Below are 466,525 nucleotides of genomic sequence, written 5' to 3' on the forward strand. Positions count from 1 at the left end.
GGCATTGCTGTGCCTGTGGTACCTGCCCACGATAAGGGTTCTCTGAGAGGAAACGTGGAGGAAGGGAGAACAGGAGAGAGCAGGCAGCCTGGCCTCGACCCATCCCACGCAGGGGCTGCCTTCCACGGCCCCAGCCCCCATACGGAACCCCCCCACACCTCCCCGGGTTCTTCATCCACAGGCACAGCGATCACCTGCCCTTAGCACGGCAGAGCTGGGGAAGGGGCATTCAAGCCCAGGCGCAGCGGGATGGTGTTAGACACTGTGGGGTGGAGAGGGAAGAGCTATGAACCCCAAACCGTGGGGCACCCACACTTGGAGGCTGTTTTTCCAGGGTTTGCATCCAGCAAAAGGACAGGAGAGGGACCCTGGGTGCAAAACGTGGCAGCGGGTGGTTCCCTGGGGTGGCGATGGGGACCAGGGCTCTGGAAGAAGATGCCCAGAGCATCCTCTGACCCTGTCACCCCTGAACGGCTCCAGCCACGTGGCTGAGCCAGGAAAAGCCACCTCACCCCAGGGACATGGCCCAGTGCAGCCCCTGTCCGACCGCCGCAGCCCTGGGCCGTGCCAGGGCGCAGAAAGAAGAGGGAGAATTTGGCCACCATGGTTCTGCTTCGCCCGCCCCAGCCCAGCGCGACGCGCGGCTGCCCGGGACCGTACCTTTGGGCCCGCGGCATCGGTGGGGCAGAGCTCCCGGGGCGGCAGCTCCGCCGTCTCCAGGCAGGTCTGCGGTCACCAGCCGGCCCCGGGTCCGCTTACAACCTGTTTCCAGTTACAGCCGGAGCAGGGCTCCGTGGCACAGCTCTGTGCCATCGCACCGTGCCGTGCCAGCCCCACCACAGCCATGGCCTCACGGGAGCTCCGTGCCCCCCAGCCCCATGGAGTCAGCCCGGCTGACCAGGCACCTCCCAGCTGCGACATCTCTCCTCGCATCCCCTTCCCCGTCATCAGTTCGGTGTCATTGTGCATCCACTTGCCAACAGGCAGCCCTGCCCCAGCTCTCGCTGCTCCAGCCACGAGCCCCAGGGCTACCGGGAACACAGAAATAGGCTGGAGCCTTCTAGGAATGATTGGTGGGGCAGCAGCACGGCCCTCCAAGTCTCTCCTTGCTCCCCTGAGCACCCATCGCACCCCTAAACCGCCTTAATTTTCACCCCCTCCAGTTCATCCCTCTGAACTGAGGCCCGGGACCCAGCACCTCCCAGGCAATGTGCCCCATATCCCTCCCCGCCAGCTGCTGCCTGACACCACGAGCTGCCCGCAAGGGAGGCGTTATGGGGAGGAGAGAGGCTGGGGCAGACGCTGGAAGCAGAGATCAGCTGGGCACCACACGGCCTGAGCTTAGAGCTGGCAGGTAGCCAGGAACACTGGCTGGTGGCCTTGGAGCCAGGTCACAGACCTGCGCCAGCGCCTTGGCCCCGGAGCCCAGCCCAAGGGCCCCCCAGAGTTTGGCTGCAGGGCCAGGAAGCTTTCCTGGGGTAAAACAGCCCTGAGGTAAAAGGAATTTGGGGAAGGGGTGGTAGGAGACATGGGGCAGCGGCGCGTGGGGAGGGAGTGAGTGTTTAGGGGAGGAAGTTCTGCTCTGGAGGGCAGTGGGAACACTGGGACCACGGGAAGGTGGGATGAGGGGGGATAAAGGCAGCGAGCAGACAGGGACAATCGGAGACGAGAGGACACCGTACGCCCTGACCCGGAGGAGCCGAGCCCCACACCACAGCCTTTGCGTAAGAACCAACATCACACCCCAAGTTCCCTCCCTGGTCCTTCCCACTCTGGCCTCCACAAGCCCAAGGGACGTGCCTCCCGGCTGGGGGACTCACAGCCACTCACCTGGGGTAGCCTAGCTCACCCGCATGGCACCGGGCCGGCTCGGCGCTGCCTGCAGCCCCCAGCTCTTGGCCTCTCTCCCTGCCGGGGCCTGTCACTCCCCCGGCAGCCACAGGACCATATTTGCTGCACGGCAGCTGCAGGCTGCTGCTCTCCAATGCATATTTGATGACTGCTATTATTCTCATCTCCACTCATGAGCGGAGGGACGGGAGCTAATCTTCCCTCCGCAGAGCTTGGGGAGCGTCAGGGAGGGAGCGGCTGGAGGGGCAGCCAGCTCCGGTCCCCCTCCCCTCATCCCGTGGTCCCCATCCCTTCTCCCCCAGTGACGCGGCTGGACAGTCCCCACAGCCCCTTTTCCCCCTGGGACCGCAGATCTCAGTGTCACAAACCCCAGACGTGACCAGCCAGTGAGTGGCCCTGACCCATTCCTGCCTCCAAAGTGATGCAAATTTAAGAGGAATCACATGGGGGTGGACATACACACAAACGCCCTCACGCCCCTCGCCAAAGTAGAGCAACCAGCTCCCGAGGCCGGGCACAGAAAAGGGATCTGGACACCCACCACCCCAACAACACCGACCGCCCTCTCCTTGGGGCGAGCAGGGCGTTCCCACCCGCCTTCCCACAGCATCTGAGATCCGCAGGCCAAAAAGCCTCAGAAAAGCTTCATCCCCCTCCTCCTCCTCCAGCACTGGACTCCTCCAGCACACCAAACTGGGGACCACTTTCCAGCAGCTCCCCCAAACCCAGGGGCAGGGAGAGCATCCTGCTGCACCACCCGAGCCAGGAGAACCTCCGCTCCCTTCTCCTCCACGCAGACACGTCCCTGCCGTAATGCGGTGGGTATTTATTATGCTGATTCCTCAGAAAGCGAGGGCTTAACTGCAAATTACAATCAATAGCCCCAATCCCCGAGGGGCAGGTTCATCATTTAGCAGGCGCAACCAGAGGAATTCAAAACTATTTGCCAGCCATAAATCCTCCTCTCCGCAGCCTCCCGAGCCAGCCCCACACAATGCGCGATGGCTGGTTGGGGTGACCCTTGTCAGCATTTGAAACAATTAAGCTGTCACTGCGGATCGTGACTCTTATATACAGCCCTGAGCAGCACTTTAAGATGTCAGCGTGATGGGGTGAGGGAAGCTGGCTGAGGCGAGCCCGCCGCAGTAACTGTCTCTCATTGAATTAAATGAATGTATTTGGAGTCAGAGTCTCTTTTTATTACCTTGCAAACGATTCCTGACTAAATTAAATTATAAAAGGAGTGTTCAGCCAATCAAACCTGCTTGATTGCCTGGAACAGGCATTTTAAACAGAGCACGCCTCAGGCCGTCGCTGTTTCCAGGACTAGATGGAGGGTGGCTGATGGACTGGATCGAAGCCGATCCACCCCGCCTCACACCTGGAGCGCGGCTCAGCAGCGATGCATGGCCACACTCGGCGAGCAAAGCGGGGCCCAGGGACAGGGCAGGATCCGTGCAGCCCTCCTGGAGCGGGGCACAGAGCTAATGAAACTGGAGTCGGCTGAGAGAGCAGAGGAATAGCAGGGGGCTGCGGCGCAGAGGAGCGAACCGCCAGCCCGGCTGCGGAGGGCGGCTTTCTCCGAGCAGCATCCGGCCTTTCCTCGTGCAGCGTGCTGCTCTGCAGGGGGGGCAAACCCACAGCTCCTGCCTGCAACCGCCCCCCATCCTCCTGGACAGAAGAAAGCTTTTCTCCAAACACGCTCAGCAAGGAGGCTCTGAGCACATCTCCCTTCCCGAGCTCCCCCACGGAGCCAACGAGGGGTCTTGGCTGATTCCATAAACCTCAGGAAGCTCCGGCACAATCCTAATGCTGCAGCAGATTTCCCCCCTGCCCTTAGGACCTTGCTTTCTCAGGATTCGGAAAGATCTTCAGGCAAACCTGCTCCTGCACTGAACTGCAATGTTTGCAGCTTTTAACGTTAGTGCAGAACAATTAGGGAAGCCGTCTGGAAGAATGAACACTGCAATTAAACGCACGCATTTTCAAATACAGCTATAAACCTGCCTGCGAAAAAGCTACTCTCACTAAAAAAAGAAGTCAGCTTCTTCTGGCTTAACTATTTTTACTTCATCCCCATTCCAAATTTAATCATGTCTCCGTTCATTCTGAACAGGATAAAATGCCCAATTTCCTAAATGAAGAGTAAGGCTAATTAGACAGAGGGCTTTTTAATGATGGCATGCTAGACTAGTCAATTTGAAACCCAAACACACTGAGAGGTAGGCACTAACCAACCAAGGACGTGTTTTAGCAGGTAATACTGTGCATTTCAGCAAGCACCAACCATTTCCCCAGCTCCACACACTACCTGGCCGAAGGACGAAGCCCAGTCAGCAGCTCTGGCTGCCCGGCCGCGTGCCCGGGCTTGGCAGGCTCCTGGGTTTGGAGTGAAAAAGTCAAAAAACTCAGGGACACAATGAAACCAAAGGAACTCTTTGTGCGGGCAGCTCTGCCTGTGCAACCTTCACAGGAAATTTAAAGGGCAAATTAATGTGCTGGAACGGCATCCCACCCAATTCACACAGAGAAGCGCCTGCTTTCTGCAGCCAGCTCAGGCATAATGCGGCTAATTTGGAGCTCATTCTCCGTTAGCCGCCACCGCGGTCGGGATTTGCTCTGCACTCCAGCTGTGAACAAAGCCAGGGACAGGGAAGGGAACTTACAGAGTTCAAAGTCACCTTCTTAGCCTGGGTATTGTGTATAATATCTATTTATCTCCCATCACACCTCATCAAGTCCCCTCCAGCCTCAAAGCCCTCTTGCAGACGCTTCACAATCTATTCCCCCGCTACAACCTCCTGCAACAGCATCCAGGATTCCTCATATGGCCGAAGGGAAAAGACAGAGTTAGAAAACACACCAAACCGTCTACCCACTGCAGGCAGACACCCGCAGTTCACATGAAATAGCAACTTTTATTTTCTCAAATAAAATAATCCTTCCATTTCTGCTCGATCAGTTTGTGAGGGGTGGGGAGGAGCACTGAAGAGAGGGAAGGAGCCCTGCTCAGACAAGTTTGCTATCAGACCTGTCCTCACAGTTAAGAATCCACATCAGACCGAACCCTTTTTCAATGAAAGAAAATAAAAGCTATTGGCAACTCTTGATCCCAGAAGGAAAGAGCTGTTCTCTATCAGGCACTCTGAATTGTTTAGCATCAATACTCAATGAAAAAGCATAATTAGAAAAATCCCAGATTTCTGATGATAAAATTTCCAGACAAGCAACAATGTTTAACAGGGCTGGGGTAAAACCCACGGCATGGGATGGTACCTTGAGCTCAAAGAGCTGTTACTGGAATTTAGGAGCATGACTGAGAAAGAAGGGGATCCCCAGCAATACTCATGGGGACTAACGGGCAGGACAAGAGCAAAGGAAGAAACTCCCAGGACAGCTCCTCGGACGAGTGATATGCCAGAAGTGAGTCCTCACTGCAGACTCTGGCTCTTTGATCGTACCCTGCTGCAGTTTGGTCAGGTTCATCGTTCGTTAACAAGGTTTCATTTCTCATCTCTCTCAGTACCAGTTGGACCAGGATGTCCTACAAACCGGACTGCAGAGCTAAGGAGAGGCACAGAGTGCCACATTCTAGTGTTAATTGAGGTGGGACCGTTACAAATTCACGGGGGGTTGTCTCAGATGAAGAGACTCAAGTCTCCAACAGTGAAAGCTGCAGAGACAACGTGTCCAATAAGCAGGGGAGGAAGAACTTTGTTTCTGTTTCACATCAGTGCTTAAATTAAGTGAACGGATAAGCAGCAAAGCATCAGCAATGTTTTCTCAGCCCTGGCTTCCCTGTCCCAAAGCACAGGGCCAGATTTGTTCACACAAACCCATAAACTCCCCACTGGTAGATTGACACATGGATCCATGCGCAAACCCTACTAGGGGCAGGACACTGCTGGCTGTGGGAACTGTGTCCTAGGAAAACTGGCTCCTTTTTTATTTTTAAGTAACATTACTTCACCTGAAATGCTGCAAGATGAAAACCCACCTTCCTCATCCCCACCTGCAAGTACAGTAGCCTCATTTTCTGCCTTTCTCCAAGACAAGGAGCTTCACAGAAGCTTTCTTGCTTTCTTGGCTCCGGAACACGTCTCCCTTTTTCTTTTTCCTTTTTTTTTTTTTTTCCTTTTTTTTTTTTTGTTTTGTTTTGCTTTTATGTGGTCAGTTCCGATTCTAGTGATCCAAGACAAGGCCAGGCACCAAAGAGGGTTACTTCTTTACGATCTGAATGACATCTTCATGCTCCATCATATGGGTTAAGCCCACTCTTTGAGGGCTGTATTTTGTGCTCGTCCCCTTTAAAGCAAAAGGGGGAGAAGGGTTAGAAGACCAGAGACACCCAAGGACAGGGATTTCATCTGCTGTTAAACACTTACCCACACCAAGGCATATTTGAACTGGCTGGCTAAGGATCTGTGAATTCGATGGCACTGCAAGACAGATAGACAGCGGGGGAGGCAGTTCAATGACACCACTTTGCAAACAACTTGCTCAATATCCAGGAACTAGAAACAACTCAGGTCTGTCAGAAATTACAACAGTGACTTTAGGAGCCAGTTAACAGCACTTGAAAGAATAGAGAACAGACACATGGGAATCACCAGTCCACATAAAGCCCCATTCCACCTCTTGCATGTGCTTTTTCACTGGACTGCATTAAGTAATTTTTTTTAACCTTTCATAGCAGCTAGGAAAGCAACCTGAGGCAGGCAGCATCAGTAAAGATAAAAAAAGGAGAAGCCCAACTAAACACTGACATGTCCCAAGCTTTACAAAGCACAAATCACAGCAGGCTCCAAGAGGAACCTGCCTTCTGCAGACAAGGAAACATAAAAGATGCAGAGAACTTACCACATGCTCCACAGAGGCCCCTTTCCGTAGAATAATGGCATCTGTAAAGTCTGGTCTCTCTGTGGAGAAGCAGGAGGGAAAAAAAAAGCATTTGATTTCCATCAAGTGTGTTCCAATATGCTGACACCATCTCACACTGCCTTGTGCTTACTACTCCCAGGTTCCTCCTCCCGTTACCTGTTCTGTCTGGGAGCTGGCAAGTGTATCCGGGTACTTGAAAGCATCAAATCAGTTCTGTAGGCACGCCAGTACCCACAGGTACAGTTACCCATGCCACACAGTCAAGAGCTTCCTCACAACCCACCTGCTCCAACTCCATTCCAAATACTTGACTTACGAGAAACAGAACCACCCGAGTCAAAACACACCTGCACAAGTAAAACCAAACTACTCTGCAGTTTTCTGTAAAATCCCCAAGATTTCAGAGCTTAACAAGCTCATAGAAAGTTCCTTAATCTCCTCACATCCACCCAAGTTCAGAGTCATAGCTGATCACAACCAAGCAGGAACAAGTTATAGACGTGCCTTCATCACTGGGAGAAGCTGCAAGGGAATTACAAAGCAAAAGGTGGATCAAAGACACTCCTGAGCCTCAGGAGCCTGGCATGGGAATCACCAAACCTCCCACAGCAGGAACAGGAGATGTCTTCTGGGTAGATATGGGCTGAACAGTTCATCAGAGTGTGCATAACAAGGAAGAAAGCTGTGAACTTGCACACTATTTCCTTATATCATCATGGAAAGTCTTATGAAAATTCAGCTCTTCTAGCGCAGAGAGAGTAAAAGGGCCATGGTGGGGTACACGCATGGCTGGATCAGATGGAACAGAAAGTATTTCCCAAGGGCTGAAAGCTGGTGAGGGAGAGCATAATTACAGCATTTTGAAGACACAAGAGATCGCTGACAGCCAGGCATCCGAGCCCCGCTGGCAGCCTCTCTGCCTTTGATGAGCAACAGCCCTTTGTGCCTGTCAAAGCTCCTGTTCAGCTAATGGTCACTTACGTCCTCGTTTCTTGGTGTAGATGCAGGTAAGTGCCAGGTATTCCCAGAGCTTCTCCAGCAAGTAATCCAGGTTCAGTTTCATGCCACAGCTGCAAAACACCAGAAACATCCGTGTTTACTGCTGTTGTGATTTAGAGATCCAGAAGAACAAGGTGAAACATCTTATTAAAGTGCCAGGGAACTGGGGGAGAAGTCTTTAATGAGGCCAGTAAAAGAAAAACACAAGGTGAAATAAATAGAGCTTTCAGAAGGGCAAGCAGCTTTGAAGAAACAAAGCCCCCGCCAGATTTATCAGCACTTCTAAGGAAACAAGCTGGACTGGCTTACTCTGCCCGGCAGACTGTGGAGAAGCCAAGCAGCCTGCCTCTCCCGGGGAAGGAGGCCTGGAAAAAGCTGCCCAGCAGCTCTGCTTCTTACCCCAACAGCTACAGGCAGCCCTGGGAGAAGCCCCTTCTTGGAAGAAGCTGGAGAAAGAGGTGTGAAACGAACCACCACACCATCCGGGCCGGTGCGTCAGGCAGTTCCTACCTGATTACAACACTGTGGGGTCTCCGAGCAAGACGATCCACTTCCTCCATAGATATCTGGTCAATCTTGTTATAAACCTAAGTCAGAGGAAGAACAACACACCCTTTAGGAAGTCAATTCAGCAATGCTGCAAGGAAGCAAGACATGCAGATATAACGAGAGAGTTCCAGCATCTGAAACAGAAACTGTTGGGCAGAGGACAAGCCAAGGCTCATAGTAAAATAAACTGTTAAAATTCAGAAGCTGAAATGTAAGTTTGAGCCTTTTCAAGTTCATTACAGAGCCAGGCGCTCTCAGATGGAGCCGTTAAGTGACCTCTGGCACAAGGGACAGCCCAGCAGTGAGAAGCCAAGCGCAGAGCTCGCAGGAATTGCAAACCCCAGGTGCCCAGCACAGGCAGCGCGAGCTGCTCCACGGCAGGCAGCCACAAGAGGGCACAGGGAACTCACGCAGAGTACAGCCGCACGGAAAGCTTGTAAAAAGCTCCCTGTTGAGCTCTGCTTTCCACCTCTTAAACCCCAAACCGTGACTGCTGTAGGAACCAGGGAGACCCAGTTTCCTTCAGCACAGAATGGAGATGCTCAGCGCGGCAGAAGGCAGGCTGCTGCCGAGATACTCACGTAGAGGCACGGCATGTAGACCCTGTTGCCTACAATCACGTCAATGAACTCATCAGGGGAACAATCCTCTCTGAAGAGGACCTCAGCATTGAAGATTTCTGAGGTGAACGTTGTCAAGGCCCAAATCCCAACACATTTACACACCGCTGGGAGCCAGCGGGCTGAGCCTGATTGCGAAAGCCCGTTGTCAACCCAGCAAGCAGCAAAGACAGAGCAAGGCTGTCCCACAGCAGGTACCACTTGACTCACGAGCTGCTGACGGCTTAAGGGTCTCCCATTTTAGGAAAGGATACTATATTCATGAAGGATGAGCTGCACCAACTTCTCGGAGCACTGAGTCAACGTGACAGTTGAGTTGAAGGAGATACCTCCACCCTTCTTCGGCTGCAGGGAGGTAATAAAGCAACTTAAGAACAGTCTGCAAAATCCACAACTCCCCCTTCAGTCTGTCCAGCACAAGAGGCAGCACACAGCAACCTCAGCTTTGAGGAGGCAGCCCAGGAAACCTCACCTTGAAGTAGATATTTGGTTTGCTTTTGTTCAGCCGGATTCCTACAGATTCCAGTTCTTTCTCCAGCAAGGCCCTGCAGGGACACTGCACATTAGTGCCTGTGAGACCAAGAGTAGTCAGGCAACCCCCATACTTTTCCTTTTTGACCACCACATTGATACAACTTTGCTGTAAGCTTTCACTACGACCTAAAAAACACAGCTAATGCAGGACAGTCTGTGGTGGAAATCTAGGCTGACATCTCTGTCTCTGGACAGCCATCCTGTGGGAATGATCTTTCAGCCTAGAGGCCCAAGCCAGTTAGCTAGCGTGCTTCTGATGGAGTACAACCTCCATGTCATACTCAAGTACCAGTTCCCCAACATGCACGGGACACAACACTTCAGGGAGTTGGCATCTTTTCTGGGCGTGTGGGAACCCCTGAACCTGGCCCACCAGCCCACACTCACCTCTGGACTTCACCCTTTGTGGCATCCAGCATCATAATTACAACGTCTGCTGTCCTGGCCACCGCTATCACCTGCCGACCTCTGCCCTTCCCTGAGAAGAGAGGAGATGGCCGTACATCAGCAAGAGAAACCAGTTACGAATTCTGCGACAGACAGGGCCTCCTGCCCTGCACAGCTGCTTGGAAGCAAGGAAAAAGATCCTGCAGTGCTGTACTGGCTGCAGTCAGCTGCTGGGGGGCCCGGAGTGAGCATATCTGGTCCATCCATGCTGTCTAATGGCTAGCACAAGCCCTAACAAATACTCTTTTCTGCTGCTGCTCCACCACAGGCTATGTGAGCTAGTGTAAATCTAACATGAAGCTAGTGTAAAGCTATCCAAGTATGGCTGCACGGGTGGAAATGACATCTCTGTCAGCGGGACAGACACCCCCAGACACGTGCAATGGTAGCAGCTCCAGGCAGCAGAGCCAGCTTACCCAGAACAGGGATGTGGGCCCTGTGATACATGTATTTTCTGGTCAAAAAAAAAAAAAAAAAAGAGACCTTATTAACCAGGCCATGCTCCTCCAAGAAGAGATCATTAGGAGATTTTTCCAGTTTCCTAAGGCATGTTCTGACATGAATTTCCTACATTTTATAAGGCATTTTCTGACACAACTAGCCAATCAGGATAATGATGAAGCAGAGGGACAAAGCCAACACCTCTTCCCAGAATCAGGAGTCATGGGAGGACTGGCAGGAACTCAGGGAATTAGTCAAAAGAGGTTACTGTTTAGCTGTAATTTCCCCCTCCGCCTCTCTAGCATCTTTCTTTAGATTTCCTCCGTACCAGAAAACAGATGAGCAAGATAACACTCACGCAAGAAGGTGAGAAGTGACTGGCTTGCTTTGGCTCCCACCTCCAGAAAAGCATCTTTCTGCTACATATAGAACCTTACGTGGGCTCAGGGATAAGAATCGTGCCTCACATAAGATCAGGGACTCTAAAATCTGGAAAGCCAATGCGGGAACTATTGGCCCAGGAAACCTGCTAATGTTTGAGACACCCAGGTACACTATTGAGAGCAAATCCCTACTTTACACGAACACCGAGATCAGCCAACCTTGTGCCGCTCCTTCAATGATTCCAGGCAGATCCAGCAGCTGAATATTGGCTCCTTTGTACTGAAAAGGAAACAGAAGGACAGAAAGTTGAAAGCCTTGCGCAGGGCACCTGAGCTGCCTCAAAAGCCAAGCATGTGCTGGAGTCCAAAGCCTGCAGAGAGCAGAACTGAATGAACCTGACAGAGCAGGACAAGTTTGCACAAAGCTGATTTTTGTCGAGGTAACCTCCCGAGTGTTTCCTATGAAGCTGTGGTACGTTAGGTCCTGACCTCCTAAAGCATCACGTGATTGCAGTTTGACAAAGCACCAGGAAATCAGCACAACAGTCACATTATCCTGAGCTGGTGAAATGTAAAGGAAAAAATCCTTGCTTTCTTGGTCTAACGAGAAAACACAGTAACAAGCAAGCATCACCACCTCTTACTGAGGTGGCTCAGAACTATTCAGACATGTTGCAGGTCTTACAGTACCAGGAAATAACAGGCAACTTTCATCCATCAGATCTGCAGGGGCATCAGCTTTCAAGCTATTGTTGCAGTGAAGTCCTCAGGAACGGTTTCAGTGACTGACTGCAGCTCACAGCTGCGTTTGGATGCGTTACAATATTTGTGTTCGTTTTAACACCAATACGGTTACTTTCATTATTTAACTCCACTTGCAATTCTGACCCAGATTTTCTCATTACTCTTGGACACTTTTCAGTTTGATGCCCTTTATCATTTGCTTTACTGATGGATGCTTAGGCCACCACTAATAAAACTCCTCAAGGACAGGAGTAGTTGTATTTTCTTTCCAAATTGATCACAGTACAGATTGCCTCTTTTAAAGCTTCATTAAAAACAAATCTGTCAAGGTTTCCAGCCATCTGGTCAATGGCGCCAATAGCGGCTATAAAAAATTCAGTTGAGAATTGTCGTACTGCTCTGGTCAGTCAAACGGCAGCATATGAAACCCCCATCAGGCAGTCAATCCTGAAGAGTTATGTAGCCTAGGGAAGTGCTAAATCAGCACTGCAGGTTGCAGAAGACCTGATACCGCAAGCACTCAAGACCTCCCAGAGTTGAAAGCAGAAGTCAGCAGAGACCTTTGGATATCGCTGCTTCTCAGTGGTAGCGCGAGTGTAACTGGTGTAAACAAACACATTTACACGTCTGGGTTTCTTACCACCACTCTGTGCTGAAGGGAGGAGAATCCTACTTACTTCTATGACTCCTGGGATACACGTCAGGGTTGTGAACTCGTAAGACGCAGCTTCACTGGCAGTTGAGGTCATTAAACTCAAAAACGTGGACTGAAACGCAAGAGATCAGCATCACTAGATACGCAAATAAAAGCACCGGTAAGCGTTCAGCAAAACAAGCAACATCAAATTGTTCCTCAGCTTTTAGAAGTCGTGTTTGGCTGTTCCAGGCACAAGGACTGAAGCGGTGATGGGACAAGCCAGCGTTTCTGCTGAACGAAGGTAAATCCCACACTCTCACTTATTTTCTCAGCAGTGCTGTGGCTGGGCGAGACGACGTTTCGGGCTGTTACCACAGGGCACCGCGCACAGGATGAAGGAGCATTCCCCTAGCTCTAACTTTCTGTTAAATCACGGCAAGAAGGTGAAAGACGGAGAGAAGATGGATGTCTGCTTTACAGCCACTGCTAACCACAAACCTGGAAACACACCTGTGGTTAACGCAGACACTCACTGACCTTACCCACAGAAGGAAAACCGATCAGCGCCACCCGGGCATCTCCAGATTTCATCACATCGAAGCCTTCTCCTTTGGCAGCCGAGGATTTGGAGGGTTCTAGCAACTGAGCTCTGTATTTTGCAAGCTTTGCCTTCAGCAGGCCGAGGTGATACTCAGTGGCTGGAATAGCACAAACACAACAATTGGTTGGCAGAAAGTTGCCAATAATTCACTTCTAGCAATAAGAACCTTCCTAAAAAGAAACACTACGGATCTCAGTCAGCGTCTTAAGCACTGCCACGCACACGAGCTGCCCCCCAGGCATTCTGTAACCTTTTGAAATATTGGCCACTGAGAGCAAACCTTCTGGTATCCTGCACAGAAAGTCAGACTCGAGGGAAATAGGCAGCCAAAAAATCCCCGAGTAAAAGGAACAAGCCAGAGGGAGAGCAGGTGCAGGAACGAACGGGTGAAGGGAGCCAGTTAAGGAGGGAGAGATCACAGCGGGAACGGCCGCTCCTGGGCAAAGGCCCCTCCTTACACCCAGTCACAGTCAACGCTGCAAAGATGCAAGATTTTTTTTTTTTTCCCCCGTTGCTCTTGACAAGTGTTAAAAGACACATTTAACTTGGAGCTCATGTGTGTTAAAGTACTTTATTGACTTATTCTTAGCAAAACACTTGATACAGAAAAAAAGAAGGTAGTTGCTTCCCTTTGTAACAGGGAAAGGCAAGAAACCCAGGAGATTATGGGTTTTACTATTTTTCCTTCCCATTATTTACCACGGCCTAAAGCCTCCTGGAGCAGCAAGGTGCTGAGGACCCGCTCTGTCAGAGCCCGAGGGGAGCTCTGCTCCCCGGTGCCCTCTTTAAGTTAAGGCATTCAACCAGCAGCTCGGGGACCCCTCAGCAGAGGGCCCAGGGCCCCCCCGCGCCAGCAGCACTTGGGGTCCTCGGCACAGCTCCGAGGAGAGCCGGGGGTGCTCCCAGGGCTCCGGATCACCCCGGACGGGATGCGGGGAAAGAAGGCAGCTTGCCAGGAGGGGCAGCCCCCCACACCTCCCCAGCCTCTCGGCTCACCCTGCTCTCTCAACCCCCCCGATCCAGACTCTTGTACCCCCCCCTTCACAAACCACCCCACAAACCCCCTCCCCCATGGTGCAGACAGTCACCTCTTCCCCCAGCCCCCCCATAACCCACCAGCCCCTCACACACCCCCCACACCCCCCCTCCAAGGGCTCTGCCCCTCTAATATCCCCCAGATACCTCAGCCCCCGCTTGCCCCCCATCATCTCTTCCCCCAAACCCCCTCCCAGCCCCCCCATAACCCACCAGCCCCTCACACACACCCCGCATCCCTTCTCTAAGGGTTCTGCCCCTCCGGTATCCCCAGATACCTCAGACCCCGCCCGCCCCCCGTCATCTCTTCCCCCAAACCCCCTCCCAGCCCCGCCATAACCCACCAGCCCCCCAGCCCCTCACTCACACCCCCCCTCAAGGGCTCTGTCCCTCCGCTATCCCCCAGCTACCTCAGCCCCCGCCCGCCCCCCACCTTTGTTCTTCTGCGTGCGGGCGATCTCCTTCTCGATCTCGGAGATCTTCTCCAGGATGCCCATGGCGGGGCCGGGCCCTTCCCGCTCCCCAGGCCCCTCTCACGCCGGAAGAGCCGCCGGCTCGTCCCGTCCGTCCCCCTCAGGCGTCCGGGCGCACCCCGGCGGCGGGCGGTGCTGTGCACCCGCCGCTGCGCTCCGGCCGCCTTCCCGCGCCCCGCGTTCCGCGTTCCGCCCGACCTCCCGCCTCGGGACACGGGTCGGGGGTGCCCACGGGCTCAGCGGGGAGCTGGCGGGCAGGGCGAGCTGCCCGGGAAATTGGGCTAGCGGGAGCCGCTTCTAGGGAAAGCGCTAAGGAAGCAGGGGGGTTTCAGAGGGACTCCCCCCCCCCCCCCCACCCCGCCGCCTCCCCACACCAGGCCTTGCCCCCTCCTGCTCCTCTAATTAAGGCCAGATCCTGCATTTGAGGCGATCAGCAGCTTGTTGGATTCCTGGAGAAGCCCTCGAGGGAGGCGATGAAGCACAGCTCTCCCCTGGAACCGAGAAACGCTTTGGTCGACAAACACACACGGACACAGACCCCTGAAATACAATTTCATCTTTAATTCGGACATCCATCGCGCCGCAAAACGCCGCCTCAGCCCCTGCTCCATCCGCCCACAAGTACATCCCCTCTGCAGCCAGTGCAGTTAAAAAGAGACATCGCAACCTTTTCCAAGACCAAATATCCCATTTCTTACCTCCGCCCCCACCCCCCGGTCAATTCTCTCTCACCACACCGCGACATACGTAACATCTCTCCTTAGCTCATCAAACAAGTCAAAGAAAAAGAAAACCAAAACGAAGGCTTTATAGGATGGAAGCTCTGAACACTGACAGCCCCTGCAAACCTCTCGGCTCCACAACCTGCTCTGCACCCACCACACACGTCCCACGGGGTGGCACCACCCTGGCAGTTTTGGATTTCAGCCGGAATTGGCTTCGGGACAGCGGGAAGGAGACAGGCAGAGCGCAGGATGCTCCTTCCACCCCCCTTTCCACAACATAGCAAGTCTCAAAGAAAAACTTCTGAGGTTTTGGGGTAGTTACACATATTAAACAACCCCAAGACCCTTCCTGGCCCAGCTTCTGCCAACGACCACAGTGTTCATTCAACTAAACCACATCTGAAACTCAAGTGTCACGCTGGCACTGACAGCCCTGGGGAGCGCAAGGAGACCGGCGCCGCCACCAATATTGCACACAGACAGCTCCCAGGGGGTGTAAAGAGCCCTCGGAGCTGGGTCCCCGCGCCCACACAGCGCCCGGGAGGAGGCTTCACCCCCACCTTTGATCACAGCGGAGCAGCACCGCCAGCTTTCGCCTCTAAAACCAGGCCATCTCCCAGCACCGCCTCTGAGGAAGCCCCTCTCCGCACCGCCAAAGGGGCTGAGTTTCTCCGAGAGGAGCAGAATAAAACAGGAAGCCAACTGCTCTGCTCGGAGCAGCTCTCCCTTCGCACCTCAAATCGCTCTCCCGCTTGCCTTCGCGCTACTCTACAAATCCACCCGCAACGGCCAAGACAACGGCACACACTTCCTTCATCGCAGGGGGGGCTCCCGCCCTGCTGAAGGGCCAGGTCTCCCCGCTTCTCCCATAAGGAGGTGTCTCTCCATTTGTGCTGGGGAAAAGGGATTCATCTGCGGCGAACAGCACGCACGAGGCGGGTGATTTCCGCATCATCTCCTGAGACCAGCCCAGCCGCTTCTCCGACCACGCAAGATCCCAGCTTGGAATAGAGGAAATGGGCTCACTGAGACCTGAATACTTTCTCGTTAAGGCTTAAACTAGCAATTCAGCTGCGGTCATAAACCAGACACGCAGCTGAAAGGAAGAAAGTTAGTTAAAAAGAAGAAAACCCAAACCACCTTGGCATTAGGCACGCGGAGGCTTCGTTTTCCCCCTCCCAGGCAGCAAACCCATCAACACCCACCTGGTTAGCGTGTGACACAAGCCTGCCTTAAGGGGGTTGTTTTTAAAACAGCCAGAAAAAAAACGCAAACTAAACTCTCACAAAAGCCCCGCAGGTGGGACTGTCACATTAAATATACAACCGAGGCAAATTTTTAAAATGTCTTTAAAAAAAACAAACCACACGCGCATACACACACACACTTTGGCACACAAGCCTTAAGTTATATCACTTGAAACATTTCAAAGTCAGAGGAGAGCTATTGGGGGGGGGGTTGTTGGTTTTTTTCTTCTTTTTTTTTTTTTTTTTTTTTTTCCCCTTGTAAAAAGGTATCAAGCAGCGGTGTTGGTGAAGCATGAAGAGCGAGTACGAATGCTGAACAGTCCCAGAGCTGTCCCCGGGACGCTGCTCGACACTTGCACTCCGATTACTTTCCCAAAGCAGCTAGCTGATTACATACATGTATATAAAAACTAACGCAGACATTCCTGGTTTTCAATGTGAAAACAGTTAAATGTAATCGAGTACTTGTGCATTTGCCATAGGGTCCTTTGGAAAAGGAACCATAAAAATATATATTTTTTTTTAATAAAAGTCTTTTTTTTTTTTTTCTTTTTTTCTTTTTTTACCCTTAACTTAAGTAAAGAGCAAATATACACCTATAAGCAGAGTTCAGATCCACTTTACTGAGAGCCTGGAAGTCCGTACATCAAATTAATTCCCAGTGGCGCATCCAGACACCGGAACAGCTCCCAGCTCCAAAGGGCCGGCGCTCCTGAAAGATCTGCAGCTCCGGCTAACCTCGTTAGCCAGCGCGAAGCAAAGACTCATTCAAGCCTTATCCGTCTCAGCCAACACTCCCCCAACAGACTCTTGCAGCTGAGCAGCTCTCTGCCAAGCAGAGCCTCACACACGGGACCCGGCTCTGGGAGCATCAGAGCTGGCAATCTGGGCAACAAACCTGAGTCCTGGCGATTTCAACCCATATCAGGCTGTAACAATGAAAATATAAGCCCTGAGCTTATATTTTCTTATTACTCAGAGGACAGACCACTGATTCCAGCTACTGAGAAACAGCTTCCAGAGGAGAGCCGGGAAGAACTTCAGTGATAGAGAAACTAGCTGTGCAGTAAGAAAGTGCATTTAAAGGTAGCTTAAAACCAGATTAAAGATCAAATCGCCACTCGACAGGAGGGAGAATCAAGCTCCAGCAGCCACGCTCCTTGGGCTGGGTGGGTTAACATTCAGGCTCTCTCTTGCGAGTCCGAGGGGCAGGAGAGAAGCGTGCATTCCCGTGCTCCAACAGGGACACAGTTCTCCTGGCAGGCCATGCTCTCCTGCCCGGTTTGCTTCTGTGCGGTATCAGTTCTGGACAGCTGTCATCGGAATTCATAGATAGGAGCGCTGTGCTCAGGAACGTGAGTTAAATTCAATGACTGATACCTGGGAGAGAGGGAAAAGGCAGATGAGAGGATTACACAGAGCAGCAGAGCTTCCCTAGCACTAACAGCTCCTGCTTGGCAGGCCACAGGGCAGACATCCTGGTGGCTGGCTCTTCTCTTCCCCTTTAGTCTCAGAGTTAAGTCTCAGAGGTGTTCAGGCACCCACCACCCACTTATCCCTGGTGCCAAAACCCCGCGAGGACTCGGCATCGTTCCTCGTTTCCATTCCGGTGCCTTGGAGCTGCCTGCAGCCAGGCTGCATTCGAGGTGGGCTGACTGGGGTTTTTGGACACCTTTTGAAGTTCAACAACTTTCATGTTCAAACAGTGTTTGCTACAGCTGCAAATTACACTCAGGTCTTTCAAAGCTTAGCCTGAGGGGATTTGTCTGAAAGCCTCCCAGGTACCTCCCGCAGAGCTTCCAGCCACCCTATAGATTCACTTGCGTGACAAATATCCAAGGCTGTCAGAGGGAAGAGAGCTCTCCACCGCTACTTGTCAGATGGCTGGCTCTAACAAGAAACAAAACAATTAACTTTGACTGTTCCCTTGTCTTACAGCAACACCCCAAGGACCCTGGACTACAAAGCACTGGCCTAACAAGATTTCTGCCTGAAGGGAGCAACAGCCAAGCTGTTACATGTGAGAAAGCACCGAGCTCTCTCTTGAAGGCCCCTCCGCCATCCTCTGAAGGGCCAAGGCAAATCCTGCAAGAGTTTGGGCTGGAGGGATGCTTTCAGTGAGCCACAGCTGGTGTCTGCCTCCCAGTGTCCCTCACTGACACACCAGACTACTGCTTTGCTGGGCCACGGCAGATCTCCAGACCTTGTATCTCCCCTGCTTCACCTTGCCAAGCCCAATTTTCCCCGCCGTGCAAAAAGACAGCACTTTATACCACACAAACAGGCTGCACGAGCCTGCTCTGGCCAAGCATGGCACACACACCCCCTCCTTTCTGCCCCGAGGTCCAGCCACCAGACCAAACCTCCTTCCCAGCCCAGAGAGGCACCGCCTGGACACTCCCAAGGCTGCAGACAAGAAGAGGAGTCACTGCTTGGTTTGAGGAGCCACCCTTCAGTCCGCAGGAAGGAGGAAACTTCCTTACCATTCTGAACTCCTATGGTAGTAATAGCCCTCTATAGATGCTGCTGACTTCTGGAAGCAGATGTAATAGAAACCAGCAAAGGAAGCACCGCTGATGTCTTTGATAGTGTGATCTGGGACTAGGAACTGCTCCTGCACACAAAACACAGACCGTATTTTAAAAAGCCGGTCAAATACAAACCCCCCACCACCAATCTGCCCTCCCAAACTGAGTATTAGCACCCCTTAACACAAAGGCATTCCTGGCTGAGCACTCCCTGCAGTCGCAGCAGCCCCCACCACAGAGACCAGCCCGTTCTTTCACCACCTGCCCCTGTAGGCATCTCCCAGGGAAGCAGACCACTGAGGACAGATCCCATTTTAAGAGCGCACAAGACCAGTTTCAGTTCAACGCCTGCCCCCTGTAAGCCAGAAGCCAATTGCAAAATCAGGAATTGGAGCTGCCTGATGATGAAGAGGAGGCTCCAGGGAGACCTTAGTGCAGCCCTTCAATACTTATAGGGGCCTTATGAGAAAGATGGAGAGAGGTTTTTTACTAGGGCTTGATAGGACAAAGGGTAATGGTTTTAAACCAAAAGAGGGTAGATTTATATTAGATATAAGCAAGAAATTCTTTACTGTGAGGGTGGTGAGACGCTGGAACAGGCTGCCCAGAGAGGTGGTAGATGCCCCCTCCCTGGAAGGGTTCAAAGTCAGGTTGGACGGGGCTCTGAGCAACCTGGGCTAGTGAAAGATGTCCCTGCCCATGGTGGGGGGTTGGAACTAGACGATCTTCAGAAGTCTCTTCCGACACAAACCGTTCTATGACCTTATGATTTCCTCCCCTGGCAGCTGCACAAGGCTCATGGAAAGAGGGAGGAATCAATCCAGCTGAAGAACAGAGAGGTGCAGACCGGCCAGTCTGCATCAAACACCTAGGCCCCGCACAGGGACTGGAGACACCAATCCTCATCCTCTGGAGCATCACCAAGCAAGATTTTCTTGTTGTGGTTTTAGCCATGACTGCAGCCCTTAAGGACACAATTAGCTGGCTAGACAGGAGTCACACTGGAATTTGCACGTATGGTGGGTTACGAGGTTGGTAGGGTGAGATCTTTCATTACACCATCGTAGCTGAAAAAGCTTTCAGGCACCACAAGCCTCTGTCAGTCGCTTGTAAGCAGCTCATCAGAGAAGGAGACATGCAGAGTTTACCTTCCATCTCATGAAGACATAGTCTCCATTTTTCAGATCCTCATAATCAAAGTCATCAGAGTTAAATGTTTTTGCATACTGGTAAAAAGCCTGGAACTTCCCCTGAAACAAAAAATGAAAATAAAAAGCCAGGATGCTTATTCCAGGAGTAGAGGTTACTAGTGCCAGCTGCTATTTAGGAGGGAAAAACTACTACAGAACAGGACCTCTGCACCAAAGGGGCTGCTCTTCCCTTGGAGCAGCGCTCAACGCACACCCCAGGACTAGCACGGCAGAACCCAGGATTGCCAGACACCCACAGCCATGTCCAGCCCAGCTGGAGAAGCTCCTCCACTTCCAGAGGAAGATATTTTGACAGAAACATAATAAACATCAAAGTCTGGCAAACACCAGCAAAGATCAAGGCAGGGAGGGAGGCAATCAGCTGGCTGCTGTGGCCCTGATCCAGAGCACAGCGGCTGACGCGCCCTACCCCGAGCAGAGGTGGCTGAAACACAGGTACCAACTGCCCTGCCTGTGCCAGAGGGGCACCGCTCCCTCCTCCACTCCATTTTGTGATAAGCCTTCAAAATAAGGAGTGTGTCCTCCTGGGGCGGGGGGGGTCCAAGAGAGAGGGATTGCTCCTGCTCCATTCCAACCAGCAAGTAGAAAAGAAACCATCCCTCCCTTCTCATGGATCACAGCCAACAGCCTGCTGAAGGGACCTCTAGTTGCAAAAATCCCAGCTGGGGAAGGAGGGAAATACCCAAAAAGGAGAAGTTTCCATGCCCTTGTGACAGCTCTTGCATGGGCGCACGCTGTACCTCACCTCTGAACCAGCTGCTCAGCCAGGACTGCATCAGACCCACATCTGCCCCCCAGATTTATTTACCCAGTGTTTACGATCCACATCTTCATCAGCATCCCACTTGCGCGTTAAGAAAGGATGCTTTTTACTGATTATTTCGCCTTCAAAGAAAGTGGTGAGGGTTGGGTACTCCTAGGAGAGAAGAGAGACGAATGAGAAGTCAGATTTGTCACCTAGAGACAGAAACTCAAGCGCAGACAGAGGTGCACGCGCTCAGCAAAAAAAGCAGCATCTCGCAGCAAGAGCTCCGGGCAATCCGAGGCCGGCGTCCTGCCCCACACCTCTTAAACTCTGACTCTAGGCACGCGCAGCCTCCACCCTCTTAAGCCAGCCTCTCCCTGCCTCTCTTATTCACTTCGTGGAACCAGAAGGAGCCGTCTCAGAGCTGCTCTGCGGGGAAGCTCCCAGCTGGATGATCACAAGTGCCCGTTTACAGCCAGCACTGCTCCCCGGCAGTTGCTGCGTGACTCCTACAAAGCCCAAGGGCTGGATTAAACCATGGGGAAAACGTGCTCCTCTTCAGCTTTGTATTGGCACTGAATTAGGAGAACACAGGCAGGGAATAGCAGACTCAGCTGGGGCGAGCAAGCTTCTCCAAGCACTCCCACACAACGATACACACGTGGTGTGCTGCAGCCGAAAGAAGCATCACCCCTGCGAGACAGTTCTCACCAACTGTCCGACATCACGAGCAATCTCAGAGGATGGATGGAGAAGGAAGTACACAAAGATCTGACTGTTCGGGTCCTGGTTTATTTTCTTTCAGCAACGCACCACCACTGGTAGAGTGCTTAAAGCTGATTGCAGGGTCAGATTTGGTTCTGCTCAGACCTTAAGGGATACCAGATAAGCTTACCTCGTTCAGCACTCCCCATCGAGGCTCATCGAACTTGCTCAACATGCCAAGAACAACAGGCTGAAGCTATTAAACTATTTAGTGGTCAAATCTACTGTATGGTCAATCCCTCCACTTCCTATTTCTGGTGGCAGCTTCTCCCATCCCACCAGGAAAAAGAAAACCCTTTACACAGCACCTTTTCTTCTTGTTTTGCAGTTAACACTCACCTCTGTAAGGCCTTTAATCTTCAAGTATCCACAGAGATAGGAGTTTTCCATATCCACATGCTAGAAAAGAGCACAAAGTCCAACCATAAGCATAGGCACGAAGGCACCCAATTGATCCAAAGCAGTTTCTAACCCCTCCAAGGCTAATTTCAGATTCAGCCAGTACAGACTGTCCAGCTTACTGCCCAACTCTCACACTGGCAGCCCTTCCCCACAGCTGGGAAGCACTCGGAAAGATCATTTACGGGTGCCTAGTTTACCTCTGACAGCCTCCACTTCCAAGGCCTGACAACACCCCCCCGGCTGCCAGCTCCATCACACCGAGGCAGCACCCTCTGCCCAGAGGTCTCTGATGGGAAGCAAACCCCCACCTCTCCACTCAGAAGGAACCAGACTCAGTTTTCTCCAAGCAAGAGCACCACTGGCAGGATCACCCACACCCCCAGCCCTCACATTTCCCAGTCAACCCTACCAGCAAACTGGCATTCAGGTGAGAGAAGAGTAAAAAGCATCTATTTACCGGAGATAATTCAGACTAGAGGAAGAAAGCACAGCCCTGAGCTTCACTGCCTGTTTATTTAACAGGCCTGACCCACACCTCTCTAACACGCTACCTGTACTCTCTGCCTAGTACCCGGCCTGGCGGCACGGCACCCACCAAAGCCTGCTTGGAAGCCAGACAATGTCTTGTGCATTTTGAAAGAGGCCTTTCTCCCAGATTTAACGCTTTTACGCCGCCCTTTTGAGTTATGGGGCTGCACTTCACTGCTTCTGCTGCGCAGGAACTAGGCAGGGGGCTGTGTCTGTTCCAAGCACCTTTAAAACCAGGGGATTTTCCAAGCTTTTCCCCAACATCTCCAGATCCGTTTTCAAAGCAAGAAGTGAGTTATTTGGGGAAGTGCAAACATCAACTGTGAGAAGACGGATCTTCCCCACCTGTGATCAAAGAAAAATGACGTTTCCCTGTGCTCAGCACAGGGAGAGCAGGCAGCCACCTCTTCTCAGCTGACACGCGCAAAACAGCAGCATTTTTAGTGCAAAGCCACAGCCAGCCCCTGCGAGAAGGCAGCGTGCAGTGAAGCTGATCAGCCATAGGATGTCCCCACCACAGCAAACTGTACCAGGTAGGCTTGTGCTGTTGACAAGGGGAGGACCGTAGGTGAAAACAGATGGTGCGATTCAAACGCCACCCCATCTGCTGACCCTGGGGCTTTGACACTACTCCACAACGCCGGCACACGCGTCAAGCTTCAGCACTGCACTCGCTACACGCTCAAGCACGGTTCCCCAGATCCTGTGCCACCAAACTGGGAACAAAGCTGTGACTCGTAGGGTGCTCTATAGGAAAGCCTGTATCAGATATCCGGCTTGCCCGTGTACTAATAACTCCACACCTTGCCAGCTCTGCCCAAAGCGATTGTGCCAATGCCTAGGACTAAAAATAAAGCACGCAGGGTGACAATGACTGCAGGGAGGAATGGGAAAGCCACACGAGCCAGCGTTCTGACTCCCCAGCACAGCTGGGCACTACAGCTGTCTGGCTGCATTCCTGCCACAGACAAACCACCCCACTTCACCCCAGGCTCCCTGCTTGGCCTGGGGGAGCCTCCAACACCCCAGGGATGGGGAACCCTGGGTTCCAGGTCCAGCCAAGCCATGCTCTGCCATCCAGGGACTGGGACCTGGATCCCTGCTAATTTCCAGCCAGGCCTGAAATACAGGCAGTCCTGCTGGCAGGGACTTCCCAGGACAACACCCACTCTAAGCTGGGCTTTCACCCTTCTGCCCTGTGGCAGGGAGGCTGGTGGCCACACGAGAGCCTGAAGGGAATGAGGGAGGATGCTGGGTTCTGAACCTTGCCAGGCCCGAGGGTAATAGGGCAAAGAGGTGGAGGGGAAAAGCTTGAGTGCAGTGGGCCCTCCTCAGTGTTTGAGAGGAAGGAAGCAAGGATGTGGCTCTGAGCCTCACCGAGCCAGAGGGAAAGGGGTCTCTCCTGGGGCCTGTGGGGAATAGGACAGTGCCTTTTCCCCTGATCCTGAAGGAAAGGAAAGCACACAGGAGGATAGAGATCTCCCCAGAGCCTGAGCACTGACAGCTATGACAAAGCTTGATGGAACCAGGGGAATCACAGGGAGGCACCACCAGGTCAGAGGCAGGGCAGGGAGAACCACGGGCCTTTCCAGGCCTGAGGGGAAGGGTCCCCCTGAGGCCTCCACCACGCTGGTCCAACCTCACCGAGGCTGAGGGGAATGGGGACACTAGGACTAAGGGAAAGGGGTCTCCCCCACCTCAGGGGATGGGACACACAACAAGGGCTGAGGCCTGAGGGAAGGGGGGGCGGGCAAACACCGACCCGAGCCGTGAGGGCGGCAACCGGAGCCTGAAGGGAACGAGGGCGGGGAGAACGGTGGCAGCCGAGGGACCGGGGGAAGAGGAAAGGCGACTGGGCCTGAGGGAACGGGAAACGAGACGACTGCGGCTTTAGGGGCCGGGAGGGAATAAGGTGGGACGACCGCGGCCTGAGCGGACCAGCGAGGCGGGAACGGCGACCGCGGCCTGAGGAGAGCGGGGCCCCGCCGCGCCGGGCCCGGGGCGGGAGGCGGCCGCCGGCAGGCCCCTCACCTGCATGACGACCTCCACCTCGTAGGCATTGCCCTTGCTGCGCTGCTGCCCGCGGAACTTGGCGCCGCTGTAGAGCAGCGAAGTGGCCACGCCGGGCTGCGCCGTGTTGATGGGGGGCGGCGGCACCAGGCTGCTGGCGGCCGCCCCGGAGGGCGCCGAAGAGGCCGAACCCGCCGCCCCGCCCGCGCGGCACCGCTCGCTCCGCACCGGCATCTCGGGAGGGTCCCCGGGCGCCAGCGTGGCCGGGGCCGAGCGCGGCCGGGGGTGCCGCCCGCTCCGCTCCGCTCCCCGCACGCCGAGGCCGCCGCCGCCGCCGCCGCCGCCTGGCTCAGGGGCCTCCCGGCAGCGCCTCCGCGCGCTCCCATTGGCCCTCGCGGGCGCTGCGGGAGGGGCGGTGCCGGGCGCGGATTGGCCGCGGGGCACGCGCTTCCTCCCGGCAGGCGCGGCCGCGGGCGCTGCTGGGAAATGTATTTTTTGTGTGGCGGCTCCGGCCGTCCCCGTTCCGTTCCCCCCCCGCCGGCTCTGGCGGGACGGGGCGGCCGAAGGGGCAAAACGCGTTCGCGACGTGGATTGGCTGCCGCTGCGGCAACATGGCGGCGCCCGCCGAGCCGCGCTGAGCCGGGAGGCGGCGGCGGTTTGTGGGGGCTGTTTCTTCCTCGTCGTCATGTGGCGCGGCTGCCGCCGCTTGCTGTGGGGTCGCTTCCCACTCGCCCGGCTCCCCCGACCGCCAGCCGGCAGCGGCCCGGTGAGGCCGGGTGGGGGCCGGGCCTACGCCCCGCCGGCAGGTGAGGCAGCGCCGGGCCGCCCGGGGCCTCTCCAGCCCCCTTCGGGGAGAAGGGCCCTTCCTTGGCCCGGTGGGGTTGGGGCACCTCGCGGTGACACCCCTCAAAGTCACCCCGGGCCAGGGGACCCCTGGGCTTGGCGCCCTCGAGGCGGGTGGAAACATGGGAAGCAGCCAACCCCCACCCCCCTCGGCGGGGTCCGGGCTCCCCAAAGCCTTTTAGGGGCTCCGGCAGTGTGGGCCAGGTGTTGGGCCTCCCCCTGCACCTTTCTCCTGGTGTTACTGGGGTTTGGGGTGAGGGTTGCTGGCAGCACAGCCAAGTCCTCAATGCACCAGTTTGTTTTTGGGTTTAGTTGGGGTTTAGGGATTTGGAGGGGATGGGACCCAGCCGAGGTGGTTCAGGCACGTTCTGGGCCATGGATCCCTTCCACAGATTTTGCTGGAAACGTGTGGGTTTGAGGATAGTAAAATTAATCTCATTCTGACTGAGGTGAGGCTGCAGAGTCGCAGTGACTCATCGTGGGGTGTCGGGAGCCCACTGATGTGACTCGGGACTCCTCTGGGGTACACATACATGAAGCTTTTCAGAACCGTGCCTTAACAGCGTGACGTTTTCTGAGGCCTCGAAGCTTTCAGGTCGCTGAGCCTAAGCAAACCCTTTTCTGTTTCCCCAGCGGGAATGTTCTTTTTATTTAGCCTAGAATAACAGACCTGCAGCTTGACCTGCTCACTTCTCCCTCCAGGAGATAGATTTATGGGTTTGAAATTTACGATCTGCTTGCTACTGTCAGAGGAATGGCTTGCAGATTCTTCGTGTCTTGCGTGAGAGAAACGAGCCTTTGGAACACGTGTAACCTGGCTCTCAGGTGTTGGGAGCGTGTGAAACAGTGCTGGTAAGAAGGGAGGCTGCTCTTAAAACAGACACCTGCAGTTCCCTCAGGCTCATCTTGCTGGTGAAGCAGGTGTATTCCCAAGCTGGTCTGGGGCGTGTGTGGGCCGGAGGTGGCCACGGGAGGTGGTTCCCCTCTCCTGGTGACTCAGTGGCATGTCACAGTGTGTGTGCAACATGTCCCCAGCACCATCCAGCCGTTTCCACGTGTGGCTCCAATAAACCTGCCCCCGTGGGCGGTCGCGGTGGAGGAAACAGTGTCTTGCCCCCGCACATTCCGAGCCTGCCGGCAGCTGTGGTTCTTCCAGCGGATGCATCGGCTGGAGGTCAAAGAGAGAAGGAGCGAGATGCACTGAGGGGATCATGCGGGCTGGCACTGGGTTGATTTGTTGTCATTGAGGGTGGAAAGAGAGGCTGCTGTGCCCTGCCCTGCCTCTAACCCAGCTCTGCTGGGTTTCTTGTCACTCTGAGACAGAACAAGCAGGAACCAAGAGTTAGCTAAGGCAGTTCAGGGATTAATTTGTCAAACGTGATTGCAGCGGGAGAATCTTGAAAGATTGAGCCCAGAGTGAAACTCCAGGAGTGCTGGGACAGGTCTGCTTTGGAAACTGCCCTTTCCAGACTCTGTAGAACCTCAGTGTGGGCCAGTTCGAAGGGAGCTCAGACCCCAGCCTGGCAGAAGTGAAGCTGGTCCCATTCACTTGCTGGTTGTGCACAGCAACCCTGTGGTTTTCACCAGTTTCATGGTGCTTCCCCATTTGAGTAAAGCTTGCTGAAATGGTGTAGTGCTTGGAAGCTGTGGATGAAGTCTAGTCTAGAGAAGAGGAGGCTGAGGGGAGACCTCATCGCCCTCTACAACTCTCTGAAAGGAGGGTGCAGAGAGGGGGGGATGAGTCTCTTGAACCAAGGAACAAGCGCCAGGACAAGAGGTAATGGCCTCAAGCTGTGCCAGGGCAGGGTCAGACTGGCTCTTAGGAAGTATTTCTTTGCAGAAGGGGTTGTTGGGCGTTGGAATGGGCTGCCCAGGGCAGGGGGGGAGTCCCCATCCCTGGAGGGGTTGAAGAGTCGGGTTGAGCCAGCGCTGAGGGATCTGGTGGAGTTGGGAACGGTCAGTGTGAGGTTCATGGTTGGACTAGATGGTCTTCAAGGTCTTTTCCAACCTGATGATTCTGTGATTCTGTGAATGGGCTGTTTTTTTGTGGCCAGGCCACCTCAACAGCATTCTCTCTGTTTTGGACTGTGATGAGGAGCAGGGGGAGGGACCGAACCTCCTCTAACTGCCCTCTGAATAGCTCTGTTTTTGTCCCCAGAGAGGAAGAGGTTCTACCAGAATGTGAGCATCTCACAAGGAGAAGGTGAGTGCGGCCGCCGGGACAGGATGGAGGGGCTGGTCCCCAGGAGGGGTGTTATCACCCCACACCGCTTCAGCGAGAGCGTGGTACACCCGCAACCAGGCTGATGGTGATGGTGGGAGACTTGAGTATCCCTGGTCCTGTGCTCTTGTCAGCTCCAGCTCTGAATCTGCTCCCGCTGTGGGGTTGTCTGTTGTTCCTTAGTGCCTGCTCCTCTTTGATTCCCCAGGATTTCTACTCTGATTCCCCAGGAGGCTTTGAAATAAACCTGGACCACCGAAAGCTGAAAACGCCCCATGCCAAGCTCTTCACTGTCCCCAGTGAGGCCTTAGCCATTGCAGTGGCCACAGAGTGGGATTCCCAGAAAGACACCATCAAGTTCTACACTATGCACCTGGTGAGCATGGCTGGTTGAGACTTTTGAGACCTCATCAGGGCAGAATGCAGCAGCAGTTAGGTCAAGGAAGTCAGGATTAAAGACAGGGAATCGAAATGCCAGGGGCTAAAGATGGGTTTGCCAGGCCACTGCCACTTGGTGAGGGCTGGCAGAGTAGATTCCAGAGCAAGGGTTGAGAAGCGCTTTGGGGTGTAAACCTTGTGCCAGGATGCATGAGATGGGAGCATCTTCTGAGAATACTTCTGTGTCCTGCCTCCCCCAGCTCTCCTAAGTACTTGCAGTAGAATTGACATGGCTTGGTCTAAAGCAGGGTTGACCGTGTAGACATAAGAATGGTCTCCAAATGCAGCACATGGAGAGAGGAGGTTGTCCTAATGCCTGTGGAAACAGGGACAAGAGGTTGGGACTTTCACTGGGTGCTGGGGAGAACCTTGCAGTTGTGAGGGCAGTTAGATGCTGTCTAGGGGGGAATCTGTGTCACTGGGGGGACTTGAGAAGGGGCTGGACAGTGTTATTGGGGATAGCGAGGGGCAGGAGGAAACGATGAGCTCTGGAGCAGTCTGTCAGCCCTCTTCCCTGGTGCTTGGTGGGCCTGCTCCTGAGGCTTCTGAAACCAGTGAGAAGCTTCCTGTGACATGAGCCATGTTCTGGCCCTGCTCCCCCCTTTAGCTGCACCCCTCAGTTCTGTATGCCATGAATTCCTCTGCTTCTCCTTGGCTTTGGACAAGGGAAGCTGCTGCTTTCCCAAGGCTCCAATAACAGAGGTTTAAACTGCCATTATCCCACAGACCACACTGTGCAACACGGCGCTGGACAATCCCACGCAGCGAAACAAAACGCAGCTGATCGGCGCGGCTGTGAAGTTCCTGGAGACTGACACTGTCTGGTACGAGATGGGGGCTGCGCTGGCTCAGAGGCGAGGTTGTCATGTCACAGTGGGGTTTTTTCGGAAAGGTAGTTGGGGGAAGTGAGGGAAAATATCTACCATAACCCAGTCATGGCAGGGCTCTGATCTGTCCTGGGTTTGGCGTGAGGGTTTGAATTAGTTTAGGCCGGTCCTGTGTCTGCAAACCTAGTGGAAGTTTGTGCACCCAAAGAGTGTAGGTATGAGAGAGACTGGGGACCTGGTCCTCTGTTGAACTCTGGTTTGGATACCTCTGTGCTGGGCAAGGGTGGGAGCAGCAGGAAATGAAGATCCCCTTGGGGAAAAGCAAACCTCTCTGACAGGCCTGGAGAGGGATTGCCAGCCGGCTGAAAATGAGCCAGCAGTGTGCCCAGGTGGCCAAGAAGGCCAATGGTATCCTGACTTGTATCAGCAATAGCGTGGCCAGCAGGGACAGGGAAATGATCTTACTCCTGGACTCGGCACTGGTGAGGCCGCACCTCAATTCCTGGGTTCAGTTTTGGGCCCCTCACTCCAAAAAGGCCATTGAATGACTCGAGCGTGGCCAGAGAAGGGCAACGGAGCTGGTGCAGGGTCTGGAGCACAGGTCTGATGGGGAGCGGCTGAGGGAACTGGGGGGGTTTAGTCTGGAGAAGAGGAGGCTGAGGGGAGACCTCATCGCCCTCTACAACTCCCTGAAAGGAGGGTGCAGAGAGGGGGGATGAGTCTCTTGAACCAAGGAACAAGCGCCAGGACAAGAGGGAATGGCCTCAAGCTGCACCAGGGCAGGGTCAGACTGGCTCTTAGGAAGGATTTCTTTGCAGAAGGGGTTGTTGGGCGTTGGAATGGGCTGCCCAGGGCAGGGGGGGAGTCCCCATCCCTGGAGGGGTTGAAGAGTCGGGTTGACCCAGCGCTGAGGGATCTGGTGGAGTTGGGAACGGTCAGTGTGAGGTTCATGGTTGGACTGGAGGAGCTTCAAGGGCTTTTCCAACCGAGATGATTCTGTGATTCTGTGAATCTGTCAGACCAGTCCCTGGTACTGCTGTACCAGTACCAGCAGCTCCGATTACTTATACCAGTAGCAAAGTGCCCTTCGTTCCTTAAAGTCCCCGTGGGCTGCAAGACCAAGCCTGTTCCTTGCCCAAGCTCCTGTCTCACAGTCCCAGCCTCTGAGATGTCCGCTGGCAGCTGCCCAGCTCCTGTGGGGAGGGGAACAGGACTCCCCCATCTGCTTTTGTGGCTTTGGTCAGGCTGGCAGCAGGAGTGCCAAACTGAGCCGTTGGGCAAGGTGAGGCAGGAGGGGTGGCCCCAAATAAAGAGTTTCAGTGGGATACATCACCTGCTCTAACTGCTAAATCCATGACTGGCTTGGGGCTACCTGCAATTTTCTGTTGGCCGGTTTGCTGCTCTGTTTTGTAGTAAGATAGAATTGTCCTTCCCAGAACAATAAAAAGCTCTGAATTCAGGGGAGAGTGGGGGGGTTGTTCCCAGTCGCTGGTGCCGCTGCCAGGGTGGACAGTGGGCCCTTGCTCCCCTTTCTGGGGTCTGGTGGGGGGCAGCTTCCTTCCCAGTGTGCCCCAGCAGTCTGGCAGCCTGGGAGGGAACACCCAGCGTGGTTTTTGTTCTGCAACGTCCCAGCTATCGTGTGGAGGAGCCAGCTGCCCTGGCAGAGCTGCAGAAGAATGAATGGGATCCCATTGTCGCCTGGGCTGAGAAAAGGTAAGAGGTCAAAGATGTTTCTGTCTGCTTATGCCCTGCCCTGCTGAGGCCATGAGCTCTGGAGCTTGCGACTGTCGGAGCCACAGGGTCCACGAGCCCTGTGCTTTTCTAAGGGGCTGGGCGATCATTCCAGGTACAACGTGGCGATTGGCTCCTCGACCAGCATCCTGGGGCCAAACATCCCTGCCAGCACCAAGGAGACCTTCGTCAGCCATCTGGCATCCTACAACATGTGGGCCCTGCAAGGTGAGAGAGGCTGGGCTGGGGAACCCTCTGCTCAGGCTGTGCCAGTGGAGGAGGCAGTTCCTCTCCACGGGGGAGAAGAGCATCTGTAATGTTTTTCCTCTCCTGCTGAGATAATCAGAGTGTTGAGGTTTATGTTTTAAATCTCCAAGCCAGTCCCTTAGCTGTATTTGTTAAGGGTAGGGACTCTCCCTTTAGTGCTACCAGTGTTCAGGGTGTGACTGTGCTGGCCTGTGAGCTGTTTGCTCTACCTGAGCCCAAAAAACTTCTTTAATGCCAAATCTTCTAGTGACTTAGTCCCCAGCTTTGTCACCAGGAAAAGAAATGGGGTTTAGTACCTCAAGTGCCCATGGTTCTGTGCACTGTCCTCACTCTTTCACCCTTACAGCCCACTTGGTCTTACCTGATACTGCTGAATGACAGCTAAAGAAATGAAGTAATGTTTGCTTTGCTCAAGTCCTCAAATGCAAGTCTTGAATAACAGCAGACAGTGAAACCCACAAAAAACACTACCTTTGCAGCTAGGGGAAGTTAACAGTGTTGATTCCTGGGACAGGGCTTGCAAAGCCTTTCTATTACCCCTGTAAAGATATTTTTTTGATGAATCATTTCTTTTCCTCACGGTTTGTAATATGGGTAGGCAAAGTGGAAGGGAAAAGCATGTGCCTCCCCTGGGGAGGGGGAGCCTCTGGGCAGCTAGTCGACTTTTGACCTGGAATTGAAGGTCTGGCCTAGACTGGGGGCACAGGACAAGTCTGACTTTAGCTCCTTCCTTAGACCCTGTCCATGTGCAGGCACCTCCATTTCCTATCAGCTTGAGCTGAACCATGAGTGCTCAGCAGCTCAGAGTTTTGAGCCCTTCTTTTCTCCTCCTCCTGGCTGCGCGTCTCTCTGGGATTTGCTCAGGTCCCTCAGCCATCAGGCACTGGCTCCCCTCCCCTGAAGTGGGGGGCCTTGCAAGCTGGTGGTGTGGCAGGAAAGAGCTCTGCTTTTTTATCAGCCGAGCCCAGCAGCTGTGTCCTGCACCGACACGCTTCTCCCGGGGCACAGCACGCCACGCACATTTGCACGGTGGTTTTCTAGGAGCGGTTATAGATGCGGACGGTTCTTTTAGCACCAAACAGTACACAAGTTCCTTTCACCCTGGACTTTTCAGCTGAGCTCCAGAATACTCGGGCCTGGGTGGGTATCTCTTCCCTTTGCACAGGGAAGGTTTGTGGCAGAAAAAAAGGAGGCAGTTTCCAAGGCATCGCTGTTGTCACTGCGGTGCCAGCGGCCAGAGCAGCGCTTTGTGTCTGCTGTTACCTGCAGATCTCACTTAAGTGCCCAGATGCAAGCGGGAGGATCGCTGGCCCTGTGACCTCCCTGAGGAGGTACCACACCCTGAATGTCTCTTCAGAGCATGTGAAGACGCTGTTGTAATGCTGTGGAAAACAACCGTGAATCTTGTTTGTTTTGGGTTATTCCCTTCCAGGTATAGAATATGTAATCACCCAGCTGAAATCTCTGATTCTGTCCATGGGTCTGATTGACAGGCACATTACAGTAGAGAAAGCCGTGCTTCTGTCTCGCCTGGAGGAAGAATACCAGGTAAATTATGTTACAAAACAGCCCTATAATTCAAATAGCAATAATCTCAGCATGACAAATGCATCTCCCACCACAAATAACTGGCAAGGGAAATGCCTGCTATTGCAGGAGAGGTTCCACTCTGCCAGTCTCCCCATTTGAGAGAGCTTGAGTGTGCTGCTGTAGAGCAACACCATGGGTGCAACAGCCCAGAGTGTTCCCAGAGCTGCCAGTTTCTTTTTGCAGAACCCAGATGGCTGCTTTTCTCCCTCTCTAATCTGAAGTGCAAAGTTGTGGCTGGCTTCTCCTGCTGTGGCTTATCCAGCTTGGAGGCCTTGGTAGACACCAAGCTAATAACTTGCTTGCTGGAAACCAGCCTGGCGTGAAGCTCTTCCTGACCCAAAAGTGGCAGAAGCTGATGGGAATCTTTTCATCCTCCCTTTAAGGGGCTTTGCTTCAGACCCCAGTACAGATGAAGCGTGTCCTTCCACTGAACTCATCTGGAGATCTCCCTGCCCCAGTAGTCAGTGATCAGCACAGCTCCTCGGGGGGTTACCTGTGTTTGACAAACATGAAAAGGGAGGCTGAGAGTTCCTGAGCAGCTCCACGTCTAATCCAGTTCTGAACTGACTCACGTTCCTCCTCTCCTCCAGATTCAGCGGTGGGGCAACGTGGAGTGGGCCCACGACTACGATCTGTGCGAGCTGCGTGCTCGCGCGGCAGCTGGGACTCTCTTTGTTCACCTCTGCTCGGAGAGCTCGACTGTCAAACACAAGCTGTTGCAGGACTGAGGCTGCTGGGCTGGGTGTGGGAGGAAAAGGCCTGGCTGTGAATTGCTGGCGTGACCCAGCAGACAGTAACCACCCTCCTGCCGCCGCGTCCGTCCTGGGAACAGCCTTGTGCTGAGGACCTGTGACTTTGTGGGCAACAACTTGCTTGGACTGCCTGCCACAGTGCAGCGCCAGCAGTTTTTGAGCCCACAAAGAGGAAAGGTCAAGGTGAGCTTCCTCTGCATCCCCAAGACAGCAGCTCTGTCCATTACCGGTGTCTGTAACTCATCAGAGGAGCTCCCAGGAAAGAAGCAGCTTCCTGGGCAGGGCGCGGCACAGACGTACCCAACATATGCCACATGTCTTCATAGCTGCCAGCTCCTGACACACACTTGTTATGGAAATCTGAAAACAGACTCCATTGCATCTGTTCTTCATCCCTCAGTGTGCTTGTACGTAACACCGGGGTCTCTCTGTTTGATTAAAGGCACGCCCCTGCTAGATACCGAAAGCCAATGCTGCTGAGTATTTCTTTGTTTTAATCACCAAACCGCGGTGCGGGTCCTGAGCTGCCAGGTTCCAGGCTGGTGCTGGGATGGCTAGAGGCAGAAAAAATCACAGAGCAGAGCTGAGCCAGACTAACTACCAACAGTTCAGCTCCCTCTGAGTGAGCCTCGTTGTGCTAGGTGCTCTGTCCTTGCAGCCAAGGAGTAGCAGCGAGCCGACTGTGCAGTCCTGGAGCAAGAGGAGGGAGAACCTGGGCTCCTGCCATCTTTAGAGGGTACTACGAGCTAAATCTGTGCGTGACAGGCAGCACCAGCCCAGGGGCTTTCAGAGAGACCCAGTCTCTCCCCAGAGCGTGTACGCAGCCACCCTCTCGTTTAACCTTCCCACCTTTCTCCTCGCCGTTTGCCTCCAGCAGCACCGCCCTGGCCAGCATCATTCCTCCGAAGCTGCCCACAAGTGAGCGCAGCAGCTGCTGTCACCGAGCAAGGAGGGGAATTAATGACTCCTCGCTTGGCTGTTGCGAGCGGCGGTGTGTGAGCTCCCGTGGAACCATTGATTTCCCTTCCTGCTAGCCGGGGGACTGCTCTGTTCACGCTGCAGAAAGCTGCTTGTGCGAGAGGCGGCGAGAAGACAAGGCTCCTGGGCACGCAGAGCCCCCGCCGGCCTTGTGCTCGCTGAGCTGGAAACCTGCTGTTATCCTGGGGGTGGGTTGATGGAGAGCACTCCTCTCCCAGGCTGCTGCCATGTGTCTGTGGCTCGCAGGTTCCTGCCACTGTGCTTGCAGGTACCAAAGCTTTCAGGGATGATATGCTACGATGATTTGGTTCAATCAGCTTGCAGCTGATCCATAACCCCTCGTGAGCAGGTCTGAGCTCTGTCTGCACGGGCTTCATGCCAGCATGATGGAAGAGACAGAGCTTCATACGCTTTTCCAGTCAATAAGTATCTTTTATTTGCAGTTTATGGTGGGATGGAAGAAGAATGCTTTTGGCCTGAAACGTCCCAGGCAGTTCGGGGATAGAGAGACAGCCATCCCCACTGCCCAGCCCGTGGCAGACCTATTTTGTCAGCTCCAGGATCTCGGTGTTATCCAGCTCCTCCTGGAGATTGTCGATGTACTGAACGATCTCTTTGACACGGTCGCGGTTTCTGTCGATCTCGTTTTGGAAAATCTGAACAGATTGGAAGTGAGCAGTGAATCCACAGGCTTGCCAGGGTCCCTTGCCTGGCTCCCTGGAGCACAGAGGTCTCCAGAAAAGCTTAGGAGCTTTCCTAGCAGCGTCCCCACCGCTTGGGCCAGACCTGTCTGTGCCCCATCCCCCTGAGCATGAGGGTGTCTTACCTTCTCTGTCACCGAGGCCTGCCAGCGGTAGGTGTTGCTGAGGATGTCACTCTCTCGCTTATCAATCTTCAGCAGGCGGCTGCCATGGGACGCGTTGACTGCGTTGACAATGGTGGTTTTGTCCCCAAGAAGCTAGGAGGTAACGTGACCGGATGAGGGGAGGAGGGGGGGGAGGCGGGCACACAGCAAAAGCAGCCGAGCTCAGAACTAGAAGCACAGTAACTGCAACGCTCGGGGGAAGAAAATCAACCCTCTGTTTCAAACTGACAAAGCCCCAGTCATCGGGATGAATCCAGTGCTCTACCCTTCGTGAGGATGCGTCTGGGCCTCGCAAGGATGTAATGGAGTATCCCTAATACGGGTGGGGAAACTGAGGCAGCACCCTTGGCCTCTTCTGCTGGAGCAGGCAGCAAATCTCTGCTGCTGCTGTGGGCTCTGGTGCAGGCAGGGCTGCCTCACAGCACATGGCAGGGCCCTGCGGGCAGCTGGTGTTGAAGCAAGGCTGCAATATGCTCCAGCACGCCTGGCCCAGCAGGTGCGAGAAGTGGAAAAATCACACTTGGAAGGGTCTCTTGTACTGGTGGCACTGGCTGTAAATCTTCATTTTTTGGAGAGTCCCAGCCTCTCATCGAAGCAGTGACTTCCCCCATGGCTCTAAATAGAGGGTGGCTTCGCTAAACCGTAATGATTCTCCTCCTGCAGCTGAGTGCAGCTGTTGAACAAATGAAGATTGCTTCTCCGTGGAAATGGATGGCAGCGAGGCAAAATGGGTGCACAGCAACGGTGCGTAACTGCAGCCATCTGCACAGGCCATAAAGCAGGGAGCTGCCCCGGGGGGGCTGAGGGGTCTGTTTTGTGTCCGTCAGCTCTCGATTACCTGGAGTAATGGAAGGGCTGGGATAATCTAGACAGAGCAAAACCACAGCAAATGCAAAACTCAAGTCATTTAGCTACTAAATGAAGGAATAATGGAGGCAAAAAGGTCAGCAGCGTTGCTGACTGGAGCACTGCAACGATCTTTGTGCTTTCTGAAAGGCTCCTGGGATCTTTGCTATCACAGCAAGACTGAGGGCTCAGTGGAAGGCTGCATTTGAAATGTCATATCCTGCCTCCAGATCAGCTCAGGAGCTGGGGAGCTCGAGGGAGAGCTTTTGAAACCACGGAGGCAAACAGAGCCCCGGTGCAAGGAAGCCAGAGGGGTGTTTGGACCCTCCTGGGGGAGCAGGGAGAATCTGAACAAAACCAGCTGTGAGCACAGCAAAGACACTGCCTAAGGGCCTGCTTGGTTGGGGATGACTGGAAATCAGCCAGGGAAGCGAGTTGTGCTGGAGGCAGGAGAGAGACTCGCTCAGCACCTCTCCTGGGCTGCTACCACCAGCTCTGGCAGCACCCAGGGAAACCTGCAGTGCAGTTATCCTCTGTCCTGGTCAGCGGAGATGGCCGGTGGCACCGCAGCTCAGCCAAGTGGCTCGGGCCTCTTGGGAGGAGGTTATGCTCTGGTTTAGCCATGGCTTTAGCTCTATCCGGCCTGCTGGAAACCCTGTCCCTTCTGAGAAGAGGCTGTGGCCTCTTCTTGCTGACTCCCTAGCAGAGATGAGTATTTTAGGGCCCTCACCATTCGAACGTCATCTGGCAAATCCTCGTCAAGCTCATTCTTGACTGATTTCTCCAGTGTGGTGATGGAGATCTCTAGGAGCTTTTCATGGTGACGGTTTTCCAGGTCCCGGCACTGGGTCATCGTAAAGAAGATAGTTAAGGAAAAAGCTGACCACACCACTCACTTATAGAGCTGAAATAACCTCCTGTAACTAGAGACTGAGTGTCCTCACAGTGGGCTGCTTCAGGAAAGAGCCTGGCTGCTGCCAGAAACTGCTGTGATGTCAGGATACACCCTTTCTGCTTCATCACACGGTGGGGCTCATGCTCACTGCTGTATATTACACAGAACTGGGAGCAGGCCTAGGTTTGCAAAGGAAACTGAGGGAGGCCTCCCAGGATATAAATTAAGCTCTGAATATGGTGCAATTATTTGCACCAGGCCAACAGATTTCTATAGTTAAAGTAGCGTAACCTGCCACTGAAGCACTTTGCTATCCTCATCTCACTTTGTTCCAGAAGACAACAACAACACAAAAATGAAGGCCATTTAAAGAAACTTCAACAAGAATTGTAGGTATTTCATTGGCTGCTATGGCAAGAATGTACGTAGAAAACAGTCTAACCAGATCTTCCCATGGTTGTGTCATGGCTGTGCAGAGAAGAAAGGAAGATTCCCAAGGCGGAGAAAGCTGCATGAGTTCTACAGACTTTCAGCACAGGAGAACTTAGAGCCTTTTGTGCTCTCCAGAGTGCCCACAGAAAGAAGCTGGTCACCTTAAATGACCATTCCTATAAATCTGGGAAAAGACTTTTTCTGTTGATTTAAAAAAAAAAAAAAATCCTATACTGATGGCTCATTTCTGGGTTTAGAGGTGAGGTATACGTACATCACAGGGAGGTCCAGGCCAACATCCTGTGAAAAGGATATATCCCTTTAACGTTTTCAATGAATGTCGATGCTATGTCAGCAATGTTTCTTTTAAATTCCTTTAATAGTTCCTTAACAGAGGGGAAAAAAGAGGAAATATTACAATGAAAACTTGCATAAACATAAAAGGGAGTCAGGGACTCTAGGAAGAATATACAACTGATTATAATTTGGACTCACTGCTGTTATTAGCACAGTCAGAAACCGCACTGCCTCAAGCATTTAAAGTGTTCTGAAAGTGCTGCAAGATTTTCTCTCCTCCTTCAGGGACAGAAAATCAGAATCAGTTTATTGGATGGAAGTTGACTGAATACCTTTACCCGGCGTCTGGAGCAAGCCAGCTGATCCTTCTTACCCTCACCTAAGTAATGCACGGAGAGAGCTGTATTCCTGTATGCTGCCATCCTGCAGTCTCCTTGTGTGTATGAAGAGCCTCTTCTTGGAAGCATAACCAATGCCTGGGCTTACTGCAGCTTTTAGTTTAGTCCTCAGAAATTAAAATTGCTGCTGCCTATTACCTCTCTCAAAAATGGCTGATGGAGAATCTGTGAAGTGTTGCACTTAAATGCCTTGATACAACAGATCAAACACAGCCACCTGATGAGAGAAATGCATCTGCGCTTCACCCAGGGAGAAATGCCTCTGCTTATTCCATCAGTGACTGCAGATACGTGAGGACCAATTCAGAAAACACTAAAAGGCACCATCCTGATGCAGTGAGGAATCCATTTTGAGCTGCTGCTGTCGTGCACATCCACAAAAATAAACTGCTGCATCTGCTTGCACGCAGGCCACAGCTCCTGCCTGCTCATTTTTAAACAGATTACTTTTTTTTTTTTTTAATGAAGATGCACATTAGCAGCCCTGCCCTAGTTTTTGAGGAAAAGTCTGGGGAGAAAAAAGCCAGCTATTATGCAAGCAAATGCAGTAAGCTGAGCAGGACTGTGTGTAATCTTATTCATAGCAAAGATCAGCTTCAAAGAACTACACCTCTAGAATCCCAAATGCATACCCCATGCTAGGCAGCGACTTCTGTATGCAGACCTGTAAAATGACTGAATGACCTCGGGTCCCTTTCTCTAAAGTCTAGGAAATCAGCTTGGATAGATGCAAAGAACATACTGTGCGCTGCTCTAAGAAGCAGCAATCTGTTGCAATGGATCAATGTCCAGGGCCTGATCTGACCCAGATCAACTCTGAGCAGAGAAAGAATAAGATAGAGACAAACCATTAGCCTGACTGGAAGACCTATGCCCCCCTCTTTGTGCAGTGGGCTACTAAACAGAGGGGTGCAGCAACAGAAAAATGACCCCCACCGTGTTCTGGATGTGAGGTCTCACTGGTGTGTGCTTGACCCTTACCTCCAGCTGGTCACTTATCAGCATTTCCAAGGTCATGAGTGCTTCTGACAGCTGAAGTATGTCCTCCTTGTACTCAGCTTGTTTAGACTCAGCAATATCATAACTACTGGCATGATGAATCTCATCCAGCGTCTAAACACAGAGATACATAAATTACTTATAGTTTGTGTTCAGCACTCCATTGCAATTTAATTAACTTGTTACATATGTGAGAAAAGTTCCTGCTGCTGATTAGCTGAAATGAAATGTGATGATTCAGGAAGTCTCCAGATTTACATACTGGGTAGTCAACAGTGCTGAGGTATGCTACTGCACTAACGATCCAGGGGCAATGCAGTGGAAGCGGTGAAAACGCTTCCTCATCCTCCAGTCAGCAGAAGACTTTGCCCCTTCTATGCTTCCAACTTTGGTTCGCCTTCTGACACTTTTCAAGTAAAAAAATACAAATATTAGATTCTTGACATTGCTGGCCATGAAGAAGAGATTAACAATTACTTCGTGGAAAGAAATGCAGGCCTAAATCCTGATCCCCTTCATGTCAAGGAGAATCTTGATTGACTTCTGTAGGGTCAGGATTTACTATTCTGAATATGGAATACCTATCATTGCCTGCCTTCCTCTTACAGCAAGGATTTATTGCCCTTCAGAATTAAATATTGACGTCAGTTTTGTATCAGACAAGATTTATGATTTCTTGGATCAAAAAAAAATCCTCTTGTGCTGAGCAATGTATTATTTTCAAGTCTGTTCGAAATAAGTTAACAATCAAACATTAATAGGGTGAAAAAAAATATACATGTTTTAACATGTCTAATCCACTTCTGAGAGGAAATGGAATGGGCTAAACTACAGAATTTTGATGAAAACCATTGCCAAGACTTGTGTCTGAACAAACAGACTAGATTACCCCAACTTTGCAGTGTTAAAAGGGGGGAAGGGGAGAACAAGGTATCTTCTTTTCTAATATAAACAAGTTAGGAGGCTCAAAAGGCTCCCCAGCCATTCAAGCCGCACCTCTGGGAGCAGTAACTTCAGAGTTAAAGGCCTTTAATGCTTCTTTGCTCCTTCACCAACTTCAGAGAGCAGAGTTATTTTGCAGGTTACCCAAGCCAAAGGATTACAGGGAGACAAACAACCCCTAGGAATTGCTTACAGATTTCAGACTGCTGGGACCTCTGCACCTTTTGAACTCTCCCAGCAATTTTAAAAGAATGGGCAAATGCTGTTAAAATACAGCATTCAGTTTTGACGCCAACTCTTCCAGTATTTATATGAAAACTGTCACGCTGACCACTGTGCCCCGTTCTTGCAGCTCAAACCGTAGCTGAGCCTGCAGGTCATTGGACAAAGACAAAGGGCCAAAATCTGGCCTCAGCCATGTCTCTTTGGGTTTGATTTTGGGGTTTTGGGTTGGTTGGTTTTGTATTTTTTGTGGCTTTTTTTTAAAAAAAAGGAGGATATATTGGGAATTCAAGCACAAGTTAACTGAATATACATATCAATCTTTTTCTGTTGCCTTCTGGTGAGGCTGCAAACTCCTGTCCGGACTAGAGCTGATGGAGCCAGCTTGCCAGCATGAGTCAGCAAGGTTCAAGGACCTGGGCGCAGAGTGACTCAGCAGGCTGCCAGCGTGTGACAAGGCACCTAAATAAAAGTGACCTGGTTTTCAAAGGGAGCCAGTGCTCGTGACTCTGCCCGGTGTCAGTTGTCAGGGACTCGCTCTGCTCAGCTGACAGTGTTACCAGGCTTTAGCCTCCCCTTATTTTTTCTGTGGAAACAAAATAATGATCCATCTATTATACGTGGTCAGAAAGGGATCCAGCTAGAAGCTACGCCCTTAGCAGCCACAATGGGTGGCTGTAGTTGAGCAGAATGAAAAAAAGATAGTTTCTGCTTTAAAAAGACTAGAAATGCATTACGATAACTTTACGTAATTTTTCTGTTAAAGTTCTTTGAGATGTTGTTGACAAAATGACCTGAAGTAGAAAACTACTTGAAAACAAACTGAATACCCTGCAATCTCCTTCTTTTTCTTCCCCCTTTTTCAATGAAGGAAGAGCTATTGAAGGACTCAAAGAGAAGGGGAGTGTGATAAATCTCTCCATATTTTTCAAATTTACTTAAAAATATTTAAACTAAAAGAAGGTTGAGCATTTCTGTTTTCATAAAGACTGGTAAATTTTCTGGATGGCAAAAGAAAAGTAAAAAACCCCACCATGTTTAGCCACCTTTTTTCTGTAAAGCCTTGAAAGTTCTTTATCTTTGTGGCCAATAAAATAACACTGTGCTATGTTAATTTTGTCCTATGCTGAATTTCCAGTATCGCTAAAGGCTGTCAGTGTTAGCTACTTGTGGTTTGCCCAAAGGGTTGAAACTTCAATCCCCAAATTCTTCTCCTAATAAAGTACTAAAAAAACTTCTAACATTATGTTAGTTAATGACATTATATTAGCTAACACAATAATTTTTCCTGGTATAGATTTATACTGTGAGAAACGGGTAGACAGAGATCAGTGACTGAGCACTGGAAAACTGATAGGACAAGGGCTAACAGTTTTAAACTGACAGAGGGCAGATTTAGATCAGATCTAAGGAAGAAATCCTTCCCTGTGAGGGTGGTGAGACACTGGCACAGGTTGCCCAGAGAAGCTGTGGCTGCCCCCTCCCTGGAAGGGTTCAAGGCCAGGTTGGACGGGGCTTTGGGCAACCTGGGCTGGTGGAAGGTGTCCCTGCCCATGGTAGGGGGGTGGGACTGGATTGTGTTTAAGGTCCTTCCCAACCCAAACCAGTCTGTGATTCTGTGGAAGAGGTTGCCCAGAGAGGTTGTGGCATCTCCATCCTTGGAGATACTCAGTAGCTGTCTGAACACAGTCCTGGACAACCTGCTGTGGGTGGCTCTGCTTGAGCAGGGGGCTGGACCAGATGACTCCCTTAGGTCCCTTCCAACCTCAACCACTCTGTGATTCTGCCATTAGGGATCAAGTACTGATTCCTATTACAGCAGTATAAATCTAGAATAATTTTCCTAATTTTAATGGAGTTACCTTCATTCTCAGTGAAATTAAAAGCTGGCATATGATGTAGAGAAATCATGTATCAAACAAACTAAAGTATGACAACATTACCCTTTTGTTCCGATTTTCAAAGTCTAGGATTATTTTCCTGCCTTCTTGCTGGTTGGCTGTTAACGCTTCATGAAGGCTTTCGTAGAAATCGGAGACTTCAGCTTCTCGTTTTTCATACTCTTTCAGACCATAGTTAAATAGGTTCTCACAAACTGAGACAAACTCCTTCCTGTATGTGACACCAGAGTCAAGGTATTTTGCTTGTTCAGTGGAGCAACATGCTATGTTCCTTCTACCTCTGCAGATGTGAGCATCAAGAGTTACAAGTTACTGTTATGTCAGCTCCGTGGTTCTCGCTGGGAGCAGGCTGCCAAGTGGTCTGTCTGTGGCAGGACTGGGTCACTCAGTCACATTTTATGCACAGGATTTTGCTACCTTGAGGGTATGGAGAAAGCTGTGGCAACTTGAGGGGAAAAAGGCCTTGAGGAAGAAAAGGAAATACATACACTTCTCTGACTCTTTTCTGACACAGAAGCAGAATGAAGCATACAACCCTATCTGTCTTCACAAGTGTGAATACAGTGCCTGCGTAGTTAATAAATACAGCTCTGGAGCCTACAGCCAGAGCACAGAATAAACTACTGACTTGGTAGCATCACAAAAATAACATCAATTTTTCTTCTGTTATTATCTTGGCAATGGAATTGTTTCTAGAGTCTATTGTAGTTAAGCCGTGATGCATTTTTCCCCAACAGTGTAATGCAATTTTAAGGAAGGTCAAGTTACTGGCCTTGACAATGCTCTATTAATCTGAATGAGAAAAGAAAAAAGAAAAAAAAAAGTGTCTGTTTTCTGATCGCCCCATGTAGGAGAAATGATCAGAAAAAAGTGCTGGCCTGAAAACTTCATGTTGCCAGCTCTGTCAGCTTGGGAGATATGCGACTCATATCATTCTGATTAGTCTGTTCCTATCTCCTACCACTTCAATTTCAACATGATTTTAGCAACTGCGCTCTTACAATCTAACTGACAGAGATTTATCTTATAGCTCATTTTAAACTTTAAGTGGATTCCAGACTTAAAGTAAGTACAAAGCTTTGGTTCTCGAAGGGTCAGAAAAGAAGGCTACCAAAACTGTGTTTGATTCCAGCGAAGGAAAGGGAATATGGTAATTACAATAGTGAGAATTTAAAATGCTGGAATCTCACAACCTGTTGGTGATAGAAACAAGTGGTTTTAAAAATGGGTTGTTTCAAACTGGGTTGGCCAGCTTGCCAGTAATATAAACCGTTTGTTTGTAGCCTTCCTATTTCATGAGATATCAAGCCTTAAAGCTGTCAGTGGTCTTACGGTCTTGCAGTGGTTTTTTTGGTACCATTCCAAAATTGAACACAGACTCTCAGATCTTAGATCAATGTAGCTTTCAGCCCTGGACAAAAGCAACGGATGAAGAGTCCCTGTGGATGCACCTCCTTCTTAACTCAAGGCATTCCATTTTAGCTGTAGGTATTCTAAACCCAGGAAGGATATGCCTGCAGCAGGTCACCCACTCCAGGGAGGTGAGCCAGTTTGGCAGCTTCTGTGTCATCTGCATACATACTGTCAAACAGGAATGATCCATTCAGGTACTCAACAAAGGCTGCCTTTGAAGAGAATCAGAGCAATATAAGTAAAATAAAGTGCCAACCTGCTGCCAGTCCTCAGGATGTGTCTCTCCTGTAAGCACTTTACCAGCAAAGGAACAGTGGTGCAGAGACAGCGATACCAACACAATGGATATACCAACCAAGGCATGAAAGCACCCTGCAACTGGAGTGAAAACCATCCTGGTTCACATGCAGCTTTGCTGCTAGAACTCTCTAGCCTAAGGATAGAAAACACTGTTTAATCTTATACAAGACATTATTACATGCAACCACATACTGCAAGGTTATTAAGCCTTTCAGATAAAGAGTCAGTGGACTTTGTGGAGGGGCGGAAGGAAGAGCTGCAGGTGTCCTCCCTGCCACTTAACCGCCTCCTGCTCTTCAGCCAGTCTGATCTTCTAGAGGTCTGGAACACAGAGCCAGGCCATAACTGAAAGCATCATTCTGCCTGGTCTGGTTTTCAGTCTGCTCACAGGACTACAGTGATCTCTGAAAGCTCTGAAGAGTCTAACCATAAAACTAATGAAAAGCATTAACTTAGTGTGATGATGGAGAAAAACAAGTTACTGCACCACGAAAATGCTAACAGTTCCCTCAGACCTGTAATTTTCTTAATCTCATGTCAGGCTGATAAGATCCTCGGGTATGATTTACTATTTAGCTTTGCAGGGTCTATATCTGCAGTTTCATTGTTCAGCCAAGAGAATTATGTTCCCCCACGTCATGTGTATTCTACAGCAGTTCCTGTTTTTATTCAAAAGATGAGATTCAGAGATCACAGAGATTAATCCTAGCCTTAGTTTTAGCACAGTCAATGTTAACCTCTCATTAAATCTTCAAGCAGGTAAAAGAGAAGTCAATATGTGTTGTGCTTCTTTCTCCTGAGACAATACAAACCAGCCAAAGAAAACATACCTTGTGGTACTCCAGCTCTTTCTGCTTTGCCTGGTTTTCCTCCAGCTGAGCCAGAGCCTGAGCCTCCTCATGTTCCAACGGCTTAGTATGATCTTGATACGTTAAAACTGCAACTTCTCGCTGAGAAATGCAAACAAAGAAAATATTTTCATTAGATTATCCAGCATTGCTCAACAAATCTGGGCATAAGAATTTGATCTTTCTAGAACACGTACCTGAGTGACATCTGCATCTCCATCTCTTTGTGGGCCTTTTATTAAACTACTTCTGAAGTTTCTAATCCACTCCTCATCCCATTTTTTGTTGGCACATTACTCTGACTCTGCATTCAATTCATCTGAGCTGATTCAGTCCCAGGAAACTTTTCTTTCCCCATTTCCTCTTCTTTAGGGTTGTTTTTTCTTTTAGCAGGAGGCCCTGTTTTGACTTCCAGAATTTGAGCTCTGATTTGATCAGCTAGCAAGTTTAATACATTTACTAGGGAGGAGAAGGCTCTTCAGAGGAATGGATGTCAAAGTAGTAGCAGGGACAAGAATCTAATTAGCTGGAAACTGAAGCTTCACAAATTTAAGTATGCAATTCCATGACATACTCTCTGTATGAGCAGGGACTGGACTCAATGACCCGGCCAGCCTTTCCAATCCTATGGTAAGAGTAATGTACAAGTACAGCTCCTGCTCCATGCTAAACAAATTTACAATGAATCGTGTTCTTTTGTTACTAAAAACCATCCCAAACCAAAAAACCCTGCTTTGTTCCTTTGAGCTGGGATCTAAAAGCAGTCCCACGGGTTACTGGTGTGGATACACTGTGCTGTTCTCAGAAATCAAGCGCGGGAAGTGCATTCGATGGCACCTCCCTGCCTGGATAGTCTGTCAGTCCACTACTGAAATAAATTGCTCAGCGAGCAGCAGGACCACCAAGCCTCCCTTCCCCTGGATCCATGCCTCAAGACATTTTCTGATCTCGAAGAAGGCTTGCACTCACGCTGCAGCCTCTCTGTGGCAACATTAACCAGGCCCCTCTCCCACACACAGCTGCTGATTTTCACAAAATCTGTGAAGACATCATGCCTCTGACACCTCTACCTCTCTGTCAGATTTGATAGAATTTGGCCTACAGGTTCACAGCTGTTAGGTGGAGGCAGAATAAACACTGCGTGTTTCTGTAAGCCTAATTTCTGCAGGGAACCTGCCCTGAATGCTAGAATATTGCTGGCATACCAACAAAGCAAATGCTCTGTAAGATGCTCTTGCCTGATTTCACAAGCAGGGAATGCAGAAATGCTTACTGTGGTGTCACTCACGAGCTTGAAGTCCAAGTACACCAGGTCTGGAAGATGAGCAACAACAAACAGCATATACTGCTCATTGTCGCAGAAAGGGTTCCCACTGAGATTCAGTGTCCGAAGGTTTTTAAATCTCCTGAGATAGATCACCTGTGCCAAGGGAAAAGAGATGCTGTACTTCCCAGTGCTCAGGAAACACACAGCCTTGAAATTCGTTGCTCTTATTACAATGATGTTGCAATACGTATTCTGCCCTGCTGCCAAACCCAGGCAACATTAAATTATGAGTTTCTAACGCTTTCAGGAAAGGAAATATTTAAATTCACATTGTGAATATATAAATGATGGGTGTAGAGAGAAGGCAGATGGAGTGGACAAATCACAGGTCTTAGATTGGTAAACTGCCCTCAAAAGTACCCAAATAAATCCTAGTCTCTTCTCCCTCCTTTCTCATACACAGCTACTTAATCCTTTTCCAGCTTTCATGGGAACCAACAGGAATTTTGCTATGGCTGATAGCAGCAACAGAACCGGGCCCCCATGAGTCAATAACCTAAAAGAGAAATAGCTGTAGTAAGCACTTAACACTGGGACAGCTTACCAAAACCATAACTACAAAGGCAGTGAAATCCTAATTTTCTCCTCTAAGGAGGAGCTCAGACACAGTGGCAAATGTCAGTTTTAGAATATTTAATCCTTTGACAGGGAACATTTGCAAAAACAAGAAGCACTCACATCTTCCAGTGTGGTCAAGTTATTCTTTCCTATGGAGAAAATCTGCAGCTCATGCAATGTGTCCATATGCTCAATTTTAGATATTCTGTTATTGTAGAGACTGAGGTCCTGCAGCTTGACAAGCGTATCCAGGCCCTCAATTACTTCAATATTGTTGAAGGACAAGTCTGGGGAAGAGTTTAGAAATCAGAAGTATTACAAGCAAAAGTTGAATTATTTCTAGCAGAATGCCCTGATTCAGACCTTGCATTTAGCCTGGTTCTTGATTTAGGAGTTTATATACAATGTTTTCGTCAGGGGTGTTCAGTGTCCCACAGGAAAAGCTCAGCAATAAATCATCGTTCTCTGGGTCAGGAAGTGATGTACACATCTCCTTGCAACTGTCCATGCAACTTTTAAATGAGAGGAACAGTTGAAGGCATTTCACGCAGAGGCCACATATACAACCTGAAAGCGATTTCTACCTTGTAGAACCCAAAATACAAGAAAAGAGGTGGGGAAATGCCCTAAAATGGGGGTATTTCTGTGACAAATTTGACACTCAGTGCCTTGTTTCTTGCAGACTCTTGCCTGCTACACCAATGCCCACTGTCATGGTCATTCCCACGAGACCAACATATGCCAGTCCCATGCGTACAGTCGCCCTGTTGTCAATGGAGGTATGCAGAGGCATGTACTCACTTCAGCTATTTCATTCGTTGATATTTCCTCTTATCCTGCCAGAACATCTATCCTAATACCTACATTCATCATGTCTAAGGGTAGTACTTGCCCTCAGGCCACTACCGAACCATTCAGGAGTCCAAAGATAGTTGATGAAGTTACCAGCTGTCTGCATCACCCCACCCCTGGATGGCTGAGACACCCATGCAGCAGCTGCTGAACCACTGAGGCCTTTGGGCAAACGAAACGACGAGCGTGCTTCAAAACCCTCTGCTTACGTTGTGGTGATCAGCTGTTGATTCACAAGTGCATTAGTCATCTGTGCAGCAGAACAGTGCAGACAACTGGGCGGAAGAACCCATCAGACATTTCACGATGTGCTTCTGCACCGAAGCCCTGTATGCTATTTTCCAAGGCGGCTGAGGATATATTTACACTGTCAGCCAGAAACGTAGCTGCAGTTCCCAGAGAATGCTCTAAGCTACGCATCTGTAGCAGCAAGCTCACTGATCTGCCCAGCATCAAAACCTGCGCCACGCTGTGATGCTGCTATCAGCATCCTGAGTTTTTGTCAAAAGTAGTCATGTGAGACTACAAGAATGGGCATTTCTCGGGACAATGATGATGACTTAAGCATATAGGGGTAAAGATTGTGGGTTCTAGGCTCTGAAATGCCTGCATTAGCTTTGAAAACAGAGTACAGGCTTCTAAATCACAGAGGTGTTTCCATAAATACCCTGAAAGTCACCTCCAAATATGAGTACAAACCCTGGAAACAACCTTAAAATCTCAGCTTCCCGTTCCTGCCACACCAAATGTATTAAACCCAGTTTTTAAACATTTGAAGGATTGTTTTGCAGCTCTGATATTCAGGCATTTTGACATTTGACAGTCAAATGAGGAAACACACAGACAGCTGACAGCCTTCCCTAGGAAAGCTCCTATCAGTCGTGTTTGAGAAGGAATGCGACATCCTGGCTTTATCACAGATTGCTTTGCACCTGTGAAGGCATCCAACCTCATACGCCTGTATCTTACCAAGCCAGACAAGGTGAACCAGACTCTCCAGGGCTTCTATCTTCTCAATGATGTTGTTGTCCAGCTGCAGTTTAGTCAGATTCTCAAACTGCCACAGATTATCAATCTGCAGGACATCTAAAGCCACAGGAAAAAAAAAAATTGCTTTCCATGTGAGACAGCTTTCAGTTTAGCGGACACGCTATCTTGCACAAGGAAAACATGTCCCGTCTTACCTCCAAAATGATTTTCAGCAGAGTACGGTGGCATGTGATGACTGCCCTAGAGAGCTGAGAGGTCCACTGGCTGGACGAGATTTCAGTGAAACAGCCCAGTTAACCTCAGTGTCCTGCACCAGCGCACACTGCTCATCAGCGATGCCAATGAGTCGCTGAGGGGATGCTGACTACGGCCCTGCAGTCAAGAGTGGCTTTATGAATCCACCACTACGAGACCTTGACCTTCATTTTCCTTTCCAGCTCCAAGAGGGAGGTTTGGAACAAGACCCTGCTTTTCTCTGCATTTGCAGGCTAGCGGTGGCCAGCTACTTTTTGTAAATTATTCTCCTGCTCCTGGGATTCTCATCACAGGAGGGAAAGTTGGGGTCTACTCTTTCTGTGAAGGCTGCAGTTTAGAACTAATCAATATCCCTGCATTTAGCTTTCTCCAAAAACAGAATCACAAGGTCAGGTCATTAGGCAGTACAGCAAAACATTAGGACCACAGTGACAGAAAATACAGCACATTCTCACTCCCAATTCTCTTTGCCCCTGCAATGGCTTCCCAGAAGATTTCATTAGCTGCTCTGCTGCTATCATCATTCAGTGAGTGCAGAGGAAAGCAAGGAATTGCACACAGAAAATATTCACATAGTTCTGGTTTTTGTATTTGCAAATAAATACATGCAGGGCCAGGTAACAGGGAGTCTGCTCTGAAGAACTCAGCTAATACATTATTTTACTGGAGCACGCAATGAATAATCAAAAGCAGATTTTTGCCTATGAAATTACCTACCCCTAAAATACTCAAATGTTGAGCCAAACGTTCTTCCTTTTCATTTTTCGAATGCAAGTTTATGACTGGTTTGACAGTAAGAGGCAAGCTGCGATAATGCTATGGATGACCAGAGGAAGCCACCGAATTGGACTGTAATCACCATAATCTACCAAATAGCGCTCTCACGTAATCGCCAGGGATGGCAGAGCCCGCCCAGGGTTTGATTTGTCCACGTACAGAAGGGCCCAATAGGCCTGTGGCCTGTAGGTGTCACCACAATATAAATGTTAAATAAGAATAGCAGTGACAATGATAGCATAAAGTTAAGCAACTTTAAAGTTACCCCTCAGCAAAAGCACCCAGCTCTCTCTAACGGAACTAGTTCATACAGGTATGACTAACAATGTAAGTCCAGACGTTACTTTTCACATAAGAAATCCAAGCTAATTGTGATTGTTTAATTGCCAGTTAGCCACTTCATGCTTAATTCTATTACCCTCTAACAAAAGAAGAAGGAAAAAAGGTATATAATCTGATACTCACTTCTAAAACTGAGCTGTAGCTCCATCACATCCTTAAAGTTAATACCTTCCCTTTTGACAAGCTTTTTTATGTCCTCTGGACACTGCTCTTCAACAGCTTTCTGAACCATTTCATCATCAATAATGTTTGGCTCGATGCTATTATATAACTGACTCATTTTTAGATGGTATTAGCCTTAAAGGACAGAAAAGAAAAATGAAATAAAATCCCTGCCTGGCTACTATTACCAACATTAATTGAACAGGCACGACAATTCTCAGGAACTACGAGCACAGCTGAGCATTAAGAAGATCTAATACCTCAGAGCTGATATCAAAGACAGACTTTGACTTTTATCAGAAAGTCACTGATTCGACTCTAATCACAGCCTTACAGCCCCAGCACTGTAAACTTCACCCCACGTTAGAGTGTTTTCCATGAAGAATGCCAGAATTTGGCCAGGTAAAGAGGGCAGGAAAGGAGGCCCTGTGCAGCACCTCTGAACAGCAACGGTCTATCACATGGCAATCACCTGTTGCTGAAACCCGTCTTCATGAAGAGGGCATATTCAAGGCTCTGTGTGCCTTTTAATCTAGTTTTAAAAAGTACATTTCTCATTATAGGCAAGTTTGATTTATAGACTAAGAGGCATGTATTTATAGCATAGAAGAATTAACAACAGCAGCTCAGTAAATTTTAAACACCAACATCATAATAAAAGTGAAAACAAATTTGAGGAAGGAGGAAAATTTATAATCAACAACAGCAATTTTCTGAAGAAGGCACTTAATGCAGATCCATAGTAAGGGCTGTCTAGTTCAGTCAATATATAGAACTGCACACGGGCACCTTTGCGTTGGGAAAAAGACGATTCTGTCAGTCAAAACTTTCTGTCCTGGCTTTGTCATTTAAATATCCCTAATATTGCCTGGGAGGCAATGAGACTACTTATCTTTCTAGAACTGTGCACAGTTAATGAATCAGTGTGAAGGACTTCAATCGTCAAACTTTTGCTTGCGTAAGATGTCTGCAATTACAGAAGAAGTTCTGCTGATTTTTTGCACAGTAGGACAGGAAGGATAAACATCTGGGTTTAGAGAGTTCTCTCCTCGTCATGGCTTTTAATTACCAAACCACACCTCTCTGTGGCTGTGCTCAGTATGGACCGAGGAGGCCTCGGCAGTGCCGCCACGTCGCCGACACCCCCCGGCCCTGCAGGGCCCAGGACGGGGACCCTGTCTGTGCCTGTCGGGGTGGCTCTGACCCAGGTGAGCTGCCGCCTTCCCCCCGAGACCCACCCAGGCCCGGATCCCGGCCCCTCAAGCCTCTTCCCCCCCACCCCCGACCCCCAAGGCCCCAGGCCCGGCCCCACCTGCGCCTCGGCCCCGGTTGCTAAGGAAGCCCAGGCGCGTTGCTGAGGGAGGCCACGTGACAGGCTCAGCCGCCAATGGTCAGCGAGTGGGTGGGAAGGCTGGCTGCTAATCAGAGCGCGAGAAATCCGTGTCAGCCAATCAACGCCGGTATCGTGCCCTCGGGGCGGGAGAAAGCCCACATGATTGGCGTTTGTCTTGCCCAGTAACATTAGAGAATGGTTTGGCCGTTGCCCAATGGAGAATGGCAATAGCGGTGTCCCTGCTGTCCATCAACCGGAGGGCGTGGAAAGGGCCGGGACTACCGCGGGGGCGGGCCCCTCGCTTGACAGTGATGGGCACACTTCTTAGCCTATGATTCCACGCGGCATCCAGCCATTGTCCAATCGACTGCAAGAAGGCGGGCCGCTCTTGGCAGAACAAGCTGCCGTTGGTGGATGACGCTGCCAGTCAGGACGGGGTGGGGGAGGGGGGGGCCGCCGGGCCGCTGTTTGTTGTCATCCCAAGATGGAGTTTCTGCTGGGGAACCCGTTCAGCACCCCGGTGGGGCAGAGCCTCGGTAAGGCTACCGGGGGGTGCGGGGGGCTCCAGGGGGGCCTGGAGAGCCCGTGGGGCCTCGGGAAGGGGTTGGGGGCTCCAGGCTGTGGAGACAGCAGTGGGCTCTGGGGGCCGGTGAGGGGCTGTGGGGGGGCTGTGAGGGCCCGCGGGGGGCTCTGGAGCTAATGGGGGGAGGTGTGAGGCTTAGTGAAGGTGTTTGGGGGTTGAGGGGATCTCTGAGGGTTAATAGAGGGCTCTGGAGGTGGTGAGGCATCTGTGGGGGCTGGTGGGGGGCTCTGGAGGTATGAGAGGGCCTCTGAGGGTAGCAGGGATTTCAGGGTTGATGGGGCTCTGGAGGTGGTGGTGGGCTGTCGAGTTTGGTGGCCTTAGTGGGGGTCTCTGGGGGTTAGTGTGCATCGTGGGGGGCTCTGTGGGCAGCAGAGGGTTGTGGGGTAGTGGTGGCTTTGGGCAGGCACTTTGCCATGAGTCAAGTGACTCCACTTCAAGACGGTTGATGAATGAAGGAAAGTTGTTGCATCCCCCAGCTCCTTTTCCTGCATGTGAGTGAGCACCTTGTTACAGAGCAACCCTGTTGTTCAGCCACCTTTTCCCCAAAGTGCTGAAACCTCTCTGGGCCTGTGCATGTGCAGGGAGGTTGATGTGGTTTAGAGTTTTCAGCCCGGAGCTTGAATTGTGGTTTTGTTCATGCTTTGGTGACATTAGCAGGTTATTTTGAGTGCGCTTTCACTGTGCGGCTAGCCAAGGCCTTCCTGGGTTGCTGTGTCTACTCCCTCCCTCCCTCCCACAGATGTGTTCACTCTCAACTGTGGCAAGTCTGGTTTTGGTCTGGGTTGCCATGGGAGAAAGCCTGGGCACCACTTCTGCGGAGTTTGATAACTTGCCCGCGGTTGGGTGGGCTGTCATTGCCTCCTGCTTTCTTCTCTTAGGCCCTGAAGAAATATAAGATCTCTCACATTGCGATGGGAAAGAACAACAGACTGGCTCAGGTTCCTGCAGAGCGGGGACTGTGGTGTACGGTCCCAGAAGCTAAGGCGATGTTCAGCTGAAAGCACTTGCTCTAGCATCCCTCTCCAGTGAAACTATGCGCTTAGTTTCCTTGATTTGTTTCATAAGCAGCAGTAATTATAATGCCTTATTTAGGGGTAATATATATAGTATACTGTATAGCTATGTATAGTCTATAGCTACTCTACATCAATTTATGGAATGATGGAAGACTTGTGTCTTCAGAAATTAAAGTGGAAAAAATTTGCAGAGTACCTGGTCGTGGCCTCAAACCCCAGAAGTTCCGTTATAGCCGTCTCCTCACCCACACGTGCAGACACCCCCTTGTAATTGGCCCTTCAATGGCTGAGTCTCGCGCTGTGCTTTGAAGATGGCTGGACTCTTGCTTTGTCAGACTATATGGAGCATATGTATAGCTTGCTGTTTTCCTTTAGCCATCTGGGGTGTTTATTTCTTCTGGTTAGGGAGAGAAGTGCTGAGAGTTTGAGGATAATGACGAGAACACGGAAAGTTAAACATGATTTTAAAGTGAATTTGCTTTGTTGTGTTTGGCCATCTGACCACATCTGCCCAGACAGCTGGCTGCTGTGCTGCTTGGACAAGTCTTCTACAATGCGTGTTGTTAAGGGAAGGCAATAATTTCTCATCTCTTTATTGTCAGCTTCTTTTAGCATCAGTAAGTGGTTTAAAGGGGCTTTCTTAAGACTTAAGAATTGTTGGGGGGCGTTAGCAGTAAAATCTGCTTTTCTAGCCTTCTGCTTTCTAACTCTGGAGCGCAAAGGTTTTCATAGCTCTTTCATCCCCTTGCTCTCCGTGAATGAGCAGTCGCTGCCAACTTAGAGGCTTTGAACACAAAGCTCTAAAGGAGCTGCTTTCGTCAGATAAGGTTCGGTGTGTGTGAGGGGCTTATAATGCAACTTTCCTTAAAGCAAAATTCAGCTTCACTTTAAGAATGTTTTTTTATCCCCAGGGGGAAGAGATAGCTGCAGATTTTATTTTGGAAGGAAATTTTTTCTGCTTCTCATATCACTGCCAGTTATCTCTTTCTGAGACAACAGTAAAACAAAAGCATGCCTTGTTCTCAGACGGTGCTATTTGCCCAGTGTTTCCACAGGTTTTTTTTTCAATGAGCTTGTGGAATATAATTTTCACTTATGTTTCTCTTCATTCTTTAAAAGAAACTGAATAATTTTGTATTTCTGTTTAAACATATTGTGTTGAACACAGTTGTGATGTTTTCAAGCAAGGCCTAACACTCACCATAAGGGAGAAGTGCAGAAAATTATGTAGGTCCATCAGCACACCAAGAATGCACGTTCTCTGCCAGGAAGTAGCAGTGGTTCACATGAAGATTTAATTAGGGCTAGACAATGTCTTCAGATAAATGCCAGGTTTGAAAGAACAAAGATGTCAGGGAAGGTTTGGGGAGAGCTGAGAGAGGTAATACAAGGGATTTTCTCTTTTTTCCTTCTCTTTATCTGGATAATGTCTGAAGCTAGACAGGCCTTTTATGTTAACTCTTTTGCTTAATATGGGAAAGTAATGCTAGGATGAGCTCAGAGGATTTGTAATGGAGATAGATAGAGTCTCCTGTATCTAAAGTGCCAGTTTAAATGGCAGCCAGGTTCCTCAACACTGAAACCTACCTGATTTTTGGACTGGCTTATATGGTAGCCTCTATTTAGTTTCTAGCAGTCACACAACAAAAACTGTGTAAGCCATCACCATAGCTACTAATTACAAACCTCACTTAATTTTTCTTTAATAGTTTAATTGACCTGTGGACACTAAACTGTCCTTACATCTGTAGCGAGGTCCTTTCCTGAGCAGAGTAGGTGGTTTTCAACAGTTGTGTGGAAGGCAGTCAGCTGCTGTGCTGTGCTTAGGAGATTCTTGAAATTAAAAACCGTTTTGTTCATTCCATGTTGCTTTTTACCCGGAGGTTGCAGTGAAGGGAGGTAATTGCACCATTTATCTTACATATGAGATAAAAATCTTACCCAGGATTATGTGGTAGAATCCATTACTTCTCAGAGGCTTTGTGAGCAAGCGATGCTTTTCAGCATCCCACGGGACTTGGAAGAAGTCTTCATGGTCCCTTCAACCCTTCACAATGTCACTTTTGGTGGTCAGTGCTTCCTAGCAGGCCTCCTTGGGAAGATCCCTGAGCAGGGGCTGTGTGTGGAGGCTGACGTGTTGCTGTTGTTTTTAACCAGTGCTGCGTGCTCAGCGGTGAGTCCAGCAACCGGTGAATCCAGCAGCCGTTGGCAATGCTGGATGGGGAGCCCCGGGGACACCAGGGCTTTCACTGACAGCTTGTGCTGCGTGGCTCTGGCCAGCTGAGGGGTGGTCGTGCCACCAGCCCCAGAGAAGGTCTTTGTGAAAGTTGGCAAGAGTCTAGAAGGTTCAGTTGGGTGTTGCGGGTTTTGCAGGCTGCCAAGTGTGTTGGGGGCTGACAAGATCCTTTGTGGCATTGGGTGTTGGCCCATTTCTTAGGACCAAACTGTTTATTTTTCCCAGTTAATACTGTAAATATGACAGACTAGATCCTTAGAGGAGGACTATTTTGAAGAATACTCTTGACCAGCGAGGAGGAGAAGCGCAGGAAGATGTGTCGTAAAATGGCGAAGAGAGAGTCCTTGCTATCTGGAGAGAGGCTGACCTGGGGGAAAAAGCTGCAATTTACAGTAGTGGGAATTTGCCTTGAGATTCAACATCCTGCCATAAATTGTGTTTTTATCTTTCTTTGTTCAAGGGAGCCATCTTTAAAGTGTCACCACTCTATTCAAGGTTATTAGAACAAATACCCTTACCGTAGGTTAGCGAAAACATCTTAGATGATTAAAGCTGATTGAATTACAAGAATGTGGAGTACTGGTGACTTTTTGTGCTCTTTCTGCTTGTTTGATATAGGCCATAAGGCTTACTCATGAGGACACAGTAAAACCAGTTACATTTTGTAGGTTGTTTGGTTTTTTTTTTCTACTGTGGAGACTTTACAAAGGCTTTCAGGAGAGTGTTTATTTGTTTAAATCCAAACCAAGTCTTGCTGCTGCTCCCCCCCAGCTCCCTCAGGTGCGAAGGGCTGAGTGGGGGCAGTGATGTGTGAAATGGGCTCCTCACAGGGTGATGGACAGGAGTGTCGGGGTCCATTTTGGTAAGAGCTCTGGTCAGGGCTGTGTGTGCTGCTGAAGTCAGCCGTTCTTGACACAGCCTGGAGTCTGCTTGACTCGGAGCCAAAGACCTACAGGGAGAGGTCCAGCACCTGAGTTACATACACAGAGACCTGAAAGTTAATTTTTAACAGCATAGTAGAAATTAAGGTGTCCCGCATAACTGGGGGTGGGGGTGCTGATCAGACGATGCTGATTTACATCCCCCGTCCCCACTGAAGGGAGATTTGAATGAGGGGTACTGGTCTGGGCACTTGCCTTGGAGTCTGTTTTCAGAGAAGGAACAGTACGGTGATTTAATATGGAGTATTGTTTAAGGAGGCTACAAAAACAAGGTTTCAGCAAAAGATACAGAGGCATTTTATTGAAGCAACAGTGAGGCAGACAGCTTTTCAATTGATTTTTATCAAAGCACTTGCAGTTTCCATTCAAGGCTGTTAAATTGATAATAAATATGGTGGACAGAGTCTGTTTCCAGAGCTGCTGTTTTGTTCCCCCCTCTTTTTTTTTATTTTAAATGATAAAATGCCTCAGCTTGGGGGGTGTATAACACTTTTTTATTTTCCTTCCCATAAGAAGCACTTAAGACCTTTCTTCAGGTTTCTTATATCTTAAGATTTTTATGAGTCTTAGAATAAAAATGGTTCCTAAATAAATGAGTTGATGCCTACATGTAGAAATAAAGAAATGTATTACAGTGAGTAGACCGTGGTAATCCTGCAGGAGGAATTAACTCGGGCTTTCTTGTCCACATACACAATTTGCCAAAGTTCCTTTCAGAGTAAACTTACTACTTTGCTGGGCTGTAAGTAAAACATTTTTTTAAAGACAAACCTTTTCCCGATGCCAGAAGTCAGTGTTTAAAGTGCACGCCGTAATCTTAGGATCTGGTACCAATAAAACTAAGTGTTCGGAGCATGCTGTTGGGGGCTGAATCATCTCTCTTTTCATTAATTGAATTACAATAAAATAAAAAGTCCTAAGAAAGATGCTTGTGTTTACCCATAACCACAGAAGTATTGTGCTCTGTTCTAAGGGAAGCTTTTCTCAGTACAAGGTAACAGTAACTTTTCTTGCTATCAGATGCCCACAGCATCAAAAAGATGAATTTTGTCTTTTCCCACAGAGGGTATAAAAAGTGCTCTCCTCAGAGTTTAAGTACATTTGTAGGTAGTCCCGCAGCTGGTCATTTAAAATCCAGCCCCCCACTGTTCATATAGAATTGTGCTAGTCATGCAAAAAAAGAGTCTGATAAAATGCTTTTAGTTTTATAAGATTATTTGGATCTGCTTTCACTTTATGACAATGGATTATGTAGTAAGGAAAATATCCATGAAATACGAAAATGGATGTCCTTGCTTTTAAAGGAGCAAATAAATACTGAGTCATGAATCTGGCAACTTGGAGAAACTACATACATGTGTGAAGCTGGATAATTAGTATAATACCATTTAATACTAGGTTTCTAAGACTGGATTTATTTTATAGGCACAAAAGCAGATTGTAGTTCATGAAGGTATTATAGCATGTATTTCTGAGTAATGCAGTTTTATCTCTTCCAGCACAGTACACTTAAATGTATATTCCATATGCTTCTAATATAAACCTATATGTGAGAGGTTGTCTTGTGAGGACAACTCGTTCCCAGTTTGATGTTGCTCTGTTCACATACTCAGAAGATTTTTAAACGGCATATTTAAAGTATGCTTGACTAAAAACACAGTTAGAAAATCCCCACAGACCCTTCCAACTGATTTCATATTTCACCCAAAACAATTTTCACCAAAAAAAAAGTATTGTATGTTTTCCGTGGTTGAATTAAGAACAGACTTAAATTAGTCAGACTTCCCTTTGACTTTGTAAACTACATTGGGTTTTTAATTAAGCATTGTTTGAAGGTGATGAAGGCGTTTGGTAGTATCCTTGGTGATAATGGTCAGTGGAGGAACAGCAGCAGTTTTTGCAGAAATTTTGGTGATATGATCCTTCGTGGGAAATGACCCTGCATAGTACCTGTGGGGCTGGTGCTCCTCGGGGTTGGCCTGGCATTTCTGGTCTTTCGTCATCTGGTCTTTCGTCATCTGGTATTTCATATTATAAATAATAAATGATTTCACAATAATAAAGCATTTCACACTTTGTGTTTTGGTTTCAAAATCTGTGCAATGTATAGGCAATAAAAAGGATAAATATTTGGAGAACACAGGGGAGAAAGAAACATTGTAGGAGCCCTGAGAAGTTAGGGACTGGAAAGGCCAGCTTGCATCACACAGTTTTCTCCCCAAGTCTGGTGTGATGAGCCTGCACAGATCATCCAGAACTAGTTTTCCATTTTCTCATTTGCATCCACCTGGGAAATTATTAGTTTTCTATGTAAAAGAAACTTGTTGCTGAATATAAAAATCTGCTCTAGGATAGACAGCGCTTGTCTTCTGTACTTGCTTAGTCATCCTGCTGACGGTTCTCCCTGATTGCTTTGCTCATTTGTTTCAGTTATCATCAATGGGAAAAGGCTCTCTTAAAATGGATGATTCTTGAGCAAAAAAGACACTGGTCTAAATGCTCTGCTATAGCTTGATCTCTCTTCCCCTAGGAGCAGGTCCTTTGCTACAGGTAAACATGTCTCTACCTAACTCATGGAGCCAGATCTCCCAATCTGTAGGTACTCTTTCCATTGCTGAAGAAGAACAGATGCAAATAAACTCAGCCAGTCTGTTATTGACTTTAAATTTAAATATGATTGTTCTATATATGCCAGAATTATAAAGTAGGCCCTATAATTTCAGAAACTCATTTCAGAATCAAGGATTAGGGAAGGAAAAAAGCCCATGTATGTATATACCCTGTCTGTGTTTGGGTATTTCCTAACACTGCTATGTATAGGCTATTTACCCGTGGTTCTGTATCTCTCAATTGATAGAAACCCTTTGGCAGCTCAGTGTTTGCAACGTAGTCTGAGAGCATCAGGAGACTCAAAAAGGAGAAGATACTCAGAAGAAACCCGTTGAATAATTTGGTTAGTTTGTAAGCCTGTTTATTCTTTGAGAGTAAGCCAGTCTGTTCTCCAGCTGGTCCTCAGAAGCCTTCTGGATTAGATTACTTTGGGAAGAAATTCTTTGTTCAAATTCAGATCAAAGAAAACGTACACAAAGTGAAGGCACAGACTGATGTTATAAACTGTGTTTGAACCCCAAGAACTTTGCAGAGCATCGGTTTCTTATTCTTAAGGTAAGGAAGACTTTGTTACGTCCCAAATGTAATCAGGAATGTTGAGGATATTGTTAACTTGGACATGTTGCATCCTCTGTAATTTCGTGGAATACTTCTACTGCAAGAAGTGTGACCAGTTTTGTATTTGACCTAAATATCAAAAAAATCTCATTTCTTGCATAGCTGAATAAATGCAGAAAAAGCCCCTTTTTAAAATCTGGTATTTCCTGGCTTTTCTTTAACTTTAGTTTTGTCTCAATTATAGCTTTCTGCATTTGTTTTACTTTTGGAAGGAAAGGGCGTCCTTCCTTGCCTGTACACACAAAAAGCTACCTTGAGCAGATTAAATGAATTGCAAGCTTCAGCAGCTTTGCTAGCAAATTTTGGAAGGTCTTTATGCTGTACTAGGCCTACAGGCGAGCACTATTTTATAGCTTCTGATCACACTGTCTTCTCAGACTAACAAATATGTCCATATGTTTTAACAGAGGTGTTTTACTTAAACTGTGATGACCACATACTTACTGAAGTACAGATTTTTTTTTTTCAGACATCTGTAAGGCTTTAATTAGTAATCTTGTCTAAAAAGTCAAGCCTGAAGTAAGTTTTTGACCGAGGTGATCCAGAGATGAGATAGTGTGTTGTAACTCTTCCTGCCAAAACATCTTTCATTTCACTTGGTACAATGAACATCTGTTGGGCTCAATACAAACGTTTTTCCCTCTTTTATATGACACTGTCAAGAATCTGAACTCCTCAGTGTTCACCAAAAAGCACTCCTATCAGTTAACAGAGTATTAAGGAATTTAGCCAGTTAATTGGTTCCTCATTTAAGATTAGGAGAGAAAATACGCAAACTTGACTGGAATATTTCATCTGCAGTGAATCTTGAAATTGGTCTCCATGTTGTGACCAGTTATTACCTGAATGCTGTCTGGTATTTTTCTGAGCAGTTGCTATGGAATATAGGTATGATAATAAGATGATTGATAGTGAAAAGTAGGGGTTAAGCAGGAGCTGGCATGTGTTTGGTTTTGGGGTACCCTTATCTCATATTTAAGCTGTTGTAGTAAATAGCTTGGTTTTTCATTATCTTTGAGCTGCCCTTTCTCTACTGATTTTCAGTTCTTCTAATTAGAAGGGTATTTTAGTGAAAAGAGCGATCTCAGACCTTTGTGAAATTTTCTGCTAGTACAAATAATGGTAAATCTGAAATCACTTATTAGACAAGAAGTTGTTATGGCAACTATAAGATGGTTGGCTAATCAGAGAGTGAGATCAGTTTTTATTTACAAGCATAATGAGCAATTAAGTTTGAGCAGCTGTCAGACTTGGAAAGTGATTAAAGTTCAACAAACAACCCAAATGGGTCAGTGTTCAGTTCTGGTGGTTTTCTGACACTGCAGCTTGATCATGTGTGGGTTTTACCTGCTATAATTAAAACTGCCTTTAAAATCCCCATCTATGCCAATGATTTGGCATAGCAAGTGAGTAATGAAAAATCCCTCTTCCAACCAGGTTCCTTAAAGGGTACTGGCCTTGAGTTGTTGCAGCTGATGAGGTATTTCACGTGTAGCATCCCTTAAAGCAAACCTCAGTTTGCATGCTGGTTTCCAGAATCATCCCCAGGCCGTTGATGATCACCAGGAGAGAGCTGAAATGGTGCAGCCTCGCTCGGGCAAGCTTTACACCTCTAAAGGGCATCCTTTCATAAAAGACATCATTATAGTGCTCTTGGTTGCTTAGGACGCTGCTGCTGGGCTCAGAGGAAGGATGTGCACAGTGTACATGAATGTAAAACCCAAAAGAAGTTGAGAAAGTCTTGATTCACCCAGAAAAGGTAAGGGAATGCCCAGGAGAGGTTAACCCCAGCTGGAGCTGGGGAAACTTAGTCGTTGCGTTGGCCACTGGTGAACGAGGCCAGGCTAGTGCCGTTGCTGGTACTCATTGCTTTCCCGTGCAGGAGCAGTGACACTAACATTTGTATTTGTTATTTGGCATCCTGTGACTTCTCCTGTGTTGTTGATTAACAAACTGTAAGCAGCAAAGACCGGAGAGCTGCTTCTTTGTAGATTCCAGAAGACTGTATATGTTCACGCTGGGAAAGTTACCTTCTGATCCAAACTCTGCAGTTTTCAGAATGTACTAGATCAGCCCTTCTCATTTGCTAGCGTTTGCTTCCTTGCTGCATATGGTAAATTAGCCAAACTGTTCGTATGCTCTGCTCAAAATCTGTGTTCTAGTTAGAGTTCTAACTGTCCAAGGACCAATACAGTTATTTTCCAAAAGTATGCTGCAGTCCCCTGATACATTTACATTGGTTTTAATTTTACCACACTAATAGTATCATGTAATATAGGCGATTGCAGTGGAATGTGAAATGGGTTGGGACAGTTCCTGACCTGAAGAATTTACAAAGTCATACGACTAGATAATACACGTTGGTGAATGGGGACTTACAGGAAAATTAAAATGACAGTCTCAGAAACAGGCGTTTGCATACTCGATCTAAGCTTCTGGTATTTACATTTTCTATTTATCAGCCTTTTTCAGGCTTATATATGACAGTGGCACATAGAAACAGGACTGTAGAAATGGAGCAGAATTTTTAATAGGCTTATTTGAGACCAAGAAATATGCATTTCTTGGCCCATACAAGACAGAATTGGACACGTGTATCTTGTTATTATTGTTGCCTGATTTGCACTCAGGTTTCCGGAGAAGATTGGAAGTGTTTAGCTGCTAAGCTTTTGCAGGCATAGCAAGCTTCGCTTGTTGGAATGGGCAGCTGGCAATAGAGCCCTTCAATGACAGCAACATTGGCAAAAGTGATTCCTGTTACCTAGTGGAACAGGAGCCAGCTCTCCCCAATTCCCGTGGTGAAAACGCTTAGTGTATTCCAGACGCTGATCTTGAAGCCGCGGAGGTATTGGAGAGTTTGAATGGGATGGGAGCTAGCTGCCTCCTGCACCGGCCTGCTGTCATCCTGTAGAGCAGTGTGAGGGAAGGCTGCAAAGTTAAAAAGCAAGCTGAAACATTTCACACTAGAAAACGTGAGCTGTCAGCCCTCAAAAGCTGCAGACTCCTCACTGTCTGGTTCACTTCTATGTGTGGCTCAGTTGTGGTTTTCCAGAGGACACAGCTCTCACCTTCGTAGTTGTAGAAATATAGGAGAGCTGGGCATGGGCACGTGCACGTGAAATAGTCTACTGCAAGATTTGTTTCTTTTCATTTGTAACATATTTTAATTATTGTGTATGAAAATTTACTTAAAAATCTGCTGTAGCATGCTGCAGCTAAGGAGTAAACGTGTTCTTGTAACTGCTTTCTTTGTAGGAATGAAAGATTTTGCCTTTTTTTCCCCTCACTAAATGTAATTAGTATTTTCAGTTTATTTTAAGCATGTGAGAATGTGGGCAATTGACTTCAGGAGTAACCTGTAAAAAAAAAAATATAAATAATACTAATGTAGGAGCCTGATGGATTATCTTTGCCTTATCATTTGTTTGCAGCAAACAACATGTTACAAGTGAGTGGGTAGGAGGGGGAGTTTTAAATATATGGGGATGGATTTTTAGAGTTTGCAGCTGACGTGGATTAAAAATTCTTAGAACATTTCATCCATGAAAGGCAATTAGTTTTGTTTTATGAATATGAAAAGCACGTAGCTTGTAAGTACTGGAGTGAAGTCCCAAGTGAGTTATTAGAACTTGCTTTACTCATGTAGTACAAAATTAGCCATCAAGAGCTGATAGATTTCAAATATAGCTCACTGACACACTGATCATCCATAACTTTTCATAAAGACGTTTTTTTCAGTCTCACCTGTAATTACTGGATGCTTTTGAGTCCTGAACAGGGCAGCTAGTCACAGATCAGGACACCTTCTCACTCTTGATGGTGCTTGCTACATTTTGTGCAGCTGGGATGTCAAATTGTAATCCCGCACTGCCTGCAGTTCTGGGTGGTAAAACTGCATCTGGATGTGTAGAATATTCCTCTTTCTCTCTCTTACCTCCTCGTAGTGTATTGCTGGTCAAATACGTTCTTCTGCTTTGTATTGTGGTATAGGTTTTCTGCATTTTGTGGGGAATGCTTTAAAAAGTGATTTGCAACAGTTTATTTAAGGAACTGTCATGCTGGTGTTCTCTGTGTCTCTTACAAATAGCAAACGCGCTATAATAGAGCCTTTAGGCATATGTGTTAACAAAGAAGTTGAGAGAGAAATCACTACTTTCAGCTGCCCCTTCTCTCAGATTTTTAAGTTAAGGCTGATAAAATGAATGGAGTGTGCACTTTTTTTTTAGCAATTGTTTTTTTGGCATTAGGACAAATTCATGTGTATGTATTATATAGTTCTTTAAAAGGTTTTTTTTTTTGAATATTGAGGTTGTCTGTTATGAGTTGTCTTTCAGGTGAGAAAAGCTGCTCAGCTACTAATGGGTGTTTGGAAAAACACTGCTTTTTCAGCTTCTTTGGCTAGTTTCTTCATCTGGGGCTTTTTTGGGTGGGGGAGTGTCAAAGACTCAGCTATTAAGAAATGTTGTATTTCTTGTGTTGGTGAACAGGTGTTATTCATCCAGTATGTCAGTGTTTTAATACCTGAGATTCTCCATTAAGGAACTGGTAGCCCCAATCAAGGAACAAGGTAGCCCCCCTCAGTCATCCAAATTCGTTGGAGAAATTAAAAAAATATAAAACTCTTTGGCAAGTAGTAGGCTACAGTCCAAGTTCTGCCTATGGTAATGACTGAATGTCGGTGTGATTTGGTATACAGCACCGACTGCCTTACTGGGGTCAAAGGAGGAGATCAGGGCAATCATCCCAACGCAGTGACCTGTTTAAACAACACTGTGCTGATAAATTCTCCCATATGGACAAGTCATAGCAGTCACAGTCTAACTCAGAAAAGGCAAATCCAAGGGAGAACATTTTGTCACCCAGGAGGTTTTAATTTATGCTTTCGTGCCTCTCATCTAGAGAAGAAAGATGGACACTCAGAGTGTGATAATATTAGACTACTGGAAGTGTTGCCTAATAGATCACAGATGTTTGCGAAGTGGTGAGCCATCATCTCCACTGATACAACGGTATGGGGGGACAGTCTGTCATGAGATGTGACATGTCATAAAGGAACATTGATTTGTCGCTCCCCTACCGTAAATCACCCAGTAAACATCTCCACTTGAATCCATTAAAATCCATTAATACAGGACGTATATTTTAAAACTGCTTTGACGTTTCTGATTGAAGGCTTTAGCGTATTGATTTCTGACGTGAGCAGGACCTTGTTTGTCAGTCGTAAAGTAGCACCATACTTTGAATATCGTGGGCTTGCAGCGAGATGGGAATCTGGCCAAGGTCACTGCTGAAAGAGGTGAGGAAACATGCGGTGCAGGCTGAGTTTTAGGGAAAAGTGCCTCCAAATCATGCAAATGGCTTGAGCTGGGAGCTGCTGCCGTATGACCTAGCTCTGAAGGACAGCTATTTATGGTACATGGGTCAACACGTTAGCTTTAATGAGTGTACAGTACATAGGAGGAAGTTTTGATTGTTTTTTTAAAGCTGTATAGAATGAGTAAGTCAGAGGGATTTTACTTTGTTTTAAAGAAGCAGTAGTCTCTTTCTGCCATCTGTTTTGAAAGAGAGCAACTTAGATACACATGTCATTCAGTGGAGCATGCTGTCAGCAGCAACAATTTCTGCTGGTGGGGGAACTTCAGTGAGAAGATTCATAACAAAAGTCTTTATTGTATAGAAACACACCATTCTGCTTGGGATCCAGATTCCAAACACTTTTAAGGATTATGACTAAACCATCGTTTATGCCTGAGATAAATGACATCCGAGTACAGAAACTGCCTGGACTAGGTTATCCTGTCAGGTCATTTCTGTACGATACAGCAGCGTAGGTCCGTCTGGTTTTACAACGTGCAAATGCATCTGGACTCATGAGATGTGATAAACTAAGAGAGTCAGGTTGATATGCCTATTCTGATATTATTATTAGGATTTCTGTTTTGTTTTTCTGTTTGTTCAGGTGAAGCTCTGATCTGTGTATGAAAAAGAATCTTCTTTGCTGTACAGCTGTTAATATTTGTTTAATATGTATTAATCCATTCGCCTTGCCCTGCTTCTGAAACTGCTGCACAGCTATGCTCAGTTAATCAGCTGTAGTTTCCTGCTCCTGAGAGGCTGAATTTGTGGGAGATGTTGGGTGATGTCTTTTCCGTAGCGTATCTAAATCACAGGAATATTGTAGCATAACTGTGAATACCGTGTGGTCTTTAAAAAGGCGCAGTAATTGCATATTACATATTCATGATTGCAGGTAAGTGTGATCTGGAAGGCACGTTTGAAGAAGTTTGGCATTTGGGCGGCAGCTTCAAAAAGAAGAAAACCTGCAAGTTAATTGGAGAAAATGACAGTTCCCAATTTACTGCTGTGCCTTCAAACAGCATTCAAGCTAAATACTCATTATGATTGCACATGTACATGTCCACAGCTTCTCTTGTTATTTTATTCTAATGTAGGCTCTGCAGTCATTACAAACTATGATTATTCATTTATTCAGCACCAGAAACTTTGGCAAAAAATGAGTGGAGGATAGATGACTTCATCCCAAAGAGTTTCGATGTATAAGCACAGCTAAAATCAATTGAAAAATCACAACGGTCAAAGTGGATGACCAGTGCTGCAGCAGTACAACCCAAATCACGTTTTTCTGTAATGCCTTGCAGTTCAGATTGAGCCCGTTTGTTCTAGCTGACTGGCTTTTTCTTTAGAAGTGTGAAGCTCAGCATTTTCAGAGCAGTGTGAAATAAGGAATGTAGAAAAAGGACTTGGAGCAGTGAGGTGGCTAATTGAAAAATGCTATTGGAGCTGTGCTTTCTAACAAAGAAACTGGCAGGTTTTTAAGAGTAAGTCACTTCAGAGTTGAGTTTTGATCTTGAGTTTTGAATGAGTCACATTTATTTTTTAATAGCGTGTTGATAAAAAGGAAAAAAACCTCCTGTTGGTTACCATAATATCTAAGTGTCCGTGACTGCCTTTCTAAAAGCAAATATAGAGAAAGCAAGACGCGACTGTTAGGTCCAGGAGTATCCAAGTGTGTTATTCTGGTGTATCTCTGTTTTCCAAGTGAGATGTCTTGAACTCAGCAGCTATGCGAATGCTGAGGATCTTTAGTCTTATCTTCATTTTGCTTGGACAGCTGAAATATGTTTCAGTGGCCTCTGTATGGTCTTTCCTCAAGGCTTATTGATAGTGCCATGCAGGTCATTGATGATTTGTTGAATCCAAGAGAGACAACTGCAGTCACAAAACGTAATGATGCTCTAAAGCAAAACAATTCTGTAAGCTACAGCTCAGAGGAGAGATGTTATCGTCTCATTCAGTAGCTCATCTTTTGATGATGCTTTGTGAGCATCTTGTGTGTTTTGCATTGCCTTGCAAAACTTTTTTTTTTTTTCCTGAAAGACCTTTGTCCATTCTATAAAAGCATTTTGTATTTGACGTCAGCTGGTAGCCCTTGTTTCTGAGAGAGCTCCACTGAGCTGAAAGGAGGGGGACCAGTAGGATGGAAGTAAAAGCCTGCTAATACTGTGGCTTCTTCTGTTCTCTGCCACATATTATGCAGAGTGAAATATAACACATCTGACTGTTTGATTTTCTAATTTCGGTCTTGGAGCACAGCTGGTAGGCAGGTGGACTGTTAAGAAGCAAGACAAAGATCCAAGATCTGCGATCTTCTGAACTTCCAAGCAAAAAACAAAAGGATGTTTTATGCTGCTTGAACACCAAACGCTGTTGGTGGGAAGGGGAAAAATTGTTTTTGGATCTCTCTAATACGGTGCCTTGGTGTGCATGCTTCTTGCATAAACAGAAGGTGATTTTTTTCATGCATAATTCTTCCCAAACGTATGAATCAAGAGTCTCTGAAACAACATCTGGAGAAGTCCCAAGAGAGAAAACTGTGATTTCTCTCAACACAAAGATCTGTTCATTCACGAGGTTCTGGTGTTCAGACAGAAAACAGCACAGTTCTCCCTTTTTCATTTAATGTGATTTGTAGCTAGTGCAAGGTTTAACTTTCACTTTTGCCTTTTCTTCCAGGACCATTATGCAGCACCGCAGTCACTTATTGTTGCTTATAGATAGACCTTTCGGGGAGATTTTTACCCTGGTTGTGCCTGCTGTCATCATATTCAGCTAGAGTAGCTGTTCTCAGTGCTTCCAGCAGTCAGTTTTTCAGTCCTGGCTGCATAAACATACATATGGGACGTGAGTTAAATAGCATACAGGCTTCAACTTGTGCAGTTGCAATCCTGATGAAAATCTTCAGGCTGTCCCCATTGGCAGGTTCAGTATAATGGTCAGAGATGAGCATTGGGAGGGAGAAGCAGGGAAGAGCGAGGAGTTCTGCTTTATCTCATCAGTATGTGAATAAAATCAAATTCTAAGAGTGTCGTCAACATTGAACTGTAACTTTGAAGCAAATGTAGTCTGGACTGAAAAGGGCTGTGAGAGCAGCTTCTCAAGGATAGCCAGTGTTAGCATTTCTTTGTTAGGTGACTTTTGAGCTGGGTTCAAGAGGGGTGGTAAAAGTTCTTCTGTTTTTTCCCCGCATTTCAAAGAGCATTCCCATCCTGCCCCGCACAGCCTGTGTATTATGTGGTGGTTACACAGGCATTTCTGACTTGATTTCCTTGTGGTGACATCTCTCAGGTCGGAGCAGGTCGCTTGGGAAGAGGCTTGGCTGGAGGGGTGTGTGCACCGAGGCTGTTTACACTGAAAGCTTTATGCTACTGAACAGTGCCCTCTGAGTGCCATAAAATGCACACAATTTCAGTGTGAGCAGGGAAATACTGATAGAAATCCACATTTGGCAGAGTGTGGAAAAGCGGCCACAAGAGTTAGATCTCGGAGGGAAGGTGTGAATGAAAAAATAGCACAATTTTTTCTCCTTTTCTTTGCAGACTAGAGATAAGCTAATGCTTGCATATGCAGTGTCCAAGGTCTGCAGCGTGTCAGGCGTGGAGTGCCAGATTGTCTTTCTTTCTACCAGAACATTTATGCTTTAATTTGGGAAACGTGGTGGGAACCGATAGCATCTTGTTTCTGAGAGACTTTCTGATAATCTCCTGGTGGTATTGTATCTCTGTGTGAGACACTTAACTCCTGGCCCTGGCTGTGGTGACGAAGTCAGCAATAACACAGCGCTCGGAGTTGCTCTCGGGTCAGAAGCTGTGCAAGGCACCCTTGGCACCCAGGCTGGGAGTTGCCAGCCCTTTTGTTATGCAATTAAACTATACCATAAACTCTTCAGTTCAGTGAGGGGAGGGGCGGGAGGGACTCCTACTCATTGCCTTTTTCCTTGTCTGATTTAACATTTCTTATGTCACCCTGGAATCCTCTGGTCATGTTCCAGAGTCCTTGTGTGAACTAGTGCCATTTAGATGCATTTTAATGAGGCTGAAAGAGATTGAGGAACTGGTGACTTTTTTTAAAGGGCATTTGCATGATTTGCGTGCCGTTCCTTTGCAATTCTGTGATAGTTTCCAAAATCTGTTTAATCTTGTTAGTCATATCTATTTGCTGTTTGAGGAGAGGCCTCAGAGTGGTGCATGCTTCCAAAATGTCCAATAAATACTGGACAGGTTATTGAGTATTTTTAATTTACTGTATTTTGGATATATTGGGCAGGGATTCTCTTATGGATGAGTGCAGGCAGAGCTGTTTCACCAGAAATCCAGAACTACAGCCTGCTGTGTTTTGGTTCTGGAAGAGCTCTACAGGCTTTCAATTCATTGCAGCGTAATACTGTTCTTCAAACAAATCACACACAAACCCGTATGCCTTCTCTGCAGTCAGTTAACTCCTTTGTAACAGTTGAGAGAGCACTGCAGCAGCAAATCTGGGTCACACACCCTACAAAGGACAAACGATTACAGATGACAAGTGCTTGTGTGCTCTCTCTTGCTGAAGAAGAGATTAAAATTAGCTTCCAACTCTTATTCGAATTAAAAATTACCCAACGGGGAAAAGAACTAATTCTCAAAAAGACAACTGTTACGTCTTAAACCCACACAGTCTCAATCCCATATTACTCCAAGTAAAGAACAGAAATGCAAAAATAAAAAGGTGGTAACCAAACTTTCTGGGAGAAAGGGGATTTCATTTCCCCTATTACATCTCAGAAGGGAAATATGAATGCAGTTATTGGGGACTCCAGATGAGTGTTCCTGTGCTACTCTCCATACAGTGCTGCAGCAGCATCTCCTCACTCTACAGTCTCCAAAATATCACGGTTTTTAGCTGTGGCTTACTATCATATACACATTTTGTCAAATAAACCTTACCTAAATGGGTTTTACAAGACCAATGAATGAACTGGCTGCTAGCACAACTTTGTGCAGGATCAGCATTTTCCACAATCATTTATAAAAACTGATTTTAGCAGACCAGAGAGTATGAACATTGCTAAGTCGCTGCCTGATGCCAAATGCTGTCAAGAACGCACGAATTTGTTAATATAGTTTTAGATTAAGAAAACAAATCATGGGCCCAGTTTAAGGAATACCCGCTATTTAAGGTGTAATCTCTCATTTTGCAGCACTGTGCTTATAAATCCTTTGCAGCTTTGGGGATCACCTTCTTCAGCAGAGCAGATGTAGTGACTTTTTTTATATCTCTGAATATTAACTTTTTTTTTCTAATGTTAAATAAAATGTTTTCCTAAGCAACAGGGACTATATGGAGGTGAAGGCAGACCAAATTCTATAGCAATAAAGCCTTATGTACAGTATAAGAACAAAATGCAACTAATGAAAGTGATTGTTACATGTAGCTTTGCACAAAGATGAATTCCTGTATCCCAGAAAACATTAAACAGCTCTGCCTGTACTCTTGCTTAAGAGAATCCCTGCCTAACATAGCCTAAATGTAGTAAATTAAAAATACCCAATAACCTGTCCGGTATTTATTGGACATTTTGGAAGATGTGTATCTCTCTCAGACTTCTCCTCAAACAGAAAGAGTTTTCGTTGCCAAGGTGAACTCTACCATGAGGTGGTGATGGCTGAAAAAGACTCAGAGGTGAAGATGGCACGGTGGGGAGTTTTGCAGCCTCCATCTCCTCGCCGGTGGGTGAGACCCTGTGCAGGATCTCCGTGCCTTGCAGCACTGCCTCTCTGAATGAGAAGCGAGGCCTGCAAAGTATGATCTCCTGTTCCATAATCTCCTTTTCCATGGGGTCCTCTCCATACTGCAGATAGATGGCTTCTTTTCTGCACTCTCTGCTTGAATTTTGCATAGCTGTCTGGTTTGTCTCAGACTTACGTAACTGCTGTCCTTGGTGGAGCTGCTTTAGCCACGATTCTGGTGTAAAGTCACTGAAACTTGAATTACCCAGACACATAGTCTTTCTCCAAATAATGTCCCATAATTATGGCCTGTGGGCATCTGTATCCTCAGTCACAGTGATAGAAATGATAATGGGGAAAACGTCATTGGTAAACAAGAAGAGAGATGTGTGAAGTCCTTGGAGCCTGGTGTTCTCAAACAAAATCTGCCTTGTTCTGGGGGACAGGTTGGAGTCTGATGTAAAGACAGAGGATAGTTGGAGATGGTACCTGTGGTTTTGTTTCTGCTTTAAAATGTTTAAAAGATTTTTTTTTTTCCTTTGGTTTATTTTACATTTCTGAAATGCTTTTGTTTACCCTGTTTGCCTTCCAACACTGGATGCCAGGGATCTGTAGAAAAACCTAGACTAATTTAGAGGAGAAGGTCATGTTTGGCTCGAGGGTCCTCTTTTTAGGTCTCTCTGGTGACAGGCTTTACGTTCAACTCGACAGCATTTCTGCATGTGGGTAGTGTAATGCAGATAGCGTTTGAATGCTGCAAGTGAGAAGTGTGAAAAATTCAGGGGATGTTCTAGGCACCACTAGACAGAACTATATTGATTTAGGAGGAAATCCCAAGGAGGAAATAGTTCTTGTCAACTGATTACTTGAAGTTATGGTTATGCTACTCTTGCAGACGACTATAAATTAAACCGCCAACAGTTGGCATCTGCCACTGTCACGGTGCTATAGGTCATCCTTCCCGTAGAATTTAGTCTGATACTGGAGTGACTTACCTGCCATGCAGATAGTGAGGGGAGTCAGGAGGAAGGCAGATTGTGCTTGGGAGATGTGTACATAGCCCTAGCATGGAAAGGAGATGGGGGACGTAGCGTGGGACAGAGGGAAGCAGGTCCCAGCCCCCTGGCAAGCAGATATGGAGGGACCGTGGTACAGGAGTAAGAGAGTCCCGAGGAAAAAGGGGTGCCCATGAATGATATCGTGACCTGAACTGTCATGTGCTAAACATTTTCGTGTGCTGGTGGTTCCTTTCACGCTGGAATCTGGATTTCCTTGAATTCTGTCTCCAAGTTGCTATCTTTCCTCCCTCAATTCATATGGAGGTATTACCTGCTAAAACAGGAACTACTAAATCATGTTGATTTTGGGGCGATTTTCCTACCTCATAACTTGCCAACAGAGCAGCGTCTGAGAAGTTTAAATTGGAATTAGCTGACATTCTCCTACTCTCCCAGGAATTCAAGAGTCTTTGAAGAACAGCCCATCTATGTGGGCTGAAAGTAGTGAGCTTGAGGGATAATTGATTCTGTCTGGAAACCTCTATGCTGATCCCTAAAACCAGGAGGGAAGGTTTGACATTGCTTACGGTCAGTAGGGACTTTTTTTTCCTTTCTATCTTTCTTTTACTGGATAATTTCAGCTCAGAGTAACTGAAGATGGATTGAGGTGTAGTACCTAATCAGGAAGATGTGAAAAGATTTATTTTTCTTTACTTTACAGAAAAGGCCACAGATGGCTCTCTGCAGAGTGAAGACTGGACACTTAACATGGAGATCTGTGACATTATCAACGAGACAGAAGAAGGGTATGTGCTGTTTCAGCAAACTTTGAAAGGTTCATGAACACAATCTTCATCCAGTCGCACTCGGCATGTGAGGAGGTGCAGTGAGTCTGGGGGCAGATGTTTATAGTTTGCATACGAGTTGCTTAGTTTTCCTCCTCCTTAGACATTTGAGAACTACTGCATGATGCAGCACTTTCTGTGGTCGGTCTCTCCTTGGGAGGGCTGGCAGGAAAAACGTATTGTTGCAGAGGGTACCGAGTTCATACTTGTGGGGTTCTTGTTTTCCACAGGTGTATCTCTTTGCAGTGCTGCAATGCTATTAATTTCAGCCGTTTGAATAGAGAACTTCTCTGGTACATCTCCTTCAGCACCAGAAAAGCTGTGGGAGAACTGATCGCTGGTTTTATGCCCTGGGCCTTTTTCTGAGTTGCTGTCAATCTTTTCTGCTTGATCAACATCCTGACTTTTTGGAGGCCTCGGGCACTGCTCTGGTCTTGACTTTTGTGATACCTTGTCTCCTCACGTAATTCTACTTGACCCTGGTTTGGTTGTAGTCAAGTTATCTGAAGTTAACACACATGCTTATGTCCAGCTGGAAATGGTAAAGGATTCCTTTTCCCACAGCATACGGCATGTGAGAAGTGTCTGAGCTGTCTTTTAAAAATGGTGTGTTTTTCCTTCAGTCCAAAGGATGCCATTCGAGCACTGAAGAAGAGGCTGAATGGGAACAAAAATTACAGAGAGGTCATGCTGGCACTGACGGTGAGTGGGGGCAGGCTGGAATGCCTCAAAAGGGCAGAACCCTTTTCTTTTGTCATTTTCCTTTTCCTGGCACTCTCTTGAATGTACACACTATTTGCTTTAACAGCCACTGCTCTGCCCTTTTCTTCTCTCCAATTGCCTCCTCACTTCCTCGGGGAGAATTGCTGGAAGCTTCGCAGAGCATTTTTCTGACTCAATTGATTTCTGCTTTTTTCCGGGGCTCTTACTCATCCCAAGTACTGACTGAGGAAAGTTAAAGTAGCCCAAATGGTATTATCTACCCTTTGGGGCTTCTACTTTCATCTCCCTGTGTCCAGCCATTTCCCCACTCCAGGATGGCAGCTGGCAGCATATCTGCAACTGAGGATGATGAACTTGCTGTATTTTCAGCTTCATAAGTAGCTGATGCACGATTTCCCATGTGAATGGATCTCTGTAGGAGACTCGCATTAATTTATGCTGATCTAATTTGACTCAATAAAGTGTAAATTGTATTCTGTGCATTTAGGCAGCACTGCTAAGGTGTGAGATAATTTGCTAGTGACCTTTCCTACTGATGACTTTAGGGGTTTCCTGGGTAATGCAGCACTCCAGGGCGCACGGTGCTGGGCAGGCTCTGCACCACGGTGGTTTGAGGAATGAGCAGCAGTAACTAGATCGAGTTAGAGTGCTGTGGGTAGGTGATCTGTATGATTCTTTCACACAGCTCTTGTTGCATCTCCCTGACAAAGCGTGACTGTACTTTCTGTCGTTTTGCTGTTTCCTATCCTGGATTGTCATTTTGACAGATTACCAAAGACCAAGCCATGAGATTATCCATTGTGCAGGAAAAAGCGAAATTCATCAGGAATGAGGCCGTGTCATCAGGGCTGATGAAAGTAGCTGAAGTAGGAGAGTAATTACAGACTCCTCAGATACAGAATCGCAGTGGTTATTAGGCATGGCTGTAAGAAGAAGTGACGCATTGGATTTATCTCCATGCTAATCATGTTCTTCAGAGCAAAATCAACAGCTGTTCTTCCATGGCAGTTGAATGGCAAGTGGAAGGTGCCTCTAGCTAGGTTGCAGGGGGAAAATGTGTCAAAGTATAACCTGTCAGAACATTCACAAGGGAGTGTTTTGAATGAGTGAAGATCATTCACCTGAATTCCCAACTCTAAAACATGGCTCACAGCTCAGAGCAACTGGGTCCAGCTGTGTTCCAGGTACATAGGAAATGGTGGAGTGCCACAGCACGATAATATCTCACTGTGACAGGATGTCCTCTGTCTTACCTGCTCTTGATGTGATGCTGTGTACTTAGCTGTTCAGCTGCGCAGGTTGGAAAGTTCTGCTTTGAAGACGAAGAAACTTTATATTTCTTTACCTTGAAAACAGGCAAAGGTACATCACGAAAGTGTCCAATGTGTTAATGGTGAGTGAGGTACGTCTAAATGTGTGTGTAGAAAAGTAAGCTTTCTGATAAAATTGAGGAAGAAAAGCAGAATTAAGAGTAAAAGTGTAATTTCTCCTCTATCTTCTCTCTCTCCCATCAAAAGTTTTAAAATAAAATTAAAAAAAAAATAAAATCAGAAACCAACCACATAGGTGCTGTGTGTGTGATCAAGCTTTGCTCCAACAATGAATGTTTTTTTGTGTGTGTGTAGGTGTTGGAGACCTGTGTGAAGAACTGTGGCCATCGCTTTCATGTCTTAGTGGCAAACCGTGACTTCATAGATGGTGTTCTGGTGAAAATCATCTCGCCCAAGAATAATCCCCCCACTATTGTACAGGATAAAGTACTAGCGCTGATTCAGGTACACAGCTTGTCTCTGCTTCCATATGTTGCTGCCTGAATAAGGACTGTCTGCTTCAGTGCTACGCATCGCTAAACATGCTGTCATCATTAAAAATGTGGCAAGTTTTTTGTATGTAAAAACAAATGATATATCCAGATTGGCAGGGAAGAGCAGACATGCACATGCATAGATATTTTATCCAGGGAGAAATGTCTGGAGTCTAGTTAGAGAGGTACCACTCTACTCTAAAACAAGAGGATTTAATAAAAGATAAATGGGTGGCTTTGCAATTTAACAGTCATATCTAGAAGCTGGAAACCTGCTTCTGTGATGGGCTTGTCGTGTGAGGCCAGGAAATTTTAGAGGATCCAGCTTTCGCTGTCAATTGCAGAACACTTACTTTTCTGTGTCTGTTTCCCTGACCGTAAAATGGAGCTGTTTCCCTCCATTAGAAAGCATTCTGAATTCATTTTAAAGATGGTTATAGAAAAGTAAATGACCATATAGGAGTTAAAATGGTTTTGGTGTCTTTTCTCTGGTTATTGTGCAGTAAAAGTGCACTGTCAGATCCTTGCCTGCAGTGGGGAGGTTCAGACATAGGCCTGTCTGCCACTTCTCCTTCTGTGCAGCATAACAATAAACAGCCATGTTAATTCCACAAACCATTAGCAACACATGAGGAAACATTGGTGCCTGCCTGGAGGAAATCTGACAATTATAGGAAGCTTTATCACTAAGCTCCTACAGGCTACTGCATACACCAGAGACTAAAAGACACAGCGTATTTAAAATGATATAAACCTGCTGCAGTGTTTCGTGTGGGAAGGTATTTACAAATGCGCAGCATAGTTTTCGAAATACGCTTCTTATTTTTGTGGCAAAGCATGCCCTTGAATATCTGCTGGTTTATTTGTTGTTTGGATACACAGATAGGGCATCGTTAGAGCATGACAATGTAAATAAGTGGTTTCCAAACAGGAAATAGGCTGGGTGGGGGAATTAGGTGGGCATTGCATTGTGGTCTGTGGGGTCCCTTTATTTCTGGTCTCTGATCACAAGGCTTTTTTAAAAAATAGCACAAAATTAATGAAATTATTAAAAACAATTCTTGTGCATCTGACTGAGCCCTCGGGTGTCTGCCTGCTTTGGTGGGAAAGCTGATGGATGCGGTGACCAGGAGATGAGGTTAAACACTGTCCCACAAAGAGACGCTGTGCGTGTTTCCGTACTGTTTCCTCTGCTACAGTGTTTTAGAGGATGTTGGTTATGCTGGGTCCTGGATTTAAGTGGATTCCCAGTCATGAGTGCAACTAAGATGGAAGTGTTTGCAACATAACCAAAAAGCCACAGTCGTTGCCTCAGTGTATTAAACAAAACTTTATCTGAGTAGACTTAGTGCAAGAGAGCTAAAAGCCTCACTCTGGGTACTAAATGCCTTTTGGTATAAAAAGCCTGAGAGTTATGAAAGTTGCCTGTGGGTGGGTTCTGTTAGTGTCTTTTTAGCTGGAGGTGGTAGGGGACTTTGTTTTCCAGATTGCCTGACAAGTTTGGAAAAGTGATTGCAGTCACTCATCTCAGGTGCTCCGTGGACACGCACCCCCAAAATATCCCCTACGTCAGGACCGCTTTGCTCAGCTTAGACTTTGCTCTTTAGAGCTCCCCGCAGTTGGAGTTAACTGCGTTCCAGGGGGCTGATCTCTTCTCGGCTCTGCTCCACTAACATTGCATTTATCCCCTTCTGTAGGCTTTTTACAGTTTGATATCAGGGAATTAATAAGAGCAGAAATGAGAGGATTAATAGCACTTGGAAGCATGAAAAAAAGCTGTACAAGCAGCATATGTCTTCAGCCATACAGCTCTTGTGCTCTGGGGCCTTTCCATAGCAAGAATAGATGAAGCTGCCATCCAATTTCTTATCTAGACACTTGACTGTTTTGAGATGTTGGGCATCTTGTGTCTCACTTTCTCAACCTGTTTCCCAGTGTACATGAATTAGCATGTATTACGTATTGCTTATCCTTCCTTCTCCACCTTGCTAAAAGGCCTTGGAAATATTCCTCATTGCTGTGCCTCTGGTCAGAGCTTGCACATCACCTCAGAGTTCATACCACCTTGCTGCCCAGTAGCTGAGCACTGTCATCAAAGATAAAGCATGGGGAAACTTTTAGTGACATGGCAATTTCTTCTGAGGGTACACGTGTTAAAAAGTGTCCAACGCTGAAAAAATTGGCTTGAGATGGTCACTGATTTAGGGGCCAGATTTGCAATGGTATTTAATTAACCTGTTTGGGCACGCTGAGGTGCCAAGTGGGATTTATACAGCAGCATCCTTGAGTATCCACCTTTGATAGTCTGGCCCAAAGTCTTAGGAGGTCTGAATTCAATCTCACCTCTGTCATACACTTGTTTGGACAGTGGGCAAGTCTCCTAAGCTCTCTGTGTAGCTCCTTATCCGTAAAGTAGAGCTAATATTACTTTTGCCTAGTTGAATTGTAAGCTGTCTAGGACAGGGATTGTCTTACAATGTGTGTAGACAGCGCTTAGGACAATAGCGCCCAGTCCTGCTTGTGACCTCTGAGAGACACACGAATGTAGATAATGCTGCCAGCCCAGGCAGAAGAATACAAATTAAAGTGTCTCCTTTCTCCAGGAAGGAGAGTTGCAGAAGAGAGAATATATTAAGAAGGTAGAGTGCAAATGAAGTGAATTCACTGTCATTAGCGCCTACGAGAAAATCTATAGGAAGCCAGTGAAAGAGAGGATGCATTAGTACATCCTCCTGGACAAACAAGCGTCATTAAAGGTTGGGGGCAGCAGCACAGCATACTTTTGCCACTAAGTTTCTTTTGAGTGCTTATTAAATAGAACATCCCTGGCCTAACATTTCTCACAGTTACTTGCAAATAGAGTTGAAGTAGGGAACACCATTAGGTAGAAGCATCATTCCGATGGCTGCTTATGTAAATTGAAAATGCAGAGAAAGTGCAAGGGTACGGTTACTTGTACAGTCAATACCTCCGTCAGAATTAGGGATGGTTTGGTGGAAGGTCAGTTCCAAGGAAACAGAATGGCTCTTTGCACTCAGAGCTGTTTTTTCTGGCTCGGATAGGGCTGTTCGGGCTTGCACTGCATCAGAACAATTGATGTAGTTAATTTACTCTTAACAAAGCTGAGAAGCAAACCCAGAATTTGTTAGCTTGAAACTGATAATGGATAGTTTCCTGGGCATGTAGGGTAGGAAATGCTCTTTCTTAGAATTGAACAGAACAGGAATATAAGTATTATTTCTTATCTTGCTTTGCTATCTTCGATTTCTCACCTCTCAAATATAAAAAGTGGTTAAAAGCAGTTTTTAAAGTAAAAATAGTCAAAGGACTAGTGTAAAAGTGATGACTAAATGAATTAAGTTCAGAGCCCACACACATGTCTCGCAGTAGTTCTGGATCCAGCGCACTGATACTCTACCTCACATATGTGGGGGTTTGTGGAATGCTTCATTTTTAATTGAGTCATAATATTTCAATTTTTCCTTCATCTAAATTTTTAATACTTGGCTAATTTCCAGCAAAAGTGAAAGGGGGTAGAGGCTTTCAAGATATTGTGCTCCAAGCAGCTTCACGAGTACAGGAGGCTGGCAAGCAAAGAGAAACACTTGTTGCTCTCACTGAGGGAAAAGCTCAAATCTGAATTGAAGTCTTTTTAGACACCAGAGAATTCATGCAGGAGAGATATGGAATTTCCCTAGCTGTGGGAAATTTTCCCTTTAAACTTGTTCTTTCCGACACACCGGGGTGTCTGAGTGTCGGACATGCTCTGTGAGAACCCAGGCTTCATTAGTTCTGCTGCCCATGGGACTGCATGTTTCACAATATAAGAACCTCCAAAACTACCTTTTTTATTTAAGTTTGGTCTAAATAAAATACTGAAGAAAACTTGGCAGCTGTATCTTTTCTTTGGCAGCAGATGAGGATCTTTCACAGAGTAAATTGAGATTACCAAAGATTATTGTATGACTATGAATTTTGCTTAGATCAATTTAATCTTTCAGATTTTTTTCTGGTGGGTCATTGGCCATAGAATATGCAAGAAGAGATCAGCATGCAATCACTGCTAAGTAGAGGAGATTGGAAGAGGCTTTCATTTGCATTTACAGATTTTGATGTCAGGGGCTAGACATAGCTACTGTGCGCTGGGTTCCTGTCTGGTTTATATGTGAATAAAATGTGTACGTGACTGTCTTAACAATATTTGCAGGATCTTTTAGACCAGCTCTAATGATTATAGCTTCCCTTTGAAGCTGAAATACATGAAAGCTTTTGTAGTCAGTATCTGAGGTCAGGGTGGAGCTGGAACTTTGTTTGGAAGGTTTATGGATAATCCCTCATGTTTTCCAGGCTTGGGCTGATGCCTTTCGAAGTAGCCCTGATTTAACTGGCGTAGTGCATATTTATGAAGAACTCAAGAGGAAAGGCATAGAGTTTCCCATGGCAGATCTTGATGCTCTGTCTCCAATACACACACCACAGAGGGTAAGCTGCAGCATTGCAATTCCGGGGGTATTTTCTCAAGATGTCTAAATAGTTGGATAACTACTCTTCTTTTCCCTCCTGTTTCTCCAAATTTGGCTCATTTCTCACTCCTGAAAGGACCTTTTTAATAGTGAAAAGGTTTGTGGAAGCGTAATGCAGCTGCATTTGACAGGCTGATAAGCTAATGGTATCTCCTCCCTCGAGTCAAGCAGCAATCTGAAAAGAGAAGAGTTTGGAGGAGGTTTGTACACTTGTACCACAAAACCACTAGGCAAACGCAACTAATTTGTTCAAAGAGAGTCCAGCAAGATATATGATTGAGATTTACTTCTTTAGCTCAAAAGTATGGTTGTTTCTGTTGGTGATAACCCTGAATCAAGGCCTGCCTGTCTTTTAAAGGTGTACAGAGTCTGAATCTTTCACTGATCCCATGGCAACGTGAGATCTTTACACCTTTGAAAAGTTAGGTCTGGAAAGTTGACAGAACTGCTGCTAGGAAGCAACTTAATGATCACAGGTGTTCTGATTATTCGCTCTGAAAACTGAAGTTAATGAATCTTTGAAGTGGTAAATGCAAGTGATCAAGGACTGAAAGATTACAATTCTTGTGTCAAGATTAATTAAATTCAGTATCTATGTATCGCATCATTTTTTATAAGCCTGCAACTTAATTCCTAGTTGAAAATAACTTATAATTATTTATCTTTGGCTCATGTTTTTATTTGGCTTCTCACTTTTCTTGTAAAGGTAAATTGACTTAAATACACGTGGGTTGGGTCAAAAGATACAGGCGTGCATTTTTGTGGCAGCTGTCTGTTTATGGGCTGGCCTGCCAGTCTGTTCTGGTAACCACACTGACCTTTTCCACAAGGTGCAATTATGTTCTATATTTGAATGTATTTGGCCTGAGGCTGCTGACAAAGCAAGTGCTGTCACAATTCAGCTTTTGAACTCGTGTCTTTCTGATGTGGCAGAGTGTTCCTGAAGTTGATCCTGCAGCAAATATGCACAATTCACAGTCTCAGCAAAGGATGAGCACCAGTTCTTATTCTTCATCTTCTCCAACGGCGTATTCTGCTCCTCAGGCCCCAGCTCTGAATGTGACTGGTCCCATCACTGCGAATTCTGAACAGGTATTGGGATGATGATTCTTTTGAGTGAGACTCTTTCAGCAGATCAAATTAGAAACGAATTTACAGAGGAACTTTCATTTTAACTCTTTTGACTTTGATTGCCTCCTAGGTCTGGTTTGACTTACTAATCTTTCCTCCTGTATGCTGTAAAAACTAGGCTTTAGAGTTGTGTGTATGGCCTCCTAATGGCAGCAGTTACGAAACCTCACAATCTGATCTACCAGTCCCCTCAGCAGTTGTACAGTAGGTTAGCAGTTCTCTCTCCTTTAAAGGCACAGAATGTCTTGCAGGTGCAGGAAGCCTTTCTAACAGGGAGTTAAGTCTGCATCCATAAGACCCTTGCAGATGCCCTCATATAGGATCTTTTTTTCTCTCTGCAAAAATAGTAACTTCAGAGCTAAAGATCCAGCTCAAAAGTTGTACATCTTTCCCCACATTTGAGTGAGGTACACATGGTGCACTGCAGCCAAGGTGTGTTTTTAGCTGCTGTTTTCAACTGCTTCCCTTCCATACAAGCATGGCACGTCTGGGTTTGTGAGTGGTTCTACAGTTCTTTCCTTTTTCTGTTGCTTTTCTAAAATTTTCTCCTGGGCAAACTTTTTATCTTTACTTTTTTTTTCCCCTACTAGAATGTCTGGAGCCTCAGATATCAAGTCAGACAGAACCAGGGGTATCACAAAGTCAGTTGTTGAAAATGATCTGCTTAAACCAAAAGATTAGGCAGTATTTTGCTGTCTTTTTACCCCAATGTAGATTGCCCGGCTGCGCAGTGAACTGGATATTGTTCGTGGGAATACAAAAGTGATGTCTGAAATGCTGACAGAAATGGTACCTGGACAAGAGGATTCCTCAGACCTTGAGTTACTCCAGGTAACAGTTCCCTAGCAAATATGATTCTGATCCTTTCTGTACTTGAGTTTCTCTGGGGGGTGTGTTTTTTGTTGTAGTTCACTGCCTTGGTTTGCTTGGTTTACATAATGAATGTGGGCTGTGCTTGGCCCTGATTAGTCACACCACTTGATGTTCTTCACTTGTTAAAGCTTCCAGTGACAAGGATTTCCTAACTTTCCTTGAAACTTGTTCCAGTGCTTTTTTTCTCAATGTAGCTAGAAATTTTTCCCAACACTGAATATAAGGTCTCCTTTAGCACAAAGCAGCTTAGCATTGCCATAGGCTCTGCAAATCCAGAGCATTTCTTCTGCTTTTACATCCTCCATCATCACTTGTACAGTGTCAAAACATTCCCAGGCGCTATGCAGGAAAAAAACACTCCCTGTTTCCAGCTGGACTACATATTGCCAAGGGTCTGTGGATTCTCTGCCACTTGGAAACTTATATGTGAACTAACTGTCTTTCCAGAAGATGTGCTGTAGCTTCTCCTGAAGGTAGTGTCTTAAGGTAGGCGCTTGGGTGAAGTTTCATGCTGTCCGGAGGGTTAGACCAGGTCATCAGAAGGGAGTTATTTGCTGGGAAGTCTCGATCCAGTGTGGCATTTATTATCTCAAGAGGGAAACCAGTTTAAGTTGAGCTCACGTTTCAGGACTCATGCTGGTTTCTCTAGGCCAGTGGTAGTGGGGTGGCCTTTTGGCTGAGGAAAGTAATATAGTACCACATGGAACGCAGATGAGGAATACTGTGATCTAGCATTCCAGCTGCTGCCCTTAACATGGTATTTGCCTTTCCGTAGCTTCAGAAATAAGCTTCTGTTTTGATCTTCCAGCAGGGAGGATGGGCTCCCACAGCAGTACGTTTGGAGGAAGGCAGGGAATTGCTCTCTGTGATACACCAGAGTTTGAAATCCATCCAAAAACTGGTCTCTCCCATGCAGCGGTATTGTGTGTTTGTCTCGGAGCCATCATGGCAGCTGATGAGAGGCCTTGCAATAAAGAGCCTTTCAGTTACTGCCCATTTGGGTCGGACTGCTCAAAACAAAAGAAGCTTCCAGGAAACCACGGCAGACCAAAACAGCGTAGAGCAGTTTGCTTACATTCAGAAACAACTACTAACATCTTGACAGCGTAACCTTACAGCCTAGCTTTAAGGTGAAAAAACTTGATCATAAAATGGAGTGACAGCAACGATTCTTTATTCCAACTGGTTCCATTCTTTGACTGATGCATCCTAAATCTGAATCACAGAGCTGGGGAGAACCTGGTTTTGATCACAAAGGATGGTTAGTCTTTTGAAAGCTGTGAGTCGGTGCTGCATGCAAGGACTCCTTGCTTTGAGGTTTATATAGCCCTCCTCCTTAAATAATTCCTGACATTTTCTCCAACAATCAAATGTAAACAGCTTGCTAGAGAGCCAGCTCCGAGCAGAATAGATAGGTACTGTCAGCCCTCTCAGAAAGGCAGCAAACAAACCTCTGAAATGTCACAATCTGCTTCTAAAGTGATGGGATCAAAACTGACATTGGAGAACACATTCCTCAAGCTGTTAAGGCAGCTGGATTGCACTAGGTGAAATTTATCCAGAGCTTAGGATGTCAGACCAAGCAAGGAAAACAAACACATTTTTGCTTTCATCCCGAAGGTTGTGTACCAACAAGTCATCCTTGTTTAGTGCTGAATTTTTGCTGTGAAGTGGAGCTGGGGAGGGGGAGTAGAAGATGACAGAGGGACATGCTTTAGTTGAAATGTCAGTGCTTATTGAAGTAAAACCATGGGCCTAATCAGTGGCGCCATGCCATATGTCACATTTCTTCGTGTAGTTCCTCCTCAACAGGCTGGTTTTGACCTTTGGTCTTGAGGACTTTCAGGAGTAAAGAATTCTGCTAAGTAATTGGTGATGGAAGAGTTGTCCTGCAAGTATGAGAACTCCTGGTTTAGGCAAATTCAAATCTAGATGATGAGAGATGTCTAAAATAAATGCCCTTAACTCTCCGTTATTTAAAATTGTCTTCTGAAACTCCCCACTGCCTTTTTGCAGTCTCTTGTCTGTTGACTTGCTCAGTTGAAGGGAACGTTTCTGTGTATAGTTCAGTACTGAAGTGTGTGTGGAGTGCTCATCTTTTCCAGCTCCTGCTCCTTATTTTGTGTTCACCCTCATGTTGTCAGTAGTTGGTAAGTTCTGTGTCCCCAGCATTTTTCTTCCTAGAAGTCACTTAGCTACTCGTGGTAGCCCTGATGAACTTTTTTACCACACTTGTTCCACCGTGTGCATCTTCTAGTTTTTGAGGAGAATATTGCCAAAAGAGCAGATTGAATTTTCCTTGAAAGATCTCTTCTGGAAAGCTGTTGTATTAACATGTTTTAATCTTAAAACAAATCACTAAAATACAGATATTTATTTTCTGAAGTGCTCAGAGTTAAAGAAGAATGAGGATGTTGAATTGTAAATAGGCTCTCAAGGTTTTATGCCATCATCTCATGAAGGGCATGTTTGATTAGATGTGCTTTTGGGTGACATTTAATCATGCAAAGATAGACTTGTCTTAGTGTTTCTCAGCTGGGGGATATGTTTGGCTGTGAACAGAGCTCAACTAAATCTACTTATGGCTAGCTGCTTATCAGAATGTGTGTGCACAATGCATTCCTCCTAGGAACTGAACCGAACCTGTAGAGCTATGCAGCAGAGAATTGTGGAGCTTATCTCGAGAGTGTCCAATGAAGAAGTCACAGAGGAACTGCTGCATGTGAATGATGATTTAAATAACGTCTTCCTCCGATACGAAAGGTGGGGCACCTTTTCCATCAACTGCTTACATTCGTTCTGGGTTTACACTTCAGTGTAAAATAGATCAGCTAACAAGAGTTGGCCATCAGGGCCAATGGTCCCACGGAACAAAATGCAGAGAACAAAACCACAGAAAGCATTTACAAAGTCTTTTTATGATCTTTCATGGTAACATTCCTGTTTCAGTTGTTCCTTTAATGCTAATGCTATTTTTGTGTTGTGCCATTGAATTTTTGTGGGACATATCCGTAAAATGCTGGGCAACCTTATGCAAAACTCTGAATTAGAGACTTGAGTCTGCAAGTCCCTCTTGTACGGTGTTGTACAGATGTAGGGACTTGGGACCAAAAATAGCACAGCCCCAGCTAGTTCCACTCGCTAGCTTGGGCTCTGCACAGATGCTTGTGCTGCTTCCTGGCTTAGGGAGGCTCCCGTGAGCTCTCTGTCTTCTGATCTCACAGCTTTCTAGTTCCAGTCCTGGTGCAAGGGGAGCTGCCTGAGGTGGGCGTGACCTTCACGCATGTAAGGGTTTTGTTTTTAAGTAACACTTAAAATCTTGAAAAAAGCCTGTCTTGTACAGAGCTGAGGTTTTGAAGAGTTGGTCTGCGGGAATCATCCCCAGGGGCGGGACTTGGGTCATAGGACTTTCGACATGTTAGACAAAGGCGCTGTCAGCCACATCTGCTGCAGTAGGTGACACGTGATACAGCAGTCTTGGGAAAGTTTAATCTTCCCCTTAATGACAGGCCTGGGGAGTGAGGCACTAAAGAGTACCCTTTGTTCCTTGCTCTTAGCACAGGGCTTTGTTTCTCAAGCCTTTAAAAATAAATTAGACTCTAGATCTGTGGATCTGTGCTGTCACAGTAAAGGCTGGAAAGAAGACTCAGTGGCCTCAATTTTGTCTTTGATTTAGTCGTTCAGAGGAGATCGGGGCAAACTTTGAAACAAATGCTGCCTTTTTATGTGAAATGGTGTTTCATGCACGAGCATGATTCTACAGGTGGCAGAGTGTAACTGTCACTAAGGTTTAGTCTGGTCACCCTTAATATTTTTTCTGTTTTCCACCATCTGTGACTTTGCTGACTGGGACTAATGTGTTTGTAGTCATTGTACACGGAGGGGTGGGCTGAGTGATGTTAGCGAGCTATTTGTGGTAGAATAGCTGCACTGGTCTGAGCGTTTCAATAAATTCCAGTTCGTCCTCTGCTATTCCAAAAGCTCCACATTCATCACGCTGATTTCTAGTATGGGTACCGAGCTCTGTCAGTGACTCAAGCAGAAGCTCTGGCCTTCGCTGTGAAGCTTTGGATGTAAACGAACGTGTGGTTCCTAAGCCTTTTGGTGAGAAATATGAGGTGGGAGGTGTCTCAGGTTTCCAGCTAAGGGAGCTGGATTTCCAGTAATAGTAGACACCCACAGTTTCCTAAAATTGAAATTTGGGCCTGAATTTGGTTTTCCTGCCTTTTAAGTCTGCATTTTCATCTGTTACATTAAGAAAACATTTTAGTTTGCTTGAGATTCCCTGTTGTATTTTGTACATCTGGGAGAAGCCCCACAGGATTATATGAATGTTATGGGTTTTTTACTGAAAAGACAGGTTATGTGTGAAACTACTTATAAATGAGGAAAAATTCTAACCTCAGAGAAATCACAGTGCTTTTCCTGGTAAGGAAGGAGATTGGACTGGCCGCAGACAGGCCTTGGGAGGAGGTAGTTCCCCTGCTTTTTTGAGTTCTTGAAAGCTGAGTTTACGTTTTCAGCCCCAGATGCACAGCTGGTTGGGGAAGCAGTAGAGAAGAGACCAGATCTTGACTAGCCAGGCTTCTTCCCCCAAGAAGTATGAGGATTTTTAGCCAACGTCGTTACTTTTCATTCTTGGAAAGTACCAACCTGTTTGAACATAGGCTCTGCCGATTTTTGAGCTGACCCAGAATGTTTTAAGAAATGAATCTGCTAATCATTGTTTCTCTTGCCATGTGCTGCCTGGGTAGGGCTGTGCTAGCGTGCATATGGCTTCTCATTTACATGTATTGCAGCAAGAGGGAGCTGTTAAGTGGGAGTAGGACTTGCTGCAGTGCTCAGCTTATTTAGCTGGGAGCATCAATCTTGCTGCAGTTCCTCCTGTCCCTTGGCTAACAGAACAGTCTATCATGAAGCACTTAATGGAAAAAAACCCCCAAAACCCAAAGACAAATCCTCAGGCATCTGTGTGCTGTAAGATCAGATTAGTCAACTTAATATTGACTTCTGCAACTATCCTCCCTTTGTCCTGGCTTGGAGTTAAAGCTTTCAGGGTTCCCTCTTGAACCAATGAAAACTAAGTTCAATGGCAAGCATGTCATGGCTTTGTTATAAGCTCGCGTTTTTCATTGTTTATTGGTGGCTTTGATAGTCCATGTTAGTGTTTTGTTGTTTTGTAAACAGATTTGAACGATACAGATCGGGACGTTCAACACAAAATGCCAGCAATGGAGTAAGTACCTAACTCCATTTATTATGTCAGCAGCACCACCACACTAGCCGTGCTAATATCTCTACTATCGGACCTTTTACCTGTCCAGCCTCGTGTCCTGCCTGTAGTAGCTAATCGTGGATACCAGGAAAAGAGCGTAAGAATGTGACAAACCGCAAGTGACAACTTTTAGCTCAGGAAGACAGTACACTAAAACATCTCTGTGTTTATAATTCTTGATGGATTTTCTTTCCTCTATTAACTTTTTTGATTGCTTTTGAGTCCATGTGGACTTTAGGCATTCACAGTGTCCTTAAGCAGTGAGTTCCACAGTTTCACTACACATTTTTACATATTTATGTGGGTATTTATATATAATAAATAGTTTGTTTACATTTGATCAGGTCACAGTGATTTCTATTTGCTCCACTTAACTCTTTTTCACTGTGTTTTACAATACTGCTGTTCACGTTAATTTTCTCCACGCCACTCATAATTTTAGGAACCTCTCTCATCTCCTTTTTCAACAGCCCCTTTCCAAGCTGAAGAGCTACAGTTCTAACTATTTTTTCAATGAAGACTATTTTATAGTTGTTTTATAGTGTTCAGGGTCTGAGTTCATGAGGAATTCCTATATGGCACTATTACACTATCTATTCTGCATTCTTCTAACCATTTCCTCTATTTACTTTGCCTGTTTGATTGCCACTTCTACTGCAGTGTGATGCAAACTTCAGCACAGGCTCTGCATTGTAAATTTACTCACAACTAAAAAGTTTTGTTTCTGAAAACAGTTTATACGTCATGTGGAAGATGGTAGCAAATTCTGTTTGACTTAGATCTGATGTTGATCTGGTCCTAAAAGAGGTGGAGAAAACAGACACATTAGCTAAATCTGAAGAGATGTAGATGGCCTCCAGGAGATTTTCCTGCTGTACTGAGCAGTCAAACTGAGGTTTTTTTGGTGACTGACCCTTTTTATTCTCTACTGGTCACCATAGTATCCAAGAGACTGGCCCATTTGGCAGTATGCAAGAGAGATCTTTTTAGGAAGCACCCATTATTTTTTGGTGCTTAATGTTGTACTGCAAGAAGCAATCTCTGGCATGTGTAACTTGCTGTGTTTCTTGTGTCCCAACAGGTACTGAATGAGGTGACGGAAGATAATTTAATAGATTTGGGTCCTGGCTCTCCAGCTGTCGTGAGCCCAATGGTTGGAAACTCAGCACCACCATCTTCACTTTCATCACAGCTTGCAGGGCTTGGTGAGTACCTGAACTAAATGGTGCTGATGAACATGAGGCTGCAGTGCATGGGCTTCTTCCAGCCTAACCAGTCTGTGGGTCCTGAGCAGCACGCAGGGGCTGCTTGGCAATCCAGGTGTGTGATTGTAGCTGAGGTCCCTGGGACCCATCTGAACACCCAGTACAAGCCCTTATCGCAGTGGGCTGTTGGGATTCACGAGGAGCCATTTTTCACTTGTGGGTCAGGGAGTTTCTGTCCCTTTGGCTCTCCACTGCCCAATTGATGTTGCCATGTAGCCTTCGGAAGGTTTGGGCATGTGGTTTACAGGATTAGGAGGGCTTTCCCACTCCCCTGCACTGTAGCCATCTGTAATTGGGAAGCAGCCTGGCACAAAGGGAGGGATTTATTAACTGAAGGGGAAACTGGAGGAAAGGGTGCAGGTTCTTGTTCATGGTAAAACTTGTACTACTGCTTCTGTTTCTGCTTAGGTATAGCAGCTCTCCATGAAATCAGTCTGATGAATGTTCTTGATTTCCCTTCTACAAATAATACTTGAAATGTCTGGATGAAAAGTTTCATGAAGCTCTTAGGTGTTTTACATTAAATCAAACTGAAGATTGCTTGATAGGATCACTTGATTTGACTGAAGGTTCTCCACCTCTTTCAGCACTGTGCCAATATCATATCACTTGATTTGAAACTGTGGGTTTCACAGTCAATAGCTGAGAGACAGCACTGTGGAGAAGACTAGTATCCATGCCCAAAATTTTGGACCACGTTAGTGAATAGTAAATAACTCAGGATGAGGTTGGCAGCAGGTACACACTAATTCCCAAATGCTGCCTTCTCGGTGAGAAGTACTTATGGTGTGGTGCTTCCAGAAGGAATAAGTCAATCTCTACATTTGTCTTTTAAGAAATTCATGGTTAGCCTCCAGCCTCTTCTGGACAGAGCTGTGCTCAGTGTTGCAGCCGTTAACTAGATGATATCTATAGCTGTCCTGTATTGTTAAAAACTTCCTCTGTAACCTACATAGTCACGGCAGTGGTGCTTGCATACGGTTTGCTATTTCACTGGTTCGCTTTTTTTGCCTCTGGTTGCAGACTTGGGTACAAACAGCGTCAGTGGCACACTCAGCTCTCTACAACACTGTAATCCTCGTGATGACTTCGACATGTTTGCACAGACAAGAGGCAGTTCCTTGGCTGAGCAGCGGAAGAAGTATGTTGGAGTTTGTCTTTAGCACTGTTTGAGTCACGGCATTGCTGTTTTCTAAGGGCATAAATCTGAAACTTCTTGACTTCATTCCAGACTAAAAAAGTAGTTTTGGTGTATGCTTTTGTGTTTTTAATCCAATCCCTACCCTGTTGGTCATTATTATTATGGGTAAGTGGAGAAGTTGCTACTGCTGGGCAGAGCAGACTGGCTGAGTAATGTTATTTGACTGTCTGAGTTAATGAGCTCACTGGAAACTTAGGAATGAACTTGCCTTTACTTCTGCAGATGCTTCCTCTCATAAAGGCTTGTCATCCCATCCACCCAGCCAGGGCTTGAGATACAGGAACATAAGGGTCCTTCACCTGAAGGTCATGGATATACTTTGGTGACTGAATTACTGTCATCAAGGGCTTGGAAACAGAATTACCATCCAGTTAAACCCTCCCTTTGGCCCAGCAGTCAGACTCTCGCAGGCTGTCAAGGCAGTGTAGCTTGCCTGGCTGCCATGCTATCCCTAATTTGTTTATATGCACAGGGCTTGCATCTCTAGAGCTGCAGAACTGGCACTTTCAAGGGCATTTAACAGGTCAAATTATTTTAATGTAAAATAAATCTGTGCACTTATTAAGAAATCCTTTGATCCCTGTCGAGTGAGATTCATTAAAAGACACACTTGGGTATTTTTCTTTCATATATTATTTCTTGCCTCCTTCTGGTTCCAGATTCTAGAGGATGTAGTGGCTACCAGCAGTCAGAACATCATCAATATCTTGTCTCAAACTAAGATATGTTGTTAAAGCTCAGACCTTAGCACACTATCAAAAACCGGAAAACTTGAGCCAGCAAATTTATTAGGATCGTTTTTTTGCAGTTATCAAACAGCTATTGGTACTGCCTCAGCTGTAGTGTCAGTGTTGAGATGCTCTACTGTAGAGGCATACATTACCACTGGAGATTTCAGGCTGAGAGCCCTAATGTATAGTCAGAATGGAGATGCATTGCAGAGAGATCTAATGGAGGTCCCTCTTCTCTTGTGCTAAACGAAGCACAAAACTAGTCTTCCCACACTGCACCTCTATCTCCTTCTGCGAGCTAATGGAACAAGGAGCACATTCCAGTCCGTGATTTTACAAGGGAGGGTTGCTCTGTCTTCCTTGGGTTGTACACTGTGTAACTGGAGCAGCAGCGAGGCAGTAAAGATGTGAGTGTGACTCGCCGTGGTGTGTAGGTGAGAGCCTCTGGGTGCTGTGCTGGGAGCTTGGGTGGGAGACATGGGGCTTCTCCCAGGGGCTGATTTATGGGCAGGTGTTGGCGTCTGCTTCAGCTCATGGTTCACCACTGTGCTCTGAGAGATTATGCTACTGCCTCTGTCACCTGACTGCTACATGTCCCTTTTGCATAGCAATTTAAGAGGCTTTTTAAAAATCCAACCTCTGTAAGTAGTGCATTTCTTTGTATGCTTCGCTGCAGTTGCTTAGTTATGTTTCATCTGTCTTCAGGTCTCCCTCTGCCTCCCCCCATGCACGCATCAAGGTCAGGCTTCCAAATGTCATCTTCAGAGCTTTGCAGAATGTAATCTGTAATCAGGCCTCTTTTTGTAGTCCCCTGCTAGCTCTTGGACACGCTTATGGTGCCTTGTAACCTATTTGCCTACCTTTCATAACACCAGTTTTACTCTTTTTGCTTCAACATGCTTACTGAAACTGGTGGATGGTCTTTAGATAGAGCACACTCCTCTTCTTGGAATACACTTAATACACTTGAAATCTTATTAAGAAAGAGAATGTGCTTTCTGATTTCCAGGGGAGTAAATCAGAGCAGCAAGTGCGTTCTGCCTGGGTGACTGCTGGACTTCCTTCTAGTTCTGTGGTTTGTTCCTTTCTTTCAGCGTGACATATGAGGATCCACAGGCTGTCAAAGGACTAGCGTCTGCCCTGGATGTTCGAAAACACAACACAGGAGGGGTAGGTCGTTGCTCTGCGTTCTGTTATCTGAAGCCGTGCGTGGAATCCAAGCTGTAGGCAGCTGCTTTGACCAAGACTTCTCATTCTGTATTCCAGCAACACGCTAGTACTGGCTATTTTGAAATTGATACCGAGGAGCAAGTGCTTGCTCAGTAATGATCTCTAAGGAGCTGCTACTTAGCACACCAGCCTAAAAGACTTTGAAATCATAGTGGGTAAATTCTCCTGTGCTCTTGCAGCTTGCCTGGGGGGTCCAGCTCTTTGACTGGGCTGAAAACAACAAGTGGGGGACGTCTTGGGAACACTGGTGTGTGTTAGTTTGGTTTTGCTTATGAAAGTTGATGCAGTCTTAATCCACTAGACTTTGCTCTAAGCGCGTTGATATACGAGTGAGTTACAGGGAGAGAAATGATGTAGACTTCTAATGCTTCGCATGCCTTGCCATAGCTGCCCTTGCATGCAGTCTGTTCTGTCTGTCCCAGGGCAGGCTCCTGCTATCTTGTGTGGGCAGGAGAGGCCCACGCGCTGTCACCTCAGCAGCTGATGCTAGAAATGTGTTTGAGAGCGCGAGCTTGGCCAGCTTTGTCTGCATACCGCGATGAAGGCAGAAGTGAAATGAGCTTTCAGATCGTCCCTCAACCTCTTTCTACCACCTGCTTCTTAAAACTGTCCTGCTCTCTTATACTTAGCTGTGTTTTTGGATGACGGAGCAAGTTCAGAGCCTTTTCCTAGTCTACTTTCGGTCTGTGCTGACCACTAGAGAGCACGGCAGAGCCAGTGTAGCATGGGAGAGCCAGTTCAGCATGCACACGCCTCCCTTCATGGAGAATTGCCTCCCCATGCCTTGGCTGATCCCGCCCTGGTTCTTTCATAAGTTGAAATGGGAGTGCTCAGGGCAGCTGGCATGCCTGACAGCTTGTGCTCTGAGCCAGGGGGAATTTGTGTTTGGAGCCAGCTGGGGTCAGATCACAGCTGCCTGCCTGCCTGGGCCATAGTTTGGTGGTAGCAGGGCTTCAGCAATGATTTCTTATGGAGCATACCCCCGCCCCACAAATCTATCTGCTTGTTCCTGTCCCTGTCCTCCTGCAAAAAGGGTAATTTATAACCCAGGTCAGCCCTGTGACCAGTTTTAAGCTCGGCCCCATGAAAACTCATGCCAGCAGTACTGAGGGAAAAGGGGGGAAGCACAGGGAGGCAGGGACAGAAGTGTATTAAGGATGGTGAGAGAGGAATTCCTGAAGCCAGTGTGACAACCCAAGCCCCCAGTATCACTGAGCTGCGTTATTGGCAGGACCTGGGAAAGGATTTGAGATTCTGCTCTTTGTTCCTGGCTAACCAAACGCAAGGGGCTTGCACTACTGGTCAAGGGGGCTGTATTCCCCCAGTGGCCATGGGGTCATGTCCTTATTTATTAACACTTTTGTTCTCAGCCAATTCTGCTTGAGGCACCAATGTGACGTGTCATTCACACCAGCTTAGCTGCTGCTCTGCCCAAAGTGTTGTCAGTTCAAAGGGCTGTGTCTAAACTAATCTGACGGTCAAAGTTTTTTGGGGCAAACGCTTTATGGGTTGTGGAACTTTGGGCTCTGAGATGTTGTAGAGACTTTCAGCCTCTTTTCAAAGGTCCTGATGACTGTATCGTGTAATCAAAATAGCTTGTTTTGAAATACAGTCTTTCGGTAATTGGTAAACACTACTTTTTGTCAAGTGTTGTGAGGCTCGTGGGTGTCTCTTCTTAAAGGAAATAAAAATTAAACTCTTCTAAAGTTACCAGCCCCAGCATGTGTAGCAAAAAACTGGCAGAGCTCAGTAAATGAAAGACACGCGTTAATTTGGGTAGAGAGCTAATTTAAGAACAGCTCTAGGGAGGAGCCAAAAGCTTCGCAACACATTCTTCACACACATCTTGTTCCAGCACAGTTGTCCAGTGGTAAAATTCAGCACATCCGACGTTTCTAATGTAGTCATTCTCAGAATGGTCTGTAGAGAGGTGGCTGATCACGTGGCATTAGCTGTCTTTTAATATGATTTAGCAGCTGGAAACAAGGCGAGCTAAAAATACACTGTTTTCTTAATATTGCTTTTCCATGTTGGGAATTGCTTTTGTTGCCACAGAGTTGTTGCGTGATCACAACTGGGAGGAGAGGTGTCCAAGAAACAATCCTCTAGTGTTACACAGATAGTAGATGAAGTGGGAGTGATTTCCCCTTTTTTTATCCCAGCACAAGTACTGAAATGAGACATTAAAAATTACAGCTGATTCTCCATTATCTGTGGTAATGGGGACAGGAGAGGTATCCCATGTATAGAGGTATCTGGATGGAGGTATTTCAGCGAAGCAGTGGCTCTCTGCTGAGCTAGCCCAGTTCTGACAGGGCCAGTGGGCTGGAACCACTGCGCTCTGCCGGTCCCGAGCAAGCCCCTCCAGAGCTAGAGATGACTCTGCATCCGGGCCCTGGCTCAGGGATGAGATGCTGAAGGACAAGAAGCCATCTTGAGAGTCTTTGTGTTGCTGTGCCATGCAGTCTGCAACCTGCTCAGAGAAACTGGATGCATCAGCGGTCCTTTTAACCTCTGCTGCTCTTCGAGAGGGGCAGTTTGAAAGACTGCCAGAACACTGCAGCAGACTGACATTACTTACCCTCCTGCTCAGCACCATCATTAGAGCTGTCATCCTGTTAGAATTTGGGGCAGAGTCTGTCTGCTGAGATCAAGGAGGTAAGTAGGGCGGGCTGCAACTCACAGCTTCATAAACAAGGGAAACTCCACAGTGCGTAATACTTGTTTCCAGTAAAGTCTGACTGATTTTAGTAGGTTGTATAGCCTACACTTTTTCTTCTTCTAAGAAGATGACAAACATCAGCCTCACTACTAGTCAGTGATTTTTTTTTTTTAAATTTTTTTTTTTAATATCGGCATGGAGGAGGTGCTAAAATTCTGTGAACTGTCTGTAGGAAGTGCAGAGGTTGGGGTGAGGTCTGTCCCACCACGGACAGAGCTGACAGGCAGCAGAGGGGGATGCAGCTGCTGCCAGAAGCTACCATAGGCAACTCTGTGTGTGTATATGTGTGTGTGTGTGTGTATATGAAGTTTTTAACTTGCTGCTGTTATATTACTTTATCATGGGTTGTTGCTGTGGTTTCTCTCTTTATGGACCTTTCTGTTCTCGACACAGAGGAGAGGTAAAGGTGGGAACTCAGACATGGAGCCCATAGACAAGTGGCTAATTACACAAGGAATGGTGAGGACTTCACCAGTGAAGCAATTCCTACTGCCCACCCCAGTCCTTTTACCTAGAATAACCATCCTCCATTCACCTCTCCTCCTGCCCTACTGAACCACTTGAAATCAGACAGTACAAGGAGTTTATTTCCCACCTGCATCACTACCTGGGGCAAAGGGAAAGATTTGCACCAATTTCTGGTTTATACAGCACAAAGGCCTGTAACCAACTGAATCATTTGTAGGATCCCACATCACCTCCAGAAGAGGCCTGGGGATCCAATTGTTTCCTTATACTGTCTTGATTTATTTATGCAGTATCCACTTTTCGAGGGATAAACACAAGTCTCATGGATCTTGTTCATAAAGAGGACATTTTCTACGTGTCTTTAAAGCAGCCTCTTCTGCTAGTGCTTAACTTCATGGTGTGGAATAAACATACAGACGCTGTAGGGTCATACCTAATTGAATTGAGTAATGCAGGGATAGTCCTTTAAAGGAAGGGAATGGGAGAACTGCTACCCAGATTGACATCTGCCACCCCATTGGCGTTAGGATTCAGACTCCAAAAGGTACAATAGTGTTTCTGGCTTTAAGGATTTAATTTCTGTGTCTAGTGATGCCAGTGCTCTGATAAAATCAAGCTTCTGAAGATCACTGGATCTGTGCACATTTTGACCTTGTTTGAAGTTGTCCTTCAGCAACATGCTTGCAGAGAGAAGTTCAAAAGTGCAGAAGTCTACTTTAAGTGCAGAAGTCAGAGGTAGGTAAAAAATAGCCTCAGCTATGCCTTAAAGCCAATCTAAGACCAGTTTTTGTATTTTTGGATGATGTAATCCATTGCTTTAAGTGTTTGAGATTAGTACCAATAATGTGACCTAACTGTACAAAGTCCTTCTGAGACAATCCTGACTGCAGCCGAGTTCAGAACGGGACAGTGCAGAATCCCCTTCGGGCTGGGCTGCGCTTGTAGTGCAGCGTGTGGGGCTGGGCATCAGGAGGCCCATGGAGCAGGAATGCCTCACGCTGCGGAGAGCCTTGAACATCCCAGGCTAAGATGCCCAGTGCTTAAAGAGAGAAACATAAAATCCTGTGATTGTATGATCATCCCAGAGAGTTTAAGCTTGAGAAAATCCAGAGTGTGCAATACCAAAGTGCAGCAACTCTGTGAAACACTTTGCATTTATTCTTCTAGGTTTAGGGCTAATCCAGATTAGTTCTGAGGGTCAGTTTGTGAATTTGTCAGAAGCTTGCACGGCTGGTGCATTCACAGTGATTGGACACGTGTGTATATACAGTTGTATCTGCCTGCCTGTGCAAGCACCCAAAAGCAGTTCTGTGCCTGCTAGCAGACAGGGGTAAGCCCAGCTGTAGGTACCTATCCTTGGGAGCCAGAGTTTCATTTCAGTGCTTGTCAGAGACCCACAGCTCGTAACATGAGAGCAAAAAGCCATAAAGTGAGCAGCACTTGCTTTGCCTCTGATACTGTTGACTGTAGTTCACAGAGGCTCTTGCTTTTCGGTGGCTCGGTCGCAGCCAGAGATGTGCTATGCCACTGTTAGATGTTCATCCATAATGAATAATCCAGTGATTGAGTTAGTTCCTCTTCTTTGCCTTTCCACTGTTTACAAGAGCAGAGAAGCATGAAATCGGCACCCCTGCTGTTCACACCACTTGCACCACTGCTTTATTAAAAAAACAAACACAATATTCGTTCATTGGCTTGTGGTTATTCAGTCTGGAAAAAGGATACTGCAGCATTCATGGAGGCATACGGATTTGGGGAGGGAACGGGGTCTGGCTGTCCAGCCAGTCACTGCTTACAAGCCTGTCACCTTGTTTGTATGCTAAATATGAGAGAGAAATACCTAAAATAAAACGAAACTAATCATTAACTCTGTTTCTCTCTTAACTGGCTGTAGTTCTTAACCGTATTTATTAATATGACTTTGTAGCATTTGCAATACCAGTGGAATAACTAGCAGCCCAGGTATGAACTTGATGTGCACGTTCTTTGGTAACTTTTTGTAGTTTTGAGATGAGGTGGGAAAGAGTGGTGAGCTGCCATTGCCATTATCTGTACAACACTGAGACCAGCGAAAGGGTGTTCTCCACCTGCCAGAGAGGTGCTCGCATCCCTCGTGACCTGACGTCGTTCTTTCCAAACTGAGATACATTTAAGCGTAGCGTTGAGTTCTTCACACTCCCATTTCTGTGCATCCCGTTTCACCAACACACCTTTGCAGAGGGAGGCTCATTCATGGCTCCTGTGTGTACTCTCCCAGTAGATTTGGCAGTGTTTTTTCTGTTTTAGCTTAATCTACAGCTCAGTTCCTCTGGCAAGGTGGTGCCAGGACCATGGAGACACAAACCGCACCGTTATCCATTCCAGCTATGCCTACAAATCTAACATAGACAAAAGGATATCTGCAGGAAATGTTCCTGGTTCAGACATGACTTAGGGGTGCTGGCTGAGCTGTTCCAGTACCAGACTGTTTGCAGTGTAAGGTCTGGGTTTTTGCAAGTTAGGCCACGCAGGTGTCATACAGGGGGTCTGTATCAGCAGCTCTTGGCTTTAGCACTACGTTTTAGTGCAGGTAATTCCAGTTCCCTTCTCATGAGTTTGGGTAGCTAGTGAGGGTTGCATGAATATATTAATTTGTTAGAATAATCTGTCACCCCACTCAGCTGCTGAATGGATATTTGTTACGAAGGGAGAATCAGATGTTGCTTAAGACACTACGTCAGGACAGACATTATTTGGGACAGTGGTAGGGGAAGAATGAAACTGAACCAGAATTCACAGGAAGTGACAGGAACAGCTTTCAGCATTGCATCTTGACCACCAGCAGCACTCCTGGCTAGAGAGGAGATTCCTCCCTGTAGTAAAGATACACACGTAAAGATTAAATGAAACCTTTGCTGAGATGTTGTTAATTAGTAACAAAGTGGGATGCTGCTATGTATGCCTTCAAGAGAGAGATAGGATCTAAGATGGGGAAATGACTTGGGTAACATGAGACTGTTGAAATACGTCATCTTCTTGGAGACTGAAGTGCTTGAATTGAGCACAAACTGAGAAATAAAGGGGTGAAGATCTCCTGTGTTCTGTGTGGTAGGAGCCCTCTCCCTTTTGAAGGCAGGCAGGCGTGTTCCCTTGTTCTGAAGACCACGTGGGTTTCATTACCTGTCCAGCCATGGCATTTTACAGAGCACTCTACAAGGACAATGTGATATACCCCCCGTGAAGGAAGGCTTTCGCTGTCTGGACATGCCTTTCAGATCCAGATTGGCTGGTTGGTGTACGGGCACAACAGGCTGTCTTGGGGAACCTGCTGCACCTGAGCTCTTGCCTTCCCCATCTACGAGCTGTGTAAACACAGTTACAAGTAATCAAGTAGCTAAATCAAGCCTTACATGTAAAGTCAAACGTGTTCTAATATTGCGGCCAGGCAGCTATTTCAAGATCACAACAGCTTTAAATAGATGGTAAGACTCTAGTAGTAAGCTGGAGTGGACTGCTAGTGTGCATCTTAGTGCCCTCGTTCTGCTACTGTAGGAGTGACAGACCTTTCCTTACTATTGCTAACTAACGGGGGGAGTGAATAGCAGCTAACCAAGTATTGGTGTCAGCTTTGTTAAACATCTAGAAAGAAGTGGAATTAACTACTACAAGGCAGTAGTCTAGCAACAATTAGCATGAACCTTGTTAAACATTTTAAGAACATTAATGAGCTCACCTAGAGACCTGAATTGTCATTTCATACCTGCTTCTTTTCCAGTGGGATCATTTTTAATAGAAATAAAATGTGATAATAATAACCTTAAACTGTCTTTTTAAGGGTAGAATATTGGATTTTTATGACTTCTGAGGAAATATATTGGCAATACTCTTTGGCTTTTGATTGCTAGTGAGAACACCAACACAGTCTAAGTTAGATAAGTATGAGCTGGAATTCCAGGTTCCTGTGGGTTTTGTGGGATCAAACGCTCGCGTGTGTTCTCCCAGCCCTCCTTTTCCATTTCCCTTTCAGGACTGTTGGGATGATCCTATTTGTAGGATTTTCCAAAGACTAAATGAAAAAGGAATTTGAACAATGAGCCCAACTTTTAATTAAAGCCAGTTACTTAAAGTACCCAAAAATATTTTGTGACTTAATTTCCATTTACTTTGAGTATAGATCTTTTAAAAAGAAATCGCAATATCGTTATAAAAACAGCTCTTGCAGCCAACACTGACTATCTAGGGAGCTGTCTTGCCAAGACTGAGAGCTTCACTAGACCGTGTATGTTTGCATAATCAAAGTATTAACAAGACGGTATCCCATTCTGGAGCCATTTCCATGTAGTCTGCGGCTGCCACTGCTTTTTGTTCCCAGAAACTGTTGTCTTTTTTAATGTGTAAACTAGCTAATTTATTTTTACATTGCTTCTGTTGTGTTTTAGGGGATTAGTTTTAACAAAACTCCCCTCCACGTTTTTCAGTTTAGGGCTTCTGAAAGGGGGAGACTTGCCAAATACACAACTGACTGGCAAAAAGTGAACTTCTGCGTGTGGCCAGTTTCAAATGAAATATAAATGGTACAATGTTGCAGTTCACATATTTTAAAACTTCCTGTTACTCTTGAGAGTTTCCCCCCCTCTTTATTCTTAAACAAATTAAACCGGATACATTTAACCCATGTTTTATGGGGGAAAATGGGCCTCAGAGTCTGAGGAAAGTAAATTGGAAGTTTGAGCATGGAAGGAGCAATAGACACAGACCCTTGGCTCTTCTGTAAGTGTGCTGGAAGATGGGGGAAGCTTTTTAAAAGGTCAGTGCTGAATAGCAAACGGCTGACATGCTCAAATGTTTATCTTACAGCTCTCTCTGCTTCTTATAGAAGTGTTCTTGCACTTCTGAGGGTTTTGTTTGTTTGTTATATAAAGTAGGTCTGTCTGAAAGTAGAATTCCTTTCTTCCCTTTTTTTTTTTTTTAATCTTACAAAACACAGCAGCACAGACTCCTATACTGCTGAGCTGTTCTTTGAGGACTCCTGCAAACTCAAGAGTCCTGCGATTCTCAGGAATCCATTACTTGCTCAGTCATCTGTCATGTTTTCAGGATAACCAAGATTTGAACTGCTGATCCTCCTAATACAGGGACCACAATACCACTATGCTTTTTAGAACAGCTGCTTTTATTTTATTCACAGAAAAGAAAAAAAACCCCTGCTGTTTCCCTCCTCCTCTCCATACACATTCTCTTATCCTTAACGAAATGCAAGTACCTTTCTGAGCTGCAGACTAGCCACGAGCTCTGAAGGCTACACCTTCCAAAGCATTACTTATTGTCTGCCCTGTTAAGCCATACAGGAGAGAGACAGCAGTGAAACTTCTGCAGTAGGTTTTGGGTTGCTGGAGGCTGAATAAATTCATTGCCTTGTATCTCTGAAGCCAGTATTTTCCAAAGCTGTTAAACTAACAAGCCAGCTCTACAAGATGCAGCTTGTCCTTGGGAACGGAGCACGTTGGAGGATGTCTGCAGAGCCCTCCTCTGGTTAATGGCCATCTGGGCCAGCTCGCAGCAGCTTCAGCACTCACGTGCATGAATCAGCTCTCCGTTGCAAATGAAAAAGGGGCAATTATCCTAAACCTGCCCCATTCCAAAGGAAACTGCGGGAACTTACTTCCTGTTTGAGATCTTCATGTATTAGCTGAAAGCAAACTGACAACTTGCACCTCTGACCCTTCTTGGATCTGTCACACACGCTTTGTCCAGCAACCTGCAGAGTCGGGGCCAAGCCGTCTTCCCGGTGCCGCTCTTGGTGGGAGATGCTTTGGACAGAGCCCTGGATTTCCAGTCCTTTGACACAACTAACCCACCTCAAGCAAGGGCTTAACTGACCTCCTTGGTGCAAAGGGCTACTTGATTAGAAGAAAAAATTCTTGAGGAGCATCAGCCTGTGCTGCTGCCTCTGTAATTCAGCATCTGTCTGTCCTCCTCTGCTAGAAGTCCCTGAGAAAACTACATCTCCCAGTGAATTCATCTGCCAAGCCTCTTGCAGCTCTTCTTCCCATGAGAGGTTTCAGGCAAAGCTGTGGGCAACCCCTGACACCTTTTCTTCCTAGAAGAGCCTCTCCAGCACCGGGAGGTCTCTTGCCCACCATCCCCACAGCTCAGCTGCAGTGCTCTGGCCTGGAACCTGCGTGTCTGACATCATTACTTTCCAAGTGTTTGTCAGGTTGTCTTTACGAGATCTATTGTGGTGTTTTCCTGTTTACTTCTGCAGCCCTCTGTTGTATTTAAGCAGCGCAGTTAAGTCAGGAAATTCTACAGCTAACACGCAGTAATTTCCCTTTGCTGACCCAGTTGCCTGTAGCACTTTGAGAAATAGCTGCACTTCAGCACTTGGCACGCTGCGTCTGCGCTGCCTGTCGCAATCGCAGAGCGTAATGTGAGCGGTTTTATCGCAGGGGGAGAGGCAAACCTTCCATGCCTTTTTGTGAAACCATCCGTGGAGGCCTGACGGGCAAGCTCCGGTGAGCCTCGCTGCAGCACTGCGAGGTGTTGCCCGTGCCGGAGCAGGAGCCGAGAGGAGAGTGTGCTGTGCTCTCCTCCTCTGCCCGCCCCGGGAGCTGCTGCCCCATCCTCCTCCTCCTCCCCTTCACCTTTGAGTCTCCGCACTTTGCACTGGCACACGCTGGGTTCTGCTGCGAGAGGGTCACCTTTGGCAGGGGACAGGGAGCAGAACCATTTTGCTTTAAAGTGGTGTGCCAAGGCTCGGTGCTGTGGTGGGTGGAGGATCTGGAAGGAAACATGACTGTGTACCCTGGGCTCTGACTGCCTCCACCTCTGGAGAAAATCAAATTGTTTTCATAGGAGTGTTGCCTGAAGACTTTGAGCCCCTCTTTTTTGCTAACCCTTCACTTTGGCTAATACCCATTTTAAAAAAGAAGTGGTGTAAATTTAACATTTCAAAACTTAACTGATATCCAGTATTCTACCCTTAAAAGCTTTTCACGATCAAGATTAGAATCATCAGTCCATCTTGATGGTTTTAATATGTGGTCGAGAAGTTACCCATCTTACGCTGGCATCAAGTCACGTCATTCCCCATAATCTTTCTCTTGGTTTTTTTTAGCCTTGTTGTTCATAATTTCCTTTCCAAGTGTTTCTTTATTTGAAATGCCATTTATATTTTGTTGCCTTTTTTTTTCCAGCACATCTTACATCTTTGTTTTTGTTTTGTTTTTAATCTTATTTCTGGCGTTTTCCATCGCTCTGTGGCCATGATTGTGGATGTGTTTTGGTTTTTGCCTGCCTTGCTGTTCTCTCGCTGCACTCCCTAGATCCCTGTTGCACAGTCCTCTGTCATGGATGACATTGAGGAGTGGCTCAGTACCGACTTGGTGAGACTCTTTATATTTTCATTTTTCACATGGGCAATAGCACTTGTACAGATGACTTTCAATGCATTGCTGAGTTGCTGGTACTTCTCGTAACGGGAGGCAGTGAAACTTCCAAACCATATAGCTTATTTCCCTTCAAAGGGAATATCTAAGCAGGAGGAGATAGTCGTGTTCAGCAATTCAATCAAAATGGTTTTTTCCAAGTTGTTTTATTTTCACTTCTCCATGTTAACATCACCGAATAGCATGCGTTCCAGAAATTGTGTCTTTCTGGTCCCCGTATAGGAAAGCATTTAAACATGTGCTGAAGTTTACCTGTGTTCCCCACCAGACTTAAAGCACACGTTTAAGGCTGCATTAGCTGTGGCAGGATCTAAGTACGTGCTTACGTTGAGGAATGCTTTTAAGAGCTGCTGGATCAGGGCTTAGATTCCTTTCAAATCGAGATGTCTTTGTTAAATTGGCAAGCAATCTTGACATGTTTCATAATAGTAATAAGAATTTATAACAGTCTCTCTTCAATGTTTATAACTTTCAGTTTCTCCTAAATGATTATTGTCTGGTAATTATTAAACAAACAAACAAAAGGCAGAAATAAAAGAAGCTTTTTCTTCTTTCTGGAGTTTGTTTTGCTGTACCAATACACATTCGGTTTAAGCAGTGGTACAGCTAGTACGCATTTATTCCTGTCTTTTTTTTTTAATGTAAGCATCTGACTCAAATTAACCCAGTGCATTTTGGGGACGAGTGGTGGGTTGCATTTCAGACTGTTCTTTTAAACATGGTTTTACTGAACTGAACTGTTTCCTTGTGGTCGCCATAGCCCTAAGGATCGCCTCCTTCCATTCTTCCAGCTTCAGATATTGTCCCTAGATAACTCCCTACTCCTTAAATCTCCCCCCAGCCCCTTGCTATTGCCTGCTCGGCTCCGAGCTGCGGGGTTCAGGCTCCGCTCCCCGGCTCTGGCAGCAGTGCTGCAGGCACGCTCTGGCACGTCAGCCCTCCACTCCGGCACCAGAGGAGCTGACTGTACTGAAAGGAAGAAAATGCTGCTGCTCTCCAAAGCTGCCTGAAGTGCTTAAGCAGATTCTGGGTTTCGGTGTTGGAGTTTGGCAGACTGACTGGCTGTCTTTGAAATGTCATTGGTTTTCAGCTGCAGGTAGTTTTTTCAGGCCTCGGTACAGGCAGTCATTTTCAAATTTAATTACAAACTGGCCTCATTTTCTTAAAGAAATACAGTAAATGTAGCATGTCTACTTTGCTTAAACAATCAACTTTTGTCTTTGGCATTTAAATTAATTTAGCAGGAGAGATCTTATGGAGAGATACCGAGGTAGCTGTGTGTATCTGTCATCCCCTAGATAGTCTTGCTCAAAAAGAGCAAAGCAGAGAAGTGCTGTTAAGTGCCTGAACAAGCCTGGGGATCTCACACGCTGCGGCCGTGACTGTCCCATCTTCCCTTCCCCCAGGTACCTGGGTCCCCAGCCTGACCATATGCAGGTGCAGCCTAAAGATGCCCTCTGAGAAAGTTTGGACTGGATTTTTGTTTTTCACTCTGGGTTCTCCACTCCTTTTTTTTTTTTTTGTTAATGGTTCATTTCAGTTTTCTGCTTCCCAGCTGAGGAAGTTACAGATTGAGTTAGCTCATTGTTATTTATTTCCTTACCCTTTTTGGGGTACACTGGAACAAACAGTGCCTCTGCATGTGAAGCAGTGGCCGCTGTGTGTACCTTTGGAAATCTCTGTGCAGTAGAAAGCTCGTAGATGTGAGGTGGCTTTAATGTTCAGGCATTAAAAACCTTTGTGAGGCCAATCAGTATGTTCCACTCTCCCAGCAGAGAAGTCAGGGCATGAACAAATACTTTTCTTTTTCAAAGCAGGTTCAACATGAGGTTTTCAAGTAGTATTCTCATCTATCTTTAACATGCTGATAGATTGACAAGGATGCCACATCCTTGGACTTTTATTTTCCTTATTAAAGCACTGTTGGAAATTCACGTGTTGAAATGCACGCAGCTGGTAGAGATGCACTGACCCCCTGGCATCCCAGCCTTTGTAGCTCATGGACAGATGCTAACTGCCCATCGGTATCCTTCATCCAGCCCACCCTAGTCTTGTCTTTGTACAGCATGGACACCAGGAAAGCTCCTATACTTTTGTATGAAATCTAAAGTGAACTCCCACAGGAGGAATGTTGGCCCCAAACTATTTTGTGGCCTGTGTCCTTTGTCAGCTAAAAGTGCATTTTATTTGAAGACACAATGCAAACCCCAGTCCTGACTTTTTAAGGGACTGTGTGACAGAAAAGATGGCATCTTGTACAGTGTTTGTATGACTCACACAGCTCAGTTTTTGACCAGGTCTACTGTCTGAAGTGGAAACAGCACTGGGCTGCTGTTCAGGTCCAATGGGGAAAGTTTAGCTACCCACCAGCAATCTTCAGAAGCATCCCTAGTGATCATCCTCTTGCTCTGCAGCGCAGTGAAATGTCAGTCACCACTGGCCTCCTGACGTGGGAGCCCTGCGAATTCCCCAGGTCGCCCTGCTCAGACAGTTAGCATGTGGAAACAAGTGGTGGAAACTGTCCAGTTGCATTAAACGTGTGTAGAAGATAGTAGCAAAGGTGAAGCGCTGCCTGTGTGTTCACACGCCTTTTTGTTCCAATTGCAGAAAGGAGACGAACTGGAAGAAGGAGTGACCAGTGAAGGTAAGCAGAGATGCCTGTGGCTATGAGCCGTTCTCAGGTTAGTGCGCAGACTGACTTATCTGCTTTGATCCCTGCTGAGATGCTGACTTCTCCCAGCCTGATGTGCCCCGGCAAATGCTTCTGCACTTGGAAAGGCAGAAGGAGAGCATTTCAGATCAAAAACTTCATACTTATGGTGTGAGGAGCCCTCCCGGCTGCTTTCCTGCCATCTTCCTTGGCTGTGCACTGTGTTTGTGCCAGCAGGAATGCATCCCCAAGCTGCTCAGCCCTTTGGAATGATGTTTTCCTGCTTCTGTCGCAGCCGATGGCGTGGCGTGTGTTTGATTCCCTCTGCTGCCTGAGCTAGGGTGTCTGAAAGGACGGCTGTACCCTTTCCTGAGGAAGTCAGGCTGTACAAGTATGTGTGCCTGCAAACACAGCCCGATGGGACGCCAGGCGCTGGAATTTCAGACCCTGCTAACCTCTGTCCCCTCGGCTAAATGTACAGCTCCAGTTCTTACCTGTCTTCCTTCTTTTTTTTTGCATTGCAGAGTTTGACAAATTTTTAGAAGAGCGAGCCAAAGCGGCGGAGATGGTTCCCAATCTGCCATCCCCTCCCCTGGAAGCCCCCACCCCTCCGACAAATCCTTCCAGCAGGAAAAAGCAAGAGCGCTCGGAGGATGCCCTCTTTGCACTGTGAAGATTGCTCTTAGCCACCCTCCCACCCCCGTGCTCTGCAGGCGAATGTCGCTGTACGGCCACTTTGTCCTCCCACCGTACTTGGTTAACAACGACCCCCTTCCCCCCGATTTCATAGATTGCTTCTCGTTCCTCCCCCCTCCCCAAACAACCCACCCCCACAAGCTGACTCTTTCTATTTAAGTCCAACACTATTCCTGCCAGACCACAATTCTCCAGCACTCGCCTAATCCCCTCCTTCCTATCCCAGCTGCACAAAACCGGCTCTTGATGCTGAAAACCCCTTTAGAATGCATGAGTACGTCACACTGTGTTGAAACAAAAGCCCAGAGGGGAGAGAGCAGCCTTGCCCTTCATTTTATGTAGGGATCATCCTCTTCTGTAGGCAGGTCCTGCCAAGTAGACTGCTCTGTCGATCAGCATGTAATTGACTGAGCTGGAATGTTCAGGAGGAGTGTGTCTTTATTTTTAGATAAAATGTTAATGTATTGGCTTTCGTGTCAGATTCGACAGCAAGGAACAACTGTTCCCCTTTCAACATGTGCTTCACAAGTTAAAATCCTTTACTCTCCCACTCACACATCTCCCAGTACCATATGGTGGTCGCTTTTCCCCACTTTGTGCGGCGCTTCATATTCTAAATCTCACAGGGTATTTTTTTCCTTGTGTTTTATCTGGGCTTGCTCTAATTTGAAAGCAGTCTGTTGGCCATGTCCAGTAGGTCTGGCAGTTGTCGAGAATGAAAAACGCTGAGCTAAATGGATGCTGTAACGTTAGCGCATGAAGCATTTTGCTCTTTGGAAGAGCATTCTCACATGAGGATTTTTTCTAGTGTGTTTGCCTTTTAAAATAGCTAGGTTATTTTTTCCTTACCTTAGATTCCTTCTTCAGTGACTGTAGAGCTCTGCATTTGTCTCGACTGTTGTAAATAACATCCATGCAGATGGATGGGACTTGCTCGTGGACTGGGTGTGAACTGAGGTTCCTGGATTCCCTGCCATGCCTGGTAGGATAGACATGCTGGTTCTTGGTGGTAGGTATGAGAAAAAGAGGCAAACCTCACAGAGGCTTGTACGAAAATGCTGAGGGAGACGGTTACCACGGAGGGATTAGCCATGCCTGCCTGTGCTGGAGGTGAAACTCCTCATTTCCTTCTACGTTTGGACCTGAGAAAGTGTTGGATGATTGTGGCCGTGTTATTTGTAATTTTTGGAGTGTCCTTTGATACCTCTGGCCCTTTATTAACACCCAGCTCCTATGGGGCTACAGTCTCTCTCCTGTCTGTGCAAACAAGCATATCCCCTTGCTTGCCAGAGGCATGGCCGAGAGTGCTGCTCTTCCTGGAGCTGCCAGAAAGGATTCCAGCATGTCTGCCTGCCTCGCTGGGCTGACAGGCAGAGCTAGAGCAGGCAGCTCCAGCCATCGCTGCTTCCCCCAGCGTGTTCCTTGGGAGGAAGCCAGCGGCTCAAGATGGCGGGATCAAAGAGCTGAACGCTGCATGGCAGGGAGAATCTCCTGTCCTGACAGAGAGGCACTTTATCAGATGGACGCCCATGCAGGCAGCAGAGCTCCAGCCCCTCTTCCTCAGGGCGCTCAGGTCTTGGGCAACCAGCCACTTTGTTCTGAGTTGGCATGTCTGAGCTTCCCGGGATGCTGATCTTTGTCGAGCACTCTCAGAAGTTGTTCTAAACCAAGAAGCTGGGCTATAAACACTTGATGTGAAAGTGATAGAAGCTTTTATCTGAGCATAGTTAGTTCGGCTCGTAACATACTCTCTAGGGCACACCACGCTTTGCTAGGTTGTGACACACAAAACCTTTTACCAAATGGCCTGATTGCAGCACCGATGGTCTTTGAGAGCGGTCAGATTAATCTTCAGAGGGAGGCGTTGTTTAGCACAGCATTTCCAGGCTGTCCCAGGTCAGATGTTACTCTGTGCTGTCTCTGCTCATCCTCTCCTCTCTCCTGCCCTGCCTGCTGCTTCTTCCCGGATCCCTGCCTGTGTAGCTGGGCCCAGGCAAGGCTGTCCTGCCACCCCCTCGGCACTGGCTTGGCACTTCATTGCTGCTCTGTAGCTCACTGCTCCCTGTCAGCTCTGCGCTGTGCAGAAAGTTGCTTGGCTTGCAAGTGCATGAAGAAAATCAGCATAAGGATGGAGATAGCTTGGGGATCAAGCTGCCTCTTCTCCCCACTTGCTGGCCCTCTCCCTACCCTTCTGTGTAGATCTGCAGAGGGTTTCTCTCCATTTCATCTTCTCTGTGGCTAATGGAAAGTGCCAGGACAGTCTGCCTTGATTGCATGAATGCACTGCTGCTCTCGCCCACTGCGCTCGCTGTATAACACAAGGTGAGCCCAGTGCTCACATCCTGGCTGCCAGACACCCTGCTGCCAGCTCCTGCCAGACCCTGCCTTGCTGCAACACGTCAGATGTGGCCACCAGCTCCCAGAAACCTGAGGAAACTTCTGTTGTGACGCTGATTTGATTTCAGACGGTGTCTGGTGATTGCCTGAGCAATCTTGCCAGCACAGAATGAATTGTTGGTATTCCTGTCAATGCAGAAAGCTCCGTGGGCGTTTTAAGTGTGTATTTTCTCTTCTAAATCCTTGAAACACATTGACCCTGTAAATGGCCGCATCAGGTGATTCTAAGCATGTTAATCCAGCTTCCCTGCCAAGCCGGAGGAGATAATCGCATTGCTCAAGCATGGGGACCTTGTCAAACGATGCTGAGTGGCAAGGATAGCACTGGCGCTGTCACCGAGCCCCCCTGCAGAGTCCCACTGCTGCGGATTTGCTGGCCTTTCTTCCCCCACCCCTCAGCAAAAAGCGGGGGTGGGAAGCGTGCTGTTAACGCTCCTTCTTTCTGTCATGCTAAACCTGTCCTGGGACTTCCAAGTTGTTGCTTTAGAGAGAACCTGGTCCCTTTCTGGAAGATCTTGCAGAGCTGTCAGTGGCTGTTCTCTCCGACCGTGGAGGAGAAGAGATGAAACAAGAAGGCTGGGGCTGAGGGGAGATAAGGAGCGTGTGTTGGCACAACTCAAGGGACTCTCTTCTGTGCTTGTAACCTCAGGCGCTGCGTGGTCCCCGCTGACGCCCGCGTTACTGGCTGGAAAGCAGAGGCCCTGTTTGCAGGGGGTGGCAGGTGCTGTCGGCACAAGCGGTGGCTTTGCTGGAAGTAGAGCAGCTCTCTGGAGATGCCTTCCTCAGGAGGTGTGTGCTCAGCCTGGGGCAAAGGCTAAATGGCATTTTGGCAGGACCCTTGATGGGTTTCATAAAAGCGCAGCCCTGCGCTGAGTTAGAGTTAGAGCCTGAATCCACCAGACGTGGCTCTCGCAGGCTGAGCACACAGTGGCTGGAAGCACCGAAGGGGACAGAGAGTGCGGAAAAATGGGTGGTTTAGCCCAAATCTTCTTTAACAAATGTAAGAGCTGTGCTAGAGCTTCCCTAATGTCCTGTATCAGGATCTCTCATCTTCCCCATCCTCTTGTGGTCTGCAGCAAACCTGAGTGGTGGAAACTGTTTGAGGGAAAGGGAAGGGGTTTTTCACTTCAGAAGACCACCCTCTTGATTTATTCTTCCTTCGCCTTCACTCTGAGTTCTTCCTCTGTGCAAGTGGGCAGAGGACTTACGTGGCTCCGACGCTTGTGAGAAGAGGGCTGGAGCTGCAGCCTGATCCACTTTCCATAAAAAATAACATCCCAACGCTTTCTAGGCATATTAGGAATCACAGCTTGACACTCAATGACACTAAATTATTATTGGGGTCCTCTGTAAGTTCTAATCATACCCTATTCTAGGTTAAAATATTTATTTTGTCAATATATTTTCTTTCCAGTGTGTTTTTTAACCTCTTCTGTTAACTATTCATGTGCTGAGATGTAAGAAATGAATGGTTTCTATTTAAATATATCCTTTTGGGTTTTTTAATCGTTATGTGTAGATTTCAGCTGCATCTTTGGCAGGTGTAATAGATAACAATGTGCTGTACAGACATTTAGGGTGTTTAGTATGTAGGTAAGGCTCATAGGAGAATTGCTCATAAAAACGTAGCATGGTGTCTCTTAAAGGGAACAGCATAAATGCAGAAACTGGTCCTTACCGGGGCCCTCACGTAGCCTCCAACATACCTTTCCCCTTCCAATTATCACAGCCTCCATCTCTGAGGTGTGCTGAGCAAATCAGCTCTGCCATTTCCAGGGCTGTTTTTACACCTCCAAGCTGAAGAAGGATTTTAGTGGGGGTTTCTGTTCGTTTGACTTCGTTCGGCTTTTTTTAAATTTTTTTTATAGGGGGTGCATTGGCTGTTTCCACTTTTAAATGGAGGACTCGGCAGAGCTGGCTGTGGTGGCAAGATGTTTCCCTCCAGTGGTGGAAGAACAGATCGGGGCAGTGGTTTCAGACCCGGGGCAGGGGTGATGGTCCCCCTCTGTAAGCTGCCTGTTCCTGTCTAATGCTCTTCTGCTTTCACCCATGAGGACAGGACATGTGGACCCGGAGAGCAAACGCAGCAGCGTTTTCAGCAGTCTTTTTTTTCATCCGATGAGTTGTCAGGTCTCTTGCGGCTGCTGGGAGTCCTGGAGTGGGAACTGCTTGTGCTATCTCCATCCCCAGGCCAGCCTCATCCAGCTCAGTCATTGTTTACCTCCTAAATGCTAACCGCAAGCCTTGCGGAGCCTACCCTGGAAAAAAACAGCTCAGGACAGTTATTTTTATGGAAATAATGAAGCAGGCGATCAGTGAGTGGATTTATAGCCTTCTTGGAGGTAACCCTTCAGCTGCTGGGGGCACCCACCCACCCGTGTCGCCCAGCAGAGGAGAGGAGGCAGCGATCCCCTTGTGCCAGGCGCCCAGAGGCGTTGCTGGTGCCCACACAGCACCTTCCCCTCGTCCCTCCCAAACTGCAGCCTCCGGAACGGGCTGTGCCTGCCTGCTCCAGCCCCAGGCTGCCAGCCCCAGCCTCCCCGGGCTGTGCCCCAGGTAGCTGCTCCGTCCCGGGGAGAGGCGAGGTTGTGTTTCACCGAGAGCCTGCTGGCTTTCGAGCGGCGCCGGGCTCCGGTGCTGGTTCTCTTTAGCCCATGGCAAATCAACGCCAAACTTCCCACCCTGCTCCGTGTTTTTATGAGTACGAGCTCCTCATTCTGTACACGTTATTATGAGCTATCGTTAACCCTACAATTGTAACCTATGTAATAGCTTCTCTGTATATTACAGCTGTAGGCTTTCCAGATAAAAGTGGATAATATTTATTTACTGAAGATATTGGATATTTTTTTGTTTGGGAATGGGGTAGGGGGAGAAGGGGGACATAACTGTTTAAAGAGACTGACTATGTAAAGAGAAACAAAATACACAAAAAGCAAAGAAACCCAACACTAAAACGTTGCTGTATTCATGTAGAAAGTGTTTACGTTAAGGATGATACAACTGTATTAATCTGCCATTGTTTAACTTGCTCCAGAAATCATCTCTACTTTGGTTCCTGCATGTGAGATATTCCAATAAATACACTACTAGAGTGACCTGGAGGATGGTACCTGTCTGTCTCTCGCTCTGCTTCGCTGCCTGGCCTGAACACACGGTACGAGCGAGCGCGGGAGACGCGCTCGGTCTGCGGCTGCCCGGATGTCAAAACATGACGCAGGCTTTTGGGAATCCTCGGGTTTCCTCCACATGCCAGAGGCCCAGGTATTCTCACCGGGAGAAGGGTTGTCCATGAGAAGATGCTCTTTTTGTCTTTACGTGGGTCTTGCCGTACCCGGCGGCGTGTTGCCGCTGCTGGTGAATTTGCTCCCCACTGAATCTTTGGCACGTTTTTTGTGGCTGATGTCGGATGGGCACACAGGGGACAACCTTGGTGCTTGGTGGGGCGCCTGCCCGCCTTGCAGGGCTTGCCAGATGGTTCTCAGGGTGACTTCAGATCACCTGCCTTGGTGACCTAGAAAGTGACGGTGAGGAGCTGTTGTGCGCTGCAATGCCGGTGACATTCCCAGCCCATGCAATGGGCAACTTTTCCTGACTCATCAGCCAGGAATTTGTTCCAACATCATTTCTGAGGGTGGTTGTGATGGGCAGAGAGGGAAGAGCAGCCATCTAGGAACCCTGGAGAAGTGACACGGCGTTATTTTGGCCAAAGATGAACCAGTTTGTCAGAATGGTGCCCTCCATCTCACACGCAAAGATCAGAACTAATGGTCTGTGGTTTAAAAGCTGCTTTGGGGAAGGGGTGTGTGTGGAACAGCTTGAAAGATGGGTTTCCCCTCCTTGTAGCTGCAGATTAGCATGCATTAAATCCAGCTCTGCCCCAGCTTGTTTACCGTCGCGCTGATCATGTGCCTGACTCTGTGTCGGATAGATTCGGGTAGGTTCATGGCCCAGCTCTGCTGAGAAAGGTGCGGAGCTACCGCTGCCCTGACAGAGCAGAAATCGCACAAAAAGCCCTGGGTCATAAATTTCCAGCGCTGTGCAGGAGGAAGGCTGCCAGAACAGGGGGCTGCTGCTTGCCAGGGGGGGCTGCATCACACTGCCTTCTGCAGCCCCACGGTTAAATTCACGAGACAAAGATCTCTCTAATCCTAAATTCTGTCTCCAACAGGGCCCAAAGTGGGTGCAAAGATTATAAGAACAGAACAAGCAGACAGGGATGTCTCATGCGTGTCACCCACCCGAGTCCCCAAAGCAAGCATGGCTTCGCTGGGTTTGGGAATCCTGATGCGCTCCTCGTCTCCAAACCTGCCTGTGCTCCCGCAGATACTGTGTGAGCTCCCAGCGTGGGCCAGGGGGGGCTTCCACAGCTCACTGCCCTCCCCGAGCTGCCGAGCCGCAGCACAGAGTGCCCTGCAGAGCCCAGCACGGGCTCTGGGTGCCTGTCGCTGCTTTCCAGCATTGGGCACCCAGTTTGGATCCTGGTGCGAACGGGAAGTGACCACGCGTCCATTCGCCTTTTCCCATTTCAGCTCGGGGTAAATAAACCCCGAGCGGGGGCTGCGCGGCGTGCTGGAGTGCCGCCGGGCCTGGCTGGGTGTTTACCCAAGCCGTGGCTCAGGAAGGGATAGTTGACAAAGCGGGGTTACAGGTAGTGAAGGAGAGAAGAGGCTTTGAATCTGTTTGCGACACGAATTAATGATTAACGCCACGCTCCTCCGCAGCAAAACAACCCCCAGAGCGTGAGGGGTGCTGAGGGCTGCACCTGGGGCACGTCAGCAAAGCCCTGGGCTGCTCCCAGCGCAGGGTTAAGCTGTGCTGACGGCCGGCGGGGCTCTCATCCGGCTGGGCACGGCGTTTTGGGGGAACCCACCCGGCTGAGCGAGGGGGCAGCAGGTTGTGGGGGGGTGCTGCTCCACGCAGGGGTGCCTGGTGCTGCCGCATTTGAGCTCTGCAGCGGAAACACAGCACGTCCCAGAGCCTGGCGCTGCCGCCAGTGCGGCTCAGGGCGATGCTCCACGAGCCACCGTGAGCCTGCCCGGCCGGCTGGGTGGCCAAAACCCAACCATTTTGGGGCCGGTTTGTTTTCTCTCTCATCCTTGCGGTTTCCTCCCAGCCTGCGCTCAGGAAAACGTCTCAGCGACTCCGGAGCAACCACGTGGCCCCCGTTGCCATCCCCGCAGGACCGACATGATGTAATCGCGGGCCCTGAGCCGTGATGCAGAATCACTCCACTCCGGGCCGCCGCGCTTATTGGCTGCGTGGCCCTGGTCCTACGGGCGGGGTTTTCCCTACCCCGCAACCAAGCTCACCCCGGGGAGCCCCACCCCGCATTGCATCCACCGGCCCCCAAATCCACCCCGTCCCACGGAGCTGCCGGGGTGTTTAATTCTTCCCCGTTGCTCAGAGGATGCTGCTCGTTTGCTTCGGTTCCTCGGAGCGGGGGAAAGCAGCGTGTGGGGGTCCTCGGGGTGCACGTCCCCTCCGGCTCGGGAGGGGGGAGGCTTGAGGTTGGGGAAGGAGCCCTGAAAAATCCAGCTTTGCCCGTAGCTTGTGTGAAAATAAAGCTGTGTTTATGCGTGTGATTTTCTCCCCTCCGTGTCTCACGGGGAAGGCTGTGCCCTGGGACTCGTGGGGGTTATTAAAGGCGGGTGACCCTCACGTTTGCACGAGGCTGCCCTAAAGCCGCCGCGCATCCATCTCCCCGGCCCTGGAAACCTGCCCTCTCCTCCTGCAGCACACAGGCTGCTGCAAGGGTTTTCCTGAAAGCAAAAGGAAACCCCGGAGCCTGGCTTCTCCCGGTGACCCAAATAAGTGGGGGAGCACATGGCCCCCCTACACCCCCCATGGCAGTTTGTGGGTCTCCGGCGGTGTTTGCTGTGGGTGAGAGATGACCGAGCGGCTGCCAGTGGCCTGCATGCGGGTGACGCTGCCCCAGCCACCAGCGTGGAGCTGAGCCAGGACTCCCTGGGCTCGTCCCCAGCTCGGCCACAGGTTAATGTCCCCAGCTTGAGGTGGCTTGAGTGGGGGTGAGGGGCCCAGCACCCCCGGCTCTGCCACTGCCACGTGCTCTGCGCAGTCCCCGGTGAGCCCTGCGTGTCCCATGCCATGCAGGGGATCCCCACATTGCCCAGGGGTGCCACATGGAAGCCAGTGAGGCTGGGAAAGAGGTTTTTATGGGACATCCAGGGTTAATTAATTCACAGGGAGCCTCAGATCGAACTCTGTGGTGCAGGAGAAAGCAAACTTTTAGGGGGCCGATGTTGCAGCACATTTGCTTTTCCTAAGTTATTCCCAGCAGTAAGAAACCACGCAGCGCTGCGGGGCACGGCAGCACGGCTTTGCCTTGGCATGAGACCCCCCCATGCCCAGACCCACCACCCGTGGGCAGCCACGGGGCTGGACCCCAGTAGCACCAGTGGTTTTCCTGGTTCCCGCAGCTCACAGCACCCGGGGAGGCTGCGGGGGCTCAGTGGGGGCTCACGGGGCAGCTTCAGTGCTTCAGCATCCCCTAAGCGGGGCCGGGGAAGCTTCTCCCACCCCGGGCCGTGCTGCCGTCGGGCAGCGGTGCTGGGACGTGCTCTGCACCCCGGAGCTGGGAGGGGGAAGGCAGATGTCCTGCCTCTGTGCTGGGAACTGCAGGAGCGCCGAGAGGTGACACGGTGGCCCAAGCTCACCCCGGCACGTGGCTTCCACGAGGTGCTGGAGGCTTCTGCAGCCACAGCCACCACCTTGTCCCCCACGCCGGCCCTCCTGCCTGCTCCCACGGGTGCCCCAGTCCGGGGCTTAGTGGTGTTTAATGCCCGACCCAGGTATTTAGAGCCCAGTCCAGGTATTTGGTGCCTGTGCCAAGGGCTCGGTGACTGTCCCCAGGGCTCGGTGACTGTCCCCAGGGGTCGGTGACTGTCCCCAGGGGTCGGTGACTTCCCCAGGGGACTGCTGCCTTGCTCCCTGCTCCGCTCCTGCTGCACCAGCTCCCTGCCCGGTGCTGCCGGGGTCCCCTCCCGGTGCCGCGGGGCGGTGCGGGGAGGCGGTGGCGGGGCGGGACGCGGTGGCGGGCCCTCCTCCATCCCCTCCCTCCCTCCCTCCCGCCCTCCCCTGCCCGGTAGCAGGTCTGGGCACGGTTCGCGGGAGCAACTTGGCGGCTCGTCCCCTTCCTCCCTCTCCCCGGGCCAGCGCGGCCATGGCGGGCGGGCGGCCCCGCCGTTCCTAGAGCCGCCGCAGCCCGGGAGGAGCCGCCGCCGGGATGAGCGGTCTCGCCTTCGACGACGCGGCCCTGGAGGGGCTGGCACCGTCCCTCGGCCTCTCCGGGGCCAGCGACATCGACACAGCCCTGCTCAGCGACATCGACGGTGCGTCCCGACCCGGGCAGCGGCGAGTCGGGCCGGGCCCGGTGCACGGCCGGGACCGGGCTGGGGGAATAACCGGGGCTCGGTGCACGGCCGGGACCGGGCTGGGGGAATAACCGGGGCTCGGTGCACGGCCGGGACCGGGCTGGGGCAGTAACCGGGGCTCGGTGCATGGCCGGGACCGGGCTGGGGGAATAACCGGGGCTCGGTGCACGGCCGGGACCGGACTGGGGGAATAACCGGGGCTCGGTGCACGGCCGGGACCGGGCTGGGGCAGTAACCGGGGCTCGGTGCATGGCCGGGGTTGGGAAGACCAGGCTCGGTGCACGGTCAGGGAACCGGGGAGCGGGAGACGACGGGGGGAGGAGGTTCGGTGCATAACCAGGACTCGGTGCACGACCGGGGGACCGGGCTCGGTGCTGGGCCCGGCGTGGCGCGAGGGGGACACACACCGAGCTGCTGGGGTGCGGAGCCGGTGCAGGATCCGGCTCCGTTACCGGGAGCCGGTCGGTGGCGGGGAGGAGCAGGGTCCCGGGACGGGACGGGGGTGGGGGCAGAACACCGGGACCCCCGGGCTGGAGGTGCCGGGACAGCCCCGACGAGCTCCCCCCCTTCCCCGACTCCCACGACCGCAGCATCGTGTCGCCTCTAACCCCGCCCCTCCATGACGTCACCGGCGGGGTTACTCCCGGTCGTTCCCTCCAGGCCGCCCGGGTTCCCAACCGGGTAGGAGGCGGGGGGGGGGGGGGGGAGAGGCTTTATACCGGCTTTGGGGCTGCCACCCACCAGCACCCACAGAGCTGGGGGGTGCGTGGGGTGCGGATGCTGCCGAGGGGACCCACTCCCCGAGAACACCCACTCCCCAAGGGGACCCGCTCCCCACCGCAGTGGCACCGAGGTCTTCCTGGTGGATTTAGCCAAAAAATCGGGTTTTCCAGCCCTCGGCCAGCCCCGCCGCGGGGTCCAGGGGCGGGGGTCTGTCCTCTGGGAACTGGGGTGGCGGTGACATCCCAGGGCTGGAGGCGCATCCCAACAGCAATCGCGGTGGATCATGGCAGATCCAGGTGCCACCTGCCTCCCCCTCGGCGAGGTTTTGGCATCAGGGGGTCCCACTGCGGCGTTTTACCACGGTCCTTCGCATCCCGGTCATCTGGGCAACCCCACGGTTCCCCCACGTGCACCCCACGAGCCGTGGGTTTGCCGCCAGTCCCTGGGTGGCCACCGGTTGTCTCTTGTCCGTGGGGTGACGGTGGGATGCGCATGCAGGGACGTGGGTGCCCCGTGCCTGGCTGGGGCCTGTCAGGACCCACGGCCGCGTGGCTCAGCCCCACGGGCTCCCACGGCGGGGTGGGGGCAACCGTGGCACCGCTGGGTGCCTGTGTCACGCTGATGCCACGGGTGGCAGCGAGTGCCACAAAGTAGAAATATCTGGTAGGCACTGTGTGGCTGGGAGAGCTGTGCCCTACCTCGGGGCTGGGCAGCTGGAAGAGGGGGGTCAGGAGGGAGCACCCCCTTCTCTACACCCCCAGACTTGCCCCTGGACCATGGGGGAGCCTTGGGGGGCGAGGGGGCTCCTTGAGCAGGGGGGTGTTGAGGCTGGGAGCCCCCCTGGGAGGAAACCCACCTGTGCAGAGCGGGGTGCCGAGGGCTGGATGTCTTTGGGGGGGGGAAATGGGGTCCTTGGGGGGGGTCTCCTCCGGGCGTTGAGCGTCACGTCGGGCTGGCCGGATGCGGGGGGCAACGCGTGAAGGGGTTAACGGCGACTGACCCCAAGTAACCGCCGAGGGGTTACGGCAGGGTGCCCGGGAGTAACCCGCTGCCGGGCTCACCTTGGCGTGGCCGCGGGGCTGTCTGGGGGCGGCCGGCGGGCGCGCGGGCGGCGATTGGCGGAGTCGCATCACCCCATCGCCGGCTTCGCTCCAGGCCTGGCGCGGGCAGCGGCGGGGAGGGCCGGCGGGGAGGCGGCGAGAACATGGCTTTAAAATATCCCGGGGCCCCGTTGCGGCCCGACACAGGGCTGGGCGGGAGCTGTAGCCCACTCCTGGGGACCCCCCCAGCGCCCGCTGGCATGGAGTGCACCTTCGAAGGTATCGCCATCCTCCTCCTCCTCCTCCTCCTCCTCGCCGCCTGGCTGGGTCACTGCTGTGGCCCCTCTTGGGGTGCTGCACCCCATGGGGGTGTGTCTGGGGGATGTACGCCTCCGTGGGGGCATTCGGGGGGGGGGGGGCGCCTGGGGGTACCCCCGTGGGGGGGGTATCCTGGGGCGCTTTGGTGGGAGCGCGCTGGGGCTTTTCAGTGGGGGTATCACCTGACACCCTGATGTGTAGGTGTCAGTGGGGACATCCCGGGACACCCAGGTCCCACTGGCAGACCCCCGAGGCTGTTTAACCCCGCGCTTGCCCAGCTGCCCTCCTGGGGGGTGCCGTGGGCAGGCACCCCTGGCACGGGGGTCTGGCACATCCCAGGTGTGCCAACCCCTCTGTCCCAGCCTGAGCACCCCCTCCCCTAGATACAGGGGCTGCTTTGGGGGTTTTGGGGGTTTCCAGTGCAGGATAAATGAGCTGCCACAACCCCATCTCTGCCCCTTTCAACCTCAGAAACAGGCTGAGATCCTGCCACCCCCAGACTGGGCTGGAAAACTTCTGACCACTGGTAGCCAGGCCCCGGCACCCCCATCGCGAGCGCTGTGCCTCAGTTTCCCCACTCGTGAGGAGCAGGGCACAGCAGATTCCTGGGCTCTCGGGGATATTTCGCCCTTGGGTTATGGGGGTCCACCCCCAAAGTGCTGAGCTGTGGGGTGGGCAGCATGGGGCCAGCCCAGGGGCCCCTTGGATGTTGCGGGGCTGGGGCAGCCACTGACGGCACGGTGGGGGGGGGCTGTTTTGCAGACATGCTCCAGCTGATCAACACGCCGGACAATGACTTCTCGGGGCTCTTTGACTCGCCGTTCGGTGCCCCCGACAGCGCTGTTCCCCCAGGGCTCCCCCCAGCCCCGGGCACCCTCAGCACCTACCTGGGACCCAACAAGCCTCCCCCCGCCGCCCCCACCGGCAGCGTCTACCCGGGGCCCCCTGGGATGGCAGCCTTCGCCCCACAGCCCCCGGCCCCGCTGCTGCCGGCGCCGGCCCCGGGTGTCAAGGAGGAGCCGGTGGCCGTGCCCAGCAGCCAGCCCCAGCCCGGCATGATGCTGGCCCCCAGCTTCGTCCCCGCGTCCCCCAGCCAGTTCAGCCCCCAGCCCTTGGTGGGCTACCAGAACCAGCACAGCTTCTCCGGTGAGGATTTGGGGATGCGGAGGGTGGGGGGGGGGGGGGGGGGGTCAGGGTTCCCTGGGTGGGGGATTTTGGTGGAGTAGGGGGATGTGTCCCTGCAGGATGGGGGTGCCCAGGGTGGGCCGGTGCTGGGGGGGGTCTGGTAACGCTGTCCTTGCTCCATGCCCAGCCCTGCAGCCCGGGGGTGCGGGGCAGGCCCTGCCCAGCCCCCTGCCCACCCCACAGCCAGGCCAGCCCGCAGCACTGCCCGGCCCCGTGCAGAGTGCGGCACCCCAGCAGCTCCTGGCCCCCGCCGCCCCTGCTCCCCAGCCCGTCTCGCCCCAGATCCAGCCAGTGCCGGTAAGCCCAGGGCCAGGGGGTGGAGGGGGGGGGGGGGTGGTCCCAGTGGCCCCCCCCTCAGCCCTGCTGACCCCTCTGCCCCATCCCCCAGGTTCTGCTGCAGCCCCATTTCATCAAGGCTGACTCCCTGCTGCTGACGGCTGTCAAGACAGATGCTGGCAGTGCCAAAACCTCCAGCATCGCCTCCTTGGCCACCAGCGCCAGCGGCTCGGCCACCTCGCTGCAGGTGCCGGTAGGTCCCAGCACCGGGCAGCTCTGGGGTGGGGGGATGCGCCAGGACCCCCCCACCGACACCACCCCTGATCTCCACAGGCGCTGGTGAGCGGAGGGACCATCCTGGCCACGGTGCCGCTGGTGGTGGACGCCGAGAAGTTGCCCATCAACCGGTTGGCGCCCAGCGGGAAGCCGGCGCTGGTGCAGAGCCGGGGGGAGAAGCGCACGGCGCACAACGCCATCGAGAAACGCTACCGCTCCTCCATCAACGACAAGATTGTGGAGCTCAAGGACCTGGTGGTGGGCACCGAGGCCAAGGTGGGAGCCCGGGGGTTGGTGGGGCTGGGGTGGGCAAGGGTGGGGGGCTTCAGCTGGCATTTTGGCTGAGCCGTCCCTGCCTGCCGGCAGCTCAACAAGTCGGCGATCCTGAGGAAAGCGATCGAGTACATCCGATTCCTGCAGCAGAGCAACCAGAAGCTGAAGCAGGAGAACCTCACCCTGAAGATGGCCGTGCAGAAGAACCGTGAGTGGAAGGGCAGGTCTCAGGGTTGGGGGGCTCAGCCCCAGGGCTGCCGTATGCCCCTCCCGCCAGCACCTCTCAGCCTGCTCTGCTCCCCGTAGAGTCCCTGAAGGACTTGGTGGCCTCCTGCAGTGGGGGGGCCAAGGCGGAGGCCCCCATGGAGGTGGTGAAGGCAGAGGTGATGGAGATGCTGACGCCGCCGCCCTCGGACGTGGGCTCGCCGTCTCACAGCAGCCCGCTCTCGCTCAGTGGGGGCAGCAGCAACAGCAGCGGCAGCGACTCGGAGCCCGACAGCCCCCTCTGCGACCATGGCAAGGTGTGGGGGGGGGGCTGGGGGGGTGTTCCCCCTCGCCCTGAGCTGAGCAGGGGATCCGCCGCATGATGCTGTGGTGCCAAGAGCAAAGCACACCAGATGCTGGCATGGGGAAGGGAGCTGAGAGCCCTGGTCTGGCTCTCTGAGGCTGCTCCTTACCTGATCTGGGGCTGGAGGGAGGGGTGCAGGGGGCACTCTGGGGTGCAGTGGGCTGCTGCACCTGTGCCCCATGCCCTGTACCCCAAAACGTGCTTTGTGCCCCATACCTATTCCCTGCACTCCATGCCCATGCCCTATATCTGATCACTGTGCTCTATATCTCATGTCCTATATCCCATTCCCTATATCCCATACCTCTGCCCCAACACCATGCCCTATATCCCATTCCCTATATCCCATATCTGTGCCCTATATCCCATGCCCTATATCCCATACGTGTACCCCACATCCATGCCCCATGCCCTGGGGCTCACAGCGGCTCTCCCGTGCAGGTGAAGCAGGAGCGCCCGCCGCCCTCGCCCAGCAGCCAGGGCATGCTGGACCGCTCCCGCATGGCCCTCTGCGCCTTCGTCTTCCTCTGCCTCTCCTTCAACCCCCTGGCCTCCCTCCTCCGGGGCTCCGGTGCTCCGGGCCCTGTGGGGAGCCCAGGCACCGCTGGCCCCAGCAGGAGCATCATGGCTGAGTCTGGCATTGTGGGTAAGCTCTGGCATGTGGTGGGGGCTCTTGGGGTGGAGGACATTGGGAGGGGAGCTGTCAGGGTGCTGGTTGTTGGGGTGGCCACAGGGTGGAGGCCATTGGGATGGAGGCTGTTGGGTTGGGTGGGTTGGGTGTGGGGTGAAGGCTGTTTGGGTGGGCCTGGGGCGAAGGCCATTGGGATGGAGGCTGTTGGGTGGGCATGAGCTAGAGGCAGTTGAGGTGAAGACCATTGGGGTGCAGGATGTTGGGGTGGGTGTGCGGTGGGGGCTACCTGGGTGGAGACTGTTGGGATGGAGCCCATCAGGGTGGAGGCTGTTGGGGTGGTCATGGGGTGAAGGCTGTTGGGCTGGAGGCCATCGGGGCAGATATGGGCTAGAGGCTGTTGAAGTGAAGACTGTTGGGGTGCAGGACGTTGGGATGGGTGGGTGGTGGGGGCTACCTGGGTGGAGGCTGTTGGGGTGGGCATGGGGTGAAGGTCGTTGGGGTGGAGGTGGTCATGGCGGATGTGGGGTGAAGGCCATCAAGAGGGGGGGTCCGAGGTGGGAGACAATCGGGGTGGGATGCTGGGGTGGACGCGGGGCAGAGACCGTTGGGTGGAGGCTCTTGGGATGGCCACGGGGTGAAGGCCACCGGGATGGAGACCCTGGGGTGGGTGCAGGGTGGAGGTGGAGGTGTGACGCTGATGCCCTCCCCGCGCAGAGGAGCCGTGGGGGTGGGCGCAGTGGCTCTGGCCCACCCTGGCCTTCTGGGCGCTGAACGCGGCGCTGGTGCTGGGGGCGGTGGTGCGACTCTTCGTCTGCGGGGAGCCCGTCACCCGCCCCCATTCCGAGCCCTCCGTCCTCTTCTGGCGGCACCGCCGACAGGCCGACCTTGACCTTGACCGGGTAAGCCCTGCCTCTTGCCACACCCGGCGTGATGTCACCTGCCCCACCCACCATGGACACACCCCCACTTGCCCCCACCAATCCCAACACCTGCTCTTTGGGTTAGCCCCACCCATGCCATAGCCCCACGCCTTCCACCTGATCTAGCCCCCCCCTAACCCCCCCACCCCCCTGCACTATGCGTAGCCCTGCCCAGTTCTCACTTAGCCCCGCCCACTCCCATTAGCCCTGCCCCATTCGACCACACCCATCTCTCATTGGCCCCGCCCCCTCCCTGTAGCCCTGCCCCCCCGCGCTGACCAGCTCTCTCCCGGGTGGGGGCTCAGGGGGACTTTGCCCAGGGTGCCCAGCACCTCCGGACGGCACTGGGAGCACTGGGACGGCCGCTGCCCGCCTCCCACGGGGACCTGGCCTGCAGCCTGCTCTGGACCCTGCTGCGGCACCTGCTCCAGCGCCTTTGGGTGGGCCGCTGGCTGGCCGCCCGCGCCGGGGGGCTGCGCCCCGACCCCCCGCCCCCAGCCCACGTCCGTCAGAGCGCCCGCGACGCCGCCATGGCTTACCACCGCCTGCACCAGCTCCACCTCGCCGGTACGGCCCCACGCCATGGCGGGGAGAGGGGGGACACACAGGGGAGCTTTGCACCCCGTATCCCCCCCACTGAGGTCCCTGTCCCCGCAGGGAAGCAGGCGGGGGGGCACTTACTGGCCATCAACCTGGCGCTGAGCGCCGTCAACCTGGCCGAGTGCGCCGGCGACGCCGTCTCCGTGGCCGCCCTGGCCGAGATCTACGTGGCGGCCGCCCTGCGGGTCAAGGCCAGCCTGCACCGCTGCTTCCACTTCTTGGCTGTGAGTGGCAGGGCAGCCCCCTCCGTTTGGTGGGGGGGGTGTGTGTGTGGGGGTTGTCCTCAGGGACACCCCCGCCCTGACCCCGCTCTCTCCGCAGCGCCCCTTCCTCTGCAGCGCCCGGCGCGTGGCCCTGTCCCACGGCGGGGCTGTCCCCCCTGCCATGCAGTGGCTTTGTCACCCTTTGGGCCACCGTTTCTTCGTCGACGGGGACTGGGCTGTCAAGGGCGTCCCCAGGGAGACCATCTACAGCTCAGCTGGCAACCCAGGTAACCCCTCACCACCCCCAAACCCGCTCTCTTTTTGGGGTGGAGGCAGTACCTGCTCACCGCCCGTCTGTGCCGCAGTGGACCCGCTGGCGCAGGTGACCCAGCTTTTCCGCGAGCATCTCCTGGAGAAGGCTCTGTGCTGCGTGGCCATGCCCGAGCCCGGCCGTCCCGCTGCCCAGGGAGAGGGGTAAGTGCTGGGGTGGGCACCCCGCTTCCTCCCCCTCGGCACAGGGCCGGCCCCACTCACAGCCCCTCTCCCAGCAGACGCTTCTCCAACGCCCTCGAGTACCTCCAGCTCCTCAACGGCTGCTCCGACGCCAGCGGCACACCCGGCCCCGCGCCCTCCATCAGCTCCGGCTTGGCGGCTGTCACAGGTGAGGCCAGCGTGTCCCCTCCAAACCGGAGACTCTTTGTGTGTAGGGGGGGTCACAGGGCTGGTGGACACCCCGCTCCCGTGTCCCTCCCACCCCGCAGGCACCGACCCCGTGTCCAAGTGGTGGGCGTCCATCATTGGCACAGTTATTCACTGGCTGCAGGGAGACGAGGAGGGGGCCGAGCGCCTCTACCCACTGGTGGAGACCATGCCCCGGGCACTGCAGAGCTCTGAGTGAGTGCTGGAGACATCGAGGACGGGGTGGGGGGGGACAACTCATCACATGCCTGCTCTTCTTTTTGGTTGCCACAGCCCGCGGCTAACACACTCTGAGCACCGCGGCTGTGCTGCCCCATAGCTGCTGAGGGGGGGGCACAGCCGTGCGCAGCGAGGGGCCTACGGTGACCATGTGTGTGCGTCCCCCCCCTTCTCTGCCTTGCAGAAAGCCCCTGCCCCGCGCTGCCCTGCACTCCTTCAGAGCCGTCCGTGCCATGCTGAGCAAGCAGGATGGGAGCCAGGCCAGCCTGAACCACTGCGAGAAGGCCAGCGGTTGCCTGCGGGAGAGCCTGGAGCTCGGTAGCCCCCCCAAAGGCACCATCGACAAGGTGAGCTGGGATCGGGGTGGGGGGCAAGGCGGCCACCCGCCCTGGGGAGGGGAAAAGGGGGGAGCCCCCGGCCCTGGCGGGAGGTGCCCCCGGCCCTCGCGGGGGTGCATTGTAGTTGCATTGCATGTGTCAGACTGGGAGTGCAATGCCCCTGCCATGCAGCCCGGCGGGGGTCCCCGCAGCAACGCCTGCCCGCAGGGACCTCCTTGGGCCTCCCCCTTCCCCCCCCCCGTCCATCTGTCTGTCCGTCCACAACTCACTCAGCTCCCCTCACCCCCACTTTCTAGGCGGTCCAACTCCTCCTCTGCGACCTGCTCCTGGTCACCCGCACCAACCTCTGGCAGCAGCAGATGAGCGCCAGCCAGCAGCGCAGCTGCCTCTACCAGGCCTCCGCCGTTGAGCTCCGCGGTTTCCAGCAGGACCTCAGCAGCCTGCGACGCCTGGCCCAGACCCTGCGCCCTGCCATGCGTCGGGTGAGCCCATCACCCCTCCTCCGGCCACGTCCCCTCGTCCCCTGCCACCGCCCGCGCTCACCGTGTCCTCCTCGCTCCAGGTGTTCCTGCACGAAGCCACGGCCAGGCTCATGGCGCGGGCCAGCCCCACGCGCACCCATCAGCTGCTGGACCGCAGCCTGCGGAGGAGAGGGGTGCAGGGCAGCAAAACAGGTGGGACTCGGGGTGCGGGGACACCCCACTCCCCACCTGCAGCACCCCAAGAGTGCTGGCTGGTGGGGTGCAGGGGCTTCTCGCCCATGTTTTGGTGGTGGCACCCGCTCTGGGGGTGGGTGAATGGCCCTGTCACCATGCCAGAGCACCCAAGGGAGGGTTGGTGGCTTGCAGTGGCGTCCTTGGGGCTGACACCCAGAGCACCCGAGGGAGGGTCGGTGGCTTCCAGTGGCGTCCTTGGGGTTGACACCCAGAGCACCCAAGGGAGGGTTGATGACTTCCAGTGGCACCCTTGTGACTGACACTTGGAGCACCCGAGGGAGGGTTGGTGACTTCCCGTGGCACCCTTGGGGCTGACACCCCCTCTCTCTGCCCCCTACCTTGCAGCCGGGGAGCCAGAGAGCCACCCCACGCCGCGGGAGCACGCCGAGGCCCTGCTGCTGGCCTGCTGCTACCTCCCACCCAGCTTCCTCTCGGGGCCGGGCCAGCGCGTGGGCATGTTGGCCGAGGCCGCCCGCACGCTGGAGAAGCTGGGGGACAAACGGACGCTGCACGACTGCCAGCAGATGATCATCAAGCTGGGCAGCGGCACCACCGTCACATCGGGCTAGCTGGGGTCAGGCAGTGGGGGGGGTCGGGGGGCACGGTGCCAAGCCCCCCTGCTAGCCCCGCTGGCTCCGGGATGTGGGGAAGGCGGGTGGCGGGGAGGTGCGTGCCTCAGTTTCCCCCCAGGATGGGAGCCCCTTCTGCGGGACGGGGGGAGGGAGCAGGTTTTAAGGTGAGGGAGGGTGGGTGAGGAGGGGCAGGGTGATGCCCGGTGCCACCGGCGGTGGGTGTGGGAGCTGCCGGCGTGGGACAGCCACGCGTGGGGTACCCTGCATGGGCTCAAAACCCCCCCCCCAACCCCATGGCTCTGTCCCTGGCCCCAACCCGCTTGGTGACGGGACGTGGGGACCTCTAGTGACACTGTCACAGTATTGCATGGCGCTGGGATGCTTGGCCAGCCTGGCCCCAGTGCCACCCAGTACCCCCCAGTGCCACCCCGTACCCCTCAGTGCCCTGGCACAGGGTGGGGGCCCGTCCTCGCCCTCCTCTCGTGGTGTCCCTGCCCACACCCCCCGTGGGTCCCACAGCTGCAGGGGGGGATTTGGGGCACCTCGGCTTTGTGCCCCCATTATGGGGGGGGGAGGACGTTTGGCTCCATGGTGGCGGTTAAGGACCCTCTCCGCAGCCATGCCCGTGGTAGGCAAGAGGGGACCCCCCCAGCCAACCCCCCCTCCCTCCTCAAGCACTGACCAGTCCCCCCAGTTAGGAGCTGCCACCACCCCCAGGCATGGCTGGGCCTGAGAGCTTCCAGAGAAGGGATGGCAGCGTGGCACGGGGCTGCTGGGGGGGTGGTGGGTGTCCCCGTCCCCTTTCTTCAACCCTTCTTGTACATAGCCCCCCGCCCTGCCCCAGCTCCCCCCCCCCCCCTTGCCTTTTTAAACGGTATTTTCATAGTTGGAGAGTTTTGTACAGATGATTAAAGCTGATTATTTATACCGGTGTGTGCTGGACTTGAGGGGTGGGGACAGACACTTCAATTTGGGGGGCACAGAGAGCTGGGTAGGGCCCCCCCCCCCCCCTCCTTGGCTGGACATGCTCTGCTATGGGTCCTGCCTTGCCCTCACAGGGAAGGGCTGTAGAGGATGGGGGGGGACAAGGGTGGCAAGGATGGGGACACTGGGACCCCAAACACACCCTCCTTACCCCAAGGTATGCTGGGGGTGCTGCCCACCACCCCCACCCCACCCCCCCCCATACCCCAAGCCCCACTGCAGTGTCTCCTCCAGCCCAGCCCTACAGCGAGACCCTCGGTGCTGGTGACACCTGGGGACAAAAGGCCAGCTAGGGGCTGGCACGGCATGGGGGGACCCCCAGCAGCCCCCCAGGAGAAAGAGAGGCCACGAGCAGGGCGCCACGTACTTCCAAAACAATCGTTGTATCTTTATTGACGCTCTGAATGCAATGACCTGTTTTTTACTCTTAAGGAAAATAAACATCTTTTAGAAACAGCTTGTTACACACAATCTTCAGTGTGAAGCAATATACTAATAAGAACACTAGTCTTAACATTTACAGTCTTCATATATATTATATATATGTATATGTATACATATATATACACTATATAATGAGGCAATATATAATACACACGGTTTACCATTTTACAGTCATATGTACAAGATGTCACTAAAAATAGCCAGATTTCAGGCAACACTGCCAGGGACACCGGGATTTTATTTTTTATTCTTTAAATTAATTATTTTTATTATTCTTCCTTTCCTTTTTTTTTTTTTTTCCTATCGCTCTCCCCTCCTTTTTTGTGTTTTTTCACTCCCGTGTCCGAGGCAAGCTGCTGAAATGACAGACATTTTGTGGCCAGCAAACCTTGAGGGTGAGGGCTGGGTGGGACGGAGGGGACGCGACAGCCGGCGGGGACACGGGGAGCTGGCTCTGCAGGGTTGGGGAGCAGGGGGGACGGATGGGGCCAGCACTGTGCCCCCCCCCTTTGCAGGATGCCTTGCAGGTCGGAGGGCGGCTGGCAGCTCTGTTTTTAGGATTGGATTTGGGGTTGATTCACCCTGGGTTGGTTATTTGCTACCTGCGCCAGGGCACGGGTTGGTGCAAGGCCGGGGTGTGCAGAGACTGGGGGGGTCATGCTGGGCACCCCACGGGGACACGAGCAGGGGAGTGATCCCAGCGCTGGGCAGCCCCCCAGCTCCATCGAGGCGGCTGGGAAGGGAAGCAAAAGCCGAGGGAGCTGAGCAAACCCGGCACCCAGGGCAGCGAGGGGCGAGCCAGGGCCACGCAGAGGGAGGAAGAAAATGCCTCCTCCTCCTCCTCCAGCAAGGCCCCTGCTGCCGGCTGGAAGCCATTTCTGGGCTGCTTGCACCCAGGCTAAAACCCTGGGGTCCAGCACCCAGAGCCTTGGGGCTCAGCACCCAGAGCCCTGGGGTTCAGCACCCAGAGTCTTGGGGTTCAGCACCCAGAACCTTGGGGTTCAGCACCCTGAGCCCTGGGGTGCAGCACCCAGAGCCCTGGGGTTCAGCACCCAGAACCCTGGGGTTTTAGCACCCTGAGCCCTGGGGTGCAGCACCCAGAGCCTTGGGGTTTTGCACAAGCACAGGGAGCAAATCCCATCCCCAGCACGAGCAGCCACAGAGGTGCTGACGAGGCTGAGCAGAGGGAGTAGGGTGGGTTTTGGGGTCCCAGAGAGCAGGACTGGGTGTCCCCGTCCCAGCAGCGCCAGCACCCCATGGAGCAGGAGGGAGGTGGGTGCAATGGGCTGGGGTTTGGAGGGTGGGACCGGGGTTGGGGCAGCCCAGTGGGCACCCACCAGCCCAGCCAAGCGCCCTTCACCCCAGTGGGGACCTGGCTGGCACCCCAGGACAGGCAGGATGGGGGAAGACAGGAGATGGAAGAACAAAACGGAAAAAGCAGAGTGGTGTTTCAAAACAGCAGGCCGTTGTTTGTCTTTTTTTTTTTTGTCCTTTTTTTTTTTGTCCTTTTTTTTGTCTTTTTTTTTTTGTTTTTGTTTCCTTTTCTCCGCCGCACATATATACAGACACCGTGAGGTTTGCTGAAGGCAACATCTCAGATCAGATCAGTGTGAGATATGGAGAGCCGGGACCCGCGGGAGGGTCCGGCGGCCCCACAGTAAGACAATATCGCCGGGACCCCCCCCTTGTACACGGTCCCCCACCCCCACCCCCCCAATCCCTCCCCCCTCCCCCCTGTGCAGCGATCGCGGGCCGGGGGATCCCGTTCCGTCTCCCGGCCGCGCCAGGCCGGGTTTTGCCGGAGCCCGGCGGGGGGGAAAACCCGGCGCTGGCTCTAGAGGCCCCGCCCGGAACGGACTTGGTTTTTTTTTTTTGGGGGGGGGGGGGACACGGGGCGGCAGCGCTGCGCCCACCTGCAGCGGGGCGGCTCCCGGTACGGCCCGGCCCGGCCCGGCTCGGCCCCGCTCCCGGGGCGCTGCCTCCTCCGCCGGTCCCTCGCAGGCGGCCCGCGGCGGGGGCTACAGCGGCTGCCTCTGCGGGGAGAAAGGGGGGGGTCAGCCCGGTGGGGTTGTTGTTGGGGGGGGGGGGAGGTTTGGCCCCTGGGTCCGGTCCCCGGGTCAGCAGCCACCCTGCCCACCCGTGAATAATCACGCACCCACCCGAGATGCAGCGTGGGTTCAATTATCACCCACCACCTTGTCAGGGAAGGGGGATAAAACCCCCATAAACCCGGGGGGGGGGCCAAACACGGCGCCCACTCGCCTGCCCCCACAGCGGAGGGCTCCTGGGTGCCCCGGTACCCCCCCAGGGACACGATGCCCCTTGTCACGTGGGGTGGGTGTGCCGTGGAGTGGGGTGTCCCCAGGGGGGCAGCAAACGGTCCCGCGGGGGGGGGGTATGTCCATTGTGGGGGTGCGCGGGGGGGTCTGGGCTTACCTTATGTTTGGGACATTTCAGAGAGAAGCTCTCTTCGGTTAATAAGCAACCTGCGAGGAGAGGAGAAGCCGTGTCAGGTCCCCACGCTGCAGGACAGTTGTCCCCAAGTGTCCTCCCCGGCCCACGGCCTCCCGCCACCGGTCGGACCAGCCGCAGCGTTTGCAGGAAGGGTGCAGCTGAGGCCGCCCAAACTTGTGACACCAGCCAGCACTGCAGGTGCAGAGCAGGGGGGAATCGCCATCCCGGCAAGCAGGTAGCCACGAGCCCCCCGCCCTGACCCGGGTAGCCAGGTCTGAGGGTGCCAGGGGACCCCACGCTCACCTGTGTCGACGGCACACGCGTAGTGGTAGGTGTGGGGACACCCCTTCTGGCAGCAGCCCACGGTGGCTCCCGCTTGCTGGCAGCTCGAGCACTTCTTTAAACACACACCCAGGAATTCGGAGCAGGGAAGGAGAGATGTGGAGAGACAGAGAGACCCCGTCAGAGCCCAGCGCAGGAGCAGAGCACCCCGATGGCTCCGGCGGTGACGGCATTGTGCCAGCGTCCCTGCGCCCCTCCAGCCCCACGCTGCCTCCCCCCGGCTGCCGCGCCAGGCAGCATCCTTCCTCCCGTGCCGGCACACCGCGGGCGACACCGTGCCTCTTGCTCGACTGTCTGCAGCCACACACGAGGTTTTTCCCCACCGTAGTGCTCCCCGGGGATGGCACTGAGCCTGCAGCCACCCTCCACAGGGCAGGAGGTGTGGAGGTGAAGGGACATGACTAAGGCTGTGCCATGGCTCAGTGGCAGTGGTGGTGGAGGACCACGGTGTCCCCCATCTCCTGCCCCGCCCCCAGTGGGTGCTGCAGGGAGGGGAGCACCCAGCCCCGCGGCGTGGGCAGGGAGAGGGCAGCAGCCCCCAGGCAGCCATGCCGCGAGCATGCACGCCCCAAACCTGGTACCGGGGGGCTTGCTGGAGACCCCCTGCCCGGCCTCTGTCGGGTGGCTGTCCCCTCTCTCTCCCCAGCACAAAAACCCCGTGTCCCCTTGGCAGTCTCCCAGTAGCACCCTCCCTATTTTTCCCACTTGATGTGTCCGTGCTCCTCTCGCTCTGGGAGAGGAGCAGGGTAGGACCATTCCCTCCCTCCAGATCCCCTTCCCCTGCTGCCCATCACTGTGGCATCAGGCCACGTTGCGCCCATGTTCATCTCCCATCCTGCCTTCATCAGGCTGCGTTTGTCCTGCTCCAAGCCACCACCCCACGCAACACAGGGCTGGGCCGGGGTATGTGACCCACCGGGCTCAGCACCCTCACGGTCCCCGGGGTGGGGGGGGCCCTGCCGCCCTCCCAAAACATAACAACATAGATACACTTCTGCGCCTAAAAGGGGAATTTTTAGGTGCTATCAGAGACGCGGCAGCAGAGGGGTTCATGGCGCCTGAACTCTCCCGCTCTCCCAGGGCGACTCGTCGGGGCCAACCCTATTAATTTTCATCCCAGCCGGCGGCGCAGCCGCGGGAACGGCTTCGGCTGAAGGAGGCCAGTGGGAGATGCCGCCTTGGGGTGCGGTGCCATGCGGGCGGCCGAGCTCTTACCAGGTCGGCAGCCGCTTTGACGGCTTCCTGCAGCCCGTAGAGCTTCCCCGCCACCAGGAAAACCCCAGCGGTCCATACGGCACAGGCCTCGTGCAGCCAGTGCTCCTGCGTGTCACCCGCCGGCTCCTGCGGCGGGGACTCGGCCTTGTGACATTCGTGCCGCCGGGGCTTTTCGGCCGCTTCCTCGCCCTCTGTCCTCTCGTCACAGCAGTAGCAGCTCTGCAGCCTACGAAACATGCCCCGCGGGCTGGAGCGCAGCGCGCTCTGCTTGGCCGCCTCGGCGGCACCCTCCGGCCGCGCCGCCTTGCCACCGGCACCGCAGCCACCCTCCGTCCCCCGGGGCGCCCGCTCGGCCGCGGCGGCTGGGATGGCGTCCTCGCCCGGCCCCTCCGCCCGCGCCTTCTCCTTCAGCCGTGACTTCTTCTTGGGCAGGCAGTCCTCGGGGTAGTAGGGCCCGCAGAGGTCCCCCAGGTCCTTGTAGTTGGCGGGGTTGCGGCACAGGCAGCAGACCAGGCAGGCAGCGCTCAGCGCCTTCGACACCACCGGCCCCATGTGCATGGTGGAGGAGGCGGGCAGGGCTGCCCGCGGTCGCGGCGCCGGCCCGGTTGGTCCCCGTTGCAGCCGGGCCTCCTCGCCGGGCGAGTTGACGACGGTGCAGGCGGTGGTGAACTCGCCGCGCCGTTCCACGCGGACGTAAGGGGCGAAGGGGGGGGCCCGGCTGTCTGCCCGCAGCCGCTTGCAGGAGATGTACTTCAGCCGGATCTCGGGCTCGGCGGGGTGCAGCAACGGGGCTTGCTGGGCCTGCCGCCGCCGCTTGCCGCGGCTCTTGCACCGCGCCGGCACCGCCTTGGCCTTGCCGTGGGCCAGACGCTTCCGCTGCCGCTTGGAGTAGCCGTTGTAGTTGGAGTGGTTGGCCCGCGGCTTCGGTCCCCGCGCCGGCCCGGCAGTGGGGCGTCCCTCAGCGGGGCCCTCACCGCCCCCCGCCTCCTTCTCCTCGCTCTTTGGTTTCTTGCCCTCCCGTGGCACCTCCTCCCCGCCGCCCAGGCCGGCCGCACGTTCCCGGGGCAACGGCGGCGGCGCGGGGCCCAGGGGCACCTTGGTCATGCCCAGCGTCGCCGCTTTGCCCTTGCGGTTCCTCTTCTTGGGCAGGAGCCCCAAGCTCTTGGTCGCCATGGTGGAGCCGGGCTGGGCCCCCGGGGCCGGCGTACAGGCCTCACCCTGGCAGCCGTCAGTGGAGAGCTTCTTCCCACCACCCAGCTTCCCCTTCGGCGCTCGGCCATTGGGGTTTCGGCAGAGCTGCTCAGCCGCCGGCATGACAGGCGCCTTCTGTGCTGCCACCGGCTTCGGCAGCCGCGCATCGCCCGCCGCCGGGGCCACCCCGCTGTGCTTCACCGCCCGCTCCCTCTCCGCCACCGCCGGGCTCAAGGAGGTGCCGTAGGCAGCCGCCGTGGCCGCCGCCCCCCCTGCTGTGGCTGCTGGTTTGCAGGCGAACTTCTTCAGGTTGGGTGAGGTGATCTTCTGGACAATGGCCTCCAGCTTGAGGCCGCGGCCCTTGCGGGGAGGCAGCACTTTGGTCTTGGTGGCCTCCTGGAAGGCTGCCCGGGAGGTGATCTTGATGCAGACATCGGGGGCTTCTTTCTGTGGGGGGGGCTTTGGGACGGCTTCGCCGGAGCTCTTGGGGGGCAGCTTGCTTTTCACCTTCTTGGCCACGGGCATCTTCTTGAAGAGGCTGGGGGTTGCCTCTGGCTTCTCCTCCTTCACGCCGCTGCTGTTGCTCCGCAGGACCAGGTTCCTCTTCTTGGCGGGGATGGGGGAGATGAAAGTGGACTTCCTCTTCAGCGAGTGCAGGGGCCGCTCCGACATCTTGCCCCCCACGCCCGGCCCCGCTTTGGGCAGCTTCATCCGGGCACCCACCTTCCCCTCCTTGTGGGGGCTGCCCGGGGCCGCCAGCTTGAAGGCAGGCGGGAGGTGGTTGTTGGAGATGAGCTTCTTGGGTGCCTTGCAGTTCTTCAGCCGCACGTCGGCCGCCCTCTTGCCCCGCCGCCTCTTGGTGTAAAAAACCTCCTGCGTCTTCGTCCGGGAGCGCAAAATCATCGACCGCTGGTCCCTCTCCCCCGCCTCCATCGCGTCCCCCTCCGGCAGTGTTGGCCCCGCCATTTCCTCCGTCACCACCAAACCAGGCACCAGGAGGGTGGTGTCGCTGGCGTTTTGGACCACCTTGGAGGCCGGCCGGCTGCTGCGCTTCCTGGCTTTGAAAGCCACCCGCTGCTTCACGCCGCAGGCCGGCTTCTTCCCCAGCTTCTCCTGGTGCGCGGGGGCCTTCAGCCCCTCCAGCGGGGCCGCGGCGCGGGGCTCGGCGAGGGCAGTGAAGGAGCGGGTGCACATGCGAGCCGGCAGACCCTCGGCTGGAAACCGGGGCGTTTGGCTGTGAGCGTTCTTGCTCGGTATCTCCGCTTGCCCATCGGGTCCAAGGCAGGCGCTGGCCATGCCACCAGCTGCCGGCAGGTCATCGAAGGGGCTCAGCATGGCGCTGCCGGGGCCGTCCGCCTCCGGCAGCCGGCAGTGGACCCTCTTGTTACGGAGGCTCTTGCCCCGCGAGACAGGCTCCATCTTCCCCAGCACATTTTCAGGGGCGAGTTGCTGCTTCACTGTGACTGACGGGGCGGATTCAGCATCGACCGCCTGCGGGTGTGACGTCTCCCCTCCGCCGTTCTCCTCCTCGGGCTGGATGTGGGGCAGCGAGGACTTGAACCAGCTCTTCACCTTGGTCTCTGTGCCCACGGCGGGGCCCAGCAGGATGACGGACTGGCCGGAGAGGCGCGTGGAGGGAGCCGAGCAATCCTTCTCCACCGTGCTGACGGTCTCCTCGGCGGACACGGGCACCTCGCTGGAGGACAGCACGGCGGGCATCTCCGGGGGCTTGGGTGGCGAGGCGTCGTACGTCACCGACTTCTGCTCCGAGCTGGCCAGCTCGCAGAGCGAGGAGTACTCCTCCGCCTCCAGGTCCGACTCCTTCAGCTCCGGCGAGGAGATGATGGGGATTTCACTGAAGTCCCCGGCCGAGCAGCAGTGCCGGGTGTCCTGCAGCCACCTCTCACTATCTGCCTTTGCCGCTTCGTCATAGGTCAGCGTTTCCTCCTCCTCCTCCTCCATCGCCTGCTGGCTGAAGTCCCGGGCCGGCTCGCTCTTGGCCGGCTGCTCGCCATCGCACAGATCCAAGCCGCAGGCATTTTTTTTCTCCTTGCAGGAGCCCACCAATTTGCTGGGGAACAAGCCCTTGGGGAGGTCGGTGGCTTGCAGCTCCTTCCACCGCAGGCACGCCTCGCCCAGGCTCTCCTCCGGCCACTCAAATTGCTCCATGGCGTTCTCCGATGCCACCGAATTGGCGGTGGTGTTCGAGTAGCAGCTGTAGCCGGCGGCTCCGGCGCTCGACGTCGCCGCCGGGATGCTGGGCTTGGAGTTGAAGGCCAGTGGGGCAGCGTCCTTCAGTGCGTCCTTGGTCTCAGCGGCTGTGAACTCCACCTGGGGACCCTCGTATACCTCCTCGCCAAAGTCCTTCGCCGCGCTGGCCCCCGAAGCCTTGTCCAGCTTGAGGGGCTCGGTGAGCGTGCTGGAGTCACCCTGGCTGGGCCAGGCACCCTTCACCATGGAGTCCAGGCAGGGCCGGTGGTTCTCCAGCTGGAAGGGGGACTTGGTGGCCTCCTTGCTCAGCATGGGTGAGTTGGCCCAGGCTTTGTCCGCCTTCTCGTTGATGGCGTCCTGCAGGACGATGATCTCGGAAGCCAGCTCCTCCTGGGACAGGGCGCTGAGGAGCAGCCGGGGACAGTCCCGTTCGTTGGTCACGTACTTGGTGAAGGTCTCCAGGGGCAGGCTGGCGTGGATGCTCTGGAAGGAGTCGTCCGATTTGGTGGACATGTCATCCGGGGAGGTCACGGAGCAGGTGGACACCGACTCGGGCTTCGCCTTGGAGTTGCTGTTGACGCGGGCAGGGCTGCGGTTCTGGTTGCAGTACAGGAAACTCCTCTCCAGCTGGTCCTCCGACCCGCTGAGATAGTCGGCGTCCTGTGTCTCGGCATGGACGGACTGGGGGGTGCTCAGCGGGTCGGACAGGGGGGTCCCCACCTGCTCCGCTGAGTAGGTGCTACTCTCAGGGCTGCAGTGCTGCCCCTTGAGCTGCTCAGGGGTCCTCGCCGGGGTCTTGATGCCCTTTTTCTGGGGCACGGCCGCTTTGGAGAGCAGCAGCTGCTGGACGGTGTTGGAGATGTTCTCCACCTGGGAGGTGAGCGCCGTCAGGCTCTGCAGGCTCAGGTCCGACAGCAGGTTTTCAGGCAGCTTCTCCTTCTGCAAATTTTTGCAATTCCCGGATTGAGTGTCGGGGCTCGTCCCGTCAGTGGGAGAAGGGTTCAGCAGTGGCATGAAATGGCTGTGGTCGGCGATGCCGGCCGGGAAGGCGCCGGCGCTCAGCGGCTGTTGGCTGTACTGGAAGTTCTCCAGGTTGGGCATCAGCGGGGAGGGAGTGGAGCTGTAGGACGGGGACCTGCCGACGGAGCGAGCCGGCGAGTGGCTGGCGCTGGGGCTGAAGGTCTGGTAGTACTGCTCCGGCGTCCGGACGGGCGGCGCGTCGCCCTGGCAGTAAGTCTGGCCCGGCTGGTTGTAATGTTGGTACTTGGCCAGGTTTTGGTAGTGGAGGGTCTCCGGGGCGTGATGTCGCCCCTGCAAGGGCTGCGGCGGCTGCGGGGGCTGCGGCGGCTGTGGGGGCTGCGGCGGCTGCGGTTGCGGGGGCTGCGGCGGTGGTTGTGGGGGCTGCTCGTAGCCGATGCGGTTGGGCTGGTAGCCGTGCAGGTTGGGCACGCGGGGGCCAGGGGCCAGGCTGGCGGCGCTGCCCAGGGGCCGCTCCAGCGGCGGCTGGCCCGAGGGTGCCGTGCAGCTCTTGTAGGAGTGTGCTGGCTGGCTGCCCCCCGGCACCGAGGAGTAGGTGGAGGAGGCGGGGAAGGACTGTGAGTGCTGCCCGAAGTGGGGGCTCTGCGAGAAGGGCATGGGCGAGGAGACGTCGTTCGGCAGCTTTTGCCGCTGCAGCTTGGGGTAGGGGAGCGCGGGCGGCTGCTGCTGCTGCTGCTGCTGCTGCTGCTGTTGCTGCTGCTGCTGCTGCTGCTGCTGCTGCTGCTGCTGAAAGTGAGTCCGGAAGGGCAGCGAGGCGGCCGCCGGCTCGTGGTACGGCCGCCCACCCGCCAGCGCCGCCGTCTTCTTCATCAGGCTGTCCTCATACTTGGCCACGCCGCCGGGCAGCGCCTGTGGCTGGCCACCCCACGCCTGCAGGCTCTCGTCCCCCGAATAACGGGCCGGGTAGGGGCTGTTCTCCTGCACGGTGTAATTGGAAAAGGCCGGCCTGCCTTGCAGCTGCTGCCCCGCTAATTGCTTATTTCCCCGGTGGTATTTCTCCACGGCGCTGTTCTCGTAGCCCGAGTACGGCAGTTGCTGCTGACTGTAGTACTCCTTCGCCACCAGCCTCTGCCGCTCGCAGTTCGGCCCTGCCTGACTTTGATGCCTGTAATTCTCCAGGCGTGATGTATCTTGTGAAGTCGGCTGGTAGCTCTGCTGGTTGCCATGGAAACCACACCTTTCTCGAAAGGACTGCATGGCGCGGGCTCGTTATCTGCGAAGAGAGAGAGGCGAGAATTCAAATGAAGCATCGCCACCGCAGCGGGCCGGGGGAGCGCGGCCGCGCGCGGAGAGGGGCAGCGTGGCCTGCGCCGCGGGGACACGGCCTCACCACCACCCTGGAGCACAGCGCATGGTGCTGCATTGCCCTGCATCGCCTTGCATCACCCTGCAGCGCGTCGCTTCGCCTCGCATCGCCCTGCATTGCCTCACGTCGCCCTGCACCGCACTGCCTTGCATTTCATCTCCCCGCGTTGGGTTGCCTTGCGTTGCATCCCCTTGCATCGCATCACCCTGCATCACATCCCCTTGCACCTCATCGCCCTGCATTGCCTTGTACCACCCTGCATCGCATCACCTTGCATTGCATCTCCCTGCATTGGTTGCCTTGTGTTGCATCGCCCTGCATTGCATCGCCCTGCATTGCTCCACATCACATTGCCCTGCATTGCATCGCCTTGCATTTCATCTCCCTGCACTGGGTTGCCTTGCATTGCATCTCTTCACACCGCCCTGCATCACCTTGCATCACCCTGTAGCGCATCATTTGGCATTGCACTGCCCTGCATCCCCTTCACGTCGCCTGGCATCGCACTGCGTTGCATTTCATCTCCCTGCATCGGTTGCCTTGTGTTGCATCACCCTGCATCGCATCACCCTGCATCACAACACCTTGCATTGCATCACCTCGCATCACCCTGCATCGCCTTGCATCACCCTGCACTGTATCACCTTGCATTCCATCTCTCTTCATCGGGTTGCCTTGCATTGCATCACATCACCTTGCATTGCATTGCCTTGCATCACCCCGCAGTGCATCGCTTCACATTGCATCGCCCTGCATCACCTCACATCACCCGCCATCGCCTCACATCACCCGCCATCGCATGGCCTTGCATTTCATCTCCCTGCATCAGTTGCCTTCCGTTGCATTACCCTGCATTGCATCACCTCGCATCACCCTGCACTGCATCGCCTTGCATTTCACCTCCCTGCGTCGGGTTGCCTTGCCCTGCGTTGCATCGCCTTGCATTGCCCTGCATCGTGCTGCCCTGTGTCGCATCACCTTGCCCTGCACCGCCCTCCATCGCAGCAGCTGGCTTTGCATCACCTCATATCACAGAATCACAGAATCACAGAATCATCTCGGTTGGAAAAACCCTTGAAGCTCCTCCAGTCCAACCATGAACCTCACACTGACCGTTCCCAACTCCACCAGATCCCTCAGCGCTGGGTCAACCCGACTCTTCAACCCCTCCAGGGATGGGGACTCCCCCCCTGCCCTGGGCAGCCCATTCCAACGCCCAACAACCCCTTCTGCAAAGAAATCCTTCCTAAGAGCCAGTCTGACCCTGCCCTGGCGCAGCTTGAGGCCATTCCCTCTTGTCCTGGCGCTTGTTCCTTGGTTCAAGAGACTCATCCCCCCTCTCTGCACCCTCCTTTCAGGGAGTTGTAGAGGGCCATGAGGTCTCCCCTCAGCCTCCTCTTCTCCAGACTAAACCCCCCCAGTTCCCTCAGCCGCTCCCCATCAGACCTGTGCTCCAGACCCTGTACCAGCTCTGTTGCCCTTCTCTGGACACGCTCGAGTCATTCAGTGTATCGTTCTGCATCGCACCACGTCACCCCCATGTCATGTCATTTGGGGTTACACCACCTCACCTCTCACTGCCCTGCATCATCCTCTGTCACAGCTCCTGCGCATCGCCCCGCTCCACAGAACAGTGCACAAGACCAGGGGTCGGTGGCTGGGGTCCAGCTTGCCCCCTCTGCCCCCAGCATGCCCAGTCAGCCCTCCCAACCCTGCTGTTGGGAGCCTTCCCCATCTCTGCTGCCCACTCCGGTTTTGCAGCGCAAAAAAACCCCCTCCCTGCCCACCCCACATGGCACAGTGACCCCCAGCACTGTGTTGGGGTTCTCCAGCCCCAGAGCTCTGCGTTTCTGCCCCTCATCTCTGCACATCACTTACCCTCCCTCCCTCACACACCCTCCCTGGGGAACGCCAGGATCCTGCGAACCCCTCTGAACACCCCGCTTATCGCCATTCTTTTTAATTATTGGGCTAATTACTGGAAGCAGCAGCGTGGAGGGCCAGAACCGCAGGCTCTGCTGCAAAAAAAGTCATTTCAACTTGCTGGCTCTGCCCGGCTCTGCCTGCTGCTGCCTCCCGCAGCCCCCCCGGGCCCAGCCGATCCCCCCTGCCCCGGTGCGATACCATCTGGAAGCTGTCTGCTCCCGCCAGCAGACGTCTATTAGCCCAGCGCCTCGCCATCGTCGTCATTAAACCTCCCCATTTCCTCGCCCCGCTTGCGTTAGGTGCAGGGAAGCACCTGGGTCACTGGTTTGATCTGGGAGGCAGCCGAGTGGCTTGTGGGGGCTAATGAAGGGCTCGGTGGTGAGGGAGGGGACACACATCCTGGGTGGGAGGCGCTGGGGTGAACACGAGCCTGTTTCAGGAGCCGTTTGAGGTTTGGGAGCCTGGGTTAGGGCAGCCCCAAGGGTCTGCAGCTCGCCGGGGGGTTTCCCCGGTGCTGCTCCCTTGGCACCGTGCCGCAGCGGTGACCCCGGTGCTGTCCTCTCTGCGAGTGTAACAAGGGGAGGGGACACGGGGGGGCTGGCGGTGTCTGACAGAACCGTGTCCAGCCCTGCTCCCCGGCAAACCTCCCCGTGGTGCCAGCCACGCCAGGCTGCCTGTGTGTCCCCACGTGTCCCCTTCCCGCCACCCTTGTGCCACCGCACCGTTTGGCACGTGGCTCCAGTCGGTCCCTTCGGCGGTGGCTCTACCGTAGCTGCACAAACCGCAGCGCCGGTTTGCTCAGTCCCAGCTCGGCCTCGTTTCCTCGCAGCACCCTGTGGGCACCGGTAACATCTCAGCACCTTTTCGGGGTCTATGCACACACACGGGGCTTTATTTAGTGATATTTCCATAACCGCCGGTGGCTCAGGGACCGCACGGTGCCCCCCCGCACCACTGGAGCCAGGCTCGGTGCCACCCACGCCAGCCCAGCACACCGTCCCCCTCCCATCCCAGTTTTGGATGTTTTCCACGTTGCTCCCCCATATTGCAGCTGCATCTCGCAGGCTGCACGGGCGACTGGCTGCGTTTTTTCCTGGGGAAAAGACGGGTCAATTAAAAATCCGCTAAGGCCGGCGCAAAAGCCCCTACCGCGGCACGGGCGCGGTGCTGCCCTGTCCTGCGCCGGAACAAAGGCAGCAAAATCAAAGCCAGGCCTCTGGGGCAGCCCCGGGCGGCAGCAAGAAAATTAAAGGGAGAAAAGGGCCCCTCACACTCCACGTGGAAGCAGGTTTGAAAAATGAAAATTGGCTCGAGAAGACCCTGGGCTGGTGGTTTGAGGGGAAGCTTTTTTCCCCCTTTCTCTTTTATTATTAATTATTGTTATTAATTAATTATTGTTAATTTGCCAAACAGCTGGGGCCGGTGCAAGGGGCCGGGTGGCTCGCTGTCACGCAGAGGTGGGGAGGCACAGAGGGTGTGTGTGTGTGTGAGGGGTGTGCGTGTGTGCGGGGTTCGCACGCTTGCAGGGTGTGTGTGCCCACAGGGTGCAACATGCATGTGGGGTGTACATGGGGTGTACATACATGTGGGGTGTATGTGCACGTGGGATATACATGCATGCAGTGTGTACATACATGTGGGGTGTACCTGCACACAGGGTGTACATACATGTGGGGTGTACATGCATGTGGGGTGTACATCCATGTGGGGTGTACCTGCACGTGGGGTATACATCCATGTGGGGTGTACCTGCAGGCAGGGTGTACATCCATGTGGGGTGTACCTGCAGGCAGGGTGTGCAGCGCTGTACACACAAGCGGTGCGCACATGCGTGTGGGTTGGAGGAAGCCCTCGGGCAGGACCAGGCCGTGGCCATGCCTGCAGGATAACCCCAGCGGGGGACAGTCAGCCTCAGTCACGTCCCAGCGCCTGGCAAGGCCTGGGGCTCACCCTGCACCCCTGGGTGTCACAACCCGAGGGGCTGGATGAGGCCCCGGCCAGGGCTGCCCTTTGCTTCCCCATCCGAGACGAGCCGAACTGCGGTGCAGAGCGAGGCGCCTTGCCCAGCGCCAGGGCCCATCTCCCTGCAGGCACCGAGGGGCTCTGCCGGGGGTCAGATCCTGCTGCTCAGGGCTGGGAGGGGACACGCTGATCCCCAGCAGCACCCAGACCTGTCGGCAAGGAGCCGGCGGCCAGCTCTGCCCTCGGCTGCGCCGCGGATTTGCTAGAGAAGGGCCGTAACAGATGTTGCCGCCTGATGTAGGCTGTTTCCGAGCAAACGCTTTAATGGCATCAAATCAAGCTGTCGACAGCAGCAAGGTTACGGCCCTTCCCGGGAGGGGGAGGCGGCCGTGGCCGTGTCCCAGGGGCCCTGCACACTCGCTCCCCCCGCCACGTCCCTGCCGGACGTGCTCTCCCAGCCCCGAACAAGTTTCCAGCTCAGCTCCCACTGTCCCCACCACAGGAATCGATACAGGGCCGACGGCGCACGGCTGCAGCCGGACACTTGCCCTCAGTGGCCCGGCAAAAGCCACCGTGGCTATAGCCAGGGCTAATGTGGGTCCCCAAGACGGATCCGCGTTGGAAGAGGCAGGGACTTGGGGCCACCATGGTGCCCAGAGCCAGCGTGACCCTGATCTCGCAAGCCAAGGAGCCACGCTTGCCGCTGGCTACAGCCACCCCGCAGCACCCTGTCCCCTCCCAGGGACGCATGCACAGCCCAGATGGCCCCACAGCTCCCAGCACAGCCCCAGCGTCACCCTTCGGGGACACACAAGGACCCGCTGCACCTCCCAGCATCGGGGCATGACCCAGGGCCATGCCGTGGTGCACGAGGCCACGCCACAAGTGCCCGGGGCTGATGCTGGGAGCCGAGCCGGGGCACCGCACCGTGCGGCACTGCCAGGCCAGCGCAGTCCTGCCGCCGCAGATGCCCGCTCACACGGTGGCTCGCAGCCTGCCTGCTGCTCGGGAGGATTTGTGCTGCGTGGCTGGGTTTGGTGTTATTTTCCTCCCCCTCCATCCCTCCATCCTTCTCTGCCTTCTCTTTCCTCCCCCTTCCCTCGGCTGGCAGGGACATGGCAGGGCTGGATCTGGAGCCCTCTGAAGGCAGCGCAGGACTTTCCCTGGCAGGGGACCCTCGGTAAGCACCCAAGACCCCCAGCACCTCGGCCCCGGGGGGCAACGGGCATCCCCCAGCCCCCCCTGTACCCTGGCCTCGCTTCCCAGCTGCTGCTCATCCCGCGGGGCCTGATCCAGCACCCCCCAGCCCTGCTGCTCCTCCGGCTGCTCCCTCGCCTTCGCTGCTGCGCCATCAACAAGGACTCAACGACTAAAAATAGCAGCGCGCTCTCGCAGGGGGATGCTTCGCCATCGGAGCAGCGCTGCCACAACGGACCCCCCCGCCTTCCCATCCCAAAAACCCCTGCACCAAAGCCCCCTCCCAGTCCTCAAACCCTCACCCAGGGGTTCAGCCCCACAGGGTGGGGTGGCATTGGAGGGAGGAGTAAAGGGATAGGACCCCCCCTGGCCCCCCTCGGTGGCTCTCGGAGGGGGGAATAAGTGCCTATCAAGGAGCGTCAGCCCCGGATTTGTTTAATTGTGAGCTGATGGAGTTTAAAGAAACCCTTTCTGGCCGGCTGCCACACCGCAAACTGCTCCGGAGAATTTGATTATTCAGGGAGGAGAGAAAAGGGGAGGTTGGCTGGGGGGGGAAGATGGGGGTTTGGGGTGTGTGGGACAGCCCGGGAAAGTGCATCCTGCCCCACGAGCTGGGAATGAGGGGAACTGGGGGGACGGACAGACAGACAGACCCCCCCGGCAGTGCAGAGGGACCCGCGGGACTCGCCCCAGGCAGGGTCAAACCCTCCAGGAGGTTGCGGAGCTGCCGTTGTCCGTCTGTCCCTGCACCCCGTGGACACCCCTGCGGGACCTGGCACTGGGGGGGTGACACCTCGCTCGGAGGGGTTGGTACCCCCGTCGGGTGCACCTGCTGTCGATGAACCCTCTAATGCCCCCCACTAATGCCCCCTCCCTCCAATGAACCCCTTTAATGCACCCTTCCCCCAGCGAACTCCTTTAATACACCCTCTCCCCAATGTACCCCATTAACTGTCCCCCCAATAAACCCCTTTAATACACCCTCTGTCCCATGCACCCCCATAATGCTCTCTCTCCCCAATGAACCCCTTTAATGCATCCTCTCTTCAATGCACCCCAATAATGCACCATCTCTGGTGAACCCCTTTAGTGCACTCTCTCCCCAGTGCACCCCTATTTAACACCTCTCTCCAGTGCACCCCCTTAACACACCCTTGCCCCAATGAACCCCTTTAATGCACCCTCTCTGCAATGCACCCCATTAACACACCTTCTCCCCAATTCCCCCCCCCCCCCCGCAAATCAGCACCACCCATCTCCTGCAATGCCAACGAACGCTCTGCCCCAGTGCAGGGACTGGGGGGGCAGTGGGGGGGAACGGTACCCACAGGGCAGACCCCAGCCCCCCGCTTTCCCCCCGTCGCCGCGTTCCCCCCCATTTCAGCGCTCAGCCGACCGGAGCAGCTGTTCCCTGCACACTTCACTTGCCCGCAGATGATGATAAATGGAGCTGGGGCTGCACCGCCCATTGCGCGGGGGTGGGCGGATGCGGGGAGCAAGAAGGAGGAGGAGGGATGGGGTCCCCATCTCCTGCAGCCCCCCCAGATCACGCTGCTCCTCCCATCCAGCTGCTGGGGAATTCCCTGGGCAGGTCCCCCCCACAACCCCAAACCCCCCTCCTGGTGGGGGGGGGACCTGCCCAGGGAATTCCCATCGCAACGGGGTGCACCCCATCAAGAGATCAGTGCCCCATTTGGGGGGCACAGTTCTTCATCCCTGCCCCCCCACCCCGGCTCTGCTCCTCCCCAGCGAGGAATTTTACTCGGGGAAAAAAAAACATCGCCTGCGAACCGCACTCATGACTCAACGTTTCTGCTGGCCCCGGTTTCTCCGTCGCTTGCCAGGGGAAGCCCGTGGCCTCCCCAACCTCATCCCCTCACATGGAAATCCGGCTCATCCGCCAGCTCCATCCTCTCCCCTCTTGGTTTTTCCTCCTTTACTTTGGGAGGGGGGGAGTGGGTTTGGGTCCCTGATGTCAGGGCTGTGAGGTTTGCAGAGAGTTGGGCTGGGGAGGATGAGGGGAGGCTCTGAGAGTCAGAGCAAGTTGCTGTGTTTTTTCTTGCTGCTGGAAAATGCCAGCTGGCAAGAAAGGATTTGAAAAGGAAGGGAAGGGAAAAAAAAAAAAACACACAAAAAAAAGAAAAAGAAAGAGAAAAAAAGGGGGGGAGAAAAAACAGGAAAAAAGAAAAAAAAAAGAGGAAAAGAGAAAAAGAAAAAAAAAGAAAGTGTGGTGGTTTGAAGAAAGAAAAAAGAAAAAAAACAAGGAAAAAAGATAAAAAAGAAAAAAACAAGGAAAAAAGAAGAGAAAAAAGAAAAAAGAGAAAAGGAAAAGAAGATAAAAGAAGAGGGAAGAAGGGAGGAAAAAAAAAAGGCAAAAAAAAGAAAAAAGAAGGCTGGAGGCTCACAGCAAAGCAGATGCTCAGCCTGAGCCTTCCTGGGCAAATTCCCTCTCGCGGGGAAACGCTCTGGAGCAAAATTCATCGCCGGATGTAACATGGAGGGAGGGCGCTGCGTGTTCTGGCTCCCCAGCAAGGGGATTGACATCAACCTTGAGGCGCTGGCGGGGAGAGGAAAACCAGCCCGTCATGAGGCTGGAAATACGGCCGAGGTTAGGGAGGGACCCGGCTCTCCCAGCCTCCGCACCTAAATCCTGCTGCAGACCTGCCTGCGGCTGCCGGCGTGGGCAGACAGCGGCAAGGACGGGCAAAACGAGCCACGCTGGGGGCACCGACCCGCACAACTGTGGCCGTGGGGCGGCCGTGGGGCGGCCGTGGGGCGGCCACTCACCACCACGGTGACCTTCAGCCAACTCTTCGGCCTCAAACAAGCCAGCAGCGCGGTGCCAGCGCGGTGCCAGCATGAAGCAACAGCCTGGCCAGGTCTCGGCACGCTCCCGTTTTTCTTCTTTACTCATTTTCTGCCTGACAGGTCGGGATCCTTCTTCCTTCCTCCCTTCCTTCCTCCCTCTCCTCCTGCTCTCAGCCTGACTCACTTCAATTCCAATAATAACTAACCATTCCAACCATTATTGCGACCGCTAATATTACCCCCGCTCCCTCTCCCATGCCCTGTTTTGCCCCCTGCCTCAGTTTCCCCCTGAAGTAGGACAGAAACCGCATCCCTGCGAGGGAAGGGGCGGGGAGCAGAGCAACGGGAGCGATGCTGGCAACCGCTGCCGGTGATGAACCGCTGCTCTGCGGTCTCCGGATGCGGCCCCTCGGCCGTGCCGCCTGGGCCCGACGCCGGCTGATCGCTTGCAATATTTCGTGCGCCGCTCGTATGCAAATCGCTGGTGAGATTCTCCCAGCAGAGCTGCCTCCCAACCGCTCACTCATTGGCACGGCCGACGGACAAGCTGTTTTGCTGAAACTATATAAACAAGATGCTGGTTTGTTACCAGGAGGGAAGCGGGTGCTGGACCCCCAAGGTGCTGCCGGATGCCCCTCGCTGGGCGAGGAAAGCCGGATGCCCTATGGCATCCTCCTCAGTGATGCTGAGGATGTGGCCGGCTGCAGTCCTGGCCCCGTGGGGTTCATGCTGCTTGCAATAAAAATAAAAGCAAATAAAAGCTCTTGCAAGGATGGGAGAGCGAATGCATCCTCATCCTGGTCCCAGATCTGCTCTGCACGCGGCTGTCTCGTGAGCTCACGGATGCTGCAGGCAGGTGCAGTTGAACGCGCGAAGCTGCGCTCCCTGGGCAACACGATGGGGATGGCTAGTAGTCCCCACCCTGTGCTGGCCCAAGGGGACGTGCCAAGCCCTCCATCCTGGCAAAACCACACCAGGCAGGACCTGGCACCCACCCAGCACTGCAGCTTGGAGCCAGTCTGCGCCCTGTGCAGGAAACCCAGCTGGGATGGGACAGGGACCACTCTCCAGCCATGCCTCAGTTTCCCCATCTCGGGGTGGTCTGGGTTTGTGCACAGTGTTGGTGGTCCCGGTCCCAGTCAGCACCGCTGGGGAAATGCCAAACTGGGAGGATGGGGATGGAGCAGGCTCGTGCCCCAGCCCCGTGCCAGGGTCCCAGACCTCCTCCCCCGGCGGATGCCTCCATCCCCAGCAGCCTGGAGACCCAGAGGGTGACGGGTGACCGTCACCCCCAGGACATTTCCAGCTCTCCTGAACATCCCGCTGGGTCCATCCCCTCTGGTGTTGACGGGTCAGGCTCTGCCCCGGCCACCGCCTGTTTTTCTACAGGGAAAACTTTCAGCAAATTCATGCTGTGGCAACTGAAACCAGGAGGCACTTGGTGGCTGCAGGATGGCTGCTGACGGGCAAAGGACAGACCCTGGCTGTGCCCCGTCCCCCTCCCACACTCCTGCTCCCTCTCAGGAGGTGATGGGGTTTTGCCACTGGTGTCTTCATGTCCCCACCCCGTTGACAGGGACATTTATGCCCATGTTTTAAATGAGTGTTATTAAATATTACTGGTGGTCCCAGTCCCGTTGAGACCCCCTCGCCGGGACTCACAGTTACAGGGGGCATTACCCCGTCCCCCATTTGCCTTCCCGTGGTCTGGTTTCTCATCACCTTCTGCCTTTGCTTTTGGGGCTCCGCTGTGCCAAATCACACCTCCCAGGCCACCATCACCCCACCGCCAGCACGGCAAACCAACCCCCCTCCACGGGTCAGGGGCGCCCCGCAGATGCTGCACTTCGGCGTCTGCCTGCAGACAGGTCTGTCCGCCGGAGATGAATTCGGCTGCGCCGCTGCCAGGCTCTGCCCTCTAAGTCATCTCCCGCCAGCAGCAGACAGCTCGGTAATGAAGCGTAATGCTCCGACACTCCCCTGAGTGACAGTGGCCAGCACTGCCTGCGTCCCGGCGGCTCGGCATGGCCTCCTCTGCCTGCCGGGGGGAGGAAAAAGAGGGGGAAAAATGAGCATCCCCTTGCCACGAGCGGGGCTGGGGGCTGCAGAGCAACACATCTCCCCAAGCCAGCATGGTGGGAGCCAGCACCTCCCAGCTGGGCCTTTGCTAGGGGATGTTGAACAGGAATCCCCTGGGAAAAAGGAAAAATAAGAATAAAAAGGGGGCTGGAAAAAATACATCGAGGTTAAAAAAATAGAATGAAAGGGGGTTGGAAAAACTAAATCGAGGTTCAATGTCGTGTGATAAATTATTTCGGTATTATACATTCCCTGTCTCCAAATCCCAAAGACAAATACTGGGGCAGGTGAACTGGGGAAGCCGATTTCCAAAGGCCTTCTCCCCGTTCCCGGTTACTGACGCTGTCAATCACCATGGGCGCCGTCCCAACCTTTCGCACCCGCAAAATCTGCTCCTTTTGTTCCTGCTGAAAAACCAGGGAGGGGGGAAAGGAGAGGGGAGAGGAATTTGGGGCAGGGAACTTCCAAAAGGGATGATTAAGGAGTTAATCTGCCTGAAATAGATAAGGAGCTTAGAGCTGCTGGTATTTGACTGTCCAAGTTTGGATTCAGCGTGTCTTAAACACTGGCTGGAATGTACTTAGATATGACCAAAGTACATGTCCCCCCGAGGAATTACCAGGTTGCCAATTAGATTTGCTTCCCAGATTCACTCAAACCTTCACAAGCTTCTTCAGAGCAGGAAAATTGCTGCCTGTCCCTGGGGAGGCGGCGGAGCAGCCGCTGCTGCCCGGCCCTGCAGCCGGCACGGCACGGCACGGCAGAGATCCCGGCAGCACGAGGGCAGCCACTGGGATTTGCGGGAAGGCGGCACAGCTGGGATGATGGCAAAGCGGGGATGACCATGTTGGGGCGTGGGGACACCAGGCATGGTCTGGTGGGCACTGCTAGGGGGGTTTGGGGTGCTTGGGGATGCTGGTGTGAGTCTCGCCATGATCGTGGCTTGGCAGCAGGAATGCTGGTGTGCTGGCTGGACTCTCACCGGACCAAGCTCAGCATCCCGCAGGGCTCTCCCCGCCTCTGATCAGGCTCCTGGTGCTGCCACGCTACCAAATCCAACCCAAACGCGGCTCCACCTGAGCCATCCCAGTCTCTGGGCACGGGGCACAACAAAGCAGAGCCACGATGCCGCATGGGGACGGTGAATAAGCACCGGTGGTGAATGTCTGGCTCCCGGTCCCCATGGGCACCCACGAGCTCACCACGAGACCGATGCTCGGAGCAGCAAGAGCCACTGCCTGCGCCGGGGTGGGGGTCAAAACTACAACCAGCACCCGGGCAAAGCGGTGGCAGAAAAGCAAACAGCATCCCCTGCAAAAATCTCTCTCTATCCATTTATTTCAACTATTGCGTTCCCATCCTCGTTATTTATGGTGCTCCACAATGTGATGGCGAAAGAAATGAAGTTTGAGGGGGGTTACATGACCATCATGGAGGTAAGGGGGACCCCCACCACCAGCTCCTGCACCCTAACACGCAGGTGCTGAGCTCCTTTCCTATCCCGGCAGTGCGGCCGGGCTACACACACTAAATCCGAGCTGGATTTCTCTGCTGACATCCCAATCCCATGGAAAGGTGTCGGGAGTGGCAGCGTGTCTCACCGGGCCGGTCTCGGCATCACCGGAGCAGCAGCGGCGTGATGGAAAGTTGCTGGAACATCAGCTTTGGATGCTGAGTCCTGGTAACAGTTGCTATGTGAAACATTCAGAGGTGGAATTTACTGTCACAGTTAATAATAGATGAAGGTTTTAGAATTTTTGATGCTTTACATTTTAAGCTGTTTGATTTATAATGTTTCAGAAAAGGAGGGAAGGGGAGGGGGGAAAGGCAGGAGCTGAACGGCAGCGCGTGGTAAACACGCCAAGCGGGGAGGCAGGCGGGGGGCCCCATCCATCCCCCTGCCCACGTCAGGAATGCAGGCGAGACCCCCTGCCACGGCCATCAGGGCAGGGTGTCCCCACCAAGCACTGGGACTGGGGACCATCCCTGTGGAAAACCATGGCGCGACTGGGACCAAGCCCCTCAACTGCCAGATTGACTTCATTTTCCTCTTTTTTTTTTCCTTTTTTTTTTTTTTCCTTAAATCGCTGCATCTCTTCTCATTCTGCCCGCGCGCCCCCACCGGTGTTTTTATTCCGGCGGGTTGCTGGGTTATTTACTTGCTGGCGCTCCTCTCCCCTCTTGCAGGTGTATTTCAAGTAGGCTCCTTAAATAGCAGCGAGCCGCGCGCCCGCGGCGGTGCGCGCTGGGTCGTGCTGATTAGCAACACGCTGCCAAAAAAAAGAAGGGTCTTATTTCCCCGCCGAGCTGCCGCCGTGTTTGCACAAAGCGGCGCCGATGCCCCGGCACGTGGGGATGCTGCGGCCGGATCCGGGGGGGACTGGTGCTGCCGTGTCCGCTCCCGGCCTGAGTTCCCCTTCCTGGAAAGCAGAAGCCAGCACAGGCACCGACGCTGTGTGAGGGACCTCGGCATCCCTTGGTGTCCTTTGGTGTCTCTTGGTGTCCCTCAATGTCCCCTGGTGTCCCTCAATGACCCTTGATGGGCTCCAAAGCTGCCCAATGCTTGGGATGGCTTCAGCTCAGGATGGCTTCAGCTCTGGCACTTTGTTCCAGCTTCTCCCAAACCCTGGAGCATCCCAATGTGTGTGATCAGGAGGATTTAATCACGGCTCAGTGGGGCTTTGGGTCAGGCATGAGGCGGGGAGCAGAGGGGGACCCCACACTCCCACTACCAGCGCTGGGCATGCAGTGACATCTTGAAAAAACTGGGGGGGGAGGACAGATGAGTGAGGGTTCCCCCTCTGCTCCCCCAAACCAAGAGAGGTGCCGCGGTGCAGAGGGCAGGAGCCACATCACGATGCTGTTGGGAGGGCTGGAAGCAGGGAGGACGTGGAGGCTGGAGCCGGGATGCTGGAGCCTCCAACACCCGGAGACATCCCAGCCCTGAACAGCTCCGTGGCTCCTGCCAAGGCCTTGGGTGGACATGGGGGGCTGCTGGACCCCGGGAGGTGGCTGGGGCCTGTTCCTCGCCACTGGAACCCCCCAGCCCCTCCAGAGCCCCCGCTTCCTGCCAGGATTGGGGAATCCCGGGGGTCCCGGGGCTGAGCTGCCCTGTGATGTCTCAATCAGGGGTTGTGCATCGCCCCATTTACATATGCACAGCCTGGCCGGGGCCGAGTATAATTTCTTTATAAAGCAGCTTTGACACACGGGGTAGCTTGCCTTAATGAGGAGGGTTATTCCACAAAGATCCGTTACTAATGGGCTTGGGGGCAGGCAGTGCCCGCGTGCAGATGCCTGATGCCAAAACCAGCGCCACGACGCACCCCACTCTTCCCCGGCCACGGGGTCCCCACCGGATTTGCACCCACGGCTGAGCCGGTGCTGGCAATCTCTGGCTTGGTGGGCTCCCACCCCGGTCCCGGCAAGATCCCGATGTCCCCATGTCTCTGTCGGCTGCGTCTCTGTGATAAAAACCACTTGCAGGTCCAAAAACGCAACCGCATAGCACATCTTGGCCTGGAAACCTTCAACCCTTCCCAAAAAGCAGCTCCAGGTAGGGTGATTGAGGCGAGCGCAGCTCCGGTGTCCCCCGGTACCCACGAGGTCCCTGCTCACAACACCAAACCCCTGGATGTCCCCAACCGAAGACGTCGCTCCCGCCAGGCACAGGCTGAGCCACCGCCGCGGCTGCCAGCAATCAGCCCGTCATTACCAGAACCGCCTTATTAAAAAAACATAAAAGGGCTTTAAAATCCAGGGCTCCCCCAAGAGCAAGTCCCTCCCCGCAGAGCCCCGATAAATTCAGCGCACCGATTCAGCCCTGCCACTCCCCCCCTCGGTCCCCTCCCCGGGGACCCCCGTTAGCGGCGGGTGCCTCGTTAGCCAGCGCCGTGCCGGCGATTGGCTGAAACTCATTTGCGGCATCAAGCGGCTCTGCCCCAGACACCTTCTCATACGACCGGAGGCGCAGTACGTCCCAGGGCACTGTCACAATATATTAAGACGCGGCGCTAAAAATAAGCAACGGCAAAAAATAAGCAAGGAAATCGCAGTCCCTGCCTGCCCCTGCCGGCCTCGCGCGGGCAGAGCCCCCGCCGCCACACGCGAGCTGGGGAAGCACGGCAGGGAAGAGAGGATTTTGCTGGGTTTTATTAAAAAGATGTGGTTTTTTCCCTTCCCTTCACCCTCATCTCCAGCCTCACCAGGGGACGAGCCCTGCGGTGACACACAGGACTTGGTGACAAATCATGCCGGTGGGGGGGATGTTTCTCCACATGCCGGTGGTTCAGGGCTGGAGCAGACCCCTCGCCCACCCCCGGCAGCCCAGGATGGGGCTCTGCTCCCCGCCGGGGCTGTCCCCGGGGCTGCTGAGCCAGGAGCTGCAGGCGCAGCACCACGTGCCCAGCCACGCTTTGCCGTCGAAGGACGGCTGGGTTTTGGCCAGCCCTGTGTTAGCTGGTGCCCCATGGCCGTCCCCATCCCAGCAGCTCCCCAGTGGGGGGGTACCCATCTGCAAACACCCCATTTTCCCCGCTCACTGCTACCCAGGCACGTGAGTGTCGGCGCAGCACAGCCCATGGGGTGGGAGCTGGGAGCATCCTCCCCTTCCAGCGACTCATTTTGCACCTGGGGAGGGGGCAGATGTAGGTGAGAAGCTGCCTGCACCCATCCCGCTGCCTGCACCCATCCTGCTGCCTGCACCCCGTGGGGTACCATCCTCCATGCCGGGTCCCGTGGGGACACTGGAGGGACCAGAGGGGACACAGCCCCTGCTGCCTCCGGGAGATGAAAGAGCAGCTCCAAGCTCAGCGACGGTTCCGTGCCTCCAGCCAAAGGCGTGCGGCCGCCCTGCTGCCTCAGCTGTGGCCGGAACGAATGCATGCACATACCTCTGCCCCGGCACGGGTGTTTGCTCTTCTCTTCCGCGGCTGTGATTGATTAAAGGATCAGGGACATCTGAGAATGGAGGCAGCAGCGGCAGCAGCAGAAGCAGCTCCCTTTGGACTTGGAGAGCTTCCTTGCCTGCTGCTTGCTGCTGCCGTTGCCTGTCAGGCAGCTTTTAATCAAGGTTTGCTTATATCTGCAAAGGCCTTTCCCAGAGGGATGAAGGGAGGAAAAGAGGGGGGGAGAGTATATTAACATGCCAGCCACCCTCCCTCTCCCTCTCCTTTGTTTATGGAGAGGGTCAGTGCTTGGAAATGGCTGGCGGGGACAGGGAAAGGCGCTTTGGGGGTGCTGGGGGTGCTGGTGGTGCGGTGCAGCTCTCGGCATGTCCAGATATCGTGGCGTAGCCATGGGGAGGGAGGGCATCGGCACCCGGCTGGGGTGTGCTCGGGAATGGCAATGGCACGTGGAGGGAGCAGGACTTGGTGGCCAGGGCTCGGCCAGGGCTCGGTGGCTTCCTCCGGGTGGCCCTGGGCGCATGGTGTGTCCCCACGTGCTGTGGTGGGCACAGCGGGGAGACGGGGACCAACCCGCACACCCCCAAATCGGGGTCTCAGCCTGGACGGACCAACGGCGTCCGCACGCCGAGACCGGCACCGTCCGTACACCAAGACCAGCCATGCGGGGGGAACCCAGGCCCCTCCATCCCTCCCCCAGCCCTGCGGAATGTCGGGGTCCCCCGTCCTACAGCAGAGCCCCAGGGTGGCCTTATCACAACATCCTACCTCCCTCCCGCGGCACGGGCCTGATCAACAATACCAGAAGGACCAGCGCTGGCCCCAAACCTGCCCTGCAGCACCCCAGGAATGGATTTGCTCCCCTGACACGGGGATTTTGGCATGGCACTGGGAGCAGGCCCAGCAGTACCCACCACACCGTCACCCGCTGCAGCCACCACCAGAGCCCCTGCACACCCTTGCAAGTGGTGCGGGGGGACAGGTAACCCCCAGCCCCACGTCCCCCCATCGAGCGATGTGTCTGCCTCTGCTGCCATTCGCGCGCATCACTTACGCTCTCCATGTTATCTTATTGCTCAGCTAATGACCTGCTAAAAGTATTATGTGAAAACCGCACTCTTAGCCAGCCATTAAACTGGTTAGGACCAGCGGGTCATGCTTTATTGCTTTAATAACTGAGTTTATGAAAGGTCGTCTCATAACTGATAACATGCATAATTTTTGTAACTTAATTAATGCTGCTAATATACTGGAGTCTCCATCAGCTGCTGTTGCAACTGATGTGCAGTTTGCATCCAGAGAGGGGCCAGGTAGCGCACCCCAGGCCAGGCTCTGCCCCGCCGTCCCTGCCAGGCAGCACCCGCGATGGGCACAGGGTTTGAATCCGCGCCGAAGCCCCGCCGTGCCGCTTTTCCACATTGGAGCATCCCCGTTTGGAAACGCTCCAGCTGGGAAGGGGATTGCTGTGAGCAGGCAGAGGGCTCCCAACCTGACAAGGCTGTAGAGAAGCATTTTCTTTGCTTCCCCCATGCCCAGCCAGTGCAGCAGCCGAGGGCGGACGTGGGACCTGCAATCAGGGGGAGTTTTACCCAGGGAAGGACCAAAAACCTCTGTGGGATGCGAGTCACTTGCCATCCCATACATCCCCACCTGGAGTTACAATGGAGCAAAGGAGCTTTGCCCTGAGTGGGGATTTGGGGTTGTGCCCCAGGGGGGGCTTTCCCGGGAGCCCTGGCACTGACCCTGCTCCTCCTGGTGATGCTGCGGGCAGCAGGGCTGGCACAGGGCAGGCTCCCGAGTGCTGCACATCAACTGTGGCCCCACAGAGGTAAATGTCACGGAGCCGGCTGCCTTTCTTCCCAGTGCTGTATTTTTTAAGGACAACCTCCTTGACGAGAACACATTTTTCTCATTAAAGGGGGGGGAAAAAAATAAAGCAGCAAATAACTTCTCCCCACCTGCCCTAGCGCACACCTGGGGGGGGACTGAGTGTCTGCGGGGGGAGCTGGCAACCGGAGGCATTTTTCCAGGCAGCAAAACCAGGCCCTTCCCTTGCAAAAAAAAAAAAAAAAAAAAATGTAAATAGGAGCCCAGGTGCATGCGGTGTGCAAGTCCCTGATATGCTGCCACCAGCAAATCTGGTGAGCTGCGAATCCCCGGCACCGCGCATCCAGCGCTGCAAATCCGAGCTGCTCCAGTCGCCTGCTTAGTTTTGCAAATTCTTTCCTGCTGGCTGAGAAAAGCCAATATGTCTGCTGCTCCCGCTCCAGCGCAATAATTGTTCAGCGCTGGTTATCATCCTGCCAGAAAGGCACGAGCTACCGCTGGGGCACTCTGCTTGCTGTAAATGCAGCTAGATGATTTCCTAGCAAATGCAAGTTTTCCAAGGAAGTGGGTGGAATCTGCTTGTCTCTGATTAGACAGCTTGGGTTTTTGTTTTCCTGGTGCTTTAGAGAGAGAGAGGGGGGGAAAAAAAAAAAAGAGGCATAAAATACGTGGCTTTCCATCCCCTCTGCCCTGAAACACAGGCTTGCACGCATCCCAGCGATGGTCCCCCTGGGACGCGCAGCTTTGCCCACACTCTGAGCAATGATCCTGTGGAATGAGGCTATGATCTTTCATCAATCATCGCCGAGCGCTTCTCCCTCCCGCACCCGCTCCCCGGGCTGTGCCCGCTGCGAGCGTACGGCCCCGCCGCTCCGCCTTCCCCCCTCCTCGCCTCCAAAAATCCAAGAGTGCAGGGTTGGCCCCCCACAGTGTCCATGAGGTCAGGACCCTGCTTGGGGCCGGGGGGGCAGCCCCTCTGCCACCCTCCCAGCTCAGCGCTATCGGGGGATGCTTGGGAGGGGATGCGGGATGCCAGGGAGCCTTGTAGGACCGCCGCTCGCGGGCAGGGTGAATCCCGAATCCCAGGGCAGCATCCAGGCTAACCAGGATGCTGCGAGGGAGGTGGGATCAGGACAAGCCCTGAGGCTGCAGAGAGGCAGGTCTGCCTGCCCGCCCTTGCCAGGGGAGGAAAAATGACTTGAAATTAAGATTTCCTGATGTTTGGGGGCTTGGAGACCTTGACACCCCCTGCGTCCATCTGGCTCTTCCCCTCTTGCGGCGGCTCGCTCTCGCGTCCCCGTCTATCCGTGAATACCAATTATGGTTTAGGAGAATGTATATCTGAGATGTGCAAATACAAAAGGCAGGAAATAAAAGTCATCTCTTACTGAAGAGGAGAGGTAACCATGACTACCTGGGACCTCATTTAAAACTGTGCCGGCCGCAGGCTAAAAGGCAACGCTTCCTATTGTTACACACGTTTACGGAAAGCTTTGAAAACCCGTTCCCCCCCCCAAACCAGCTGGGAAGTAAGAATGAAAACGAGAATTGGAGGGGGGGAGGATGTAGAAGATATTTATTGGTGTTTGCGAGCTGGTTTTGCATCCCCCCCTACACGAAAACAGCCAGTGAGCTGAAACTTCAAATGAGCAACTCGGAGGGAGACGGAGTGCCGGCGGCTGCGGCATCGTGGCTCCGGCGCCACGTGGCAGCCGGCCGGGATCCCGCGCGGCAAAGGCAGAGCTGCGGCTCGAGCGCTCGGAGAGATGCACCCCCAGAGGAAAGCGGGGAGCAAGTGAGCCTGCGAAGGGCTCGGGGGGAGCTGGGAGGAGATGGTGGCACTCGGTGTCGACCCCAGCCATGCTGCACCGCTGCTGCTCGCCACACCGCAGCCTGGCACGCTTTGCCTGCCGGCACGACCCGCAATCAGTGGGATCTCGGGGGTGCCCTGGGGCAGCCAGGGTTTCTGTTTGCACGCTGGATCCTGCCCGGTGGGGTGGGGGATGACTGGGAAGTGCTGGCTGTCCAGCTGAACCTCTTCACCAGGCGGGTCCGCAGTGCTGGCGCAGAGCCGGGGGACACGGGCTCGTTGTCCTCGGCCGCCTGCAAAGACACCCGGTTGCTCTGCCATGTGTGTAACCGTGACCTGCCCCATCAAAGACCAGGAAAGCTGTCCTCCAGCCACCAGCCTAGTCAGGACCTTGCACTGCTCTTGAGCTCGCGGTTACAAGGCCAACAACCAGGCAATTAAATTCCCTGTTTTTTGGTTCAAGAGCCATGCTAGCAGCGTGCCCTTCACTAAGGTGAAGCCTGTGACACTGCTCGCCCTTCCCTGTCACCCTGTGAGTGGCCGCTGAGTCCCTGAGGTTTTGGGGATGGCTTTCCCCATGGGGGACAGGGCCAGGATGGCCCCCTGCAGCCACCACAGCCAGCTGCTGCCAGGGAGGGATGTCCCAGCAAGGCCACCGGCGGGAGCTGGTGCTCCTGGAGAGGAGTCAGTGTGGGGCGGAGAGGGGAGCAGCTGCTCCGGCGCATCCGGGCCCTTGGGAAGTGCCAGCAGTTCCCAGCTGGGTGATACGAGGTTCCTGCTCCAGTCTTACCCTGTCTGACACAAGCAGCAGGCGATGAAGATTCGCCTCCCTACGCGCACGGATTTGCTACCTATGGCCAAAGGAGGGATCCCTGCCGGATGGCCCCATGCCGATTCCCCACCAGGATAAAGCCAATTCCCCGTCGGACTAAAACCCTGCGATGGGCAATGTGATGGGTGGGATGGTGGGAGGACTGGCAGCTCTCCTCCCAGCCGTTGGGCTGCTGGGAATGGGGAACCCCTCACTCCCTACTCGCCAACATAAAACCGGGCAGGATGGTGCAGGGGGAAGCACAGCAGCGGGGCCTGAGCCAGATCCTGCTGCCACGTGGGTTGCAGCAAGCGACGCTCCTCCTTCGCACCCTCCCAAATCCCCATCCTATGGGGGGTCACAAAATGTCTTCCCGGCCTGGAAGGGGCTAGGGAAGGGCCCTGCGGGTCTGGCTGTGCCGGAGTCACCCCGGCGTGGCTCGCTGGCACGCACAGCCAGGGGGAACCACCTTGGTGAGCCTCGAAACCAGACGCCGCTTTCGCAGGGAGCTGAATTCGGTGCGTGGCACCAGGAACGCGGCGCTCGTCTTCACCCCCGTCATCCCCGGGCTCCTGCCACAAGCTCCCACCGGCAAAGCTCTCCCCTGCCCGCTGCCAGCACAGCCGTGGCCCCCCGCGCCCCCCTGCCAGCATGCCGGACCCACACCTAGGACCACACAACGGGGCTGCAGGCAGGAGCCCAAGCCAGGAATTATGGTCTGTACAAAAGACAATGACAGTGAATCTTGTTACTGGCTTTTCAGCAAACGTAATTCCTTTTTATTAGAAAATTAAAGGGTATGAAAAGCTTTCCAAGACTGAAGAGCTGAAATGTGCTTTCATAAAATATGCGGCGTCTGATAAAACGGATTTGCTTGTCTGCCTGCCCCAGCCCCCTCCCCCTCCTGGTTATTATTCCTACCGGCAAGGTGATGCCTTTTGCCAAAACACCGATCCCGATGTGGCCAGCTCTCGCCCGCGGAGACCCTTGGGGACCAGCGCTGCTTGCTCCCTGGCACCCCGGCCGCCGGCTGCAAGACACCACGCAGCTTGTGCCTGTTTGAGGGTTGGTTTTGTTTTTTGTTTTTTCTAGCTAAATAAAACTCTGAAGGGCAGTTTTTCCCCTCCAGGGTAACAGGTAAAGGCCGATGATGATTCAAACCATCACCCCAAACCCAGCCGTGAGGATGCAGCAGTTGCAGGCAGGAGGAGAGGTGAAGCCAGGCAATGGCAGACAGAAAGCAAAGGATTCTTCCCAGACATTGCACAAACAGCAACTATTAAAAACCTCCCGGGGACCCTCTCCCGAAGAGAAAGCCATGCCGCCCTCCTGCGCGCCAGCACCGAGCTGCGTGCGAGCGGTGCTGAGGGCCTGCGAATTGCTGGCATCAGGCAGTGGGCAGCTAAGGTAACAAGAGAATCTCCTTTTCTTCCCTTTAATCGTTCCCTCTCTCTGGATCTTTCGTCTTTCCGATGGTCCGAGTCAACATTCCAGGTTTGTGAGGTTCAAGGGGTCTCGCTCTCTCTGGCTCGCACTTGCAGGGCCAGCACAGGCGCAGGGCACTGCGGCACCATGGAGGGATGCTCGCAGGCAGTGCTGCCTCTTTCATCTTTTGTGGGCAGAACGCCCCTCACCAGCCCTCCACAGACAAGGGACGCAACTCCGGGGCCCGGCTCGACCCTCTGGGTTTTGTATTTCCATGGCTGGGGTCAGTTTTGCCTCTGCAAGTCCCTGGGGATGAACAGCAGCGGGATGCATCTGTCCCTGCGTAGCAATCGCCGCAGCCCAGGGACTGTGGACAGGGATGTCACCGTGCCCACTGGGCTGGCAGGTGCAGGGCCGGCACCCTCCGACAGTTTGCCACCTGGTGGAGAGTGGGGAGGTGAAAAACATCCCCTGGGTGCCATCAGGAAGCCAACGCCTTGGCTGGGAGAGGACCCGACAGCCCTGGCCACTGTCCCCAAATGACATTAGCCCTGGCAACATGACACAGGGTCGAGCGAGTGGACGGCTGGCACGCACCCGCTGCAGCGTGTGGGACAAGCTGCCGGACGCGGAGCCAGGGGGCTGGTGGGGACAGGGACAGGCAGCATCCAGCCATCTCCCTGCCACCGCGCGGGTCACCAGCACCGTGGGGAGAAGCAACCCCAGTGGCAACACCGCTTGTGCCACGGGAGTGTGCGGCCCCGCGTGCCCCCTCCCTCCCCTCGCCAGCAAGCGCGTCGCGACCCAGCTACGATGGCTTCTCCTTTCCACCCCATCCACCCCGGCGGCTGCGGCCTCCCCGTGCCGCCGGCGGTGCCGTGTGTGTGACGCCTCGCCGGCTATTACCACAGGAAGAGCTGTAACGCTACAGCAAACCTCCCCGCTCAGCCCTGCTACAAATCAGGGTCAGGCGGCAGCGCTGTTAGACAGAGCCTGCCGCTACGTGCTCCTGCTCCTAATGTCCTCCCCGGCACATTTAATGGGGACGCGGAGGAGAGCGGCGTGGCGAGACAGCGGCTCGGCCCCGCTGCCCATCCGGGGGTTGTTGCCCTCTGATCCAGCTCTCCCGGAGCCGTGCGGCTCAACCCAGGGCTGGCAGTGCTGAGGGTTAACACCAGGGAGGCATGGCTGGGGATGTTTTCTCCCGCTGGGCTGCTCTGGCTTTACCTTTAACATCTGCAAATGTGGTTAAAAGTTTGCCGAGCCTATTTTTAGAGCCTCTCACCACATGCGATTTCTCCATCGTGAGACAGGAAACGCTGAGGAGGTTGTCCGCCATGGAGCTGCTTTCTCCTCCCCCGATGGCCTCCAAGCTCCTCTGATCTGTGCGGTGCTGCCACGCCGCCGGCCCCCCTGCCGGCCCCCACCTCCCGGTGAGGGGACCGCATCCTGCAGCGGCGGCTACGGCCAGCCTGAGAGCCAAGGGTGACGGGGAGGCCGCAGCCGCCGGGGTGGATGGGGTGGAAAGGAGAAGCCATCGTAGCTGGGTCGTGACACGCTTGCTGGCGAGGGGAGGGAGGGGGCACGCGGGGCCGCACACTCCCGTGGCACAAGCAGTGTTGCCACTGGGGTTGCTTCTCCCCACGGTGCTGGTGACCCACGCGGTGGCAGGGAGATGGCTGGATGCTGCCTGTCCCTGTCCCCACCAGCCCCCTGGCTCCGCGTCCGGTGGCTTGTCCCGCATGCTGCAGCGGGTGCGTGCCAGCCGTCCCCTCACTGGCCCCTGTGTCATGTTGCCAGGGCTAATGTCATTTGGGGACAGTGGCCAGGGCTGCCGGGTCCTCTCCCAGCCAAGGCGTTGGCATCTCCACCAGGACAAGGGTGACAAACTGTCGGAGGTCGCCGGCCCTGTGCCTGCCAGCCTGGTGCCCACGGCGACATCCCCATTCACAGTCCCTGGGCTGTGGCGATCTCCACCCACAGGGACAGATGTGTCTCGCTGCCGTTCATCCCCAGGGACTTGCAGAGGCAAAACTGACCCCAGCAATGGAAATACAAAACCTGAAGGGTTAAGCTGGGCCTCGTTGTTGCGTCCCTTGTCCATCAGCTTGCCCTGTGCCTCAGTTTCCCCAAAGCAACAGCATTTTGCTTCATTGCCCGTCCCGGAGCAGTGCTAAGGGCTCGGCGGCTGCTGCATCTCCCCGACCACAGGACGCATCGATGAACTGGCACCGGGCACAGGGGCTGCCAGCAAACAGACCCCAGCAGGGATGCCCACCACCCACCCTCATGCCCCCAGCCCCTCAGACAGGCTGTATCCCCACCATCACACTTAATACAAGATGCTCTGGAGCCAAAGCAGAGCCCGGCTGCTCCGTTGGGCACTGGCCCTTCTGCCGCCTGTCACAGCCCCGTGCCTGGATCCGTGGCGCAGGCTCGACAGCCCGCGAGCGCGGCTGCGGCCGGGCGGCACGGGTACCTGCTGTTTGAATGTCAACACCTCATTTATACATCTTGATTGGCTCTCATCAGCCATGCTGCGTTACACCTGATTGCTCCGAGCCGACGCGGGGTGCCAGACTGCAGCGCGTAATTTCATTTAATTGGCCCTCCATCCAAAGCAAAACAGAAATAGAGGAATAAAGAAACAATAAGGCATCCTCCCCCCTAAAAAAATTAAAATCTCTGCGGTTTGGGGGGTTGGTTTTATTTTGCAACCGTGAGCAGGCCATGTTGTGGGATGTGGGAATCCCTTCCTGGCGGTGCTGGAGCCCATGCGAGCCGTGGGATGCTTTGCCACCCCACAGGCTCGGCGCGCTCACGCTCCCCCTCGTCCCGCGACGAGCCCCACGTTCGTGTCACGCTCGCCTGTGCTCTTTCTCCCGCCCGCTCTCACAAACCACTGAGGCTGAAATTTCAATTAAGAAAGAGAAATAATTACCCGCCGCTCCACATTTCCTCTAAAATGGTAGCCAATGCCAGCAAGCCGAGTCACCGCCTCCTGCTGCGTCCTGGCACTCACCAGCGGGCTGGCATTCGGCTGACATTTCCAGGATAATGCCGGCCCAGCCACTGCTTGCCGGTGGCCGCTATCGCAGCCATGCTGGGAGGCCAACGCCGCGTGGACGCTTGGAAGAGATGCTCGCTTCCTCGGCGAGCGCAGGGCTGCCACAAGCCCCCGCCACCCCGGCTCGACCTTGCGCCAGGTCTGAACCCTCTGCCCATTGCTGCCTGCACCCAGCCATGCCCTGGGCTGGGGTCCCAGCCCCCTGCTCTCCACCTGGCAGAGGTGAGCTCTGATAATGCTTTGGCCACACGCCACAGGGAACCGCTGCGCTGCTGTCCCCAACATTGTCTCCGTGCAGGAGACGGGGAGCAGGGGAGGGCAGGAGCGAGAGGACGGGCAGCACCGGGGTGGGCAGCAGCCTCGGATGCGCCAGCGGCACTGATGACGCACAGAGCAGCACTGGGGAAAGGCGAGTGGATGCTCACAGCCCACCTTTGGGATGTGTCCCCAGCTTGGGGATACCAGCGGTGCGGCTGGTATCAGTCTCCCCCAAAGTGCTGCTCTGGGCAGATGTCCCAGCCAGTGCTTGCCAGGGCACCCCGGGCCTGCCCACAGCCCCTGGGAACAGCTCTGCTTGTATTCACCCTGATGATGTCCCAGAAACCACATTTCTTGCATCGTTTTATTTTAGCACAGCCAGAAATAAAAGGGGAACAAACCCCATCGGGGCTGAAAAGGGTGCAAACCCCAATCAGCAGATGCTGTGGCATGACACAACTGCTCCTGCAGCTTCTCCTTGCCAGCTAGCCTGTCCCAGCTCCAAATCACACCCCGTTGGGGTGGCACGACGCTGTCACAGATCCCCACAGTCTGTCCCTGCCCAACGCAGCTGGAAATGCAAGATGCAAACCCCAGGAGAAGGCAGAGATGGATGCTGACCCAGGCACAAGAAGCTCCACCATCATAAGGATGAGGATGAGGATAGGAGGAGGAAGATGCACAGGGCTGGGCTTGGGTTTCATGCACTTTGCAGGGCTGCAGTTCCCAACCACTCACAACACCCCAGGCTTGAGCCCCTCCTGCTCCAGCCAAAACCCCCACCCAGCACCAACCCAGCAAGAAACACCGACCAGCTCGTGCCCAGCTCAGCTCAGGGAGGTGCCACGTTCGGGTGGTGGGGGCCGAGATGGAGCTCCAGGGGTGAGAAGGTGGCAACAGTGAGACTCGCTGGGGAAACGGGTGCTCCCCGCACCCCCGACAGATACAAATATGCTGCTGCCCAGCGATGCTGCAGTAATCGGCTTGTGCCACCGTGTGCTACAGGAATGGTACCTTGAGTGAATAATAATTATGCTCTTACAGCCCCGGCTGCCCAGGGAGCTCCACGGGTGCTGCAAGGATCCACAAGCCGGTGCGTGCAGTGTGGTGTGTCCCCCAGACCAGACCCTCTGCAATCAATGGGGATGGTGTCTTATTTTCTCTGGATGTTTTCCTGTTCCTCTTCGCAGAGGGCCGGGGGGGGCTGCAGCGAAGGCTGCGAGTCCTGTGACTCCAGCAGCAGGAGATGTGGGAGCCTCAGGCAGTGATCACAAGAACGGGGAAAGCAGCAACCTCAGGTTGCAGATTAGCTTCATTTTATAGCCAGGGAGGCAGAAACCTCCCGTGGTTCAACATCTCGCTGGAGACCACACAGGGAGCCTGGGGAAAGCCAGGGAGAGGTCGCAGGTCTCTGCAGGGTGAGAGCATCCTCTCCCGAGAGGGAGGGAGCTCACAGCCAGCAGGACCCCGCAGCTCCCCCGACCCATCACCGCACCCCAAACTTCACACGGGGCCACATGCTGCACCCCTTCCCCCTATGACCCCAAACACCCACTCCTGCAATACTGGGCGGGGGCTGCAGAAACCAGTTTGGCAAAGAGAGGCTCTTTAACCAAGTTTAAATGCACTTCCCTTGACTCGGTTCCCAGTTCAGCGTAGAGGAGACCCAACTTGGCCGGCAGCCACGGCGCTCAGCTATGCACGTCCCTACCAAGAGACACATTCCTCAGCACTGCAGCTAAGTGCAGCACAGCCTTTGAGGCCTTCACCCCTCCTTCAATGATAATTTATGCCCTCTGACCCAACTCCCCCTTTTAAATCAGGCTGATCAATAGAGAAATCAGACAATCCTTTTAAGAAACTATCTCATCTGATCCTTCCAGCTAATGATCTCTGCTCTTCTTACAGCTGTTTGCAGATATGTAGCCCAGGCTGCTGGGGGAAGCAGGAGGAAGAGAAGCCACCGGGCCAAATTTCTCCTTCCCCAGTCCAAGCAGAAGCAGCGGCGTTGCTGCCGATTTGCACGGGAGTGAAATGGGAGATGCCAACCCCCGTCTTTCGGAAAACCAGAGCGCTGGCTCCCGTCGGCAAGCTGCCGGCTCCTCCAGCAAAGCTGCACACCACTGCTCGCCGCCAACCATCAGGCTGCAGGGGAAGCACTGGCTCCAAAAATCTGCCCCCTTGCCCACCAAATGTGCCCTTCTCCCAGCCTGGGAGCCCTCCAAGGATATTCTCCTTCATCCTCACTCTTCCTGCAGGCTCCAGCCTCCCGGCGTGGCTTTGCATCACCTCCCCTGCAAAGAAAAACCAACAACGCAAAGCAACAGCCCCGAATCCGGTTCCTGGCTGAGCCGCGGTCGCCCACACCCCGTGCCGTGCACCACCGCGGTGCCGCGGCTGCCGGCTCCTCTGCGCACGGAGGGGAAGCGGTGAGCACTGGCGATCTCCATCGCCCGGCCGGCAAAGCCTCGCCCCTCATGGGGTCCCTGGCTTTATCACTGCAGCCAAAGCTCACGGGTACAGCTGCCTTCTGCTGACGGAGGAGCTAAACCAGATCGGTGGAAGAAGGAGCGATGTCTGGTGCGGCACCTCCGCGGGGAAGAGAACGGCATGGCAAATGTCCACGGCGGAGCCTCCAGAAGGGCTTTATTGACGGCGGCCGCATTTCTATTTAACTGGCAAAGGAACAGGGTTAACCGGCAAAGAGAGAAGCATTAGAGAACCCTTTAGGTCTTCAAAGTAAATCAGCTCCTAGAACAAACGCGCTCGGTAGCCAAACGTCCCCTTCTCCTTTGTGTGTGCTGGGCTTTTGACATTTATTACGCTGCCCGAGAACCACCCAGAGGGAAGATGCTTTTCGTGTATCTGAGGGCCATTTCTCACCCTGGAGCACTCAGATGGGGATTTCTTCCCTACCCAGACAGGGTCTGGCCCCCAGCACCCCCTCCCCATGGAGACCTCACCCTGCAAAACCACCCAGGCAGCAGGATGGGGCCGTGCTCCAGGGATGCTCAACACCCTCCCCACATCCGCCAGGATCCAGGGAGCAGGCTCCAAGGCCAGGTCACCTCCAAGGTCCCCACACCACACATTCCCTCCCACCCAGCCCTTGCTCCGAAGCCAGAGAGCAGATGCAAAAGCCAAAGGGGCTGAAGGGCTGCCGCAGCGCAGCACGGTGCAGGTCCTGCCACAGCAGTCACAGTGAATTACAAGGTATTAGAGCCCCGCGCCGCCGTGCCTCTCGTGCAGCAGCAGTCACGGTGAAGGACATGCTATGATAGGACTAGAGTCTCCTCCGGAGAATCCAGTCGCCGGCCTGGTGAAAGGCAGTGGTATGAACAGGCCAGCCCTGTTCTATAGATCATATAGCGACAGGCGTAGTGAAGGACACGTTATTACAGGACGAGGCGGTGCGGGGGGTTTACCCAGCGACAGCCAAGCTGAAGGACGTGATGTTTGGGGGGGGGTTGGGGGGTGGCTGTGCCTCGCTGGATCAGTGAGTGCCCACGCCTTTGCGAGCCAGCAGCCGTGAACGTTTTTAATTATTCTTTCCTACTTTATCGAGCATCTAATTTTCATTTACGCGCCGGCCATCTCCACCTGAGAACGCGGCCGGTGCCGCTCCTTTCCAGCGCTGCTCCTGTATCCCCTCCCAGCATGAGCCGGATGGGACCCAGCGGAGCCAGAGGTCCGTCCCCAGCACAGGGGGACCCATCCGGTGGCCGACCTGCCCTGCAGCTCCCCTGCACACCCCACGCGACGTCAAGGACCATAACGGAGCTGGGCAGAGCCTCCCTGACACTCAGTGTCCCTCCCCGTCGGAGCACAAGCACCGAACACCGATTTTAGTGGCTGCCATAAATGCAGCAGGAGCGGTGTCCCCTGGTGAGGCATCGAGCGGTGACTAAGAGCGGAGATGACAATAAAGCGGAGGAAGCAAGGTCTGACTGCAAAGCAGCAAACCAAACCCCGAATCCAGTTCGGAGGCACTGACTGATGATGCTCCCCTAAACCAGAACAGAGCCCAAACCCTGCACGGGCACAAGCCCAGCCAGCGACGGGGAGCCGGGCTCGCTTGGGCTAGGGCTGAGCTCAGTCCTGGCACAGGCTCGGTTTGGGTGGAAATCCCATAAATAGGAGGGGAGAAAGGATTGCCCGTGTTAGGACGCTGGGATGGAGTTCAAGCCTCTTAGCAAAACACACGGGGAGACTTCTGTACAGCCCCTACGTATAAATCTACCCCCTTAAAATGTTCTCGGTGGTAAATGCAGTAGAGATCATGCACAACTTGACAGATTGAGGCGTATTTATGGCGCTTTGGCACAAGGGATACAACCAGTTGGGATTTTTGCTCAGCTCTACCACTTGGGCATAGTGCAGCCACAACAAACCCATTTGAATACCTCTTGTTTCAACCAAGGCAGAGATCCAGCCTATTCCCCGCGGAGCAAGCGCCAGACCTTGGGCCAAATTAATCTCCAATGGATCTCCATCAACTTCATGGAGTTACAACCACGATTTGGCCCATGCATGACATGTAAATCTGTTCATTCTTCTTCCGAATCGTCCAAATACCGCAGCATTTGTTAGCGCAGGAGAGGGACGCATCCTCTGGGAGAGATCTCTTTGGATACCGCGCCAGCCTTTCCTTTTTTTATTTCCTTTGCTGCCTGGGATAAAAGGTGAGCGAGACAGTCCATAGTGTGTGTCCAAGCTGTTTGGGAAAGAAACAGGAATTTCCTTCTGCCATTCCCAGTCTTTTGATAGGCAGGTGGGATGTGAGCAGGAATAACTCAATCAAGACAGAGCAATTTTTAATTAATTTGTGGATCCCTTCGCCGGCTGATTGCCTTGGAGACAAAAGGGAAGCCTCTCCTTTAACACTTGTGTGTGCCTGGTACTCTGAGGGTCCCCTTTTCACCGGCGCATCTTTGGTCTTGAAAGCTGCACAAAAGGAAGAATTCCTTGATCTTTTGCCTCAGCATTTGCTAAGACGGAGACACATATGAGGGGGAACCAGACTGGGGACTTTTTGGGTTTCTTTTCTATTTTTTGGAGAATATTAGAGCCCAAAATGCACACAGAGTGGGATGGGGAAGGAAAAAAAAGAAGGAAAGCGGAAAAAAAAACCCCTAGAACCTAAGAAAGCAGAGTGTTTTCCGTCGACACCTTCTGCCCAGCCTGCTCCATCCCCAAGGGGAGGGAGTTGAAAGGTTCAAGCTACATCAAGTGGTGAGTAATGCAGCGGGAGGCTCCTGCTCGGGGCTGGGCTCTCGCCCTCCACGATCACTCCCTGCCCCATGCCCGCTGCTGCGTGGGGCAGAGCCGAGCTCTCGCCTCCCCTCCTGCCCCCCCGCCAGCGACAGTGGGGATGCGGGAACTTCCTAGGCAGTGACTGACACTACAATTATCGATTGCTGGCTGCAAAGGCTTGCTCTCGCCTCCCCCCCTCTTCTCACTTGTTTTCTTCTGTGCAGCAGAGTGCCAGCCTTCAGAGACTGCTGCTGTAAAAGGCTCAGATTGACGGGGTGTCAAGATATCCGCTGCCCCTGGCTTTTAACGTTCCCTTGCAGGGGGGGGCGGGAAGAGCCCCTGCACCGGTGAGGGGAGCTCAGTTAGCTCCAAAAGAAAGGGAAGAATGAATAGCCTTCCTCTCTCCTCCGTCAAGGAGATGCTCTTGAACCACAAACAGCTTTTTCAGTCTCAGCTTGGCTGCGTGCGTCTCGGAAATCTCAAGATGCTGGGAAGGAGGAGAGGCGGCGTGCCAGCCAGCCCCCGCCAGCGGCTTCATCATGCCCAAAATCAAGGCACTCAAGAAAAACACCACACTACCCACCAGGTCTCCGTGGGGCGGCACACACACATGACCACGTGCCCATTAGATTTAGCCGTGGCCGTTTCGGAGGCGGGGAGGGCAAGAGGCATCCTGGCTGGACGAAGTCACCCGGCAAAGGCTGCAGAAGGACTGGGACTCCCCAATCCAGGTGCATCCTCTGCTGCTCGGCACCGACGACACGGGGGGACCAGACCAGAGGGTTTTCCTAGCACAGGTCGGCAAAGCAGGAGCTCCAGGTGCCTCCCTCCAGGTGCCCCACCAAAGGCTGCGATGCCACCTCAGGAGGCCACCTTGCCCGATGGCCCTGGGAGCCAGGGCTCCTGGGTCATCCATGAGCCCCATCCTCAGCTCAGCCGGCCACCCCTGGCAAGTGCCATCTCTGCCGCAAAATGGGGATGGCAACCTGCCCATGGAGGTGTTTGCAAAGCCCGGTGGCACCTTGGGACCTCGGTTAAGCGTTATGCGCTGGAGCCAGAGGCCTGAAATTAAAGCGGGCTCCACGACCGTCAGTGTCGACACCTGGTGATGGGAGGAGAGGGATCGATGATGGAGAGTCTGTTGCTCCTGATGCATCGCTGTCAGGGTCAATACACAGTTCTCGGGGAGATCAGATGTCCAGGTTAACTGCTTTGCCTCCGTGCTAAACCCATGGGCTGGTGGAGCCCCGTCCTGCTCACACATCCTCTTCCCCAGCCAGACTCAGCCCTGCAGCCACCACACGCCACGGAGAGCATCCCCAAGGCTCGTGGCTCTTGTTTTTGTCCATGTAGAGCTCAAGTGTAGCTGCAAAAGGTGACCAAGGGTGGGAGAGGGACATGGGGACAATAGAGACCTGTCCCCCAGGAGCTTTCAGCTGTGTCAAACCAGCCTGCTGCCATGCACAGCATCGCCATGGGACCACGTGGGGACACAGGGCTTGGGGACAGCCACCAGCTCCCTGTGGTCACAGAAACACTGGCCATCCAAGGGGGCCTGGGAGGGAGAGTGGGGGGAAACCCCAACTGCCAGTCCCCCTGCCTGTCCCTGTCCTGAATTGCTGGGCAATGAAAAAAGCAGGAGAGGGGGGAACCTCACCTCTCCTGCCCGGCACAGACCCTGCCGGCTCGGTGGCCATGTCCCACTCCGCTCCCTGGGCAGGCAGAGGATCCATGTGGCTTTGGCACGATGCTGGTCCCCTCCAAGTGACACTCTGGCTGCAGAGAGCCACCCTGGACCCCCGTGGGCCAGGAGAAAGGTGACAACAGGACTGCATTGTGCCTTCTGCACCGAGCGGGCTTGTGGCACCCCACAGCACCCCGCAGGGTTCCTCACTATTGCAGCAAGCCCAGGCAGGAGGCACAAGCCCTGCTTTGCACCCTCACCGCCGGCAGGATCCATCCCGCAGCCCGGGGGGTCCTGCGAGGACAAGAGGCACCCGCGGCCAGACTGCAGCGTCTCATCCCGCCAGCTCCCGGGGGGGTTTTAGCCACACATCTCCTCCTCAAACACGGCACAGCCAGCAGCAGCCACCCAACCTCCCCGGGGGAGCCCGGCACAGCCCCCCCAGGGGGGGAGATCAGGGGGTCTTACCTGCCAGCAGCCCACAGAGCCGGCTTAAGGGGGACACAGCATCGCACCCCGACCCTGGTGCAGCCAGACTTGTGCCAGCCCCCCCAAAAAACCCCAGAAAACAGAGCGCGGCATGAATAACAAAAGCAGCGATCAGTAAAGACTCTCCCAAGAGGCTGCAAGTTCTTCAATTAGAGCTCTCATTATAGGAACGAGAAACTCCACGCCGTCTTCTGTACGGATAACACTTTTTTCCCCCTCTCTTTTAAAGAATAAAGGGAGGGAGGGAGAGGAAGGCTGCATCTCTAATGCAACAGACAGGTCTGCTGAGATTCACTTTGGCTCTTATTTTGACTTTCATCTAAAAGAGCTGCCCTGGGAATCCATTAAGTCCAATTTAAATCGGCTCTCCGCCCTCACGGCTTCTCCCCGCCTTCACGCCCCCCCCGGCTCCCTTCTTCCCCCCCTCCTTGGAAGCAAACAAACACAAAAGCAAGGCCAGGCAGGGCAGGCAGCGAAGGGCAGCACCGGCGTGGTTTCGGAGCCATTCCCCGGGGGATTACAGCCCTCCTCGGGGCAGTTGCTCGATCTTTATTTCCGCCCAAATAAACACAATCCGGCCACGTTTGGATACCGCCTCGATATCACCCACCTCAGCAGCACTTTTGGGGGACCGACGGGGTTTCGGGAACCACTTCTGCTCCCCCCACATCTCCCCCCTCCACGCACAGACGTATTTTCCTCTGATTTTATTATTTTTGAGTACAATTAGCTCCATTAACACAGCAGCCGGCAAAGTTGGATGGGATATAATCACATACTTCACTCCGGCTTTTTTTTTTTTTTCCCCCACCAGTTTCCCCACCCCAAGATCATCCCTCTGCCTTTGGGAATCGCCCCCCCACTGCAGCCCCACAGCCGGGTGAGCGACGGACCCCTCTCCTTTCATCTCACCACACTCATTCAAGCTCTGCTTCTGTCGTATAAGCAGTTTTCCAGCTCTTCCCCCCCCCGTAACACACCCGCTCTGCATTGCATCCTATTCATATGTTTTCAATCATCACTGTTTCGTTATTTAAAACAAAAGCACACACCCCCCCCTCCTCAGCAGCAGGCTCCGAGCCCCCTCACCGGGCTCCTCCGTTATTCCCTGGTTTGTTTGTTTATTAATGTCAACGGAGGATTTTGGGGCAAAATTTGCCGTGGGAGAAAGGGAGCGGGAGGTGAAAGTCCCACCGAGGGGCTTTCCAAAGGCGCAGGCAGATGTGCAAACCCCGCGATTCCTTGGGTTATCTGCTAGATCCATTTTTTCCTGCCCCGCCAGCCACCGAATAAAAGAAAGAAAATCCATCAAGTCAGCGTTCTCACGTGCAGACAACGGCAAGGATAGCCAGGCGCCCGACCGCGGCACCGCCGCAACTTTTGTAAGTATAAAACCATTCACATCGATAACTCCTGAATTAAATAAGCCTCCCCTGGAAGATTTCCCTCTGCAGAGGCTTTCGCAGCCCCGTGCCCGCTATTATTTTAACTTTGGAAAAGTAGGAGTCAGGACAAGCAGAATGAATCCATCCCCTACACACACAAATATTCCAAGTCTCAGCTGTATCTTTGTTCAGACACCCATCAATTGGTAAGTCAGGAGGATTTTTGGACCGGTTGCAAATTTCTTTATTACTTCCAGAACAGCAAAACAACCCCCCCTTCCTCCGCCGCTGCTGCAAATAGGACACACACACACACACACACACACACACACACACACGTACGTACACCACCCCCCCCCTCCCCAAACTCCGCGATGCCGGCGCCGTGCATCCATTCAATTGCAGCGGCACACGAGTTGCACAAGAGAAAAATAAATCTGGAAAAAAGCTCCGTCCGCACACCCCTACCCGCCCCCCCCCCCCGCCTTTGCCACTCCAATTCTGCCGCGGCTTCAAGCAAAAAAAAAAAAAAAGACGGGGGAAAAAAGGGAAAAAAAAAAAAAAGCACAAAGATGTAGCTTGCAACAATACCTGCGATGGTCCTCGCTCTCTCCTCTCTCTCCTGCTGGCTCGCTCTCCTCCTCTTCCAGAGCACAGTAGCCAGATTAGATCCTTAGAAAAAAAAATGTGAGAAATAGCACAATTCTCCCTTTTTTTTCTCTTTTTTTTTTTTTTTCCTTCCCTTCTCAGCAGCCCTTCTGAGCTCCTTCACTAACCATTATTCATAGACCACTAGGGGATATAAGGTAATTAGAAACGGCCCTATAGCATCCAGCCTGAAAATGTAATGCCAGCGGTAGGAGTGGTGGAGGGCTCTGGCTGCGGGCGGCTCCGGCAGAAAGTGCTCGCTGGAGCTGAGGTGAGAAGTGGGGTGGAGGAGAGGGCGAGCGGCAGCGGGTGCTGGTGGCTCTCCCTGCAGAGACCAGGGTGGCCAGGGATGCCAAGGGGCAACGGCACCGGTTTGGTTTTGGGGATGGTTGAGGGGGGATTTTGGAGGGGGGTATTTTGGGGTTTTTTGGTTTTGTTTTTTTTTTTTGGAGTGGGCTCGCCGTGCCCGTGTGAGCCGTGCTGGGGCTGCGTGTGTGTGTGTGTGCGCGTGTGTGTGTGTTTGTGCCAGGAATAGCAATCAGCAGAGGCAGCACACAGAGCGCAAAAATGCCATCATGCAGGGTCAACAGAAAGCTGCAGACATTTTTTTTTTTTTTTTTTTTTTTTTGTAGGCTTAATCCTCTGGAGCGGGGGAGAGGGAAAAGGAGGAGGCTGATGCCTTCTTTATAGTTTTGATTTTTTTCCTCTTCCAGCCTCGTAGGATCAGATTAACCCCCCCTTCCCCTCCCTACACACACACACACACACATGCCAGCCCCCAGTGATCCCAGCCCTGCTGCACCGGGAGATGTCAGAGTTGGCGTGGGGTGGGATGGGGTGGGATGAGGGTCTCGCCGCCGCGATGAGCTGGGTGGGATGAGCTAGGTGGGCTCACACAGCAGCGGGGAAGGAAAGCAAGAGGGAGGCAGCGCGGGGGGGGGGGGGAGTGGAGGCAAATGAACAAATCACACCTGCAGCTTTCTCCGCGCCGTAGCCAGCTGCAGCCCAGGCAGAGACCGGCAGGAAAAATACAGGCGCACGGGCTCCCAGCGCCGTGCATCTGCGGGGATTTAGGAGCACAGTGAGCTGATGGTAGCTCATCACTGGGAGCGATTGCTTTTGGGGGGTTTATTTTAAGAGGGGGGAGGAAAGGGAGACAGTAACAAAGAGCAATCCTCCCCCGCACACTGCTTTTTCTAAGGGGTAAATAAAATCCGGCGCAGAGGTGAGGAGGGCGAGCTGATCCCCTCGCAGAGGGAAGCATAGTGATGCTCGCCAGGAAGGGTTTTGGTGGCCCTGGCACACCAGGATGCCCGCGTCCTGCTGCCAGCGACGCCCATGTGGGCTGGCCGGGGTCGCTGCCGTGCAGCTCCGTGCGTGCTGACTCCTGCCCGAAGGGTGCAAATGCCCAGCCCTGCCTCCTCCCACGAGTCTGCTCTGAGCCTCTCTTTAATTGAACTAAAGCTGTTCACCTTGATAACGCAGCACGGCAGCAAGTTTCCGAGCCGTACGCGGGGGGCTGGAGAGCTATTTGATCCACTTCCAAGGTGCTGCCTTTCAATTCAACCCCTTGCTCTTGAAGGATGGATAACCAGGCCCTCTCTCTTCCCTGTTAATTACTCAAGATAGCAGGCATCAAGCTGCAAAACAGACCAAACCTCGTAAGGGGACCCAGCATCTGCCAAAGCAGACCGCTTGCTCTCATCTCCCCTGTCCCCATTCTCCCCATCCTCATCCTCATCCCCATCCCCATTCCCATCCCAGCGCCAGCCTGGCTGTTTATAGCTAATACACCACAGCATGCTCCTGGCCACCTCCAACTTCACACGTGCCTCTCTGCTGGATGGTAAACTGAGCCGGGACCTCACGGCTCTCTGGGGACTCAGATTTATCCCCCATAACCACCGATCCCCTCTGCCCTTCACAGGGAAGAGCTCCTCCACCATTTGGCACCACGGGCTGCGCCTGCTGCCCTGGTAAAGCCAAGGTGGGACATACCCAACGGACATCACCCCCAGTTTCTCCTCTGCAACTGAGGGAAGACTAAAGGATTTGTTAATCTTAGACTACAATCCCATAAATTCAGCAATCTGGTCCATCCGGGTCGTTTCCAGGCTCTGATACGCTTGGAATCCCCACCTCCGGGAGTCCTGTGATTTCAGAAGAACCTCTGCCCTGCTCTCCGTAAACCTTGACCTCACCATGGTGAAAAGAAAGGTGGAAACCACAAATCCCCCGAAAGCCCCATATGCAAATTAAATTGCCATCAAACCTTTGTTTATTAAACATTGTCATTTTTCCAGTAGCTTTATAGTTCTGCGACTGCGATTTATGGTTTCACAAAGGCTGATTTCATGACTTCTTGGCACTTCTGAGGTGCCAGCACCCACATCACCTCCATCTGCATGACACGGCCTTGTCTGTCTCAGCCTGACCACCGGCTGGGTGGGACACCATCGCCTACCACAGCAATTAACTTTACTCATTAAAGCCTCCGAGCTCATAGAGGATGCTGCTGCGCAGTTGCGCGGATGGGAAAGTTTCCATCCTCTTGATGAAATCCAGCTCCAGAGCACCCCCGTGCGTGGCACACAGCCCCCCACCACGGGGGCAGATATGGCCTCTTGTCCCTTGCGTTCACCGGCTGCCTCTGCAGAGCAGATCTCACCCCGAGCTACTGCAAACCCAGCACGACCAGCACTGAAAAGCCTCTTCCCATCCTCCCTGCTGCTAGAACAGGGCTCACCTTGCCGATCAAAGTCGGAGGCTTCCCTGGAAATAACCCCCACCAACTCCTGCCCCAGGGGGGGCTAAAAAATAATGACTCAATGCAATGTCATTTCTGGAGCTGCTAAAACAAAGGCGCTCCGGTTCCCTCAGTGTCTCGCCACTGCGACCTACAAAGATAAGGCATCCTCCTCAGTGCTGAGAAAAATGAGCTTTTCCCCACCAGCTTCCCCTTGCGCCCGGGCTCCGCTGGCTCGGGGTCCCTGAGACCTCCCTGGTGATGCTCTGAGCCAGCTCTTCCTCATTCCTCTTCCTCTTATCCCTCTTGCTGGCTGAGTTCCCCCCAGCCCCGCTCTGGATGATCCCAATGGATCTCTCTCATCCCCTGGCCCAGGTGACACCTCTCACCTGGTGCCACACACCCCACGCTCGCGGCTCCTCCCAGGCAGGGAGCAGGCAGCCCTGCCCCAACTCTCATCAAGCTCTGCGCACCAGCTCCGAGCGGATCCGATGGATTTTCATTTCCTAACTTTGCCCTTCGGGCTATTTCTAACGAGCTTCCTCATGCTTAAAAAAAAAAAAATCCTTCATCTTGCAGCGCGGTGTTAGAGCAGCAACGCTCGGGACAATTGTGCCTGCAAGGAGGCTCAAAATTAATTATATCACAGTCACTTTAGGTAGGGGTCCATCACACTGACCTCCTCAGACCGGCTCCCGCCTGGGACCCAGGGAGCAGCCAGAAACCCCTTCCGAGAGCAAACAGGCTTTTTTTGGCCTCGAAAAATGTATTTGCCTGGTGTGATGTTTGGCCAGTGCAGCATGGCCTTGGGCAAGGAGCCACCGATGTCCTCCCGCAACCCTCTCCGCACCCCATGTCCCCAGCCCCAAGCTCCCCACGTAGCCTCCGCCCACAGCACCGGGTCCATCCACCCTCCTGGACTCATCCCTCCCATCGAGAGAGGAGAAATCGGTCCCAGGTGCCTTCGTTTCCGTTAATCAGATGTTTTAATGAGTTTCTCAGCGCCCGGCACATCACCACTTCATGCCGTCACCCTCTCCGAGGCCAGTCCCGCTCCCGTGGTGTGCCGAGGCCCCCGTTGTCTTGAAGGCTTTCCTTGGTGGGAGAGCAGCGATTATTTCTCTCAAAAGGTCTCTTATAATGGAAACCATCTCTCCATCCCTCCTTGGTCTCCTCCTGCCGTGACCCAGGCTCCGTCGAGAGGAGCTCTGCTCCGAGGCAGTGCCGTGTTTCCATGGAAAGAGTGAATAGCAGAGTCTTCCCAGCGGTTTATTAGAATTCCTTTTACTTCGATGGAGAGTTTTAGAGCAAAGTAAAAAGGCTTTAATGTGGGGCTAATGGAGCCCCTGGGAAGTCCAGGAAGGAAATCTCCCTTGGAGAAGAGGAGGCGTGAGGAGAGGGAGGGCAACTTTCAAGACAAATTCCTGGACAGGTTGAAATTTTTTTGCAGAAGCCATCTCAGGCAGCGAGAAATGGAAATGAATGTTTGTTTTATTTTTAACAGATGTTACAAAAGACCTGCCAGTAATTCAGCGAACGATGCAAAACCTAGATCCCACTCACTTTTCCCGGCATGTCTTCCATCCCCTCCCTCTCCTGCTTGGTAAGAATGCTTATTTGCATTTAGCATATCATATTTAAAAAAAAAAAAAAAATAACGCAATAAAATAACAATCGTAAGCCACTTCATTTCCTCCCTCCCTAAGGCTTTGGTTTCAGTTTAAATCCTTGGTTGTAGCAGCTATTAATTGTTTTTAATAAATTTTTCTGTCTCTTCACATTTCCCAAGCCCATCTTCTACTCACCAGCTTTGGGGGTTCCCCTCTTTCCCGGTCCCCCGTCCCGCTCTCTCCTTGCCGTTCCCTCAAGGGACACGACAGCTCTTGACTCTGCAAAGTGTTTGGAGCAAAATGATCGCTGTTCTCTGCCTGGGGACGCCCCAGTGTGAAATACAGCCTGCAGCCTCCTCTTTGGGGGAAAATACAGGGATTTGGCAGCGGTTAAGAGATGGGGAGGTGGAAAGGGGAGGAGGTATGATGGGGGGGGTGTCCTAAAACCACCCAGCTGGTGGATGGAACAGGAGAGAGTCCGGCCCTCCAAAGAACAAGGCGCACATGCGCGCACAGACGCCGCAGCGCTTGGCTGGCCAGTGGGCAACTTCGAAGTCGATCTAAAACTGACCGCGATGCCAGAGCGGTATTTGTGGTGAGGTACACAACTTGTGAGTGTCACACACGAAAACTAGACCCGGGAGGCCAGTGACAGTCCTGAGGGGCCCTGAGTCCCACCGATGCCAGATCTCCTGAAAATGAGCAATTTTGGCAGCTCCTGGTTTAATCCTTGACTGCAAAGCACAAGCCGCAGTGGCTCCCCCTTTTCATGCCTAACCATGCAAAACCACTTTCTCCTCCCAATACCCAGCTTTCCAAAGAGCAAGATCCCACGGAAACTTGGACAGGGCAAATCCACGTACATGGCCACACGTGCAGGTCACGGCTCCCACACGTATGCTACGCAGGAATGCCTGGGAGAGGCCACAGGTTTTGTTGCACAAGGGATGGTGCTCTTCCGGCTCAGACTCATGAGACGAAGGGCAGGAAAACCAGGGTGGTTTTCTGCCTTGTTTCTCGTTAGCACCCCCTGCATGCACAGCCCTGAGTTGGGGCACGCTCCGCAGGCCATCATCCCCCACACCAGCACGCCTTAAGCTGGATTCACGCTGCATTGATGCCTTGTTTGCAGGATCCCAAGCTGGAAAGGAGGAGATGGGCTCTGGAGAGGAGCTACAGGGCAGTGCTGAGACAAACAGCGTGTCCCTGTGCCCTTTATAAATCCTACACCCTGCCTGATTTCCAGGCAGAAAATGGCATCCGTGTGCATTTCCAGGTGACGGAGGAAAACTGGCTGTTTTCACTGAGCTTTCTCCTCTTCCTGTTACAGTTCTGCACCTGGTTAGCAACTGTCGGAAAGAGGTTAATCACAGTCCTTAAATCAGGAACCTCGTTGTGGTATGCTCGGGATGCACATCTGTGCTCTCTACGGCTCATCCCCAGCGGCATTTGGGAGAAGGCAATATGCCAAAAAAAACCAACCCCAAATAAGACCAATACCCCTCAAAACAAGCATCCCAGGGTGTGGGACCCCACTAATTCCTCGAGCCGGTCCTGCAGCCCATGGGAAACGCTCGCTGTGCCCCCAGACCTGTCACAGCTGCGGGTAAAGGCGTCTCGGTTAACGTGGTGTTGGCACAGCCATTACATCGCAGAAAAGGCTTTTTAGGGGTTAGGTTTTTGCTCACTGGCCAGTCTTGTGATGGAGGGGAGGAGGTGTCGCCTCGAAACGCCTGGGGAGCGGGGAGCGATCAGTGGGGACCACGAGAGCTCTCGGCACCAGACCCGGAGCTCAGCCCCGCATCGGGTCGGCCCTTGGCAAAGCAAAGGCTGGAGCTCCGGCAACCGCCAATCGCCCGGCTTTGCTCCTGGTTTTCAAGCATTGCAAAGCTTGGCCTGGCCTTGCTATTTCTAGGCCTGTCCCAGGGGATCACCCTGCTCTCCCTGTTTTGGGAAAAAGCAGCATTTCGGAGCATCGGAGCCCTTTGGAGAAGGGCCTGCTCGTACTGCAGAGCTGGCAGCACTAACCGCCGGAGACGGAGGCTGTTAGGCGCGTGCACGCACACGCACGTGCACAGCCCGGAAAATGGAGAGGAATTGATCCCGGAGGCAAATCTCTTTTGTTCTAACCCCGTTGCTGTAACTGGATCTCCCCAGGTTCTCGGCTCAGGAGCCGCAGCGGATCACATCACTTTCATGCCTTCTCCCGGTGCCAGCTTGTCACATTCCCCCGTCGCCGACAGCGGGGAGGGGACGAGCGAGGAGGGGAGGCATTGCTCACAGCGCTTGTTTACCTCGCCGCCGCGCACGAGGGGTGTACGGCGGTAATGAGCAAAAACCTAGAGGGAGCAGATTGCAGATCCGTGGCATGAGACCACCCCCAACTCACAGGCTGCCCCTTTTTAACGAGGTCCCCCCATCCTCCTCCCCGCCAGGCTCCCCGCGCCCCGCCAGCCTCCCGCCTTTCCCCGCTGTCTCATTTCGACTGCAGAAATGCTGATTCACAGAGCCCGGCGCGGGAGGCGTTTGGGAGGCAGAGAGAGGAGCGACCCGGCTGCTGCTGCCTGCGCAGGCAGCGCTGCCTCTGCGCAACGCCACCTGAAAGCACCCGACCTCCCCGGGTGTTTTTACACCAGTGATTAGTGGCAACGAAGTCACTGCAGATTAATCCGCTCTGCATTTATTCCAGCATCTCTTACCCAGCGATTCCCTCGCCTCTCAGCCAGGTGAATTCATCCCCCCTGCTCCCCGGGAGAGCTCACGCGCTGATTTTTCTCCCCTTTCTGCGTGGGGGGAAGCAAGGTGAAAGACTTCACACCACGTGCCCAGCACCACGCAGCGAGATGCCAGGATAGTCGGGATGGGGACGGCGGGGATGGAACGGTGCAGGAGGTGCAGGCACGTGGGTCCCCAGGGAAATACTTTTGCTTTCCAAGAGGGAGGGCAAAGCAAGCAGCACCCTGACCTGCCACTGCGCATGTATCAGAGTCCTCGCTCGTGGATGCTTTGGTGCATCACCAGCAATCTGAGCCCTGTCTCCTCCTTCCAGGGCAGCCAGCGCCCGGTGGAGGGGTCTGCGCCCCGGCTGGCGTCCTGGCACCGAAAGCCACGTCAAAGGCGCTGTGCCGTGACAGCAGTTGGCATGAGGCAAACCTGCCCGCCCTGTCTCACCTCCTCTCTCCTGCCAGCGCGGTGCATCTGGTGCGGTCCCTGCCTGCAGCAGGCCTGAAATCAGAGACGACAAAATGAAGCTTTTTCAGGGCAGGCTGTGGGGATGGTGTTCGCAGAAGCCCAGGGCTGGCAAATGGCTGCAAAAGCAGGGGCCGGCTGTCCAAACATCCCGCTTCTTCAAAGTCCAGGTCCCTTCCCTCTGGGGCATCCATAGCACCTTGCAGAAGAGCTCAGGTGAATAGATCTGATCTGTTTTACTCCATCCTGTGTGTTCAGCTGCACTCAGCAGCCCCCTTCACTTCTCCTCCCTTCATCCCAAAGTCACCCCTTGTGCCATGATAGGTACAAACTCTTTGGGACCTCGTGCACTGAACAGCACGATGTGACACAGACCTTCCCTCACCCTCACGCTCCTCCCCACACCACGTCCCTCTGGGCCAGCTCAGCACTGCTCAGACCAGACAGGATCTGGCCCAGAGCAGGTGATGCAGGAGGAAAACCTGGTGAGCCAGGCAGGGAAGCCAACACTGCATCCACCTCTGCAAGCTCACAGGCACACACTGGATGGGTCTGGGGACATCAGAGCATCAGCAGGACACCCCTTGCCACTGTCGTGCTGCTGCATCTGCAGCCCTGAGGCTTAAAAACCAAAACCGCCTTTTACTTTATGACTTTTTTCTTTTTTTGCAGGGCTGTATCTAAGCCGTGCCAGTCCCCTGATCCCCTCTGCATGGGCGACCGCCTGCCCGCAGCCGAGTGGGGAGAGCTGGCTTGCTCATCTCGGCTCAGTGAAAAGCCATGGTGCATGTGAATAGATTTCCACCATGCAAATATAAAGGCCCCAGTGGGTTTGAATAGGAGCCCTTGAGGTATTATCTCAGCAGTGCCTCGAGGCAACCACCTGAATCCTTCCATGACTGCTGCACAAACCCACAATGTCTCCAGCGGCTGGGGATTATGGACAGGCCTTGCAAAGGAGCGCCCAGACCACTGCAGCTCGCACCATCAGCTCTCAGATGCCCCCACATGTGCCCAATCCTCAAAAAACGAGGCACGGTGATGCCAAGACGACCGAGGCCCAGATGCCAAGGCAGGAAACCAAGCTGAAGTTTTCACATTAATCATATCAAGCTCTATTCTTTTTCATCTATTTCAAGGCAAGTCAAAAAGAGGTTCACACTCTCCCCTGGCAAACCACAGAGGATGACGTGAGCCTGTCTCTTGCATTGCAAGTAGAGTGTGTCAAGCAATTAGCAAGTAATCAGGAATTCAGATAGGGTGGGCAGGATATGATCCCTCAAAGCTCTGGCAGGAGCAAAACCCACCCCAGAGTTTCCCATCAGGCATGGAAGGCAGCAGAGGGAGCAGGGGCTGTTGGTGAGCTCTCGGTGAGCAGAGCAGACACCGTGCCAGCAGAGCCTGCTGCCATAAACCATCTCACGTTTAGTGCGTGCTGTAGCTAAGAGGCCCCAGGCGTTCAAGCATAGATTTTCCCTCACTCATTCCCAACCTCAGCAAGGTGGCCAGGGCAATCCAAAGCACTGGTCCTCAGGGGTCCTGCAGACCTGCCGGGTCACCTGAGCACCCCCATGCATGTCCCATCCCTGGGGTGTTTCGGTGTTGCATTAACTCTTGTTGCTGTCACCAGTTTTACTCTCTGAAGCTCTGACCGTGCTGGTTCCCACTCTGCATCCTCCCAGCAGCCCAAATCCTGCTCTCCTGGAAGTTTGTGGCAAAACCGATGCGAGAGCAGGAACAAGCCTTCTGTGCTCACTTGGGGAAGCCGTTTCCACTTTGGTCCCCCAGTGCTGCTAAAACCCCATCACACAAAGCCCTGGCACAGCACACAAGCGGTACAGTAGCACCTCACCGCGCTGGGCTCTGCCGGCACGGCATGCACCGAAAGCACCTTGGAGGGGGGACGTGCCTGCTCGTAGCCTCCCCAGACATCTCGCCAGTCCCCACGATCACCCAACCAGCCCTGCAAGAAGAGAGGGAGGATTAGCCCAGGGTGCGAGCTGCCAACCTGGGCGCACACCTCCCTCCGGGCGCGGGGCCCAGGGCGCAGAAGGAGCCGGCGAGACGGGCGGGTTGCAAAGGGGACGCCTAATCTGCCACCCGCCCTTTCTCCTCTCCATTGCCAAGGTAGCAGCAGACAATGCTATCTGCTGGGTTGTCAGCCGTCCCTCCTCCCGCCGTCTCTTTAGCCAGAAAACTCTCCATCTGTCTCCAGATGGGGTGTTTCTACCACTCCAGTCAAACCGATTCAGAGTGGAACAATGATGCTTTGTTAACAAAACAATTTTTGTGTGTCAAGCCCTCCTTCTTGCGTTTTTTTTTTTTTCCCCCCAGTCCCCAGTGGGTCAGCTTTGTGTGGCGTCCTACATTTTGTTGTTTCTTTCACATTTTAAAGGCTCCGTATTTTAGTACAAAAGGTGCCTGTGGAGCAGCTTTTATCTGTGAGGCAAGATTCGACACATACGCAGATCACAATTGCGACAGGAGGTTCGTGATGTGGTGGTTAAGGGTGGTGTCAGGACCTTCAGAGTGATGAAGCATTATTTCCAGTGATTTTTGCCTCTAGGATAAAAATTAAGAGCTGGTCCTACGCTGCATATAAGGCTTCTGTGAGCTGGAATCCCCCAAGGGCTTGTGGAGGGAGGAGTGAGAGAAAGTTTGCGCTTGCTTTGGTGCAGGGCAGGCAACAGCCGTGTCCACCCGTCCTTCTCGTGTCCTCCTGGGCCAGACAGGGCACTTCTCTCAGCTTGTGAGGGGAAGGGACGGGTACACAGAGCAAACCTACGTGCCTGTGAGTAAACCACAACCCTCTCCCCAGCACAAACCCCACGGTGGTCAGGAAGGTGAAACCTCAGCCCTTCTGTGGCCAGAGCCTCTGAATGAAGATCCTGGGGTGCGCTTGACTTCTCCCCAGCCTCCCAGGGTTGGACTGTCCCCCTTGACCCGCTCCCTCACCCAGCAGCAAGAAGATCTCTCTTTCCTCTTCCAAAGACGTCTCTACTACACAGGCCTCCAAGAAAATCAGCTCTTCCTTTCTTTTTTTTTTAATCTTTTTTTTTTTGCCCTGAAGCAACAAGCACACAAACCACCTTCTGCTCTACACACAACCAGCAACTCACTGCAAATAACCAACCCGCTGGCTCCAAAGCAAACAGCTTTGTGTTCCTAAGTGGGCTGGCAATTTCTATACAAATGGGACTTTTTCTTCCAGCTCCCCCCACGTTTGCAGGGAAGTTCCCTCCTCCTTCCTGTCCTCAGGTAACTGCATCTTCATGGAAACACCAATATTTTTATGAGTCATCCCCCTTCCTCCCCCCTCCTGCTCTGTGGCCAACACCCCTCTGCTTTAGAGATCAAAGCCGAAGGGGACCAGCTGTGTCGGGTCCTTTCCTCTCCAGCCCTTTCCATCTCCATTTGCAGCCGTCGCCAGCATGAGCCCCTGCTGTTCTGACAGCGCTTTGTGCGGCCTGTTCAGCACCGCAGCTCCGTGCCCGCTGTCTGCTCCCCCTCCATCCCACTCCCGCCATCCCCACTCCTCCTCCAGCCACACCGGGAATGCAGGGAACCCTCCGGAGCTCTGGGCTCAGTCCCCTCCATCACACATGGGAGCTGCACCACCAGCCGCCTCGGCTGCTGCCCTGCCTGTCATGTGCTGCTTCGGAGGAAAAAATGTGCTCAGAGAAGAGAGAAATGGGATAATCCGCTTCCACTGAAATCCCATCCTAATTCCCTGTGTTTGGAAACTCCTCCGCAGACCAGAGCACGAGGCTACATCTCACTTTCAAACCAGCAACTCCACAGGGACCTTCGTTCCGGGCTCATTTCAGCACAGATACAACCTCAACTGGGCAAGTCCAGGTACTTCTGAGAAAGCAGCCGAGGGAACAGAAATTTCCCTCCCTGTTCAAAAGGCTGAACACCTCATGCAGCGCCCCCGTGCTGCAGCTGGGATTTGCAGTGCGATGGGATAATTAGTGTCAGGGATGTGCTTCTTGTTGCACCCAGGAAAACCTGCCCATTTTTGGCCTCCCAGTGAGTGCTGTTTGTGCGCGCTCGATGGAGGCTGCTTCCATTTGCAGCAGCTCAGAGGTGTGACGGGTCCATCTTTGGGGATCGCACAGCATCCTTCGTGGTATCTCGTCTTGACCACACCGTGTGCACCCCCCGGGTGCTGCGATTGTACGTTGAGCATTGTTACAATCCCCGCTTCCCAACACCTCGCTGTATCTCTTAGCCAAAATCCAGCTTGGAGTTGTCTCCTCTATAAGGACTTTGAAGAAAGCATCACACAGAATTAAATCTCAGTGCTTTTTATATGTAAAACGCTGAATTTAGCTGCTAATGGCAATTCCCAGCAGAAAAGGATGGTTAGTAGTGGTGGGTATATTTATGAATACTTTTTAAGCAAATGCTGTGAGGCGGGAAATCTATCGGTCCTCGTGGAAAGCTCCTCAGTTTGCTGCTGCAGGCATCTAAATTCAAAGTTTCAACATGGCTTTTGCGTTTTGTGCTCTGCTACACATATCCCTCTCAAATCTCTTCTCTCAGGAACGGTTTCTCGGCCTCTCTCCCGCAGTCACGCGTGTCACCGTGACCTGCCCGGCTCAGGGAGGGAGGCAGCATCCCCATCCTTGACCAGACACTCCACTGATTTGCCGGTAAATAAAAAGTCCAGGGATCTACTTGACTGGTTTCCTTAGCTGCTCTCTCCAAAGTGGTAAAGGGCTGACATATAAAATACCCATGTCCTGGATTTCTGGGAGGTTTTCACTGAGAGCACATTGTTTTTCCCCAGCAAAGCCAGAAAATAATTTACAGTTGGTCAGGGCAGCGAGATTGCTCTGCTTTCTCTTTCCTGGGACAGAAACCCAGTTTGAAACAGATTGCTAGCAGCTAAATGCAAGTTCCTTAGCAGCTTCCAGGGTGAAAATATTCCCTCTCCAGATCTCCTTTTATGTCCACAACACATTATTCCGGTGGAGGGCTCTCTTGCAAAGAAAAGCTGTGATAACTCCCAGCCCTGTCTCCAAAGTGGTTCAGGTATGGGAGCCAGCTCCCCTGCAAGCATCCCTTGGTCCTACTGCCCAGCTGAGATGTCCTTAATTCCTCCATCTGTCCCCTCCAGGCTCTGGCTGGCTCGGCTCTCAGATGGTGAATACATACAGCATGCTGCAAGGCTGCTTCTCCTAAATCTACGCTTCTCCTGCAGCTTCAGAAGAAACGATGTCTGCTAAGTCCCCCAGCCCACTCCTGGGTGCTTCTGGGGCTTTCCACGCTAAGCTGCCTTTGTCCCACACACTGCATGCAGGCAGACAGGAGGTTCACACCAAAATCCACCTCTCCTCTCTGCCTTTAACTGAATCAAAACAAAAAACAGATGGAAAAATCAAATGCTGGCAGTGTGAAGCATGTGGGCTGCACTTGCATCAGCCCTCCTGGAGCTGCAGAGTGTATTCCCTCCTGCTCTGGGGTCCAAAAGGGTTATTGCTGGAGGGGGGGGGGGGGGGGGGTCTGCTACTCCCCACTGCCAACCACCGAGCAGCACGGAGGTGGAAGGAACAGCGGGAAGGAAGGGAAAGCAAGAGGTGAGAGGAATCTTAGTGTTTTAGGATAGTCCAGGAGGAAGAATTTAATTCTCCAAGCAGGATTTGCATGATGCACAGCAAACGAGGCACTGGGGTTGCAGATCAAATAGTGGGGGAACAGCCACACACTGGACCCTGAGAGGCTTTTAACTGAGCTCCATCCATCCCACACACTCCCTCAGGCAGAGCCCCTGCGGAAGAAATAGCTTGTGGCCATAGAATTAAGACTGTGCCCTAATGAATGCACGCCACTCTGCCGGACATAAGCCGCTCAGGTGTCTTTAATACTGGGATTTCTTACGTGCTCAGTGCCTGACTTTGTAACCTTAATCATGTATTTTTTAGTGTTGTTCTTGTATGCATGTGAGCTTATCTTCTTTTACCATGGCCTCTTCTTTTCACCGTCTTTCTAGGGTAAACAATACCCAGACTCTTCCATGTCCCTCCTTGGGAGCACATCAGTGTTCCTAAACTTCCCTGAACGCTCCTCAATTTTGCAATCGCCCCTCCGAACCGGGGTGAGCCCTGCAGTGCAGCAATGGGGCTGTTGCAGACTCGACTCCAGTTCCCGCTGGAGCTTTCCTCACCTGCCCGTGCTCGGAGGTCGCTCCTGCGTGCGGACGAGTGCCCGATAACCCCCGCGCCACACCAACGCTCACCGCGCGGCACGGCGGCAGGAAGAGAAGGAGCGGAGAGAGCCTGCGGTGGGGGCAGGGGCTGACGGCGTGTTTGTGGAGTAACGCTCAAACTGCCGTAACGGATTGCCTTGTTTACACTAGGCCCAGGGAAAATCACTCAGGGGATGGAGATGGAGAAGCGTCCAGAAGCCTCTGAGAGCAGGCGAAGCTCCACATCCTCCTGCCTCTTACTTTTGTTTTTAAAACCACCCTCCCCACATCACTGTCAAGGTGCGGAAGATTTAAAATCACTGTAGTAAGCACGGGAGGGACGGGGAAAGGAAAGGAAAGGAAAGGAAAAGAGTGATCCGATGGGAATGTGGCTTTTCCTCAGGTACATTGGCTCCCCCTTGCCAAGAGGAGCACTCGGTACCCAAGGATGCCCCAAGAAGGGTCACTGGGCCGGGGGCTACCGCAAAGAGTTGCCACAACATTGCTGGGCGAGGGAGAAGAAATAGGAACCACCTTAAGGGAGGGGAGCCACCAGCAGAACAGTTAAAAATGACTAAATACTTTCCCAATATCACTCCTCCACGTAAGCGCTGCTGTAATTGCCCTTGGGATGTTGCACAACGGCAAGAGGGAGGGGCAGGTGCTGGCAGGGCAGGAGGGAGGGAGGTGTCCCCGGCTGCCACACCAAAAAGCGTTCAAACCTCCGTCCCAGGCACTGCTGTCATCGAGGAGAGATGCTTGGCGTTGCTGCGGGGACGTCTCTGCCACCTCGGGGCCCTGCTGCTGGATTTAGCCCCCGAGGGGCCATTCCTCACAGGAGCTGGAGGGCTCCCGGGAGGACTCAGTCCTCGTGCCTCTGAGACACAGCAGGCTGCCCCAGGGAGCAGGAGCAAAAGGCGAGGAGGAACAGAGCCCACGTTGCACTGTGTGGCAAAAAAAAAAAAAAAGAAAGCAAAAGAAAAAGAGATATAAGGGCTTCATTCAAGCACTCTCGCTCTCTGGAAGTCTCACGCAGAGCAGCTGGTCTTTAAGACAGTCACAAGCACGACATGCCAGCACAGAGCAGTTACATTTCTGGGTGCTTTTATTAGTGACACTCAGACAGGGGCATCCACTCGACCCCCACGCGAAGGAAAACGGCTGACTCATTCTTCCAGCGATGCTCGAGAGCAGGACACGGCGCCCTGTAGCAGCAGCGCGGGTTCTCTCCCACTTCGTAAGCCAGATCACCGGATCTGGGCTCGGACGCCACGCACGTACGCACGTACCAGCTAATCTGTGGATGCGCTGGGTCCCTTGGACAGGGCATCCGCAGCCTTTGCTTCGAAAAGCAGTCGGCTGATGCTCGAGTTGAAAGGGAAACCTCTGAGAGATGCAGTCTCGAGGTTTAAAACATCTGTGGGCCACCAGCCATTAAATAGGATGCTATGCTGGTTTGCTGCGATCGGGTCTTACGCCAGGTTCATCACTGTGCTGGCTGGGTACCGTCCAGCAATGCATTAAGTGATGTGACTATTTCTGTTCTCATCACATGTTTGCTCTCATCCTCTCCAGGGTGTGTGGGGGGGGAGGAAAAAAAACACACATTCATTATGGAGTGTCTTATTTTGGTAAGGCTTTTCCTTTCTCTGCATAACGCGTGCTGTTGGGCTGTTGGCAGAGGAGAAGGGGGATTTTATTTTCCTAATATCCATGTAGTCAGGTATTTCTGTTAGAGAAGGCAAAGTCAAAGAAATGCTAATCAAATATCCAGGAGTGCACAGTGCTGACATCTGCACCTCGCTACTATATGGCCTTTCATTAGCATTACCTAAATGTACAACCATACAAAGAGCAGATTTCCTTAGCAACAGGGCTGCCTTCATATTTCCTCCCCACTACCCCCTGCCCTTAGAAGAAAAATGACTTCAGCTCTTTTGCAGAGCAGTGCTCGCAGCCACTCTGCGATGCAGCAGTGCTACACAACGCTGCCAGGCTTCTATATGCTGCATCTGGGACGCTTTCCTCTCTACGCCGGGATCTGCGAGCCATAAAGCAACCTCTTGACTTAGCTCTTCTGTACAGCCACAATAAAACTCCTCTCTTTTCCTAACGGAGCATATGCAAAACAGCCCTGTAACAGCAGAGGGGGGATCCTCTCCTCCAGATGACTTACAGCTCCCCTCGCCGAGGGAGGATGTCCAGCACGTATGACAGCGCCGGCATCACCGGCTGCCAGCTCCTCTGCTCCCAGCCACCCGGTTGCGGGGTGCCGGGTGCTCTCCTCCCCAGACCGCACTTTAAGCCATCTTCGCCTTGGGCAGGGAGCTGCCAACCCCTCCTCTCCCCGGATCTGGGCCAGAAAGATTGAACACTTCATCCTCTGCGCTCTCCCCCGGTGCCACAGCCTGGTGTGCTGGGCTATTTTAAGAGCTCGTCTGGGAGACTGGCACACGCACCGCGCTGCCGGGAACTCCCTGCTTCTGTTTCAAAAAAGCTGGAGGCTGGGAGCCTGCTGGGACTCACCCCTGTGATTCCCAAGGTCTGACCCTCCTCTCGCTGGGACTGGCACAACGCTGCTGAGTCAAACGGAGTTAGAACCAATTAGCACCAGTGAAACGGGAGGAGAATCGTGCCCTCCCTGGCATTTCAACCCCTCCAGCGGAGGCTGTGGCCACTAAGCCTCCCCCCTCCAGCTATGCCCCTGCTTTTCATCTCCCAGCTCTCAAACCCGCTCGCTCTGTGTCGCCATTCCCTGCATTTTCCACACGGATACTCTCTCCCTTTCCCATTATGATAGGGTCTTTGATTGCACGATCGCATAACTATAATGAGACAAATATTTATTTTGCAGATATGGGTTAATCAGACTGAAGGTATAGAAATATTTCATGCGCTAATCAGAGTACCTTCAGCAATCAGTATAGTAAATAACTCAGGTAAATTAACATAGGAGAGTTCCCTTATCAGGTTTTAGTCTAAGATATATGTGCATTAAGGACTAATTTGCCCTCCCCCCTCAGATTTGGGCTGGAGCCCAAGATGAGGTTCAGACCAAGGTTCCCTCCCATCAGTTTTCACGGGAGCTGTGCGGGATTTGCTCCTGACAGGATCAGACGCCGGGATGAATATTCAGCAGCGCGATCGCCTCGCCTTTTGTTTTCTGTGCTCTGCACCTTTAAATTTCCAAGGGCTCCGCTGTTCGCAGCTCAGACAGCCTTTTTGCATTCAGTTCGTTGCAAGCTGACACAGAAGACACGATGGAGCAGGTTGTGTCTCCTGCTCTGAGCCCTTCACGCCACTCTGGCAGCGTTCAGGGGCCATATTAAGAGCCGTGAGTAATTAGTGAATTCCTCCTGCCCCAGTGCGGCGCGGAGCAGCCGTACGGGCACCTTGTGGCAGGCTGGCGGTGGCTGGCCGGCCGTGCGCGGTGCCAAAAGCGGAGGTGCAGCAGTGACTGTGGGGACGTTGGGCTCCCATGAGGGTCCGGAGGGGCTGAGAGCGGGATGAGCCAAGTGAGAGCCCAAGAAGGGCTCTTTGCTTCAACAGGCCTTCCCGGGGTGCTCGCCCAAGCTCCTGCAAATTAGTGGTCCCAGGAGACACCATGTGTGTGAGTGCAAAAGCTGCCCAGATCCCCCGGCCTCGGTGTCCCTTGCTCCAGTGTCCCTTGCTCCAGTGTCCCCAAACCAGAAGTGGCTGCACTCCTGCCCCAAAGCAGCTCCTACAACGGCATTTTCCCGGTTTTGCTCAGAAAAAAACTCCCACAGAGGAAACACAGAGGACCTGGAGATTCTGCCCTTGCCTCTGTCGTGTTTTGGGATCCCTGAGAACAAAAAAGCACCGGAGGAATGGCAGGCATTATAGTAACGATGGTGACAAATTTAATTAGAGCAGGAAGCTCTGGAGTGGATTTCAAATGGCAACACGGCATTTTGTGTGAAAGCATTGCCTCGCTCCCCCCCTTCCCTCCCCGCCTCCACCACGCGGCTCCATCCAAACCCACCCCACCCCGCAGGATGCATCCCTCTAATTTTCCCACATGTCGTCCCCTTCATCCCTCCCCCCCCTGCCCCGGACCAACACATTCCCGCGGTCTGGAAAATGCAACCGTAGAGCAATTCAATAATACAGCGGCCAGATGTGCAACAGTATATCCAACATGTCATTCAAAGGACCCCTTCAGTGGAGCCGAGACATGTTATCCCGCAATCTTAACTAATACATCCTGGGGCCCTGGAGGAGTTGATGGATGTATACAATTCCCTTTCCTACAGCTGTGGTCCCTTTTAGAGGGGGCATCCAGACTCAACAATAGCCCCGCTGTTGCTTTCAAGACAGAACCTCTTCAGATAAACCGGGCTTAATCCTGACCCCGCTTACGCCTGCCCGGGCTCTGCCGAGGTCGGTGGGGTTTCGGAGCCAAGGGCTGGGGGCAGGATCCGGCCTCGCAAGACGATGTCTGTCGTTTCACCTTGTGCTACAGCCTCTGAGAAACCTTGGTAACTGGTTGGAATATAACCACCTTGGGGAAAAGGCAAGCGGAGAGGAGCAGGTAATAAGATTTCTAACTGGTGCTGGTAGAAAGAAGGAAGTAATATAACAGTTTAATTAATCTATGCCTATTAGCGTTATTAAAGAAAACAGGGAGCTATTGGAGATTTACCTCAGAGAATATCATCAAACGGGGACCTTCTGCGGGGAATTTTATGTCTCTGTGCCCAATTTATAACCAGCACGGAGGTGTGGTGTTAGTGACAGCCAGTGCTGAAATGTCACAGTGCTTAGAAGTCATTAGCTGGGGACACAGGGAGAGAGAAGAGAGGATGGAGGAGGGGACAAGGGAGAAATGGGGAAGGAAGGAAAAGGAATTAATTTAATTAAAAATATCTTTAGAGCCTGTCTCTTGATTTGTGTGGTTTTGGGGCTTGGCAGAGCTGCTGAGAACGGTGTGGAAGGAAAATCAAGGTTGCTGGGGCTTTTTGAAGCTGATAAAAAAAAATAAGCACACTTTTCATGTTCAGGAAGATAAATCCCCATTTTCTCAGTCTCAAGACAATCCAGTTATTTACTGACAGTTTTACTGTGAAATAAAAAGGGCTTTAAGCTTCTTTCTACTTGATGTCTCCATAGCCTGAATATTATTAGATCCCAGCCTGGTGCAGCTGGAGTTTTGGTTAATAAATTTAACGTCATTAGACAGAAAAGCCTTCTACTGAATGTTGCAATTCTTTTTTTTTTTTTTGCCGTTGCAGTCAGACTGTATGTAGGTGGTAAGAATCAAAAGAAAGGAAGTACGCTTGGCAAATAGGGGAGTGCTAAAAAAAGGTTTCGCTCGGGCTTGGGTTCGGCGCGAGGGTGTTTCGCCCGCAGACGAGGAAGGGCTGAGCCCCCCCCCGGGCGGACGCACCCCACCGCTGCGGTGGCGCCGGTTTCGCAGCATCTCTCTGCAAAACACTCCTGTTTTCACAGCAATGGAGTGTCCTGGGGTGCTCGGCCCACTCAAGGGGATGGCACTGCAGGCGGCCATGCCTGCTGAGGCGGCAAGATCTCATGTGGTGGCGTTAGGCTGGGACAGGGCCCCTGGGAGAGGCATTGCCACGATGTTCAGGGGCTGCCTTGATGCTGCCACCACGGGGCTGAGCCTAGGGGGGCTTTCCTGAGAAGAAAAGTCTTCTTTTCCACCCAAAGTCTGCCTTGGGGCCACTGCGAAGCCAAGGGTTGGTGCAGGAAAACGTGCCTCAGTGGGACGAGGCGGGGGAACAGCCATGATGGGGTGGGCGAGAAGGCTGATGGCGGCAGGGCCTCCATCTTCCCCCTCAGGGAGCCAGGCAGCTGCGGCCCCTCAGGGTGGGGCTGACTCCCATGGAGGGGGAGCTCCCACCACAAACCAGGCAGGGCCCTGTTCTCCCCTCAGGGTAGCCGCCATCTTGTGTCTGCCCCTGTCACCCCCTCTCCTCAGCTGCTGCCCTCCCGCTGCCACCCCCGCCATGGCCATGTGCCTTCTCCTGACAGGAAACGCGCCGACTGGGGGGAAGACACCGAGGAAGATGCCGAGGAAGACTCTGCAGCGCTCTCATCCCCCCACCACACACCTAGTCTGCTTCTTCCCCAGCTCCTGCCCTGCTGCCTTCCTGCCACAAGCAGGTGGCTGCCATGGCCGGGCCCTCCCTCCCTGCCAACAAGCCTGAAGCATGGCAGGGTTGGGGGGATGCTTAATTCTGGGGAGCTGGCCCCTGCAGATTGGCTAAAATATGTCCCACATGGTGGGTTTCTAACCCCAAAACCCCACCCATGGGTGTTACGGACATCGGCAAAGGGCTCTGATGGTGGGAGCGGGGTTGTGAGCCACCTCCTACATGGCAACCCCATGGCCGTGGGTTTCACCCCATGCAGAAGGAGCCTCTGCATCCAAGATAAGCCCTTTTACAAAATAAATAGTGGTGGCTGGAAGTGGAGAAGCAGAAGAGGGGTCTCAGGAAGACAGAGAGGGGCCAGGGCTGGCCAGGGCCGGGCAGGGACGGTTGAGGGGCCGGGGGCTGCCGGGACAGGAAGGAAGTGGTTGTTGTGGGAGTAACGTCAGGAAGAGCCTCCGCCGGGGCCCAGGCGGGCAGGGAGAGGGGAAGATCAGAGAGTTCACGGGACGGGGAGGACGGGGAGGAAGTGCTCGAGGGAGAGGAGGCCGAGGGGAAGGGTTCGGTGTGGGGACGGTGAGGGGAGCGAGCCCCCGGGCAGCGGTGGGCTGGGAAACATCTGTCCTGGGAGCATAACCAACCCCAAAATGCTGCTGGATTCAGTTTATCCCCCTGCCCAAAGCGATTTCTAAAAAAAAGATTGCTTTTTTTTTTTTTTTTTAAATCCCCCCTCCGGTGAATAAAAGCAAAACAAATAATCGCAAGAAGCGAGGCCAGGTAATTAGCAGCAGATGGCTCGTGATAACAGGTACCTTCATACCTGTGCACCCCTACTTAACAGCCTTCACACTTGGAGGTGCTCCCAGATCCGCTGCTCTCGCCAGCTGAACAATCGCAGCCCTGCTAGAGGCACCGATACGGGAGTGCAGACAGCAGCGCCGTGAGCTGCTTTAGGGAAATCCAGTTTAGAGCCAAGGCAATGCATGCAGAGTCATTAATCTAGGTCTAGTGCCAATAGGGATGGCTTTGCATTAGCGCCGGGCCCCTTTGTAGTTCAGACAATCAGTCGTATTCAAACAGCGCGAGATAACACTGCAGAAAGCTGAGACCATCGCAGCTCATTCCTCCTGTAAGGGGCGGGGGGAGAGGATTTACAGGCAAAATAGCATTGCATTAATGGGACTGCTCAGTATTCTGCACAGACGCTCGCGGATAATGTCTTTGCAAACTAACTGCAATAAATTAATTAAATTAATCTACTATGCCGTGCTTGTCCCCACCCAACATCAAATTCAAGGATGATCAGGGCTTGCCTTATCCTCCATAGCCTACGAAAGAATCTGATCTCACTTGCTCTAGAGTTTCTGAGGCACTGAATTGCAAAGTACCACCTGCCTCACTAAACTAATCACCAGCCTGGTGGTTTAGATCACATCAGTTTTACATGTAATTAAGACTGTCCAGGAGGGCATGCAGCTGCTTACATGGTCGTTCCCTCTTATACAGCAACGTGCCTCCTGCTCAGATAGGTGCAATTAAACAAGCCTGTTCACAGTCATTAAGCATTAATGCACCTCATTAGCATAAGAACTGGAAGAAGCTTTGATGCAGGGAACCCCGCAGGAGAAGGAGATAGAGAGAGATGTACATAGAGACAGGAAGGCGAAGGGCTGGGCCACCACCTCCTCGTGGCCCCGACCAACCGTTCCAGCTCCATTTCTCCAAAGCAATGAGCCATGCCGTGCCCTCCTCCCCAGAAATGGGACTGGGTTATCTTTCTCGCCCCCTCCCCCCCTTTCTAAATTATGCTGGTGGATAAAAAAAAAAAAAACACACCACACCAAACTGTTGGGATATTAACCTAGCGAATCCATTAATAAGCTGAACTCTCTGTTGGCTTTGACACAGCACACTAAAGCTTTAAAGAGACAGGGCCCCAGACACTGGAGATAGGGGCAGAGACAACAGCGCTAACAAAGAGCCACTGTTGCCACGGCCGTGGCCATCTCGGGTAGGTCCAGCTGTCTTTGGTGTTCTGTTTTCCAGACACAAAGAGCAGACTGAACCGTTTTGGTCTGAATGGCTTTCATTTGATGGTAGAGAAAATGAGAGGGAAGAAAGAACCTAAGTAAAGTGTCCAGGAGAGAAAAAAAAAAAAAAAAAAAAAAGCGTGGTGTGCTGCAGGTCTTCAGAGAGAAAGGCTGCAGCTCCCCAGAGCACAAAATGGGGCTGTCTCAGGGCGCAAAGGAAAGGCGACGTTGTGATTTCGGAGCAGGGCATGCCACCGCGAGCGAGGAACTGTGGGTAAGCAAGGATGTACGCTCCCGGGGAGCCGGGACGGACGCTGCCTGTCTCTTCCACGCTCGCCCAATGCTTTGCACAGCGATGCACAGGTCTCTCAGCATTGCCAGACCACAAACAACAAACAGCTTATCTAACTTGGTTTTAATCTCAAGGGAACAACCTGTGTCAGTACATCTCCTGGCACCACCGGGCTCAGAGCCCGTTAGGAGACTCTAGCCTGGATCACTGCGTGTTAGTATGCAGAGCCTCAGCAAGCTTTACTGTCACCATGGCAAGAAATGGGCTTGTACCAGGAACATGAATCAGCTGGAAAAAGTGAATCTCCGAGTGAAACGGCTTCAAAGAACCACCGCGCTCACGTGCTACCACGGGGCTGTTCCAACTCCACACCTCAGCCCATATCCCAAGGCTCCATCCCAGGATGGGACGGGGATGAGCCCACCCTGAACAACCCTTTTGCCGCAGCTCCAGCCTCAAGATGCCCAAGTCATGCCCTTGCATCTTTACCAGAGACCAAACCTGCACTCCGTAAGCTTGAAAAACAGGTCTGAAATGTCCAGTCCAGATTTCTCTGTTATAAAACGCAGCTCTGAAAAGCAGAAATGGAAGCTGAGACCTGTTAAATCCGTAGACCCACCCACTGGAGAGCCACGCAGGCTCGTCCCTACAGTATGCTCTCTGGCCCTCCGTCTAGTCCAGTTCGTAAGTGATAAAAGCGTCCATGACTGCAGCTCTCATCTGGGAAGAAGAACAAATAACCCAAGCAGATATTACCACTGGGAAATGGTTTCTAAGGGTCTCCAGAGATATCCTCTTTCCTACGCTCATTCCATTAGTGCTGTGCATGCTCCATTGTCCCAGTCTCTCCCTCCTTAGTGGTTACATCCTACAAACACAAACAGATTTCAAATCCCCTATAGCTATTTGGCCCACACTGATAATAATTTTCCCTCCTTGAGCACCTTTTATCTAGAGATCTGGAAGCATCTCCCTGGCATTAAGAGTTATTAGCTTCTCCACCATCGTGCAACATAGGGTTAGCACCGTTACATTCTACAGCTGAGGGGAACTCGGGCACGGTGCCGTTACAGATTTGGTCCTGCCAAGTGGTGCATCCTCTTGTGCCCTATCAAATGGCACAGGGATGGCAGCGTTTGGCCCCTCGCTGAATCTGGCCCTAAACAACTCACCAACAGCATCAGAGAGAGGAAGAGATCCCAGGTTTGTGCCTGAGTCACCAAACCCTCTGTTTTCCCTTCTGCGCCTAGAGAAGTCAACGGAAAGCCTTCCATGGATGGCAATGGGAAGTTCATGCTTTTTGAGTCAGTTGAAACAGCCTTTTGGGGTTTTTTTCTTGGGCAAAGAGGCTTTTACTGCACAGTTGATTTGATAAACCAAGGAGCCAGTCTTTTACCCAGCAACAGGCTGGGAGAATGACTGATGGAGACCATGACCCCAGTGAACCACAGCCTTGCTCCCCCAGTCCCTTCCCATTTGCCTTTTGTGATTACAATTAGTAGTGGGGGCCAGCAGGTGGGGGAAAAATAAAATAAAATAAAAGCCCCCCCCCCCGCCCCACTCCCACCCCCTCATTGTCTGCATGAGGCTGGCTGAGCCTCTGCACACTGCAGTCCTCTGCCCATTGTACTGCTGAGAACACGCGAACAGACGCTCTCGGGCGATGGGTTTTATTGAACGCAACTTCAATGGCAAATGGAGGGGGGGGGGGGGGAGAGGAAAAAAAAAAAAAGCCTTGAAAATCCATGCCAAAAAAAAGAGGTGGGGAGGGTGTTTTTTAATGCAATCAATGGCTCCTTCCTATAACTCTGCCTGTTGTGAGGAAATTTCTTTCCAGTAGCAGCCAGCAGCAGTCCCAAGGCTGTGACATTGCTGTAACGCTTGGAGCTCAGCTCTCTATCTCTGGCAGCAGCCCCGTCTTTTTGTCATTATTGGCTGTGATTGCAGGGGGTGCACGCCAGCTCGCCGAGTGCTGAGATATTGCTGTCTTCCCCTCCCTCTGGACAACCTGCCCTCGGAGAGGAGTTTTGGAGGGCGGTGGGGAGGAGATGGGGGTGAAAGAGGGAGCTGAATTCTCTCTGCCTCCCCTGAGTAAGCTCCTATCCAAGCCCACATGGATAGGTAGAGGTCCCCAAGGCCCTTTCGGAAAGCTCATTAGGAAAGTAGTGACAGATGCATTAGCTATTAAAAAAAAGAGGGGGAGAAGCTATCATAGAACTTTAAAAAAAAGCAGCAGCAGCTGCCCGACAGTTTTATTGCTGTCAGATCCTTTTTTTCAGTGGGCACGTTGCAAAGCAGGAGAGGTTTGGGGAAATATCTGACGCATGTACGCTCTTCCCGTGCTCTGGGCTGTCAATAATCCAGCCGGGGTATTTCTTACACCCCCAGGACGGAGCTGCCAGCTCTGCCTATTGCCACTGCAGCCACTCGCCCTCCCTATCCACCCCAGCACCTCCCGAAGAGGAGTTTTTGGAATGGGCACGTCTGGCTGCATGCAAAGCTGCAGGAAGAACCCGCCGGGATGCCACGGGGGGCCAAAAAAATGGGTGTCAGCTGCTGCCATCTCTGACTCCAAGCTGCAGGCTGGGGAGGACAGGTCTTGGCATGAGATGCTCCCTCCTGATCTAAGCAGAGGCCGCTGAGACGGTGATAGAGTCCTGCGTGCCGAGACCTGCTGTCCCTGCAAGCTCCGGCAACGCGCTCGATGGAAGGACGGGTACAGGTCACATTGTGCAACTGCATCGGATGCGCAGTCAGGCTCCCGGCCCCATCCCAGGCCCCCCCATCGCTCCAGCGCAAGGTTGCAACCCGCAGCCCTCGGAGCTTGGGGAACAGGTGTACACACACACGCTAGCGGGGGGCACACCGGCAGGAGGAACCACCTCCCTGCACCGAGGGTGAGCAACACATCTGGCAGCAGCTGGCAGCCCCGCGTAGGGACTGGGGACCAGGCATGGGGCAGGGTGGGAAATGGTGGGTACTGGATGAAGACTGGAGGCTCTGGGTGGTGGTCTGGGGTGGTGAGCTGTGGTGGGCAGGGGGGAGGATGATGGGACGAACGGGAAGGCAGGATCAAGGTGATGGTGTGGGTTTGGTGTACCCCCCCATCCCATGAACCAAGAAGGCCACCACGGCTCTTACACCTGTGTGAAGAGCAGAGCCCAGGTAATAAGAGGAGAACAACAGATGTTGCACCTGCATGACGGCTCCCGAACGGCGCCAGACGAGCTGGAATTCACATCTGAGCCGCAACAGCAAAGCTCTTCCCACAGACAGCGGTGGGAAGCGGGGATCAAAATGCCGCTTCCACCACCCTGCTCCCAGCACCAGGTCCTGCCTCCACACGCTGTGTTTTCCACGGACCATCCTCATCGCTACAGGACACTCATGCCAGGCACGATCGAGCCCCCTCCAGGACCTCAGCATCCCTCAAAAAGGGGCACAGCTATTACAAAAGCAACCAGGGGGGGTATTGGAGGCAGCCGTCAGCCTGCACCCTCCAACCTCCCCTCCCAACCGCAGTCAGGAGGCAGAAACCTCACTGGAGGAAAACAGCAGCAGCAGAAACCGGCCCCCTCGGTCGAGTTTTAAATGGCTCTCGGATCCCTTCAAACAAATCTAAATGCACCGATCCTATTGTGTGCATAAATCTTTGCACCGGGGCCTGCACGCCTCCACACTATTGATAAAGAGAAACGAGTCTTAAATATTTAATGAGCGAATAAACCCGTTAAGAGGATATGATTAACTGCACGCCACAGCTCTGCATTTAAGGTGTCCCTGCTGTACCTTTAGAGGGGTTTTATTTTTAAGGGAAATCGGCAGTAGCAGCTGGTGGAAGCGAGCAGCCGGGGTTTGCGGGTGCCGCACGAACAGGAACGCCAGCACAACGCTCCACTTTGGAGGCATAAATATGCCACGGGAGCCCGTGCTATTAAGGGGGGGACGGGTGGGGCCCCACTGACTCAGCCCGATGGCAGGGGCGGGGGGGGCAGAAAATAGAGCCAAGGAGGTTTTACGAGAGGTGGCAGGAGCCAGGCTGTTGGTTAGAGAAAACATCTGAACTCTGCACCTTTCCGTCTCGCCTCGCGGCGGGAGGGGGCTGCTGGGGGCCGGGGTGGGGGGGGGGATCAGGAGACCTTGGAGCTATTTCCAGCTGAACCAGGGAGCTGGAGTGTGACCTTGGGCAAGTCACTTACGGTCACCCTCTGCCTGGAGTTGAGCTCTGTGCGAGACAACCGGAGTCTTGTCTGCTGCGGGTGCGGATCAAGGCAGTATGGGGAGCCAGGCTGGTTGCTCGCTGCTTCCCTCCCCTCCACCCCGCCGGCAGCAGCTTCAGCCCGCGGCCGGAGCATCGAGCAGGGCCAGGGTACCAACTCCCCGCCGCACGCCGGCCAGCCCACAGGATGTTTCTCCGGCACACAGAGAGCCGTCGATGGAAGATTTTATGAAACCAACTGCTATAAATGTCCCCTTGCTATGTGACTTCTTATGTTTCTAAATTATTTTGATCATTATTTTTACCAGAGTGAGGCGAATAATACAAAACAAACCACCGTGAATCATCACTCCGGTTTTTAGATATGTTAAATTTAGCTGTTTTGGTGCCACCTTTTTGTTTATATTCTCCAAGTGTTTCTTGCCAACAAGTTACCGGCAGGGATTTTTGGCCAGGAAGGGGGGAAAAAAAAAAAAAGACAAGACAGACTGTTAATTTTAAGCGGCAACAGAAGATATTGGAAGAAAGTGAATTTCAAATTCTTAATTGCAACAGTTCCCTCCCCAAACCTCAAGTCTAAAAATTAAGTCTGCCCAATCGGGAAGCCAAAATCCACCATGTGATGTAAGATCCCAATTAAAACAACTCTCATTCTTGAGACCGAGTATTCACAAAAGAGTGAAGACCGTGGATTATTTGCAGAAATTATCTGGAGAACAATTTTGAATAATGAATACAATGGTGGAAATCGCAGTCACTTTGAATACTTAATGCAACTACAAAAAATCACGAACAATTTGTGAATAGAAAAGAGGTGAAATGCATGGAATAGATAATTTATCACAGTCCTGCTACCATCAGCGATTATTACATAGAAACGATGCCCCTGTATGGCTGTAAATGCTGCAGAAATTAGCTATAGCGACTGACGGACAGATGGAAGTCATGCTTGGAAATACACCTAATCGAAGAGGCTGTGCTACCACGGGCAAGCAAGGGCCCACACGCCCGTGACCTAGTATAAATCAGGGCGAAATAACTCGGGAAATGGGATGTACAAAGCAACCCCAGGCAGGAGGAAGGGATGCTCTGGGTGACGCAGCCGAGCGAGGAGCAGCTGTAGAGAAGAGGCGCATAGCCCTGGCACACGCTGGCCAAATCCGAAGAGGAGATAGCGCAGAGTAACATCGAGGATGAGTACGGGACTGCGTGACTGCGACTGGTAGAAGGGGTGGGACATGCCTGCTCTCCTCCTGTGCGTGGCTGGCGAGCAGGGCAGCTGCAGGGAAAGGAGAGGCCCCAGCTAGGTCTGGATAGAACACCGGTGGATGCTGCTTCACCAAATGCTGGCTCCGCAACGGGAAATACCGTCCCGCCGGCCAGAGACTGCGAGCATCCAGACATCTGCAGGGTCTGAAGCTGAGAGCCTGGGCTTCACCACATCCCAACCCATCTCAGCCACCTGTCCTCAAGCCCTGGGCTGAGCCAAACTGGCTTCACCCTGAGAGCTGCTCCCATGGCCAGGGATGCTCACAGCATGCAGGACCAGAGAAGCAGGCGTCTGCTAAAACCTGAATGGCCTTTTTTTGCTTGGGAGCCAAACTCCGAGTCTTTATTAGCTTTATCACAGCATTAGCTTTGCATTGCATCTACCAGCACTGAGCGTGGAGGCCAAGCCCTCACCAGGCTTGCTCTTCTGTCAGCGGGGTCCAGCTGGGAGGGAGGAGCTAAAGGGAGAAGGCAGGGAGAATTTGGGGGGCAGAAGTAAAGAAGGAGACAGGGTGCTGGAGGACCTCAGGGCCCACAGGAGGGCATGGAGGAGCTGGGAGAAGGCACCAGCACAGGGAAGCCAGGCAGGTGGCTGCAGAGGACGCGGCTCAATCGTGACACTGCTGAGATGGAAGGGAACAAGTGCCCCTGAGCAGCACTGATGGTAGGGTCCAGCCGTGACACTTCAATAACGCTGGTTTTTTCCTCTCTGGTGCACAGACTCTCTGCAGATCACCCACCCCAGCAACGATCCCTTCAGCCCAGGCTGGAGCATCGTACACTGGGAACCACAGTCCCTGAAGGGTGCTGCCACCAACTTCAGCACAGAGAAAACCTGCTCTTGCAATCGCTGCCTGCGCGTCCCTGCCCACACCGGGCAAAGTCTGCAAACACCACTCAGGCAGGGAGATGCTGGGCCTCTTCCTGCCCAAATACTGTGTGCAAGGCAGCGCAGCAACGGCCTGGTAGAGATGGAGCTTTTTTACATCCCAGCCTGGTCAGCTGACGTTTATCAGGGTAACAAAAGGTTACAGCCCGATCACAAGACGGGCTGACAATGCATCTTCCCCTTCTGGGGAGGAAAGTCAAGCGCCAAAGTTGTAAAAGGAGTCCAGTCGTCTTTTGTATCTTCTTTTGCCTGCAGTTTGATCTGTGGAGAGATGGTTCCTCTCATCTTCCTTTGAAATGAAAGAAGAAAGGAAAATGCAGAAAATTCTGCATTTTAGGTGCAGGGATTTTTTAAAAAATAAATCAAATTCTTCTAATGTTTCAGGTCAAATATTCCCCAAAGCTTCTGTTGTGGTACTCTAAGAAAGCAGAGGCTGGATCTCTTGAATTCACTTGAATTCAGGATGTTTCTATCAATTTCTACCAGCATTTCAACAAGCCTGGCTGAGTATGTACAGGAAAGCCTGGCTGTTATACGCCTGGACTAAAGCATCAAGAGAACCACTCAGGAACTGAGTGTCATTATTTGTTATTAGCTCACCTGGAATCTGTAATTTCTTACATGTTATTTTGCTATTTGGCTGCAGAGTGAAAAAGCTCCTTAAAAAAAAAAAAAGGAAAAAGTGAACCATCCACCAGTGCAGGATCATCTTTCCAGTGGACTTTAGTAGGTCACCAGCAACGGGATCAAAAGCAATTAAGACTGTCCTGGTGGCCTCAGGGTTTTCTTCTTGTGCCCCTTTATTTACCGTAGATTCCCTCTGTAGCAGCAGTAACCAGCCCCTGCAGAGATCATCCTGCTCCAGCCTCCTGCTTTTCCAGGTTCAGGCATGCACTGGATATTGCATTTGGCTGGGTTTGGAGCGTGGGTGCTTGCTTCGTGTCCCCGCAGAGCAGAGTCCCCTCGGAAGGCCATTCTAGGCAGAAAACTGCTGCGGCTCCTGGTCAGGGAATCGCCTGGGGAAAATCAGTTGCTTTTTCTTTTTAAAAAGCCTCCGAGTGAGGAGTTTGTTCTGGAGAGATGGAGAACTGCTGAGATCCCACGGGCTCTGCTCCTGCCTGTCCAACGGATTCCCCCCAGCGCCAATTTGGCTAGTACAGTGGTTGCCGTAATGATTTTTTAGGGATAACGATTTGTTGGGATAACAATTTGCTGGGATAACGACTTAAGGCGCACAGGGCACTTCTATGCCCCAGCTCTCTCACAGCATTTACGTGTGATCTTGCTGACTTTGCAGACAGGGAAACCGAGGCACAGAGCTGACTCTGGAGATGGCCGAGGCTCCAGCAGTATCTCCAGTTGCAGCACTCAGGTGCTCCAGTGATGCTGCCCACATGCTGCAATATCAGCGTATCGCCCACAATCCAGCTGAATTTCCCCAAGGTCCCCCGACAAGGGATCTCCTGCGTCCCCTCTGTCCCCAACTCAGCCGCTGGCCTTTGTCCCTCTCTCTTGAGCATCAGTTTCTGTCTCTGGCACCCAACGGGTGCCTCTCCCGGCAGCCGGGCTCTCCCGGCAGCCGGGCTCTGCCCCACTGCTGCTCAGGGTACCACCTTTCCCCGCGCTGTCCCCAGGAGGGCATCACGGCAGGGCTTGTGCCTCTCCACAGTGGCTGGTGACAGCGGGGCGGACAATGACATTTGCTGCAGGAGCCTGACATTGAACTCAGCCAGTCAGAACGGCGGGTGTTTTGCTGGCAAGGGTAGTGGCTCCGCTCCGACACCATCAGCGAGGGGACAGGAGAGGGAGGGGAAAGGAAAAAAGCCGAAGCAGCAGCCAGACAGCTGCCTCTTCCTCCTCCTCCTTTTGTGCAGAAATGTGTTTTTGTTTGTCAGTCAAACAGATTGTTTTCTCCTTCTTTGCAGGCCAATTGTTTCTGCTCCTGCAAGATAAGGGATTGAAAAGGGCTATATTTTTATGGCACTGAATCTAGGCCCTCCGAATTGGAGGGGAGACATCAAGTGGGAGGAGATTCCTGTTCAAACCAACACTCCTCTCCCCAGTTCCACTCTCCAATCCTATTTCCACCCCCATTTTCCTTTTTTCTCCTTCCTTCTCCTGCCTGGAGCTGCCTCTCAGCCCTCTCGCTATTTAATCTCTGTCTCTCTGGTGGACTCGGGAGGTTTACGCAGCTTCGTCCTCTTTGCAGCATCTGCTGAAAAGAAGCCGTCTTTCCGCTTGCTGCTCTGTCTGGCTGCTCCTCCTGCCATCCTCCACCCCAAGAAGGCGAGAGTGGAGCTGGTGCCACTGCACGTGTACATCCAGATGAACAAAACCTAGGAGGGGCATTTCCTTTTCTGTGAAGATTTTGCCCAGAAAGCACCTTGGAGAGCCAGACCTCAGCAGGGGGAAGAAGCAGGAAGCAGAGACGAGGGAGGAAAATGGTTAATAAGTGCAAGTTCAGGCCAGGATAAGACAGCAGGTTCTTCTCCTGGCTTCCCGAGCGGGTTCAAGGAGCCTGTGTCCAGCTTTCTTCCCTTCTCTTGTTGGTCTCCCCCAAATCCGCAATCCAGGTGGGACGCTGTGACTGATGATGATGGTGAAGAGCGGCAACCACCGAACGATCACCAGCATTGTGTTCACGTCACCGGAGCAGGTCCCCAAGCCAAGAGACCTGGAGAAGGTCCGTGCTCTGGGGACCATCAGGGCTGGAGGCCACCCCAGCCCCTCAAGCTGTGGGGATATCTGTGTCCCAAGCACGAGTCCCTTTGCTCCTGTGCACTGATCACATCACGCTTTGTTGTTCGGCACTGAGGACCGGAGGGAGGTTTTGCCTCCCCTCCTTGGGGGATGAGAGGCTGGAAGGGGGGCAGCGTGGTTCATATCCAACTCATAAGCCTCTCAGAGCTCAGGCTTGAGGACTGAGATTCACTCAATTAATTTTGCTTTGGCAAAAAGTCCATTTTTATTGCTATTTCATGCCTTCAGTATAGATTTTCCCTGCTCGTCTCAAAGGGATAATAAAACCCGACTCGTTCTTTTTATAAAAGTCTCACACTCCCTCTCTCACCAGGCTCTGTGTTCCCCAGCTAGAGATGTAAATTTAAAGGGGAAATGCTGTCATTTAAAACAAAACAAAACCAAAAAAAGCAACTCGGAAAGCCCATCTTTGAGCATATTCCAGCTCTCAAAAGTAGGCCGTGCAACCAAAGCAAAAACCGAGTGGCCGCCTTCCCGCAGCAGAGAGACCTCCCCGCAGCGATGCCCACCCTCCTGCCGGGGACCGGGGGTGACCTCCAGCCCTAGGAAGCTGCTCTCCATCTTGCACGGCTGGCGGTGGCCCTCGGCTTGCTGGGACGTGTAGTTTTTGATGTCTGGGCGCTGGCGAGCGCAGGTGGCGACCGCTGCTCGGAGCCGGCTCTTTGCGCTCGGCCGTGACGTCGGCTCCCCAGCGCCTGCACCTGCCTCCCTCCTCCTCCTCTGCACCGGGCCTAGGGCGAAAGCCTCGCTGCCCCCAGCAGCTGTACGAGCCCTCCTGGGGAAAATCCCAAATCCACACGGTGCTGAGCAGCGGGCAGGTGGATTTTGAGTGTGTTTTCGGGCAGGTGGTGGGACACAATGCCAGCAGGACGATGCTGCTCCCCTCCACCCCAGCTGGGATGCATCCTGCCCGGTCTTCGGAAGGGCTGTTGCTGCGGAGCATCCCTCCAAGAGGTGAAGAAGGGAAAGGGAAACTGCCTTTCCTCTGCCTCGTGCCCTGCTGCGGGGAATAGGATGCAGCGGAAGCCAAGTTGCATTGCTGGAAGTCTGTCATTAGTGAGTGGCAGCAATCGCCTGGGGACAGGGTGAGGTCCCTAGCGCTGGCAGTTTTTAAAAGCAGGTTAGATCCAGGTATCCGCCTGGCACGGCTGATCCAACCCGATAGGACGGACTCAAGACTGTTTCCTACTGCCCTGACCGTGTGTCTGATCCGGTGACGTGCATAAATCCGCCTTCACCGGGACTCTCCCTGCCTCGGCGGAAACCAGGAGCGTATCCAAAGCAGCGCGAAGCCGTGCGAGGCAAGAGGAGACGTGTGCGTGCCTGCACAGTGCCAGCCGCTGTGCTGCTGCAGCACCGGATCGGACCAGCCAGGAACAGGCTGAGATGGTGACAGCCCAACCCTTCACGTGCAAATATTTCTCCTTCTCCCCATCCTTTTCCTTTTGCCTGCGCCTCGCTGCCAAGCTGCCTGCACAGCCCGGCTGCCGGGAACTCAAAGCCCTGCCTGCATCTGGCAGGGCAGGCAGCGCCCACGGCGAGAGGAAACCCGCAGCTCGCTCTGTTCCTGCAGGTGTGCCTCCAACCGACAAAAGTTTTAGGGCAACTTGTGCTGGGATGGGCAGGAGGAAAGACGAGGGTGAGGAAACCCCCGGTGATATCACGCTCCCTGGCTAACTGATGGCCCGTCCCCTCCGGGCTCAGCTCGCCGTGCCCCCGGCGAGGCTGCAGCGTGGCTCCATCAGTTAAACCAAAGTTGTGCCGTTTCCTCTGACGCCAGAACAAACCGTCCTTGCCTGCCGTGAGCTGTTGAGCCTGAGGGACACTACAGAAAATTCTGCAGCTCCCCCATTTTGGGGGAAATCAGTCGGGGTCCCTAGATTTTCCTGCAGAGCCCTCACAAGACTCGACCCTCCAGGCTGAAAAATCCTTAGCGAGCTGTGACAACCTCTGCAGCTCAGGCAGAGGCGAGAGATGATTAAGACTGGCTGAAATCTCACAGGACTCTGACGTCTGAGAGGCCCCATGCAAGACAGAGAAACACCCAGGGCTGCTCCTTGCAACCCGTGACTCCCCTCACCTCAGCACGGGGCTGAAGGGAGACCAGGGACCGAGAGAGGCCAGGAACCAGGTCACTGCCGCTGGTTTCCAGGCAGCAAAGGTTTGGAAGAGCAGAGGATCATTTAGCAGAGCGACAGTGAAGGTTCAGAGCAGAGCCTTCAAATTACACGCTACAGAGCACTTTTCCTGCCTAAAAGGTCTCTGAAATGACTGTGGCGGCTCTGAAACGAAGCACTCTGTATGCAATTGTTCCCTGGGGCTTGCAGAGGAGACAGAGCCGGGAGAGGAGAGGTGGGTCTGCGGTCCCCGGCACGGGCAGCTCCTCATCAGAATGAGGATGCACACTGCTTTTGGGCTCCGCAGCACATCCCTAAATCTCCCCAGCAGTTTCTACCAGTGGTGGGGTTTTTTTTTATTTGTTTATTTTGTTTTTCTATTTCTCACTTCCTGCCTTGAACTTCACACGGCCGCGGGCTGCAGAGCTGCTGCTCAGGGTGCAGGTGCCCCCATCCTGGGCTCTGAGCCCCACACACAGACCCACGCTGAACCCTCCCCCCTAACCAAAACAGCTCTCGCCATGCCTCAAGGCACACCTCGATCCCGCAGGGAACAGGGAGGGAAGAGCGCTCGGGGGGAACGTGTTCTTTTCTCCATCTCAGTTGGCTTCTTCCCATCCTTCTCCACTCCATCCCCCAGCAGCTCGAGGTCCATTTTCATCAGCCAGTGACAGACACCAGGAGATGCGGTCTCAGCGCTGGGCCACCATGCACAGCCAACCTCTGCCTCGCCCCCCGCGGGTCCCCCCACCTTCTCCCACCGACGCACAGGTGACAGCACCCACATCTGCAGGGCCACCACAGCACTGCTTGCCCACTTGAGGAACATGAGCTGCCACCTCAGGGAAGGCGGCTGCGGGGTAGGAGCGCTCTGCAAAGTCCCAGAACCCAACAGAAAATCATTTCTGGACCCTTGAGGAGGCCCCGGTGACGCACACGAGCTGGCAGAGCCCTCAGAAGGTGCCAGCATCACCAGAGATGCCTCCCCTCTGCTTGCACAGGGCCTTGGGAGCGCTCCCCCCATGCAAACCCCCCCCACTGTTGTTTTTGTTCCTCCAAAACAACACTTTGGGAGGTCACCTGAGGGCAACCAGCCTGGGCACCGCTCGTAGCCACAGGGAGAGCAGGCAGGAACCAGTGGCCACGAGAGCTTTTGCTAGAGCCAAATTTGCTCACATCTAAGGGATGGCATTGCGCTCCGTCAAAGGCGGCAGGGAACGAACGCACCCCCCAGCAGCTCCCCGTTCTGACGTCAATGAAAAACTCCAGCAGGTCTGCGACGTCAGCCGCGACGCCTCGCCACCGGCCGGAGAGCCCTGGGGATGCCGACCCCCGGGCCGGGGGGGGGAAGAGGCCGGTCAGCATCTCCGTTGGGATCCCCCGTGGGGATCACCCTGCTCGGTTCCAGCTGCACAATTCCAGGGGTGGTAGGAATGGGACACACACACACACCCCGCTGCAATTTAGCTGGAATTTAGCAGCTTAAAAGCAGCTGCAGCACAAGGGCTTGGGGGGTCCCCACCCGCTTTCCTCCAGGGGGGGCTTCAAATGCACTAAGTCCCCCCCCTCTCTACATCCTCAGCTACCAGCCAGGAGCCCCGCGGCCACCCGCGGGTTGTGCACACCCGTAGGGCCAGGGGTGGGGGGGAGCCCCTCGCTGTCCCCCCCCCCCGTGACGTCACCGAGCCAGGGCCAGGCTCGCGTTTGAGGGGGGTCGAGGCGGGGCGCGGGGGCGGGGGGGGACCGGAACGGGCTGAGGTTGCAAATGGGAGTGCGGTGCGATGGGAGCGCGGGGGGAATGCAGGGGGAAGGGGAAGGGGAAGGGGAAGGGGAAGGGGAAGGGGAAGGGGAAGGGGAAGGGGAAGGGGAAGGGAAGATGCCGGCAGCGCGGCGGGGCCGCGGTGCCACCGCCGCTCCAGGAATGCCGCGGGCCTGGCGGGAGCTGCGGCTGCTGCCGCCGTTGCGACGCGAAGCAAGCGGGGTGGTAACGGGGGGGCGGCGGGCAGGGCCCCCCCCAACACCCCCCCCTCCGCACCCCGGCGGGGCACACTCGGTCACCCCCTCTCCCCCCCCCGCCACACAACGGTTGTCACACACAAACCCCCTCACCCCCTCCGCGGGCCCGCCTCGGCGGGGCAGAACCGGGGCCCAAGCCCGGACCCCCCCCCCGCCTCCCGCCTCCTACCACCGCCACACCGGAGCCGTAACCGACGCTTCTTACCTGCCGGGCCGTGCCCCGCTGCGTCTCAGCGGCGGCGCTGGGCGGAGGCGGCCCCGGCGGCCATCCCCGGGCGGCCGCGCCGCTCTCCGCCGCGCCGTGCGAAACCGCCTCGGCGGTGTCAGCGGGCGGGAGCCCCGCGCGGCGCCGGGAGGGAGGGAGGGAGGGGAGGAAAGTCGGGGGCATGACCGAGCGCCGTCGGAAGTGCACGCGCGCCCGCCGCCCTGCCCGCGACGGCGGCGACACCTACCGGCCGCGCCGCAGTGCCGCCGGTAAACACCGGGCAGCGCGCCGGTCACACCGGGTAGCGCGGGGGAGGGGAGGCGGGGGGGGGGAACGGCGCATGGCGGGATGGGGGGACCCGCAAAACACACACACACACACACCGGGCACCGGGCGGCGGTTGCTGGGTGGCGGCGGGCATGGAACGGCAGCTAGCGGGCACCGGGTACCAGATGGTGGGCACCGGTAGTGGGTGCAGGGCAACCCCGCTGGGTGCTGCACGGCAGGGTGAGGCACCGGGGAACCACCCACCGGGTGCCGGGTCAGGGCTTCGGTCCGGGTTTGGCTCCGGGTCTGTGTGTCTGGAGGTGACTCTGCGTTTGGATCGGGGCTGGAGCGCATGTGGGTCCGCGCTTGGGTCTGGATTTAAGCGCAGGAGTTGGATCAGCGTTTGGCTCCACATCTGGATTTGCATTTGGAGCCGGGTTCACATCCTCCTCTGGATCTGGATCTGGATCTGAATCTGGGACACGCATCCTTGGCAGAGGATGGAGGTGACCCGTCCGACCCCAGCGTCCCCCGGCAGCCACCCACGCGGGGTGCTCACGCCCCCCAAGGTGCTGCCCGCTCACCCTGCCCCAGGCTTCCTGGGGAGCCCCGGGGGAAAGCGGGGGGGCTGCAGCGGCCATGGCAGGAGCCCTGGCCTCCGAGCCGAGGGGAGGGACAAAATGGCAGCGGTCCCGCTGGCCTTGGCTGTTGCTCAGTGGCGCGGCTGGGGCTGAACGTGCTCCAAGGAGGAGCCGAGGTCAGGGAGGGGGACGAGTGCAGGAAACATATTAAGCGAGGAAAATTGACTGCAGCCAGCACGGCTGCCTAATGCTTGCTTGGGATTTTCCTTTCCATCAGGTATCTGGTGTAATCCCCGGCTGGTCAGCGGTCACAGCTGGTTAACCACTTCCATCTCAGAGGGGCCACCGGCACCCTGCACCAAGAGGGGTGGCACCCAGCACCCCTCCTTGCTTGTGTCCCAGCTGCTGACACCCGGCTTTGGCCATGGCGACACGTGTAGGTATTTTAACGGGAAGGTTCTGGGCTCTCGCAGCCCAGCTGCTAATTTATAATCCTGTTTTCCTATTAAAATAAAAGCCTCTCTCTTATTCCCGAACGTGAGAGCCAAAGCGAAACTATGAGGAAGTGCCCTGTTTGCAGAACACGCTGTGAAACGCACAAAGGAAACGAAGCGAAAACAGCGTTTTGCACGTTTTTTAGCCTCATTTTCTCTGGGACTTGGAACCCGCAGAAGAGAAATCTTTTCCAGCAGGATGTACACGGGGGGAGGGGGGGGGGCAGTTGCATCGAGCTGCTCGTGTCCCTTTGGAGCAGGGCCACCTGCCCGCTGAGGGACAGCAACCTCTGTGGGTCCCGGCTTTGTCCCCGAGGGGTGTCAGGACCCTTGGGGGTCCCAGGGACGTGGGCTCGAGCAGCGTGTCCCCCTGTGAGGCCGGCCAGGCAGGGATGGCGGCCGATGGCAGGAAATACCTGCTGCTCCGCCGCTTCCCCGGCCAAAGCGAACAAGAGGGAGAGTGTTTGGAGGGCGGCTGCGGCCGCGTGCGGCAGGAGGAGCCTCCGAAGGACACACGGGCCATTGTTCCTTGAGCACGCGGGGCGGAAATTCAGATGGACCCGTTGTGTGCCACCCTCCCGGCACTGCCAGGGACTGGTCCCGGGGTTGTGAGCAGGACTCAGGAGCTGCCCAAGCGGATCAGGCTGGGAATTCGTTAAACCCTGTGTCTGGCAGTGAAGCTGCTGGTGGCGGCAGTGGGACAAACCCGCTTGAGGGGGCTCTCCTGCTCCTCACGGCTGGAGTGTGGCATGTGCCCAAGGACTTTTAGCCTTTCCAGAGCTCTTACTGATATTTGTCACGGCCCTGCGGTAGCACTGCTGTCTGTCCGTCTGCACGCCCTGCAGCAGCCTCACAGTCACCTGGAAAGACATTTCATGTGGTCTGGTTTTGATCCGCGCTTTGCCATTTCTTTAAGCGCTCCCTGGTGTTTTCCTTTCGCTTGTACAGCGCCTTTTCCCACCACGCTCCCCCATTTCTTTAAAAAGGAAAAGACTTGCAGAATGTGCCCAGCCCTGCAAATCCCTAATTACCCTCCGCAGGTCCTAGCAAATGGGCTTCCCTTTGAGCAGCACTGCTGACAGCAGGGAAGGGTTGCAGGCTCTCCTCACCGCCCTTGCACGAGAGCAAAGAGAGGTTTGTCTCTCTGCTCCCACCCGAGCTCCCAGCCGGCTCCACTCTCCTTCCGCCCAGCACCCATCCCTGCACCGGCTTCCAGATCTGAAGAGGTTTTTTGGGAGGGAGGCTGCAAAAAGGGGGAGAGAAGAGAACGTGCTGCTCTCCTTCCTGGCCTCCGTGGTTTGCCCTTTCTCAAGAACCGGCCAGATTGTTTCCATTAGAGGAAGCTGAGGATCCAAGTATTTGTCAATGGCCAAGAGAAGATTTGCTGATCGTAACTGCTGTTCCCTAGAATAATGTTGAGTGAGGTGCTTGGCATGTAACCATCCTTTTATGGTAAAATTAGGGATAAACGCTCGGTGGATTTGCATTTGAAGTTGATTGATACATGGCATTAATGCACGCGTAGATAATTTTGTATTTTGAGACTGCTGAGCAAGGAATAATTTTTATTTTGGGTCAAAGATAAGGGCATTGTGTTGAGATGAAATATGCAGGGTTTTGATCAGTGTCACAGGCGGTGCGTTTCTCTTTGCTGGGTAAGGTGATGGCAGGCCCACATTAGCCATTCCTGCCCTTGCTTTTAAGTGCTTTGGGTCTGTGCCCGATGCAAGGAGTAATCCCCCACTGTCACTTAACACCAGGACGCGGTTCCAACTTTCTGAGCTTTGGAGTTTCCCATTATTAAAAAAAAAAAAAGATGACACTGGTTTATTTTAGTTATTTATTTTTGTGCAGGCAGAAGGCTGTGCCACTGAGAAACATTAACTAAATAGAGAGGTGCCGCTTGATTGTTACGGGAGAGGTGTGGGCAGAGTGTTGCCAAGCCGGTAATGCCTTTCAAACCCACCTCTGGCAACCTGGACTGGCAACTTGGCCTTCCTGGCTGCTCAGCGCCAGTCCCTGCCCTTGGGCCAGCCCTCACGGCACATCCCGGCTCAGGAGGCACGGCCGGTGTCACGCCGGGAGATGCACAGGGGTGTTGGCTCCCTCATGTTTCTCCACTTCTCGAGGTTTCTGCATGCTGAATACAATCAGGCTTTTGGGAAGCTAGAGCCTGGGGTACATCCACCTCAGCCGGGCATCTGCTCCCTTTGCAGTAAGGAACATGGGCTCAGCCCTGCTGGGGACACAGTGGTGGAGGAGAGGGGCTCTCCTTTGGGTCCCTGAGCTGTGAGGGCCAAAGAGCCAGGGGCTGATTTGCTAAATGCATCAGCACAGACACCTCTGGACATGAGAGGTAACCCATCCACCCACCCACCCATCCACCCATCCATCCATCCATCCATCCATCCATCCATCCATCCATCCATCCATCCATCCATCCATCCATCCATCTCCCAGAGGAGGGTGGTTTCCAGGTGGAGCATGGGGACTTGTTTTGGCAGGAGCAGGCGGTGGGAGGTGATGCCATTCATGGGGTAAAGGGAGCTCTAATGAGAGGGAGCCGTGCAGACATTAATTAGGCAGTCAGTGAGATCCTCAGGTGCAGATAACTGAGCAAAAGCACCGGGCTGTTTGCATGCAGGAGATGGCAGAGATCCATCAACCTCCCTGCGTTCCTCCTTGCCCCTTTGGTCGGGTCCCAGGGCCACTGCAGCTGGCAGAGCAGGGCCTGGTGGTGGGGGGCTGTGTGGCAAACCCCCTCCTCCACTGCCAAAGCAGGTGGCAGGAGGAAAAAAGGAAGGAGAGGGAGGAGGGAGCAGAGCTGAGTAGCAAAATAAGCTGCACTACAAAACGCCCCGAGCAGTCACTTGTGCTTGAGGCCATCCCTGCTGTGTGGTCGAGTGGCTTTTTCCAGGCCTGGCAGGAGAAGCCCGGAGGGGTGGGAAGGGGAACGGGGGTGAGGGAAAGAGGGAGACAGGCCCCGACCAAGCCAACGTGCACTCGAGCCTCAATAGGTTTCAGAGGCTGCGGCGTGTTTTGGGGATGAAAGCTGCCCTGGGGCCCCTCCCAGCGAGCAGCAGCGCTGCGAGTAAGCTGCGGGCATCGCGTTTGTCTGGCTGGCGACTTCCTTGTTACGCTGAAAATGGTATTAAAAAAAAAAAAAAAAGCAAAACCTACAACAACAAAAAATATAGCACCAGCCCCCCTCCACCCCCCGTCTCCACCACCCAACGACAACCAAGAAAGGCAAGATCTTTCACAAGCCCGGAAGATGTCACCATAGAAACAGAAATCAGACCCACTCCAAGGATCCTGCCGCCTGGGAAGGCGATAAAATGTTTTCTATCGATTGCTGTCGGGAAAGTCACTGCTGATAAGCCATCCGAGGAGAAATGGAGCAGGGACGCAGGGACGTGGGAGCTCTTCAAATGAGCTTCCAGATGGTCCCTGGGCTGCCCCTGCGTGGTGGCCGGGGCCGAGGGACCCCAGGCTCGCCGGGGGCGGCTGCTCTGCCCCAGGCTGGTGCCAGCGTATGTGTGCAGAAGAGGAGGTGTGAGTGTTTCATGCCTTCGGTGTGGCGATGTGTGCGTGTCCTGGCTGTTATAAGCATGAAGTGGAAAGCCCGCTGTCTGCTTTCCCGTTAGCTTTTCCAGCAGAGCAGCTGTTCCTGGCGAAAACACGCCACGTCGGGGTGGCCGGCAGAGGCGGCTGAACTTTCCTTTGGCTCCTGGCGTGGCATCGCCAGGGTTTGGCATCCTCTTGCCTCCCCTTGGGAGCAGCAGCAATAAACCCTGTGGTGCCCTTGTGCCCTCGAAGGACTTGGGTCCCCCATCCCCACTTGCGGCTGCTCCACAGCTGGGAGCATCCCTGCGGCTGCGGGGCTGGGCGGGAGGTGCGGGATCTTCCCGGTGGCTCTTCCCAGGGCGCCGCACAGCACAGGGGCCTGGCTCACACACTCTTTGAAGAGACGGAAAATCCTATTATCTGCTCATTCTTCTCACAGTGTGAAGCCTCAGAGCATTCAGCAGCAGCCGAGTGTGGTCTGCTGCCTGCAGCCCCGTGCTGCCTCCGCTCCCACCCGCGCTGGAAGGTCTTTGGGTCACCGTGGATGGGCTTCACCTTCGCTTCCCCTGATCCACGCCAGAGCTCAGGGATGCAGCTCTCCCCACAATACCAATTGCAGCATCCAGCAGTGGGGTGCAAAGGATGGGTGTGCAGGGAAGCAGGGTGTGGGGGCTGTGGGCTGATCCCCCCTGCTCCATGAGGAGCTGAGGCTGCCACTGCAGCCTGCAAAACCTCACGTCATTAGGGCCGGGAAGGTGATAACCCATCTTGCATGCTCCATCCCCGTGGCATCGTTGCTGCCAGTAATTGGCAGCAATAAAAGAGGCAGTTAATCCAGGCCAGCGTGGAACGCAGGCACATTGATGTCTGTGGTGAAAGGCACTCTGGCAAGGAGGAGCTGGGGAAGAATATGCTCCTGGGCACAATTTGCAGCCCTGGAGAGCTGGTTGGATGCCACGGGGAGCATTTGCTGGGGATTTTGTTAATGATGCAGGCGCAGCCTTCCCAGCTTGGCCTGTGCTAAAGCCCTGGCTTGCACAAGCTGAGGCTGTTTGGCTTGAACTTAGACCAGCTGCTTTCCACTGGCTGGTGGGTTTTTGTCTTGTTACTGGGTGGCTCCATGCGGGAGATGAACAAAGGAGCAGTTAGTGGGTGATTTCACCTTGGGGAGGGTTTTTTTTGGAGGAGGAAGGAAGGGTTAAACGGGGTCTTGTTACTCATTTATTTTAGGATGGTAGCACTGAAGGGACCACAAGAGAATTTCTCTGCACATGGGAAGATGGAATTTAATCAATATTGACAAGAGCCATTCACCAAAACAGGCTCATTCACTAATGAAAGCCAGACCTGGTGACTCCCTGGGGAAGGACGGCTTTGGGAAAGAGGGAAAGGAGACATTGGGAAAGCCTGGGCTCCCTCTCCCATGCCCCTGGTTCTTACGAAACCAGGCTGCATTTGGGATTGATTTTCCCAGCATGGAAAGGCTTTGGTTTGTTTGCCATGGAGGTGCAGGATGCCCAGGACTGGCCCTCTTGGCAGCGAAGCAACGGCCCCCATCCCTGCCCAGGGACTCGGGTCCATGTCACCCCCCAGGCACCGATGTCCCTGTGTCAGGCAGAGGCTGGGATGGGTGTGATAACAGCATAGCCACCCCCAGACCGATGGCATGGGGTGCAGTGGGGCAGGATGGGGACGCAGGGCTTTGTCCTCCAGCTCAGACCACAGCCAGGAGTCCCCGTGCAGTGAAGTCTCCTTCTGTGAGCAGAGATGTTTCCATCCAGGCCACGTAATCTGTTGGGTTTTCTAACATCTATTTAACTCAAACACCCACTGAGGTGGTAGGAGAAGAATGTTTTTGTCAGGGTTTTGTGTTTTCCCCTCTATCCTTGCAATTAAAAACAGAAAATACGCAAGACACCTCTGAGACCAGCCCCTTCCAACAACGTGGCACATGGAGAAGAAACCTAATTTCTGTGGTTGGCAGCTGGTATTTTCCAGTCGCTGCCAGCTCTGTGCCCTGGAGCCGAGCTGAGCTTGGTATCTCATGGTGCTGGGGGCTGCCCAAAACCCCATGGGCACAGCCAGGGGCTCGGGCATCGCCCAGGGGCAGCTGGGGCTGCCAGACCAGGACATGCCTGGTGATTTGCCTGGGCACACAAGGGACCATCACCGGGCTGCGCCACAGACAGTTGGCAAGTGTGACCTTGCAGGCATGCCGGTACCTGCAGCTGCCTCCTGGCCTCCGAAAACCCTAGTCTGGACTTGCTGGGCTGTAAACTTGACTGTGAGATTTAGCGTTTGACAAAACAACCCAGCTGTTTACCCCCTGTGTGTCCCCAGCTTCCTGGAAAGCCGTGGAAGACAGTGAGCCCCAGTATCATCCTGCTCCATCACAGCATCAGCACTGTGCAGTGACCTGTCCATGCTGTGGGGAGGGGTCGGCTTAATTTGTTGGGTGCTTTTTTTTCCTTCTAAAAGGCAGCATCACATCCCCCAGCCTTCTGGTGTGGCCGCGGGGCTGCTCCCGGAGCGAGGGGGCTGAGCGGGATGCAATTGGAAAGAAGGAAGATTTTGATCCCCAGCCAAGCCCGCATAATCCCATCCAAGTTCACACTGGCAGATAATGAGCTTTAATGAGCAGGCCACACTAATTGGTAAGTGATCCCAGAACCGTCTGTGGCAGAGGCGAGGGAAGAGCAGCAGCAGCTCCAGGCAAGGAGGGGGCCGAGGCTGTGCAGCCCACGGTGCTCCGGAGGGCAGGGGCTGCCAGAGCCAGGGCTGCCCGCAGCAAGGGCTGGGGCTGCCCGCAGCAAGGGCTCTGCCTGCCCTGCCTGCTGGGCTGCTGGCGGGGATTGCAGGCAGGACCGTGAGCAGGGTTTGCAAGCAGGACCGCAAGTGGGGTTTGCAAGATGTCTTCCTTGGTGCCCAGCTGCCTTTGCAAACAAACAACACCAGGGTGAGATGTGTGGGCAAAAAGAGCCGTGGGAATAGCCATGCCTCCTGCTCCGAGCTCTTTAACGGGTGAGAAACGGCGTGCAGGGAGCTGGAGGCTTTTGTGTGGCGGGGTGATGAGCAGCCAGAGGCTGGATTGCACCCTCAGCCCTTGAACCCGGCACAGGGCAGGGGGAGCTCGGGTGGCCAGTCCAAGTTGGCAGACGTATGGTGCTGCCAAGGCAGGCCTAATCGGAGATCATTGTAAATTCCCCTCTCAAATGGAGTGGAAAAATGCTATTAAGCTAATATAACGTCACGGGGGAAGGACGTTCTGCTGCCGTGGTCTCCAGGGAACCAGGCCGTAATGAAGGGAAGGAGCAGGAGATGACAGCAGCTGGTGTGCTCAGGGTGGTGGGAGCACAGACCAGCTTAGGACCAGCCAGCTCTGCTTTGCTGTGCCCTGCCTCAGTTTCCCCCTGTGGCCAAGGGACAGTGAGCTTTGCTCCAGCAGCCAGGAGACACCGGGAGCTGCTCGGAGGGTTTATTTGCCATCGTACAGTCTGGGGAAACTGAGGCACGGGAGAGCTTGCCAGAGTCACCCAGGAGATCAAGGAGAGCAGCAGGATGCTGCATCCCCTGGGTGCCTTGGTGCCACATTCCCTAGGAAAAAGGCATATGAGGCACCTTGTTTAAATAGAAATGTGTCCAGGAGGGCAGCTGGAGCCAGAGATACCCAAACTGTGGGTTTTGGGGTGCCTGTGCCAGCTGATGAGCAGGAGCTGGGGAGCAGCTGGGGTGTTGCTGCTGGGGGCTGCCTTGGCTGACGTTGGAAGACATGGTGGTGGCTGATGGGGCAGTGCCCAGGGAGGGGTGAGGGGGTTCATCAGCTGCCTCAGGGTGCAGGGCTGGCAGGAGGTCACACAGTGGGGTGAAGGCTGCCAGCACTCCAAGAGACAGGGCAGGGAGGGTGGAGGAGCACAAACCCCATTAGCAGTAATTAGCGGGGCCACCATTAGATGGGACCACCTGCACTCAGGGAAGGCTGGGCTCTACCTGGGAGCTGCTCAGGCATCCCGGGGTGTGAGCAGGAGCCTGGGGACCCCCCCAAGGAACAGAGGGGTGGCTTGTCCCCAATTGCAGGCGCTCTGCCAGGCCCCTGCAGCAGCCGTGCTCCCTTCCGACACTAAGTGGCAGCCTCTGCCCGGCTTTGGGGCAGCAGGGCCTGGGCAGCAGCACCCTCGGGAGCGGGGCTGAGGCATCCTTGAAGCGAGGGAAGCAGCATCCTCTGGGTCCCAGGACTCCCCAGCCTGGCTGACAGCTGCCTGGGTGCAGACCACACTGGGGGGGGGGGGTCCTGCCAGGGGATGTCCTCACCCACAGAGCCACGGGTGTCAGGCTGAGCCCTGCTCGGGGTCAGATGGGGTCAGTGCTGCCTGCTAGGAGGGAGATAAGAAGCCGGGTTGGCAGCTGTTGGTACCATCTGCTGAATTAAAATCACAATGCACTAAACAAATAGTGTCTTGAGATAAAAACGTGCTGCTTAAGGCAAGGAGGTATTTCTGCTACAGGTATTGCTATGACCTGGTAACCCACCGTGGGGATTTGCAGTGCTATAAAGAAGCGCAGGGATATAAATAAGTCCTGGAAGTTGTATCCTGCGTGTGTGTCCGTGCCTGTGGAAGCACGTTGGGTCTTGCTCTGTATAAAGTGCTGACACTTCGGGGCAATGCTGCTCTGGATTTTCTGCAGCACAGAATGGGAGGGGGGAAAAAAAACCCAACTAAACAACCAAAATCCATCGTGGGGATTTTGGTGGAAGCCACCAGTTCAGCCCAGTAGGAGAGATCAAAGAGATGGGCAGCGGGACACCAGGGCAGCCCCTGCTCCCTCCCAGGCATTGTCCTTGGCATGATATCAAATTTTATCCTTGGGAATCGCACGCAGCTTGCCAAGATATTCCTGCGCAGAGCAGAAACCCTCGCTCCCACACCGAGCTGCTGCTGGTCCCGCAGCCTGTCCTGCACCATCAGGGCACAAAATGCTGCATGGGAGGTCAGGATCTCCCCAGCCCTGGTCTAATCCAGCACGTGCAGGTAATAAAATCCTCCATGGACCTTGTAAAATAGACATAGCAGGCTCTAATACGTGCACAAACATATATGCACCTCAACTCTGTAGTCATCTGGAGGGGTAAATGCAACCTGCAGGGCTGCAGATGGTTTTTCCCCTGGGCTGGGGACAGACACAGCTGATGGTCACCCAAGGACACGGTGGCTTTCGGCAGCACACAGGTCGCAGCCAGCCCTGCTCCCCGGAGCTGGCACCGCCGCGTTGCAGCTGCGAATGCCGATAACGCGCGGCCCGACTCGCCGGCCGCCAGCTCACGCGCACGTAAACCCCTCGGTGCCGATGCTTTGTCACAGCTAAGCGCTCACGCCGGGTTTAACACAGCCGAGTCGGCTGGCACGTGTTCCACTCCACATTTATCCCTTCCAATTTGGGAGCAACCAGCCACTCATAACCATTCGCCCTACTGCAAACAGCCCGGGGCTGAGCTTGGTGCCTGCTCACAACCCCGTCCTGCACCACCCACGCTCGGGAAGGCTGCATCTCCTGCAAGCTAAACCCCCGCAAAATCCTGGAGAAACTGAGCCTCCAGCAGGCCTGGGAGGCCTCCAGGGAGATCTCTGCTCCCTGGCATCCAGTGAAAGCACCTGCGGGAATGGTTCAAAGCTGCACCAGGAGAGGTTTAGACCGGACATTAGGGGTTTAGACTGGCCATTAGGAAGCATTTCTTTACTGAGAGGGTGGTCAAACGTGGAACAGGCTTCCTGGAGAGGTGGTCAATGCCCCAAGCCTGTCAGTGTTCAAGAGGCATTTGGACAATGCTCTTAATAATATGCCTTAACTTTTAGGTCAGCCCTGAAGTGGTCAGGCTGTTGGACTAGATGGTCGTTGTAGGGCCTTTCCAACTGAAAATACTCTACATTTTGAAACTCATTCCCACAGCCACCTTGAAACCCCTTTGGCTTTACCCATCTCCCTCATCCCCATGCCTGAGCTCAGGCTGTTGAGTTATTTCCGTTGCCACCAGACGATTTGTGGCCGCCTTCCACTGCTCAGAGGACAGGGATGCTCAGATGAACCACCCAGCATCTCCCCCCACTCTCTGGTGTAAATCAGCATAACGCAGGCGATTTCAGCGGAGCTGATTTACACCGGCAGAAGGACGCTCCAAAGTACGGCCATGATTTAGCAATCCCATTAGGACCTTGCCACTTCTGCAGAAGAGGCGCAGCAGGTCGGTTTGTCTTCTCCTCCCGGAGAGAAAGATGCAGCGATGAGCAGTGACAGTGCTGGCAGCTGGCCGTGCCGCTGCTCCCCGGCCGACTCTGGCAGGATTGGTGCTCCGAGAGCACGGCTTCATCCCGGGAAGGTAAAACCTCCTCTGTGATTTATAGCAGGCAGGAGAAGCCAGTCCCATCTGCTACCCCAGGCACCTACTCTCTTTTTTTATTATTAAAACATGAAAGCCAACTGTGAGAAACAACAGAGCTGCAGGAAAAGTGTCTTTCATGGGCATGGTTCTTGGGGAGGCAAAAGCTGCAAGGCGGTGGGAGCTGAATTTACCTCCATGGGAGCCCTGGAGAACATGAGCATCATTTTGCAAGAGGGAGAGGGAGGCAGACAAGCCAAAAAAGTCACCCAGAAAAAAGAAAATCTTAGAGCTGTCTCATCCTCCTTTCCTGAGCCTTCCTCTGGTCCCCATATACACTAAGGGTGTTTTACCCTACGTGATGCTCTGCAGTCAGTGCTTGTGCACACAAGCAGAGCACAGCCGTGCAAATCACTCCTCAGCCAGGCTAACAAATGACTAAACAACTGCAAAGGCACTTTGCAGCATCGTTTTTTCAACAGATTTAGCAGCAGACTGGCTTTTACGGTGCAGCTCTCCCTTCAGTCGCTTTATCCAGCCTCCATAATGTACCACCCCCTCAAGAAAAAAAGAGGAAAGCAGTTAAAAAACAGGCCATTTCAGAGAAACAGCACCCACGTACAAAATGGCTCCTCGAGGGCTGCTGCAGCCCTCCATGCTCTGATTTAAAGGCCAAGCAATTAGCGCAGCAAGCTGGGAAAGCACTTACAGTAGTGCTCAGGTAGGAGGTTTGCTGCTATTTTGGGGTGCTGAGGCTGGGAGCAGGAGCTGAGCAGCCAGCGCTCAGCTCGGTGTGGGGGTCAGGGAGAGGTTTGTGGGTCCCACCAGTGGGAAGGGGTTGCTGAAGATGAAGAAGACCTCTCTGGAGGGATGCAGCTGCAGCTCCTGGGCTGGATGCTGAGTGGCCTGGCTGAAAGAGCACCTGGAAAATATCAGAGTGCAGGGTGGCTTGGGCTGACACAGATAACACCAGCCCCCCCGAGCAGAGGGTGTTAAACTTCCCACAGGCAAAACCTGTCTCCTGCCTGGCTCAGCCAGCTTTCTGCCCGTGCCTTGCTCATCTCAACGTTGTGGGCTTCTCCATGCACTTTTGGGGGAAGGTTCCTGCTGCATCGCTCCAGCAAACAGCCAGGCCCCACCACACACAGCCTCTCCCATCTCAGCTGGGCACCCCCAAAGGCTGATTTACTTTCTCCTGGCACCATTGTCACCAGGAGCAGCACATCTTCCCTTGCTTCTTAGCAGCAACATCACCAGGATGCCCCATCCCTGAAGGTGGGGGAGCCACAGGGCCACCCCTTTCCCACCACACTCACCTCACAGCTCAAGAAGAGCTGCTCAGGGGCAGCTGGTAGGGGGAAAGGAGGTTTTAATCCAAGATTGACCACAGGGAAAAAGGCTTTCCTGTGGAAGTGTTAATTGAGATTAATTGAGCCACGGGGAAATGATTTGCATTTGCCCAGTCAATCACCTGCTGCTCATCACCCCAGGTGCATTTTTGCTTACAAGCTGGTACTTGACCTGGGCACATGGCTGGCTTTGAGATTTCCTGGTGTTACACCCCAAAACATGCTTCTGTTTCCCTTCCCGATGGCTTTCACCCATTTCCCCCATCCCAAAGACTCCCGAGACCTTTGCCGGGCAGATGTGTCTCCTCCTGGGTGAAGTTTGCTTTCCCAGCCCTCCCCTCGACTTCTGCCCTCTGCATCTTGTGGCTTTGGGGTCCCCCTCGTCCCACTGTCCCCGTTCCCCAGGCAGGGGATGGCTGGCTCAGATCGGTGGCACTGCCAGAGCCCTGCCCGATGCCAGCAGCCATGGGTGCCTTCACCACAGCGGTGCCCTCCTTGCGCTTTCTTCTTGGGGCAATTTAGCAACATTTCAGTTCCTTTTTGCAGCTTGTTGTAACAAATGTCCTCAGGCTGGTTTATTTAGTGCTTAAGCATGTTATATATGTTTTTAAGCCTGTGGTGGAGTTTTGTGGGTCCTCCTTTCCCCTAACCTCTGCTGATGGCAGGATCAGGCCGAGCCACCAGCTCCTCTTCCCCATGTCCCCAAGTTCAGTGCTGCCATTGGCTGTGTTTTGGGGGGCAAGAGGGGAGCTGGTGGGGGAGAGGAGCTGTGAGCTCTGGGGAGGACACAGGGGAGCCTGGGGACATCCCCAGCCCCCAGGGTAGGGTTTGACCTCCACAGACCAAATCTTCTCCCTTTCTCCACCTCCCCTTGTCCTTCCCTTCCTCCTCCAGTAAAACAAAACTTCAGTGACTTGTCTCCCGCTGAGCCTGGGCTGGGGCGATGTCGTGCCAGCAGCCAACAGCCTTGGAGAGCCGGGAATGTGCCGTCCCTCTGGGGAAACTCCCTGAAAAGTCAAGGCCAGGCTGGCACCACGTCCAGCACGCTCAGAGGAGGCTGGATTTACTTCTGACTGTAATAATCGTGTAATGCCACAGCCTTGCCATGTGCCCTTGGTCACATCCCTCGTTCCCAGCACTCCCCAGTGATGATGATGCTGTTGGAGACTGTGGGTGAAAATATGTGTGATGGAGGGATGGAGCACGAGGCTGCCGGCCACACGCTGTGATCCTGGCAGGGCTGGGAGCTGCAGACATGTAACGCTGCTTCTCCCTCGTGGTCTCTAGGATTAGCTTAATAGCACGGGGAAATAACAGGATGAAAAATTCGCTCCCCTCCAAGCACTAAAAGCCAAGTTTCAAGGTTAATTGTCTGCCCTGTAGGAATAGCTTTTGCACGCTGCAAGGGGCTTAATTAGTGTCATTTTAGCCAAGCAGAGAGAGCGTGCCCTGAACCCATACCGCATGCCCCCAAGCCTATTTTCCTCTCCATGCACTGGGCAGAAAGGTGATAGATTGCAGGCAGCTACTCTCCGCCAGCACCCAGCGGGGCTGGATTTGGGGCTGATCATGAAACCCCGAGACTCTCCTTGGCAGCTGCAGCCCTGCTGTGGCCTGGTGCCCCGTCTCTGCACCCCCTGCACCCCTGGGTCCTGTGCCCGTGGGTCCTGCACCCAGTCTGCTTGGATTGTCCATCATGCTGTGATCTGATGGAGCACGGGGAAAGCATCTGGATGTGACCGCATGGGGAATATCCAACATGGGGGGATGAAAGGTGGCGTTTAAGGAAAGCTGGAGCAGGCTGGCAGCGGGTGCAGCCCAGGTCAGAGTCCTGCCCAGCGCCGCGGAGGCGATGCCCCGCTGCCATGCATTGATGTGCTGCAAAGTGGCTGGGTCCCCACACGCACCCATGGCCCCCCCGGCCACGGAGGCACCCATCACCAGTGAGCACCCACCTGAGAGAAAAAGCACACCCTGCCAGGCTTGGCTTTAATGAGAGGCACAAAGAGATGGAGATAATTTCTCTTCCCAATTAGTGTTGTCTTGCATGCTCCTACCAGCTGCAGGATATGACCACTCTCCACGCAGCTGAAACTTGTTTGCAGCCCAATGCCGATCCAGATGTGGGGTCAGATGCTGTCCAGCACTGAGGGGAAAAGAGAGGTAACCGCTTTGAGTCCTGCCTTGGAAACCAGGGCTGGTGCCAGCAGTGGGGTCTCCAGAGGCACAGGGGCAGCCCATCTGCAGGGGTGACCCAGGGCTTTCCCAGCCCAGGGCAGCTGCTTCCCATCGCAGCATCCTCAGCACTGGGCGGGGAGCAGGTCCCTGGGTGCCCCTGCAGAGGGTCCCCAGGCCCAGCCGCCCCTGAGCATGGTTTCCCATCACCCAGCCTCCATCCTCACTGGGCTCCAACTCGAAGAGCCTGCAGGGACAGCCGTGACCTTCTGCACAAACCAGGCCAGGAGGCTTGCCTGGACGCCTGCCTGTCTGGGCTGGAGCAGACCTTGGAGAGGAGCAGCCTCTTGGGATTTAAAGTTTTCCCCATCCTGAAGAATTCACAGCAGCCCCCACTAAACCCATCTGCTGGCAAAGCCTCCTTATTCCTGCTCCGGCCACGCTTCCAGCCAGGCTGTCCTGCTGTGCCCGCATCCCATGCCCTGCCATGGGGCTGTGGCTGGTGGGTGCCGGGTCCACCCCATGCTCCCAGCCCCGCTCCAGCCTCTCCTCCTTCCCCCTCTGCCCTTTGGATTCAATTTCTCCCCCGTCAGCCGATGTCCAAACAGGGCCCCAGGGCCTCCCCACCAGCAACAACAAACCGCAGCAGAAAACATCCGTCCCGACGGCTGGGGCTGGCACGGAGCCTCTGCACCCCTGCCCGGGCAGCGACCTGCAGCCCAGCCGGTTGCCCTTTTTATGGGGATCTATAAAAAAAAACCCAACTCTTGGCAAGTGGGCGATGCTGCAGGCAGGCACTCTGGCAAAGGGGACATCTGGGTTTTTGTGCTTCTAGGCCATTTCTGGCTTTTCCAGGTGCGGGAAGGAGGGATGTGTAGAGGAGGGAGCAGGGACAGCATCTTGTCTTTAGCAATAAGGGGATTAAACACCTTAAACCTTAAAGAAGGTTTAGGTGGGGAAACCCCAGACCTTTTGTTTCAGACCCCGTTTTCTACAATGCAAAGGTCAGTTTGTCCTTAAGTGTTCTTCATCTTGCTGAAAAGTGAAGGCAGAGAATTAGAAAGTTGGCTCCAGCAGCTTCTTTTTGCTGAAATGACTTGAATCCGTACCCAGCAATGGCACTCAGTCTGCCTACGGGGAGGGCCATGGCAGGGAAACCTGGGTGCATGATTTGGGGGGTCCAAGGGCCAAGGCAGGAGCCCCCCTGCCCCGTGGCCGGGTGAGGAGGAGGTCAGCGGGGTGCCTGGCATTCACAGCTCACCCTCTCCTCCTGCCGCTGCAACTCAGGGCTTCAGGCTCACGGTGGTGAGGAGCAATGTATTTTTAATTCATTTAAGGGAATTAGGCTCATCTGTGTCTGACTACTCACATCGCCTCCACTTTCATTAATTTCTGAGCCGCTTGCCTGGTTTCCTTTGGCTCTGGCAGGGGTTTGGCATCACAGGGAGACCAATTTCCTGCAAATTCAACAAATGCCAGTGGCTGGAGAGCAGCAGGAGAGCCTGTTAGCCCCATCCCCATGGTGGGGGGTACATTTGGTTGCCCATCACATCATTCCTACAGGGACTTTCTGCCTCATGACCAGCCAGGATGGAGGGCTGGCACGGGGAGCTGGCCTTGCCAGGAGCTGACAGCGCTCGGTACAGGGCTGCAGCCGAGCGGGACCGGTTCATCCCGGCAGAGGAAAGCGTCTGGCCAAAGGTTGGGTGGAAGTGGAGCAGAAAGCCCCTGGGATGCACTGGGGAGAAGGTGGAAAAGGCTCTGCTGGGCTTCTACACCCCTTCTGCTTTTAATATCAGTCCAGCCAGGGGCGAGTGTGATGCCCAGAGCAGAGGAGCTCCCTGCTTGGGGGGCTGCCATGCCCCTCACCGGTGGGACGCGAGGGCAGAGCTCTTGCCCATTGTGTGTCACTGGGAGGGCACCGTGCTGCGAGCCAGGGAGCTTGCTGGCCACAGGGCCTCTGCCCTCCCAGGGTCCCCAACCTTCCTGGGATCCCTGACCTCCTTCCCAGGGTCCCTGACCTTCTTTCCATTTTCCTTTTGAGATGCTTCTGCGATAGAGCTCGTAAACAGCCTCAAAAGCAGAGGGGAAAGAAGAAAAGATAAAAATAACAGCAGCGGGAGTGGGTTTGAAGTAAATAACAGCAAAACATCAAAGAGGAGGGGGAGTGATGCTCTGAGGAGGTATTTATAGCCAGCTCTCGGGATAAACCTGGTGCCCCCGTGGAAGCCTCTTCCCTGGCCACATGTTTCTGTCCAAGACCTGCAAGTCAGCCCTTCCCCAGGGTCTCCCGGGGTGGTTTAAACCCGGAGGCAGAGCACATCCCCACAGCTTTGAGGGACTACTTAGGGAAGGGCTGATGCCCCAAATAATCTCCAAGCCCATCTCTCCGCAGAGCTGAGCACCAGGGCCGGGCGCCTGCTGCGGGGGCCGTCACGCACGGCACGAAGCAGCCCCCGCTACCAGGCTTTGCCCCCCGCCGAGTCCCCAATGAGGGTTTTTACTTTTTTCTCCGCAGCCCTCCTGGGTGTCACAGCTGAGAACAAGGCTGATTGCCTGGGAAAAGCCGGCCGCCAGCAGAGCGAGGGATGAGAGATGGCCGTGGAGGTGATGCTGGGCACAGTGACTCAGCTCCCTCCATCATCCCTGCTGCAGCGAGCATTAGCTGAGGGTCTGGATGGCTCAGCATCCGAAACCTGGCTGCTCAGCTAATGGGGACACCCTAATTATATGTGTCTGGGGCAATGCCCCATATCCCTGGGCTGATGATGTGCCGGGAGGTTTTTTGGAGGCTGGTTCAGCCCTCTGCAGTTTGCACTGTACAGGCAAAGGTCCTGGGGGTGTGCAGGTTTGTAGGTGCAGAGAGGTCCGGGAGGTGCAGGCAGCCTTAGGGAAAGCTGCCTGGCCTCTTCAAATGGACCCTGGGGGGAATGGGGGTTGTTTCTCCCTCCTGCGTGGGGCATGCTTGTGGCCTGGGGACATGGTAGCGGTGATCTTTTCAGCTGCCTCCTGCTTTGGGAAGCCTCAGCTCCTCTTAAAGCATCTGCCCCCAAGAAAGGTACTTTGGAGGGATTTAAATGGCTTGGGGGATTTAGGGCTTTGGGGGAGAGCAGACTGGGAATAAACTCTCCAGCCAGCTGTGCAGAGTCAGGACCTTTTGGAGAGGAGAAAGCTGGGGGAATTTCCACCCTCCTGGAGCCCCAAAACATCCTCCCTCCTTGCAGCCATCTCCCAGGCTGGGTGAGCAGCCGCCGCTCTGCCGGGCTGCAGTGGCAAGGGCTTCTGCACACCCTCGCTGCTGCTCTCTAATCAGACATGGGGTTTGCAATTAAGCGACACAGAGTACCCTGAGGACAGAGCCTGCTGTTTGAGCCGAGCTCAGACGAGTTCGGGGAGGGAGAGACCTGATTTCCCACTTAGCAGACAGGTCACGATCAGTGGATTCATTGATCCCAGAAAGTAAAGCCTCCGCTTCATTAGAGACATGCTGCTGATGAACGTGGCCTTGGGGAGTGGGGAAGCTGTTGTGAATCCTTCCCTAAATGTTGTCTCCACTGGGCTTGGAGTGCAGATGCCGGGAAGCTCCTCCAACAGTGAAGCTGCTCCTTCCCGCATTGCCCATCACATGTGCGGCTCCGTGGGACATCGGAGCTCCCTGGAAATAGGCTGAGGCTGGAAAGATGCACCTTAGTGCCTCTGTGTCTGTCCCCCCCCTCTGCGGTTCTCCCCACCGATGTGTGACAAGGTCACGGTGCCCTGGGTTAAAGCAATACAAGCTGTGACTCTTGCCAGGGCAGAGCACCGAGGCGAGACCCACGGGGCTGCTCCCCAGCTCCGAGCTGCCGATATAAGGTGTACCTGGAGTCAGCTGGGGGGTCCCCAGAGCCTGGGGTGTTTGCGAGGAGGGTTCACCCAGAAGCACGGGCACGGTAAGGCCTTGGAGAGTTGGTTTGGGTGCAGGCAGCACAGGCAGGGCAGAGAAGAGGCAGCCCCAGGCGATCGGGGCACAATGATGCTTGGCAAGACCCTTGCGCAAGGTCCTGCCCGCTCGGCTCCCGAACCAGGACCTTGTGGACACAAAATGTTTTGACTGTAAAGGCACAAGGGGCCATTGTTACTCCCCTCTGCCTGCAGGAAGGACAGATCCTGCTTTGTCCTCTGCTGCGTTTCTGATTTGCCCTCCCTAGATCAGCTCTCCCCAGAGGGAGGTTTCCTCGCTGGCTCCTGCCAAGAGTTACTGGCAGTAACTTCTCAGTGCCCTTCAATGCAGCTGCTCAAGACAGCAGATGGGGACGTGGGTTGTAGCTGTGCCAGACTGATTGCTCTGCAAGCCTGGTTCAAGATAAGCCGGGCTTATGCAAGTAGCTCCATCAACACCCAAAGTTCCCATTCCCTCCTGTAAATACAAATTGAGATACTGGTGTAGTTACCGGGAGCACAGCGGGAACAGCTTCACCAGGAGTGAGCATTGCCCACGAGCTGGAGCAGGGCCCCGTAGCATCCCCTTCCCTGCATCACGACTCTGCACATAAGCTAGCGCGGTAACAACGCCCACAGGCGAAAAAGCAAGGGAAGGACTGTGAGCCTTCGACATGGGAATTCTGGAGGTTTTCCTGGTTCTCTGTGTGAGGGGAGCCACGCAGGGGACATGGCTTTTAAGGAGGTTTCTGCTCCAGGGAATCACGCTATGCTGCTGGTTCGGGGCAGGGATGTGTCATCGTGCTCCCGCGGGTTTTAGGACTTCTTGTTGCTAATTCTTTCAAGGAAGCATCTCCTGTGGGCAAACCTGCCTGGCAGGACACCCCAACGCCAACACAGGCATCCGCAGCTTTCAGCAGCGACAAACCTCCCACACCATCACACATTCCCTTCGCAGGGGCTGTTGTTCGACAACTGCTCTAAGGGCAGATTTCGAGCTCCCAAGCATTTGGCTCCAGTTTCTGGCTCATGCTGATCCACGGAGGAGCTGGAAGCGAAGCATCCTCTTCCCAGCCTGGCTTTCAGTTTGGGAGCATCTCAGGCTTTTGGAGGATTTAGGTAGATGGAGTTGATCTGGGTTGCTCTCTGCATCCCTGGGCATTTAAGGGAATGCAAGGAGCAGTTGGGGCATGAAAATAAGGAAAGGAGCAGCTGCCTCTCCAGATTTACAGGGATCAGCAGCCGAGTGAGTCCCCAGCATTAACCAGGGTGTAACTGGGAGCAGAGTCTGACTCACATACCATATGTTCCCAATCCACCGTGTTCAATCAGGCCTAATAAAATTGATAGGGGAGCATTGAAAATCTCGTGATTAATTCTTTATGATCTGTAATAGGGGAGCTGTGTGCCAATTACTCGAGTAAATCATTCATCAGAATATAAATAGAGCTAACCTCCAGCACAAACACTAGAGGATTTCCACTAGGATTGCAGGTCTGGATTGCAGCATTGCACTGCTGGTGACAACATGTTATCTGATGGAGGACAGAAGAGTATCTGCAATTTGGCTGCTTCTGCCCAAGGTTTCAGCTCTGTGCTCCAGGGTTATTTGCTTCTCTCTAGGTTTGCAATGCCATCCTTTACCGTGCGTTTTGATGCTCCGTCCCTGATCTCCATGACCCGTCAGTCCAAGCCCTTTCAGATTTGCAAGGGATAAACCCACAGGGATCAGCTTTATTTCAGGGCAGGTTTGAACATGTGGACCATGACACAGCCCTCAGAGAAGGGGACGTAAAGAATTGGGAAAAAGGCCCCAGCCCCATGCCGTGCCCATGAGCGAGGGACGTAGCTGGGGTGGCACCAGGCAGATTGTGAGCTCAGATACGAGACACCAAGATTGCCAGCAGAAAGCAGCTCCTCCCAGTGACCAGCAAGGCTTGCTGGGGACAACCATAAGGTCTGGGTCGCCTGGCTGGAGCGATGGGTGGGTGAGAGGGGGGTTTATAGGAGCTGCCGGCAAGCAGGAGAGTTCATAAGCTTGCCCTGCTTTGCAGCAAGAGTCGCCTGCGGAGAGTGGGAGCTGTGGGTGCTTTATATCCCCTTTTTTTCCTTTTTCTCAGCAAGGAAACCAATCCTTTGGCCTGGAAGCTTTCTCTCGATCTTGCAAGATGTCCCTCTGTGCTGAAGTTGACCTAGCTGCAGTTCCCCAGCCAGTGTCCCATTTCTAAGGGAAACCCACCCAACAGCACTCCCTGCCCTGGATTTGCACGAGTCGGGAGTCCCTCGGGTCTCATGTTTGAAACGCTCCTGAGCAAACGGCAGCTCGTGGAGCCGCAGCGTCCTGCAAACACACAGCCAGCCAGCACCCTTCACCGGCCTGAGGCACGCACGCACTGCCAAGCTGCACGCAACGAGAGTGTCAAACGCACGGAAACCCTTTGGGGCCGCTGCAGCGGGTGCCAGCAGAAGCAACGGCAGCTGCACGATCCCCATGTGCCGTTAACGGCTGCCAACCAGCGCACCAGCTCCCGGTCCTCGCTCTGACAGGGCAGCTCATCGCCGCCGTTACGAATGACTTCGTTTAAGTGCTTTCTAGCCACGGAGGCATTTGCAACTCCATATTCATCGATGACCTCAGGGACGTGGTGGGATTTCAAAGGGCGCTGGGGGGGTTCAAGCTGAGAAGGGAAAGCTGAGGGTACGGCCCTCTTCCTTAGCTCGGTGCTCGGAAACGGAGAGCTGGATAAAAGGCATGTCACGGGGAGAAGGGGAGGGATGGGGACACAAAGAAAAATCCAGCCCTGCAGAAAGCCCTCTTTGTCTCCTTAACAGCTGCTGGGATGTTTCTGAAGCGGGATGGAGGCCGGCGTGGAGGGGTCCCACTGCTGCAAACACCCCTTGTCCCTCTTAGGTCGAAAATATTCCCTGGACAGGAGATTTGGCAGCGGGAACAGCGTGAGGGCTCTGGTGTGATTCCCTGCCCCAAACACAGCCGAGCTGGTGGTGGGGCCCTGGGTCCTGCAGCACATGCCTTCACTGGGTGCCCCCCAATGTGGGGTGACAGGACAGACGTGTCCGTGACAGCCCAGCATTGCTGGCCTCGAGCGAGGAGCCAGCAAGACGGCTCACCCCTCTGTGCCTCCTCACCTTGGCCAGAGCCATTCCTCCTCCCAGCCTGCTACAGCATCCTCGTCCTTTCCCAGCAGTGGGAACGTTCTCCCCTTGCAGCAGAGGGCAGTTTGGAGGTTTCTCCCTGTTAATTCCCCCCCACCCTGGGGGAACGGTTCCTCCTCTCTGAACACAACCATCACTGCTTTCCCCACTGTGTCCCCTTCGCCCTGCCCCTGCCCCAAGCACCCAGCTGGTGGGACTCACAAAATAAACATCCTCCCATCTGCTCCCGTGCCCCAGCCTGGGAGATGACAGAGGCGATAATTACACACTCGGCACAGCAAAATTATCCAGTGCGAGGGAGAAGAGGCCGGAAGCAGCTGGAGATCATCCTTGGGGAATGCTGCTCCCACCCACAGCGCCTTCATGCGTGCCTCACCCCAAACCAGCCCAGCACTGCAATTTACACCGTTAACATGCTCGTTGGGCCCTGGCGGGATGGGGTCCAGCCCTGTGCCAGCACCCCGAGCTGACCCTGCAGGCGGGGAGGTGGGGATGCGCTGCTGCAGCCAGGGGTTTGGAGTAGCAGAACGAAAGAAAACTGGTTTCCAGTGGGGCTCAGAGTCATAGCTGGGATCCCCTGGGCCTCCTGAAGCGCAACCTCCGAGGATGCTGTTTTACCAGGGAGGGTTTCACGTGAGCCATCGCTCCTGCGCATTTTTGGTGCCTGTCAGGGCATAAACACTCAGAGATCCTGTCCCTTCCCTGCTCCCGTGAGACCTCTGGGAGGGACACTTGCAGCTCAGTCACGACTCTTCCTTCACATCAAACTCCTTTTTGAAGAAAATTTATTTCCCCTTAAAGGAGGGTCTCCAAAAGTGGATGGTCCACGCAGAGACCCTCAGAGGTCTGAGGGCATGATACTACCTGATTTCCCGTGCACAGGCCGGTCCAGGACTGCAGCCCATGAGGTGCATTAACCAGAAACATCCTAGAGAGGAGCAAAGAAGAGTAATAGTATTACTAGGAATAATAACAGCAATAAAAAAAAAAAATACTATACCTGCTGAAGGGAGTAGGCTGCAATCAACTGTCCTGAAAATACACCCAGGCTTGACGGCTTTACGTTTTGCCCTGGAATGAGTAATACTGGGCACGCAACAATTTAATTTCCACAGAAAACCTGGGGAGCCTTTTCCCTGGCCTCAGGGGGGGCCGTGCCGTGAGCGCCGGGCAGGGGACGGGCAGGGCCGGGTCTCTGCCCCCCGCTGACACCCCGGTTTCTTGCCCACTGTCCCCTCTGGGGTGTTTTCCCCCACTCCCGCGCCAGCCCCACGCCGCTGCCCGCTGAGGCGAAGCCCCGTCCCCGGGGGGGGTGTGGGCTGAGGGGGGGCCGACCCGCGCCGCGGCCCCGTTGCTTCACCGGGCAGGGTCGAAGTCCAGGCTGCGGCGGCGGCGGCATCGCGGGGCCGCCCTCCCCGCCGGACACACGCTCGCAGCCCGCGACGGAGCCGGCCGGGCCGGCGGCGAGGTCAGTGCTTCCCCCGGCGGCGCAGGCCCGGCCGCCAGGCCCGGCTTCCCCCCCCCCCCGCGCCCTTCCCCGCCCGGCCGGGGCCCTCCGCGGCCTTACCGGCGGTGGAGGCGGGACTGCGCTTCCCGTCAGCGCCACCGCGGGGCCCCGGGCCGGGGAGGCGGCGGCGGGGTGACCCCGGCCCCTCGCCATGCGGCCGGGCGTGGGGCGACGGGAGGCGGCGGAGGAGGAGGAGGAGGAGGCGGCGGGCGGGGCCCGGCCCTTCCCGCGGGAGTGCTGCGAAGGGCTGGGCGGCCTGGAGTACGGCCAGGTACCGGCGGGGCCGGGGGGCGGGCGGGGGGCCCGGCAGCGGGCCCGGCCTGGGGTGCTGCCGCTCGGCTGCGGGGGGCGGCCTGGGGCCGGACACCCCCCCACACACCCACCCCGGCTCCGTCCCGCCCCGGCCTCTCCCGGTGCCATCGCGGGGCTCCGCAGAGCTGGTGGCTGTAACACCCCCATCCCCCCCCCGCCTCGGGCTGTGTCTGCGAGTGCAGCAGCCCCCGGGGACACCCGGTGCCCCAGGGGAACCCGCCACCATCCCCGGGCTGCTCCCACCGAGGCCACGACGGCCACGCTACAGCCACGTGGCACAGGCCACCCAGGCACCGCACAGGAGTCCCGTGGGTGCTGCCACCGGCTCGCCCGGGTGCCCGTGCAGCTCCCACTTGGATGCCCGTGGAGCTCCCGCTCGGGTACCCATGGAGTCCCCACTCGGGTGCCCGTACAGCCCCCGCTCAGGTGCCGACTCAGCCCCCACTCGGGTGCCCGCTCAGCCCCCACTCAGGTGCCTATGGGAGTCCCCACTTGGGCGCCTGTGGAGTCCCCACTCAGGTGCCCGTGGAGCTCCCGCTCGGGTGCCCGTACAGTCCCCGCTCAGGTGCCCGCTCAGCTCCTACTCAGGTGCCCATGAAGCCCCCACTCGGGTGCCCGCTCAGCCCCCACTCGGGTGCCCGTACAGCCCCTGCTCAGGTGCCGGTGCAGCTCCCGGTGCCCATGGAGCTCTCTCCCAGGTGCCTGTGCAGCTCTCGCCCTCCCTGGCTTTGAGGCTGTGGGCGAGCGGGCAGCGTTTGCCACCGTTATTTATCACCGACTGTCCCAGCAGCTCGCGGAGACGGCTCATCCTCATGGGCTCCCCTCCTATCCCTAAAAGCACATACTAGGCACAGGCCACTCTACCTCCCTGAATTTGGTTCTTGAGGCAGCGAAAAGAAGGCGAGTGCAATGTTAAGGATGTTGCCAGCCAGGAGTTAGTAGGTCAAGAACCTTTTGTTCAGCCCGTGCTGGCGGTGTGCTCAGCGCCGTATGAAATGAGAGGAAAGAAACTGTCCTGGTCCCATGGGTTTGCAATTGAAGTGGGACCAGACAGTGCGGCCCTGGCGCCAGCGGCTGTCTGGGTGCCCGGGTTACGGCTTGACAGTGCTCGGTTTGAAGGGACGAGGTCTGATGGTGAAGAGATGCTTGGGGGTGAGGGGAGGAGAGGCCAGGGAGGGTGGGAATAGGGTCAGGATCAGGCCCTGGGGGCTGTTCCCATTGTTCGTCGCCAGCACCCGTGTCCCGAGGACTCAGATGGAGGAGCCTGGGGGAGCTGGGGCTGTTTGAAGGCAGCCGTGAACCCCCGTGAGGGTCTCCCCGTTTCCCCAGTACGGCCTTTGCTCATGCACTTTGCACCGCGGCTGGTCGTGGCTGTGCTGGAGGCACCCGGAGCAGCTGGACGTGCCCCAGGACACAGGAGCCATTCCCAGGGCCTTTGCTCTTGGCTACAAGAGTCAGCAGGTTTAGCGGCCCCTCTCCACACATCCCACTGCGGCTCCGGTTCCTTCGAAGAACCCGTGAGGAGCCAGTGGGAATTTCTCTCCTGGACAAGCGAGGTGAAGCTGATGCGTTTTCCAGCCTTTCCTGTCCCCGGGCATCTGCAGGACTTGCAAACACAGCTGTGTTTGGGAAGCAAAAACCTTCCACGTCTCGATGTTGTCTTGATTTTGATTCAAGAGAGGGAAGGGCTTGGGCTGGGCTATTTATTCTTTTGTTTTCGAAGTTTTGGGGAAAAAAAAAAAAAAAAAGGCGCTGGCTGTTTTTCATCCAAATACCACTGCAGGGAGAGGGGGCGGGGAGGGAGAAGCAGCATGGCTTATTGCAGGTAAAAATGCTGACAATGTCAGGGAGCCTCCCTGGGAAAAATATCGCTTTCTTAGAAGGAGAAAGGGGGGAAAACAGCGAGCTTTAAAGGTTTTTGTTGTTGTTGTCATTAAGTAAGACGGGAAAGTCTTTTTCAGCCTCTTGCAATGCAAATGCATCCCCCCTCGCTGTGGAGGGGGTTTGCATCAGTCTTACTTTATGGAAGACAAGTTTGAGGCTGACACAGTTCACTGCTTGGAGCTTCCACACAGAGCAGCACCCCTGGGACAGTCCTCTGTCCCCGAGGACGCCGAGGCGCAGTGAAACGGTGCTCCCTGTCCTGCGGCTTGGAAACACGCTTGGGTTGGCAGCTGCCCCATTGCGCTGGTGCTCGTCCTCGCAGCAGCAGTGTCCTCGCAGTGCCCGTGTCCTTCTGGGCGCTGCTGCAAATGAGGGGTTCCCTGAGAGCCCCGTGCCCTTGAGGTGTGGTGGGAGGCAGCTTGGAGGAGCTATAAAGGATGCTTCTTCTTGACTTTGCCCCCTGACATAGCGCTTTGCGAGCCGTAACAACGTGTCGCTCGGGGCCATTAATAGCTTCATTTGCTCTTGGAGGGGCAGCTGGTGCGTTTGGTTTGAGATGAAGTGCCTCGTATTGGGGTGCAGCGCCTGGTGCCCCTGCAGGAATCCGCACCCCCAGTAACTGGCTCTCCCCTCCCAGGTGGATGTGACAGCCATGGTGCGGCTCTTCGGCTACGTGGATGTGACCGATGCTGGTTTCATTGCGGCTGTCCTCTCCATCGCCTTCAACCCGCTCTTCTGGAACGTGGTAAGAGCTGCCTACGTGCTGGCCACCCCGTTATTTTTAGCTTTCCTTTGCCAGCTACGTGGGGATCTCCTTTGGGCCACGCTGGAGGAAAAACCTCCTTTGGGGAAGTTTGCTGGGCTGGGTGGGGTGAATGGTGCTCAGTTAGTAGGCGTTAGAGGTGGGTGAGCAGGGAGAGCTCCTGGGGCCAGGGGTGGCTGTGACGGGTGTCACAGAGCGGGTGGAGGCGGGATGCAGAAGGAATTAGGAGCTGAGCTTGGGAGAGGGGGTAGAGCAATCAAACCCGGCCTTCAGCCACCTCCTGCCGCATCTCCAACCCCGGCAGCTGGGCACTGGTCACTACTGGGACTGAGCATAAATGGCATTAACCCCCGGCGAGGGGCTGGACTCGATAAGTTGCCCGCTGCTTCCCCTTGAAATATGTTGGCAGCTGGTTGTGTGGATGGCAGGAAGCAAAAACAGTCAGCCAAAAGTTAACCTGAAGAAATTCCCCCTCCATCATGCTGCAAAGTCTGGCAAAGAGCTGCAGAGCTGGCAGCGAGCCAGCCCTAAGCAGGAGTGGGGATACCTGTGCACGGGTGATGCTCACTGTCTCTGTGGGTGCTATGGCACTTCGGGAGCCGAGACTGGGAGAGTCTCCGCTGCCTTTTACCGCTGTGGTTTGCCACCTCCTTGCAAGAGCAGTGAGAATCATCACCGGGCCCCGTTTTGGAGCGTTGCATAGCCCATGTGTCAGGCGGGGAGCACAGGCCGGCTGCAGCACTAGGTGACTCCCACCCTGCAGCACCCTCGGCAGTACAGCTGAGGTCTGGGGTGAAACCTTCTCCCCGCGAGCGCTCCTGGGAACAGGATGTCATCTCAGCCAAGACTGCCAAAACCACCCGCCAAACCTCCCCGCAGGGATTCTCATCCTGGGGATGTCTCCTTAAAAAGGCCTTATTTTTCCAGAGGGGGAGGACTCGGCTCTCTGAGCGTGGGGGCTCTTGAGATTGTCTCATGCTGGGCTTTGGAAAAGCGAGGTTCTCCTGCCTGTGAGTCACTTCGGAAACCTCCGTCGGAGCTCTTTGTTGCAGCCTCCCTAATTTTTCATGCAACTCGTTATTAAAAAGTCTCACGGTGTCTGAAATGCGAACTAGAATATGCCACATTATTTCAACTGCGGAGTCATCATTTAGCATAAAGAATCAATGAACGAGAAGATTCAGGATGTGGTCTCTGGGGGGAGAGACTGGCTCCAGCGAGAAACTGCATAAAAGGAAAGAAAAAAGTACTTTATTAGCGTCTGCTGCTACGCCTGCGACTTGTGGGACGCCTGCAGCTTGGGAAATAGCGTTGCTTTTTGGATCAAGAGTTTGGCTGCTGTTAAAGGACAGGGAAAGCTGATGTAACAGCAGGAAGTTCATTGCTCTGCGTTGCTGTTGTCCCCTTCCAGTGTCTGAAGAGCATTGCCGTTGGCAGCAGGTGGCACTGCAAGCAAGACGTGCAGGGCCTGCGCCTGGGAGCAGAAGGCATCTCTGCATGGGTTTGCAGTGAGCAACCTGAGCTGGTGTGTTGGTGGAAAGCTCTGGGGAGGTGAGCCTGGCACTAGATGTTTCCCCGGCTGTAACAGGCCGGGTGGCTCTCACAGTCCATGTGCTTGCTCTGCCCAGGCCCCCCAGCATCTCCCTGGCGTTTTCAGTGCCCGTCCCAGTGTACAGCTGCTGGAAGGCTCTTGCAGGGGGGCTGTGGGACCTGCAGCCCTGAGCAAGCCCCACTGCCGGGTGCATTTTAGCAGAAGTGGCCCCAGCCATCCCTGGATTTTCCCTGACCTGCTTCCTTTACCTCCTCCCCATCCTTCTTTCCGTGCGATCAGTGTCGCCTGCCTGCACCCAGCCAGCAGCTCTTCTTTCTTTCTCTCCATCCCTGCACAGGCTCCCTTTGTCTTTTGCTATTTGAGTTCCTTCCCGGCAGCTGAGATCGCTTCTGCATCTGAATTACTTTGGGCTTGCAAGAGCTTTGGTGCAAAGTCTGGATTTCTGTGCAGTGCCAAGCACTCCCTGCTCTCTGTGCTTAATAAGTAATGTGGGACCCTGGTCAAAAACCCTCCTGTGCATGAAATTCCTGATTTGGGTAGAAATTGGGTGGGGATACATTGATTTAGTTCAGTGTCTTAATTCCCTGTTTCTGCTGAACTCCGGCCAGGTCTGCCTCTTGCAAAGTTTGGCGCCGGGTTGTCCTCGCTGTGCAGCGCCTCTGAATAAATATGTGGTGGGGAAACCCCGGCTCCGTGCGGTGCTCGGCCGGTGGAGCGGCACATCTTGAGGCCTTGAGCGTAGCGAGTGTAGCCTGGTGCTTACCATTTGCCCTGGTAAGCACCAGGCATGTTTCTTTGGGGCAAAACCTGCAGGGTTTGGGGCTGAAGCATAAACTCTGAAGACTGTGGGGGAGTGTGGCTCTGGAGAAAACCCTGATGTTCCTCAGGTCGATTTATGTACTTCAGTTAAGAGCAATTCAGAGGACCAGAGCCTAAGTGGGGCAATTTGCAGGACTCCAGCCAGGCTGTGCTGATGCTCCCTCCTGTTCTCTGCAGGGTTGAAAAGCTCTCCAAAAAATGCCTCAGGACTCTTAATTCCCACCCTCCTCCCTGTGGGGATGTGCTGGGGGGGTACCATGAATTTTGCCTCAGGGTTGCCCACTGCCTTTCCCCACCAAACCCAGGGCTCGCACCCCCTCTTCTGCTGTTCCCACTCCATGCCAATTAAAATCCTGCCTGTCCCCAGATGGCCCCCAGGTTATGTTGTCTGTGGCAAAGCTTGGATGTGTTCCTGCACTATTCTCTGTTTTTTTCCTTTTTTTTTTCCCCCCTTCTCTCCTCCTCGTGCTGTCTCTGCTTTCCCACCCGCTGTGGCTGTTATGAAAGGAGCTGTGGGGAGCTGTGGTCCCGCGTGAGGCAGGGTGCAGGCGAGGTCCCAAAAGGCAGCAGCGAAGCCGTTTTGCAGATGAAGTCACTTAAAACTCCCCAAGGATGTTCAGCGCAACCAGGAGACCTGAGCCACCGTGGGGCTGTTGAGGGGCACCTGGTGAGGAGTAGGCACGTCGCTGGAGCCATGCCGTAAAACGTTAATGAGGTCAGAGCAGCAGAAACTTCAATAAATCCCATCTGTGTTTGAAAAGCCGCAGAACGATGGGAGAAACTTCCCATCCCTTGGTAACTAAGGAAGGTATTAAATAACAGCTCCTCGGGGACAAACATTTTCAAGCCAGGAGAGGCAGATAACCTGCATGCGGGAGGCTTTAAAGAGCTCACTGAGCCTTGGCACACAGGCAGTTTCTAGAAAGCTGGAAGGTTTCTGACACTTCCAAGAGCAAACAGGCAAGTGGCATAGCCATGAGCCAGGTAGTCTGACGTCCGTCACCACGCAAGTGAGTTTCAAGTGGGGAGCACATCCATCAGCAATCTTTTTCTTGATTTGAACCTCTTAAAAATTTACAGCTGGCGTCACGGACCGATTTAGAAATGGCATCTTTTCAGCTGCCACCCGAGAGCTCGCTCCTCCCGTCACCTCCTGTGACCCACTCAGACACCCATGCATCCGGCAGGAATCTGCAGGGCGAAACCTCACATGACATGGTTAGGAACAAGCTTAGCATAATTTAGCATGATTTTAAAGAAAATAGACCCCATCAGACAAACATCATTGTATTCTTCAAGGGTGCAGCTTTTCCTGTTCAGGGTAACAAGATCTCTGTCCTAGACTTCTGTCAAGTGTTTAAACTGCATGAGGTTTTGATTAAAGAAGTAGTTGCACAGGGACCTGGGCTGACAACGCCTGGCTCCTGATGGATGTGTATCTCTTGATTCATTTATTTTTAATTTCTCATCCTTTTCTCCTTCTTTGGAGACTAGAGGAATCTGCCAAGTGGATAAGAAGTGCTTGCGCCGGCGGGGAGGGGGTAGTTTGCAGGCGCTGGCAGCCCGATTTCACCTACCTCTGACCACTTCTTGCTAAACTCGGAGGAAGGTGCCTGGCCCAAAACCTCCCCACGCTGCTGGGAAGTGGCCAGGAGCTTGGGAGCTGTCAGGATTCAGACCTCAGTGAGCCAAACTCCGAGAAACCTTTCGGGGACAGGAGAAAAATGCCTGGTGCTGGGGGATTTCATCAGCTCTCCCTGTTTGTTTTACAGAAGGGAAGGATTGAGTGGTGGCTTGATGGTGGCATGTTAGCACCTCACTGGGGAAAGAAAACTGCAGGGTATGAACTGCAGGGCTGGGCTGGAGTGGCCAGGCAGAGCCTTGCGGGGAGTACACCTTGGTTAGCTGAAGTTTAGAGGGTTGGGAAATGAATGAGTTGGAATGATTTGTTGTTTTTTTTTCTGGCCTTCAATTTCTGCAAACCTGCGAGAGTTTTGCGGGCTCTCCTGCAAACCTCTGCCTGCCTGCAACCGTGGGTGAGAGCAGAAAAACAACCCACAGACATCTTCTGGAAAGTGCTTTTAGATCCTGTCGTAGAAGCCAGGGCACAGCGACAATGATGATCTGCTTATAACAGATGCTAGATCAATAGCGGGGCTTCAAGCTACACTGCAAGGCAATTGACTGCAGAAAGTGTTTCTTTATTGGGGTAAAGCTGGGCTTGCAATGAGGCTTGGATTCGCTCTTACATCTCCGCTCTTAAAATGTCACCACCAGCTCTGATGCCTTTCATCCTTTGTGCAGGGAGAGAACGCACATTATTCGTAATTGGACTCTCTACCAGGCAGCAATAGCCGTTTTCATTTCCTACAATGCCTGAGAAAGAGCGAGGATTTGCTTTTTTTTTTTTTTTTCTCCCCCAAACAGCATTTAGTGGCAATTTTATTCTGAGTGACTTGGTAACACTTCCCACTCAGGCGGCGAGGGCTTTGCAGTGATGCTGTAACGCGAGCGGTGAGCGGACGGCATCGATTCTCGGGCCGTCTCGTAACAGAGTGAGTCCAGGCTGGGTGTGTAACACTGTGCCCATTTGGCTCCTAAATTGAGCTTTTCCAGTGTGTCGGCACCGCTGCGAGCTGCATAACAGGCACCAAAACTGGGTCGCATCCTCCAGTCTGCCGGCTGGAGTGACACAATTAGGAGCGCTGTCACCTTGAGAGAGAGCCACGTCCTTCGTCCCAGCACCGCTTCCCCGCAGCCTCCCAGCTAGGGGTGGTGGTGTTTTCATCTAAATCCTCTTTAAGAAGCTGTGCAATATCTTTTTATGATGTCCTTGCAGGCTGAGTTGCTTGCAGTGGCGGGAGATCGTGGAGCCCAGCCTGGCCAGGCAGCTGTGAGCTGAGATGCTTCATCTGTGCGTTGAGCCAGGCAGGGTCTCAGCCCTCGGGGCTCCAGGTGAGGCGGTGGCAATCATTTGGGCAGCTGCCCAACCACGGTGCACAGGTACCTGCTAGGGCAGGGTGTGCTTGGGCAGCTGAGCCTCTCCTGTGCCCGTCCCAAGCGTGAATTTGGGATCCAGCTGGTGTACGATGTGCCTGCTCGACGTTTCTCTAAACTGAGGTCAGAATCTCTCTCACTTCAGTCCCCTGTGGATCATGGCCAAGATGTCCCAAAAAGCAACCTCCTTTTTTTAGCCTCTGTGGAATGCTTCTCTAGAAACCCAGGGTGTTTGTTGTGTATACTGGACTTTTCTTGTTTAGTGTTTTAAAAATAAACTGTGGACTGCTGGCAGCCCCACTAGAATAAGTCAGCACATGTACAAAAGATGGAAAAATGTATTTAAGCCAAGAGTCTTGTTTCCATATGCATCAGAGTGATTATCTGTAGACCCTAGAAGCTGGGAGAGGCCCTTTCCTCTCTGTCCAACTCTATCCCTGTCCTGCTATGCTTCTGCTAAACACTTTCTCCTGCGGATGAGGTGCTGTTCAAAGATGTTAGTCTATGAAACAGTGAGTCTACCACCACCTGCATCCCATGGGACAAAGCAAAAAATGCAGCTGGAGGCAAAAAAGAAAGTAGTATGATCTACCCAGACCGGAAGGCCTGGAAGATGATGGTATGGCCCTGGGCTTTGGTAGCGTTTGTGTGTAGCCCTGGGGCCCTGAGCTGCTGGAGCCCCGAGCGGGGAAACCCGTTGCCTCCCCTGGGACATCGGGCCGTCCCGGGTTGTGTGCCTGCTGCAATCTCAGACGTGAGCTGAGTGTTTTCTGGCTGTGCCGTGGCGTAGAGCATTTAGCAGAAGCCTGCCCAGTTCCCAGAAGGATGGGATCTCCCAAAATAGGCTGCTCTGACGAAAAAACGCAGAGGCACGCAGTCTGCTGAGTGCTCTTAGGAAGTTATTTCCGCTGCCCGGCTTCCATCAGGATGCCATTGCATCTCCTGCATGCCTGGAGACTCGTGGTGGGGAGGGAGGCATCGGGGTTTCGTGGTGGGGGTGCTAGATCTGGCTTCTAGCAGGCTGGTGGCACACAGGGTCAGTGCCCCAAAGAAGTCGCTTCCTTGTTTTCTCTATTTTCTCCCCACCTTGATGAACTCCAAGGGGATACTTATCTCCAGTTGCTCACTTGGCAGTAGCAAATGGGTAGTGAAGTAGATTAGTAAATCAGTAAAGCAAAACCCTCCTCTTTTCCACCTGTATCATATCCCCAATGACATGAGTAGCTGGAAATGGCACTTGGCAGGAGCATCCCACGTCCCTGCTCTCTTGAGTACAAAACCAGATAGTTCAGGAGCTCGATCACAGCAGCACTTGGTGGGCACCGGTTCCTGATAAATGTTAGGAGCCTCGTCTCAGTTAAGGCAAACAAGTATCTACACTCCCCCCAGGGCTGCCTGCCTGTGTCAGCTCCCTTACATTCCCCTTTCTAAGGCATCCTGACAAAGCTTTAAAACCCCTTTACCCCAACCCAGGGAGAAATAGTCGATTTTTGGAGGCTGGTGCTGATGTGTTACATTGATGGAGGACGTGAGCATGCTTGCACAGTGGCTTTGGTTGATACATTGCAGAGGGAGGGGAGCAGCGGTGCACTGGCTGTTCAGAGCAAGGGCTTTGATTTCGGAGCGTGGCCCCGGCCCAGGGGAAGGGCTGTGGGGTGGGATGAAATAGCCCTACTCAGCGAGACGCTGCCTCATTTTCCTTTTCCCTGCCAAGCCATCTGAACCTTCGTTTTTGCTCATGTGCAGGGAAAGAGGGGCAACTCTCTTAGAAAATTACAAATTTGGTTGCCAGAAAAGCTGAAATCCCCAGGCTTGTGCACCTGCGTGTGGCTTCATCAAACTCCCCTGATCTCCCAGTGAATATTGGAGTCAGGGAGAGGAAGGCTGGCAGGAGCTCTTGATTTTCCCATGAGTCACTGAAATCATGAACCTCCACGGTGCATTACCTGCCAATATCATGCTTGGTTTTTTTTCCTTACGAAACCTTTTTTGTTCCCTCTCTTTGCTCCTCCAGACTAGGGATCATGCAGCCGTGGACTTGTTCTGCAGGTCAGGACATGCGAGCTGCTGCTTTTTCTGGCTGGAGGGTTTTCACTCACTGCCTGTGTAGGTACAGTCATTTTTGGTGTGATCCTTTTTGTGCTTTTGGGAGGAAAAAACAGGCTGTGAGCAGCTCACATTCCTGAAGTAGGTGAAATGGAGATGGGTTTTAGCAATTTTCTCTGCCTTCGGCTGTTGCGGGGAAGCCTGACCGTCAGGGCTCACAGAACGCCTTCGTCGCCTCCTTTGTGTGGTGGGAGGTTTGCTCATTATCTGGTTTGTGCTTCACTTATAAAAGAAGCTGTAATTGTAGCAGCTCCTTGCCATAAAAGCACAAAGACATTTTCAGGGAAGGAAAATGTCCATGCAGCTTTTATGATCCTTTAAAGTACTTCTGCCTAGTTTTCTTGCCTCGTGCCCTTTGTCCAGCATCAGCTCTGTGCCTGCCTGGTGCTCAGTGTGACTGCCTCTGGCTTGAGCCTCTCCTTTGCTACAGAAATGCCCCTTTTAGAAAGAAAAAGGAGCATCCTCCTCATCAGTCTTGTTGGGTGAAGAGAAGAGGGATCCCAAATCCCCTCTTGTAGTCAGATGTTCCTGTTCCTGCCTCTTCCCTCAGAACTGTGTTTTCTGCAGTGAGTCCGACAGCAGATGCTCAATCTACAAAATCCCGGGAGGATTTTGAACCGGAAAAAAAAACCCCCGTCCATCCATCTGTGACTACGGTGTACAGCCATAACAGGACTGGAGTGATACCAAATCAGATCACCTTGGGGCATGCTTGGCTGTTCCTATTAAAAACTGAATGACCTCAGACGAGATACAATATTTTTAACTACAGAGCATTCCTATTAAGTGCCCTTTCCTGTTTATTTTTGCCAGGACATTATTTTAATGACTGCAGAGTTACGCATTGGATTCCCAAGGCTAGAGAGCAGCAATGAATTAGTTTCGTTTCAAGACTTTGTCGTGCGATTATTTTCCAGACCAAAGGCAAGCGAGTGCATTGCTCAACCTGCCTTTGGTCCCTGGTACGGATGTGTGGGGATCCTTAGCTGGAAGGGTTTGCTCAGCCTCCACCACCCACCTCCACAAATGCGTGGAGCAAAAGACTGTAAGAGGGTTTGAGGACGGTGTGCAGGGCTCGTGTGTGCATCTCAGCATTGGGCTTTGAGGCTGCAGAGGAGGAAGGAGCTCCCCTGGGGTGCAGATCACGGGGTCTGGGGATGATTGATTGTTCGCTTGGCTTTTGGGTTACATTCCTTGCATTAAATAAATACTGTGGGGCACGTGGTTGCACCCATCGAGACCCACAGGAACCTCGGTGATAACACCAGCAGGCCCCAGGGGTTTGATTTAACCCTTCAGATTGTTATGACTTGTTGTGCCGCGCGGTTTGAACGTCTCATCCCCGAGCAGAGGGGAACAGAGCGCGCGGCTGCCCGCCTTACATAAAGATCAAATTGTCCCTCTCTATTGTTGGCTGCCGGGATGACAGCAGCATCGCAAACATGCGTGTCCTCGGCGCCGTGGGAAATGTTCCCAGGGGAGGCTTAACACGGAGCGTGGAACGTGATATGTCGAGCAGCGCGAGGACGGGAGGCCCTCCAGCCGAAATCAGTGCTCTGCCGAGCGCCGCCGGTGCAACCAGTACCTCTTTTCCAACGAACTCTCACTACTCTGCGAAGGGGTATTAGATTTCTCCTGCATTTTGTGCTCTGTGAGGCGTATTTATTTTTTTACTCCCCCCTTCCCCGTCCCCCCTCCCGTCGCAGCCCTGGGGGGAGCGATGAGCGAGTACACGCTGTCCAGAGGATGGGTGTGTTGGGAGTCCTTATTAGCAGACTTATTCCAGAGAATTAAACCTTAATTTCACAAAAGGGCAGCAAGAGAGCAGCTGCAGCTCTGGGAGAAGCAGAGCCAGCTTTGTGTGTTGTTTGCAAATGGCACAAGAAGTCCTGGTCCGAGACTGCTGGTCCTGGTCATTGGGGTATTACGACCAAAAGAATAATTGTTGTGTTTCTTTACTATTTAAAGCAAAAATTACAAAGTAATTTACAAGGAAACCAGCCATGTCTCCTTTACTGTGCTGTCACTTGTGCCTCCACTTGTTTTGTTTTCAGTTTTAGGCAGGGCTTTAAAATGTTCCTAATCATCTTCCACTTCACCTTTTGACAACCCCTCTGCAAAATGTGCCTCTGCGACACCCGTCATTGTTTCTCCCTGAATTAATTGCTGTGTGTAATTGCGACCTGCCACAGGACGCTGTCTTGCTCTATTAAAAAGAGAGATGCTAATGAAGAACATTGGGTACCATATTATGGGAGAGCAAGGCTCGACTCGCTGGGACGTGTACTTGGCGTACTGTTATTGCCAGCCTGGGCAGAAATGGTGTTTCTGTCTCTCATCAGTCACTGGCTAATGATTGTAATTTTTACTTGCTGAGAAACTCTGGATATAATGGACTTCATTAATGGATACATGAGATGCTACCAGACCTGCTTTAGGGGCAGAGAGGAAGAAAACAACCCCTGCGTGGAGGCAATTTTATTATTTATTTGTAGCAATAGGCGTGATCCAGAATTAGTGTCAGATTCAGTGGTGTGGCTAATGAGCTGGGCTGAGCTGGAATCCAAGCAAACCTATTAATGAGAGCAAACTGTAAAGATGATGCCCGGATCTGAAAACCCTCACATTAAACACAAGATCCCAGGCAGTGCTGGGATGGCTTGGCTGCTTTTTTCTTCCTCTGTGTGGGGCTGTGTGGTTGTGTGCTGATGTGTTTGTGTCTCGAGAGGCTTCTGCTTGCTGATCACCCTCAGCCTTTCTCCGTCCCCTTCTCTCCTGCCAGCTCCTTCTTACTCACACATTGGGCAAACTGGAGCTTCTGATTCAGTCTTTAAGACAACAGAACCAAAGTATTTCCACTCCCATGGGCCACATCTGCTTGAAGAATTGGCCAACTTGAAATACTGCAGCATCCAGCCCCGGTTTTCAGTTGCAGGCAGTGGCACATCTGCAGGTCCAGCTGGTTGGGGACACGGTGACAGAGCTGCGTACTCACACTGGTACCCAAACGCTTATCTGCAGCTAAATACAGGTCATACAGGAGAGCAAAAAGCCACTTGAATTAGCTGACATCTCTGGTATAGCTTTATACGATCTCTTTGCAATGAATCAGAGGCTGTAAGAAATGTCAGAGTCATTAGGTGACCTCAATCTCCTTTTAGCTGGAGCCAGTGAAGGCTTGTCTCAGTTCAGTAAGAGGATATTTCTTACACTTGCTGAAGACAGTCCACTTTTATTGCAGCTAGAATAACTGGGTTTTAATCAGGCTGATCTTATTTGCAACGGCGATAGCGATTTGAACTGGAGGTTTGCAGCAATCGCTGGAAGGCTTTGAGGAGCAGGGTAGATGCTTTGTGATGAAGATAGAAAGCTTCGTCCCGACATTTAAAACCAAACCCAAGGTGTTGAAGTCAGCAACGAGTTCGGAGGGACTTGACCTTAGCACTGTGGATCCGCTGGGATCCGGGGCCTGATTTGGAAATAACGCAACGGAGCGGAGGCATGAAAATAGAAGGGAAGTCTTAAAAAACAAGAGAGGAGTTTGTCTTCTAACGTGGCATTTGTACTGAGTGCTTGCTGACAGTGTGGTGCAGCAAAGAGCTTGTCTTTCTAAATCGATGCCAGTTCAAACATCGTCAGTGCTATTGTTGGATCGCTTTGTTTGAAAATGGGTCTTTTGGGTAGACAGCCTCTTTCGGTAAAGCTGCTGTGTGTATAACACTTCAAGCACTTTCCCCAGCTTTGCTTTTTTTAGTGGTGCATGAGTAACGGGAAAAAAAAATAAGCAAATACAGGATGTGAGATGGGCAGAGTAGTCTCATTCACCTGAGAGACCGACACACACCTTTGCTTCTGGTTGGTTTGGGATGGTGCCTGCTATGGACTGCCTGAGCAGAATCAGACCTGTTTTGCTCAGAGAAAATGCTGCAAGCTTCAGAAAAATGTACGAAAATATGAGGTTTGTGGTTTTCTGGATGGAAACTGTGTTCAATGGGAAGCTTGAGTGTGGGCCAAGTCACCTGGGCATGGAAGATGAAAAAAAAATCCGGCAAAGCGCTGGGCAAAGTGCTTCACTGATCTGCTCACGAGATGCTCATCTGGCAGCACTTGCCTTCTCTCTGAGCTCCAGCAGAGCCCCAAATACTTGTGTAGAAAGCCTCTGCCTTTCCCTAATCTCGGGAGATTATTTTATTTGGTTGTATTATTGGTTTAGAGGAGCTGGGTGGGTCCCGTTCCCCCACACAGCCCGTGTCCCTGCCAGTGCTTGGCCATCCCCACCATGTCCCAGACTGGGACTGGAAAGGTCCTTCCCCATCCCGTGCTGTGCTCTGGAGAAATCATTATTTCGTAAATACTTTTTCCATGGGTTTTGCTGGCCGGGAGAGTTGGTTTGGGCTGTGCAGCTTGATTCCATGTGGCTGGAGCTCATCGTCCTTCCCCTTCACTCTCAGAAAGCTGCTCATAAGGGCTCCCTATGCCTACTCTCAAAATTAATTAACACAGCTTGTTCTGGGTTACTCGAAATCACCTGCCTTCAGCTTCCAGCTCTTCGGACATAAATCATGAGCGCCTTGCCTTGAGGAGAAACTGTTCAGGTTTTGTGTTGGAAATTGCTATCAAATACAGCCCATATTCCGTGTCATTTTTGTTTTTATTGAAGAGGATGTGGCTCATGGAACATCGATGGACCTGGGCTGCCTTGGCGCACGTTAAGCAAGGTCTTGTTTTTATTGCAACCAGCTAATGAGATGGTACTTTGACAAATCACATAAACACTATTAGAGAAATGAAATTTATTATCTAGCTGTTTATCATGAGTGGATTCAAGGTAAAGACCCGTGTGGAGGTAATCTCAAGGGATGGCTTTGAGGTAAAGCGTACCTAGTCCTTACGAAACCCTTATCTGTTTACCTGCCAGCTTGTTTTGTTTCCGCAACTCAAGGCTGTTGGTTGAGGTGACCTGTACCATTTCAGTCCAATTACTTTCACTGGGAATGGATGCAGGGTGTTTTATTTTTTAAGCTAAACTCATACATGGTGGAGGCAGGCTGGGTTTCTTTAACAGTCATCTTTCCACTTCTAAAGAATTGGAGTCACTTTTCTCCCTATGTCAGAGTGCTCAGACTGGACCCCATTGACCCCCTCAGCAGCGGTGCGCTGGCTTCGTCGGGGAAAAGTCACTAGAAGAGGCACTCCAGCTTGTGTTTCATCCTCTTAACTCACTCGTTTGGGTGATGGGCATTGCAGGCAGCAAGGGTTTGTCACACCGGCTTGTCTCAGCGCTGCAGCTCCCCAACGTCCCCCTTGGTTTTGGAGAGGAGCCCGCCCTGCTTTCCACTTGTTGACTTCTTCAGCCCCTTGGATGTTCTCATTTTTTTGCAACCTTTTGTGCTTTCCAAGCCTCCAGTTCCATTGCGAGAGCCTGCAAACGTGTGGTTTTTCCCTCCGTGAAACTCTCTGTCACCCGGGTGTACAGCCCCATCGTTCCAACTGGCTGTTCCACGCCGTGGTATCACTGCGTAGCTAGTCTACATACCGAAACCCCATCTCTCCAAAACCCCGCTGCTGTTTCTTTTGGCTGAAATAAACAACCACCCCCCCATCCAGAGCCTGTGAAAGGCAATGGAAAAGTCTTTCTTGAGTCAAATTGACGCCTTCCTTTCCATACGGAAAGCCCTTGGCAGACACAGATGAGCTAAGCTGTCCTGCTCAGCTGTGGCTTGCTGACAGCTGTTATTGCCATCGTACCAGTCGGGAAGTGGGAAAGGGGAAAAAAATAACTGGTGTGGCCTCCTAGGGAGACCTTTTGTGGCTGAACCGGTCTGTCCCCATATCTTGGGACATGTGTCAGGTCTCTGCCCATCAGATCGGGGTGCCTGGAGCCTCCAGGCTCCAACGGGAGTCCCCACCCTGCTCTGTCTCCACGTGCGTGGCACAGGCTGTCACCTGTTGTCCCCAGTGCCTGTTGCTCATCAGCAGGCCATCTCTGAGTCCATCTTATCTTGGTGCATTACCATAAAAAAGACCTTTATAAGCTGTGTGGGCAAAGTCTCCAGCCTGCGTTGTCTTAGAGCTCACATGAAACTGTTAAGACGGTGCTTGTCTCTTCTAATATCGCTTCAGTATTTTAATTGCATGAACTGGAAGCTGCTGCCCCAGTACTTAGTTGGGGAACTTCACAGGACCTTAATCATTTGCTAAAAAGCTTTCGGGCTCCATTACCATCTCATGGCTCTCTGTAATTGAGTGCCTGCAAGTTGAGAAGCCTTCAGAGGAGTAACTTGGTCCCTAGATTAGGTAGTCCAGAGCTGCCAAGGCTTTTTCCAGTGCAGGCAGGAAGCAATTAAACAAAGTAGAGCCCATCGGGGTGCTGGCAGGAGCTGGCAGCCTGCGACCGGCTCCCCCGGGGTGCAGGAGGGACAGAAGGTGGTCTCATGGTTGCCCTGAGTGCCAACTTCTCCTCCTGTCTCTGGAACGTGTCTGCCTAGGGACGGCTCCGCCTGCTTTCCCCAGGTAGCTCTGCAACACCAGTTTTTCCCATTCACTTTTCCCATTCAGCAGTTCCTTTTTTATATTCAGTGAAGAAATACTGAAAGGGAAAAAGTACTTGCCCTGTGGCACCTGGCCCCAGCCAGACCTGGAGCTGGTGCCCACCTTGGCTGTGCCCTGCGGACGGGTCCCGCAACCACGGGCCATGCCAGGAAGGGTGAGCAGCAAGAGTCCCCAAGCAGGTCTGTAGCAGGATCGGGGGGCTGCAGCAGGCAGGGCTGGGTGAGATGAGGGCTTTGGGGAGGCTGGGTGATAGCTCGGGTGGGCAGAAGTGGGGGTGATGGCATTTTGGTGATGCCAAAGGGACGGCAAGCGACGGCACGTGGGATTAGTGCTGCTGGATCATCAGCTGGTCCCAGTGGTGGAACGCAGCTAAGAACTGGTGGCTCATAGCACGTAAGAAATGGTGGATGGGGGATGCACGAGGACTGGCCCGCTGAAGGCTGGAAGAGGGAAGACACCGGTTGTCTGCCTCGTGTTGGGAGTCACAGCGGATGCGCTTTGCCGACCAGCGATGAGCGTCGCGGCGGGTGCGAGGGGGTCACCGCAGCCCAGTGCTCTGCTGCCTGTCTGCCAAACCCTGGCCGTGGGCTAAACCTCGTGGGTTTAGGGCAACTTCCCGGGGCCACGCACCCACCGAGGGCTGGCCCGGTGCTCACCGGTGGCGCGGGGAAGGCAGTTCAGCTGACGGGCGCTGTGTATCGCCGCCGCTGCTGCACGGGGAACGTGACTGCGGGGAGGTGACGGCTAATTGCTGCAGCGAGTCAAGGACTGTTTAAGCAGCTAATTAATTCCTCCTAATCAGCCCTTGATCTGTTGAAAACTGCATGGCATTATCTCCTCTGCTGCAACACCTTGATAATTCCTGTCTGAATGGCCTTCACGGAGAACATATTTAAATAAACTCAATAGAGATTTCAGACAGATAGCAACTATAATTACCAGCTTGTACAAATTAAACCGTGGTTTGTTCTGTTCTTTTTCTCCTGCCTTCGCTGCCCAGAGCTCCTGCTAATCATGTTCTTGCTGCCAGTGGCACGCTGGTCCCCGGGGCGTTTTTTGCACATGCCTTCGGAAAGCCTGTGCCCGGTGCCGGGTGGGCGCTCGGTGGGCTGATATTTCGGATGAGGCTGCACAGGGCCACATGCCAGCCTTGGCTGGTGCTGTTCCTGTGCCGGGGACAGGGAGCCATGCCCGTGTTGTGCTAGCGAGCTGCAGAAACTGCCCCCACACACCCCTTGAGGCTGCCGTGCACAGTCCTCCCCAAGACCAGTCCTGCAGTTTCCCCTCCCATCTCTCCTAAGGTTTGCAATCTTCTAGAAAAGCTGAATTTTTCTGACCTAGGAGCTGCACAAGCACTCGGACGTTTGCTTTGAGTGGCCCCAGGAGCCCAGGCTGGAGCTTTCAGCCTGGCCATGGTGTTGAACCAGTGCTGCCCTACCAGCACGTGGTCAATAAATCTGCACTAAGTGCTGCTGACTGCAGAGGGGCTCGAGCGTGGTTCGTTAGGAGGGATAAGGTCAGGCCACACTCATTTCCTCTGCGGCCACTTGGGACAGCCAGAGAGGCTGGCTCCTCTGGCATTCGGCAAAGGTCAGCCAGCCCTGGTGCTCACAGGCGGGCTGTGGACGTGTATTTCCATCGCAGCCTGCTCTGCTGCTGCACTCTGCCTTGGCTCTCTGCTTCCCCGCTCGCTCTTGGGAGGACCACAGGCAGAATTTGGGTGCTCAGGTGTATCTTTTTCCTCCCTGTTTTTTAGATAAACGTAATAGCTGCAAGCAGGGTCGTTTTCCAGCATCCAAGCAGTGACAGAGAACAGAGAACACGTGCTTTAACGAGGGATTCCAGGGAATCAGAAAGGAAAAATGGATTTTTCATAACAGGGGAAGAGGTTGGTCCCCGTAATGAAATAAAGGTAACATCAGGTTTCCTGTCCTTTTGTCAGGTTATGAGCCAGCCAGGGCACATCTCACCCACTGGGAGATGCTCACATGGAGCCATCTAAATCCAGAGTCAGGGTTTCTCTTGCCCCAGCACCCACAGGAGGACGTACCCCCACGGCTGGCCTGGGAGAGGCCAGACTGAAGGACAAAGATAAAAAATTTGCTCAGGTTGGTTTTGTCTGAATGGGTTTTTTTGAGTTAGGGCTGAATCATCCATGCATCCATGCATCCAGGCCTCACCCTATGTACGTGCATCCTCTTGCGACCAGGGCGCAGACGTGCCCCAGGGAGCTGATTGTTCTTCCTCTGGGCTTTTCATAGAACTTCTGACTTTTGAGTCCCTCAGCAGGCTGCTTTCTAGATCCCACATGGTGGGACAGAAACCTTCATGCTGGCAAATGCTGCCAGACAGGTACAATGAAGGTGGCATATCCTGTTCACTGTCACGGAATCACAGACCGGTTTGGGTTGGGAAGGACCTTAAACACCACGCAGTCCCACCCCCCTGCCACGGGCAGGGACACCTTCCACTAGCCCAGGTTGCCCAAAGCCCCGTCCAACCTGGCCTTGAACCCTTCCAGGGAGGGGGCAGCCACAGCTTCTCTGGGCAACCTGGTCCAGTGTCTCACCACCCTCACAGGGAAGAATTTCTTCCTTATATCTCATCTGAATTTGCCCTCATCTTTTCTCCAGCCCAGACTTGAGCACTGAACATTTTTGTGCCAACAGTTTGGCCAGGACAAGAGCATCCCCAGAAGTGGACAGAGCATCTCCCTGGGTGGGCGATGGCTCCAGGATTTCCCGGGATGCAAGCACAGCCCCTCTGCCCCGCTCCTCAGAGAGCTGGGAAACCATTTGCCTCATCCCCCCAGTGCCTCAGTTTCCCTTGGGTTGAAGGGAGCTGCTAATCCATCCCAGTCTCCTAGGCATGCTGCAAGGCTAAATTCACTAGCGCCTGCACGGTCTTCTTTGGATACTATGGCAATGGGGCAATGCGAGGACATAGACTGGCTGATTAGTATCGAGAAGCAAAATGTCCCTTAACCTGAGCCTTTGGGCCACCTGGTTTCATTCCCCATCTCTGGGGCGAGCCAGATACAGGAATGGAGTCATGCAAAACAGCACAAAGTCTCTATTTCAGAGCCAGGGTTGAGCAAATTAAAATGTAGCGTGTTCAAAAGCCAGCTTCCCTGGATGGCAGACAAAAATAATCAATTTCCTTGAAACAAATACTAAATATTAATGACAGGCAATGGTCTGCCATGCACAGAGGGCTGTAAAGAGCATTTCCCGTTGATCAGCTGCAGAGACAGGTTTGTGAGATTAAATTGCTTTTTGGACGGTTATTCGTGGCCCTTCTCGAGGTGGCTCAGGAAGGTTTGCCTGCCTGAGAAAAGAAAAGAAAACTCAGAACGTTGCCATTTTGCATCAGGACAGCCACAGGGGAACACGTGCCGGTGCTTTCATTTTTGTTTACGCAGTTGCCCGAGCGGTTGGGGAGGTGGCTCAGTTTGGTTACGCAGAAATCAGTCCCAAATTTACGTCGAGAAAGAGACGATTCCCTGGGAACATCAGCTGGCTGCGCCTGCCCCCGGCGAGCGCCGAAACGGCCTGCCAAAGGCAGAACATGGGACCCAAGAGCACTCCCTGGCTTTGCAGCCACATCCGCTCATTGATTTATTTCAATAACGAGCATTGGGGGAAACATTAAAAAAATTACTTACAGCCCTCACCAAGTATCCCTAAAGTGAAAGCAGAGGGCTGGGAGCTTTGGAAAAGGAGCCTTGAATTTTTCTATTGCTTTGACCCTTGGGTAAGTCAGGAAACTTTGTAATAACTCAGTTTCCAAGCTCGGAAGTTGGAAGAAAAATAAAAATCCTCCCTTCCCTCCCTCACTGGGATGCACAGCTGTGGTATGGGGCTTTTTCCCTCCCGATGCTGCACTTGCCTGTGGGCAGCACAGTGCTGGTCTCAGCTGGGAGGGCAAATAGCTCCCCGGGAACAGCCACAGCCCTCCCCAGGGGGCTGGTGGTCTCAGCCCTGCCGCATCCCGCACACAGCCACGAAGGATGCTGAAAGCATTTTGCATCCGTTATGCAGTAAATAATAACACGTCGGCTCATGATTTTATAAAACTATTAAGCCAGCTGCGCAGCCATGGGTCGAACAAGAGCTAATATTAGCTAGAAATGACTAAAATTAGAACCGAGCCAGAACTAATTGGTTGTTCACGGCATAGAACCAGAACCGGAACAAATTAATTGTTGCTGAAATAGCGCCGCGGGGCCTGGCGGGCGCCACCACTTCCAGCCCCACGCAGGCTCCCACTCTGCTTTCCTCGGGATGACTCCCACGTGGGCTCGGAAAGGAGCCCAGGGTCCCATCCTAAAGCTGTGACAACTAAATAAAAGTTGGCGTCTCGGTCCCAGCCGGGGAGTCAGCAGCGACGTGATGCAGCGTGAGCCAGGCTGTGCTGGGAGCGATCCCAATGCAGCTGAGCCAGCTGCTGTCCCGAGGGGCTCGGAAACGCGTCCCCTCGCCCCACTGCGCTCCATCGCTGCCCACATGGGCCTTTCTAAAAGTGAGGGTAATTCCCTCAACAGCTCCCAGAGGCACACAGGCTCTCCCCTCTAATCCCAGCGCCGCTGCCTTCTCTTTCAGCTTCAGCTTTGCCGCTGGCTGAGATGCTTTGCGAAGCTCTCAAAGCGAGCCAGGAGCTGCCATCCGTACAAACGCCACCAGAATAATTTCCAGGGAATTAGGAGGTTGGTACAGATAACTGGCATGTGGCTCCATTTTTCCATCTGTGGCTCAGTCACCTGTATGGTCACTTCCTTTTACTTTCCTAAGGTGGTAACTCATCCTATATTTCTTTTTCCACTCTCTCAGCATTCAAACAGCAGCTCCCATTTTAGCAGCAGTGTGACGCACGGTGTTTTAAATTCAATTTAGAATACAAACTATTTATACCAGCCAGAAAAAGGCAGTGAAGCCGCTCTCTCTGTCATGAGTGGATTTGTAATTTCAGAGCAATCATTGCATAACTAATTGAATCAGCTCTCAGCATGTGAAATCAGTGCCCTGCTTATCAGAGGTTTTCATCATTCTCCCCTCCTGAAGCCAACAGTCCCCCTCCACCAGCAGCACTTTGTGCTTTTGCATCAGCCTGGGAAGAAAGCGGGACCTGCAAAGCTGCCTTTCTCTGCTCAAATAGAGCCAATAAATTACCAAATACATTCAGAGTAGATGAATAGCTGGGTTGCAGGTGCCTCCCAAAAGCTGCCCAGGCTCTATGTGAGGGAGTGAAGTGCATTTGAAGCTAATGAAGTGCCAGCCGTGTCTGAGAAGCAAATTGGTGTTGAGATGTTCTGCTGACTCCCACCTCCCGCTTCATCGCCCAGGTGTGCTCTGCTTGGCTTGAATTTAGGGTCTGATCCAAACCCCAGGCTTGACGCCTGAAAATGGAGCCTAAAAGAGGCAATAAATACAACGACAGCTTTCTGAGGGATACAGGAAGCGTAGAAAACAGAGTAGCTGTAAGGATTTTCGTCAGCTTGGGAGTGAGGGTCCTGGATTTGGTGACTTGGGTGGATCCAGCCCTGCAGATTTTGGGAGCAGCTCCAGGCACCTGTGTGCAGCAGCCTCACAGGGTGAGAGGGCACCTCAGCTGCGAGATGTTTTGGGCAGGGGCCCATCAGCTTCTGCAGAACACAGAGCTTAAAATTGCAGCCAGAGAAAAATGTGCTGTAAAGGATGCTAATGCCTCCCTGGAGATGCTGCTTGCGTACACGTGAGTCCTGGGCTGTCACTGACGTGCTGTATGGAATGGACTGAGACAGCCGTGCAGGGAAGGGTGATGAGTGTGGATGAGACCTTAATGGCTACAATTGGCGAGTGCTAATGAAGGCCAGCTGGTTCAGGCTCTACAAGTGGAAGCAGTTCTCTGGGTAAAGCTAGTAGATCTTGCCTGAGGGGAGCTTGGGAGAATGCTTGTCAGACTTTTCTGGATGTGTGCAGGGAAGGGTTCCTGCTGGGTATGATCCCCGAGGCTGGGTGTAGGAGATGACAGAGCCTGGAGAGATCTGGGTGTCCCTATGGTCCATCCCCTCTTGGGAATGTGTTTTCCATCTAGGAGAGTAATACTAGGCCCTGTGACAGGGACTTGTTTGCTTTGGTGGCCTAGGGACAGCCTTAGGAATGCTCTTAGCCTTGTTGCACACATGTTGTCTAAGCCTTATATTCCCCAAAACTAATGTGTAGGGTATTTTTTTTTTTTTTTTTTTTGGTTCTTGGTGCTGCTGGCTGGCCTGGTGTGCAAGGGCATATGCAATGCAAGCACTAGCTGGAGCTGGCATGGGTAGGAGAAGGAGCTTTCATCCCCAGGCTTGGTTTAAGCCACGTCCCATCAGTGGCCTCCACTTGCTTCTCACACAAAGCCACGCAGGCGGCGTGTGTCCCCGCGTGGGGCCGAGGCTGTGGGATTCACACTCCTGGGGCAGCGTGTGCCCAGGCACTTCCAACCACCCGCTTTGTTTTCTGTTGTCTCTTCAGGTAGCCAGATGGGAGCACAAAACACGAGCGCTCAGCCAAGTCTTCGGCTCTCCACGTGCTGCCTGCTACTGCCTGGGCGCTGTTATCCTGATGCTTAACTGTGTGCGGAGCCATTGGTAAGGAGTAAACCGACTGCTACGTATTGATGCAAAGAAATGCCCCTATGAGGGGGGAGGGGGATGAGGGATATTTGCTCTGCAGTGCTGGATCCAGCCCCAGTGTGCTGGTTTTACGTGGTTTGATACCTTCAACCAGCAGCAGATTTATTCCAGGATTTGTAATAAAGATGAGGGATGCAGCAGCGTGGCCAAAATCATCGGTGTCAACAGCCGTTGAGGGTCATGGGTTTCCTTGCTCTGCTCTCTGGGGGTGGTTCCTCTGCCCTGTGAGCAGCCCAGGTGACAGAAGGGCTGTTTACATAGGATGGATCTTTAATTTTCTTGTAAAAATCATAAAATTAAACCTGTTTTTAAGAAGCTGCAGTTCCCTGTGTAGAAGAGCAGGATTATCTGTGCACTTAGCAAGCAGTCTCTTTAAACTCTTATCTGCAATCTCTTTAAATACTACCTGTGCCAGCTAATAGTATTGTGTGACTGATGCACCGTACACCGTGGGAATACGTCCTCTGACGTTCTGAGTGCAGCAAAGAGCTTTACTGCAGAAGATTTCCTCAATGCCAGCAATTTATCTGCGATCTGGTAGGCTTTATCTTCAATGCTGTTAGGAGAGACAGACTCTCTCACTAAATTCCCAGATTCAATTATGCCAGGGTCAGAGCTAATGGGTTGTTTAGTACTTTGGGTAATTTCCCAGGCGCAGAGATCTTGGGTTGGAATTTGTACATGTATTTAAGTGCTTTGCCTTCCTGGAAGTGACACCAAGACCTGCCCTTGCCCTTCTGCGTTTGTCCCAACTACTCCTTATTGCAGAAACTGTAAGAAAGCTTGCAATGAATGGGGCTGTAATTGAGTGCAGGCAATGTGGAGGGCATGTGTGTGTTCCGCTGATGCCTTAGCGACGCAGCCGGCTTGGATTTCGCTGGGGAATGTCTCAGCAGTCTCTTGTACAGATGACATAGTTGTAGTCTGGGATGAAATGCAAAGCCTTGTGTCTGCCTTTAATTAAAAACACAGTTGATGGAGGGGCAGTCTCGGTTCCCAGTGGTCAGTGAGGCTCACTGGGTCATAGCGAGGCACCAATGAGGGACTGCTAGGAGAGCCAAAGAGGCCTCATCTGTCCCAGCAGTACATCACATTTTCCCCCTGCAGACCCCTCAGTGCCCTACCAGGGCTGGCATCGTTCTGTGTCAGGAGTTTGAGTGCTGTGGGACTCATTGGGGGCAGCTCTGCCTGCACAGCCCATGAGGTGGGTCCTGAAGGAGACAGAAGGGCCAATCCAGGGAACTGGAGAAGCCCAACTTGGACTTCTGGTTTTGGAGAAGGGTCCCTGAAAGATGGGGCAGCTCACCCCCAGCAGAACATGGATGAGACATCAGCCCATTGCATTTGCCAGCCCACACAGTGGGCCAAGGCCATTTCAGATGGTTGCAGTGTGAAGTTTATTTTGCCCAGGTGTTTCAACATGGTTGTGTTATTCCCTTGCCTTTCCTTGGCACTGAATTTGGCCAGAGTGACAGCTAGCAGGCTTTGGAGACTGTTCAAGCAAGGCAAGCCCTTAATCATGGGAGTGATGGGATGGTTTCAGGGTGGTCATCAGAGCAGCAACTGCTGGAGTTGCCCTGAAACGGACCTGGGAGACTCGTTGCCTCCATGCCCAGCTCAGCTCCAGGACTGCCCAGGGCTTATTGCTCAAGCCTGGAGAGGTTGTGCTGTTTGGAAAGGACTCATCCTTCCCCTTACCCTTTCATGAAGGTATCAACCAGGTCCAAACGGGGGTTCGGCTGGCCAGAGGGGTTCACGGGTCATACGACACGAGCACAGTCATCTCGGTGGCCAGTGATGCTGGGAGGGATGCATCTCACCCTCTCTTGCTATTTCGCTTTTCCCTTTATTTTATTTTCCGAGTCGCTTGTATTCGAGCGCACTGATGAAAGCAGGTTTTCCGCTCCTTAACCCTGCAGAGGCAATCCAGCCGGCGAAGCGCAAGCTGTGCCTCGCGCTTCGGCTGCGCACGGCGGTCGGGGTTGCTTGCGTAGAGTGTGCTGGCTGCTGATAGCAAGCAAAAAGGCAGCCTCGGGGGGTCCCTCCACCCCCGGTGCTGTAATTCAACCTTTAAAACTCCTCTCTGCGTGCTTTAGGGACTTTATGTGGGTGGGGGCTGCCAGGGAGAGATTGAGGAGCCTACGGGTTGTCTCTCTTGTTTTTAAAAACCTGCTTCCTTTTTGCAACTGAATTTTTGAAAGGCTCCAAGCTGGGGCAGAGGAGGGGAGGGCAGAACAGACAAAAACTTTGTGAGTGGGTTGGCATTGTGGCTGAAAGCACCTGGGAGCTGGGCTGTGTGGCTGCTTTGCCCCATGCAGGGGTCTGTGCCGTGGTCCTGTCCCCAGCTCAGCACCGTCATGCTGTCATGCAAGCTTTGCTCCAAAGAGATACCTTGGGTGTAAGAAGAGGAATGTCTTGTGCTCAATTAAGCAATTAGGTGCTTCCTAGCTCTGAGCTTCATTATCAGCCTTGGCTCGTTTCTGAGAAGCAATCCAGAATGACCTGTGACCAGGGGGGACCTGCTTAGTCAACTGCACAAGACAAGCATCCTTAATTGCTTTGGTGCAATGATTATTTTCATTACAGCCGTGTTCTTTCTGCAAAAAGCAGGGAACTTCCATCACCGAGGCTCTTATCTGTGAAAACAATTCATGAACTTTTGAACTATCTGCGCTGCATACGCTACCCCAGCGGTTTATGACTGTTATCTGTGTGACATGGGACGTGACAACCTTCATTGTCCTCCAGACTCGCATCCAGCGTCGCTCTCTCCCGCCTCACCACGTTGTTGATATCCTTCCCTGCATCAGCTCTCCAGTTAGCTACTGGTGCTGCCTCCCAGCCCTCCCGCGCTCCCTTTTGCACACCCTGGCAAACTCCCCATCTCGGGGCAGGTGTGTGCAGGTGGTTTTGTATGCTTATGAACTTCCCACCTTAAGGGTTTTGGGGTGTTTGAGCTATAAAGGCAACACCCACGTGCGCACCCTGAATGGGGGGGGTTTGCAGATGGGGGATGCTCAGGGCTGTGATGCCTCTGGTGGGAGTGAGCCCCGCAGAGGCTGAGCAAGGGCATAATGGTTGGACTAGATGATCTTCAAGGTCTTTTCCAACCTTGATGATGATGATTCTGTGAGGGCAGCGCCCTTGGCAATGGGGTTAGTGGGTACCGTGCTGCTGGCTGACATGAAGTCCTCCGTTGATGCTACCCCCTGGGTATTGCCTCCTGCATGGACAGGCTTCTTGCTTGGAGCTGACAATTCCAAGAAAATGAATCCACCCTGGGACGGGATTTTGGACCAGGAAGGGTTTGTTTGTCATTGCCTGGTAGTGCCTTGTGCCTTTGCGCTCAATACTATTTAATTTTGTGAACTAGTACCATGAACGAGCATGGTGTAAATGGTATCGATCTGAGAATCATGTGGCCTTTTGTGCAGAAGTGACCAAGTTCAATGATGGGAATCGAGCGTGGCCTGAAGGAGCTGATACCCCCTCCGAGCCGTGCTGCCAGCAATCTCTGATGGCTGGCTGGGAAAAGCCCCCAGCGGCGCGGCTGCCGGGCATCCGGATGAGGAAACCAGGCAGCTGAGATGTGAGGTGGCGGGAGAAGCTGCCACAGCCCCCGACTGACCTAAATAACATGCACAACAGCGCTGGCAGAAAAGCAAAGTCATTATTGGCAAAAGAAGCTGTGAAGATGATGACCAGGCTAACAATTGCCGGTGGTATCAGCAGGAAGATTTTTAAAGTGGTTGGGGTTGCTTTTTTTTCAAATGAACAAGATCTTTTGTTCCAGTGTGTGCTGCTGGGCACCACCGGATGGTTTTACCCCCATTGCCTCCTTTTGCCGAGAGGAACAAAACCTCAGACACAGGGGACGGACTGACATCCCGCACGGTGAGTGTGGCACCTTGCAGCGGTGGCTGCTGCCACCGAAACCTTGGCCGCTGCTTGCCAACCCCTGGCCCAGTTCTGCCTCAGTTGCATTTGCCAGCCCCAGTTTCCAGGCTGATATTTGGGATCAGGCAAAGGGAGCACTGTTAGGCTGCTCCCAGCAGCAACCCAGTTTGCTGGATGAGGTCTTTGCCCTCCTTTACAAGAAAGGGATGACAAGATATGTTTGCTGTGGGCCACTGAGAGAGGCCCAGAGACCTCAAAAGCTCTGCTTCTCTCTTAGTACAGTATTTCTAGGTTTGCTTTGTGCTCCATGTGGCCTTCGGGGATGTATTTTGGGCTGTAGGTTTGATAAGTTTTCTAGTGTTGGAATTGCCGTTCTCTGGTTGAATAAATTGGCGCCTGTTTGTGCAAACCTGGCTGCGTGTCCTCTCCGTGTCCCAGCGAGAGGACCTGCAGCTGATTTTCCTTCCTCCTGCTTTCTTCATGCAAGCCCACCAGTGTGGTAAAACACTGGAACAGGCTGCCCAGAGAGGTGGTAGATGCCCCATCCCTGGGAATATTCACAGTCAGGTTGAACGGGGCTCTGAGCAACCTGATCTGGTTGAAGATATCCCTGCCCATGGCAGAGGGTTGGACTAAATGACCCTTAAAGGTCCCTTCCAACCCAAACCAGTCTATATTTCCCATGAAGTGGTGACGCGCGCGTAGCGATGGGTGAGTGTCTGAGCAAGTGCATCTCTGATTTGGGAAGCGGGGGCAGAACGATGCCTGCTGCCATGGCTTCCCCGTGCACAGCCCTGCAGCACGCTGTGGCAGTTGTGCAGCCTGACTGTAGCCACCACAGCTGCTCCCACCCTGCCAGGAACTGGACAAATCTGCCAATTTGGCCAGAGTGAAGCTGATGGTTTTGGGTTTTCCCTCTTTGGGGTGGAGAATGGATGTCTCTGGTGTCATGCTTCACGCTGGCAAGTGTGGGGAGAGGTCAGGGGAAGCCTCATTTCCCTAGTTTTCATTTTCCAAAGCTGGGGGCATCTTCCAGGCCCTACACCCTCCCCCCCCCTCCAATGGCAGACGTCCTCGTGATAGCAGCCAGGTATGTGATTAAAGTAGGTCGCAGCCCACTCCCCCTCCCCTGCGCTGGTAATCGGGATGCTCCTCACCATGGCAATCACTCTGCTCAGCACATAAAGCATTTTCAGGTACTGGGACAAAGTGTGGCTTTAATTGGTGTCCTCTTGGGTACCGAGCTGGGCTGCTGCCTTGTCGTGCAGCCAGGAATAAATGCTGTAACAAACGTGACTCAGAGGCACATGGTGAAAGGGACTGGTTTCATGACAGATTGGCTGCATGACTAGCTCCCCCGGCAAGGGAGATGGCCGACACCTTGTCCTCCCCCTGCCAGGGAGGGTGAAACGCAGCGCGGTGAGGCTCCCCTGCCACCGAGGAGCAGTCACGGATGCCAGAATAATTGACGACTCCGTGCTGCTTGTCACGGCCCAGCATCATAAATGCTTAAAAGGTTTATTTACCAATTCTGAAAACTCCTGTGCGCATCATGTTTAATGCAAATAGAGACTGTGTTTAGGAAGATATAAAACATTACTAGAGGGAAAGGCAGTCCATTATCTCCGTGCAAACACCTCCCTCTCTAGCTGTAAGCCAAACAGCAGGGGACCGAGCAAGACATGCTGATGAGGATAACTAACGCAGGCCTATCCAACCATGAAAAGGAAGGATGGGATCATCTGGAGCAAGGGAGGCAGCTTTGCCAAAACAAACCACATCACGTGCTGGTTGCAAAACCTCCCAAGGCTGATTCGCAGTCAACCAGTTCACACTCTTGAAGCCACCTTTGCTCTTCTCATGCTCCGAGGCTAAGTCGGGTCACCAGCATTGGATAGAGGAGACTCGAGGATGTAAGACGGTGTGAATCCAGCTCATCCGGAGGGAGAAGCTGCCTCTGAGCGCTGTGCTCTGGCTGTACCTCTGTCTGCTCCACCATCTCTTCGCTGGGGCTGGGATCCAGGCAGGGACCAGCTCTTCCTCTGTGGAGCAAAGAGCTCCAGAGCATCCCCAGGGATGTCACGTTGTGCTTTGAGAGCAGGGCCAGGCCAGGATTGCTCAGGCAGACAGACACATGCCCGCAGGGGGATTGCTTTCCTGCGCTGGTAGCAGGGATGCAGATTTGGGTTTCCTCATAGGGGAGACTTGTGTCACTTAAAAATAAATCCCAGGGAAATGATGCAAAGGGTTGTACAGCTGCTGCTGCTGTTTCATGTTGCAGCCAGGTTTGTGTGTTCCCGTCAGTAATGATTTGAAGCTAAACCGATGGAAGCCTGGTGAGCACAGGGAGGTGTGCTGTGAGCTGGAGGAGGGCCAGCCCCAGGGACATGTGCCATTACATTGCCTGGGGCCACGCTGTCGTTCCTCTCCCTGGAAAAGGGAATTTCCCTGTAAATTCCAGCATGGGGGACAGAGTGTAAATCACCAAGATGCTGTATTCTTGCTTGCTCCCAAGCACATTACATTTATTCTGTGTTTTGTTTCCTTGCTCCAGTCTAAAGTGAAGATTAAATAGCTTGCTCTGGAGTCCTAAAAAATCCCTGACAGTAGAAAACCTAGTAGGAATGAGCTCCAAGGAAAACAAAACATACCGTCCAGGTCCCTAAACTGTGGGGTTTAAATATCATCTTGGAGTTTGCTTGCTGCATGTAACTTGCCATCTGGTCTTTGAGCTTCTGAAAGGTGTGTTTCCAGCTGCTTGTCCACCAGCCAGGCTGGCAGGATTGTTTCTCTCAGCTTTCGTTTGGACAACAAAGAAAATCCAAGGATTTGCAGAACTTGGGGAAGCTGGACATCGGGGAAATAAACTGCCCCAAGCCCTGCAGGTAATGTCCTGGAAGCACTTTCCAGCTGAGGAGCCTGGGAGCATGGGCAGGAGCAGCTCTCCTGGCCTGGCCCGGGCAGGCAGTGGTGGCCAGAGGCGTGGGAGAGCTGTTATTCCACTTGAATTTCAGCCTCCAGGGTGCTCATTAGAAAAAAGGCTCCAAGTTTCCTACCTCATATGTCAGCAACATGCAGAGAAACACTGTGTACAGCTCTGCAGGTCTGTTATCTCCTCTCACTATTATTAATGGGCATTTTTTTAATCACAGTGTTGTCTCCTTTGTCGTCATACGTTTGTATCGGAGCTATGTGAGATGCTGAGCCTGCCAAGTCCTGCTCCGGGCAAAGTTCAGGGGGCTGAAGGGAGGGGTCACAATTATTCCACTCACAAATGAGTATTTGGAAGGTCAGACCTGAAATGCCTGAACAAGCCTGGAGCTGAGAAGCTGTGTTCACACTTGAAAATGTGTGTCTCTAGTATTTTCCTTTCGCCGTTCCAATCCTCCCCCTGCCTGTCAGGCTTCAGCCATGAATCACTCCTGGGCACGTGGCTAACACATGAACGCTGCAAAATATTTTGATGGAGAGGAACGGAGGCGGGAGCATGAGATAACCCAGCCGATTGTTCCCAACCTTTCAAGTCCTGTGCTGAGGCATCACAGCCTCCAGCATTTGCAAGGGCGTCTTTCCCAGAGCTCCCGGTGATGATGAAACCTGGGGTTTGGTGAGCAAGGCAAAGCTTTTGATATTGCATTTCAGTGGAGTTGGTATTTCCAGGAGCAAGCAAGGGTTGCATGTAGAAGTAGCTGCCCCAGGTCAAGCCCTGGCTGGTCACAAGGCTTTGGCTCCTTACTTCTCCTGGTAGGAGGTTGAGTAGGGACCTGGCAAAGGTCCTCTCCCAAAGCTCCGCATCTCCCAGGGAGAGGTGGGTGATGTTGGTAATGAGTTGCTGCTTTTAACAGCCCTTGTTGTCTCTCTGACAGCTTCACAGAAGCCATGAAGAGCCAGCCGAAGCTGGAGGGCTTGGACTCCCACTGGGCCTATTACTTGGGCTTGGCCATCTTGGCTTTAGGGACCTTGTTTGTCATCTCCAGCTTCTTAGCACTGGGATTCACCGGGACATTCCTAGGTAAGCACTGAATATTCAACAGCTTAACTAGAAAGTGCATTTAATCCTTGCAGGGGTCTTTTGCTAGGGCAGAGTCCTGTAAGAACTTCCTCCTCCTTGCCTTCAGGGCTGTTAGATTTGGTCTTGGCTTTATGATACCAAAGTGCGATCTAACCATGCCATTACCTCACATGAAGAAGATGGTGCTGTGGTTTTATACAGTCGATACCATCACCTTCAGTGTCAAGCCTGAAATTTTGGAAAGCAGCTGATCATCTGACAGTCCAAACGCCCTCCAGAAAAGGGATCCCGCGAGCAGGTCAGCACTGGCACAGCGGGTGTGAGCTGTCCGGCAGCCTTGATCCGAGCCCCCACCCACTCGACACATGTGCCAAGGCAAGATCTCGTTTGCTTTTCCCTCTGCAATAAACCTGATGTTCGTTGACAGATTCTTTTATCTGCCGCTTTATGGCAGAAGGCATTTTCCACTGTGCCTGCTTTCACATTTAGAGAGTAATTCTATTAGCATTGTTGACTTTAAAAACATGCCAGTATGTGTGGAATTCAAAAAAATAAAATAGAGACAGAAACAATAAATATCTAAGGAAAGGGGCAGCTCCCGCTGGCTGAAATAATCACAGCCCCAGCTTTGACACTGCATTTAGGCTGTGCTTTTGCAAGTGCTTTACAAACCAAATTCAATTAGCCCCTGCAGCGTCGCCAGGAAGAAGAGGGAGGTAATAAGCCTTCCTGGTTTCAAGTGGAGTTGCAAAGAAATGTGTTGAGTTGGCCAAGATCCTGCAGCCAGAAATAGAGCTCAGCACTCCCAAATGTGTGCCCGCACCCTTCATCTTTGCAGCCCTGCTCCTGGCCCTGTGTTACACCCCTGTCCCCCAGCTACCGGGCACCAGCACCCTCCAAAATGACCCCCAGCCCCCAGGAGTGATGCTGTGCCTGCGGAGACGTGTCCAGAGAGGCCGGGTGCAGGAGTACCCGCCAGCGAGAGCTGCTTGAATGCTCCTGAAGCTCAGCCAGGTCTGGGGTTGTTTACGTAAAGCCTGATTCATCCGAACAGGAGGATCCACTGGACTTGAACCGCTGGAGAAAAGCAAACAAGTGAGTCAGGCTCAGCGTAAGCAGTGAGAGTGGCCCTGTCCCCCTCTGCTCTGCACAGCCAGTGGCTCCCGAGGCCCCCGGGGCAGGGAAGAGGCAGGTGTTAGTGGCCCGTATTGGGCATTTCTGCTCCATCCTCTCTGCTGGTGGAGGCTCTCCCTGCCACCAGCACCCCAGGCTGAGGCTGCACGGCTCCAGGCCTTGCCTGATGCACCAGGGAGCGAGGCCAGCTCTCTCTGCTAGCTGGGGCACGACAGGCACCGGGGCAGAGCTGAGTCAGGGTGGGGAGATGCCAAAACCATGTGCTGGTGCAGCCAGGCTGACTCGGGACTCTGTGCCACAGAGGCATGGCCCAGCTGGAGCCCTGCAGAACGTCCATCCTTGCACCAACAGCAGCTTCTCAGCTCTGTGCGAGCTGCCACGAGTGCAACTCAGCCCACTCAATGGAGAACACTGTTGAGCGTGGTTTCTTACCCAGCCGTGGGAAGACAAGGGGTCTGCAGGTCTCTGAGATCTCATGTGGGATGTTCTCTTGCTCAGGACTCTCTTGGGACTGGTACTTCCAACACCCTCTTGCATGCAGGGTTTCAGCGCTGTGCTGGTGCTGCGGGAGGAGCAGGGTCCCCCAGCAGTGACAGCACTTCTGACTGCAGGTAGCAAAGGGCTGTGCTGCATTGGCAAGAAGAGGGTTATAGCAGCATCCAGCTGCTGCTCACGGTCAATAGCTGAGCTCGAGAGAAGTTTTAAGAGAACCTCTGACACCCAAGCACTTCAAAAACCTATTGGAACAGCACTTGACCCTTCCTTTTTGGGTTTTCCTACAGCAATGAGGGGTGAACCAGGCAGGGCACAGAGACTGCATTGAGGCTGCCTGTTATATTCCTTTTTAACAGCACGTTTAAGCTTTGGAGTGGCTGCAGAACACTCTGTCTCTTAAGTGTGGGCTAAACGATGCAGTGGCAGCCGCGTGAGTCACCCTCCTGCACCAAACCTTTCTGTGCCACCCATCTCCCGCACACAGCACTGACCCCAGCCTCTGTGTGCAGGGGCTGGATGCGGCCCCTTGCCCTGGCAGCCTTATCCCCTGCAGAGCAATCCTCCCAGCACCGTGTCTCTGCACCATGCCCTCGCAGGGATTCGGGCATTTTCGGCGCCGTCTGCCTCGCTGTTTGCTCTATTTCCTGACAAATGTAGTAACGAAGGCTTGGCTTCCCCGAGGCTGAGGGCACCAAGAGGTGACTGGGCCTGTCTGAGCCCATCTGTCTTGCACCTGAGCACGGTTCCTTCCAGCGCTGACCAAGATTTCAAGTAAATCTGACTTGACCGAAGTCTGTCACTGGGCTATGGTGAAGCCAGAGGGAAGCAGAGGTGGTGCTTCAGCCCAGGTCGGGCTCCAGGGATCGTGGGGGTCCCTGCAGAGTTCATCAAATGGCTTTTTGCTGCCATGATCCAAAGTGCCTACTCTGTGCAGTGAGATGCTTACACTGACTTCCAGCAAAAATTACTCCAAATTAGACACCAAAGTCCCTCAGCCTGACAAGGAGCAGATTCCTGTTTTGAGGGTGTAATGGAGGCACAGGAGATGTCTAAGCTGATGCTGTGTAAACCAGTCCATTCCCTCAGCACCTGCCTGAATATAAAAATACTGCAGATCCTCTCTGGTGGTCATCTTCTTTACCTATGTGGGTTTAGAGGCAGGGTTTACATTCGGAAAAGCTTGTGTCCTGGGGGAGCTGCCTGCTTCCCCCAGGTGCTGTGTGCTCTTGCTTGCAGGGAGCCAGCCCGGAGAGTCCCATGGCCCCACCAGTGCCGGGCTCAGATAAGCCCCTGCCAGCCCCACGGACCCAGAGCTTTGTGCAAACCTCCCCAGTGCCCGTGCTGTTTGGGGAGCGAAGTGTTCAGCCCAAAGGCGAGGGCGGGCAGGGTATAATGAAGCATTTTGACACATAAGAAAGCACAGAAATGGGCTGTGGCAGGGGGTGATGTGTTCTTTCTACCAGAACAATCTCAGAGATGCATTGCCAAGTAACTGTGAGAACATATAGTATGAATACCAGGCAATTATCTCACTTAGTGGCCTGTAGTTAAAGCCCAAAAGCATTGTCTAATTGGGCAGGCACTGTTTATCCTTAGAAATAAATGTTTTTGCACCGTGTGAGGTCAAAGAAATTACACTGTGATCCAGGTAATAATAATAACCTTGAATAGTTTGCACTCCTGTAATGCCTTTTATCTGGATTTCAGAGCACTTTCTCACCATACATTAATCCTCACCACCCTCTGCGCTATAAGAAAGACTGATGTTATGATCGGTGCACAATAGCACCAGGAGGGACGGAGGAGACTTGCTCAAGGTCAGGGAACAGGCTGGCAGCAAAGCTGGGAGCACAACCCAGGGTGGTGGCAGCTCCCTGGGCTGATGGACCGGCACTGCTCCTCACTGATTGATGTTACGTCTTGTGCACTGGACACGGAGCAAAAGCCTTGCTGGGTTTTGTGGTCTCACTTGTAAGACCAGTCGAAGTCAGAGATGGCCCTTTGTCCCCCCAAAATTCCCCTCACAAGCTGCACAACATCTTGCTTGTCATTTCTTTTCCAAGCTCCTTTCAGGAGGGTGGAAGGATTACTCCGAGGTAGATAGGAAGCTGGTTGGATGCTGACAGTTCTGAAAGCTTTCCTCATTACAGATGACAATCACCTATTATCATCATCATCATGCTGATAATTGAGCGTTTTGTAGGCAGAGGTGCTATTTTCTGAAATTCTGAGAAATTCTCTGAACTATGAGATAAGGGTGACACTGAATGAGGGCATTTGGTGGTGGCAGTCGTGATTATAACATCTCGAAACACCATTACTGTGCACTGGGCTTATTTCCCCATTAAATGGATTTGATCCTATGCACTTGCTTCCTCGTCAAGTGGCACCAGACAGGCAGTTTTCAAATGAGAAAGCCAGAATCAACCAGTTGGGACCTCAAGAGCTGCCTCTCGATGAGGGATGTGGCTGCAGTAGCCTCATTGCAATGCAGAAACCTTCCTGGTGGGCAAAGAGCCATTCCCAGAAAAGCTGATGGTCACAGAGTAAACAGCCAACCTATTTGTTGCTGTTTTCTCAGTCAGCAGCAAAACCCCTCGTTTGCCTTCACTCTGCATCCCTGGCAGGGATGCCCCGTGGCACTGGGAGGGTATCAGTGTGCTAAAGCCCCCTGCAGCTCCCAGCTTCATGGAGCCTAACCAGAAACCCTCTGTTTGCTCTGTAGGTGATTACTTTGGCATCCTGATGGAAGCAAAAGTGACCAGCTTCCCCTTCAGCATCCTGGATAATCCCATGTACTGGGGCAGCACAGCTGTCTACCTGGGCTGGTCCCTCATGTGAGTACGTGCCCCTGCAAACAGCACCGGTCGCAGGGCGAGCGTGGGGTCTGCTTGGCAGGGCATAAAGTGCTGGGCTGCATCACGGGTCAAAGAAGCTCTTGGTGATGGCAGTCAGCAAAAAAAATGGTAGGGAAAGTGCAACATGCCCTGACTTCTCGCCTTCTGACTATTTTTGTGTGTGCAAAATCTTCTGCTGTCATAAAAGACTTGCAGCATTAATTGTAGAAAAATAAATAACGGCCGAGTGCTGGGGAGAGGAAGCATCACAAATGCTCTGCAGCTGAATGAAGTCCTTGGCAGGCTCTGCACGTGGAAAAATCAACAGTCAGGGCCAAATTCACGCCGGGTGTCACTCGGCAGGGGCAGGGCACTGATACTGGGGATCAGTGTGACCCTGTAATTACCTCTGAAGAAAGCAAAACAAGCCAACACACCCTTTCCCCCACTGCATGGTGATAACACTTCCGAAACACTCCTCATGTGATACAACACAGCTTAATAGCCTGCTTAGGAGGAAATGAATAGGCTGTAATTTAGCAGTAAATGAGCGATATACTCTATTCTGTGTAACAAGTTTTATGTGGTTTTCATTTAATATCAGATTTTATTTATTTGCCCAGGAGAAAAAGCCCTGGCTGTGTCACACAGGGAGCCCATAGAGCATTGCAGGCCTTTATCACTAGATATTTTGCACTGGTGCTATGGAGTGTGACCGCCTCTCTTCTACTTCAGTGGGAAAAAATGAAGTGCTTTGCCACTTTCTGGTCACCTTTTCAGCCACATGCACGGCGCTTTCTGGCCCCTGGTAATAAGTAAAGCTGATGGTTTCTCTCCTGTCTCCACTGAGCCTTGCTGCTCTTCATTCTGCACTGGAAATTCCCCCTGGTGTTGTCAGCGCCGACTGCACGAAGCTGTTTTTGCCTTCCTGGCAGACCCACGGCACTGGATGGGGTCTAAACCCTGGGAAATGGTGCCTGAGAGCCAGAGCTCGCTCGCTGATGGGGCTGTGGCAGTGCCAGGTGGGAGAGCCAGCCGTGGGGTCAGCAGTGGCACGATGGCAGCGTGGATATTGCTGCGGGAAGGGGGGTGGAGCTGGGGCAGGATGAGCCCCCGCCCCGTACCACACCGCAACTGGAGACAACCAGCACCACCACAGCACAGAAGGAGGAATTTGACCAGGGGGAATTATAAGGATATTTTTATTTAAGATCAGCATCAAACTGTTTCCTAGAACCTTTGCAGAACCAGCTGAACCCTCCTGAGCTGTTCCTGTCGCAGAAGTCCCTTCTTTGCCCCCGTGAGAGAGCAACCTTGCACCGGGTGCACATGGCTTGGTCTTCCACCACAATCCTGGGCAAAAGCGGCCTGAAGCAGCTCAAGACAACAGTGTGATTGCCTCCTTTTTCTCATTAAAAGGCTGCCACCACAAAGGGCAGTGAGGCATGACAAATAATTGCTGTTAACAAATTGCTGGAGCTGTGTAAAGTGGCACCAGGACACCGCCTGCCTGCCCTGGGGAAGCTCTGCACAACCCTTCATGCCATGAGTTTGACTGTTTCTCTTCCCTAGGATCTCAGCTCGTGTTGCTGAAGGTTTTTTTGGGAGTCCCAAGTCTTTTCTGAGGTCCCAGGGCTTTCAGAAGATGTTCGGTGTCTGCCCTCAGAGGCCAGAGCTAACGTCCCAGCTCTGTGGTAGCGGGAGGGATGCCGGAGGAATGTGTCTGCTGTCTGGTTCTGGTCAGAACCAAAGCATAGAGCATATCTGTCCTCCCTCAGTGATGTGTCACACTCCATATCATGGTATCAGAGACCAAAGGATTGATTCATTTTCATCTGTAAGGGCACATAGCACATAACGTAAGCGAGCCTGGCCACACAGCAGCCAGCCTGCCTTACGACTCCAGTCCAAACTTAAAAGCATCGCATGGGGCGAGAGCTGCTCTTTTCTCCCTGGCAGGATACTGCAGCTGTCCCTGGTTTGGCTAATGGCAGCTCTGCAGCCAAAAACGTGTCTGTCAAATACACAAATACACCTCCACCAGTCACCATGAAAACAGGAGCTTCAGGAAGAAGGGCCAAAGCGGGTGTCCCACATCCAACACCCAGGACCAGCGAGGCCAGTGGGGAAGGACGTGAGCCCCGACCATGGCTCCTGCAGACAACCCACAGCCATGGGGAGCTGCAGCAAGGGTTGGGGACATACAGACTTCCTACCCAAAAAAAGTCCTACCAGGACCACAAAACCTTTATGGTTGACTCCTTGTCGACCCTGCCTGCTACAACACGAGCTGTTGCCCAATAAATAGGTCAAGCTCATAAGAGGAGAGAAACAACTCACCCAAGTGCTTCTCATCGCCCGCTTCGAGCAGCCTCGTTTCTCCTGAAAGACAAATAGAGCATTAGCTGTTTGGGGACAGCTTTGTGTATCTTTGGTAGGGAAGTGTTTTAACTCATGGCAACAGGCTGTGTAAATCAGAGCTGGCACTGCAGCCAAATGATGCAATTAGAGGTCTTGCTGTCAACAAACAATCATGCAAATTTGTTCTCTCTGATAGGAATCAAGGAGGAGACATGACTAAGCATGTAATAGCAGGGGGTTGGGAGAGGAAGAAGTTGCCCGATGCTTCCTAATGAGGGAAAAACTTAGTGCAAAATGGAAACAGTGAAACGGTAAAGATTTGTGTGTGTGTCTCTCCAGGAACTGATGTGGCCAGGTGGTACCTGACAGCAGGTCCGGGACCAGGTTTAGATAGTTTAGTCTCTGCTCTGAAGGCATGTTTTCCTGACAAGACCAGCCTCACACAAGGCTTGCAGGATGTTTATCCTCACCAAGGACCAGCTAAGTACTTTTTTTTTGCTGACAGCCAGCTCTTGTTCCCCTCAGCTGAGCTGTGACCAGCAATTAAAGGCAATCAGCAGTGTCCTACTTAAGCGCAGCACTTGAAGCCATTAGCTGGAGGTGCAAGATGCAGAAAGGGTGTTTTGGGGGAGTGACTGGTGCTGAGCCAGATGCAGCCAAGCTCTTTGCTGGGAAGATGGGGCCAGGACCTACTGGGTGCTGGCTTAGCCAGTGGGGAGTGGCTGCTGGTGTGGCCGCTCTCACCTGGGGGAATTTGCATGCTTTGGGGTGGTCTCAGCAGCTGGTTTGGGGACTGTAACCCATCAGCTGAAATCCTGGGGCCTTAGTAAAACCCCCACTGCCTTTGCTAGCATCTGCAAACACTTTCAGGCCAAGCATCAAAGAAGTGTCCTCACGTGGGCAGCGCAGGTTCGCAGCCGTTGCTGACATCTCTTCAGAGCAGGAGGTGATGGGGACTTTTTGGTCCCGATTCTTTGGCCGCGGTGCTAAAAGGAACAGTCATCCCTGTTGCATCTGCAGCCCTGGAGCACCTCTGCCCATCACCAGACAGTGCTGTGGGTGCCATCGGTGCCCCGTGCTGTGCCCAATGACCCCTTTTTGGACACCATTCGGCTGGGCCTTGGGGAGGCAATAGAACGTGTTCCTAAAACGTCTTGAAATGGGTTTAAATGTGATCCGAGCCCACACGCACCCAGCTCCGGTGCAGCACCTGCCCAGCACCCTTTGCAGGGCAGGCAGGGACCTTTTCCATCCCAGCCCTGCGATGGCCCAGCCGCTGTTTTGATGTATATGGTACCATACGCTGCTCCGTCTGCCAGGTGCCTCCTGCGCCCTGGGTGGCCCATCTTTCTGTGCACATCAGGCATTTCCCTTATAGCCCTGGCTCGGAGCCACAGCCATACGTAAGCAGCTGCTCAGCTATTAAACAGCCTTATAATCTCAGGACTTAGCATCAAAGCAGAAGCTCTCTTAGCAGAGACGTGCAGGGATCAGACTTAAAAGAAGTCGCCAAAGTAGGCTGGGGAAGAGTCTTTGCCAAGTAGCATCTGTCTAAGACAGTTAACATTAAGTACAAAAAAAAACCCCACCCTTTTGTTCGCTTCTGTTTAATGAGCAAGAGAGTGCTCTCTTGGAGCCCAGCGTCTCATTTCGCTTTCTAAACCAGGTCTTGCATAAGCCCATGTACTTACCTGATCTTTTCCTTCTCTTTCAAAACAGACATGCAAGCCCAGCTGGCCTTTTGCTGACAGCTGTAGTGGCAATTTCCTACACAATCGCAGTGCTGTATGAAGGGTGAGTAGCTTTGCAAAACCAGAGAGCTTCTAATTATTTCTACCAGCTTTAACTCCCGAGGTTTCGGGGAACTGCAGAAGTAGAAATGTTTTTTCCAATTAATTCAGCGGGGAAGAAGGAAAACAGAGGATTGTTTTTCAATTGTTTTGATAATGGGCAGCTTCCTCTCTGAAACTATTTGCTGAGTTCTAGGAACATTTATGAATTTGTTTATTTTTATCAAAATGAGATCTTTTTTTCTTTCGGGTGCCTGATTCTGTCTATACAAGAACAATAAGGAAGGCAGTGAGAGGACTCATTGTGCCATCTGAAGAGACCCTGCAAGAAGAACTTGCATTTTGTAGTTCCTTAGATGGGCTTGTCTGATATTTTGCACCACAATAGCCTGGCAACCCAGGACGGAGCAGCCCAGAATTATTCCCAGAAGCAGCACTTGTACTTCAGCAATGAAAGGTCTTTTGTGTTTGCAAGGGAGAAGGAGATGCAGGGAGCCACGGCCAGTCTGAGTGCAGGGGGAGTCTGAGCGTGTGCTGAGCCTCATCTTGCTCGTGCAGGGATGGTGCCGGGTGGGAGCAGCTTGGAGCCACTCCACAGTCCGGAGAGACCGAGCTGAGAATTGCCAAGGAACAGGAACAGTTGGGCTGTGCCAACCTGCAAAGGGCAGATTTTCTGGACTGAAAAGGAAGCACACAGTAGTCTTGATTTTAATTCTTCCCCCCTTCTTTTGTCCCTCTTTTGTGTCTCTGCCCCCTCTCTCCCCAAATTCCCATCCTCCCAACCACAGGCCTTTCACAGAGGAAATATATCGACAGAAACAGAAGGGCGTGAAGAACAAGTAGCAACAGGTATGTTTGCTGATTGGCGTTTCAGCGAGAGGGGCTGCTTCGCCAGGCTCCCCCACCTACGAGCGCATTAGATGGGGACAAGAACACCACCCACCCTCCCAACGCACCCCTGCCCAGCCCTGCCCTTCCCTGGCTCCTCCAGAGCCCTTCCTGCACTTCTCAAGGGATTTGAGCTTCACAGCTCCGCAAAAACCCAGGCGGGAAGTCTTTACACAGCGACGGTTGTGTCCGCCTCTTGGCACCCGACCAGCAACCCCCAAATTGGGTTGATTATATACTTGAGAGTCAGCACGAGGGAAAATTGCTGGGGAGCTTCGAAGCTCCAGGCGCAGTCTAAATCAGACAGAAAAAAGCAGCTATTGGCCATGGCAGGTGCTCCAGCGAGCGGCAGGGATGGTGCGAGAGGGCACGTGTGCCTGAGCACCCCATGGGGAAACGGGGCATCCCTGCTCCAGGCTGCTCCGTGCCCGCGCCGGCAGCATTTCTGCACATGGGCTTGCACCAGCTCACCCCAGAAACTCAGCCTGGGTTTGCTTTTTGGGCCAAAAGCTTCTACAAAAGCACAAGTTCCTGCCCAGCCTCCTTTCCCTGGGGTTAAATGCCACCCTGGAAAGCCCCCTGGCACATCTGCTCACTGGTGGTTGGAGAGGCTGGACAAGCACACAGCTCTGCTGAGGCTTTGGCAAAGATGCTGCAGCAGCAGTGAGGTCCCTGACAGACTCTTGTCTCTTTGCCTTTTGCAAAGCAGTGTCTCGGATACCTCGGCACAGCGTGCCTCTGGTCCCCACGCTCTCTGATTTGCCCATTTTCCTACTGAGATGTATCCTACTAATTAGCCCAGCAACCCTTAATGAGCCAACTGAGCACCCGGCGGTATTTGGAAGTGATCAGAGGAACAGCCCGAGCGTGGCAGCACCTCCTCGCTGCAGCCCGCGGCACCTGGAGGTCCCTGTCCCCAGATCCTTGTTCCCCATTGATGGGTCACTGCAGCTCCTGCCGTGAAGGTGACGCTCTCCCAGGAGCCGCATGGTGCAGGACCTCCCGACCTCTCCTCCCGCACTGATTATTGGAGATCTGCAGGGGAAAAAGCAACCCAGCTCCAGCCCCGAACTGGAGGGCAAGCAGAGGAATGATGGAGACACCAGGGGCCTTTTGGAAGCGCTCTGAGCACAAGGAAGCTCTGGCTCCAGCTGATCCTGAAGATCATCTGAAGATGCTGCCGAAGAGCCATGGGAAGCAAATAAAAGCTCAGGCGAAGCAACAGAGAGGGCTCAGGAGCGTTCACACACAGTTGGGGAAGGAAGAGGGGAAACTGCTGCAAACTCAACAACAAAACCTGCTGCAAACCCAACAGCAAACCCCCTCTTTTCTGGGAGGGGGAAGCCACCCCGTCCAGAGCTGCAGTTTCCCATCGGTGCAGAGCCCTGTAGCATCTCTGCACTGTTTGCAAAAGGCTCCGAGAAAGGTGAAAAACACATAGATGTGAATGAGCGACCTAAACCACTGCCCGAGGGGGATGGAGGGCATCCCGTGGGAAAACCCCAGCATGGAGAAGACCAAGGGGAAGAGTCAGTCCCCGTCCGCGCCCTGCAGATATCCCAGCCCTGGCCGTGGGGGTGCCCTGGCCCCCTCCACACCCATCCAGCCCTTCCTTTTCCCCAGGGGCCATGTGAGGGTCCTGCCTTCCCCACCACCCAGTGCCTTCCAGCTATTTTTCACTGCCTTGCAGGGGCAGTGGGTGGGAGGGAGGGGAAGGGCTGCTTCTGTCTTCTGAGCTGTGCAGCAGCTGGGTACGGATCTGCCCCTCTGCCCCTGCCACCAGCCTTGGCGAGTCCCAAAGAGCCCGGAGCTAGATCCTGCCCTGAACGGGAAGATCCCAGGGGTGATGCTCCAGACTCAGGCCCAGTGTTTACAGATTCCCAGAACAGTTTGAGAAATAAGCTGTAAATGACCAAAAAAAAAAAAAAGCCATGTCAAGCTGCCGGCAGTGGCTCTGGAGAAGGGGAGCTGCGCTGCTGCCGGCTCCTGTGCCGACACCGGGATGCAGTGCCACGTCTCAGCGTCGCGTTGTCCCCTCCACAGAGGAGGGTCCTTCCTTTTCTCAGTGTCACCTCTGCGAAATGGTCTGATTTCCCTTTGCTTTTGCATGTTGTAATTCACCCTTCGGGCATTGCTCAGCAGGAATTAAAAGCGTTGGTTTCTTTACAGTGCAGCCTCCATTTCCTTCAGCCGGGCTCACAGATGCCCTGTTTGTGTTTCACAGCTTCAGAACCACTACACGGGGATTTTTTTTTATCACCATCTCAACGACCTTCCTCTTAAAGACTTGGGCATAGTATTTTATTTTTAGATAAGTTTCCACATCCCCTTCACAGTTAATGTTTATAGATGGAGGCTAAAACAGCCTAGTACCCATAGCAACCAGCAAGGAGAGGATACGTTGCATTATTCAGACAATTTATGTCAGAGTTACCAGTCCTGGCTCAAAGTCTCTGATGTAAATAAATTCAGATTTGTTGGTAGGTGAAATCAGTATTTACCAAAGAGGCACGTGCTCGTTTGGGAAGGATTACTCTTAATGAGAACGCAGTGAGGGCTGTATTCGTGCTGTCTCATCCCCAGTCTGGGGACCATGTACGCCTTTCCCTGTCCCCGCTGTGAGACTGGGGGGACCCCATTTGTACCATTCCCAGCCAGCCAGGATCAGCCCCCCGAGATGGGTGTCTGTCACCAGAAACCCAGGTGACGGAGCCGCTTTCCCTCCCGTGCCCACAGCATCCCAGGAGTGTGGGGGTTTGGTGCTGCCCTGGGACCAGCTTCCTGGACTCCTTCCCCTTGATCCACCATTTCAAACCCAATCCTTCCCAGCCGCGCTGTCGGCTTTGCATGGCACAAGGGTTTTATCTGGGGCTATGCCAGATTTATCCCCGTTTTTAGTAGCTCTTTCCGCAGCAGCCGGTGCGGATTAATGTGTCGCTACGTTCACAGAACTGGTTCTAGCTGCCGTAGAGCTGGAGTTTGACGTTTCAGAGGCATCTGCTCTGTTCCCAAAAGCAAACCTGAGCTGGAAGGTGATGTTCAAGCCCATCTCCTGGGGTCCAATTCTACCTTTCTCCCCCTGGGGTGGGGGTTTGGCCTTGGCCAGGCCCATTCCCAGCAGTGCCATGCTGCTCACCAGTGCTGTGGAGAGGAGAACAGAGAGGCCGTTATTTATATTGTTTTATAGTATTTAACAGCAAGGGATTAAGGGACTCTCCCTCCCCAGTTTTAAGGAAAAAAATTGTTTCCTCTCCAATGACCTAATGTTTCTAAGAATTTGAGAGTACAGAGGGTGCAGATGAAACCTTCAGCCTGAGCATGAAGCACTGGTGGTGTCGGAGCTATTTCCCCCCCCTTCCCATCCCCAGGGCCAGCACCTGGCTGTAGCTGGGCCATATCCTGCACCTCGAGGCCTCCAGGTCACAACATGAAACTCTTGTTGCTTCTGAAAGAGAAACCTGCACCCTCGGACCCCCAGGACCAGCTGGTTGCAGCCCCGGTGCCATGCCGGCACGGGCGGGCGCATCCCTCCGGCTCCCCGGGAGACCTCGAGCACCGAGCAGGGTCCCTGGAAATGTGGTCATGGGTCCATTTTCAGAACTTCATGGCTTCCAAATCCAGTGTGGGGCTTGCTGGGCCCGTCGGAGCTTGGCGGGGGGGGTGTTTGCAGCCTTGGGAAATGCCGCACGTGAGGCTGCGTGTCGATGCCACAGGTAACGCCTCCCTTGATGTTTGGGGACATTTCTCCTGAGCAAACACTGGGAAAGAAGAAACTAGTTAAATCTTAACTCCTGCCTGGCAGGGACAGACAGGCCACCAAGTCCATCGCACCACGCTACCTCGGGTCACCCCATCCCGCTGCGCAGCCCCTGGCTGTGCCCACCCTCATGCTCCACCTGGGTTTTCCCCATGTTGCCACTCGTGTGGCTCCCTGGCACGTGTCTCCCCTCCCCGAAACAGCGTGTGATTTTTTTTTTTAGGGATGGGGGGATCACCTGTCCAAACCCAAACCGCCCCAGCGATGGGCATGTGATGCAGTGCCAGCTCCAGGCTCGCGGGATGCTTCATCCAGGGACACTTTGGGAGGTGGAGGTCATATCCTAAGGTTCTTTCCCCGAAGGCAACCTGCTGGCAGGGACATCCAGAACCAGGAACATGTCCCCAAAGGCCCTGCCCTCCATTGTGACCACCCATAACCCCACGCCCATGTTTGCTTTCGCCCAGCGAAGCTGCACTGCCTTCACCCGGGGGAGCGACGGCCCTTACGTGGCAAATAAACACGATTAGCCAGGAACAGAGAATAAACACATGGTGCAATCAAGGCAGCGTGTGTGGATTCGGTGGAGTGATGGAGAAGTCACAATTCCCATCAGGCTCCTGCCAGGCCTGGTTTGCTGAGTCTGCACTTCTGCTATTTGGGAAGATGGAGGGAAATGGGGGGCTTGGGGCTCAGAGGTGGCTCCCACACCCATCCCGATGCTGAGGTTGAACCTCCACATGGTCGTTCGGTGGGCAGAGGAGATGGGCTTGTCTGCCAGCGATTGGGATTTGATGCAAAAGCAAAGATGAGTTTTGAGCGCAGGCGCTACAAGAGCTTTCGGGGGCAGTTTGAGCACTGACTGTTTTATTGGGAACCCCTTAATCCAGAGAAGGCAAATGGGGGAGATGACAGGACTTATCTTTACAGGGGAGTAAACCAGCCTCCTCTATCTCTGCTGCGTAGGGAAAGCAGTCTGGCTTTAAATGGTCACAAAGAAACGCAATGGGAAGACTGCCCTGGCGGGAAGGTGTTTCCAGGTGGGAAACCACAAGTGTTGGAGCTGCCTGGGGCAGGACCGAGATCCATCCTGCCTCGGCAGAGCCGGGGCTGAGCCCCATGGGCACTGCTGGCAGACTGCAGGTGCAGGCAGCCCCCCCTCTGGTGGGTGCCCAGGGGATGCTTCACCCCCAGCACTGGGAGAGCAGCAGCACCCTGTGCCCACCGTTCCCCCAGCCCTTGGACAGCACGGAGACGCCATCCGACCCACCCCGGCCCACCTCCACCCTCCACCCTGGAGGCCTTTACGCACAGAGCTCCCACCATGTGCCAGAGGACAAGTTACGGGGCTGTTTTCTTTAATTTGCAAACTAAAAAGCCACCCAGGGACAGCCTGGCGAGCTGGCCACGCTGCGCCGCATCCTCCTTGGATCTTATTTCAAAAAAAAAAATAATCCTAGGAATGTGCTGCTTTTTCCATGTTGCCTTTTCTTTGGAAGGGAACTGTTTACCAAGCGCAGCTCCTTTCTGAACCAGGGTCGTAGGAGGGAGGCAGAGCAGCCAGAGCCCCCCGGGAAGGAGCTGTCAGGGCCGAGCTCTGCCTCCAGTTCTGCTTTGCTGCTGCACCAGGGATGAGCGTTTGCGGGAGCCTCAAGAGTCCTCGGTTTGGGCACTGGCACTGAGCAGGGCTTAGCCCTCGCCCAGCTCAACCTCCACCAACCCCAACACCTCCACCCACAGCCTCAAACCCTGCGCTGGCCTCAGCCCCCTCCGGACCCCACAGCCGAAGCAGCGGGGGCAAATGTGGGACCTGGGCATGAAACACCTCCAAGCTCTGAGCCCTCAACACCAGCTACGCATCCCTCTGCCAGCTCCAGCCTGTCACTGCCTGGCCAGCTCCCTGCCTCCTCTTGGGCTTTTATTTTTGTCCTATAACCCCAGCAGCCATCCCTATTTCCATGGGAACCCTCTGAAATCTGTAGCAACGCATCCGCCGGGGTCACCGAGCCTCCCTCTCCCCTGTGCCCTATATTCCCAGCCCAGGCGCTGCCCATCTCCGGTTACAGGTGACATTTCTCTCTAATCCCAGGGAGGCTGCCGCTCTTTGGAAGGGAGCAGAAGGTGACAGAGTTTGGGGACATGTCCAGGACACACAAACGCCTTTGTCCATGCCGGATGCTGGCGGGATGCTGCTTCCTCCGAGCAAACCGTGGGAGGTTTGGCATGGGATGGGATGGGATGGAAACTGGGAGCAGAGGATCCCCAGGGTGCCCCTGACTCGCAGAACCCCAGTCTGCTCTGTACGTAGCTCTTGACCCAGCTGGGCCACATGGTTATCAATGATGAGTTAATGTCACCTCAGTGCACTCAGAGAGATGCTTCCATGGCAGGAGAGTGGGGCACCATCCCCAGGGTGGCCGGGCGGTGAAGCCAAGTCCCCAACCCCAGATCTCGCCACGTGCTTGGCCTCCTGACACACATTTTTGCTGCTGTAAGGAAAGCAGCAGCACCAGGGGATATGCCGGAGCACGCCACTTCCCCGGCTTTGCCCTACGATACGGGTATTCAGCCCCTGCCGTGGGTTTTTGGCAAGTTTATTGCACCAAGGACGGGAGAAGGGGAGAAGATGTAGAAAGTCTGGAGACCACAGCACGGCACGAGCCTGCTCCGGGAGCTGCATCGCGCTGGGCGCAGGGATGGCATCTCCAAGGGAGCTCTCGCCGCCCCTTGCCTGGATGACTCAAGGAATTGGGGATTTGAGACATGTCTCAGGCTTTCAAGTTTTCTGTTAATCAAATCCCAAATGCTAAAAGGAATCAAGAGACATGAAAAGTGTTGCTAAAGAAGTAGGAGGTGGGGGAAGGAAACAAATAAACCCACCCCCCCTGGTCCCCAGTGACAGAGCAGCCCACTTCTGCATCATATCTCATCTGGGAAAAATTATATGTTGTGAATTACGTGCTTCTTTTGAAAAGCCTTAAAGGAGATTTAATAAAATGAGACAAGCTAATAATATAGGGAATGAATAGCAACCCTGGATGCTGCATCTTGATTTAATCAGATGCTTTTCCCCAGGGGGACAGGAAAGAGCTATAGCTAAAGCCTCCCGTCCCTTCCCTACCCAGCTGCTCCCCTCTTCCTCCAGCCCCTCGTTCCTTCTCCCATCCCAGGGGAACAGCCAGGGCAGGATTTGGGGTCCCCCAAGACCTCGCTGTTCACCAGCAGCCGCTGGGAAACACACAGCCCACGCTGGTTATTTATGAGCGGGCTAATGAGCAGCACACCAGGGTGCTGTACGCTGAACAGGGAGAGGGTCCCTGTCTGAAGAACAGGTCCCTGTCCTGGGGGAGAAAAGCAGGAATTGGGGAGCAGGGAGAGCGGGGCTGGGGAGCAGGCTTGGCTCTGGGTGCGTACTCGCAAAGCCCCAGCCTGGAGCCAGGGAATGCCACATGCTGCTGCGCAGGGGCCAAGCCCTTGGTAGGACGTGAAGCATCTTAACAGCAACGATAAGGAGCTCATGTCGGATTTGCTCCTCTCCATGGCCCAGGAGCGGCCACGGGGTCTGCGTGTGCTGGGGCAGGAGAGGCACAAACGGCTGTTCCAGTCTTGGCTTTTTCACCGCCTGGACCCGTAGGACCCAGCTGGGAGCTGAGGCCAGCTCAGCCCCGGGAGTGACGGTACTTCCCGGCTCCACAGCACGCTCAGAAATCAAAGTCATGTTCTGATGTAATTGTTCATTTCTGAGTATCCCCCCACCCGCCTGTCCCTGGCCAGGCACTGCGATACACGCTCCTGCCTCCTGGTACATTTTGCTTCCTACATTTTTGCAGAGGCTGGGGCTGCTGTGAGCTCTATTTTGCTGCTTGCACAGTTCGTTCAAGCCAGACCCTGGGGAGCCGCATGTTCTGTCACTGGGATGTTTGTGTGACTTTCGTGGAATTTCCTTTCCTCAGCCACTTGCTTGCGGCCACTGGGCGGGTTTTATTCATCGGCAGGTGGCTGGTAAACCCAGGAGGGTGCAAATAGGCAGAGAAATAGCAAGAAACAGAGGATTGATTTGTGCTGAAGATGTTCGATTCCATTCAAGGTGTTTGCGGTCGCTGGGTTTCGTGCAGAGCAGCCTGCCTGCAGCTCTTGCTGTACTGAGCAGCTGCGTGAAAGAGTCTGTATCCTCCAAAACCGGGCAAAGCCCCCCGCAAACGGCAGGGTCAAACTGCACAGGTGGTATGGCAGCCGTGGGGAAAAATGCTATTTTGCCTGCCCCTGCTTAAAACTTGGGCTATTTGCAGTCAGGTCAGAAATAGGTGGTGATTTTTAACAGCGTCATAACCGTGGGAAGGTTTTGCCTCGCAGCGAGGTGGATCCTTTATCATCAATCACTGGCAGCCGGCTCCTGGCAAATGTGCTCTGCTTCCACCAGGAGACAAGTTTCTAGATGATCTTGGGGAGACTCAGCCTAATGCCTCATAATGCTCCTCTCCTTAGGCTCTGCGTGACTCTGCGAGGTGCTGGGCTCTGGGAGAGCGCGGGCAGCACCCACGTCCTCCCCCTGGGAGCTCCCACAGCCACTGGCTCTCCTCCCCCATGCCAGGATCCCTGCTCATGCTCTCAGGGGGTGCCTGGCAGGGTGGCTCCGGTCGCACCCCACACCCCAAGCCCACAGCATCCCAGTGGCACATCTGCTTCGTGGTGTGCTCTGCCTTTGCTGTCACCAATGAGCCTTTTGGAGGGAGCAAACGGATTTTCCATTGCTGAAGCCTGTTAAGCTAAGAGCAGGCTTCGAGCAGGCTATTTTCACCCATTCCTGGCACTATTAATAGTTGTATGGTTAACAATAAACGCCAGTTGATATTGGATTTGTCTGTCCCCCAGAGGCTGGCACTTCCTATTCCCCCGTTGTTTTCCATCAACTGCTTCAATTAAATGACCTTTTTTGTTATTTTGGGGCGATACGTTTGTGCTCTGTAATCGGCTATTAAACCTCTTCGCTGTCTCACACACAGATCAATAAACATGGGAAACTGTCCCACTTTCTCTCCCCAAAGTGTCCTTGTGCCTCTGCTGCTGGGCAGGATGTTTCCCTGCAGGCAGGGATGGGGCTGCAAGGAGCTGTTTAAACCCCAGCCCCCTCCCACCCCACAGACAATTCCTCCATAAACCTTCGGACAGGGTTTAAATTAATGTCCAAGTGTGAGACCACACTCGGGGGAAGATGAAAAGCTCAGCAGCATCCATTTCCTAAGCGGTGATGATGAAATGCACCATGCTCCACAAATTTGTGTGTTCTAACTGTCCCTGGGGTCCCTCTTGGTCTTGAACCTTATTTAAGCATCACCTTTCATTACATTAAGGTTGGTGGGGTTTTTTTTTTAGTTAATAGATCCTCACAGGTGTTTTTAATCCAAACTTTCTCATCAGTCTGATGTGAAAGAGGTACGTGGCTTACCCTGGGCCCTGTCTCTCACTGGCGGCCCCCTGGAGACCCCTCAGCACAGCAATGCTCCCGTTGCCCGAGGGCCACTGCCCGGGGGTGGCTGGCTCGGGGAGACACTGGCCGAGCCCAGCACCTCTGCGAGGATGCCGCAGCCCTGGGGGGCTGCCCGGGCAGGCCCTTGCGTCCAGCTCCAGCAAGACTCAGCACCCAGCAAGATCAAGCCCTACGAGCATCCCTGCTGCCTGCATCCCTGTGAGCATCCTTCCTCCTCCTCCTCCGGGCAGCCCCTCCCGGCCTCACAGAAGCTGCAGGGCCCCGTACAGCGGCTCATGTCCCCCCGGCCGAGCTTCCCCAGCCCTGTCCGGGGGAGTACTGCAGGTGCCCTGCCTGCCCTGCCTGCCCTGCCCGCGCTGCCCGACCCACCGGCCGCGCCCTCGCCTGCCCCCTGGCGGGGGAGTTGGCGCTGCAGCAGCTCTGGGCTGGGGCTGAGCTGGGCTGAGCTGGGCTGGGGTCGGGTCCGAGCTGGGCTGGTCTTGGGCTGGGGTCGGGTCGGAGCTGGGGATGAGCTGGGCTGGGGTTAGGGTCGGAGCTGGGCTGGGGTTGGAGCTGGGCTGGGGTTGGAGCTGGGCCGGGCTGGGGTCGGGGTTAGGCTGGGGCTGGGCTGGGCTGGGGTCGGGGCTGGGGTTAGGGGGGAGCAGCCCTGCCCAGCCCTCCTTCAAAGGGGCACCGCGCCGCCCCCAGCCCCGGCGGGACGGCGATTTCTCTGCACTGCCGCCCCCTGCTCCTGCACCCACCGGAGCGGGGCTTTTCTCCGCTCTCTCTGCGGGGCAGGTGCCTGCACACCCGCTTCTGCACCGGGAGCAAGTGTAAAACGGAGCAAAAGCACTTCGGGGAGCGGGCTGGGACCCCCCGGCACCCCCCGTCCCGGGTCCCTGCGGCCGGCAACGGGGGTCCCGCTGGGGGTGACCCCACTGCGGGGCGTGCGGAGCCCGGGGAGCCCTAAACCGGCTGCAGGGAGCGGGAACCGAGCTGCGAACAGGACGGATACAAGGCACCGGGACACCGGGCTGAGCTGCAAAGGGGGTCGGCTTGTAAACGGGACCGGGAGTGAGAACCGGGCTGCGAACGGGTCGGGCTGTGCAGCACCGGGAGTTTAAACGGGGCTCCAAACGGGACCGGGCTGTGCAGCACCGGGAGTGAGAACGGGGCTGCGAACGGAACCGGGCTGTGCAGCACCGGGAGTTTAAACGGGGCTCCAAATGGGACCGGGCTGTGCAGCACCGGGAGTGAGAACGGGGCTGCGAACGGGACCGGGCTGTGCAGCACCGGGAGCCCGAACTGGGATCCGAACTGGGCCGGGCTGTGCAGCACCGGGAGCCCGAACCGGGCTCCAAACGGGACCGGGCTGTGCAGCACCGGGAGCCCGAACCGGGCTCCAAACGGGGCCGGTCTGCGCAGCACCGGGAGTGAGAACGGGGCTGCGAACGGGGCCGGGCTCTGTATTACCGGGAGCCCGAACTGGGATCCAAACTGGGCCGGGCTGTGCAGCACCGGGAGTGAACGGGGCTGCGAACGGGGCCGCGTTGCGCCCCCCGGGAGGCCGGTCCGGGCGCGGAGCCCCGCACTGACTCAGCCGCCGCCGCCCCGGGCCGTGACGCGCCGAGGGGCGGTCGCTGCCGCCTCCATATAACGCGGCGGCGGCGGCCGTGCCGAGCTCACATCGGCCTTTCCTGCGAGGGGAGAGGGGCTGAGCGGCCGGGCTGACATCGCCTTCCTCCTCCTCCTCCTCCTCGTTCCTCTCACCGCAAGCTGCCCTTTTGCTGGCTTCAATGAAACTGGCAGCGATGATCAAGAAGATGTGTCCCAGCGAGGCCGAGCTGAGCATCCCCGCCAAGAACTGCTACCGCATGGTCATCCTGGGCTCCTCCAAGGTGGGCAAGACGGCCATCGTCTCGCGCTTCCTCACCGGCCGCTTCGAGGAGCAATACACCCCCACCATCGAGGACTTCCACCGCAAGTTCTACAGCATCCGCGGTGAAGTCTACCAGCTCGACATCCTGGACACGTCGGGCAACCACCCCTTCCCAGCCATGCGCCGCCTCTCCATCCTCACAGGTACTTGGCTGGGGAGCACCAGGAGGAAAGCGGGGGGTTCCCTTGCTAGATTTCAGGTGTTCTTGCCCAGTTTGGGGATGTTTCTCCAGTCCTGGGAGGAGGGAGGTGGGATTTTGTGTGTGCATGGGGTGGAGAGGAGGATGCAGGACCCAGGTGCTGCCTAGTCCATCCCTCCCCAAGTCTCTATATGGCTCAGGCAGCAGATCTCGGGGTGTCCCCATCCCTGCAACCATCTAATGTTCCCTCTTTGTCTCCAGGAGACGTGTTCATCCTCGTCTTCAGCCTGGACAACCGGGACTCCTTTGAGGAGGTGCAGCGCCTGAAGCAGCAAATCCTGGAGACCAAGTCGTGCCTGAAGAACAAAACCAAGGAGAACATAGAGGTGCCCCTGGTCATCTGTGGCAACAAGGGCGACCGGGACTTTTACCGGGAGGTGCAACCCCGGGAGATCGAGCAGCTGGTGGGAGGGGACCCCAAAAAATGCGCCTACTTCGAGATCTCAGCCAAGAAGAACAGCAGCCTGGACCAGATGTTCCAGGCGCTCTTCGCCATGGCCAAGCTGCCCAGCGAGATGAGCCCCGACCTGCACCGCAAAGTCTCGGTCCAATACTGCGACATCCTGCACAAGAAGGCGCTGAAAGGCAAAAAGCTGCTGAAAGAGGGGGGCCGGGGCAGCACGGAGGAGGCGTACGGCATCGTGGCCCCCTTCGCCCGGCGACCCAGCGTCCACAGCGACCTCATGTACATCCGGGAGAAAGCCATCGGCGGCGGGCACGGCAAGGAGAAGGACCGCTGCGTGATCAGCTAGGAACCCCCGCTCGCCCCGCGACGGCAAGGAAGGAAGGAAGGAAGGAAAGAAGGGAGGGGGGAAAGATGCTCATTTCCGAATTGACTTTGGGCAGGCAGGAGGGTGGGCAAGCGCCCACTTGGGCAGAGAGAAGGGGGGGGTCGCCTCTTCCCCAGCCTCCCTCCTCCCGAGGGGATTGATTTCATCAGCTCCCTCCCACCCTGGTGTGAATTTTGGGAGCGAGGGATGCGAAAGGGGAGGCTTTGGAGGGCAGGAGGGGGGTGCTGCTGGGACCAGGCTCCTCTGGGCAGAGAGACAGGGAAAGGGTGAGTTGCCAGGTGGGAGGATGAGTGTGGAGGGTACGGACTTTGGTGTTTCTTTCCCTCCCAAACCACCCAGCCTCGGGCACTGCCTTCAAGAGGGAGGGCAGAGGCCTGCCAGCACCTGCCTGGGGCTTCGGGGTTGGTTTTTGTGTTGTTTTGTGTTGTTTTTTTTAAACTTGAGAAGCTGTGCACGGACTCTGGCTCTGTGTCGTGTGTTCGTCTGTGTCTGCAAAACACGTGCAGAAGACACTCCTAAGCTGTTGCAAAGACATTGCAGAGTTACAGCCCCGATGGACCAAAAAACTGACTCTTGTTTACATTTGTCTTGTCTGATTTGCAAGATTTGGGGAGGGCAGGGGGCATGGGAAGGGTTTTTTAAATAATAATAGGCACTTTATGTAGGTATTGTTTGTCATTGACATGAACAAAAAAATCTTCAAGTGTTTCTACCGTGGGTGAAACTTGATGTTTTATTTTTTCTACAAATTAATAAAATCTTTTTAAAACGACACCTGGGGGTTTGCCTTTGCTTCCTCACCCTGCCCTGTAGCAAAACCAAATCCTGTTAAACCGAGTCCTGAGCCCAGCTCTGAGGTGCTTAAAACCAGCCTCTCCACTCAATCCTTTTATTACCCCATTTTCTCCGACTCCCAGTGCAAAGGTTTCTGACTCTGCAAGCGGCCGATTTCTTGCCACACGGGGTAACGAGGGGCCACGCACAGTTAGTTACTCAAACGGGTCACAGAGCCAGGACTCTTTCCTCACTTCACTAACGCCAAGTGACGATCCTGCCAGCCCCATGGCACGCCAGGCATTGGCATGTCATTCACTGCAGAAACCCAACAAACTGACATCACTTCATTATAAAGAGCTGATTGTGTTTCGAGCTTTTTCCTGATTAACTAAGCACACTTTAATGATGTCAACAAAGAGTGATTCACTTGAGCCCCGTCTGGGATATTGTTTTTATTTTGCAATATGAGTAGAGGAAGTACTTTGCTCAAAAGGTCACCTTTGCATCTGATATTTTTTAATCTCTTCCTAATAACAAGTCACAGTAACCATTGTTAGAAGTGAAAAAGAAAAGGGAAAGCTCTTCCAGGAACAGCTCTCCCTGGCTCCAGCTTCTGGGTTCATTTTCAGCCCCCGTTCCCCCCTCAAGCAGCAGAACAAACCTACGTTTAATACATATTAATGGCAAAAAAATTCTGTCAAAGCCACAAAACTAAGGTGGGTGAGTGAGACTGCAAACCAAACCGCTTCAGTTTCATTTGAAACTTGGATCCAAGTTGACAGAGTTAACTTGTTCCTGTGCTAAGTGCCAGACATCTCTTTGGAAACATGTTGTTTCTTCCAGCTCCGCATATGCCCCGATTTCACAGGAACAGCAACTGGCAAAAAAAGGGAAACCACCATCCAGGCATGAAACACAAGAATTTATTGACCTGGGACAGGCAATGGCTGGCAGAAAGGTAATTTCAGTAATAAAGAGCGTACATTGTGCTTTGTTTATCTTGGTGTTCTGCTTTACTCGGAGTTTACACACTGGCACCTTTCCAGAGTACTAGTGAAGTACTCCAGCAGGGACAGAGTAATCTCTCAGCTACAGGTGAGTTGCAACCACCCCAGCTCCCAACGAGCAGAATTACTTGCCTTTTGGTTTAGGAAAGGAAAGCCCTTCCCAAACAGACCTCGTGTCTCCTCTTCCGAAGCCATGAGTGCTGCCCGCCCTCAGATGCTGGTTCTCAACCTGTATTTCACTAGTTGGTCTCTCACCTCTTCCACTACTGACCTGCACCGTCACCCAGCATAATTCAGAGAACCACGAGGTTCAAGGTCCCGTCCCACCTTCGTTAGCTGGCGAGATGTGGTGCTGCTTACCAGGGTGTCGTCTGCCACCGTAACAGCTGACAGCAGGACAGAGGGCAGGGAGCCCTGGGACCCGTCTAAATGTGACACAACATTCAAGAGCTTTCCATCAGCTGCTGGCAAATGTTCAAGCCACTCAAATGCTCGTGTTTGTGGGAAGCCCCTGGAGCACTCCGGATGTGGAACTGACCCGTCCTGTTGAGCCTGACTTCTGTCATGTACGGAATAACTAAAAGCTCTTGTCATTTATGCCCTTTGTTTGGATTCTGCTTGCCCTTCCTCTGCTTTAAAAACAAGATGCCTAACGTACTGCCTACAAGCTGCACTTGCCCAAGGAGACTTAGGCACCCAAAGCCTACTGAAATCCACTCCCCTGGCAGTCTCTCATTCTCCCAAAAAAGCCACGTAGAGACACAGGAGCTGGGCCCAGGCTACACACATCCTCTGTGCTCCACAGTCCTGCCCCTGCTCAGCCCACATCCACTCATTGATTACACAAGAGGGGCAGTTTGGAATTTCTAAATCTTTACTCAACTCAGACACAGCCATCGCTTGTTTAAAAAGAGAGAGAGAAATACAAAAGTAATTGAAAGCAATCATTCCTCTTTCGACACACACAGGCTGGAAAGTGCCCCAGAGACCCTTTCCAGGAGCAAGGCCAAACAGCTCATGCTTCCCTCTATGCTCCCTTTTGAAGTCTGGCCACTTTTAAGTGAAAAACATTGCAGAAAATGCCTCCTTTTTCTTGCTGAAGTTAACCAGCAGGTACTTTGACCCTTAGCCAGGAGAAAACATAATGTCTCCTGCTGGCTTGAATGTAAAAAAACAACCCCACCCCACCCCGAGAGAAAACAGAAAGGATGCATATATAAATGCACAGCCCTACAGCAGATCAAAGTGGACGTACCGCTGTAATCGTCACAAGTGAAGCACACAGTGTTCTGGTTCAGTGTCACAGGCCTGTGATCCACACAGACACAACTTCAGAGCAATGCGACCAAAAAAAGCATAAAAGAAAGAAAAAGTAAACTTCTGCCACCTTTTTCTCTCCTGTTCAGCTGGAAGAGGATGTAGCTCAGACCCAGAGAGCAGAGCTGTGCCCTTCCTACTCCTTGGGGATTTCAAACATGCAAAGGCTCTTGTACTTCTGCAGCAGCTCGTTTTTGGTCCGGACCTGCTCCCGCAGGTTCTGTAGCTGCTGCTGCTGCTGCTCTGGGCTCACACCGATGCCGGGCATGGAGCTGATCAGCTTCCTCATCTCCTGGAACTTGTTCTTGAGCTCATTCAGCACCTGGTGAACATCCTGGCTGTCCTTGTCCATGCTGCAGAGGAGAGAAAATGGGAGACACTCTTCAATTCTCCTACTGGAAAGTGAACAACCTGCTGGGGCGACTGTCATTTCCAGTGCAACCAGAGCTTAAACTGGAACTCAGTGGGAAACTTTTACTCTTGGTACCTAACTACACACACCTAATTCACCTATCCCAATAAAATGGACACAGATAGACAACACAGACTGGGTAGCCTCTGGAGCAAACTGGTTTCCTGCTAATTTCCAGCACATAATCCAGTTACCTGAGGACCCATCAATCAGATTAGGAGCTTGTCTGCAGCTTTAAAACATTACCACGGAGCAGGCTAAGTTCTCCCTCTGTTTGAACTCCGTATCTCTCTTTGGGGAAGGTAAGATTACAAATGTTTGTTGTGTGTAGGCACCTGAAAGAAAAGATCTCAGTCTCGCCCATGACCTGTGACTGCTGTAATACACAAAATCAATGCAGTCAAACAGCTTGACAGTTGAAAATAGAAACTCTTCCCCAAAGTATCAGAGAGTATCCAATGGCAGAGAAAACAGTACTTTGGAGCTTTAAAACCACTCTCTGGGGATACACACCTAATAAAAGAGAAGCGACAGCTTTTTTTTTTTTTTTTTAAGAGCAGCACAGTTGGTTTTGCAGCCAGCTCTGTGCTTTTCAAGGTTCAGTGTTGTCTGAGGCAGCGTTTGCCCTCAAACCCTCATTAGTATCTGCCGCGGCTTTGTTAGCATCAGCGAGAAGTTTTACTGATTTCAGGCAAAAGCGAGTCCCTGCTTCCAGGGCGCCTGTTAATAACGAGAGCAGGATTCTAATGGTCTTGGAAAACTGGGAGCCTGTTCAATAGCCAGGCCTAAAAATAAATCTGCTTGGCATGACCAGGGCAGAGAGGTGCTCGATTATAACTTTGGGGAATCGTGACATGACTGAGAGCAAAACTTTTAACCAGATGGTTGCCGTTCATTTCAAAAGCCTGTTGGAACAAAATATTCATTACTCCCTTCTAAATAAACCTGCAGCTGGTACTATAACGTATGCCCATTATGCAGGCATCCATGGTCAGGTCAGCAGTGGAAAAATACAGGCATACACACAACCCCATGGCATGTCTGGGGAAGGATGGGTTGACATTGCCTTTCACCCACCATAGCTGCAGGCTGGCTTTGAGACCGATGTCCTCCCTGCTCCAGGTCTCCCCAAGTCTTGTTCCCTTCCCCACACATAAAGAACTGACAGCTGCCTGTCCAGCTGGTTGATCCAAAGGAATAATTATTTCAGGTTGTTGGGTTGGGTTTTGTTTTGGTGGGTGGTTTTCCTGCTGGATCAAACCACTGAAGCGACTCCCTCTTGGAGGGCACGGACAGGCAGGGGTGAGGAGGTGCGGGAGGAGAACGCAGCTGCCTGCAGTAACACAGGATTCAACACAATGTCTGACCACGGCCTGTGCTGATGGACTATGCACAAGACCTGCCTTAAGGCAGAGTGTTCTTTACGCCAGCGCAACCCACCACTCATGGAGCCATACGCTGGGACCTCAGCAGCAATGCTGTTTGACTGTACAAGGTTGAAAATATCAGCAAGCCCTGCTTGGGAAAACTTTCTCCGGACCCAAACAACAGGAAAGAGCACACGTCCTTGAATGTAAGCAAATTTACACGATACATCCTCGCTCCCGAGCACAGAGTCACCTTGGAGATGTGTCTTCATGGCTGAGTCAGTGTCAAAACAGCAGGGCTGGGCTCTGCGAATAGCGGCAGTGTTAAAGGAGACTACATTTGCCATCTGTCAGGGACATGAGGCAACGCATCCCACAGCTTGCCTCTGTGGTCCTACCTGTCTGCAGCACTGCTCAGCGTACCTACGTCTGCTCAAGCCGCCCAGGAAATGCCACGTGCGAAGCTGAGGGAGATAGCTGGGTAGTGGGAGTGGGTGGCTCAGTGGGACCGGGCACAAGATATCCCAGGGACTGTCATCTGTGGGTCACCGTGACCTGCTCGGTGACATACAGGAATCTGGGAGGTCCTGGCCCATGGCTACTTCCCACTTTGGTTATGTACATGCACACACCTGGCAATGGCCTCAGATTCCCTTCTGTGGTCTGGAAAGATTGGGCAGAATCAAGGTCAGGGGCAACTGCCCAGCCCCAGCACAATGGGGAAACTGAGGGAAATCAGAGAGTTTGCATTCTCACGCCCGTTCTCTATCCAGACCGGTGTGTCAGGAGGTATTCAGTCTTTCCTTGCCATGGCTCAGGCTGCAGAGTGATTAAGGGTGAACTCCTCTCACTTTTCAGACGTGCCTGATGCAAGCGAAACATCAGCAGGACCCAAACCAGCCTCAGCTCTTAAATAAGTGCACAGGGAAAGGCCCACAACCAGTAACAAGGGAATTCATGCTTCCCACACCCTCTGCCTCACCCCGCAGTGTGCCCTGGTGAGAGCACGGAGCTGGCCTCGATGGATTTCCATGGCAGGGCCATGCCCCTGCCGGGACCTCAGACAAGCACCTCTGAAGGGGTTATCCTGGGCCAGAAACATCGAAGTTCTCAGGACCCTTGTACAGTATCTTTTACACCTACAGTACTTATCTTGAACTAGGAAGAGAACAATTTAATCCATATCACTGCAGAAGCCATTCTCCTTTTTACAACACCAAACACCCCAGAAACAGGCTGCATTCCTGCCCCAGCACTGCCTGTACCTTCTGAGGCTGCTATCAGCCGAACAGTACAGTTACCTGGAGCAATAACCCAGCACAAGTACAACACTCCTGTTCCTGGGTTAATGGTGGGGCAGCGTACCTGGGTTGTGGGAGGACCCGCACCGCCTGGTGACCCAAACACCACCCAGGTACTGGTGTGACTCAGAGTGGAAGTGAGCTTGGGGCTGTGCCAGGTCCCTCTGACACTCTTCCCAGAAACTCCAGCTGGGAGAAGAAGGGCAAAGGAGTTGCTGCGAGGTTGAAGAACATCACTGGAAGGTGACCTTATTGCCCTGCTACACATCTGGGGCACCCTGAGGATGTTGGCGGTTGGACAGCATAATTAGAAGGAGGGTTCCATTGTCCTGCTCCCCTTCCAGGGCACCCCAGGGATGTTGAGAGCTGGAGGACATCATTAGAGGGGGATCCCACTGCCCCACTCCCTGTCCAGGGCACCCTGAGGATGCTGAGCATGGGAAAGCATCGTTAAAGGGGGGACCCCATAACCCTGCTCCCCATCCAGGGCATGTCTGAGAATGCTGGGGGTGGGAGAGCATCATTCAAGTGGGGGCCCCCATTGCCCTGTTCCCCATCCAGGGCACCCCAGGGATGTTGGGAGCTGGAGAACATCACTAGAAGGGGATCCTAGTGCACCAGTCCTTGTCCAGGGCATCCCTGAGGATGTCTGAGCTAGGAAAGCATCGTTAAACGGGGAACCCCATAGCCCCACTCCCTGTCCAGCCCATCCCGAGGATGCTGGGAGAGCATCATTCGAGGCCCCGGGGACCCCACAGCCCCGCTCCCCAACCAGGGCACCCCGAGGATGCTGGGGGTCAGCCAGGATCGTTAGGGGGGGGTGGCCGGAGCAGGGACGAGGTGCCAGGGCCGGTGCAGGGCAGCTCCTGCGATGCGGAGCCCGGTGCCGGCGGGGCGGGGGGAGGCCGGTGGCCGAGGCCGCCGTTACCATTTGATGATGTCGTGGACGAGCGGCAGGAAGGAGAACTCCTCCTGCGCCGGCGGCTGCGGCGGCGGCTTCTGCTCGGCGGGAGGCTCGGGCGGCGGCGGCTCCTCGGCGGCGCGGGCAGCGGAGCCCCCCGAGGCCATGGCGGAGCCCGGCCGGCGGCCCCGGCGCCGCGCAGTGACGGAGCGGAGCGGGGCGGAGCTCGGAACCACCGCCCCGCCCCGCCAGCAGCCTGCGCCCGCCTGGGCTCAGGCCTGGGCCTGGGACCGGGCCTGCACCGGGCCGTGGCTTGGGCCTTTCCTTGAGCATGGGTCTGGGCCTGGGCCTGGGCCGGAGTCTGAAGTGGGCCTTTTCCTCAGCTTGGGTTTGGGCTTGGGCCTAGGCCTGAGCCTGTGCTGGGGTCTTGTACTTTCCCTGAGCTTGGGCTTGGGCCTGGGACTGGGCCCAGAACCAGAACCGGGCCTACGCTGGGGCCTGGACTGGGCCTTTCGCTGGGCCTGGGCCTGTGCCGAGATCTGGACTGGGCCGTTCCTCGAGCTTGGGCCTGGGCCTGGGTCTGGGTCTGGGTCAGAACTGGGTCTTTTCCTGAGCTTGGGCTTGGGTCTAGGGCCTGGGTCTGAGCCTGCGCCGGGGCCTGAGTCTGGGCCAGGCCCATATCTGGGTCTGACCTGGGGTTGGGGCTGGGGCTTGGCCTGAGCTGGGGCCGGGACAGGGGCTGGGCCTGAGCCTGAGCTTGGGCTGTACTCCTGTGACCCCCCAGCAGTCCCCCCTCCCACCAGGCCCCGCACACCCCGCTGGCGCATCACCCTGTGCAGGACCGAGCTCCGTGCGGGAGCTGGGAGGTGAGAGGAAGGCCAGAGGGCGGGGTCCTGCACCCCAAGGGCAGGGTGAGGAGAAGGGACCCCCCGAACCATCCCATGGTAGCTCCCAGCCCTGCGGTGTGCTCAGATCGGTGTCACAAAGCTGCGTGCATCCCTCCCTTTTGAGCCAAATCTTAGGGGAAAAATTGCATTATTCTGTGTTAATAACCACAGCAGGGTTTCGCTGTCTCAGATCCCAGCTTTCCGACGTGGTTTTTCATTACTTGGTGTCCTTAGTTTGACTTTAATGCAACTGGGGACAATATGTCGAGGGGGCTGAGTGACGGGGACATGGTCTTTGTCATGGCTTAAAGACGGATGCTTACGCGGGACCGGGCTTTCTGCCCGAGGGAGGAAGCACGGCTGACATCAGTTGGAGGGAAAGCAAGCTGGAGCGTTGGCTGAGAGCCTGGGCTGGAAACTGGAGGAATCTGGAGGAAGAAAGACAGAAATCTGGTGTCAGGGCTGGGAGAGGGGGAAGAAATGGGGGTCTGGCGTGACTGACCTGTGGGTGGAAGAGATGGCTCGAGATGGCGTGTGGCTGAGGCTGGGATATTGGACAATAATGTCCCTCTGCACCAAACGGCCTCAGAGTTTGCTTCAGCAAACTGCTGCCGCTGTGTTTCAACCCCTCTATCGGCACAAAGGATCGCAGCGCTAATAATACCAGCCACAGCCGTGAGTTTTCCTTCCTGAGTTGGCTTAGAGAAAATGCATAATTTAATTTTTCATTTGAAATAGGCCCCCCCTGCTCAACAGTTATGGGCTGAGGATGACTGGGAAGGCAATTTTCTTTTTTAAACCAATTTCTTTCGAAAAGCAAACAGGGCCTATTTATATATCAAATGAGAACGCTGGTAACCATTTAAACGCGAGGAGTATTGACTGTTTGCTCTAAATATAGCAGATGCAATCGCTCACTTTGTTCCTACTGTCAGGAATAGATCCCGGCTCGGGCGCTGATGCTGGAATGTACGAAGGAGCTTGGGGGGGGGCAGGTCTTGCTGAGCAGATCCCTGCGGGGAGGCTGGTGGTATTTATGGTCCTTGACTGAGCCAAGCAGGAGGTACAGGATGCTGCGTCCTTCGCATGGGGCTGAGCCGAGAGGTTCATTTCTGTCACTTTTTATGAGCTGTTTCTAAAGTAGGACTTGATTCAGGCTCCGTGGGGGTCACTTTCCTCTGTACTGTGCTGGTTTTAACTCTCCCCTTGACTTTATGGAGGAGGGCAGCTAATTGCTAGGCTGCTGGACGCCTGCCTTTGTTGGGTGAGTCAGTGAGTTAGGGCAGGTGACAACATGCAGATACCATTCAGCCGTTAGCTAAAGCGCTGCCAATCAGCATTTCTTTGTGCTACTCCATTCCCATTTTGGGTCATGTTTCCCCACAGCACCTGGAACATACAGCTTTATCTAGTTGGCTTCTTCCCACTGCCTGCTTCTCACCTTCCCTTTCTCATGGGAAGAGGTCTTCCAGCTCCCTCAGGTGACCCATCTCTGTCCTTTGGGGCTTGTCATGTCTTGTGGCAAGTCCAGGGGAGAGGGAGGATGTTTTACAGTAGGGTCAACTGGCTCCTCCATCACTGAAAATGCAGGTGAATTGGTCAGATGAGACTGTATTGTCACCATTTGAGTATCAACCTGTGTGAGGGGCACTGTAGAGCTGTTGTCTACACTCTATGACAGTGTGTCCATATCCCTGGTGAGGACTTCAGGGAGAGGTGAGACTCGGCTGACAGGTCTGGCAAGGAAGAAAAGAGATGCTTTTGGGCAGGCAAACAAGTGTTGACCTCTGGCGAGGAGCAGTGCTGGTGTGCCCTGATCTTCACTTGCCCTTGTGGAGCTCCAAGCTGTGAGACCCTCGTCCTCCTGGGGTGACAATTTGATGACCTGGGTTACATCCTTGTAATGTAGTTCCTAATAGATACCACCAACAACAGGGTCTTCCCCATCCACATCCCTTTGCAGTCCTGTCAGGGTCTCCATCTCGGACAGAAGGGCTGTGTTTGACCATCTGCTGGTCTCACGTGGAGCTGGTGTTGGTCTGCAGTTCTTCCTGATTTTCAGTCTGGATTTTTCTACCCACTGTCAGTTCCGCAGCAGAAGGGTTTGAATGAGCAACCTATGAAAACTCCTAGTGAGGCAGCTAAAACGTGAACAAAGATGCTTGGTGTTGAATGAAAAGAATAATTTCCCCCTGGATTTGGTAATAAACCTGAAGTGCAAATGATCAACCTGTTCCTCACATTTGATTGTGGCTCTTTGTATAATTCACTTGCTGGACAGCCAGTTTCTGAAATGTGCAAATATCTCCAAACCATCCGATTTCCCGCATCTTAAAGCCATCATGTACACTCATTGCTCACCCAAACATTTGGTTAACCCATTATCCTTAAAACCAGCTGATCGAATAATCCGCATCCAGAGTGTCTTTTGTTATTGCCTGTTTCCTTTATGATACCTATGTTACTCTTTTTTTTCTGTCATTTCTATACAAATTGCACCTCTTGTCTGCTTCCAAAGGTAATTTTTGAGGGATTTACCCTATTATTTAATTCAGCACCAGGTGACTCTGTGCCTTTCACCATTTCCTTACAGTGGCTTGATGTTTTTATATTGATGGTCTGGCATTTAACCAGGCTCTGCTTCTCACTGCCGGACCATCTGGAGCTTGTTGTGCTGTTGCCACCAGCTCTGTTATAATTTTTTACTGTGTGGCTATCACCAGGTTGAACTTTATCTCTTTCTCCTGCTCCTGCACTGCATCATCAGCCTGAATTTTCTATTTAAGTCTTGCTAAGCTGCCATGGTGGGATAAGTCTGTGTTGCTAAGTTGGGAAGGTGTTGTCAGGCTTGTGGCCACCTGGAACGGGGTGATAGGAATGAGAAGTTACAGCTCCAGCCCTTGACTGTGGTCAGCAGCACAGAAATGTTGGACTTTTTTGTTAGGTCGTGGCTGTGATCCTGCAACTGCTCAGCTTCCTGGCCAAGATCCCCCTAATTCTGACCAGATGGGAATTTGGTCTCAGGGTCTGTTCTGTCTTGAGTGCTGGTGTTGTTCAGGGACCATTTCAGGGCCCTGGTGTCCCAGGTTTTTTAGGGGGTGCTGATGGGAATGGAGGGGTCATAAGCTGAGCTTCATCCTTTGAAGCAGTGTTTTAACCAGAGAGATTTAGGCTCTGGAGATCTGGCTGCCCCCAGACAGGCAGCCCTGAACCACCACATGCTCCCAGAGCTGCTGGTGCCCCAGGAAGATCCAGTTGGTGTGAACAACCAACACCAAATGCACCCAAAGCACCCCGGTGCCTTCTGGAGCTCACCATGCTTTGGCAGAGCCACCAGCTGCTGGGGAAACTCTGCCGTGGGGAGGAGGGTCATCGTCCCACGGCCCAGGAGATGCTCTCTGGGAGCCCCGTGTACAGGACAGAGCCTGGGACAAGAGGTGACACAGGAGGTTTGGCCAAGCTGCTTGTAGCTGGGGGTTGGGTGTCAGAGCTGCAGGGCATTGCCCTGGCCATGAAGGCCAGCGTTTCGGTGCACCGAGCCTCGGGGGAGAATGGGGACAATTCAAGGACACAGGGAGTGTTCATTGATCTCTTGATGTTCGCTGATGCCACCCCACCGCTGAGCAAAGCCGGAGGCTGGCTCAGGCTGCGTGCCACCCCGGGGGAGGCACCCAAGCCAGTGCGTGGGCAAGGCGAGCACAGAGGGCTTCTTGCGTAAGGTCAGCTACGCAGAAGCATGGATCCAGGAAAACACAGAGCTGGATCAGCCGCGGCCCCCAGCCTGGCCCCTCTCCAGCACAAGCCACTCTGAAGCTCGCTGTCGCTGTCGGGCAGCGCCATGCGTGTGGGGCATCCCGGGGTGGTGGGTCCTGGGAGCCACCGGTCCCTGCAGGGTCACAGAATCACAGAATCATCAGGTTAGAAAAGACCTTGAAGATCCTCCAGTCCAACCGTTCCCAACTCCACCAGATCCCTCAGCGCTGGGTCAACCCGACTCTTCAACCCCTCCAGGGATGGGGACTCCCCCCCTGCCCTGGGCAGCCCATTCCAACGCCCAACAACCCCTTCTGCAAAGAAATCCTTCCTAAGAGCCAGTCTGACCCTGCCCTGGCGCAGCTTGAGGCCATTCCCTCTTGTCCTGGCGCTGGTTCCTTGGCTCAAGAGACTCATCCCCCCCTCTCTGCACCCTCCTTTCAGGGAGTTGTAGAGGGCCATGAGGTCTCCCCTCAGCCTCCTCTTCTCCAGACTAAACCCCCCCAGTTCCCTCAGGGAACTGGGTCCAACCAGATCATCCCAGACCCGGGCTTGAGCGCTTCCAGCCTCAGTTTCCACACAGTGCAAAGGGGCAAAAGTCACCTCACAGGAGTAAGGCAGGAGCTTGGAGCGTGAATTTGGGGTGTCGCTGAAGAAACCTACCCCTGCAGAGGGAAGTGGCCTTGTTACCACTGGGCAGATCCAGCCCCAGATCCGTGCTGGCTCTCACCCGCAGCACGGTGACTCATCAATGTCCCTGCCATTATTTACAAACAATAAGCCACAAAACACGCGCAGCAAAACACATGAGGCAGCGGCGTTTGCGCTCTCGAAGGCAATCATGGCCTCGAAGCAATGCTGCAGGAGCCTGCAGTAGTGCCACTTCCCTGACCTTCTGCATGTTGGGAAGGTGATGGAGCGGGACAGCACATACGTGTGCATCCCTGGGCACACGTGTGCATCCCTGTGCGCATCCCTGTGCTTGTGCATCCGTGGGTCCCAGAGCAGCGCTGCCCTGCGCATGGGCACAGCACGGGTTTCACTGCTCGCTCTGTTCAGAGGACAGACTTGTCAAGATAAATTTATCTGGATGCATGTAGCAGAGACTTGCTAATGGGGCCACATTAAGGGCTTTATTGAAATCCCTGCTCTCTTTCTTGGTGGAGTTCTTACTCTGCTAAAGTGGGTCAGGCTTTGTTTGTGTGTTTGTCAGGTTCCCTTCAAGTGTGGCAGGAAAAGTCATTACCTTGTTTGAGCATTTCAAAATGTTACTCTTTGGTTACTTAATGCAGGGGGAGAGGAAAAAGAGCTTTGTCTGGACTTTGTTTTGGCACCACTGAAAAGGCATCAGGTTAAGATTTTAGCCTGTCCTTTGATCGAATTGCAAATACCATTTCACTATAATTGGCCTAATTACTGAAAACAGGCAAATTTTACATGGGCTTTGCAAGATGAGTCAGGTGTCCTTGAAGAATATAGTTTTATATGCCAGAGCAGTGGGTTTCTGGGGCAGCACTGGCATCTTGGGAGACACACCTCTCTTGCAAATCAGGGCGCTAGGAAATGGAGAAGTCTCCAGCTTCAGCGAGAAACCATTTAATCCTTCTCCTGACATGGGGAAAGGTGCATTTCTGCTGCTGTCCCCCTTCCTGGAGCAGCCTGTCCCCTTCCTCGGCTGCGCTGGCAGCTCTCACCCATTTTGGGGACTGGCAACCCGCCAGGAGGCTCGTCATGGTCACACGTCCCCAGCCCCAAGGAGCCCTGTTTGCCAAGGGTTTAATGGTTAGCCGCTAATAAACAAAGCGTATCAGAGATGTTTTGCTGACCAGGTAGCAAAACTTTCCTGGGAATTTTGCTGGCTCTTGTGGCACAAACAAAGCCAGGATGGGGTGGCATGCTTGCCTCAGATAAAGTTTTCAGTGGAAAATGGCCTGAGTTTTCCTAGAGCAGGCTTCCAGCATCCCTCCAGCTCCCACTCCCTGGCTCCTGGCCACCCCTCCAACATCAGCTGGTGATCTGGTGCTCAGCTGTGTCCCATCCTGCCCAAAAGCTTTCTCACCATCCCAGCCGCATTCTGATTTTCTGAGGAGGAGTTGTTTATCGGGCTGGGATTGGTTTGGGGTTTTGGCTCCGAGCAGCTGTCGGGGAGCTGGATTTGCTTCATTCTAGCTGTGTCAAAATAAGGTTTTCAAACAATGTCAAGGGGGAAAAGAAAAACCCTCCTTGTTGTTCTGATTTGAGAAATGAGTGAAGTTGTCCTTTATGCCTTTACCCCATCAGCATTTCTCAGCCAGAAGCCTGACTTTTTCCCCCAAAGGAATATACCCAAAAGCCCAGCTCAGCAGCTGCTGCCCGGCTCGGTGACCATCGCGTTCCCATGGCTCAATCCAGCCTGGGGCCGGCTTTTTCCCATTCTACCTTGCAGATAAAGCTGAGCCCAGCCTGGCTTCTCCCACAGCAGGAGACTGGAGCATCACGTGAATCAATTCAGCCCGTAACACCATCTTCTAAACCCAGCGTGGCTCAGCCCATTTCATCATTAATCTGAATGCAAACAAATGTCATTAGAGAGGGGCATTTGGTGTTCAGATAAACCCTTGCCTGTCCTTGCTCTTACTCCTGCACCAAACCAGCCCTCCTGGTGCTGCAGGAGGCTCTTCGGATGCTCCCGCTGCGTTTTGCTCTTCCTCCACAGAAATGGCAGCTCCTGGCAAGGCTGGGCACCGCGTCTCTCCTGCCCAGGGATTACACCGGGAGCTGGCTGCCAGCCGGCCCGTTCCGGCATCTCTCAGCAACTGCAGAGATAATTGCCATAAGTCTAATTGTTCCTGCTGGATAACGAGCATTTTGCATCATCATCCCCAGCTGCCGAGAGCATCATCTGAGTTGCTATTTCAGGGGCGGAAAGAAGCTCCTCTGAGCTGGGAAAGGCTGAACCAGGCTGGATCCGGCCACCTGAAGCAAACCGCCCCGCACCGAGCCCCTCCCGAGAGCAGCAGCGGTTTGCAAGAGTGTTTTGGGATGAGGTGCGGGCCAGGGACTGTTCCCAAGGGGTAGCCTGGACACAAGGGCGTGCAAACGTGGGATCTTCAGTGTGCTGGTCAAACACAGCCAAATCCCCAGGAAATCGTGTCTCCAAAGGGGCTTCTCCCACCCAGACATGACACTGTCCCTGTGGGATGCAGAGGGCTGGAGATGCACGGGCACGCACATGGGTGTGCATGCACATGGACACACACAAGCATACACACGTGGCAGGCGTGTGCGCACACACGCGTGTGCACACAGAGCTACACCCACGTCAGGAACCCACGGGCCCAATTCCCTGCCAACCCAGTGGACTCCTGGTCCAGCTTTCCCCTAGTGAGGGCTGCGGTTTGGACCTCTCCTTCACACAGGCGCTGGTGTCCATGAGCTCCCGAGGATGGAGGCATCTCTGAGGTCTCTCTTTTAATCCCTTTGCTAAATTTTATAACATTTTAAACTAGCTAACAGGCTCATAAACCGGGTGACTGTGGAGGGGAGCTGGCAGGTGAGCAGACAGAAACCTCCTCCCCTTAGAAACCAAGAAATCGCCTTTACAGTGCACGGTTGCTGCTCAGTGTAATGAGCTGTGTGCGTTCTCAAACACACCACGCTGCTCTCGGTCTGGTGGTGCCCCTCATTTTGCGTGCTGCCGTTGCAGACAGCAGGGCTTGCCGCAGCCTCCCCACGCTCTGGCACAGGGTAGACCTGCTCCATGCCGGCGAGACACACGCCCCTGAGCAATGGGGTGGATGAACCAGCCACGTGGCAGAAGCCCCTGACTGGGAATTGATTTCTCCTTCACCATCAAACGCTCTGCAAGGCCCCGGAACCCAGCACCTCCCAGGCAGGGCTGAGCACAGCCGTGGCTGCTCTGACGCACGAGGCTCGTTTGGCAGCAGGAGCAAGCATTTGAGCAAGCTGAGAGCGTGGTGCTTCACTCCCTGCACCCCATCCAGCACCCAGCATGGCTGCTGGTAGTTTTACAATGCCACAGGGTGTTTGGAGCAGCCAGCCGTGGGATCCACGCTCTGCTCATGCTCACAAACATGTAGTTTTGGGGCAGCATCAGCAGAGGCTATCCATCCCATCCCATCCCATCCCATCCCATCCCATCCCATCCCATCCCATCCCATCCCATCCCATCCCATCTATCCCATCCCATCCCATCCCATCCCATCCCATCCCATCCCATCCCATCCCATCCCGCAGCTCCCAGCCCAGCCTTCAGCTCCACACCTCGCTTGCTTTTTACTTATTCTCCACAAACCATGAGGTCACAGTCGGCTCTCAAGTGCAAACCCTCTTCTCAGAGCACCTCAAATAAACCCTTGGGGCTCCTGAGGCTTGCAGAAGCTTTCAAACACCATTTTTCCCTCCCCTGCTCTGGAGGTTGCATGGCCACAGCCCAGCAGCAGGAAGGCAATGCTGGGCATCAGGGTCCATGCTCTGCTGCCTGTGCTCTGTGTCTGCAGCCAAGCTGCCCTTGCCATATCCTGCCTTGGCTGCTGGAAGGGGTTTGAGGATGTCAATGTGGCATAAAGATGTAAGGCAAAAGGGTTTTGCTGTCAGGTTGTCACTTGTGCCCGTAATATTGTGCACAAGCCCCTGGAAATGGGTTTGCAAAGGCTGCTGCTGAGCATGCCTTGGGAAAGGGTGACTTGGAGCTTGAGATAAAAGTCCTATGGGCTGGCAAGGAAAGGGAGGAAAAAATGTGTCAGGACAAGAGAGGGGAGAGATAAGCGGCGCATCTGGGCTGAGAGCATGAAGCCGTCAGCCTTCCTGGCGCCACGGGGCTGCGGGGTGGCCGGATCCGGGCTGCAACAGCCTTGGATGGAGCTGGCTGCGTGGCAAAGCCCACTAGCCAGGAGGGTGTGGGGAGAGCTGCATGGGAGCCCTCTGACAAAACCCTCTGGCTGCAGAGGGCAGGGAGGAGGCAGCCCTGTCCAGGGACCTGCTCCGGGGTAGGTTTTTTACTGAAATAGCCTCTGCTGCTGCCCAGAGTGGGGTTTTGGGTGGCCATGAGGGAAAGCACTGTCCTCAGAGCCAGCTGGGCCCTCGCGGCTGATTTTCCATGTTGTCTCCTAATTGCAGTTCTTCGTGTTCTCTCAAAGCAAAAGGCGTAATTAGCCAGAGGACAGGAAATGTGGGGGGCCGGGAGCAGCCTCCGGAGCTGGAGGCGAGGGGGTGGTCGCTCGAGGGTCAGGCTGTGGCTCCTGCTTTTGCAGGATCCCTTCTCCCTCCCACCAAACCAGCTGCTGGCATTTCTCCTGCCACCATCACCCTCCTTCTCCCTTGCTACACCACGTCCGCTCGGGCATCCCGGGAGGAAAAACGGGTGCTGGCAACAGCTCCTCGCTCTCATCCCACCACCACCACCACACCCCTGCAAGCACACAAACACGCTTCTCTTCTGCCAGCTCCATATTTGCAGCCACTGTATATACAGTATAATCCACCCACAGGGTATCCAGGCTGTACTTGGCTGGGAAGGACAGAACATCCTTGTGATTCGAAAGGTCAAAACAAATGTCAATACCCTGTTGGCTTGAGTCAGCAAGAATGTCAAAGCTGCCCTGGGGACGCAGGGTGCTCGGAGGGACAGTCGTGCCTGTCAGGGTATGCTGCTCCCTGCGCAACAGGCACGGAGTCCCCAAAAGCGCTCTGCTTGCTGCAGGGTCAGGCAGAGCAACTATCCATAATAATAATAATAATAATAATATTGTGGTGAGCAAATGGCTTTGTCTGCTCAGCCCGGAGGTCCCTGTACCTCCTCTCCACTCCTGGATAGCAAGGGCGTAAGCGAGTTGTGATACCCCTCCACAACATCCTCCCAGCCTCCTCCAGCTTCTGATGCTGAAACCAGGACTCTGGTGCAGATTTTCCTCCCAGGGCTCAGCTGCGGAGGCTGGTCCAGGTCCATGGGCAAAACGCAGCCATTTTCTCTGGGATCTGGAGGGCAGTAAGTCCCACAGAGCCACAGACCAGGAGCAGCTGCCCAGGGCTCAAGGCTGGAGCGGGACCAGCATCCGCCCTTGTCAGACCTCCTCCTCCTCCCCGATGGAGAGAAACTGCTGTCGCTTCGAGCAGGGCTGGGGAAAACTCGGCTTGGGTGGACAGCTGGGATTAATTTCCAAGTGACAGAGGCACTCGTGTGTCCCTTGAGCTCCTGGCCCTGTGCTTAATGATTTTTTCTGCTAATAATCTCCACTGAGCAGGCAGCAGGACGTGCAGGCACTGAGCACGGGGACAAGGGGGATAGTTCAGAGCCTGATGTGGCGATGGCAGGGCCACGCTGCTGTTCCTGACATATAGACCCTTTGCATTTCTCCCCAATCCGTCCCAGCAGGAGGGCTGCCCACAAAGCCCTCGATGCCAGCAGTACCAACCCTTCTTACAATGGCCCTGTCTAATGAGAATGAAGCCTTCTTGGGGCTCAGGGGAGTTGGAGGTGAATTAGGAAATCCCTTCACGGTGGCAGGGCAGATCCTGGGAGCTGATGGCATTTTGCAGCAGGGCTTTGGAGGCTTCAGGGCTGTGCTGGGTGCAGGGAATCCATGGTATGGTCCTGCTGGGCACAGCATTCCCATGCATCTTCCCTTCCTTCTCCCTACACAGTGCAGGGAGAAGGAACAAGAGCATGTGCAAGATTCTCCAAACATGGGTTTTTGGGGAGGCCCCCGGCTCTCGTCAGCCCAGCGCTGCCGGCAAGAAGCCATGCGGCTGGGCAGGAGCAGCGGCACGCGTTGGTCCCTGCCTGTGCCGAGGTCGGAGCTGGCAGTGCTGCCCAACCTGGCAGGGCTCTCGCGGCCCCGACCTTTCTGGCTTTGAAAACAGGACGGGAACAAGACGCACTTTTGTTTTCAGGTCGGGAGCTGGAACGGGACCTTCGGGCTGTTCCTGGGATGTTACGGCATCCTGGCTGCCACGGGGAGGGGGGGACACCACGCTCTGACACCCTGGGCAGCCTCACTGCACCCTTGCACTGTTCCCATTTTGTCCTTCGGCGGCAGAGCCCAAAGCTGTCCCCGTCCTCTCCTGCAGCCAGGCTGGCTGGGGGTGCTCCCCCAGGGCCACCAGCAGGGACAAGCAGCTCTCGTGAAGGGCCAGCCTTCAGCTGGAAACCCCGCCGGCTCTCGCTGCGGCTCACGTGCCTGGTGAGCCCCAGGGAGGTCAGGGAGTTTGTGCTGCTGCTCGATGCAAAACATGACTGTTGCCCTTGGTGGCACGAGGCACTGAACTAGAAAACCAGCATATGAGGAATGCGGGTCCCCCCACCTTGTCTCACCCCTAAAACCCAGCTTGTGGCCACCAAGCAGCCCCTGGCCAGAGACCCAGACCGTGCTGCAGGGACACAGCCGAGGGCAGGGAGTGGCTGTGGCTTGCAGCAAGGCCATACTTATGCCCTTTGCATGGGAAAAAATGGGGTTGAGCTCAGCATCCAGGGTTGGCTGGTCCTTACCCAGGGACATGGGGACCTTCAAGTCACAGGAATTAAGGACAATATGACCCTGCACCCCCAAAATTAGGAAGATGCCCTTGGGGAACGTCTCCCTGCACAGGGCTGGCACCGATTTGCTGCTTGGTGTACTGACCATGAGACAAGCAGGCAGCAGATGATGAGGATATTTTTTCCTCTGGTGTAGAAAGGGCTATTTCTAGAAAAAAAAAAGGCAAATATCACATCCCAGCGATAGCCTCTGGGTACCTGGCACCTCACTGTCACCCACCACCTGCCCCAGAGAAGCCCCAAGGACAAAAAACTCAGCGTCTCTCTGCTTTCCGGCCCTGCTCCTTATCAGCCTCCCACATCCACAAATAGAGAAATAATCTGCCTGGTTCCTGTATAAGAGATTGCGGAGCCAGCTAGTGATGAGAAATGAGACGGGCCCTGCCACGTCAGTGCACGCAGCAATTGCTGCCGGTGCGGAGGTTCCTCCAGCACATCCCAGCAAATCCCTGGGATGTGCCCGATAACTCCCCGGGAGCCACTCCTGGGGATCGCCTGCCCCTCTCAGGTGCCAAGAGCCCATTTAATCTTGTTGAGTGATGAATTCATTCCACCTTTCGCAGGCTCAGGCTTTCTGTGGCAGCCGTCACAGCAGGGAAACACATTTTTTTTTAAAAGAAAATCAAGATTCACAGGTAATCTCAGCAGCAGGGACTTGAGTTCACTAGGAAAAATAAAGCCCATTCTCAACTGCCTGTGCCACAGAAAGCCAGTGTAAGGCTCTTTGTGTGTCCTGTTGTGTTTGGTCCAAAATCTCCCCAAATCTCCCCAAATCCTTCTGCTGGCAGAGCTCAGCCAGGGCAGAGTGGGGACAGGTCCCCATGGGCCAGGAGCCGCTATGGGGCTGGGAACAGGAGGGTTTGTCAAGCATGGGGCTGGGAAGGGGCTGGGGAAGGAGCAGGGACCCCCCAGGGCAGCTCAGTCCCTGTCCCCTTTGGCCACAGTGCCCCCCCTGCAGCACAGTAACACCCAGCATCGCCTTGAACCCCCCAGCGCTGCATATTCCTGCCCCGCACCCACGTTGCCCTGATCAGTCCCTTTTATTGCACTGGCATGAGGATTCACTCAGGAGCTGGGTCAGGGACTGGATCCAGCTGGAAGCATCTGCCCTGCTGAAAGTTTGTGCCCCAAATTGTCCCTGCACAGGTCCAGCAGGATTGGTGCAGCCCCAAGGTGCCACGGTGCCAGCACCCCCCTGCTCCGGGCTCTTGTTTGTGCCTGCGGGTAATATCGACCCTGTGAAAAACATCTTTGTTTTTGCTGCCTCAGGGCTGAACCATTGCCCTCCCCAGGGATGGGTCCCTGAGGGCTGGTGGGGATTTATAGCCTGCAGTGATTTATGCTGGAGGTGAAGCGGGACAGAGTCGCAGCTGGCACCCGACATCAGGACTGTCGCAGTGTGACCTTATCTGACCATGTGGAGCAAAGCCCTGGGGACAGATAAGTGTCCCCTGAGGACAGCGGTGGCATTCACAGGATGGGTGACAGGGTGCATGTGTTCAGTCACCCATCCCAGTCCTGGAAAAAAACAGATGTGAGATTTTAAAAGGCAAATTTTTGCCTCTAGTTCAGGGGTTTGCTCCTCTGCCCCTGTCCAGGGAGGAACATGGTGGGAGCTGGCACTGCCAGGAGGGACACCGGGTGACCCAAAGGCAAGGCAAATCCGGGCGAGTGGCCAAAGATGTGATGTTTGACTCAGGGAAATAAGCTGAGTAATAAAGCAAAGCAGAGGGGCTGTGAAAATAAGGGGCTACTGACTGACTGGGGCCTGGGGACACCCCACAGGCACCTCTTCTTGCACCATCGCCCTCTTCTGAGGGGGAGAGGGGAGAGGGTGAAACAAGCCCCGAGAGCCAACCCCATACCCCAACCACTTCCCCTCGGCCCTCGGCCGCCACCGCCGCCTCCGCTCCCTTCCCACCCGGCTCCTCCTTATCAGCACAGGGCTCTGAGGCCAGACCAAACAGCCGCCGCCGCACGTGGGGCAGCACGGGGAGGATTGGGACCCAGACGATTAAATAAAAGCATCTTGTCTTCTGCAGGGTGTTGAAATCCAACCCTGGGTGCCCCCAGGCAGCTCTGCTTTCCTTGCCCTCCTCCTCTCCTGGGTGAGAGGTCTGCAGTTGCTCAGCTCTGTTTACCAACCCACGGATTTTTCCCCTGCAGCTGTTTCTTTATTTTCACTGCAAAGCAATGCAGAACCACCTTGGCCGAGAGCAGGTGAAAGCCCAGTGCTGAGGCCTGCACCAGTTCAAACCAGCAAGGAGCTGGGCATCCTGCTGGGGGGTGGGATGGAACACAAGGAGACATGGGGAGGTCCCTGCGGTGGGATGGGGTGCTTAGGGTTGGGGGCTGCCATGAGCTGGGGGTGACCTGGGGCACTGGGGCATGTGGGGTGACACCAAGACCAGTGCTCACTGGGGGACTGCTGGGGACCACCATCCTCCAGGGCATCGCAGGAGGGTCCTGGGGCCATCAGGATGGGGCTGTCCCCATTCTGAACTCAGGGTGGAGGTCTCCCCAGCCTCCCGCATCACCAGCATCCCTCCTAGGACAGTTGGGGACAGTGGCTGGCCTTCCAGACAAAGAGCCTTTGGTGATGAAATGCCTCTTGAGCAGCTCGGTACCGGTGCAGCCAGACACACCACCAGCCCACACTGAGGTCACGCTCTTCCCACCGGCTTTCTACCAGCCAGTGAGTTATTGCAGGAGAAAAAAAGAGATGATTTAGTATTAATTTATCCCTGCTGCAGAGCTGGGTGTCTCTCCCCACAGCCCAAGCCTGTGTGGATCCAGGATGGGGGGACCCTCGCCCTGCTCCCCCCATGCCCTCCATTCATCCCTTGCTGCCTTGCTCCTGTGAGGTTCCCCGCTGCCAACCTGGTGTGTGCGGGTCTGTGGGAACCCTCTGCACGATGCAAACATCTTTCAACACACTTCCCCCTCACTGGAGCCTTTCAGGGACATGGGCAGACCCCGGATCATCTCCATTTTGGATCCTCCTTGAGTCCCCAGGGCAGAGGGAAGGCAAAGGGCTCCAGCACACATGGGCTGTGCCAGCCCTGTCCCGGTCACGGGCACTGGGAAACACCCCCGTGAGCCTGCAGGATTGTACTCGTAGGAGTATTACCTGATCACTGTTGCTGATAACGGCCTTTTACAGCTCTCACCGGGGCTCTCCAGGAGAGGTGAATCAGTTCAGCCTCCCACAGCCCTAAGGAGAGGGAAGGGAGTTGCAAAGAGCTAAAATATGAGTTTGGAGAGAGCCAGGACCAGGCTGTGCCAAGTTCTTTTCCCTTCCCAGTGGGTATTGAGGCTGGCATCACACCCTGGGAGAGCCCATTTACCTGCCACTTACCCCCTGCTAATACCTTCCGACTCCAGTGTTCATTTTCACCCAAATTGCACACAGAGGTAGAAGTCAAAAGGCTATTTCTATGCGCATCAGGAGAATTGCTGATGGAAAGGAGAGAGCTCCTGCCGAGAAAAATGCTGCAGCGTGAGCCCAGCCCTTTACTAGACACTGGAGCAGCCACCAAGCAGCAAAACTTGCTGGGAAATCTGGCTTCTTTGGGTTGGCCGCTTGTGGCTTTGCTGGGTTTGTTTTGTTCTGGGCTTGAGATACTGGTCGGACAAAAAAATGCTGTGTAAGTATTGAATTAAAAGGATGATGCAAAAGCCGCAGGGTGCTTCGGCTCGAAAACGTGAGTGGTTTACAGTCAGCCCCAGCGGGGTGCAGGCTGTTTGGAGAACATGGGGTTCCTACGATTAGCTTGCTCATATGACTCAATATATAACCACCAGTTACACACTAGATTTAATCTTGGGTCAAAAGTCACGGATAATTCAAACCACGCAGAAAATGTTGATCGCGTGGTTGTTGGATCTGTTTTTTCTGCTACTCTTTGTTTGGCCCAAACAATCTCTGCAAAGCAAATGCACCCTGGCCCAGGGCAATAGTGGGTCGGTGTTACCTGTGTTGGCTCCTGCCCTGGCTGGAGCGAGCTCTGCTCCTGCTCCAGGAGCTGCCTGCTCTGCCTGCATCCCACATCCAGCTGTCTGAGTCTCATTTCATCTCATGCACTTGCTAGGAGAGAAAAAAAAAAGGATGATTCATGCCCTAAACCTCCCGTCGGAAGCATAGCATCAGTCCTCAGCCCAGTTATTTTATTGGTTGTGCAGGTGACGGCAGTGAAGGTGCCCTCCTCACCCTGAATTAGCAGGGGTGTGGATGCTGCCTGCTCTGTCCCTGCAGCAGATTTGGTACCTGGATCAGCACATTCTCTATTTCCGTCGGTCCCTCTTGGGTGCTGCCCCAGTTTCTTGTCTTGGGCAGTTTCTTCCCCGACTGAGTCACGAAAGCCACTCTGGTATCAAAAAGATGTCATAGGGATGTTCAGGAGTGTCCTGCCTGGTTTGGTTAATTGAGCAAAGAATTTCAAAGCCGTGTCTTGGAAACATTGATCAGGGTAAAGATCTTGTGCTGTGAAGTTTCAGCTCGGGCTGTGGGGAGCTTTGGCTGCTCCACACACCCACAAGTGGATCGCTGCCCTCTCACTGCTTTCCAGAGGCAGCAGCCATGATTTCTCATGAGCTGCTTCTCTGATGAAGGCTTCACCGAGTGGGGAAGGGAGAAGCCATCCTGCAGTTTTGCAGAATACTGTCTTGCAAGGATGGTTATTCATAGGGAATGCATCATCCCATCTGCCAGTGGCAGCAGACGTCACTACCCGGTTGGGACAAGGGCCTGTCATGGACCACGGCTGAGCTCATCCATCACTGAACCTCCTCTGTGCCTCGGTCTCCTCTTAGGTCATTAGGAAGGATGAGTGATCCCTCCCTTATCTTGCAAAACCCTTTGCAGTCAGCAACAGAGAGAAGGATGCAAATAGCCCCTAGGATCACAAGAAAGCTTTTCCCCATGGGAACACGGAGGAGTCAGGGAAGCAGCATCGTGTCCATTTTGCCATCAGGAGAGGCAGTGAGACAACCACCTCACCCACAGTTGGGCATGATGATGCTAAACCCCATCTCTGGGCAAACCCTCCCAGTCCCCGTCTGCTCCTGCCCTCACCGTTGAGCTGGTGGCTCCAGCCCAGTGGTGCTGGCACAAACGGAGGGTTTTGCCGGCAAACCGAGGATCTGAGCCTGGGCTAGAGCCAGCCAGAGCCTGGTAGGGCTCATTCCTCTTCCCAGCCTCAGTACATTTGCACAGGGAAGAGGAAAAGCCCTTTGGGACAAGGAAGAGAAAGCACTGGAACAGGCATAAATAGCTTAGTAATAATACTAATGATAGCACTTAGCACGTAGACAGCAGTTTGCAGAGCAGAGCGCTTTACAAACATTAATTAGTGCTGGTAGACAGTTCAGCGATATGGTTCCCATTTTGCCAACTATGAAGAGCAGAGAACCGACCATCTGCTTAAATCCTCTTTAATTTAATCCTGGGGCATTCGTAGGAAAATCCTGAGCCCGTTTCAGCATCGGATGAGCACACACGGGCCCTTCAGATGCTCTCGGAGGGCGGCAGACGCCGAGAATCTCAGGAGAAGGATGTTTTGAAGGGTGTTGGTAGCTGCGGGTTGTGCCCGGGGTGTGGAGCTGGAAAACACGGGGCAGCTGTTTTCCATGTCAATAAATACATGTGGTGTAGCCAGGGCGGTGGTGGTTTCCCTAAAGACATGTTGTGTTGCTGGAGCCTTTGGGGTTTGCCAGCTGAGGATGCCTGGTACCAGGATAAGCTAAAACTGCTTAATTTAGGATATCCAGCATTTTTTTTCTTTAAAGATACCTGCTTTGTATTGTGCAGCAACACATGCTGCAGCGGGGTTTTGCTAAGGATGGGGATCAGAGCTGAGGGCTTGGCCAAGGGGCTGGAAACAGATTTAATGCCAGTGAGAGCTGGACGCAGGAGCAGCACCCCAAAAAGTCCTGGGGGAAATGCAGATATTGCAGGAGGTCGAACCAGGAGGGCGAGCAGCTGCGGGCAGCAGCTGGCCGGTGCTGGCATGGTTGGGTTGGAAGCAAAGCTGCTATGGCACCTTGAGTCAGTGCAAACGGGGTGCGGGGCATGCATGGTGGTTTTCTGAAGCTTTCACTCTCTCTGTGGATAATTTGCAGGCAGGAAAAGAAGTAGATGAAAATACAGGGGATGGGAAAGGCCAACCCTCCCACAAGGAGATCCCCTTCCACTTAGCAGCAGAAAAACAGTTTGTCTACTCTTAAGCTAATATTGAAACCTTCAGCCCTTTCCCAAACATTGCATTTAAATTTCCCACTGCGTATGAACTCATCAACCCTACAGATGGAAAACCCTGCTCAGCTATGGCACTGGCTAGTGTTCTCAGGCTGATTTATTAGGGTTAGTGGCTTTTTATTATTAGGTATAGATTTAAAAGTCTGTAATGATGGAATTTTTCCTCCTCTCTAGGCAGATGGGTCCTAACACAGAGCATGGAGGAAAGGGTCAAGTAGAGCTTACAATGAATTTTATTTGTTCTCAAGACAAAAGAGCTCCCGAATCACTTTGTCCCTGACTGAGCACACTACATATCACATATCCGTGTTAAATCCCTTGCTGAGCTGAGCTGGACTTGCAGCTACATTACAAATATGCAGACACTTAAGTGCTTGGTTAAATCAGGGCCTCCCGACTGCTCATCATCTCCAGGGCCTTTCCAAATTATCCCCCAGGCCAGCCACATTTTGGGTCTAGGATGGTGCAAATGGTCCAGATAATGCTGATTTCAGCAAGTTCCTCTAAGCTCAGGCTCAAGCTCAAGCTCACCCCACGCAGCTCAGGCTCTTGCTGGGTTTTGCCCTGCGGATGGCTTCTACGGGCAGCTCCCACATCCCATCTCCACACCAGGTTGCCTTGTTAAGTGTCTGATTTTAATTTCTCTCAGTCAGGAGCTTGGGCCCAAGCAATTACATAATAACGAGATATTCATCCAGAGGGAGAGTGCGGATCTAGGTTAATTGGTCTGACAATTGAACCCAATCCTTTCTGGTTTTGCCCAGTTTTCCTTATTTTTCTCTCCTTCTGCACAATATCTGCAAAGCTCTCAGCCTTGTTAATTAAGAAGGTAACTTCACCCTGAGGGCTGTTTTGTTCTCCCCTTCCTCCTTCAAAAGCAAGAATAGAAAAAGAAGCAAGAATTAGCTAGTTTGGGATGAAGCAACCACCTCCGAGCAGGACGGAGCCAGTTGGGTCTGACAGGGGTCAGAGTGCATCAAGCTGCTACTGTTCTCCTGGGCTTTGGGGAAACAATGCTGCACAGTGAAAGCAGGTGCTGTACCTGAAACATTCCTCCCGGCACGTTCGATGTGGTTGATAGACACATCGCAAAGCTGGGCGGTGTAGAAAACAGCAGAGTCCCTAGGGCTGGTTGGGTGCTGGGTCATCGCTGGGGCTGCAATGCTGAAAATTTGGGGGGAGAGGTGCGGAAGGGTTTGTGGCTTCTTGGGAACACACAGCCCTAAAGGTTCGGGCACTTCTGAAACCCTTTCAGCCAACAAGAACTGCTGCAAAAGCCCCGTGCGTGGGGGTCCGATGAGAGGGGGATGCTGGCGCCTGGCGTCGTGCCCCAAGGCCATGATGAATGAAGCAGAAATGAAGCTTTGCCCTTTTTTGTGGACATTTTGTGGTGTCTATTTATGAATACCCAAAAGCAGAGACCCCGACACAGAGCCAGGCCCTGACCCATGCTGACCAGGGTGGGACACTCACCTCCCTATTTTCCTGTCACCCATAGATGTGGGCAGTCCCAACCCTGACATATGTGAAGGAGCTATAGCATATTTTGTGCCATCATTTTCATCATCTGAAAAGTCATGGGTAACCCAGAGATTGATTTTGGACCAAGGAGGTGCCAGACTGGTGAGTTTTATATTCAGACATGTTTCCTTACAGGCTGGTATGTCTTGCAGAGAATAAACTGGCATCTGCAGAGAGGAGCCCCACTGCAAGGGTGAAGCAGTCCCAACACGGCAGCGCTGCAGTGAGGGTCTGTGACTGCCACCTGCCCACCCCCAGGAACCAGCCCAGGAGCCCTTTTTTGTGGTAAAAAAGGACGTGTACAAGATGCATGAGCAGGAAGCACAGCCGTGAGACCGCACTGCTGCTCTGGAAAGGGAAAACCTGTTATAAAACGGGCATCCAAGGCACAAGTTTGCTTTTCCAGAGGCTGCAGGGAGCTGAGGGGGTTCTGGGACCGAGAATGAAGGTGATGTCTACAAGAGGAGGGGGTGGTAACACCTGAAAAGCTTCAGGGACCTGCTCCCTGCGATGCTACCTCGGGGCTGATGGAGTCATCAGCTGGCGCAGCTGTAACTGGGAGGGGAAACCAGCGGGACCCTCCGGCAGGACGGGGCATGGCTCGCCCCAGCAGCCCCCGCCGGGTTGGGGTGATAAGCCAGGTGGTTCCCAGCTAGTGCCCAGCCAAAAGCTTCGTGCAGGTGGGCACAGTGCCAAAAAGGGAAACACAGGCACCAGCGATTCCAGTCCCACCGAGATGGAGAGCTGGCTGAGAGCAGGCACCGGCTGCCTTCAGCAGCGATACGGCAGGGGTGGCATGGAGCCTCGCTTGGGTGGCACCAGCAGTGTGCAGGCAGCTTGGCAGCACCAAATGCAGCAGGTCCCTGCCTTTCCCAGCCCTTCACCTGGGAAGGACTCGCCCCATGCAGCACGAGCTGCTCCCCGTCATGGCGCATCCCCCGGCACACGCAGTGGAGCCCCCTTGCCTCCCCTTTACTAAACAGAGGCTGATTCCTGGTATCCCCAGCTGCCCCTGCTGCATCTCCCAGCACCTTATGGAATTTTCCTGACTCCACCAGCATTCTGGAGCGTCCCTGGGAGCCGTTGGATGACTCACTACCATCACCAGGGAACGTGCAAGCATTGAAGGCAGCGCAGGTGCTGCCCAACTGGGGGCTCCCACTGGACTGGCATGATGGAAACACACCACAGGCACCGAGCAGGTCACAGGGGACCCATGGGGCTTGGGGACAGCCAGCTATGTCCATAGACCCTCAAGCACCCTCACCCTGTATGCAGACTCTGGGACATGGGGTATTGGGCTGGGCTTGACCCAGATGCAGGCAAGGCAAGTTTCCCCTGAAGTCTGGCAAATTAGAGTTTAAAATAGTATATATTCAGGGTGAGTCTGTTCTGGGAGAGCAGCAGCACCATGTCCCCAAGGCACCCTCAGGAGCATTGCTGGCAGCTGCCAGCCGAGGAGGAGCAGGCAGGCAAGGGAGGTGGGGATGGGGACAGGCTCAGACCCATCGTGGGTGGCTGTGGAAATGGGATGTGCAAGCTCAGCTCCATGGGTGTCTGCCCATGAGGTGGCCTGAGACCAGTGACCTCCCCTATGACAGGTATTTATGGAGCTGGACGGGATCCCCAGAGCCCTTGTGTCCATGCTGCAGTGGCTGCAGCACACCAGGGCTGTACATCGTGGTGAGACCCTTCTCCCAGCTGCATCCCTGCTCCAGGACTGAGAGCTGGGAACCTCCAGGAAGGAGCCACTGATGGGACATTGCTGGCAGGTTTGGTGGTTGGTGGGAATGGCAGCCAAGGTGGCCTCCCGCTCGGGGTTGCCGGTCACGGAGCTGTGCACGGGCATCAGGAGATGTTTTTTGGCAGCTGTGAGCCCCAGCCCCGCATTGCCCACGGGCTTGGCCCCGGGCTCAGCAGGGAGAGGGTGTCAGGCTCACATTTAAACACAACATGTTCCACAAGAGGGTTTGTTAACACAGTCACAAACATTTTGCAGATTCTTTGCCAGGTGGATGGGCTTAATATGGGTGGAGGCTTGAAGGACATGGGAAAGCTGATGCAGCCCATCACCATGGGCTCTGACCTGGTCTCCCCAGCACTGCTGGGGCAAGGGAAGCTTTATTTCTCTCTGGGGAGTGCATTACTTAAGTCCTTGTGTACAAATAGAGAAGCAAAGACCATTAATCCTACCAGGAGGGAAATGATATCATGATGCTGCGGGAGAAGGGGAGGGTGAGAGGAAACAACCAGAAACTGCCCCGGTTCCTCCTGCCCTCGACACTCCTGGCTCTGATCCCCTTCTGCCCCCCGCAACGGGCTCTGGCTTCAGGGTGAGCGGGAGGAAAAAGCAAACGGCCCTGGGTCCTTGGGGGATTTCAGGCTTGCAGGGACAGGATGAACAGTCTCAGCCCTGGGAGAGTTGTGGGGTCCCGGCGGGGAGTGGGGGCAGAGCTGAGCAGGGAGGAATGGAGGAGGAGGGGGGATGCCCTGGGCTGTCAGGGGAGCCTGCAGCCTGCATTTTTCCCAGGGATATTTTCTATATGAGCCCTACAGACCTCTAGTTCTGACCCACAAGTTTTTCATGCTTTTGCCCATCTCCTCCTCTGTCCCATCCTGCTGGGGAGGAGTGAGCGAGTGGCTGGGTGGGGGCTTAGCCAGCCCCACACAATTCCCCAGCGCCTGCAGCTGCAATGGCTTTCTCGTTGCCTCGTGGTGCTCCAGTTGGCCCTGGCTAAGCTGTGCGCCCCCCGCCCGGGGCTGCAGTGCCCAGCGAGAGGGATGCGGAGGGCATCGGGAGCCGGGGCTGGGGTAACCAGGAGAGCTGAGGGCTGGAGGAGCCAGATCCTGCTCTGCGCCTGGGCTGGCAGCACCACGCTCCCACACGCGATCACACAGTCCCCTCTAGTGGATATTTCTCCTTCTCCTCTCTATGCTCTCCCACGGTGCCCGGGGAGCGCTGGGCTCCGGACCTTGGCCTGAGCAGTGACCCCAGGGCACCGTCCTGCTCCTCTCCTGAAATCGAAGCAAAGCCCCGTCCGGCCGCTGCCACGGGCTGAGCCATCGCTGCCTCCACTCCTTCCCCTCCTGCGTATTTGGGTGACTCATCCTCCCGCCGTTCCCTGCCCTGGCTTTGTCCCACACCACCCGTCCCCCTTGCGTCAGGGCTGGCCCCGGCCGGCCCCTGCAGCCCTCGCTCTCCCCCTTCATCCGGCTTCGCACCGACTTGGAGTTATTTGGGCATCAGCCAACGTGAGAAAGAGCTAACAAACACCCACACAGCGACAGCTTCCGAGGGCTCCAGGCGCAAGCACCACTTGCTCCCACACTGCCGGGTCCTGCAAGTGTGATCCAGCTTGGACCAGGGTGAAGCGAGCAGCTCTGGGGAGGAATTCCCGAAGGGGGTTGGGTGCTCATACCCCCACCCCACTCCTGGCAGCTGAGGGGTTTCACATGATGCCTGCCGGGAGAGCACCCAAACCTCCTGGAACATTTCTGGTGAGTTTGGGCAATGCCCGAATTCAGCGCCCAGCCGATGCCAGTGCTTACATGTTAAGAGAAGGCATCTTTGGTTTTGACACCCTTTCCTCAGCACTCAGCACTGCGCCCAGCAGCCCCTGGCCGTGAGAAGAGTGCGAAGGCTCCCACCAGCAACTGGCCCGGAGCGCTCCCTGTGCTCAGGGCCAGGGCCAGGTCACCACCACCTCCTTTTCCCTCATCTCCACCTCCGCCTGCCTTGGAAACTGTGATTGTCACCTGGAAGATAAGTAGTATCTGCAACCTGAGGCTTTTCAAGGCAAAAACAGCAGAGCGTGGAGGAGCGGACGCAGCTGCACACCTGCAGGTCACCGGCAGTTCGTGATGGTCTGCCAGCGCTCGCCGGGCTGGTGGGGATGCAGTCCCTCCACCTTGCTCCATCTTTTACTGGGAAACATGCAGCTCTGGTCCCAGTGCCACAAACTGGCAGCCCCAGCTCGGAGCAGAGCTGGTGTCAAAGCCGCTGCCTCCATCCCTGTGCCAGGGAAAGGACAGTGTCTCCTCTGGGCAGCTTGGACCTCCAGTGTGGGGCAAAAGTGGTGGGGAAAGAGGCAGCTGGGGTCCAACACTTGCTGCCAGGCTTTGCAGGCAGCCCCAAAAAGCAGCTGCAAGGGCAGAGAGGTGCTTGTTGCCCAAACCAGCCCCAGGGCAGCTTTATGGGCCCCACAGGAGCATCTGGGGGGGGATGCACACCCAGTCCAGGCTGTGCTGAGCTGGCAGCTGAACCACCCTGTCCCCATGCTGGCCAGGAGCCATTGGGTGTCCTGGCTCCCGCAGGGCCGCACCTCCAGCTCACAGATACGATCCTGCTCACACTCCACGTAGTGTCCTGGAGTCAAACCAGTGCTCAGACCACTCATGGCAGCCCCGGGGCAAACGCCCGTCCTCCCTGACGTCTCACGGTGCCTGGGGCAGGTCACTGCTTCCCAGGGGACACTCCTGGCCCCAGCATCAGCAGGAGCAGAGTCGGACCTCGCGCTGTCCAGCCACAGCCGAGCATGGCTCAGGCCCAGAAACACACATCTCAGGCATGAGCTGTGGCACAGACCACGTTTTAACTTGCTGTAGCATCTAGGCAGGGGCTGAGCTGTGGCAGGATTGGAGTTGCCAGTGAAGAGGCTAATTTAACCTCTGAGTGCTTGCAGCCATCTAGCCCAGCACTCTGAGCGGGAAGAGAAAAGTTTTTAAACTGCACATGGCAGTGAGTTAATGCTGCGCTGAATACAAGGGAAAAAAAAACAAGTCCTGTGCTTTGCCCCAGCATCAGTGCTCACCTCCTCTGCGCTGTGCTGATCCTGGCTACTGTCCTCAGGGCAAGAAGAGCCTGGGATGGGCCACTGTCTGGCTGGAGCATCCCTCCCCGGAGCCCGATACAGAAATGGGGATTTTCCCAGCCCTGTTGGGATGGTCCTGCAGTCCTCCCTCCCCACCTTCGATCCTGCATGTCTGGCAGGGCTATGGCATGGCTCACAGCATGCAAGTGCCGGTCCAGCACAGGGGTCACCTGTGGCATGGCCCCATGGCAGGCAGGGGAAGCCTGTGGACACCCCACATGCAGCGTGTGTGGATGTGGACCATCCCACAGAGATGGACAAGGTACAAAATCCCAGGGAGAGCCAGCCCATGACAGCTCCAGCCCCTTTTATTGCTTCAGCCCTGTGGCCCAATGGGAGACTCACTTTATGGCTTTATTTATTATAAAAGATCTCCAGGAAGCTGATCATTACCTAAACCCACCCCTCTTTCCACCCACAGGGACTCTGTGTAATGGGGTAATGGCACTGCTGGGGGCAGGTTTCAGGCTTTTTGGACACGGGGACTTGCCCAAGACCACAGGCAAACACCCTCCCTGGCCCCAGGCAGAGGGCAGAGCCACGGGTGGGAAACTGCAAAATCCAAACTGTTTCTAGGAAGCTGGATGCCAATAAAACCCAGTGTTTATCGCAGTGCTCCTCATCGGCCTCGTTTTTTTAGATGTGCATTTAAAAATAAAAGCTCTGTGCGTCTTAGCTGGCCATGGAAGGGCTTGAACATTGAAACGGCCGATCTGTCAGGCGATGGAGAGTCACCTCCTGGCCCCGAGCTCGGCGGGCGCAAACAGGCCAGCTACCTGCTCAGGATTTCTGTGCGTCGAGTCGGAGCCTCATGCATGAGAAACTCCAGCTGTGCTTTCAAGTATATTTGGCATGAAGCCACGCGGTCTCTCTGGTACCGCACATCCCACCAAGGGGGAAAGACCCACTGGTCGTCAGAGCGCCACGTCCCTCAGATCCACCACAGCCTCGGGGGAAGATGGCTGGTTTGGGCAGCTGTAATGACATACCAGCTCCAGTTTTGGCTCAAGGACAGTCTGTGAGAAGGCTCTGGAGAACTTGGGCAACTCATGATTAAATGGTGCTGCTGGGAAAAAAAACAGCTCGGACCCCATGAGGCCACCCGGGCTGCACGCAGGGGCCAACAGCCAGCGGTGCTAAAGGGTACGTGATGCTCAGTAGCTGTAGCGGCTGCCCACGGTGCTCACCCACTGTCTCAGCTCCCTGCCTGCAAATCCCCAGCCAAGATGGCTCTTGGCCACAGAGCTGCATCTCAGGTGGCTGCACATTGCAAACACCCTTCTCAAATACCCCCCCACCCAAACCAAACCCACCATCCAGAGAAGCACACAGTGGTTTAAACAGAAAAAAGAAAGGAAAAAAAAAAGATCCTTGTGGTATGTAACTCCCACCACCAAGGACCAACCATGCTGTCTTTACACGCTCACCCCATCCCAAGAGATGGGGCAACTTTCAGAAAGACCCAAGACAACAGAGGCTTCGTCCCTGGCCCTGCGGCAGCCGGGGAAGGCACAGACTCGGAAGCACCGACTTCAGTAGCCCCTCCAGGTCCCGGACATGGCGGGGGGCCAGCTGCCGCTGCTGAAATAGGTTATTTGTTGGCTATGTAGCTTTCAGCTCACATAGTTTTTTTGCTGATGGGGTGCCCATATGAAAGAGGAGAGGCAAGCCAAAGGCATGAGCAAGCAGCGTGGGGTGGCTAACTCCAGCCAAGCCCTGGCTACCACCCCCGCCCGTGGGGCTATGTGTCCCAGGGGGGAATTTTCCTCCTGCAGCCAGAAAGTCCTCGGGCCAGGAGGGCAGGAGCGTGTGGTGGGATCCTGGACGGCGTGGGGGCAGGCGGGAGCGGGGCCGCATGGCCTCTGTGGTGTCAGCAGTGACGCAGATGTGCTGGTCCTGACGCACCCAGCGCATCCCCGGGGCTTTGCCTGGGGCAGCCGAACACTTTGCCTGGGGCAGCCGAACACTTGGGACAGCCGGGCCGTGTCTGCCTGATGGCCGTGCTGTAGGCCTGGCTCTCCCCAGCAGCTGGGATGTCTCTTCTCTGGGGCCGAGCGAGTTGCTGCAGTTCAAGGCCAGAGTGGTGCAAGCCTGGGGAGGCAGGGACGAGCTGGGCAGGGGAGGAAGAGGCTGTGGGCACAGCTGTGCAACAAGCGTCCCTCTTGGAGCTGCCCCTTGGTCCAAACACTCCCTTTTTGGTGCCCAGCTGCAGCTTCCCAGCAGCACTGGCAGCTCCCAGAGCTCGGCAGCCCCGGCACAGTCATCTGGCAGTGGTGGCTGGCACAGACAGCCGCATACGCTGCAGCCCCTTCGCACTGGCCAGGTGGCCACACACCTCGCCACAGAGGTCCCAGCATGAGGTGAGCAGGGCCAGCAGCACGCTCTGTCGCCAGACATCCAGAGACAGCAGTGGAGCTGCAGGCAGCTGCAGAACAAACTAACCCTGTGATACAGACTCATGAGCACCTCTGATGGGCTCCCCAGCCTTTAACAGCAGCGTCCCCCCAGTTTCTTCCCTTGTGGTACGTGAGGACTGAAAACAGGGTCCACAGATGCGGCCGTGACAATCCTCCACCAGTGCAACCCTCAGCCTGCCCTCTGCACACCCATGGGGTCTCTGCTTTACCCACTTCTCACGATGCTGGAGCTCCTCCATCAGCTCCACTTCTCCACACAGCAGCACCTTCCCAGGCGGCTCCGCACCAGAGGCTTTAGGATGTTCTGTGGCATCGACCGTCCCAGTACCTGACCCCGGTGGGATGCAGCACCCAGGACCTTCTGCGTGGAAGCAGGGTGCTCAGTGGACACACACCCAGAGTTTTCCTTGCAGGCTGATGTTGGCCACTACCAGGAGGAGGAAGACGGAGTGATTTGATCATGCAGCCTGCATGTGCAGGGGCTTCCTGGCTTTGAAATCCAGGGAGTTACCGTCCGATCGCTGGCTGGCAGGGTGAGCCATGAGCTCCTGCAGGAACTGCCCCGCTCCCAGGAAGGGCTGGTGCTGGCACTGCTGCTACCTGCTCGCTGCCCTAGAGATGCTCCCAGTGAGCGGCCCACAAGTGATGAGCAGGTGGGAGAAGAGCCCCTGTCTTCATCCCAAATCAGCTCTAAAACCCCAGTTTTAAAGCTGTGGCAGCTCCTCGGGGATGAGGGCAAGCAGGGAATCCCTCCCACTGGCTGGAGGACGGCTACATCTCAGGAGTAACAGTGCCTCAGAGCTCTCGCCCCATGGCCAGGTCCACTGGAGGAGTGGTACTGTCCCCATATCTTGCTGCAGGACTTCCCACAGGGAAGCATGTAGCTGTCCCCTTGCATCAGCTGCAAGGAACAGCACAGCCGAGCCAGTGCAGGGAGCCTGGGCAGCGTCCGCCTGCTCCCCCCGCCCTTCTAGCCTCCCCTCTCCCCAGACCCAGGCACCAACCGGGAGGAAACATCCCCCGAGGCAGCCGCTCGGTATGAAGCCCCGTGAGGACAAAACAAACCACCCGCATGATCCCCAACCGTAAGGTAGAGAGGAGGATGGAGAGCTGGTCTGTGCCATGCGGTGCACCGGACAATGGCAGTGACATGCTGAGGGTGAGCTCGTCCATCAGAACCACCGGGCTGGCCTCACAGCGGGTGCAGATGTGGCATAGAGATCCCAGGAGCCAGTGGGAAATGTCCCCCAGCCAGGCTGTCGGGTCCACAGGGCCAATCCTGCTGCTGGTCCTTTGTGGCACGGCCAGGCTGGGGCCTGCTCTCCAGGTCTGGGCGGCTGTGGCATCTAGCTCACCCTCCTCTTCCTCTCTGCAGCAGGGACTGTCTGTCTGTTTGTCCATCTGTGGTTTCAGCCTTCAGCAGGACTCCAGAGGGACATCAGCGGGTGGCCGCAGCCCCGGGTGGCCGCGGGAGGCTGGTGTTTAGGCGTCCTGGCCGGGTGGCAGGCGTTTGCTGTCCAGAATGGCCTTCCAGTCGTCGGTCCAGGACTGCAGCCTGCGGCTCGGGGGCTTCAGCTGCAGGTGCTTGTTGTGGCAGGCCGTGAAGAGCACGTGCTCCCAGCTGGGGTTCAGCTCAGCTCCTGCAAAGCAAGGAGAGAGGTTGGCTCTCTGGACAACTCCTCCATGAGATGTAGAGCTTGAGTTTACTCCAACATGAGCAACCTGTGGACACAACCCCCTAAGGAGAGCCAGGGAGAGACCAGCACCCATCACCCCCAGATGCTGTCTGCCCTTCGGGGCTGCCTCTGGTCACTCCTGCCACCCCACATCTCCCTTACCTATTATATCAGGCCTGTCATCTATAAGCAGGTCAGCAGAAACCACCGTCTTATCCCGCGTCAAAACGATCTGCTCGAGAAACTCAGGGCCGAAGTGCTTCTCCACCCAGGCATACTGGAAGGCGAGAGGTGAGCGGTGAGCACAGGGAAGGCTGATGGACGGGGCAGGGGCTGCTCAGCGGCATGGCAGCAGTGCACGGCATGAGCCCTGGCCCCTCTCTTAATAAGTTCATCAGTGGGAAGGATTCGGATGCTGCTGGAGGACAAGTTCTTTTCAAGCCAAGCAGCTTCTGATGTCATGATGAAATACTAAGACCAAGCGCCTCAGTGCATGCAAATGGCAGAGCTCGGCCAACAGCAGAGCTGCTGCTCTGCGAAGAGGCTTAGGAACAAAACTGGTGGAGCAAGGAACTATCGCTGCTGCTTTACAGACGGAGGCATGCAGGGGTCAGCTGGCTTTCGCTGGGCAGTGCGGTATGGGAGGGGGAGCTGGGATTCAGGCCTGCTCACCTTCTCGTAAGGGCAGTAGCGGTACTTCTTGATGGGGCTTGTGCAAATGAACACATCGGTGCTGCCATGAGGAGAAAAACAGGGGCAGAGTGTCACTCGGTGGCCAAACATGCCGATCGGACCCTGCTGCCCCTCGAGATACACCTGGCTGCCTCTGCGAGACCCCACTCCATGCCTGAGCAGGCAGGTGCCCAAAGCAGACCCCCTGCCACACACAGACCAAAACAGGGGGATTTAAGGCGTTAATCCCCCATCTTGCAGGATCCCACCCCCAGGATATGTACCCACACCCACGGCACAAGCATGTTCCCCTTTTCACCACCCTTGTGGGAGGAAAGAGCTGAAGGAAAGTGGCTGCACACAGCCAATTTTCTTGGTGGCTGCTCCAGGAGTCAAAGCCCTCTCTTTTCTTCCATGCCCAGCAGGCCAGGAGGTAATTTAATGCTGATGTTGTATTCAGTGCTTCTGCCAGGAGGCAGATAAGCCTGCAAAACCACTGCTGCTCCCCTGTCCATCCCCAAATACCATGGGCAGGTTCCTACTCACTCTGCCAAACTTGCCATTTGCTTCACAGCTTCCACAGCCCCGGGGAGTGGGTCCAGTTCAATGAAGAAGTTCTTGGATTCCCAGATGCTGATGGCTTTCTCCTGTGAGGGGAAAGAGAGTGGTTACTGCACAGGGCTTCTTGCTACTCTTCTCTTTAGATGTGCATCTTCCCCACCTCTGCTAGAACAGAGGATAGTGACTGAGAAAGGTGGAAGCACTGGCTCCAGTCCCCTCCTGCTAGCCCACCTTGCCTCTGTGGGTGCCTCTGTTTCCCACCTACCAATCTGCACTCATCCCATACAATTTAGATCGGCAATGACCGGATCAGGCCTGGTTTTGCCTGTGCAGCCCCAGACACAGAGGGAGCAGCATGTTCCTTCAAGGCAAAACACAAGAGATTGTCTAGAACCAAACTAAACCCCACGTCTGTGTCCGGAGAGGCACTTCCACATGGATCTGGCTGACGTGGCTTGGTAGCCCTGCTGTAACGTGATGCTGTTCAGCTCCAGATGCTGTCTGGCCTATTTGTCTCAATGAGATCACTTAAAATAGCAGCTGGGCTGCTCTCAAAGGAGAAAGTTTATTATAGGATGAAATGCATGTCAGGATGAGTGCAGATGGTCTTCCTCAGGGATGCCTGGGCAAGGACTACCTGGCAAATGCAGCACCTCCAGGCAAGGGTTTGAAACACTTAACATCCAGGTTGGCAGCTGGGGCGCACTAGTATGGTGCAAAGGGAGAGCAGAGCAGAGAGAGACCATGGGGAGCGAAACCTTGGGATGAGGGCAGAGTCCAGGGGCTGCCTGCGATGGGTCCAGCACAGCTCTAAGGAACAGCATCCCCTGCACTCCCTCAAACAGGTAACGGCTTATCAGCTGCCAAGCAAAGCAATTATTTTGCATGGACACTGGGTCCTCGGAGAGGAGAGCCTGGGAGCGCTGCGACGCGGCTGCGGGCAGAGGAAGCAGCCCTGTCCCAGCGTTGCAGCTGCGGCTGGGAGAAATTTTGAAGGGAGCCCTGCCCTGAAGGACTGATCTTCATTTTGAGCACCTCTGTTTCTGTATTTGAGGTAAGGGAACAGGGACAAAAGGAACTTTAAGCCCTGGCCTTGTATTGCAAGGGTATGGAGAAGTCGGCAGAGCATCAGGGTAGGAGAGAGCAGCGTCAGTGATACCTGTGTGCTGATTCTTACAGCTCATAGCAACAAATAGGCTGGTTGGATATGCCAGGGGGACTTGTAGCTCCCTCCTGCCTGGTGAGCGGGAATCTAGTGGGTAACCACCACATTTTGCCTTTATTACACCTGTACTGGGGCTTTGCTGGGAACTCCAGGCTCAGGGCAGCAATGCCCCAGGGCAAACACAGGGCTTACCCGGGGAGTCATGTTCTGCTTCATCCCACCAGTCACCTGTGCCAAGATGCTGGCTGCACACCTTGCCTGCTCTCAGGAAGGTGAATGCATGAACCCATTACACATTTGGACACTGAGCGTTTAACATGACGCGCCAGAATCAAACCCTGTATTTCTCAAAAAATCCCAGATAACGTGAGAAGACCAGACACCCAACTTAAAAGGAGAGACTACTAAGATCAACTGTTGCACTCTAACCTTTTGCCTGAGCAGCAGAAAACATTGGTGGTTCAGAAGATGGAGGAAAAGCCTTCTTCATACATATTCAAAATGAAACATGCTGATCTGGTGCAAGAGAGTCGGCAGAAATGCCTCCTGGTACCATGAGAAGAACAGCTACCCTAACAGTTTGCCACGGGGCCAAGCAAACATTCAAACTCCAGTCGCTCTGCTACAGACCAGTGAGCAGCGATGTTTTATTTTTAAGATACCGACTATGGTTGCACAAGAGACATCTGAGAAATGTGGCGTGATGCAGCAATGCACTTCAAACTGCGCTGAAGTGTTTTCTTACAGCAAGGACTTCCGTAGCTATTCTACTTCCACTTATGTTCAAAAGCATTTTGCAATCAAGCTCAATAGGGGAAGAACTAAGCTCATCTTGAAGAAAAGACCTGCTCAGCTCCCAGAACCAGAATAACTCCCTGTGGCACCACAGCCAGCACGCTGCCCGGCAGATGGAAAAATCCCCCAGGCTGGGAATCCCACCACGTGCCAGGCAGGACAGACCCTCAATCTCCTTCTTCTTATCTCTCCCCATGAGCAATTTCCCTGCCCGTCCAGTCCAGGGCTCCCCATCCTTCCACATCTGTGTGCTCGGTGTATTGCTGAGCTGTTGTTCTCCCTCTCAGAGCTGGGACCTTCAGCTCACTTACTCTTTGGCTCTTATTTTCTGGTCTCCTACAGCAGGTTGATGGTGCTCTCTGACGAGGGGCCACTGGAACAGCCCACGTGCCCGTAGTCAGAGTGGCTCCTACTCTTTATCCCTGAGCAGAAACCACAGGTGAAATCAGGACTGCCCTGAGGTTGGTCTGTGGAAGTTTTGCTATTTGTTCAGCCCAAGGTTTTGGTGGTTTTACGTGATCACAGCACACACAAGATGAGCTCACTTCATTTAACACATCCAAAGTAGTTAAGATCAAGCAAAAATATGAGTTATCATGCATTACCCCTGCCAAACTTTTAACATCTGCCTTACTGCGTGAACGATGCCCTCCATTTCCCTTTCAGTAATCCCAGCTAGAGAGGACATATTATTCCTTCAACTCATTTAGGACTTTGCTGGTGGGAGAGCCTCGGACCTTATTCACCTTCCCTTCCTTGTAGCCATCGTACTACTAACAACGTAAGTACTTTTATTTGCTGCAACGCCTTTCAACTAGTGCAACTGCAATCCGCAGATGAGACCACAGACATCCCACCGAGATGGGAAACTTGTAGAGGCAGGAACCGACTTTCTGCAGCCCTTCGTTGAATGATAAAGTCCAACATAAAGAAAGCTTTGCTTTTAGGCTTCAATTATTAAAATGAATATGGTAATTTTCAGGCATGGAAGGGCTTGGGGTTGTTTTAAGTAAGCCCTCACACGAAGCATCAGTTGTATGGTTTGCTCTCAACTTCTCTGCTGCGTCCCACCCCTCACATTGCTGTTGATGAACGAAATAATCCATCTAGGAACAGTATCAATCCATGCAACTTGGCCAAATCAGAGCTAGAAAAACCCAGCTATGCAATCTGGGGTATTTTAAAACAGATGTTCTGAAAGATCTCCTTTCCTTGCATCTATCTCCATCCACGCATGCAGGAAAAAAAAAAAAAAAAAAAGAAATGTGCAAGAAAAATGCTGGATTTCTGGGAAAAAGGGCACCGCTAGAAGCCCTCCTGCGTGCAGACCTGTACCTGTGTTTTGGTGGGAGCTCCGGCCAGCACCCGCAGCCCTCCCCAGCGCTTGCACCCACGAGCTGGGGGCCAGTGGGTCCCGTGGGGCCGGAGCTCCAGCTTCACGGCGCAGAGCGAACAGAACGCGCAGAGCCGGGGGATGCATAAACTCACACTCAGCTCAGGTCCCAGGCGCCCGTATTGCTCCGACACCCAGAAGCCCCTCCGGTCCTCCAGGGCAATGTAGGGTTTGTCGGGGTACCTGGCCCTGAACTTCTTGAGGAAGCCTCCCTCGAAGTCAGCCAGCACCCCGTCCATGTCCACCAGCACCCGCAGAGCCCTGCGGGACCCCGCTGCGGGGCCGACCCCCCTGCCCAGCCCTGCGAAGGGGCCGCAGCGCCGAGGCCGAAGGTGCAAGAAGCTGCTCAGCAAAATCATGGTGGAGGGGGACTCAGGGCAGGGAATAGCGGGGGGGGGGGAATCTCCGGGCGGGGTGGGGTGGGTAGGTAGGGGGGGCCTTTATTTCAAGCACGCACCCCGCAAGCAGGCGGCCCTGGCAAGCACGTCCCCTCGCAGCAAAAGGAAGGAGCAGGGGGGGTGCGAGGGGGATGTAACGGGGAGCAGAGGGGCCGCAGGGGGGGTGCGGGGGGGATGCAAAGGCCCGTCCTCACCCCCAGCGCCTCCTCCTCCTCCTCCTCCTCCCCGCCCCATCCCTTCCTTTCAGCGAGCGCGGAGCGGGCGGTGGGGCCGGGGGGGGAGAACCGGGGCCGCCCGGTGCACGGCGGTGCGCTCGCCCCGACCCGGTAGTGCAAAGCCCAGTTCCTCTTCCCGGTGCCTGACCGAGCCCGGGAGCGGCGGCACCGCCTTAAAGCGGCATAAACGCCCTGCGACGGCGCGGCTCTACCGCGCCTCCCCCCCGCACGGCTTTAAGCCTGTCCCAGCCTCGCTCCCTCCCCATTCCCCGGAGCGAGGGCTCTGCGGAGCGGCGGGTACCGAGCCCCTGCCTCAGTTTCCCAAACTCTCAGCCTCGGGGGCACCCCACGCCGCCCCTCCATCTCCCCTTGCCTGCTGCGGACCCGCTCTCTCCCCCATCTCCCCCATCCCTGCCTGGAGCAGGTGGTGGGTACGTCTTTTGGGGGCACATGTGCGTGGTTTGAGGGAGCGTGCGTAACACAGTGATTTTTGGCAGGTAAGCTTTGACATAAATATCCCATTTCTACCCCTTCATGCACACTCTGCCCAGGAATCTCACTCGGTGGCACAGAGCTGTGTCACAGGAACCCCTAAAAGACAAGATCTGGACCCAAAAGACAAGATCGGGACCCAAAAGAAATGCTGACAGCAGACCGTGAAGGTCTGTGTGTTCTGACACAGGACCAAAGATTACTGGTCAAAAAACCCCGAGGATTAAAGCTGCTAAAGAAGGGGGAGGCCTCCGAGTGTGACTAACAGGATTAGGCAACCGCTGAGCTGGAAAAGAAAAGTTTTTGGTCGATGGCAGTAATACGGCTTTAGCGGTTCCAAAATATTTCATCTTTTAATTCCAGAATGTTTTCCCGTGGAATATATGGTCCTTGTTTCACAGAATGGGCAAATGAGCTGTAGAGATCAGGAGACATGGGGAAGGTCACAGTGCGAAGGAAGGAAGGAGACCTGGCAGCCAGGCTGTACGTAAATGGCGAGGTTAGGAGGGAAAATGAGTGGTTTCAAGTCTGCATTCTGCTTTCACCTGCACCGGCGGCATTTTGCTTATTGCAAGGAATGGTATTTCAACATTAATTAAATTCCTGACTAAGCAGCAAGAGAATACATACATGTCTCCATGACAGGCAGAAATCTTTCCTTCTTCATGGACAAACTCCCTGCCCGCAGCAGCTCAGGGCTGCGTTACTTCCCCGCCTCAGCGCCTGGAGGGGTGGAAAATATCCTCCCTTTTATATAAACCGAATTAACCTGAATGAAGAACTCAAATCCTGTTCCCTGATATTAGGGCCAATGTTACACCGAAGCAGACGACAACCACCGCGCTAGGCCCGTCAAAGAGGAATTCGGCCCCCTCGGGCGGTGCAGCCGCTCCCTCGGCACCCGCCCCGCCGGCAGGTCCCCGCTGAGGGCCGCGAGGGGCGGGGACCCGCCGATCGAGCGACACGGGGCGGAGGGGGGGTGACGCCATCATGACGCCGCCGGCCCGCCCCCTCCCCAGCCCTGCTGAGTCACGGCTTCTGCTTGACGGCGGGGTCGCCACTTCCGGGCGGGCGGCAGTTGCCATAGCGACAGCTGCTCTCGCGAGAGTCGGCGAGGCGGCGGAAGTGACGCGCGGCGGCGGGCGTCTCGCGGCCCCCGCAGCGGCGGCTGATTGGCTGGCGGCGGCGGCGCCCGCAGCGGTGGTTCCTTCCCGCTTCCCCCCGCCGCTCCCGGCCCGCGCCGCCTTTCCCCCCCTCCCCGTCCCCACCCCCCCTCCTCGCCCCGCCCCGCCCGGAGCGCGCGCGGCCGCGCCGCCAGCCGCCAAGATGGCGTCGGCCCTGGAGCAGTTCGTCAACAGCGTCCGGCAGCTCTCGGCCCAAGGTGACCGGGAGGTGGGGGGCGGCGGGGGGAGCCGCCTGCGGGCCCGGGCGGCGGTGGGGAGCCAGCGGGGCCTGAGGAGGGGGCGGCGGCCGGCGGAGCTCGCCGGGCGCCGCTCGGCGGGTCGGGGCCTGCTCCCTCTCGCGGCGCTCCCTCAGGAGCGGGTCCGGCGTCCCTGCTCCCCTCGGGGGGCTGATGGGTCCGGCGGGGCCTTCGCCGCGCTGTGGTTCAGGGGCTCCCTCGCCACAGGCGGCGGCGGCCCCGCAGGGATCCCGGAGGGGTTTAGCCGCCGCTGGTTTGACAGCATACGAGGGGCCGGCTGCGCCCTTCCCGGTGCTCCTCGCTTCTTCTAGGGCAGCGGGCAAGGTAGTGGTTTTGGGTGGCTGGAGGTCCCGGGTGAGTGGAGCGAAACCGGCACCCGACGGTCGTGCCAAAATGTGAGCCTTGGAAATCAAGGGGGAGGAGCGGGCATCACAGGGACTTTAACTACGATTACATAGCCCAGCCTGTCACCGAACTGATGAGCGTGCAAGTTGTGGCATGTGTGTTTTAAAATACATTTCAAAAGTGTTAGCTGCTGGGGACGAAGCGGAGCATTGACAGAAGAGTCCTGCCTTACCACGGAAGCATGTGATAGGAGGCCTGAGACTGTACGTCAGAGTTGCCATAACCAAGTGTTCAGGAGGTCTTTTAATAACCATAGTTAGAATTCCTTAGTTTCATTGCCAAACTCCCAATTTTCCTCTGTGTGCACACAGCGTTTTCTAGTTCTTGAACTTTCTGTCTGTGTTGATGCTCCCTAAAATGTGTTCTGAGTGTTTCTCTGCATGGGATGTTTGCTGCCTGGAACTGATCAAAACCTGATGCTTTTCTCTATGGCCCCAGGGTTTATCTCTGGCAGTTACTTTTGGATGGAGCTCCAACCCTCTCTTATTTTGGTTTAACTTACTACATATAGGGTATTTTTACTGGGGATATCATACAGGAGACGAATTACACCCACAAGGTGCCGGTACAAACAGATGAAAGGTGATTCTTTGTACAGGTGTAGTTCAGCTGGAAAACTTTTTATTACAAGATTTTGTGGATGCAAAAGGTTTAAGGGGTCACTGGTTGACTTTATGGAAGTTCTTTCATTAGGGATGAGCCAGATAGACATTTGCTGTGAGAAAGTAAATCCAGACACCGGACAGCCTGCTGGAGGTTATGAGAGCACCCAGGAGGTCTGTGTACTTGTGGTGGTGTTGGATTCTGGTTATCAGCATTTGGCTGCATGGGAGGGGACATAAATGGACATTTAGTTGGGCTGGTGTGGGTATTTCTATTTACACTGTAACTTGTTCGGTGTGTGTTTGTGGGGAGAGGGTTTTGGGGTTTTTTGCTTTGTTTTTTAGGGGCATGCTAGGTGATAGCTGTAGAGTAGGGTGGATTTCTCTACTAGGGAGGACACCAGAACTAAGGTTTTGCAGTGCTTGAGTACAGTTATCAAACCATGGAGTGTTTTACAAGCCCTATTCCTTTCCATGCTTACACCTGGCGTTTTAATTCCATATGGAGAGAGCAATTTTGGGGACGGGTTTCTGGAGTTCCTGGGCTCTGGTTCCCCATTTGGAACTTTTGATCCCTCTGTTACTTCAAAGCTAACGTTTCATTGTTGGACTTCCCAGATTTTCAAAGGAAAAGGCCAGAGAATTGAGGATAATATAAATCTCTATGAATGAAGGCACTATTCCTCATTTTATGACTATTTTCGTAAGGGCAAGAGAACCTCTGTGTTTTCTCTCTAATCTGCAAGGATTGAACGTTGAAACAATACTCTGCTTCAGAAAGGCATAGTTTTAATTCACATAATTGGGGTGGAGAGGAAGAGAGTGAAAGCAGTTCAGGATGATTGGTCTGCTTTCTTTATAAGTTTTTTTGGGCTTACTGTACCTTCCTAATTCAAAATAGTTGCCTTTCATGCTGTGTTCATAGCTCACAACAAATAGAATAACACTGTAGTTTTAATTATGCAAAGTAAATTTAAGAACAGATTTTTAAATCCTTCTGTTGTAGGTACTTAGTTGTAATTTTAATGCCCGCTTCAAAAAAAAAGAAAAAAAAGCTTATGAGCAGACCTGAAAAGCGGATAGGGCACTTGAGGAGCAGCAAGGAACAAGCTCTGGTATTGGGATTTTTTAGAAAGCTGATTGACACTATTTTTGGTAGTTTTGGGTTTGTTCAGCTTTGTTATCTTATAACACCTAGAAGGCACAAGTGTAGATAAATTTATCCACATGAGGCAAAATTTTGCATCACGGTACACTGGTCAAAGTTCTGTAGACTTGGTTTAAATGGAGCTTGGCGTTGGTACGAGGCCCTGAAGCCCTCTCTCTAACAAGGTGAGCTGATGCCCCTTTTCATGTTGTGTTTGTGTTCTGAGGGCCTCCTCTGCAATCCTAAAGACCAGAAGCTTAGCTGTCACCTTATAAAAAAACACGTGGTGGGTATCTCACTTGTGGAAAACTAATGCCTATTGTATTAAAGAAGAGTAAATTCCCTGCGTGATACTACTTTTTCCTCAGGTTATGTCGGGAGGCAAGGTGTAATGAGGTATGGGAATGCGTGAGTGTTCTCTAATTAGAGTTTGACAATGATGTTTTGTATTTCAGGGCAAATGACCCAGCTTTGTGAACTGATCAATAAAAGTGGAGAACTGCTAGCAAAAAATCTTTCCCATCTGGATACAGTGCTTGGTGCCCTGGATGTGCAGGAGCACTCATTAGGCGTTCTTGCTGTCTTGTAAGTGTTGCTTTCTTTTCGTTAAGTATCTTAGTATTAAAACTTCAGGCAATGTGCTGAATTGTCAAGCAAATGTTTTTCTTTTGGACATAAATGTTTTCAGTCTGCATTTCTTAGACTGGTGCTTAATTTCCTTCAGTGATGCACATTTTATTAATAAAAATACCAAGGCAAATTTGTAGAAGAAAAAAGCCTCTGGAGCTTGTAAATGCCATTACTGTCAAATGGTAATATTAGGGGTTTGTTTTCCTTAAGGCTGTATCTATTTATCTTGTTTTTAAGTATTTTTCTGTACATGTTCAGCAAAAAGGTACAAAACTAACTTTGAAAACTTGATTGGCAGGGCATTCAGGTGCTGAACTGTAAGCATGAAGTAATGCCTTTTTTTTTTTCCTGTGAAACATGGGTGCTTATCATAGTTCTTGGGTATTTGTCTCTAGACAGCATTGAGGCTCTTACTGCTGTCTGTAGTTTAAGATAATATTTGAATTGCCTTGGTGATGCTGAGGTAAGGTAAAGATACTTGACCCTGAAGCTCAAACTGTTGTTTCTAGCTGTCCCTAACTGCAAGTGAAGCGTCTACAGGTTCCACTGTTGTTTTAAAGTTCTCTTTGAAAGGAAAGATCAGAATTATTCTACTTGTTCTGCTACCGGTTTGAAACAAAATGACTGTAATACACAGAGATAATGCACTTCAATATTACAGTTCGCTAGCATCTCATAAAAATGCATTATGGAATTTACAAAAAGCAGGGCATCAGTACTGCGTTAGCAGAAGAATCTTGTCATGGGGTACATGAAAACAGTTGTTAAAACAGGTGGAGGAAGGAAGATAGCTGTTTATAAGAACTAATATGTAAAATACATTATTTGAAGAGATGGTATAAGCAGAGCGCATAGGAAAGCTCTCCTGGCTGAAACGGGCATGGCGAGCTCCTACACTGGTAGAATAAGACTCTCTGAAGAGACAGGGAAGGGGTGACAGCACGTCACTTGGGCAGTCATAACCCTGGTGGGGAAGGGCAGTTGGTGATCTGGGTGGGTTTGGGCTGCATATTGCAGTGGATAGCAGCTGAAGTACTGGCAGGGTTGGGTACCTTCCAACAGAGTGTTTTTCTGTATGTTTCTGTGACATTTGTAGGATGCATAGCTGGGGTTTTCATTGCCCTCAGATGGGTGTAATCATAGTGCATCTTACAGAAAAACAATGTGCAAGGCTACAGGCTATAGGGTGCTGAGGAACCACCAGACAGGGAGAGAAACTAGAAGTGAAGAAGCTCCTAACAAGAGATACGTATCTAATAATTTAATAGTTGAGAAATCTTGAGCACGTTCAAGCAGGAGATGGCTGTAGGACAGGCAAAAGTGTCCAGAGAAGTTGTGTAGCTGAGTATTACAATTTGTCATCGTTAGCCAGTGTTTCTATTATGGTTGTAACTATTGTACCAGATAAAATCATCATTGTTTGCCATAGTTTGTTCTAAATTGTAGTTTGCACTAGATTGAGCGTGGAGGTGTGCACAGAAAGCATATTTTCAAATGTTGTGCAGTTCCTGGGGAAATTGTCTGCCATCTGTTGTAAACACTTTGGATTTGTTTGCAAGCATCTACGTGCATCTGCAGAGACTTAGCAGTGAAGATGAAGCTTTTTTTATTAATCTCCAAATGTTAAGTGCTAAGCCTTTTTTGTTTGTTTGTTTTAGGTTTGTGAAGTTTTCTATGCCCAGCATCCCTGACTTCGAAACATTATTCTCACAGGTGCAGCTTTTTATCAGCACTTGTAATGGGGAACACATTAGATATGCAACAGACACTTGTAAGTAAGCTTACTTTGAGACTTTATATATGTTTGTATAGCTTGGTATTGCTGATTTTTCACTGTGTTGGGTTTTTTTTGTTTGTTTTTTACTGTATTTAGTTGCTGGCCTGTGCCACCAGTTAACAAATGCCCTTGTGGAGAGAAAACAGGTGAGCAAGTATCATCTAGTACCAATAAACTACCTACATATCCACGCTCTTAAAGGGGATGTTACTAGTCTCTTAATCGCTTCGTAAAGATTTGCCACTAACTGCACATTAAGTATTTTTATTCAGCTCCTTATTTGTTAAGTTTACTGAGAGGTAATGAACCTAAACCAAAATTTTAAGATTTCTTTAAGGAAAATGTAAGGAAGATAAGTTGGGGGGGGGGGGGGGGCGCGGCGTGGGGAGTCACCTAAAAACGTGCTCTCTCACACAGACTAGGAAATCTGTAGTACCAGGAATGTTCTTCATACCGTGTGTGCATGAGTAGGAGAGAGCTGCAAAAATTATTAGCGCTGGTGAGTCAGTGATACTAGTTTCAGTGTTATTCTCACCAGTGTTATATAATGTTCTTAATGAAAAGCCTTAAAATGTAAAGAAAACTTGATTAAGAAATATTTGACGAATGTTGTTGTTGCTAAGATACTGACTTCTCAGGCCACTTTAGTGAAATCTAGCCTGAAATAGAAGTAGAGATCAAATCTGGTCAGAGTGGAGTAAAGCGAGAGCCTTGCCTTTGTTATTTGGTGGGAGTTTAGATGGTGTCATGGACTCAAGAAAGGTTTCCTTATTGATACAAATCACTGTCTTCCTGATGAGGTTGGCTTTGCGGAGCAGAATTGATGACTTTAGTTTATCAGGAGAAGTTGTATAGCCAAGGTTAATTTTATTTTCTGAGAGACTGCAGTATCCTACAAAAAGGGAACCTCAAGTTAACTATTACTTAATGGAACCTGTCAATTAGTGTTATTTTTCATTTGTAAGTGTCAACATAAGATCCAATGTGCTGCCATCTATGAGAAATTATCTGAAAGAGATGTAATTTCTGACAGCCCCTGCGAGGAATTAGCATTCTCAGACAAGCCATAGACAAGATGCAGATGAACACAAACCAGCTGACCTCAATACATGCAGATCTCTGCCAGGTAAGGCGAGCATAAGGGCTTTTTATGAGAGTAAAAGCTTATAAAATACCTATAACTCTTTCAGGAAATGCATGTTCACATATTGCAATGTAAAAATGGCTTTTAAGTGGGTTTTTTTTCAGTAATAAATAATATGATATACTAAAATAAAGTGCCCTTCTGTTAATTTTAAATGTTCAGTGCGTGTCCCCAGATCTTTGCTTTTGTCGATGACTTCTGGAAGTCCTTTGACATCCCTTCTCTCTGGGCTGAAAGTCACACAGCTTGTCTTAGGCAGTATAAGTGTAATATCCAGACACTGTTTGCTCAAGTTTGACAAAAGGCATGTTTGTCTCGGTGTCTTTGGCCTGGATTTGCACTTCTGTCTTGTTCTTGGCTCCTGGGATTTAGGGTTGGACAGGAATGTTTAGTGCAATATTTAGTGCTGCCAGCACTGTTGTCTGGAAGGCCTGGAGTTTCAAACAGCTTTGTCAGAGTAATTTCTTTGGGATTCAGATAATTTATAACAGTTCACAGTCTGTGATGAGGGTTTTCCAAATATCATGGTACAATGAATAACCTGTGTCACAGAACTACTGACGTGCGCTGTCTTTTCACTCTTGGAGGAGTGAGATTTATTAAATAGTATGAGATGAATTTAGTTTCAACTTCTTCCTCGTGGAGATTTGAATGGAAATGGCTAATTATGAAAACTTGATTTATTTTCTTGTAGCTCTGTTTGTTAGCAAAATGCTTTAAACCTGCCCTCCCGTATCTAGATGTGGACATGATGGATATTTGTAAAGAGAATGGGGCATATGATGCGAAGCACTTTTTATGTTACTACTATTATGGTGGGATGATATACACTGGGCTAAAGAACTTTGAAAGAGCACTCTACTTTTATGAACAGGTAACTTTAAATAAAATGGTAAGTCTAAAGCATGATCAATTGAAAGGCCAAAGTAGCATGTGTAGTACTGCTGAGAGGACATAGCATCTTTGAATTGCCACCAAGGATAGCAATAAAAGCCCTGAACCTGACATAAAGTACAAGCAGTCTCCGATTATTTTCATTCTTAAGCATATAAGTCTACTGGCAGATCTATTCTGCTGTTCATCATTCGCATGGGTTTTGGTTTAGCATGTGTGTTCATCATAGCAATACATAAAAACTGATTTGGGTTCGTGTTCACTATTAACTCCTTTATGAAAGGTACAGCCTGAAGGTACTCTTCAGTGTATAAAGTGAAGTAACAAGCAAGCTGTCTCTAGAGGCGTTTTCCTTTGAGAAGGTCTCTTACAGCCAAGTAACTACCACCATAAAACTATGCAACTGAAAGGTTGATGTTAAATTTATCTCACTATAAATATTTTTCAGATGCCTGCTTATTACTGTTAGTGTAGAAACAGTTCACAGGCTGACATTCAGCATTGTGTATTCTTAAAGAAAAAATAGTCCAGTGGTTTTGCTAAGACCTTTGTTGATTTGAAGAAGTATAACTCCCCTCAAAGGCTATTACAATATTTGCTGCTTTTACTTTCTCTGTGAAAGAAGAGAAAATCGCAAAATTGGGAAAACTTGTATTTGTGTATGAGAGGGAAACACTGTCAAATGTGCAAAATATACTGGTGCAGGATTTTTCTTTTCTGTAAACAAGGGTCAGGTCTTGAGTAGCTGGCAGTATCATAATAAACCAAAAGCCCTTTCCCTATTCTGCAGACCTCTTTCAGCATACTTAAATATGAGAGCTGATGATATAATAGCTTTATAAAACCTCTTTAAGGATCTGTGTAAATGCAGGTTCTGCAGGAACTGTATAATCATTCCTGGTAACAAGTAGCTACAGGTGATTTCAAGTACAACTTTAGATATATACCAAGGAAAGAAGTTTTGATTTGATCTTAACAGGGTTATTTTAAGGTACGCATCACTTTAACATGATATGTTTTGAGTAGCTTGTATAGAATTTACGTTTTTAGGACATTTTTGGATAATTCATTTTGACAGAAGTTAGTTAAGCTTTAATGCTCAAAGGTGAATTTCATGTGTCATTGTATCCTTCCTGCATGCTGCTTCAAACTGAGATTTTTTGTTAATGCAGTAGCTACCAGGATCCACCAGTAAGTACACTGAATTTCTATTCCATTTCTTTCTTTCTTGCTTAGGCAATAACTACTCCAGCCATGGCAGTCAGTCATATTATGTTGGAATCATATAAAAAGTATATTCTAGTTTCTTTGATACTACTTGGCAAAGTTCAGCAGCTACCAAAATACACTTCCCAGATAGTTGGTAGATTCATTAAGGTAAGTCTTGTGAATACAGCTAAATAATAGAACACCAAATCTGAATTTGTAAATGATTTTTTTTCTACCCTCATTTGATGGTACTGTTTAACATTGCGGAGCATGGCAAGTAACGCACGATGTGCCAGAGTACAGCCTCTTGCTGCCTTTCTAGTGTACAGTAGCTAAGGATTGTCTGGCAACTTCTGCATCTATTACAAACAAACTGTATCATTCATAGTGGTGATAAAGGTTTTTAAACTTGAATTTGGAAAAACTTTAGGGTTGAATAGTACTTACCAATATTCTCTTCGCTGATACTGCACATCCAACAATAGCATTTTATGTTTGAACTCAAACAAGACTCAGGTTTCACTTGGCTTTTAATATGCGGTGTCCTTGTATAAACATCCAACCCATAACTTCATCTAGTTTGAAGTAGGAAATGCTAAATAGTTTATTCCAAAGCTCCAGCTTTATAAAGAATAAAAGCTGCTGAAAAAGCTTCAAGTTTGGATTCTGTAAGCTTTCTGAGGAGGTGTAGGGTGGAAGACAAAACTGCTAGCGAGAGAGTTCTGCTCCTAGGTAAATAACACTTTTAAAAGTTAGTTCTTATTTAACACTGAGTTTGTTGATTTGTGACCAAAATTTTAGAGTTCCAAAAATCTTGTTCTGACTTCAAAGACTAATAAGCAAGCTCAAACAATTGCCATTTTAAAGTAATTTAGGTGAGCTAGTCTTCACCCTCTGATTCTCTGATGTCCATACTGTGATGCATTGTGGTCAAGGATGACAGTGTCTTAGAGGGTAAAACAAATGTAATGGGTGGGCAGTGACGAGTCAATATGCTACTTACCTTGAATTCAGCTTAATTCATATGCTGGGCAGCTAATAGACTTTTTCTTGCACTGCCATAGCTAGAATTGTCATACAGAGATCCTTGAATGATGTTTACTAAACCTTACATTGCAGTAACACAGATTTAGTGTATGAGGATTGTATTGTATTGCCATAAAGCCATGGGTGGGCATCATGTATTTTATGCCTGCATGGCTTCTAATGTTGAAGGAGTGAATAGATTTTGTGAGGCTGGTTGAACACTGTGTCCTTTAAGAAGGGTTCTCATTTTTTCTAATTGCAGCCCCTTAGCAATGCTTACCATGAATTAGCGCAAGTTTATTCAACCAATAAACCCTCGGAGCTTCGAAATCTGGTGAACAAACACAGTGAAACATTCACAAGGGATAACAATATGGGGCTGGTTAAGCAATGCCTGTCATCTCTCTACAAAAAGAATATTCAGAGGCTAACCAAGGTAAGAGGTAGTGGTTTTGTTTTGCTGAGAAACTGTGATTAGTTTTTTCTCAAAGAGTGTATCTTTGAATTGTATTCAATTCAGAGCAAAATGATAATGTAGCAATGTCATGGAGAAATGACTAAAACTGAAATCTGTGTCTCAAACAAATGACACTAAAATGCTCTATATAGAAAACCAGTTCAGCTGGCTACTTATGCATTATTTAAAAGGTGGTTCAATATGTCTGTCAGAGGGGTTTGCCCACAAGATTTTCATACATAATAAAAAAATTTGTGAGCGCTGCTACCCAGTGACCTTCCTCTCTATTCAAATTATATGAAAACTGAACTTTACAGATGGCTTCATTAGAGAAGAGTGAGTGAATAGGGCAGATTCTCAAAGTGTCTGAAGTAAAAGGAAAACTAGAAGTGGTAGAGTGATGTGCTCCTTCAGCTGAGACATCAGATGAATCCTTAAAGATGGTCAGGGGAAAGGTTTTTTTGGCAAGCTCAGGTGATGGTTGTTGCAGTAGAACTAACCTCAGAAGGAAAGCAATACATGCACCTCTTGAAGGAAATTCCAGAGATGGATGGTCACCTTATTCCTGTAAAAAAGGTGAGGGAAGAGGTTGGACATGGTCAGGACTGAGTCCAGGGTAGAAAGGAATTGAAGAAATGGAGTAGTGGCTCCATTAGTGTGGTCTGCATACATGCACAGAATAAAAAATTAATGTCTTTGGAGGAAGAGCTGACTCTGCTCCCATGGAGCTTTTATAAGTAACGTCTCTGTGATCCACTTGTTTCTTCCCATCGGACTTCAAAAATAAGATTTCATAAGCCATGAAGAATTGATAGGGAAAGTTCTTAACATCTAGTTTTAACTGCTTGATGCTTTCTAAATTTCAGACATTTTTAACATTGTCATTACAAGACATGGCAAGTCGAGTGCAGTTGTCGGGGCCCCAAGAAGCAGAAAAATACGTCCTCCACATGGTAAGACTTGTGACTTGGCTAAACTATTCTAATTTAAAAATTGATCCAGCGTAAGACTCGTTAAGTGTTTGGCTTGGCAGTGCATGTTCTGAATGGCTGAAGAACAGTTGTTTTTCAGGGTGAAGGAAATACTATCAGTCTGCTGTGGTGTTTAGACTGTTCTCAAAAAATCTTAAAAGACACTCTCTGCCTAAGATAAGGCACTTTGAGAAGCTGTTAGGAAATAAAAAGCTAACAAGTTAAAGATGATTCCACAAGGAGTCTGTATGTTGTAGTTACCTGAAATTCTGTTCTTAGTGATACCTTACATTAAACCCCCTCTCATTTCAGATAGAAGATGGTGAAATCTTTGCAAGTATTAATCAGAAAGATGGTATGGTCTGTTTCCATGATAATCCTGAAAAATATAACAATCCAGCTATGCTTCATAACATTGATCAGGAGGTAAATCTTTAAGATATTAACTGCTTTTGGAATTCCTACCGAAGAACCGTAGTCTGTAATCAGAGAGCTGCTGAGAGAAGCCAGTGTAGGTAACTTACACGTAGAGATTGAGGACTATGAATCATTATTTGTCTATTTCACAGTATTTGAAAGTTTTAGAGTGATAGTCAATTACTGTCAATGCAATCTCTGTTGTATCTTCTGTACAGCTTGAGATGTTTCAGTAGACTGCCTGCTTACTGTTGGTGATGGGAAGTTCCTTGAATTGAATGGATTAGAAAGATTGTTTTTAGAGTTTTAGACTTCAAGGACCACTTCCACTGGCTGTCGATTACCTGTCTGTAGGTTGAGGTGGTTGACCCACATGGGACTGTCTGTCAGTAGCCTTAAAAAGGCTTGTTAGGAGGATATGGATCAAAATGAGAGAATAAAAAAGGGTCTGATGCTTTCGTTTGGGAGAGGAGGGATGAGAATATTTTGACATGGAGCTTTTGTGATGGCAAAAGTTACTGGTTCTATATAGCACAGCCGTGAAATATCTTGAAGATCAAGTACAAGCTGGACAAAGTAATCGGCTTAATATATATTTTTAAGATGCTGAAATGTATAGAGCTTGACGAACGACTGAAAGCCATGGATCAAGAGATCACTGTGAACCCTCAGTTTGTGCAGAAGGTAATTGATTTAGTGTCTTGTAAAGATTCAGTGAAGTGAGTGTGTGTTGCACTGAATGTCCGTGTTTACAGTGTGAATAATTAGATATTACTACTAATAATATGTGCATAAACATCATGCTTTAAAACAAAAAGGAAATGTATGTTATTTCATATGCACTTTATTTTCCTACCTGTTAACTTCAAAGAACTGTGTGTCTCCAAGGTAAACCTTCAGACCTGTTTTTGAAAAGAAATAACTCTCTCCCTTCCAGAGTATGGGCTCTCAAGAAGATGACTCAGGGACCAAACCATCCAGTTATTCCTGAAATTAATGTTGCTCACCACTCCGCTTTCAAGTAAAAGCTTATGAAAGAGTCACGCCTGGAATAGGGCATTGAGGAGTTCCACGAAGAGAGCAGAGAGAACTGAGCTTTGCTTTTCACCTGGACATTAAGAAAATAAAAGAACACCCTCTCAGTACTGTATAATATCAGAAATATTCTCTGCAAAGAAAAAGGAAATCTCAAAAGAAACTTAAAAGTCTGTTGTGGATTTATTTATCTTCAGATTAACATCGTTAATGCATTAAATAATCTACCTTTTGTTTTAAAGGGTTTGAATGTTGCTGTGTTTCTGTAGCAGTCCTTTTTTTTCTTTTGCAAAAAAAAAAGTGTTATTCAGGGAAGAATACAAACTAGTGTTGGTTCACTTACAAGATAATTACTGGTTCATTATTCTGTATTTAAATTTGGCTCAAAGTGCAGATTTATCATATGTATGGCAGGGGAGAGGGGTGGAGTTTAAGTAAATTCTCTACATTATGATTTGCATATGCCCGGTGTAGTTGGCTGCTGTCTATTAAATGATGAAACAAGAACTGTGTTCTTCCCAAAAGGATGAGCATATTAATGAGTCCTTCTAAGGCAGTTCTGCTGAAAAGCAGAAATCGCTATAGGGAATCCATACTCGACAGCTATTTGTGATTTTAAGTTTCTGGTACAAAATCTCTCCTAATAACATTTGCTCTTGGATCAACCTTATTAGACCTAAACAAAAGGAGATTTGGAAGACCTTGGTGTTCTAGAGTTTTCTGAACATGAAGTTGTTTACACTGAAAGAAATTCAAATTTTTGTTCCTATACAATTGGCATGAAGGTATTTAACAGGCTAATAGTTTTCTGTGGTGAAAATCAGTTTAAATGAAGGTGATGCTATAGATCTTTGTCTCCAAAGAAAATAATTCTACGTGGAACAGAAACAGAATTCTATACAGCCCTCAAAATGCAGGATTTTACTTGGAGGTGACATACTAGAATGCTGGTTTTTAATTATTTTAAACATAAAAATGTTGTTGGGGTTTTTTAAGTGCTTCACCCCTTAAATCAATGGGCTCTTTAATTTTCTGTAGTTCTCATGTATCTGAAGATTCTCACTGTTCGAACACCTTTGAAACACTTCATGTCAGTGCAAATCTCCTACTATCTGGCATAAATAAACCTGTCGTCAAGTCAGACTGTGAGAAGCTCAGCATCCAGTGCTTCCTACTTAAACGCCTGACTAGGAGCTGCTCGCTACTGCTAACCTGCCAGCTTTTTTTCAGGAGCCTAAGTGGGAGCTAAGCATTTCTGGCTCTTGCTGTGTGAAGCTTGTATGTATTGAGATCACCCATGGTTGAAAATACTCCATTTGTGCTTCCAGAGCTGATACAGAACTGTTGGGGTTTTCACTTAAAATTGGTGTCTTAATTCTAGCAGAGTCTCTGTGACAGCGGTATGCTTCCTAGTAGAGGAGAGGGGTCCCCAGGTTGTTCAGGTGGTGAATGACGTTTTTAAAAGTATAAAATAGCAATTTAGGATTGGACACAGCATAGGTCCGTAGTGTTAGTAGCTCACCACTGAGTACTTGTGCTTCCTATCATAGAGACTTCCATATTTGAAGGCAACTTGATCTTAAAGCAAAATCTTGTGGTTTTTTCATAACTCGCCTTACCAGCCTTGTAATTAAAGATATTTATGATTTTTGAAGGTTTTTTTTTTTTTTTCCTAGTTAATCCTGCAGTGATTTCAATGCTGAACATGCTTATGCAATTTTCCTCTCTGGTACTGTGGAAGTGTTAAATTAGTAGATTAGTAATGCTGTGGGCTCAAGCACAAAGCTGGGTTGTTGAAGTGTTTACAACCATGTGCGGTAGTCATAGAAAGGACTGCAAATGACTAACCCCAAATGCCACCTGTACAAAAATGTGGATGGCTCACCTTTCGTTGCCAAGGGGAGAATGTACGCAGGATGCTTTCATGAAGTTGGAGAAGAACCAGAAATGTCCATTTTGCAGTGGCTGAGCTTTTATACCACTAGTTCCTATTAGTGAGCATGGACTTCCCCGCTGAGAGCTGCAGGGTGGCTTTCTATCCGTGGAATTGGAATCAAACTAATGCATGCAGCTGGCAAATAGCAGCTACATTTCCTCTTTTTTGCCTAAAGTAGATGAAATAAATCCATGCTCACATCAAAAGGATGGTAGAAATAGCTATGTAATAGTTTCAAATAATAGATGACACTATTTTTCTTAATCTGATTTTTAAGAGGGCAAATGTTTTTAAAGCTAGAGAACTGCTAAAGTTCCTTCTCTTGACGTGGATAGTTGTGCTGTTAAACTCCGATTGCTGTTGAAAATTCAAAGTCGGGTCCCACCTGTAGAATCAGTAGATAAAGCATTCACCGCAAGTGCTTCAGGGAAGGGCTTTTAAGTAATAGTTTGATAAACACATACGGTCAGGCATCTGCATGTCTGGAGATACTGTTGAAATTAAGTCAGATTTTTAATGAAGTAGCTCCTTCAAGTCTCAGAACTAATTGCATGGGCTGTGGTCAGCTTAGATGCTTTGAGAGCACTCGAGCTTTGTGGTTTTAATTTGTATTTATTGCAAGGGAGGACTTTTGATCAAATACAAGAACGCTGCGTGCTACACTCCTCCGAACTTACACTCTCAGAGGTCCTGGGGCTAGTGTTCCTGTTGCGCATGGCCACAAGACGTGTTCATGAAATACTGAGTGCATGCTTTGATATCTAACTCCTGTTTTCATGCATCTTAATTAGCAAAGATCTAAAATGCAGTTCTGAAGGCAGCATTAGACATGCAGCTACACTTCTTAGCCACAGGAGGGGTCTCTAGTTCAGTTATTATTAGCAGGTATTAAAATGTTTCTAAGAAATGGTTAGAAGCTGTTTGTGTACCACCACCCCTCCTCTTTTTGTGCCACCGAGGAGCCCCAGTTGGTGACCTCCGCTAACACCTGCAGCACTGCCACTGCGCCATGCGCTTTTGTGTAACTCCAGCTGCCTCCTCCTCCACAACTGCCCTTCTCTACTCTGCAGTACAACCGCCACCCGTTGTATGTGTTGTCGTAGGCGATCTGTATAACCTAGGAAATGTTTTCTGCATGGCCAAACTGGCTGAGGAGGTTAGTCCTGAGAAGTTGTTTAAATGTACTATTGGAAAAATAAAGATAACAAACGAGTCGGTCTTAGTTTGTCTTAAATGAGATAGTAGGTCTTTTGTATTTGGCTTTTCCTTAAGTTTTTTTGGGGGGGGGGTCTTTTGTTCTTGTCACTTCTCAGGACGTGATTCTGGCTGACTGGCGGGAGGCTGTAGTTGTCTGCTGCGTGTGGCAGTGCCCTCTGCTCAGGAGTTGTTCAAACTCTGCTGGTGACTTCTCGGAGCCCTCCTCAACTATCTCAAGTAGAAGCAGTAGTTGGTTTTGTGCAAAAAGTGTGTCTTCCTTGGGAAGTGCTGCTACAGGTCCTTGTCCAAGGTGGGCTCCAGGGTTAGATGGACTTTGCATCAATCACTTGTATTCATATCTGATCTTTGTGTTACAATAATCATCCATCTCTGACCATCTGAGTATCGTTTTCTTCAGAGGCATAATTATTAGTCCAGGCATGGCTGCTTGGAGCCAGAGGCATATATTGTCGTCTTATCAGTGATAGCTTCTCTCTCGGGATTTAAGTGCAAGTTTTACCTAGCTGAATGGTCTATGCTCTTATCTTGTGGAAGACTTGCTACTTTTGTTCAGACTTGGGTATTTATAGGAGTCAACTCCAATGTAAAGGGAAGGATGGAGGAGGGGCAGGAGCCAGTACTTTATATTTTGAAGACTGAGAGGGTTAATAGTTCACATGGAATTTGGTTTATCTTTCCATCATAGTTTTCTAGAGATGAATAATCCTCTAATAAAACTTGATACCCTGAAGAGAAACTGGAGTAGTTTAATGGAGAGAGGGATCTATATTGAAGAACCTACACCAGGCTTAACTCTGGTGTCTGCTCCCTTCCTTCAAAGGGGGGTGCTACCTGTGTAACCATCTTAACTGCTTTATGAAGGGAGTGCGAAAAGACAGTGCTTGGTGGAAGCCTTCATCTGCCCTAATCTTACAGTCCAAGTAGTTTAAGGAATTAAAACACACGCTGGCTACTGCGGGAGCCGACTGCGACGCTCCTTCCACCCCCCCCCCGCCCGGTAGCCGCTGGCGCCGTCGCCGCCGCCCGGGCCCGAACCCGCGGCCGATGGCCTCAGCCGCGCCCCGCCGCGCGCACGACGCATGCGTGCGCCCCGCCTGGAGGCCGCCGGTCACGTGACCCACCGCGCGGTCCGCACCACCTCGCGGGGAGTCGGGGGGCGCGGAACGGGGCCCGCGGCGGGTGAAGCGCCTGTGGGGCCGCCGGCGGCTGCCAGGGCTTGGACACCGTTGTCCGCTCTCTGCGGCGCGACGGCGGGGCAGGGGACAGCGAGGGAAGGAAGGAGGGAGGCGTCTTGCGGAGCGTCTCCTCTTCCCCCTCCCGTGTTGAGGTAATGGCTCTGCCCAGCCCCTGTGGACAGGGCGGCCGTGGGCCGAGTCACTGCCGCCCCGGGGGGGTGGGGGGTGTGGGAAGGACCCTCGGGGGGGCGGCGGGAAGGACCGGCTCGGTACCGCGGCACGAACGGCCACCTCTTCCCGCTTTCTACTCCCTCTCCTCGCCGCTCCGTGGCGGCGGCGGGTGGGTAGCCAGGAAGCTGTGTGTGCCCCTCTCCCCACCCCCCCAGCTGCCGGTGGGGATGGTACGGGCCGGTGGGTCAGTCTGTGTCAGGCGCCCGCGGACACGGGACGGGACGGGACGGGCCGGGGCGGGGGAGCCCGGAGCCGCGGGACCGGGGAGCCCTGAGCCGCGGTGAGCGAGGGCCCGGGCCGGGCCATGGGCGTCCGGGCATGGGGAGCCTGGGCTGTGCCGGTCGCGGAGCGCGGGGAGGCCAGGGCCCGGCTGGGCCTGAGGCGCTCGGCTCCGGGGACGCTGAGCAGGGCCCGTCCCGACCCGTTACGGCCTGAGGCCTCCGGGCACGGGGAAGCTGGGCCGGGCCCGGCAGAGCCTGAGGTGTCCGGGCGCGGAGGTCTGGTCTGTCGGACCCCAAGTTGTCCTTGTAAGACTGGGGGTATCCGGGCACGGTCCGGTCCCGTTCCATCCCTGTGGGGCCTCGGGTGTCCCGGCTCTGAGTCAGGGACCCGGGCGCGGGGGGGATCGGTCTCTCTGGTCCCGCCCCATCAGGTCCATTGTTCAGGTCACCCCGTGGTAAAGTTGTGCTTAGACTGAGCACCCTTAGGCTGAGCTTAAGGCCAGCCTCTCCTAGAGAGATATAGAGCAGGACTTGCACCAGTCGGGCCTAAGAGATGCTTTAATATCTGTTGTGCTGATACCGTGTGCTCTCTCCCTTGCCTGCAGGAGGCCCGTCGCATGTGCTGAGCTCTCACTATGAATGCTATTGTTGCCCTCTGCCATTTTTGTGAGCTCCACGGTCCTCGCACCCTCTTTTGTACTGAGGTTTTACATTCACCGCTTCCCCAAGGCGCAAGCAGCGGGGACATCTCCGGGCAGAATGAGCAGGCGGAGGAGGAAGAAGGTGGCATTCAGATGAGCAGTCGGATCCGCTCGCACAGCCCCGCAGAAGGTGCCAGCGCCGACTCCAGCAGCCCAGGGCCAAAGAAGTCGGACATGTGCGAGGCAAGTGTGAAGATCTGTGTGTGGACATCAGTGTCCCTTGGCTTAACCAAAGGGCTCTTAGATTCTCTAATGCAAATTGTACTATTTAAGAGAGACAAAAAAAAAGTGAACTGCACTCATTTTGTACACGACCACCAGTACCAGAAGATCTCCAGGTCCTCATAAACTGTAGTGATCCATGACAAGAGGATGAAGGAACTGCTCTTGAGTATATAGACCTTGGCAAGATGGTGTCTTGAGGTTTCTTTAAGCCCTGTGATCTGTGATTCTCTTGTGGCCGAGAAATGCTTTCCTCCTCTTTGAAGAGCATTTACTTTCTTAGGAATACTTAGGAGCAGTATTGATTAGGAGACAGAAAAAAATGCAAAAGCAGTGAAAACAATGGAGAAAATGTATATTCTCAGTTGTTCTCATGCTTATCTACTATTAGTACTTGTTCTGAGTTATTTGTTACTTCTTTTCCTTTAGGTTATGGCCAGTTTTGTTAGGCCAGTTGGTTTCACAGCTGCTGTTAACTGAATTTTACCACTTGTAGAGCCAACACCAAGTTCACAATCAAATTAAATAGTGGCAAATGAGCATAACAGCAGAGGAAGTATATTGCACAGCATTCTATGTGAGGAGCTGTGTTCAAATCCTGACCCTGTCGCCTATTTCTTGTCTTCGAAGTATTTTTGTTCTAATCTCTATGTGTAAGTGACGTTTCCGTATGTTTTGCAGGGAATATACAGAGGTGTTTGGAAACTTTAGATAACTGCATGCTCATTTATGGCTGGATTTGCTTTTCTGTCTTCAGGGTTGCCGCTCTCTTGCAGGAGGACATCCTGGATATGTCAGCCACGACAAAGAAACTTCAATCAAGTACGTCAGTCACCAACACCCAAACCACCCCCAGCTGTTCAGCATCGTGCGCCAGGCCTGTGTTCGCAGTCTGAGCTGTGAGGTAACTGCCTTGGAGTCCTTTGTGGCCTTATGTATCATTTCAAATCCAGGATAGTCTTTGCTCATCCTGGCTGCTCCGTGCAGCCTGAAACAAAGAGGGAATGGAGGTGGAAAAACAGACATGCAGGTCTGTTCTTTCCAGGATTGGTTCTAATTTTTAAGGTTGATCTTTGATAACTTTGAGGATTCTTTCCTCTCACCTCATGAGACCAAAAATTTCTTGGTTTTGCTTCTGTGTGTTTATTGTTTTTCTTTGTAAGATAAACTGTTTTTTGTAAGAACATTGGAATCTGTTGTTTAGTGCCTATAAATATTTGATCTTTGTAAGTCATTAACATTCAGCATCTCATAGAAGGAAAGGGAGAACCTTACAGATTAATGAGCGTTTGTGTGCCAAGATCAGCAAAATCCTTTGTGGATTCTCGACAGCATTGTAGTTGAATAGAGCTGAGTTCTTAAAACACAGTTAAATTGAAGGTTTTGTAGTGTTTGAGGGATACTCTGGAGGTCTGTTTGACCCTGAGTTTTGGATAGTAGCCTGAAAAGGCTTGTTTTGTTCACCAAGTGTGTGTTAAAGAGTAGGAAGCTTTTCAGTTTATTACTGTTTCAGCTGTGCGATGTGTACATGTCCCTCCCCTTCAGGTCTGCCCAGGACGTGAAGGCCCAATTTTTTTCGGAGATGAACAGCATGGTTTTGTGTTCAGCCACACCTTCTTTATCAAAGACAGCCTGGCTCGAGGTTTCCAGCGCTGGTACAGCATCATCACTATCATGATGGACCGGATTTACCTCATCAACTCCTGGCCTTTCTTGTTGGGAAAAATCAGAGGCATCATTGATGAGCTTCAGGGCAAAGCACTTAAGGTAGGTCAGTGCACAGAGGCCATTTGACTCAACGTTAGTAAAACAGTGTGATGGTTGATTTACAGCTGAGTCAAAAAGCTGATCCAGGTCACTGCAGCCAGGGGGGTCATTAAGGTTGGCACAGGGACAAGAGGACGGTGCGTATCTGGGGGTGAAGGAGAGAAAGAGCAGGGTGCCTCTCTCATTTTAAGCCAGTCATAAGACTTTTCACAGACGTAACTGCTAGACAACAGCTCTGTTAGAAATTTAAGTAACTAAAGTTGCGAAGGAAAATGGTTTTGGAGCACAAGTGTTACTTCATGATAATTTTAGTCAATCTAAGAATAAGATGTCCCTCCCCGCTCTTTCCCCATCATTTACAGTGTATTTTGGATGATTGTGTGTGACGCACCCTTTTCACTTCATATTTTCATCGGGGTTTTTTGGCTCAGGTTTATGTAAGCATTTTATCTTTTTCAGTCTCTTATTTTGCCCTTCCTCTGCGGTGCAGGTGTTTGAAGCAGAGCAGTATGGGTGCCCTCAGCGTGCCCAGCGGATGAACACGGCCTTCACTCCCTTCCTGCACCAGCGGAACGGCAACGCAGCCCGCTCCTTAACGTCACTGACCAACGACGAAAACCTGTGGGCATGCTTGCATACCTCCTTCGCTTGGTAATGCCACTTGCGTATCTAGCTTCTACAGCTCCTTCAGGAAGAGAATATTGCCATATTCTGAAAGGGTGGAAATGTGATTTGAGTGTTTGGGTATTTTTTTTTTTTTTTTTTTTTTTTTGAGGTAAGAAGTTGGACTTTGCTAAGTAGTCTCTGAATTGGAAGGAGCTAAGCACAGAAAGACAGTAGCCTTTAGGGCAAAAAAAAATTCTTGTTGCTGTGAAGTAAACCTGCTAATGTGGCTGCTAATGGAAGCCATGTCTATCTAGATGGAAAAAGCTTTGCACAATAAAAGTAAGTATGGAAGACAGCAAGAAACAATGCTCCTACCGCCAGTGTGTTGTACTTTGGATTCACGCTTGAAGAACACCTGGAAGTGCCTGTGTTTTGTGACAGGCAGCGTGGGAGGTGCAGCCGTTTGCCACAGCAGTATGCCTGGCAGTCTAGTTGCCCCAGTGCCTGACTTGCTCATCCAACTTCCCTGGAGAGCTGCCACAGAGAGGGTTGCAGCTCTGGCGTGTGACTCGGGTGGGGGATGAGTACGTTGCACAAAGTAATCGTAAAATGGTGGGTCTTTGAGTGGCTTTGAGTGGTGGTGCTTGTAAGATATGTTGATAGTTACCACACCAAGGAAAGCACAGAGATGTGTTGAAACACAAATTGGTTAGTGGTTGGTTTTTTTGTTGAGCTCATCGCACCAAGTTTCTTACTGGGTTTTTGCACCTAGGCTTAATGAACGCTGCTTCTGTTTCTTTCAATGTCTCCAGGCTTTTGAAAGCTTGTGGCAGCCGACTTACAGAGAAGCTTCTGGAGGGAGCACCCACAGAAGACACCCTTGTTCAGATGGAAAAACTTGCAGGTGAGATAGAAGTTTCCAGAGCTGGAAAACCCTCTGAGAACGCTTTGGATGGTAACAGACCGAGTCCTTTCGTCAGCATCGTAAGCACAGCCATCTCCCATCACCTTCCCCGCAGCGTAGTCCCTGCAGTCGCTGATACAGAGGTGACTGACAGGAATGTGAAATCAAGGCCCTTGGCCTCGTAGGCGCTCTGCACGCACACGTGGTGGTTGTTGCTTGAGGAGGAGTGTTGCATCATTGTGATTATTGTTCTCTCTGGCTGGGTTGGCCCTCCCAATGAATATCTACAGCCAGAAGAATTTGCATTTGCAACATAGGGACTTTTGCTCCTTTTCTACATAATTTCTAAGATTAAAGGATTGTAATTTTTTCTTGAATTATTTTATTAATATATTTAGATCAGATTCTACAAAGCCTGCCTTAAAGCTTTGGCCATGACCTTTAAAACAAGAATAGAGAACGCATAGTTGGTCAAAAGATGTGACTTTGTGTTCTGTAGAAGATAAAAATTCCCTTTTGACCCTTCAGTGGTTATCTTATATATGAATTCATAAACACCATTAACACTTCAGGTGTGTCTGTGATGCTAGTACTTTCAGGTCCTGTGTTCTGCTCTCCCCACATACTGGTTGCAGCATGTGCAGGCACTTCTGAGGCAGTTCCTGTTCCTAGAAAGCAGCAATTTTTATGACCACTCTGCTTTTTTTTTTTTTTTCTTTTTTTTGCTAGATCTGAAAGAAGAGTCGGAAGGCTGGGATGGTTCCGAGGAAGAAGAGAAGCCTTCTTCCCAGCCAGATGTTGTGGAAGGGCAGGAGCTATCTAAGTGCTCACCTGAAACATCTCTGATGCCAGATTGCAACAGCTGGAATGTAGCTCACAGAAGGTTGTCTGTCTTTCGCTCTCTCAGGCACATGAGGCAGGTAAGAGACAAGAAACTCCCATGCTCAATTCACAAGCTAATAACCTCTTTTCTCCTGATACTGTTTTTTTTTTGAAAAAATACATTTATTTCCTGCAGTCTGCACCTCTTTCCTGGCTCTGTGTTCAACACAGTGCCTGCACAGCTAGTAACAGGGTGTGAACTGCATCTCTGAGGCCGTTCCCTTCCTCTGAGATCATGTGGGCCTCTGGTGATCATCGGTCATGTGGGATGGCATCATATGATTTCTCTCAAACTCTGCACTTTTCTTCTTCCCTAGAGTAGTGGCAGTAATTTAATACAGAGGTTGCGCAGCATCTTCAAAGCCAAGTACTATTTGCTTAAAACAAAAGTGCTTCAGAGGGGGGAAAAAAAAATTACAATCAAAACAAATGGTTCTGTACAGCTCTGGCTTTTCTCCAGTGCTTCCAGTTACCTGGCTGAGGGGGATGGTTCGGTGCATTTGACCCACAGTCTCTTTCACACCAGCTTATTTTCCTGGACACTCCTGACAAATACCTGCTTTATCTCTTTAGCCTCCTTTTGTTCTGTTGTCTCCTAGTTTAGAATGCTTGAAGCTCTTGAACTACACCACTGTACTGCAAGTGTGTGCCTTTGGAGGCTTGTCTAAGAATATTGTTTCACCTTTTTGTGCCTGAATCGTTGCGAATATAACCCAGATCAGAGAAATGCCTGAAAGTTGTTATTGTCTAATAGAAATTGTTCAGTTCCATTGCAAATGGGCCTGTGTCCAGCTCAGCAAACCCACTAATTTGGCCAACAAGTGGGCTGATTCATGCAGTCTAGCCAGAGCACTGAGGGATTGGAGCAACCGAGAAATGAAACTGTTGTTTTCTTAATGCGCTTGATACTGAATTGGATCAGTGGTTAGGCGTGTTGGCAAAGTGGTACTTTGCTGCTGTTTGTTCTTGAAACCATAGATGGGAGCGAGTATCGCTTTGCATGACAGTCTGACGCCTTTGGCATCTGTCAAAGAAATGCTTGATCCTGGTGCTGTGGTTTAGAGCTATTACTCTGTGCGCAAGACCTGTAAATTTTCATGTTCATTTCTGCTGCTCAGTTCTAGCCATTTTCATATGTGGCAGTCATGTTTTGGACAGGGCAAACTGGACATTTCACTAATTTTCATAACCAATGCAGAATTTTTTTTTTTTTTTCCAGGTTCTTGGGGCATCAGCATTCCGCATGCTGGCTTGGCATGTTCTGATGGGGAACCAGGTTATCTGGAAAGCTCGAGACATGGATCTTGTCCAGTCTGCTTTTGATGTGCTACGGGTAGAAACCTTTTCCTTTGTTTCCTGACTGCATATTTTTACATACATTTCTGTAGCAGTCCACGCCGTCTGGGACATGTAATCTTGTGGAGAATGTGTGTTAAATGATGTGGTTTGGGGCTGGGAGACAAACCCAAAACAAACCTAAAACAAACCTAAAAAATCCCCCAACTTTTGGATGTCTTCATTGTCCTCAGCAACTGCATGGTCTTTCAAGCTGAGTAAGATACTTCTGATCCCCCAAATCAGGAGCATCTGCCTGAGCAGCACTCCAAGTCTTGGCTGGCCCAAGAAATCGGAGGGGAAAACTCTGCTTTACTGGTTTAGCTCCAGCATTTTTCCTGACGCGTTTCCTTCCTTCTGTAGACTATGCTGCCCGTAGGCTGTGTGCGGATCATCCCCTACAGTGACCAGTACGAAGAGGCGTATCGGTGTAACTTCCTAGGGCTTAGTCCCCATGTCCAAATCCCATCCCACATACTATCATCTGGTAAGAACCTGTTGCAGAACCCTCTCCTTTCACTATATTATTAAAGATTTTTTTTTTTTTAATTAAGTATTGGCAGATAGTCTAACAATGCTTCATGAACTAAAACCTGTATTACTTAATTACTACTTAGTAGTTGAAAGTGTGACACCTGCTTTAAGCACTGATCATACCATCACTGGCAGTTCTGGTTCCTGTGGAAGAAAGGTTAATGCTGGGCCAAATATTGTAAGCTGACAGAGCTGTGCTTTCTCAGAGCAGGGTGTGTAGCTGTATTTTAGAATCTGGGCTAGTACAGTTAATGTTCTTTTGGGCTCTTGTTGCTCTAGAGTTTGCGGTCCTTGTGGAAGTTCGCTCTGCTACCCGGTCCAGTCTCTACCCAGCTCTGTTTGATGATGAGCAGTCCCTCAACAAGTACGAGTTTGTTGTCACCAGCGGTAGCCCTGTTGCAGCAGATCGAGGTGGGTGATTTGAAAGCAGAAAGAACCTTTATCACTGAGGTTAAAACAGCGACCTAATCTTTAACTTTTTTTTTATGCTGTTCATGTACTGATCCCTAAGGAAGTCTGAGTAGAAGCCAGGTCAGTGTACAACTAGGGTACTGCTATTTGAGGTGAGGTTTACCACAGTCCATTTAATGGATTTAAAGATCAGCATTTTGCTTATGCATTTTCAGAAACGAGAAATGAATTCTGTAACGTGTATAGTAGCAATTGTAGGGAAATTTTTCAGTAACCCACAATGAACACTTTCTATCCTGGAATGCTTGTGTGTTTATTTTGAGTAAGTCTTGCTTATAAGGACCGTGACATTCTGTGATTACTCATCTCCCATGTTCCATTTGACAGACAAGTACGACTGATACAGAAATGCACAGACTTTTTTTTTTTTCCTACTTTGTTCAAGGACTTGAACACTTGCACCTAGATGTGATTTGAGTCAGGTCCATCAGGTTCCTGTTTTCTGGGGAGTCTTAATTTAGATGAGTTGGCCTCACTGACTGTCACAAAAGACTTGACAGATGGTTAATCCGTCCTGCTTTGTGTTCTGAAGATACAGGTGCAATGCAAAGCAGAAACTCCCTCACTCTGTAGTGTTCTTCCTGTGCTCCAGCAGCCGTTGTAGGTCCCCCATGTGTAATTACAGTAGTCTACTTTGCATCCAACCAGTGGCATGTCCAGAATCTTCTAGACAAAAATAGTCACTGAAAGGTCTTTTCTCCACCACAGCATCAAAGTTACTAGGCCACAATCTGCTGGGAAGATAGCCTCCTAGGTAATTCCAAAAAGTGGTCCAGGAAAGGAATGCTTTGGGTTCATTGTCTGTTTGTTTTTATACTATATTCTGGAACTTCCCTTAACAAGAACATTAAATCAAGAGTAAGTGGAGACTTTGAGGTTTTATATATTTATGTATATATGTACATATATTGTACAAAGCATGAAGATTTTTCATAGCTTTGCATTTTTTAATGAGTTTTTGATACAGGACTAGAAATAACAAAATTTAAACAATTTTAGTTTAAAAGTGGGTCTGAAGAAAACAAAGGCCTCTGAACCTGTGTGCATGTCTCAGGATCCTTCACAAAATTCTATGTTGCTGCTTGGATCAGGTGTTTTTCTAGTGGGGTGATCTTTAGCTCCTCTGCCATGGAGATGAAATCAAGGCAGGCCACTGGGGGGTATATTTTTCCACCTTGTAGAATAGGTAGGTTTCTTCCTGACTCAAGGGAGATTATTATCTGTGAGCTAATCAAGCCAAATTCTGTGTTGAAATTGGCTGTGCTGTATTAATAATGTAGCTTTTTGCATATAGAGGAAGCTGCATGAATGCACTAGACCAAAGCACTGATGAAAAAGGAGTGCAGACCACTGCTCTTGAACAAAGAGGTGGAACAAATGTGTGTTCTTGTTTGTAATTCCAGCAGGTGTTCAGGCCCGGGTCATAGCAATGGACTAGTTCTTGCTGACAAAGGTGTGAGTGAGTGACCTGCAGCTTCTATGTCCTCTTTCTCAACCTTTTCCCTCTCTTTCTGATCCTCTAGTTGGCCCTACAATCTTGAACAAGATCGAAGCTGCCCTCACCAACCAGAACCTTTCTGTAGATGTTGTGGATCAGTGCCTTGTTTGCCTGAAGGAGGAGTGGATGAAGTAAGTACAACTAACTGCTTTCAGAGAAAGAGCTTCGGCACTAAACCTGGAACAGTTACAGCAGAGTACAGGACAGACCTGTAGTCAGGTACCTTCTGCTTTAGTACTGAGAGTAGCTGGCTTTACTGTTGGGAGCTAAGAGTATCGGGGATCTACTCTAGTCCTAACTCTCTTTCTGGCTTTCAGCAGTTCTTAACCTTTATGCTTCAGTTCATGCATCTGTAGGTTACCTACATGACAATACTTGTCTGCCTTACGTATGTTAGGAGGATTAAGTATGCAAATACATATATGCCTGTCAATGTGCGCTATATTCCAGTGCAGGTAACGTGCCAAACAGATGTCACGATTGCACCTTCAGGCACTACATTTCACAGACGCAAGTAGATATAAAGGAAGACCAGTCATGTGAAATAATTCATGGAACATTACGATTTTGTGAATTTACTTGAAGGCCAGATGGGCACTAGATCTGTCTCCAAGGGAGATTCCCAGTTGTCACAATTAATCGTTTTACTTTTCGCTAGAATGAAAAAAACAGATTAGAATTACGCATATCACTACTGAAAATGAGTCATTCCCCTAACTAATCCCCCCTCCTTTTCTTGTACTTTTCTTCCCCCCACTTTCTGCACTCAAAGCATGAGAATAGTCTCCATGGGATATTGTTTGAAGCTTTTATTAACATTTAGTTGGTACCGACAGAAGCTACGATCACTGCTCATTCCCTGTTTGATGCATTCAAGTCCATCGTAGTAGTGACAGGAGTTTCTTGTTTCTGCAGTAAAGTGAAGGTCCTCTTTAAATTTACTAAAGTGGACAGCAGACCCAAGGAGGATACCCAAAAACTGCTGAGCATTCTGGGAGCTGCAGAAGAGGACAACGTCAAGCTTCTCAAGTTCTGGATGACTGGCCTGAGCAAGACGTACAAGTCCCACCTGATGTCAACAGTTCGCAGCCCAACATCCTCAGAGTCCCGGAACTAAAGGGTGCCCAACCTCTCTTTGCTGCCTTCAGATAACGGCAGGGAACCCTGAGTTACCGCTGCTGAGCCTGCAGCTTGTGCTTTAGGCGGATAGTGAAACTTCGTCACTATTCTACTGGTCCTCAAACTAACTTGAAGAGTGACTTGAGTCTTTTCTAATTGCTGTGAGACTGGATTAATAAGTGCTAATAAATAGTGCTGCTGTCTGTCCTGAAACTCAACTCTAAATCTAGACGTCCACACTCAAGACTAAAATACAGCAACGCTCAAAGAATCAGCGTGAATTAATTAAAATCCCATACTGTCATCATTAAGCATTATGGTGTGGCAGTAGACCTCAGCTTTAGATTCCCTTGGCAAGACTCAGATACCTGTGACAACGTCCGGAACTCCTGGGAGTGGATATAGTTAATCTCTCTGAATCCCACATAAACCTCCTAAATACCTGAGAAAACAAGAACCAAAAATAAGTGGCACGTCACAGGGTATGAATCATATGTAAATTATTTCAAACCACTTTATGCTCGGATTTAAGAAGAGACTATTTTCTGCTGTAGCGTAAGTCAGGATATCCTATCGGAGTCCTGTCACTCCATTTTATTTATTTATATCTTAACTTGAGACAGTTTCAGCACTTGCTTTGGAAACCTTGTCTGGGAGAGAGAATTATAATGTAAGAAGTCTCAAAATGCAGCCTGCTTGCCTCTTCAGAGGGTAAAATACTCGCCTCGTTTTGCCTGTGGCTGCAAAACTTCCAGATAATGAAGATAACCTCGCCAGGAGAAGGTTGCTGCTGTTCATCTGTCTTCAGAAATAGTTTTTTAGCTTCCTAATTAAGTTAAGCAGAAAAGATCCAACCTGTAGGTGCTCCCTTCTTATATAACTCTATAGTAAACATTTTTGCTTAATAGTTCATGGAAACATTGGTGCATTTTTTAAATTACCTAAACAGATATTCCTCATCTGTATTGTAAGCAATTACTGTTTCTGTTGTGAAGTCTGTTGGGGTTTTTTTGTCTTTTTTTTTTTTTTTCTGAATCATTGTTGGGAAAACTTGACGTTACCGTAGACATTTTTAACAAGCTAGAGGCAGGTTTTACCAGGTGACCTTCTACACTCATTCAAACAAGACTCAAGCTCAGAGGGGATGTTCCAACTTGTCATGAGTTCTGTTCTTATATATAAAATATGCAGGTTGATTTTTGTCTGGAACATCTGTAAAATGGCGACAGGCATTAAATATCATTAAGAGCTATTTTTGTAAAATGGACAAAGCCTGGTTTTGTGTTGATTTTCGATGTGTGTTTATGTTGGGCTGGGAGAAGCAGCAGTTGATTCCTGTATCTTAGACTTGATCTAATTTACAGAATTTAACAGATCTTTTCCTCTTGGCTTTGTATGTATTAGTTTCTTGTACATATGGAGCAAGAGATGCTCAGATATATTAATTGAAAATGCTTGACTGGATATAAACAACTTCAGGATATTCAAACAGCAAACATGCTTGGAAAAAGGCATTACTCTGTTACTTCAAGCACGTATTTAATTTCAGGGTTTGCAAAAAGGCGTTTCCCAGTTGTCAATAAGGAAACAGGAAACAAAAGAGGTGCTCAAGTTCTACCCACAGGAAAGGAATTTTGAATAATACATGCATCTTGCTCCCTATGTGCTAGGTGCTAGTCATGAGGGAAGAGCAAAGCCCATTACTAGTGGGATAAATGACAGAAGTCATTAGAAAAGCACGGACTAGTAAATCGGAATTTCCAGCGCTAGGTTGGTGTCTGCTCTTGTGGCTACCTAGTACTCTTTATTCTTCTACTTGAAAGCTATTCTGGTCCAATTCAGAGCTGTGTAACACAACAGGTAAGGCATTATTTGGCATTTAGACCTTCTTGACTGCTGAAATATTTGTGTTTTTTAAGAATAGCTCTCCCAAGCAATCTGACATTAAAACCTAGTCTTTAACCCACAGTTGGTGCATAAACACCCATTGGCAAAGCCCGTGTTTCTGAACAGAGGTGTGGTTTCTTCCAAAACATTGATCCTAAGGTCAAGCTTGAGGCTTCATCCTCTTCTTCCATGTGCTTGTGTAAGCAGCGAGTTGTAGGCGATGTCCATCGGTCTCTGTCCTGATCTGAAACAGGGCTGTGTCACGCACAACCAGACCCGGGATAAATGTATCATTTTTGAGCTGAGGCAAGGAAACCACTAACTTAACATTTATAAAATGTCCACAGGAAAGAAGGGGGAGAGTTGCTACATCTGTGAACCCAGGGCTCCTGCGCAGCATAAAAACAGATGTGCTTGCCTGCCAGAACAGATCTATATGTGGGATTACCAAATAATTGTCTGGGCAAGTTCCTGCAGCTTGCAGATTAGGCCGCAGGCACTCCTTTTGCTGTCAGTGATAGCTGGAATGTGCACACTCCTCTTAGCGCAACTTAATTAACCAAAAAGCATGTCTGCAGCCATCTTTCACCACCCTCCTTCCCTCTCAACCCTCCGCCTTAAAGACAAACTGATTAAAGCAGGATGTTTCTTTATTCTGATGTGATTTCCTTTTCCGCGTGGCCGAGCAGCGCCTACCTGGGAGGGAGGTGGGAGCAGGGAGCTGCGGGCGGACAGACAGAGCCCCACTGCTGGTGCTGGGTCACTGGTTGGGCTGTAGGTACAACCGAAGCCTTTTTGCACTGGTTCTGCCGCCCCTGGCCCCTCAGCCAGGCAGGATCCAGTTTAAAGGGTCTGTTGAGTGTGCGGCGTAGGCGGCTGGTGCTTGGGGAAGGGTTCGGGTCAGCTCTCCAGTGCATCCAGGAGCACCTGTGTCCTTCCTTCCCCCACCCCACAGCAGCCCAAGCCCCTGTGGGTTAGAAGGGGGGCGGCTCGGCGCGGGGGCGGCTGCGGCCCCTCGACACCCACCGCCCAGGCGGCGGGCGGCTCCCTCAGAGATTTCCCGCCTTCACCGCGCTCGCCTGCTCGGGGCGACTGCGCATGCGCCGGGCCGCCGGCGGCGGGGCCATGTGGGCGGCGGGCGCGGCGCGGCGGGCGGGCCTGGGCCTGGGCTTGGGTTTGGGCTTGGGCTTGGGCCTGGCCGCGGCGCTGGCCCTGGCGGCCTGGAGGCGGCAGCGGCGGCCCGTCCGCGAGGTGCTCTTCTTCCCTTCGCAGCCCAGCTGCACCGAGGCGCTGCTGGTCGAAGCGGCGGCGGAGCCAGGCGCGGCGGCCCGGCCCTGCCCTTGCCCGTTACCGCAGGCTGACTGCCCCCTCAGCCGCCTCCTGCGGCGCCTCCTCTCCGCCCGCCGCTCCCTCGAGATCTGCCTCTTCGCCTTCTCCTGCCCGCAGCTGAGCCGCGCCGTCCAGCTCCTCCACCGACGCGGCGTCTGCGTCCGCATCGTCACCGACGCGCAGTACATGGGGATCCGGGGCTCCCAGATCGGCCTCCTCCGGCACGCCGGTGAGGCGGCCTCCCCTCAGCGAGGGGCCTCCGCGGGGCAGGGCACGGCCGGGCGCTCAGGCCCCGGGTGAGAGCTTCGGCTACTGCTGAAGCGGTGGTTGTGTCTTTGTAGGGATCCAGGTGCGCCATGACCAGGAGGACGGGTACATGCACCACAAGTTTGCTATCGTGGACAGGAGGATGCTCATCACAGGTTCCCTCAACTGGACCACCCAAGCTATCCAGAACAACCGGGAGAATGTGCTGGTCATGGAAGATGCCGAGTATGTGAAGCTTTTCCTGGATGAGTTTGAAAGGATTTGGGAAGAGTACAACCCCATCAGCTACAAATTTTTTTCCAAAGACAGTAAATGATTGAGCTGCCTCCCAGGGCTGGCAGAGTACTTAACAGATAGCATTCATGAACTTTATGTACAGACATTATTGTATTATCCATCTGGGTGTAATTTAGGTAAGCTCCTCTGGAGAAACAAAGTGCTTTCTACCCTAAAGTGCCACAGGTCCCTTGCTGCGGGAATGGGACTGACCCAACTGTTTGGTGAGTTTTGTGAGGATAGCTGTGACAGGACTGCATTTGTAGAGCTTAAAACTACGGGCAGGCTTGTTGCCGTGCCCCAGTGCAGACGAGGTACGTTCAGACAGCGCTGGGTAGGTGTTTCGGTGGTGAAATGGACATTTTCCCACTTGGGATACTGCAGAATGGAATTGTAACCCAATGGCTCCTCTACATCAGTAACTCTGAAGGAAGCGTTAAGAGGGCTACAGCAAAGCTAGACTTAGTATAGATTAAGCACCTTAGTTACATTTCTTGTTGGCTTTAATTGTTGAAAGTTTGTAAAAGGAAATCTGTGGGAAGTAAGAAGGCAGAAATTAGAAGTATGTTTTGATTGTGTACGCATTTCCTTTGGTTTAAGATTAGCAGAGCTCCAGCCTAAAAGCGTCAGAACAGATGCTGATGACAGCTTGTCTTCCAGCAAACAAGTATAGGGAAGTCTGCAGAGAAATGAGAGAAACTGTTCTTTGGGCTCAGTTGATCTTGTCTTGAGAGCAGATGCGGCTGGAGTTCGGTCACTGACTTCAGAGTGGAGTGGTGGAAGGAGACTTCAGTTCACTCAGGTGGGGACACTGTGTCCTGGTCAGGTTTGGTGACTTTGGTGACCACCTGTGTTGGCAGCAGCGGGGTGGGGACAGCGAGGGAATAGCAAGGGGAGGGAGGTAAGAACTTTGTCCCTACAGCTCAGGGTAGAACAAAGATGGGTGTAAACTTAAGAATTTAACAACTAAATAGTGTCTGTGTTAAGAATTATTTTATACTGAATATAAAGCGCCTCAAAATCTCTCTAAATGAAAAAAGTTCTTAATGTTTTGTTACCAGTTTGGCTTGACACAATAATGCTGTGATTGTTATTACCGAATAAACCATTTTCACAGAAAAGCTCAACATCATCTTCTGGTCTTTGCCCTCTGGGCAGTCCTTGGGGGTTGGTTGTTCCAAAGATCCAAATCATTAAAAATTCCTGTAGATCTTTAGGTGTTAGTTAGGTTACATGGAGTAACATCAGCAGATTGCAGATTTGTTCTGTTCTGTTTGAGGAAGTTTGCATGGGTCTGGGGGGAAAAAGCATTACTGTTACCTGGGGAGTAGCAAGTGTGGAAGAAGCTACATTCTCTAGTAAATCCCGTTCAGCAGCATTTGTACTTTAAACATGTTATTGCTATTAAAATGCTACCTGTTGCATTTTGTGAAGTGTGACTGTAAAAGCAAACAGCTCACTCGTTTGCACGCTCTGGCCTCTGCTCCATTCTTTCTGTAGTAGTGCCCTTTTTGAAAGAAAAACCTCACTACGCAGCATGCAAAGGGTGGTGCAAAAATAGTTTATTACGATATAGTTAATGTAAAGTTAGGTAATTATATTTACAAAATAAAAATGATCAGCTACATCCATGGGAACCTAGCATGTCACACAAGATTTTGTAAGGAATAAATACTGTGAGAAAAAGTGACGTTTCTATTACAGCGAGCAGTTGATTTGGAACAGTGGCTCTTAAAAAAGCACTGAAATAAACGAGTGGAAGGGAGAAGGGAAGGAGAGGAGCTCACATATACTGAGAAACAGGAGCCGCCAACACCCGTTCCCCGTGGCAGAGGGAAAATATCACATGGGAGACATTATTTCCCGAACTAATCTGTGTGGAAAATGCCCCTGGAAAGGGGCTGTTCGCCCTACGGATGGACAGGGCTCGAGGACAACTGTGCTCCTCTGCCCCCGGCCCCGCTGCGATTGTTGCTGGGTTTGAGCCGCGGGGATCACCAGGAGCCGTGAGGCTGCAGCGTCCCAGCTCCGCTGCCGCGCTGCTGCTGGGCCACGTCCCAGGCCGGTGGCGGAGGGCTGGCCGCTGCGTCACATCGTCACAGAAGCTGGGAAATCACTCTTGTGTCCTCAGGACTCACCATTCCTTCCGGTCGTTTCCAAAGGACGTCTGGTAAGAGCGTGGCGCGTGCGTGGTTTTAATCCGGAACGCGTCCCCTTTGGCGATGGGGTGGTCGTCGGTTCAAGTTGTGCTCAGACGGGGGAGGAAGAGCTGTGCTCTCGTTAGGACGGTGGAGGAAGGCTGACCAGTAGTACCTGAACAACCAGTGCCGGTTCAGCTACCACCCACGGACTTGCAGACCTTCCTTCTCTCTCCCCGAGGCTTCATCCTTTCGAATAAATGATTCTTTAAAATCTCAAGTCATCCAGAACTCCAGGTCCCAGGAGGGTGGACACAGGTCAAACGCTGCGCATTTGTATCTGCTTCCTACTTACCGTAATCTTTTGTATTTTACGACACACTTTGCTGTCTCTAATTTAGAACAAAGAGCGAATGTTCTTGTCAATCCTGCACACAGGCAGTGTGTGAAGAAAGCATGAAGAAAATAATTGGAATTGCACTCATTATTTAGGAGTTCATGGCCAGCTGGCTTCATTCAGTTGGTACCAACTTGTCCGGCTCATCAGGCTTCTGCCAGTAAATCCCACGCCCTCCGCTTCTTTTCGTAGTCTCAGACTGAGGCAGGGTGAACCGCTGGGGCCAGCACCTGCGTCGTTGCCAGCCTGGTGCCCCCCGCTCCCGCAGCAGCACGTTTGCATCCTCTTGTAAGAAATGGTTTGTGCTACAGGCTCACCTAAGTTCAACTCAGTAGTAACTATGTGGTTATGTTTGAAGTTACACAGTGTAAGTTGCAGTGCTGCTGTAGGATGTGTGTCTGTACAGCGGGGTCTGTCGGTCCCTTGTAAAGTCCAAGAGTGTCTTGGACGCGCTGCACGAGTGAGTTACAGCATTACACCGGTGTCTCCCAGAGCCACCAGCTCGCTGCAACAGCCCAAAACTACTGTGCAAGGAGAGCTGGGGGTGCTCTGTCACCAAGTAGTTGCTGCCACTCTGTGTAACGATGGGTAACAGTCTGCACACCCATGGTGTTAGTGTCCCTACCAAATACAACACTGCTGAGTTCTCTGAATGGGAAAAAAAAAAACCCAAACAAGTTTATAGTGTAGTAAGGTTACAGTTCTCAAACAGACTGTACAGAATCTTTGGACAGGTATCCTCAAAACTAAAGGTACAGGTCAGCAGAAAAGGTTTGAAAAGATATTTATAACAGTCATCAAAACCAAACAAACAGTTTATCAGGGTAGATGGGGCGGGTTGGACACATTACACTCGGCGCTCCTCTCCCAACCCACGCCTGCGACGTCTGTTAGGACAAGATTTAAAAGTCAAAACCACAACTTAAGTCACAAAAGAGAACCCTCCACTAATTTCTGAGTAATAAATATTTACATTGCGTGCTTTGAGTGCTATACAGGTTTTAAATTACTTTTTTTAAAAGAGAAGAATAACAAAGCTTTTTTTTCTAAAAAAAATGGAAAAAAATTACAGAGGAAAGGCAAGCTACACCGAGCGTGCATGTGCTTAAGTGTTCACAACAAACTAAGTACTGTATCTGAACCATGAAAAAAATGCAAAGGTCTAGTGGAAGTGCAATCAAGTATAGAGATGGTACAAAAGTGACACAGCTTACAATGCTGGGGGGCAGCACTGTTAACGCAGTCCCATCCACCTCTGTTACAGCAAAAAAAAAAAGACTTTTCTGGTTTGCAAGTCAGCACACAATTCTGTTTTTGAAGCAAATGAGCATGATTTGCTTCTTTTTTTATATGTGGGCAAAGGAAAGGTCACATTTAAGGATGGATTCACTCTGTTTCAGGGGAGATGGTGCAAATGGTAGGAAAACCTTACGCAGGAGGAAAAAAATTTACTGGGAGCCAACTAGAAGGTGTCCGCACCTTTGTGGCACTTGACTTTCCCTAGAGCTCACGTTTCAGTGCTATTGCTAGTGTAGAATTGTGTCAAAGGCAGCAGCTTGCACTTCACGACAGTGCCCTGGCGAGCGTCTGCCATGGGAGAGCTGCGATGCCTCGCGAGCCCACGGCCGGGCCGTGCTGCGCCGGGCAGCGGAACGATGCAGCCGGGCTGTGAAAGTGCAGGCAGGGAGCTCACCCTCTCCTCCCCGTACTTTTTGTCCCTTCTCCACACACTTTCTAATTTAAATAGCCACTGATTTATCTTGGAAGATGGATGGAGCCTGGAGCAGGAAGAAGCAATAGGCTAACTAAGGACCACTGCTACCAGTAAAAAAGCTTTCCAGATGTTTTTTTTTTAATTTTTTTTTTTTTTAAGCACTGCTCTCTGCAGAAATACTTCAAATTTTGGCTGTTCATTGGTGCTGCAAGTTCTCTTTCTTTAATGTAAAGGCAGGTAATGTACTGCCTCTTGCTCTGGAGTGATGCTCAGATAGTTGCCAGACTGCAAACAGAGCAGAGCCTGAAGCACAGCCTGAAGCTGCCTGCATGCCACAGCACCTTCCCTCCTCCTCCTCCTTTTCTTTGTGACCCCCTGAACTCATTGCTACCGCTGTAAGACATTGTGTACAGCGTTCCCACCTGGTGAAGTGCTGCCCCAAAGGCTGAGGTTCATCCTGACGATGCCGAGGCCACTGCTCAGCCCCAGATGCACCTTCAGTATGGCAGAGACAAGGTTCTCTGATTTCATTTTCAAAGGAGCCCAACTCCCCAGTGGAAGATGGCTGCTCCTTCAAGCTACAGCATATGAGACCACCACCACCACTACAGTCATAAAAGATCCCTTTGCTTAGCGATAAATATTTTAAACCCACAAAATTCAGCAACAAGGTTAATTGATTTGGCTTGTTAGGCATTGCTGTGTTCCCTGCGGCTGTCCTCCTGCCACCTAACACATTTTATTTCAGCTATACCTGCAGTTAGTGCCAGGGCTTTTTTTCCCAGCAAACATGCCTGTCTTGCTTTTCTCAGCTATCTGAAGGTCCAGACAAGCTGGCCAATATGTATTAAATAAAAGTTCCCCAAGAGCAAACCTCTGAGCAGCTGATCCCCTGGCTCTGATCCTGTTCATACAGCAGTCCTAGCAAACCTCAAGTCAAATTCTTTTAGAGACTTTTCAGGGAGCCCAGAAAAGAGGGTGATGCAAGGACTCACATTTTCTGTTCAGTAAGGTAAAACCAAACTAGAGGAAAGAGAGAAGAAAATCCAGCTTCCTGCCTGCTGGTGCTGGAACCCCTGGCAGGGCCTCACTGAAGAGATGCAAAATATCATCTGTGTTGCCTCGAGTGAAGAATTGACACAAGTGGCCCAGAAGTTATAGATGATCCCTTGCTTAGCATATGGGCATGTCTACAGGAAAGGAGCAAGAGCTGTACAAGCGTTCCTGGGTGATTTTTCCTCCCACTAAACATCAGTATATTTTCATATGTGTATAAATAAGAACACTCCCCCTGAAGCCTCTCTTCGCAGGGCAGTTCAGGGCCTGAGCACAAGCAGAAAGCTCTCCTCTGGACCCTCCCTGCCTTCAGCACCCACACACTGCACAGCTCCCTGTGCCGCTGCATTTTTATCGCACATTCTTCTGCCTTCCTGCACTATCCACCACCAAAGTGCTGCCACCTTTGACAACACACTGCAGTGCCTTCCTACCCATCCTCACCTCTTTTTTTTTTTTTTTTTTTTTTTTAAAATAATTAATGTATTTACACATGCTGAGTCAAACGCTGGGGATGATCCCCATCTGATCACTCCACCTGTGCCCTCCACTTACCCAGCTGTTCTCTATGTTAAGAAATAAGGCTCAAAGCAGGACCACTGGCAAAGAAATCAAGTACTATTGCTCACTAGGCTCAATACCTCATGCCAGGCAGGACACTGAGCTGCAAGAGAGGATTTCTTGGTATGAGCAAGCGTAGAGCAGAAAACATCCCTGCGTGGGGAGCCTCAAGATGCTCAGTGGCATGATCCTGTAGCAGAAAGGTCCATCTTGTGTCCTCCACACCACCGATGTGTCAATGTAAGGTACATAACTTCTAGTCCTCACGCTTAAAATAAGTGCTCCTGAGCAAATGAAGTATGCAAAGAAAAAGCAGGATTTGCTGGGGGATGTGAGAAAGGGCAGGGTCCACATGGCGAGAAGGAGAGCAGTGCATGTTCTGCTCGGCTGGCTAAAAAGGACAAAGTCCCACTGTATGTCTGGAGAGAAGAGGAGGAGGAGGAGGAAGAGGGTGTCCTCCTGGAGCCAGTGATGTCTTGTAAGGGAAGAGCAATGACAGTGACAAGGCCTATGTGCCATCCTAATGATGCGTCCTGAGCCCTCTGCCAGGAGATCACAGCTGCCAGAGAACAGAGCTCACCTGGAGCAGCCAGGGATGGAGTGTAAAGGTTATCCCTGCAGAGAGCTGGACAGGCGACTTCGGATGGGACCAAGCCAGGCACCTGGGCCAGGTGAGCATCTCCTGATGCGGTCAGAAAGGCATATACACTACATAAAACAGAATGGATGGAGTTCCTTTCCCACCTAATCACAGAATCATCTAGGTTGGAAAAGACCTTGAAGATCACCTAGTCCAACCATTAACCTAACATTGACAGTTCTCAGCTCCACCAGATCCCTCAGCGCTATGTCAATGGCCCGAATGGAGATGAACCTGGGCCACAGCACTGACATCTCTGCTGGCCCTGCAATCTACTCTGCTTGGCAGGCGTTGGTGTCCCTGCTTTACCTTAAAGACTGCCTTTAACTGCTCAGAGATGCCACTGAAGTGCCACGTTGCCAGCTGTTGTGAGCATGGGGACCTGAACTCACACCGCTCACCCAACTGTGAGGTTATACCAGAGACCCAGACCTCTCACTTCAGTCAAGTGCAAGATGCCGGCAGGGAGAGCAAAACCTCGTACGCGACTAGTGACGAAGGACCCTCTTCTTCCAGATGTGGACTTCTAAGCACAACACATGCACAACTGACCTGGAGAAGGCTGGATTTGGGAAGGGCTACAAACAAGGAGAGCTGCATCTGGATCTCCTCAGCTGGAAGGGAAGCAGAACCTCACACCATGGCTATAGAAAGCCACTGCTAAGCATTACCAACATACATGGCTTTATCAACAACAGCCTATGCTTTAGATGGCCGTTAGCTAGCTCAGCGTGGCGAGGGCAGTTATTTCCACAGCCCCAGGACAGCGCTAAGGTGACCATTTCCACTTTGGGGCTCCCCAGTTTGGACTCCCATCAGGCAGGCGAGAAGCTGATGGTGAGCAGCTTTGGGCACACAGGCCACGTTCCTCCACGGTGGGATGGGAGGAGGACTAAGGCGGCTGCTGACTGATGGGTGGAAGCAAACGCAGTGCAAGGAGGAACACGGAGATTCCGGGGGTGACTGATGGCTGATCCAGGTGGGTCATGGCTGGGAAGGCTCCCGGGTCCTCCAGTGCTCAAGATTACAGAAAGTGCTACGGTGAGCTCAGATTAGGGCGAGTGGCTGCGCATCAAACCATCTTAGAGGGCACAAGGGGAAAGCCTTTGTATCCAAGCAGTTGAGAATTTTTCCTACCCTGCTCCTATCTCCAGGACTTCCATGTACACCCAGGCACAGATTACAGAGCATCGCCATGGGAGAGCATCCCCGCACGTGCTCTGCCCGCTGCACGGCGCTGGCATCTTGACCGGGGACAAGTGGGGCTCCTACGGGCAGGACCGGCTGGCTGCCATGTGCTGCTGCGAGTGCCCCGGGAGGTGTCAAACCGAGCACGTGGCCACGGCAAGGCCACACAAGCTGGACAAGAGCCTGACTTGATGCTGTGGTTGGATGATGCCATCTCCTGCTGAGGGTCTGGTGGCTGAAACAGAGACTTGCTGCTCAGAGCGGGAGGATGAGGGTGAGCTCTCAGCACCCGCTGTGGTCCAACCTGGCAGGATTGGAGATGGCTGTCACCAGCCCCGTGGTGCTCACCGCTCCAGAGCCGCAGCAAGAGTTTGCTCAGAGGGCTGTGATTGTACCGCCCACCTAACGGGCCCCAAAATCAGCCAGGAAAGCACACAGAGCTGCCTGCTTCAACCACGTTAAGCACTCAAAAGACAAGAGGAAGCTTTGCTCCACGTGAAGGCTAGGGTGTATCTTTAACAGCCCAGCCTGATGCGATACGGGTCGCTCAGCAGCTAAACAGTGCTGGGAAGCCAACACGCCAGAGCGCTGCTTCAGCCCTGCTCCCGGCCAGGGCCATCAGTGAGGCAGGACCTGGCGTCTCTACAGGTGGCATCTTGAAATTTAGCCCAGGATGAAGCCACCGTGCCCGGGCAGCCCCGCTGCAAAGCAGCGTAGGCTTCTAGGAAGACTGCTCAGCTGGCCGTGTGCTGCATCTAGTGCTACCAGCTCCCTAGACTCACTTTGAGTTTGTATCTGTTGATCGGCCTCACGGTGCTAAATTTATGCTTTAAATACAAAAGCTATTAGGACTGAGAAGGTCTGAAGCACATACTGGTTTTGAGACTTTTATTTCAGGAAAAGATTAAAGAATTAAAATAGGAGCTGCCCTGCTGACAAGAAGAGTTGAATTCAAGAAGCTGATAAAAAAGGAGCATTATATGCATTGAGCACTGTGCATTTTCAGTCAATATTGGCTCTACTTTCTACTCTACTTTCCTTTGACTAGGAAAAGGGAGTTTCACATGCGCACAGACCCTGGGATACACGGGACTCAATGAGAGGAAGGGAGAAACAGCAAAAAAAAAAAAGAGTGCTGGGCTTGATCTAACAGAGGCAAGAAAGTGATCTTACAGCTCGGCCCCTGAAACACCGACTCCGACCACCAGCGAGACAGGAGGCAAAGACACGCCGATGGGGCGGACTCGATGGTGCACGTTGAGTATCTGCGGCTCCCTATCCATAACCACCTGGGCAGCCACCAAAGCTCGCCGGGCTTCGGTATCGCCTACATTCAGGATACGGCACAGTCACGGGGCAGGAGAATCATTTCTTGCATCCTTCTCCAGCAAGATGTCAGTGTTGTACCTCCAGGCTGCGTACGCCAGCACAGACTTGTGCTCCCCGACAGCTTCCCCCGGGCTTTCCCCCCTTGTAGGTGCAAGTAATGCAATCGAGATCAATGGTTAGATTAGGCTCCTGGCGTGCTCTGAGCACTGGGTCTCTTGACAGCAGTAAGAGCTCGGTATGGCCGATACCACCCAGGCCCTGCCTGCATACCAAAACGGTTGGTATGACAGAGCTAGCTTATTAACAGGCTACTGAGCCTTAATACTGACACTTAGTGTAATGGTTTACAGTAAAGGAAGGATTCTCCTACAAAGCGCTGAAGAGAGGGGAAAAAAAAAACCCCACCCCGATCCCTTCCTCTCCCTCTCAGAGTCTCTGGAGCGTCTCACAAGCAGGGAAAGGAGCTGGGGAGGCGAGGGGGCAGCGGGGGGGCACCACCACCACCACCACAACGCCGGGTCCCGTCGGGGGCGTCAAGACGAACGACAGCAAGGACAGTCGTAAGGAACGAGAGACAAACGGTGCTGGTGCTGTGCTGCCTCAAGCTGGGAGGTGCGCGTGGTCAAGCGGAGCGGGGAGAACTAGTCTTTCTTCAAGTCCCTGGATTCAAAAAGCTTCAGGCGTTCTTGCACAGTCAGGCCTTCCTTCAGACTCTGGGAGAGACAAAAGACAGAGAGCGTCGGACACAGGCAGGCGGGAGGTGGCGGGCAGCTGGCACACAGAAAGGGTGGCGGTGCTCAGGCAAAGGAGACGTGGGCAGCAGGAGAATGGCCTCCTTGGTGGAGAGATTAGTGGGACATGCTAAGAGAAAACACACAGTTATGGAGGGCGGTTACTGGTGAATGGTGCCTAGAGAGAGGGTGAGATTGCGAGTGAACCAGGCGACGTACCAGAAGCAAATGAGGCACACCATGCTGCAAGCGGGATTAGCTTGACGCAGAAAATGACCCCCGGAGCCTGTGGGGCAGCGGTGGCTGGGGCAATTTAAGCGGAGCTCTGGCACTGTGGGAGCCCTGGGCAGGTCAGCTCAGATCTGCTACGCTAAAGCACCAGGCTGCTGAGCAGGATCTGCACGCCGGTCCTCCCCGCGCCACTGCGGCCCCGGCTGAACGCGGGTCCGTCTGGGATGGTCCTGGCTCCAGTCAATGTGCAGGCTTTGCTCAAGCAGCCCTGAAAACTGTGTTTTTATTGCCAGAGACAATCCCACCCTTTCTCTAACCCCAGCCCGGGGGCTCTCCTAAGCCAAAGCTGCCTCTACTGCACAGGATTAGACAGCAGACTAGCTAAATGCCAGCTTCAGGTCTAGCAGGATCTGATGGCTGATCCAGTTCAGATGCAGCATCCAGATTTCAAGGCACGACACTCAGCTAGCCAACAGAAAAGCCCGCCCCACTAGCTCTCATCATTTGGATTTGTGACACCTCTCGCTTAAAATGTGGGGATGCAGGAGAACAGCAACGTGAGGGGCAGAAACCCAAAAGCAAATTACTTGCCCCTTGTAAGAGAGCTTTAACCTGAAACTAGCCCGAGGAGACGCACAAGCCTAAAGCCAGCCTTCCCTCCTTCCTGCACCCCGAAGCTGTGGTTTAAGAGCTCCAGGGAGCAGAGCACCAGCGAGTTGCTGCTGAGGGGGCACAGACATCTCCCTAACCAAGAGCCAGGCCCGCAGAGCGATGGCTCGGCCCCACGTGCTGGCAAGGAATTTCATCGCTGGGCCGTACCCGCTGTGGGACAGGCAGCCAGCCGCCTGCATGCACCCTGCAGCTCACTGCTGCCTGCAAGCCGATTCCTTGCAACGAGCAAGGAATTCACTCTGCAGCTGGAACATTATTTGCTTTACAGACCAAGATGTGGCAGCTTCAAAAGGCACAGACCTGTATGTAAAGCCTCTTCTATTAACAGGCAGCCATCTCCCTTTTGCTTTTACTTCCCTGACTGGGGTGCCAGAGGCCTGTACAATCACAGCAGCAGGTTCGACTTTTGGGCTGGGTTTTCTTTAACGTGTGTTTATCAAGGCAGGGCTCCATGATAAACTTGCCCCGAGGTTGTGCAGATTTCCATGGTTACTGTATTTCTTTAAATGCTTCTCCTCCCACAGGCCCACAAATACAGAACGGCTTGGAAATGAAAGCACTGACATGGTTTGGTTTGAATTTACAAATTCTGTGTGCTTTCCTTTCAACGGGCAGCAAAGTCTCTTGGGATGCGAGTCTCTGAGCACACACTTCCTAAAGGAAGTTTACTTTGGGCCTCTTTAAACGGGCAGCAACCCAGGCATTCCAGTTTGTACATCTGATTTCTCATTAGATGGAAGGAGACAACACAAACCATTAAGACTATTCTGTCTGATGGTACAAATTCCAGCAAGTTGACCCCTTAGGCAGTCTCACAACCCATCTGAGTTGCCGATGAGGGGAGCCTGATGAAGGGAGACTTATGTAGGATGAAATCTGCGATAACGGGATCCTCCTGGGGTTCTCCAGCCACCTCTCTGCCACCACACTGAGGAGCTCCCCTCTTTTCTCTAACCTCCCTCTGTAGGTACTCTAACCTCAGCCTTTACCATGGGTCAGTAAATTAACTATTGCTCCAGTTATTGGAGATATCTGGGTCATTAGGATTGGCCTCGTTTCCCATCAGCTCCCTCTTTTTGCTGGATGAGCTCAGAAGCCTCAGGCCAGCGTGTGGGATGGAGGCACAGCGCCAAGGGATGGAGAGCAGCGGGGTGGACACTGGGGAGCTGGAGGAAGCCTGGAGAGCAGGAGGAGGAGGTTACTGGGCAAGGAGGACTCTTTTGTTGGATCAACCTGAAGAAGCAGCAATTCTAGGTAAAGGTAATTTAGGACACCCGCTCTGCAGCTGAGACAGAGACCATTTTACATGTTACAGGCCTTTGTGGGAAATGCATTTATAGCTGTCACTGACCCACTCCTCTGCCTGGCTAACAGCAAGACAACTATTTTTCCTACAAGACCTGGATGTCGCTGAAGTTTAGTCTGAGGCATGCAGAGTCATTCAAGCATGCACACTCAGCATCCCGCGCTCCCAACACAGCAAACGTGCCCCACTGTGTCCAAATCCTCTCCGTGCTGGTTAGCTGTGTTGGCGAGGGTGGGAGGAGCAGGAAGACGAGAAAGCCATATTCCCCAGGGAAGAGCCAGAGAGACTGAATGTCACATGGATCTCGGGTCCGCTGACTTCTCCCCTCCCCTTCCCCCTCCCTCAGTGAAATAATTAGCCGTAAATAAACCAGTCAGTCATTAAGAGAAGAAGGGTTCTCATTTGCCATGAAGGTGTGAGCAGTGCATGCAAAAGTGGGCCGCTCCAGGGGGCAGCTGCGTCGCTTGGTGGGTGCCGGTTTGTTTACCTACGTGGCAGGGAACCTGGACTCGGGTTCATTTCAGTTATCCCATGAGACCTGCTCAATAACGGACTGTTGAAGGAAAAAGCAAAATAAAGAAAAGAAAACAAAACAAAAACAAGAAGCTCATAAATCCTAAGTGCATTGGCATTCACGCAGCCCCAGCCCCCCCGCCCCGGCAGCGATGCGAGCAGGCAGCGCGCCCAGGCAGAGCCCATGCTTGCTCTCCTCTCCTCCTTCTCCCACCAAGCAACACACGCCGGGGACCACACCGTGAGTGGTCTGAGTTGAAGTGGTGAAGGGAAACCCAACACCAGACCTGGCCCAGCAGGTCTGGGCTGCCCCTGAAACGCGCAGAGGTGCTCTCTGTGTTTACTCGGTGCAGTGCAGACACCCCAAGCTCGGGTGGTGACTGTTTCCCCAGCATGGGCACCGAGCTGGAAGCCTTTTGCCTGCCCGGCTTCTTGCTCTGCCCAAGGTCCCAACCACTTCAAACATCAGCATGAGATACCAGGTATCCCACTGGTGAGAGGCAAAGCAGGTTTTGCCCATGCTGATCTTCCTTCCAACTGACCTATGTTTAACGGTGACTTCTGAGCAGATTTATTTGCCCTTTTTATTCCCGCGGTCTCACAGGAACAGCCGGTGTGTAACATGATGTGACTCTGGCTGTCAGCAGGCCAAGCAGGCGGGCTTGGCACAGCACCACTGGCCTTTGGGACCAACAGCAAGTACAGAATGGCCAGAGAAACACAGGGCCATCTGTGCCATGTTAACACAGAAGCAAAGTGTGTGTTAAATACTCCCAGGACCAAGGCATCGTCATTCCACATAAAGACCAAAAATCTTACAGTGATGAACACTAAAACCTAGAATGATGTGCACATTTCCGCCTAAATTTCAACTGAAAACAGGGAGCAAATACTGGGAGAGTCCTCCTGTGAAAGACCAAAGAAGAGGGTGAACTTCATTCTTTTTTTTTTCAAGTGGGGAGCAGCTTCACACCTCGATCTCAGCAGGGTCAGGAGCGTGTGTGCCCTGCCGGGCATCGCAGGGGGAGTGGGCTCTGCCTGCCTGCACAGCCAGACATTTTGCAGTCAAAAGCTCGCTCTTCTTCCCAGTGCCATCCAGACTAGCACTAGTGACTGGGAAATTCTCAGTTTTCTTCCCCTACCTATTTCTTCCCACCTGGGACCCCCACTGGAGAGTAACGCTGGGCATTCCCATACATGGGGCAGGAGATCTGAGCTCACCTTTGACCTGATATTCCTTAGTTGCCGGCTAACACTGGATCTGTCTTTCTTCAAGAAATCAGGGTTGCTTTTTGATTTCATAATATCTGGGAAGAAGCAAAAGAAACGGTGTTAGTGTGGTGCCCACTGCTTTCCTGCAAGGAGCAGGGCTGGGATTCTCCTGCCCTCCCAAGTGCCCCCATGAGCCCAACTCAAGCAGCGCTGCCCTAAGGGCAGAGGGGATTCTGGGGGGGTCTCTGCCCCCCTGCACCGCACGTAGCACGAGGTTTACCCAGTGCAAAATGCCAGAAGGCTTTCAAAGCCCATCAGCTTCCCATCTGTGGGCCGGAAGGGCAGCTCCAGCAAGACTGTTTGCAAGGAGCAGAGGTGGGAAGCAGCATGAAACAGCAAAAAAGCACCATGCGAAGCCCTACACTCGGACCTGTGACTGCACAAGGGCTTGTATGCCAGGTTACACGTGTTAGCTCATGGTTTTTTAGAGCTGCTGGAGGAGGACTGACCATATCCCGATACAGTGGTGTTCACAGGGGATTTCTCTCCCTGAGCTTCTGTGGCTGCTTTCAGCTGCTCTTTCAACCTGCTGATATCACAGTCTGCCTTGGCCTTCACGATGCTCAGCTCCGTGTAGATGTCTTTGTACTTGTCGCTGGCGTATTTCTTATCCTGGCAAAGGAACAAGAACAACCCAGTGGAGTCAGACAGAGAGCTGGAGCCGAGGGGTTTGTGAGTGCGCTGAAGAGGAGCTTGGCAAATGCTGGCGGAAGAAGAGCCGACAGTGGGGAGAAATGCTCAGCTGGGGCAACGCACACAGCTCACACACATTCTTGAAGCTGCGTCTAACAGCAATACAGAACTCGAGACAGGCAGAAAGCTGTGAGCCCAGCGGCGAGCATACAGCACTGCCTGTGCATGCAGCCCCTTTGTTACAGGATTACCCTTCTGTGGCTTTTAATTTTAGCAAAGACACAGAATTCAAGCAGAATTCCCAGAAACGGCCTTGGCAAAGAGGCTGTCCAGAACAAACCAGATCCGATGCTGGGAGGCTGGGCAGATCTCTAAGACTGATTATTTTTGCCATTTAAATTTGCTCTGATGTGACAGGAAATGGGGAAAAAACACTGAAGGGGATGTTTTCCCACACAGTCTCCCTTATGGGGGTAAGTCCTAAGCTGATATGGTCGTGGAGTTCTTTACTGATGACACCACAATGGGTATTCACTTCCATTCAGGGGAAAAATTAAATATTGTTTCAGATCTGGGTGTAAGTGAGCTGAAATCTAAGAACACACACACAGGAGCAGAGCACAGCCCGTAGGAGGATTTGCAGAAACATCCCTGGCATTACCCTCAGTGCTGTCTGCAGCTCATCTTTGAGGGAGCTGATCTCCTGCTTCAGGTACTGGATTTCTGATTCTTTGACCCGCAGCAGGACCTGTGGGAACAAAAGCAGCACATGGTCACACCCGAGCAGGCGCAACATGATCCTGAGATGTTCACGCGCTGTGCCCGGTGACAACCGAGCCAGGGCTGGAGGCTCAGCCCCATGCCGGCTCCACGCCAGCACCACAAAGCTGCTGGTTCACGCACGAAAATTACTCCTGGGTGTCTTGGGAACTTGCCCAAGCTTGCACCACTCGGTTTCTGTCCCCAATGCTTTGTGTGGACTGGATCCTAGGGGACAAGCAGGGGCTGGAGAAGGAAGAGCAGGTGTCTGGCTCAACATGGTGAGAAAATGAGGACTCTAAAAGCTCCTGGCCCCACTGCACCCCACGATGCTCGGTGCTGACCAGCCGTGCAGACCCGATGCATGGAAGGAGGGTAGGATGGCTGTGCCATACTCCTGGGGGCCCACGGGCACTTGTACCCACCAACGCTGCCCCTTCGGCACGGCAGAGCTCACCTCCAGCTCGTAGGCGTCCTTGCCCTGCGTGAGAGGCGATCCAGCAGCCTCTCCCCCGCCCTCCCCGGTCAGCAGGGTCCGCAATCGCGTGATCTCCGCAGCCAGGCGGTTATTCAGCTCCTGGGAAGAGGGAGAGCTGTTGTGGGAAGGGGGAGCGTGGCCACAGCTCGGTACAGAGCCCACTGTGCTGCCTGTCGGGCTGTTGGCCCGTCACCCCCCCCCCGCTTCACAGAATTGTCTAGGTTGGGAAAGACCTTGAAAATCATCCAGTCCAACCATCAACCTAACACTGACCGTTCACAACTACACCATATCCCTAAGCGCTACGTCGACACTACTCTTGAACACCTCCAGGGATGGGGACTCCACCACCTCCCTGGGCAGCCCATTCCAACACCTAACAACCCGTTCTGTAAAGAAATACTTCCTAATATCTAGTCTAAACCTTCCCCGGCGCAACTTGAGGCCATTCCCTCTTGTCCTATTGCTTATTACTTGGTTAAAGAGACTCATCCCCCCTCTCTGCACCCTCCTTTCAGGGAGTTGTAGAGGGCGATGAGGTCTCCCCTCAGCCTCCTCTTCTCCAGACTAAACCCCCCCAGTTCCCTCAGCCGCTCCCCATCAGACCTGTGCTCCAGACCCTGCACCAGCTCCGTTGCCCTTCTCTGGCCACGCTCGAGTCATTCAATGGCCTTTTTGGAGTGAGGGGCCCAAAACCGAGGGGCGGCCTCACCAGTGCCGAGTCCAGGGGTAAGATCCCTTCCCTGTCCCTGCTGGCCACGCTATTTCCCCTTGCCCACCCTGGCACATGGCAGGGACCCTCACCTGGTTGTGGGCGTTGAGCTCCTGGTTTTCCCGCTGGCACTGGCGGAGGGCCTGCCTCTCAGCCTCCAGCGCCTGCGCCAGGTGGGCGTTCTCCAAACACTTCTGCGAATACTGCTCTGAAAGCACCTCCAGCTCCCGCTGCACCGACTGCAGCTCCTCCCTGGTGAAACATGCGACGGGTAGTGCTCTCCCCGCACACACCCACCCGTGCCCACGCTTCCTCCAGCGCCCTGGGACAACCCAACAGGGATCTAAGCACTGAGGAGGAGGACTTGCATACTCCCTTTGGGAAAAACCTCAAGCCTAGAGCAAGCCAGCCCTTCCCTCTCCTGGCAGAGCGGTGCTTGGGCACCAAAGGGGATGGGAGGTCTTTCTCTAGGAGGTTAGATGGCCAGCCTTCCTCAGGTTTCTGAAAACTGAGCTGAGATCTATCAAGTTTGCTCTGGGCAATTGGGACTGGGTGTATTTGCACTCCTACGCACCTTACGTAGATGCATCAAGGTTCGTAAAGCTGCCTGGCTGTTTTGCTTGACTCCCACATGAGGACAGCCTTGCCACAAAAATCTAAGTGCTTTCTCCTCTCCTGGTTATGTTTGGTTGAGCAATCCTCCCATTGCAGCTGTGTGAAAAGCAGCACTGTGTCTGCACATCTGCTGCTTCTGGTGACCACAAAACAGCTGAATTTGAGTAGTGTGGGGACATTGACCTGGAGCCTGAAAGATTACAGGCAACCAGGAGCCTCCAACGGGCGCAGCTGGGTTGGGATCAAGAGGTCCCTGCGGTGACAGGTCTGTCCCTAATTCACCACCGAAATCAAAGGGGAGAAAGGGGTCTCTCTGTGAGACACAGCAACAGATGAAGGACAACGATGGTCTTACAGGTATTGCCTTCGGAGGGCCTCGATGTCGGCATTGACGCTGCTGATCTGGGAGCGCTGGGACTTCTCCAGCTCTCGCTCCAGCTCCTCCCGGTGTGCGTTCTTCATGGCTTCGATGGCTGCGTGGGACGGCACAGCGTTAGCACCCAGCACCGCTCTGCCCGAGGGCAGGTTTATTTGGAGGTTTTTGTGGTTTGTTTTAAAGGAACAAGAAACGAGTCATCCCAGTGAGCCCCCCACTGCTTTGCAGCCCCTTCGCTCTGTGGCCCTGGCTGCGAAGTGGCAAAGGGGCATTGCAAAGCCCAAACAATTGTCCAATTCATATGTTGTTTCCTATGCTTTAAAACTCCCTGGGGCACGGAAGAATCAATTCAATGTGTAATCAGCAATAAATTAACCACAGGAATGACTAAGCGCCCTTCTGAGATGGAAGAGAAAATGGATCAGACCCCGTTACAGCCAAGCATAGGGATACCAAGCCTGGAGAAGGACCAGATGGACCTCCATCCAAAAAGTCTTTCCCACCAGCCCCTTCTCATCTCCCTGCGATCCCCACCCAGCCCTCATCCCATCTCATGATCTGCTCCTCTATACTGGAGCAAACACCATCCCCGTGTCCCCATCAACACGGAGCTGCCTCACTGCGGGGGACCCTCTGGCGTGTCCCTGTACCTGAAATGGTGGCAGCCGTTTCCTCTGCCAGCAGGCGGTCCTTCTCCTCCCGCAGCTTCTCCAGCTCCCGCTGGTGCTGCCGCTGCAGGTCCTCAATTTTCTTCTGGTGTGTCTCCTCCATGGCTGCAAAGCCCCTTTCACATGTTGCCTGCAAAAGGGATGAGGGGAAGAAAGGGTTGGCCCAGGAGCACAGGGCCAGTGTCACAGTGGTGGTGGGCCCGCCCAGAGCCACATGCCAGCAGGTAGGTTGGCACCGAAGTTCCATCATGGGGATCTTCTCCCTCCCCAACCACGGAGGAGACAGCCAGGGATGGACCTCGCGAGGTCAGGGCTTGTTCTGTCACCTCGACCCCTGACAACTCCAGTGAAAGGGAAGGACAGGGTAGGTCTGGGGTCAGACCCAACTGGGGAATGCAAATACATGTTAAAAACAACCAAAAAAAGGCCTACTGTGCCCCTTCTGCTCTTTTTTGCGATGCCTGACTTTATGCGGCCACCTCTGGGATGGAAAACAAATGACTCGTGACAGCAACAGGACCTTTATTCCCAACCAAGTATTGCTTCAAATGCTGCACGGGTTATTATTTGCTAATTGAATTACTAGGAGTGAACTTCGGCCAGGACATGGGAGCAGCATTCTGGGGACTCAGGAGTCACCAGCCATGAAATCCTGAATTCCAGCCCACTCCTGCCCCAGACACAGACCCCGCTCCTGCCCTTGCAGGCAGATAAATAAAAAAGCCTGTTTCCCGTTCAGCCACCAGCCCGGCCACCCCACCAAGCGCATCAGGATCCCAGACGGACACACGGCTGCAGGACAGAGGCAGGACAGCAAAGCCACAGGCAGGCTGGAGCCACGACCTAGGAAGGGGCACGCACCGGGGATGCAGTGCAAGAGCCCCACTGGACAGCTGGGGCAACGCTGATGCCAAGCACTGCACCGGGCTTTTCTCCCTCTCAATGTTACAGGCTGGCTTTGTTTCCTGATTTCAGTGGATTTCTTCTTGAATCACACTCGTGTTTTCCAGGGGAAGCACGAACTGTCGCCTAGGGAGCCACTGGGACTCCATGGGAAATTTAAGGGGGACAAATTCACTACCCCAGTGACAAAAGTGCTCACGACAGTCTAACAACCACTGACCTACGCTCTTCAGCATCATTTCATTGTCTAATGCTCTGTAACCTGTGCCACTCTCATTCTCAATTTTCAGCTCTGGTGCTTTTTTTTTCCTCCAAGTTTTAATTCGGAGGCATTCTTCACTTTCTCGGCCTTGTGTTTTTTTTGAAACTCATAACTCAGTGCCAGAACCTGTCTGGACTTGGCTGACTACGGAGTGGCACGAAGCAGCTTTGCAGGATTCATTACACCTCTAATGGTGGAGGAAAATGGTGAATGTCCTCCATAGGTCTGGATGTAGATTCAGTATTTAATGTATTGTAAATGCATTGCTATAAATCCAGGACATTTGCACACATACAAAACAGTATCTTGTGTTACTGATGCTACATTCTCCATCAGGTTCAGCAGAGAAGAATCAACCACATTTAAACCGCTAAATTGGACAGGTCTGCAATTCCTTGGTCAGCTTTCTAACCAAGGGAAGCTTCTATTTCGCCGTCCGTCCCTCTGCTTCCTACAAAGCGCACAGACAGGCCACTTCGCCCTGCTCTCCTCCCGGACCCCTCTGCCCAGAAGATGCTGCTTGCCTTACCACCAGGCAAACTGCAAGTTTTGGCAGGGTGAAGTTGAAAACACAGGTGGGAGCTCAGGTTCATTGCTTGCTGTTATTTTTCAGCCTCTATTTTGGTTCTGGCCTTTTTGCTTCTTCCAAAGCAAGAACATCCCCCGGTACAGGCGATCCTGTTTGGTGTCTGTCTCGCAGGACAAGGCGTTACCCATCCTGCTGACCTGAGCGGGGGTTCAGGAAGGGCTTTTCCTTCCTAAGGGTTGAGATGGAGGAGACACATAGCATTGAGTGAACACCACTCCGATCTCCCCAGCAGTTCTCCCTCCCCTGAACACCCGATTCAGCTCTCATGGGCTGCAGCAGAACTACTGCTCTCCCCAGGCTAAAACCAGCTTTGGGTTGGAGCTGAGCCACGCTTTATCCCCAGCCCAAATGTGCGCTGAGGATCTCGTGGCTGGAAGCAAGTTCTCCCACATTTTTGCCAACTGCTCCGTGAAAGTCTCGCCGGCCTGGCCTTTGCGCGCAGGCTGCATCGCTGCCCACTCAACCTGGAAGCCTCCCTTGGTGCTGCTGAGAGTCCTCTACTGCCCTAAACGCACTTCCTAACTGGAAATTCTCTCCGATCAAAAGCAAAACACAAAGCCCAAGAGGTTTTTTTACCATCTCAGGCTAGTTTCACAGACAGTCTGACTGGTGGAGCAATCTGAATGATGGTGTTTCATTGCTAGTGGGTTTTTCTGCACCTAGCCTGGGTTTCCCATAACTGTGCACTCTTTGTTGTGTAAAGAATCGCTGGTGTGCAACATCAGGGTGGGTCTCCTCGCAGCCTCGTGCAGAGCTTTGCTTTGCTACGGAATTTGGCATCTGTTTGCAGCTACTTTCTCCAGGAACGTACATTTTGAGAGCATTAAGTTTCCATTCCATCCTACATTTTTGAGGGCAGCAGAGACAGACTAGAGATTTGATCAGACTGGGAAAGACAGAGTTGAGGAATGCTTTTAAAGGGAAGTCACGAACAAAATGTACACCTCAGGTGGAAGGAGAAACACTTCATATTGAAGGAGAGCGTGACGTTATCAAGCTACTTTGAAACTCTCCCTCCCTCTACGCGCAGAGACTGTCTCCAATAATCAACCCCGCCAAGCCCTCAGCAATGCATTTAGAATACCCCAGCATGGAGAAAAGGAAAACGCCATGCTTTACAGAGGCCTTTCTAACAATTTGGGGCTTGCTTCGGCATGCTGGCTTTTTCAGGGGACACCCCTCAGTTCGGCAAGCAAAGCCCGGGACCAAATGCACCCTCCCATACACTCAGCAGCGGAAAGCGTAAAGCGTTAAACGTATCAAGACCTTTAAGTTTTCAAAGTCTTTCTGGTATTTTTCCCTCAAGGTGGAAGCGTTCCCCTCCAGATGCTTGTTCTCCAGCTCGTCCCTCATGACGTTCATCTGGGCCTCCAGCTCCTGGATTCGTTCCCTCAGGCCATGCATCGAGTCCAGGTCACCGCCGGGGCCCTGCCCGGTGCCACCCACCTCATCGGCCACCCAGGCGTCCCCACCGCCTGGGCCCACCGTGGGGGACGCCTCCGGGTGCTGCCTCTGGTACTCGTCCAGGGTCTCCTGCAGGCGCTGCAGGTTCTGGCTGTAGTGCTCCTGCAGCGCCTGCAGCTCCTCGCCGTGGATGACCTGCAGCTCCTTGATCTTGGCCTGGAACTTGTCCTCCAGCATTTGCATCTGCTCCAGGTGATACCGCTCCATGTTCTGCTTGTCACGGACAATGGCATCCAGCTGGTTGAGGCCCTCTGTCCTCTCAGCCTTCAGAGCATCCTCTGTCCTATTTAGCTGCTCTATCACATTTCGAATCTCCTCCTCATACCGTCCCTGTAACTCACTCAAACTCTTGCTGTGTTTATGCTCTTCTTCCTCCAAGAGCCTTTGCTGACTGTCAAGCTGGGACACCTTGGCTTTGAGATCGGCGTTCTCCCTTTCAAGCATGGCGATCACCTCGCTGTACTCACCCTGCTGCTTTCTGAGCAAGTCCTCGTACTCGTCCCGAAGAAGAGAGACCGTCTTCACGCGCTCTTGGCAGAGCGCGTCCATGCTCTGTAAGGACTCCTTGTAGGACTTCATCTCTCTCTCGTACTCCAGTTGGACTTTGCAAGCGGCGTAACAAACCTGAGCCTGAACAATTGCATCGTGGACTAACAAAGAGGAATACCGTTCAAGGTCTCCCATGCATGAATGATAAGAAAGACTCTGAGATATCTTCAGGAGCTTCTGACAGTCTCTCATTGCCTCCTCAGGAGGCAGAGAGAGTAAGGCAACAGATATCTCCTTCAGAACATTTGATTTGTCCTTTAGTTGTTGGGCAAGATCTTCCTGAATGGAAACAAGAGCTTCACTACTACGGTTGGGCAGGCTGCCGGTCTCCTCCACCTTGGCTAATTCCTGACACGGCACCATTTGGAGACGGCTCCCGTCCCAGGAGATTTGGGTTCTTTCTGAAGCATCTTTCTGAATTTCAAGAGCTTCAGAAATCTGGTGCATAACTCTGTCAAAATCAGGAGTCCTGTACGCTTTGATGATCTCCTCCAACATGCATTTATGCTGCTGGAGAGCTGTTTTAGTATTATGGAGGTCTTCTTCGATTGTTTTTAATCTCCGATGAAAAGATTCTCTCATTTTCTGTGCAACAAACCCAAGTTCTGCCTTGATCAAAGTAGCATCTGCTACAGCACTTAGAAAACATGGAGAAAAGCCCAAACCTGTTGTTTCTCTTTTGCCCTCGGCTTCCCCTTCTCTGGTGCTCAAGTGCACTCTCAGCTCCTCCACCTGGCTCCAGAACTCCCCTTCCAGCAGCAGCTTCTTAGATAGGACGCTGGCCAAGTCCACTGCTGTATGAGAAACATTTGCTGGCTCCAACAAAACCACCTCAGCCGTTCCCTGGATCTCTCTCAGAAGCCAAGATATCTCAGAGCTTGCATTTTTCAAAGACTCCGCTATGTGGTTGATGAGAGAGGCCTCAAATGCCACTCTCTCAGAAAGCCATCTCAGCTGGCTGGCGTCAAACATTTCCGCTCGCTGCTCCTTGGAGACGTGCTCCTCTTCTCCCAAAAAACCTCCTTCTGGAGCGGGGCTTTCTGCGATAAGGCTTTCACTCTGCTGATACTCCGATGGGACTGGCGCCCCTCTCAAGGCTTGGATTGCATTTGATAAGGTTGTTTCCATGCTGGACAGAGTAACAAGGAACAAATCACCCTCTTTTTCCTTTTCTGATTTGGGCAAAGATCTTAGCTGCTCTCTACATTTCTCTAAGCAAGTCAGCGCTTGATCATTTTTCATTTGGAAACCTCCCAGCTCGCTAACATGATTTTCTATGAGCTTGAACTTTTCCTGCCTCTCACTCTCCAGCTGTGAGATCAAAGCACTGACTTGGGATAAGCTGGTCTGAAGTTGTTCCCGCAGCTGAGACTCTGTGCTGGCCCACTGATGGTGGAGGGCGATGAGCGTCTCCTGATTATGGCCATGTTGGCTTTCGAGCTTCATTGTTACATCTTTGAGTTTTTCCTCTGTAATATAAAGTTTGGTTTCCAGGGAATGGATGATTGAGAGATAGGTCTCAGAGTCACTTGTCCCCGACGACGGGTAACCAAGAGCCGGCTCTGATGACATGCTTTCTTCAGACAGCGACCTGTCTTGGCTCGTGTCTGAAGAGGTACTGCTTGTCCAGTTTTTCTCTGATCCGTCTGGATGGATGTATTTTTGGCACTGGATGCTTGAGAAACGGATTCTTTGCCTCTTAGCCCCCATGATTCCTACATCAGGCTTTGCTAAGGCTTTCTGAACCAACTCTTGGTCCTGGAGCTCTACACTTTTGGATGGGGAGCCAAATTCCTCTGCTTGCCTCTGGCTGGTCTCAAGAACCTCATCCTCCTCCTCCTTCAGTGCATAAGTCAGAGCTGGGAGGACATCCTGAGTTTGCAGAGGCTGCCCTAGTTGGGATGGGTTACTTTCATCAGCCTCGAGACTGGGGCCAAGGTCTTCTGCCTCCTCAGCACATGGACCTGTGCCTACACTAGCTAATTTCTTTAAAGCCTCCTCCTTGGCCTTTAGCTTTACTTTAGTCTCCTCTAAACTGCTATCTAATGCAACCATTTTAACCAAAGCCTCACTGAGATCTTGGTCCTTCTTTTCCACAATTCTCAAGTGCATTTCCTTAACATGTCTCAACTCTTCTTCTTTCTCTTTCAGCACCTTCTGCACACCCTGGAACTGATCCGACACCTCCTCAAACGATTGCTCCAGATTGTGGTAGTTGGTCTCTTCCATTTTCAACTTCGCTTGCAGCTTTGCAACTTCATTATCCGACTCGGCAACCTGATTCATGAGCTCGTGGAACCGACATTTGATCTGATCTCTCTCTCTTTCGAGCTCCTTGATGTGCTCTGCGAGTTTCTGGATGCTGGCCTCCTTCATCACCAGCTGCTCCTCCAGCTGGTGGACAAGCTCGCTGCCTTCAAACTTTGCACTGAGTTTCTCCTTCTGCAGAATCTCCATTTGCTGCTCGCTATTTTGCAGCTGGTTCTCGTACTCGTTGGCCTTATCCTCCACCTCCTTCAGACTCCGTATTAAAACCTGCTTTTCCCTCTCGCAGCTCTCCAGCAAAGCCTCATAATTCTTCTGCAGCTTCTCCTCCATGAGGATCCGCGTTTGCTCGCTAGCGTTCAGCTGCCTGCTCAGGTCCGCGATCCTGTCTTGGAGCCGCTGCACCTCCTTCTGATGGTCCCTCTGCAAAGCCTGCTGCATCTCCAGGTCCCGCAGCTCCTGGGTCTTCTCCAGAAGCAGAGCCTCTGCGCTCTTCAGCTTCTGCTCGCTGGCCTTCAGCTGGGAGCTGAGCGTGGCCTCACCATGCTGCCACTCCTCCAGCTGCTCTTTGGCTTTCTCTTTTTCACTCCTCAGGTCGCTCTTGAGCTTGGCCAGGGTCTGCTCCTTGATGGAGAGCTCGGCCGCCGCGTTACTGAGCCTCGCCTGCAGGCTCTGAATCTCAGCTTCGTGGTGCCGGATCACGTCCTTGGCCTCAGCGTAGCTGCGCTTCAGCGACTGAATCTGCTGATTGATCAGCTCTTGACGCTGGCATTGGGCTTCCAGCTCGCTTTGGAGGTCTTGGTTGACTTTGTGGAGCCTCTGCCAGGCACCTGATGGCGAGGCGGCCACCTCGGTCTTAAAAAAATTGATTAAATACTAGATTAGTAACACTCTTGGCTCTCCCTTCTGAGTGTCACACCTCTGGCCAGGCAGGCCATGGAAAAGCTCCTCACAGCGATTTGGCTGCTACCCACATGCTCCAATTGAGATGATTTGTTCTTGGCACAATTTTTTTTTGTTTGTTTTAACCAACTCTTTTTTTTTTGTTTGTTTGTTTTTTTTTTTGTTTTTTTTTTTTTAATGAGCGACAACTGCTTTCCAGTAACAGAAAACACGGACCACAACATCAAAACAGCTGTACAGTAACAGGCTAAAAGGAAAAAAAAAACCCAAACAAAATCAAATAGAACCAAAAAACAATGAAAAAGAAACACCAGCAGTAAAACAGAGACGGACAGACGAGAGAAAAACAGGAAGGGTGAGAAGGAGAAGGGGATGGGAACAGGTCGAGAAGAAAGGAACTGCTTTCTTAGCGTTCATTCGTTTTGTTGTGAAACAAAAGGTGCACAGTTCAGGTCACACAGTCCTACCGACCAAAAGCAACAATAGAAAGTGAGGCGACAGCAAATGACATCACATCCCACCCAAACGCAGGGAGACAGGACAGCCGGCGTGGTGATGTCATTTCTGTGACTGCCCAACAGGACTTAGTGGCTGCTCATCACATTAAAGAGATGTTGTTATGCTAAAGTTTAAGACTAAGGAGGATCTAATTTCTCTACCTGCAAAAAAAAACCAACAAAGGACAAAATAAAAAGCCCGACAAGTGAAGGGAGGGAAAAGGTGTGATGAGAATGTAAAATAAAAGAAACCAACCTTTATGAGATTCAAACCAAAGCAATGTAGCATGCAAAGAGAAAACTCACAGAGAGAGTCATGCAAAAGGCGACAGAAATTATGTATCTTTAAAAAAAAATACACAGACAGGAAGAGGCAAGAGAAGCACAGCGTTAAGCCTAGGAATTTGGCCTGCCTTGCTGTACTCTGGTTGCTGATAAGGAAAGCCCACAGATGTGACACTCAGTTATGTTAAGTTACATTTCATGCTTTACACCAAAAAACATGCAAGAACATCCGCCCGGGACAGGTTAGTACGTGATCCCTCCCACCCGCCGCCACTGGAGCTGGGGGACGTCTCCGGTCCCTTTGCAAGGAGCAGGAGCCTCCACCGTTTCTCCCAGTAGGGTTCAAAGTCGGGGGGCCCCGTCCCGAGGAAGCTCAGAGCGAAAGAGGGGTTACATGAGGCCAGAGAGGCTTCGGTGCACGGCACATGCATCGGGGGGGGTCTCTCAGCGGCTGCCTTACGGAACGTGCAGAATCTTTTATGTCAGGGCAGTGCTTGGGGGTCTGCATGGGGCTGGTCGTGCTGCCAAGGAGGGGTTGGTGCCCCCCTGGGCAGCTCAGGAGGGCCAGGCTGGCAGCAGTCAGGGTCCTCCATTGTCCCTCCCCAGAGGTAATGTAGGAATCTCTCCAGAATTAGGCATGATGGAAGCGGGGGACACATGAATTCAGCGGGTTTGTCCAAACAAATGCTGTGATGTTTGCCTGCAGTCTGGGGCTGCAGAAACCCCTCCCCAGTGACTCCACTCCCTCCACCCCAGCAGGGTTTGGTGGGGTTACTCCCTTCTGCAACAGGACTTTAATCCTTCTGTTCCCAGGGAAACATGAGGGAAATCCCCAAAAGAATCAGACTGGAGCAAGCAAAAGCCTCCAACCCTTCCAAAAACCCTCTCCAATTTCTAGGTCAAAGTTTGGGTCACTTCTCACTGCAGCGATGATGTGCCCTTCTGCAGACTTCCCCTCTTGCCCCGCCTCCCCACATTGAGGCGCTACAGCCAACTTCAACACGGCCAATCTGACGGTGGACTCAGCATCCAGCTTTTAGCTCCATTCCCTGATTTTTCCAGGCAAAGGAAGGTCGGATGCCTTTGCCCCAGGGAAGTGGGAGTTGGTTACTCCTCCAACACTGCCAAGTGAAAATGGAACTCCTCCAAGTGAGCACTGTCAGCTCAGGGACTCCAGAAATAAAGGCATTAATAACTCTCCAAGGAAATCACCAGCAAGGAAGGCAAGATGCCCCCCTACCTGGGCTGGCTCCACTGCCTGTGCAACTTCTTCAGGGGAAATTTGTCCCATGAGAAATAAGGACGCAAGGTTCAGCGTTGACACCGGGTTTGCTGCCACGAAGCGCAGCATGTGGCCATGCACAGCCACTTCAATCCAGAGCCAGTTTGGCCAAGTAGATTTGAGCAGGTCAAAATGCTGCTCCTGCACAAAACGGGACTACGGACCCATGAGAGCAGCCAGAAGCTGTCCTGCAGGCGTCACGGCTCCTCCGGGTACAGACGCTCCCAGAGGAAGGGCTGGAAAAAGTCCACTTTGTTTGGAGGAGGGGAGGGAAAACTTCCCAAGAGACTCTCCTGTCTCTTTTGTCAGAACCTCCAAAACACACTTCCAGGCTTTGCTGAGGAAAGGCATCTTGTAACAGAAGAAACCACCAAAATGACCCAAGACAACAGGTTGTCCCTGTTGCAAATCCCACTCTGGCTGCGGGGAATGGGCCCAGGAGATACACCCCTGCGTGTGCTGTGTTTGGCCGTGTAACCGCCACACAAACTTCCCGGCCAGGAGCAACTGCTGGGCTACAAGATGCTGAGAAAGCTTTATGTGCACTCCACTGCCTGAGGGGGCTATTTGGAGCACAGAAAGGGGGAAACAGCTGTTGCATAGGCAAACACAGTATAGGATGGATCAGAGGTAGACTTTGGGGAGGTCCCATATGTCTACTGTGGCTGTGTTTTGTTTTCCCTTGGGGATGCTAGTAGGTAATGCCATCCTCTGTCTACTGCATCCCAGATCAGAGGGTTTTTTAAGCAGATGATCCTGGTAAGGCTACAGAATTAGCAATATTTGCAAGAAGGTCCCAGCACATCCCTGCGTCAACCAGGATGCCCCCATGAACACCCTGGACTGAAGCCCACCAGGGTCCCCCTCGGGCACAGAGGAAGATGGATTTCTCTCTCCTCCCTGCTCTCCTACCTGCAACACGTAGCCCTCGCGGGCACTCTGCTCCCGGCCCAGTGCCACTTTCAGCTGGTCCTGCAGGTGCCGGTTCTGCTCCAGGAGCTCCAGGGCCTCCTTCTGCTTCTGCTCCAGCTGGAGGGACACGAACAGAGACAGCGTCCAGGGAGTGGGCAGGGGGTCGGCTATAAGGAGCAAGTGGCTCGGAGGGGACGTAGAAAAGAATGAACGGGGCTTTTGATGGCACTGCTGCTTTGATCTGCTCTGGGATCTGGATTTCATTTTGCCAGGCAAAATCCCTCCCCCCTGAAAGAACTAAGTTATGCATTAGTTTAATTCGTAAAGCTCACTGCAGCAAAGGATGAACGGCACCAGCTCGTGCCAGGCGTGACCCTGGCAAATCCCAGCCCGGTTCAGATCGGTGATACTCCTGGTTACTCCACGCCTGCACCCCTTTCATTCCTGCTAATACACCTTAATCCCAACTAACAATAACCTTTGCTAGCCCAGGCATGGATTTCTTCCAAGTGAGCTGAGTCTCCTCCTTTCTTTCCCTAAAATCATAAGATTGTTTGATGTAGGCTCCACAAAAAAGGAACCTTTGTGGTGTGTGCTACAACTCAAGCCAGTTTATAGTTTTGTAGACATAACTGCAGACACAAACCTCCACAGCTGCAGAGCCACACAGAATTATGAGCTTGAATTTAAGAGTCTGGTTGATACATATCAATCGTACCCACCTCATCAGAGGCAGGCTGGCTAACAACCAACAGAAGTGTAGCCTGTGTTAAATGTGAGGGGGGTAATGAAATACCACCCTTGCAGGAACAGCCCTTTCTGCAGCTGTGGGAACATGAAAGCTGCCGGCAGAGCCATACAGGAACAGACACGGATCTGTGCCCTGCCAGCTTCCCCAGGGACCCTACAGCATCCCCACTCATTGCTATTACAAAGTAGGAATAAATGCAGCTTTTTAAAGCCTTGCTCAGGCTTCCTACAGTTCCTGCAGTGGCCTGAAGGCCATTTCAGCAGGCAGCCTGCACCCCACGCACCCCGCTTTACCTCTTTCTCCAGCAGCGTGGTCAAGTGTTGCTTCGTCAGCCCCTCATCCCGGTCCTCGGCGTGGGCGAGGTGCAGGGGCGCGATGGGGATCTGCTTCTCCTCCCTCAGCGGGGTGGTCTCCACCTGGTGCCAGCGTTGCTCAATCTCCACGTGGACGTTCTGCGGTTTGATGTCCGTCGGGACGGGCAGGATCCGGTCCACCTCCATCCTTAGAGCCTCTTCCGACCCTGCCCCGTCCACGGCATCGATCATCTCGAAGCGTTTGCGCCGCTCCTCCCGCCGCCGGGCCCGCTCCCGCTCCAGCTCTCCCGGGTCAGCCTCGGCGGCACCGGCGTCCCTGGAGAAGGCGGCAGAGCCACTCTTGGAGGAGTCTGCAGCATTTGCACGTTCCTGGGCCAGGGCTTGCTGGATGGGGCGAAATTCAGCCCAGTCAAAGGTCTTGGAACGTCCTTCTCGCCGGCGCTCCCGGGCACGGCTCCGCTTCTGCTCTGGGTCCAGCTCAGCCTGCTCCGCATCCAGCTTCTCGCTCGGCTTTGGACCAGTCTCGAAGGAAGAGCTTGTTTTGCTTTTCTCTTCTGGCAGGGAGCTGTGAGGACAGAAAGATGGTGAAGAAAAGCATCAGTGGGTGCTCAAGATGGCCAGGCACTCCCACACATGCCTCGAAGAGCCGGGTGGAAAGGGGCTGCTGGAAGCCCAAGCCAATGCCATGTGGGTGCCCCTGGCCCCTCCATCTCCCGTCACCTCTCGGGCACAGGAGATGCCCCTGCCCTTCCCCGGAATTGCGCAGGTGTGCAAAGCCTTGGTGCAAGCGGTCCCGGCTGCTCCTGGGCACCCCCTGGCCCCTGGAGAGAGCGGCCGATCCCGACCTCGCTCCTTCTCGGCAGCCGCCCCAGGGCTGGCGACCACGACCCAGCAGCAGCCTGCAGCCGAGGCAGCGACCCCGAACCATCCTGCCAGACGGGGAAGAGGCTTCGAAAGCTCCTCCGGCACCCTCCGGCTGGCTCGCCGCCCGCCTCCCCGGCTGCGGGGCTCCATGCACACACGCCGGTCGACGCAGCCAATAGTCACGTGCTTGCGGGGAGGATGCCACCAGTCCACCAAAGTCAGTCTGGCTTCAGAGCTGCGGGGCGGAGAAGCACAGGGCAGCTCCCAGAGGTCTTGGGTAACAGGGGGAAGGTTTTCCACAAGCTTGGCAAAGTCGGGGTATTAATGGATCGAAAACTTCTCCGTGCCACTATCTGCACTGAAGGCACAGACCTTCCCCGGGCAGCCACCCCGGCACGAGGGCTGCACGCCGTATGTGCAGTTGTCGGTGCAGCAAGGAGAGCAAGAGTTATTCAACACACTGTGGAAGTCACTGAAAATGCTGATTTCTCAAGCAAGGAATGATTTTTAGTGCTGAGTTAGAGGGTGGTGGGTTGAGAGGGGAGACATACTCATCAAGCAGGGAAAGTTAACAAGGGGAAGGCAATACTGTTTCCAACCTACGGATAATCCATAATGCAGTATTAGCTTATTAAATGTAGACATGCCAGCCTTGTAACATGCAGATCAAAATTAAAAAAGAAAATAGCAGTATGCTACGTTTGCAGAGGGAGCAGCAGGTATTTGCTGAACCCTCTTTGCTATCAGGAGCCCCCGAGATGCCTCCCGAGGCACAGCCCTGGTGCTCTGGCTGACTCCAGGCTCCCCCTGCTTCCAGTTCAACCACAGCATCCCCCCAGGCTCCAGACTCCAGTGCAGCCTCCTCAGGCTTTCCAGAAGGGCGCAGTGGGAAGAGCTGGAAAGCAGCTCCCCGGGCCCTTCGCTGCAGGCGAACCACCACTAATGGGGCTCTGACCTCCCCGGGACCGCATGCACCGAGACTGCCGGGACCGGGAGGGAGCAGCAGCAGCACGGCTTCTCCTCCCGCCTTGGTAACACACCCCAGCTCCCGCAGCCAACAACCTCGTGTATGTGCATATGCCCAAAATAAAGAATGGAGCAGAAGAGATGACTCTGCATGGGTCCGGGGCTAGTATCTTCCGATGCACTTTCATCCACGATCAAACCACAGGCTCAGTAGAGCTGGGTTTCAAGAAACTCTGGCAGTTACAGGCTAAAACCAGCTCGGAGATAATCCCTTCTTCAGTTGTCACCTGCAGCTAATAAAATAAACCCAAAAGGCACCACGATGAAACCTCCTCGCTCCTCAACCATTAGAAGATATTGCAAGACTCCAAAGCCAGGCACTCAATCTGGAGTCAGTTAGTGATTACAGCTGCATTTTAAATAAGTAAAGTAGGAATGAGAAGGAGTCTTAAAATGGAGAAGAGTGCTAGGAAGAAAGGGGGTTCTGGGGCCCCTTGGATGTTGTTGAGAGACAGAAATTATGTTGCTCTAAATACCATGGGGAAGAATCCCGGCATTTCTAGAGGTGACATCTCTCACGAGTTCATTTCTCCTCTGCTGCTTTCCAAAGGGCATGGGATGTGTGTCAGGGAGCGGAGGGACGGCCGCTGGGAACTGAGTTAAGAGACTCAGAAGACTGACCCAAAGTTTCTTGTTTCATCACTTGCAAGTGCCCCATGGCTATTAATTCTGCTCAAACATTTCACATCGCCTCCATCCCAGACAAATTAATTCGCATCACATGGGGGGGGGTGTGTGTGTTTTTGCCTCGCAATGGTATTTATAGGTCAAAACAGAAAAAGTGGGGTTTTTTTTTAATACGGGTGGCTGTGGGAGCGGTGCAAGCTGTGAGCCGAGCATGCTGCCGCAGCGTGCAAGGAGCACATGAAGGCTGCAGGGAACTGGGGGGGCACTGGGGGACTCAGCCTCACCGGGGCTGGGAGCTGAACAAGGACCCAGTGCCGAAGTGGCCACCTTCTTTCTTGTGGGTATTTTATATCTGCACGGTCATCGTTAGCAAAGTGCATTTAGCGTCTCTGGAGACTGCAGGGCACTGCTAAGGGCAGGGAGCAGTGCAGCATCTGCCCCCCCTGCGCTGGGTGCTGACACACGCAGCAATATAAACTGTAATTAGGACTTGAGTAACCAAGAAAATGCATTTGGCTCAGTGGAGACATGGCAGCAGGTTAATGAGAGACACGGCAGAAGGCTGCAGGAGTGTGCAGAGTTGGACAGGCCCCGGGGATGGGACAAACACCGCTGCCTCCCAGCACAGCCCAGCATCCGGAAACATCCCTCTTGCACCCCGGCTGTGCCGTGCAGACGTTTGCCACCTCTCCATCACGAGCCTTTGGCAGTCTGTCCTTCAGCTTTCCAGCAGCCCTGCTCACAAGTCGCTCCCCGGGTGTGGATGTTAACGACGTGCCCGAAGCCAGGTGGGATGGGCTGGGATACCCCGTGCCGTGGCAAAGGGCTTGCGAGCAGGGGCCCTGCTGCAGGCACAGCGCAGCCCCTCAGCTCACAGCAACAACTTCTCAGCAACGTGACTAACCCACGCCAGGCTCTACCCCATCCAAAACCAGCTCGGTGGAAAACGACAGAAGTGCACCTGTAATTCTCTCTTCCCCAGCTCAGGATTGAGATTCACGATTTATTTATGCAGCGTAACAAGTTACTGCCCAACTGGTACCTGCGCTTGGACCCTCTCATGAGGGTAAGCCAAGTCAAACCACTTTGTGTGGGCTTGGAGCAGATGCAAAGACAGTGAGCACAGGATTACCGTGCTGCAGTAACCTCTTAGGCTACAAATATTTCTGGCTCTTTAAAAGCAGAGAAGTCCCCTCAAATTTCCTTGGTCTTCATGTTCATATCTAGTCACATCGGAAGATACCAGTGTGGGCAAATCAAGTGTCAAGACCAGGTTGCTTCTTCCCTTCTCTCTGGCTTTTATTTAAAGAAAAAAAAAAAAAGGAGGGAAAAAAAAAGAAAAGAAAGAAAAATAAATGGAAACTGCAGGACTTCCCATCCGAGGTGCAGAAAAGGAGGAGCATGCAGTGAATCACGAGATATACAAACCACAAAACGTTAATACAGGAGAGAACACAGTTTTCCAACCTGGGCTTCAGCACGGATAGTTTCAAAGAGAAGTTTTTCCTGGGATTGCATGGAAATCAAACATACACAGGAGTGAGGAGAGAGGCGGTTTCCCCGAGACCCCCGCGAGATCCACCAGAGCTCGGGCAGGGCTGGGAAATGGTGGCCGAGTGCCAAGCGGGATGGGGAAGGAGAGGCTGGAACATCTCCAGGTCAACAGCACCAGGTGCCAAGAGCCATTCCACCAACGCGGGGACAAACCTGGCAAAAACCTGCTCGTTGCAGCTACGGTAAGGACAGGAGACGGAGTTAATGGTGCGGCCGTGTCCAGGAAGCCTGTAAGAGGTGGCCCGTAGGAGTGTGGCTGGCGCGGTTAGCTGTGAGGAGGTCAAACACCCTTTACCCGCAGCCGCAAGCGCTCACAGAAGGTACTCTGTGAAGCTGGGGGGTCCCTTCCTCTGGCACTGACAGCAGGAGGAGACACGAGCATTACTAACGCGTAAGGGGAATGAGCTGCGGCAGCTATCTGGAAGATCAAAAGAGGAGGGAACATGATTTGCTGGCTGGAGTTTAAAATATATCACAGCCAAACAGCTTCTAAATTGAACCTTGGGCTCGTGCTGCCGTGACCCGCGGAGGGGATGGGCAGCTCGTGCTGAACAGTAGCCAGAGGAAAGGGGGAACCCAGCACAACTGAATCCAAGTGGTTTCACAATACCTGGTGGGAATCCAGAGGAGCCTTGAGATAGGAACAGTATTTCATATTCCTATGCACAAATTAAAGCCACATTTTCAACCCTCTTTGAAATCTGCACGTGTAAGAGTAACTCAGCATATCAGTATCCCCACAAAGCGTATCCAAATTAAGCCCAGAGAGAGGGACGTGACAAAGAGCCGCAGCTTCCAGGAATGGACAGGCTCAGAAAGAGGAAAGAAAGGAGACAGGGGAAGAGTTTCTCCTGCACAGCAAATCAGACAACTGCAAGGGCTGCTAAACTCCCCTCTTTACCTTGTTACATCGGGAGCAGTCGTGGGGCGAACGTGCTTCATGATGGTCTGGATCCAGTTGCGGCGAATGCCCGACGTCATGGCGGAGAGGGTGAACTCCCCTTCCTTCGTCTAGGGAGAGAGGAGGCCCAGCTCTGAGCAGCTGATTGCACCCACCAGCACCTTCCCACCCGCAATACCACCCTGCACCCAGCCCTGAGAACCCAGCACTGGGCCACGGCTCGCCGGCCACACGGAGATCTCACCCAGCCCCTCCACCCCGCAGCATGTTCACGGTGGGAATTAGCATTTCTCAGCAATCAGGCTGGTTTTGTTGTAGCTGAGACCCTAAGGCTGAGACAAAACCTTCCCCTTCCCCCTCCATTTTTTGTGAACCAAAAAAAATGGCTCTCAAACCCAAGGCCACAGTTCTAAGGAGCACTGTGGGGGATGCCAGGTGGCCTCTCTTAGGTGTCTGGGGGGATGTTTCCCTCGCCGTGGATGAGCATCCCCAACAGTGGCACAGCATGAGCAGCCCCACCAGCCATCCTGAAGCCAGACTCCTCCTCCTCCCCGCGTTTTCCTTACGTGGATCTGGAAGCCGTAGTTTCGCTGAACTGGGTACTCAGTAACATCGTAGCACGTGGATAAATCGATTTCTCCATCCAGGTCAGCTGCCTGGAAAGGGAAGAGGTAAAATAAGTCAGAATGTTTTGCAACCCCAAAGCATGGTGGGTCGCAGGGAGGCATGCAGCAGGTCCTCAAGAAGCACAAAGCCCTGAAGAGCGATGCCCCAGGACTTTGCTGGCATTTGGGGAAACAACCTGCCCAGGGTCAGAGTTTGGGAGCACCTGGGGCTCCCCTGGGTGGGTTGAACACCGCTGGGGAAGACACTTACCTCCTCCGCCACTGAATCCCGGTAGTATCGCAGGCTCTGGTCAGTCAGCACAAACCAGTGTTTCTTCCACTAGGAAACAACCAAGACGGGGTAGTTACAATCCTGCTTCGTCCCACCAGCAGAGCCCGGGCACCTTGTCACAGGTCACCAGCAGAGACGCCCCGCAGGGAGGCCGCTCCAGCCTCTCCCCTCCCAGCTCTGCACCCGGCTTCACCGAGAGGCTCTCCCGTGGGGAACGGGAGACCCAACCAGGCAGCAATGCAAGGGACACCGTGATGGTTTGCACCACCAGGACCCCAATTTCCCCAGCGCTGCCGCACCGCATTCATGTATCATTCGTGTTTTATCTGCAGAACCTAGAAACTGAGCTGGAGCCTATTCCTGGCCGTTGCTGTATACAAATACGCCTTCTGCATGCTCCCAGTGAGGCACAGGCTTACCCCAGGCAGGTTTCAGTTAATAAAGCACTTGCTCCAGCAGCTAATTCCCCCTCCAGCTGCCTACAGACATGCCCTCTGCGCCAGGGCCCAACACACCAGCACATACCCGCAGCGGAGCCCAGGCCATGGCACTCACAGCTGTGGGCGAGTCGCCCTCGTTTTCCCTCCATGGGCTGAGTGGGAAGGAAGGAAATCCAGGGAAGGGGTGGTTTGCAAACAGCCAGGGCATCAGTGCCCATCTCTAAGGCTCCGAGAGAGCAGCACATCCCACATCTCTCCGGGAATGGACAGGAGGAAAGCAGCAGCAGCTGCTTCCCTCAGTGCCAGCTCAGAGGCATTTATTTATTTCTTGGCCTTGCCATTTCCCCGGCGCTCAGGAGACCTTATCTGAGCCTCATTACTGACGCCAAAGAGGTTGCTGGGTCGCAAGGGAGATGAGACTAATAAGAGAATGGGAACACGAAACCAGTGCCGCTATCCAAGCTGCCCTGGCTCCCTAGAAACCCATGACACGATATCCAGCTGTGGGGCTCTGAAACCTCCCCAGGACAGAGCACCAGCTATTCCTGCTCCAAGACAAACACCGTTCGCACAGGGCTCGCACACAAACACTGCTGCCTGGCTCCAGAGTTGTACAAATTCCCTGTTGCTGCTCTGCCCAAGCATCTACATCTGCTTTCTCCCATCTGGAGCATGGCCCAGCACTGATCTACCCTGCAAGGACATCGGGGCTTTGTCAGAGCTGAGAGCAGCCCCATGCGCAGCCTGCACAGCCGGGATGTCAGAGTGGGTGTCAGCTGCCAGAAACCAGGATTGATGGTGGTACTGAAGCCCGACGCGAAGGGCAGAGCTTCCCCTGGACTCACCTGCCCGTCCTCATACTGTTTTGTCAACCAGCCCTTCTTGAAGTTCAGCAGGTCAGGCTGCAAGAAAGGAGAGAGGTGATCAGAGGGGAGGGAAGAAGCATCTGCACCCAGAAGACAACAGCAGTGGCTTGATAAAACACAGTGCAGCAATAAAAGAGACCAGCAACAGTTAAATTCATAGAATCACAGAATAGTTTGGGTTGGAAGGGACCTTTAAAGGTCATGTAGTCCAAACTGGATCACTATACCGCATGGTGGTCAAACCTTTGCTCCCAGGAAGAACAGAGACCTGCTGTACAGTTTATTTGGGCTGTTCCTTTCCTAGCACTTCTCTTGCAATTTCCTACTGCTACACCAGCATTACAGAGGAAGGAGAAGCAAGGAATTAGCACGACTGCAGGCAGTTTTGTCCCTCTATTATATATTATGAAGGACAAACTATGTGCTATTGATGCAAGGCTGAAGGGTTCAAAATAACACCGAGTTCCCAAGGCTGGAAATACAGGGAATCCCAGCACTGCACCACCCAGATGACACCTGCTCTATCCCCCACAGTGGGTGCATCATGATGTTGAAGCTCTGAGAAAAGCAACCAAGACAGCGTGGGATAACTCCCGCCAGCCCTTCCTCCCAGCCCTGCCCGCGCACAGGGAAGGATGTGGTGGAAATGCTTTCACTCCCTCGAGGCTGAGCTCCTCCAGCTGCTCCATGTGCTGCAGAGCGGAGGAGGAAAGGACAGCAGTGTGTGAAATGCAGCTGTAGCGTCTGAAACGGGCTATAGCAAGGGAAGCAATGGGGAACTGGGGTCTGGAAGCCTATTCAACCAACCCGATGCTGTGGGGTGGCACATCCCACATTTGAGTGCTCCCACAGTGGTGGGAAGCCAGCCCCACTCCACAAAAACACAGGGGAAAGTAAATGCCACCTTGCCCTTCCCAAATCCCTAGAGAATCAGAGGAGGGAGAGGCATGCCAGACTGAGCAGCTCTCGCTGTGATGTGTCTGCAGGCAACAAACGCACCGAGCCCCAGCAGGACCTGCTGATGAGGCAGCAATAAGCCATGAACAAACTACAGAGAAAATGGCATTTGCAACGACTACATCCATCGCTGAAGTTGGCTATGAGAGCTGGGCATCCTAATCTCAGCTCTAATCTACCCCGAGAGAGCGATGCCACCATGTGCCTGCTTCTCCTCTGCTGATGTGCAGGTGGGATCGTGCTTCCAGAATCTGGGTCCTGTTTAGTCTCTTTCTGGTACAACAGGAGAGTGTCAAGCAAAGGATCTACATTTTGGATCAAAAATAACCAGCTCCCAACCACGTGCTTTGCAGAGAAGGAAAACAGAAGGACTGCAAGTGTTGCAGTTGCTCTGGGCTTGTTATTATCATCTGGGAAGAAGCACAGGGCAAGAATCTTCTGCAAAACCAGATAAATCCCTCCTTAGCAGCATTTGTACGACTCTACTACATTTCTTAGTTTCCTTAAAATTTAGGCAAAGGTGTAGAAGCAGTCAGAGAGGAAAGATGCTGCTAAACAGCATATGCACATGTTTCAGACCAGGCAGCAGCAAGACACTATGGAAGCAGCCAGAGCAGGAAGGTTTCTCCTCCAGGTCCTGCTCCTCCGCAGAAACCCCTCTGCTCTCCTCCGAGTGCTCGGGCAGGCAGAAGAGCGCAGGCTTTGCCCGAAGCTGCAAAGCTGCTGAAGCATGAAAAGTTTGGGACCAGCTGCCACTGAAGGGTGTAAACATTGGAAACCAAAACCAGACAAAGCACTTGATGGAAGAGATACCAATGCAGTGCAAGCCACAGCTCTGCTGTAACCCTCCAAGCCCAACGAGGGATGAACTCTCCCTTGGCTTTTATCCTGACGGATAACTGATCTGATCTGACACAATGAACATGATGGGCAGGGGAGAGTCTTGCAATCACGGTTGCAAGCTAGCAGATGTGCTGCTTTTTCTTATGTTGCTACTTTTATAGCAGGAGTGGCACAATAAAGGCGTATTTAATGCAAGGAAAAGGTTTTCTTCCCACAGGCTGCATGATTTTCTTGCCTTCACTAGATGATGTGCATCACCACTTAACGTGCACTTCTTGCACTTTTTTAAAATAGACAAGAATTTAAAAATCACTCTTGTGGCCGTACAAGTCTAGATGAACAGCGACTACAGAAATGCTAAGCTACTGCTTTTTTCTGAGATGTCCTTCATTAGAAGCTGTCCATCCACAAAAACTGCAGCTCGTATTTACAGTGGCTCTGTAATCTTTTTGAAAGATTAGCAAGTATGTTTATTTTGCTCCTACAGAAGGGTGGTGAGTGAGAGGAGAGCGTTTTGTGTTTGTTCTGCAGTGTTTGCCTCCAGGTCTGGTGAGCATTTGAAATATGCAAAGGGAGGAAAGCTCAGGAGGGCAGGTTCAGCCCTTCCTCGCAGCCTTCGTCCCGCTCACACCCACTTGCAACTGCATAAACATCAAGGAAGCGGCATTAGGAAACTAGGCCGTGTGTTAGCTCTCCTTAACATGTCAAGCGTGAAGTGTGAAGCCAAGTCACTTAAAACTGCTCCGAATCTGAGCGTATCCTACATCCCACATGCTGGCTATGGGGAAAGCAGCAGACAGTCCAGTTTTTACCGGACCTGCCCAGGAAGGGCCTCTCACATCCTCCCCCAAGACAGAGGACACGGCCCCACTGGCTCACCGTCATAGAGGACTCCGTGGACCTCCTGTCCAGCGACTTTGCCCGGCGATGCGGGGACAGAGGAGACGCAGACACATCCAGGATGGAGCCCACAGCTGCACCTTCACAAGTGAAGTCCTGTGTGAACAGCGTTAGCCCAGATCAGCGCAGGAACTAGGCCAGCGAGTCCCACTCTCTTGGCTCATGGCATAAAAATCCACATATTTAAGGGGCATCTCAGGCTCAGAACAAGTGTCATTTCACTGGCAATATATTTTTTTTGTCCTCTCAGGCATCAATTTGTTCCCAATATATCTAAGCATATCTGGGACTCTCAAGACTGCCTCTTTCTTTTGTTACTTCACTCCATCCTGACGTGTCCTGCCATGCCAGATCTGGTTTCCCTCTTTCTATTTTGGAGGAAGCAAAAAAGACAGCCTGATTTTCCACTCTGACCTGCAGCTGGGCCAAGGGAGCAGAGCAGCAAGCAGCAAACCTGCACAGACTGAGCACACACAGCGGTTTGGCTCCTGCATGAGCCTGTCTGCGACTCCAAATCCCCTGCTCTACCCAGGGACAAACCCTATAGCTGAACCCTCTAGCCTGGGCTGCTGGATCCCTGGTGACATCCTCCAAACCCCACCACGAGACCTCAGCTGAGCAGCTCACCCGTTTCCGCGGGAAAACCCTCTTCTCGCTCCTGCCCTGACGCGTCTCACTGGAAAGGGCAGCACCAGCCGACACATTCGTTTCCATGTGCTCCGCGTTCTCAATATCTAATGCCTCAAATTTTTCAATGACCTGGGATCGCCTGCAAAACACAGAGAAAGGGGAAACCAGAGCCAGTTTAAACACAAGAACAGCAACTGCGCTGAGCTGTACAATCCCACAAATTTAAGGCTGCAGAATTGCTCGACCCAGTGTTCGTGCACACCTGGCTTTTGGTCCCTGTTTCTCTGCAAGCTCTAGCGTGCAGAAATCCAGGGCAAAACACCCCAATCTGACATGTATCATTTTACCCACGGCCAAAGCAGGGAAAAACCTCACGCTGCCCAGCTCCACAAAACTCTTTAAACATCTAGAAAACCCTTGCAAAACCAGCAATAACTTTTTACTTGTAAATTTTACAGCCCTTTGAGAAACAGGGATTATTGAGCAGCTTTGGCTTAAGCTTTGTCTTTACTCTCTAGCACTGCAGCTACCGACAGCCCCCTAGGCCACCGATCAGACATATCAGACCAAGCTGAGGTGCAGAGGTGGCTTCGGGTCACCCTGCGTGTTCACCCTGTAAAAACTCAGCCCCACATGGGTAACGTCCACAGGACTGCACTGAGTGAGGAGTGTCTGTAGGTGTCTCCAGACAAGGGGTCTGGCTTGCAGGGTGCACCCGCTGAAGAGGCACAAGGGGATGAGGAGCACCCTGTGCAGGCATGGCAGGGCATCCCCTGCAAAACCCTCCTCTAAACTGGTCTGCAAATCCGGTACAGACAGCAGGGAGCACAACTTGGGTTCTCAGACACTGCCTTGGTGGCCCATCACACCGTGGCACATATCTCTGAGGATGGAGGAGAACTATGAATAAATGTGGATGGAGCAGGAGCCAACCCCAGACCAAACCCAACTGGGATGCTCCTAAGAATGAGCAAACAACAGGCCTTTGCAGGTGGAATTAAAAGGGCTGTTTCAGCATAAAAAGCTGCTCGCTGACCCACAGGAGAGGAAATACTGGAATTTTCAAAGGACCTGCTGGTGTCAAAGTTTGCATGCCCAGGGGTTTTGGGCAAGTAACAACCTCAGGTCTTTAATCACAACCTGGGAATGTGAAGCAATAACCCACCACCAACACACACGCCAGCTGAGCTCCAGGCTGTGAGGTTTAAAGCTCGATTTTGAACCTCCCCAGAATGCTCAATCCGGGTGGGTTCTTGACTCAAAATTTGGATCCACGTCTGCTGCGTCTAAACTCAGGACTGCTTGCTCTGCTGAACCTCTAACGTGCATGAAAATCACAACGGCAACCACATGAGGGGAAACAGGTTATCCAACAATACCCATTTTTAACACTTCCCATAAAAAGGAACAGCAGGTTAAGGACTCAAAAAACATGAGATGTTCAGTTTTCAACCAACATTTGCACTAAGTTCCATAAATGAGACGAACAGTCTGAGCACATCACATCCCCCAGCAAACCGGGGGCCCCCACCACTGCTGCTCAGAGCCAGGCTGCCAGGACCAGGCGCTGAAGCCCACAAGCAAAGAGGAAGGGACAAAATTGGTGGGGAATACTTTGCTTTGTAAATTCAAACACCTCTGATGTTTTTATGGGACACCTGTTCAGCCCCTGCTGCCTCCCAGTTTGCAGACTGGGAGCGGGCAGATCCTGGGCTCACGCAGAGCTCCCAATCTCTGTGGGGTGTTCTGCTCACGAGATGTCCGCTCACATAAGCCAGCCTGCCGAGCATAAATCCACCTCCTTCGTAACTGTTTTGGAGTCACAATTTCTTAACCCTTTTTACACTGGCCCAGCCTTCTGTGAGTCTCAGTTTAGGAGGAAGGTCAATGAATTAACATTGTCTGTACCCTATTAGGTGAAGGCCTGAAGAAAAACAAATCAGGAGAAAAAAAAAACAACCAGAAAACTAAAAAAAACCCAAAAAAACCCAAAATCAAAAGCAGGTTGATTTCTCATGAAAGGGGCTGCACCACCAGGTTGTTCTACGGCTTGAGATTGAGATGAGATGGTAGCGAAGCAGGCGAAGTAAAGGCGGACACGTCACACAGCAACACAGCAGGAGAAGGTGGAGAGCAACAAGACCTGGAAGAAAACAAGGCTGGAAAATGAATGAACAGAAGAGGAAATTATATATCTGCATCTACATACAAAACAAAATCAAAATCATTCCAGTAATTCATCATTGAAAAAGGGAGGAGAAAAATAAATCACTGCTACCAAATCACAGCCCCAAGGGTTAATATCGTCCAGATTACAGGAAAGAATCATGGTTTTTTTTCCCATTAGCTCAACATTTCAGAGAGGTTACAGCTCAGAGATCCTGAGGGGACGGGGAGGGGAAGGACTCTCTTCTCCCCACTGTGCCGAGGAGAGAGCTGCTCCCTCTGAACAGCAGCTCCGTGTTGACAAAACAAGGCTGCGGACAGGTACCAAGAAGCGTTTTAAAAGCTGCGGCGCCATTTAGTGCTTTCTCAACTACAAAGCTCGTCCCAAGGAGTTCCTCGGCCATGCAGGCTGTTAATATTTTCCAGGCCACTAATCCCGAGCTGCAGATCTCGGCTGTTAGGTGGAGGGGTGTGTGCGGTGGGAAGGAAAGCTATAAAGACCAGCACGAGCTATCGTTAAAGTGATTTTCTTTGATTGGAAGAAAGGGCTTGTTTTTATTGGATTCATTCATTATTTAGCAGAAAGAAAGACAGTAAGTGTCAGGAAAAGGAAGAGGAATTTTTCCAAAAGGTCCACAAAAATGAAGAGGATAGTTTTACAAGAAAAAAAAAACTTATGCTTGGGAGAGCAGGCGCTCCTCTCTATGGGTAGAAGCAGCATTCAGAGCAGAGACTTACACCTCAAGAAGCTCCAGAGAAGGAATTTGAGAAAGGAAAGTCTTTTAAGCAATTTCAGGCAGCTCTGCTATTTATCGAGGCTCGAAATATGCCTCAGCCCCCTGACCATGCTCCTACAGCAGACACGGCAGATGCCACAGCAGACCCTTGCCAGCACAAGCAGAACGTGGGGTCAGCTGGGAAAGCCGTGGTTTTAGAGGCTGCATCCCTAAAAATCTGCAAGAAATGCCAAGTTTGCCAACCAGAAATCCCAATGCTCCCTGGGGAGCTGCAGGAGGTGGGTGAGCCCGCAGCCGCACACCCAGAGGAAGGGGCTCCAGGTCTGTGCACCCCGAAGACTCCCCACCCAACAGTGGTCTCCTTCCCAAAGCTGCTGGCACCCTCCTGAGATGTGCCAGGATTTATCCCTGTGGCTGCAGAGTCCCGCTGGGAAACAGGACCAGTGTCCGAGGACGTCCCTGCAGCCCCCTCCAGCTGGGATTTTGTGTGTGAAACAGGCTTCAAGGTTCATCCATGGGGTTTCCAAAGAGCTGCCCCTGCTCCTTCTCCCTAGGGATGGGTCTGAGGCAGGAGACCCGAGGCACAGCACTCTCTCCCCACACCTGGCTGGGCATCCCTGCGCGGTGCAGGCAGCGCGGTGCGGGCAGCACGATGCAGGCAGCGTGGTGTGGGCAGCGCAGTGCCGGCAGCCCCGTCCTGCTGCGTGCCAGCAGAGGGAACTCGCATGCTGCCGCTCCACCAAAATCCTGGAGATTATCTCCTGTTTTCTGATTCACATTTCTGAGTGGCTGTGAGCTCAGACGTCTGCATGGGGTGTGGAGTCAGCGTCAGGTATAAATGGTCAACACAGAAAATTTCCTGCACAGTCCAGGACTTAAGTCACGTAATATCTCTTATTATAAGGGAACAGGGCAAGAAGCCTTGAAAAATGGCTTTATCTGGAGCTAAACCTACAGGTGTGTCACTCAGGATGCTGCACCGGGTACCTAAAATAATTCTTTTCCATCCATAGCTCTGACATTTAAAGTGGGTAAACAAAAAAAAAAAAAAAATGGGAGGAAGAGCCGAAAATATCAACAGAATCAGAGCAAGTTTGTTTGGCTGCACTGGGAGATGAAAGGCAGATCTGAACGATGCCCGGCTGGCGCCTATGGGGTTGGCATATGGGCAAGTGATTTCAGGCAAGCGTTCCTGGACGTGTTAGTGGGTTACTGAGAAGGATTATTAGAAATGGTGTTAAACCCGGGGGGAAAAGCTGACCCCACAGCATGGAAGTGAGTTATTGTATTTGCTCAACCTCAAACAGCACAGCCTGAGCTTGGAGGAGAAAAATGGGAGGGATATGTGGACTACATAAACTCAAATTTAAAAAGCAGCCAAGCCAAGCTGAGCAGGGTGCTAGTGAATGTTAATTCTCTGGTGCGATGTTGGACTGCCTCTCCGTGCCCTGCTGAGTCCACCCAAGCTCCGGGACACATGGCCCCTCCACCCACACCACCTGAACGGGCCAGTTCCCCGGCTACCAGAGGAGAAAGCAAACGTGCCCATCCCTAAACACTGTCTGCGTAGCTGTCCCTGCTCACGGCACACTCCCCCGGCGCCGTGGGCTGCGATCTCCAGACAAACCCTCTGGCAGGTGGGGACCCTTCACCCTACTCTCTGCCATCACCCCCCTCCCAAATGCTGGACTGGGCTCAGCCCATGCTGCGCCCACTCCTCTCCCTACACCCATCCTGCTCTGGTAAAGGCCCTGGGCTGACACAGGAGAATTTTTGCCAATACTAATAAAGCAATAAAAACCTGTTAACAGCCCCAGGAGCCCAGCTGGGCTGGGAAAAACAGACTTTCCCTGGGAAAAGGCACCCGCCAGCAGGCAATGAGTGGGGCTGACATTAAAAAAGGACAGTCTCTGCCAGCAGCATCCTCTCCCGGGCCCCGTTATCTGCCTGTAAATCTGCTCCTCCCTGTCCTCGGCCAGCACATCCCAGCTCGGTGCTGGATCACAGTGGTGCACGATACCCCCCAGGGCCAGAGCGAGGGACTGTCAGCACCGGAGGAACGTGCTGTCCTCTCACACCAGGGCAGGTGCTGGCCAGGGCGTCCTCTGCAAGCAAACCCAGCAGGGACACATCTCACCCACACCCGGGCCAACACGCTGCAGCAGTCCAGCCTGCAACCCAGCAGCCACCAGCCCTTCCTTAGTCCCGTCCCCAGCCGGTGTGGCCAAGGGGACCCTCTATGGCCTCTATTCTCCTCCCACCCAATTCCCAAGGCAGAGAAAGCCAACCCCATGCTCTTCTCCTTTATCCCCAGCCTGGCGCTCTCTGTGCATGCTGCCGAGGCTGGGCTGGGTTTGGCATCCTCCTGCCAACCGGTGGCACCGGCACAAAGCTGCACCACCCTCCCCAGACCCGCTCCCAGCTCTCAGCGTGAGGAAGCCAGGCTGGAAAACAGTCCTTTAGGGGCTGGGAAGAGACAGAGGAGAAGCGCCGGCTGAAACTGTGCGAGAGAGAACATGCCCGGAGGAAAACCAGGGCAAGAAAATCAGACTGGCAGGCGTCCCTCTCGCCCGGGGCCCGTCTCCCGGTTTGCTCTGCTGCCCTCACAGCATAAATGCGCCTCTCCCAGGGCAAGTCGAGCCCATCCTTCGCCTCGCCCGGAGAGCACCAAGCAAAGCACGCCAGTGCGCAGTGCAGGCGTGTGTGCGGATGCCCTCCTCGTCCTCCTCTGCACTGAGCTGTTTTGCAGCCCTGCCTCGGCACTGCACCCGCCTCTCCTCTCCCAGATTAATGCCATGACATTTTGAAACCTCTCTCAGCTCATTAGGCAGTTGCGTAACGCACCCAGCGCTAACACCATTTAGAGAGCTAACCTAATTAATGGTGCCAGCTGCCAGCGTGTGCCGGGAGGGGACAGGGAGGGTGGGCCTGCTTGCAAATACAGCCACTGAACATCACCCACCTCAGCCCGCTGTCCCCAGAGCAGCCAGGCAGGGTGACACTTGCCCGCTGGCACTAAGGCCATCCCACCGCCTGGCCGGTGTGGATGGGCATCCTTAAACCCAGGAGCACTGGAATACAAAGGGGCTTCACCCAGCAAATATCTCCTGCTCCGTCCAGGGCTGCAGCAGGGACAGGGCCTCGCTGCCATTGCAAGCATGCAAGGAGGAGATGAGCCACTCATCCCTTACCTTCTCTCATTGCCAAAGAGCCGGGCCACTTCTTCTCTCCCAGGGCTACGGGCCCGGGTTCTCCGCTCTAGCCGCTTCCTCTCCACCTGGAAGGCCTCACGATTACTGATCCTAATGGCCTTGGGAACGTCGGCCAGGGTGGTGTACTGCCGGCTGGCTTTAAAAGAAAGGGGACGCCCCGATTTTTCAGCTCCCCTTCCTACATCTCTGCTGCTGGAGTCCTTGTGCATGGGGCAACTGCTCTTCGAGTCCAAGGAGTTCAGAGAGAAGCTGTGAATCATTCGGTCGCCTGATCGGGTACCTGGGGAAGGAAAGGGCTGGGCATGCTCCTGCGAGGGCGATTTGGGATAACTGTACCTGTTGTTCGGGGTGCTGGGGCTGGGCGGGCTCGGCGGGGGCGGCAGCTGCTGCTCTTCAAGCTTCGAGTCTTGCTTGGTCTTCTCCAAGGAAAAGTACCCACTCTCAACACGCGTCTTCCGCCCGCAGTCTATCCGGTCTCCGTTCATGGAGTTCTCATCTAAGGGACAGAGAAGTCACTGTGCTTGGTTTCAAGTCTGAGTTCTGCTTTTAACAAAAAAACCTCTGATTCCACCCAGGACAGGAGCAGGAAACAAGAGCCCCACAGCCCCATGCAGTGCCACCTCTTGCACCCTTGGCCTTTCCACCCTGACCACCCTTCATGCCCTCAGCGATGGTGGGATGGTCTGCAGGGAGCTGGGGATGCTGGTCCAACCCTTGGGTCAAGCTTGCACAAATGAAAGACCGAAACCTTCAAACCAAGAAAGAGTCACCACTCTGCACCCATTTCCATCCCTGTCCTTCCCAGCCCGGCATCGACCACAGTTCCGTGGGTGCAAGGCGATGGGACACCCCGCTGCTGGCAGCCGGGCGTGGGCAGGAAGCGTTCCCCATCCGAGCGGGCAGATAAAGGAAACGGCTGCAGCGCAGGGGACCTGTCCGCGGCCGGCAGGAAGAGTCCCCAGCCCCTATTGTTCCAAGGAGAACAATGCCGTGGCCCCGGCGCCTTCCAGGGACTCATTGGGGAGACCGAATGTAAACAGGACCCTGACGCAGGGGCTGGCGGAGGAAGCGGCGCTCAGGGCTTGGCAGCCCCGGCAGCCGGGCTGAGCGCAGCATGGCCCCGTGCCCTCCAGCTGCCCCAGGCGGGGATGCGAACAGGCTACAAAAGGCATTTTTCTCCTTGTTTTGCCCCCAGCCCGAGGGCAACATCGCCTGCGAAGGCAGGTAGCCTCCTTTCCCTACCGGGGCAGGATTGGGCCCCATGCTGTGATTTTCCAGCACGTGATGCAGATTTCTTCCTTCCTGAACTCCAGCTTGTAATGGCTCACTCCAGTCCCCGCACAGCAGGGACAAGGTCTGCCTCCCCCTTCTTGCTGGGATGCTCCAGGAACCAAACCTGCACAAAACTTTTCCCACTATGATGGTTTTCTGCCAGCTCAGCTGCCTGAACTGGGTCACCGCAGCATCACACCAGTGCTGGCACCCTTGTCCCTCACCTTCCTTGCTGTCCAGCACAGCATCCTTCAGGGAGCTGGAACCCCCAGCCTGGCCTTGCACCGGGCTCTGCGCCGGGCTGATGCCGCTGCCCCCATCCACTTGGTCTTTGCCCCTCATTTCTTCCTGCCAAAGCGTGGACTTGGTGGCCGGGACCTTCTCCGCACTGGGGATGTTGCTGCTGGTCACGGCCATCTTAGCAGGACCGGGCTCCTAAAGAGAACAGGGGAGACAGCAGGGTTAGAGGGGTCCCCATGGGGCTGTCCCCACACGTGCTGCCCATGTTGTGACAGGATGGGGACAGGGACAGCGACGGGGCTCAACCATGTGCCACCGCCGCGTTCCCAAGGGGACAAGCTCGAGGTGGAAACCCTGCCCCAGGGCAGTGCAGCAGGGCGACGGGTCAGGACTTCCTCAGCCAAAGGGACCATCACCACTCTCACAGCAAGAAAGGAAACATCCCTCCCCCAGGGAGGGCTCCCAAAACCAGCCGCACCTCCCCACGCATCCAGCTGGGAAAATATCCAGAGCAAAGGCGAGCTGACAAATGAAGGAAACCTTCGCCTGGGTGCTGTGGCAGCAGAGGGGCTCGTTGGCTTTGTTTTTGCATGGGAACCGTCCCTCCCGGTGTGGTGCGCAGGACGCTGTGGCCACCAACATGTAACTCCTTGAGAAAAGCTCATCTCACTTCAAGCCCTGGTTCTTCCTCAGCGTGCAGGGTCCCATGCGGCTCCGCTTACGCTCCAGCACAACAGCTCTTCCCAAAAGCCGCACGGTGCACGTGTGGGGCTCTGCACCCAAATCCACGTGCAACGCCACAGACCCACAGAGAAACGGGTCTGTTGGGGAACCTGGTAGTACTCCCCTCACCTCCACCAAAACCCAGTTTGGGGTGATAGTGCACCCTCTGTAACTGATGCAATTGATGCAAAAAAACACAGCATTCTCCATTTCCCTCTGGCATGTCCCTGATCCTTCCCCATGTCCCTGGTCCTTCTGCACATCCCCGGTCCCTCTGCGGGCTGTCTCACGGGCAGCCACTGCCTTTCACAAAGACAGACCAACACCAGGCTGCTCTCCCAGGCCCCATCTGCCAGGACTGAATTTTTCTGAGTGTTATAACTAACATGAAAAAAACCAAAAGAAATCAAGCTAAAGGAGACAGGATGGAGGAGAAAAATAATTCCCTGCCACCAGCAGCCACGTTGTTTGTTTGTCACAGCTGGTTTGCTACGGGCCACTGATAAAAAGAATAAAACCCAACCGGCGCTGTAGTCCTCCCGGGTGCTTCGGTTACCCAACAGGCTGCTTGTTTTAAAAAGGAAATACAACATTGCATTGAGCTTTATGCTATTTTAAAACAATACCCATCATCTTAAACTCTTCTCTAGCTAACAAGGGGCTCTGGAGTCCATCAGATGATGATGCCATCTTGGTGGCCATAGCCCGGGCAGCCCAGGTTCAGTGCACACCCCAGAAAAGGCAGCAGCTTTCACAACTCATTTAGGGTTTGGCTTTCTTTGTTAGCAGATGTTTTGCTGTTGTCGTATTAAGCTTCTGCATTAGCAGATTATTTTCCTTAAAGCCACCAATAAATCAGTGACAACTAACCCCCCTCCAAAGTCGCTGGATTATGGGAGGTTTCCCAGCTGCTTGTTTCCCTTCCACAGAGCAGGGGGAATCCAGGAGCGCCCGAGCTGGCAGCCACAGGCTGGGGACACAGGCTGCCAAGAGCATCCCCTCTGTCCCCCCTCCCACGTCAGCAGAGCCACCGGTGGGTTTTAGCCCCGCACCTCCAGATCGGCTTTTGCGAGGCTGCGCCAGAGCAACCAGGGATCTCCCAGGGAGTGGGTCCTGGCTCCAAGCACAGCCACAACAAGCAGCAAATGACCTCGATTTTTTTAAAAAAATCCCCTTGGAAATTTCACTCTAAAGGAATGCAGTGTTGGAGGTAAATGATCCAGAGTTCACAGGCATCCTGCTTGAGGGGACCCCGCTTGAGCAGGGGGTCGGACCAGACAATCTCCAAGGTCTCCTCCACCCCTCAATCACTCTCTAATTCATTGATTTGAAAGCCCAAAGCTAATCACCAGCTCAGGATATATATTTTTATATATCCCTTACACACACCCCCATATAATTATTTGTAGATATGTATTTAATTAGGCAGAGATATGAGGGCCAAAAAGCAGTCTATAAGCAAGCAGAGAAATTAACTCTTTGCCGCTCAGCAATATGAACAGCTCCAAAAAGGAGCGTGCACCAAAATCAGCAAAACCAGCCTCCAGTCGCATTAAGTGTGTCTGGGCACGCTCTGCTTACCCGAGCCTGCCGCACCCCTGTGTAAACCCGTCCTGCAACAGAGGGCAGCGCCTCAAATCCCAGATTTCAGCCCCAAATCTTGCCTTGACTTCCCAGGGACAGCAAAGAACGCCCAGTCTCGCCTGCTGCCTGCACTACTCTGCTGGAGCATGGTAAAAGCTGCAAGAGAAACCTGCCCTTTTTCCCCTAAGACTGCAACCTGCTTGCAAAGCAAAGATGAAAAAACTTCTAAGATTGCACCTAACAACTGCTGTCCAAAAATCTGCAGCTAGAGCAATATTTCCAGCCTCGCCTGCGTTGCTCCCACCCCGGTGTTTTTGCAGGGGGAAGATGCAAAACGATGGGGAGAGCTGAAAATGGCCCTGATGCCCTAGGAGCGCTCAGCTGCAGCCAAGCTCTGCTGTAGCACAGAGGAGGAAAAACTACGTGGGAGTGAGAAAAAGCAGAAATATCCATTGTTTTAAATTTTTTTTTTAAATCACAAAGGTGTCCGTCCCTCCCTGAGCATGTCTCAGACATGATCTGCTGCCGGATTAGCGGGCGGCTGTCTTTAGAAAGAAATCAGGCTTTCTCCGCCGGCACACGGAGAGCGAGCTGAACCGCAGCCAACTTCAGGAGAAGCCATTTCACGAGGGGGATTTGGTGCTGATTTTCTCCCCAGCATCTTCTCTCCTTCCCCGGACCATCCGCCTGCTTTGGCATGATTTGGAAGATGCCGGAAAGATGCTTCTTGCATTTTCCTTCTGCCTTTTTGCATGTTGCTTGTGAGCGCCTGACATCGCAGCACCCGTCTGGTGGTGGGTCCCATGCAGAGGTTGCTTTTGCAAAAGTGAATTTGAGTCTTTTTCCGGCACCATGGGGGTGGGAGCGATAGGATGGAGCGGGTGGAAGGAGGGGAGCAAGCGGGGTGGTCTGCCCCAAGCCAAGGTGGGGAAAAGTGCCACCAGGCTCCATGCTCACCCCATCCCCAGGCACCTGGGGAGCCCGTTTGACTGCGGGGAGCCAGCATCCTTCCCGCAGCCGCTTCCCTTATTTGGTGCTCAGGAGCTCTGATCCTGTACGGTTTCCAAGAAGTTGCCATGGCAATGAAATGTAACCTAGAATGATGTTTTTCTGGCTCTGTGCCCCTTCTCCTCTCCACCCTGTCCCCCTCCTGAACCCAGCCTGGGTTTAGTGTTGTGCCAGGGATGGGGTGAGCATCCCTGCCCTGCTGCATGAGCTTGCTGGGGTGCCCCAAATGCAGCAGCCCCCTCCCTGGGGCTTGAGGACAGGCAACTCATAACACATCAGCTCTTGGCCATGGAGGGAGGAGGTCTCTTCCCTGGAGCATCACCAGAGCCAGCACTTGAAGGGTTGTGACGACCCCAGCCCTTGGCACGGGGTGGCTCAGACTTCCAGTCTGGTGTGCAAAAAAGGATCATCTTCCCCCCAGTTTTTTTTCCCATTGCCCAGAACCTCTTCATCCAGTGAAGTGGCGGAAACTTGATTCAAATAAACGCCATACAAAACCCACCCATGGCCTGGTTTGCCCAGGACCATCCTGAGGATTTCATCGAAGGAGACCTGAAAACCAGGGCTCAGGGGAGCCCCGATGCTGTTTTCAGCCCCCCAGTGTCACAGCCCAGCTTGGCCAGAGGAGCTCTCCCAGCTGGTCCCCCGCAGTGGTGGGATGTGCAGCCGGAGGTCAGGCAGCCTCAGGGACGCGGCTGTTCTCAGCCCCAGCGAGGGACGAGAGTGGCCTCGGGGTCACGTTCCCCATCTGTGGGATTCTCCCCCACTCCGGCCACGTGGGAGCCCGGCAGGAACGAGTGAGTCACGGCCGGCCCCGCTTTTTACCATTTATAGGCAAAGTGAGCACGAAGCCACCACCGGGTCCCTGGAGAGCCCAGCTCCGGCCCCCGGAGCTCCCAGCCTGGCCCTGGCCTTTAGTATTTTCCTTTCATTCCCATTATCTCTGGGGTCATCTCAAAGGGGGTAACCGGAGCCCGATGGAATTTCATCTTGTTTCTGTCGAAACGGCCCGTGAATGGCCAGCACCTCTCCTCCGTCCCCCACGGGGACCACACGGCTTTGCGGCCACTCCCGGGATGGCGTGAGCAGGGCTGGTGCCACAAGACAGCACCCGGGGGGGTGAAACATGGCCCCAAAGCAACCAGGAAAGCAGCAGCAGCAGTGTGTGACCCTGGGAAGTGGTGACCAGGAATTAATTCACACCGTCCTGCTGCCTGGGCTCACCCCAGCTCCTGCCCTCGGTGCAGGCAGCATCAGAGGGCTGGCAGGCCAGCTGGTTTGGGGGGATTTCCCCGGGAGATGAGCAATGCTGTGGCCCTCGGAGGGAGGCAAGGGTGACAGTGTGTGTCCCCCTGGGGTTACCTGGGGAGTTGGGGGCTCTACCTTCCTCTTCTTCTTCTGATTCTGCTTGTTTGTCCTCGGATAGACTATCAGCATCTCCAGCCACCTGCAGGCAGAGAAAGCAAAGGGTGAGGCCTGTGCTGAAGGGCAGCGCGCAGGGATGGGAGCGATGCTCGTGCTTCACTGCGGGGTGTAACGCGGCTTCCCACAGGCTGCGGACCCCAAAGGTCTTCCCCTCCACGGGTGGCTCCTGGGGAGACGCTGTCCCATCCTGCCTTCAGGGCAGGCTGCCTGCAAGCTCCAGAGACGGAGCCTTCCAGGCAAACCAGCCTTCCAGGGTTTGTAACTTGGCCATAAGCACAACCCTGAGCTGGAGATGGGCACACGGAGGAGCTCAGCTTCTCCAGCCTGGTCAGGGTCAATGTGGTAATCAGTACCCAGAAATCAGCCCAGCCAGGTCCTGGGGGAAAAAAGAGGCAGGACAGGACAGGAGGGGAAGAAGGATGACCCCAGGGTGCTTTGGCTCAAACCCCACTCACTGCAAGAGCGAGGCCAAGGCTGACACAGGACAGGGATTTGAGGATCCTGAAAGACCACTGAGAGGGACAGGGCCTCCGGCAGGACCTTCCTCCTTCAGCGATGCCAGTGCCCGCACACTGCACACAAAGCACTTCTGTCCAAGACAAAGCAGTGTGAACTTGGCATTTGAGAAGTCCATCCCCTGCACAACTTGCTTGTTTGGGGGACCCTCCCTGAGCCCTCCTGCTGCAGCCTGATGACCTGCCCCTGCATCTCAGCAAACTCCACGGGCATCCGTGGACCGATGGAAAACATTCCTGCTTCAGATGTCCCTGCTTCCCTCTCCTGTTCCCCCCACTTCTCACACTGCTGCTGTAAAGCATTTTGAGATGACCACATCAAGTGGGTTTTGGTTAAGCAATAAATGCCAGAAGCATGCAACGAACGTAAAACAAATTCTCCTCCGGCTGGGGAAATCTTCCTGTCGTGCTGCAACTGCAAATGAAACCCGCCTGGCTTGCACCCAGAGTGGGACTGTTTCGGGATGATTAATGCTTGCAGTCAGGAGCAAATGCGCTGCTTCAAAATCCAGCGCCGGGCCAATGAACAATAAATCAGCCCCACCTTGCTCTGCAATGTCTCTCCCTCCCGCGTGGCTGGCAGGACCAGCAACAAAAGGCTGAGCTGCGAACCGGAGGGTGGGGAGAGGGAGGAGAGAGCAGGGCATGGGGGTTAGCCATGTTTTGGGGCACAGCCATTGCTCCTATCTTGGCTGGAGGAGAGAAGCTGGTTCCCCCATGCCATGATTACCCCATGACTCTGCACCCCGGCTCCGCAGCCGCTGCAACCCCACCACTGTGAATGTCTGCTGGCCTGAGGTGCTGCACAGAGGGGGAATCATCCACACTCACCTGTCTCAGTAGAGCAGGGAAGTTTCAATGCATAAAAACATGTAACTGAACAAAATCCCAAGCTCTTGGTAGAAAAATCCCTATTTCAACCAGTATTTACCAAAATGGGGGGAATCACAACCAAAGAAAATGCTTGGAAATAGAAATCATCTCACAGAAAGCACTGACTCTGCTGCTGCCAGGGCTCGGGCAAGCAGGAGACGCTGTGCCTCAGGAAGAGTGGGAAGGAGCGAGTGCTTCACCCCTTCAACTTTCTGCTCTAGTTTCAAATGTCAACAAATTTTGGGAGGGAGGCACCGAGCTCCAGACACCCCCCGTGGGAAATGCTGGCAGGTGAGCAGCAGCACCATCGCAGCCCATCACTGCGTGCCGGCGGCTCGGCTCTCCCGTGGCTCTCACCAGCACCGGCTTCAACCCAAGCCAGCACGTGAGCGCTGGACGAGGATATTTCTAGGTCACCATCCAACACCTGAAGTCAGGAAATCTACTGTGATTTGCTCATTTTAGTGGCCTAATCTCAGCGTTGCTGAGCAACTGCATCCCAGAGGCAGGAGCTCCTATGAGTGATATTTTAAACGTCCTTGGAGGTCAGATGCTCCACTGGGACCAGGGAGGTGGGCGGCATCTGTTCCCCCGCCAGCCTGCCCGCAGGGACAGAGCAGGGAGAGGCGGGTGCTGCAAAGAGAGTCCCAAGGGGGACGGGGTAAATGCAGAATGCACAGCCCTGGGAGGCCACGTCTGCCCAGGGACAATGAGGACCAGAGGGCGTATGGTGTTCAGGGTCAGACATGCCAGCCCTGGGACGACAGGACCTGCTGCTGGTAAGGGGACAGGACCTGCGCCAGCGGGCTGGGTGCCTGCTCAGATGCTGTCCTAAAAGCACCGTGGGGTCACCCCAGCACCCATCGGCTCCAGCCCTGTTCTGGTGTTCACCCTGCAGCCAAGCTTCTTCCCCCAGCCAGTAAATAGCTGCTTTCTGCTGCCACCGACAACTCAGGAACACCTCGGTATCAGATGCATCCTCTGAGCATCCCCTGAATGCTCCAGTGTAGCTCAGCTCGCTCCCGGGGGTAAACGCCACTGGGGGTGTTGTTCTGCAGCAGGGAGCAGGATATTGCCCAGTAGCAGACAACAAACTGACTTGAAAACAGTGGCCTTCATGAGAAACGAGTGACTCAGGAGCATCTCAGCTCCAGGGCCTGGCCAAGGCTTCCAGCAGAGGCTGAGCTTACTTGAGCACTGGCTCTGAAAGGTGTCTGGCATGGTGGGAAGCCTCAGGCTCCAGCCTGGCAAGGCTGAGCGCACGAACTAGGTGCAGAGGAAGGACTTAAATCATCCACTGCCACCCAGGTCTCTGCTGAAGTCAGTTCTCATGCTCACACCATAAATCTGGTGGCTTGGGGGGTGCTCAGGCCCCACTCTGCTGCAGAGCACCAGGCAATGGCAAGGGTCCACCAGGCAGGGGAGCGAGGAAGGAGAAATAAAACCTGTCCCTGCCAAAAAGGTGGAGAAGACCAGAGTTGACCATGAGGCAGAAGTTACACCTGGTCCGCAGGATTATCCCTGCAGCAGGCTGTGACTGTCACTCAGGAATCAGTCTGGGTACGCACTGCCACAGCACCCAGCCTTGGGCAACGTCCTACCCACCCTCCTCTTCCTCCCAGCTAAGGGAAGAGCCCTGCAGCAGCTCAGCCCCAGATCTGCACTCACCCGCTGATGATCTCCTTGTTCTCAGCCCGGATGAAGTGCTCCTTCTCCGGCGTCAGGATGCACAAGGAGAATTTCTGCCCTGTCCGGCTCTCCCCATCCACCACATCCGTGCACTGGTTCATATTGATGGTGCCCTGTGGGAGGGTTGTCGGCTGCAAGGGGAAGGAGAAAGAAGTAACATTTAAGGAGAAGAGCAGATGAGTACAGAGTTGAGCCCTAAAAGCTCTCCTGGTGGACAACCAGGATCCTACACACCAAGATGCCCACAAGTACCCAGGCCCATCCGTGCGCCGCGCTGGCACACAGCAAACCCCTGTGCTGCACATCTGGGGACACAGACCAGCAGACACGACTCCTGCCAGCCCAGTCCAGTCCACTGCTGCCAACAAGACACCTTTCCTATGCTAAATGCCCAGGGAAGGATGGCTGCCCCGCTGCAGCACGGGGACACCAAGGCAAGGCACCGAGCAGCCAGCTTTGGTTTGCAGCCGCAACCCCTCTGGGGTGGGGGGGTGGCAGCTGGGGACAGGGAGTGGCAAAGCAGCAAGGCCCCACCACCCTCAGCGCAGGACGGCTCAGGCACTACGGACAGGCAGACACACGTGTCAGGTTGTTCCCATTAAAGTTAACAAAACATGGGAGTTTGCCAGGGAGGTTAGCAGACACGGTGGAGCAGGACAGGCGGTGCCCCCCACCCTGGGCCTGAGGGGATGTGGAGGGACCCAGGGGGGTGTCAGCACTGACAAGAGCTGACAGGTCCATCTGGAGTGGCGCCAGCTCATCCGATTACGACGCAGCCACCCGCTCCCGGTGCATGGTGCCGGCAGCGATGCCATGTGCCCCCCATTCCCAGCCTGCCTGTGGCCCACCAGGCTCGGTGACACTGGGGTCCCCCTGCATCCCGGCGTGAACCTGCACCTGGGGGATAAATGACTGGGCAGAGGGACCTCTCTGAGCTGCCGATGGCACTGAAGGAGCACCCAAAGCAGCCCATGGCCACCTCCTCACCCTGCCAAAGCCTCCTTGTGCCCTCCAGATGGCCAGGCCAATGGGGAGACAGATTTTTGGCAGATGCTGTTTAGGTTTTTACCATGGAAACCAGCTCGCCTGCCAGTAAAACCCTTCCAAAAGCAGCTTGAGCCATGTAAAGAAGGGCCGATTGAGTAGAGCTTGATGGCCTCAGCCTATGACCGCAGGAAATTCAGATCAGCTCACCAAGGCCCCCAGTTTACTCATCTGCAGGCTGTGGGAAATAGCCTCCTTTCCCAGGAAAAGGGCTTTTTTTCCCCAAAGCTGTGTCCCTGGGCAGGAGCATCCTATGACAGCTCAGGGGTGGCACGGAGCCATCACAGGTGCTGCAGCATCAGTGCCCAGCGTGGGCACACAAACAGGACCGGTCATACATCAGGGACACCAAAACCTCCTCTTTTCCTTCGTGAAAACCAGCATCAGCATCCACAGACCCCACGGGATGGAGGGAGCAAGGGAGGAAAAGCAAAGCTGAACCCAGACCCCCAGCATGGCGCATGCACAGTTGCCCACCCTGCACCACCGCAGGTAGTCAGCTCCTAAGAGGATTTTTTGTCTTAGACAACAAAAATAAAACCTCACTTTCCGGGAGCTATAAAAACCCAATGGAAACTTTGTCCTGCTCCAAGTGGAGTCTTAGAAACTTTGTCTTGCTGGCCTTCAGCACAGCCAAGGCCTCCAGGACTGTAAGGTCTGGGTCCGACCCCCTTCCCCACTCAGAGCATTTTTGCACCAGGGAATGCAACGAGGACGGGGGAAAAAGGGGATGAGGGTGGCCTCAGGAGGAAGCCCCATTTCCTCATGGGGACCCTGGGCCACTCGGTCCCTCTTGCCACAGGCACCCCTTGACTCCCTGGGAGGCCCTGCAGGGATGTGGCAGGAGGAGGAGATGGCTCCCTGTGAAACCCGCCTGCTCTCCTCCCTCTTTAACCCCACAGCAGCGTTCAGGACAGCTTCCCCCACTGCTCACACCCAGCCCCGACCCAAGCATGCCCGGAGCGGAGGAGCCGGTTTGGGGCCCCCCCACCGCCGGGCTGGTCCTGTGAAGTGGTTTTGCCACGCACCCCTCCTTGGGAGGGTGAACGTCGGCGCCTCACACAGCCCAACACACACGTCCCCATCCACCGCCGTGCCTCTGAGCCGGGACACCAGGAAAGGGGCTGCGAGCGAAGCGGGGATGACCCCCCTTTGCATCTGCAGCTGGGGACAGGATGAGCACCAGAGATGAACCCTCCACCCCACGGCAGCTCCCCTGCACCCCCACACCTCTTGGCAGCAGATGAAACCTGACGGACCAGCAGCCTCACTTGCTCAGGATGTAAATTCTTTACACCATTTATTTCCTTCCTTGGAGGCAGCGCAGGCATCTTGAAGCAAAGCAAAATGCAAATGGTGCCAGGTGGAAACGCGCGCGCACACACGCAAACTCCACTGAGGAAAAGGATGGGGCTCAGGCAGCATCGCACCCCGGGAGCACCTCGAAACTAGCCGGGGATCCCCACTGGCGGAGCTGGAGATGGCACACGGCTGCTCTCCCTGAGGGACCAGAACAGGGACAGCGCTGGTGGGGGGGATGGGGAGATGGGAGAGGCTCTGCAGCAGGGGATGAGGACACACAGACACCTTCCCTGCCTCTGAGCACCCATTTCTGCGTTGGGGAGTTTCTCAGGGCTGGGGATCCCCAGGGAAGGATGAGCAGAGCTGGTCCTCAGGCTGGTCCTAGTCCAGGTGAGGACTGCGTGGCTCCGGCAATTGGAAAAAGAATAAATAAATGCAAAAGCAGGGAGGTGTTATACGGCAGAGACGCCAAAACAATAACAAGGCTGGGACTTCAACCAGCCCTTTGAAGAGCAGATGCTTTGATACAATGTCAAACCCAGCGTCAGACCCCGGGGCCACGGGGAGGCTTCGCGTCCGGGTGAGGCAGGAGTGGACGCTCAGGCTCAGCTCCGGCTCCAGCTGCCAGCTTCTGCCTGTCCCCGCCTTGGGGACAGCCCCGTCCCCAGGCACTGGCCCTGCCTTTGCCATTTCCCATGCTGCTGTCAAGGGATGGATCACACAGCTACCCCGCCACTGGATCTGGTCCCCGACTGTCTTTTAACTGGGACAAGGAGTTAAAGCACAGCAGGGTGCACCAGCAAAGGACGCCATTACGGGCCCCATCACGAGCAGCAGCTCAGCTCGGTGCCACCGGCCACCTCCGGTCCGGGGAGCGGAGCAGCCCCCCGCCCTCGCCACGTGCCGGCGCGGGGCAGGCAGCACCCGCACCGTATGAGCAGCTACAGCTCTCCACGCTGCCAGTATCAGCAGAGGAACTGGAGCCAAGAAACAATTGCGTTGCTGTTTCCCTCTGGTATGACAGATCCATATTTACACACGCACGTGCTCACAGCATCCCCCTCCATACTACACAAAGCCTATAGTACATTCTTTTCCTCCTCCTCCTCTCCCTTCCTGGCTGCCCAGGACATGAGTCACGCCGTGCTCTCCGCATCCACAACCCCAGCAGCCTCTGGGCGAGATGCAGGGACATTTGGATGGATGCTCTTAGGACGCAGAGCCCAGCAACTGCAGCAGCCCCAACTCTGAACAGTGGAAAGGAAGGAAAGAAAGAATGGGGAGCTCTTACAAGCCTGAAGGAAGAAACTCCAAGCAGGGCACTACTGGGTAGACCCTGGTGCTGTGGCAGGAGGATACACAGTGCTGGATGCTCTGTGGGCGATGAATTCCCAGGTGCAGGGGTTGATGCTGTAAATCAACAGGGTTTATCTGCAAAAGTCCCTCATTTCCATACAGTTTTGCAGGGCTGAGGTAGAAATACAGGATTATTTAGATTTTTAAATTTTCTCCGAGTACCTTCCCGATCATTTCTAACACACGCGCACCATAGGAGCTCGATCCAAAATACAACGGAGCTTCGCTCAGCAACTGTACACAGGATGTTTTCTGAGCAGGTAACCCCACGGTCAAGCTCCCAAGGAGCAGCTCTGGCACAGCCTCGGTGGGACACGGCCAATGCCCACGCCATTCTCCAGGGCTATTACACAACGTGGGTTGATGAAATCTGGAACACAACCTTTAAAGAAAGGCGATGGGGCAGGGGGAGGAGGAAACCAAACAAAAGGGACATTTTACTTTCTGCCAAGAACCAGGAGGGGAAGAAAAAAAAAAAAAAAAAACCCACAACCATTTGTCTATCTCGCATGGCGGGCTGGTTGCCTTGGCACCGGGGCCCGGCTGTCCCGGGGGGGAGATCGTGGCTCTGCCGTCCCGCTCCGCCGCAACGCCGCACGGGAAGGGCTCGGGCTCCGGCTGGCTCTGCCCTGGCTCCCAGCATCGCCCCAGAGCAGCAGCAAGCCTGCGGCGCCAGGGGAAGAGACATCCACGCTGCCTCCATAAATGCTTCTTGACAAATGTTAATTCTCCAAGCTAAAATATTCATGAGGGTGGCTGCCGAGGAGCACACCGCTCATTCGCAGCACTCTTGAGTACTCTGCAAAGGCTGCTGCTGTGTTTGCTAAAAGCTTCACCCATCCCCAGTGCCCGGGCTTGGCTGATCGCAGAGCTCGAGGTGGGATGCAAGCGGGATCTTGGCTGGGCTGTGGCGTGGGAGGGAGCAAGACTCCGCTGCCCCATTGCCACTGGCACCAGAGCAACATGGGGACAACCATGCCTTGGGGGAGGGCAGCAACGCAGCTTGGACAGGCAGCTCCCAGCACCAGCGTGGCACAGGGAGCCCACACCAGCGCCGTCTCCCCCATTCCCACCCGGAGACCATCACCAAGAAAGCACCAACTCCTTGAGAAGTCCCAGGGAGCTCCCTTTTTAGCCATGCAAGGCCATGCACGGCCTCCCTAAATCCCAGCTGGGGATGCACCGGGGCTGGCTTGGCCGGGCACTGCTGTTCCCGGCTGAGGGGGAGATGGCTGCAGCACGCCCCAAGCTGCCCAGGCGCCGGGAGAGCGAGGCTGGCACAGCAGCAGGGCTTTAATGAGGTTTTTAGGCTTCCTGCCACTAGGCATGAGGCTATCGATACGGCCACAACGCGACCAGAGCTCTGCGGCAGGCAGATTTTATTACACTTATAGATCATCTAACAGGCTGAGCATCCTGGATTTATTAAATTAGACAAAGGCTCTTGAAAACAACCTCTTCGGGCTCTGGAAAAGAATGGGCTGGAGCAGTCACCCATCAAAGAGGAGCAGAAAGTTGTGCTCCACCATCCCACATCTCCCTGCAAGCAGGAGCTCTCCCCCAGCTCCATCGTCCCCACAGCAGCTCTCTGCCCTCCCTGTGCCATCCAAGCAGCAGGTAGGTATCTTTTCTTGCCCACCTGGGCACAGCTTTCCTACTTGCAGCCTTCCCTTATCAGCAGCTACTGCTCAGTGAAGCCACAGAGAGACCTCCAGCTTGCTCGGGCCATGCATCAGGCAACAGAAAAGCAGGTTTTTACTGTGGGCAAGGGAATGCAATCGAGTTATCAAGCAACATGCATCCCCCTGTACCTCTGCACGCACACCTCATGCCCCTGTGGAAGAAACTGGGGAAGATTCCCCCAGATCTCACTGTCTGGACAGGACACCTGCCCCGGTGTGCATCCAGCGATGCAGAAACACCCTCCCAGCTGGATAAATGCCATAATACTTCCTCCGGCCCCATTACACGTTTCCCCACCGTTGGCCCCGACTTGTTCATCACAGGCACTGACAGCTCCTGAAATTTGTCTTGCGGAGGAACCCCCCACAGCCCCAGGTAACCCACCACAAGGAACCGGCTCGGGGAGGTGGGTGTGGAGGATGGGTTCACAAGCCCCATGCACGCCTGGCCCTGCATGTTGGGTCCCTGTAGAGCCCTCCCGAGCCTCTATCAGGAGATAAAACAACATCAGCTCCACTTTTGCCAGGGGGAAGGAATTTTCCTCCTCGGGAGCAGTTTGGGGAGGGGGTGAAACGCAGGGGCTGGGCAGAAGAGTTCAGCCAGGGGTCGCTTTTAAGCAGAGTCGGTGTTTATGTCCACAGACAGCGAGTCTAAACACTGAGCGAGGCCATGAGCTGCCTGCGAGCTGGCCACAAGCACCCTCGGGCTCCTCGCCCACCCCATGCCACCTCAGCGAGGCACGAGCAGCACCCATCCCAGGGGTGCCCAGGCAGCAAGTCTGGGGCCACGCATCCCATCCGCAGCCCCATCCCCGTAGGTGCCCATCCGGGGAGCGGGTGCTGGAGCGGAGCGAGCCCGGCCGGGGCTGTGCAGGAGGCTGAAGCCGGCTTGTCTTGGCCTTATATGGCGATTTTCGCGAGGCTCTTGCAGCTCCCAGCTGCTCCCCACCCCAAAGCGGGGTCGGGAGCTGGCAGCCAGCGCCTAGCCTGCCTCCTTCCTGTTAACCTCTTTCCTGCTGAACGGCCTCCAAGGGGTCCGTGCACAACGGGGACGGCCGTATCCTGTCCTGACACAACCGCCCGCACCAGGCAGGGAGGGTCAGCGAACCCGGTGGTGGTCACCAAGTGGGTGAAACCTCCCTTGGCGCTAGGGTCCAACCCTCTGGGTCCTCAGCAGCATCCCCAAACCCAGGGAGCCCTTCTGGGGAGCTTGCACCTGTGCACACACATGTTCCACATCCAACGCTGCTGGAGGGGAAGAGGGACAGAAGGTGAAGAGAACATCGGCACCATGACAGGAACAAGAGCAGGATCCCACCAGGAAGGGGGTCGAGGGGCTGCTCTGAGCCACCATCCCAGCCCAGCACTGCACAAAGAGCTTAGAGCAGCTGCTCAACCCATATCCCAGCTCTTTGGGGACCAAAGCAGAAGCCCAGCGTTGCACAGGGACTTGCCGGCCCCGCCACGCTGAAGGCACCATCTCACAGCCCTGCAAACCCAAGAGTTATTCTTCCCTCTTGCTCTCTGGGATTTAAATGCATTTAAAATGCAAAATGTCCTCCTCCCCTCCTAGGAGGGGGCTGGGAGGAATACACGATAACAAATCCGACCCCATCTGCTCGCAGCTGCCAGCGTGGCATCTTCCCCGCTCCCCGACGTGCAGGCACAACAGCTACCCAGACGAAGAGGAAGCAAATATCTGCAGCATTCAAGCGAGTTGTCATGGTAATCAGCCCGATGGCAAAAGTCCGGTGAGACCACGCGCTGGGCCAGTACATGCACCAGAGCCTGGTGCAGGGACCATGGCGGGACAGTTGCCTGGAGAGGGAAACACAGTCATTTGGGGGTGGGAAGGAAAGGCGGGCTTCATTTGCATCTCAATATTTGAATTTTAAATTGCACTGTTCCAAATTGGCCTTGTCATCTTCATTCTCTACCCCCTCAGCGTAGAAGACAAGTCCCAGGTGGTCCCTGCACCGCGCGCTGCCAGGCACACACGTGCAGGCGCTCGCCACCACCTCCGTGCAACGCCAGCTCGCACGTCCCTCCCCAGGAGCAAAGGGCTTCACCAAAACATCAGAAACCACGTCCCCGTAGTGGAACCCGTAAGGTCACCTGCACACTGATGGTCACAGACACAGTGATACCAATTCTGGAGACAGCCCAGGAGGTGGAAAGCTTGGATGGAGGCAGGGTGATCTCCACCTGTGTTGGCCAACCACCCAAGCCCTGTTCAACCTCAGCTAGACCTGGATTTCTACTCATGGGGGTGAGGGAAATGGCCTGAGCATCTTCCCAGGCATCGGCTGTGCCAGAGAGCTGAGGCCAAACCGGGGCAGGCTCTGCCCAACAGCTCAGGCTCACTCCACTAACCGGTCACATCAGGGCTGAGGCTACTGCATTGACTTTCCAGAGACCTTTTGCTTTTGAGCCTAGAGTTGGGTAGAAAAATTGGCAAGAGGGACAATGCCCTTGCATCCTTGCAGTGGCTACGAAAAAGTGTGAAAGATGTCTAAGTGAAAAGGGCTTCACACCTTGGGAAGAACCTTAGGAAATGAACCCAGGGCAAAGCTCCCTCATTGCTTGACTTTGGAGCCAGTCTTCTTGAAAAATGGGAAAATAACTGCAGTTATGTGGGCTCCGGTGATATTTATAGCACCAAGTACTGCTGGAATGACTCCCAAGGTCTTCTGTTCAGCACTGCTCTGACCTCGGGGTGACTCCCACCACAGCCAAGGGCCACCCAAGGTGCCACCATCCCGGCTGCATGGAGGTGTGCTGCAGAGTGCACAGAAACCGGGCACTGGCTGAGCTGTACGAGGCCATCCTGCTGCATGTGGCACCCATAATCGGACCATGTGGAGAGACTCGGGAAGATCAAGACTAGAAATCTGGGAGGAGAGAAGGGGCTGTGGAAGGAGCTGCTGCTTTCGTCTTTGAACCATCAAAGATGGGCATGGCCAAGGTAAGAGCCATCCAAGGAAAGCAACAAATTAAGTCAATCAAAGCCCTGTACCTCCTGAAGTGAATCCATTTGTCCTCCAGCCTAGAGGGGAAGGAGGGATGGGTCTCCTGGTCTCCAGCTATCCCACAACCTCTCCTATAAACACACCCAAGCAGAGGAATCAGAGCAAACACACAACAGACCAAACCATTAGCACTGTCACAGCTGTGTGAAGCCGCCTCTGACAGCCGTTGTCTTGGCTCTGGATAATTCAGGCTCTGCATTATGCAGGCCCAAGAAGCACCATGAACTGCACACGAGCAAGGTGAAAAATGGCAAGTGGTTCCCACAATAAAAGAGTAAATAAAATGGCAAGACATTTCCTGGTGTCTCAGTAGAGGAAAAAGAGAAGAAAAAACTTTCAGTTCCATATGAACTAGAAATTTTCCTTTTTTCACTAAAATAATAGGAAAGCACCACCTCTCAATGGACAAAGTCAGCAGAAGCCTCTCAGCAAAGCTCTGCTGAACACTCTGACAAGACACAGGGTTAGACACACTCAATCCAACTCCATCCAGCCAGCTCACCCAGTGCTGTACCACAGGGCCACAGCCGCGGTTTCTCCCCAGTCTGGCCTCTTTAACTGAAAATTTGCTCCGCAGATTTTGCTTTACAGTGGGTAAACGTCATTTATTTGTGGTCAACACTCTTCCCATCCCACCACACGTACACAGGTCACACCATGGCCATCTGCTCTCCCTTCTGTGGGGAAATAGCGGGCTCCAGTCCGGCTATAGCCAAGCAGATGCCAGTTATGTCCCACAGTGCCTACCGAGTCATGCACTACGGTGCTGCCGCCGTGATGGGAGTTTCTATAAGCCCCCACCTTCACCCTCAAGGACTGTCAATACAGCATCTCACACCAGTGCTCAGCGACTACAGACAAGGTGAGGACAAACCCGGGTATCAGCAGCACCAGATCCACTGGAGGCTCGGCAACTCCCACAGGCACAGACACTTCAGTGGAAGTTCCTGAATCCGGCCAAATTAGCCTGGAAATCTCATTACTCCCCAGCACTGCTCTTATGAGCTTTGCAGAGCTTCCTGCCGGGCTGGGAATACCATGCGGCCAGGCTCCCAGGGCACTCAGGGGTCTGCAGCTGGAGGTGCGAGGGCCAACCCAAGCAGAAGAGGTTGGGTTGGGTTGGCCAACCAAACAGCAGCACATCCCGCACCCCACACCTCACCCCTATAGAAAACCCCATACCTGCTCTGCTCTGCGTTGCTCCCAGCAGCTTCCAGACAAGCTTGAACTCTGCAGACCTTCCCAAAAGCTGAGGTGATGGCCAGAGAGCATTTTCCAACTTTTGACTGTTGGCCATCCCACCAAATGGCACTAAATGGGAGGCCTTTTGGCCAAGAAAGGCAGTTCCAAGGAGAAAAGCTTCCAACAGGCACACATGGCTGTTGTGGGGCGAGGAGACCACCCGGCAACAACTCAAGCTGGGCTTTGCTGCCACGTGCAAGGTGCGGTGGAGGCGCTGATGCAGACAGCAAAGAGCCGTCCTGGCTGAGCAGGCACCACCAGCTTCAAAGGCAAGTGGCACCCGGTGGGGAAAAACGCTTTGAGCGCCTGCCACGGCCAGGGACAAAGGCTGGGAATAACACACCAGGCTGCCAAAGCCATCCCTGTGTCTCAGGGGAGCAGTTTTCTCCCTAAACCTGCTGCTCCCATCTGGCTCTTGCACTTGCAGAGGAGATCAGGGAGAGGAGCAAGTTCATGGCTGTGAGCTGCTCCCGGGAGCACCCCCCACAACCTCTCCTTCAGGAGCAGCTGTTCAGCTCCAGCAGAGAGAAGCAATCTGGGGCTGGTGCATCTGAGGGGGATGAGCCCAAGGAGGTTTCTCCATCCCCCATGCCTGGGATGACAGACTTCACCCCCCAGCACTGGCCTGTGCATGGCATTAACTGCCCGTGCAAGCTAAACATCCCCTTCCTCCACACATCTGCTCCATCCATAATCCTCGCTGTCCCTCCTCTAACAGGAAACCAGCCAGAAAAGTGAACCAAAACCCTAATTATATCCCAGTAGCTCCCCAGTGATCCGCTGTGACTGTATGGATGCAGTGCACCAGGCCTGATGAAACGAGGAGGGAAGGGCCAAGGCTGGGCACGCTCCAAAAACCCACCCTTCCTCCCCAGCCACGGCATCACAACGCGTGGAAATCCCGTGTAAGTTCAGGGTGCTGCCGGGACACGTCTAAAACCAACCTGTGCTCCCGTCCCCTCCACCTCCTCTCCCCAGGGACCCTGTCACCCATGGCAAAGGAAACACCGCAAGCATCACTGTATGGGGACCGAGAGCAGTGACAACCATGGGCTGCAGCAAGAGAGCAGCCCACAGCCTCGCTGCGCGTCCCCAGGGCACTGTTTGGCCATAAAATCATGGAAAACCACAGCTACGGCACCTGGAGCCATATGGCACCTGCAGCACAGGGCATGCAACAGCAGGGACCCCAGGATCACATCCCCACAGGGAGGGGTGCAGTGCCAGCGGAGACATGGCACGGCCCTGGGGTGTGTGCTGGAAAAACACAGGGAGAAAAAAACCTCCCTGGTAGGTGGGAGCCTTCCCCTGCTCTCACCGGGCCCCGGAGCAGCCCAAGCCCCGCACGCAGCACCTCTGCCCCAGGGACCTGCTCTCCCTTAAAAGTAGAAGAGGTCACAGAGGAGCCGTGCTGCCCGCGGCAGCGTGCGAGCCGTGTTAATATACACCATGTTAACATAGACAGACACATCAGCTCCCGGATCCTGCGGGGAAGGAGGTGAAGGGTAACGTGAAGTTGCTGCGCACGTGATTTACCTCTGGTAATTTTAACTTTCAGCAAGACTGACTGGCTCTTTTATCTTGTTGCCTACTTGCAGTCAGACTTCAGTGACTGCAGGGAAGAGTCTCTTCCGCAGCAAGGAAGGGACAGGGCAAAATAAAAAGTTCTTACAAAATACCTATTCACAAAATCACATTCACGCACTGTTACCTGGTCCGGCATGAGGGATAAGCAGTATTTTGCTGGCATTTTTTTTTCTACCTTATCTATCTTGCAGCCCATGATAACTCAATGAACAAGACCAATAATAAAACCTGCCTGGGAATTCTCATTTTTTTTCCACCAGAAATGCCTCAAAACAGCGTGGACAAAAGGTGGAAGACTTCTGCAAAAACCCTGCATTCAGTAACCCTGAGAAAAGCCATTTACAAAACCTCACTGAAGACCTCGGCTTGTCTCCACGCAAGTTTTAACCTGACAAAGTCCCTTTTACAGACTCCAAACCTGATGAATAATGCATGTCCGGGATAAACCAGAAATGTAATATTCACTAATGCTTACCGTAACAGAGAAACAAGGACTGCAAATAAGTAATTTATTAACCCCAAACCATGTTGCTGCTTGAACAGAGCATACACCTCGGCTTTCGGCCCCAAAATCCCCGTGGAAAGTTTGCTCTTGAGCCATGGCAAGAGCATGCCGAGGGCTGGCTGAGCCCCCCCACTCTCATCACACCTCCAGCACAAACAAGTCTTGTCCTGGACTCTGCGAGATGCCGATGGGGGGAAACACCCCCCGAGAGCAAGGCTGGGAGCTGCCACCCTCCCTCCTCCTCCTGCTCAGGGGCCACAGTCGCCCCTTCTCTGCCGGGAGGAAAGCGGCAGTGGGAAGCCCTCAACCCTGCGCTCGCCCACAGCTCCAGCCGCTTTCTCAGCCATTCCAAAATTTGGCCAGAGCCTTTTTTTGCAGCACCACCACCCCCCCCACCATGGCTGGACGCCTGCCTAATTGCGTATTTATTTATTTCTGCATTTTCCCAGCTCCCCGCACACACTGGCGCGGAGCGGGGAGAAGCCGAGGCCAGCTCCCAAGGCAGACCCAAAAAAAAAAATACCGGGGGGGTGCAGCTCCCCCCTCATTCCCCGGAGGCCGGGAGGAAGCCGGGAAGCACGGGGCTGGCCGGGAAGAGGGTGGGAGCGGGGGGCAGGAAGGGGGGACGCCAGCAGCATCGCCCACCCCCTTTGCTTTGTGCGCGCGCTTGGGGAAATTAAAAATAGCTGCGTCCAAAGAGTGGCTGCAAGCGCCACAAAGAGCGTGTTGAGCGGAGGCAGCTGCAAGCTATTTGCTGCCCCCGGTAATCAGCATCTCAGCTTGCAGAGCCCCCCCCCCAGCCCCTTCCTCCCCTGCCAGAAGCCGCCGCTGCCTTTCTCCAACCCACATATGTCATGTCAACAATCAATGAATACAGGATCTCTGCCGGAAAAAAAAGGGGGAACACGCTTTGATTTTTGGAGCAGCTTTGTTGCCTTGTTGGATTCACATCGTCATTCTCCTCTCTGAGCTGGCACCAAGGGTTGTGCAGCACCGAATCCCACGAGGCAAGGCCAGGACACCCCATGGCACCCAGCAGAGATGGGACCCATGGGTGGAACAGGGATTAAAAGAATTAAAACCAACCCTGTCCCTACTGCCACACGGTACAGCTGGCAGGCATGGGGCCGTGCCACAGGCAGCTTGTTTCACACCCCCTCCCCGGCACCAAGCAACAGTTGGGCAAAAAAAATGGGGGTTTTGTTGGTTCCTTGGGTGAGTTGGTTGTTCGTGTCTCTGTGGACAGGCACAGCCACCCAGGGACCAGGGGATGCTTGGGAGCTCAGCCCTGGGCACCCACCAAAGGCAGCCACTGCTACAGCCCCTTCCTCAAGTGTCTGCGGGGACTACAGCAGAGCTCCCACTGCCTTCATTTCAACTGCTCCACCGGGAAGAAAAATGAAAAAAAAAATTTAAAAAAGGAAAAAAAAAAGGAAAAAGCAACTGGAGCGACTGCCCGTAGTAAATACCAGTGCTACCATCTGTCACTTGCTGCTGCGGTATTCGGGGCTGTTGCTGGAGTGCTGTTTTGTTAGACACGTCGTGGTGGGACACAGAGGAGAGGCAGGTCCGAGGCCACCGCGCGAGGCGGAGGGTGGGAACGCCAGCCGGGGCCCAAAGGCCTCGTGTGAGGGTAATTGCATGCTCGGCAATTAGCTGCATGATTTCATGACCAGCTCTGACATCTTCACTGCTAAACGCTGTTAGAGGCGGGCTTGATTTCTGCATTAATGTTTTACGGCGGATCACGATTTTTCTTTCAGTGAGAGCCTGCAGCCAGGCTGGAGGCCACAGGTACGGAGCCCAGGTTTCCAGAAGTCACGAAGAAGAAACTCCAGCTGCTACAAGCGCCAGTATCATCCTGCCTCCCACAAACTAGATAAGTGCCATTTAAAATCCAGCTCATTTCCCTCACTGCTCTTGCACACGTCTTCTACACAAACATCTTTGCTAGGTCTCAAGAGATAGAGGAGCAGGGAAAAAGCAGAAAGGACAGAGCCACTTGAACCTGTTCTCGCTGCTCAGCATAAGCGCAATTCCAGCTTTGCAGCTCGCCCTGCAGAAGACAATAGGGGCTGTGTTGTTTCCAGGAAGGAAGCACCTGGGCCAGGTCATCAAAGCTGCTCGTTCATTAGGAGGTCGCTGGCTGTATCAAGCTCTCCCAACTCCGCTTTCATCCTCTCGCCTTCTGTTAACTCCCAAACCTCCCACCACGGACTGCTTCACAGCGGGGCCTCTCCCCAGTGGGTCCTGCAGGCACCGAACGTCGTTCTCAGAGAGCTTGGACATGGACATCAGTGTCCTCCACCCACACTTGTGAAGACGTGAATAGAAACAGCCAGCTGGATCCACCTAAGCTCACCGTAAACTCAGGCACTTCTGGGGCCCCAGCGATGGTCCCTGGTCATGGACCCAGGTGTGGGGCTGGTGTTGGATCCCTTCTCTGATCCCTGTTCCCTCAGCCTCCATGAACCACCCTTCCACAGCTCAGCAGTTTTACCTCCCCAAACACCGACTAAACCAAACTAAAAGAGGTACAATAGAGGAGGGTAGGGAACCATCCATGGAGGTGCTCACATGTGCCTTGACAGCAGGACCCACCTCCAGCAGCAACTGGGGCCAGACACTTTGAGTAGATAGAAAAGGGAAGACATGAGCCCCCCTGAAGCCACCTGTTATGGGATCCCCACACCCAACTCCAGTAAACAAAATGACACTGAATCAGCAACAAGCAAGATACTAATATTAGAAAGACCATGAATGAAAATCTGTGCATCCTCCCAACCCCTTCAAAGCTGCTTGGCCCCAGCTTCAGCAATATCCTGGGGAACAAGTTCCTAGGGCTCACTGTAGGTTCATGGATTTTTTTCCCCAAAAGCAGTACTGAAAATTAAACACAACAAATCCATCAAAGATCTCCGAGCTATGCTGGGAACAACCAGCACTTGTGCTGTCTCTACATCTCCTGCAGAGCGACCACAGAGATGTGCTGTTTCCTCTCCCTTGCACCCTGACTTGAGGTGTCCCACTCCCGTCCAGCTCTCCCGGAGGAGAAAGGATCGCTGCTCCCCAATTATTCCCAACATTTCCTTATGTCTACTGCATCATATTTGAGATATACACTAAACATCCCAGGTGAAACATCCCCACAGATCATCTTCCACCCTGCTCCCCACCAAACCAGTTATTTCCCCAACTCTGCCCACTGCCGCCCATCACTCCCGTCCCAGCCAGCTCACATCCTGAATGATTTGCCATCCACACCATGACCATGAATCCAGGAGCTCCTGGATGGAACCATTTCCCCCCAGCATTGCATAAACTGGTGGGACTGGCAGGGCACTATCACCAGCATTCGTCAAGGTGACAAACCACCTCTGGACTGTCGCAGGATGCGGCCGTGCAAGGAGTCACTTTGCCCCTCAGTTGGGGTCAAACCAAAAACTGAAGGAGCTGGCAGAAAGTCCTCCCACTGCAAGAACAAGTCAGACCCACGCCTTGACGCCTTGGATAAAATCTGGGGTGGGGGTCCCTGCTGCCATCCAAGCCTCACACAGTCGCTCCCCTCCAGTCCTTTCTCTTTCAGCTTGCTTTAAATTTGAAACACACTTTGATTCAAGGCAAAAAGCTTTTTACGCTAAACAGAAACTGAAAGTCTTGAAGATCTGGTGAACAGAGGCAACGGCAAAATTGCGTCCACAGGGAAAACACCAGGGATGGGGGAATGGGGGTCTGTAAAGTCTAGTGCTCCCATGGAAGAGGGGGCAGGGAGAGCTTGGAAACGCTTAAATGGCGAAACGCGTGGAAAAAGTAAGGACAGAGAGGCCAGGATGTTTAAGGTTCGTTTTTAATCCCTGCCAATGAATTTCCATTCTGTGCCAAGACTGAAGTAAACTGCTTTGATCTGAAAAGGAGGAAAAAAACACATGCACAGATTCTTGGCTTCTTAAAACAATATAGATGACAAAGGAGGGAACTACGATGAAAATTAACACGGCACAGCTCTGCTGATGGTGACGTTTTAAAATGCCCCTTTCTGCCAAATAAAGAGAATTTTGGAGGGGGGTTGATTAGGAAATAATAATTACACACATCTGCACATCAAAGCACTGGCAGGCACGCATCCCTCCCGCCCTCCCTCTGATCCCCTACCAGCAGCCACCAATGCTTACACCGTTCTTTTTTGCCCATTGATCAATTCCTTAGGTTTCCACGGCCAGGAGCGGGGCCTGAGGCCGTGCGGGGCTCCAGATGTGACCCGGCAGCCCCCTGGGCGGTGTCAGACCTCCCGCCTCCGAGCTGGTCTCTCTTCTCCTATTTATACACTCGGTCCAGGGGTCCCGGTGCTCCCCTAACCATTGCCAGATGCTGGGCTGGCCTCGCTCTTCACCTTGCCCCGGTCCCATCAGCTCCCGGCTCCCTCTTGACCTCCCTCCCAGCCATGGTGGGCTAGAGCAGGGATGTCTGCTCCATCGTTCTGAGGTTAACGTTATCACAATCTGCCTGAGTTCCTGACTTAGGAGCAGGACTATGGTGCTGCAAGCCCAGGAAGGGTCTGCAACATCGCCATGGAGGATGCAACCACCCAACCCCATACACATCAACAAACTCCAGCACAGAGGTGGCTGACTACTGGTTTAAGCATCCTCTTAGACCTGCCCCAGTGGTCTTAACATCCTGCCCAGTTTTAGAAAGCAACTGAACTCCAGCAAATAAGAGGTAGGGTAGAGGCAGGGCTCACAGCCCATCCTCACGCTTCACCCCGCCATGCTGGAAGGTGCCAGACATAGAGCGAGGACAGGGAAAAGGACACGTCGTGCCCAAGGATGTTCCTCTTGATCCCCTGTGGGAGAGCTAGGAAAGGCAATTGGAAGATGCTCTCACTTTGGCGTTAGTTATCCACAACACCAGCAAGCTTGAGATGCTCCCAGGTGAGCCTGAATTTTACCCTGCTTTCAAACCAGCATATCCACAAAGGAAAAAAAAAAAACAACAAAATTAATAGTCTCAGGCAGCCACCGAAAGTAGGCCTGGTGTGATGGGAGAATACAGCTCTCACTGGGGCAGAGCACTGGCACAAACGCCAGCCTAGTATAAATCCCAGCCCAAGGGAAGTGGCAGAGGAGTAAACTGAAGCACAGAGACTAGGCCTGGCCCATGGACATGCAATGAGTCATTAAGAAGCTGGGCTGGAGATCCAGACCCTCTTCTCTGACCTGCTCTAGCCACGGGGCTGGATCCATCCCCAGGCAGTGCTGCGGCCATCACCCACCTACCCATCCAGGGAGGGATGGAACAGTGCTCTCCATCCCTGCAAAACCCCTCCTGCACACCCACTGCCTCTCCACTACGTTCCCATGCAGCAGGGCTCTATTTATAGAGACCTCAGCTGCTAATTATAGATCACAGCAATCAAAACAAAAGGAGGCAAATGCTCTGCACTTGCCACTCTGGCTCCATCTCCTTATCCCAGCACTATTTTTGTGGCAGCTCCCATACTTCAACCAAAACCTCCCAAACTGCCCCGGCACCGTGGTAACAGGCTGCTCTCCCACTGCAGCAGCAGCAGTGGTTTCACTGGGGACCGCAGGGTGTTTTACTGGGAGGACTGAGATCTTGCACAGCGTGAGGCAAACTCAGAGGGTACAGCACCAGTTTGGGCATCTCCCCCCTGGACAAAGCGTGCTGGAACCCAGCCACCGGGCAGGCAGCAGCCAGGAGGGGTTTCATTCACCATCCTGACACAGGTCCCCTCCTTGTTCCCTCAAGTGACTGTGATCCCTCCCAGCCCAGGCTGTTTCCCCACAGGCTGAGGACTTTATCCTCTCTAGTTTCAAATATCCTGAAGTAAAAAAGGTCTAAGCTCTTCAGGTGACTCTTCTACCTCCAAAACAAGTCTGTGGATGCATTTAGCTTGGCTTAGGTCTTTTGGCAGGCTTTAGTCTCACACTGTGTGCAATGGGGAGTCAGGGAATGTATCTCTTGGGAAAACCAAGGAAGTGCCACAGGACTGCGGAGCACACAGGGGGCAAACATCCTCAGACACTCACCACACAGCAGCTCATCCCCATGCCTGTCCCTGACTCCGTTACCCTCTTTCCTGCCTTCCCTCAACTCAAGAGCGGTTTTGTCATCCTCCAGCTGCTGCAGAGAAACGTCAACCCCTGCACATCAACCGGCCCAGCACAGAGGTTTATCAAACGGTAGGAGCAAGCCAGCACCGAGGGGTAATCGTGGCGGTTCAGCATGGGAAGGCAACCCCAAGTGCTCACACAACCTCCACATCCACCCGCGGTTGGGAGGGAGGAATTTCTGCACGTCTGAGCAGGCTCGGCTTAGCGAGGGCTCGGCAGAGCTGGGAACGGCTGCTGGCACGCTCCCCACAGAGGGGAAGGGGATGCGCTCCACTTGGCATTCCCAGTGGCCAGGCAGGCTCTGGGTGCTGGCACGAGGTGGGAGCTGCTGACAGGAACAGCACCCAGCCTGAAAGAGGGAGACCCCAGGGAGCGAGTCTGGCAGCTCAGCCTGGGTCTGAGGGGATGGAGGTCCATCGCCTGTGCATGTCCTCCCCATTGCAGCCATCGTGCAGAACTGGTTTGAGTTTTCAGAATGAAAATATGGCAAGGGAAAGGATAGATGGATGGACATACAGAAAAAAGCCGGCCGAGCAGGAGCGCAGACTCAGGATGAGCTTGGGTACACCCGCGGGCAGGTCTCAGGAGGGAGCTGGATGCCAGCGGGGTGGCTGGTGCCTGCTTGTCCCACTTTCTGCTAAGGGATTCCACACCCAAAATGCTCCAATCCAACACCAAACTTAACCCACCCCACGACAAAAGGCTCCTCTGTCCAAGGCTGCCCCAGCCCATGGCTTCTGTTTACTGCAACACCAACATCTTTGGGGACCCCCTGAGGTGTCCCCAGCTTGTGGCTGAGCTTCAAGCCACCCCTCCACACCCCACTGCTCTCCAAGCGGCTGGGAGCGAGGAGCGGAGTCGCCCTGCCTGGGCATGGGAGCCTCTCTGCTGCCGTTGCCAGCCCGGGGCTCCCCTCCCGAGCCCACCCCTCCCACTTTTAGTAAGAGCAGAAATTGCCAAACCCACAAAATTAATGTCTAAAAGGTTCAAGCAGAGCAATTCAATCCCTGCTTGCAACTGCCTGGGAGGTCTCTGGCCAGCTCCCGGCACACTGTGGAGGCTGCCCTCGTACCGAGGTCCCCACGGGACTCCCACCTGGCTCCCAGGGAGGGGAAAGTGGGAGTAGATCATCCCTACCTGGGCTGCAAAGTGGATCCGCCATGAAAAAAAACAGTGTCCCAGTGCCCAGGCAGGAAAGCTGCACTGCAGCTGAGCCCCAACGCGCTCAACACACTGTGCCCAGCTACTCCCCACACATCCTGCTGGAGTGGAAACCTGCACTGATGAGCACGGGGGACCCCCAGGGACCAGCAGAAAAGCTGTGCAGGAGTTACCTGACCCATGGTAAACGCAGCTTCCTGCCATGCAGGGAGTGAGCCTGGCCCTGCCACAGGGCACGAGGCAAAGGCAGGGCTGTGCAGGGGCATCACAGGCTGCTGGAGGGGGACCCTGATCCCACCAGCCAAAAAAACAACCAGCAGAAAAACAACTTCCCCCAAGGTCAAGCAGAGGACACACTGCAGGACACGTTCCCACATGTGGAAGAAGATGGTCCCTGTCTGTCCTTCTTCAGCCTCCCAGCCCTGCTCCTGCGTGGGCTGAGCAGCAACAAACCCCCCCCCCCCCTTTCCTCCTGCTCGGGGCTTCTTCTCCTGCCCCAGCCGTGGCAGAGGATGCTCTGGTGCCGTGGGCTGGAAGGGGCCGGGGGAGGCTGCGCCCAACTATGGCCAGGCAACACCTTTAGCAGAGCTGGTGCAAACAGCAGCGGGGTTCCCACGCAGTGATGTGCTCCGCAGAAAGGTCAGGAGGGTATTTTTACACCATGTGTCAGACCCTGAGGAGGAGGAGGGAGCCGCGACCATCCCCTCCATCTATGGCTATGGTGAGGCCGGACAAAGGGCCATGGGGCAGCGAGTCCTGGTGCCCCGTCCCAGAGGTGCTGGGTCAGAGCTGTCCCGTGGGGCACGTGGGGCTGGAGGGGTGCAGGGACTCGGCCCCGGCCGAGGAGGGGTCCAGCAAGGAGAGGTGCCAGCACAGTGGTATGCCACGCTGCCCAGGACATCGACACATGCTGCAAATGTGCACGCTCCCTGTTTGGTTTTTGGGTGGGTTTTTTTTTTTCTCCTCAAGGGGGAAAATCCCAAGAGGTGCCTGGAGAACTGTGGGATGTTCCCCCTGTCCTCTGCGTAGGCCCCAGCAACAGTCCCCTACAGTGCCACAAGGCACAGGCCTGGGGCACTGCCTGCCTGCTCCTGCCCAGATGCAGCAGCACCTGGGGTAGGTCAACCTCCTTAATAAAAAAATATTAAAAATTCTGTTTCCCAATATTCTTGCACCTCTACCACGGATTAGGGCATCTCCCCACTCCAGCCAGCCGCACACCACTCTCCTGTCAGCACAGGACATGAAACACCAGCCCAGCGCAGAGCCAGGTTGCTGACACTAGGAATGTATTAAAAGCCTCCACTGCTCCTACCCGAGACATTTAAATTATTTAGGCACTTGGCTCAACCCCAAGAAAAAATACAAACAAACAAGGCATGAAACTCGAGCAACGCTGGCTGTGCTGCCGTGCCTCCCCGTCTCGCAGTGCCCTCGCAGGAGGCATCGGAGGAGGACCAAGGCACGCTGCTCTCGCAGGGAACCTCCCCAGCGCAGACCCAGGTCCCCACGTGTCCCTGCACGTCCCTGCCCCACGTGTGCACACACGCTGCCCCACATCCCGGCACGCTTGGGCTTCGTGAGCCTCCCACCCAGGCAGATCCCAGCACGCGGGCGCTCGCCACGCCACGCTGGCACGCTCAGCCTTGGGCACCCTCCCAAGGGCTTGCTGTAGCTGGGAGGATAAATCAGCAGCCCTGGGTGGTCACAGCAGGGTCGACACCACTGGCTCATCGGCCCCACTCCGCAGCTCACAGAGGATGGGTTCCCCTTCCTTTCGTCTCGCCAGTGCGTTTTACCGACGGGAGCAGCGCCGGCAGCATGTCGCAGCACCGGGGCGGGTAAGCAGCAGGAAGGCGTTCCAGCTGACCTACTTTCCATGGGCATCTCTAGGCAGGGCCTCCTTCCCAAGCACTGCCAAGGCGATTCACCGCCACCAAACCCCAGCTGGCACCGAGAAACAGAGCAGAAAGGAGGGGGGACAACCTTGGGGACCCCCTCGGCGCTCCCGGCCAGTGTGGGATCTGTCAGCGACTGATCAGTCCCACACCAGGTGGGACCCACACGCCTCCAAAATCCTCTGCAGACTGTCTCATGCAAACCCAGCCTGGCATTAAGTCAAACCCAGCAAGCACAACTCGTCACCAGTTTGGCAGAGATGCCCCCACACCGTGTGCCAGGAGCATCGCCCCAGGCTCCTCCGAGGGCAGCAGAGGCGTCCCCAGCTGATCCCCCCAGCCCGAACGTGGCCCCGTGCCTCTGCCGGGCAGCACTCACCATCTCGTCGAGGGCATAGCGCAGCAGCCCGTGCTCGTAGAGGATGAAGAAACGACGCTGCCATTTCTGCAAGAGAAGACATCACGGCAGGTCACATCGGTGTCCACCAGTGCCGTGGCCTTGCTGGGGGCACTGGAGCTGCACACCGCAAAGCTGGGGCAGAGAAAAGGCACCAAAACCTCTTCGTGGCAGGGTACTCCTGACAATAGGACACGTGCTGCCAAAGATGGGGGGACCCCCCAACACTGTGGGAACTGTTCCTAAAGGGTGATGAATGTTGGAGGAGTATTTCTGCTCAGCCCCTCACGCCCCAAATCCACCCGTTTGGGGTGCCATGGGCTTTGTGAAGCAAGGCTCTGCCAGGCCATCTGGCAGGAGGTCTGCTCGCACCAGCCCAAGTTGCTCAATGCTGATTTACTGCCTGGCTTCGTGGGCACCCAAGAAAAGGCTGTTTTGGGGTTGCTTCCCCACCCCGCTCATCTCTGCATTCAGACAGACCCCAAGCTGGCCTGGTTTAACCATACAGAGGACAAAAATAACCAGAGACAAAAGCCTCCAGCTCCTAGGCTGGAAGCAGGACTTTTCTCCTCCTCTCCCAGAGGACACCCACAAGCCCCATCACTGCTCTCCAAGAGACCAAAGATCTGCAGGACACCAGAAGGATCCCCCAGCTAAGTGCTCCCAGCCCTCAGCTTCATCCTCCATGGTCGATTTCTAGCACAGGGTGTCACGCTACATGTCCCCCAGCAGTGCGTAAACTCTATTTGGATGGTGGCTGCATCTCCAGGGGTGGCACTGCCCAGGTGGTCCTGCCTCCCCTGGCACTGCTGCTTCTATAGCCACACAGCAAACCAGATTGGAGAAGTGATCTGGCTGGAAAACTGCCCTTTTTTTTTTGGTGTGTGCCAGGTTGTTTTCAGCCAAGAGCAAAAACTGGTTGAGCAGGCTGAAATAAAAAAGGTCCCAGATTCATAGCCCCAGTGCAGCAATTCTTATCTTGCTTTTCTCAGCCCTTCGGGCGAAGTCCAAGGTGCTCAGGGACAAGCAAAACTACCGAGGACCCTGTGGACCTCTGCATGCCCCAGCTTAGCAGGCAGCCTCTGCTCTGGGGGGGACCCGAGTTCCATGTCCCCTTAATGTTGGGTCAGTAAGCCTGCGACTACCTGTGACTCCAAATAATGACCTATATACCCCAGGCTGAACTCAGAACTCCATTCTTGTTCACTCGGGAGAGATTTGTTTTTATTACTAGCAGCTCAGAGCATTTTGGCTGCATGACAGAGGGTTCACGGACCATTGCCATCCCTCCCACGCACAAGACAGCCTCGTCCTGGCGGCCTCAGCAGCAACTTCCCTGGAAGAGCAGCTTGGGGACAGGCTGGGAGTCCCTGTCACAAGCCAGCAGCGAAAGGATGTCAGCCTGGCCACGTCCTTTTGGGTCTCACACCCCCCAGGGCAGGAAAGTGGGGGATGCTCTGACCCTACATGATGCTGCTGCTTCGGCAGGGCACGAGCAAACCCTTTTGGGCAGGAGCTGAGTGTGTCCTGCTCTGTCTGTGGGTCTCTGCTGCCAATGCACTCTGCTTCAGAGCTCCACAGGGTTAGAGCAAACAGGAATCACCTCTCAGCCCCCTCCTTGCTGCAGGACCTGCCTGACACAGCAGTATCCACATTAGGGGGATCGAATGCAGCCTCCCTCCAGGGCTCTGGGCATGCCCATGGTGAGCTGCAGAAAATAAAGTAATTGTTTCCAAGCACCAAAGGGCAACTGGGCGCCTTGCTGATGGTTCCAGCACGTCTCAGAGCTGCACAGTCTGCACCCAGCCTGAGAGTCTTCCCATCAGCGTGGCATGTGTCAGGCCAACCAGACCCCAACCAGAGCAACACCAAGGCATCAAAAACAACAGCAGCAAACAATAAAACTACACAGATTGAGCCTGACCACCACCTTCAGTGCTCCAGCCCGCTGCCCAGCACGGGAGACCTTGCATACTGGAAAAGGCATTTGAGCCCTGCTGCAGGAAACATCTCCTGGCTTCCTGGTTTGCACAAGGGGATGGGTGTATGGAGGTGCCTGTGACACTCCTGGGGCTGCAGCCACCTCCGCAGGCAGGGACAGGCCCTTGTTGCTCCTCCTGCCACCCCCACCCACGGCACGGGGAGAGGGCGTCTCGGTTTCACTTACCCGGGAGCGATGGACAGGGTTGTCAAAGTCCGTTCCTTCAGGGGCCAGCAGCAGCCAGCCACCATAAATGGGTTTGGCCTGCAAAAAAACAGCAAAAGAAACACATCAGGCGCAGAGAAAACAGTCTCACCATGAACCAGCACCATGAGGGATTGATGGTCAGAGACCATGGGAAACTGCACCGGCCCCTGGCGCAAAGGCAGCTGCAGGAGTTCAGGCAAACTCAGCCCTGCTAGAGCGGGGAACACGATGCTTGATGGCAACCCGTACTGTTATATACACTGTGTGCAAACAGGACCGAGATGAGGACTTGAGGGGAGATAAAACCCCAGTCACAAAGACCAAACTCGGCTGCTTCTGCACAGCATCACGCCGAGAGCACCAACCTCCCGGGTACTGCCAAGCTGCAGAGCCCGTCCTCACTGACAGCTCTTCCCCTCGCCATCGGCAGCGTGCCTCTACTCCAAAGCAAAAACATACTCCAAAGGAGAGCTCGATGTTTTCCTTTTGTTAATTAAGAGAGGAAAAACTACCCAGTGCTGGCAGTTCTCCAGCTCGCAGCCGCTTCCCGTGCCGTGCACATCCAACACCCGTTTCCCCGCAGGGGCGGACGCTGCCAGCCCGCTCCTCCTCGTCAGCGGCTTCCAGCAGCCCACGGCCGAGCACACAGGAAGGTCAGAGCCAGGCGGAGGGAAAATAGCTCATTCAGCCAGCCAGGAAGAGAAAGGGAAAGAATACCCAGAAAGAAATGCCTTACAGCACTGCCGTTTATCAGTGAAAAGAAAAAACATCCAGGCTCTTTCCACCACCACGGGTTTGGGCGCAGAAGTGGCCGGCCTGAAGCAGACCCACGGCACGACGAGCAGTGGGATGGGGATGGGCATCAGGCATGTCCTCCCCCGCAAAGTCCTATGGGCACCACTCCTGTTGCCTGACAAGCTGCAAACTATTAGCCAACCTCATTCCTGGCAAGGGCTGGGGCCAAATCCTGGTGCAAGAGCGGTGAGGCATTGCCACACCGGTGAGGCGGCTCCGCAGAGGTATCGGGACAGGCCAGGAGGGAGGAAACCCAGGGCAGATCCAGCTTCAGGAGCCCCTGGGTCCATGGATGCTGCTTTCCACCATGAAACATCCACACAAGCCCCAGCCCAGCCACACAGCGACAAGGACACATGTTCCCAGCTCCTCTTGAAATTATTTGGTTAATCTTGTTGCTTTCGTTCTTTTTTTTTTTTTTTTTTTCTTTCCTTAAAGCTTAAAACTGTTTCCAATTCAGTACCTCCCCTAGATTCCTCCTGCCAGTTTCTGTGGTTTTGTAATGTTAAAAAAAAAGTTTCCCCTCTGGAAAAATCCCTGCAAACAATAGAAGAAACTGCCTATGCACCAAAAACTGTCAAATGCATGAAGCACTGAGTAAGCAAACTGGAAACAAGCCGGAGGAGCCCTTTTACTGTTTATAAAGTGAAAAGAAATAACAAAATCTCTTATCCCCCCCCACAATGTGACATATCAGCTCTAGGTGTTGCTCTCCCAGCAGCTGGGAAAACATGATTTGAGAAGACCTTACTTCCTTCCCTCTCTCTTTAAAGTGGATTAAAAACAATGAAAATGGGAGCGCTGGGAGTGGGATCCAATTTTGGAGAGTTGCTTCCCTCCCTCCTGGGGGCCTGGGGCACCCCTGCACCCTCCCGTTCCCACGACCGGCATGAGTCTCACCCACACCAGGGGCTTTGCTGGCACAGAAGGGAAACCGCCCCCCCCCCCGCCGCCCCCAGTTCTGCTCACCTGGGTGCTGGTGCCCTGCTCGCCCGTGGCCCCCATGCTGCCCCCCAGCCCGTGCAGCACCCGCTCTGCGCCGGGCCCCATGCCACCCACGCTGCCAGCGCCCGGCACGCCCCCGGCACGCCCCGCACCCCCACCCAAAGGTGCCCATGACGCAGCCGTGCCCACGCAAGGGGAGGACTTTGGAGTTGGGGCTCCCACCGCTCCCCGCCATGCCAGGATGTGGCCAAGGCCACCCGTGTGGCCTGGGCAGGGCCGCTTGCAACGGTCTTTCCCAAATTTCTCTTCTGTTTTACAGGGCAGAAAGCAAAATTGCAAATAACTAAAGATGACCCACCAGAGAGCCATGAAGTGCCTTCAACGGGTCACTGCAGCAGGGAAGGGGGGTCCCCAAACTCCCAAGACACTCGCAGTGAGCCCGGAGCGACTGGCTCCGGTGCTTGAGAAGATATCACCAGTAGCCTCCACCACCCAGGAATAAGGAAGAGCATGACAGCGAAGGCAGGACGCGGCGTCCCCAGCGCTTGGCACTGCCACGCCAAGGCAGCAGCCCTCAGCGGTGATGCTACAGGCAGCCAAGCTGTTTACAGGGCTCAGCCCTCCTCCGTCCCCCAATTTTTCCCTCCACGCCCCAGCACAGCCCCCGTGCACAGCCAAGTGCTCAACCCACCAAAGCCCCACAAGCAAAATCTCTCCCCAACACAAGCCACAGCTCTGCAACCCTCCTGGCAGCACCGTCCCACGCACAAGCACCCCACTGCACCCCAGCAGCGTCCAGCCCCACACAGCCCCGTGTGTGAAAGGCAGCAGGCAATCCCGAGTGCCACACCGGGGATGATGTACCCATGAAATCCAAACGGGGGACACCATCACCAGGGTCAGCAGTGAGCAGCTTTAACCCAGTACTACAGGCGTGAAGTCCCGCCCTACCTCAGCCTGGCTCACACCCCTCAGTAGACATTATTTCGCCCTCAACCACCCCAATTTTGGCTCAACTGACAGTATATAAAGCTCCGAGCACCTGAAATACATGCCCTTAACATAGAGCATGGTCATTTCTTTACCAGTATCATAAAAAAGCACCAATGGGCTATACTTATTTCGGTGGAAGCATCCAATTTCAGATATTGAAACCAAAATAGCTGAAAGGTATGAATTAGAGCCAGCCAGCGTGGGCAGCCCGGTTCCACCAGCCAAGAGATGAACACGCAGCAGTGCTTTTTAAAGCCAAACCAAAACAAGCTACTGCTAAAACCAAGCAAATGCCCAGAGAGGTAGAAGCCTAAATAAAAGGGATATGAATTAGCGCACAAAGTGCCTAAAATAAACCCATCACACCTGCATTGGAATGGCCCTGCTGAGGCGAGGTTTAAAATAAACCCACTCAATGCCGCTGCGGGAGGCAGGTCCAGGGGAACGTTACCACACTGGGATGGAGCTGGAGCCACACGATGCTCTGAACCAGCTTGGCTTCCTCCGGAGAGCTCAGCAAGAACAGGAAAATGCAACGCCCAGCACTGAGCAAGAGCCCAGAGCAAAAACTTCCCCTGTCCAAGCAAATCTGTCCAACGTCACGTTAAGGGATGGTGTTAGAGCAACCCTGGGGTTCCCAGGATGCCTTTGAGCACGCAGAGCCCCGTCCACCTGCCGCGAGCTTCAGCAATGTCCGAAGGGCAGTTCTGGGTGGTTTCCCCGCAGGTAGCAGCCACATGGGACGCTCGGGTGCTGGGTGGCTTTGCTTTTATCCAGACGGTACCTGGCTGAAGGGTGAGCCACAAAATGACACGGAAAGCAGAGCGGAGGGCAGCTGCCGGCAGTGCGATGCATCCACGGCTGGGGTGGGGTGGGGTGACGCTTGCAGGGCGGGCAGGAGGAGGAGAGCCGGTTCCTCCGGCACGGCTCGCGGTGACGAAGCCAACCACCCGCCACAACCTCGGCCAGGAGGTGCCAAAGCTGCTGCCTCGCCACCCCAGGAGAGATCTGCAGGTGCCCTGCCACCCAAAAAAAGTGATATAGCCACAGTGTCTTCCAGGGGCACCACCGCGTGGGAGGTGCAGCCAGGCTGGAGCTCCACAGCACCCAGTTCCGTTCCATTCCATCGGACTGGGGGAGGCTGACTCAGGCAGAAACACCCCCGCGTCACCACCCCGCTTCCTGTCACACCTCTGGCAACACCCAGGTGTCCCATCCTGCCTGGCCCTGTTCAGCTTCAGGGCTGTGCTGCCGGTGCTCCGCAGCCCCTCACCTGCCTCTCGGGTCACTGTCCCAGCCAGCGCATCCGTCCCCTCGGCCTGCAGGTCTGTGATGCGTCACGGGGGAGGACGCTGCCTCCAGCCCAGGGTCCCAGGCCAGTGCTGGCAGCACGGCGGGTGGGAGGAAGCGGAGAAGGAAGCAGCCCCAGCTCGGTTTACACAAAGCTGTCAGACTGCTGCGCTGATGCTGCCCAGGCACGGACAACCCACCCCAACCAGCTCCGCCAGCACTGGGAACGTGACTCCCAGCAGTCAGGGGACTGGGCTCAAAGGATGTGCAGAGCCACTCGTCACTTCCCAAAGCCCAGGGTGATGCAGGAAGCCCTGCACATCCCCAGGGACATCAGGCAGAGAAGGCACAGCCACCCGCTTCCAGTGGGCAGGATGGGTCCCAGGGGCATGACAGCCCGCAGAGCGCTGGGTCCCGGGGCTGGAGGTGGGCTGTGACACCAACCAGTGTGCCCGCTGACAGGCTTTCATGTCCGCTGTGTTTGTCAGTGGTACCTTCACCTCTTCCCTCCTCCACACAAACCAGCCAGCCAAGCAGGGTGCTGGGCAGCACCGAGCAGAGCCACACCGTGCCGGCCATGCGGTGCCCCACCAGAGCTCACTGCACAAGGGGGAACAGAGAGCTTTGCTGACATCCACATTTCCTCTTCGGGTCCACACTCAGCCTCGTGACAAAGCACCCACAGCCCCGTTGGGGAGCTGGGATGCCCAGGTGGGCTGGGGATGGCCCCACAGCCAGTCCCTCACCCACCCCAACGTGCTCCGAGGGAAGTCTGAATCCATCACCGGGAGAGACTCCTGGCTCCAAGCGCGTGGCGGGAGGGATAATCTGTTTAGGCTGCTGGCAGACGTAATCAGCCTGTCTCGGGTGGAGGCAGGGCTTATTTTGTTCAGGCTTGGCAACTGAGCAGGAAGGGGGGAAAAAAAAAAAAAATGGACCATTGCAGCAGAGCTTTAGCCTCTGCCTCCAACACTGAATGCAGAGTCCTGTGCACCAGGGAAGTGGTGCTGGGGCTTCCATCAGCCCTGCGAGAAAACGATGTCCCCAGCCTGCCCCAGGCTGTGGGTGAACCCACTGTAACTCCTGTCCCACCACCTTTATGGGTTCAGTCCCAATATTCACCAAAGGAATGACAGCAGCACCTGCTGCTCCCTGCGCCCAGGGGAGCGCAACAGGGCGACAGCTCTCAGCCAGACCCACGGCAGAGCATGGCCCCAGAGTGGGGACAGTAAGGTACCCTGCGCACCACTCCTGAACCACTCCGGGCTCCCCAGAGGCAGGGACCCGTTTCTGGCACAGCTCAAGGGGAAAGTCACCACAAACGCTGCGGTTGCAACCTCAAAAGAGGCAATCTGGGCGGTTTCAGCTCCGCTCTGCTCTCAGTTTTGCACACCTTGGAGCCAGAGAGAACACCGCTGATGGGCGAGTCGGAGCAGCCGTCACCCGGCAGGAATGGGGAAGGTGACACGGTGTTTGGGGAGGGAATGGGATGCGATATTCCTGCCCACAGCACGGCTTCTAGGACCCAAGAGACCGGCACCACTTAACATCTTGCGTGCTCCCAGCGGGATGTCGCATGGACCGCTGGAGACCCGCAACCCCGGCTGGCGGGAGGCTCTGCAAACACTGTGGCACAAACCCGCGCTGCAGCAGCAATCCCAAGGGCTGGGGATGGAGCCCAGCCTCGGTGGTTAAGCCGCTTACATCTCGGTTTCCCTGCCCGTACAGCATTTCCTTTCCGCTGTATGCCACTTGGCGACGCACGGCGGAGCGGGGCCAAACCCCAGTGCGGGAGGCTGCTGTGCTGCCAGTGGGCACCCACAACCACTCCCGGCATGAAAGCACTCTCCATCCCCCAGCTCCACGTCCAAGTGACTGCTCGCTGCCCCTGGGTTCAGCCCAAACTTGTGCTTTTTCCTGGGCAACTCCTGGAGACAGACCTGGACCCGTGGGGCAGCCCCCCTCTCCATCCACCTCCTGCAAAAGCCACATTTGCACAGCGTAGGCATGAGCTGGCTGATGCAAAGCTGCAAATCACCCAGGCCTGGCTTTCACCACCAACACATCTCACCGTGCAGGAAGAGGCTAAACCAGACCGGACAGACTGGACCAGAGGCACGAAGAGCACAAGGTGCCGCTGCCGCGGGGCGGCGGACGGGCACCATGCACGGCACAGCCCTCCTGGCACACCGGCAGCCCTGACCCAGCCGTTGGCAAACCCCAAAGGAAGGAGCTGCCTGGGCAGTTTGTTGCGTGGGCAGTGGGAGTGACAGACCGACCGGAGGAACAGGAAGGGGAAAGGTTGAATTCACCCTTCGTGCAAACAGTGGTCTCCTCCTGCAAATACCCCGGCCCCAGACGCAGGGCTGAACTTGGGTCCAAGCGCTGCCATCAGCTTGGGCAGTTGGAGCAAGAGCTGGAAGAGTTCAGCTGCAGCGTTCATGGGCAATTTGTCAAGCGACAGCAAAATGTAAGCGGGAAGGAACGGGCTTTGCAATCCCTGCTCCCCCTCCTCGAGCAGCCCCGAAGGCCGGCATGCCCCGCAGCGTATCTAACCACCTCCCACAACGGGGCTTCCTCAGTGCCTGGGAGAAGCCGCAACATCTCTCCCGAGTGCTGGAGAGGGGATTTATCACTTCCTCGGGTGCCAGAGCAGATAAGGTGCGGCGCCATGCAAAAAACCAGCAGCAAATAAGTGTGCAAAGGGGACGGTTCTCCAGCACCCAAAGGCCACGTCCCTTCCCCTGGGCCATGCAGAGGGTTAAGTGCACCCAAAGCTGACCCCAGCATCCAGCCTGACACCCATCCTGAGCACCCGCTGCCTTCACGCCACTCTCCAAGGGTGGGATGCTGTCTGTGGGGGGCACCCACCAGGACCCTGCCCACCCCAGCTCCTCTGGCCGTGCCCCCCAAATCCCTGCCCGCTGCAGCCACCGACGGAGGCGGGTTTGACATTTGCAGAGAATCTCCCCCTGTTCGGTCCTAATAATTAGTCAAGTACAGGCGGATTTTTGCAGCATGATACAAGCAGCCGGGCGCAGGGAATGCAAACGCGGGGGCTGCTTTCCAGGAAAGAGGGGGCTTTTCCTCCCCCATGGAGCAGGGGGTGGAGGCAAAAGCATGCCCGGGACACGGTCCCTCACCCTGCTGCCCTTTGGACAATGCACAGAGCCAGGGTAAGACCGGCTCAGGGCAGCCCCATCGATGCAATGCCCCAGAGCAAAGCCAAGCCTGCAACCCAACGCTGACACTCTCCAGCCTCAGGGCTGCTGGTGGCCGGCTGTTCGGCGTCCAGAACAGTAGGAAAGTGATAATGTCCAACGGAGAAGAGATGGAAACAACCACCCCCTCCCCATCACTGGGCAGGGGTGTCACAGGCCAGGGCAGGAGGAGGCAGTGGGAAAAGTCTGAGAGCTCCATTTTCTAACTGGGTGGTCCTCTGGGCATCCATGCCATGGTCTCAAAAAATAAAAAAAAAAAAAAAAAAAGACACTGGTAGCTGGAAAGATGTCCTCAAATTCCTCTATCTGTGCCAGTCCCCATGCCCCGAGAGAGCACACGCATGAAGAAAATTAAAAGCAACTGCTTTACACTCTGCTCTTCTTCCAATTCAGGCCAAGTGTAATTTTGAGGTTAATTCCCAGCCTGTTCCTTTTTTTTTTTGGCGGGGGGGGTGGGGGGTGGGGGGGTCGCTTCATCTTCCTTACGAATCAAAGGGCACAGCTTGGCCTGGGTCAGCCAGCATGGAAAGCAGGGACCCCACAGGGACACCCCCACAGCCCTGCAGAGCTCTGGGTGGCTTCCTTGGGAAGAGGGTCCCCGGTTTCTCCTGGAGATGGAAGAGGGTCCCCAGGAACCGTCCACCTTCCCGGGACAGGCTCTGGAAAGCTGACCGCCACATGAGGTTAAGAGGTTAAAGCGGACTGTGCGGTGCCAGCGCAGGCACGCCTTGCCAGGAAAGAGGGAATTCCCACAAAAAGGGAATTTCTCCCTTGCCGGGAAAAGGGGCAGCACAAGGGGAGCTGGCAACGGGTGGGTGAAGCGGGCAGGACAGAGCCATCAACAGCACCCTGACTGCCAGGGACCAGGGACCAGATCCTGCCACCACACAGGATCGCAGGGCTCTGAGCACACACGTCGCAGCTCGGGTTCATCGGGGCAGACCCACAGCAACAGATTTTCCCAAAGAGGGAGCAGACGCAGTGACTGACCCAGTTTTTCCCATGACATGCGGGCACCCCAGAAGGTCAAACACAGGTTGAGGGGGGCGGGGGGGGGGGGGATCAAGGATACATCACCTCCCACCTGCACCCCTGGGGGGGGACAACCAAGGCTCCAATGGGTGTTGGGACCACACGTAGCTGTCCCAAGTCACACCGACCCCGTCCAGCAGCACAGCCACGCACAAAAACAACTCGTGAACGCAGCGCTCCCGGGATTAGGGACTTAGCGTCCGCGCAGCCCTTTGAAGTTGAAAGCGCTAAGTCTGATTATTATTAGAGAGCTCCAGCTCATTAATCCTGATGTTTGGGGCTGGATTCCCCCCTCCCAGCCCCAATTCCTAATTCAGTTCCCGAGTACGACGGGAATTCACTCCTACCACTAAATATTTGTGACTCTGCAAACGCACACCAGTCTCTGCCCCGAGTGGCTCCAGCACCCCAGAGCACTCCGGGAAGCAGGAGGGGCAGCTCCTAACACCCACACAGGTATTTGTATATAATAAAAATCCAAAAAAGACACAAGTGCGTAAGTGTGAAGTACCTTCACCTTTCCTGCAAGCCAAGTAGAAAGGTCAGATGACTCAAAAGGACTTTTCTAGCCTGACTCTAGGTAGTCACCAACACTGTCCCTGTCCATGGGGTGAGGGGGACACGCTGAGCACGGAGCCCCCATGCTGCAGTGTGGGATTCCACCCCCCCCCCCAACAAAGCTCAAAAAGAAAAAAAAAAATTAAAAAGGCAAAAAAATTCAGAGCTGTTAAATGAACCGTTATTCCTGGGTGTGCTTCGGAGCGAGCACACCCCCACATCCAGCCAGGCTCCTCGCTGCGGCACGGAACCTCCTCCTCCGATAAAGGGGCACGAATTTGGAGGGGTGGTGGGCAGGGTGGGGGGGAGGCGCTGGGCCGGCCGCGGCCGGGGGCTTCTTGACATGGGGGGCTGCGCGGCGGGGCGGGAGGGTGCGTGCGTGCATCACACGCTACCAGAGCCACCATCTTATCTGGGAAGCGGGATTACTTCACGCCAGCTGCAAGGGAGAAGCTGAGCAGGATTGCGCCGTTTTCCCAACCGGAGCCCCCGCACCCGGGGCCTGGATCCGGCCACAGGGCCGACCCCGTCCCCACAGGAGCCAGTTGTGGTGGCAGACCCCCCCCCACCCCGGGGCCACCCTGACAGGAACAAAGCAAACGAGGGGCTGCCCAAAACACGGCTCTGGGCCCCGGGTCCCCAGGGAGGGCGGCGAGCCCCCCACAGCAGGGGCAGGCAGGCACTATGGGGGGGGCGGGTGGCGTGCACCGCTTTGAAACACACCCCCCCACCCCCCCCAATAAAAATAAAAAAGCATTACACCCAGGAGGCAGCAAAACCTCAGGCGGGGCAGCGGGAAGGGGCTGATCAGGAGCGGGGGGCTCTTCCCTCTGGGATGGCTCCTTTGTCTGGGCACGGCTGCGACGCTCCCCGCCGCCCGCCCCTTCCCGCACACACCACGGCATTTTTTCCAGTTACATTTTTTCCATATTAGCCCTCAGATTTCATTATGGCCCCCCCCCTCCGCCCCCCCAGCGAGCGCAGCAATATGTCTGATCTCATTGCCATAATAGGATCGGGAGCGGGGATGTCAGCCCCGGCCCAGAAAGGTGTGGGGGGAGGAGGAAGGGTGGCCCTGCTCCCAGCACCCCAATATCACAGACAGGCCCCCGCACCCCAAACACCCTCCCTGTCGCGGGTGCGCGGGCCTCCGGGCCTGCGTCAGGCCTGGGAGGAAGAGGAGGAGGAGGAAGGCCCAGCCCTGGCAGCCCCCCAGCCTGCCCGCACTGGGCCGTCACCGAGAAGGGGCAGGGGTCACCTTCCCGTCCCCCTGGGAAAGCGGGGGGGCTGTAGGGTGGGGGGGGCCATGTCCGGTGTGCCAAGAGGGAATGTTTTGTTTGCAGCTGAGTTTTTCCCAGGACTTTGAGGATCTTCCTATGGAGCCCGTAGGTTAACCCCCACCTGCTGCACCCCAGGAGGGGCTGGGATCACCCCAAGTGCAGGTGCCGCTCCCCAAGTGGTCTCAGGAAAGGGGTGAGGCCCCAGGGGAGGAGGCACTGGGGTGGGCCACGGCCCAAGGGACCAGTGGGCACCCATGGGGATGTTGGGTGCCCTGTGGGACACCTGGGGATCTGTGGGATCTGCGGGCACCCCAGGGGATCACTGGACACCCATCTTACAGGACCAGAGAGCACCCATGGGGCTCCCGAACACCCCATGGGATTTCATGGACACCTGTGTGTTCCTGTGCTATCTGTGGGGTTGGCGGGCACCCCGTGGGACCCCACATCAACCATGGGGTCAGCGGGCACCCCGTGGGACCCCTGGACACCCTACAGGACCAGAGAGCACCCACCGGACTCCTGAAGACCCCATGGGATTCATGGATACCTGTGGGTCCCTGTGCTATCTGTGGGGTCCGCGGGCACCCCGTGGGACCCCACGCCACCCATGGGGTCAGAGGGCACTCCAGGGGACCCCTGGACACCCTACAGGACCAGAGAGCACCCACAGGGCTCCTAAACACCCCATGGGATTCATAGATACTGGTGGGTTCCAGTGCTATCCGTGGGGTCAGCAGGGACCCCACACCACCCCTGACAGCCCACATGACAGGCCCTGTATCTACACACCCCACAGGACCCCCGGAGATCCCATGGAACCCGTGCTAACCATGGGGCCAGCAGGCACCCATGGGACCTTGCGTTATCCGTGGGACCCTAGGACATCCACGGGACCCTATAGTATCCATAGGATCCCAGGCCATCCAGAGGGCCACCCGTGGGACCCTAAACCACCCAGGGGACCCCAAGGTACCCGTGGGGCCATCAGGGACCCACGGGCTCTACACCATCCATGGGACCCCAGGCTACCCGCGGGGCCAGCAGACACCCCACGGGGACCCAGGGCGCCCTGGAGCCAGACGCGTGGAGGCGGGCAAGGGGCGGAGCTCCGGGGCGGATTTTTGGGGGGAAACCAGTGGGTTTTGGGGGCAGGTCCCACCTGGTTGAGGTCCTCGTCGTTGAGCAGGTGGGACTCGCGGGGCTTGAAGCAGTTCTGGCACTTGCTCTTGTTGAAGATGTTGGCCTGGAACTTCCTGCAGGGGTTGTCCTTGGCGGCCATGGCGCGCCCCGCGCCCGCTGCGCGCCCGCTCAGCGCCCCGCGGAGCGCCCGCCCGCCGCCGCGCCCATCGCCGCCCCGCGCCCGCCCTCACCGCGGGCCGCGGCCTCCGCCTGGCGCCCGCGGAGCGCGGGGGGGAGCGTCACCCAAAAAAACCAAACCAACCAAAAAAAAAAAAACCCCGAAAAAAAATCAAAACACCAAAACAAAACCAAACCTCTTAAAAAATATATATATAAAATTAAAGCGGGAGCAAACTGCAAGGCGGCCGCCTCCGCTGCGGCTCAGCGGGCGCGCATGGTGGGCGGCGCGGAGGCGAGGAAGGGCCGCGGGGCGGAGCGGGGCCCCGCTGGGTGCGGGCCGGCGCGGGGTGCTCGGCGCTGCGGGCGCCGCTACCGACTGCGCCGCCCGCAAAGTTTCCAGCGCCGCGGAGGCAGGCGGAAAAGGGGGCGGGGCTACAGCGCCGGACAGACGTCCCCGCCCGCCAATGGAGGCGGGCATCCGCCGCTAACAAAAGGTCTCCCCGGCCAATGGGAGGCGAGGAGAGGGGAGGGCGCGGCGGGGCCGCCTCCGCCCCTCCGCGGCCGTGGGGGAGGGGCGGTGCGCTGACAGCTGGGGGCGGGCTCGGCTGGGCTCGGCTCGGCTCAACTCGGCTCGGCTCAACTCGGCTCGGCTCGGTTGAGCTCGGCTCGGCTGGGCTCGGCTCGGCTCGGTTGAGCTCGGCTCGGCTGGGCTCGGCTGGGCTGGACTCGGCCCAATTCGGCTCAGCTCGGCTGGGCTCGGCCCGGTTCGGCTCGACCCGGCTTGGCTCGGCCCGGCTTGCCATGGCTCGGCACAGCCCCCGCGGGAGGAGCTGCGTGGGGCCCCCCGCACTCTGCCCTCAGCGCAGCCCTGCCCTGCCCGGCCCCCCCTCACCGTGCACAGCAACACCCCCCCACCCCTCGTCTTGCACTGACCCCACCCCCAGGCACGGCCCCTCCCACGTTGCACACCAGAGCCCTTGTCTCGCATTGACCCACCATGTCATGACCCCTGTGCCACGCACCGGCCCCCCGCCACCCTCGAACCCCCCCACCCCAGTGCACAGACCCCCAGCACCCCGTCGTGCACAGCCTCCCCCCATAGAGTGCAGTGACACCCCCCCCACACGCAGTGCACAGCCCAGGCCCCTCCTGGGGGGGGGACACACAGTACAATGTGTGGGGTTTGCACCCCCACAGCCACCCCCCCGGCAGAGGGGTGCCCCAGGGTGCAGCCCCCCCACCTCTGCCCCCGCGCTCGAGCAGCACACAGCGCCCATGGGTGGCCCAGACCCAGGGTCCCAAACCCCTGCAGCAGCCCCCATTAACCCTGAGCCCGTCCCCAACCTCAGGGGCACGGGTGGGCACATTGGGAGGGGGGGTTCACCACCCTCTTGGACACTCAAATTTGGTGGGGGGGCTCCCACAACTCTGCACCATGCGGCGCTGGGGACCCATCAGGGACAAAGCAGGGACAGGGGTGCCCGTCCTGCCTCAGCCACGTCTCCCTCTGTGCCAGCGCCCCGGGGCTGGCGGGGAGCTCCTGTTTGTCCAGTGTGTTTTTATCCGGTGCAAACCGGCAGCACCGGGGCGGGTAAATACACCCCAGTGGGTGATAAGGGCCTGGCGCGAGGGCGGGGGTTTGGCCTCCCGGCTCTGCCTCTGGGGGTGGCCGCGGGACCCACCCGCGGGCACAGGCCGAGTCTGGTTTTACTCTCCCAGCCCTAATTCTGCCCATCAGCCAGACAAGGGCTGGAGCAGGGACCCCAGCGCCGGCGGAGCATCGTGGGGCAGGAGAGAGGTGGGAACACCAGCCCTGGAGCAGGGGGACGGGGCGAGCATGCCAAGGGGCACCCCGAAAATGCACGCCAGCCCGCCACGTCACCCCACGCTCGGCTGTCGCAGTGGCACACAGCATCTCCCGCTCACCCCAACATCCCCCGCCGGCATGGGACGGGGCCCTGCTGTAAGGAGCAGCCACACGGACCTTTCTGGGTTTATTTGGACCAGGAAAAACCCGTCGGAGAAGAGGCGGCGGCGCGGTCCCCTCGCGCCCGGCGCTGCCCCGTCGTTTGATGTGGGACCCAGCCTCTGCGGCCTCGCCGCGCCGGCTCCACGCTGTCATCCTGGAGTAAATAAAGACCAGCACAATTGCCTACCTGTTTATTAATTTTCACTTCATCAAAGGCTGCTTTAATCATCTCTCTCCCTCCTGCCATCGCCACTTGCAGCACGCACAGTGTTGGTGTGCCATGGATTAGGACGGGACCCTCCGCAGAGGTGGCACGGCTGCACCCTCACCCGGCCCCACACCTGCTGCCCGGGCGGCCCAAGCCCACGCGATGTTCCCAGGAGGGACGTACAGGCTGAGAGTGGCCACCAGCCCCCCCCCTCCAGCCCCCATCACTGGTTTGGGTGGATTTTCTCACCTTTCTCTTGATCCTAATGTAAAAGCAACACTGCCCTTGGCCAGGGAGGGAAGGTTTTCCCTTCTGGGATTTACAGACCCTGACTACCTCACCGTGGGTCCAGGGTTCACCTGGCACAAGGCTGCAGAACTCCAGCTCTTCAGAGAAGCGCAGATGATTTTCCCAACCAGCTCTTCTCCTGCCCTGATCCCCATTTCCTTCTTCCCTCCATCCCTGGTGTTGTTCGATTATTCCCCGCCACATCCCTTGCTGAGGACCTGGTGTGCTCTGCGTCCCACACATCCCAGAGATGTCCCGCATTTTTTTTTCTCCATCAAAAAGCCCCTGCAGCTCCCCAGGCACCTCTACGTACTGTCCTCGTGATCCCCAGCTCTTCACCACCTCCTCAGGGCAGAGGCACGGCACCCGCAGCTGATGTGATGTCCCCGGCGCACAGCATCCTCCTGTGCTCCCTGAGCGAGGCCGGGATGCGCAGGGCACTGCATATCCAAAAAGGCTTTGGGTGAGGAGCTGAGGGAGATGGGGACAGGGGTGACCAATGCATGTCCCCCCCCGTTGATGTGCACAGATGGGGCAGGGTCCCCACAAGCTGGGGGGCCCCTCCAGAAGCTCTTTTCCTAATGCCATAAGTGCTGTCCCCCAAAAAAAGGGCAGAGGTTTGGCACAGGGCGTGGAGCGGGGACCAGGGCTGGCGTCTCCAACACCGCAGGCTGTGCCTGCCTCGAGACGCGGCCAAGCTGCACCGCGGCTCGGGGCCACGACCCGGCTCCATGCACGGCCCCGTCGGAGCCGGCAGCACCTCGCGGGAAGCAGCTGGTGCTGGGGCTGGCTCCAGCCTTTCCAAAAATCCAGCTGAACGGGACGGGCCTCTCTGTAAACCTGTCAGGCCACATTCAGCCGTGCTGGAGCCAGCGTCCGCGTGCCACCGGCCACCCATGTGCCGCGTTCGATGTGTGCAGCCGGTGGGGCTGCTGAAAACTCACTGCTGATGACTCTCCCTGCATTCACCAGGTCCTGGCACAGCCATGGCACAGAGGTCCCCCATGTGTGCCGTGGAGGCGGGTGTCCCACCCCACTGTCCCCCCATCTGCCCCGCCGTAGGGATGCCTGGTTGGGGCAGCCGTGCATAGCAGGTCTCTTCAGCCCAGAGCCAGTCCAGAGCAGTTTTCTCAAATGAGGGCAATTAAAGTAATGGGAAAATGGAAAGTATTCATCAGGGAGCTGCAGTGGCAGAGGGGGGAAGGAGCTGCGGTGAGTCAGCGATCCAAACCGAAGCCCCAGCGCCAGGTAAACAAGCTGCAAACCAGCTGTTAGTCACCAGCCCTGGTTGTGCCGGCCCCAGCTTGGGAAGGGCATCAGCAAAACCCTTCTGCTCTGGGAAAGGGTTCGGCGACAGCAAATCCCACCAGTGAGAGGAGAGCAGCACCCGCTCCCCGTCGTGGCGTGGAGGTCCCACCAGGACCATCCACTGCCTCCGCCTGCAAGGACGTCACCGGGATGGGGATGTGGTACATGTGGCCATGCCACATTTTGCAGCCGAAGCTGTGATGTGGCCCATTTTCCTGCAGGGCCGGGTGCTGCCAGGGCCGGGTGCTCCTCCTGGGTGGCCATCGCTCCACACAGGACCTTGGGCAAGTCATTTAATCTCTCTGCGCCGCCACCTCGCTGTCATTACGGTGGAGCCAGACGGGTGGATGCCCAGGGGAGAGGGCAGGATTCATGGTTTAAAGCCGGCAAGCCCTGGGATCCCCACTGGATCCAGGCTGGGACTGAGCGGCGCCTGCGAGGGCTCCCCTCCTCCTGCCCTGCCCCAAGTGGAGTCCCAGCCGTGGGGAGCTGGAAGTGGCCCCTTGAGCCAGCCAGGCTAGCTGTGTGGGGGTCCAGAGCTCCTCAGCCCAGCCCTGCCTGAGGAATGTCTGGCAGGGGAGCCACTGACCAGTCAGGGGAGTCTTGGATGCTCCTCAGGCCACCCTGTGTCTAATAGGGGTGAAAGCCACAGGTTAGAAATCTGGATGTGGGTGAAAAACACCCTCATGGATTGAGGGAAAATCCCCCCACACGCCCCAGGTACTATCTCTGTGCCCTGCCTTACCTATGCCAAATTTTCCCGTTTGGAAAAATAAAAGCACCCAAATTATCCACTGGGGATGCAGCTTCCATGGGGCTGGAAAAGATCACGAGGATGGTCCAGCGCAGCCCTCTGCTTTGCTGGATGCACACACACACACACACACAACACGCACACAGGCTTGATCTTGTCCCCAGAAGCCACAGTAAATCATGTCCCACCAAGCAGAGATTTCCTCTTGTCCAGAGATGCCAAATGCCTGCGAGTTCATACCCTTCTCCTACAATTGGGCCAATGGTTAATTATGCTCCCGGTCGGGTTATCTGTGACCGGGTCCCACGGCTGCTTCCTGCCTTTGGACCTCGCTGTGCTTTAGCAGGGAAAATCCGGCTCTTTTGTTCCTACACGTGCCCCCCCCCCGGCTTTTGGCTGGGCCCTGCCTGTTCGGCCGGGGCAGGGGGAACGGCTGCCTGCCCTGCCGACCCTCCTCTCACCGCAAGCCTCAGCATCCCCGATAAAAACATCATCCCGTGCAAAACCGGGTCCCTCCAGCTTCCTCCATCACTAGCCCCCTTAGCCACCACCCCCAAGCTGCCAGCCGCAGCCATCGGATGTCTGCTCTGCTGACTCCATATAATGCAAGTTTTACAAATGAAAATGTCACATGGCTGTAAATTAAACACTTTGGAGAAACCCATTATAATGCAGCAACACAATTAGCTTTATCAGCCAGCCCAGAGTCATGCCAAAAACCAAAGCCGACTCACTTGACAGGAGCTGCCATCCATGAAACCAAGCTAACGACTTTAATTATATTTTTAGCTTTTAATTTTTAGCTGACAGTATCCCCAATTACCCAGCCCATAATTTGCCCAGAGACTGCAATCAGCCTACCTGGTCTATAATTCCCAGGGTCAGCCCTTTTAAATTTTAAAGTTTATCCCTTTTAAATGCTAGACTCCCACTGGCCGCCCTCCAGCCCTCTGGAATTTCCCCAGGGTTTTTAGTGTTAAAAATTAACAGCAGAGCTCTTCGGCAGCCTGCAAGCCCCTTCCTGCGAGAGTCCTGCCAGAAACACCTCTCGTCCTGAGAAAATCCAGCGATGTCGGAGGTGGGGACGGGGAGTTGTTCCTGCCAGGTTAGAAGTGCCGCGTTATCCGATGAGCTGCTCTGGCCAAAGATTGTTCTTTGACTCATCTCCCTTATCTGCCACCCACGCTTTACACCTCAGCACACAGCCCAGGCACAGAAGCCTCCTTTCCCTGCCCCTTCACTATGCATTTATAGGGTTTTATCCTCGCTTCCGTGCCAGCCCTCAGCCAAGCCGGGTCTTTTCCTGGCTGTCCTTGCTTTCCAGCTGGCTACTGGGTTTGGGGACCCGGCCCTGAACCTGGTTTTCAGCAACTCTTCCCTCTCCTAATCTGCGCAGGGTTTTGGCAAGGTGGGTCTTGCAGCATCACCCCCTACACGGGCACCTCTGGAGCCTGGCTCACCCCGGAGCTCGCCCGCAGCCCCCCGGCACAGCCGCTGTGAGCGGGCAGATCCTGCGGCACAGGGGCTGCCACTGCGCCCAGACGCCAGCGGGTGCTGAGCATCCTTGGGATGATGCCCCAAAGCCCCGTGGGGTGGTGGCAGGACGAGACCACGGTGCAAAGGGAGGAATGGAACAGTGTGGGGTGTGTGGGGGCATCTGAACCCCACCTCACACCAGGGGCTGGTGAAAATGGAGGCGTTGGGGCCTGGCTGGCCGCAGGGAGAGGGCAGGAGCCAGCCCGGCTACTGTGGGGCAGCATCATCCTTGGCACAGAGGCCCTGGCCTGGCTGGGCGAAGGCAGGGCTGGAGTGGCCAGTTGGAGGATGTCCGGGCTGCAAAGGCAACCAGAGCACCCAGCACCCAGCCAGGCTGGGCTGGCCAAGGGTGCCATCTCCTGGGGAGACACCCAAACAGCCGGGAGCACGGCTGGGCCCAGCATCGCACCCAGGCACAGAAGGGGCACCCCTGGGGTGCAGGAGTGGGGAGCTGGAGCTGCACCCCGGGGCTCTCCGGCCTCCCAGGCTGTGCCGTCGCTGCCCTCGGCTGCCAGCTGGGCTGTGGCAGTGCAGGCAGGGCAGGCAACCAGGGCTGCTCAAGATGTGGCCACAAGCGTGCCATGGCAAGTCTTCACGAAGGGGTTGGCCATGGCATGGCAGGTGAGGGTCCTGCGCAGACACCCCGTGTGCCGCCACGGACCCGACCGTGCAGCTGCCCACACCGAGAAACCGGGCAGCAGAGGTGGTTATTGCACCGGCAGCCCCACGGCTTTGGTCACGGAGCAGCTCTGCGCTTTGCCACGAGGAAGTGGTGGCGGTGGTGGGACACGGAGGACAGCCAGGCAGTGCCCAGGGGACGGGCACATCCTGACCCCAGCACATTCGAGAGCACACGTCTGCAGGGAATTAGGGTGAAAGAAATGAGTCCGCAGCAGCAGCGCTCAGAGCCATCTGTGCTCAGCCCAGCCTTGCAGTTGCTGGTTTCGACCCAAAATGACTCCTCTTCCCCTTCCCACTCCCACGGCCCCTTTTTTCAGGTTCCAAAGGGAGCACGTGTGCGAGAAAATGCCTTGGCCAAGGCCCAGCCCTGCCCAAGCACAGGGACTGCAAAAGGCAGACGGGCTGAGGAGAGGCTGGGAGGAAAATATCCCAGTAAAGCTCCTCAAAGGGAAAGTGAGGCATCCCCAAAAGATTTTTGAAGCCAAATATTATCCACCTTTTCTGCCTGTTACCTGCAGCTCTCCTTGCAGCAATGCTGCTGGGGCAAGTGCCCAGAGGAAAAAAACATTTTATTGTCAGGACAAAACTGGGCTCTATCACTCTGGATAGATCATTGCACCTCTGAAGCCATGTGCAGATGGGTGCTGAAGGATGCAAAACGATGTGGGGAGGATGCAGAACTGCTGATCGATGCTCTCCCACCAGTGGCACACAGCAATGGGAGGGTTTAACCCAGGAACCCAGAACAGGCCGCTGGCAGCTTCTGCCTGGTCCCTGCCTGTGTCCCAGAGCACAGGGATAACCCCAGGCAGGGCAGCCCATCTGTCACCACCTTGGCTGCGAGAAGGCAGCTCATGGGGGACTATTTGGAGGTGCTCAGAAGCCACACACCGTCCTCGGAGGCTGTGGGAGGGGGTGATGCTGCTCCTGGGGCAGAGGGTCAGGCTGCTGGGGCGCGGGGCCAAGGAGATGGGGCATACACTGAGAATTTGAAAGCTGAAATCCCACTGCCTGATCTCTGCTCAGCGAGGAGGGACAAACCGCCCCCAAGTGCTTCTCACTTCCCTCTTGAGGGCACACCAGGGTGGAAACTGCAAGTCCTCCGCTGCTATTTACAGAGGCAGGTTTCCCCTGCAAAACCCCGAGAGCTGGCGGGCAGGGCTGGGGCCATCACTCCAGGGCCACGCTCTGCCACGCTCAGGCAGCTCAGGCAACGCTGAAATCGTGATTTCCTTCACCATCAGCTTTAGCTCTGCAGGCGAACAGACTGCGGGCTCTGCCGTCTGCCCAGGGCACCACACTAGTGGGACGAGTCTGCGCGTGGACGGCCACCAGCTATGTGCAGTCAAAGGTGCATTTCCCCACAAGCCCTTGCACCAAGCGACACCCTCTCCCAGCCATGTGTTTGCCTTACTGCTCCCTCCTGGGACCCTTCCACGGGTCTCCCCAGCAGGAGACTCAAGCCCAGGAATGAGCCCAACCTTGGCATCAGATGCACACACACAGCACAGTGTCTCTGTGGCCATGGCATCCTCCCCTCCCAGTCCTCACTCCGAGCCCATCGGATGGAGCTGACGCCGATTCCCTCCCTCCTGCAGGAGCTGGGACCTGATGGGCCACATCCAGCCGTGAGGTGCTGGGTTTCTCTGCTTTGGGCTTTGTTCCCTGCGAGCAGGTTTGGCCTCTGCAATGGACACGGCGTTGCACCCTGCAAGTGGCCTCGTGGTCCCTTGGAGTTGCAGATCACCATGGTAAGCACAAAGTAGGAGTTTTTGAACCGAATGGAAAAAACCTTGACGCTGCCCCGCTGATGTTTATAGAAAGTAACAGGTATTGCTTCTTCCTTCCCCCTTCAGCTGCTTCTGCAGAAAGGTCCCGCTGGACTGAGCTGAGTCACCGTCCTGCCGTGCTGCCAGCACCTCACACCCCTTCTCGGTGCCACGGCCACAGCCATGGCCACGGCACAGCCCTGCCCAGCACCTCTGCGGGAAAGTGGGAGAAACTTCCAGAAATTAATGCACTGCCAGTGGAAAAAGGGGGAAACCAGTAACCGCATGGTCTGGCTTTGCATTCACTAGACATTCCCTACAGAGTGTCGTGCCACCGGCCAGATTTACCCGGGGTATTTTTTTATTATCCCCATGCAGCGATGGCAGCCCGCTCCCTCCTGAGCGAGGGCAGAGGCTCTCAGCACCGCGAACCCCCGCTCCGAGGCAGCCCTGGGGGTGCTGCCTGGCTGCTCCTTTGCAGGTTTGCTGATCAAGCCCATTCCACTTGCAGGGTGAGGTGAGATCTAAAAATAAATATACAGCTATATTCTTGGAGGCTGCCAGCAATGCAGAGCAGCTCTTTCCCTCCGTGAAAACCAAGCTGTGTTATTAATGCTTCATGCACCTCTACTGCCAGCAGCAAGGGCAGTGCTGGACCCTGAGCCCAGCTGGGACCTCCATTGCCCACTCATGCCAGCACAGGCCAGCGCAGCCCTCCTGCCTCTGAGACACGGGTGCACTAGACAAAAGCAGTGTTTAAAGCATCTTATGGGGGCCCACGAGATGCTCTACACGCTGCAAGCAGGAGACAGGCCAGTGATGTGGGCTGACCATCCCGTGGGCAGGGTGGGGATGGGTGCACAGAGCTCGGTCCCAGCCGGAGGCAGGGTGAGGTTGCTCTGGCAGGGGAGGGTGACCAGCCCCCTACCGTGGGCTTCTGAGTCGTGACACAGGATCCTGGCAAGGGGGACCTCTCCACCCGCAGCCCTGTGCACTGGCATCCCCCTGTGGCTACGTGGCCTCTTGCTCCGACATCGCTGCTCCTTCTTGGCAAAGCCCAAGAAAGCAAAAACCCACAGGGTCACCTGCCGGCTCTTCTGACTCAGGACAGCCACCTCCTCTGCAGAGCAAAACACCCTTCTCTGCAGAAAAAAACGTCCCACTGCAGCCAGGCAATGCAAGGGCAGGTGCTGCAGAGCCCCCAGCCCTGCAAACACCTCTGCAACGTGGCCGCCGGGCCCAGGACACCCTCCCTGCACCCAGCGACACCCAGGCCTGGACCGTGTCTCCCTCCCTGGTCCCCGGTAGCCCAGGGACACCCAGCGAGCCAATGCAATGCGCTGTGCGTGCGGCCGATTTGCATCGAAGGGATAAGGGGAAACCCCAGGAAACGCATGGCCCAGGCATTAATCAAATCTATCTCTAATAATAAACCTCCCGAGCAATGTGCAGGCTCGGGGCTGGAGCTCGCAGTGCAATGGCAGGAGCCAAGGGCGACTAGATGCCGCGGGAGAGTCAAATGTGAGTTACCCCCTGCAGGGGCTGCATGGGGAGATGGGGGTGAGGGGCTTGTCCGTGCCAAGGCTGGGGGCTGCGGTGACATTTCCATAGTGCTGGCAGGGAGCAGAGGGTCTCCTCAGGCTCGTGCTGGAGGAGCAGAACCGCCACACTGGGCTCTCACTGGAGATGGTCGGTGCTGTGGGGCTGGAGGTGTAAAGGTCACTTAATGCTTTGGATGAGGCGCCTGTAGGGGAGTTTGGGGTGCTGGTCCCTGGTGGGTGCAGAAGGGGAGATGCACCCAGCTCTGCTGGAGAACGTGTGGCTGCCAAGCCCGGCTGCAGTGTGCCGGGAGGACTACGTGGACCTCGGGGCTCCCTGGGAAGGGGGGCTCAGCCATCGGGCAGGATTTTTGCCAGATGGGGCCAAACACCCACCTTGGACCTGGCCCCGTAGCAGAGCAGCAGCGGGGAAGGAGCTGCCCAGCCTGCGGCCCTGTGGCTTTGACCCAGCCCCAAATCTCCATTTCCCATGTGAAACTCTACCATAATTCAAGGGTGGCCGGGCTCACTGCCATCCCCAGGGCTCACCACCATCCATGGGGAGCTTCTCATTCTTCTCTTTGGGTACAAAATATCTTCAAAGAGCATCTGAGGAGAGCACCGGCCTGAGCCTCGCTCTGCCCTGGGGAATGTCTTCAGTCAGCTCAATAGAAAGTAATTATTTAATTTTATAGCAATGTTAATTGAACGACTGGGACTATAAGGCCAGCATCCCTGTGCAGAGGGGATTTATCCCTGAGAATGGGGGTGGTTTGTGCTGCCCCAGGTAGGAGCCAGTTCATGGGAGGAGCAGAGGAAGCCCGTCCTCAGCCCCTCTGCAGGGAAGGTGCTGTGTGGACAACGGCAGGACAGGCGGACCTGCAAAGTGCCCAACTGCTGCACGCTCACAGGTCCTAGAGAGAAGGAGAGATTCCCACCAGAGTACAGGGGGTTGTCGGTATAAAAATTAACGTTTGGCTTTGCAATGGCTGCGGCGCAGGGGCTCCGGCCGAGGCAACGTGCAGCCTTTGGGCACGCAGAGGCCAGTGCCATGCTGTGACATCAGGGAGTTTTAAACCTTTTGGGCCTTGTCAGCACCGGCATCATCCACCCGTGCCGGAAACAGCTGCGGCTCCGCGGAGGGATGCGGTCGCCCACGAGCCCTCTCGGTCAGCAAACGGCACATTTCCACTGCGGCCGCCCTTGTGCTGGGTTAGTGCTTCCTGCAGTTGCTCGGTTGTGCTCACCGCAGACCCTGCGTGTGGCACACCGTGGCATGGCATGGCATGGCATGGCATGGCATGGCACAGCACAGCACGGCATGGCATGGCATGGCATGGCATGGCACGGCACGGCACGGCAGCAGGTACTGCTGAGCAGCGAGGGATTAGCAGGGGCACGGCCAAGGACTGAGGCCATCACTCAGGTTGCCTCCAAGGCCAAATTCTGCAGGGGTGCAGGTGAGACTCCAGACAGACATGCACAAATATTTCAGCTGCTAATAAGTAAATGCTCATTAGCAAGCTAATTCTTAAAATTGGAAGTTGTTGGTTAGATTTTTGTGCTGCTGAGGGCTGCTGACAATGCCTCGTGCCTATGCCTGTGGCATCGCATCCAGTGCAGGGACAGGGACTGCAGCAGAGGAGGATGGGACAAACGGCTCCTTGAGGGGACAAGATCACGTCCACCTCTAGACATCTCAGCTGGTGCTGGTTAGGCCAGTGCTTAAAGCTCTCCCGGAGAGATGTCCCTCCTTCTGCTGCTTAGGGGAGTTTTACACATCAAAATCGGGTTTCATTATGATGCCAGAACACCAAAGGGAGATGTCAGAAATTACACACAGGACGGCATGAACAGCCCCGATGCCACAGAGGAATTCAGAAGTTTCCAGAATTAAAAATCGTTTCAGAAGACGTTGCCAGCAGTTATTCTGGTTGTATTTCTGTTATTTTCAGAAAAGCATATAAAGATAGGAGCGGTCCCCGCTGCTCTTACTCCTGCAGGCAGGTATGTGCATCCCCAGACCCTCAGGGTGCAGCTCAGGGCCACCTATAAGCCAGGGTGGTCTCTCTGCATGTCCCCAGGGACCAGCACAGGACATGGTTGTGTAGGGTTATAATTTGAAGATCTTGCTAAGCCTGAAGCAGATTTTGCTGCCTGCTCTTGCCCAAGAGAGAGGGCTGGGGCACAGCCGGGTGTTCCCCTGCCCTAGCAAAAGGACGAGGTGGCCACCCCATACCTACTCACCTCCCGTTCTGCAGCCATGGATAGGACGCACGTCGGGTGCGATGCCATGAACAACTGCACCGATCAGCAGTACTGGGACACCCTCGTCTGCCAGTGCATCCCCTGCAGCCTCGTATGCAGCCGGCCCACTGTGAGGAGGTGTGCTGCCCTGTGTGGTGAGTGCGGGGCTGCCCTTGGGCCCAGCAGGCAGCGATGGGGCAAAGCTGCGAGCGGGGATCAGGCCCTGGGATGAACCACAGGGCAGGCTCTGAGCCAGCTCAGTTTAACAGCTTTGAGCCAAAACCACTGGGGAACGTGACAGCTTCCCAGCGATGGGCTGGGTCTGGCAACAGCTCAGCTCAGACCAGGATCAAGTTGCCCACGTCTCTGTACTGCTCCTTTCTAGGGTCACAGGGAGACTTCCCAGAGCTGCAGCAACACTCATATCCCCCCTCGGTGACACCCCACCCTCCAAAGGCAGAGCCTTGAGATCCATCAGGTTCAGAGAACGGATAATGATAAACCCAAGCTGTGGGTTTGCAAGGCTGTGTTGCGAGCTCTGCGCCAGGGCAGGCACCAAGGTGTAGTGATAACAGGTGGGGAGGAGGAAAAGAGATAAATGCACTTTGCACCCAAACCCTGTGCACGGCCCCTTCCCTCCCCACCAAGCCGCAGTCCAGGGCTGCTGCACCCTGTCCCAGGGCACAGGGACCCAGCCCTGTGCCACAGCTGCGTGCAGCAGCAGGTCCCATCTTCTGTTGAAGATAGGAGATGCCATCGCCAGGGTCCCGAGCCAGTACTCAGGCAGGTTTTGGTGTGTCACAAAAAGCCGTGCAAGCCCCCAGGGCAGCAGAAGCAGCTCTAAGAGCAGCAGCCAGGAGCTCCCTGCCGCAGGTGGGTACGGTGGCACATGTTTGGCTGCGTACTGTCCCCTCCCTGCGTGGCTGCCAGCAGATGCCTTTCCCCAGTTTTCATCGCCCGGCCAACCAACCACCCCAGGTCCCGTGGGTCTGTCACCCTGCCAGCCCTGGAGAGGTTGTCAATACTTACAGCAGTGTACAAGTCTCACCCTGTGCCTGTCGGAGCTGCGAGCTTGTTCAGAGCAGTCACGGGCTCGTCCTCACAGGAACCCAGGCGCTGGGGGGTGGTGAGAGGGCGGTGGTGTGGGAGCCTCGTGCTCAAATGACAGTGGAGAAGGACGTGCTCAGGACACCCTGTTCATCTCCTTCCCCTCCCGCAGAGTCCATGGACTGCAACAGGAGAGCCGGCTTCTACTACGACGAGCTCCTGAAAACATGCATCGACTGCACCACGGTCTGCGGGCAGCACCCGAAGCAATGTGCCCCGTCCTGCGAATGTAAGGCTGGGTGGGAGGGCAGGCAGAGGGGGGACGTGGGGCAGGACCCCCCAGGGCTGGGCTGGAAGAGGAGTCAGGTTGGGGGATGAAGCTAGGGAAGGGGCAGCAAACCCCTCTCTTCATCCTGAGGGGTTGTGTGTTTGTGCGCTGCCATTTCGCTGGGATCAGGGAAAAACAGGGCATGTGTCTCTGCTGTTTTCTGCATCATAGAACTCCATCACACAGGGTGTTTTCCCTTTTGCGTGTCGGTGTTTTCTGGACCTGTCCCTCAGCTCTCCCAGCCAGCAGCAGGATCAGCAGTCACGTTTCCCACCTTAGAGCTGCCTCCAGCCCTCGGGGAGGGGATGGGTTATTTTCCCCGAGATCTGCAATTCCCACATTGGGGTTGAGACATGATCACTGGAGAAGGGGAAGGATGGGAATAGGGGGTGGGAAGGGGTCTCCTCTACAGCGCCATGGAAGGGAAATGCAAGCAAACAGAGGCGCTGCGTAGCTGCTTTTGAATTCTTTGCAAGCAGAGGGCACAAGTGCTATGAGCACTTTCCCTATCAAAAAGTCAATAGCGTGAAGCATGTACTTTGGGGGGTTTCTAAACACACCCATCTCTGCCTGGCCCACAGCGGGTGCTCTGGTAGCCACCCCCCCTCCACCAGCCACCCCGGTGACGGCCTTGCCACCCGCCGCTGTGCTGGAGCAGAAGGTGTGTGCGGAGCAGGAGCCGTGGCTGGTTGTGTACCTGCTGCTGGGGCTCTGCCTCTGCGCCCTCATCTGCTCCCTGCTCCTGGGCTGGACCCACCTGCGGAGGAAGGGAGAGGTGGTCTCCTGCCAAGCCAGCGCTGGGACCTGCCACCGCAGGGAGGACTCCTCCAAAGGTGAGTGCTGGCTGCACTGGGGGGCACTGGGAGAGGATGGGGAGTGTGTGGTGGGCAGGGTCCCAGGTACCACTGGGAGGGACAGAAAGCGGAGCCAGTTCATAACAGGGGTAGGGAGGAAAAGTAAAACCAGCAATGTGCAACGTGGCTCAGTCTGAGACTGGAAGAGGAGCAGGACTGGACCCCTGTGCCCCAATTCTGCACCATAATCCCCTCCTCAGTCACCCTCTTGAAGCTGCACCGTCACCCAGCACCTCTCCAGTCTCCATCCAGAGGCTGAGCTGTGGGGAGGAGGAGTTGCAAAAAACCAACTCTCTTCCAAAATCAACCGCCTGCCCAAGGAGGACCCAGGGCTGTCACAGCGATTGGGGCTGCTTTGGGGCAAACTGCTGCCTGGCAAGAACCATGGTTACACAGGCTACTTGCTCCTTCAGAGAGGTTAATGATGCAGCTGGTCTGCTGAATTATCTTGCAGCATCAAACGCTGAAGTTTTAGCTCTGGAGCAGAGGGGCTTCACAAATCTTTGCTTTAGGGAGAAAAGATAAGGAAAGGATAACATGCAGTAAGTCAACATAGAAAAGATGCTTTTATTCTCCCTCCTCCTCTTCTCCTCTGCCTTTAAAAATAAAAATGTCTACCTGTTGATGTATACACATACATGTTTACATACATACACTTCAAAGCCAGTCAGGCTGGATATCGAAAATCACAGAGAAAAGCCCATGAGCTGGTGTGTGACTCGGAGTCACCCCCCAGCAGAACTGTAATTCAAGCCATTCCTATCTGCTTTGGTCAAAGGACACAGTGGCACTGAATGTTCAGTTTTAAGGGAGGCTGCCAGGTTCAGAGATTTACTGTGTGCTTTTTAATACCCCTTAGCCTAACCTTGCTTATCAGATTCGGATGACAGAGCAGAGCCCTTCGACAGCCCGCAGAGCGTCGTGGGTCCCTTGGAGGGGCTGCGGGCAGCCAACCGGCCTCGCACAGCGCTGCACCACTGCATCTCCATATGCTACAAAAGCAGCATTTAACAAAAAGACAGTTCACGTGTAATGTTATAAATATTACAGCTGCTTAATGCTAAACCTCCAGCCTTCCTGTGCAAGGCACTTTCCAATTTCCCCCTCAAGTCTCACCTCCCAGGGTGGCAGGACTGGGCGATGCATTACATACAACACACAGTATCGTGGGCTTTATCAGAGTGGTGGGAGGTGGATGTCCTCTCCAGTTTCAGGACTGGCTTCCTAAAGGTTCTAGTGCAGCACTGCGAAGCTTTACTTGGGTAAAAGGTGCCCCTAAAAACTCTTAAACTAATACAGATGGTTTATTTGCAGATCGTCTGGTGGAAGCAGGCAGTGTTGGTGATGGATCCACTGGCAGCAGGGTCCCGGAGCCGGTGGAAACCTGTGGCTTCTGCTTCCCAGGACACAGCTCTGCTGTACAAGAGACCAAATCCTGCCACAGCACCTCCTACCCCATAGGGGAAAGAGCTGTTCCCTCTCACACTGGGATATGCAGCAGGGGAAGCGCTGGGGCCATTCCCAGCCCTGATGATGGCCACTTCAAAATCATATGTTCTCCTTCACAAGAGAAGACGCCCATGGCGTGACCGCAGTGAATGTTCCTGCGCAGGATCAGAAAGGAGGGATGCTCCCTCTGCCCCCAAAACACAGCTGCTTCACCCTCCGTTTCCAGTGACTGCAACAGCTTCTACCAGGACCAGCGGACCTGGCACAGTTGCTGCTCAAGGGCTGTAGGCTACAGATAGTGCTGTTGGTTACAGACAGTGCTGTTTTCTTCCACTCAGGAAATGAAATTCTCATGATTTGTATGCACTCCCAGTGACAGAGGTTGCTCCCCATTTAGCAGTGTCTTCATCCTCCAACTTGACCACTGCAGACTCCTCTGTGCATCCCAGGGACGTCTTACTGGGGCTTTTCATCCTGGTTCCCCCATCAGCGTCACTTGGTGTCTGCCAAGGGGGTTGATGTAGAGCCAGGATCAGACTGTGGTGTCCACCAGGCCCCATGGACACCTTTCCCTGCTTGAAAACTCTCCTGTGTAACACAAGTGATTTACAAGCAGAGCTGTAAGCATCTCAAACATGGAGTCAGACCCAAGAAGTTACTCGTGAAAGTTATAATGCCACTGCCATGCTCTCAAGAATGGTGTTTTCTGACTTTTAACAGAAGCTTCTTTACAGGACAGAGTATTTGCTAAGACACAATGTGGAAAGCTCCACCGCCAGCTTTCAACACTGCTTGGGACGGGAGGACAGGTCATGGGTGATGGCGAGGCTTTGCCTTGTGACAAGACACAATGCTGCATGGGAGGAGCTGGGACTGGCACCAAATTCCCCAACGGAATTGGGTTTAAATGTGAAAATTCATCCAAGACTGAGAACTTTCTAAAAGACTGGATTCATGTATGTCTGGTCTGGGTTACTCAAAATAGCTGGTAAAAGTGAGGAACCAGCTAGAGATAGAGCTGCTTTGAAGGAAGATTTTTATCTGACCTGGCTTTGAAAGCTACTATGGAAAAATATGGGTTTCAACATGTAACTTGAAGTTCTCATTTTCACTAAAGGAGAGTGTAGGAATTTTGTGCTCCTAGTAGGAGCTCATCCTCTCCCCTTTCTCAGACTAGGAAGAATAAATACAAGTTAATACATGCACAAATTGGTGCTGGGAAAGTGAACAGCTAGAGAAAGCATGAGCAGATAGTTGTAACAGGCTCTGTCCCCTCCATGTTATGTATTTCTTTAAATGTTAATGTCTTCTTATCACTAAAGGTGGCACCATCTGAGGGGTGACCATGACAAAGCCTGTGCCATGAGTGATGTCTGGTCACAAAGCAGAAAGCTCTTAGGGCCACGTAAACCCCATTAGAATGAGAAAGTGTAAGAGATCATTTCAGGTGAGGACTAAGAGCCCATGTGTTGGTCCAACAGCTGGTACACAGGGCAAAGTTTTGCTGTCTTGAATTGCTCCAGGAACCAACTGGGCAGTTCTCTGCCTCATTATGCTTGTGTATTGCCTTTCATCTCTTCCCTCTGTTCAGCAAAGTCCTTACCCGGCAGCAGCATGAGGGATGAGTTTTGTATTGTGCTGCATTTGCATCCGCAGGGAGAGAAGAAGCCTTTTCAAAGCTGAAATCTCGTTTTACTCAGGTGGGGCTCCTAAACACCATGGGGGAGCCCCGAAGGCCACCGATGGGGAGAGCAAGGGCTTAACCACATGCGTGGGGAACACGGGCAAGCTGCTGGAGGGGCACAGTGACAGCTACAGCCTCCCCAGGCTAGGCCTCCACCCACTGAGCCTCTCACACTCGTGTCACCTTCCACCCTCTCTCGGCACCCACAGTCCATGGGCCTCCCACACTCTCACCTTCTGTACCTCCTCTACCTCTCACACTCTCAACCTGAAGACCCTCTTGGCCTCAAACTGCCTCTTGGCATCTCCTCTCACACAGCCACCCAGCCCCAGAACTTCAACTCCACAGCACCATCTTCCCTGGCCTTCACTCCTCTCGTTTCCCTCCTGTGGAATCTGCTCCAGTGGCCTTTGGTCTCACAGCATGAGTTCCCATGGTCTCTGGCCCTGTGGCCTCCTTCCCACTGGCCCCAAATACCGTGGCACCATTTGCATCCCAATTCCTCTAACCCCCCCTAAGCCTTTCAGCCGCAGAAGTCACCTTGGCCTACACGCATGCTCAGCCTCAACTCTTCCTTGACCTCCCACCTGTTCACCCTCAACCCTTACTCAGCCTGCCACCCCCCTCAGCCTTAACTCTTCCTCAGCCTCCCACCCCTGTTAAGCCTCAGCTTTTCCTTGGTCTCCCACCACTTCTCCGCCTCAACTCCCCTTCCAACCTCCCTCAGCCCTTTGCCCTACCCCTGTTCTCAGTCAGGCTCCTGTTCCTGCTCGCTCTTGCAAAGCCTCTTGGCCTCTCCTCACCCTCCACTCCTGCTCAGTGTCCTGATCCTTCCATGGCCTCCTCCAGCATTATGTCTTCCACTCTCACTGGGCCCCCCCAGCACTGAAAGCGCTGCCTCTCTCCTTCTTCTTGGTTTCCCCTCCCCACACCTCTCCCTCTCAGCCTCTGCAGGATGAATCACAGACTGGTTTGGGTTGGAAGGGACCTTAAAGACCATCTAAGTCCCAACCCCCTGCCACAGGCAGGGACACCTTCCACTAGCCCAGGTTGCCCAAAGCCCTGTCCAACCTGACCTTGAACCCTTCCAGGGAGGGGGCAGCCACAGCTTCTCTGGGCAACCTGTGCCAGGGCCTCACCACCCTCACAGGGAAGAATTTCTTCCTTAGATCTGATCTCAATCTCCCCTCTTTCAGTTTAAGACTGTTCCCCCTCGTCCTATCACTACATTCCCTGATGACTAGTCCCTCCCTGCTTTCCTGTAGCCCCGTTAAGTCCTGGGAGGCTGCTCTAAGGTCTACCCAGAGCCTTCTCTTCTTCAGCTGAACCCCCCCAACTCTCTCAGCCTGTCCTCACAGGGGAGCTGCTCCAGCCCCCCAAGCATCTTCATGGCCTCCTCTGGCTCTGCTCCAAGACATCAGTGTCCTTCTGATGTCAGGGGCCCAGAGCTGGATGCAGTACTCCTGCTGGAGGGTGCTGCACTTACCCTGGGGCAGCATCACCACGTTCCCCCCCTTCCCAGTGAGGACAGGGTCTCCAGGAGAAGGAAAACCCTCGCAAGCAGATGCAGTGCCTCGTCACACTGCCCCTTCCCAGCACAGAGCTCCTGGGGACAGCGCTAGGGCCAGGTGGCTTCAGCCCAGCTCTGGTGCCCTGCGGGACATTCAAGTGTCACCTCCAGGGACAGGCACTTGTCACCCACGGGAAGCCCCGGCCACACTACTTGTGCAAGATTCAGAACCTTATTTAAAAATAGGCTAGAACATGTGTCACCAGTTTTGCAATTAGGGCATCTCTTGAGGATCAAGAGGCATCAATTATTCAAATGAGAGAGCTTTTAGGAAAGTGTTTATGCCAGCTAGCACAAGAGCTCACCCTGCGCGGCGCTGGCAAGCAGCAGCTCCTGCTCCAGCTGGCCCAGAAGGCCACTTGTCTTCTCGCACCCAGGCAAAGCCCGCATTGAGCTGGGGCTGTCCCTCCTGTCACCACGCGGCCTGGTGTCCCAGAAACCGGGGAAAACACTCATCCAAAGACAAGCCCTTCCCTCCAGCCCCCATACACACGAGGGGAGTGCTCCTCACCCTCACAGACACCCCTCCCCTCCCGTCAGGGAGTGTCACTCTTACCAGCATAGAAAAGCAACGGTAACAAGGAGTAACTCGAACAAAGCAGTGGTGAGAGTAATACACAGGGTCCCAGCTACAACCTGTAGATGTGGGAGAACCAAGAGGCATTGATGGATTTGGTATCACGTTTGCAGCCACTGGCCAACAGCTGTGATGAGTGCACCTGGAGTCATCACTTCCAGTATCAGAGGGACACTGTAAGTGTGGGACACAAGCAGTGACCAGCTGGGACTAATTAAACTACATGGAATTAAGGGCACTGATTTTCAGCAAGAGCATCTACCTGAGGGTTTAACCAATTCTCATGTTTCTGCTTTTGCTGTTTCATTAGGCACCAGCATCAAGTAAAGCTTTATCTCTAGTTGAGTGGCTGAGGGACAAGAAAATATTATACCTAAAGCCACTTTCTGGCTGGTTTTGTGCCCTGGGTAGAGCCATATTCACTGCTGGTAGGTAACAGAACATACACTCCAACGTGAGCCTGCACTGCCACACCAGCCTTTGTTTTCAGTCATTTCTGCAGATGCTTCCTCACAACAGACCAAGCTGTGCAGATGTAAAACTGTACCTCAAAATAAACAAGTCAACCCCAAACTGCTCCCCAAAATGAAGAGGGTGAGCAGCTGAAGCAGCGCAGTCATCGCTCAGACGGAGGCAGCCCTTCACCGCTGCCTGCCAGCCCACGAGGGAGGCATAACTTCATCAGCCGCTCGTTAGCGTCCGGCTGCACAGCAAGGCGTTCTGCGGGCGGCGTCTTCCTAAAGGTGATGTTAAAAGACTGTTGTGCACAGAGAAACCTCCCCGTTCTGCAGGGAATAAACCCAGCGCAGGAGCTGCATGGCTGCTTCTGAAGAGATGAAGGGTAAGAGAAGGCTGTGTTGGAGAAAAAGCATCATGAGGGGTATGTTGTTTGTATGACAGCAGCTGTTCTTCCATTTTTATAGGAAGAGGGAAAACGCTCTCCCCTCCTCTGGCAACCTGCACTGATTTACTGTTTCTGGAAATAGAAACATGCCTGGTACGATTCCGGGAGGGACACGGGGGGCGGGATGGCGGGGGGAAGAAAAGAGTAAGAGCTTTCAATACATCAGGAATTCTGCTTTTGAAACCAGAAAGCAGAACACCGAAATCTCCCACCAACAACCATCTGCACCGCTGCAGTTGCACAGAGCACAGCCCTCTACACCAGCCTGGGGAGGGGAGGGGGGGAAATTAAGGCTGATTTATATGGCTGGCCTCATCCCTAAACAATTTGTTTCTAAAGGATTAACAAAGCAGATTGCATTAGCTCCGGTGGCCAAGCGTGTGCTAGTGGGAAACAGAATTCATTTGTTCAGGCTCCAGCATCAAAAAAAAAAAGCAGCCAAAGGCTCAGACCCGGGCGTCACAAAGCGAAGGCATCCCTGCACCCGAACGCCATCGGCCGCGCGGTGGCACTCCTCCTCCAGCACAGGACAAGGTGGGGACGCCAACTGCAGCAGCCCTGGGAATAATGAAAGGCTGATTCTTGTCTTCCTCTGCAAGCTTGCTGCATTATTAAAAGGTAGCAGAAAGCGTCGTCAAGCATCTGCACGATACCGTGTGCGATTCGGGGAGGGAGGGGCCCCCTCTCCTGCGGGTGCACCATTCATCCGCATTTCTCCAGCCATTTTTCATTTGTGACAAGAACGCTCAGGTTGAATCTTGCAGCACCCAATTACAACTGAAAATTATTTCAAGCATGACGAGAAGGAAAGACAGGTTACAAAACCAGAGTACGCTACCGCTTCTGCGGAAATCAGGCTGCCTAGGTAACTCCCACACTGTACGGCGCGTTTTCTATGTCTGATTTGGTATTCAGGGTGCTTCAATTAGTCGCCCCTTCTTCCTCCCCTGTTGCAAGCTGTCGCAGAAATCTCTTGATGTACAAAACTGCCTTGTGCTCTTCCAGTTTGTGTACAAAGCAAATACAATTCCACCGTCCTTTTGTTCAGCTGCTCTTGTAAAATGCCCATTTAAAAAACCAAACCCACTTCCTTTATTTTCCTCCTATTTCTTCTGTTTACCAGATCGCTTTCCACTTCTGCCTCAGGCTGGTTAGACACCTGTAACTCATTTCTAGAGCACAGAATCTAAAAGGTTAGACCCATCCAAGTTTTTAACCACACTGCTAAAGTCGAAGAATGGACATCTGGATACACACACAAAGATTAGTGACCTTTTTGGGGTGGCTCTTACACCAATTTACACAGTGCCTAACTCTTACACGTAGCTCCCCGCAGGTTCCATAAGGAAGGGAGAACAGCGCTATTTTTGCTCATTTAAGCTCTACGTTCTGCATGGTTTCTCTCAGGCTGCAATTCAATCCACAGCCCAGCCTCCCCAGAGCAAGATACAGCACGTGAGCAGCTACTGCTGGTACCTCAACAAGGCAACACCGCGGCGGAGGGGGAGAAAAGGAGCAAAATTGCATTTGCAATAAAGCTGGTGCACCAAGTGCTGCAAGCTAAGGACACTGAGACGGAGGCTGCGATTCTGCAAGGAGGAGAAGAGTACGTGAGGAGTTAATACATGTGGGAG

The 466,525-nt window shown here is 53.4% G+C and overlaps 15 protein-coding genes and 1 long non-coding RNA gene across 51 annotated transcripts; 8 read left to right on the forward strand and 8 right to left on the reverse strand.

Moving 5' to 3' along the window:
• Positions 1–4,749: 4,749 nt before the first annotated feature.
• DRG2 (developmentally regulated GTP binding protein 2) lies at positions 4,750–14,289 on the reverse strand. The gene is made up of 13 exons (XM_074840955.1): positions 14,156–14,289; positions 12,624–12,784; positions 12,127–12,216; positions 10,925–10,985; positions 9,822–9,912; positions 9,373–9,445; positions 9,155–9,245; positions 8,862–8,959; positions 8,242–8,318; positions 7,714–7,802; positions 6,712–6,770; positions 6,237–6,290; positions 4,750–6,156 (listed from the first exon to the last, which is right to left on the reverse strand). Exons 1-13 carry the CDS (start codon positions 14,217–14,219, stop codon positions 6,070–6,072), a joined length of 1,095 nt encoding a protein of 364 aa, XP_074697056.1. The 5' UTR covers positions 14,220–14,289; the 3' UTR covers positions 4,750–6,069.
• Positions 14,290–14,736: 447 nt separating this feature from the next.
• On the reverse strand, positions 14,737–24,703 carry GID4 (GID complex subunit 4 homolog). Its single transcript, XM_074840923.1, has 6 exons — positions 24,378–24,703; positions 21,756–21,815; positions 20,715–20,822; positions 19,844–19,945; positions 18,651–18,781; positions 14,737–17,547 (listed from the first exon to the last, which is right to left on the reverse strand). Exons 1-6 carry the CDS (start codon positions 24,588–24,590, stop codon positions 17,484–17,486), a joined length of 678 nt encoding a protein of 225 aa, XP_074697024.1. The 5' UTR covers positions 24,591–24,703; the 3' UTR covers positions 14,737–17,483.
• Positions 24,704–24,865: 162 nt separating this feature from the next.
• ATPAF2 (ATP synthase mitochondrial F1 complex assembly factor 2) lies at positions 24,866–33,491 on the forward strand. Of its 2 annotated transcripts, none has more exons than XM_074841043.1 (8): positions 24,866–25,162; positions 27,358–27,402; positions 27,651–27,796; positions 28,585–28,682; positions 30,318–30,398; positions 30,532–30,644; positions 32,116–32,231; positions 32,864–33,491. In XM_074841043.1, exons 1-8 carry the CDS (start codon positions 25,042–25,044, stop codon positions 32,999–33,001), a joined length of 858 nt encoding a protein of 285 aa, XP_074697144.1. In that variant the 5' UTR covers positions 24,866–25,041; the 3' UTR covers positions 33,002–33,491. The 2 variants fall into 2 exon arrangements, with proteins under 2 accessions (XP_074697144.1, XP_074697143.1); XM_074841042.1 differs by lacking the exon at positions 24,866–25,162 and adding an exon at positions 25,207–26,976.
• Positions 33,492–34,414: 923 nt separating this feature from the next.
• On the reverse strand, positions 34,415–49,742 carry DRC3 (dynein regulatory complex subunit 3). The gene is made up of 12 exons (XM_074840858.1): positions 49,586–49,742; positions 48,068–48,184; positions 46,367–46,533; positions 45,635–45,781; positions 44,344–44,463; positions 43,313–43,425; positions 41,843–42,017; positions 38,718–38,849; positions 37,357–37,427; positions 36,445–36,568; positions 34,830–34,961; positions 34,415–34,659 (listed from the first exon to the last, which is right to left on the reverse strand). The coding sequence occupies exons 1-12, from the start codon at positions 49,740–49,742 to the stop codon at positions 34,546–34,548; spliced, it is 1,569 nt and encodes a 522-aa protein (XP_074696959.1). The 3' UTR covers positions 34,415–34,545.
• A 1,666-nt stretch (positions 49,743–51,408) lies between these two features.
• On the forward strand, positions 51,409–110,081 carry TOM1L2 (target of myb1 like 2 membrane trafficking protein). Of its 5 annotated transcripts, none has more exons than XM_074841507.1 (16): positions 51,409–51,493; positions 71,744–71,828; positions 72,491–72,569; positions 74,216–74,365; positions 78,742–78,876; positions 79,851–80,009; positions 80,763–80,879; positions 83,551–83,684; positions 86,109–86,157; positions 87,278–87,401; positions 88,485–88,602; positions 90,488–90,563; positions 93,739–93,804; positions 101,118–101,177; positions 103,848–103,884; positions 104,415–110,081. In XM_074841507.1, the coding sequence occupies exons 1-16, from the start codon at positions 51,442–51,444 to the stop codon at positions 104,561–104,563; spliced, it is 1,590 nt and encodes a 529-aa protein (XP_074697608.1). In that variant the 5' UTR covers positions 51,409–51,441; the 3' UTR covers positions 104,564–110,081. The 5 variants fall into 5 exon arrangements, with proteins under 5 accessions (XP_074697608.1, XP_074697609.1, XP_074697611.1 ...); XM_074841509.1 differs by lacking the exon at positions 51,409–51,493 and adding an exon at positions 58,808–58,898; XM_074841508.1 differs by lacking the exon at positions 93,739–93,804.
• Positions 110,082–114,072: 3,991 nt separating this feature from the next.
• Positions 114,073–125,374, forward strand: SREBF1 (sterol regulatory element binding transcription factor 1). Of its 4 annotated transcripts, none has more exons than XM_074840419.1 (19): positions 114,073–114,335; positions 117,221–117,604; positions 117,771–117,940; positions 118,032–118,172; positions 118,253–118,471; positions 118,562–118,676; positions 118,775–118,989; positions 119,478–119,682; positions 120,382–120,566; positions 120,893–121,154; positions 121,245–121,411; positions 121,509–121,677; positions 121,756–121,864; positions 121,939–122,051; positions 122,152–122,284; positions 122,493–122,655; positions 122,943–123,128; positions 123,209–123,320; positions 123,708–125,374. In XM_074840419.1, the coding sequence occupies exons 1-19, from the start codon at positions 114,230–114,232 to the stop codon at positions 123,929–123,931; spliced, it is 3,378 nt and encodes a 1,125-aa protein (XP_074696520.1). In that variant the 5' UTR covers positions 114,073–114,229; the 3' UTR covers positions 123,932–125,374. The 4 variants fall into 4 exon arrangements, with proteins under 4 accessions (XP_074696520.1, XP_074696521.1, XP_074696522.1 ...); XM_074840420.1 differs by having other exon boundaries at positions 121,942–122,051; XM_074840421.1 differs by lacking the exon at positions 114,073–114,335 and adding an exon at positions 116,256–116,419.
• RAI1 (retinoic acid induced 1) lies at positions 125,277–204,439 on the reverse strand. 3 transcript variants are annotated; one of them, XM_074840415.1, is made up of 6 exons: positions 204,319–204,439; positions 168,596–168,676; positions 129,374–135,026; positions 128,120–128,213; positions 127,799–127,848; positions 125,277–127,395 (listed from the first exon to the last, which is right to left on the reverse strand). In XM_074840415.1, the coding sequence occupies exons 3-6, from the start codon at positions 135,008–135,010 to the stop codon at positions 127,381–127,383; spliced, it is 5,796 nt and encodes a 1,931-aa protein (XP_074696516.1). In that variant the 5' UTR covers positions 135,011–135,026; positions 168,596–168,676; positions 204,319–204,439; the 3' UTR covers positions 125,277–127,380. The 3 variants fall into 3 exon arrangements, with proteins under 3 accessions (XP_074696516.1, XP_074696518.1, XP_074696517.1); XM_074840417.1 differs by lacking the exon at positions 168,596–168,676 and having other exon boundaries at positions 204,319–204,399; XM_074840416.1 differs by lacking the exon at positions 204,319–204,439 and having other exon boundaries at positions 168,596–169,389.
• An 11,054-nt stretch (positions 204,440–215,493) lies between these two features.
• LOC141930387 (uncharacterized) lies at positions 215,494–227,900 on the reverse strand. Its single transcript, XR_012625288.1, has 4 exons — positions 227,781–227,900; positions 227,078–227,141; positions 218,902–219,092; positions 215,494–216,519 (listed from the first exon to the last, which is right to left on the reverse strand). It is a non-coding gene; the product is annotated as an uncharacterized LOC141930387 (long non-coding RNA).
• Positions 227,557–270,939, forward strand: PEMT (phosphatidylethanolamine N-methyltransferase). 3 transcript variants are annotated; one of them, XM_074841118.1, is made up of 8 exons: positions 227,557–227,681; positions 230,554–230,661; positions 251,197–251,312; positions 259,121–259,266; positions 263,621–263,732; positions 267,813–267,887; positions 268,672–268,732; positions 269,481–270,939. In XM_074841118.1, the coding sequence occupies exons 2-7, from the start codon at positions 230,569–230,571 to the stop codon at positions 268,724–268,726; spliced, it is 597 nt and encodes a 198-aa protein (XP_074697219.1). In that variant the 5' UTR covers positions 227,557–227,681; positions 230,554–230,568; the 3' UTR covers positions 268,727–268,732; positions 269,481–270,939. The 3 variants fall into 3 exon arrangements, with proteins under 3 accessions (XP_074697219.1, XP_074697218.1, XP_074697217.1); XM_074841117.1 differs by lacking the exon at positions 227,557–227,681 and adding an exon at positions 227,850–227,991 and having other exon boundaries at positions 269,478–270,939; XM_074841116.1 differs by lacking the exon at positions 227,557–227,681 and adding an exon at positions 227,855–227,991.
• Positions 270,940–279,690: 8,751 nt separating this feature from the next.
• On the forward strand, positions 279,691–281,696 carry RASD1 (ras related dexamethasone induced 1). 2 transcript variants are annotated; one of them, XM_074840637.1, is made up of 2 exons: positions 279,691–280,077; positions 280,406–281,696. In XM_074840637.1, exons 1-2 carry the CDS (start codon positions 279,792–279,794, stop codon positions 281,062–281,064), a joined length of 945 nt encoding a protein of 314 aa, XP_074696738.1. In that variant the 5' UTR covers positions 279,691–279,791; the 3' UTR covers positions 281,065–281,696. The 2 variants fall into 2 exon arrangements, with proteins under 2 accessions (XP_074696738.1, XP_074696737.1); XM_074840636.1 differs by having other exon boundaries at positions 280,335–281,029.
• Positions 281,697–282,123: 427 nt separating this feature from the next.
• On the reverse strand, positions 282,124–288,398 carry MED9 (mediator complex subunit 9). 10 transcript variants are annotated; one of them, XM_074840642.1, is made up of 6 exons: positions 287,170–288,023; positions 286,561–286,962; positions 286,228–286,467; positions 285,878–286,110; positions 285,515–285,770; positions 282,124–284,378 (listed from the first exon to the last, which is right to left on the reverse strand). In XM_074840642.1, the coding sequence occupies exons 4-6, from the start codon at positions 286,074–286,076 to the stop codon at positions 284,162–284,164; spliced, it is 672 nt and encodes a 223-aa protein (XP_074696743.1). In that variant the 5' UTR covers positions 286,077–286,110; positions 286,228–286,467; positions 286,561–286,962; positions 287,170–288,023; the 3' UTR covers positions 282,124–284,161. The 10 variants fall into 10 exon arrangements, 8 of the variants coding, with proteins under 8 accessions (XP_074696743.1, XP_074696741.1, XP_074696739.1 ...); XM_074840640.1 differs by having other exon boundaries at positions 286,203–286,467; XM_074840638.1 differs by having other exon boundaries at positions 285,878–286,467; positions 287,170–288,022.
• A 24,771-nt stretch (positions 288,399–313,169) lies between these two features.
• Positions 313,170–322,103, reverse strand: NT5M (5',3'-nucleotidase, mitochondrial). The gene is made up of 5 exons (XM_074841040.1): positions 321,603–322,103; positions 318,140–318,240; positions 317,594–317,654; positions 317,084–317,198; positions 313,170–316,885 (listed from the first exon to the last, which is right to left on the reverse strand). The coding sequence occupies exons 1-5, from the start codon at positions 321,864–321,866 to the stop codon at positions 316,728–316,730; spliced, it is 699 nt and encodes a 232-aa protein (XP_074697141.1). The 5' UTR covers positions 321,867–322,103; the 3' UTR covers positions 313,170–316,727.
• Positions 322,104–323,848: 1,745 nt separating this feature from the next.
• Positions 323,849–338,894, forward strand: COPS3 (COP9 signalosome subunit 3). Of its 2 annotated transcripts, XM_074840497.1 has the most exons (12): positions 323,849–323,993; positions 326,642–326,771; positions 328,475–328,587; positions 328,690–328,739; positions 329,627–329,719; positions 330,432–330,611; positions 331,868–332,008; positions 333,129–333,302; positions 334,190–334,276; positions 334,607–334,720; positions 335,315–335,395; positions 335,649–338,894. In XM_074840497.1, exons 1-12 carry the CDS (start codon positions 323,939–323,941, stop codon positions 335,700–335,702), a joined length of 1,272 nt encoding a protein of 423 aa, XP_074696598.1. In that variant the 5' UTR covers positions 323,849–323,938; the 3' UTR covers positions 335,703–338,894. The 2 variants fall into 2 exon arrangements, with proteins under 2 accessions (XP_074696598.1, XP_074696599.1); XM_074840498.1 differs by lacking the exons at positions 323,849–323,993; positions 326,642–326,771; positions 328,475–328,587 and having other exon boundaries at positions 329,559–329,719.
• A 1,149-nt stretch (positions 338,895–340,043) lies between these two features.
• FLCN (folliculin) lies at positions 340,044–353,106 on the forward strand. 5 transcript variants are annotated; one of them, XM_074840558.1, is made up of 12 exons: positions 340,044–340,227; positions 341,133–341,411; positions 342,208–342,354; positions 342,996–343,217; positions 343,708–343,868; positions 344,636–344,727; positions 345,457–345,647; positions 346,829–346,942; positions 347,308–347,431; positions 347,758–347,889; positions 349,473–349,578; positions 350,363–353,106. In XM_074840558.1, the coding sequence occupies exons 2-12, from the start codon at positions 341,163–341,165 to the stop codon at positions 350,562–350,564; spliced, it is 1,740 nt and encodes a 579-aa protein (XP_074696659.1). In that variant the 5' UTR covers positions 340,044–340,227; positions 341,133–341,162; the 3' UTR covers positions 350,565–353,106. The 5 variants fall into 5 exon arrangements, with proteins under 5 accessions (XP_074696659.1, XP_074696661.1, XP_074696660.1 ...); XM_074840560.1 differs by lacking the exon at positions 340,044–340,227 and adding an exon at positions 340,334–340,415; XM_074840559.1 differs by lacking the exon at positions 340,044–340,227 and adding an exon at positions 340,458–340,476.
• A 2,764-nt stretch (positions 353,107–355,870) lies between these two features.
• MPRIP (myosin phosphatase Rho interacting protein) lies at positions 355,871–444,582 on the reverse strand. Of its 9 annotated transcripts, none has more exons than XM_074841211.1 (27): positions 444,041–444,582; positions 432,744–432,821; positions 430,559–430,624; positions 409,219–409,370; positions 406,100–406,184; positions 401,407–401,617; positions 400,247–400,406; positions 399,890–400,159; positions 393,793–393,934; positions 393,145–393,261; positions 390,445–390,501; positions 389,139–389,207; positions 388,829–388,918; positions 388,263–388,372; positions 387,275–387,313; positions 383,270–383,855; positions 382,226–382,342; positions 375,335–379,201; positions 372,297–372,444; positions 371,626–371,743; positions 370,748–370,907; positions 369,923–370,042; positions 369,368–369,454; positions 368,523–368,685; positions 368,023–368,108; positions 366,780–366,841; positions 355,871–364,061 (listed from the first exon to the last, which is right to left on the reverse strand). In XM_074841211.1, the coding sequence occupies exons 1-26, from the start codon at positions 444,158–444,160 to the stop codon at positions 366,809–366,811; spliced, it is 7,251 nt and encodes a 2,416-aa protein (XP_074697312.1). In that variant the 5' UTR covers positions 444,161–444,582; the 3' UTR covers positions 355,871–364,061; positions 366,780–366,808. The 9 variants fall into 9 exon arrangements, with proteins under 9 accessions (XP_074697312.1, XP_074697311.1, XP_074697310.1 ...); XM_074841210.1 differs by having other exon boundaries at positions 366,776–366,841; XM_074841209.1 differs by lacking the exon at positions 366,780–366,841 and having other exon boundaries at positions 399,890–400,126.
• A 9,505-nt stretch (positions 444,583–454,087) lies between these two features.
• On the forward strand, positions 454,088–461,510 carry TNFRSF13B (TNF receptor superfamily member 13B). Its single transcript, XM_074840783.1, has 5 exons — positions 454,088–454,214; positions 456,493–456,633; positions 457,698–457,814; positions 458,435–458,686; positions 460,022–461,510. The coding sequence occupies exons 1-5, from the start codon at positions 454,088–454,090 to the stop codon at positions 460,294–460,296; spliced, it is 912 nt and encodes a 303-aa protein (XP_074696884.1). The 3' UTR covers positions 460,297–461,510.
• The last annotated feature ends 5,015 nt before the right edge of the window (positions 461,511–466,525 follow it).

Source organism: Strix aluco, chromosome 15 (genome assembly GCF_031877795.1).
Source record: "Strix aluco isolate bStrAlu1 chromosome 15, bStrAlu1.hap1, whole genome shotgun sequence".
Lineage (NCBI taxonomy): Eukaryota > Metazoa > Chordata > Aves > Strigiformes > Strigidae > Strix > Strix aluco.

What these genes read in the sequence shown, in the direction of transcription:
- COPS3 (XM_074840497.1), top strand. Translation starts at nt 323,939, where the DNA reads ATGGCGTCGGCCCTGGAGCAGTTCGTCAACAGCGTCCGGCAGCTCTCG. An exon ending in CCCTTGTGGAGAGAAAACAG is followed by an intron (nt 328,740 to 329,626) that starts GTGAGCAAGTAT and finishes AATTTCTGACAG; the next exon opens with CCCCTGCGAGGAATTAGCAT. An exon ending in AAAAATACGTCCTCCACATG is followed by an intron (nt 334,277 to 334,606) that starts GTAAGACTTGTG and finishes CTCTCATTTCAG; the next exon opens with ATAGAAGATGGTGAAATCTT.
- PEMT (XM_074841117.1), top strand. Translation starts at nt 227,872, where the DNA reads ATGCGGCCGGGCGTGGGGCGACGGGAGGCGGCGGAGGAGGAGGAGGAG. An exon ending in ATTCACCGGGACATTCCTAG is followed by an intron (nt 259,267 to 263,620) that starts GTAAGCACTGAA and finishes TTTGCTCTGTAG; the next exon opens with GTGATTACTTTGGCATCCTG. An exon ending in TACCTGGGCTGGTCCCTCAT is followed by an intron (nt 263,733 to 267,812) that starts GTGAGTACGTGC and finishes CTTTCAAAACAG; the next exon opens with ACATGCAAGCCCAGCTGGCC.
- MED9 (XM_074840638.1), bottom strand. Translation starts at nt 286,151, where the DNA reads ATGGCAAATGTAGTCTCCTTTAACACTGCCGCTATTCGCAGAGCCCAG. An exon ending in AGCGTATGGCTCCATGAGTG is followed by an intron (nt 285,771 to 285,877) that starts GTGGGTTGCGCT and finishes GTGTTACTGCAG; the next exon opens with GCAGCTGCGTTCTCCTCCCG. An exon ending in AAAGCCAGCCTGCAGCTATG is followed by an intron (nt 284,379 to 285,514) that starts GTGGGTGAAAGG and finishes TCTCCTCTGCAG; the next exon opens with CATGGACAAGGACAGCCAGG.
- GID4 (XM_074840923.1), bottom strand. Translation starts at nt 24,590, where the DNA reads ATGCCGGTGCGGAGCGAGCGGTGCCGCGCGGGCGGGGCGGCGGGTTCG. An exon ending in AGGTGGAGGTCGTCATGCAG is followed by an intron (nt 21,816 to 24,377) that starts GTGAGGGGCCTG and finishes GCTCTTTTCTAG; the next exon opens with CATGTGGATATGGAAAACTC. An exon ending in AGATTAAAGGCCTTACAGAG is followed by an intron (nt 20,823 to 21,755) that starts GTGAGTGTTAAC and finishes CTTCTCTCCTAG; the next exon opens with GAGTACCCAACCCTCACCAC.
- DRC3 (XM_074840858.1), bottom strand. Translation starts at nt 49,742, where the DNA reads ATGAGTCAGTTATATAATAGCATCGAGCCAAACATTATTGATGATGAA. An exon ending in ACTTGACCACACTGGAAGAT is followed by an intron (nt 45,782 to 46,366) that starts GTGAGTGCTTCT and finishes CCCTTGGCACAG; the next exon opens with GTGATCTATCTCAGGAGATT. An exon ending in TGATAAGTGACCAGCTGGAG is followed by an intron (nt 37,428 to 38,717) that starts GTAAGGGTCAAG and finishes CCCTCTGTTAAG; the next exon opens with GAACTATTAAAGGAATTTAA.
- RASD1 (XM_074840637.1), top strand. Translation starts at nt 279,792, where the DNA reads ATGAAACTGGCAGCGATGATCAAGAAGATGTGTCCCAGCGAGGCCGAG. An exon ending in CCGCCTCTCCATCCTCACAG is followed by an intron (nt 280,078 to 280,405) that starts GTACTTGGCTGG and finishes CGCCTGAAGCAG; the next exon opens with CAAATCCTGGAGACCAAGTC.
- FLCN (XM_074840558.1), top strand. Translation starts at nt 341,163, where the DNA reads ATGAATGCTATTGTTGCCCTCTGCCATTTTTGTGAGCTCCACGGTCCT. An exon ending in AGAAGTCGGACATGTGCGAG is followed by an intron (nt 341,412 to 342,207) that starts GCAAGTGTGAAG and finishes TTCTGTCTTCAG; the next exon opens with GGTTGCCGCTCTCTTGCAGG. An exon ending in CTGCTTTTGATGTGCTACGG is followed by an intron (nt 346,943 to 347,307) that starts GTAGAAACCTTT and finishes TTCCTTCTGTAG; the next exon opens with ACTATGCTGCCCGTAGGCTG.
- SREBF1 (XM_074840421.1), top strand. Translation starts at nt 116,305, where the DNA reads ATGGCTTTAAAATATCCCGGGGCCCCGTTGCGGCCCGACACAGGGCTG. An exon ending in CGGCTTGGCGGCTGTCACAG is followed by an intron (nt 122,052 to 122,151) that starts GTGAGGCCAGCG and finishes CCCACCCCGCAG; the next exon opens with GCACCGACCCCGTGTCCAAG. An exon ending in TGCGCCCTGCCATGCGTCGG is followed by an intron (nt 123,129 to 123,208) that starts GTGAGCCCATCA and finishes TCCTCGCTCCAG; the next exon opens with GTGTTCCTGCACGAAGCCAC.
- TOM1L2 (XM_074841507.1), top strand. Translation starts at nt 51,442, where the DNA reads ATGGAGTTTCTGCTGGGGAACCCGTTCAGCACCCCGGTGGGGCAGAGC. An exon ending in TCACTGCGAATTCTGAACAG is followed by an intron (nt 80,010 to 80,762) that starts GTATTGGGATGA and finishes ACCCCAATGTAG; the next exon opens with ATTGCCCGGCTGCGCAGTGA. An exon ending in ATCACAGCTTGCAGGGCTTG is followed by an intron (nt 87,402 to 88,484) that starts GTGAGTACCTGA and finishes CTCTGGTTGCAG; the next exon opens with ACTTGGGTACAAACAGCGTC.
- RAI1 (XM_074840415.1), bottom strand. Translation starts at nt 135,010, where the DNA reads ATGCAGTCCTTTCGAGAAAGGTGTGGTTTCCATGGCAACCAGCAGAGC. An exon ending in TCAAAGCGGCTGCCGACCTG is followed by an intron (nt 128,214 to 129,373) that starts GTAAGAGCTCGG and finishes GTGTGTTTAAAG; the next exon opens with AAGTGCTCGAGCTGCCAGCA. An exon ending in CGCGTGTGCCGTCGACACAG is followed by an intron (nt 127,849 to 128,119) that starts GTGAGCGTGGGG and finishes CTCTCCTCGCAG; the next exon opens with GTTGCTTATTAACCGAAGAG.
- ATPAF2 (XM_074841042.1), top strand. Translation starts at nt 26,850, where the DNA reads ATGAAGTCTAGTCTAGAGAAGAGGAGGCTGAGGGGAGACCTCATCGCC. An exon ending in AGTTCTACACTATGCACCTG is followed by an intron (nt 27,797 to 28,584) that starts GTGAGCATGGCT and finishes ATTATCCCACAG; the next exon opens with ACCACACTGTGCAACACGGC. An exon ending in GCCTGGAGGAAGAATACCAG is followed by an intron (nt 32,232 to 32,863) that starts GTAAATTATGTT and finishes CCTCTCCTCCAG; the next exon opens with ATTCAGCGGTGGGGCAACGT.
- MPRIP (XM_074841206.1), bottom strand. Translation starts at nt 444,160, where the DNA reads ATGGCCGCCAAGGACAACCCCTGCAGGAAGTTCCAGGCCAACATCTTC. An exon ending in GCTATGCCCTCGACGAGATG is followed by an intron (nt 409,371 to 430,558) that starts GTGAGTGCTGCC and finishes TTCCCCTTGCAG; the next exon opens with CCGACAACCCTCCCACAGGG. An exon ending in ACTACGGCTTCCAGATCCAC is followed by an intron (nt 388,373 to 388,828) that starts GTAAGGAAAACG and finishes CTCTCTCCCTAG; the next exon opens with ACGAAGGAAGGGGAGTTCAC.
- NT5M (XM_074841040.1), bottom strand. Translation starts at nt 321,866, where the DNA reads ATGATTTTGCTGAGCAGCTTCTTGCACCTTCGGCCTCGGCGCTGCGGC. An exon ending in GCCTGGGACCTGAGCTGAGT is followed by an intron (nt 318,241 to 321,602) that starts GTGAGTTTATGC and finishes TTCCCCTCACAG; the next exon opens with GAGAAAGCCATCAGCATCTG. An exon ending in CAAATGGCAAGTTTGGCAGA is followed by an intron (nt 317,655 to 318,139) that starts GTGAGTAGGAAC and finishes TCCTCATGGCAG; the next exon opens with CACCGATGTGTTCATTTGCA.
- TNFRSF13B (XM_074840783.1), top strand. Translation starts at nt 454,088, where the DNA reads ATGGCCCAGGCATTAATCAAATCTATCTCTAATAATAAACCTCCCGAG. An exon ending in ATGCCGCGGGAGAGTCAAAT is followed by an intron (nt 454,215 to 456,492) that starts GTGAGTTACCCC and finishes CCCGTTCTGCAG; the next exon opens with CCATGGATAGGACGCACGTC. An exon ending in GAGGTGTGCTGCCCTGTGTG is followed by an intron (nt 456,634 to 457,697) that starts GTGAGTGCGGGG and finishes CCCCTCCCGCAG; the next exon opens with AGTCCATGGACTGCAACAGG.
- DRG2 (XM_074840955.1), bottom strand. Translation starts at nt 14,219, where the DNA reads ATGGGCATCCTGGAGAAGATCTCCGAGATCGAGAAGGAGATCGCCCGC. An exon ending in GTTTTCCTTCTGTGGGTAAG is followed by an intron (nt 12,217 to 12,623) that starts GTCAGTGAGTGT and finishes CTTGCGTTTCAG; the next exon opens with TCCACGTTTTTGAGTTTAAT. An exon ending in TCAAATATGCCTTGGTGTGG is followed by an intron (nt 6,157 to 6,236) that starts GTAAGTGTTTAA and finishes TTTGCTTTAAAG; the next exon opens with GGGACGAGCACAAAATACAG.